Here is a 496,442-nt window from a genome sequence, read left to right on the forward strand (position 1 = left end):
TAGAAAAGTCTATTTTTTAAAAGGCTACCTAGTTTATGATTCCATTTGTATAACATTATCTAAATGGCAAAATATAAAGATAAGGAACATATTAGTGGTTGTTTAAGAAGGCTGTGGGCTTTCCCAGTGGCTTAGCGGTAAAGAATCCGCCTGCAATGCAGGAGATGTGGGTTTGTTTCCTTGGTTGGGAAGACCCCCCCCCTCCTTAGAGTAGGAATTAGCAACCCATTTTAGTATTGCCTGGGAAATCCCATGGACAGAGGAACCTGGTGGGCTGCAATCTATGGAGTCACAAAAGAGTCTGATACAACTTAGTAACTGCTGCTGCTGCTGCTGCTGCTAAGTCGCTTCAGTCGTGTCCGACTCTGTGCGACCCCATAGACGGCAGCCCACCAGGCTCCGCCGTCCCTGGGATTCTCCAGGCAAGAATACTGGAGTGGGTTGCCGTTTCCTTCTCCAGTGCATGAAAGGGAAAAGTGAAAGTGAAGTCACTCAGTCGTCCAACTCTTAGCGACCCCATGGACTGTAGCCCACCAGGCTCCTCCGTCCATGGGATTTTCCAGGCAAGAGTACTGGAGTGGGGTGCCATTGCCTTCTCCGACTTAGTAACTAAACAACAACAAAGAAGGCTGTGGGGGCAGGAGGGAGGTGGATGTGTTTTAAAGGACAACAGGAGGGATCTATCTGGTATTGAAACTGTTCAGCACCTTGACTGTGGTGGTGGATACATGGACCTATAAAACGTGTAAATGTTTTATCATTTACAGTGATAAAACTGTATAGAACTTAATACACACATTCATTCAATACAAGGGCATGTCTGTGTGTGAATATAACACTGGGGAAATCTAAGATTGCCAACTTGTATCCATGTCAATGCCTTGGTTGCTATTACAATACAGGTGTTACCACTGGGGAAACTAGGCAAAGTGTGCAAGAGATCACTCTGTATTATTTACTATAACTGTATGTGCACTATAATTATCTCAGTTTGAAAACTGAACCAAGAATATTGAAGTAGGTAGCCATTCCTTCTCCAGAGGATCTCCCCAACCCAGGGATTAAACACAGGTCTCCTGCGTTGCAGGCAGATTCTTTACCATTGGAACCACCAGAGAAGCCCAAATTCTTCAGTAAGTTTTACTAATGCCATAGGAACTAAACATTGCCTTCCTAATTTTTCTGTTTGCTGTCAGTGTTGACTCTGCAGCTAAGGTCATCAGCCAATCAATGTGACTTGCTTCTACTCTTTGAGAACAGAAAGATATTCTAGCCTTAGAAATTGCCTATCTCTCAGTTTGAGGCTTGCGCCATCTTGCCTGTGGAGTTGTGCAGCCCCACCTCTCAGAAATTATAAGAATCCAAGTTCACACATCATGCCCTGCCAGTGTTTGGCAGCTTACAGCTCTATTGATGCCACTGAAACATGTGCTCAACTGGGTTGAAATGGCAACTTACTTCCAAGGAAAAATGGTTTTACACCAAAATGAAAAAGATGCAGCCAGCCACCAACCAAAATATTATTGCAGAAAGCAAGGGGTAATGAAAATTGGAAAGAGCTGTAAAGAGAATTTCTTTCTCTTCAGTAACCAAATTTTTTTCTCTTCTCTTCTGGCATTCTCTCAGAAATAAAAAGAGAATCAAGCTAGATTGTAAGGTCGTCACTGCTGAAAACTGAATTTTGTTTGAACTATGAAATTGCATCTACTATCTAAAGTGTAAAATGTGAATGGTGGGATTTAACTGATTCTATATGACAAGAAACATCAGATTTTGATACCAATAGAAGAGAAATGCTGGATATTAAACTAAGAAACATTAGTGTGTGTGAAAGTAGCTCAGTGGTGTCCGACTCTTTGTGACCCCATGGAATACAGTCCATGGAATTCTCCAGGCCAGAATACTGGAGTGGGTAGCCTTTCCCTTCTCCAAGGGATCTTCCCAACCCAGGAACATTAGAGACAGTATGAATGAAAGATCGAGTACAGAACAAGCAAGGAAAATCGAGTATGAAACTGGTTTATTGTTCGCTTCTAATCTTCACTTTCTTATATTTTTTTGTCCCTTTCGGCTTCTCCTCACCTCTTCTCCTCTTTATTGTTGTGTGTGTGTGTGTGTTTTGTTTTTAAGATTCCTCGTTCAATCTCATCACCCAACTCGTACCTGACTGGTTCATTTTTAGGCTTCAGGCATGACTGAACGTTCTGACAGTTGGGGAAAAGGGTGAAGGAGGGATATACAGAAACCCACTTACATTCAGGACTGAGAAGCAAGCCTCTTGGGAAAGAACGTATTCAAAGAACATAAAGGACTTGGTCCAATAAGAAAACCTTAGTCACCGACAGAGAAAGCAAAGTATATACCATAAGCCATCTGCCCTGACCCACTAACTCAGTCCCAGTTATGTTTAGGTTCATGGGTGATCTTCACTAAAATCTCTAAGCTCTAGTCTGATATCGACATGACTAAACAAACCCAACATGGAAGACAGACACTCTCCCACCACGGCAGCAGCAGCAGCTGGTGGTGCCCAGTGACAGTGCTGAGCATGAGGCCACGGACAGCGGAAGCAGCTAGCAAAATACCTTTACATAAGCAGCACCACTTATTGATAAAAAGAAATAAGTGAGATCACAGGAGACATTCTCTGTTGATGCCCAAAAATGTATAGACGAAATATGAGGGGCAGTGGAAATAATGAAAAAGTAAATAGTAAAATATCAAAAAAAAAAAGCATATTTACTGTAATTAACATAAGTACACTTGTACCGTTAAGCTGGATTAACTCAGGAAAATAAAAGTTTCAGGCACATATGTGCATGCTCAGTGTGTCTGACTCCTTGTGACCCTATGGACTGTAGCAAGAGATTTTCCTGGCAAGAATACTGAAGTGCGTTGCCATTTCCTCCTGCAGGGGATCTTACCAACCCAAGGATCGAACTCACGGCTCCTGCGGCTCCTGTATTGGCAGGCAGATTCTTTCCCACTGAGCTATATGGGATGCAGTATTACTGAAATGTAATAAACTGACCTCAGTCTCCTCCCAGATCTATCTGAGTAGCCTCTGTGGATGTCTTCCTATTCATTATACTGTTAGTAAAATATAGCTTTCACCACTGACAGGTTTTCTTTAACAGAATATAAATGTGCTTGTAAATAAAAACTTCAAAATATAATTTCATATATACAATAATTGATTGTCTGCAACTAATTAAATGTAGCATATAACACACTATCAATTGCCCCATGGATGTGATCTTTTACCTCTGAGCAAACTATAAGATAAGCTCCAAGACATAAAATAAAAATTGTTCATGAAAGACCATCTGGGTAATACTTGTAACACCCTCCAATTTGTTCCATGATTTTACCTAATTATCTAATAAATTCCTTCTCCCTAAATGGAAAATTCCATGGCCCTTTGGCCATTATTTCCACACCTGAACTGCACTCTCTTAACAACATTCTTTAAATGTCAGTCCCTTCTTTGTTCTATTTCATGCCCTCCTGCTTTTGAACTATTATATCCTTGAAGAGTTTCCTTTTATATACCCTTTTTATACTCGAGACTTTATCTGCATTAGTCATGTTCACCTTTCATTTGTTTCTCAAGAATGAGCACTGACCTCGTTTTTTAGTCTCCACAAGGAGCTCTGACCTAAAACTCTTTTATCATTATGTTTGTCTTTGTTGATGCTTTGTTAGATCGTCATATAAGGTTAGAATCGTGCATGAAGCTCCAAGTGGGATAGATGCCGGCCCTTTGCAGGGCTTTTATAATGATGCGTACCTGAGTTCCATCCACTGTCCTGATCACTAAGATGCTGCTGGTCAAAAAAAAAAAAAACTGATGCTACTGATCTGTTTTTGTTTCACCTCACCTATAAATGTTGTTACTAATATCCCCTTAAGAATTACTATTTTCACATACATTTCTTTGAAAGCTTTGGTTTAATTCTTTTCTTCATTTTTCTACTAGTTTTCTACATGGTTTCTAATATGACATATAACAAATGCAGTGATAAACACATTTTCTTTAGTATGAAAATGAATAATGTAATTATGTTCTAATTAAATCAATTTGCATGAATGTTTTTATCTCATAAGAATACCCCCTAAATGGTTTCTATGTGCTATTTGTCACAGGGGGAAAGGGAGCCAGGAGAAAGGAAAGGGCAGAAAAAATAGCATAGAGCTATCCCCCATTAGGAGAGGAACCCAAGAAACCAGTTAGTAACTGTAATACCATATTACCAATTATAGACTGGTAGAGCCAATTCTATATATGAGCAAATTATGTAGATCTTTCTGAAAGTATTTATATGACATGAAACTGTTCACAAAACAGTACAAAAATACAAAATTTACAACTAAACAATAACTTAAAAACTCAGAGAAGCTGTACTTAGTTAACAACTTTGGGTTTTGATACTTTAATTGACTTCATTTTGGTATTACTTTTGTTTTTACAGTTCTGAGAATTAGGCAGTGAAAAGCACCCAAGCACTAATTGTTCAAAGTCACCTACACGTTGATTACTCAACTGGACTGAGAAGTTATAGCAGCCACATTCACATTGCAGATAATCTTTTGCCTTATTACCTTATAACATTTTGCAATTTTGCGTTCCCTGTTTCATATTCCAGGAAAAATGACAATTAGTGAACTCTAAGATTTCTCATCTTTCTTTTTCCTTCCTCACTAAAGAGGAAGGAAACCAAATGCTCAAAGTTACCTATCACATACATATCTTATCTACAATGTTCAAAGAAGAGGTAAAAAAATCCCTTGGGCCCTGTCCCAGAGACATAGAAATAAGCCACTAGTACAGGTAAAACAGGAACAAGTCTTCCAGTGGTCATAACAATCCATCTTCCTGCTTGCTTCTTTTTATTTCTCTCTTTTATATTATTTACCTTTTATCTCTTACACATCCCACCCCCAACTATACTTATCTAAGAAAGTTCCTACAGAGTTGTATCTCTGTTCACTGGAACTCATTTCTGCCATTCTGGAGAGATTTCTGCTAGATGCTAAAAGTGAGAATTGAAAGAGGATGGGCATATCTTATTCATATTTTTAACCTCAGCATGTAGCAAAATCCTTGCCATATGATTGGTACTCAAAATGTTGATGAATCAATTACAATGTGGGTGTGCTATCTCCACCTCATGCTTACGTATGACATCTCACTGCCAAATTCTTGCAAATCATATCAAATATAGATAGTGAAATAACTTTAGATGATTTTTTATTCTCTGTTCAGAGTTTACTATCATCTTTTTATCATTAAGACTTCTATCACTTGTGGACAGAGGAGCGCAGTAGGCTACAGTCCATGGAGTCGCAAAGAGTCGGACATGACTGAGTGACTTCACTTTCGCTTTTCACTTTCACCTGTAAGAGACAACAAACGCCATAGGAGCATGAGATGAATTATGCATAGTATTGTGGGTCAAAGTGCTAACTCTGGAGCCAGGCTGTCTGGATTCAAATTCCTGCTCCACCATTTATGAGCTGTTAGAATTAGGCAACCCAGTTAATTACTTCATATCTTAGGACTTCCATTTGGTGTAACACTATCTACTTTACCAAGTTGTATGAGTTATCAAGTGAGCTAATATTCATAAGCCATTTAGAATAGTGTTTGGCACATGGTAAAGATTACATAAATGTTTTTTCAGTTGTTTTCTGAAATACTACTGTCAACCAAAAAGAATTTACTCAGTATTTGTTATAGAAAAAAAAGTCTTGGTAAACTACTAGACTGCTGAGTATCTTTACAAAAATATCTCATTCTAAATGTAATATTTTAATTCACAGAGACTATTAAGACCTGAGAATAATTGACTGAATGACAACGGGGATAAATCATAAAATTAAACTTCTCCACCCTACTATCCCTGTTCACACTCACACAAAAATTTTAGAGCAATTTCTCCTCTTAAAACTTGGAAATGCTCATTAAAGAAGATTGTTTCTCCTTGCCAAATGAGAGGTTTTGGCCTCTGGCAACCTGGAGAAGACACTCTGGGAGGTCTTTCCAGACAAAGCACCTATATGATATGACTTGCACTACTGATTCTTTTAATACATAGCTAAGAATCTAAAAAGTAAGCAGAAATACAGTGTGATACATTGGTACCCAAATGACTTCTGCCCTGAGGCTACATGCTGACCCCTGAAACCTAGAGCCTTATGGGTTAAGCTACGTTGGATGGATTTTGAAATAAATTTGCCACAAGAAAGCAACTTTTATTATACAGCTAGATAAATATGACTGTTAATGCTTCAGGGACAGATCATCAATGGAGTAGAAAAGGGTGTCCAGAAATTAGCACACAAACATACAAATGACAGAGGCATTATTACAAATTGGGGCAGAGGTTATTATAAATTGAGGGAAATGGGTGTTTCCTTTTTATGACAAAGATGTTATTATAAATAAATGGTCTAAGGTAACTGGGTATCTTTATTTTAAAAAGCTCTGCCTCCTGCCACAGACCAAGGTCACTTCAAAATAAGTTAGGGATCTTTGAGAAAAACAAACTATAAAGCTTTCAGAAGATGATATAGGAAAATATCCTCAAGATTTCAGGGAAGGGAAAGACATCTTAAGATACCAAAAATACTAACTATAAGAAAAAGGATAATACGTGTAACTATAACTAAAAACTCATTAAAAGACACCACAGAAAGAGAAGAAAATGAGCAAAAAAGTGGAAAAAGACAATTGCAACATGCATAATTGACAAAAGTGTTAGTGACTCAGTCGTGTCCAACATTTTGTGACCCCATAGACTGTAGCCCACCAGGCTCCTCTGTTCACGGAATTTTCCAGGCAAGAATACAGGAGTGGGATGCCATTCCCTTCTCCAGGGGATCTTCCCAATCCAGGGATTGAACCTAGGTCTCCTGCACTGCAGGCAGATTTTTTAATGTCTGAGCCACCAAGGAAGCCCCAAAGGACTAGTATAAAGAAGACATAAGAACTGCTACTAATCTATGTGAAAGAAGCAAACTACCCAACAGAAAAAAATGGGCTAAAGACAAAAGCACTTTGTCTTTAGAAAAAATAAAGGCATCTTAACAGCCACTAAATACATGAAAAGATAATCAGCCTCACTAGCAATCAGATAAATGCAAATTAAGACACCTTGAAATACCATTGCATACCTCTCAAATGACCAAAAACAATAGAAGCTAAATAATACCAAGTGCTGGTGAGAGTGTAAAGCCAAGAAAATTCTCATGTACTGCTGGTGAGAACATAATTGGTAAAGTCATTTTGAAAAACAGTTTAGCATCAGTAGGGAAGTAATGATGCACATACTTTGATTGAAAGGAAAATGGATTTTTTTTTAATCTTTATTTATTCAAAAGAAGGTAGCAAAAGAGAAAAGAATCATATAAAATGACAAATAAAGACTATAAAGTAACATGGAGGAATTAAATCCAAATATGTCATAATTTGGACTTCCCAGGTGTCACTACTGGTAAAGAACCTGCCTGCCAATGCAGAGCTAAGAGACACAGGTTCAATCCCTGGGTCAGGAAGATCCCCTGGAGGAAGAAATGACAACCCACTCCAGTATTCTTGCCTGGAGAATCCCATGGACAGAGCGGCCTGGCAGGCTACAGTCTATAGGGTCTCAAAGAGTCGACGCAACTGAAGCAACTTAGCACACATGTCATAAATTACATTAGGTATGAAATTCAAATTTAAATATTTAACTTTGCCAACAAAGATTGTCATGTTAAAGCAGCGGACGGGAGCCCTCGTTGTCGGGCTGCGTCTGGAAGGACCACGGTGACGGAAGCATGGAGAGCTCCGGAGCTCTGCCTTTTGGCGTCTGCCCCAAGGAGAGGATCTGATTTTGAGTCAAGTCAGCGTTGTGTTAAAGGGAGTAAAAAGTGGTCATGTATGGATGTGAGAGTTGGACTATGAAGAAAGCTGAGTGCCGAAGAATTGATGCTTTTGAACTGTGGTGTTGGAGAAGACTCTTGAGAGTCCCTTAGACTGCAAGGAGATCCAACCAGTCCATCCTAAAGGAGATCAGTCCTGGGTGTTCATTGGAAGGACTGATGCTGAAGCTGAAACTCCAATACTTTGGCCACCTGATGCGAAGAGCTGACTCATTTGAAAAGACCCTGATGCTGGAAAGGATTGAGGGCAGGAGAAGAAGGGGATGACAGAGGATGAGATGGTTGGATGGCATCACCGACTCAATGACATGGGTTTGGGTGGACTCCGGCAATTCGTGATGGACAGGGAGACCTGGTGTGCTGCGGTTCATGGGGTCACAAAGAGTCAGACACAACTGAGCGATGAACTGAACTGAACTGAGTGACTTCTGTAAAGTTAGCAATGCAACTGGACAGCTACTTAGAAGCTAGTGTGGGACAGTGTCAGCATATTTATTCAGTTGCCAAGGCAATGCCTTGCCACGGTGTTATGGGAGGAGAAACATGGGCAGGCTAGAGCATTCAGGTGAGCAAATGTACATAGGCTAGGAAGCATCTCTGGTCATAACCTCTTCTTATATATGGATGAAGGCAAATCATTAAAGCCCAGGAGAAACTGGTAAGAAAGAATGTCTTTATCTTAATCCATCTGAAAAACTTAAGCATAACGAAACAGCTGAGAATGATGTTGGAGATCATTTGCCCAGGGCAGTTCTACAATTTAAGGAAGTTATACCACACCTGAGACGGACCCCAGACAAATCTCCTGTAGTTGTTTGGGGCTGCTCCAGGAATTGGAGAGAAAAGGAGTAAAGGAAAACTTTCTTCATCTGGGAGGTGGGAACACAGTGTCTTTTAAAGAGCAGAGATGTTAATTTTGATAAGAAATCTCCTTTACAGACAATAGGTGAAGAACAAACCCAGAACCCCTACACTGAACTGCTTGTACTGAAAGCTCATCATGACATTGTACGGTATCTGGTACAGTTAGATGACTACAGATTTGCATCTGCTGGTGATGATGGAATTGTAGTTGTGTGGAATGCCCAGACAGGAGAAAAACTTTTGGAACTCAATGGACACACTCAAAAGATAACAGCTATTATTACATTGCCTTGTTTGGAAACTTGTGAAGAAAAAAATCAACTGATATTGACAGCCTCTGCTGATAGAACAGTTATTGAATGGGATTGTGATATTGGTAGACAAGTTCAGAAAGTGTCATGCTTCCAGTCTACTGTAAAGTGTTTAGCTGTTCTTCAGAAACTAGACGTTTGGCTCTCTGCTGGGAATGACCTGTGTGTGTGGAACCGAAAATTAGACCTTCTGTGTAAGACGAGTCGCCTTTCTGATATAGGGATCAGTGCTTTGATTGAAATACCTAAGAACTGTGTTGTGGCAGCAGTTGGCAAAGAACTGATAATTTTCAGGTTGGTAGCACCCACAGAGGGATCACGAGGATGGGATATTCTTGAAGTTAAGCGACTCCTTGATCACCAAGATAATATTCTCTCACTGGTTAATGTCAATGATGTGAGTTTTGTATCTGGCTCCCATGTTGGGGAACTCATCGTCTGGGACACCCTGGGCTGGACCGTGCAGGCCTGTGAACGCAACTTCTGGGACCCATCTCCGCAGCTGGATGCTCAGCGGGAAATAAAACTCTGTCAAAAGCCAAACGACGTTTCTATTCATCATCTCACATGGGATGAAGAGATGTTTCTGTACTTTGAAGACCATGGACTAGTGACTTGTTCTGCCGATCATCTCATTATTCTCTGTAAAAATGGAGAACGAGAATCTGGATTGCGCAGTTTAAAGTTATTTCAAAAATTAGAGGAGAATGGTGACTTGTATCTGTCTGTCTAGGTTAAGGAATTTAAATACCTGTACATGAACCTTGAACATCAAATATAGGGTAATGCTCTGAAAACCATTACCATATTGATAAAAAAAAAAAAAAGATTGTCATGTTAGATTTATAAAAAGTGTTCAGTTACTTGCTGTTTACAAGACACATAAATATGATCAATATAAAGATACAGCTTTTTAAAAAATAAAGAACATGCTCCAGATAAAAATCACTCAAAGGAAGTCTAGTAGGGCTATATTAGTATCAGACAAAGACAAATATTAAGGCAAAAATAATAATAATAACCAGGATTCACTACATAATGATTTTTTTTATTTTAAAGAAGCATCTAATATTTCCAAATATGTATCTTCCCAATAACACAGTTCCTATGGCAGACAAGCCAGTTATTCACCAAATGTTGGACAATAGTTGGACTATATTTTCCAGCCTCCTCTATGTTAAGTGAAGCCATTTGACCTCACCAACAGAATATAGTCTTTCATTTACATGACAAGAGGATGCTCTTATGCCACATAAAATCATTTATTTAGTAATTCACATTTATTCAGCACTGATTAAGATTATTAGAGATACTTAGATATTAAGACCAGGTGCTAACTCTCAAAGAGGTTCAGGATTTTGAGAAGACATATATAGAAATGAACAAGTATAGTGCAACAGTAACTGCTATAACATATTGGAAATTGTATACACAAAGTATCATAAGAATCAAGAGAAAGAAGCTATTTTTGTCATGGCTTCATATCACTGAGGAATCGACACATCACAGAGAAATTGAACTAATTAGTGAAAGCAGATAAAATGAAGAGATTGGGAGGCCAACACAAAAGCATGAGGGTCTATGGCTAGTTTGGAGAAGAGAGAATAATTCAGAGTGACCAGAGCACAGGACCCATGTGGAAAAATGAGATCTGATCTACGGGAAGCAGTAAAGAGTTGAGAGAAGACCATGTTTCCAACAGAAATTAGTGACTTATTGAGAAGGAAGGAAGGAGGTGGCATGCAGGATTATTCACAGGTAGACTGTAGTGGCATTATCTGAAAAGGAGATTAGAAAAGTAGGTTATGAAGCAGTTGTATTTGAATTTGAGGAGAACGTTTTAACAGAGGATTATTTGTGCATATTTGGTAGCTGGGGCAATAGACATATGTAAATTTGCCTGGAGAATGTTTAGAGTAAAAAATAAGAGTGCCAAGGATGGCCTAGTTTTACCTCAGATGCTTAGCAACCTGGCACTAAGTATTAATACCAGGAGAATCTAAGGGTCCAAGTCAGAGGGTGACCAAAATCCTAATTATTTGCAAAGTTTCCTCTTAGAAAACTAGTAAGCAGTCTAGGGTGGTGAAGCATTTCTAAATCTCTGCTACCAGATTCTCTGGGGGCATGCTAATCTTTTCTCATAGAAAAACAATCTGGGCCAGGGAAAAAAAAAGAACAAGAAAATCCATTTTGTATTTTAATTATTTTTATTTAAGACCCAGCAGAGCAGAACTATATATTATATGCAGAATATCGAACTGTGCTTGGGCTCAATCCTTTGCGGAATCTCCCAAATCAATCTTGAGTGATGTCCAAGGCAAATTCCTCCCTGTTTCAATCTCTGTCATGGTCTGTGTTACTTCCTTACTGTAAAAGTGCCAGGACTATTTTGCATGGAGAGAAAAAACAATTAGTTTATCAAGGGGCTCAAACCACAACTCAGTCACCTGAGCAAGCTTGAGTTAACACAGTAGAAATTGCATATATATATATATATATACACACATATATATGTGTGTGTGTGTGTATATATATATGGCTTTCCAAGTGGCTCAGTGGTAAAGAATCCTCCGGTCAGTACAGGAGAGTCGGGTTAGATCACTGGGTCAGGAAGATTCTCTGGAGTAGGAAATGGCAACCTAGTCCAGTATTCTTGCCTGGAAAATTCCATGGACAAAAGATCCTGGTGAGGTATAGTCCATGGAGTCACAAAGAGTCGGACATGATTGAGCAACTGAGCGTTTATAAACATACACACACTCACACACACACACACACAGGGGCTTCCCTCATAGCTCAGAAAGCAAACACTCTGCCTGCAATGCAAGAAATCCAGCTTCAATCCCTGGATCAGGAAGATCCCCTGGAGAAGGGCATGGCCACCCACTCCAGTACTCTTGCCTGGAGAATCCCACAGACAGAAGAGCCTGGTGGGTTACAGTCCAAGGAGTCACAAAGAGTTGGACACGACTGAGCAACCAACACACACACACACATATACATAGATCATGTGTTCAGGCCTGAAGTTTTCTTACTTTAGAAAAAGTCTTGGGGGAATTCCCTGGTGGTCCAATGTTTAAGAATCTGTCTTCCAATGCAGGGGCCTCAGGCTCAGAAGGTAAAGAATTTGCCTGTAATGCAGGAAACCCAGGTTCAATCCCTGGGTTGGGAAGAGCCCCTGGAAAAGGAAATGGAAACCCACTCCATTATTCTTGCCTGGAGAATTCCGTGGGCAAAGGAGCCTGGTGGGTTACAGTCTGTGGGGTCGCAAAGAGTCGGACACGGCTGATCGACTAACACTTTCACTTTCAGAGAATTAAGATCCCACGTGCTGCAGAGCAACTAAGCCCACGTGCCACAACTACTGAGCGCTTGTGCTCTGGAGCCCATGCACCACACCTAAGACCCAACACAGCCAATAAATAAATATATTTTTTAAAAATAAAAGGTTTGGGGTATATTATATAAAAACTGGAATTGTAAAATCTTTGTGGTATAAAACACATGCTCTGTGCTTATATTTGCATTCTCAAGACTGTTCAGAAGATAGGAGTATACAGCATTATGTTCTTTGATATACTAAGAACCACCAATGACGGTGGAGGAGAACACTTCCAAAGCGAACTCCTTTGGGAATAAAATATCCTGATAAATTACCTACTTATTTGTTGATGTACAAAGACAATCATGAATAAATAGATACTAGCTATATGATATCCATCAAGTATAGTTCAAGACCAAAAAAAAATAATATATTAGTGGAACCTGAGTTCCCATTTGACCCCATTTGCCAACAAGCTAGTTAGTTGAAATTCCCAACTTGGAGGCTCTACCTAGAAAAAGAAATACTGATTTCAGAAGTTCCCTGTGCTGGATGCTTTCATTTGCCCCTCCACATTCACGTTCCAATTTCTCTGCCCCGTTCTGCAGCCTGGGATATTGATCTCTATGTACCACATTCACAGGCTCCCCAGTGGGAAGCAACATCAGGAAGCCAGAATAAGAAAGGAAAGAAAAACCAGAATATTTAATCCTGGTCATCCCCCGATACACACAAGCAGCAGCAGCTTGAAGCCTCAAGTTTATAGTAACTGCTTTCTTTTATTTATGTCCACAGCTCCCTGTGGGAGGCCCTACTCCACGGCAAAGGGAATAGTAATGCTGGCATCACTGTCAATAGTCCCAGGCTGGGTCCCTACCACTGATGGATATTCTCTTCACTTACCCCCACTGAGTATGCCTTCTGTTTCCTGTTTGACTCTTGACCATTAGAACCTCTATGAAAACACACTTGACCTAAGAGAGGAGAATGAAACAAAGGTGAGCTAGTTCTCCCATTAAACCCTGATCCCCGTTCATACATGGGCATGGGCTTGTTCTGAATTAGCCAATACAAGGAAAGAACACAAAGCTCTGACTCCAGGAGGGTGAAACACAGAGTAGGCACGTTCTGACGAATGTAGAAGTAAAATGAGTTTGCTCAGTGTCCACGGTGGTGACCACAGAGCAGCTGGGGACGGCAGGAAGAGCAGCAGCTGGGAGAAGGGACTTTCCAACAGCAAGTGGGGAAAATAGAGAGCTATCTATTTTGGTGCCTAAAGGATACAGAGACAGGGATTAATCCACCACTCTGCAGTTTTGCCTGGGGATGACTTTACTTACCCTGTGATGCCCCCTCATTTTTTTAACTCAAAAGTGCATGGCTTCAATTAATAAAAACTATAGCTCTCTTTTTCTTTAATTCTTTTTAAACTAAGAGCTTGATGCCTGTTTTTTGTTTTATTATATATAGTTAAGTAAACATCCAAACAATATTTATATTCTCCCTGGTGAGAGTTTCCAAGATTAACATGTGTGTGTGCTAAGTCGTTTCAGTCATGTTCGACTCTCTGTCACCCTGTGGATTGCAGCATGCCAGACTCCTCTATCCATGGGATTCTCCAGGCAAGAATACTGGAGTGGGTTGCCATGACTTCCTCCAGGGGATCTTCCTGACCCAGGGAATACACCTACATACAAAAATGAACTAGAGGGCAAGTAAATATATCAGCTATTACAGTTCATATTCGGTAACACTATGGCCTTTCAACTTGCAACTTCTGCCACCTAGTGATATAATTTGGTCTTACAATTTGACAACAGCAAGAATAATGATTCCAACTCTGAAAAAGACAACTTGAAATTCTTGGTTTCCTACTTAAATAATTTTAAGAGAACCTCTCACCTCATACCATCATCTGGTAAAAGTCTTCCACAGAATGGTACCAGATAAAGCCTTGATATTTTTTAGAATTAAAGCTAACTGAAACTAAATATTAAAATAAAAACATGAATCTATCTTTTCTTCTCTAAGGTAAGTCCAAGAACAATTCAAGTAAATTGAAGGCAAACCTGTTTGAAAATTAACATTGGGAATTGACCTGTTTCTATCACAGTTTTCTTATAACAGTGATAAACTCTGCAAGTTTCAAGTCAAATTGTTAGCATCTCACTTTCATGTCACATACAAAAAAAGTCTTTAATATTCTTTAATTCTAATATTCTTTAATTCTAATTCAGCCCACATTTTATTTTTTTTCATGTACAACATTCTTTCAAATTCAGCAAATATTTATTTTGTGCAAGGTGCCATTTATTCTAGGTTATTGAATTAATAGGGGGAAAATAGACAAAATCTCTGCCTCTACTTATTCATTATATTCTTGAATACTCCTAGGATTATAGACTTGTATAATCGGGAAGATACCTGTACAGTTGGGAAGACAGTATTAGTTAATTCAACCTAGTTGTTTTATTTGCGACTCAATACTTACAATGTTCATCGCAGCACTGTTTACAATAGCCAGGACATGGAAGCAACCTAGATGTCCATCAGCAGACGAATGGATAAGGAAGCTGTGGTACATATACACAATGGAATATTACTCAGCCATTAAAAAAATACATTTGAATCGGTTCTACTGAGATGGATGAAACTGGAGCCCATTATACAGAGTGAAGTAAGCCAGAAAGAAAAACACCAATACAGTATACTAACGCATATATATGGAATTTGAAAGATGGTAACGATAACCCTATATGCAAGACAGAATAAGAGACACAGATGCATAGAACAATTTTATGGACTCTGAGGGAGAAGGTGAGGGTGGGACGTTCTGGGAGAATAGCATTGAAACATGTATATTATCATATGTGAAACAGAACACCATTCCATGTTCGATGCATGAGACAAGGGCTCAGGGCTGGGGCAATGGGATGACCCAGAGGGATGGGATGGGGAGGGAGGTGGGTGGAGGGTCCAGGAAGGGGAACACATGTAAACCCATGGCTGATTCATGTCAATGTATGGCAAAAACTATTACAATATTGTAAAGTAATTAGCCCCCAACTAAAATAAATAAATTTATAAAAAAAAAAAAAAAAAGAAAGGAAAATACAAAAGCAACTGGAGGAACAGAGGTACACAAAAGCTGGCCTTTGAGCATTCACAATATTTTGGGTTTTACTTTAGCAAAGTAAAACTTTACTTTAGCAAAGTTTTACTTTCAACCACACCTGGTACTTGTTATGCAAAAATAAGCCCTGGGTGCAGACTCCAAGTCACTGCTTATCCAGTTTCCATCCCCACCTGTACTGTCCCTTCCATATTGGACTCCTGCTTGCCACCATCCTATGCTCTTCCCAGTGAATCTACATACTTTGCTAGTCTGTCCCTAGCACTCAGGTCTAAAACTGAAAACCAACCTGCTTGAGAAGGGCCCTGAAGCCCCATCTAGTTCTTCCCAGTCTTTCCTCAGCTTCAGGGTCAGACTCTAGTTCATACCTGCCTTAGGTGGGCTTCCTGCTGATACAGGAAAGAAGTTCTCCAAGTATACCTGGATTTGAGTAATACGTACCTACTCAGTTATTTCATTCATTTGACAGTTCTGGGTAGAAAATGACAAGTGTTAGTTTTTCAGTCGTGTTCAACTCATTGGAACCCCATTGACTGTAACCCACCAAGCTCCTCTGTCCATGGGGTTTTCAAGACAAGAATACTGCGGTGGGTTGCTATTTCCTTCTCCAGGGATTGAACCCAGGTTTTCTGCATGGCAGGCAGATTCTTTACCATCTGAGCCACCAGAGAAGCCATAAATACTTTACAAACCAGGCATGAATGTGGCATTCACCTTGGACACTGTGCCTTGACCTTTCCTCATAAGGACCATTTAGAGCACTAAGTCCAGCTCCATTTAATTTTCCAGTGGCTTTACAGGAAAGGCTCACTTGTATTACAATATTTGCAAGGTATCAACATAAAGATGCTAACAGAAGTGGTAACAGTACACAAGGATACAATGCAAATTATAGCAAGAGAAGATGTTCAGTAGTTCTTTGGGAGTCTATCTCTCTCCCATTCTTAGGCCATGTGCTTCAAAGAAAAAATATGCCCAAGATTCCAATTATAGGAGTTTGTAATCTAGGCCTGTTAATTCCAGTCCTTTCCCCACCTCCCTGACTAAGGTGATTGATTCAGGGATGATTCCAGAACCCAAGCTAGGTCCAGTAAGTATCATATCTAAGATATAAAGTTATCAGAAAAGAGATATTTTCTTTTCACCAGAATTGTTAGTTATGAGAATAATATAAGCCTAGAGCTGTCAGTGGTCAACTCCACATGGAGTTCACAGAATGGAGGAACAGAGAGACACAGTCTATTGATGATTTTAGAGCCCATGAAAAGGCCCGTTTCTACATAACGTGTTATTGTTTAGGCTGGTCTGAGTTGGGTTTTTATCACTAAAGACTGAGTGCAGAATCTCAGGTACCACCCATTTTTTTCATATATGAAAGACAGAAACCAATGAAGTAATTACATATGAAAGCCAAATATGTGTGAAAAGAAACAATGAAGCTAAAGAAGGTTATAAAAATGAGATGGGATTGTGAGAATACAATGGATCCAAAAAGTCCAATGTCAAAGAAAGGTCATCTGGTATGAAGATGAAGAAGAAATGATTGGATTTGATAAATTAGAAGATAATAGGTGATTTGGGGATAAAAGTTGTAGATATTATGTGCTGTACTAAGTCAATTCAGTCATGTCCAACTCTTCGTGACTCCATGGACTCTAGTCCACCAGTCTCCTCTGTCCATGGTATTTCCCAAACAAGAATACTGGAGTGGGTTGCCATGCCCTCTTCCAGGGGATCTTCCCAACCCAGAAATCAAAGCTGTATCTCTTACGTCTCCTGCATTGGCAGGTGGTTTCTTTACTACTGGCACCACCTGGGAAGCCTGTGGATATTATAAAGCAGCATAATTATCATACTAAGTGAAGGAAGTCAGGAAGAGAAAGACAAATACCATATGTTGTCCCTTATATGTGGAATCTAAAATACGACACAAATAAACCTATCTATGAAACAGAAATAGAATCAGGGACATAGAGAATAGACTGGTGGTTGTCAAGTGGGAGGGGGTAGAAGAGAGTTGGATTGGGAGTTGGGGATTAGCAGACACAAACTATTATAAATAGAATGGATAAACAACAAGGTTCTGCTGCACAGAACAGGGAACTATATTCAATATCCTATGAGAAACCATAATGGAAAAGAATATGAAAAAGAATGTATAAAAATATATAACTGAATCACTTCACTGTACAGCAGTAACACGACATGGCAATTCAACTGTATGGCAATTTGAAAAACAGTACAAAGAATAAATGGAAGTGAAGGTGTAGAAATATGAACTGAATAAGTGTAGAAGTAGAAATATTGATTTCTTCAAAAGATTGGGCAGTAATGGGTATGAGGAAGGTGAGCTACAGCAGTGGCTTAAAAGACAGCAGATGAGTTGGTACAAGGAAGGTTGGCAAACATATATGAGCTCAGTGGAAAGAGCTGTGAAGATGAGATAGTAGGAAAGAGAGCTGATAGAAGGATTAAGTAAGCTTAAACTTGAGGACTTCCCTGGTGGGCCAGTAGCTAAGACTCCCCATTCCCAGTGCAGGGGGCCCAGGTTTGGTCCCTGGTCAGGGAACTAGATCCCACACGCTCCAACCAAGAGTTCGCATCCTGCAGCTAAAGATCCCGCCTGCCACAATGAACATCAAAGATCCTCCTGGTGCAGCCAAATAAATAACTAAATAAATTTAAATATGTTTTTTTAAAAGAAAGCTTAAACTTGGAAAAAGGTTTGAAGTCCTCTTTCTCTGCCTAAAAGGAAAAGAAGAAAGTTTAAATAAGAATTAAATACAATTTGAAATTTTAAAAACCAGAGAACGTCAGGGAATTCATACCTAAGAGCACCTATATTCTCAGTGGATACATGAGAAAGCATTCCACTAAGAAGTGTGTTGGATATGTTAAGGAGTCCACAAATATAAAGGTTTGAAGGCTGACCATGGGTAATGAAAGAGGGAATGAAATAATGAGTCATTAGAGACAACTACAAGAATGTTACAATTGCATCTTATTAAATTCCAAAGAAATATGCTAATGACCCAAAACTGACTGGTGCAAAATCTAACTACTTGCTATAAGAATAAAAAGGGAGAGTAGAAGAAAGAACAGTTGAACACAAAAACATGGGACTAGTCAACATTCAAACAATAGCACAGAATGTATTTATATTCATTCATTTAACCAGTTGATATAAAGAGCCTACTATGTGTTAAGTACTGTTTCAGGCAACTGAGGATTCGTTGGAAGCAAACTAGAAATGTCCCTGCTCTCATGTAACTTGCGTTCTACTGGGGGAGACAGATAAACACAAAGTAACACAATGTCTTCCCAAACCAGGGATTGAACCCTGGTCTCCTGAATTACAGGCAGATTCTTTACCATTTGAGCCACCAGGGAAGCCCTATATGATGTCAGGTAATGAGAGAGCTGAGAATCTATGATGCACATTAAAACTGGGGAAGAGGATAGAAAGTGACAGGGGTTGCTCTTTTAGAGAAGATCCCCAGGGAACGACAAATGAGCATCATGACAAATGAGCTGATACCTGAACCAGTGAGGTAGGGGGCCATGTAAAGATTAGCAAATGAGCAGTCTCCACATAACAAACAACAAATACAAGAGTCCAGAAATAGGGATGGTCTTAGTGTGTTTGAGAAATAGCTAGCAAGTCATGTGACTGGAGCAGTTTGAGAGTAAGGAATAATAAAAGGAAAAGAAAAGGCAGCCAGGATTCAGGTCATGAGGAGCATCATAGGACAGCAATGTGGTTTTTAATCTATATATGATATGGAGCACCCCAAACAGGAAAATAACATAGTATGTCTCATGAGGAAAAGAAATTGAGCTGCCATGCATATGTAGAGCCAGAGGATATATGGAGGATCTCTATACCTTCCACTCAATTTTGCTATGATCCTCTAATTTCTTTAAGAAATGAAGTCTATTTTTTAAAAAATTAGGGAACTTCCCTGATGGTCCAGTGGCTAAGACTCCATGTTCCCAGTGCAGGGGGCCAGGGTTTGATTCCTGGTCAGGGAACTAGATCCCGCATGCTGCAACTAAGACCTGGGATAGCCAAATAAATAAATATTTAAAAAAAAACTAAAAAAAAACTAAAAAGGATTGAACTGGCTGCAGTGTGGAGTAAGGATACCAGTTAGGAGATTGCTATAGAAATTGAGACAGAAATTAAATATATGGTTATCAGTTCAAGGGAGAGGCAGGAATAGGATACACAAGCTATTACCATATAGACATTATATAAAACCATGGAACTGGATGAGAAAATGTAGATGGAGAAGAGGTGTCAAGTCTCGGTCAGGAGTATTCCAACATCTCAAAAGGAGCCCTATAAGAAAAATGTACTTGAGAGTAACAAAGAACTAAACAAAGATGAGAGTGAGAGAGCAAAAAGAATGCAAATAACTCTGAGTCTTTCATTTCCAATTAATGTTTCCAGAGAAAACTAGCAGCTGACTTTATGCATTATAGTAATAGTATCGCTGACAGAAAACCATTGGGAGCATCTCTGTGACAACAGTTATAAAAGTTCAGATGAATTATATGATAAGAACTGATGTATGATTGATTTTTGTCAATTATGCCATTAAATACAGTCTTTGCAATTTCTTCTCTATATTTGTTTTAAAAGTCTTCTTTTACTGTTCCAACTACTTAATCATCATAGTATTGACAGGCAGTTATTATACATCATTATCACTGACATGAAAACTTAAAATAATCCACTGACTTTAGTACCAGCCTATTCTTCTAAAATCATCTCCTGGAGTAAATACATAATCTCCTTTACATACAGCATTATTCACAATAGCCAAAAGGTGGAAGCAACCCAAATGTCCTCTGACAGCTGCATGTATAAAGAAAACATGGTGTACACATGTGATGGAATATTATGCAGCCTTTAAACAGCCTTTAAACAGCCTTTAAAGAGAAAGAAATTCTGTCGCTTATTTCAATGTGGATATCTCCTGAGTACATTATGCTAAGAAAATAAGACAGTCACAAAAAGACAAATGATGTATCATTGCACTTGTATGAAGTATCTAAAGTAGTCAAAATCATAGAAAGAGAAAATGGGCAGTTTTCAAGGGCTGGAAGAGTGGGAGAGGGAAAATTAGAATTTAATAGGTATAGAGTTTCAGTTTTACATGATGAAAAAGCTAGACAGATGTTTTGCACAGTAGTGTGAATGTGCTTAACGCGGCTGAACTCTATACTTAAAATGGTTCATATGGTAAATTTAATACTACATGTTTTTACCACAATAAAAAGAATAATAATCCCCTTTAAATTGGTGTTGGCTTTTAGAATAAACAAGATTATAGATTTCCTTGTTTTCAGCCTTGACAGGTAAATATTTCATCCTTTGGCCCCAGTTTTAGTCAGACAGGGCTGCTATAGCCAAATACCATAAACTGTGTAGCTTAAACAACAGAAATTTATTTCTGACTGTCAGAGGCTAGGAAATCAGAGTTCTAGATGCCTGGGGGCTGGGATATCAGTGAGAGCTCTCTTCTGGTACTGGTTTGCCATCAGCTCACTTACTGTGTTCTCACATGTCAAAAGAGAAAGAGTGAGCTCTCTTCTTATAAGGACACTAATCCAGCTGGATCAGGGCCCTTCCTTTAAAGGGCTTCCCAGGTAGCTCAGATGGTGAAGAATCTGCCTGCAATGTGGGAGACCTGGGTTCAATCCCTGGGTTGGGAAGATTCCCCTGGAGAAGGGAACAGCTACCCACTCCAGTATTCTGGCCTGGAGAATTCCTCGGGGTTGCAAAGAGTCAGACACACTCTTTCCGACTTTCACTAGATATGAAAGAGACTTGAAATACAACTCATCTTGAGGCAAAATTCACCTCCAGCTATGAATTTACGAAACCAGACAAGTTATGTGCTTTCAAAATAGCATGGTTGGACAGGCATAGGATAGACATCCCCATTCTAAAAGAGAGAAATAGGAAAGAAAAAAGGGATGAAAGACCTCAAGGAAGTTCAAGTCCCAGCCAAGCACATTCCATTAAATCTCAAGGTTTAAGAATAATCCTCTTAGGCTCAAGCCCTGCCTTCCAGCCCTACTGGACTGACAGCATCATCAGTATAGTTTATTGGCGTGGCCCAACCCTTTTGACTGGAAGGGCTCCACCTATACAGCTCTGTCAGGTCCCTTTCTTCTGTAACTAAGACGGAAAGCCTCCCCTGGACGTGTGATGGGAATGGCAGCCCTGATGACTTCCAGACTGTCTTCAGCATCAGTTTTCCTTTTTTTGAAGAATATTGCACATTCATACTCAAACAGCTCTACAATCTCATCCTATAGAATTCAGCAAGTTTCACATCCTTCCTTCACTGCACCCCTCTCTTTCCCCTTCAGTTCAAGCTGGCAGTGCTTCTGCCTGCATAATCCTGTAAACTCTTCATTGAGTGATAATCCAGCCACACCTTGGTGTTCTTCAGAAGATGCTTTCACATTTTATGAAATACAGACAGGCTGAGAATTTTTCAGATCTTTAAATTCTGCTCCCTTTTTGCTAGCGCATCTTTCTTCAATTCATCTCTCTCTTCTCGTGTTTCACTACAAGCAGGTAGGAGGAACCAAGGTTTAAGAATAATCCTCCTAGGCTCAAGCCCTGCCTTCCAGCCCTACTGGACTGATAGCATCATCATGTACAGTTTATTGGAGTGGTCCAAAGTGATATTTCCTTGTCCAGAACCTTACCTGGACTCTATCTACACACAAACACACAAACATACAAACATTTACATATTCACTGGATCAATTAAGAAATGAAGACTGAAGAAGATACTGATAACTAATTCAAAATTCAACTACAGTATGACATCACATACACTTGCTCCTTGGAAGAAAAGCTATGACAAACCTAGACAGCATATTAAAAGTAGAGACATTACTTTGCCAACAAAGGTCTGTATACTCAAAGCTATGGTTTTTTCAATAGTCATGTATGGATGTGAGAGTTGGACTATAAAGAAAGCTGAGCACCGAAGAATTTGATGCTTTCAAATTGCAGTGCTGAAAAAGACTCTTGAGTGTCCCTTGGACAGCAAGGAGATCAAATCAGTCAATCCTCAAGAAAATCATTCCTGAATATTCACTGGAAGGACTGATGCTGAAACTGAAGCTCCAATACTTTGGCCACCTGATGCAAAGAGCTGATTCATTAGAAAAGACCCTGATGCTGGGAAAGATTGAGGGAAAGAGGGAAAGGGGATGACAGAGGACAAGATGGTTGGATGGCATCACAGATTCAACGGACATGAGTCGGTGCAAGCCCCAGGAGATGGTAAAGGACAGAAAAGCCTGGCGTGCTGCAGTCCAGGGGCCGCAAAGAGTCAGACACAGCTGAGCGACTGAACACCAACATGGCATCACAATCATAAGAACATATTTTATGAAGTTTGTATCCATTGACTTTCATTTATTTCTACATTATTACTGACTGTCCTAACATTTGCCCATAGCATACCAAGGCAAAGAGGATAGGTTGGAGGGAATGGGAGGTATTTGCAAAGTGGCAGTTTCCCAATGGTTCTGAGTGTTGAAATGTCCGATGTTCCTAGGAAACTGACAGCATCACAAGAATTAAAGCACTGATTCTATGACATCTCACCCTTAATGACTAGTTCATCAATGTCAATATGTGTCATAATGCTTTACTGAGCCCAGAATGTTCACAGAAAACAATAGACTCTTCCCAGCCCAGGTGCTCCATGGAAAATAAGTAATCTGGAGAAAAGAGCTCTCTGTCAAATATGTTTGGAAAGCATAAGCTAATCTCCTTTTGCAGTTTTACAATGCCTATTTGCATAGTTAAGACTTTAAGAAATCCCAAATTAATATTTTTAATTGTATTTAATTTTTTTAACCCTTGTGGTTCATAATATCTGTTAGCAACTCAGCACCATTTCCGGCTCCTACACAAGAGGGGTTGAAGTCCAAGGAATGGTATTTCCAAGAATCCCTTGGCAACATGGTTCTGGGTTATAATCTACCAGAGAGAGATACTCACATGAGATTTATAAGACAAAAGAAAAAGAGAAGCAACTGCTTCACTACATTGTTTATTTGGGCAGATACATGAGCAGTGAAAGACATGAATCCCTTAGAGTTTCCTTGCAAATCACCCACTTCTTAAGGAGATCATCAAGTAGTAAAAAAGAGACATAATAATAATTTATAACATTTATTAAGCCTTTACTATGCACCATCATTTTCTTAAGGTTTTACATTTATTAACTCATTTACCTCTTAAAATAACACTTTGGGGGTAGGTTCTATTATTTAGGTGATAGTTATTGGTATTTATTATATTGGAAATTTGAGCAGAGAATTTTATAAAATTTTTATTTTAAAATAAATTTCAATTTAAAAATCAGGATCTACTATATGTAAACACAAATTATACTGCTATGAAAATAATTATATTTTCCAAATTTATTTTATAAATGTGATATCCATTGACTCTCATCTATTTCTATATTACTATTGACTGTTCCAAAATTTTCCTATGACACCAAAGATGAACAGAGTAGAATGGAGGTAGGAAAATTCAGGGTATGGGAGGTTATTTATAAAACATGTATTAACATAAGTGCTACTGTTTTACAATTTTGCCAATCTCTATGTGCGTGCAAGCTTAGTCTCTCAGTCATGTCTGACTCTTGTGACCCCATGGACTATAACCCACCAGGCTCCTCTGTCAATGGGGTTTCCCAGGCAAGAATACTGGAGTAGGTTGCCATTTCCTCCTCCAGGGGATCTTCCTGACCCAGGGATTGAACCCATGTCTCCTGTGTCTCCTGTGTTGCAGGCAGATTCTTTACCTGCTGAACCATTGGGGAAGCCAATCTCTATGGAGAATGACCTAGTAAAAGAGAGCTGTACCCTCCCATCTGCTTCTGCGTTCAGTCTACTGCAATATGCGCTTGTGGTTGAATATATGAAGATAATCCATCATCACACTGATAAGCAGTCGAAAGAAAGGTGGAGGCAGTTGTGGATACTCCCTGAGTACTACCAGCAAAACTCAAAAAGTGATCATTTCTTAAAGGTTAGTTGCAATGTGGGATCTGAAATCATATTAGTCAAGTTTTTTGAGCTTGAATACACCATATTCGGTTTGTCTTAAATTTTAAATGGATTTTTTTTAACCCATGCCTTATTTTGTAACGTCATGCACTAGCCCACTTGGAATTGCTTCAGTGAGTTATACAGAGCTTCCAAATATTGACAAATTTCATCCTACACAATATAAATCACATTAGTTAGTATCAATAGTGATCTCAACAGAAGCATGTCTAAGTATTGGAAAGCTGTCAGCCTCAATGTGGCAGATTAAAGTCTTCCAAATTCTAAGTTTCATCTGAAAGCTCAAACTTTGTAACTGGTAACAAATATGGTCAGTTGTCTTCCTTTAGATGACAGACACAGTTTGTTTGTTTGTCTGTTTGTTTGATTAACCAATTTTACTTTTATTTTTCCAGCTTTATTAAGATATTGACAAACAAATGTGGTATATAACATGCTGTTTTGATATACGTATACATTGTGAAATGATTCTCCCAATCAAACTAAGTAACCTATCCATCCATTTTGTTTCTGAGAACCTATCTACCCAATACCTCCTCTGAATGACCACAGTTTGCCTTAATCTCAAGTGAAAATGATGTTTCATTTTTTAAAAAGTGGCTAGGCCGGCTTACTTCAAAACAAGTACATTTCCTTAAGAAGACCATCGCATTTCAGTATGCAGAAGAATGCTTGATGCAAACTTTCCATTTTGTCACAAAGAACACTAAAAAGATACATACTCAAGAGTGAGACTTAATAAAATTAATCATTTTTACAGGCTCATCAGGGACATTCATAAGCAAAACTGACACTGCACATGTGTGGTGACTAAGAATCTAATGACTATTAGCATCTGGTGTCACCACCTTGACTCATGCAAAGATGCTACCCACCGTGGTCTTACCCACTCCTGCTTTGTATTATCAGCACAAGTGTCAACACAGTGAAAGAAGTAAACCATATTTCAGTATTATCATGAAAAAAAGATCTGACTAAAAAAAAAATCTGGAGGACATCCAGGGTCTTTGGACAATTCTTTGAAAACCACTGCTTTAGTCTTCTTGCATCATGCAATTAGGTTTTCCTAAAGGATTGGTTGGTTGTTCTCCATCACCTATATTACAGAACTCCAACAGCTGAGCCAGCTTTTAAATGCGAAATCATTCTCTGACTTCAATCTATCTTTCGAATGTTGTCTCCCAGAAACCATCTACTGTAACCAAACCCCATTCCATAAGTGAGTCTGATCTATTCCCTAGGTGTCCACTCTGCCTTCGCTTTAATACTGAACAAACTATTTGCTTGCATGAAATGCCACACCCCTTCCTCAGTGGCCATAAAATCACAACAGTTGAAGTTCTTCCTCAATAATGCCTTCCTGATTTCTCCTACCCACAGTAACTTGTCCGTCTTGTAGATTCAGGATTTACTGTCTGAATCATTCCTTTAGCACTTCCTACACTGTGTTGAAGATATCCTTTGTAGTTTCCTTTTTAACAACTTAGTCATACTTTTATGAGCTGACACCTTGTCTTCCCAGCTCCCTAATGGTAGAAACCATGTGTTACAAATATTTTATGGACAATAGGGGATGCATAGGCTCAAAATAATTTTTTAATAAAAGCTGTGGTTGCCCCAGTTAGTCTGCTAAAAGCCAAATCCTGAGAGTTTTTAAGGAAAAGTCTGTTCTCTAATCACTCATGAATCTTTTATGAAATGTCCAAATGAAAAAAAAATGGGCCATAAATTTCAGCCACAATAATATGTACTCCTCTAAAGTGGTTCCCTAGGCCTACATTATTTAAGACAAATATTTATTAGGAGAAATAAGCTTGACAAAGGACATGCACATGTGAGTAAAATATCTGATGGCCCTTCTTGTGGATGATAATTCCTGTTATCCCAGTGCAATTAAAAAAAAAAAAAAACAAACTAATTAGTGCCTGTTCCAGTTTGTGTATTCTTGATTAGAGATAATTTTACTAACCAGATGTATAAAAACTGGGCTGTTTCTGGACATATTCTATCAGCTTCAACTTGCTGCAGCTTTATCATAGAAGAAACAAAAGGATGCTCCAGCCATTGTAAATGCTGAAAATGTCTTTTTTTTTCTCCTTCTCTAGGCAACAAGGTTGCATTGTATATTCAGCAAATGCTATCAAGAGGCCTTGAACTTCACAATACTTTGAGGTTCTCATCAAGGCTATAACACCGCACAATGGAAGTGTGTTTTCTAGTCATCCAAAAAGTGTGTTTGCATAAGTCTAATCTTTCAAGTGAGCAATTATAAGAAAAAGAAACATTCCCCAGCCTGATTTTAGTTTCACAGAAGTTATCGTTAAAAAATCACCATGTTGGTAGTTTGTCATCTCCACCTCAGTTCTAGCCTGAATAGTTAAGTAAGGACAATTAGGTGTGTGAAAGGTAGACAAGATATAAGAGGAATGGGCAGAAAGGTACTGAGACAAGGAGATGAAAACTTAACATCTGTCTGAATATGATTTAATTTTCTTGATAGCGTAGGTACTCATATCCTCCTTTGAGTAGCTACTATGAACTAGAAAGGAAGAAGAGGTATTACCAACACATAATCTGTACTTTCAGTCTCATGTAAAAGAAGGAACTTACACAAAATTGAGTCTTGCCCATTTTCTAATGTCAAGATCAATTACTGAGGATGAATTTTCCAACTTAAAAACATATCCCATTTACATATATGCATTTATCTGTTTTTAAATCCATACTTAAAGAAATTTTATATTATATAAGTCTTAAGGAAATTATGATAATCTGCAAATAAGCCTTAAAAGATCCCAGAAACTATTTAACTCAAAGCCATGTGATTTCATGGAGACAAAAACAGAGGTTCAAAGAAGCTGCAATTTTTCCAGAGTTATAAGGTGACTATATGACTATACAAGCAGCACAACCACATGGTTGTGATCTAATTCCAAATGCAACTTTCACGTCATTAAAATAAATAGAACTAGGACTAAATCCCACACTCCTGATTCTTAGTCCAGGACTCTTCACTTCAGTACACTGCCTGTGTAATACCACATTTACATAATGAAGTATCCCCAGGCATGATGGTTATTATAAATGCTAATATTTATTATCCACATTCTCAGTGTTTCCTTAATGATACAAATTCAGAAACATGATTACTGCAAAATGAAGAAACAAGCTTTTCTCTTCAGCATAGTGATACCTGCTGCTGCTGCTGCTAAGTCGCTTCAGTCGTGTCTGACTCTGTGCAACCCCATAGACGGCAGCCCACCAGGCTCCGCCGTCCCTGGGATTCTTCAGGCAAGAACACTGGAGTGGGTTGCCATTTCCTTCTCCAGTGCATGAAAGGGAAAAGTGAAAGTGAAGTCGCTCAGTTGTGTCCGACTCTTAGCGACCCCATGGACTGTAGCCTACCAGGCTTCTCCGTCCATGGGATTTTCCAGGCAAGAGTACTGGAGTGGGGTGCCATCGCCTTCTCCATAGTGATACCTAAATTAAACTAAATTGGAAGAAATACTTGTCTGTACTAATAAAAGTATGAATTATAAAGTATTCTGCATATAATATATCCCATTTCTCACAGAGTATTTGGGGTTACTTATAAGAGTGTAATTGCTAAATATGAATAAACATTTATCATTAGAACCACAAAGAAGTATAAGTTGGAAGAGGCAATTAGAGACTTCAGTGGCATGAAGGGAGGTTGATGTGGAGAAATTAGAATACCTGTGATGATCAAATTTATGACTATTTTTCAGTTATCATTTGATACAAAGCTAACTGAATGCCAAAATGGGAAGGGAAGCGTGATCAGTGACACATTTTACGTGATCCTCTATGATAGAATACTCTAACTCTCCAGGGGAAACAAACACTTCCTACATCTCACGCTAAAATTAATTTCTCACGTGAGTCATATCTCATCTACACCAAGGAAGAGCTAAAGTTGTCTGTTAGTTTGTAATGTTAGTGCAGGCGTGCTAAGTCACTTCAGTCACGTCCGACACTGTGAGACGCTATGGATGGTCGCCCGCCAGGCTCCTCTGTTCATGGGATTCTCCAGGCAAGAATACTGGGCTGCCCTGCCCTCCTCCAGGAGGAGGATGTTAGTAATGTTAGTAGTAATTAGTAAAATTAGATTAAGTTTATGATAGTAGTAAAATCCACATATATAAAATCTAAATAGAAGTGCTTCTCAAAATATGATTACAGTCATTGCCACAATCACCTGCTGCTTGTTAAAAATACAGATTCCTGGGCTTCCCTAGTGGCACAGTGGGTAAAAATCCACCTGCCCATGCAGGGACATGGGTGCAATCCCTGGTCCAGGAAGATTAACCACATGCCTTGGAGCAACTAAGCCCCTGCACCAAACTATTGAGCTTGTGCTCTAGAGTCCCGGAGCCACAGCTACAGAGTCCATGTGCCTTAGAACCTGTGCCCCGCAACAAGAGAAGCCACCACAATGCACTGTAAAGGCTACATAGAGTAGCCCCCGTTCACCACAACTAGAGAAAGCCTGTGGACAGCAAAGACCCAGCACAACCAAAAAATAAATAAATAATTTTTTTAAAGGAATTAAAAAAATGCAAATTCCTAAGTACATCTCAAAATCTAAAGAAACTGAATTTCTCCAAATGGGGTCTGAATTTGACAAGTTCCAAAGTTGCTTCATATATATTTTAAAGTTTAAGAACCACTGATGGAGACCTCTAGAGCTCTGATGAACACCTCTCATTCCATAGGGACCCATGAAGCCTCTCCAGCATGACCACAGGATTGCAATCTAATTCCGCATGCAACTTTCACACATTAAAAATGCCGCAATCTGAAATCAGCCATTGCTGAGTTTCCCCTTGGGAAAACAGCTGATCATCAGGGTAAACAATCCTTCTATCAACTGGAGTCTTGGCAAGTGTTGGACAGTAGACCATCCAGCTATAGAACATAAGCTATAAAAGCAGCAGCTTTGCTTGGCTTACATCCTCCATGCCTAGAACAGGATTGGGCCCAGAGAACACAATTAATATTCATTCACTCATTATTTGTCAAGGGCCAGGAAAATAAGTATTCAGTGTTACTGAATGTATATTTTAGCTATCAATTTCCTTTCAGAAATTTTTTATTTTCCTTATGGGAAATTCTATTACCATCATATGAAGACAGAATAGAATCTTTTAGTGATGGTTGTTTTTATTAAGAAACATAAAGTGGAAAAATTTAGGCTAAGTACTAGATTTAACCAGTATCTAACAATAATTCATAATTATTTGTAATTATCATTTGAAGTCATCAGCATAGCAAGGAGATTTTTCCTGTTTTATTATTATAATGTTTTCATTAAAATTGACTCTCAAATTATGTGCTGCCTTAAGTAGACATTATTATTATGATCTTATTTTATTCTTACATTTTATAGCTACTGGAGAGGTCAAATTACAAGAGATCTCAGAGATCAATAGTAAAACAAATATATTGCATATAAATTATTGAGTTTTTCCTCAGAGTTTCTCTTTTACATTACAACAAAATATGCTAAATTAGATGGCTAGGGATGGCTACTAAACTCCTTTCACAAAAACAACGATGACTGTTGATACTAATGTTACTAATATTACTATCATTTTGCTGAAAAATATTTCGCTTTCCTGTGGAGATAATATTAGAACCTCTCAGTTAAGGCAATACAACTAAAGCAATATATAAACCATAATACTGTTTTACTACATTATAAAAGTTTCAAGCAAATTCTAAAAGGTACCCTGGCCATGTAATAATGGCAACGTTTCCTCTGCAACATCTAAACATCACAACTAAAATACTCTGCATGTCACACAGGAAGTGAAAAAGCAATTGTCCATATGAGCCATTCACAAGACTGTCAAGTATAAACCTGAGTGAATACTACCTCTGTAAACTGATCACTGGACATAAGTAGTTTACGTTCTAAAATGCACTGGTTATTGCTGACTTTCCAGCAACGTAAGCAACTTCATGAAGCTAACAGACATATGTATGGCCGCTATCAAGAACACTAAAATTGGAACTTCCTTGGTGGGCCAGTGGTTAAGAATCTGCCATCCAGTGCAGGAGACATGGGTTCGATCCCTGGTCTGGGAACTAATACCTCACACACTGCAGGGCTCCTGAGCCCACCTGTCACAACTAGAGAGTTCCTTGTGCCACAGTGAGAGATCCCCCATGACACAGTGAAGATCCTGCATGCGGCAACTAAGACCTGAGGCAGCCAAATAAATAAATATTAAAAAAAAAGAACGCTAAAATCACAAGCAGAAAGAAAACATCAGCTACTCAAAAAATAAAGTCAGATAGAGTAATTGATAAAGACACATGTAAACATGTAACATCAGGCAAAGTTCCATCTCAGTAACTGTGGACTATACCAACCCTCATTATTATGAAATTCATCAGAAATTAATCCTTATGTAATGATGATAAACAACTAACAGAATTCTCTAGAAACACAGGACTATTTTGAAACTAGCTGTTGTAAGATGTACTAACAACTGTAGAAATGACCAATAAATCTTGGCCGAAGTACTAAGAGTCCTGGGATTTGATAAAATAAATATCAAATGCACTGTTCTAGTTCTATCACCTAGCATAACTATACCAAATGAAAAAGAATAATCTCCAAACGAGGTTTGGAACTAAGTATTTATCACCTTTAAGGAAATTGCTAAAACTTTTAGACACTTGCATTTTCATGCAGAAATTTCTATCCCAAGAGATTGTTGAAATGTGTTAAGTTATTAAGAATTAAAGTAACTTAACCCACATTTACATAATTAAAGATTTTGTGAGGTATTGTTATTACTTTGTATGCATCGTTTCAGTTTTGCATACATTATTAAATGTCTCCTATAGGAGATTCCTAAAGGCTTTCCATAGGAACTAGCTCAGAAATATATTATTTCTACTTCTTGACAAAAAAGATAAAAGAAATAAGTTTTGCAAAAATTTTGCATGAGTTTAAGCCCAAACGTCATCAGAATATTAGATGTAACCCAGCCTAAAGATCTAAATCCTCTAATTTCCAGATTCCATACTCATGTTTCTATAATCAAAGAAATTTGGAAGGTTATTGCAGTTTACAGCTAATCTGAGTCATAAGTCATCTTTAAAAAGCAGATAAACAGAAAGATTCAGTTAGTGGGTTTATTCATTTAATAAAAACAGCTCCAGAGGTTACCTATAAATAGCATCTTAACAGGAAAAGGAAAGTATCCAGATTACGAACCAAGGAGTTTTTTAGGTACTCTTCGTGTTTTTCCTAAATTTATTTTCCCATTAGTCCTGAGAGGCAGGTAGTATGACAACACTTTGTAAAAACTAGCTCAGACAGCTTCAGAAATGATGAAGTACTTTATCCATTGGGCTGCTGCTTCTCAACCTAACCCCCAAGGTGCCTCTGAGGGCAGAGGTCAAGTGTTCCAAGCTATGCTTCCAGCCTTGTCCCTAGCCACTCCACCATCACTAACACTCGGCACACCCCCGCGCTAAGTTAACTTTACACAAGGACACGCAGGTCAGTACACCAGATCTTTAAGGCCATTCACACACAGAGGACATCGCACAGCTCTGGGCTTCTGACCTCCTTTCTCCTTCTGCTCAGGGGACTATTTCTTTCTTCATTACCCCAAAACCTCTTACTCCTCCGCTCAAAAGTCAACTTAAGTGTCACCTGCTAAGTATATCCTTAAGCCTTTTTGACTCCTATAAACAGCTGGTGGTGGTGGTGGTGGTTTAGTCACTAAGCTGTGTCCTACTCTTGCAACCCCATGGACTGCAGCCTGCCAGGCTCCTCTGCCCATGCGATTCTCCAAGCAAGAATACTGGAGTGGGTTGCCATTTCCTTCTCCAGGGGATCTTCCCAACCCAGGAACTGAACACAGGTCTCCTGCATTGCAGGCAGATTCTTTACCAACTGAGCTATGAGGGAAGCCCCCTGTAAACAGTGACCTACACAATTTGCTCATATGTATACAAGAACATTAACAATGCACTAACTACAAATCTTACTGTGATTTATTTACTTCCTATCTATCATGTCACTAGGCTTTGAGCTCTCTGAAGGTAGAAATCTCTCTGATTCATCCTGATATCGCTAGTGCTCAGCACATTCCCTGGGATAAGACAGATTTTCAATCATATTTGCAGAATGAATAGTCACTATTAGTAGATAAAATGGAAAGCTTATAACCACTGTGTTGATTGAATGCAAATATGCTTCAAAATTATTTCTGGGTAGAGAATGAGTGTGCATGCATGCATGCTCAGCTGCTCTGGCATGTCTGACTCTTTGCGACCCCGTGGACTGTAGCCTGCCAGGCTCCTCTGTCCTTGGGATTTTCCAGGCAAGAATACAGGAGCAGGTTACCATTTCCTCCTCCAGGGAATCTTCCCAATCCAGGAATCAAACCCATATCTCCTGCATCTTCTGCATTGACAGGTGGATTCTTTACCACTGAGCCACCTGGGAAGCCCCAGAGAATGAGTGAATAGTTTAAAACAGGGTATTCTTATTATTCATTGAAATATTCCTTCTATAATCTTGTTTTCTCCACCTACTTACTCTATCATTGATTTAAGACCTGGCTAGGAAAATTTTACCCAGCCTAAACAATGACAAATTGCTAATTCATACCATCTAAGTTAATGAGGCATGCATATTTCTAAGGGAAAAAAAGATACTAAGAATAACAATGCCCCAAAATATATAAGTAGTTGTTTTCTTTTAATAGTCAGAATAATCAGATTTAACTAACCTATTCAATATTTTTTATCCTGTGACCATGGAAATACACTTGAACAGTCTCAGGAAAACAAAAACTCTAATCCATGAAACTGATTTTTATACTTTTAAAAGTAGATTTTTTAAAAAATTCTTTCACAAAGTTTTGACAAAGCATACCAAGTAAACTTCTTTTGAAAGAAAGAAGTAGGTATCAATGTCCTCTTGTTACTCATTCATCTGTGCTTGCTTTAGGGAAATATGCATTTTCACAGAAATTACACACATTTTCAAAAACTACAAAGCAATGACAAAATAACAAGATAAAAAAAGCTTTTCTTTAGTGAAATCAAAAGGCAATTGATTTCCTATACTTCAATGTTTTGATTTTTTTTTTTGTCTAGCTAAGACTTTGCTCTAATAATTTAAACAGTAACAGTGTGAATAATATGTTACAAGAAGTGATATTCTTCATGGAGATTTGTTTCATTATAGAGTTCTCCTATCCCAACAGCAGCAAATGACCCCCTGACCACCCAAAAACAATGGCACTTTATGAACCTGGCAACAAGTACCACAGAGGGTTGGAGCAGAATTAGCAACCCTCAGAGTCACTTTGACAATAGATGTCCAAACATAAAGAAAAGAACAACCTTCAAAACCACAAAGCCCACAGGAAAAGAAGCACGTTAATCCAAGACATACTTACTGATCTCTGCGTGTGTGTGTGGACGAAAGCTGTAGCCACCAGCCCTGGCAGAAGGGCTTCTTTGAGAGCAGAGTGGAGAGTCAACATTTTGGGTATTAAGTAGCAAAATCCAAAGGAAGGGAAGAAAGAGGGAAAGCATACCCCGCTGGGGTTAATTATATTAGAAATAACATCCAGTCTCCAGCTTGTGGAACTCTTCCTATAAACCCACCTGCTGATTCCCCTTCCTTCTCTTTTCATAGTATGTGAAAGCAGCCAATCAGAAGCAGTTGTAGATATCACCCTCCACCACCACCACTGATCTGTTGTAGGTTGGCCAGAGAGAGTGAAAAGGAGCTAAGTACCACCCCGTCTCCTACCTTTGCGGACAGGTTTAATATTGATCATCATTTGATCACTGGCAAGTCCACCGGCAGCAATTGCTACCTCCATCTTCCCTTTCACATTTGCATTTCAATTGCCTTCATCCTAACACTGAAATGACTCAAAGCTTTGTTTTGCCTGACCTTATGTAGATAACATGCACTTCTACCTCATCAGTCACTACCTGCCCTCTGTGGCATCCTTCAAGTGTGCTTGGGTAATATCATTTTCTCCCAAAAGATGTTTTAAAAATATCAGACTACTGCTTTCTTTTATAAGCAGGAGCCTTTATAATATGTACATGTAAAATATGTACATATGCCAGTGTATGTATACATATACGCATGCGATCTGATTATATGTGCCTTTCTTTGTGAGCTGTTTGCTTGATCATTCAGCTTTAAATGTTTTTATAAACAGCATATTTTCATTTTGACTAACGATGAGAATTTTAGTTCCATCCGTAAAGGAAACTCTTAAATTGCAGCGTATTTATGGGGTAAGGCTCAGTAGCTGGGAAAGTCAAAGTGTGGGCTTCACTAACAAATGTGATCTGCCAAGTACTTTCATAATATTTGAGACACTAAGTTAGGCGCTTCCTGCAGCCAGAAAAAAATGACAGTCTTTTCCCTTATTGGGTTTATATTCTCACAGATATCACCATCTGCTATTTATTCTTCTTATTTTGAACATGGCATCAAAGACACACAACAAATTTAAATACACTTGCAAGATTTCATAGCTAACATATTCCATCCAGGGAACTAGAAAATTTGGAGGTTTTTAAAATTCATTTTTATTGGAAGACATTCTCTCACTTAAATTGACAACTAAGAGCACAGACTATGAAAGCAGACTGGCTAAGTTTAAATCTCACCTATCTCTACCATTTGATGGCTGTGGTAGCAGCCTACTTAAACTCTCAGTTTTTCTCATCCACAAAATGAAAATGATATATGTAGGTACTTCTCAGAGTTGTGGTTAAGGATTAAATGAGTGATTACATATAAAGATCCAGGTTCACAGAAAATACCCATGAGCTGGGAAGCTACCCAAAATGTATGTCTTATAAATCCAATATTCAAGTCTACATAGCCACCATTTCTATATATTTAGTACATTTTCAATTACAATCGCAAGCCTACTTTAAACGTGAGTACAAGCCATTTCCTAAGTGTTCCAATTCTGTTAGCTGCCTATCCAATCCTCAATCCCCACTTTTTCCTTAACAACATAATCCTTTTTATTTTAGGAAGAGCAATATGCCCAGCTAAAAGACAGAAAACACATTTCCCAGATTCCTGTCCAGATGAGCATTCATGAGACAAAGTTCTGGCCAATGAGTTATAAATGAGAGCTTTTGGCTGAGTACTCTGAGAATCCTTTTAAAGGGAGATAACTTACTGTCATGTGGATTTTGCTTTTGTTCATCACCTTTTTCCTGCCTGGAAAGCAGATGCAATTGCTAGAGCTCTAGCAGCCACCATATGACCATTGTAAAAGGCACACACACACCAAGGCTGGCTAAAACAAAGTGTGGGAAGAGCTTGGGTCCTGATTTCATACTAGACTTGCCAGGCAGCGCTGGACTACCTTTCTTCCAACTGACTTATTATTAGGTAATAAAAGTAAATCTTTATCTAGCTGAACTGTTCTTATTTAGGTTTTCTCTGTATGTAGCCAAACTTAAATTCCTGATATAACCACTAATGTAAGTGGGTATCATTGTCACCATTCACAGATAAGGTTAAAAAACGTCCTTCCGTGACACAGTTTGGAAATGACAAAACTGGATTTGGAAACTAGGCAGACTGGTTCTTAATTATAAGGTATATATCTCTTCAAAGATCACCAATAGCATTAGGTTCAGGAAACAAAATTTACTTTTTCTCCTATCTGTACACTCCCTTTTCATGATCCACCATTTACCCCTTTAGACAACCAACAACCATCAAATGTATTAAGTGCCAAGCAAAAAGTGCTGAGCACCAGAGACACCAAACTGAACAAGCCAGACAAGGCCCCTGTCCTTGGAGAGCATACAGCTGTGCAGAGATAGAGATGTGACATCAGAGAGAGATATGAGAACATAGACAATTGCAATATTGTATGTGCAGTTACGTGGAAGATACAAAGTACCTTGGGGAAACAACAGAAGGAGACTACCCATGGCTAGTTTTCTCTTCCTCCCCCAAAATATTTGGTTACTAATTGCCCTGAAGTACAGGAAAAATTCCACAACAGTCAACCATGTCACCTGATTCTCTCATAGATGATTTTCTCCCCAAGGGGAGTAGGGCAGGCTGAACAATTTTCTCTTGCATCTCTTGGCTTGACATGGGATTCCCAAGACTTTTTCCACATTTACTCTGCGTTCACTCTTTCTCCTATGGATAAGGGTTCTTATTCTCAAAGTACAGAGGTGAGAAATTGTCCCCTATTCTGTTACTCCATTATAGGTGAGTCCTGCGCCTGTATGTCTCCAAACTGCGCTGCTCCCCACCCTAACAGGTCACCTTTCAATCTGTCTCGTTTAGAGCTATCACCACTTAGCTTGCCTTTGCTCATGCCCATCACTCCTGGATGGAATGGCAATTGATACAGAACAATAAGGACATTCCTCGTAAATCTTCAGCATCACATCTCAGTATAATAATTCTCTTCTCTGGAGCATAAAGCCAGACCTTTCCTTTTGGCCTCACTTCAGACTTTGTCTATGATTCACATACCTAATATGTAAAGACTCTCTTTTGTCTTCACAAAAGACAAGAAATCGGGTAAAACGATAGACCATTTCCTTTTGTTCTCACCCTCAACATCCTTCTCTCTCAATAGAGCAATAGATCTCACATGATTCTAAAAAGGAAAGGCAGAATGAGATTGTCAAATCTTCTACTGCATTTTGATCTTATTTTTATCGTGTTATATTTGCACTCACCATTTGCCCTTTGAGTAGGAAACATGGAACATCGTGGAAACATCAAGTTCTCTTTGATGGTTTCTCCCAGTGACAGGAGCCACAATGGAGTCACTTGACAAACCTAAAAGCAAGGACAGAACTCAGGTAATAGAGGCAGCACAAATAGCAACAACAATGGAAAAAGCAGATACGTAATTCTATTTTAGTTCTCCTTAGTGGCTTAAAAGCATGGCACAGACTATGTCTGTTGCATGAAAAATGGCCCATTTTGCCTTCCAGCTTTTTGCATCAATGGACTTTTGTGCTTGTCTCATTTCTTAACATTTTATCTGTGGTCACTCCATTTGTCACTATAATTATGTGACTCAAAGGACAATAATCCGGTGAAACAGGACTGTGAGTTCTTGTCCCAACTAAACAAATAACTTCCCTTTATGACTTTGTAGGAGTCATCCAAGCTCCACTTTCTCGTCTTTAGAATGGCAGTGACAATAACCTGCCTCACAGGTTTATGTGAAAACAAGAAGATTATTTTTACATTATGATAAAACACTTCATAAACAAAGGCCTTTGAAGCTGCATTATCATTCTCAGACTTGTACTGCATTTCCAGTTACAAAGTAAGTCAGTTACTGATTAATCATGACTAGAGCAGTAGTCCCATCCCAGGAAGTGCAGCCACAGGCCAGAAGAGTGTCAAGATGAAATATGCATTGAAACATTGCTCTCGCAACTTTAGATATCAAAAGATGCCATCAGATCTTTTCATTGTCACAAAAAGTACCCGAGTTCTTTGCATTCTCAGAGAAAACTGAATGTGGGGGAAGCTTAATAGAGAGGAGTCAAGGATGAGAACACTGATTTCCATCACTTATCCTTGCCACATTGGAGGAGACTCAGTAACAAACATGAAATTGGGACTGCTATCTTGCAGTACACTCACCTGTGCTCAGCAGCTGGCAGTAGCAAGGTTTTAGCAGGTTGGGCAGCAAAGGCAGATTCAGGTGGCAAAGTTGTGCTCATCTCAAGACCCTGCTTTCCTCATCCTTTTCACCCTCTTTCCATCATTCTTTGTTTATTCGGGAGTCCCCGACTAGATTTTTGTACACTCTAGTTGTTCAGCTCCAGGGTTCTGGACCTTCTCCCTCTTCCTAGAATTTCAGGTGAAATTTCCACTTGTGAAAGCTTTATTTGTGGTCAACATTCATATTTACTCGAGACAAAAGATGGTAACAGCCATTAAACTTAACTCTGCTGGAACCCTCTATTTCTATGGTTTTTGCCTCAACGTTTCTGGATTCTCCTGGACCTCATCACTTCTGTTGGCTCCCTTCCCTTTTCTTTTGATTTATAAACCCTTCAAATTCTCAGCTTTGGGTAAGATGAAAACTTTAGGAGCATGCAGGACAGTTGCCAAGCCCATGTGTCGATTGCTTCCAGGCTTGCCCTCTTTCCCCTGTCATGCTTTTCTCCATGAAACCACTAGGGGGAGATGTTGAAACTATGAATCAGACCATCTCACACATTTACTTAAAACCCAGGGCTCGAACCCTGGTCTCCGAAGTTACAGGCAAATTCTTTACCATCTGAGACACCAGCGAAGCCCAGAACCCTGCCATGGCTCCCCATAACACTCAGAAATGCTTAAGTCCAGTTCACGACCCACACATGTCACTGGCAAAGGACACAGGGGCCCCCAGGAAAAATAAGATGGATAAGGTCTAATCTCTTCTTTTGTGCTTAGTCTGGTTTCACTTGGGCTTTCCAAATGGCTCAGTGGTAAAGAATCCCCCTGCCAAGCAGAAGACACAAGTTCCATCCCTGGATCGGGAAGATCCCCTGGAGAAGGAAATGGCACCCCCCTCCAGTATTCTTGCCTGGGAAATCCCATGGACAGAGGAGCCCGGCGGGCTACAGTCCATGGGGATCACAAAAGAGTCAGACACATCTGAGCAAGTCAACAACAACAACAACTGGTTTCACTTGCCTGTAGCAGGCCTGTGCACAGAGGCTTGCACCTAGTATACCGGATGAGTTTCCAGCATAGAACCTGCTGCACTGACGTCCCAGCTTTGCAGAATATGCACAGAAGTGTTGAGCACAACACTTCGATTGAAGATGGCGGCAGCAAGCAGTGTGTGAAAATGCTCCATGTGGCACCGGGATCTGGAGCCTGGCCAGCACAGCTGCTCCAGTCCAGGGAGAACTCCCCCCACCCCACCCCCACTCCAGGAGATCCCCCTAAAGTACCCTCGTTTGTGGGGGAGGTCCAGTGCTCTAGAGCGGGGTCCTGCACCTCTCTGTGCTCTGATCAAAGAATGAGAATAAAGCTTTCCTTTGCTTCGGAACTGAACTCAGTCTCGAAGGCAAGAAGACTCTTGTTGGGGACTGACTCAGGAGAGTGACAAAGTTTTGTGACTCTGGTGAGATGGACAGTGGGCTTTTCACCTATCCACCAGGGGCTTCCCAGGTGGCACTAGTGGTAAAGAACCCACCTCCCAATGCACCAGACGTAAGAGGGTTCGATCCCTGGGTCGGGAAGATCCCCTGGAGGAGGGGTGGCAACCCACTCCAGTATTCTTGCCTGGGAAATGCACTAGGCTCCAGGCTCACCCCAGCTCAAGTGAGAGGACGGTGGAAGCTTTGGGACGTTCCCGTGAGGATAACTGACTGTTCTCTGAGGACATCCTGGAGGGGTACAATGGTGGAAGCCTTAGGCCAAATTCAGAGTGATCTCAGGTGGCCTCAGCTTGCAAAGTCATGAAGCTAGGGCTTAGGTTTCCAGACAGAGAGGAAGTTGACAAAGAGATAGGAAACAGTACAGGTCACACTATTTTCAGACTGGGGAATCAAGTGGTTCCAGATAAGAAACCCAACTAGGACCACCAAGACAATAGAAAAGGGAGTGGAAGACAGAGGCTGATTTGTTATAAAAATACGATCCTAAAGGGAATCTAGGTGGCAGGAAAGAAACCTATCAATTGGGATGAAACAAGGAAATCTATCAGGAACCAACAGAAAAGCCTTTGGCATTCCTAGAGTGCACCCAGGGAATGCCTCCAACCTTAGGAGTAAATTTCAGAAACTGGAAATAGAACCAGATACTCCTACCACCCACCTGGTCAAGGTTGCCAATGGGGAGTTTAATAGCCAAGATATAGAGTAGGGAAAGCCGGAAGTTAAAAGGCCCAGAGGAAAGCCCGCCGACTAGCTGTGTCCTCCAGTGTCAACCCATTGGCACAGGATTCTGTACCAACCACCCACGGAGACTCTCAGGTAAATCAAGAAAGTGTGGCTGAAATGGCAGGTCTGGGCCACTACCCTTGAAGACAGATGGTCCAAACAGATGAAAAATGACAGGGTTGGGGTCTCTTAAGCTGGCTTTCCAACTGACCTCCAAGGAGCCCCAGTGGGCACTGGACAGAGGAAGAAAGACTATGGAATTCTTCATCAACACCAGTACCACTTATTGGATTCTGAACACCAGATCAGGCAAACTCTGTCACAAGAGTTGTAAAATGAGGGAGTTACCAGAGAAGACCCAAAAATGGGCATTTGCAGAGTCATTAGATGCGAATTGGACAAACACACACTCATTCCTTCCCGTATGTCCCTGAATGCCCTGTACCCCTGCTCAGAGGAGATATTTTACAAAGATTGGGGGAGGGGGTTCTATCCACCTAATGCAAGACAAACTGGAGATTGGTGTCCCCTTAGACAAACGGCACAAGATGATCATGTTAATGGCTCAGGACAAACTTCCCCAAACAGAGCAAGTCAACCATCCTGGAGCCACAGTCTGGACCCAGGGACTGGTGGGGTGAGCTGTATTGGTTCTATGGGCTCGGTGACACCAGGTAGAAGGACCTGCCTAGTGTCACTGTTGGGGACCAACTTGAAAGAATCTGTAACATAAAGACTTACATGATGGAAACTTACATTACCGTATGTAAAATAGATAGCCAACAGGAATTTGCTGTATGGCTAAGAAACTCAAACAGGGGCTCTGTATCAACCTTGGAGATGGGGAGGGAGATGGGAAGGAAGCTCAAAAGGGGAGGGATATATGTATACCTATGGCTGATTCAGGTTGAGGTTTGACAGAAAACAGCAAAATTCTGTAAAGCAATTATCCTCCAATAAAAAAAAAATAAACTAAAAAAAAGACGTACATGATTTGGCCACTGGTTACCTCACCAATGTACTTCCATAGCCTTCTCTCTGCTCCGGTTGTACTGTCAGCAGCATCGTTCCTCATATACCCCAATAAACTCATGCCTGAGGCCCTTTGCTTTGCTCTAACCTCAACTGAGAAGCTCTTCCTGATAGTCACATGGCTTATTCTCTGCCTTATTTCAAGTCTACACAAATCTTACAGAGACCTTCCCTGACCACCCTATCCTTAACAGCCTCCTTACCTTCTACTATTACCTCAACCTGATTTAGCTCCATAGATCTATCATCTCCTGGTATTTTTTAATGGAAGAAACTGCAAAATTTTATTGAAAGGTATTAAAGAAGACCCCATCAAGAGATAGCCAGGCTTATGGATTGGAGGATTCAATATTGTAGAGATGTCAATTGTTCTCTGATGTATTTATTTATTTTCAGTAACAATAGTTGGAGGCTTCAATACACCCTTTTCAAACTTTTTAATTGGAGGATGTTTGCTTTACAATGGTGTGTTGGTTTCTGCCATACAATAATGCAAATCAGCCGTAAGTGTGTGTGTGTGTGTGTGTGTGTGCGTGTAAGTGTATGGACATATATATATATCCCCTCCTGCTTGATCCTCCCTTCCAACCCCCCATCCCACCCTTCTAGGTGGTCAATGAGTACTCGGCTGGGCACCCTGTGTTACACTGAAGCTTCCCACTAGCTATCTATTTTACACATGATAGTGTATATGTGGCAATGCAGTCTCTCAATTTGTCCCATCCTCTCCTTCCCCTGCTGTATCTACAAGTCCATTCTCTACATCTGCATCTCCATTCCTTCCCTGCAAATAGGTTCATCAGTACCATTTTTCTAGATTTCGCATAGATGCCTTAATATGCAATATTTTCTATTGTTGACTTACTTCACTCTGTAACAGGCTCTAGATTCATCTACCTCAGTTCAACTGACTCACATTCATTCCTTTTTATGGTTGAGTAATGTTCCATTGTATGCAGGTACCACAACTTCTTTATGCATTTATCTATCAATGGACATCTAGGTTGCTTCTATGTCCTGGCTATTGAAAACAGTGCTGCAATGAACATTGGGGTCTTTCTGATTTATGGTTACATAGTCGTTCGTTAGTATACTTGTTATGAACTTATTAAGGTGTAAATTTCATAAGGGCAGACATTTGCTCTTTTTTGTTCATTATTATATGTATCTCTAGCATAAGGAACAATGCATGACCTTAAGGAAATTTTCAATAAATACATGTTGAATGAAAGAAGAGCAGGGAGGGAGAAATGCAGGAGAGCAGGCTGGTAAGAAAGAAGGAAGAAGGGAAGGAAGAAAGGAGTGAACAAGTGAGGAAGGAAAAGTAGAGTATGAGGGTTTAGATGCTGATGGATATGTGGTGGACTTTCTATGGAAGGTCTGGTTTTGCTCCTTCAGTTCTCATGGTGATGAAGTTGAGAGTGATGACAAGAAAGAAGAGGGTCATGGTTTTGAAAGCAGAGGTGAAAATATGAAGTAGTTGTCTAAGAAAATGAGCCAGGACAATTACCTGGTAGCATTAAAGTTCATATATCGACTTTAAAGTGACACTAGTCATTATAATCGTGTTTTTCTCCAGCAGTACTCAGATGCATGGCCCAGAGAAGGAAGGATTTGACCTAAATGCAGTCCCATGAAGCAGTACAAAGAAGAGAGAGATGGGATAAGGGAATCAAGAGTAAGTGTGAGGGAGATTATTATGCTTGCCTACAGTTGAACCTGGGTAAGAAAGGTAATGAAGATGTCACAAGGAGAGGGACAATTTAAATAAATGAACTGTAAGTCCCAGTGGAAGTCTAAGGATGGCTGGATGTGAGCTGGGAGAAGTGTTGGTTAGAGAGTAGGGTACATGAATATTGAGATTATGAAGGATTTGCATTTATTGGTATTCAAAAGATCTAGGATATAACCAAAAGAGTGAGGGGCGGCACCAAGCTGGAAACAAGCTCTTTGAAGAAGAGTCCAAGGGACTAACAGATCAGGGTGTTAGAAAGATTCCTTCTGTCTATATTAAAATTAGCAATAATTTTGAGTGTACTATAGGTGGCAAGAAAGAGCCATGAGTAAAACTGTAGAAGATAAAAGGAAAAGGCTGGAGAAGGTTGTAGGGCAGAAAAGGGAAGGAGGATGTGAATGCAGCAATAAGGTATAAGAAAGAGATACCTAGGGACTTCCCTGGTGGTCCAGTGATTAAGACTCTGAGCTTCCAATAAGGGGATATGGGTTCGATTCCTGGGCAGGGAACTAAGATCCCACATGCCGTGTAGCACAGCCAAAAACTGGAAGAAAAATTACTAGTGTAAACAGAAATCATTGCTAAGAAATCTATAGTCAGAATAGAAAAGAGTTTTAAAAAGAGAGAGAGAGATACCTTCTCCACCCACAGCTCAGTGGTAGGATATTTGAAGAAGAAAAGCACCCATCACTTGGTGGGTCAAGTTTCTACTGTCAGAGAAGCAGAAACTTCAGGATTGTGCCAGGATCCAGCAAGGAGATGAAAGGGCTATTCAGAAAACAGGTGGAGATACAGGAGATTTTCATTTTTGTGGAATTGAAATTCTAGAGGGCACCAGGGAAGAATTTTAGGAGCTGGAGAAGGGCAGGGAAAGACAGCAGAATGGAAGTATGTGGAACTCAGTGGGGATTTGAGTGTGGAAGAGGCGAGGTGACCTGAATGTCTGGGGATCCCCTGGTAACTGACATAAATAGGCATGAGTGGAATAATAGAGTTATCCCAACAGGTACGACAGAGATGCCGATAGGTTACGAGTATCGATGAGTAGGGAAAGATGGATGTCTAGGCCTTCCTGATTATAAGAATAGAAGACTAGGGGTAAAATGATCAAATCTAATGCACCATTTCTCTCTTAGCCTGTGCTACGTGCGTGCTAAGTTATTTCAGTCGTGTCCAACTCTTTGCAACCCTGTGGAGTGTAGCCTGCCAGGCTCCCCTGTCCATGGACTTCTCCAGGCAAGAATACTGGAGAGGGTTGCTGTTCCCTCCTTCAGGGGATCTTCCCAACCCAGGGATCAAACCTGTGTCTCTTATGTCTCCTGACTTGGTAGGTGGGTTCTTTACCACTAGCATCACCTGGGAAGCCTCTGCCAGGGGAGAGGTAATTTTATTATAAGCTGATATCATCTTGACCCCTGTGGATGGACTTCAGGATTTGGGGAGCAGCCAGGTGCCAACCTAGCTGCAATTGTCCTCCCTTTTCCCCTCCCCCAACTTCATTATCTCACCAACGTAATGACTCAAATAAAGAGAATTTTGAGAAAAGTACAATAGAAAATGATACCATGGAAGACAAGCAAGAATAAAAGTTTAGACCAAAAAGAGCCATATTGGGTACCCCTCAATCTATTGTGACTGTGCACTTAACTTTCTACTAGGATGAACACAGACTTACCCTGCTCCATGAAGTTGATGGGATCTCTTACCTTTTCCTTCATACACATAAATTCCACTCTTCCTAATGTTTTCTTAAAATAAAAGAATTGCATAGGAATGCAATTCTGAAATATATCTAGCCCTTTAGAATGTATATATATATATAGTTAGCTACAGCAGAAGCAGTAATAAAAACTTCCAGGGCTTCCCTGTGGCTCAGTGGTAAAGAACCCACCTGCCAATGCAAGAGACACAGGTTTGACCCCTGCTCCAGGAAGATCCCACCTGCCATGGAGCAGCTAAGCCTGTGCACCACAACTATTGAGCCTGTGCTCTAGAGCCCGGGAGCTGCAACTACTGAGTCCATGTGCCTTAGAGCCGTGCTTCGCAACAAGAGAAGCCACCACAATGAGAAGCCCAAGCACCACAGCTAGAGAGAAGCCCCTGCTCACTGCAACTTGAGAAATCTCAGGCAGCAAGGAAGACTCACCACAGCCAAAAATAATAAATAAATAAACAAAACGATTTTTTAAAGAAACTTCCAGTTAAAATTTTCAACATAAATGAAATTATTTTCTACTTTATACATGTGTGTGTTAGTCACTCAGTCATGTCCGACTCTTTGTGACTCCATGGACTGTAGCCCACCAGGTTCCGTTGTCCATGGGATTCTCCAGGCAAGAATACTGGAGTGGGTTGCCACTTCATACATAGTAACAACAAACATTCAAAATACAAAAAGCTAATAGGTAATCAACCTAAAATCTCCAAAAACAGAATCCACCTACTTATGAGCAAAAAATCTTCTAAATTAATGAATTACAGCCATATCCACAAGTTCTACATCTGTGGATACAGAGAGTCAACCCAATACATCATTTTTAAGGAAGGGACTTCAGCAATTGCAGATAATCAAAGGATGACTGGTTTTACCTAAACTAGGCTAATGTCACTAAAAAAGTATCTCCTATAATACTCAGTTTGAGCCAAACTAAATTTGCTGCCATCCAGCTGATTAACTTTTTAAAGGTAAATTACTAATATGCACACTGTCAAGACAGATGAAAATGCAACTTGTCCCACAAAACATAATCTTGAGTAACTTTATCCTTACCCAAGCTTCACCTATTACCTATACTCTGATTCATTTATATTCTCAAATAGTAGTCATAATGGGAGATTAAGCAGCGGTATGATCTCTTCTCAATGCATATAGTCATCTACCAAGAAGAAAACAACTTGGGGAACTGTATCAGTCAGGTTCTTCATAGACACCAAATAGCACCCCCAAAATGCACATTGAAGAGAGTTTAACACATAGATAATTTACAAAAGTGTGGTCAGTAATAAGGGAAATCCAATCCAATAACGGAATAATGAAGCATCCTAGGTCAAGCAACCATGGAAAGCAACTATTCTCCCTCTGTCTGAAGGGGCAAGAAGAAGGAGTAATTCCAAGAGCCTACTTGTTGTGCCTTATTAATACTTGTTAAGCCTCATAGGAGCTATGACCCTCTGTGAGGAAATTCAACCACGGCCCATACATGGCTCAGCAGGGAGATTTCCATAGGAAATAAATACATCAATTTGACCTTCTCTCCTCATTGCAATACCCTGCTGATGCCTCCCATTGTCCAAACCCAACTTTTAGAATCTATAAGGCCAAGAAGCTTATTGCTGTCATCTGTAAAAACCACCCTCCTGAGGCACACAGCAGGAAGAAGGGTGAAAAGTGAGTCTGGAGAGACAAATGAGAATGTCTAGCTCAAGGGCCAACACATGATAAATTTCAACAAAGTTACCGGAGTCAGACGTAGATAAGGGGTGAGAACTGATGAAGCAGCAAGAAATAAAACAGCCAGTTGAGTTTCAAGAATGAGTGAAAAAGTACCCACGCACAATCCTATCACCCCCCGCTTCATCAGAGATACATCATTATGAATGTTCATAAGACCAAGAATAAAAGTAAAATCCAGTGTTGTATGTCAGAACATAATGCTGCAATGTCTTCAGAGTTCTCAAGAGAAAAAATATTTTGATCTGATTACTAATAAAATGTGAGGACAAAATACGGACATTCTCAAACATGTGACAACTCTGAAAATGTACACACGCTAAACCTTTTTTTGGGAAGTTGTCTGAGGATGTGCACCAACAAAACAGGGAAGTAAACCATGACAAAAGAAGAAATTGAGCCATTTGGGGAGAAAAGCAGTTAAGAGAATTTTCAAGTTGTTCAACAGGCAGAGAAAATAAAGAGCTTAAGTTGGAAAAGAAGAGTAGAAAGCTCTGCCAGGAGATCTCTAAGGGAAAACGGGATGGGGGGGATAATTCAACATAATTTATAGTATCGATAACGGCTGAAAAACCTCAAGACTATGTGCATTGATGCACATAGCACAAGTAAGTAAAGAATGAGAGATAAATCAGCATCAGGAAGGAAAAAATGTTACAAAAGAAAGGCAGTTTAAATTTGAAAGAAAACAAAATATGACATGAGTTTGAAGAAAAGATAAAAAGAAATCTTTTGAACTTGATACTGGAGTTATTCTCTGGTGGATAACACTGCATCCTGACATTGTAAACTTAGAGAAGGAAACATCATCCTAGTGCATTATTGGCTCAGAGAGCAATATTTTTTTAACAGCTGAAAGACTGAATGTTGTGTGCTGGCCTTCAATGTTAAGAATTTATTTATATGCGATTCTTTTAGTTTTTAATTTTTCCAAATTGAAGTTTATCCACTAAAACAAAACTAAGATCCAGCTCAGCCAAATAAATTAAAAGAAAATAAGTATGATAAAATAATGCCTTTCAAAAAGAAGAAACCTAAAAGCAGGGCTGATATATTTATGGAGATGAAAGGGAGGCAAAAGGTGAAGCAATGAGGAAAAAATGACACTGTTCTCACATTACAAGATTAGTGGGGACAAAACATGTGCCTTCTTTAGGTTATAGAATAAGAAATGGAGATTAGATATGCAGTTTGATATTTTGCAGCATGACCAGAGGAGCAACCGAGAAAGGTGACATCTGTATCAAGGGAAGGAGAAAGGGAGGGATGAGATGGGAGAAACATGGAAGTGATGGAAGTGGTAAATGGTATTTGTTGCTGTTGCTTAGTTACTCTGTCGTGTCCGATTCTTTGCAACCCCATGGACTGTAGCCCACCAGGCTCCTCTATCCATGGGATTCTTCAGGCAAGAATCCTGGAGTGGGTTGCCATTTCCTTCTCCAGGGGATCTTCCTGACCCAGGGATCAAACCCAGTCTCCTGCACTGCAGGCAGATTCTTTACTACTGAGCCAACAGGGAAGCCTGAGTGGATGGTATAGAAATACACTAAATGCTCATTATCTTAGAATAGTCCATAAAACCATCAGGAAAACTAAAATAAGTATTTTTAATAGTTTTAAAAAATAATAAAAACTTGTTGCCTCTGGAGGGTGGCATTAGTTTTGTCAGGACTAGAAAAGGTGATCATATCAGTCAGTGTTCCATCAGAAGGGAGTGTGTGTTGGTCAATCAGTTGTATCCAACTCTGCAACCCCATGGACTATAGCCTGCCAGGCTCCTCTGTCCACGGGATTCTCCAGGCAAGAATACTGGAGTGGATTACCATTCCCTTCTCCAGAGGATCTTCCCCACCCAGGGATTGAACCCGGGTCTCCTGCATTGCAGGCGGATTCTTTACCGTTTGAGTCACCAGGGAAACCCATATCAGGAGAGAGAAACCCCCTAGTATCTGAAGATGGAAAGTTAAATACAGAATGCTACTAACTATAACGGGATTGAAGTAACAAAAATTGACAATAAGAACTGAAGAGGACTCTGAAAAATGTAGGAATAGCCATTAAAAAAAAAAAAAAAAGAGCAGCCCCTCTGCCTAGGGCTGAGCTAGAGTGTTTTAGAAAAGTCCCTGCCTTAGAGCTGAGAACCAGACTTTGAGGAAGAGGGCACAGCCATGGCTAACTGGATGCCTGAGGTGTCACCATGGTGCCATGCCAGAAGAATTTTCTGGAAATCTGTCATCTTGAAAGTGAAATAATGAAAGTGAAAATCGCTCAGTGATGTCTGACTCTTTGCAACCCATGGACTATTACAGTCCATGGAATTCTCCAGGCCAGAATACCGGAATGGGTAGCCATTTCCTTCTCCAGGGGATCTTCCCAACCTAGGGATCAAACCCAGTTCTCCCACACTGTAGGCAGATTCTTTAGCAGCCAAGCCACCAGGGCTGGCTGGAAATCTACTCTCTGTGGTGCCAAAGGAGGGCGTTCATAGGCAAGCAGAGGCTCTGGTGGCTCAGATGGTAAAGAATCTGCCTGGCCATGCAGGAGACCCAGGTTCTATCCTTGTGTCAGGAAGATCCCTTGGAGAAGGGAATAGCTACCCACTCCAGTATTCCTGCCTGGAGAATTTCATAGACAGGGGAGCCTGGTGGGCTACAGTCCATAGGATCACAAAGAGTCAGACACGACCGAGTGACTAACACTTTCACTTTACTGGGACGTGCTCCACCTAAGAACTTGTTGCCTGCCGGGGGAGGTGTCCCAGGAAGCTGCTGGTCACTGTGTGCTGGAGAGCCCAGCCAGAGCCTGGAGAAGGCCACTCACGCTTTCGGTGCTGGAGTGCACCAAAGCCATCCACGCTTTCTGCAGGAGCAGACTGAAGCAGCATCAGGAATCAGTGAGAGAAATTCCTTCCTCTTCCAGTGTCCTTCCAGTGCCCTCTGCTGTGAAAGCTCAACACCGTGCTTGCTGCAAAGGGAAAATGCTTTGAGAGTCCAGAGCCAGCAAAGGCAGCCAGATTTGGGGCTGAGAGGCAAGCCATCCGTAACTGCCACACTGTAATCATGATTTTTTTGTTTCTCAGCCATTACTGATCATTTGATGCTTTTACCCATGTGCATGTTTTGATGAAAATTTTAAGTAGAATTTTATTGTCTAAAATCCTATTTTTCTGTAATGTAATTGTCTGATTTTCAGGCATCCCTATTGAACATTTCCTCTTATATTTCATCTATGAATTAAATTTAGGAATGAGCCATCCTCTTCCATCACTCCCCTCCAAAAATCCTGTTCCTGATTCTCCTCCTGTCTTTCTTATCTCACCTGGTAGCCCTTAGACAGGAAGATAGCAGTTAAACTCCCTTTACACAGTCACAAGCATTGCCTCACACCACACACACACACACACACATACACACACCCCTCAACATCTCCTTTGTCACTAAGTAAAATCAACCAGTGTTCTTATCTGTCTAAATTATTCCTTCCTTTCCTTTCCTACTGCCATACTTTAGGTCCTCATTATCTTAATAGGCTCCTAATGGTCTCTCTCATGAACACCCAACACATAATCTATATTTTACACTGCTGCCTGGGGGCTTTTTCAAAATCCATATCTTTATGCTCTCTTTCAACTTTCCCTGTACTTCATTACTCAATTGCCTCTATCTTTCGGAATAAAATCCAAATTCCTTAGCACAGCACACAAAGGTCTCCAGGATCTAGCTACTTGTCCAATCTCACTGTTGAAAGTAACTGCTCCCAGACATATTTTGTGCTCCAGTGACACCAGACTTCAGGCATATCTCCAAGAGAATATGCTTTCAAAATGGGGATTAGATATAATGCATTCAACTAATTATGAAACCTACTTTACATTGTGTAAACTGCTATCAATTTTATGTCAATGTCTATTGGGAATGAATAACTCACTAGTAGGAGAAGGGAGGAGGCTTTCCAGGTGATGCTAGTGGTAAAGAACCTGCCTGTCAATGCAGAAGACGAAACAGTCTCTGGGTCAGGAAGATTTCCTGGAGGAGGAAACGGCAATCCACTCCAATATTCTTGCCTGGAGAATACTATGGACAGAGGTGCCTGGCGGGCTACAGTCCATGGGGTCACATAGAGTCAGACAGGACTGAAGCAACTTAGCATACACAAACACAGGGGGGTGGGGGAAACCCACGCAGAACAATGCCTGGAGAAAAATGACTGCTTTTGAGGGCGTGGCCAAGTGCTCAGCTAACATCTTACCATAGACTTCGGTTTTTTTGGCTCTTTTGTTTACCATTAGCATCTGCTATAAAAGTTGCAAGCACAGTTGTGAGGTCAGGACTCAGCAAAAAAGGAACTGAGGCTGCATGGAGCCAAGACTAAATGAGAGACTGTTTTGCTTTCATTTGGATTTTTTTGTTGTTGTTTACAATATAAAAATACCCTTTTAACAGTAGAGATAGCTTTATTATTAAATTTCTACAGGAGAAAAAGAAACCTTACTATTACAGTCTTGAAGGTCTCTAACATCTTATCTTTTTTCATTGAAGAAATTATAATGTGACTTTTAATAACAAGAGGCTTCTTAGGGATGCAGCCAAACTCTACTTCCTGTATTTGCCTAATTTCTGCTCCTCCTTGAAGTAAACAAAAACATCACCTTTAGAAGCATTTTCTCTCTGATTCCCCTGACCTAAATCCAGTATTCTCTATCCCTGCTTTATCCCATGACACTCTGAATATATCTCTAAACGTACTCAGCACTCTATGCTACAATTGCTACTGTTCTCTCTTTCCTGTATTTGTGTATCACAATGGCCTTAAGTGGACTTCCCTGGTGGCTCAGTTGGTAAAGAATCCACCTGCAAGGCAGGAACCCCAGGTTCAATCCCTGGATGGAGAAGATCCCCTAGAGAAGGAAATGGCAACCCACTCCAGTATTCTTGCCTGGAGAATTCCATGGACAGAGGACCCTGGCACGCTGCAGTCCATGGGGTAGCAAAGAGTTGGACATGACTGAGCTTCTGAGCATGGCCTTAGAAGTGTTTCATATACAATACATTCACAATACATGTTTGTTAAAAAGAAGCGATAGATTAATTGTATAACAGCTTGATTGATTATATGAAATGGTTTGTTTATTTTGTGAATTTTAAATGGTGCAGATGCCCCTTCCTTCAAAATTTCCTCAGGGGCTCCAAATTTCTAAATTCTAATAATTTGCTCCAGCAATTGTTACTGTAACTGTAACTCACATGCAAATTGGGAAATCATTCTATTCACTTCATGTGCAGGGAGCTTGCTTATACTTAAACCATTATCCATCCTGTTGTTCTGTCACCAAGTCATGTCCAACTCTTCGCAACCCCATGGACTGCAGCACACTAGGCCTCAATGTCCCTCACCATCTCCCAGAGTTTGCCCAAGTTCATGTCCATTTAATCAGTGATGCCATCCAGCCATCTCATTCTCTGTCTTCCACTTCTGCCTTCAATCTTTCCCAGCATCAGGGTCTTTTCCAGTGAGTCGGCGGTTCACACCTGGTGGCCAAATTATTAGAGCTTCAGCGTCAGTCCTTTCCATGAGTATTCAGGGTTAATTTCCTTTAAGATTGACTGTTTTGATCCCCCTGCTGTCCAAGGGAATCTCAAGAGTCTTCTCCAGCATGACAGTTCAAAAGCATCCATTCTTCTGTGCTCTGCCTTCTTCATAGTCCAGCTCTCACAACCGCATGTGACTACTGGAAAGACCATAGCCTTGACTATATGGATCTTTGTCAGCAAAGTGATGTCTTTGCTTTTTAGCATATTGTCTAGGTTTGTCATAGCTTTCCTGCCAAGAAGCAATCATCTAATTTCATGGGTACAGTCACCACCCGCAGTGATTTTAGAGCCCAAGAAGAGGAAATCTGTCACTCCTTCCACATTTTCCTCTTCTATTTGCCTTGAATTTATGGGACCAGATAAACTTAATTTTAATATTAAGTTTTAAGCCAGCTTTTTCACTCTCTTCCTTCACCCTCATCAAGAGGTTCTTTAGTTCCTCTTCGCTTTCTGCCATTAGAGTAGTATCGTCTGCATATCTGAAGTTGTTGATAATTCTACCAGCAATCTTGACTCCAGCTTGTAACTCATGCAGCCTGGCATTTCTCTTGATGTGCTCTGCTTATTAGTCAAATCAACAGGGTGATGATAAAAAGCCTTGTCATACTCCTTTCTCAGTACTGAACCAGTCAGTTGTTCCATACAAGGTTCTAACTGTTGCTTCTTGACCAGCACACAGGTTTCTCAGAAGACAGGTAAGGTGGTCTGGTATTCCCATCTCTTTGAGAGTTTTCCACAGTTTGTTATGATCCACACGTCAAAAACTTTATTGTAGTCAATGAAACAGAGGTAGATGTTTTTCTGGAATTCCCTTGCTTTCTCTATGATCCAATGTATGTTGGCAATTTGATCTCTGGTTCCTCAGCCTTTTCTAAACCCAGTTTGGATATCTGGAAGTTCTCGGTTCACATAATGTAGAAGCCTAACATGCAAGATTTTGAGCATAACCTTACTAGCATAGGAGATGAGGGCAATTATCCAGTGGTTTAAACTTTCTTTAGTACTTCCCTTATTGTGAATAGGGATGAGGATTGACCTTTTCCTGTCCTGTGGCCACTGCTGGGTTCTCAAAATTTGCAGACATATTGAGTGCAGCACTTTAATAGCATCATCATTCAGGATTTTAAATAGCTCTGCTGAAATTCCATTGCCTCCACTAGCTTTATTGACAGCAGTGCTTTGTAAGGCCCGCTTGACTTCACACTCCAGAATGTCTGGCTCTGGGTGAGTGACGACACCATTATGGTTATTTGGGTCATTAAGATCTTTTTTGCACAGTTCTTCTGTGTATTCTTTCCCTCTCTTCTTGATCTGTTCTGCTTCTATCCATCCTACCTGATTAAAAAAATAAAAAATATTAGCTGGCATGGTCCTCTACGATCTGATTCTCTTTCTAAACTGGGAAGAAGACATTTAGAAATCAATAACTCATAAAACATGCTAATAGCATCAATTAGTGGATGTCACTGGGTGCCACGTACTCTATCTATCCTCTTCCACACACACACATCAAGTGTTAAATCACCAACTATGTATATTTGTTTATTAATTTGTTTGCTTAAGATTTATGCTCAACTTTCCTTAACATAATTTTATGGGAGTGATTAGCTAGGAATACCATTAACATTCATATTTCAGAGACCTTATGATTCATGAGCATGTGGCAGTAGCTAATAATAGCTTGGTTCTAAATCAGTAGCTTAGTTTTATGTCTGCTTTCAGTGGCCTGTGTATCAGCAAATTTTTCAAGAATAGTTTATGGATCAAGACTAGTGATATCACAGCGTGTGTACAGAAAGTCTGGAGGTATTTTGTGTGAATCTGTGTGTATAGAAAACAAAGAGAACTTATTGAATGCTTTTGTATATAAACAAATGATTGATAAGTTTTTTTTAATTCAATAAACTATAGCTGAGAATTCAAGAGAAAAACATAGAGACTAATTCTGAAAATCAATAGCTATAGCAAACTGCACACTTAAAATGAATGCATTATCTTGTATGTAAATTATGCCACAGTAATTTGGAAAAAAAATCAATGTCTGTAGAGACAGAAAGTAGATTAGTGTTTTCATGCAGCTGAGGAAGTGAGAAAGATATAAAGCCACACAAATGAATTTTCGGAGGTGATAGAAACATTCTATTTCTTGCTTGTGGCTGATGATTATTTGGGTGGATGTATTTATCAAAATTTATCACACTTAAAAGAGGGCTTATTTAATTTTATGACTATTATACCTCAATGAAGTTAAATAAAAAAAGTCAGTGACTAAGCAAAGCAAAATTCTTATTTTGTTCAAGCCCCATTCAATTGCTTTTTTGAAGATTTATAATCAATGGTGAGTTCTATATCTTTATGGTGACTTTTCTTTGCCAGATATCTCACAGACACAAATAATGCATGTAGATCTCATTAAATTGAATAACATCATAAAATGTCTCTCTCTGTGAAGGGAAATTATTAATGTTCAATAATGTAAAGCCACTGAGTTCCTCGTGTATATTAAAACGTATATAATATTCCATGTGTATAGCAACTTAACATCCAGTGCTGAGGCCTGTTCTAAAAGAAAAACAAATAGCTGATGAACTTGTGAATTCACAAATATAGTTCACCTTAGGTTATATTTAGATGGAGAAATTGTCACTTCTCCATGGAGGAATTTTAACGGCAACCTTTATCAAGCAGACAGTATCTGGTTAGGAAACTCCCACAGGTAACACTGAAGTTCTGTAACTGGTAAGTGTGCATACCACCTCATAGTGGAGACTTCTCACACCTGGTCTCCCACCATCTCTTTAACAATATCCTCTGTATTTTATGAGTTTTTTCATTGTGAGTTTTGACTCCCCAGGATAAAATTAGGAAAATCTGTTTTCTCACTATACTAGGCATCCAGGATACAAGCAAATGACCTTGGTTCCACCAGTCAGAGTCACCCACATGAGGTTTCCATTCATAACAAGAGGAAACTGGCTAGATGTTAAGCATCTATTTATACTTCCCTAATGGCAGTGGCAGTTGGGTAACTTGCTTTAAAGGGTAAAGTAGAATCTCAATGACATTGAGTTCAGGTAGAGGGTAGAGTAGAAACTCAATGAAATTGCTGATGCTATGAAAGTGCTGCACTCAATACGCCAGCAAATTTGGAAAACTCAGCAGTGGCCACAGGACTGGAAAAGATCAGTTTTCATTCCAATCCCAAAGAATGGCAATGCCAAAGAATGCTCAAACTACTGCACAATTGCACTCATCTCACACGCTAGTAAAGTAATGCTCAAACTTCTCCAAGCCAGGCTTCAGCATGTTCAAGCTGGTTTTAGAAAAGGCACAGGAACCAGAGATCAAATTGCCAGCATCTGTTGGATCATCGAAAAAGCAAGAGAGTTACAGAAAAACATCTATTTCTGCTTTATTGACTATGCCAAAGCCTTTGATTGTGTGGATCTCAATAAACTGTGGTAAATTCTGAAAGATATGGGAATACCAGACCACCTGACCTGCCTCTTGAGAAACCTGTATGCAGGTCAAGAAGCAACAGTTATAACCGGGCATGGAACAACAGACTGGTTCCAAATAGGAAAAGGAGCATGTCAAAGCTGTATATTGTCACCCTGCTTATTTAACTTCTATGCAGAGTACATCATGAGAAACGCTGGGCTGGAAGAAACACAAGCTGGAATCAAGATTGCCGGGAGAAATATCAATAACCTCAGATATGCAGATGACAACACCCTTATGGCAGAAAGTAAAGAAGGACTAAAGAACCTCTTGATGAAAGTGAAAGAGGAGAGTGAAAAAGTTGGCTTAAAGCTCAACATTCAGAAAACTAAGATCATGACATCCAGTCCCATCACTTCATGGCAAATAGATGGAGAAGGAGTGGAAACAGTGGCAGCCCTTTATTTTCTTGGGCTCCAAAATCACTGTATATGGTGATTGTAGCCATGAAATTAAAAGATGCTTACTCCTTGGAAGAAAAGCTATGACCAACCTAGACAGCATATTAAAAAGCAGAGACGTTACTTTGCCAACAAAGGTGCGTCTAGTCAAGGCTATGTTTTTTCCAGTAGTCATGTATGGATGTGAGAGTTGGACTATAAAGAAAGCTGAGCACCAAAGAATTGATGCTTTTGAACTGTGGTGCTGGAGAAAATTCTTGAAAGTCCCTTGGACTGCAAGGAGATCCAACCAGTCCATCCTAAAGGAGATCAGTCCTGGGTGTTCACTGGAAGGACTGATGTTGAAGCTGAAACTCCAATACTTTGGCTACCTTATGTGAAGAGCTGACTCATTTGAAAAGACCCTGATGCTGGGGAAGATTGAGGGCTGGAGGAGAAGGGGATGACAGCGGATGAGATGGTTGGATGGCATCACCGACTCAATGGATATGAGTTTAGGTAAACTCTGAGAGTTGGTGATGGACAGGGAGGCCTGGCATGCTGCAGTCCATGGGGTTGCAAAGAGTCGGACATATAACTAAGCAACTGAACTGAACTGAAAGCAATTTTAGAGATATGTAATCCAATCCTGGGCGTTTCCCAGGGGGCTCAGTGGTAAGAATCCTCTTGCCACTGCAGGAGATGCACTGGGTCAGGAAGATCCCCTGGAGAAGGGAATGGCAACACAATCCAGTATTCCTTCCTGGGAAATCCTATGAACAGAGGATCCTGGTGGGCTACAGTCCATGGTCTCTAAAAAGAGTCGGACAGGACTTAAGCGACTAAACAACAACACCAATATACCAATGTTACAGAAGTTGTGTTCCTTGCATCTAGATTGTGCGCTTGGTAGCCATGATGGTGGCAGTTCCCACACTAGGCAAGTTCTTCACTGTGTTTCTGGGCTCAGAGGCAGCTGCAACAATATGCTTATCCAGCCAGTATGTAGTTGGTTCTGGATGTGATTCCTGGTGATTTAACCTGGTGCCTAATTCTTCAGCTTTGCTGAAGATCGTTTGTTTGTACCTGTGCTCAGTCACATCTGACTCTGCAAACCCATGGACTATAACCTGCCAGGCTCCTCTGTCCATGGCATTCTCCAGGAATAATAGTGGAGTGGGTTGCCATGCCCTCCTCCAGGGGATTTTCTCAACCCAGGGAAGAAACTCATGTCTCTTGCATCTCCTACATTGGCAGGCAGATTCTTTACTACTTCGCACATGCAAAACCCTGGTGTTCTCTACTAAATTCTTTGTTAACTTAAACAAGCTGGAATGGATTCTGTTTGTTGCTTTGACCAGCATGGATATCTTATACAGGGATTTGATCAGCTTCTTAGGAAGTTAAGAACATGTGGAGAAGAGTCTAATCAAGTTTATTTAGAGGAGACAATTTTATAGTGTCACAAAGCGGAAATCATTTCAAAAACTCTTCCCTGCCTAACCCTAACTGGGCAGTCTTCATGTTTACTCAACAACGTAGACTCTTTGTCTGTAGCTGACGCTAGAACTCTGGGCATGCACTGAACCCCATGCCATGTATAATGATTATAATTGTATCTTTCAGGACTTGACTGCTATGCTCTATTTCTCTCTGGGTGATTCCATGAAATCCAGTCCATTGTTCCCCAGTGTTTATCCAATTTGATCTCTGCTCTAAAGTTCAGACTCATTTGCAGCTGCCTGTCACCATTTGGATGTCTAAGATGTAACTAAAATTTGACCTAACTATTTATTAGATAAGACACTAAAAGCAAAAACAACAAAAGAAAAAAAATAGATAAACTGGATTACATTCAAATTTAAAACTTTTGTGTTACAAACAATACCATTATAAAAGTGAAAAGACAACCCAAAGAATGGAGGAAAATATTTGCAAACAATATGTCTGACTCAGGGCTTGTATCCAGAATATGTGAAGAATTTGTACAACTCAACAATAAAAAAAAATTTTTTTAATGCATAAAAGGGATTTCCCAAGTGGCCCAGTGGCTAAGACTCCACATTCCCAATGCTGGGAGCCTGGGTCCAATCCCTGACCAGGGAACTAGTTCCCACATACTGCAACTAAGAGTTCACATGCTGCAATTAAAGACTCCAAATGTCACAACTAAAAAGATTCTGTGTACCACAACAACAAAAACAAAAAGACCCCACATGCTGCAACTCAGATCCCACACAGCCAAATAAATATTTAAAAAAAAAAAAATAAAGGATTTCAATACATATTTCTCTGAAGAAAGTATAGAAATGGCCAATTCTTGTTGTTTCTGTTGTTCAGTCGCTAAGTTGTGTCTGAGTCTTTGCGACCCCATGAATTGCAGAACACCAAGCTTCCCTGTCCTTCACCATCTTCCGGAGTTTTCTCAAACTCATGTCCATTGAGTTGATGATGCCATCCAACCATCTCATCCTCTGTCTTCCTCTTCTTTTCCGGCCCTCAATCTATCCCAGCATTAGGATCTTTTCCAATTAGGCAGCTCTTCGCATCAGGTGGCCAACGTATTGGAGCTTCAGCTTCAGCAGCATTCAGCTTCATTCATTCCAGTGAATATTCAGGGTTGATTTCCTTTAGAACTGACTGATTTGATCTCCTTACAGTCCAAGGGGCTCTTAAGAGTCTTCTGCTGCACAACAATTAGAAAGCATCAATTCTTCAATGCTCAGCCTTGTTTATGGTCCAACTCTCACATCCGCACATAACTACTGGAAAAACCATAGCTTTAACTATATGGACCTTTGTTAGCAAAGTGATGTCTCTGCTTTTTAATATGCTGTCTAGGTCGGCCATAGCTTTTCTTTCAAGGAGCAAGCATCTTTTAATTTCATGGCTGCAGTCAACTGTCCACACTGATTTTGGGGCCCAAGAAAATAAAATCTGTCACTATTTCCACTTTTTCCCCATCTATCATACATGAAGTGATGGGATCAGATGGGATAAATGGCCAATATGCACATAAAAACATGCTCAACATCACTAGTAATTAAGGAAATTTTAATCAAAACCACAATGGCATACCACTTCACACCCAGTAGGGTGGTTACAATGAAAACTACAGACAATGACAAGTGTTGGCAAAAATGTGGAGGAATTAAGACCCTATTCAATTGTTGATGGGCAGAAAAAGTGGTTCAGCCACTTTAGAAAATATTTTGGCAGTTTCTCAAAATATTAATCATAGAGTTACTATATAACCTAGCAATTCCACTCTTCATTTTTTACTAAAGGGAAATAAAGACATATGTCCAAACAAAAACTTGTATACAAACATTCATAGCAGCATTATTCATAGTAGCTCAAAAGTAGAAACAACACAAATGTCTAAAAACTAAAGGAAATAATAACAAGTATATACCTGTGATAGAATAATATCCAGCAATAAAAAGGATTAAAGTACTGATTGATAAATAGTACAATATGGGTGAAACTTAATAACATTAAGGGAAAGAATCCAGTCATAAAAGGTTCATATATTGTGGCCTTTTTTAATATGAAATGCCAAAATTGGAGAAACTTATAGAGACAGAAAGTAGGTTAGAGGTTGCCTAGGGGCAGAGGAATAGGTAGAAGGTTTTTTGTTAAGTGATAAAATATTCTAAACTTAGACTGTGATGATGATCCCATGACTCTGTGAATATACTAAAAAGTCCCTGAATTGTACACTTCAGATGTGCGAATTATATGGCATGTGAATCATATCTCAATATGGATGGTTTAAGGAAAGACCTTTAGGAGGTTAAAAGCTGAACCCTTCACTGCTTACTCCCTCAAACCCAAACCCGTTTCTGTCCCAGTTGTCCCCTAGGTGTCTAGGCCAGGGGCATAGAGTCTTCCTTGACTTGCCTCTTCTTTATACATCCCCACAGACAATCCATCCACAAGTCCAACTATCCTTGCCTCAAAATACATCCCAACTCTGACATCCTCACTCCTTCTCAGCTCTAGTCCAAGTCACCATCATCTATAGTCCAATGTAAATGCGTTCTAAGTGGTGTTTCAGCTTCTCTATTTACCTCTATGAGTATGTTCCTTTATTACAGCTAGCTGACTTTTTTTTACTTTTTTAAAAATGCATTTTTAATTGAAGGATAATTGCTTTACAGTATTGTGTTGGTTTCTGCCATACATCAATATGAATCAACCATAGTTACACATATGCCCCCTCCCTCTTGAATCGTCCTCCCACCTCCCACCCCATCCCACCCCTCTAGTTGGTCACAGAGTCCCGGTTTGAGTTCCCTGCTTCATAGCAAATTCCCACTGGCTATCTAGTTTACATATGGTAATATACATGTTTCCATGCCACTCTCTCCATCCATCCCACCCTCTCCTTCCCCTCCTCCCGCCATGTCCACAAGTACATTCTGTCTGCGTCTCCCCTGACAGCTAGCTGAAATTTTAAAACTAGTAAATCAGACTATATCATCCACTGCTTCTACTGGATTTCTACTGCACTTAAACGAAATTCAGTCTCCTTTCCATAGCCCACTAGTCCCTACAGAATCTAGGGCAGGCCTTCCTCAGCAAATTCACTGTTTGTGCTCTGAATGCCACCTTCCTCCTCTTCCTTGAGCCAAATTTGTTTTGGCCTCATGACCTTTAGGTGGTGCTAGTGATAAAGAACTTGCCTGCCAATGCAAGTGTTCCATCCCTGAGTCAGGAAGATCCCCTGGAAGAGGTCACGGCAACCCACTCTAGTATTCCTGCCTGGAGAATCCCATGGACAGAGAAGCCTGACGGGCTATGGTCCATAGGATCTCGAAGAGTTGGACACGACTGAAGTGACTTGGCAGGCACATGACCTTTGCACTTAACCATTTCTTCTGATGCTCCTGGCTGAGGCTTGCTATCCTTCAGGTATCAAAAGTCATTCCCTTACAGGGGCTTTCTAAATAGCATTGCCTCTCTGGACCTCTGTTTTGTTACTCTGTTTTATTTTATTAAAAGAAAGTGAAAGTGGCTCAGTCAGGTCTGACTCTTTGCAACCCCAAGGACTTTACAGTCCATGGAATTCTACAGGCCAGAACACTGGAGTACGTAGTCTTTCCCTTCTCCAGGGATCTTCCCAACCCAGGGATCGAACCCAGGGTTGAATCTGCAGAGAAGGCAGATTCTTTACCAGCTGAGCCACAAGGGAAGCCCAAAAATACTGGAGTGGCTAGCCTCTCCCTTCTCCTGCAGATCTTCCAGATCCAGGAATGGAACCGGTGTCTCCTGCATTGCAGGCAGATTCTTTAGCAACTGAGCTATGAGGGAATCCCTTTATTTTTATTAATCATACCTATAATTAGCTAAGATGATCTCCGTTATTTCTCTTTTTAACAGTGGTAAGAAAAACAAAGCATACAATTTACCATCTTAACTCTTTTTAAGTACTAAACACAGTTGACTGCATGCACATCAACACTTCCATCTTGTAGGACTGAGACTCTAGATCCACTGAACAACAACTTCCTTTTCTCCACCCACTTCCCTGGCCCCTGGAGAGGTGGGCATAGCAACCCACTCCGGTACTCTTGCCTGGAGAATCCCGTGGACAGAGGAGCTCAGCAGGCTATGTTCCATGGGGTCACAAAGAGTCAGACAGGACTGAAGCAACTGAACACATCCAGCCCCGGGAAACCACCCTTCTACTTTCTGTTTCTATGAAACTGACTCTTCTAGGTATGTCATAGAAGTGGAATCAAACAGTATTGTATTTGTCTTTCTGTGATTAACTTATTTTACTTAGCACATTGTTCTCAAGGTTCATCCATATGGAAACATATTGTGGAATTTCTCTCCTTGTTGAGGCTGAATGCTATTTCATTGTATGCGTGTATTGCGTTCGATTAATTTCTCTCTCCATCTGGTTATCTATTCCCCCGCTAGTCTGTAAGCTTTGTGAGAGCAGAGACGTTGTCTCCTTTATTCATTGCTGTATTATCCTCACCTAGAACAATTAAAGGATGTTCTACGGATGTGGCAAAACTGGACTTTAACGCATATGGTTAAAAAGAGCAATTAGTATACCCCAAGCATAAGAACAGGAATGTTGGAAGAAATGTTGAAATGAATATGGCCTGTTTAAAGCATAAAGAGATTTGTGTAATTAAATAACAATTAGATACTCATGGAAAATAATTTGATATATGTAGTTAGGGTCAAACTTCCATGATCTTGAATACAAATCTGAATTTCTAGATTTTATCCTGGAGTCAAAAAAAAAAAAATGAAACGTTTTCAATAGTGAAACTGTTAAGTTTCAACTAATAAGGAAATTATTAAATATTATTTCAAGAATCTACTCTATGCTACATACACTTTGCATACATTATTTCATTTAAAACTTACAACAACCCTGTGATTACCTTCATTTTCCTGAAGAATATTTTGGATAAGCAATTAACAGGGATAATTTAGACTACAGCAATAAGAGTAAAAGTATTTAAATATTAAAATTTAATTTTTAAATATTTAAGTTTTCAAAGGGAAAATTATACAAGGTAACAGATTGTGAAGGAAGAAAGAAAGATAAGGAAAATTATTCCAAAATTCATTTCAGGGTATTTATTGGGACAGTTCAAAGTTGGTTGGAAAAGTGAAAGTCGCTCAATCATGTCCAACTCTTTGTGACCCCATGGACTGTATAGTCCATGGAATTCTCCAGGCCAGAATACTGGAGTGGGTAGCCTTTCCCTTCTCCAGGGGATCTGCCCAACCAGGGATTGAACCCAGGTCTCTCGCATTGCAGGTGGATTCTTTACCAGCTGAGCCACAAGGGAAACCCAAGGATACTGGAGTGGGTAGCCTATCCCTTCTCCTGTGTATCTTCCCAACCCAGGAATCGAACTGGTGTCTCCTACATTGCAGGCAGATTCTTTACCGAGAGCTATGAGGGAACCCCAAGGTGGTTGGAGGAAAAGCCAAAAGTTTTAGCAGAACACCTAAATAAAAAAGTCCTTATAGAGAAGCAAAAAAATGTGGCACTGGAATATTCACAAAAGATCAAAACTGGAGATAAAGAATTTCAATATCTCTCCATCAAAGATGGTGTTATCTTAAAACTGAATTAATGACCTAGCAAAATTAAAACATTTAGTTTTCTAACAAAAGCAAACTCTAACACTCCTAATGATTCTACAAAATTCTACCCACTTGAAATTTAACTTTAGACTCAGCCTCTCAAGATGATTGGCTTGAGACACTCACACAGGAGGGCATTCATAGAGAATGAGAGCATATAAACATGGAGGAAGGAGGAGATGGATGATATGGTTTAAAGTGATTGTTTTACAAAGCCACACTTGCTCTGTAGACCCAAGATTACATTTCCCAACACCAAACAAATAAACAGGAGTGTTCAGATGTCCCAAACCCAGTCTGTTGCTGAAACTTTCAATGCTATTTCAAAGATTTATAACCTGAAGTCTAGAAAGTGTTCTCTTTTCTTGTTTTGATAATCATTACTTTTCTCTTCTTCGTTAAGTCTTCTTTTAATCTGCCACCCCTGGGATGTTGCTTCATGCTTGCCTTCACAGCCAGTTAAATGTTAATTACTCTTCAACACCATCTTTCAGATTTTCTTTTTCTAAATTATTATAGTATTGCATTGGGGAACTTGAGATTTTAAGGAAGCTGTAAAAAGGCTTAATGACAGTGAATAACAATAAAAAATAAGCTTTGTTAAACATGGCTTACCATTAGGTTTTTCCAAAGTTGAACTTTGAGTTTTATGTGAATATATTTGAATACATTACACTTTCATTTTTTTAAAAGTCTATCTTTTACTGGTATGATTGGTAAGCATGTGCACACACACACACACACACTATATTCTTTTCATTCATTCTTTCATTAATTTATTCAACATTTCTTGAGCCTCACCCTATACAGTAGACATTGCATTAAATGTTATTCCAGAAATGTTGTTCTTCCTCATAGCATTATCAAATTTAATGTTTGCCATTCGCTAACATTCCTTTATGTTTTCTTCCCTGAACTAGTTTTGTTACTAAAAATAAAAATATGAAGACATTAATCCAGCTGTGATTCTTAATGATGTTCTATTAAAACTTTGTTGTATTGCCAGAGCTGGTTTACCTTCAAAGGTTAATAAGCACCTACTATAGGTTTATATAGTCAAAGCTATGATTTTTCCTATAGTCATGGATGTGAGAGTTGGACCATAAAGAAGGCTGAGCGCTGAAGAATTGATGCTTTCAAATTGCAGTGCTAGAGAAGACTCTTGAGAGTCCCTTGGACAGCAGGAGATCAAATCAGTCAATCCTAAAGGAAATCAACCCTGAATATTCATTGGAAGGACTGATGCTGAAGCTGAAGCTGAAGCTCCAATACTTTGGCCACCTGATTAGAAGAGCCAACTCATTGGAAAAGACCCTGATGCTGGGAAAGATATAAGGCAGGAGGAGAAGGGGACGACAGAGGATGAGATGTTTGGATGGCATCATCAAGTCAATGAATATGAGTTTGATCAAACTCTGGGAGATAGTAAAGGACAGGGAAGCCTGGTGTGCTGCAGTCCAAGAGGTCACAGAGAGTCAGACACAACTGAGCGACTAAAAACTATAAAGCACATAGAAAATAGGGAGACATGGATCTGGAGGAAAACAGTACAGAAAAAGAATCCTAGGGCTATCACTTAACTAACTGCATGACCTCTGAAATATTAATATCTCAAAGCCCAGGTTTCCTAATCTGTAAAATTTAGCTAGCCACACAGTGGTGGTGAAAGTTTAACAAAGGTGATCACAGCCTTGTCATGGCAAAGGGGCTTTCATAACTCAATGAAGCTATGAGCCTTGCCATGCAGGGCCACCCAAGACAGATAGGTCATAGTGGAGACAAACATGGCCCACTGGAGGAGGAAATGGCAACCCACTCCAGTTTTCTTGCCTGGAGAACCCCATGAAAAGTATGAAAATGCAGAAAGATATGACACCAGAAGATGAGTCCCTCAGGTCTGAAGGTGTCCAGTATGCCCCTGGGGAAGAGCAGAGGGCAATTACTAATAGCTCCAGAAAGAATGAGGTGGCTGGGCCAGAGCAGAAACAACCCTCAGGTGTAGATGTGTCTGATGGTGAAAGTAAAATCCAATGCTATAAAGAATAATATTGCATGGGAACCTGGAATGTTAGGTCCATGAATCAAGGCAAATTGGATGTGATCAAGTAGGAGATAGCAAGATGAGATAGTTAGATAGCATCCCTCACTCAAGGGACATGAATTAGAGCAAACTCGGAGAGATTGTGGAGGACAGAGAAGCCTGGTCCGCTGTAGTCCAAGAGATGGCAAAGAGTCAGACACGACTTAATGACTAAGCAGCAACAACAAAATAGAATAAATAGAAGATAGTACTTAATAAATGTTAGCAAATACTTTGTTTCTATATCTCCTCTGAGAAGATTTAAATTTAACTGATACTCTAATATATTCTCATATAGGATATATATATATACACACACATATACAGGATATTACATATCCTCTTATGAGATTATCCTTACAAGTGAGTAGTGTCAAATGTTCTGCTTTAGGGAGAAAGGAAACAAAATGTCATTATTAATCTACAAAGATTTATTTTCCTCTATCTAAAATAATAGGGTACTAACACAACATGTAAAGCAACTATACGCCAATAAAAATTTTTTTAATGAATAAATAAATAATAATAGGGTAGGTTAGAAATTCAGATCTTGAAATTCCAAACACTTCATTGGGTATATTTATGTTATTGACTATTTTATCTACGAAGGTAGTGGTTGTAATTGTACTTTTGGCCGGATTTGCACTGGGTAAGGGGAAGGAGCTCAAGTATAAGCATTGCATTGCTTTTCAGTGTGTGTTTGTATTCGTATTGTGTTTCAGTGTTTATTGTGTTTGTTTGTGCCACATACCATTTTTCAAACCACATCTAGAGTAAGGAATGCTGGCGTCTAGTGAAAAAAACTTTCTCTTTAACTTTTCACCTCCATCTTTACCTGTTTCCCCAGAGATCAGAGTCCCACTTTACTGATTGATACATTACTCTAAGTCTCTGCTGAACGCATGTATTTCCCCATTCTCTCTTTTTTCTCTGAAGAAGGCAAGTGTGACCTTTCATTGAATTGAAATAATAAGATTCAAGACTTTGGTTTGAGTTTTGGGGTGGAGATGGACTACGTGAGCTTAATTTGGGGTTCCATTAGTATACCTGGTATGATCGTCCATTAAAATGCTACCGAAGTGTTAATTTAATGAATCTCAGTAAAATAAAATTAAGGTACGATTATGGTGGTCTTTGCTGACATACATAAATACCCAAACCTTCCTTAACTCACCTCTCCCTGCAGTGTTGTAAAGAAAGTATAAAAGCATATGATGAATCAAAACAGTCACTCTATTATTAAATATTACCCTAGGTCCTGTCACAAACCCCATTGTTAAACCCCAGTTTTCTAGATTAGACCAAGGAGAAAACCCTTGTCTACACCAGATGGGCCTTAGGAGCCCTGAATCGGAAGGTCTGCTTCACTTATTTCCACTGCAAAGTCAAGTTTAAGTCTCAGATCTTATTTTGTCAATTTTATACAGAAAGCTAAGAAGGAGGACAAGAAAGTGCTGTGTAATTCATGCCTGTCCTGCTTAGGCTCCACTCTAAAAATGTGCTCTGGATAATGCCTTGCTGTGCTGTGCTTAGTTGCTCAGTTAAGTCTGACTCTTTGTGATGGCATGGACATTAGCCCACCAGGCTCCTCTGTCCTTGGGGATTCTCAAGGCAAGAATACTGGAGTGGGTTGCCACACCCTACTCCAGGGTATCTCCCCAACCCAGGGATCGAACCCACGTCTCCCGCATCGCAGGCAGATTCTTTACCATCTGAGCTACCAGGGAACCCCAGATAATGCCTTCTTGAATCCCATTCAACACCTCATCAGAATGAAGTAGAGAGAAGGGTGGGTATATGCAAGTGGCAATTGGGGGAAATAGAAAATATTCCCCAAAGAGTCAGCAAGAGGTTTTCTCATTAACTTTAAAATTTTTAATAAAATAAAACAACAAGGATCTGCAAGCCTTCAGCTCATACGAATCAATTTCACTGTGTTTATGATCATCGCACTTGCCAAAAAAATATGGAGAGATAAATATCTCTATGTAATCCTAAAACAGATTGTGAAGCTCAGGAGCTCCAGGAATCTTGGTGTTAAGTATCAATAAAAATGAAGTCAACTTACTAGAGTAAAGAACTAACTGAAACCTTTCTTAATCCACAACCACAATGATCTCATGACTTCTTAATGTACAATCCATAGTCTAGCATATTGGAAACGATTCAGCAGTTAATTGACAGCCTTTTCCAAAGCAAGACATGGTATGGTTAGTGGAATATGGAGAATACAATATTAATCTTCAAAGAGGAGAGGAGAGAATTCCATAGCGATCCAGTGGTTTAGACTCTGTGTTCTTACTACTGAGGGTCCAGGTTCAATCCCTGGTTGGGGAACTAAGATTCCACAAGCTGTGCAGTACAGCCAAAAGTGAATAAATAACAAAAATACTATTTAAAAAAATACAAAGAGGAGAGGAAAATCGAGTTCAGAAAATGTCTATCATAGACATTTCCAGTTACTGCTATTTTTCTGACATATAGGGCCTAGGCTAGGCAAGCATCGGCAGATCATATTTGAATTCATTTTCCAAATACTATCACATCCCTTTATAATATGATCCTCTCATGTCTAACACTTCATTTAAATACCAATATAAACTTAATAAAGCTTTTCTTCTCATCCTATAACATTTTCTCAAAAATAATGTCCCAAAAGTCTGATACTCTGATCTGATGATTGATATTTTCTATAGGAAATGACAAGAACCAATATACTATTGATTCGTTCAATTAAAGAATTACAGATGATAAAAACTAATCTCAGGGCTTCCTTGGTGACTGAGTGGTAAAGAATCCACCTGGCAATGCAGAAGACACTGGTTCAGTTTCTGGGTTGGGAAGATCCCCTTGAAAAGAAAATGGCAACCCACTCACTCAGTATTCTTGCCCGGGAAATTCCATGAATAGAGGAGCCTGACAGTCTACAGTTCGTGGAGTCGCAGAGTCAGACATGACCGAGCACACAAGCATGCATGCATGTATAAAAACTAATCTCACTGACTGAAGTGGGAAGACCGAGCAAGGAGATGTCAGTGAAATCCATATACTTTGGACATCAGCAGTTATCAACTTGTCTCCAAAGAGAGCCTGGATCTTCAGCTTTGTCAGTAATATTGTATTAAGACAAAATTAACTTTTGAAAAGGAGTGGAAACATGGCAAAATTAATAAGTGCCTAGGGAAAAGAACTAATATTCTCCATCTTGGAATTAGGGCAAGAATAATGTGATGTGTGTGAAGCTGCTTTATAAAGTTCTAAACAGATGTTAGCTTCCAGTCATGTTAGAAGCACTTAATAAAAGTTTTTTGAAGGAATAATTGCCAATTAACTAAATAATTAGTTAAAATTAATGTGCAGTGAAGGAGGTACATGAAATATGTTATACTGAAGCATGATTTGTGTGACTCAGCCAATTTTCCCCATTCTTATGAAGGGTAAAATCATGACTCCCATTCAAACAGATTTTCTGCACAGCTCTCCTGACAACATTACTTTTATGCTCATAATATGACCTATGCAATTAAGTCAGAAGAGCCAAGAAGCTATATTAACATTTTACATTGATCAGAGGAAATGAAGTTAATTGACTCATTTATTTAACTCAGCACAGCAACAGCTCCCCTTGAAGTATTTCTCACTTGAGAATCTCAAGGCACTCTATAAACCTTTAGTGAGAATATTTCCTCTCCATTTTAATAGGAAGAAGTGGAGGCACACTTAATTTTAATAAAACTTGTCCAGTGGGAAGTGATGGGTCTTCACTCTGAATTTAACACATTCTAATGTGTTAAATAGTGTTTAACACATTAGCATAGTGTTTCTCACTATGCTGTTGCCCATAGTGTTTCAAACTAGTATGAAATAAAGCATTGCAAATTCTCCTCTGTAAGGTATAACAAAATGTCATTCCCTCAAGAGTATACTTCAGAGGATAACAGAAAAGAAACTTTCAAAAACATCTTTTTTGAGCTTTGTGGTAGTTAAGGGCAAGGGCTTTGTGCCAGGCAGATCTGGGTTTAAATTATAAAACCAAGACTTACAGAGACTTCCCCAGCGGTCCAGTGGCTCAGACTCCATGCTTCCAATTCATGAGACCCAGGTTTGATCCCTGGTCAGGAAACTAGATCCTACATAAGGCAACTAAAAAAAAAAAAAGATCCCACATGATGCAACTAAAGATCCTGTGTGCCCCAACTAAGATTTAGGACAACCAAATAAACAAATTTAAAAAATATAAAATGTACATATTGTGACTTGGACAAACTATTTAACTGTTACAAGTCTCAGTTTTCTCATCTCTATGATAACAATAGTAATCACCTCATAGGGTTGATGTGAGGATTAAAAGGTGTATACTGAGTAGCACAGTGTCTGGAACGCATTAAGCACACAATACTATGTACCCATTATTGTCATCATCATCAACATCACCACTCTAAGCACCTGTGATGGTTAACTTTATGGTCATCTCAACTCGGAAGGTGTTTGGGGATGATATTAGCATTTGAATCAGTGGACTTTGAGTAAACAGTTTGCCCTCCTGTTAGACTACATTCACTCAGCTAAAGGCCTGCCTACCTTCCCGGGCAACAGGGAATTCTCCAGAAGACTGCCTTTGGAATTCACCTGCACTATCAGCTCTCCTGGGTCTCCACCCTGCTGGCCTTTGGACTTGAACTCTGCCTGCTGGTCCTCACTGCAGATTTGGACTTGCCAGCTTCCATAATCCTGTTCCACAATTCCTTATAATAAATCTCTTTCTCTCACTCTCTCTCTATATATATACAATGTGTTGGTTCTGTTTCCTGGGAGAACTTTGGTTAATACAGCACCATATACAAAGTTGAGAACTTAAATAATAAAATAGATTTGATGGGGGCTTCCCTGGTGTCTCAGTGGTAGAGAATCTGCCTGCTAATGTAGAAGACACAGATTTGATTCCTGGTCTGGGAAGCTCAGGTACCACAACTATTGAAACTGCGCTCTAGAGCCCAGGAACTGCAAAACTTATGTGCCACGACTACTGAAGCCCGTGTGCCTAGAACCGCTGCAATGAGAAGCCCATGCACAGCAACTAGAGAGCCTCCACTTGAATCAACTAGAGAAAAGACTGTGCAGCAACAAACACTCAGCCCAGCTAAAAATAAACTAAAATTATTTTTAAAAAGATTTGATGGTATAAGAGAGGGCACTAACATCATCATCACTTAGAATATGAGATACTTGAGGGCAAGGATTAACCTTTAAGAACTAACTTTGAAACACATATTTGGTAAATGTTTGAAGAATAAATGAATCAGTCAGTATATTTTAGTATAACATGCAAATATCGTGTCATTTTTAAAGCATAGTGAACTGATATCATACATTAGTCATAGCCTTAGGATTATACAGTTAAAAAGACATGGATGAAGAAGAGCTCAAATCACCAGCTATGCCAGATGGCTGTTGGAGTGTCTAAGCTGCCCCACATGTCATCTGAGGGAACAGAAGGTCCCAAAGGAAACAGAAAACTAAGGAATGGATGAATCACATCTGCTGTTGTCATGGATACTGTTCATATTATCTGTGTGAACTTGAAAACTGAAAGCACCATAGAATAGAGTGGCTAGCTATCTAATTGAAGCCTCATCTGTTACTAAAAGACCTAGTCCAACAGTGAAATCCTTAATATTTTAATGAGTGTAGTTGGCCTTGGGCAAAATGTCCAAAATGTATGAACATAGTTTCTATCCTCCTACCCAGTTGTTTTCCACTCTGGGTGCTCATTAGAATCATCTGGAGAATTTTTTTTTAAATATCTTGATGAAATTCCATCCTCAGATATTATGACTTGGTGCTATGGGGTTGACTTGAGCATGAATAGTTTTAAAAGCTCCCCAGGTGATGCTAATATTCGGTAGTTGGGGTCAAGGACTATTTCTCTAGGCTCCTACAGTCTAAGTGATGCACAAAAACACATGTAACATACACACGTATTAAGCCCTTTCACATATTAACACTCTTCATGACCATTCATATTTCTAACTCAAACATTCAGGCAATGGTTAGCAATGATGTTTTCTGTCTTAATGCTTGAGATCTTCTCTACCATCTAGTTATTTCAATGTTCTTCATTTCCCTTTCCAAAGAGTCAATGGAGGTAGTCGTATAGGCAAACTGGGAGGTAACAGATGAAAGATTGGATAAAACCGAAGCTTGAAGCTAATGGTTAGTAAAGAAGTTGTGGTACACATTCACAATGGAATATTACTTAACCATAAAAGGAACACATTTGACTTTGTTCTAATGAGATGGATGAACCTAGAGCCTATTATACATAGTGAAGTCAGAAAGAGGAAAACAAATATTGTATATTAATGTAAATATATGGATCCTAGAAAGATGGTACTGATGAATCTGTCTGCAGGGCAGCAATGGAGATGCAAATATAGAGAACAGACTTGGAAACAGAGGGGGAAGTAGGGGTCAGGGCAAACTGAGAGAGTAGCATTGAAACATATGCATTACTATATGCAAAATTGGATAGCCAGTGAAAATTTTCTATATGGCACAGGGAACTCAAATCTGGTGCTCCGTGAAACCTGGAGGGGTGGGATGGGGGGTTAGGTGGTTCAAGAGGGAAAGGACATTACACTAAGTGAAATAAGCCAGTCACAAAAAGACAAATACTGTGCTATTCCACTTACACGAGGTTCCTAGAACAAATTAATAGAGACAGGAAGTAGAATGGAGGTTGCCAGAGCCAGGGGAAAAGAAGAATGGAGAGTTGTTTCTCAATAAGTATAGAGTTTCAATTTTGTACAATAAAAAAACTCAAGACAAATCGTGATTACACTTGCACAACAATATGAATATAGTTAATGTTGAGTTGTACATTTAAAAATGGTTAAGAAGATAACTTTTATGCTATGTGTATTTCACCACAATGAAAAATGATAAAGAACAAAAATACCAACATCATTTATTCTGCTCACGAACCCACAATCTGGGCTAGCTGCTTGTGGGTGGCTCTAACCTGGTCCACGTGGGGTCAGCGGGGGCAGTTCCTCTAACATCTGCAGGACCCGCCCCCGTGATGGCTTACTCACCTGCCTGACAGCCTTGGTACTGCTGTTGGCTGGGAGCTGACCCCAGGCTGCCGATCAGGGACATTAATTCTCCACATAGATTTCTCCATGAGCATTTTGGTGGCATTGCATGTTGCTTACTTTCTAGAGTAAGTACTTAAAGAAATGGCAATTGGAAGCTAACAATCTCTTGAAATTCCCAACTGACAAAGTGTCAAAGAATTTGCAACCATTTCTAATCTATAATACCAACTAACCAAGTTTTTTTTTTTTCTCTATGTATTTTGGAAATTTTCTCCACCTACTCACTTCTGCTTATAACCCCAATTGTCCTGACTTTTCATAGACCTAAGTCTAATAGCTCATTTACAGCTCCAAATCTATCTCAAGGGCTTCTCTCTACACACAGTTGGCTTCAAACCCACTATTAACTGATTTCTCTTTCCTCTTATTCATGTAAGTGGGAATAAGAAGATAATTGATCCAAATCAATTCATGCTGAGTCATGGTTACAGACAGATCTACGCACCAGCTGCTATTAGATCAAGTGCTCCTAACCCAATGTCTGTAGCCGAGGGGGCTATTTTATATTATATGACTGCTTTGGATAATTTTTATTGTATGTGCTGTGAGTATTGGAGAAGGCAATGGCAACCCACTCCAGTACTCTTGCCTGGAAAATCCCATGGACGGAGGAGCCTGGTGGGCTGCAGTCCACGGGGTTGCTAAGAGTCCGACATGACTGAGCGACTTGACTTTCACTTTCATGCATTGGAGAAGAAAATGGCAACCCACTCCAGTGTTCTTGCCTGGAGAATCCCAGGGACGGGGTAGCCTGGTGGGCTGCCATCTATGGGGTTGCACAGAGTTGGACACGACTGAAGCAATTTAGCAGCAGCAGCAGCAGCAGCTGGGAGTATGGGAGTGAGGGAGATGGTAGAGTTGTGCAAGGACTGTGAATGCAGCAAGCACCATAATTCATCTTCCTAGGATAAAGTGGAGTCTTTACTGGTTCTGGAAATACTTAGCTACTGCTTCCCTGTCATTAAGGTATCGAAGATATAACTGCTTTATTGCTTCTCCTTTTTATACCTCCTTCAAAAAAATGCATGTGGGGGCTTCCCTGGTGGCTCAGTGGTGAAGAATCCACCTGCCGATACAGGAGGCAAAGTTTCAACCCCTGATCCGGGACGATCCCACATGTCACAGAGCAACTAAGCTCTTGAGCCACAACTATTGACCTGTGCTCTCGAGCCGGAGAGCCACAGCTACTGAGCCCATGCACTGTAACTGCTGAAGCCCGCATGCCCTGGAGCCCGTGTTCTGCAACCAGAGAAGCCACTGCAACAAAAAGCCCACAAACCACAACTAGAGAAAAGCCCAAGCTTCAGTGAAGCTAGCACAGCCAAATATGAAAAAAATAATTCAAAAAAAATATGCATGTGTATTTCCTGTAACATTTTCTTCTCCCCTTAAGATTTCCCTTAAGATCCACTTAATACTACTGCCTCTGAATAAAATCCTAGTGTGATTTTTCTTGGACTCTGTAGTCTGCCCAAGATTAGTACTTTTTTACTCCCATTAGCAGTGAAAAGGTAGCAGTACATATGGGATCACTTTTTCCTGCTAAACAAAAACTCTCTATCTGCCCAAACTTTGGTCAGGCTCTTCTAAGTCCTCTTCTCAATTAGGTTTTGACCTTGGGCCTCAGTGTCTATCCTGACTGGGACTGCATCGACCAGTTCAGCAAGAATCCCCCACCCTCCGTATCTGATCAAATTCCTCATTTCTCACCAACCTCCAGGTGATACCTGCTCACCCTGGCCTGTCTTCAGCAAGAATCCTGTCAAGTCAGTTTAGTCAGAATCCTCCCTTACCCCCTGATGTTTCTACTTAGTAATTTTCTGGGCACTGATCCCTTCCTTGCTCCTTGGCTTGTTGATGTTGTTAGTCACTCAGTCGTGTCCAGCTCTTTGCGACCCCATGGACTGCAGCACACCAGGCTTCCCTGTCCTTCACCATCTCCCAGAGTTTGCTCAAACTCATTTGAACCATCTCGTCCTCTGTCGTCCCCCTCACCTCTTACCTTCAGTCTTTCCCAGCATCAGGCTCCTTAGCTATGTTGATTAAAAAAAATATGTGCAACCTGAAAGCTGAGTGTTGGGTTTTATTCAGTAGGAATGTTAGGACTCAAGCTGGGAGACAGTATGTCTCAGGTGATCCTGAGAAAGCTGACTCTGAGGAGGCAGGGGAGGAGCCAGGCTATATACAAGTTTGCAGCAAGGGGCAGATAACCTGAATATCTAAAGATTACTGTTAATTAGGAAAACCCAGATCTCTCACGTGAAGAGATTTAGCAATCTTCTATGGATGGGAAGGGGCTTCCCTGGTGGCTAAGACGGTAAAGAATCCACCTGCAATGCAGGAGACCTGGGTTCAATCCCTGGGTTGGGAAGATCACCTGGAGGAGGACATGGCAACCCACTCCAGTATTCTTGCCTGGAGAATCCCCATGGACAGAGGAGCCTCGCAGGCTACAGTCCATGGGGTCACAAAGAGTTGGACACGACTGAGCACAGATAGATAGCACCTGGATGGAAAGATTCAAGCATCCGGGCTTGCTGAAATCACCTTTCATATGCATCTAGCTATCTGGGGCCAATCTTGCTTTCTTGATTTTTCACATCCTATTCCTTGATTACTGTAAGAGGTGGAGGTGGTGGATGATCACCTCTTACATCCCCCCAACTCTTCAGTGCTTATTGCTTACCAGGGAGGAAGTAGCTGATGGCTTCGGAATAGCTGGCTTTGTTTCACCTGGGCTCAGAAATTTTTAATTGGAAATGGCTTGTTTACTGGTAGAGTGTAAAGCAGAAAACATTTCATTTCGCAGCTAAAAAATCCCCATTTGCCCCTGTTGTTTTTTCAAATCATTCCTGAAACCTCTGTTGTTAGTTTTGGTCCTCCACAAAGAAATGCCAAGATGAGATTAGATGTACAAAAGATTTATTGAGAAAAAAGCCCTGTGAAGGAGTAGGCTTCCCTCGTGGCTCAGACAGTTAAGAATCTGCCTGCAGTGCAAGAGACCCTGGTTCGATTCCTGGATAGGGAAGATCCCCTGGAGAAGGGAATGGCTGCCCACTCTAGTATTCTTGCCTGGAGAATCCCATGGACAGAGGAACCCGGCGGGCTATAGTCCACGGGGTCGCAAAGAGTCAGACACAACTGAGTGACTAACACCTTCACCTGTGAAGGAGAAGGAACCGGAGGAGGTAGAGAAAGCCTTCAGATTGCAATGCAGGTCTACCTCTTGTGAGAGAGAGGAGATGGACAAGGATTGTACAGACACGGTCTTGGATGTGGCATAGTTCTGAGAAAGTTTCAGCCAGGCAGAAGTCAGGGGAGTCCTCTGGCCAAAATTACCTGTTCAAGGAATCCAGTAACTCATAAGAATGGGCATGCTCACTCATTTCAGTCATGTCTGACTGTTTGCAACCCCATGGACTGCAGCCCACCAGGATCCTCTGTCCATGGGATTTTCCAGGCAGGAATACTGGAATGGGTTGCCATGCCCTCCTCCAAGGGATATTCTCGACCCAGGGATAGAACCCATGACTCCTGCATCTCCAGCATTGTAGGTAGATTCCTTACCGCTGAGCCACCCAGAAGCCCCAAAGAATGGGCATGCATTAGAACAAATCCCCGTGCCACTCAGATTTTGGCTGAGAGAAGCCTGTGGGAAACGTGACCTTTATGTGAACACAAGCATGAATCCAGAAGAACAGCATTGAGACCATCAGTCAGTTATGCTTCCTGCAGAAGGAAACCTGAGTGCTGCATTTTCATGACCACAAATGAGTACTAGCTACAAATGAGGCCACAAAGTAGGCAGGCAATGGTCAGAGGATAAAGTGCCTTGTATTCAAAGTTCAAAATTTGTCCTATAGACCCTGAAGTATAAGAAGAAATGAAGTGAAGTGAAAGTAGCTCAGTCGCGTCTGACTCTTTGCAACCTCATAAACTATACAGTCCATGGAATTCTCCAGGACAGAATACTGGAGTGGGTAAACTTTCCCTTCTCCTGGGGATCTTCCCAACCCAGAGATCGAACCCAGGTCTCCCACATTACAGGCAGATTCTTTACCAGCTGAGCCACCAGGGAAGCCCCGAAGTATAAGAAAGGGGTTGGGAAAAGGAAAGCAGAGTCAAGAGATAACTGTGAAGTAGAATTAATGGGACATGATGGCAAATTAGACTTGACAAGAAGAGAGCCTTGACTCCCAGGTTTCTGTCTCTTGGGACTGTATTATATCTGTTGCATGAGGTCAATATTTGGGGGCAAGATGAACTGAAATTCATCACATGTTACTGGAAGGAAAACTGCACCCAGGCTTAAAATAATGGTATTATTGCTGACCCAGTCCAACACTACTAAATACCTACATAAATAATTCATCACCTCTGTGTTCCCTTAGCACAATAACAATAGCACACTATTAATAATATTAATGCACTCTAGTTAAAGTAAGGGAGATTAAACTCTTAAAAAGTTTATTTGTTTATTTGAGCTTTGATGTTGCTCAGTTGCTAAGTCAGGTCCGACTCTTTTCAACCCCATGGACTGCAGCACGCAAGGCTTCTCTGTCTTCCACTATCTCCCAGAGTTTGCTCAAATTCTTGTCTATTGAGTTGGCTATCTAACCATGTATATTTTTATTTGAGCGTATAGTGATTCAAAATGGGCAACATCAAACTGAAAATGACTAGGGGCACTCATCAATCGGAACCAGAGAAAAGGCTTTTACTAAGCAGATAAAGAAACAATGCAAGGACATTATTTGATTGGCTCTAGCTCAAAGTGAAAGTGAAGTTGCTCAGTCATGTCTGACCCCATGGACTGTAACCTACCAGGTTCCTCCATCCATGGGATTTTCCAGGCAAGAATACTGGAGTGGGTTGCCATTTCCTTCTCCAGGAGATCTTCCCGACCCAGGGATTGAACCCAGGTCTCCCACATTGTAGACAGATTCTTTACCATCTGAGCCACCAGGAAAGTCCATTGGCAGGTTGGCACTACCTTAAGCCTTTGTGGCTCTTTGTGATTGGCTGTCTTCAGGTTGCCCTTTCTTGATCTTGAGACATCTGCAGAAATTGACTCTGGCTTAAGTTTTAATTTGTTTACATAGGCTCTGTAGGCTTTAGAGACACCTTGGCCTAATGGTTTCCTTGTCAATTATTCTAACACTGCTACTTCCTAAAGCTTAGTATAGATGTTGTATGAATAGGAATAATCTAAATTCTTCATATTTGAAATAGACTGGTTTCTAGAAGAAAACCAAGATATGTAAGGTATGCTTCACATCTTAGGTAAATTCTAGAAGAAAAGAGCCTTAGTCATTGTAGATGGAGAGTCTCAAGTGAAGTCAAGCATCTACCAACTCACTGTAGCTCTGGAGAGCAGCCTCCCAAACAAGATGCGGTACAGATATACAATCAAATATTACTCAGCCATAAAAAAAAACAAAATAGTACCATTTGCAGAGATGTGGATAGACCTAGAGACTGTCATACAAAGTAAAATATGTCATAAGGAAAAAAGCAAATATCATATAATATCACTTATATATGGAATCTAAAAAAATGGTACTAATGAATTTACTTGCAAAGCAGAAATAGAGACACAGATGTAAAGAACAAACATGGATACCAAGAGGGGAAGGGGGCAGGGGATGAATTGGGTGATTGGAATCGACATATATACACTACTATGCAAAAAATGAATAACTAATGGGCTTCCCTGGGTGGAAACCTGGGCTTCCCAGGTGGTTCAGTGGTAAAGAATCCACCAGCCAATGCAGGAGGAGCAAGAGATGTGGATTTTATCCCTGGGTCAGGAAGATCCCCTGAGTAGGAAATGGCAACCCACTCCAGTATTCTTGCCAGGAAAATCCCATGGCGGGCTACGGTTCATGGGGTCACAAAGAGTCAGACACGACTGAGCACAAACACACACACACACACATGCTACTTATTGATTCATGGATCATTCATATGTCAGAAATAAACTGATGATTTTCAGGGTGATACCATAAAGTATAGACAGCCCAGATATTCAAGTCACTTATTCTGAGTATGGTTTTTATCAATTACCTTATACTTCAGTGGGCTTGCCTGGTGGCTCAGCTTTCTGTCTGGTCATCATTAACCTTGCCCTTTGGCATTAGTTCAGATCAGTCACTCAGTCGTGTCCCACTCTTTGCAGCTCCACAGACTGTAGCACACCTGGACTCCCTGTCCATTGCCAACTCCCGGAGATTGCTCAAAATTATGTCCATCGAGTCGGTGATGCCATCCAACCATCTCATCTTCTGTCATCCCTTCTCTCCTGCCTTCAATCTTTCCCAGCATCAGGGTCTTTTCCGAGGAGGCAATTCTTTGCATCCGGTGGCCAAAGTATCGGAGCATCAGCTTCAGCATCGGTCCCTCCAATGTATATTCAGGACTGATTTCCTTTAGGATTGACTATTTGATCTCCTTGCAGTCCAAGGGACTCTCAAGAGTCTTCTGCAACACCACAGTTCAAAAGCATCAATTCTTCAGTCCTCAGCTTTCTTTATGGTTCAACTTTCACGTCCATGCATGACTACTGGAAAAGCCATAGCTTTGACTAGATGGACCTTTGTTGGCAAAGTAATGTCTCTGCTTCTAAATATGTTGTCTAGGTCAGTCATAGCTTTTCTTTCAAGGAACAAGCATCTTTTAATTTCATGGCTTCAGTCACCATCTGCAGTGATTTTGGAGCCCAAGAAAATAAAGTCTGACACTGTTTCAATTGTTTCCCCATGTATTTGCCATGAAGTGATGGGACCAGATGCCATGATCTTAGTTTTTTGAATGCTGAGTTTCAAGCCAGCTTGTTCACTCTCCTCTTTCACTTTCACCAAGAGGCTCTTTAGTTCCTCTTCACTTTCTGCCATAAAGGTGGTGTCATCTGCATATCTGAGGTTACTGCTATTTCTCCCAGCAATCTTGATTCCAGCTTTTTCTTCATCCAGCCTGCCATTTCACATGATATACTCTGCAATCGTAGGGCTACAGTTTCTGCAGAAGGTATTGAAGAATAGTGTCTGTACTTCTCCTACTATATGACACTAGAGGTTGACTGTCAATTTTGAATATTAAAGTACAATAATTGTTGTAGATGCTCAATTAAAATAACTAACCAGACAAGAGTTAGTGTTCTCCAAAGCTCATTTGAATTATAGCTTTGATTTAATTTTAAAAGTTAATGAACTTTTAACTTTTTGTGCAACTATCACACACTTCACTTAAAATAAGGAGATTTGGAGGAAGATGCAATTGAACTGCCATATGACCCAGCAATCCCACTGCTGGGCATACACACTGAGGAAACCAGAATTGAAAGAGACGCGTGTACCCCAGTGTTCATCGCAGCACTGTTTACAATAGCCAGGACATGGAAGCAACCTAGATGTCCATCAGCAGACAAATGGATAAGGAAGCTGTGGTACATATACACAATGGAATATTACTCAGCCATTACAAAGAATACATTTGAATCAGTTCTATTGAGATGGATGAAACTGGAGCCCATTATACAGAGTGAAGTAAGCCAGAAAGAAAAACACCAATACAGTATACTAATGCATATATATGGAATTTGAAAGATGGTAATGATAACCCTATATGCGAGACAGAATAAGAGACACAGATGCATAGAACAGTCTTATGGACTCTGAGGGAGAAGGTGAGGGTGGGACGTTCTGGGAGAATAGCACTGAAACATGTATATTATCATATGTGAAACAGAACACCATTCCAGGTTCAATGCACGAGACAAATGCTCAGGGCTGGGGCAATGGGATGACCCAGAGGGATGGGATGCAGAGGGAGGTGGGAGGGGGGTTCAGAATGGGGAACACATGTAAACCCATGGCTGATTCATGTCAATGTATGGCAAAAACCACTACTATATTGTAAAGTAATTAGCCCTCAACTAAAATAAATAAATTTATTTTAAAAAAAAAGTTAATAAACTTTTAACTTTTTGTGCAACTATCACACACTTCATTTAAAATAAGGAGATTTGGAGGAAGATGCGATTCGTATGAAAATCAAATGTCAGTGTAGCATTTGTACTTCGATTTTTCCAATATAGAGGGGGAAGAATTCTCAAAGAATGGAACTTGTCATGAGAAGGCTTTAAACCTGCTTACCAAAACATACACATTGTTTTGCCTAATCTGCATAAAACCTCCAACAATGATAATAATATGAGCCTCTCAATTGAAATAGCACGTTATATTTTTGGCAAAGAATAAGCAAGACAAAAAAACCCCTAAAGCAATTAGAATAAAAATTAAGATATAGAAAAGCCATTTTAAAAATAGCCATGACACTTTGCAATTTCAGTAGCAATTCTGCTTCTGATGCAATATAAATCATGTATTAGACTCAACCTCCACAATAAATCACAAATTTAGAATATATAAAAACACCAGCACCATTATCCCATGTTACTGTCATAATACCTTGGTTCAGTTTCCATAACTATGGTTCTGTTAAAGCAGATTTAGAGAATCACCAGAACAATTAGCAATGTTGTTTAATAGAAGACTTTAATAAGGTGTAAAATATATTTTGTTAGGGAACAATAATTTATACTTGACAAATAATAATTTGTTTTCTGACTTTCAATTTTGGATAGCCCATTTTATCTGCAACCGTCTTTCCTTACTATTTCATTTTGTCAATTTCATTTTTCTTGTTTCTCTTTTTTAGGTTTAATATATCAGCATTATCTCTGATTTGCTCCATTATTATTAAATGCCTCCAATTTGCTGGATTCTGGCTAGGAAAGGGATCCAAAGATATTTTCTGCTCTCAAGGACTTCGTAGTATAAAAACAGAAAAATTGCTAAACATAAATCACTAATACTTTTGGAAAGTATTAATCTTCCTTCTCTATATTGGAAAAATCAAAGCACAAATGTTACACTGACATCTAATTTTAATACCAATCACATCTTCCTCCAAATCTCCTTATCCTTTAATCTCAAATTAAGGAGTATAAAGGCAAATTAGATTAAAATTTATGAATAGTCAGTATATTAATTGTTTAATAAATCCTTAAAATACAGAGTCTATAATTTATCTTCTTTTTTATTGAAATATAGCTGATATATACTGTTATGTTACTTTTAGGTGTACAACCTGGTGATTTGACATTTAAATACATTACAGAGTGATCATCATGATGTCTAATAAGCAACTGTCTTTATACAAAATTATTACAGTGTTACTGACTAAGTTGTGTATTATTTACCTTCCTGTGAGTTTGTACCTGTAAGTTTGTACCTCTTAATCCCTTTCACCTAAACCTCTACCCTCCTCCCCTCTGGCAACCACAAGTTTTCCCTCTGTATTTATGACTCTGTTTATGTTTTATTTTGTTTGTTCATTTGCTTTATTTGTTTAGATTCTACATATAAGTGATAGTATATGGTATTTGTCTTTCTCTTGTCTGACATTATTTCACTTAGCATAATACCTTCTAGATCCATCTATGTTGTCCCAAATGGCAAGATTTCTATCCTTTCACCTGTTGATAAACACTTGGGTTGCTTCTATATTTTGGCTATCATAAGTAGTAATGCAGTGAATATAAAGGTGCATATGTCTTTTCAAACAAGTATTTTTGTTTCCTTCGGGTAAATACCCAGAACTGGAATTGCGAGATTATATAGTAGTTCTACTTTAAATTTTTAAGGGAACTCCACACTGTTTTCCAAATTTACATTCCAATTTAACATTCCTACAAACAATGCACAAGAATTCCCTTTTCTCCACATTCTCACCAACACTTGTTATTAATATTTATTGACTCTGATGATAGCCATGCTGATATATATGCAGCAGTATCTTATTGCAGTTTTGAGTTGCATTTCCCTGATGACTAGTGATGTTGAGTGTGCCTGCAGGCCATTTGAATGTCTTCTTTGGAGAAATATCTATTCAGGTTCTCTGCCCATTTTTTAACCAGATTTCTTGGGGTTTCTGATATTGAATTATATGAGTTATTTATATAATTTGGATATTAATCCCTTAATGGCTATATCATTTGCAAATATATTCTTCCATTCAGTAGGTTGCCTTTTCATTTTGTTGATGGTTTCCTTCTCTGTGCAAAAGCTTTTTAATTTGCTGTAGTCCCATTTGTTTATTTTTGCTTTCCATTTGTGGTTTCTCATTTATGGCATTCTACTTCCTGTTCCTTGCCAAGAACTTTTTATAGAAAGTGTTGGGAACTAAATATAACCAAATGAGCAAAATACTGATATCTATTGAAAAACTGGATGATGGCACATGAGGAATTTATTATGCTACTCTCTCAACTTTTATGCATGCTGAATTGCTAAGTTGTGTCTGACTCTTGAGACCCCATGTAGTATAGCCTGCCAGATTCCTCTGTCCATAAGATTTTCCAGATAAGAATACTGGAGTGGGTTGCCATTTCCTCTTCCAGGGGATCTTCCTGACCCAGGGATCAAAACTGCATATCCTGCATTGGCAGGTGGATTCTTTACCACTGAGCCACCTGGGAGAACTTTTGGGTATGTTTATATTTTTCTGTGAAAAGAAGTTGGTTAGCTCTGTCTGCTGAAAAGATCTAAAATCAGTGATCCAACGTAGTGTCAGATTGTGAGCACTAAATATCATCCACTTATTAAAAAGAAACTAGAGGTCCTTATGGAAAGGGACAGATTCAGATCAAGAAATTTATAAGATAAGCCTTAGATATTCTATTGTGACCAAAAATAAGTCATCAAACTATACTGCTGCTGCTGCTAAGTCGCTGCAGTCATGTCCGACTCTGTGCGACCCCATAGATGGAAGCCCATCAGGCTCCGCTGTCCCTGGGATTCTCCAGGCAAGAATACTGGAGTGCGTTGCCATTTCCTTCTCCAATGCATGAAAGTGAAAAATGAAAGTGAAGTCGCTCAGTCATGTCCAACTCCTAGCGACCTCATGGACTGCAACCTACCAGGCTCCCCTGTCCAAGGGATTGTCCAGGCAAGAGTACTGGAGTGGGGTGCCATTGCCTTCTCTGTCAAACTATACTAGGGTTATATCAAAATGAGATAAGAACCAGGTTGGCCAAAGATGGAATACTGTAATTTGAGTGTAAAAACAATAACTTTAGTTCACTGAAAATAGTTTTATAAAAATGTATGAGTCATAACGCTATTCCAAAAAAGAGAACAAGAGAGCAAAAACAAAAAAGTAACAAGAACTCATCAGAACTCACCGGAGGCAATTAGAGCCCTGACTTCTTATTATGAAAATGACAATTAAAGAAATAAGCTTTTATCCCATCAACCCTGTGTCATATATTTAAAATAATCCCAGTTGATGAAGGAAAGCTATTTAAAGAAAAATTACAGAAAGTAAATGTTAAAGAAATGATAGAATGAGAAAAAGGCCATCAGGAGAAAAATCTAAGAGGAAAATTTAACAATAGGAATATCAGTTTGCCACCACCAAAACCAACGATCCAATTTAGGCATCACTAAAAGTTGGGCAACCACTTATTATGAGTCTTTCAGTGTAATGTAATAAGAAATAAACAGCACAAATACTCTTGCAAAAAAAAAAAAATTCAATCTGAATCCAATTGAAGCTTTCAAACTAACTTCTAGTTTAAGAAATGTAGGGGATAGAGACAAGTTAGACAATACCACAAGGAAATAAGCAGAAAAATACAGAATATTAATCATTCCTCAGGACCTGAGACAAATGACCCACTTGCTCCAATAAATCAATGGCAAGAGGGAAAAAAAAGGTGAGACTGTTCTAGATTAAATAGAGCAAATAATATAATAAGTGATAATAACTGTGAATCTCATGTGCTTCCTGAGTCAAATAAATCAACCACGAAAAAAGATTTTTTTAATCCAGCTGGAGAAACTAAAATGTGGACTGCATAATAAATGACGTTAAGAAAATATGTTAATTAAATTTAATATGATATTATCAGTATCTTTATGTCAGAAAAAAAACCTTATAGTTTAGTAGTATATATTAAAGGTTTATGGATAAAATTATCTGGTGCTAGGAATTAATCTTAAACATACTTCCTTCTCAGAAAAGTGTGTTAAGTTCTCCAAGTGTAAATTAGAAAGATTTCAACAAATACATTCAAACAGCCTACTGTGTGATACTATTTTTTGTCCTGAAAACCCTTAGAACAAAAATAAAATCTGAAGTGAATCATAAAATTTGTGTAAGTTAGCTAACATTTGAATTTAGTTTGCTAATATTTTGTTGAGATGAATTATTGCATCAATGTTCATCAGATATATTGGCCTGTAATTTTCTTTCTTTATGATATCTTTATCTGGTTTTGACATCAGGGTAATACTGCACTAGCAAAATAGTTTAGAAATGTTTCTTCCTCTACACTTTTTGAGAAATAATTTGAGAAAAGTAAGTATTAACTCTTCTTTAAATGTTTGGTATAATTCACCTGTGAAACTATTTGGAACTGGACTTTTTTGATTTTTTTGATTACTAATTTGATCTTGTTACTAGTAACTGGTCTATTCAGGTTTTCTATTTCTTCATGATTCAGGCTCATCAGTCAGTTCGGTTCAGTCACTCAGTTGTGTCAGACTCTTCGCAACCCCATGGACTGCAGCACGTCAGGCCTCCCTATCTATCACCAACTCCTGGAGATTGCTCAAACTCATGTCCATCAAGTCGGTGATGCCATCCAACCATCTCATCCTCTGTCCTCCCCTTCTCCTCCTGCCTTCAATCTTTCCCAGCATCAGGGTCTTTTCCAAGGAGGCAGTTCTTCGCATCCGGTGGCCAAAGTATCGGAGCATCAGCTTCAGCATCGGTCCCTCCAATGTATATTCAGGACTGATTTCCTTTAGGATTGACTATTTGATCTCCTTGCAGTCCAAGGGACTCTCAAGAGTCTTCTGCAACACCACAGTTCAAAAGCATCAATTCTTCAGTCCTCAGCTTTCTTTATGGTTCAACTCTCATAGCCATACATGACTACTGGAAAAGCCATAGCTTTGACTAGATGGACCTTTGTTGGCAAAGTAATGTCTCTGCTTCTAAATATGTTGTCTAGGTCAGTCATAGCTTTTCTTCCAAGGAACAAGCCTCTTTTAATTTCATGGCTTCAGTCACCATCTGCAGTGATTTTGGAGCCCAAGAAAATAAAGTCTGACACTGTTTCAATTGTTTCCCCATGTATTTGCCATGAAGTGATGGGACCAGATGCCATGATCTTAGTTTTTTGAATGCTGAGTTTCAAGCCAGCTTGTTCACTTTCCTCTTTCACTTTCATCAAGAGGCTTTTTAGTTCCTCTTCACTTTCTGCCATAAAGGTGGTGTCATCTGCATATCTGAGGCTATTGCTATTTCTCCCAGCAATCTTGATTCCAGCTTTTTCTTCATCCAGCCTGGCATTTCCCAGGATGTACTCTGCATATAAGTTAAATAATCAGGCTCATAAGCTTGTACATTTCTAGAATTTATCCATTTCTTCTAAGTTGCCTAATTTTTTGGTATATAATTGTTCATAATATTCTCTTATGACACTTTGTGTTTCTGTGGTATCAGTTGTAATTTCCCCTCTTTCATTTCTGATTTAATTTATTTGGGCTTTGATCTTTATTATTTTCTTCCTTCTACTAACTTTGGCCTTTGCTTGTTCTTTTTCTTGTTCCTTTAAATGAAAGTGCTAATTCAAAAAGGATGTGTATCACTGCAGCATTACTTACAACAGCCAAGACATGGAAGCAGTCTAAGAATCCATCCATAGATGAATGGATAAAGCAGAGGCAGTGTATATACAAATGGAATATAACTGAGCCATAAAAAAAGAACAAAATCTTGCCATTTGCAACAACATGGATGGACCTCAAGGATGTTATGCTACCTGAAATGTCAGACAAAGAAAAATACCATTGGATTTCACTTATACGTGGAATCAAAGAAGGAAAACAAATGAACAAAGCAGAAACAGAGTCATAGAGATGGAGAATAAACCGGTGGTTGTCAGAGGGAGTGGGAGACAGACAAAATAGGTTAGAAGGAATTAAGAGGTACAAACTTCCGTCTATAAAATAAATAAGTCCTGGAGACATAATGTATACATAAGGAATATAGTCAATAATATCTGGCAACTTTGTATGGTGACTGATGGTAACTAGACTTATTGTGATGATTATTTCATAATTTATAAAATATCAAATTACTATGTTGTACACCTGAATACCATAATATTATAATATAACAATATAATATTGTCTGTTAATTATAACTCAAATAACAAACCAACCAAATAAATTAATTAACTTGTTTGCTAATGTGGGAAATGACTATAAACTTTAATTTGATTATCTTTCTATATGCATTGTTCAAAAAATAACCAGATTTGACCAAGATGATCCCAAAGTTTAATTTTTATTGCTACGATTCCTCTCCAGTATCTCCCTTACAGATTTCTTCCATTCTTGAGAAATCAGCTATCACTTCTATGTAGATACTACCAAATGTTTATTTTTGATCCAATTTTTTCTTCAGAATTTTACTCCCAGATTTTAAATATGTGTGGCATATTTAGACTCATATATTTTCCAACTTTCTTAAAATTTAAAGTTTCTAAAACCTACTTGCAATGCTTTCCCCCCTCCCAAGCTGCTACCTGTTTCCTCTGTTATTAGCAATGGGATTAACAGTTTTTTGTTATCCTGATTCTGAATCCAAAAAATTGTCTTTCACATAGTTCTCTCTTGCTCTCCGAATCTAAACATAACAAAAATCCTGATAATTCATCCTTCAAAGCATGTTTTACATCTTCCCTACTTTACTATTCTGCTTCTACCACTCTAGTCCAGGCCCTTCCTTCCTTTATATTCAAACTTCTTCACTCACCTCCTCTTCCTAAAGCACTGTTTCTTTTGTGTCATTCTTCTGTTACAAATGGTTCTAACTTTCTACTTTCTGTAGAAGTGTTAGTCTTTCAGTTGTGTCCAACTGTTTGCAACCCCATGGACTGTAGCCCACCAGACTCCTCTGTCCATGGAATTCTCTAGGCAAGAATACTAGAGTAGGTGGCCATTCCTCCTCCAGGGGATCTTCCCGACCCAGGGATCAAACACTGGTCTTCTGCATTGCAGGCAGATTCTTTACCATCTGAGCCTCCGGGGAAGCCCTACTATCTGTAGAATCAAGACCCAAACTCTTAAATCTGACATTCAATCTGGGAATCAAATTTGATTACATTCAATCTTTCCTAATATACAGATTAAAACTTTCAACCAAACTGAAGAAATGCCCTTATTTTAAATGAGCTTGGCTTTTCCAGACTCTCTCTGTTTAATCACATCTTGAACCAATGGAAGTGCCTTTGTCCTCTGTTCTCAGTTCTTCCATTCACAGGCATTTATTCATCCAATTAATTATGTACTGAGCATCCCCAATTTCCAGGCTTTTTATATAAATAGAGATGAACAAGTCATGGTCCCTGACTTTTTAATCTGGTGATTAGATGTAGATGCAGAAGTGTTAGTCTTTTGGTCGTGTCCAACTTTTTTGCAACCCCATGGACTGTAGCCTGCCAGGCTCCTCTGTCCATGGAATTCTCTAGACATTGGTTCAAGATGTGGTTAAACAGAGAGAGTCTGGAAAAAGTAAAGCCCATTTAGAAAAAGGGCGTTTCTTCAGTTTGGTTGAAAGTTGTAATATGTACATTAGGAAAGATTGAATGTGATGTGGGGCTTCCCTGGTTAAGACTTAATCCAGTGGTTAAGACTCCAGCTGCCAATGCAGGGAACATAGTTTTAATCCTTGGTCTGGGAAGATTCTCCATGCCATGCAGGGCAACTAAGCTCGGTGGTTCCCCAACCACTGAGCCAGCTCTCTGGAGCTCATGAGCTGAAACTACTGAAGCCCATGTGTCTTAGAGCCTGTGCTCCCCAACAAGAGAAGCCACCACAGTGAGAAGCCTGCACACTGCAATTACAGAGCAGTCCCTGCTCACTGCAACTAGAGAAAGCCCATCCAGCCAAAACTAAATAAATAAAATAAACTATCTTTTAAAAAACAGAACAAACGAAAGAACCCACTGATGTAATAATCCTATAACGAAAGCTTATAACATAAGCATAAAACTCAGTCAATTTCACTATATTTCTAAAATTTGAGAGGGATGCTTCAAATTATGGAGTTAGAAGTCCATTTTGCCTCCATGAAGCCATGGTAAGGATGTGCTGAGTTGCTTCAGTCGTGTCCGACTCTTTGCGGCTCTATGGACCATAGCCAGCGAGGCTCCTCTATCCATGGGATTCTTCAGGCTAGAATCCTGGAGTTGGTTGCCGTACCCTCCTCCAGGGGATCCTCTGAGCCAGGGATGGAACCAACGTCTCTTACATTTCCTGCATTTGCAGGCAGGTTCTTTGCCACTAGCGCCACCTGGGAAGTCCAATGGTAAGGATAGCAAATATAATTGAGGAAGAGAATGAGTGAACAGACCTCCCTGCAGCTCAAACGGTAAAGAATCTGCCTGCCATGCAGGAGACCAGGGTTCGATTCCTGGATTGGGAAGTTCCTCTGGAGAAGGGAATGGCAATCCATTCCAGTATTCTTGCCTGGAGAATTCCATGGACAGAGAAGCCTGGAGGGCTACAGTCTGTGGGATCACAAAGAGTCGTTCAAACACACACACACACACACACACACACACACTCACACACACACACACATACACACGAGTGAAGCCAGTCTACCACAGCTAAAAACACCAAATGAATTAAAATTAATACAAAATCCAGGTCTTCACATTTCAAACATTTTAGAGTCCATAGCCTATCTGCTAACAGAATAATAGCAAATGGATAAGATATTGTGGCTACTATTTATGCTGGCATTGACCTCTTATTTCCTGATGGAGCCCCACACTGACCAACATTTAACACATTTGCAACCACTGTTAGGAGTTGGAGTCAGATGAAAAGAACACATTGTTGACCCAATGGGCATTTTTCATGTTCCCTTTGACCAAGACAGTAATTTTTAAAACAACAACAACAAATTATTGCATATATAATAATGGTTGTTATAAACCTAAGCACTGTTTGTAACTTAGTTGATAGTGGCGCTCTATCACTTGTTTCATTTGCATCTCAGTGGAAGCGATCTAATAAGATAAAGTATTTGTTTTCTCAATTTGTCATGCAAGAGTTTATCTGTTCCTTACTCATGCTTGCGGGAAGGCACAATTCTCATTATTTTTTGAATAGAGTCGGTAACCCTTTTGTATTATGCAGAACCAACCAATCAATCAACAAATATTTAGAGAGTAAGTAAGTGCAATATGTTGGGAATAACAACAAAGGAGAAAATTAGAGATTGAGAAAGAATAAAAGAGGTAAAGCTGATGCAGGGTAGGAGCTGATGTTTTTGCAATGCCCTCTAGGAATGGACAAAGGAAGCTGTAGTCCATGGGGTTGCAGAGTCAGACACGACTCAAACACACACACACACACACCACTCTACAGTAATCTGATATTCTATGAACACCTAGAGCATATTTATATAATTTATTGGAAAAATTAATGTACTACTTTAAAATATTTCTTCTGCATATAATGAACTAGTAACATCTGACCCTCCAACCAGATCTTAAGATCCTTGAAGTCTGTGTTACATATTTTATGAAACACTGTATTTTTTGTACCAAGTGTGCATGCATCCTAAGTCCCTTCAGTCATCTCCGACTCTTTGTGATGCTGTGGACTGTAGCCCGCCAGGTTCCTCTGTCCATGGGATTCTCCAGGCAAGAATTGCGGAGTGGGTTGCCATGCCCTCCTCCAGGGGATCTTCCCAACCCGGGAATCAAACCCAAGTCTCATGTTTCCTGTATTGGCAGGCGGGTTCTTTACCACTAGAGCTACCTAGAAAGCCCTTTTTGTACCACATCCCTTCACAAAGTGATATGACCATTAATTTCTTGCTAAATACAAAAAATTACACAAAAATATAGGCAAGTAACAAATATGTACCTTGCATTCCTGGGATACAACTTGGTCTATTTTTTAAAATAAATTGTTAGCATTGATATATTTATTTACTATTATAAACATATCAATTATAGCTAATAAAACATATCATTGACATGCTAATATGTTATCTAGATTGTTTGCATATTATCTGTATTCATTATGATAAATTGGTAAAAATGGACCACTCCAACTTTTCTTATCTACTTCCTAACAACAGTTTAAATAGTTTGATGTTTGTCTTTAGCCCACAAGTTCAGAAAACTCCTTTCCTCCTCCGTTTCCTATTCTAGTAGAAGCAGAAAATCAGAAGCACCAGGTTTTTAGTTTAGAAGGTGAAACACCAAGTCTAAGCTTAAGAAAATATTTTGACAGGGCATATACTTGGTGGCTCAGACGGTAAAGAATCTGCCTGCAATGTAGGAGACCTGGGTTCAATCCCGGGGTTGGGAAGATTCCCTGGAGAAGGGAATGGCTACCCACTCCAGTATTCTTGGCCTAGAGAAGTCTATGGACAGAGGAGTCTGGTGGGTTACCGTCCAGGGGGTCACAAAGAGTTGGACATGACTGAGCGACCAACACTTTCAATTTCACTGTTGATAAGCACAGTGAGTCTCCTGACCACCACAGCCTTGATTCCAGGTTTCTCATAGTCTCTTGACAGGACAAAGTCTCTCCCCGTCCTCTCTCTGTCCTCTACAGACGGGAGGAGGCAAGGTGTAGACTTTGGTACAGTCTTCAAGAAAGAGTCAAGTACTTCCCGACATGCCCATGTGGACCCCCTTTCAACCCTTAAGGTCCTACAGGAGAGAGGAGATGGTGATGATCTTCCAGGAAATATTACAGATTTGAGACCAGAAGAGATCTGTGCTCAGCTTCAGGTCTGGATGCACCTGAAAGACACTAGACCCAAAAGAGTTCCTCAGCTCTGCTTGAGGATATGAGGTAACTGGGTAAGACCTCTGCCCCATGTCTAGGAGGCCTGAAGTGACTCAGACCCTTGGAGAGCCCTTTATATCCTAAGAAGCAATGAGACAGCAGCCAAAAGATTTTCTTCCTGGAAGTTTGAATACTGTGAAGACTGGAGAGGTCTCACAGGTGAGAGAGGGATTTGGGCAGAAAACAGTAATAGAATTAAGTGACAGGAAACCAGATAAGGCCAACCTGGACCCAGCAAATGACAATGAAGAGAGACTGCCATAACTGGGAATTGAACCCACAGGCAGACGCCAACCTGGGTGCTGGAGACAGCTCACACGGCCATATTATGACTTTACTTAAGGCCTTTGAAGGTAAATGTTATGCCAAGGAGAAGGAGAGAGAGGGGGAGGAAATGATAAAGGGAATTACGTCTACATGACAACGGTTACTTTTCTGCTATATAGTCGAGCCCTGAAAGAAGGTGGTTATTTTCATTTTGGTAAAGTTAAACAGCAGAAAAACAATGTGACACTTTCACTATACCTCATAATGTGGCTCAGAAATTTTATAAATGGTATGATATAGAATGATCAGTTCTTTGAGGATTTTACAGTAGTGGTTTGATAAATTAAGCCATATCCTTTTTTGAGGAGTGGTTATTTTCCACCAGGGGTACTGATACACTCAGGTTTCCAAATTCATTGTTGCATCAGTTTTAGACTATTAAATTTTCTTAGAAATATCCAGTTCATTAAGAAAATGAAAATATCCATTTCATTAAATTTAATACCATCAAGGTACCATTGGTAGCATCATGGAGCGAGCATCTGTCATCTTCTGTGCTCAGTAATAGAGTCCCTAATTCCTAATCGAATACATTCATTTTTCTACTTTTTAATCCACTAACTTTGATGAAAGTTTTAAATTTTTATTACGCTTTATCAAATAAAGAACAAAAACAGATATTGAATGTAACAGTTTGAAGTAGAAGTTCTAGAGTTAGAGACTAACTGTGTTTGAATCCTGACTCAGCCCTTTACCATGAGACTTGGATTAAGTTACCTGATCTCTGTACTCTTTGTTCTTGCCTATAAACTAGAGGTTAATAGTTGTACCAAACTTACAGGGATATTATGTAGATTAAATCAATTAATACAGGTAAAATTCTTAAAACAGTGCCTGGTATTACTGCTCAGCAGGTATTAGCTATTATGATAGATATAGTTAACTTGTATTCAGCATCCATTCCAGCCTACTCCACACATCACATTCTATACTATAGCATCTGAAAGCCTGAAAACCACATTTTCCAGACCTATTTGGGGCAGGGTTCTTGGTAAAAATTAGGTCCCATCTAATCTAGTTGCTATTGCAGCCTGTCCCAGTCATAGAGATACTGGGTTTTTCTTCAAGAGCAAAGCCCAGTGGTGAAGAGCAAAGAAGAAATGGCAGAGGTAGCAGGGGTAGCTTCTGAACCAAGACACCTTATTCCTGGATAAAATCTTTGATATTGTGTTCTTGAATTCAGTCACTCCTGTTGTGGCCTCCTAAATCTCCATCTTCATGATATGCAAGGTTGACACTGGGAGTGCAGTTCAGCAGTCTTTTTCAGCAATCCTTGATGACCCAGAGGAAAGCCTGGTTCTCCAGCTTTACCAATTATGGTATGTTGTAAGTTCCAAACTCATTGCATCAAGCTTCTGTTTCCTAAACTTAATTATTGGTAATAATCCTACTATTTTTCTAATTTATTAATACCTGATTATCCTTCTTCATTTCATTTACCTATTAATATACAGTTGTCTATTGTTACTTTTCTTGGTTCTTAAATATATTTCATTCTTTTTCTTTCTTCTTTCCTTTTTTCTTTCTCTTCTTTCTTTCTTTCTCCCTTCTCTCCTTCCTTCTTTCCTTCTTGTCTTTCTACCTTCTGTTATTTCTTTTCTTAAGAGTATATACATCAAACATTATACATCTTTCTCCAAGAAGAGCCTTGAGTTCAATCCATATATTAATATGGGTAGTAGTGTTCATATCTAACTAGTATATAATTGCTAGTTTCATTTCCTCTTTTAACCCATGATTCTTTAGCAAAATATTATTTATAAGGATTTAATAGTCCCTCTTTGTTTCTTTTTCGTTACATTTTACTTATTTAGCTTTATTATATTATGGTAGGGGAAATGGTCCTGTATCTTTCAGAAATTGTTATAAATTTTTTTCACTTAATATACAATCCAATTTTATAGATATTCTTTGGCATTGAAAAATGACCATCTTTGTTTATACGGTACAAATCAACCTTATAATATCTTGCACATTTTAAATTCTTTTTTTTAACTACTCTAAATTAAATTCTCACATCTGTATTTCCTCCAGTTTCTTCTTTTATTCAAGTAGCTTTTACCTAACACATTATAATACACATGAAGTCTCATTAAGTTACATGTTTATTGTGAACTGTCTCTTTTTTAAAAATAAAATTTGTTTAATGTGGATGGCTTTTTTTTCAAATGTGTTCATTTCTTATGGTAATTGTGCTTTTTTGTTGCTTATATTTGCCTAGTATTCTGTTACACATGTTTCTATAAACTTATTATATCATTTTGTTCCATATACATTTCTTTATAAACAACATATACATGAATTTTGGATGTAGACATTTATTCAATCACTAATTCATTAATTTATGTATTTAGTTATTTAGTAGCAATGCTGAGCAGCTTGTGGGATCTTACTTCCCTGACCAGGGATTGAACCTACCCCCAGCAGTGAAAGTGCTAAGTCTTAACCACTGGACAACCAGGGAATTCCCTCACTAATTTATTTTTGTCTTTTTATTTTTATTAGGTGTCTATATTATGTTTTTAATTGCATAGTAATTAACAAGGTTTATTTATAAGAAAAGTCAGTTTTATAGAAGCAATGCACATTTATCATTTAAAAAATCTAAAAAAGTAATTCACAAAAATACAAAGAAAATATGCAAGATTTTGTTGCCTCAAATTTTGTTGCCCCAAAGCCACCACTAAACTTTGGTTAGCATACTTTCACAATTCTGCATTCAATTATGCAAATAGAATCTTATAAAATGGGGATTGAAGGATTTGATAAATTATTTAATTAAAATTTAATGACTGAAGTTGAAGAAATTGGTGAACTAGAAATCCTTCTTTACTACTACAAATACTGAATTTCTAGAAGTTTCCTCTAGAGTCAAGAAAACTATTAGAAGGTTGGCATCATGGTTTTCTAAACTATATCTTGAAACTTGTCATAGTATCCATGGCCTTTTTGTTTGGAAGTTGAGGCGGGGGTGGGGGGTTGCACTTACAGGTTCTTGCAACATCCTCTCACAGATTTTCATAGCATTAATTTTATAATGTCAAAATTAATGACATTTACATTTTATTCTGCAACCAGAATTCTTGACACTTTTTAGTAGTGGCTTTAAAGGGATTCAGTGTTCATTATCACTCCTTTTACCTCAGTTTCTTTTTTCTTGACTTCTATGTTTTATGCAGCTTTTAATTGAATATTAGTAAATTTCATTGACATGCTTTTTTTCAAGAAGTCTTATGGACAGTGGATCCCCTGAACTTCTGTACTCTTGAGAGTTGAAGGACATCTTAATTAGGAATAAATTTTAGAGTCACACTTTCTTTCCTTCAGAAATATACAGACATCCTTCCTCTTTTCTGGCATTCAAGTATTACTATGGGGAAATTCAAACACAGCCAGATCTTTTTTTCACCTTGACTGCTACTTGCTTTTCTACATAGATTTTCCCTAGAATTGTATCTTAATTCTTTAAGTTCAACAATTTGAATACTTTTGGCACCAGGATACTTTTTGGTGTATGTCATTCTGTATCAGTTTTTCACTTGGACAAAGTCTACTTCTTCAATCTGCAAATTCTGGTCTTCATTTCCAGAAAGTATCATCTAATTCTTTTTTTTTTTTTTCTTATTTATTTAGCTTCATTTGTTTAACTTCTATTTTCTTCTTCAATTTCTATTTCTGCCTCAAAACTATTTCCTTCCTAGATGCCTATATGGTATCTTTTTTTAAATATCAAATTTGTTATTATATTGCTCTATTTTTCATCGGCATTATGTGATTTCTTGAGATTGTGCATTCAGTCAAGTTTTTTTCCTTACCGTATTTTACTAATGCAGCTTTTATCTATTTAATTTATTTTCTGAGAACTCCCATCTCAACATTTCCTCCTCTCATGTCTTAAACTGTTATTCTGAACTCTCGACTTTCCTGCAAGTTCTACAGAGTGTTGTACTAGTTATCTATTTCTGCATAAGAATGATAGCAAAACTTACTGACTTAAAGCGGCACATACTTCTCTCAATTTCTGTTGGTCAGGTGTCTGAGTGCAGCTTAGCTGGGTCCTGTGCTTGAAAGTCTCAGAAGCTGCCATCATGGTGCCAGTGGGACTGCCATCTCATGTGAGGTTTGGCTGGAAAAGGGTCTGCTTTCCAACTCAACGTGGTTATTTACAGAATTTAGTTCCTTGCAGGCTGCCGGACTGAGGGCCTCATTTTTTGCTGACTATCGCATTCTCACCTCCTTGCTTTGTGGCTCTTTCCATATCGCATGAAGCTCACAACATGGTAGCTCGCTCCTTCAAAACCAGAGAGACAGAGTCTCCTAACAAGATGGGTTACAATGTGTTACACTGATACTGTTCCCGATGCCAATTGTCTCGCTGTTCACACTTTCGACACTGTTCGCTGAACCCAGGGTAGGCAAGGAACGAGCTAAAAGGCTGGAAGAAGATGCAAGGAGCTGTAGGAACTGCAGACACGTTTATTCTCTCCTGACTGGCAAGGCGGCTGTAGCAGCTGCCATAGCATAACCTAACACAACACAACATCTCTCTTGGCTGATGCAGCAGCCGTAGCAGTAAACATCCTATATTCTCTCCTCTCATGGCTGACTCAGCGGACACAGGCATGACACAACTGTAAATGCCACCACTTTTCCAGGTGGAGCCCACATATCCTCATAGGACACAACCCTTGACTGAGCGAGTACCTAGTGACGTGCATGCGCAGTGCTGTAAATAAGCTCAGCTGTTACACAGCATTATTTACAAAATGTGGGTGAGAGAGCCTCAACATGCCATCTTGGCTAATTTGCTCTCTCCCCATACAAAGTAATGTAATATAATCACATGTAATAATCATATGCATCTTATCCCATTTACTGAATTCAATTAGTTGGAAGCAAATCATGGGTCCTTCCCTGGTGGTTTAGTGGTAGAGAACCTGCCTGCCAATGCAGGAGATGTGAGTTTGATCCCTGCATTGGGAAGATATCTTGGAGAAGGAAATGGCAACCCATTCCAGTATTCTTGCCTGTGAGATCCCATGGACAGAAGAGCCTGGAGGGCTACAGCCCATAGGGTTGCAAAAGAGTCATACACAATTCAGCGGCTAAACAACAGCACCACTTTCATTCAAGGAGAGAAGCTAATTCCAGGGCATGCACATCAAGAGGCAGAGATCATGAGGGCCACCCTGGAACCTGTCCACCACGCTCATGCTGTATGTAATTTCTTGGAGACTGTATTAGTTTCCTGGGACTGCCATAATAAAGCACCATGAGCTGGATGGCTTGAAACAACAGAAATGTATTGATTCATAGATTGGAGACTAAAAGACTGAAAACAAGGTGTCAGCAGGGCTATGATGGATATAGAAAAGAATCCATCCTAGCTTCCTCCTACCTTCTGGGGGCTCCCTGAAATTCTTGGCATTCTTTGGCTTGTAGATAACCACTCAAGTCCCTGCCTGCATGAACTTCTTTGCTATGTGTGTCTCTGTCCTCTTCTGTTACTGTAAAGATACCAGTCACTTGATTTAGGGTCCACTCTAATCTGGCATGACCTCATCATAACTAATTACATCTGCAGAGACTTATTTCTCAATAAGTTCACATTCCGAGGTTCTGTGTAGATGTGAATTTGGGGGTGACACTATTCAACCTACAACAGAGACTGTGAAAGCGAAAGTGTTAGTTACTCAGTCTTGTCTGACTCTTTGCAACCCCGTGGACTGTAGACTTCCAGGCTCTTCTGTCCATGGAATTCTCCAGGCAAGAACGCTGGAGTAGGTTGCCATTTCCTTCTCCAGGGGATCCTTCCCAACCCAGGCGTAGAACCTGGGTCTCTTGCATTGTAGGTGAATTCTTTACCATCTAAGCCACCAAGCCACACAGAAACTATGAAGAAAGGCATATTTTATCTCTTGGTCTATTTACTGGGAGATTTATCTTGCATTGTATGCTATCTCTCTTCTGTAGTTTATCTTCATTTTAGGTTTTTTTTTTCCTAGATTTTATCCTAATTCCTTTTTTTTTTTTTGAACTGAACCATTTTTTATTTCTTATAATTTTTGTTATGATTTACAGCTGAAATTTTTTTTTTTTTGTAGTGGCAAAAATTGAAGACTCACTCACCTTCTCCCTTGCCTGTCTCTACCCCAGACACTGTGATAGTTGTGTGTTTCCCTGCCTTCCTTCAAGCTACTGTTGCCATGACACAGGGTACTTGTATGAGTTACTGGCAGAGATGTGCTGAGCGGTGGGCAGGGAAATGAGGCTCTTCTCTTCCTTTCCTCATTCAGCTTTCGCTCTAGCAATCACTCTGGCTCAGAGAACAGGCTGGAGGCTGTAAAGATGGCACGCCAGCCTGGTGTCTTCTCTAGCTCCACCACCCCTTCACACTCAACGCTCCACTCTTCCTGAGGCTCCTCCAGGCCCAGATCTTGCTATTTAATCACAGGGTTTCAGGACTGTGCCTCTTCCTTGCGAAGAAATCTGTGTCCTGCTCAAGGCTTGCTTTGGTTCTCAGCACTCAGCTTCTTCCCTCCTTTCACTTCATTGTTGGTAAATCCGCTTCCTATTTTGCAATTTACACTTGTATCATTTCCTTATTTCATTGAAAATGATGGGTTGTTTTTTCCCTTCCACGTTGTTTTTCAGTCTTTTTTTTTTTATTATTATTAGTAGTAGTAGGTATCCAGAAAAGGAACAAAATGCAAATGCCTTTATTTTTCCATCTTTAACTAAAGTGTTAGTTGCTCAGTCATGCCAAACTCCTTGTGACTCCATGGACTGCAGCCCACCAGGCTCCTCTGTCCATGGAATTTTCCAGTCAAGGATACTGGAGTGGGTTGCCATTTTCTTCTCCAGGGGATCTTCCCGACCCAGGGATCGAACCTGGGTCCCCTGCACTGCAGGCAGATTCTTTACCGACTGAGCTACAAGGGAAGCCTATCTTTAACCAAAGGCTTGCATTTTAACTATCTTTCAGAATTTTAAAATAATTATTTAACCTTACTTAGTATTTTCAGTTCAGAGTAAAATGATGTATTTCTAATTCTCTCTACTTGATACAATGAATTTAGTAAATTTTTCTCAGCTTTGCTAATATAATACTGAATTTAGTTCCAAAGTGTTACTATATTAAGAATTTATAGCTCCTTCTTTTTAAGAATTATTAATGATGTTTGCATGCAGTTTATAAGCCGATTTGCAACCTTTTTTTCTTCCCCCTCAGCTATCACTCTTTTACCTCTTTTCAATGCTTTCAGTCATTTCAAACCCTCATTTCCCAATGGCTCTTAATTTTGCTTCATATTTCATTTGGAGAAACATTTAAGGCATTCATTCTTAAAAATCATATAAAGGTTGTCAGATAGGATTTGCATATCTGAGAATATCTTTCTGTTGCCTTTGTACATTGTTAATTACATGGATGATGATATAATTTTTTGGTTAAAACTCCTCCAGTCCTAGATCAGTCAGTATAGGCTAGAATGTATTATGCTAACAAATGACCCCAAATTTCAGTGACTGTAATCTTCATGCTTTATTTTCAGTCATGCCACTTTGGCCTCACCTTCATGTCAGCACCTGAGCTGATGAAGCATCTAGAATATTGATGACTGTACTGGCATAAAGCAAGAAGAGCATGGCAAAGTGTGTTCTGGCTCTTAAGCATCTGCTGGGAAGTGATAGTTATTCTGCTTGCATTTTATTGGTCAGAGAAAGTCTCATGGTCAAATCTTCTGTCAATAAGGCAGGAAAGCCCAACTGTCTTCCAGAGATAGACAGCAAATACTTGTAAACAAGAATGCAATTTACTATACCCTCCACATGTCACAGATACTGCTCCACTATGCAGGCATTTTCATTCTATAAAAAAAAAAAAGGCCAAATGGAAACTACTACAACTGAGGTATAGGAAATAGGAATAGGTTTAAGAGAAGGTAATAATTTCAGTTTTAGAGATTGAGTATAAAATACCTAACAATTTATACAGAGTGAAGTAAGAAAGATAAAAACAAATATTGTATATTAACACATATATATGGAATACAGAAAAATGGTACTGATGAACCTATTTGCAGGGCAGGAATAAAGATGCAGACATAGAGAATGAACTTGTGGACAGAGCAGGGGAAGGAGAGGGTGGGACAAACTGAGAGAGTAGCATTGAAACATATACATTCCCATTTGTAAAATATCTAGCTAATGGGAAGTTGCTATATAGCACAGGGAGCTCAATCTGGTACTCTGTGACAACCTAGAGGGGTGGGATGGAGGCTCAAGAGGGAAGGGACATATGTAAACTTATGGCTGATACCCATTGTTGTATGGCAGAAACCAGCACAACATTGTAAAGCAATTATCCTCCAATTAAAAATAAATTTTTAAAACGTCTAACAACTAATCAGATATGAGGCTAAAAGTATGGGGAATGGCCTAGGTTGGGGAAATCAAGTTATGTAATCAGTGTATAGTACTGAATTCATAAGAAAGACTGAAAGGACAAGTGGAACGACAGTGTCACTTTGGAAAGCGATAACTGTAAAGATCAAGCAGAAGAAATAGATGTGGTAACGGAGAGAAAGAATGAGGAGACAATTTGAGAGGAATCCAGAAGAAGCAGTGTCATATAAACTAAAGAAGATGGTGTCAGGAAGACGAAGCATCAGTGTTTCTAAAATAAGGGTAGAGAAGCTCTCGTTGAAAATGTAAATCATCTGATGTCGCATTGGGAGATCACCGGTGATTTGGGTGAGAGCAGTTTCAACCGAGTGTTAGAGTAACAGGCAATTGAATGACCACTAGGGATTTGAGTAGAGAAATTGACTCAGCACGCACACACAGAATATAAATAGGACACTCCTTTGAAAAATTTTGCGGGGAAAAAAAGAGGAGGTTGGGAGATTCCCTGTTCCCTTCTTCTGAATAATGAAGAGACCTAGGACTAAAGGACTAAGGATTGTGTGTGAACGTGTGTGTGTGTTCAATCTTATTTTATAAGTAGATGGATATGCAAGATGAAATTGCATGGAATTTAAAACCAAAGTCAATCAACATAACTATGTTTAAATAATGTTAAGATCCATGGATTAATCCCTACCTCTTTAATGTCATGATATGTGATTAGTCTGGGTCCTCCAGACTAATACAAACAAAACCAGTAGGACATACATATATATATATACATATATATATGAGATACATATATATATGTATATATATATATGAAGAGATTCAGTGTAGGGGATTGATTCATACTTTTGTGGAAGCTGAGAAGCCCCAAGAGCTGCAGTTAGTAAGCTGGAGACCCAGAAGTGTCAATTGTATTTAAGTTCCAGTCCAAAGGAGGAGAAGGATATTGTCCCAGCTTGAAGGTTGTCACACAGAGGGCAAATTCTCCCTTACTCAGCCTTTTTATTCTGTTAAGACCTTCTACAGACTTGGTGAGGGCATCTGCTTTACTAGGTCTACCAATTCAAATGTTAGTCTCATTCAGAAATACCCTTACAGGGTACCCCATGGTCCAGTCAAACTGACACATAAAATTAGCCATCAATATGTCATTAAATAAAATTTGATTTATTTAGAGAAACATTGATATCTTATTGCATTGAACGATGTCATGTAGCCTCAACTGATTTTATATAACCTCAGTTTGAATTTAGAATGATTTAATTTCTTGACAAGGCAAGGAAATAGGAATTGATTTATTAGTGATTGATTCTACCCGAAAACCCAAGCTATTGAGAAAACTTAAAAATAAAACAAAGAAGCTGTTGGTTGTGTTTTGGTTGATTTTTTTGTTACTGTGTCCTGCTGAAAATGTTAGTCACTCAATTGTGTCCAACTCTGCAACGCCATGGACTGTAGCCCGCCAGGCTCCTCTGCCCATGGAATTCTTCAGGTAAGAATACTGGAGTAGGTAGCCATTTCCTTCTCCAGGGAATTTTCCCAACCCACGGATTGAACCTGTGTCTCCTGTAATGCAGGCAAATTCTTTACCGCCTGAGCCACTAGAGAAGCCCCGTGTCCTGCTACTCCCATCCCATTGGCTGGGAATTTCAAAAGTTCAGTAAAAAGGAACTTGATTTTGAAAGGCATAGAATGAGAGCAGAAATGTCAGGAGATAAGGAAGAACAAAAGAGGAAGCACAGAACATTTCAGTGATGGAGAATATCTAGAAAAAATTAGGTCCATATTCAACTTTGCAGTTCCTCTCCCAATATAATATTGTTTTGAAGATAGTGCACTCCCAAATTAGCAAGCATTCTGATTAAGATAATCAGACTCAGTAGGCAAAGCTTAAAGAAAACAAATACAGTTTCTAGTCTTATTGTGACATATAGAAAAGAACCAGGGAAAAATAATAAACTAAACTAGTGTTTTAATAAGAGAAAATAATGTGCCTTTGGAATCAATAATCCAGCTTATTTTATTCATCCCTTTTTTTTTCGTATACTTTTTAAGTTATGGTAGTCCTTAAATTAGGAGAAGGCACTGGCAACCCATTCCAGTATTCTCGCCTGGAGAATCCCAGGGACTGGGGAGCCTGGTGGGCTGCCGTCTATGGGGTCGCACAGAGTCGGACACAACTGAAGCGACTTAGCAGCAGCAGCAGGAGTCCTTAATTGCATGAGTCAAAACTTTCTATATGAATTGGAAAGTTTTTATAATGAAAAATGATGTTGACAAAACTGGAACAATAAAGAGCCAAAACAGACATGATCATTGTTCTCATTGAATTGACAGACATGTCACTTAATAACATATAAAACTATAAAATTCCATCTGTGATGAGTGCTATGAAGGAAAGTGAGTGGTTCTAAGGAAGTTTTTAATGGTGTTGATTGTGTGACTTAAGTAGTGAAGAATAGAGGGACCAGGAATGGACTGTGCAAAGGCCCTGTGGCAGAGGGAACATGCCAAGGCAGAGGAATTGAAACCAGACCACGGTGACAGCAGCAGAGAAAGTGCAAGAAATCATGGTGTGAGCTGATGATGTTAGATGGGTTGGTGGTCAACCAATCATGCCAGGTCCTGAAAGGCACTGAAAATTTTAAGTAGGAACCATGGATTGAAAGGGATTCAAGTGAATGTACGCAGATTAGATGAAACATTATTGCAATTGTGATAGTAAGCAGTGTCAGAGAAAATGAAAGATGATTACTTTTTAAGAGATGCTTAGGGAGTAAAATTGCCAATACCGAGCAATAGACTTGATGTAGGGAATGAGAGACATTGAAGTGTTAAGGCTGTTCCCTTTTGAGGTTTCTGAGTAAAGCAATAGGACAAAAACACCACCCAAGGAGAAAGTTTTAAAATAAAGTTCTTATGCAAGTCAGGAGATTATTTATCACAACTGGGCACAAGAACAAATGCTTATTGGGAACCTCTCTGGTTGTGGTCCAGTGGCTAAGACTCTGAGCTCCCAGTGCAGGTGACCTAGGTTCAATCCCTGGTCAGGGAACTAGATACCACATGTTGCCTTTAAGAGATTGCAAGCCACAACTATGGACAGAAGAACCTGGTGGGCTATGGTCCATGGGGTTGCAAAAGAGTTGGACAAGACTCAAAAATTAAACAACAACAGAAGCCACAACTAAAAGATCCATAAGGAATACAGAAGATCCTACCTGCTGCAGCTAAGACCTGGCACAGCCAAATAAATAAATAAAAGTAAATATTTTTTTAAAAAGAACAAATACTTATTAATTTTAATGTATATGAATTTTGATCATGATATGTGCCCAACTAGAGAAGAATGAGGTACTTCTGTACCGTCCTCTGTTCTGTATATGCTCTGTTACGGTTCTTAAGACATTATAATTTTTGGTGTACATCTGTCTCCTTCACTGGACCATGAACTCCATGAGGGCTAGGTCTTATTTATATTTCTTGCAGTCAATCAAGTTTCTGGCCTAGCAGCTCCTCACATATGCAAAGTGAAATACTTAGGTCAAGAATTCAAGTTTAACATTTTCTATTTTTCAAATTATTTTTAGTGTGATTGTACATTTAGAAACAAAAATCTTTATATAAAGCTTATCAAATTCAAAGTTCCAAGTTAATAACATCATGTACTCATTCACATTTTATCCATAAAATTAAATGTGGTTTTAGGCAAATGGCCACATTATTGGTAGGATCAGATTTAACTGTTGGCTGGCTTTCGAATAATATTAATAGCAACCACAAGTTAGTATAGAATATAATCTGAAATTTCTGTATAGGAGGCTGATTAATTTTACATCACTAGCATAGTGCTTTACTGTATGATTAAAACATGCGGAATAAATTAATATTGATTTCTTGAATTTCTTTTTCTTATAGATGTGTCAAAGACCAAGTACTTTTTTCATTCTGGTCAGCAGATGGCACTGTTTTACTTTATTTAACTAATAGACGGTTGCTACTAGGAGTTCTTAGACTTATAATTTAGACAACCTATTAAATTATACAGTACTTTTGAGAGTTAATTTTATACTTTTTGATATAAAAATAAATATAGAATGGGGATGGTCCAGATAAAAAATAATTCACACAGTTTTTGTTTTAAAGTCAACCTGAACTTTCTTGAATTCTTTTTTTTTTTGATGTTTTCATTTTTATAAACAACAGGAAAACTCAGTATATTCTACTTTGTCCCTTAGCTTTATTTCTGAGAAAGATCAATATTGAACAGTACTTCTGGAAATAAATTTAAATTATTTTTAAACTAATGTGGCATGGTTAAAAGTTTCATTGGGCTTCAGTTTCTTATCTGTAAGATTACGCCTTTCAGTTCCTATGTTTTTAAACTTGAGAGTGAGTCAGATCCTGGTTTTATTCAGGGTACCACCAAACATACTCTATGTGACCTGTAATAAGCCATTTGAATTTTTTGCCAAATTTTTTTAAAGAGTAAAATAAATCTAGTCTACAGGCTACTATATTTAACCTGTAAAAACCTTGTCAAGGTACTGTTTTAAAAGTCTGAACTCTCTATAAAGAAATATAAGGAACTGAAAATTAAGAGAGCTTTCAAACTAAGCAGAAATACAATTCATTAACAAGAAGTGTTCAAAATACCCTATTGCTATTGTAATTATGATCATTATAATGAGCAACAGCAAAATTGTTACTATTCAGTTTCTTCATGTGGTCATGTGACTCTTCAAAATTTAAAGTTTTACCTTGTATTACTTATTACTTGTATTACTTGAGTAAAATTACAAAAACAATGCACCAAGCTACAACCTGACCACCCCCACTCCAAAAAAAAAAAAAAGGCAAAACAAAGGATTCCAGTACCTCTTTTGAATGTATGTATAAGAACAGAAAAAGTCTCTAATTAGAACTTTCTAAAAGCATTTCTCCCCAATTAGAGTGCAGTAATGACTCTAAATGGCACTGTCTGGAGGACAGCTCATCAGTTAATTATAAGGAGTTCTCTAAATTGAGGAGTGAAGAATGATACCAAATTTCAATCAGTGCAGATAAATATGGCTTGTCATTATTCACTTGATATTTTAGACAGTCCATCTAAAGAGGAAGAGGTGGAGCAGAAATATTGTCTTTTCTAAAAGAACAGAAATTATGAGAATAAAACTGAACATTTGCCCAAGACCATATTCTTGTCTGGAGTATGTTTTTTATAGTCATTCAATTCCCATGATCCCGAGAGACTTTCATTTGCTTGCCCAGTTTATTTTCCATCTGGCTCTGTCAAGTAAGGGAAAACAATATGGCATTTCTATTGTTGTATCTAATAGCCTGGGAAAATGGACACATATTTTAAAAATAGTAGTTACGTAATTTAAAAACATGCTGACTAAAGCTTCAATTCCTTTGCATTTTTGTATTCCAGCATAATTTAGCCTTCTAGTTTTCTAGTAATAAACATCTTAAAATTCTATAATTTACTTTCATTTATCTCTGGGATAATTCTACCTGTTCAAGTTTAATTCTTATTTAGTGTTAAATGCAAATGTAAAGAAAATACTTGTTAAAATAACAAATTGTCAAGACCCATTATTTATTCTAACAATTTTCCAAAATTGCCATTTTCTACTGTTTTTCATATTCTTCTTCTTACTTTTTCATCAGCCAAAGTTACGCTTTGGTTATTCACGTTCATAGAATTCTCAATCATGTAAAAAACAAATATGGGTCTTGTTTGTCACAGATATCCTCTTGATTACGATTCTCCACAATCACTTTATTCATGAATGGTAAGTTGGGGACCAGACTCTGCTTAGAAATAGCCCTTCGTGTTTGCTCTATTCCCAGAGGACTTTGCTGCACATGCCTCGATCTCCTTCCATCTGGCCTCTGCACAAAGGGTTTACCCGACTTTAATACAATTCTTTGTTTTATAGAAGACCTTGAGTTTATCTGAGAGTGAATACATGTGAAACAATAGCCATGTTGCGGGAGAACCTGATCTGACTTTTTTTTTTTTTTATTACCGAACCCTAAGATGACAGAGAAACTACACTTAGCGAGCAACAAAGACTAAAGAAGGTAAGGGCTGTAATAATGACAGATCTGAAAGAGAGCTGCAAAAAAAAAGTAAATATGAAGGGTATGATTTTTCCTGGGCACTGTCTCCTTATTTCAGAGCTTATATTTATATGGCTTCGGTAAAAGTGGAGAAAACTTGCTACATTTTTATCACTTTTTTCAAGATTTTATCTGTCAATATTTATTTTCTATCACTGAAGAACCTTTGTGAGATTTTGTTTGTAAGACATTAACAAGGATTGTATTTGCATACTATTCATGCACATCATTGCAGTGTATTTTCAACAGAAAAATGCTTATAATTAAAGTGTAAATGAATGTAACTTATCAGTGTGAATTAAATCTGATAAGTTTCCTGAAACCTTCTACATAACTGAAAATCCTTTTAAAATGCATGCAGGCCTCATGTGTAAGACAACTGTCTTTCTTACTCAGTATTCATGTTATCCATTTTATTGTCTAAAAACAGTCACTCGTAAGGAAATAATCAAGAATTTTGTAGTAATTTTGTCCAGTAATAGACTGGAGAAACACAAAATATAAATAAACACCTAAAGGCCAAAAAGAAAACACACACATAAACATATTGCCTTACACAATGTAGGGGCTTTGTTTTCAATAATTTATTCTAAACTGTATTATAGGAAGATGTCTCAAAGACTTTACTTGGGTTTAAAAGTTTTACATGCTGATACAGGTTGTTGATTTCAAATAGGAGAATTACTAGTATTGAAAGATGGCAACAGAAATCTCAAATCTAACAAGGTACTGGTTACTCTGTAAAGATCAAGGAAAAAGATTAGAACTCCAGCTTCCAAAGCATACCAATATTTATTAAAATATATTTTTAGATTTGCTTTGGCACCTTCTTTTCAAACAGTTTGAAACACATTTTTATAATAACTTTACATTTGAACTTAAAAAATTACTTTGAATTATAACATAAAACTATATTTAAAAACATTTTTCCCTGTAATTGGCCTATTGAAGGGAATAGCCTTTGAATACATCTCATGGTCTTATTCTGAAAGGGCAAGGTGCTTTTTTTTTGTTTGGATCGGCACTATGACCCCACCCCCACCCCCAAGTGCTCACATTCAGCATCCCTTGTATTTGTCAACAGTGCTGAATCTTGAAGTAATCTGTGAGTGAATCCTTACAAATGGGTCCAATCTGCCAAAGACCAGGCGGCTAAAAAGGAGCAAACAGCAAGTCCAGTTTGCTTCATCTTTATTAGAGGAAATTCACAAGCTTCTGTAGATTGCAGTGTTAGGAAAAACAAGTTTGTCATTAGAACGATGAGGTGACCACTTCCCCCCTCTAAGCCTGTCCACGCAGAACTGCTGACTCAGTTTGTCTCCATTGCCAGTAAAGTATGCCCCACACGGTCCACTGGGTTGATTAGCAACCAAAGACAGAGGGGCAAACTGATCATCACTTAGCAGTTCTAAGGTTTACCAAAACGTGTTAATTGGGTCTAAACACTGTTTGTTAAGGCTGCAAAGGTATCCATGATGCCCTTTAGAGGAAGGGGAAAAAGAACCCTCAAATCTTAAGGCGACCAGTTCAAGGTCACTGAAGGAAGGCAACCGAGATCGGGGTCTTCAATTCCTCTGTCCTCTACGGGGTTGGCGCCCAAACACCACAGCATCCAGGAGTTTCAAAGCTGCGTAGTAAAACAGCTTAGCGTGGGCAGTCCTTTTGTACTCCACCGGGAGTAAAAATTAACGCAGCCTGCCGTCCGTCTGACAGCATCCAGCAAATGGGTGTAGGGTTAAGTAGAGCAGCGCCCAGCTGTCCTTTCTCAGCTGAGTCTTTTTGAGAAATTGGGACCAAGGCGGGAGGTGGCGGAGAGCGCACCGCGGGCGTGGGGCAAGGGGCTGCGAGAGGGAAACGGCAGTCGCTGGCTGAGGGCAGGACGTGGGGAAGGAAGGAAGCCGGGGTGTGTGCCGCTGGAAAGGGGGGGGGGAGAGGGACCAGAGTGAAAAAGAGGGGGGAGGGCAAAGCCAGGCTGAGAGAGTCGAGCGCCCGCTGCCAGCAAAAAGGGGAGACGAAGCCAGCTGGTCAGAGTGAGGAGGGGAAAAGCGGGAAGCCGAGAGAAGGGAAGGAAGTCGGGAAGAGGAAGGAAAGGCAGGAGGGTTCAGAGGAAGGCTGCTGCTGCAATTTCTGCGGCCGGCTCAGTAGGAGGAGCAGGAGGGGAAAGAGGAGGATCCAGAGTCAGTCAGTCAGTCAGGCAGCAGCGGGAGGTGGAGAAAGGAGGAGGATTAAAGATGGCCACCAACCGCTGCGGGGAACGGCAACAGCCCCTCACTTCCCGGGATGGTCCCTGCGGGGCGGCCCGGCCTTGATGGAGAGGAGAAGCCCGAGAAGCGCCGAGGCTGAGGCGGCGGCGGCGGCGGCGGGGACCCAGCGAGGAGGAGGAGGACGACGCGGGGGAGCAGGGAGCGGGGCCGGAGAAGGGAGAGGAGGCGGCGGCGGCGGCGTCGCTGCCCCGGCCGCCTAGCGCCGCTGCACGGCCTCGGCCGACCGGCTCCCGCACCCCGCGGCCGCAGCCCCGATCCCGGCCCGCAGCCCCGTTTCCCCCCCGCGCCACGGGGCTCCCGGGCCCCGCCGTGGACGCAGCGCCCGCCGCCCCCTCCCCGTCGCCAGCGCGCCCCCCGGCCGGCCACGGTCCCCTCTCCCGGCCGGGCCAGCCCGCGCCCACCCGCCCTCCGGTGAGTGCCCCCGGCCCCCCGCCCGCGTGCCGCGGCCGCTTTGTTCGTGCGGGGCGGAGGCGCTGCCCACTCGCGGCCCTGCGCACGCTGCCCCTGGGGCTGGGGCGGGGGCGGGGGGGACAGGCCGCGGCCCAGCTGCCATCCTCCCCCGGGATCGCGCTGCCCCGGGGCCGCCGCCGCCGCTGCGGGGCCGGCGGCCTAGCCTGTGTCCTCCACCGCGGCCTGGAGAGGGCGCCGTCGTGGTCCGGTCGGGGTCGGGGCGAAGGGCTGCGGGCGGTGGGGAGCGATGCTGGGGGTGTTTCGGGGGGAGAGGGAGGCGAGGGCTGGATGTTACCGTGTTTAAGCAGTGGGGGCGTAACCTGGCGGTCCAGGGATCCGCGACCGATCCGGGGCCCCTCCGCCAGACCCCGCGGGGTCTCGGCTCCCGGAGCCCCCCGCCCCGGGCACTGCCGGGCGAGGCCTCCATCCCTCGGGCGCTGTCTCCGTGGCTGCGGGCCTCTCCTGGCTTATCCTCGAGCTCTGCGCTACCCCCCCAACCCCCACGCCCTGTGTTGGAAACCTTCGTTTGTGCAAGCAACCGGAGATGCTCCCGCGGAGCGTGTTTGCCCCTTTTTTTTTCTCTTGTGGGGGATGCGGTGGCATCGCAAACATTTACGTTTACGGTGGGCTTTAAATAGCAGTTGTGACTGTTTCGACCAAAAGCCATTTGGCAGACCTGGTCAGTGTTTGATCCTCAGGGGCAGCGTTTCATTGATTTTTTTTTTTTACGATTGAATTCCGAGATCTGCGGTATTAGGTTTTCCTTTTGCTGAAATAATCTGATAAAACCGATTGAAAGGATGTTTACTATATATGTGAACCCTTGCCTCTACTTCCAGTGCCTTAAAAATGGTTGTTTCCTGTGGGAAAATGGTGCTACTGCATACGAAAAACTATTTTTTGTTCCGTGATGGGCATGAGTTGGTTAGTGCCAAGTGGTTTCTGTTGTCTGAAAACCAAACAATTAAAAAAAGAAAAACAAAACCTTTTGCTTTGAGATAGCAGCAGATTTCCAGGTTGAAATTACTTGATAGCAGGTTTAGAACAGTTTCCACCATCAGACGGTGTGATAAACAACATAAAACAGGACCAAAAATATGTTGATTAAAAAACAAAAAAAGCTTGATATGCTAGTAGTGCATACATAGGTCAAGAAAAATATAAATCTCATTTGAAAAGAAAAATAAAACTTTAACGTGAACATGGGACTCTAAGCATAGGAATTAGTTTGATTTCTATAAAAGATAATTAAAAATACATATTGTATTAGATTGATTTGGGACCCTTCCTAGGGTATTTGAGCATCAGTGGTGCATGTTAACGCTTGAAACCTTTCATTCTTAATGCTGGTAGGTTTCTACTACCAGTGTCTTTTTATGAGTTGATATTGATTCATGTAAAAAATGTTATGCTTCTAATTTAAAATTTCTGCAAAAAGGAGATATGAATTACAAACATGATGTTCTGGTCTTACTTGCAAAATCTGTTGTTTTTTTTTTAAAAAAGAGTAAATGACAGTGTACTATTTCAGTATTATTTGGGTTCTCTCCTTTGACAATTCTTAAATTCCACTACTCAGCGTTGCAATTTTAAGAGTTTACATCAGGCATTTTCAATTTCATGCATGTGCTTTAGAAGGTCCTTGAATCCTTGGAAATCATATGCAGAATGTAGCATATATTTGCATTTTTTCCTGGGTAAAGAGCTCAGAGTCAACACATTCTCAAAAAGATCTGGCTCTGCAAAAAATTAATAAGCCACTGGATATATAATTAAAGAATAAATCTATATTTGGAAAATTAAAAATCTTAGGATTAGATTTGATAGTTTATATCTTTCCCTTCCGGTTATGTCTTAAGAAATGCTTGTTATTGAGGATTTAGCTCATAGAAGTCACTTTTCGTGCATTCTTACTGAAGCCTTAGGAGAATGTTAATCCCATTTTACAGATGTGGAAATAGATACTGAGAGATGCTTGTTCAAAGTGACAGCCAACTGGTGGGCCAACAGTTGAGCCCAGACTGTCTAACACCAGAGCCAGCACTCCTAATAATAAGGCTGTACTCCTCTCTAAGTCAATGATAGCATTTACTTGATGTTAAAATTAGTAATTGATGCTTGACTACCATAGAAAAGTGGATCTGCCATTAGCATAACACAAAATACTATGGAGTTTTAGAACCTCTGACTCCACGGAGGAAGAGACCTTAGTGATCCTAACCTCTCTTAATAGTACTAGTCTGAAATGACACTCAAGGTAGGGCCATTTCTACTGTGTCTTTGGTAGGATTATCCAGACTCTGTTTTTAATACTTCCTGTGACTACAAGTTCACGTTTTCAAAAATGTTTTTAAATCTTTTTTCTGTTTATGTGAGTTAAAATCTGCCTTCTTGATATTTCAACAGATTAGTTTCCAGTTCTTCCTTTGTATCATTTGTCATCCATTAAAGGATTAATAGATAATAACTCCTATTCCTACATTTTTTTTGTAGTCAGGATTTTGAGATTAATTTATATGTGGTAAAAAGTCTTGGCAGATGTATACAATTGGCTCATCACCACCACAATCAACGTATTAAACATTTCTATCACTCCAAAAAGTTCTTTCCTGCCCTTTTGTAGTGAATCCTTTCCCTCTACCTCTAGCCCCTGCTAACTGTTAATCTAATCAGTATCGCTGTTATCTTGTCTTTGTAGACAAGAAATTTATGTCTACGTAACATAAATGAAATCATACGGTATGTAGTCTTGGTGTCGTCTTTCATTCATCGTTATACTTTAGATATTCATTAAGTTGTTTCATGTGTCGGTAGTTTCATCAATGGTATGCTGATAAACTTGTAACAACCTGTCCTCCAAAGAAAAAAATCCCAGATTGGTAGCATCTGCTAATTATTGCAGTGTAAATACGCTCATCATGGCCCACGTTGAGCTACCTAAGTAAGTAAGTGTTAGTAGCTTAGTCGTGCCCGACTCTTTGCGACCCCATGGACTGAAGCCCACCAGGCTCCTCTGTCCATGAGCTACCTAAGTCAGCTTGCAAAACTGAAAACTTAACAGTAGGCTGTCATAAGCTGTACCCGTCAGCCCCAGCACACCACTAAATTTGTTCTTTTGTGTTGTTGAGTACCTCACATTGAGGTACCACAATTTGTTCATTCATTCATGAGTTAGACATTTAAGTTGTTTCCAGTTTTGGGCAGTTATGAATAAAGCTGCTATAAACCATTATGAACAGGTCTATGGACAGGAGAAATGTTTTCAATTTTCTTGAGATGCACCTAGGAATGTGATTACTGGGTCATATGAAAGTGTATATTTTATCAGTATTAGTTACTTCATATTGAACTGCCAAACTGTTTTCCAAAATGACTATACTGTCTTGCATTCCTATCTGCATCAATATTAGAGAATTTCAGTTATTCCTGTACCCTTGTTGGCATTTAGTATTGTCAGTTACTGAAATTTTAGCCATTTTGTTGTCTGTGTAATGGTCTCCTTTAATGGTTTTGACTTTTTAATTCTTACTTTCAGCAGCATTTGAACCAATGTAGAAAGTTTTTGACAGACACTGCTAAATGATTTTTTGGCTTGGTCATCAGTCACGATCTCAGTATGAAGGCGGTAGCACTTTAAGGATGTTTCTTTGAGTTTCTTATTGTACAGTTGGCTTTCCTGTATTAAAATTCCTTTTATAGAGACTTTCCTGGTCCAGTGGCTGGGACTCTGAGCTCCCAATAACAAGGGCCTGGGGTTCGATTCCTGCTGGTTCCCACATGCCACAACTAAGACCCAGTGCGGCCATATAAGTAAATAAATGAGTTTTTTTTAAATAAATGTTTTTTTTAAAAAGCTTTTATAATGAAACCATCACTGGAGAATTCTAATACTTAGCCCTTAACATTTTTTAAAATGTGGCTTTAAAAAAACTAGGTGAAGTTTTGTTTCTTTAAGGAAAATTTAGAGTTAAAAAAAATCCTCAAAATAATTATAAAGCGTTTCTTCAATTTTTAGCTGGACTTAAAGGGAAAATAATAGACTGAAATAATTGAGACATGTGGTCTTTGAAGTCATCCCAGATGTTGTAAGGAGCATGAATCCATGAATAATTGTAGCATGACTTCAATCTTTAGAAAGCTGAGTTTCATGTAACATGATGACGTGCGTTACCCTCCCCTAAGGTGACTTTTGAGCAGAGACTTGACGCATTTAAGGGAGTGAGAATTTTAGAGCTGGGGGAAGAGCAGGTGCTGAGGCTCTGAAGTGGGAGGGTGTTGAAGTGTTGGGAGAACAGTCGGGTTGGCTAGAGGGAGGTGAGAGCTGAGGTCAGAGTGGTGGAGGCCCACAGACCACGTAGGCCAGTACTTTAAGGACTTTGACTTCTGCTCTCAGTGAGTTTGAGCCTGAAGTGTGTCCCGTGCATGGACAGAGAAGTGTTGTCTCCTGCTTGAAGCTCCTATAGTGTGCCGCCCTCTCCTGCCTGCAAGCTGGTCCTTGTCCAGGAATAGTGCTTGGTTGTCCCTCCCCGTGGGTCCCCTTGGCACCCTTTACCATACTTCTACTTAAAAGCTGCTTTATTTGTCTTATCTCCTCCCCCTAGATGGAGATCCTAGATTTTTCTTTTAAACCTCTGAATTCCTGTTTCATTAGATGAATGTCTGCTGAATTATGGAATTGCTGAAAATGGGGTTAATCATTGAAAACTGGATAGGAGATACCCAACAGTATTGCTTATGTGGACGTGGATTCTGTTTTGCTGACCGCTGTACATTTAGTGCTGGGGCAGTGAGCTGTGCATAATAGGTGCTCAGTAAATACTTGGTGAATGCTTGAGTGCACATCCATGTGCTAGCCTCTGCTGGCTTTTTCCCCTCTTCCCATAAGCCCATGGGCAGACTTCCTCCAAATCCCTTTGCATGTTTCCCTGTGGTCTTATCCTTCCTCTGATTGCATGCACAAGAAGTGCCAAATACATAGGAAATTGACTCATTCATTCAGTCTAAACAAATGTAATAATAAAGAAATGTAGATGATTTCTCTCCAAGCTAAATAGATAGAGTTCCTTGCACAGTGTTTTGGTTCATTCTTCTGTAGAATGAAAACATTCACACTTCTGTTTTCCTTTCTTTGGTGGGAATTTTTGAGATTACTCTATTACTGGGCCCCCAGATCTTTAATAAGCAAGACACTGATTATTTAATAAACAAGACACAAGGTCTAGAATATCACTATAAACAACTGAAGCAGGAGCCTTGCAGAGTGTGAAAAGTCTAGTACCAGAAATAAAGTCAATGATATTTTGTAGTGTGTTTCATTTGGTTGAACAGGCAGTTATGATTGCTATATTTACCTGACTGTATGGATGCAGAGCTTTGGGGTTTTGTACTGAGTTTATAGACATGTCAGGCCCTAGAACAGAGACCCTCAACTCTGGAACATCTACGTTAATCTTTTTTGTTTGTTTTGGCTGAGTCCGGTCTTAGCTGTGGCCTGCATATGGCATCTTAAGCATACAATTGTTAATGGTATCAATAACTCCAAATATCTCCTTCCTTACATCTCAGGCTTCCTTGTTCTGTCTGATATTCCCACATGTCTTCGAACCTGCAGGAGAGGGACATTGGGAGATGATAGGTATTGTATCTGCAGAAGCTGCAAGACTTGAGGCAGATATTTAAAGTAATGTCTTTTAGTGATATGAGTCATTTTTCTTTCTTTTTTTGTTAAACCAAAAGATTATTGTGTACTTGGGCTTCCCTTGTGGCTCAGCTGATAAAGAATCTGCCTGCAATGCGGGAGAACCTGGGTTCTCCCTCCCTGGAGAAGGGAAAGGCTACCCACTTCAGTATTCTGGTCTGAAGAATTCCAGGGACTATATAGTCCATGGGGTCGCAAAGAGTTGGACACAACTGAGCAACTTTCATCTCACTTCACTTCATAGATTTTTGTGTGTGTAATAGATCATAAATATTGGATTATTGATCTTATAGTGTTGTAATCCATTGTGACAAGTCTAGCGATAATATGCCCTGTAGTTTTTTTTTTTGATATGTGGAATACTTTGTATCTGTTAGCCCAGTTAATGGGGATACTGTTTGTATTTTGATCAACTACAGTGTGATTTCAGTGAGTGCTGAAATTTGGTTTCGGTTTTTTTGTTGCTATTTTAATGGTTATTTGTGAGTCGGGCCTTGGTTTTACTTCTCTAGTGGAATGATCTTAGTATTAAATTTGCACATTGGTTTTCTTAAAAGAAAATTATTAACAACTTAAATTTGTTTCTTTCCCATAGTTTTTTTATTTTTAAAAAACTTTTGTCACCTGCTTCTATTCGTGTGTAGTATGTTAGAGTATGACTTGCTGTGCTTAGTTGCTCAGTCGTGTCCGACTCTTTGCGACCCCATGGACTGTAGCCTGCCAGGCTCCTCTGTCCATGTGATTTCCCAGGCAAAAATGCTGGAGTGGGTTGTCATTTCCTTTCCCAGAGAGTATGACTTGGTACAGAGTTAATGCAATTAGTTATTTTAAGTTTAATATACCATTGTTCTGTGATCAGATGCTGTTGTACCTGAGCAAACTTGAAACTTGTACTGTGGTAACCCTTTTTATCATTATGCCAACTCAATAGCAGATACTCCTAAGTATCTGCTATTGAAAACAGAATCCCTCCTCAGTAAAGAGAAGAGACCTAGCCAGTACTGTATTTATGTGTCTTGATAAGACTGCAAGTCTAGATTAGTAACTTCGATTCAACTAGACACATGTGAAGCCACAATGGATTTAAAGCACTACTGTACTGATGTTGGAGTTTAAAAGGCCAGTGAATGAGGACTTTTTTTTTTTAATAAACTAATCGTGGTTGTTTGATTCTTTTGTGTGTGGCCTAATCCCTTTAAAGTATTTGTTGTTACTACTTATAAAAGATAAATGCCTATTTACAATGGTACTTCAGAGGCCCCCAAATTAAGAGATTTGAATTCCTATTCTGTCTTTGCCTCTTTTTAAAAAATAACACGTATTTATTTATTTGGCCGCATCAGGTCTTAGTTGTGGTATGTGTGCTCTTCAGTGATCTGGTGTGAGATCTTTTCTTCCTGCCTCTTGGCCTAGTTGCCCCGAGGCATATGGGATCTTAGATCCCTGACCAGGGATTGAATCCTTGTCTTTTGCACTGGAAGGTGGCTTCTTAACCACGGGACCATCAGGGAACTGTTGTTGTGCTGTTCGGTTCTTCATCTGTTGGCAGCCCTCTTTACTGCAGGTCCCTTAGATAACAGTGATCGTTGAGTTCTGACACTTCTTTAACTTCCCTTGTTTCTTAAACCCTTGGTATCAGTGTTGTGAGAATCATCATGTTACATTCTGATTTTTGACATGTGTAATAGGTATATCTTCAACACTTGATGAATCTGCCAGGCCCAGCTTCCTCTTCCTGTATAATGTTTCTTCCTAGCTATGTCCCTCTGTTCTCCAGCCAGTGTGGTCTTCACTGAGGCCAATTAATTTAACACTAGCCTAAGAAAAATAGGAATCTGATACATAGTCATTATCTGATGTTAGAAAGTCATGCCAAAATTATTTTGTATCTTTTTTTCTTTCCGGGGGTGGCAACTAATTTATTTGCACAGAATCTTTTAGTTTTATTGCCTTACTCTAGGTAGTGCATCCATACACATACATTTTGCTTTATAAATCATATAATTTAGGAGGTGATTAAGTATTGTCTATAGGACTCAATACTTTAAAAAAATCTTACAGGTATCTTCTTAAAATATCCAAATTTCTTAGTACATTTTGAGTGTTTGAATTTGGATGGGCAACTTACTGTTTTAATTTCCCTAACATTTATTCAGTTTGCATTACCTTCAGTTCAGTTGCTCAGTCGTGTCCGACTCTTTGTGACCCCAAGAACTACAGCATGCCAGGCCTCCCTGTACATCACCAACTCCCGGAGTTTACCCAAACTCATGTCCATCGAGTCGATGATGCCATCCAGCCATCTCATCCTCTGTCGTCCCCTTCTCCTCCTGACCCCAATACTTCCCAGCATCAGGGTCTTTTCCAGTGAGTCAATTCTTCACATGAGGTGGCCAAAGTATTGGAGTTTCAGCTTCAACATCAGTCCTTCCAATGAACACCCAGGACTAATCTCAGTTAGGATGGACTGGTTGGATGTCCTTGCAGTCCAAGGGACTCTCAAGAGTCTCCAACACCACAGTTCAAACGCATCAGTTCTTTGGCATTCAGCTTTCTTCACAGTCCAATTCTCACATCCATACATGCTGCTAAGTTGCTTCAGTCGTGTCTGACTCTGTGGGACCCCATAGACGGCAGCCCACCAGGCTCCCCCGTCCCTGGGATTCTCCAGGCAAGAACACTGGAGTGGGTTGCCATTTCCTTCTCCAGTGCATGAAAGTGAAAAGTGAAAGTGAAGTCGCTCAGTCATGTCCGACTCTTCGCGACCCCATGGACTGAAGCCTACCAGGCTCCTCCGTCCATGGGATTGTCCAGGCAAGAGTACTGGAGTGGGGTGCCATTGCCTTCTCCGATCCATACATGACTACTGGAAAAACCATAGCCTTGATTAGACGGACCTTTGTTGGCAAAGTAATGTCTCTGCTTTTAAATACGCTCTCTAGGTTGGTCATAACTTTCCTTCCAAGGAGTAAGTGTCTTTTAATTTCATGGCTGCAGTCACCATCTGCAGTGATTTTGGAGCCCCCCAAAATAAAGTATGACACTATTTCCACTGTTTCCCCATCTATTTGCCATGAAGTGATGGGACCAGATGCCATGATCTTAGTTTTCTGAATGTTGAGTTTTAAGCCAACTTTTTCACTCTCCTCTCTCACTTGTATTACCTTACTGGTGTGTGTGTGTATATATATATATATATATATATATATATATATATATAGTTTTTTTTTTTTTTGAAGAAATAAACTCAGCAATTTGGGGAAATAGTAGAGTCCCACATACTCTTCACCTGTCACTCTTGACCAGTGGTAATATCTTATGTGACTAAAGTACAGTACTTATTTGAATTTTATTACTAAAATCACAGTGATTTTGCTAGTCTTAAAATGTTGACAAATATAAGAATGTTGATATTGTGATATTCACTCCTCAGGGAGTGAAGAGGTTAGGTTCTGGGCTTTGTTTCCATAGGCAGCAGAATCCAGGGAATTTCCTCCTTGAATTTTCTGTAAAAAGGACAACAGGTAACTGGGCAAATAGCTGATTATTTTCAACCAAGTAGGTAATTCACAGCCCTGGATCTAGTCAGGTAAAATCAATCACATGGCATTCTTCTTAATTCCTTTTGGCTGGGCTTTTTTTTTTTTTTTTTAATGGATTTGTCAGTTTTTATTTAGCTTATTCTCCATAGAAGGTAATAAGTCATCATGTGAACCAAAAAATTTCATGAGGCATAGAGGATATGAATAACAATGACTTGGCATGATTATATAGACATAGTTACAAAGTGTTGTACCTAGTTTATGAAAACACCTGTTCTTCACATATACGACTTAACTACCATTGGCAATGTCTGACGCCTCAAAGACTCTCAGTAAAATTCCAAAATACCTCCAAATCTTATAAAGTGGCCTGGCTTTTTTTATCTAATCACTACTATATTTGCTTACTGGAAACTTCATTCTTACGAAGTAATAGAGTAGTAAAGAAAGAAGTACTGGGCAATTAGTCAAGGGATGATATTTATTAACTATCTGCTATCATTTTGTTGAGTATAGAGGAGATTTCACAAATAGAAGGGATGTTCTTAGTATAGTTGAATAAACAGCTGTAGAACATTACCACACATTGTATAATATATTTCAGCAAATTTTATTCTCTTTCTAAATACACACACACTGGCATGTAATTGGCCTTCAGTATACAGAGTGAATGAATGTAGTTAGGTAATAAGCATGTTGTCAGAAAATGATGTTAGTCTTAAGAAAATAAATGTTTACTGTCACTCCTAGGAATTCTAAGACTATTCATTATCAAGTGAAAGAATGATAATATATATTTTATTATGTTTCCTCATTCTCTTTGTCCTAGAAATCCCTCAATATATTCATAATCAGATCTTCTTGATTAAAGCCTGAATCTCTCTGACTGGAAAGCCCAAGTTCTTTTCCTACGGCCCACTGCTCATTAAAACACAGTGATTTAGATGATATATGCCACAGTTAAGTAAACAAGTATGAAATAAAAATGAACTCAGTTATTTTTAGAAATATCATTGTGTGTTGATTGCCTAATAATTTTATTCAGCCTGGTTTATTTGTGTGATGCCTCTAGTGACTAAGTTAGTCCAAATTTAAAGGATTCAACTTGCTCTGGGAACCTAGTTGTTCTTTCCCAAAATAATACACTGTAAATAGGTTCTCAAATGATGCTGTAGTGTTTGTTAATAATTTGTACTTTTTTTCTTAATTACTTATTAAATGTTTTATTGTTTGTTGTCCTGGGTGCTCTGGTATCTGCATGAATGTTTAAGACATGGATACTTCTGCTCTCAATAACTTTATAATATGATGAAGATAAGATAAATGCATAAATGTTTGAACAGTGTGCAATTAGTCTGTCTGAGGGGTGCAGAAGTTCTGTGGATACTTAGCCACTAGAAAGATTACTTGTAGTTAAAATGATTCAGATAACCCTAAGATGAGGTTTGATCTGAATATCAGGGGAATTGAGTGAATTTCCTTGGTGAATCCTGTGAGATTTACTTCTATCAGAATTATAGAAAGTAATAAAATCAATTGATTTCACCATTAATGAATCAGATGAGGTCTCTTGGGAAAAAATTCGCCTGAATTTATTATTTAAGAAATGAGGAAAAGCCATAGGGATAAAGTCAAAATACATGAAAGCCTTAGTTTTGCTCCTGAAGCCTTTTACAACTAGGTCACCATGCAAATTGTACTAAATGACTTCTCTAGCTTATATTCTTTTAAAAGATAATTTGATCTGTTGGATTGATGATAGGTGTGCTTTATATATTTCATTTACTAAGTTCTGAAATAAATTAGATGTTATCTCTTTGGTCAAGATGAAAACTGGTGTATTGCTGTTTTATTATTTCTGATGTCTGGCCATGTTTAAAGTATTTCTGTTGTCTTGGAGTGAAATAGCATTGAAAAAATTATTTTGCCATTGTGAAGTTCAGTGTGGCTAAGAGGTGGCTTATTGGTGGCAGGCTTAAAGGAAGGCCGGAAAAGGAAGAGAAAGGACAGTGGTGGGGTTGGGGAGTGGAGGCAGGGGTTGGGAACACCATCGGGGAACATGGAGAGAGAAAATAGAAAAAAACAGTTCTCTGTAAAGGGCGCTTGTTCTGTCCAGGGTCACTCGGTGTAGCAGATGCTGACCTGTACCTAGGCAAACCTGGAACATTTCCTTTCTTTGTCAAACTTTATGAAAAAGCAGAAAGCGTTGAGTTTGCTTTAGTTGTACAATAAATACTAATGAAGAATGGTGTCATAACATGCAGTTGTGTTCTCCACCTCCTTACCCACAGAGACCTAGATCTAAATCTGAGTCACCAGAGTAAATAAGTTCGGTGATTCCCAGCTTGAGTTAGCTTGCATAACCACCACACGCGCTGGCATAGGTGTTTATATTTTCAGGAGGGTATGGAGAAGCCTGACAAGACATGGCAGCTGCTGGAAAGGCCTTTAGGCCATTGTAGCACCAACGCACACTTGTGTAGTTGGGAAACAGAGGGGGGAAAATGTGTGCTGAATAGCATTTCTGAGATGATAATACTGTAGTGATCTCTATTCATAACTAGGAGTATTATATCTTTCTTACAAAGCTTATTCCTTTTTCAGATGCACTTTTAATTTTTTTCAGCCTAATATGTTCATCAGAAATGAGCCAGTTATTGACTGTTGCCAGTATTAAGAGGGCTTCCCAGGTGGTGCTAGTGTGAAAGAACCTGCCTGTGATGCAGGAGACATAAAGAGATGCAGGCTCGATCCCTGGGTCAGTAAGATCCCCCTGGAGAAAGAAATGGCAACCTAGTCCCAGTATTCTGGCCTGGAGAATCCCTTGGACAGAGGAGCCTGGTGGGCTACAGTCCATAGAGTTGTAAAGAGTCAGACACTGAAGCATGCATGCAGTATTAAGAGATCTTTAAAAGGATCCCCATATTCTAGCCTTCCTTCTTCCTACTCTGCTGTTGACACCCACTTTAGTGCAGCGGTTAATAGTTGTTTCACATATCCTAATGTCATCTGACAAAGCTGGCAGATCATTCCAGTCCAGTGAAGTTCTATTAAGCAAGTGCTGTTTTACTGGAAGGAGACTGGTTGCATTCCAGTAGCTAATTGTTACCTTGGTCTTGTTATTTAACAACAGGTATGCAATATAGATAGTAATCACACCTGGGTATGCCTTCTTGCATTTTTGTTAAAGTTTAGAAATGCTCTTGCATACCACAGTAGTGATACTGATTTGTATTTGAAAAATTTTTACCTTATTTTTCTAAGTAGTAAAGGTAAGTACTACACAGGTTTTGAGTTAGACATTTGCATTTTGTCAGCTGTTATCATTAAGAAATCAATAAAAAAAAGCCCTGTTTTTATTTTTAAAGAAGTTTAAATATGGCAAAGTAGTAAAGAATGCTGTGGCTTATTGGAGTAACAATTAAAACTAAATTTCATTATTATTTTCCTCATGAGACTTGAATTCACTAGAAAATGTCAATGAACAGCAATTTAGAAGATAAATTGGCCAGATGCCTGAAATAGAAAAGTCCTACCAACATAAACAAGCAGTAAAGTGAATTTTTAAAAGATAGATGTTAAACATAGTGTTAGATTGAGAAAAGTGTTGTAATAGTATAAAATTAGAGTAGAGGAAAATAATTTGCCAGGTGAAAAGTTAGAAGTAAATGAAATTAATCTATCATGTGAGATGCATTTTGCCTTGTGTTTCTCGACTAGTAGGGGGTGTTTTGGGCTTCTCTGGTGGCTCAGTGGTATAGAACCTGCCTGCTGATGCAGGAAATGTGGGTTTGATCCCTGGGTCAGTAAGATCCCCTGGAGAAGGACATGGCAACCCACTCCAGTATTCTTGCCTGGAGAACCCCATGGACAGAGGAGTCTGGTGGGCTATAGTCCGTGGAGTCGCAAAAGAGTTGAACACACCTTAGCTACTAACCCGCACCACCTAAGCTACAGGTGTTGAGGAAGAGTTCTCTTTGGTAGCCTGTGTCAGGGATAGAACAGGCAGAAAGCAATCTTCTCGATCTGTTGTTACTGGGAATTCAAGGTGAAGAAGCACATGGAATTGTGGGGGTACAGGGTGAGAGAGAAAAATGAATGAATAAGTTCATAAATGTATTGTTGTTGTTGTTCAGTTGCCAAGTCATGTCTGACTTTTTTCAACCCAGTGGACTGGAGCATATCAGGCTTCCTTGTCCCTCACCATCTCCCAGTTTGTCCAAGTTCATGTCCATTTAATTGGTGATGCCATCCAACCAGCTCATCCTCTGTCGCCCTCTTCTCCTTCTGCCTTCATATCATAAATGTATACATAGATTTATATGATTGGCTGTCAGAGAATTCTGTCTCTGGGTACTGGGCTACAGATAATGGCCTGTTATCAGTCCTTGGGGTTGGAACTGGTTATCAAAAGTAGGCGTCCCAGTCCTAGGAAGCGACCAGGCAGGGACAAGACTAGGAATCTCCAGAAGTGTCAGAACAGAGGCCTAGTTACAGTAAGTGAGGGATAAACAGGCCTGAAACAGAGAGCGTAAGAGTAAAATACAGGGGGTACCAGAACAAGCTCAGAACTCTAGTCATCTAGTCTGGGGTATGAAGGCGGGGTGAGTCAATGTTAATAGTGACTCCATCCAGAATTGAGGATTAGGGCTGGAACTACGAAAGCATCTCCTGTCAGAAGTCTGTATTGGTGATCTAGGATTTAAGTGACAGGAAAAGCAGAAACAGGCTCAGCTTGACATTTTTTTAAAATAGTCTATTTTATATATCATCTCTTAAGGACAGAATTCATTTCCATTGTTAATCAGTAATCATTCACTTTGCTTTGCTGGCACTAGCGTGGGATCACGAGATGCAGAGAACTGCTGACACTTGAGAGCAATGTCTTAACAGGGAACTGGTGCTAAAATGAACAGACTGAAGCTTTGGGGTAAATGTACTTTCTTGCAAAATAGGAGGATATGAAAAAGCATGTTAGGCATGAGAGTTCTAATGTCGAAGTTCTGAAGGCAAAAGTACACTCTTTTTTTTTGAGCAGGGTAAGAGGAAGCGAGGAAAATGTACAGTTAGGGTCATTTGATGTTAAAATGAGAACCTTCCATACCTTTCTACTTGCTAGAAGTTGTAGTAGTATTTTGGGGGTTTCAATCAGCTGATAACCACCTTAAGGGGGACTAAAAGGTATTTTTGGAACCCATGCTGGAAGTTGAATAATGAATTGAATGAATGGGACTTGAGCAGAGGAAACCAGAGCAGCTCTTGGGAGCCCAGCAGAGGTAGAAGTTTTTATACCTTCTTTCCAGACCCCTGCCAAAGGGAAGTCAAAAGGCAGGCAGCCCTCCTAGCTGGTGTCTAGAAGGTCACCTGTTAGTAGCTTAACCACCCCTTTCCCTTCCCTGGTCTTTCCCCTCACTTCCCTCCCCGCTTGTATAAATGTCAAGATAACCCTGATTTATCCCATCCACAGAGGCAACTTCTCTAAATGAGAGAAAGTCTAAATGCACGCCAGAGGCCGTGCCATAGGGCTGCCGATTCTGGGTGATGTCATGCTGCCCTGGTTCCATGGTGATTCTTTCTTGATATTTTACAACTTTAATTCCTGTGAGCTTGCTCTGTGTATGACTGGGGGAAAGGACACAAAAAGAAAATGTATTTGAAGGATAAGATACGGGTACTTAACTCACACCGGGGATTAGGAAGTTAACAAGTTAATAGTGGCTAGAGGCCTTCATACTACATCAGTGCAGATCCCCTAACCTGTTTCACTTCTGATTTCATACCTTCTGTGAGCATCTCAGTTTATCAGCGTTCTGTTCCTCACACACTGACCCAGCCCCTCATTCTTGAAAGGCTCTGAGTTCCTGGTGGTTCTGACTGTATAGGATTGTGATATCTTCCACTAACCTTAACACCACACAGCGCTTCCAGAACATGCTCCAGTGGATTCCCCTGAGTGCTCCTCATGGTCTTTCCAGCCCCCAAAGGTGGAGTAGCAGCCGCTCTTCCCCTTATTAGTCATGAAGTGTCATTCCTTTTTTTTTCCCTAATTTTTAAAATCTTTTGGCCACACCATGCGGCAGGCAGGATCTTAGTTCCCTGACCAGGGATCGAACCCGTGCCCCTCTTCATTGGGAGTACTGATGGACTATCATTCTTAACCCATCCTGTAGCTGCCATTTTTGCTGGTTTTTTGCTGTCGTGAGGAAATCACCCTGAACATGATAAGCTCAGCTTGCAGTAAAGTTTGTGTTTTTCTTTCTTTTTTTTTTTTAATCTCCTGGTAGAAATATTTCTTGGTTATTAAAACTTCTAGGTCAGCAGACTCCAGAGTTCATAAGACAAAAAGCAAAAATTTGAGAAAAGAAAAGATACCACTCCACTATTACTGTTTGGTTCCTACATCCAGGATATTCTGGAGGTGGGAGATGGCATGTGTTGGTTGGTGGTTCATAGCCTACTTTATATCCTGCAGGACGGCACCCCAAATTCAGAATCTTTTAGCTCTGGCAACAACTCTTACATCAAACTTCCAGGTGTAACCATTGCTTCCTACTATGGGGGCAGCTGTGTCTGAATAAAAATCTACTTGATAAGACTCCTAAGGCCTTGTGTGTCTACCCATTGCCATTTGAAGTGAACTTCTGGATCAGAGGCCATGTGGTTTATTTATTTTTAAGCTTTTATTTATTATATTTTATTTAGATAGTCCTTTTTGCTTCTGAAGTGGCACAGTGGTAAAGAATCTGCCTGCAGTGCAGGAGACACATGAGATGTAGGTTCTGTTCCTGGGTGGGGAAGATTCCCCTGGAGCAGGAAATGGCAACCCACTCCAGTATTGCCTGGAAAATCTAGCTGTGCTGGCTCTTGGTTGCTGCCCGAGCTTTTTTCTAGTTTCAGTGAGCGGGGGCTACTCTTCCTCGTGATGTGCTGACTTCTCATCATGGTAGATTCTCTTGTTGCAGAGCACAGGCTCTTGGGTGCTTGGGCTCAGTAGCTGCAACTCCGGGGCTTTAGAGCACTGGCTCAGTAGTTGTGGTGTTTCGTTGTTCCGTGGCATGTCGAATCTGCCAGGGCCAGGGATCAAACTTGTGTCTCCTGCATTGGCAGGCGGATTCTTTACCCCTGAGCCACCAGGGAAGCCCCAGCCATGAGATTTATAGGATGCATTTGGTTATTCCTGCATAGTGGTGCTGGCAGAGGCAGATTCAGAATTGGTGTCTCTTACAGTGAGGGTCAGCCATCACCATGTCTGTAATCCTGTGGAGAGGTGGTGCCTGTGGGGGACTCACGCCAATTGCTTCTCAACAGTAGAGCAGTAAGGTCAGTCTTAGTGAGTCAGTGTCGTGGTCCCTTGGTAACTGCTTCTCCTGCCACCTGGTTGTGATTATTTTCATGAAATCACTGAGCACAGACTAGGCTGGCCAGAGAGAGAGTGTGAGCTGATCTGTAATGAGGGTCATCTTCCCCACCCAATTATTAATAGGCTTTATATTTTGTTTGCATTGGCAGCAGCAGGATTCTGGTGAGGGATGTTTTTAGACCGTGGCCCTGTTGTGAGAGGTTCGTTGAAATAGTCATTCCCTTCATGACTCTCCTTCTTAGTTTTTTCTCTGATCTTTTTCTTTAAGGCCGTTGATCATGGCCCAGAAAAGGGAAGGACTGCAGGCTCTCTAGTCACTCTTAAAAGTGTCTGCCACAGAAATAATATATTCCATGAGTTCTCAAAATTTAAGCAAGATTTCAAGTCACATCCAATGGCTGTATTAAATTTTAACCTATTTTTGTTTTACTTGATTCAGATCTGTTCCCCTTTTGGTTTCTTGTTTTATAGTTCTTTAGTCATAAAGGCCTCATTTAGAAACTTTGAAATTTTGGTTTGTAGAATTCCAAAATGCCATATATCCTGTATTTGTGATGGAGTGTGTTTGTGTGTCTCCATATGTACCCATTTGAGAAAGAGAAAATGCCTAAAAAGCACATATATCCTAATATCCTAGTAGCGTGCATGTTTAGTCATGACTCTTTGCGACCACATGGACTATAGCCCGCCAGGTTCCTCTGTTCATAGGATTTTCCAGACAAGAGTACAGGAGTGGGTTGCCGTTTCTGACACCAGAGATCTTCCTGACCCAGAGATCAAACCCCAGTCTCTTGCATCTCCTGCATTGGCAGGTGGTTTCTTTCCCACTAGCACATACTGGATTGTTAATGATCAACTTTGGGGCCTGGATCAGGAGAAAAGAAGAGTTAGTGTTGTGGTGGAGAGCAATGTTATTGTTTTACTTCAAAAAAATATGTTCTACTTGACATTTTATATTCTACAAAGTGTGTATTTTTATTAATATGAAAAATGCCAGCATATGATTTTTCTTTCTTATAATGATAGAATTTGTGGATGATTAAGGACTAATAAACAATAATTACATACAAAGCTATTTGTGCTGCCAACAAAAGCATATACATGTCGTTTTTAATTGAAGTATAAAAGTGAAAGTCACTCAGTTGTGTCCAATTCTTTATGACCCCATGGACTATACAGTCCATGGAATTCTCCAGGCAAGAATACTGGAATGCTTTGCCATGCCCTCCTCCAGGGGATCTTCCCAACCCAGGGATCTGATTGCCTAGTTCTCCCGCCTTGCATGCAGATTCTTTACCAGCTGAGCCACAAGGGAAGCCCAAGAATACTGGAGTGGGTAGCCTATCCTTTCTCCAGGGGATCTTCCCAACCCAGGTATCAAACTGAGGTCTTCTGCATTGCAGGCAGATTTTTTACCAACTGAGCTATCAGAGAAGCCAGTTGAATTTAAATTTTGCCCTGTAGCTCAGTTGGTAAAGAATCTGTCTGCAATGCAAGAGACCCGGGTTCAATTCCTGAGTCTGGAAGATCTGCTGGAGAAGGAAATGGCAACCCACTCCACTATTCTTGCCTGGAGAATCACATGGACAGAGGAGCCTGGCAGGCTACAGTTTATGAGGTTGCAAGAGTCAGACATGAGTTAGTGACTAAACCACCACCGTAGTTGATTTACAATACTGTGTTAGTTTCAGGTGTACAGCAGAATGATTCAGTTATGTGTGTGTTTATATATATTTCAGGTTATTTTCCATTATAGGTTATTATAAGATATTGAATATAGTTCTCTGTGCTATACAGTAAATCACTGTTGCTTATTTTTTAAGTACATGTAATGTTTAAAAAAATTTTCAGTGTATGTATTTGAGAAAGTCATTGCAGCAGTTAGTTTTTTATGTAATTATACTAAAGTTGAATCTCTTTGCTTATCTCATCAACATAAAGTTTCCATTTAAAGCTATAATTGACAAAAAGTACAATGTATCCTAATCTGAAACATCTAGAATTCAGAGGTTGATTTGCAGTGAGCACTTGCAGGAGAGAGTCTTTAAGTATATTATTTCCCTTTGCTAATTTTAGGTTTCATGCCTGGGCATCTGATAGGACCCTGATGTTATGAAGGGCTCTTAAACAGGAGTATGTGGATATATTTTCCAGTTTTTAGTATTTGCAGACCATGTACATCATCTTTAGATTACTAGTTGCTGATAATTTTGTCATCCTTAAAAGGGCCATCCACTATCTATCTCTCTCTCTCTCTTTTTAAATGAACCTATTCCTTAAGTTAGAGAAGGAACAGGCAACCCACTCCAGTATTCTTGCCTAGAGAATCCCGTGGACAGAGGAGCCTGGTGGGCTGCTGTCCATGGGGTCGCACAGAGTTGGACACAACTGAAGCGACGTCACATTCAGTATTCTTACCTGGAGAATCCCATGGAGAGAGGAGCCTGGCGGGCTACAGTCCATGGGGTCGCAAAGAGTTGGACATGACTGAGAAACTAACACATATTCCTTACGTATATACATAAAAGTGAAGAAATTGTAAGTGTACAGCTCAGTGAATTTTCTCTAAATGAACATGCTGAACCATTAAAAAAATAAAATGAAAAGTCTAGTCAAAGTCTGGGAAGAATATCTGCCAAACATGTATCCAGCCAGCAAAGCGTTTGAACCAGAGTATCTGAAGAACTCTCATAACTTAATAAGACAAAGAACCCTATCAAAAAATGGAAAAGAATTTCACTGACATTTCACCATGGATATGAATGGTCAGTACATTACACGTAGAAAGATACAAGTACATAGAAAGATGCTCAGCATCGCTAATCATCAAGGAAATGTGAATTAAAACCATACAGTGATACTATTAATAGTATACACTTACTAGAAAGGCTAAGAATCAAGTTTCACAATGTTAACATTTATGAAGGTGTGGAGTTTCCTCTCATACTTCGCTGATAAAATGGTATTGCCACTTTAGCAAATAGTTGGTTAATTTCTATACAGTTTAACTTATTATGAGCTGTAAATTCCATTTCTAGGTATATATGTGAGAGAAGTGAAAGCACATTTCTACTAAAAAGCTGATTTTTGTAGCACCATCATTCAAAATGGCCTTTGTTTGCTTTTCATGAAAGATGACATTAACACCCTTTCATCTGCTTGTTTGCCATCTACATTTTTATTTTTAGATGTATTGACATATGTTGCTCTTATTAAAATTAGGCTACTTGTTTCAGTTCAGTTCAGTCGCTCAGTCGTGTCCGACTCTTTGCGACCCCATGGACTGCAGCACGCCAGGCCTCCCTGTCCACCATCAACTCCCGGAGTTTACCCAAACTCATGTCCATCAAGTTGGTGATGCCATCCAACCATCTCATCCTCTGTCATCCCCTTCTCCTCCTGCCCCCAATCCTTCCCAGCATTAGGGTCTTTTCCAATGAGTCAACTCTTTGCATGAGGTGGCCAAAGTATTGGAGTTTCAGCTTCAACATCAGTCCTTCCAATGAACACCCAGGACTGATCTCCTTGCAGTCCAAGGGACTCTCAAGAGTCTTCTCCAACACCACAGTTCAAAAGCATCAATTCTTCGGTGCTCAGCTTTCTTCACTGTCCAACTCTCACATCCATACATGACTACTGGAAAAACCATAGCCTTGACTAGACGGACCTTTGTTGGCAAAGTAATGTCTCTGCTTTTAAATATGTTGTCTAGGTTGGTCATAACTTTCCTTCCAACGAGTAAGCGTCTTTTAATTTCATGGCTGCAATCACCATGAGCAGTGATTTTGGAGCCCAAAAAAAGAAAGTCTGACACTGTTTCCACTGTTTCCCCATCTATTTCCCATGAAGTGATGGGACCAGATGCCATGATCTTAGTTTTATGAATGTTGAGCTTTAAGCCAAGTTTTTCACTGTCCTCTTTCACTTTCATCAAGAGGCTCTTTAGTTCTTCTACCCTTTCTGCCATAAAGGTGGTGTCATCTGCATATCTGAGGTTATTGATATTTCTCCCAGCAATCTTGATTCCAGCTTGTGTTTCTTCCAGCCCAGCATTTCTTATGATGTACTCTGCATATAAGTTAAATAAGCAGAGTGACAATATACAGCCTTGACGTACTCCTTTTCCTATTTGGAACCAGACTGTTGTTCCATGTCCAGTTCTAACGGTTGCTTCCTGACCTGCATACAAGTTTCTCAAGAGACAGGTCAGATGGTCTGGTATTCCCATCTCTTGAAGAATTTTCCACAGTTTATTGTGATCCACACAGTCAAAGGCTTTGGTATAGTCAATCAAGCAGAAATAGATGTTTTTCTGGAACTCTGTTGCTTTTTTGATGATCCAGTGGATGTTGGCAATTTGATCTCTGGTTCCTCTGCCTTTTCTAAAACCAGCTTGAGCATCTGCAAGTTCACGGTTCACGTATTGCTGAAGCCTGGTTTGGAGAATTTTGAGCATTACTTTACTAGCGTGTGAGATGAGTGCAATTGTGCGGTAGTTTGAGCATTCTTTGGCATTGCCTTTCTTTGGGAGTGGAATGAAAACTGACCTTTTCCAGGCTACTTGTTTACCATTAAGTAATAAAGAGTTCTTTATATATTTTGGAAATACCTGTTTTTTATCCGGTATTTGTTTCACAACTACCATCTCCCAGTTTGTGGCCTCATTTTTAAAGCGGTGTCTTTTGAAGTGCAGAAGTTAATTTGATAAAGTCCAGTGTCTCCAGTTATTTCTTTCATGGTTTGTGCTTTTTATCTTATTAGATTTTTCTTGCCTAACCCAAAGTCACAATAATTTAGCACTGTTTTATTCTAGAAGTTTTAGAAGTTTAAGGTTTTACATTTAGGTCTGTGATACATTTTGAGTTCAGGATTAGATGTGATGTGATGTATGGGTTGGTTGAAATTCTTTTGTTTTGGGTTTTTGCATGTGGATGTCCAGTTGTTCTAGCACTGCTTGATGAAGGTTTTTCCTTTCTCCATTTATTTGCTTGAGATCTTTGTCAAAAATCAGTTGATCATATATGTTTGCATCTGTTTCTGAAATCACTTCTTTTCCATTGATTTAGGTTTCTATTCTTTCACCAGTACCACACTGTCTTTATTACTGTGGGTTTATAATAAATCTTGTAATATCATGTAATATGTAATATGAGTATTCCAGTTTTGCTTTGTTTGAAATTGTTCTGGCTATTCTAGTTTCTTGGCTTTGCTACGTAAATTTTAGAATTCTGATGGTCCCCCCGCCCCCGCCCCAAAAAAAGCTATCTGAGTTTTGATTGGGGTTGCATTGAATCTGTAGATACATTTTGGAAGAAAGAGTGAATCTAAGTAATTTTTTGACACACTTACCCTCAGCCTGGGTGGAGGTAAACTCTTTCCTATAGAGTTTATTTTCTGTGGCTAAATGGACAAAACAACCCTGGGTAATCTTTCGGTGTTTTGTGGATTGAGGCAGTGTTTTCAGGTTTTTGAAGCTAGGACCTGACGAAGGAGGAACATACCCATATGGATTGAGAGAAGGCAAAAATGAATCCTGTGAGGATGGATTGAAATTGAAGGTATCAGTGCGAATTTATTATTTTTGAAACCAGTATGTGTATGTGCACATGTATATGTGTGTATGAACATATGTGTCTATATATATTTATATGCATATGTGTATATGCATGCATGTATTTCATGGTAGTTCTGTCCACGAAGAAGATAAAGAACAGTGGGCATAGCTAACTCCCCAATTGTGGTCTCTGATATTAATCTTATTCCCAACTCAGAGGAACTGGAGTTTCTCAGAGGAATGGCTGATTACAAGAGTACATACCAGATGAATCTCTATCTGTGTTTTTTTTTAAAGCTAGAAAATAGGAAGGTGTTTTTGAAAAAAAATTGTAGCATGTTACAAGCCTGTTGGAGGTCCTACTTTCTCAGGCATCAAATTAGTAAAATAATGAACTGTGAATCATTAAAAACAGCAATTTGTTATCCATAATCTTAATAAACTGATAAATGAATAAATAGGGAAGGGAGGTCTCTTGCTTATGGTAGAATTCTGAATCCTAGAATGAGAAAAATCATCATTTTACAGCCCTTATAGTAAATGACAGACAAGACAAGAATCATAACAAAATCTAGGGGGAAATATTGATGAGAAGCAGGTGTCTCCCCACATATTATATACAAGGTATAAAATAGGGGTTATATATTAGTGAAATCCAACAGCAACATGGATACCTGGTGAATCTAGATAAGATGCCCTGAAAGGATAAAATGTCATCTATGTAGTATTCCAGCCAAGACTATATAACATGAGTCTGGAGGAACCATTAGACAAACCCCACACGAAGAACATTCTGCTTAATAAAAAGGGGAGTAGTTTATGTTCTTAAAAAAAGTCATAAAAAACAAAGACTGAAATCATGGGAGGCTTAAGAAAGATAACCACTAACTGCAAAACCTGGCCCTGGACTAGATTCTATACCAGATGGAGAGAAAAATACTATAAAATGATACCATTGGATCAGTTGAAGTAAGTTGGAGTACTGATCCTAAATGCAGATATTGCAGCCATAAAATTAAAAGATGCTTGCTCCTTGGAAGAAAAGCTGTAACTAACCTAGACACCATATTAGAAGCAGAGACATTACTTTACCAACAAAGGTCCATATAGTCAAAGCTATGATTTTTCCAGTAGTCATGTATGGATGTGAGAGTTGAACCATAAAGAAGTTTGAGCGCCAAAGAAGTGATGCTTTTGAACTGTGGTGTTGGAGAAGACTCTTGAGAGTCCTTTGGACTGCAGGGACGTCCAACCAGCCCATCCTAAAGGAAATCAATCCTGAATATTCACTGGAAGGACTGAAGCTGAAGCTCCAATACTTTGGCCACCTGATGTGAAGAGCTGACTCATTAGAAAAGACCCTGATGCTTGGAAAGATTGAGGGCAGGAGGAGAAGGGGACGACAGAGGACAGAATGGTTGGATGGCATCACCGACTCGATGGACATGAGTTTGAGCGAACTCGGGGAGATGGTAAAGGACAGGGAGGCCTGACGTGCTGCAGTCCCTGGGGTCGCAAATAGTTGGACATGACTGGGTGACTGAACAACAGCAATGTTCAAATTACTGACAAGAACTGTACTATGGTTATGACAGAATATCTCTGTTCTTAGGAAATGCACAGTGAAGCAAAGGAGCAAAGGGCCATGAAATATATAATTCATCCTCAGTTGCTTTAGGAGGGGGGAAAACAGCTTGAGTCTGTCTATGTGAAGGGAAAGAAAGTGCAGGAAAAGAGGACAAATGATAAAACAAAGGTAACATTAACAGTTGGTGACTGAGTATGAGTGGTTATTTTTATATTCTTGTATTTGGAGCTTTTCTGTACATTTGAAATTATTTCCAGACAAAATATTTGAAGCACTTAAAAATATCTGTCCTGTATTTTTAGGCTTTCCTTATTTATAAAGGGCTCAGTTCTTTGTCTGGAACAAGTTTGGAATGAACATTTTTATAATATTTTCCTACATGTTGGTGTTGCGGCTCTGCACACTAACCATTGTTGAATATGGTAATAGATGGGAAGTAAATCTCACCCTGTGGACAGCCGGGGGAGGGGAATCATTTACTGTAGTGGTTGCTTTAGGTTTATGGAAGTATTGGCTACATCTCCTGAAGTCTTTGAGTTGTTACCTCTTATCTGTTGAAAAAATACTTGGATGATTCTTTTATTGACACATCAGGAATCTAGCTATTTCCCCCTGATTATTTAGATTCTTTTCTTTTGTAAACCCAGAAAGATTGTCTTGTTCAGCCCTAAGGGTGTTAACTATTCATTTCTTCATTCAAAAAATATTTATTGAATGCCTACTATGTGCTGGCCCCACCCCTTCCAAGCATTGAAGATGTAGCACCAAGAAGAACAAAGCTCTTGCCCTTGTGGATTTTCTGTTTTGCGGGGGAGGAAATACACAAGGAGGAATAAAAGTGAAATAAGTGAATGTTAGTGACATTGGTGAGAAATAAATAAGGAAAGTGTGTTAGGGATGCTGGGAGTAGAATTGTTACATAAACAGAATGAATAGCAAAGAGTTAACAAAGGAGACCTTTGAGCAAAGATCTGAAAATAGCGCAATTGTGAGGCAGGTGGGGATACTCATCTTAGAGTAGTTTTGAGGCAGGAGAACAGCAAGTGTGAAGCTCTGAGGCAAGAGGATGTCTACCTGTATAAAGAATAGCAAGGAGGAGCTAAGTTACCTAGGTTCCTTTTTGCTATTTTGAAGATTTTGGTATTTATGAGATGAGAAGCCATTGGGAGATTTAGGGTACAGATGTTACATTATATTAATATGATTTATTTAAGATTATCAGGATCACTCTGGCTGCTTTGATGAAAAAGGACTGAAATAGGGCAAGGGTAGTAGTTGGGAGGCTAGTTACTAAATTATGGAAAAAATCCCAGTGAGAGATGAGAAAGATGATAGTTACTATTACAGCAAGTCTCTACATAGGTGATATGAGGAGTGCTCAGATTCTGGATATATTTTGTAGATAGAGCCAGTGGTTTTTGCTGATGGTTAGAAAGAAAGTAGGAACTTGAATGGTCATGGAGAAAAGGAGAAATTAAGCAAAGGAAGCTGACGAGTGGCCAATGAGATAGGATGAAACCAGTAATAACTAGGAGAAAAGCCAGGTAAAGAAAGTGTATTAGGGCTTGATGAATCATGCCTGATGCTGCAGATAGGTTAAAAAAGAGGCTATCTGACTGGTTTTTGGATTTTACAATATATATATGTCAGTAACTGGTGATTTTGGAATTTTCAGGGGTGTGTTGAAGAGCAGTTTGAACTGAAGAATACTTGAAGACAGAGAACAAGGACAACTCTTTTCTGACCTTTCACTGATAAGGGAATCAGACATTGGTCATAACTTAGTGTGGGTGGGGTCAGAAGTTTTGCCACTGATGTTGTTTGATTTCTAATGATTAGAAATTGACACACATACACTGGTGGTTTTGCTTTATTGGGAGGACAGAATTAGGAAATTTGATGATGTAGGAAAGAGAAGTGGGACTTAACTAGAGCAAGGTCCTTGACTAGTAGGGGCATAACAGCTAGTATTAAAGTGAAGCAGTTGGACTTTGACGTGGTTTCAGAAAGTTTGGTTCCCCAGGTGGCTCAGTGGTAAAAGAATCTACCCGCCGATGCAGGAGATGGAGGTTCAATCCCTGGGTCAGGAAGATCCCCTGGAGAAGGAAATGGGGACCCACTCTAGTATTCTTGCCTGGAGAATCCCATGGACAGAGGACTGGTGGGTTATAGTCCATGGGGTCGCAGAGAGGTGGATACAGCTGAGCACACACGCATACACACAGAATGTTTAAGCATGGTGGAAGAGTGCAGATTCAGGTAAGTGGGTAAATGTGATTCCAGAAGTTCTTTTGATAGCTTATATAGGAATCAATGGCAGCACTGTAGAGTGATTCAAATTACGTGGCTTTTGATTGTTTTCCTGTATGATGCTGCCTGTCAGGTGATCTGCCAAGAGTCCTCAGAAGCCATAGGAGGGCTATAGCCCTGCTTGTTACAATTTTTCCCCCCAGATATTTAGCTTTTTGTTACTCTTTTCATTATTTTAACACCTGGAAAGAGATTCCTAAAACTTTGGGAGATATCTGGAAAAAATTATTTTCTTGCAGATCTTTAAGCCAAAGAGTATGATTCAAAGGTCCTTAGAATTTATTAATACCAGCACATTTTCATGTTATAGATATAAGAAAACCTACTTAAAGACAGAGTTAGGCCAAGGAGGTATAGCTAATTGTCTAGTCAAGGCTAGAATGCAGGTCTCTGGTGTTCTAGTTTGTACAATTTAGTTTTGAAATTCAGTTTTTATACTTGTGTACATATACATTCAGATTCAATCTTTTGACAATAAAGCTAACTTACTCTAAATTGGAGACAACCTAAAGCATGAAGTAAAAACACCTAAAATGTCAGAGTCAAAATGAGAACTCTGTCTAAAATGTAATTTCAATTGTGATTTGTATGAAATGGATACCTGAAATTATATTATATTGCATGTTTTAATTAGAATGCACTGAAATCATATCAAAGCATTTGCCCTTGACTGAATTTTTATCAAAAGATTACAAAATAGGATCAATAGTGTAACATTTGAAATTTCTAATACTTGGAAGATATCTGTAGATGGTGTTAAAATACAAACATGGGTTGAGCAAAACATTGGTACTCTAGCTCCCCGTTTCCAGCTCCCTGCTATTTTTACTTCTGTGTCTTTATCTCAATAATTGCCCGTACCCATTGATTCAAAAGAGGTAAAGTCAAATAATCAGCAAACAAAAACATATATATAATTTCTATGAAATAATAAGTAAAGGGCAAAAAACTGAGGAGGAAATGGCTTGTAGAAATGAACAGGCATTTCATAAAAGAGGAAATATGAGTTAGCCGGTAAACCTGAGGAAATGCTCGGTATCATTAATCAACAGGAAAATACAAAGTAAGACTACAGTTAGATGGTTTTATACCCCCAAGTTAAGAAGATGGCATTACTAAATGTTGAAGAAAACATATGGATCAATATGAACTACCTAGTGCTGGTGATACTACATCAGTCCCGAATATTCATTGGAAGGACTGATGCTGAAGCTGAAACTCCAATACTTTGGCCACCTGATGCGAAGAACTGACTCACTAGAAAAGACCCTGATGCTGGGAAAGATTGAAGGCAGGAGGAGAAGGGGACAACAGAGGATGAGATGGTTGGATGGCATCACCAACTCGATGGACATGAGTTTGAGCAAGCTCTGGAAGTTGGTGATGGACAGGGAAGCCTGGCGTGCTGCAGTCCATGGGATAGCAAAGAGGCGGACACAACCGAGTGACTGACCTGAACTGAACTGAGGGGTGGTGAGATTATATATTGCTAAACACACTTTAGGGAAAAGAAAAATTGGTGACCTCGTGAAAAATTGAAAACGCATATGTTCCTCACTTCCTAGGCAAATCCTTAAGAGAAATTATGTCACATGTGGAACAGATGCATATGAGAACTTTCTTAACAGTAATGTTCATAATGGCAAAACAAGAAAAACACAAAATCTGGGAAGAAAACAAAATGCTATTGAAAAGAGAATGGATAACTCAATTCATTTACACAATGTGAAATTATTCGGCCTTGAGGTGAAAGAACTACAACTATATGCAACATTATGAATTCAACTTGGAAACATAAAACCAAGTGAAAAAATGAAACACAGTGTTGAAGGATATGTTTGTGTGTGGTATGCTTTCTAAACCTCGAAGGAATGATATGACCCTGTTGCTGGGAACGATTGAGGGCAGGAGGAGAAGGGGGTGGCGGACGATGACGTGGTTAGATAACATCACCGACTCAATGGATATGAGTTTGAGCAAACTCGGGGAGATGGTAAAGGACAGGGGAACCTGGTGTGGTGCAGTCCATGGGGTCACAAAGAGTCGGACATGACTTACAACTGCACAACAGCAACTACAAAGCACAGAATAGAGGATCGCAGTTATAGAGGACTGAGGAGTTGGGAGAGGTGGGTGGAGGGAAGAGCAAATCAGTAAAACGTTAACCAGTTACTTATATTTAGGTTCTTGAGTTGGATGGCAAGGTACGTGGATATTCATTCTATGCAGTTCGGTTCAGTCGCTCAGTCGGGTTCATTCTATTACTTTAAATTTAAAGCATGTTACAAACAACATGTTTTATGGAAGTCAGTAGTTAATGTATTTTTAAAAAAAGCAGTGAAGGCATATTCTGATATTGAGATGTAGGAGACATGTCATCACTTCTGCCTACTTTCCCACTGCCACTTGAATCCCTAATGTTCCTCACCATTTCACTGGAGGGATCTTATCTAAAAATCTTAAATCTCATTAAGCATGTGTCTGCCATTGACAAGCCACTCAGTAACAACTTGGAAGAATGACAGAATGAATGATTTGAGAAAATAATTCAGGATTTTTCTTAGAAACCACCAAAGAGGTAGATTTTTTAAAAACTACTTTTTCATAAGAAATGAGACAGCAAAGCTAGGTTTTTGTTTCATAGGTTTTTGAATGATAATTAACTATATTTGAGGGCAATATTGCTGATGTTTGAACTGTTGTACTAATATGATCACAGAGATTAACAAACATATGACAGAATACATAGTTGATCAGAAAAGGAAATGTCGTTAAAGATGAAGCTATTCTTAGGCATAACTATTTTAAGAGTTAGAAGGCCCATGCGATTAGTCCAAGCTTCTCATTTTTGAGTAAAGGAGCTTTGGAATTGAAGAAGTAATTGAGTAACAAAAGAACTTGTTCAGAGCATAGTTAAGAAAGACCAGAATGATTCATGGTGCTGGTGTTTTCATATTGAAATACTGAATGGTAAATAAAAGAAACAGTTAAATACCCTATAAGTGTGTGTGTGTGTAGTGTGTGTGTGCATGCATAGTCACTCAGTAGTGTCTGATCCTTTGTGACCCCATGGACTGTACTCCATGGGATTTCTCAGGCCAGAATATTGGAGTGGGTTGCCATTTCTTCCTCCAGGGGATCTTCCTGACTCAGGGATCAAACCCAGGGATTGAACCCACATCTCCTTCGGCTTTTGCACTGCAGGCGGATTCTTCACCCTTGAGCCTCATGGGAAGCCCTAAGTATCCTATAGAAGGCACGCTAAATATTTTGAGGTTGGATTATATCTATTGGGTGATGAAACTTTTTTTATTTTGATTTAGAACATATCAATTCAGCTCTATACCACGTTTATCTTCAGATGCTTGACAAATACTCCTAGAGAAATAACATGATTTTTTTTTTCTTTTTTGCTCATATTTGATTCTCCAAAAAGAGACATTGTGATCTATGATGTACAGATGAATACTGGACTAAAGTGTCAAGAATTAGGTTCTGAACTGGGCTCTGTCACTAAGCAACTGTTGTCGTTAACGCTTTAAGTAACTCTTCCCAGATCTCGGCTGAACCAGATGGAGCTTTGAATGACTGTATTCTTCTTTGGATTTTGAAATATTTATTTAATTGGCTGTGCTGTGTCTTCTTTGTGGCACGTGGGGTCTTTGTTGCAACAGGCTGGCTTAGTTGCCCCACAGCATGTAGGATCTTAGTTTCCCCACTAGGGATTGAACCCAGGTCTGCTGCATTGCAAGGCAAATTCTTAATCCCTGGACCACCAGGGAAGTTCCTCTTCTTTGGATTTTGAATAGCAAATTTTATCTGTTTTTAAGTGCTGTCATATCATTAAACTATTGGCAAGAAATAATGAGATAAATAGAGAATTAGTAGGAAATGAACTACTCATAATGCTAAAACATTCTGAAAATAAACTGGGTTTTCTCTTTTTTTCCTTTCATCGCAGGTATAATACTTCTCCACATCTGCTTCAGGAAGAAAGTGCCTGCCACTCCTGTTGTTTCTACGCAGGTTCATGCCAGCCCAGAACACAGAATCAGGTCAGTTTTAGGATTGTTTTGTCTGTTGACCAAGAAGCCAGGAAGGGCTTTGCTGCATTGTTGCATTGTAACAAGACCACTGAACTGTGACTCTTAAGGAGCTGGGTTTTAATCCATCTTTATCACTGATGATTAGGTGAAATAGGCAAGCTTCCTTTCCTGGATAACTATGTTTTCTGCACCAAAAAGGAAAAAAGGAAAAAAAAAAAAGAGAGAGAGAATGTATTAGAATCAATTATATTTCAGTTTCAATCCTGGCTTTAAAGCATTATACTTTTATTGTAGACACCTACATAGAATAAAATTACGCTTTGCAGCATCATTTCCTTTTTATCCTGAGAAAATCTAGTTGTAAGCACAGGCTTTGGAACTCTTTATTGTTTTGTAGCAACTCTGAGTGACTAGATTGAATAATGAGCTATATTGTGAGGCACTTGGGAATACTTTCACTACCTAGTTGCTGGAGTTTTAGTCTTTTACTTTGCTCTGTTGTTACTGAAAAATTTTAATTTTTATCTTATTTTGTAAAGAGCATAAATTGATTTTCTCACAGTTCTAGAGGGTGGAAGTTCAAGATCAGGTTGTCAGCGTGATTGGATACAGGCCCTCTTCCTGACCTGCAGATGGTTTCTGTATAGCTTCATCCTCACAAGGTAGAGAGAAAGAGAACCAGTTGAGGAGCTTCCTTAACCTCTTCTTATCATTATCGGTTTAGGGCCTCACCCTTATGATCTCATTTAACCTAAATAATCTACCAAAGACCCTGTCTCTGGGTTTGGTCATGTTGGGAGTAAAGGCTTCAACATGTAAGTTTTTTGGGGGGACACGTTTTAGTCCATAGTAGCCACCTGGTAGTAAACTTGCTGGATTGTGTGAAATCTGCATCTTCACCTTCTCTAGATATTTCCAAATTGATCTCTAAAGTAGCTGTCATAATTTACACACCCACTAGCAAGTGTGTAGATTATGGGATATATATATAGATAGATAGATAGATAGATAGATAGATGGATAGATATATATGTATAGATATAGATATATATTTGGTGGGATATTCTTTATTAGAACAACTAAAAAATCCCAAATGAAAAGATAGAGGGTATGGTCTTTTCAAATCGCAACTCTTTTTCCTGTTCCACCAATATCTGGGACGTCTTCCAAGCAGTTGTTTAAACCTTGGCTTCTGCCAGTCAGTTCTTGTGTTTGTAGCCATGGTGCTATATTTTACATGGAAGGTTCCTAGTCCTTCAGTGATGTTCTTCAGCTGTAGAGAGGTTATCTTTTTGACCATGTGAGTTCTCTACTGATTGCTCCTGACTCAGTTCAATCAAATGCAGAAAGGGGACGTTATCAGACTTGTGGGTGTGTCCCAGGGCACACAGAAGGACCCAGGGACAGCTGGACTGTGCAAGGAGAATCCAGGAAGCAAATGCAGTCAGGTGTCTCTCCAGCAGTATGCCTCTCTTGCACATCCATCTTGCTCTCTTTGGGTTTGGCTTTCTTCACGTTTGAACTCTCTTATGGAAGCCTGGTCTCCATACTGCCCACAATTTATATCTGTTTGCACTTATATCTTGTAATTCAGACTCCCAGAAAAAGGCTTACTCTTAAGCACCTAATCCCAGATATTCCAGAAAAGAAACTCTGATTCCCTGGACAAGTTGGCACTGGTTGTCTTGCCGTCTTTGTTTCTCTGAAAAGCATCTGACATGTTCTTACTAAAATGCAGATGACTGATAATATGGTCTAGTAGTACTCTTTCCAGGTGTATTTGTATTTTAATTGGATCAAATATTAAGCTAATGCTGTATTTCCAAACTCGGCACAAGTGGAATCTTGGGTTCCAGTATATAAAAATGATTAACCCAGATGCACGAAAAGCATTAGGAATTGAAAGACAGTGCTTTAAGGTTCAGGGAGTGAAAAAAAAAAATGACTAACTGTTTGTGTAGTTAGAGGAGGAAGTAGATAGAGATTAATAGTCAAAGCATCACTACGAACAAAGCCAGTGGAGGTGATGAAATTCCAGTTGAGCTATTTCAAATCCTCAAAGATGATGCTGTGAAAGTGCTGCACTGGATATGCCAGCAAATCTGGAAAACTCAGCAGTGGCCACAGGACTGGAAAAGGTCAGTTTTCATTCCAATCCCAAAGAAAGGCAATGCCAAAGAATGCTCAAACTACTGCACCATTGCACTCATCTCACACGCTAGTAAAGTAATGCTCAAAATTCTCCAAACCAGGCTTCAGCAATACGTGAACCGTGAACTTGCAGATGCTCAAGCTGGTTTTAGAAAAGGCAGAGGAACCAGAGATCAAATTGCCAACATCCACTGGATCATCGAAAAAGCAAGAGAGTTCCAGAAAAACATCTATTTCTGCTTGATTGACTATGCCAAAGCCTTTGACTGTGTGGATCACAATAAACTGTGGAAAATTCTTCAAGAGATGGGAATACCAGACCATCTGACCTGTCTCTTGAGAAACTTGTATGCAGGTCAGGAAGCAACCGTTAGAACTGGACATGGAACAACAGACTGGTTCCAAATAGGAAAAGGAGTACGTCAAGGCTGTATGTTGTCACCTTGCTTATTTAACTTCTATGCAGAGTACATCATGAGAAACGCTGGGCTTGTGTGGGAAGAAACACAAGCTGGAATCAAGATTGCTGGGAGAAATATCAATAACCTCAGATATGCAGATGACACCACCCTTATGGCAGAAAGTGAAGAAGAACTAAAGAGCCTCTTGATGAAAGTGAAAGAGGAGGGTGAAAAATGGCTTAAAGCTCAACATTCATAAAACTAAGATCGTGGCATCTGGTCCCATCACTTCATGGGAAATAGATGGGGAAACAGTGGAAACAGTGTCAGACTTTCTTTTTTTCGGCTCCAAAATCACTGCAGATGGTGATTGCAGCCATGAAATTAAAAGACGCTTACTCCTTGGAAGGAAGGTTATGACCAACCTAGATAGTATATTTAAAAGCAGAGACATTACTTTGCCAGCAAAGGTCCATCTAGTCAAGGCTATGGTTTTTCCAGTGATCATGTATGGATATGAGAGCTGGACGGTGAAGAAAGCTGAGCACCAAAGAATTGATGCTTTTGAACTGTGGTGTTGGAGAAGACTCTTGAGAGTCCCTTGGACTGCAAGGAGATCCAACCAGTCCATCCTAAAGGAGATCAGTCCTGGGTGTTCATTGGAAGGACTGATGTTGAAGCTGAAACTCCAATACTTTGGCCACCTCATGCAAAGAGTTGACTCATTGGAAAAGACCCTAATGCTGGGAAGGATTGGGGGCAGGAGGAGAAGGGGACGACAGAGGATGAGATGGTTGGATGGCATCACCAACTTGATGGACATGGGTTTCAGTAAATTTTGGGAGTTGGTGATGGACAGGGAGACCTGGCGTGCTGTGGTTCATGGGGTCGCAAAGAGTCAGACACAACTGAGCGACTGAACTGAACTGATATATATATTTCTAAGGTAGCAGTGTTACAAAGATTGAATATAGCAAGTGAAAGAAAAGCCTTTTCTATTTAACTTTTTGAGAAAAGATTTGAAGGTAGGAAAAAGGACCATTTGGTTTAGTCTCACCTCAACTACTAACTGTGATTTTGGATGAGTCACTTACTCTCTGAGTGTGCGTGTGCTCGGTTGTGTCCAACTCTTTGTGACCCCATAGACAGCAGCCCACCAGGCTCCCCTGTCCCTGGGATTCTCCAGGCAAGAACACTGGAGTGGGTTTCCATTTCCTTCTCCAGGGGATCTTCCCGACCCAGGGATTGAACTCAAGTCTCCTGCTTGGCAGGTGGATTCTTAATGACCTCACTTTAACTTGATTACTCCTGTAAAGATCGTGTCTCCAAATAAGGTCACATTCTGAGGCACTGAGAGTTAGACTTCATCGTATGAGTTTTGAGCAGACACAGTCCAACCCTTAGCACTGCATAACAGATTACCCCAAAGCTCAGTGACTTAAAATAACAAACATTATCTCTCAGGTCTTGTGGTCAAGAATCTGAGTATAGTTTGCTGGGTCCTCTGGCTCAGGGTGTCTTGCAGAGCTACATTCTACATGTGTATCCACCAGTGCTGTGTTCTCATCTGAAAGCCCCAGGGGAGGATCGGGCTGTTGGCTGTGCTCCGTTCCTCACTGGTTGTCCGACCTAAGGCCCCAGTTCCTCATGTCAGCTTGTTTGCCAGCAGCCTACTAGTTCTTGTTGCATGAACCTTTTATTTTTTGTTTTGTTTTGTGATTTAAACTGGCAGTCCATCTATAGTTTAAACTAATCCAACTGTAATTTAAGGTGGCAACCCATCGCTTTTCCCCTATTCTGTTTCCTAAGAGTGAGTCATTAGGTCCAGTCCATACTTAGGGACAGAGGGCTTCCCAAGTGGTACTAGTGGGAAAGAATCCGCCTGTCATTGCAGGAGACACAGGACACGCGGGTTCAGTCCCTGGGTCGGGAAGGTCACCTGGAGAACGAAATTGGCAACCCACTCCAGTATTCTTGCCTGGGAAATCCCATGGACAGAGGAGCCTGGTGGGCTACAGTCCATGGGGATGCAAAGAGTCAGACTCAACTGAATGTTTGAGTCCACGCACGCAACACACAAAAACACACAAACACACACACACAAACACACACACACACTCACACACTCACACACTCTGTCTCTCAAGGAGAGAGGATTACACAAGGATGTGGATTCCTGGACGGGAGGTCATTGAAAGCCACTTTGAAACTCCCTACATAGTATTGATATACAAGAATGAAGAAAGAAGAAAATATGCTAAGTGGAAAGATACATAAATTTTTTAATATTATTCAGGACACTTCAGTCTTAAACTGTAAGCATAAGTTTATCCCTTTTGTGCCATATAGTTTTGTAATAAAAAAGTACCCCCTCACCCTTAAAAAAAGGAGAAATGTACCTCTTATCATTTCTTTTTTTTTTTTAAAGCAAAAAGGAGTTAATTCTGTTTCCTTTCATAAAATTTGTTATTTTTTTATCCTATATAGAATCCTTCAAGTGGTACCTGGCTGTACATTTTGCTGAGTTGTTAAGCTGCTATTTCTCGTAAAATATCCAAAGGCCTACCCTTATTTCCCTAAAATATTTAAGAATAGGAAGTCATTGATTATTAAGATTACTTTAATATTAGCTTTTCTGTGGTTACTTTCTGCAACTACGTTATACGGTTGTGAGAAGTTATCTAACATTTGTGAGGATACTTAGTATACCAAATTGATTAAGGGAAATGCCCAATTACACAATGTAGTCCCACAGTCATATAAACTTCATTTACCAGCTAGCAGTTCTCAATATTTATATTGATGGAGAAGTAATTGAAAAGTATTATTATGGATTCATTTTTGTAATCTTTGTTTTGGAAGGCAGTATAGTTGTTTCTGGAAACGAAATTTGACCTAGTTGACTTCATCAATACTAGTTAATCTAAGATGGGTGTGTATGTGTGCGTATGCATGTATTTAGCACATGGAATACAGTATTTTAGTAAATTTAGTCTATGAAAATCTCAAATTCATTGAGAAAAGATGGTCTTAACTCCATTAGAGTAGATTGTACTTCTAAAGCATCTGATTATGTGACTGGATTTTATGTTTTTTAATTATAATTATTTGTGAATTACTATCAGTTCAGTTCAGTCGCTCAGTTGTGTTCGACTCTTTGCGACCCCATGAACTACAGCACGCCAGGCCTCCCTGTCCATCACCAACTCCCGGAGTCCACCCAAACCCATGTCCATCGAGTTGATGATGCTATCCAACCATCTCATCCTCTGTCGTCCCCTTCTCCTCCTGCCCTCAATCTTTCCCAGCATCAGGGTCTTTTCCAATGAGTCAGCTCTTTGCATCAGGTGGCCAAAGTATTGGAGTTTCAGCTTCAACATCAGTCCTTCCAATGAACACCCAGGACTGATCTCCTTTAGGATGGACTGGTCGGATCTCCTTGCAGTCCAAGGGACTCTCAAGAGTCTTCTCCAACACCACAATTCAAAAGCATCAATTCTTCGGTGCTCAGCTTTCTTTATAAAAGTCCAACTCTCACATCCATACATGACTACTGGAAAAACCATAGCCTGGACTAGACAGACCTTTGTTGGCAAAGTAATGTCTCTGCTTTTTAATATGCTGTCTAGGTTGGTCATAACTTTCCTTCCAAGGAGTAAGCTTGAGTTACTATAAATATAGGTCATTTTAGTTTAGTTATTAGGAATGAGGAGACTTTTAAATCTCAATAGGCTTGGAAGTTGTAGTCCTCTCATGAGTCTGAATTCAGTAGGCTTTCTATGTGATATCCCTTTTTACTTGTTAGTGGGATGTAGTTTAATACAAATAATACAAAATTTTCAATTTAAAACTTCCTTTTGATACACGTAGAGTAGACTGGGGAATGAATTTTCATAGTTGAACAAATGGTAATGTTTTTTGCTTAGAAAAGTTCTATTACATTGATTATGGCAAAGAGGATGCTCTTATGACTTTGCATTATGAGGATGTTGAGCTAAGAGTTTTGTTTATAATTTGCTGCCTTTATGTCTTAAAAACATCTGAGGGTATATTTATGACTAGATTTTGGGCTTTAGACTCAAAAAATAGTGCAGCATTTTTATAGTTTACAAAATTGTTGCCCACTATTGAAAGTCTATGGAATGTATTCTTTCTAGAAATATGTATTAAGAGAGTTTAAAAAGTTCAAGGAAGGGAACTCAAAGCACAATAAAAAGTGCAGCTATACTTAATGTGAAACTTACATTATAAGATTTAAAAAGTTTTTTTAATCAGAAAAAATAAGTTGGAAAGTAAAGTAGCACTACTCATTAGAGTATTGGGATTTAAAAATTTAATGTGGTTTTTCTTTAAGAAATGATACTTAAAGTTTGGGACTTAGAAATACGAATCATTTTAAGCATGCTTTAACACGTGATGTGGAACTGTTTTCTTTTTTTCTCCTTAGACTTTTGGTTTGTTGTCTATGACTACATCAGTTTCTATGACTGTTATCAATTGAGTTTATTTTGATTCTGAATGTCCCTTATTTAGGTCCTGTTTTGAGGTCAAATTATGCATGTCTTTATTGACAGTATGATTTTAAAAAATTGTATGAAATATCGAAAGCAGATATGAGAGCAAAACTGCAGTGTGTAATATATATGTTTCCAAACTTGGTCATATTTCCTGGTTTAGATCTTGGCTTCATTGCTTACAGCTGTTTGCCCTCGTACAAATTTCTTAATTTCTCTTCTTATGACCTCATCTGTTAGATGAGTTTCTAGTCTTGCCTAGAGAATTCCATGAACAGAGGAGCCTGGGGGCTACAGTCCATGGGGTTTCGAAGAGTCAGCCATAACTAAGCGACTAACACTTTCACTTTCATAAGCGTTAAATGAGATAATACTAAAGTGCTTACTACTGTGCCTGGCACATAGTAAGTAAAAGCTAAATTCATGTTAGTTGCCATTTCTTGTTACAAGCATTGGCCTTAAGTTATTTTTACTTATGTTTTTGAAGGTTAAAATACAAGCAAAATGATGTCTTGTTAATGATAGTATAGAACCCTTAGTATTCGGTTGCTTACGTATTTTATTAGCATATAGACTTTATTTTTGAAAAGTCTTTTCAAAAAGACTTTATTTTTGAAAAGTCTTTTTTTTGAAAAGACTTTATTAGCATATAGACTTTATTTTTGAAAAGTCTTTTCAAAAAGACTTTATTTTTGAAAAGTCTTTATTTTGAAAAGGGTTTACTTAAATGGCTGTGAGTTTTGAGCCATCACTAAAATTATTGACTTAAAAGAAGGGAGTAAAAAGGTCACAGAGGAGGTTGGTGTGCCATTTTTGCTGGAGGTCTGAGGAGAGATTTTGTAGTCACTAAATACATATATATGTGTATATATATATATATATACTTTTTTTTTTTTTTTTGCCACAAAATTGGAAACACTAGGATGTCAACTTCATTTTCATTTTCTTTTTAAGCTTAACTACTAGCCCCTCTGTTCTGTTTTTTGTTTTGTGTTGACCTGGGGGAAAGGTGTGGGAGAAGGCTTGCCTGTTTTTTCCTAGTCTTACAAAGGACATATTCCTGTTGGTCTTGTGTTCCACCTCAGTTGTTTTGTTTTTTTTTTTTTAATTTTTTGCATAATCATTTTGGGTTTTTAAATGAATATTAGGATGTTTCCGGTCTTTCGCCTTCCAGATTGCTGAGATTATCTGCAATAGTGTTCTCTCTCTTCCTTCCATCTTCCTTCTTTTCTTTTCCTTGTTTCCCTCGAAATAGTTTTTGACCTTTTGTTTGGTTCTTTTCTGTTTGGTCTTAATGCACGTTTTGTAGGAAGCGAATTTTGTGTATGTGTTCATGGTGCAAGAACTATTTTTCTCTTTATAGTATCTCTAGCTTTTTCTTAACTGTATAATTGTCTAGCCCCACCCCCCCCCCCCCACAGGGAGTTTTTGAGGTTACTTCTGAACCAGTCGAAATCTACACTTTATGAGAGTAGAGTTAGTAGTTGGTTTATTTTAAAAAATATTTTATAATTTGAAAAATCGAAAGATTTTTGCCTTCCTCTAACATCAGTAGATTATCTTCTGTTTTGCTGTATCTGAGTGAGCATTCAGGAAAAGAAGGGCTTCCTTTTGTGGTCAGAGGTTGTTGAAGGAATGCTTTTATAAAAGCTTTTATCAGAAGACAAACTGTATCCTTCATGAAAGAATAACTCTTAGTTTATTGTGCAGAGGCCCTACTAAAGAGATTACATGCATTTTAAATGTGGACTTATCTTTATCTCCCCTGTTTTTTTAGGGTTTTTTTTTTAAGATTTTTTTTTTATGTGGGCCATTTTTAAAAGTCTTTATTGAATTTGTTACAATATTGCTTCTGTTTTATGTTTTGGTATTTTGGCTAGAAGGCATGTGGGATCTTAGCTCACTGACGAGCGGCTGAACCCGCGTACCCTGCGTTGGAAGAAGTACTAACCACTGCACCGCCAGGGAGGTCCCTCTCCTGGTTTTTGAATCATACATTTTGATGTTTTTCATTTCCTAAGCCTGCTAAAAAATGGCCTTGTTCAAGGAGCTCAGGTTTATACATCACAGGTATATGAAATACATCCCCTTCCCTGAATAGTAATCAAAATAATAACAATGTTTACTGTTTCTTAGGGGTTTTGCATATATGACAGCATTTATTCTTTGTAACATTCCTATGAGTTTGCTTCTATTATTATACTAATTTTATAGGTTAGAAACAAGCAGGAGAAGTAACTTGCCAAAGGCCACAGGATTAGGAAATGGCACAGCCAGGATTTAAATGTAGGAGTCTGACACCAGGGCTCAGACTCACCTGCTCTTCTATCCTGTCTCTCTTATACATGAAGAAAGACATCATTCCGTTCTTTTCCCTAGAAGAGTGTGAAGCATTCTTACAATATTCAAATTTATATTTGAAGACAGTAGCCTGTGAATGTTCATTATATCAACCATAGGCCTCAAATATTCTATTGCTGAGAAAAGTAAGAAAATACATATCAGTAAATGTTTGGAGCAGAACAATTTGTTCTGTCTTCTCAGGTGACCTTGTATAAACTTAATATTCTATTTGGGGAAAGAATCTATTGATTTTTAAGTAATTGAATCCTAGACTTTGCTGTGTCCTAACCATATTTTTGATATTTAGTATGCTAATTTTACTTACTGATTTCCTTTCCACATTTTGTACCTACATAGAAGTCCATATTTATCTTTTTTTTTTTAAGATTATATCAAGAACAATTATCCAGTATCAGATACTATAGAACTCAAGTACAGGAAGGGCAGCCAGGCTTCCAGGAAACTGGAATTTTTTTAGTTATTTATTCACCATTTCTTTTTCCGGAATTGCTTATACTCTTGTTTTTGTGTCTCTCTACCAAATGGTTTATTCTGTTTTCGTAATGTGCAATGGTCAGTTGTGGATGTGAGGTTCAGCAAGCTCTCAGCCCCCACAGCTGATTATCTTTGTTCTCATATTCTAAATTCTAACTTGCTAAGAGAGAGGATTCATTTGTCTCACGTTATGAACGATGTCCAACACCCGTGCAGTCCTTGGAACCACCCAGCTATGTGTTCACAATAGCGTTGCCTTTTCAGTGAGTGGGGAAAGGGCAGATTCTCCAAGGGCTTGTGTGTAGGAAGAAAATAAATATCTTTAGTAACTGAAGCAATCTGTTATCCATGAAAACATTTTTGAGATTTTAGTTACATTTCAAGGGTATTGATTTGAGTTAGTTCCTTGCTTTTTCTTACCTTTGTAAGTGTAAGGACTTTGTGGCAAACTTATTTCCCACAGTTAACGGTTTATGAGTCTGGAATGGAGAATTTTAAGTCTCATTTAATAGTGGAAAATAGTCTGTTAATTAAATGAATTAATTTTTCAAAGCTTTCACAAGTCATATCTTGTAACTTAATTTTAAAGAAGCATAGAGCCTTAAAAATTTCAAACAGAGTTCTCTTTGACCTGTAGTCCAGCAAAAAAAAAAAGTAGCCTTAGCCATTCTTTGTTACATTTTCACTTTATTATACTTCCTTCTGTATGCTTTGCCTAAGAGCAGGACCTTTAAGAGTGGTTGAATGAACCTTTAAGAATAAGAAAGTATCTATCACAGAATTAACAGAAAGGTGAAGAAAATATATGAGATTGTGTAATGTATATGCAAATAATTCACAGATTTTAATTAAAAATATATAGTTTGATCCTTTACCCATTTGTTTACCTTGGTATATGGTGTTCTCATTGTGACAGTAAACTCCGTGGTTTAAGAAAAGATTTGTACATCACAACCGTAAATTTTCATCTTTGGTAACAACAGAAAATCACATGGTTTTATGTTTAAAGTATTAATATAAAATACATTTGTTTTAAATTTTTTTTTTTTTCTACATCGGCTGGGAGATTCTTAACCATTGGACCACCAAGGAAGTCTAATGTTTTTAGAGGAGAAAGAAAGCATTATAATTTTGTATATCCTTCTTACAACCTGGCTGGAGCAGTAAACCAATCTAATATTTAGCAGTTAGCCCTTTCTAGATAAGCGGGAAGTTTCTTATTTCTGGTCTAACAAAAATACTAGAAATCTAAAAGCAAGTGGAGACTGTCCAGTGGTTTTATGTCCCTCCTTTTAAACTGAGCTTTGAGTTTTGAAAATTTCCAGCGTACAGAAAAGCTCAATGAATGAATGCAATGTACATCCAAATACCTTTTACCTTAATTCAACAATTACCAGTGTTTTGCCACTTGCATTCTCATTGTGTTTGTATATATTTCACAGAGGTGAGGCATCACTGAACCATTTGAAAGTAATTTGAACCATTATGATGCTTCACACTTGTAAATACTTCAGCATGCACCTCCTAGAAATAAGGACATTCTTCTCTCTGACTACTGTATCATTATCATATATTAGAAAATAATAATCATCCCATACTGTCATGTTTAAATCTAGTCCATGTCCAAATTTTCCAACCATCCCCAAGATTTCTTTTATACCTTTTTCAAACAACAGTTTGGTTTGGTCTACACCTTACATTTGCTTATGTCTTTTTGTTCTTTTAAAATCTAGATTAGTTTCTCCTATCCTTTTTCTCTGCTTTTTTTTTTTTTTTAAATGATAGTGACCTTTTGAAGAGAGTCCAGAACAAATTTCTTACAGAAATCCACCTTCTGGATTTGTGTCTTCTTTGTGATATTGGAAAATATTCCTGTCACAGGAACAGGAAGCTGCACAAGATACATAAGAACAATCTCCAGGGGAATTAAATAGTGATTGGAAGTAGTTATTATTGGGTTGAAGTTAGTAAATGAGAATAATTAAGAAAGGTTTTTTCAGGTTAATGGAGCAGAAGTTGGGAGAAGAAAGATGTTAAAGGGAATGCATATGGCACTGAGGTGAGGGTTGGTGTCAGGTAGTTACTTGATAAACAGAGAGGAGAGGGTCAGGGGATCACAGTCCCCAGCTCCTAGAGGGTTAGGTGTTCAATTCTGTGTTGAGTGGTTGAACAAACTAAGAAGTCTCTTCTGCGAAGTGAGCCCAGGTCAGCTTAACTGCGGTTGAAAAGCAGAGTTGTGTGCTTCAGACCTTTTCTATGTTACGAGGTTTTCCATGAAAGTACAGATGTCATATTAATGTGTGCTGCTTCTAACAAATTTTCGGGGGGAAATTTGGAGCCATGATTTTATACTTTGTGTGTCAGTTCAGTTCAGTTGCTCAGTCGTGTCCGACTCTTTGTGGCCCTGTGGACTGCAGCACGCCAGGCTTCGCTGTCCATCACTGACTCCCGGAGTTGTCTATATCTCTCTGTATTCTCTCTGTATTAGAATGGTTGTCTAGGTCCTGAAATGGGAAGTACCAGGTACTGTAGTGACAAGAGTTTCAGAATTAGAAATCTTAGGTTGAAATCTTGTTTACCACGGATAGCTAAGCAGTCTGGTTTGAGCGCTTAGCCTCTGACTGTTTCCTCCTTTGTGATGATGCAGCAGCACAGGGTGAGGGAAAGAACAGAAGCTTTGGAGTTAGGCAGACGTGATTCTCAAGCAGCCCAGCTCTTCTGGTTACTACCATGTGACTTTGGGCTACTTGTCTTATTCTCAGTGCTCTCTTCAGTGGAAACGGGATTAATGTATCAATTCCATATGATTATTTAATTCCATATGAATCAAAGAGATAATTCATATAAAATTCTGGATGTGGAGCCTGGCGTATGGTAAGTACTTACACGTTACTTTTCTTCTCAAAGAATTATTGCAAGGATCCTGTGAAGTGGTTAAATGAATGTGAACTCTCTTTGTTCAGAATTCAGTCCTACACAGGAAACTTGGCTGGTGCCTAGGAAATAGAATGCAGATATAGCATTTAGTTATTTTTGCTGCCTTTTACATTGATGAAATCTCTGCCATGATGATTTCCAAGGAGATATTCTGTACATGCTATAAAATAACGTTAAAGGAATTGCTTTTTAAGAAAATAGAATTGTAAACATTTTGTAATTATTTGTGCTGGTGTATATCTAGAATGATTCACTGATCTCTCAGGGCTCTGAACTAAAATCAGTGGGGCGAGGTGAGTTATTTGTGGCCTGAATGCTTTGGCTTTTGATGTAGGCTTGCAGGAATTTATTTTATTTTCAAAGTGTTTTTTTTTTTTTTAATGAAAATAAGCTAATTAAAGCTTTGCAGTTTGAAGGTAGGAAAAATAATATCTAACTCAGAGTTAAGGACTGTTAATATGTTAGCCAATTGGAATATTTATTTTTGATAAGTTAAGACATAGTATAAGGCACCAACTGCTAAGAGCATCCATCATTAACATAACAGATTGGTAAGGACTTCATTAAGAATCTGATTATCTTTTCAGCAAAAGTCTAAGATGATTTTCCCTTCCCCCATTAGTTATAAAATCTAAAGAGGTGCCCAAACTGCCTTTGTGAGCACAAAGACCTCTGAGGATATTTCCGAATGGATATAAGATAGATCAAACATTTCAATGTTTAGATGTCATTTAATTCTTTAAGAAATATGTATGGAGAGGAAGTTAAACAACTTTGTTCCAAGTAGTAGTTCTTGCTATATTATCGGCCATATATTTACATGCTTGTGAGCTTAGTTGTGTCCTATTCTTTGTGACCCCATGGACTGTAAGCCACCAGCCTCCTCTGTCCATGATTCTCCAGGCAAGAATACTGGAGTGGGTTGCCATTTCCTCCTTCAGGGAATCTTCCTGACCCAGAGATCAAACCCAGGTCTCCTGAATATCCTGCTTTGGTAGGTAGATTCTTTACTGCTGCCCCATCTGGGAAGTCCTTATTTACATAAGAAAATATGTAAATAGAAATCCAAGCCAAAGAGCCCATCTGTCAACTGAGTTGACCTTTGATATTAACTCTGTCTCTTTTTCCTCTCTACCTTCCTCATCCCCACATACATAACAAATGCACACATGTAAGTACGTGCACAGTTAAGATTTTTAAATTAAAGTTTGAAACAAATACTACTTGTTATTAAAAGGCTAAATGTGGTAATTAAAACATTTTTTTGTGGGGAGAGGAGACCATGCTGGGACTTACTAAATCCTCAGTACTTCTATTTAGTTTGTTTTTTTCCTTCTTGATTTTGTTTTTACTGCCTTAAAGAGCAGGTTCATAAAAATGTTCCAGTTCTCAGAAAAGATGATAATTCCTATAAACTGAAAAAGCTTTAAGAAGTAAGATTTTTGCCCTGAGGAATTAAATGGTGTAGTGAACTCTTTAATGTATATTTTTCATCTGTTGTATTTTATATGCTTAGTACAAAATTACAAGAAATGTTTATATTTATACAATAAAATGTTTTTATTGTGCAGCTTAAAGTGCAACATGAAAGTTACTTGAATCTGTTACTGACATCTGAAATCTACAGTATGGGTGCAAAAGTGGGATCCTAGAATCTAACTATAAATATATATTTTATAGTTTTTGTATATAATATATATGTAATATGTATACATGTATACATTATATATGTGGTTTTATATAGTATACAGTTCTGTATTGATGCCTTGAACTGAGAAATAAAAAGAGTCTGTAAAATGAAAGCACTAGAAACATGATTTCATGTTTCCTTATGTTTACTTTTCAGTACTCATAGGTTATACTTTGATTATGAATAATACTGCCCACAAGTAATCCCTGATAATGTCAGCTGTTCATAAAGACTGTAGACTTTCATAAAGGAATTATTCCAGTAGTAGCAATTAAGAAAACTAGTTAATTCTCAAAAGGTAGACATCTTACTATGAGACCAATCTATGTTTCACCCTGAAATCTTAGAGAGCAAACTTTCTTCTCCTTTCTTTCCATTACCTTCTCTACTTTTTCTTCCTCACTTTTCAGTACTCGACCCTTCACTTCCATTACTTACCTTTTCTTTTCATTAGTTCTTTTTAGAGATCTCTTTTTCCAGAGGTCCCATCTCGTATTTGTGTAAAATAGACAGTGAATATATTGTTCAATAGCAGTTTCTTTAAGATTGGGTCCAAGAAGGCTCTTGCAGTTGTTTCATGACTAAGTTTTTTTTTTTTTTTTTACAGTGTATTCTTTATCTTTGGTTTATCTGATGTTTTCCCTTGATAAGATTCAGGTTATGCATTCCTAGATGAAGTATTACATGGAGGACTGTGTCTTTCTTAGCACATCTTATCTGGAGGTACATGGTATCCATCTGCTGTTCACTTGTGATATAAAATTGATCACCTGTTTCCTTGTCTGATTTCTCCACTGTGTTACTATAGTCCCTTACAACTGATAAAGTGATTGGTGAGCAGATACTTTAAGACTCTTGATCAAAACTTCATCCACTGTATGTAGGATCCATTGATGAAAGCTCACTTGAACCAATCTTGTCTATTATGGTTCTAAAATTATATTTTTCTGACTCAAGCACCTGTTTTTATCAGCCATTACTTAACATCCTACTGTAATAAGAGTACTTTTATTTATCTATCTATATTGTCTTATTTATTGTTGAACTCATGGATACCTGTTTTTTCTTTTCTGACAACAATTTATTACTGTCCTTAAATATTTTGGTCCTCAAATTATCTCAGATCACACCAGTGGGACCCTCTTTTATCATGCTATCCAGAATCAAAACATTACATAGAAAACACTCAAAAATTCTGACTGGCTTAATGGAATTTTCTTTTCACTGGAATTATATTGCTTTCATTTGATAGCCTCGATGGAAATTGTTTCATTAATTCAGTATATTCATTTTCAGTTTATCAAGAGGCCATGATTAATTTGAAAGAATGAGTGGAGATCACGAAAGCTCTGGAATTTTTTTCATTTCATTTTAGTTTAAGGGCCTGTGTTGTATTTGAAGCAACATCCTTGATAAGTGGAAACCCAGTTGAGGTGTGACATTCGAGTTTTAGAATAGCTCTCTCTTCTCCTTAGGTAGAAGCTGAATAGTCACTTGCTAGTTACCATATGCTGAGAATGTCGCTATTAAAATACTTTAACAGAGGCAGGCAGCAAATCAGTGAATTCTTCATCTAATGATTATAAATAATTTGCATAAGTAAATCCCACATTTGGCTTCTCTTTTCACTGAGGATAACTATGGTGGGACTCATGACAAGACAGAAAGCTTGCAGGCAAGAAGTGGATGAAGGAGAATGGCTTAATCACGGGGCAGTGTTGCTGCATGGATGTACATTCACTGTTTTCCCTCTACCCATTTCTGTGAACTTGCCTAAATGGACTGTTATCTTTTGTTTGTATTTTGTATTTCTTGTCATTTTTGTCTTTCTGTTTTGCTTCAGTTTATGATGTTTTGCTGGAGAAGACAATGGCACCCCACTCCAGTACTCTTGCCTGGAGAATCCCATGGATGGAGGAGCCTGGTAGGCTACAGTCCATGGGGTCGCTAAGAGTCGGATACAACTGAGCGACTTCACTTTCACTTTTCCCTTTCATGCACTGGAGAAGGAAATGGCAACCCACTCCAGTATTCTTGCCTGGAGAATCCCAGGGATGGTGGAGCCTGGTGGGCTGCCGTCTATGGGGTCGCACAGAGTCGGGCACAACTGAAGCGACTTAGCAGCAGCAGCATGATGTTTTGCATCCCTCTTGTAAAATCAGAGCTTGTCCACAATAAGATGATTTTCTTAAACTATCCAGCATTATGATAAAATATTTTTATAATTAATATCTTACCCCTAAATATATGACAAGCCTCTGCTTTTGTGAATTAGAAACAGCAAATGTAATTTCAAAATTAAGTTTACTATGAAACAGATTCTTTATTAGTTTTTGGAAAATAGTAGCATTCCTGATTAGAAAATAGCATATTAAGTAATTAGCTTTGTGCTGCTTGCCAAAAGCATGTAAGACCTTTTCTCCTAATTCTTGTTAATTGGGATTAGCACACATGGAAATTATACAGTTTTGATTATTAAAAATTTAATGCACATATTTTTTCTTGGGAGTCCCATTTTTAAACAAGTTTAAAAAGATGGTTGCCCGTGTGGAAATAGAAGCAAAGTTAAAATAGACAACTCAGGACTTCAAGCCTACAGTGAACTTGGCTTTTATTTCCATGCGGTATTTCTGAGTTTAGCTTGTGTTGAAAGCCAGGTTCTTTCTATAAAAACAAAAATGCCTTTCTTTGGGTTAATTTATAAGCTTCGTTTTTAATATGACTACTGGAGTTGAATGCTTGTTATTAATGTTGGCTATATACCTTGAAGGTAGTACTGTTATCAATTTGTATTAACCTGAAATTTTTGTTGTGATAGGCGTTAGGTCTAATTAAATTCTGTATTTCAGGAATAATATTGAATCTTATATGCTTTAATATTTTTAAATTATGAAGTGCATAACCTAAAATTTGCTACTTTAACTTCTTTTAAGTGTACAATTTACATTATATATATTCCAGATGTGTAACCATCACCACTGTCCATTTCCAGAACCTTTCATCATCCTAAACAGAAACTCTGTACCCGTTAGGCAATAATTCCCCATTCTCCTTTCTCTTGGCCCCTGATAACCTCTATTTCTGTCTCTCTGAATGTCCATATTCTAGATATTTTATGTAAGTGAGACTGTACAAAATTTGTCCTGTTTGTATCTGACATTTCACTTAACGTGTTTTCAAGCTTCAGTCTGTGTTGTAGCATGTATCAGAACCTTATTCCTTTTTATGGGTCAATAATATTCCACTGTTATGTATATTCCACTTTTTTGTTATTCATTAATCTACTGATGGACATTTTGGTTATTTCCACCTTTTGCTGTTGTGAAATCTACTACTATAAATATTGGTGTGTAAGTACCAGTTAGAATCTCTGCTTTCAATTCTCTTGGGTACACACACAATGCACACACACCTACCCACCCCAGGAGTGCAATTGCTGAGTCATGTGGTAACTCTGTGGTTAATTTTTTGAGGAACTGCAGTATTGTCTTCCACAGTGGCTGAATTATTTTGCAGTATCACTGGCACCATGTAAGAATTCTAATTTCTCACATCTTTGCCAAAACTTGTTATTTTTGATAATAGCCATCCTAGTGGATGTGAAGTAGTTTTGATCATCATGGTTTTGATGGGCATTTTCTTGATAACTATTGATTTTGAGCATTTTTTCATGCTTATCGACTGTATGTCTTCTTTGGTAAAATGGCTCAGTCTTACTTTTTTATCGGGTTGTCTTTTTGATGTTCTTTTTATATTCTTGTCATTAAACCCTAGTCACAGATAGGATTTGCAGATAATTTCTCCTTTCTATGAGTTCTTTTCACTCTTTAGATGGTGCCCTTTAATGCTGAGGAAGTCCAATTTATCTGTTTTTCTGGTTCTGGTATCATATTTGAGAAACTAGCTAAATCCAAGGTCATGAAAAGTTGCTGTTATGTTTTCTTGTAAGAATTTTATAATTTTAGCTTTCAGATTAGGTGTGTGATCCATTTTAAGTTTATTCTTATATGTGATATAACATATGTGAAGTCTTATGTGTGGTATAACATACATAAAATGAAGTCCAGCTTCATTTTTTTTTTTTGCATGGGAATTTCCAGTTTTCCCATCACCTTTTTTTTTTTTTTAAGTCCTTGCTCTATTGAATGGTCTTGTCTCCCTTGTGGAAAATCAACTGGGCATATATGTGAGGGTTTATTTTTGGGCACTCTCTGCTATTCCACTGGTCTTTATGTCCATACTCATGCCAGAACAAGGTTATTTTGATTACTGTGTTAAATATTTTATTTTTAATTGACTAATTTATCATTCTTAATGTGTGCCTTTTAAACTGTTTCTACTATATCTTTAGATTTTGCATTTAATAATTTCATTTAGTTGTCAGTACTCCAAAAAGAACTGTAAATATCAACTTTATAATGAGTTCTCTTGAACTTAAAATATTAGAAAAATTAATATTAAAGTAAGCAGTCTTGGGGTTTTTAAATTGATATTGCACTTTCTTTGGAAATTAGGGGGAAAAGTATAAGGACAAAAAAATGAAATGTTAATTGTACTTGCTCACAGAAAGAATAAAAAAATGAGAAAGACCAATTATTCATATAATCTATTAAGTGATTCTTTAATTTCTTGTTAAATTGTTACTTTTATCTTAGTTCTGGAAATAATCTACTTAATGAAGTGCTTTAGGAATTTCATAAAAGAAAATACTGGTATTTTGCAAGATACATTTTTAATAAGGACCTGGTAATGACTTAATCATTAAGCTAGGTCTGAATGACTGTTTGTTAGGCCTTTCTTTAATGTTACGAATATCCAACTTAATTTTAGTCCTTTCAGACTGCAAAAAAAGATGAGAAAATTTGAACATCAGCTCTTATTTTCCTTCTCTGTTGAGATACAGACTTTATTTTCATCACATTTTTCAGAGTAAGTTTGAATATTGAATAATATGTTCCCCAGTATTTCAACTGTAGTCCTTAAAATAAGTTGTTTGGGATTTAGAACTAAAAATATTTTGTAACAAGAATACTGGGCTTTAAATTAAGGACAAGAACCTCTAAGAAAGCAAACTTAACCTTTTTAAAAGTTTGTTACAAAGTAATTAATTCTATCCCATGAACCAGTACATTAAAAAGATATACCCTCCCTCAATAACTCAATTATTCAATTTTTTCTAATAGGTCTCACAATTTTTTAAATGTTATGTAATGGCCAATCTTGTTTTACCTATATCCTTATATACTTTATTCTGTCCCTAAATTACATGGAAACAAATCCCAAACATCATTTAATCAGTAAATATTTTAGTTGTGTGTGTGTGTGTGTAAGAACAGACTTCTAATGTATAGATTAGGGTAAATCCATTCAATAAATAATGTTTAAATTTCTACTGTGGTTACGATGCAGTAGGGAATAGAAAAGACAAGATCTCTGTTCTAAAGGAACTTACTTATAACTTAGAACCAGTTCTTAAGCTGAAATTTATGGGCACTGAAATCCTGAAGAATTTGAGTCCAGCCTTAGAAAAACAAAATAGAACTCTTGAGCTGTATTCTGACATACTTGAGTCACATACTCAAGGAGAGGTAATACAATATCCTTTTAGTCCTTTTATCTCAAAAAGGGGAAAAAAATAGAACTGTACTTGATATCAGCAATAAAACATGTTAGAAATATATAAAGAGTTGGGCTTATCAGTTATAAATGACTTAGAATTTTAGATTAGGTGAATTAGAATGATGTAAAACCACTTATGCTTTCATCATATTAACTTTATAGCTCCTGTTTATTTGAACAGTCATTATTTTAAAATTCATGTCTATTTTCAGAATTTGCTGGTGATTTTTATTAATTTGGTATGTAACATATACCAATTAAATTTTTTATTTGTTCAAAATACTTTTATAGTACTATTATTTTTCCCTGTTTTGAGTTTTGAAATGTTGATAACATTTAATTTCACATAGAATCCCAAAGTTCTGTTTTTGTACCTTTTTATCTATTGATTTCATACTACTTTTGGTCCTTTGTTGCTAATGATTTTCAGGCCATCATGCTACCTAAACTGAATGGCTGTGATTTCCTGTCTGGATTCGAGAGAGCTCCTTTGGAGCCCTTTTCCACACTGCAGCCTCTGCAACCTGAGTCCTCTTTGTAGAATGCAGATCTAATTTTCTTACTCTCCTTTTGGAAATTCTTCATATCTCCCTACTGCCTTTAGGTGAAGCCCAGAGTATAGGATGTCACACATTCCTCTACTCAACTGAAGCTTATCTATTCAGTCCCTTTAAGTGTCCTCTCTAGTGATTTCTTTACTCTTTACATGTAGATATTTATACCCTATTCCATTCTTGCTTCTGCAACAACTTCTCATCTTCCTCTCCATTTTTTTGAAATCTTGCATGTGCTAGGTATACAGGTAGGGTCTTGTTTTTTGCCTTTTTAAAGCACTTTTACTGGGACTTCATGGTGGTCCAATGGTTTAAACTTCCCCTTCCAATGCAAGGGGTGGAGGTTCAATCCCTGGTTGGGGAGCTGGGGTCCTACATGCCTCCTGGCCAAAGGTCAAGGGATGGAATGGAAGCAATATTGTAACAAATTCAAGAGACTTTAGAAATGGTCCATATCAAAAAATCTTTAAAAAAAAAAAAAAGAACAAAAAAACCCCACTTTTACTGTGAAAGTGTTCATTTAGTCGTGTCTAACTCTTTGCGACCCAAAGGACCACAGGCCAACAGGCTCCTCTGTCCATGAAATTCTCCAGGCAAGAGGACTAGAGTGGGTAGCCATTCCCTTCTCCAGGGGATCTTCCTGACTAAGGGATCGAACCTGGGTCTGCTGCATTGCAGGGCAATTCTTTACTGTCTGAGCCACCAGGGAAGCCCATTTAACTTCATGGGCTTGGTAGAGATATCATATGATAGAGATGGTGTCTTACTTGTCCTCTGTGTTTATGGGGCCTGGTAAATGGGACGTAATAGGCACAGACTGATAATTTATTGAATGAATGAATGAATGTGTACCCGTTGCTGTGATATAAATTACCCTAAAACTAAAAATATATATTTTTTTCTTTTATTATCTTATAGTTTCTGTAGGTCAGGCATTCAGGAGTGATTTAGCTGGTACGTTCTGGGTTAGAATCTCTCATGAGGCTGTAGTCATCAAGATGTTGGTCAGAGCTGTTGAAAGACTTGACTGGGGCCCCAGGGTTCTTCCATTATAGCTGGCTCATATGGGTGTTAACAGAAGGCCTGTCAACAGGAAGGATCAGTTCCTGTTGACATGGACCTCTCCATAGGGCTGCTTGAATATCCTCATGACATGGAAGTCAACTTCCTTCAGAGCACGTGATCCAAGAGAGGGTGGAGGAAGCCCACAGTGCCTTTCATGACATGATCACACACAGTCACTGCCATTACAGTCTGTCCTTAACTCACAATTAAGGAGAGGCTCTATCTTTAAGGAGTATCAAAGAATTTGTGGGTATATTTTATAACTAACCACCACAGAACGGAACAGTCATTTATGATTCTCCCTTGATCAGTCTTGTTCAGTCGTGTCTGACTCTTTGCAACCCCATAGATTGTAGCCTGCCAGGCTCCTTGGTCCATGGGATTCTTCAGGCAAGAATACTGGAGTAGGTTGCCATTTCTTCCCCTAGGAGGTCTTTCCAATGCAGGGATCGAACCTGTGTCTCCTGCAGCTCCTACATTGGCAGATGGATTCTTGAGTCACTTGGGATTCTCCCTTGAAGGTGACCAAAATAGGTCATTTTTCCTCCTTATGAAATACATTTGTTCAGATGGAAATACATTTTAAAACTATTCCCTTAGGGCTTCCTTGGTGGCTCAGCAGTAAAGAACCCATCTACCTGTGCAGATGACAAGGGTTCAATCCCTGATGAACTTCCTGATGCAGGAGGTTCCTACATGCTGCGGAGCAACTAAGCTCGTGAACTACCACCCATTGGCCTGTGCACTAGAGTCTGGAGCCACAATAGCTGAGTCCATGAGCTGCAAGTACTGAAGTGCCCACACCCTAGAGCCCATGCTCTATAACAAGAGAAGTCACTGCAATGAGAAGCCTGCGTGCCCGCAGCTAGAAAAAAAGCCTTAAAGCAGCAAAGACCCAGCACAACCAAAAATAAAATAAAAAAGAATATTCCCTTAAAATATTTTACTTATTTTTGATGATATAAAGTAACTAGATTGTACATTAATGACTATTGAAATGAGGTAATTATTTTTAAATATTCATAATTTTATTGTAACTCTGTCACTTAGATTCTGGAAATAAAGTCATCTAAGTTTTATGTTGTCTGTAAAATGAATGTGACACAATTCATTACTTTAAGGCTTATTGGGTCTTCAAAAAACCAAATACATCTATTTGCGAGCCATAGTTACATACGGTTAAGATAGAAAATGAGGATTTTTAAACTTGTAGCTGAAAACAGTTTAAATTAATTGTACAAAAATGAGTCTTTTTAGCCTAATACATGTATATAACTTGGTCATTCAAGAAAAATTCGAGTCTGTAATATGAGTCAGACATTTTACTAGGCTGGGTATGTATTGATGAGTAGAATAGACATATTTTTCCACTTGGAGTTTATCTGTTGGAGAGCAGGTAATAGATAAATAGACATCTGTGGAGGAAATAAAGCGAAGTGATGGAGAACTCTGGGAAGACAAATACTGCCACTGTGTTAGAAAAAGGTTGTCAGGGGAAGTGACCTTGAAGCTGAAAACTGAAGGAGTTTTCCTTGCCAGGAGCTCACAGGCAAAGGGATTGCCCTGCAGTGTGAACAGTTGGTGTGGAAAGGATGCCTGGGGATGCCCATGGTGAGAGTGGAATGAAGTTTGAGAGGCAGAAAGAGATCATATTATCTAGTTTAAGAGACCATGATGAGGAGAATGGATTTTATTCAGCATGTTGAAAACCATGGAAAGATTTTGAAGTTACAGTTTGTGCTAACAACAACAAAAAAACCCCAAACTTTTTGCCTGCAGAGAGCAGAGTCAATAGAGGAAGTGGGAAAACAGGAAGGAGGTCATTATAGTAGTCCACATGAGTGATGATGGAGATGTGTTCTAGAGTGATGGGAGAGAAGGTGGGGGGGAGAGACGAGGACAGGTTTGAGGTCTAGTTTGTAGGTAGAACCAGTGGGACTTAGCATGAAGTGTGAGGGACAAAGGAAGTAAGGACAATACTCAGGTTTTTTTTTGGCTTGAGCAAAACCTGAGCTCAGTGAGGAGGAAAATTGAGTTTATTTTTGATAATGTTAATTTTGCGATGTCTGTAAGTCATCTAGTGGACATGTCAGATGGCAGACTGTTATGCAATCCTGGAGCTCAGAGGTTTGAGATGAGATATACAGATGGTATTCAAAGTTGTGGAATGAATGAGATCATTTCTAGGGAGGGAATGCCCTAGGAACTCTAGCTTTCAGAATTTGCATGTGTGGGCAACATTCTTGCTTTGCTTTGTGAAAAAACAAAAGATAAAACTGCAGCACAGAAAGTTTGGTTTATTTCTAGCATGTATTAAAGACTATGTGCTTTTTTCCCCTTCAATTTGTTGGTAGTATGGTATCTGATCATGGTATCTGGTCCCATCACTTCATGGCAAATAGATGAGGAAACAGTGGAAACGGTGAGAGACTTTTATTTTGGGGGGCTCCAAAATTACTGCAGATGGTGACTGCAGCCATGAAATTAAAAGATGTTTGCTCCTTGGAAGAAAAGCTATGACCAACCTAGACAGCATATTAAAAAGCAGAGACATTACTTTACCAACAAAGATCCGTGTAGTCAAAGCTATGGTTTTTCCAGTAGTCATGTATGGATGTGAGAGTTGGACTATAAAGAAAGCTGAGCGCCGAAGAATTGATGCTTTTGAACTGTGGTGTTGGAGAAGACTCTTGAGAGTCCCTTGGACAACAAGGAGATCTGGTCAGTCAATCCTAAAGGAAATCAGTCCTGAATATTCGTTGAAAGGACTGATGTTGAAGCTGAAACTCCAATCCTTTGGCCACCTGATGTGAAGAACTGACTCATTGGAAAAGACCCTGATGGACACGAGTTTGAGTAGGCTCCGGGAGTTGGTGATGGACAGGGAAGCCTGGCATGCTGCAGTCCATGGGGTCGCAAAGAGTTGGACACGACTGAGCGACTGAACTGAACTGAATGGAAAATGAGAAAAAAGTCTAAAGCTCCACCCTGCCACTTGTTGAATGAATAACTAGCCACCTACTAGCTGTATTACTTTGGAATTCTACCTTTCTGAGCCTCAGTTTTCCTATCTGCTAAAAGGAGTAAGAGGAGAGTTGTTTCGAAGGTTAAATGAATGAAGTTTTCCAAAGTGCCCAGGACAGTGTCTGATACATAGTAAATACTCAATATTCCTTATTTTCCCTTTCCTTGCTCTTAATTCCTTGGTATGTGTATCTTTGAACAGGCAAGCCACTCTGAAACAGGTGTTATCGTCAGTGTTCTTCCCCCATTCTCATCAGTGTTATGGAGAAAGATAGATATAGACATATAACACTGAAACATATGAGTGTATAGCATGGTATCTTAAATATCTGAAAACTCTTCTATGCTAAATGTTCATACAGTGTTTTTGTCCTGCTTTTCTTAAACTGTTATAACTCTGCTGCTTTTAAAGAAGATTATCTCTTAAATAATGAAACACTGAGATAAAGGTTTGTTTTGAAATGTGTTTGAGGTCTAATGAGCAGGAGAATGAATTAAAACAGTATTATAGAAATTTTCACCCAGGACTTCCCTGCCAGTCCAGTGGTTAGGACTGTGTGCTTCCAGTGAGGGGGCACAGATTCCATCCCTGGTTGGGGAACTAAGATCATGCATGCCACAGGGCAGCCAAAAAAAAAAAAAGATAAAAAAATTTCCACTCTTACGTATTAAAGCTTTGTAAATATTAACACAGAATTCTCAGTTGTGTATTAAATTGTTCATTGTCAGATATGAAATTGGATAATCTAATACTTTGTAGGCAAAGATAGAGCATTAAATTTGAATCTATGAAGTCTGCCTCTAATTCATTGGCACAGTATTACAGGAGGACCTCAAGTACCCTGTGATAAAGTGGAAAATCCTATTTAGTGGATTTATCACAACCCTATTACCTTTCATTTATGAATTTATATCATTGTGGAATGATACACTGTATTTCACTAATTCTAAAAATCCTTTTTTTCTCATTTGTAGAATTTTGAAACTAGAATCATCTTACAGTAGATATAATAGGAAGTTGCGTATTTTTTTTAAATTGGCAGTGTATTTTCTTGGTGGTATATAAAATAACAATTGCCTTATAATTGATGGAAAAGCTATGACCAACCTAGACAGCATATTAAAAAGCAGAGACATTTCTCTGCCAACAAAGGTTTGTCTAGTCAGAGCTATGGTTTTTCCAGTAGTCATGTATGGACGTGAGAGTTGGACTAGAAAGAAAGCTGAGTGCCGAAGAATTGATGCTTTTGAACTGCGGTGTTGGAGAAGACTCTTGAGAGTCCCCTGGGCTTCAAGGAGATCCAGCCAGTCAGTCCTAAAGGAAATCAGTCCTGAATGTTCATTGGAAAGACTGATGCTGAAGCTGAAGCTCCCAAATACTTTGGCCACCTGATGTGAAGAACTGACTCATTGGAAAAGACCCTGATGCTGGGAAAGATTGAAGGCGGGAGGAGAAGCGAATGACAAAGGATGAGAGGTTGGATGGCATCAATGACTCAATGGACATGAGTTGGAGTAAGCTCTGGGAGTTGGTGATGGACAGGGAAGCCTGGTGTGCTTCCCTGGTGTCCATGGGGTCGCAAAGAGTCGGACATTACTGAGGGACTCAATGAACTGAACTGTGATTGATGGTAACTTGAGTTTGATATTTTGTATTTAACTGCAAGTCTCTAGCCTAGAATACATTTGAATCACTTTTTTAAGAGCAAATCATGTATTTTACATTTATTTTCTACTTAATATTGTTAAGTATAACACACGAGGTCAGCAAACTTTTTGTAAAAGACCACCATGTAAATATGTTAGGCCTTGTGGGCCAAAAATCTCTATTGCAGTTATTCAACTCTGCTGTTCCACAGAAGGAGCCTTAGACAATACATGTGAACATAGTTATGTTGCAATAAAACTTTCTTTACAAAATAAATTTGGCTCAAATTTGACCCATGAGCTATAGTTTGCCAGTCCATAGTAGAACTTTATAATGATCAAAATCACTTCTCAAACATTCATTCCCCAAAATACTTTTTCTGGGTTATCTTTGATTCTTTGCATGTGTATTCTATACCAAATTTTCTTTTTGTGCCTACCAATTGTTTGATCTCTTGTGTTTGTGTCTAAATCAGGGTCATCATACTAGTTCATGAGCCAGTAGATATTTTATCTTTGTCCATGTGAGTGATCTTTGGTTCAGATTTGTTACCCACTTGTAACATGATTTGCCAGTTTTTTTGTTACTCGATACAATAAGCTAAGATCAGTGAAAAACTATTAACGGATTAATGAGTCAGATTTTTAAATACTGTGCCTGAGAATAGGGTTGGTACCAGAAAGTCGGCTGCATTTGGATCCATGCTAATCAAGTTGAATCTGAGAGTTATTGTAATGAAGTTGAATATGAGAGGCAGGATAATAAAGTCATTGAGAATACTTACTCTGGAGCCAGACAGCCCGAGTAACTCTAGGCTCCACTACCCCTTACTAGTCTTGTGACCTTGGGCTAGTTATAGTTACTTAACCTCTCTATGCCTCAATCTTGTCTTCTGTAAAATGTGGACAGTAGTACTTATAGAGTTATTTTGAATATTCAGTGAGTACCTAAAATTTAACTAATAAATAGATATGAATAGGATTTTAAGCATAGGATATATGATCTTTAGAAATCTATTACTATCGAATGTAATTAAGGCAGAATACTTGCCATTTAAAATGACAAATTAAAAGGAGCTCATAATGAGTAATATTTTCTCCTTTCTATCATAAATATAGTCAAACTATCAGTGTTTTCTCTGTGTTTACCTAGATGGCAATATCCAGTATCTGGCTCTCAGTAAATGTTAATTAAATAAATGAGAATTTGTATTTTTTTTTTCAAGGTGCTAATTTTCCAATTATAAGGTCCATATTTTGTCTGATTTGGAGAAAGTGGTCTCTTGCTTGTTGAAAAACATGTTTTATATTTCAGTATAATTTAAAACCTGTGAATTATTCTTAAGACATTTCTGTAAGCCATTATTTCCCTCACTTTTAATGCCTCCTAGGGATATTTCTGATAGAGAATGCTGTAACTGTATACAAATATATTTAACTTTAGTTTGACCTCAGAATAGGCTGGATTAATAATTGACATTAAAATGGTGATGAGAAAAAGACTGACTAATTCATTACATGGCAGTCTTGGCTTCCATTTTTCTCATGCTGTAACTTGTGAGATATAAATTCATTTCAGTCTTTAGTAATAAGAAAACATCTTTTCCATAATACTTTTTTTGCTCACCTATATTTTGTGTAACTGCCATAAGGATGTTTTTTAAACTATTTACTTATTTATTTGACTGTGCCAGGTATTCACTGAGGTATGCGAGACCTTTAGTTGCAGCATATAGTATCTTATTTCTTAACCAGGGATTGAACCCAGGTGTCCTGTATTTGGAATGCAGAGTCTTAGCCACTAGACCACCAGAGGAGTCTCTGCCAGTTTTAACCCTATGAAATTGCTGATACTCTACCCTTTCTGATGTAACAAAAATGGCATTTTATTTGATTCAGCCTAATAGAATCCCAAAGAAAGGCAATGCCAAAGAATGCTCAAACTACCACACAATTGCACTCATCTCACATGCTAGTAAAGTAATGCTCAAAATTCTCCAAGCCAGGCTTCAGCAATACGTGAACCGTGAACTTCCAGATGTTCAAGCTGGTTTTAGAAAAGGCAGAGGAACCAGAGATCAAATTGCCAATATCTGCTGGATCATCGAAAAAGCAAGAAAGTTCCAGAAAAACATCTATTTCTGCTTTCTTGACTATGCTAAAGCCTTTGACTGTGTGGATCACAATAAACTGTGGAAAATTCTGAAAGAGATGGGAATACCAGACCATCCGACCTGTCTCTTGAGAAACCTGTATGCAGGTCAGGAAGCAACAGTTAGAACTGGACATGGAACAACAGACTGGTTCCAAATAGGAAAAGGAGTACGTCAAGGCTGTATATTGTCACCCTGCTTATTTAACTTATATGCAGAGTACATCATGAGAAACGCTGGGCTTGAAGAAACACAAGCTGGAATCAAGATTGCCGGGAGAAATATCAATAACCTCAGATATGCGGATGACACCACCCTTATGGCAGAGAGTGAAGAAGAACTAAAGAGCCTCTTGATGAACGTGAAAGAGGAGAGTGAAAAAGTTGGCTTAAGGCTCAACATTCATAAAACTAAGATCATGGCATCTGGGCCCATCACTTGATGGGAAATAGATGGGGAAACAGTGGAAACAGTGTCAGACTTTATTTTTTTGGGCTCCAGAATCACTGCTGATGGTGATTGCAGCCATGAAATTAAAAGACGCTTACTCCTTGGAAGGAAGGTTATGGCCAACCTAGATAGCATATTTAAAAGCAGAGACATTACTTTGCCAACAAAGGTCCGTCTAGTCAAGGCTATGGTTTTTCCATTGGTCATGTATGGATGTGAGAGTTGGACGGTGAAGAAAGCTGAGCACCGAAGAATTGATGCTTTTGAACTGTGGTGTTGGAGAAGACTCTTGAGAGTCCCTTGGACTGCAGGGAGATCCAATCAATCCATCCTAAAAGAGATCAATCCTGGGTGTTCATTGGAAGGTCTGATATTGAAGCTGAAACTCCAATACTTTGGCCACCTCATGCGAAGGGTTGATTCATTGGAAAAGACCCTAATGCTAGGTAGGATTGGAGGCGGGAGGAGAAGGGGACAACAGAGGATGAGATGGTTGGATGGCATCACCGACTCGATGGACATGGGTTTGGGTAGACTCCGGGAGTTGGCGATGGACAGAGAGGCCTGGCGTGCTGCAATTCATGGGGTCTCAAAGAGTCGGACACGACTGAGCGACTGAACTGAACTGAATAGAAAGCAGGATTTTTTTTTCTGAAACTCTTTTACTCTTTGTAGTTTTGTTTAATTTCAGCAATTTGTCACTTTCATTCATTTAGCAACATAATAAACTTTTTTCATCTTTAACTTTTGATAATAGCCACCTTCCAGGAGCCTTTGTGAACTGTAAATGGTTGGTTAGAAGCTATCTGTTGAGCTTTTAATGTTCTGGCACCATGTAAAAGGCTTTTCATGCATTATCTCTGATCCTGACAATAGACCTGAGAGAGGAATTATTAATAATATAAATGGCAGGGCTAGGATTTGAATTCTTTTTAATCACCTAGTTTTGGAAGTTGCATAGTGTTACTTCCAGCATCCTATTTGTCAGCAGTTCCCCATTCAGGAGGAAGGGAAATGGGCTCTTCTTTCTAGAAGTGTCTTAAGAATTTGTTGACATTTTAATTTTTTTAAAAATATTTGTCTGTTTGGCTCTGCTGGGTCTCCGCTGAGGTGTTTGGGATCTAGTTCTATAACCAGGGATCAAACCTAGGCCCCCTACATTGGGAGCTCAGAGCCTTAGCCACTGGACCACCAGAAAGTCCCTTAATTTGTTGACATTTTCAAGTCACTGGAAGAATCTGGAGACTTTGAGATGTGTTTAATGTCATGATGAAAAATTTATTTTGTCCTTTAAAAATGTTTTTACTCTTTGATGTCAGTGTAAGTGATTTACAATTAATGGTCATTCCTGAGTTCTTTGTCTTCCACCTTGTAACTTGAGACATGGTCTATTAATTACACACAATGGAGGCACTTAGTCTGACTGATCTTACTGGTACAGGGATTTTAATCTTCCAGTTTTTTCCTATTTGTTTGATATTTTTTACCTATTTTATTGGCTTTATAAAATATATAACTATTTTATAAGCTGTCTTTATTGTTGAGTCTGTGAAAGAACTAATTACCATGCCTCTTATTTACGCTGGAAATTATTATTTTTTTTTTTGCCAGATTTATCTTTTGATTAAATGTAGGTGTCAGTTTACACACTGCTCACAGGCAATCTGCAGGACTGACTGCCCTAAAGAAAATTAGAGACCTCAAACAGAACTAAGCCTGAAATGCAGGAAATGTGCAGGAGAACCAGGTACAATTCGTGTGTTAGGAAGATTCCCTGGAGAAGGACATGGCAACCCATTCCAGTATTCTTGCCTGGAGAATCCCGTGGACAGAGGAGCCTGATGGGCTACGGTCCACGGGGTCACAAAAGAGTCGGACGTGACTGAGCAACGAAACAGCGACAGCACTGAAACATTTGTGATAGTATCTCCCGATGTGTGTATGAAAGAAGATGCAGGTTTTCTAGAGAGCTTGGAGATGTTGAGTGTGGAAAAAGGGCTGACAACTCTGATATAAAGCACACCTGTGTATTTATGGCTAATCTGGAGAGCAGAATGGGGGGTACTCTGAGGTAATGGGAATTGCCGTATTTCATCATGTGATGTGTTGTATTTGACAGGGGAAGTAATTGCATTGATGGTTTTATGTTCAACTTCAGATTTCACCTGTCAACTTGTGTGCACAAAAATCAGAGAAGTCCTCTCTCTGATTTAATACTTTTGGCACCCCACTCCAGTACTCTTGCCTGGAAAAATCCCATGGACAGAGGAGCCTGGTAGGCTACAGTCCATGGGGTCGCTGAGAGTCGGACACGACTGAGCGACTTCCCTTTCACTTTTCCCTTTCATGCACTGGAGAAGGAAATGGCGACCCACTCCAGTGTTCTTGCCTGGAGAATCCCAGGGACGGCGGAGCCTGGTGGGCTGCCGTCTATGGGGTCGCACAGAGTCGGACACGACTGAAGCGACTTAGCAGCAACAGTAGCAGCAGTGAGTCAGTGATAAAAAGTAGAACTAAAACACAAGAGTATAGTGACCTACACCATACTTGATCATCTTATCTTCCTTAGTAAGCTCTCAGTCTTTGGCCTGAATTTCTAGAGACTGTTTCCTTATGAATTTCTTGTTTTTCTTTAACCTACCATACTGTTTTTTTAACATTTTTATTTTTCTAATTATCACACAGTAAACTATATCTTACATAGTTCTATGAACTTTGTTAGATACACAGATTAGGATAACCTCTACCACAGGATAGACATAGAACACTTTTATCACCCTTAAAACTTCCTTATTCTGCTTATACACATTCTCTCCAACTCTAGCACCTGGCAAACCCTAATGTCTTCATCAATAAAATTTTCTCTTTTTAAAAGTATCCCATAAATGGATCATGTAGTATGTGACCTGTTGAGACTTTTCTTTCATTCAGCATAATGCCTTTGAGAATCATTCAAGCTATTGTGTGTATCAAGAGTTTATTCGCTTTTACTGTTGAGTTACATGTGTGTGCCACAGTTTGTATATCCATTAACTTGTGGAAGGACATTTGGGGTGTTCCCATTTTTCTGGCCATAACAAGTAGAGTTTCTGTAAACTTTTGTGTATGGGCTTCCCCGGCAGCTCAGTGGTAAAGAACTCGTCTGCCAATGCAGGAGACACAGGTTTGATTCCTGGGTTGGGAAGATCCCCTGGAGAAGGAAATGGCAACCCACTCCAGTATTCTTTCCTGGGAAAGCCCATGGACACAGGAGCCTGGTGGGTTACAGTCCATGGGGTTGCAAGAGAGTCGGACACCACTTAGCGACTGAAGAATAACAGCAAACTTTTTGTGTATAGTTTTTGTGTCATCATAAGTTATTTCTCAAGTATACAAGTTGGGAAACTTTTTTCTGTAAAGGACTAGACAGGCTAAATTTTAGGCCGTATGATCTCTGTTGTGACTATGCTCTTGTAGGATGAAAATAGCCATATGTAATACATAAATTTTTGAATGGATGTGGCTGTGTTCCAATAAGACTTTATTTACAAAACCAGAATGGCCCATGGCCGTACTTTTTCAACCCCCGTTTAGTGACAAATGTCTAAGAGCAGGATTACCAGGTACATGATAAATATACTTAACTTGATAAGAAACTGCCAGCTTATTGATTTTTCAAACATTTAGTTTAATAATATTTGAATTATAGAATATTAATGAACTCAAACTTTAGTGTTCACACATCAGACCTACATACTTTATGGTAAGACAGGCTTTGGTCTTGTCTTATACTGAGGATCTATTTTTCCTCCTACTTTATTCATATTCAGGTGAGGTTTTTTACATGGATGAATCTTGTCTTCCTAGATCAAGTACATACCCGAATTTCAGTATTTTTTATTTGACTTATGGAAGATATGATGAGATATCACAAGCAGGTTGTTTTTCTCAGGGATGTATTAAAAACAGAGAATCATAGTGAGAGCTGCTAGATTTTTAAATCAATCAAACAGTTGATTTTTTTTCCCCTAGAAATTGAGTGTGTCTGCATAGACAGCTATCGCACTATCATATTCAATCTCTTTATATGTGTTTGTTCATTTTTTCATTATCAAACCCAGACTGTTTATCCACAATAGAAGCTCACCTGGGAGATCATTGTCTTTATTTTGTGTAAGTTCCAGATGACAAATTAGGTATTAAATCTTAGGTTTGTGCTCATGTCCCTGGAGTTCTAAGGGACCGCATTCTCCAGTCGCTATTGGAAGCTGTTGTTTCTGTTTGTTTTGTCTGTGGGATGCAGAATTAGCTTTTTGCTAGTAGTATTTTGTTGTGATTCCCATGGCCACAGTGCAGGAGTGTGAGGTTCAAAGGGAGGCAAAGAATCTCAGATATATCAGTAACTAATGAAACTGGAGATGGTGAGTGAAACAAAGGAAGTGTATCTTTCTGGTTATGGTTTACAATTAGTTATGCTCGTCTGAAAAAGCAGTGAAGCCCTAGGACAACATCAAAGAGGTAGAAGAACATTTTGTACTGATAGTCGTCCTGCTTGTCTTGATGCGATGGTTGGAACGTTATATCCATGAGTGGGAAGTGCTACTGTTATTGTATGCTTTATTATAAAGTATGGCTAGGGACTGCCATATTGGACATCACAGGCTTAAGCTCTTCCATGTTCGCTAGGTTAGAATCACTATAAAGGAGGTGTTGAATATGCAACTTCTTGGTAGTCTAATATTCTCACTTCACTTCTGACTTTTTGCAGTCAAGCAGTAGTCACTCTCTCTGACTCTTCAGTTATTAAATTTTAATACAAGTCTGGTTGTCTCTAAGTGTGTAACTTCTTTGTACGCCAAGGAGAGTTAAAAGCACTTCCACCATTCGGTCCTGTTTTCTTCCATAATGCAGTTATCCAGAGCAGGATTGTCCTGTGCTGTTAGGCTTGTCCTGGGAATGTAAGATGAAACTCCACTGAGTGTTGCACTGTGAAATTTCCTGTGTCACTTTGTCCTGTATTAGCAACACCCTGATGGTTTACAGCCACCTCTGCCCAAGAGTTTTAAAAGTACATTTTCCAGACTGAACATTATTTACTAACAAGATAAAAAAGTTGAGTGCCTTCCATAAAATCTGACCTTACGTTTCTATGGCAGTGGTTCTCGACCCTGGGTGCGTGTTAGAATCAACTGGAGAACCTGTTTAAAGCAGTATCTGGGCTCCAGCCCCAAAGATTTCAATTCAAATGGGTGAGTCCTGGGCGTCAGAAACCTTTTTCAAAGCCCCTAGTTAACTCCTGTGTCCAACCAGGGTTGAACATCCCTCATGTGTAAGAAAATTAGTGGACCTGGGCTAGCCATGTCGAGTAAAATATTCTGAATTAAGAGACTAATTCAATCTTTTCCGCCCTCTTTCCAGTTGGAGCCCAGATTTCAAGTCTTGAGTAAAAATACCATCAGGGGAATGGGCCCTATTGTGTTCACACATTCAGAACCTGTTGTTCAAGGAATCCCCTAAAGGTCAGTGTATGGGAAAAGAAATTAGTGGGGTTTTATTTTTAATCTTTGCTACCATTGAGTTTATTGGTAAATTAAAATTATAAATTAATTGTGAGTAGAAATGCCATTTTTAATTGACTAGATTTTAAGTGCTACCATTAGAAATTGATTAATATAATATCATGTTTAAGAAGTACATATATATCTTCTCACTTATTTTTAATAGGCTATTAAAGGAGCATACATATTACATACTTTGTGCTTATACACATATAATGTAGCTTTGCAAAAATATTCAAGAAATTAAGCACAATGATTGATTCTGGGAAGGCCAACTGAGGCCTAGTGGTGGGATATTTATTATTTTTACTCTGTCTTCTTTGCATTATTTATTTTAACCCTAAGCATACATTAAATTTCACAAAATCTTTTTCAGTAGATAAAAATGCTTTTTTAAAAAAGTTTTGCAAATATGCTTATAGTTTTTTCTATTTGGAAAATAAAAAATAACATAACAATCATTTAACTTGAAGATTTCTGCTTATTATCTGGTACCTTACCTCTTGTTTTAGATGTGTTATTTAAGTATTTATCTGCTCTTTCCTCTGAGCCCACCTCCTGGGTTTCTGTTTTGCTTTATATTTTCTCATGGCTCTTTCATGTGCTGTATATAAAAGAATGGGCCCTACCTAGATGATGACACTACCATTCTTCCAGTACCTCAGGCTGGAAATCTTAATTCTTCTCTGTTTCATTTGATCCTGCAAGACATCTCATTCCGATTGTTAACCCTGCACAGGTGACATTTCCCATCCAATCGCCCCTCACTCCCACTTCCACTGGCACTGCTTTTATCACTGAGGGATCATTAAAGTAGCCATTGCACACTTCACACTATGCTTAAAAGTATTTTCTCAACATACATTATGCTTAATGGGCATTTTTTTGTTAACCCAGACTGAATGGCCTTTTATGATCTGCCCTTGCCTACCTATTCTACGCAAACCTCATCTCCAGCTTTTCTTCTGTGCTCCAGCTCTGCTAACCTACTGGAAGGAGACAGCAGCATGTCTGTGCCCTCTCTTGAGTATGCATATGATCTGTTTTGAGTATGCATATGGTCTGCATATGGCCAAAGATAAGGGTGGGCCTATTTGTCAGCCAAATGAACTCCTATTCAGTTTCCAAGATTAAGTTCAAATGTCATCTTCTCTATTGATTGTTAAATGTTCCTTTGTGTTCTCATAGCATCTTGTTTACTTATTGTTTATTATGGTAGCTATCACATTCCTCTGTAGAAGGTGATCTGTTTAACTTTCTGTTACTAACACTTAACAGAGTTGCTGAATGTGTTGGAAGAAGTATTAGAAATGAACAAGGAAATGAAAGTTAACACATACAAAATTTCATACTATTTATGATCACTGGAACTCACTAATCAATATTTTTAAAAACTTAGTAAACTATACATTTAGGTAAACTTCAACTTTACATTGAAGACAGGAGTTATTTACTAAGCTGAATAACTGAGCTCGAGGAAGATGTTTGCCTTTAAAAGAGCTGACATTTTTAAAGTACCTTTAGATGATTTGCAAGAGTACTTTTTATGCAGATAGATTTATACTAAGTACAAGGCATTTTGATAGTTAATTATTTAAATCAGAAACCAAGTCAGCCTTTATTAACATAGCCAGAGCTTATGTTCTTGGAAGTAATAATGCTATGTTTATTTAACATTTATTCTGTTGTTTCAACGTTTACTTATTTTCACTGCACATTCATTCGGATATTGGTACCCATTGGTTGGCCTTTTATCATTTCTTAACTTGAATATAAGTATCATAGTAGAAAGTCACTGTAGTTCACAATGTCATATTCCTTATAGATACTTTAATATACATTAAAATTGATTCTGTGCTAATTTTTTTAAACAAGAGTTACCAGTTTTTATAGATCTACTCTTAATGCGTGTCTAAATTTATCTATAGTAGATAAAGGATTTCCATGTAAAGATAATTGAGTAAAAGCATTTGTATTTTCTTCTCCTTCCTAATGCTAACTAAAAGGATGAAGACTAGGGAAGAATTCTCGTAACTTGAGTGAAGTGAGGAGGAAACTAAGCCTCAGACTGCAAGAAGAGCTGTAACCTTTAGAACAGATGGAGGGAGTATGCAGACATCTTAAATAGAGCCCTCCCAAAGTAGGTGGCATAGAGGTCTCAGAGTGGCAGGCCAGGTGAGGCTGCAGGAAAAGACACAGACACACTTTTTATGCAGAAGAGAGTAGGAAAACCTAGCCAAGTGGAGGAGATAGTGTACAGAGCTGTCGCCTTGGTATCAGTGGATTCAGAGCAGCCAGAGAGGTAAACACTGAATCACAGTGCAGACAATCAACAGCTTAACACTCTGCCCTCCTCCCCCACTTTAACCTCGCTGGCTTCATTAGGATTCTCTAACCATGCTAAGCACGTTCTTCCCTCTAGCCTTTGATTTTGCTTGTCCTTCAGCCTGGAAAATTCTTCCCCTAGAAATTCTTACGGATTACTCCCTCATTCATTCAAGTTTCTATTCTGCTGTGAACTCAGAAAGGCATTTTGAGTTGACTGTGCATACTCAAGCAAGCAACCTCGGAGCATTTTATTTTCAAAGCTTGCTGCTTTTTTCCTTGCAGCCATCACCACCAGACTTGTTCATTGATTTATTTAATTTTTCTTTCCTTCACGCGAATCTGAGCTCCCAAAGGACACATACTTATCACAATCCGTGTATTCCACCTCTCTATTCCAAACACCTAGGACACTGCCAGGCACATAATTGTTGCTTAACAGATGAGCACACAGTTCTTCCCATATGCAGCAGCACGTACCCCGAACAAACTGGCAAATCCCATGTGGAGAGGCTTAAAGGACTTCATCAGCCAATAGCAATAATTGCTCTTTATTTTGATCCTGATTCATATAAAATAATTGTAAAAATAATGATGTTTATAAAGTCATTGAACGTTTGAACACTGGATACTTGATACTAAAGAATGTATAGTAGTACTGTGAATCAGTCAGGATTTAGTTGCAGAGAACAGAATTCATTCTAGCCAGTTTAAGTGGGAACAAACTTATTAAGGGTGTATGTGTGTGCTTAGTCGTGTCCGAACTCTTTGCGACCCCATGGACTGTAACCCACCAGGCTCCTAGGTTTAGGAGAGATAGAAAGGGCTGAAGAAACAGATTTTAAGCTCACGGTTGACCTTTTACAAACATCTCCCAGTGCTATACCATGGAGCTGGACCATCAAGGGAGCTGCTAGTTTCTCTGTGGATCAGAGTGCAATTGTAAGGGTTAATAAACTGTGGCTGACAGGCAAAATCTGGCTGGCTTCAAGGATTTATGTGTGTCTTTCCAGTTAAGAAGAGTTTTTGTAGATTTTAAATAGTTGAAAAAATCAAAAGAAGAATAATAGATTAAAAAAATTATTATTGAGGCACTTTATAATTTAAGGTATATGGCATAATGATTCAGTATTTGTATATATTGCAAAACCATCATTGCAATAAGTCTAGTTAACATCCATCACCACACATAGTTATATTTTTGTTCTTGTGATGAGAACTTTAAAGATTTACTTTCTTAGCAACTTTCAAATATGTTATACAGTCTTATTAACTACAGTTGCTATGCTGGTCCTTGTATCCTCATGACTTATTCATGTTACAACTGGAAGTTTGTACATTTTGACTCCCTTCACCCATTTACCCACTCCCTACCCCTGACCTCTGGCATCCAACACTCTGTTTTCTGTACCCATGAGCTTGATTTTTTTTTTTTTTTTTTAGATTCCACTTATAAGTGAGATCTTATGGCACTTGTCTTGCTCTGTCTGACTTATTTCACTTAGCGTATGCCCATAAGGCCCACCCATGAAGCTGCAAATGGCAAATTTCCTTCTTTTTATGGCTGAATAATACTCCATTGAGTTCTTGTACACATTTTCTTCATTCGTCAGTGGACACTTTGGTTGTTTCCGTATCTTGATTGTATGTAATGCTAAGGTGAGCATGGAGGGTGTATATATATCTTTAGTTAGTGTTTAGTTAGTGTTTTAATTTTCTTCAGATAAATACCGAGAAGTAGATTTGCTAGATCATATGATAGCTCTATTTTTAATTGTTTGAGGAACCTCCATTCTGTTTCCTTACTGGCTACACCATCTTAGGTTTGGACTAGCAGTACACAAGATTGGAGTAGTGTTTTGTGGCACCTAAAAATTTTATGAAATTTCAGTATCCATACATAAACTTATTAGAACGCAGCCATACTTTTTAATTTACCTGTTGTCTGCGGTTGCTTTCACACTACACTGGCAACAGAAACCGCTTGGCAAAATATTTATTATCCCGCCCTTAAAGAAAAAGTTTGCCAATCTCTGCTCTAGAATACACACAGTATTATGGGCAGCCAGATGTATGTGTTGCACCCTGCCTCCCAGCAACCAGAAGGTAATTACTGAATCTTGAAATCTCTGTAGCTTCAAAATGTGAATGTCAGCAAGAGTGTGGTTTATGCTTCACTTCTGCCTTTCAGAATCTTGGGCGAGTAGGTTTGATTGGCTGAACCTACGTTGCAGCAAGAACCTATTTGCAAAGGAGTCTGTGGAAACCCTGCTCTTTGCTTCCCGGCCCCTGTAATTTAACATTCTGCCTTATTCAGTTCTCAGTGCCTTTACACAAGTTACAACCATCTTGCTCCAGGAAAAGCAGACTAATAGACATTTACTAATAGACTCTTAGTCCATGTGTGTGTGTTAGTCACTCAGTTGTGTCCAAAACTTTGCGATCCCTTGACTGTAGCCTGCCAGGCTCCTCTGTCCATGAAATTCTCCAGCCAAAAATACTGGAGTGGGTTGGCACTTCCTTCTCCAGGGTATCTTCCCAAGCCAGAGATTGAACCCAGATCTCCGGCATTGCAGGCAGGTGCTTTACCGTCTGAGCTACTAGGGAAACTTTTAGTCTGTTAGTCTTTTTTCTTTTTTTGGCATTATATTGATTCATACTTAATGCAGGCCTGTGATGTTCAACACCGTATCATTGTTATTTTCTTAGACAAAAAGACTGTAGAATTTTCAGTATTGATACATTTATATTTTGAGGAACATATATATAAGCTTCAAGCAAAATATTCATATCAGAATAAAAATTTACTCTTAGCAATCTCACAAGGAATAGATTTTGCCTTTAAAATAGCAGAGTAGCTAAATCAGGCCAATCAGATAAGGATTCAGGGAGACATTTCCTGTGAGACTGTTTTGGCAAAAGAATATTTTTAATTTAGATCCTTAGTCATGATATTGTAACTCTTTGAGGTTAAGTCTAAATATTTTCAGGGGTAGGCTTTGGGAAAAAATAAATAAATAGAAGCAGTTAAGTCGGAGTTTAAAAAGAAAAAGAGATATAATAAAGTAAATAAACGTATAAACTCCTAAAGTGCTAGTGAGGCCTGAGCATGGTAGTCTGCTGATAAATGTTTAGCAACTGTCTCTTCAAGAAAAGACCCATGGAGCCCCCATTTTTAGTGTTTGGTGACTTCTTTGGTAAAATGTTCTCACCATGGCTGGTTTTAGGCTATTAAGGTTTGATACTGACTCTCTACAATTTCTGAAAATTTGACCATCAAGTTTTCACGAGCTGGCAAAAGCTGGATCCACCTAAGCTGAGCCTAAGAACATGGTTAAGGAACAGAGGAGGCAGAAATAGGTGACATGAACATTTATAGTGAATATGCAGGGAAAGCATTCCACGACACCTAAATTTCTCAAGTCAAAAGTCATCATCTTTTTTTTTTTTTTTTATAAATTTATTTATTTTAGTTGGGGGCTAATTACTTTACAATATTGTAATAGTTTTTGCCATACATTGACATGAATCAGCCATGGGTTTACATGTGTTCCCCCTCCTGGACCCCCCACCCACCTCCCTCCCCATCCCATCCCTCTGGGTCATCCCACTGCCCCGGCCCTGAGCCTTTGTCTCATGCATCGAACATGGAATGGTGTTCTGTTTCACATATGATAATATACATGTTTCAATGCTATTCTCCCAGAACGTCCCACCCTCACCTTCTCCCTCAGAGTCCATAAGACTGTTCTATGCATCTGTGTCTCTTATTCTGTCTCGCATATAGGGTTATCGTTACCATCTTTCAAATTCCATATATATGCATTAGTATACTGTATTGGTGTTTTTCTTTCTGGCTTACTTCACTCTGTATAATGGGCTCCAGTTTCATCCATCTCAATAGAACCGATTCAAATGTATTTTTTTAATGGCTGAGTAATATTCCATTGTGTATATGTACCACAGCTTCCTTATCCATTCGTCTGCTGATGGACATCTAGGTTGCTTCCATGTCCTGGCTATTGTAAACAGTGCTGCGATGAACATTGGGGTACACGCGTCTCTTTCAATTCTGGTTTCCTCGGTGTGTATGCCCAGCAGTGGGATTGCTGGGTCATATGGCAGTTCTATTCCCAGTTTTTTAAGGAATCTCTACACTGTTCTCCATGGTGGCTGTACTAGTTTGCATTCCCACCAACAGTGTAAGAGGGTTCCCTTTTCTCCACACCCTCTCCAGCATTTATTGCTTGTAGACTTTTGGATAGCAGCCATTCTGACTGGTGTGAAATGATACCTCATTGTGGTTTTGATTTGCATTTCTCTAATAATGAGTGATGTTGAGCATCTTTTCATGTGTTTGTTAGCCATCTGTATGTCTTCTTTGGAGAAATGTCTGTTTAGTTCTTTGGCCCATTTTTTGATTGGATCGTTTATTTTTCTGGAATTCAGCTGCAGAAGTTGCTTGTATATTTTTGAGATTAATTGTTTGTCTGTTGCTTCATTTGCTATTATTTTCTCCCATTCTGAAGGCTGTCTTTTCACCTTGCTTATAGTTTCCTTTGTTGTACAAAAGCTTTTAATGTTAATTAGGTCCCGTTTGTTTATTTTTGCTTTTATTTCCAATATTCTGGGAGGTGGGTCATGGAGGATCCTGCTGTGATTTATGTCGGAGAGTGTTTTGCCTATGTTTTCCTCTAGGAGTTTTATAGTTTCTGGTTTTATGTTTAGATCTTTAATCCATTTTGAGTTTATTTTTGTGTATGGTGTTAGGAAGTGTTCTAGTTTCATTCTTTTACAAGTGGTTGACCAGTTTTCCCAGCACCACTTGTTAAAGAGATTGTCTTTTCTCCCTTGTATATTCTTGCCTCCTTTGTCGAAGATAAGGTGTCCATAGGTGCGTGGATTTATCTCTGGGCTTTCTATTTTGTTCCATTGATCTATATTTCTATCTTTGTGCCAGTACCATACTGTCTTGATGACTGTGGCTTTGTAGTAGAGCCTGAAGTCAGGCATGTTGATTCCTCCAGTTCCATTCTTCTTCCTCAAGATTGCTTTGGCTATTCGAGGTTTCTTATATTTCCATACAAATTGTGAGATGATTTGTTCTAGTTCTGTGAAAAATACCATTGGTAGCTTGATAGGGATTGCATTGAATCTATAGATTGAAAAGTCATCATCTTTTAAGGATAATATAACAGTATATTATTTTATTCACAGAAGAATAAGATGAATAGTTTCTGATGTTGGAGTAGATTTCTTCTGAGGTTATCATCTTATTTTTCTTTAATGGACAGAATTGCTCAGAACACGTTAAATTACATAATACATTGTTGTATTTAATTGCTGGTAATATATTTTTATTTGTAATTTACTTTGATGCATTCTTCCAGAAAGTTATTTCTTTACTATTTCTGAATATGATTCCATATTTGGCATTATGTGTTTGAGTGCCTGGTATGAGGACTGGGAAGGACTTGAACTAAAGAGAACAGGAAACTCAAATGAAAAATGTGATTAGGTGTATGTAACATTTCCCTGGTCTGTCAGATGTGAGATGCTAAGAACTCTCGGCCAAGATATTACTCATGAATCATATTTCTTGTTGCCAGTCTGGTTACACCCTTGGTGGGAGATACACAGAGTAAACAGGGATTTTGTGTGTGCATGTTTTTTTAACTTCTTGTGGACAAAAATACTTGCGTTAATTTTGTCCAAATGTTTTTAGAGAGAACAAATAGTACTATCATTGCTAGGAACAGTTAGAAAATAAAATCACAGTTGCTTTCATAAATAAAATTATTTCATCAAGAAAAAGAGACAGCTTCCACTTAATAGAAAGAGCTCTTGTCTTCAATGTATGTGTCTCGAATTACAATTTCACCTGATGCTTGTTATTGGATCTTTTTGGCAAGTTGCCTTAACCTCTCTGGATGTCAGTTTCTTAACCTATAAATTAGGCATTGTACCACTTGTGGTAGGAAATAAATGAATATATTTCGGTGAGGATAACTAACATCGTACTTGGCTGTGGATCTTAACTCTATTTCCTAGACAAAAACTGACGCAGAGGCAGGAAACGGGAGTTCCTTAGGGATTAACCCCAGCCGCAGTTGCTAATTGCCAAGGCTGTCCCTCTAGACTCTTAAAATGATTCAAGGGCAGAATGGCTGGTGTTTTCTACTTGGAAAAACTGATTATAAATCATGTGTAGAAAAGTTTGAGTGTGAAGAATTAACACACAGAAAACAAAGCTGCAAAAACCTGATTGGCTAGAGTAGCCTATGGATGAGCAGGGAAGTCTATTCATTTGTTTTTTTCTGTTGTTGAAAATCTTTTTTAAAAAAAATGTACTTAGTCCTTCCTGATCCTCTTCCTCCCTGCAACCCTGCCACTCTGCAGCTTGATTAGGGTTCCCTGCTGTACTTTCTTTCCCGTAGTATCTTACAAATACTTCCCTGGTATCACATGCCACGCCTGTATCACACCATGGACTCTAAGCTCTGTGAAATCAGATATCCTAAAAGAGCTGTCATTTCACAACAAATTAAATGTTACATGTGCTAGTTGTTGATAGAAACTGCTGTATCTCAGGGATCCACCCAGAGCAACAGTAGCTGACATTTTACACTTTACTTTTGATTCAGAATATTATAGGGCAGAAGGCATCATCCTGAACCATAACTCCATAGAGATAAAGGCAGATTATGTCAAAGTTGTAATGACTGAAAGATATTAATTGAAAGTTGCCTTTTTTTTTTTTAATTAAAGCCAAATCTAAGTTATCAAATACTACAGAACCACCTTGGTATTCCCAATGTGATTTTCTGTTGACGGGAACCATGGGTAGGCTTCTCTGAGGACTGGAAGAAGCTCAGATTTATTTTGTTACTAAAAACTGCACAGTTGATTTTGACATAATAAAGAATCCAGTTTTATCCCCCCCCCCCAACTCCTTTTTTTTTTTTTTTCTAATAGTGGATCTGAGGGAAGTTGCCTGGTTTGGCTTTTCCCTCTCTGAGTCAGGTGCTATTTCCTTATAGTTTATCATATATGTGGTAAGTTATCATCACTGGCCACCCTAGGGCCAGCCTCCTCCTCAAGAGGATGGAGGACTCTATCCAGGCTTTATTTTGTTTTGACCATTCAAACAGTCACAGATGGTAAAACAAATAAAAACAAAAAAACCCAGAAAACTTTCAGCCAAATATTCCTACAGATACCAGTATTTTTTTTGCTGTTGTTGTTGTTGCTTGGGGAGCAGATGAAGTTTCCTCTAAGGAAATTTTAATGTCAGAGGAATAAAATGAGGAATAGCTAAGAATCGCTTCGGTGAAAAAACATACCTACTTGTATCTGATTTAAATATGATTTCACTGAGAGTCATTCAAGATATGAAATAGTTGTTATTTAAGTAATTTCAGTTATAAATGCATAGTTCTTATATAATAAACTGATTTGTTGGGCTTATTTTAAATTCAGAAGTACTGCAAAGTAATTATTTCCTTTAAAGGGCTGTATTTTTAGCGAGGGACAGAAAAACCCTGTTAACACAATGGTCTTATCATTCATTCATATATATTCTTGTAAAATATTTGTCTTGTTTGTATTTCTAGTATTCAGAAACTAGTATGTTGTATATATTTCATCTTATTTCTTAGTTCCTTTCACTCATCATTATGTTTTTAAGATGCATTCATGTGAAATATATACTTTTAACTGAAAATGAAAGATTTTACTTCTTTGTCAACCCTGTTCTTTTTTAAAAAATTTCTTCTAATGATATCTTTCTTTGTTTCTGTTATTTTTTTGGCCACACATGCAGGATGTGAGGGCACGTGGGATCTTAGTTCACCAACCAGGGATTTAGCCCAGGCCCTCTGCATTGGAAGCACAGAATCTTAACCACTGGACCACCAGGGAGGTCCCCAACCCTGTTCTACTTACTCAGTTTGTTAGTGATGGGCAGTGACAGGGACCTCCAGAGAGCCTCCAAGTCCCCAGTCATCACAAATACAGTTCAGTAAACATCCATTTACAGGTTCTTACCCTCAAGAATTTCTTTGGTGTGTATGCTGAGTAGCAGAATGCAGTACTGAATAGCTCACACCCTTTAGGCCCTCCACTCTCTGTTTCCCCATCAGTCATATAAGTGGGTCCTGTCCACACCTCCGGGGACACGGGGCATTTTCCAGCTTTCTGCCTGTTGCTAATCTAATAGATATGAAGTAGCATTTCCTTATTTTAGTCTGCATTTCTTTTACTGAGTAAATTAAAATATCTCTTGATATGTTTGGCCTTCCAGTATACTTGCTCATATTTTTTTTAATTTGGATAGCTGTATTTTTCATGTTGATTTAGGAATTGCTTGTAAATTCTAAATTTTAACCTTTCTGTTTCAGACATTTGAAATATCTTCTCCCATCGTATTACCTTTTTGCTTGATTCTCAGTGCTCTTTACTGAGCCAAATCATTTAATTTTTATGTAACCGCATTCATTTTATTTTTGCTTATGGCATACAGCTTTGAATTTATGCTTAAGAAATTTGTACATAATTCATAAAGATATCCTCATATATTTTCTCCTCTTTGTAATTTTACTCACATTTTGTGTATGGTTATAGGTATGAGTCTCGTTTATTTTATTCTGAGTTTGTCACTTTCTGAATACTATCTACTTAACAATCACACCCTTTCCTGTGACCTTTATCATGTATTAGGTTCCCAATACATTTAAGAGTCTTTCTCTCATCTTTAACTTAGTTTTTTTGTTCTTAGGTCAGTAAACCACTAGTTTTATCACCAAGGTTTGGTGAAGGACTGTCTTTGAAGGCTTCTCAGGTGGCTTGGTGGTAAAGAATCCACCTGCCAGTGCAGGAGCTGCAGGAGATGTGGGTTTGATCCCTGGGTTTGGAAGATCCCCTGGAAAAGGATATGGCAGCCCATTCCAGTATTCTTACCGTAATAATCCCAAGGACAGAGGAGCCTGGCAGGCTACAGTCCATGGAGTCACAAAGAGTCGGATACTACTGAAGTGACTGAGTACACACATCTTTGAAATTTAAAATTATATGATTTAATTTTCAAGCTTCATGAAGTTTCAGCAAGTTTTATTGTTACGTCTTATTTTCCTTAAATATATTTATGTTATGTTTAACTAGTAGCCATTATGATCCTTAAAACAAATATGTTGGAAATTCTTGATCAGTTTCTTTAAATATTATTGTATTTGAATTAAAAATCCATGTAAAAGTATAATTAAATTGTTTCATGGTCTCTTCTTCCCTCATTTTGTTTAAAGTGTTAAATTTCACTTTTTAGTAGCAATCTAGATATGAAATTAAATGAGTTGTTATCCTGTCTGAGGTTTGAGAGTATATTAAATAGTTTGAAAAAATTAATCATTCAAAAATTAAAGATAAGTCAAGTTTTAAAAGACCTGGATAAATAATAGCAAGTTTCATTGTAGGGATAGTTACTTTGAAGAACCAGTCCAAATATTTCAAGTAATCAAACCTGGTGTAGCTTTCAGTATTTTTGAATGAATTAATATATATTCTACTAGAAGCATAGATTATGCATAAATGAAAATTAATTAAAATGTCTTGGAATGACTCAGTTTTGACCATAGGATAACTTTCCTGATGTAATTTCAAAAAGAAAAGTAAATCTGAAAAATAATCTATATTTTCTTGAATCTCAAGTGTTTGCCTGCTGCTATTCCCTACCTAGTATATTTTGCTTAATACAAATTGTAATTTTTAGAATGTTATATGTACTTTCTTCCCCAATGGCTCAAGCAGTAAGGCACCTGCCTGCAATATAGGAGATGCAGGAGACTCAGTTAGATCCTTAGGTTGGGAAGATCCCCTCGAGGAGGAAATGGCAACCCAGTGCAGTATTCTCGCCTGGGATCCCATGGACAGAAGAGACTGACGGGCTACAGTCCATGGGGTCACAGCAGTCAGACACGACTGAGCAGTTCAGAGCACACATGCACATATACTTTGTAGGGGAAGGTGGTTAGTTAGCAAAATGAAACTTTGTACCCTTCACTTATAGAAAGCTTTATTTCTTAAAGCTGATATTTTCTGTTTTAGCAATTGGATTTAAAAGCCTAGACATTTGAGATAAGGTAGCTAGTATTTATGTATTTAACTTTAACCTCCAATGCTAAATCTTTTAGTAGATATCTGAACTAGGAGATTTTAGTTGTGTGCTTTTTACCCCATCCCCCATCTCTAGTTGAGATGTTAATTGTGAAATATAAAAGGAGCAGAATGAGAATAACCAGGTGTGTTTGATCCTCCCCCTGGAGAAGGAAATGGCAAACCACTCCAGTATTCTTGCCTGGAGAATCCCATGGACGGAGGAGCCTGGTAGGCTACAGTCCACGGGGTCGCAAAGAGTCGGACACGACTGAGCGACTTCCCTTTGATCCTCCAGTCCAGAAAGAAACATCAGTGCTTTTTCTTTTTTAGATTGTTCCCCCAAACTATCGAGAGCTAGGCTTTATTATAAAGTGTTTAAAATAAATATAAACCTAAGAAATAACTTTCTCCGTAGCGTCAGGGAGTCGGTTTTTTTGTATTTTATTACATGGCATTCCTTCTAAGAGGAGGATAAGACTGTAAGAAAAATGTGGTAAACTGGGTTGCACTATGCAATTATTCACTTTAGTAAGTTACTTCCCAAGAATAACAGTATATTTTATATACGATTGTTAACATTTCAGATGGATTTATAAATTCTATTAAATGGAAAACTGATAAGAATAGCATTTCTCCTCTCATTCTTCCCCAAAGTCATTTTTTAAAATAGGCTACATGTGATCAACAGTGAAATGATGTAATTAGGACATGGCTATTTGTGATAATCATTCTTAGGTTTTACTCTGGTGGAAGAATAGAGAAATGTAGCTTTCTTATTCTTTTCTTTCTTTCTTTTCAATCTCTTAAATCTTCAACCCTCATCCCTAAACTCTGTAGTGAGAATGCACGTGTACCCCTTAACCATGGGACATTTTTGTATTTCACTCAGCGAAGATCTAATGCCAAAATTACAAGGAAACAATAATACTCTGATGAGCAAAGGGTTATATCTGGTAACAAGTAATATTTTTAGTCCTTAAGATTTATATCATCTAAGATTGATTTGATGTTTTGAAGTATGTTTCTTTAAAAAATTTCATAGGTTCCCTAGTTGTCATTCATATACCTCCATTAAGTGAATAAAGAGTATTTAAAATAATGGTGATAGCAGAGTTTCTGGAAAAGTTAACAAATAAGGTATCAGCAAGATTTCCTGCTTTGCTCCATCAATCCAGCTATTCTCTAGCTAGTCATAACACATTTATTATGTTTCAGGTACCACGGCAAATACTAGAAGTTGAATATAAGTAACATAGGTCACTGACCTTACACTAGGTTGATTCATTTTCAAGGAATGGTAGAGGAGCTTCCTGTTCACTGGAAATACCCCCCATAAATCCTAAGATGTTTTTACTATATGGCGTAGGTTGAAGAGTAGCCTTAGCTGGGCTCAGACTAGGTTATTGGCTGTCGATTGTTAGCATAACCCTTGTGGAAAGTCTCGATGGTAGATATCGCATGCTCAGTCACTCGGTCGTGTCTGACTCTTTGTGATTCCATGGACTGTAGCCCACGAGGCTCCTCTGTCGATGGAATTTTCCAGGCAAGAACACTGGAGTGAGTCTCCATTTCCTACTTCAGGGGATCTTCTCGACCTAGGGATCTAACCCGCATCTCCTGCATTGGCAGGCAGATTCTTTACCACTGTGCCACTTGAGAAGCCCTTTGTGGATATTGAGTGCATGTTTTTCCAGGGGACAAGGATGAGTATTTGTAGAATTGGGATAGAAATATACACAGGGTAAATGAGCAGACATTCCTAAAAAGAGCGAAGAGCAGACAGAAAATTATAATTTCCATTTCCTTCACTTACTGATGAGATTACGCAGTTTTTGACATGTTTGTGGTCATTCATGTTCCTTTTTTGTGAAATGCCTGTTTGTCTTTTGTCCATTTTTCTTTTGGATGATCTGCCTTTCTCTCACTGATTTGTAGCCCTTCTTTACATATTTTGGGTCTAATGCTTTTTTGTTATTTATAGGTGCATATATTTTGATCCCAATTTGTGGCTTGTATTTTCTATTAATCTTTCATGTACAGAAGTGTTTAATTTTGAAAAGAACATGTGTGTTTGGAACATGTGTGAACATGTATGTATTTTTTTTTAAAGATATTCTTCCTTACCCTGAAGTCAAAGATATTTTCCAACATTTTCTTCAGGTTAATGTTTTTAATTGTGTTGGTGGCAAAGACATGGTGAATATAAGGTCATGGTGAATATAAACTACTGAAAGCAGAGCTAGATGGCTGGAGCAGAGAAGGATTGAGGTGGGGTGGGGAGTGCTTTGAAAAATATTTCTTTGAATCAATGATCAAGTTGCTTCTGTAGAGTTAGGTTTAGATTATTTTGGAATTAAACACAGTCCTGAACTATTCATGATAGATTGCCAGGCAATAAAAAACATCTGAGTAGGTCATTTCAGGAGAAGCAAAGACCAGGTGGGAAAACCATCAAGGTTTGAAATTGCTGGCCTGTTCAGTTAATAGCAGTTAGGTGATGTGGTGTGAGCCAAGGCTGAGAGGAGGCATACTGCAGAAGACAGAGCTTTGGAATTGGATGGGTAACAGACTCTGAGGAGCCTTTTATACCTTGCAGAGGGTTTTGACTCTTGTTTCCTTGTAGGCAATTGTGTCACTTTTGTGGAAGGTTGTATACTGATCTGTTTGGAATTTTAGAAAAAATATAGCCACACCATGGAGGGGTTAAAAACTGGAATTGATACTCACACAGCACCTTGCACATAGTAGGCAGACACTTAAATTTCAACAATAGCATTGTTCTGAAACTGTTCAGAATTTTTTCCCCCGTTATCAGCTGCAGAGTCTTTGGTGCATCCTTTTGATTGTTAGTGGTAAATTTTCAGTCTTTTTGGAGGGATCTGATATTTAGTAATCTACAGAAGTTATATGGAGGAAGTTTGGAAACTAAGGCAAATGAGCAAGCTGGGCAATGGGGTAATTCCATTTTTGGTAAAGCATGTATTTGATGACACTGAGTTTTAGATGTAGCTTATAAAACGCCTTGAAAGCAGTCTGTAAAGAGGAATTTTTAAAAGTATTTTGAACATGTCAGCATAATTATGCAGACATAGCCTTCTAAGATAACTAATTGGTAGGGCAAAATTTATCTGAATATATAAATGTTGTTTTTGTAAAAATGAAAGTATAAGAATTGGCAGTTTAAACCCTCATGAACATTATTATTTTTGTTGTTAGCTGCATTTTATTACTTTTTCAAATTTGTGGTTTTACTAATATAATCCCACATCAGCTTCTGCACTTGTCATTTTTCTTTCATTGCCTTTAGGACACAGCATGTCTTCCAGCTCATTCAGTGATGATTTGGTATCAGTATTGGGGAGCTGCCTCTTTTGGATGTTCCTCATCCTCGGTTTGTTGTTGATGCCCCAATTCCCTGTGGAGGATTCGCTTATTGCCTTTTGTTTTGTCATCCTCTGCTTACCGACCAAACCTATTAGTAGTGAATTTTTTTTCTTCTTGTCTCTGCATTCACAGTCATAATTCTTACTTTCTAAATTTATAGCAGTTTCTTCTAATTATTTTTTTAAAAAAGCTCCCAACAGAACTGGTCAGATGGTAATGGTTTATTATTTTTTCTTTTTCTTTCCTGTTTTTGTTGGCCACGCTTAGTAGCATGTTGGGTCTTAACCAGGGATCGAACCTACACCGCCTGCAGGGGAAGCTCAGAATCTTAATCACTGGACTGCCAGGGAAGTCCCCTCAAGTAAAAATGGATTTTAAACAAACCATAAAGAACAAAGTGGTCTTCTAAGCCTTTTTGTTTTAGAATAAATAGATAAGGAATTTAGAGAAAATTCTCCTCTTTGGCCTATTTTAAATTATTTTGATTATTATTATTTTTGGTTTGAGCTGCCTCTAATTCATTCCTCATCTAAACTTTATTCATCACTTTTTACTTATTTGTTAATCATGTATTGCTTGTTTTGCCAGGCACCGTGTTAGACACGGAGGAAAGAAGTTGCATAGAGACATGATCTTTGCCTTCCAAAATCTTATATTAGTTGTCTGGTGTTGGAAAAAGGCAAAATAACAGTTACATAGCAAGGTGAGAAGTGCTATGATAAAGATATTCACAGTATTGTATGTATCTCTCTCATTAAACTGAGAGATTAGGGAATGCTTTCTAGACAAGGGACAGTTGAGCTGAGATTTGAAGGATGATTTAATGTAGAAGTACTAGAGGGGAAGGGCTCCGCACCCCCATCCCCACCCTAGGAGAAGGTGCAGGGTCTGTAAAGGCACAGCAGGGAGACCCGCAGGAGACAAAGTCTGGGTGGTATAAAGAGGGGGGTTGGGTCTAGGGGCCAGGTATTGAAGAGCCTGGAAAGCTGAACTTCCCCTTAAAGCTGTGGGAACTGCTGCTCCATTCATTTGTTCATTTCTAACTATTCTAAACCCTCAAGTAGTTGTTAAGGATTTGAGAGCATAGCCTGCTTTTAGGAAGTGCGTAATTTATTGAGAGATACTGCTAATTAAGCTGAAAGCAATGATCTTTATTTAAGCAGCTTGGTCACTTTTCAATTAAGAACAAATGGTTTTCAGTGTAATTTTTTTCTGGAATTTTTCAAGAACATCAGTGTTCATGAACTCTAAAGACTTTCTATACAATGAGAACTTGGACACATGAATTGTAAATTAAAAAAAAAATTTTCTGTGTACTATGTAATTTTTGTGAGGAATAATAAAGCTAGCATTTCTGGGATTCAGAATGTCTGCACATAAAATATAGTACTGCCATATACTCGGTGTGTATGTGTATATAAGTCTTTTTTAACGTTTACTTACCTATCACCTACTATGAACTGGGGATACAAAGTTAAATCATATTTGGTTCCTACCATTGAAGACATTATAAGTTAACGGGAGTAAATAACCACTAATTGGTCTACACTTGTCACAGTAGAATAGCACTAATAATAGCTGTTGCTTGCTGAACACTTGTGTTTTCTGGGTAGTACCTCGTTTGGTGAATTACACTACAACACTGCTCTGAGGTGGGTTCTGTTAGTTACTCTCTTCTCACACGTGAGGAATCTGATGCACAAGGATCGTGAACGACCTGCTGAAGTTAGACAACTAGCGAATGGTGCAGCTAGAATTTGAATCTTGGACAGCAAGCAGATCCAACCAGTTGATCCTAAAGGAAATCAACCCTGAATATCCATTAGAAGGACTAATGCTGAAGCTGAAGCTCTGATACTTTGGCCACCTGATGCGAAGAGCCGGCTCATTAGAAAAGACCCTGATGCTGAGAAATACTGAAGGCAAAAGGAGAAGGAGGCAGCAGAGGATGAGATGTTTAGATAGCATCACTGACTCAATGGACATGAATTTGAGCAAACTGCAAGAGATAGTGAAGGACAGGGGGGCCCGGTGTACTGCAGTCCATGGGGTCGCAAAGAATCGTACACGACTTAGTGACTGAACAACAAAAAGGATTTGAATCTAGGCGTTCAGTTGCAAAGCCTATGTAACCAGTATGCTATACTGTCTTTCTTAGTGATGAATATTTTATGCCAGACTATAATAACTAAAGAACCATAGTAGAATAAAGCAACAAATTCTGCTTGGAGGCTTGGGAAAGAAGGTAGGCTTCCCAGGTAGCTCAGTGGTAAAAGCATCTGCTTGCCAATGGAAGAGACACAGGAGACAAGGAGACTAGGGTTCGATTCTAGGTTGGGAAGATCCCCTCGAGCAGGAAATGGCAACCCACTCCAGTATTCTTGCCTGGAAAAGTCCATGGACAGAGGAGCCTGGCAGGCTACAGTCCATGGGGTGGCAGAGTCAGACATAACTGAGCACACACACACTCCCACTCTGAGAAAGTGACCTTAAAGCTTATCTGCTAGGAAAAGTGGAAGAGAGGCCATCCTTGGCCGAAAGAAGGTGACATACACATACACAGAGGGCTGAAGAAGCAGAATTTAGAGTGAAGCAGGTGCTTAGTGAAAGAGGAGTCTGGGAATATAAATGGGACCAGAGTGTTTAAGAATTGAGATATCAGATAAAGGTGCTTTGGTTTATTTTTAGACAATAGGAAATCAGCAGAGGTTGTAAATCAGAGAAGTGGTATGATACCTGGTTTGTTTTTCAGAGGAAAACTGAGAGCTATAGGGAAAATGAACTCCAGATAGGGATACCAGCTGTAGGGTAGATGGAGACTAATTCTATCCATCGTTTTGGAGAACCAGACTTTGTTGTTTTTTATTTTCTTCGTTCTTATGTTTTCAGTTTCATTGATTTGTCGCTGAAATTTATTTCTTTCCTTTTGCTTCCTTTAAGTTTAAATCGCTCTTATTTTTCTAGTTTCCTAAGGTAGAAGGTTAGGCTACTTTCACATCTTTATTCTCTTAAAATGGGCTTCCTACATGCTGCTAGTGGTAGAGAACCTGCCTGCCAAGGCTGGAGGCACGAGACACGGTTCAATCCTTGGGTCAGGAAGATCCTTTGGAGAAGGAAATGGCAACCCACTCCAGTATTCTTGCCTGGAGAATCCCAAGGACAGAGGAGCCTGGCAGGTACAATCCATGGGATCGTAAAAGAATTGGACACCAGTGAGTGACCGAGCACTTTCTCTTACATGATTTTAGTGCTTCAAATTTCCCTCCAAGAATGTCTTTCACTGCATTTTATGCGTTGTGATAAGTTATATTTTCGTTCATTTTAAAATGTCTTAAAATTTCTCCTGACACTTCCATGACTCATGTTATTTAGATGCATATTGTTTATTTTCTAGATATTTGGGACTTTTCCAGCTGTCTTTTGTTACTGATTTCTAGTTTAATTCCATTGTGATCTGAGAGCATATTTTGCATGATTTCTTTTCTTCTGAATTTGCTAAGGTGTGTTTACAGCCCAGTATGTGATCTGCCTTGGTGAATGTTCCATGTGAGTTGGAGAAGAATGTGCATTCTGCTGGTGTTGGATGGAATGTTTTGAGAATATCAACTCTAGTTCTAGTCAATTGATAGTACTGTTCAATAAACTATGTCTGTATTGATTTCCTGGACACTTGATCTCTCAGTTGTTGTATGAGACCTGTTGAAGTCTCCAACTCCAAAAGTGAATTTGTTGTTTTCTCCCTTCAGTTCTGTCCATGTTTGCCTCCTGTGGGATTTCCATGTTAGGCTTATACATGTTAAAGATTGTAAAGTCTTCTTAGAGAATTGACCCTTTTGTCAGTATGTAACTATCCCTGAAATTTTTCTTGTAAAGACTGCATTGTCTAAAATTAATATAGTTAACCCAGCTTTCTTTTAGCTGAAGTAACATGGTGTACCTTTCTCCATCTCTTTAGTTTCAATATATTGGTTATTTATTCAATATATTTGAAGCAGCTTTCTTGTGGACACCATAAAGTTGAGATAAGTTTTTTAATTTGCCTAACATTCTGTCTTTTAATTGGTGTGTTTAATCTAGTCACCTTTAGAGTGATTTTTGATACAGTAAGATTAATATGTCTTGTGTATAGCTTTCATATTTATTGCATTTGTTATTTGGTTCCTTCTGTCTTCTCTGGTTTTAACTGAGTATTTTACATGGTTTCTTTTTAACAGCTCTCTTTGTGTATCAATTAAACGTTAAAAAAAAGTTTTAGTGGTTGCCCTAGAGTGTACATTTTTTACTAATATTCATCTGCCTGCAAGCTTCCCTCATAGCTTAGTCAGTAAAGAATTTGCCTGCAGTGCAGGAGTCCTCCTGCAATGCAGGAGACACAGGTTCGATCCCTAGGTCGGGAAGAACCCCTGAGAAGGAGATGGCAGCCCACCCCAGTGTTCTTGCCTGGGAAATTCCATGGAGAGAGGAACCTAGCGGGCTACAGTCCATGGGGTTGCAAGAGTCAGACACGACTTAGCAACTAAACCACCATAGTATGGATATCTTACAAGAGTATTCCCAATTCTTATGACATCGCTGTTATTCATCTTACTGATTCATAAACTATAATGACCTCATGCCTTATTACTATTATTACTTTTAAAACAATCTTTTAGATCAGTTAAGGATAGTAAAAACTATATTTTTTTTACCATGATTTATTCCTTCTCTGATACCTTTCTCTTTATTACGTAAATAGAAACATACCCTGGAGATATTCCAGGCCACCTCAATGAAGCAAATATTGTAATAAAGTGTCACACCAATTTTTTGGTTCCCCAGTGCATATAATAGTTATATTTACACTATACTGTAGTCTGTGAGGTGTGCAATAACATGTCCAAAAAATGTACACACCTGAATTTAAAAATACTTTTTCCTAAAAGATGCTAACCATTGTCTGACAACACAGGGTTGCCACAAACCTTCACTTTGCAAAAAGTAATTCAATTTGTGAAGCATAATAAAGCATAGTATGCCTGTACAATTTTCCAATCTATATTAATTTTTTTCTCCCTGAACAACTTTTAATATTTCTGACATGGCATATCATGTCACAATACATATGACATTTTTTGATTGTCTGAGAAATTTTTTATTCTTCCTTCACTTTTGAGGGATAATTTCATTGGATATAGAATTCTGGACTGGTTGGTTTTTGTTCCAACACATTAAATATTTCCCTTCATTATCTTCTTGCTTGCACGTTTTGGATGAGAGGTCCACTCTAATGTTTGTCCTTGTTCTTTTAGGTAAGTTTTTCCCACTCACCCTCACCCTCTAACCTCGCTCCCTTTCAAGAGTGTCTCCTTGTCTTTGACCTTGTATGGTCTGACTTTGATCTGCCTAAATGTGATATTTGAGGTACTTAACCTTCCTTGATATTCTCTGAGTGTTCCGTATCTGTGATTTGGTGTCTGTCATTAATTTTGTAAAGTTCTTAGACATTATTAGTTTGAATATGCATGCCTCTGTTCCCTTTCTTCTCCTTCTAGAATCTTCTAATTGATTTATATTCAGGCTTACTAATTCTTTCAATGGCCTTATTTGGTCTACTGTTGGGCTCATCAAAGCATTCTTCGTAATTGTTATGGTGCTTTTGATTTGCTGTACTTCCCTTTGATTTTTTGTTTTTTTTTTTTTAGAGCACAGTTGGTAGTTGTAATGTGTGGAAGAGGGAGCAGTTTTGTAACCTGATGATTAAATCTCAGTGGGCTTGTAACTCTGGGCTGTGACCTTCACAAATATTTCTCCCAGGCTGTTTCTTCCTTTAACCCCCGTAGGTGAGACTGGAAGGCTAGGGGTGGTGGGACTGGGGGAGGAGGAGAGGAAGAGATACCCTTCCCTCAGGTGAGACAGGCTAAGATAGTCTTTGACCCTGGAAGGTAGGGCTTTCTTGTGGAGTTGCTCTGGGAACATTTCAGAGTGATTGCTCTTCCCCTCCTTCTGCCAGAGCCTGGAGGGCATCTTTCCCAGGTTATCTCCGAGAAGGAGTCTGGAGGGGTCCTAGAATTGCAGCCCAGGAAAGTTATGGGGAGGGCCTGAAGGCTGTGGCCCATTCATGATAGCCCACAGTTAACCCCTAGCAGTTCTTCACAGTTAAGGGCTCCAGGGACTTCTGTTCCATATAAGCATATTCCATCTGCAACTTTCCAGATTGACTTGTCTTCCGAGATTTCAGGGATTAGTTTGCTCTGTAGCCTCAGTTCCCTGAGGGCTCCAGGGAAAAATCCTTGGTTTCCAGTTTGTTCAGCTGTTTCTTCTGTAAGTACAAGAGTGATGACTTCTAAATCCTTTACATTTAGGTGTCGAAACCCTGAATTTTTCAAAATTTAAGTTCTTTTTTCCTCCTAACTTTGGAGAGCTAAACTATTCCATAATATAGATGTACCAGAAGTTGCCTATTCATCTACTAAAGGACTAGGCTATTTCTGATTTTTCGTTATAAACAATTATAAAATATATAATGCAATAAATCATTTTGTACTGTGAGTATTACTACAAGAGAGCTATTGTTGTTTATTCTTTTGCTCACCAGGCTCCTCTATCCATGGGATTTCCCAGGCAAGAATACTGAAGTGGCTTGCAGGGGGTCTTCCTGACTCAGGGTCTAACCTGTGTCTCCTGCATTGCAGACAGATTTTTTTTTTTACCACTGAGCCACCAGGGAAGCTCATGTTGGGTATTGGTCTTAAGTAATTGTATTTTTCCATATAAATAAGATGGCTGATCTTGTCATGTCTCATACTTGGGCCTAAACTCTGATATGGCTGTTCTTGAAAGGCAAAAACAGTGTTTCAGTAGGTAGAATTTTAAAATTCTAATTCAGGACGTTATTAATGGTTCTTTTTCAATGTATGGGTTTAGATTGCCAGGTTATATATAGTTTGTTGGGAGCCTGTCAGAATTTTGTCTTCTTTTTTCAAAAGTGTAGGAAGTTCTGCCTTCACAGTGCAAAAAAAAAAAAAAAATGATTTTTTTCCCTAGAAAGTTTAAGAAAAAAAACCTGTGGAATTATAATTCTTTAATGAAACTTTAAGATTTTCCTAAGTCCTGTGAGCTATTTATTTCTTCTCTTGTGAAATTAAGGAGTTACTCAGAAAAAACTCGGAGAAGGCAATGGCACCCCACTCCAGTACTCTTGCCTGGAAAATCCCATGGACAGAGGAGCCTGGTAGGCTGCAGTCCATGGGGTCGCTAAGAGTCAGACATGACTGAGCGACTTCACTTTCACTTTTCACTTTCATGCATTGGAGAAGGAAATGGCAACCCACTCCAGTGTTCTTGCCTGGAGAATCCCAGGGACAGGGGAGCCTAGTGGGCTGCCGTCTATGGGGTCGCACAGAGTCGGACACGACTGAAGCGACTTAGCAGCAGCAGCAGCAGCAGAAAAAACTCTTTTCAGTTTTTAGCTGAGCTACTCAAAGGCCATTAGTAACTTGTCAAATATATTTTTGCAAGTTGAAGCTATTTACTTTTTCTACCCTTCCATAATTAAAAAATGACAAACTGTTTAAAGGATTTAAACAGTTCTTCAAGCAATTCCAAAAGATTTTCAAGCATTAACACAGGAGATTAGAATAAAAAATACTGTCTGGGCTCATTGCAATAATTGTCTCATTGCTATTTAAATAACCCTCCGTTGGCAGCACACTTTTCTCTTGTGAAACGAAATAGAGTTTGCATTAGAAAACTAGTTCTTATGCACAATAATCTTTGTAAATATTTTGAAAATCCCTAATAACTAACCCCTAAATAATCATTTTATGATTTGTTCTCAATATTACTGTATTTTGCCTATCTCTTCTTTATTGCTTTATGAACCTCTTTTTGAGCATCGAAGAAATAAATTTTTCCTTAATTTTTTATTTATAGTTTTGTACATCTCTAATAAAGCATAGTACTATAAGGGCCTGCATTGTTTCCCTTCCTTTAGTTTTGCTTAAATAACTAAAATGTAAATGAAAAGGAATTAAATATTTCATGATCAAGCTGAAGGAAGAAATTTAAAAATTGTTGAACGTAATTAATGTGCTTAACACTTCATAGAAATGATGCTATTTTATGTACGCATTTCAGAAAGCCTATGAGGAAAGATTTCATAGGTCAGAGAAACCCAAGATTCAGGAGAATTAAGAATCTTTCACCTGAAGTTACCTATCTTACAGGAACGTGTGGGTACAGACTTGACCAAAAAGTACCCATTCTTCTCTGCTCTTTCACTGCTGAAGAGTACTTTAAACAAGATAGTTCTGTGTCTGAATTATACTTTAACTTACAAAACATTGAAGTGCAGACAAAGCTATGAGTCAGCAATCTAATATGATAGGCTTAAGTGTTTCTTGGTAAATTAGGAGAAAAGGAGGAATCTGATTTTTTTCCTCCATTACTGAGATTATCTGAGTAATCAAGAAATACCAGTAAATCCATTTAGCTGACTGAATTTGACAGAGATTAAATAACAGTGGTACAATAGCTTTATTACATCTAGCTGGTTTCTGTCTTTGTGTGATTATGTGTGTGTATTTACTGATATTTGATTACTGTATCTTCAGAAAAATAAAAAAGATTTCTTTTGCATCCTAATTGCCACTTGATGCAAAATAAATATTCTAGAGTCAGAGTTGCCAAAATTCTGTAATTTAAAATAGGCACATGAATACCAGCAAGCAGAAAGGGCTGGACCAGGAGGTCCGAGTCGTGGGTTCTCACTCAGTTCTTCTTCACTGTGCATTTTGAGCAAGTTGTTCTTGTCTTGGAGGGGTCTCGCTTAAAAGCAGAATTAATCCCCTCCTTGGTTCACTTGCTTAAGTTGGAATGAGGACCAAAGGAAATGCTCAGAAAGTACTTTAATGCTCTATAAATAAGGAATGATGCTTGACTTTTTAATGACATAGACACCTTTGAAAGCTGGAGATCTCTTAAAAATGTTTTTTGAAACATTAGAGGGTCATGAATCCCCTAAACCCTGTCCACACACTTTACATTATAAACTGCAGCTACAGGTTAAGGAAAAAGAACAGATCTATGCATAATCTGAAATGTTAGCTAATTTACACAAGTTGTATAATTCACTTCAGATTTTATTTTTGTTCTGGGGTTCTCCAGGATGAAAAATACCAGCACATAGTAGGCTGTTGGAATGTATTTGTTGAAATCTTTATAATTTACACTTGGAGAACTTACACATTTTTCCAAGAATGAAATATGTCGAGCAAGTTTGAACCAAACTGACTTTCACTTGTCATTTTGTAGTTCAGAGGGCCGCCTCGGCCCTGTGCCAGTGGTCTGAGCACTTTCCCCACGACTGGACAGCTTAGTGGTGCTGAGTGCTCCTTGCATAGAAGGCCCTTGGTGCAGACCAGCCTTGAGTAGAGTGTCTTCCTGCTCCTCACCTGTGGTGAGTCACAGGTGACCTCCTGGAGTAGTGCAGCTAGGCTGCATAAACATTTCCCCACAGCCAAATGTGGAATCCACTCAAAATTCTCAAGGACAAGCATGTTTAAGATACTAGTTCTTATGGCTTTAAAAAAATCAATAGATGTTTGGTAAATAAAGCAGTGATCTCTCCTTTCTTAAGAAATGCCATACTGGCTTATATGGGAAAATTACAAATTTCCAAGTTATCCCTGCTTTTCTACAAATTAAAAAGCAAATTGCCTTTTACCCAAGTTTGGTATATCCATAGTGTCCTACCAGCCCTCCTGGTTCCTTTTGTAAGATAATCCCGTTTTTTTTGGTCTGAAGTTAGCTGATAGCTGGCACAGTTCACAGTGGTTGAAAAGGCCTGATGGTGCTTTCGGAAAGCTTAGTGTTACTGATTCTGGTGTGTGTTCTAACCCAGTGGTTGGCTTATTTATTTATTAACTGCAGCTCTAGCCAGGGATACATTTTATATTGTGATTCGATACACATGAATGCACCCTTACCTAAAATAAATTTTATGAAATAATGATTGTTCTTTCTCCATGTATTCCAGTATATTCTATTTCATTAAAAATATTTTATTGAAGTATAATCGATTTGCAATATTACATTCTATTTCTTTTTTTAATTGATTGTCATAATCTGTTAAAGGCATTAACCTGACCTGGCAAAGGGTTTCAAGGTATAGTCTAAAGAAATAGTTTTAAGTTACATGTCAGTTTTCACTTATGATTTATAATATATTTCAAGGTATCATTTCATTTAATTTGCATGTTTCAAACTACCATGTAAACTCTTCAGTGAGTATCCCAAGTGTAATCCTTCATCTACAAAAATGTTAAATGATTAAAAATAGAAAGCTTTGTGGATTTGTTTGTTTTTTTCAGTTAATTTGGAGGGTGTGGATGAATTTTAAGTTCTTTTCATCTTTTTCCATATACTCAACTATTAAGCCATATATTAATTATAAAATTTATATCCCTTTATTTGTTGAACTTAATATGACTGCCTTAATTGGAAATGTTTATTGCTCATCCAGCAACAATTAATTTTTTACATTTAATGTTTTACAGTTTATCCAAACTGAGGCCAATTTGTAAAGAACATTGAGTGGCACCATTTGATACTTGTCATTTAGAGAGATTTATCAAAATTAGCTCTGCCTCTATTTTTTCTGTTTAAAAAGTAGAAAAATATTTTAGACAGAATTTTTTTGTTTTCCTGACTTTTTAAGAAGCTCTGCCATGCATGCTGGACTTGGTCAAGACGATAATATTTTGACGGTTTGTGTATGAACATCTCCCTGCAGGATTAGAAGAGTTTATCACCACTCAGCCAAGATGAACATGGTGAAGAGGATCATGGGGCGGCCGAGGCAGGAGGAATGCAGCCCACAAGACAACGCCCTAGGACTGATGCACCTCCGTCGGCTCTTCACAGAGCTGTGCCACCCTCCCCGGCACATGACCCAGAAGGAACAAGAAGAGAAGCTGTACATGATGCTGCCAGTGTTTAACAGGGTGAGTCCAGGCTGCCAAGCACCTGGCTTTAGGATGGGGTGGTACTGCAGGAATCTTGAGATTACAATAAGTCATGTTGTTGTTTTGAGTCGCTAAGTCATGTCCAACTCTTTGCAACACAATGGACTGCAGCATGCCTGGCTCCCCTGTCCTCCACTATCTCCACTGTCTCTCGGAGTTTGCTCAAACTCATGTCTGTTGAGTCAGTGATGCTATCTAACCATCTCATCCTCTGCTGCCCTCTCCTCTTCTTGCCTTCAATCTTTCCCAGCATCAAGGTCTTTTCCAGTGAGTCGGCTCTTCTCATCAGGTGGCCAAAGTATTGGAACTTCAGATTCAGCACCAGTCCTTCCAGTGAATGTTCAGGGTTGATTTCCTTTAGGATTGACTGGCTTGATTTCCTTGCAGCCCAAGGGACTCTCAAGAGTCTCCTCCAGCACCACAATTCGAAGGCATCAATTCTTTGAATTGACAATAAGTCACTCATAGGTAGGGAAATAAGTGATAGAATGAGTTCATTTTTGAGAAGCTTGAGGATGTCATTCCTTCCTTTCAGTTTGCTATAAGGCAATTCGATGTGAGATCTGGTCAGAATGAACTCCTTTTATTTCTAATAGATGAAGGGAAGATTGTGAGCATTTTGTAAAATGTTCCTCTAATGGTTGGTCCTCGGAAGAGAGATAGGTTGTAAATGACCACTTATGTTATTTCTGTTATCTTTTGAAGTGATGGTTTATGGCATCAAATGGTGCAGTTGCTGCAGTGCTTTGCATACTTTGAAGAGTCATCACAGTTTACTTTGTTTGGATTTTCTAGAAGAGATCTTGTGATAGGATAGTTAGTCAAAATAGAACTAATGTTTTAATGTGTTTTGCCTAGTTGATCACATGTAGCAGTATTAGTGGGGATTTTTGGAATAATTTAAAAGTTTTTATCAAAAATGTATATGAACATAGTTTAAAAAGTCAAGTACTTCCACAGGCTTATAGGGTCCTCTCCACTGCTAGTTGTTGCTGCCACCTTTAGCTCTTTCAGCTTTTGCATAGCATACTGTTACTGCTATTTCTTGATTATTCAGTTTTAATTGACTTCTTGTTGAGAAATAGAATAATTACCTTTTTTTTTTTACCTCTGCATCCCTCCAAACCATGCACACATACTTTGACTCATACATGCTACCCTCCTTCTTTTCTTTCCCATACAAGTATACCATTCGTTTAAGGAAGATTCAGTGTTTATCCTCTGTTGACCTTGGTGTAAATATTATTCATAGATGAACCTTATAACAAACCACCACTATTTTCCATTCTTGTTTTCCCCAGACTTTGTAACGTAACTGTCTCAACTTCTGCCTTTCCTCGGGTCTCTTTTTCTTCCCTATCTCCCTTTTATTCTCCTTTGATCTGTCTCTGTCCTTCTCATGTCTTTCTCTACTTCCCTCTCTGTTTCTGTCCCTTTCTCCCCATCTCTGCCTGTCTCTCCCTGTCTCTCTCTCTCCCCACCTCTCTCTCCTGTTTCTCTCTGTTCCTCTCTTGGCCTCTCCTGCCCCCCTTCTCCCCCCCTACTTCTTTCGTTTTTCCTGTGTCCGTGACTCACTGTCTCCCCTCAAAGTCTCACTGATCTCTTTATTGTTTGTTCTCTGTGTCTGTTAGTCTTTCTGTGTGAAATGTTCTAGATTCCTTTCCTCATTATTTTGAAATTTTATGGAGGCTTCGTGTGAATTTGCAAGCTTGTACTTTTTATTTTTGGGAAAATATTTTGAAATATTTCTTTGTTAATCTTCTTCCCTTTGTTTTATATGTTCCCCTTTTTTGCAACTGTATCAATCAAGTGTTAACTCTTTGGGATTCACTTTGTGCTATCATATTTTTAATTTCCTTGAACTCTTATTTTTTTTAAATTGTGCAATATCTCCTTATCCCTCGGAAAATATTAAAGCTTGTTCAAATTTTCTCATGCCTCTTTCATTGTTATTTGCTCCAAATTACTGTTTTTCTTTTTTTATATCACTTACTTTCATATTGGAGTAATCTTCAGATGTCTGATGATAATTGTCTATACATTGATATTTAAGAATGAGGTATTGAAACACTGATTGAAAAGTACGTGTGCAATGTTGAGACTTTTCCAGTGGTAGGATGATCTGGCTGGATAAAATGTGGAGACCCTTTAGCCTAGCATATGTTGATATTTCAGGAAAGTGTATATTTCAGTCTCCTGCCTGAAGCATGTATTTGTTGTTATTCAGTCGCTAAGTCATGTGCGACTCTTTTGTGACTTCATGGACTGCAGCACTTCAGTTTCCTCTGTCCTCTACTCTCTCCTGGAGTTTGCTCAAATTCATGAAATTTGAGTCAGTGATGCTATCTAACTATCTCATTCTTTGCCACCCACTTCTCCTTTTGCCTTCACTGTTTCCCAGTATCAGCATCTTTCCCAAAGAGTGGGCTCTTCTCATCGAGTGGCTGAAGTATTGGAGCTTCAGCTTTAGCATCAGTCCTTCCAATGAATATTCAAGGTTGATTTCTTTTAGGATTGACTGATTTGATTTCCTTACAGTGTATACCTGCTGGTGTTTCCTTAAAGCTAAATTGAAGAACAAGACTGATGTTTCATGTTCAGTAGATAGACTTTCACTTAGTCTGCAGTTTGCAGCTGTCAGTGTTCTTGGTTGTTCCTCTCTGGGGTTTAGACCCTCAGTTGTCTCCTGGACTTGGGAGGGGCTGTCACCTTTAGTTTCTCGGCTGTAAATAAGAATATCTACCTTGGTGTGAAGAATAAGTAAGAGAATATACTTAACACACTCAACAAATGTTTGTCCTAGGGAACTCTTGTGTCTATTATTGTTGTTATGGCATTAAAAATAAAGACATTACAAGATGAAGGAAAGATTATCAACTATTTATGCTGAAATAATATATTGAATATATGCTGAAATACATTCAGTGTATGTGTTATTCACACCAAACTAAAGGCTCATTTGACTGCAGAGAGGAGGCACAGACTCTACATATTCTGTGTTTTTATTTGTTTGCTTATCTCTTCATGCATTTTGTTACTGTGCATTACTGAGTCATTCTGTGAATATGTCTCAAACAAACAGAAATTGTGCTATACATTGTACTCTACATTGGAGTTCTGAGAGAAGATGTAGTCCAGTTTTGTGAGTTGGAAGTATCATGAGGAAGATAAACATGACATGTAATTCTGTTGGAGAAGAGATGAGTGCATAAACAGATAATGGAATAACAAAGAAATGTAGCATTCGAGACATAGGAGAGTCTTATGGCACCCCTGAAAGGAGAGTTACCTGAAAGTCTATGGGGGAATCAGGGCAGGGAAGTATCTTTTGAGAATGTGATGTGATTTTTGAATCCTAATAAGATAAACATTAGCCAGATTGGAACTGCTGCTGCTGCTGCTGCTGCTGCTGCTAAGTCGCTTCAGTCGTGTCCGACTCTGTGCGACCCCATAGAGGGCAGCCCACCAGGCTCCACCGTCCCTGGGATTCTCCAGGCAAGAATACTGGAGTGGGTTGCCATTTCCTTCTCCAGTGAATGAATGGGAAAAGTGAAAGTGAAGTCGCTCAGTCGTGACCGACTCTTAGCGACCCCATGGACTATAGCCTACGAGGCTTCTCCGTCCATGGGATTTTCCAGGCAAGAGTACTGGAGTGGGGTGCCATTGCCTTCTCCGAGATTGGAACTAACTGGGCTAAATTAACCAAGAAGGTAGTTAGAGTAAGAAGTTCAATCCTGAATCAAAGTAAATTCCACAAACATGCTGATGTGTGCGAGCATCTTATAAGCGGTCTAAGAAGTTGATTTTATATCAAGGAGGGGTAAAAAAATGAGATTGTCAAGATTGATAGGAGCTACATCAAGACAGGTTTTATGTCATATTAAGAGCTAATATTTTTTCTTGGAGGTATGCAGAGCCAATGAGGTATTCTCAGCAATAGAATAAGGAAGAAGAAGGGGCCAAAGTGAGGCTATCTCTTAGGTTTCTAATTTGAGAAACTGGGTGGATGTTTTTCCTAGTAGCTGAGAAAGAGAGGTATAGGGAATAGACTCAGTTTGGGGCATTGACTCCACACTGTCTGTGAGCTTCCCAGGTGGAGGTATTCAGTAGGCAGTTAGAAGCTCAGGTGAGGGGATGTGGCTAGATACTTACTTTGGGGACCGCTTCAGAGATGTGGTTGTTGGAACCCTAGGAGGGGACCCAACACTACTCATGCCTCCCTGTACGCCAGGAGCAGTAGGCTGAGGATGGACTGTGCAGAATATGAGCGTTTAATGAAAGAAGGGGGACCCATAAAGGATACAGCACAGGAACTGGTCAGTAGCAGTACAAACAGAATCAAGAGAGGGTGATTATGAAACTCAAGAGATAACAGTTGCGAGAAAAAGCATTCATCTCTGCACAATAGAGAGACCCAGCAAGATGGAGACTTAAACATGTGCTTGAGGTTTGCCAGTTGGAAAGTCTAGAAGGGCAGCATCAGAAAGCAGTATGTTGAGCAGTGACTGGGAGATGAGATGAGACAGTATGGATTCAGCTTGTGGAAATGTGAAAGAAAAGAGGATTGGAAGAGATCGATGGAGGTGACTCTGGCAATAGGGAATTTGTGTTTGTAAATTTCTAGAGTTTTGCTGAGTTGTTAGAAGTGGGAGAGATCCAGGCGTGACCATAAAGAGAAGGGAAGAAACAAGCACGGGGGAAATAAGATTTTTAAGAGACTGAGATTTAGTGAAGAGACTCAAATTACAGGTGGGTGAGTGAGCCTTGACCGTGATAAAAAATCTGCCTACAATGCAGGAGATGAGGGTTTATCCCTGGGTTGGGAAGATCCCCTGGAGGAGGAAATAGCAACCCACTCCAGTATTCTTCCCTAGGAAATCCCATGGACAGAGGAGCCTGGTGGGCTGCAGGCTACAAAAAGTCAGACATGACTTAACTACTGAGCACATACAAGTGAGCTTTGAACAAGAGAGACACCGTATGCTGTAGGAAAGCCTATAGTTTTGTTGGATGTGAACACAGATTTGCATTGATCACTGAAGAAGGCTTTCTTATCTCTCCTTGCTATTCTTTGGAACTCTGCATTCAAAGGTATATCTTTCCTTTTCTCCTTTGCTTTTCACTTCCCGTCTTGTCACAGCTATTTGTAAGGCCTCCTCAGACAGCCATTTTGCTTTTTTGCATTTCTTTTTCTTGGGGATAGTCTTGATTCCTGTCTCCCGTACAATGTCATGAACCTCCATCCATAGTTCATCAGGCATTCTGTCTTATCAGATCTAGTCCTTTAAATCTATTTCTCACTTCTACTGTATAGTCATAAGGGATTTGATTTAGGTCTTAACCTGAATGGTCTAGTGGTTTTCTCCACTTTCTTCAATTTCAGTCTGAATTTACAAAGATCTGTCTAGTCAACGCTATGGTTTTTCCAGTGGTCATGTATGGATGTGAGAGTTGGAGTATAAAGAAAGCTGAGTGCCAAAGAATTGATGCTTTTTAACTGTGGTGTTGGAGAAGACTCTTGAGAGTCCCTTGGACTGCAAGGAGATCCAACCAGTCCATCCTAAAGGAGATCAGTGCTGGGTGTTCATTGGAAGGACTGATGTTGAAGCTGAAACTCCAATACTTTGGCCACCTGATGCGAAGAGTTGACTCATTGGAAAAGACCCTGATGCTGGGAAAGATTGAGGGCAGGAGGAGAAGGGGATGACAGAGGATGAGATGGCTGGATGGCATCGCCAACTCGATGGACATGGGTTTGGGTGGACTCCGGGAGTTGGTGATGGACAGTGAAGTCTGACATCCTGCGGTTCATGGGGTCACAAAGAGTCAGACACGACTGAGAGACTGAACTGAACTGAACACAGATTTGTAGTGAAGGTGGTGGAAAGTTGAATAAGATTTTGTGCGATGACTTCTGTTTCCTATAGTTTTCAACAGAAGATGTCTGTTAAAACTCTGGAATTAGTAGGTCGAATAGGGGACGTTAGGAAATTGTGATAGTTTGGAATATTAATGAATGGGAATTGAGAAAGATAGTTGAAAAGGAACAACAGAAAACTTAGAGTATTTAGGGCCCAGTGAAGGTTGGATGGCATCACTGACTCGATGGACATGGGTTTGGGTAAACTCTGGGAGTTGGTGATGGACAGGGAGGCCTGGCGTGCTGCAATTCATGGGGTCGCGAAGAGTTGGACACGACTGAGCAACTGAACTGAACTGAACTGAAGGTTGGACATAATACATTCGTACTGGATATTACCCATGCAGATGTGTGATTTTTCTCATTCACTTACAAAGCAGCATGTGTGTGGAAGTAGAGAAGACAGATAGCTGTGTTTGCTCTTTTGGGGCTGAGCTTTTGCTGGGTTGATAAGCAGAAGGGCAGGAGTAGAGGGAGGGAGCATAGTAAGAGATCTAACTCACATATCACCCTTGAAACTGGGTGGGATGAAACAAGAGCAGAGTGTGATCATTCTTTTGCTCTCCGAGATAAAAGGCTGTGAGTGATGGAAAGAGATGATGATAGAGTAGGAACACAAGGAGAGGTGTGGAAAGGTTTAAATTTTAGATAGCCATTTTGAAAATGAGAGAACTGATTATAGAAAAGCTATTGTTTTAAAACCCTGTTGAGGTAACAGTCATTAATTTTTATTACAGCCAGTTCTGGGAAGTTTGCTTTATTTTAAATGCTTTTGTTTTTGTTTTGTATCAGTGTCAACAATGTACTTACTATTGGCTACCAAGGAGTCTGAGGTCGTTTCCTTCTCTCAGACTTACGAACATTGACAGGGTGATGATAATGTTATGAGTAGTTAGCACAATTGTTATTCTCAGCTGTTAACATAAATTTGTAAGTCATATCCTGGATGTATGTCCCATGTATTTCATCAGTTAAGCTTCCACAGTCAATTAAGTGAGTCTTAGACTAGAATAATCTAAATAACTTGACTTTTTTTTTTTTTAAGAAGATTGAGATTCTTTAGTGGTTATTCTTTATTGCTTAGACTGGTTGTCTTAGTTCTCTTAGGTTCTGCGCTGCCACAAGTCTCTATTCTTTCAAGCCAGAAGTTTTAGTTGGTTAATTAAAAGCAGATGTATATGTATGGGATTTCCCTGGTGGTCCAATGGCTAAGACTCGGAACTCTCAATGTAGGGCACCCCAGTTCGGTTTCTGGTTAGGGAACTGGATCGCATGTGCCACAGCTAACGCCTGGTGTGGTCAAATAAATTAAAAATAAATATTAAAAAAATTTAGGTCAAAAGCACATATATATGCACTGCCTTAAAGCTCTAATGCAGTGAGTGATTTAAATATAAAAGAGGTTCATTCAGCTCTTTTTTTTTCTTCTTTTTATTGTACTTCACTTGATTACATTTTTCACAAATTGAAGGTTTGTGGTAACCCTGCATCACCAGATGCTGCTTAGCATTTTTAGAAATTAATTTATTTTTTAATTGAAGTATAGATGATTTATAGTGCTGTTAATTTCAGGTGTATAGCTAATTCAGTTATATGTTTGTGTATGTGCATAGTCTTTCAGAGTCTTTTCCTTTACCAAATATAAATAGATAGAAAGTTATTTTTGTACCGTTGTCACCAATTTAAAATATATATATATATATATATAAGTTGTATTCTTATGTTCTATTGAGTTCATGGCTTATCATTTACAAACTAAAATTGTCCTTAGATATTATATCCATTAAATTTGGAAATCGATAACCATACTTATTTAATGTTCGGCCATTTGTACCTGAACACTCTCTACTAGTAAGAAACAGCTTGGATGAATGAATAGCTCAATAAGACTCCAGACTTCCTGCCATGATGGCCAAAAATGAACTGTGTTGTTGATTTTTGAGACTTTGCTGGATTCATGCTAAATGGCAAATAAACCATATTACAGTTAGGCACGGACATTTATCTGCAGAATCGTTTCCAAAGTGTGTTCCATAGTGTTATTTCAGTGTGTGATTTTGGCGTTTAAGAGACACACAGTTGAGAAGTGGCATGTGTTGAGTCCTTTTTCTGGGCCAGGACTCATGCTGGGTTCTTCAGCTGCCTCCTGGAGTCATCATCACAGTCCAGCAAAGACACTGCTGGCCTCCTCCTCCTCACAGATTCTCTCAAACGGAAGGATTATGGTGAAGTCTGAGAATAGCTGGGTAATATTTAATCAGCATTCCAGAGATAATTAACCTTTAGTCCCAAGAACAAAAGCATACAGAGAAAATATTTCATTTAAAATTATTAAAAAATGAATAGCCTTTTAGTCATCTAAAAATGAACTACCGTTGTTAATTACTTTGGTATATGTTATCAGACTTCATTGTGTATATTATAATCTTTACCCTGGATCTTCTTTTAGAAACTTCCCTTGTTTTTGAATTTGCTTCTGGATTATATTCAAGAAACATCTAAGTTGAATCCAGTGTCTGTTTCTTATCCCTCACAACTAACCTTTTCTGCCTGCGTTGCTGGAGACCTAGGTTCTATTTCTGGGTGATCTCCTGGAGAAGGGAATTGGCTACCCACTCCAGTAATCTTGCCTGGAGAATTCCATGGACAGAGGAGCCTGATGGGCTACAGTTCCTGAGGTCCGAAGAGATGAAAATGACTAGGCACGCAGATGCACAATAAAACTTTATTGAATAGCTTCATCCAGTAACAAATACATGCTGAGCCTCTGCTTTCCGCATTCCATTAGAAAACACCACATTTATTCTCCCCAAGTATACCAAAAATATTTAGTTGAGAAGCAGCTAGGAAATTTTCTGAAGTTTATTTAGATGGATGTTAAAAATGACCCTTCTAAAAACAAGTCAAACCATGGTAATTCCCTCTTAAGATGAACACTGTGTAAAGGTGTAGTGCTGGGGTTCCTGTGAAGTTAAATTAAGACAGCACAGTTCTGAGTGACTAAGAGCACAGCTTGGAATCAGACAGATCTAGTTTTGAATTCTCTTGCTACCACCTCCTGCTGTCTACCTTCTCTAACCCTTCATTTCCTTATCTGTAAAAGGGGAATAATGTGCAGGATTTAATGAGGTTTGAATGACATCATATATCAAGTATTTGAATAGTGCTATGCACACTGTAGGAGAAGGAAATGGCACCCCACTCCAGTACTCTTTTGCCTTGAAAATCTCATGGATGTAGGAGCCTGGTAGGCTTCAGTCCATGGGGTCGCTGAGTCGGACACGACTGAGCGACTTCACTTTCACTTTTCACTTTCATGCTTTGGAGAAGGAAATGGCAACCCACTCCAGTGTTCTTGCCTGGAAAATCCCAGGGACGGGGGAGCCTGGTGGACTGCCGTCTATGGGGTCGCACAGAGTCAGACACGACTGAAGCGACTTAGCAGCAGCAGCAGCAGCATGCACACTGTAAATGCTCATTTTATGATAATTACTGTTATTTTTATTAAATTTGCCTGAAGTTTTGTTCCTCAGTACTGTTGTTTTCATCTGGGTATGAATGTCTGTTCTATAGGACCATCCCTTTGAGGTGAATGTATTACCGACCAGTTCTCTCTCTCAGCTCTCTGCTTTGATAGATGAGGGAACTAAGAACAGGAAAATTTTGACCAGAGACCTTGAGGGCATAAAGAGAATTCCAACTGTGAGCTTCACTCTCTGTGGCACATAGGTACATGATTGAAGCATTGTCTGTTTCCCACTGTTTGTGGAAGGTGGTTAATATGTACCCAGTATTTTAAGATTTGATTGTTAAAGTCAGTCACCAAAAACTCGCTTTACTACTTGACACTTTCAGTATTATCGAAAGTGGCAGATGCATGTTTTAGTCCCTGAGCTTCTCCAGCTGCACCTTGCACCATTTCCTCTTCCATTTGAAACACCCCAGCTTCACCCCCTTTTGATCCATCAGTGCCCATTCTCTTACCCATGCTAAAGTGGTTTGCCATTCCCTTCTCCAGTGGACCATGCTTTGTCAGAACTCTCCACCATGACCCGTCCAACTTGGATGGCCCTACATGGCATGTCTCATAGTTTCATTGAGTTAGACAAAGCTGTCGTCCATGTGATCAGTTTGGTTAGTTTTCTGTGATTGTGGTTTTCATTCTGTCTGCCCTCTGAGGGATAAGGATAAGAGGCTTATGGAAGCTTCCTGATGGGAGAGACTGAGAGACACTGACTGGGGGAAACTGGGTCCTCTTCTGGTGGGCGGGGCCATGCTCAGTAAATCTTTAATCCAATTTTCTGTTGATAGGCGGGGCTGTGTTCCCTCCCTTTGGTTTGACCTGGGGCCAAACTATGGTGGAGGTAATAAAGATAATGGTGACCTCCTTCAAAAAGTCCCATCCCAACCCTGTAGCAGGCCACCACCGACCCACACCTCCTCTGGAGACTCCTGGACACTCAGGAGTCACTGCTCCTTTTCCTGGGTCCTGGTGCACACAAGATTTTGTTTGTACCTTTCAAGAGTCTGTTTCCCAAGTCCTGTGTAAGTTCTGGCAGCTCTATGGTGGGGGTAATGGTGACCTCCTCCAAGAGGGCTTATGCCATACCCTGGTCTGCTGCACCCAGAGCCCCTCAGAGCCCCTGCCCCTGCAGCAGGCCACTGACCCGTATCTCCAGAGGAGAAGTCAAGTGGGCCTTCAGAAGTATCACTACAAACAAAGCTAGTGGAGGTGATGGAATTCCAGTTGAGCTATTTAAAATCCTAAAAGATGATGCTGTGACAGTGCTGCACTCAATGTGCCAGCAAATTTGGAAAACTCAGCAGTGGCCACAGGACTGGAAAAGGTCAGTTTTCATTCCAATTCCAAAGAGAGGCAATGCCAAAGAATGTTCAAACTACCGCACAATTGCACTCATCTCCCACGCTAGTAAAGTAATGCTCCAAGCCAGGCTTTAACAGTACGTGAACTGTGAACTTCCAGATGTTCAAGCTGGATTTAGAAAAGGCAGAGGAAGCAGAGATCAAATTGCTAACATCTGCTGGATCATCAAAAAAGCAAGAGAGTTCCAGAAGAACATTTACTTCTGTTTTATTGACTATGCCAAAGCCTTTGACTGTGTGCATCACAACAAACTGTGGAAAGTTCTTAAAGAGATGGGAATACCAGTCCACCTTACCTGCCTCCTGAGAAATGTGTGTACAGGTCAAGAAGCAATAGTTAGAACTGGACATGGATCAACAGACTGATTCTAAATAGGGAAAGGAGTACGTCAAGGCTGTGTATTGTCACCCTGCTTATTTAACTTATATGCAGAGTACATCATGAGAAATGCTGGGCTGGATGAAGCACAATCTGGAATCAAGATTGCCAGGAGAAATATCGATAACCTCAGATATGCAGATGACACCACCCTTATGGCCGAAAATAAAGAAGAACTAAAGAGCCTCTTGATGAAAGTGAAAGATGAGAGTGAAAAAGTTGGCTTAAAACTCAACATTCAGAAAACTAAGATCATGGCATCTGGTCCCATCACTTCATGGCAAATAGACGGGGAAACAATGAGAACAGTGACAGACTATTTTTTGGGGCTCCAAAATCACTGCAGATGGTCACTGCAGCAATGAAATTAAAAGACACTTGCTCCTTGGAAGAAAAGCTATGACTAACCTAGACAGCATATTAAAAAGCAGAGACATTACTTTGCCAACAAAGGTCTGTCTAGTCAAAGCTATCGTTTTTCCAGTAGTCTTGTATGGATGTGAGAGTTGAACTATAAAGAAAGCTGAGCACTGAAGAATTGATGCTTTTGAATTGTCATGTTGGAGAAGACTCTTGACAGTCCCTTGGACAACAAGGAGATCCAGTCAGTCAATTCTAAAGGAAATCAGTCCTGATTATTCATTGGAAGGACTGATTTTGAAGTTCCAATACTTTGGCCACCTGATGCGAAGAACTGACTCATTCGAAACCCCCCTGATGTTGGGAAATATTGAAGGCAGGAGGAGAAGGGGATGACAGAGCATGAGATGGTTGGATGGCATCAGTGACTCAATGAACATGAATTTCAGTAAGCTCTGGGATTTGGTGATGGACAGGAAATCCTGGAATGCTACAGTCCATGTAGTCGCAAATAGACACGACTGAGTGACTGAACTTAAGTGCTTTACAGTGTTGTGCTAGTTTCTGCTGTACAGCAAAGTAAATCAGCCACATGTGTATCTGTAGCCCCTCTTTGTCACCACAGAGCATTGAGTAGTGTTCCCTGTGGGATACAGTAGGTTCTCATTAGCTATCTATTTTATACACAATAGTATGGATATACGTCAAGGCTGTATATTGTCTCCCTGCTTATTTAACTTATATGCAGAGTACATCATGAGAAACGCTGGGCTGGAGGAAGCACAAGCCGGAATCACGATTGCCGGGAGAAATATCAATAACCTCAGATATACAGATGACACCACCCTTATGTCAGAAAGCTAAGAAGAACTAAAGAGCCTCTTGATGAAACTGAAAGAGGAGAGTGAAAAAGTTGGCTTAAAGCTCAACATTCAGAAAGCTAAGATCATGGCATCTGGTCCCATCACTTCAAGGCAAATAGATGGGGAAACAGTGGAAACAGTGACAGACCTTTATTTTTGGGGGCTCCAAAATCACTGCAGATGGTGACTGCAGCCATGAAATTAAAAGACGTTTACTCCTTGGAAGAAAAGCTATGACCAACCTAGACAGCATATTAAAAAGCAGAGACATGACTTTGCCAACAAAGGTCCGTCTAGTCAAGGCTGTGGTTTTTCCAGTGGTCATGTATGGATGTGAGAGTTGGACTATAAAGAATGCTGAGTGCTGAAAAATTGATGCTTTTGGATCTGTGGTGTTAGTGAAGACTCTTGAGAGTCCCTTGGATTGCAAGGAGATCCAATCAGTCTGTCCTAATGGAAATCAGTCCTGAATATTCATTGGAAGGACTGATGCTGAAGCTGAAACTCCAATCCTTTGGTCACCTGATTTCGGCGAAGAGCTGTCTCATTTAAAAAGACCCTGATGCTGGAAAAGATTGAAGGCAGGAGGAGAAGGGTACGACAGAGGATGAGATGGTTGGATGCCATCACTGACTCAATGGACATGAGTTTGAGTAAACTCCAGGAGTTGGTAATGAGCAGGGAGGCTTGGTGTGCTGCAGTCCATGGGGTCACAAAGAGTCGGACACGACTGAGCAACTGAATTGAGCTGAGTGTATATATATATATATATATATATATATGTCAATCTCAATCTCCCAATTCATCCCACCCTGTTTCCCCACTTGGTTTCTGTACATTTGTTTGGTCTCTGCGTCTGTGTCTCAGAGAGCTTTTATGACAGCCTTGTCTCACTCCAGGCCTTCCCTTCAGGTTCCCTGTTTACTTCCTTCATAACACATCACTATCCAACATAATTTTCATTTGTAAAATATCTTACCATTCATCTCCTGTACTAAAATGTAGATTCCATGAGCACTGGGAATCATACTTGCCTTATTTGCCTTTGCATTCACAAGTCTTTATTTACCCTTATATTCATGGCTCTGAATATTGCCTATCATATATAGGAGACCAGTAAATATTTATGAGTGAATAAATGAGTGAATTAATCAGTAGTGTAGGATCACTAGACTAAAGATTGTTTATGTCAAAGAATCAATCATTGTTCATTTCAGATAAGCAAATACGACATGGTCCTTTCTGCATAACATTGACTTTGGTTTGGTCGGTTCAAGCAAGATAGCTTTTGAAAAAAAAATTTCCTTGTGGAAATACAGCCGTAACTATTAGGATTTGTATGAAAAGTTCGTTACATTTTTTAACAGTGTATTATTCACTTAGCATGAAAACTGCTTGAATATCATATGCTTACACTATCTAAGAAATGAGCTATTTTACGTAGTTGCATTACTCTTAGGAATAAAATAGTGCTTATTAATTCTTAAGAGCAAAATATACATCAATTTATTTTGAATAATGTAAATAGCTATCTACTTTAAATCAGTTTGACAAACGCTTAAGTTTGCTTAAGCATTGCCTGAGCAAAATATGCAGTTATTTTATAAACATCTTCTGTAGGCAGTTACATCTCTGGGTGCAGGTAGGATGGCTATTCAAGCATGTGTTGTTAGACTTCTCAATTTCTAATCTAGCTCCAGTTTTTTAAAGAACATGGGTCTTATTTAACAGTATCAGAGAGTAACTGTAAGCACATAATATCAGAATTCCAGCAGAAAAACAATTGACTGAAGAGTTCCTGAAGAGAACAGTTTATTTGTTCTTTGAGATAATTCAAAATTTTGTGTCAAGTTAACAAACAGACTACTCGCATAAAAGTACACCCTGTAGAATTGATTTATTATTGTTTGTTTGGTGGTCCCTGTGTTTTTCTTACCTAAGGACCTCGTGGACCATATAATTCACTAGGTTTTTTCTCCCGTGTATTTGATCCATACTTCGTGACTAAAATGTGGCAAATATAGAGGTCTTTTTCCAGTCCATGTGCCTAACCTTGATTTTTTAAAAAAATTTGCTTATTTTTGTTGTCTTTCTTACTTTTTGTTTATTGTGCTCAGCCAGTAAGATGTGTCCAACTCTTTGGGACCCCATGGATTGTAGCCCACCAGACTCCTTTGTCCATGGAATTTCCCAGGCAAGAATACTGCAGTGGGCTGCCGTTTTCTCCTTCAGAGGATCTTCCAGACCCAGGGATTAAAGCCACATTTCCTGTGTCTCCTGCACTGGCAGGCGGATTCTTTACCACTGAGCCATCTGGGAAGCTTTTGCTTATAATTTGTGTCCTTCCATGCTACCTAAAGAGTTTCTAGAATTTGGTTGTACGGGCAGGCTGCATGAAAACAACCATATTTAGGAAACATCCCTTTAAAAGGCAGGGTGCTGGCTTAGCAAGGAATACAATGCTGAGTAAGATATATTTCCTCCCTTTTAGTGAAATTTGAAGAGAAAATAAGAATACAAAATATTGTTTAATTTTATAATAGAGAGCTATCATTATGGTGTTAGGAGACACAGAATTCCCTTTTAGCTATAAAGAGATTTTTAAAAAATAATATTCCAGACGCATCCAGTTATATAGCTATTATAGTACTCTTTCTTTACATATTACAGTCTGTCCAGGTTTTGTTTTCTTATTCTCTTTGCTGAACCTTACCAGTTTAAGAGTGATTTATTCTTTTTTAAAAAATATTTTTATTTATTTTTAGCTGTGCTGAGTCTTTGTTGCTGCGTGGGCTTTTATCTAGTTGTGGCGAGTGGGGGGTACTCATTGTTGGGTGTGTGGGCTTTTCATTGCAGTGGCTTCTCTTGTTGTGGATCATGTGCTCTAGGGCCTTGGACTTCAGTAGTTCTGACTCCCAGGCCTTAGAGCACAGGCTCAGTGGTTGTGGTGCCTGGGCTTAGTTGCTCAGGGGCATGTGGGATTGTCCCAGATCAGAGATTGAACCTGTGTTTCCTGTGTTGGCAGGCAGATTCTGATCCACTGAGCCACCAGGAAAGCCCTAATTTATTCTTACGTACATTCATTGTAGATTTTTTTTGAAGTATATTTAATGACCTTCTCATTCATATTCTTTATTTGATTCTTTTGGCTAGCCTCTTGTTTGGGGAATTATTGAGGTTAGAATTTAGAAAGTCTGATATATGAGTTTAGTGAATTCTGTATTTTAGCCTAGAACTTAGCGCTAGATAAGTCCCTGCTTTTTACCCTCTGATATGTCTTTTTTTTTTTTTTGCCATCAAAGCAATTTACCACCTTTCTCTAATTTATTAATTAAGATTTCTTCAGAGAAATTCTATTTTCTTAAGTTTATTAGTAAGATTAATTCAAATGTTATAGATAAGTAATTTTTGGCTTTTAGATTTCATTTATTTACTCATTCATTCCACAAATTATTTTAGATGCATAAGGAAATGTGGCTAGGTGTGATTTATTGAAGAGTTATATTTTAAGCTTATTCAGATCCGAAATAACTGTGCAAGCATATATGTTTTTTAAACTTGATTTTCAAGTCACACCTCACCTTTAAAAGCACACAATAGAAGAAAAAAGCTGACAGGGCTGTATTAAAAATGTTTTTGTCATCCACAGGTTTTTGGAAATGCTCCGCCAAATACAATGACAGAAAAATTTTCTGATCTGCTGCAGTTCACGACACAAGTCTCACGACTGATGGTGACAGAAATTCGAAGGAGAGCATCAAACAAATCCACAGGTATTTGTCACAGAAACCAGCCAAAACTAATGTATTTGAAGGGACAGTTTGGTAAAGGTGCTATTAAAACCAAGCAGAAAATTGACCCAGTTCTAAGCTCAGAGATTTTGCTACCGTTTCCCATTGCCTTTCTTACGGTCACATGCTTCTGTGGGTATCAGCACCTTCTACTCTCAAGTGCAGTGGTCTGCTTCCCATGGACCACTACTGCCCCAGCCCTCCCCCTTTTAACACACTGTTTCCTTCTGAACAAGATCCAAATTCCTACCAGAACATTCAGCACAAACTCAGGGTCTGGAAAGGCACACGCACACACACAAACACACACACTCTGGAAGTACACGTACACACAAGCACCCTGGAAATACACGCACACGCGTGCACACGTGCTTGCCTACCCTTTTTTATTTCTTGTTATCTTTTTCTGTTATATTTCAGTGTATTTCAACCAAACTGAGTTGCTTGTAGTCCTGCGTGTGCTCTTTTTTTTCTATCCCTGGGATGCATCACCAAGGAAGAAGCATCTCCCCCATCCCCCTATCTTAGTACATCTAAATCTCAGCTTGGATTAAGTCACACTTCCTAGACAGAATGTTTCTTGATTCTTTTAATCAAAGAAACAGTTCTCTCTTCTTACCTATTTAGCTTCCCAAGTGATCTTTATGTGTGAATCTTTCTAGTAGACCATCTTCTTTCCAGTAGACCGTAACCTGCAGTCTTTACCACAGGCCTTTACACAGTAGGCCTTTTGTAATCTCTGCCTGAATAACTGTTCTTACTCATAATTAGGTAATTTTAAATTTCATAAAGTATTATTCATTTTAATCAGGATTAAAATAAGCTGTTTTGGTTGTAATTACCATTAGTCATTTTCTAAAGCAGCAATATGTTTGAAGGATTTTACCTTAATTTTTACCTCATTGTTTTGGTTTTATAGCAATTGTTTGAGTGATTGCTTTCCTACTGAAGCATTAGACCAAGAAATCAATCATTTAAGTTTTGCTTCTACTCTCTGTTTGGAAAATCACTTACCTTTTCCATCCATCGAATTACTATTTTTCCCATAGTAACAGTACTGCCTTTGCTATATAATACTATTCTTTAATTTAGTTTTTATTTTTAGTTTTAAAAAGTATACACATGCATGGTTTTAAGGGTCAAATAGTTTATAGTTTTATTAAAAACAATATCTCCCTTCCACTCTTGGTTCATCCTCATTTTTCACTCTTAAATGCAGTGACTTGTTACATCTCTTAACTGCTTTTGATATTTACTTCTCTGTCTCTAACGTGCTTACAGTGGGTGCCCTTGATTTTTCATATTTAGATTCTATCTTCTGGCTTCCCACAAGAGCAGTGAGACTTTTAAGCTCACCACCAGTACCCCACAGATGCACATTTCTGTATCCCCATATCAGTCTATCACAATTTGATTAGCTCAGTATGCATTATAATATTGTGTCTGAAAACACTATGCAAAGTTGAGCCATAGGGTATACTCCGATTACACTGCCTTTCTTGAAAACTTCTCCATCTCTATCACTAGTTAATAATTGCCTTTTTCAAAAAAAAAAAAAACCCACAAAAACTAGGTGTTCTACATTTTCATTAATACATTCTTCCTCCCCTACTCCTATGTTTTTCTGAATTTCCCCTTAATATGACTGAAGGCGTCAGATGTTCTGTCAGTTTCATCTTCTTGCAAATAGCTCTTCTAGAACCTTCTGCCTGCTTTGATCTGTGGTAGTTGCTCTTTTGGCCAGCTGGACGGCTGTCATTTTTACATCTTAACTCACATCATCCTGGGATGTCTTTCCATTTCTTTGAGATAGAGCCTTGGTTTCCTGAATCTCGCATCTTTTTTTCTCAAATTAACTTCCTCATTTTTGGTAACATATCTTTTCCAGCAGCTTCCTGAGAAAAGATGCATTGCAGATATCATTTTTGATTTTGAGTTTTTTTGTTTGATTGATTGTTTTTAGAAATCTGTGAGTGAAACTTTCTTTGACTCTTGCTGTGTAAAATGAGTTCCTTCCTCTTAACCAAGGAAGGTGATAAGTTTAGGGTGACAAGCTTTCCGGTACCAGGGCTTCGAACAGACTTTATCATGTCACACAGGATGGCTTCATTGCAGAAAGGGGGAAACTCATAGAACCAGGCTTCAACAGAAGAAAAGAAGTCACAGATCCATCACTCTCATCACCTCACAGAGAAGTGTGCATGGGATATTCCACCAGCCAGAGCATAAATCCAGTCTTAACGTTAAAGAAATGCAAACTGTGATCTAAGCTGTGATGTAAATTGTTTGAGTTCTGGACCTGAGTCTGTCCTTATTCGATGAGAGTTCCGTTCAGTTCAGTTGCTCAGTCCTGTCTGACTCTTTGTGACCCCATGAACTGCAGCACGCCAGGCCTCCCTGTCCATCACCAACTCGCGGAGTTTACTCAAACTCATGCCCATTGAGTCGGTGATGCCATCCAACCATCTCATCTCTGTCGTCCCCTTCTCCTCCCACTAGCTGTTTAGTTCCAAGATATTTGGGGGCCCAGAGGAAATGACAAGCCCTCCTACAGAGAATAGAAGCTGCGAGAGTACCAGGATATTGAGCTTGGGTGCACCTCTGGGAGCATGGGCAGTGGTAGGTCTTAGCTGGTCCTTCTCCAGGCAGCCCAGGGTGGTATCTCAAGGTCATTTTGGAAAGCTTCACGCCTTGCATGACATTTATCCCCACAGTTTTCAAGAAAGGCAGTGTAATCGGAGTATACACTATGGCTCAACTTTGCATAGTGTTTTCAGACACAATATTATAATGAATACTGAGCTAATCAAATTGTGATAGAATGATATGGGGATACAGAAGTGTGCATCTGGGGGGATGCACATTTATTCAGTGGATACATCAGGTTCTGGATTCGAAATCATTTTATCTCAGAATTTAAAAATCATTTCTCCATCATATTCTAGATTCTTATTCTCCTGTTGAAAAATCTTAAACTATCTAGATTCTCAGTTCTCTCTCTGCGGCCTTTTTTTGTTTGTTTGTGTTTTGATTCTGATTTTTATAGAAACATTTAAAATCCTGTCATTGACCCTCCTGTTCTAAAATTTCATGATAACGTGCCTTGGAATGGACTTATTTTTGTATATTATGCTGAGTACACTGGACCTGGGAATAGATATCCTTTAATTTTCAGTAAGTTTCATGAATCGTTATATAATAATATCCTCCTTTCTGTTGTCTCTTTCTTGTCAGATGAACCCCTAAGTCTCTTCCTTTCACTTTCTTATATTTCCTTACTTGTTTTCTATCTTTTTTTTTTTTAAACTCTATTTGCTAAAAGAGATTTTCGGTTTTGTCATCTATTCCTTCTATGAGTTTGGTTTTTTTGGGACATGATACTTTTAATTTCTGAGAGGTTCCCCCTTCCCCCACCTTTATTGGTGCTGTTTTTTTCTTAGCTCTCTGCTGCTGCTGCTGCTGCTGCTGCTGCTGCTAAGTCGTTTCAGTCATGTCCAACTCTGTGCAACCTCATAGATGGCAGCCCACCAGGCTCCGCCATCCCTGGGTTCTCCAGGCAAAAACACTGGAGTGGGTTGTCATTTCCTTCTCCAATGCATGAAACTGAAGAGTGAAAGTGAAGTCACTCAGTAGTGTCTGACTCTTAGCGACCCCATGGACTGCAGCCTACCAGGCTCCTCCATCCATGGGATTTTCCAGGCAAGAGTTCTGGAGTGGGCTGCCATTGCCTTCTCCGTCTTAGCTCTCTGAGGGGTTTTTTGTTGTTTGTTTTTTTAAGATTTTTTTTTTTTTCTTTCTCAGTAGTCTGTTTCAGGTTGTTTGTTGTTGTTTAGCTTATTTTTGTCTTAGTCTTTTAAAGAATGTCCTCACATGTCTCACCCTTGGCCCTCTGCTGCTGTATTAGAATGGAACCTTGGAAAGTTGCCAGGTAGCTTTACAGTTGTGAGTAGAGCCTGCAGTGGTGGCCTCAACCTAGGGTCATCTTGCTGAGCCATTCTCTTGACCATCTTTCCCTTGAGCTAGACAGTCCCTCAGGAAGTATGTCCAGTCTTTACTTAGACAGTATATGTCTGACTCTGAACACTTTAGAAGCTAAGTAGGAGAAAGGTCTGAGGACCCTCAACATTTAGTACATGAGCTTTCTACTTCATCTGTGATGCACCCACAACTGTGCTTGCTGTAATATCATTGTTCCCCTTCCACCCCAGTCCAGACACCCTTTGCTTTCCCTTGTAGTGACTAAGTCTCCAGTCTAGTACCCACACAGTAGCAAGGATCTGGGCTCTGGCTGCTCTTACACATACTACTACTTCACCAATCCTTCTGTCCCACATTCACTTCTGCTTCTAAAGGTGCCTAGTGCCACCAGTTCTTTAGCCTCTTGAAAGTTCTGTTGTAGTTAGTTGCCTTTGTATTTTCATTGCTATTGCTTTAAGATTGGAGAGTCGGCTAAATCAGTTACCACTAAATTCTCTGCTGTTTTAGTATCCAAAATGTTGTTGTTTTCACCTTTCCTGTGGTTTTTTTTTTTTTTTTTTTAGTTCTTATGAGTTTATACTTTTTACAAAGTCCTTTTAAACAACGATTTCAGTGGGTGTATGAGTTTGCTTGGGCTGCTGTAACATAGACCAGTAGCTTAAACAACAGGAATTTTTTTTCACAGTTCTAGAGGCTGAAAGTTTGGGATCATGGTGCCAGCATGATTGGTTTCTGGTGAGATCTTTCTTGCTGGCTTGCAGATGGCTTCTTTCCCCATGTGGCCTCACCTACAGAAAAGAGAGAGTTCTCTGATGTCTCTTCTTATAAGGGCATTAATCCCACCATGAGGGCCCCACCCTCCAAAGACTGAACTCAGTTACCTCCCAAATGCTCCATCTCCAAATTCCATCACATTAGGGGGTTAAGGCTTCAAATATGAATTCTGAGGGGACACAATTCAGTTTATAGCAGCAAGGATTCAGGATGGAAGAGAGAGCAGTGCATGTGCTCAACCTTTCGTCTTAACAGGGGGCCCATTATGGAGTCTGTGGAGCAACAGCCATTAAAGTACTTTGAGATTGAGAACCAAAATCTCTTATTAATCAGAAGCAGTACATTATAGGAACTGATGCATAGCTTTTAAAGTGAGGTGGTTTTAATTATGTTTGTACTCCTTGAAGCAAGTCTAGTGAGAGATGATTAAAATAGTTTAAGCTAACCTTCCTGTCTGTCTGTTCACTTCTTCCCCCCAAAATGGGGTTGCATACTTTTTTTATCTTTATTGATTTCAGTTGCTCCTATGGAAGTGAAAAGTCTGTCTAAAATATAAGATTTGTGTGTCTTATGCCTTTTTGACTATCTTAAATAGGTAGTGTGAAGGGAAATTTCTTAGTCACACGTTGACTCCAGTCATTGCAATTTCTTTCTGGTGTGATATTTCTAGATTAGAAAAAAAATTCCAAACCTTATTTATATTCTTGTCTGTTGCTGTCTTTATGAATATTTAATCTGCATGTTTGTAGAAAAACATTATTCTGCATTGGAGATTTGTTATTCCTAAATCTCTTTACAATTTTATATCTGTAGGGCTATTTTTTAGAAAAATAATGAAAAGTATCTTAAATGGATGAGAAGATGTCTCATTGTTAATTACAGTAGTAATTACACAACCTTTTTTTTTATTTTAACTTTCTATTTTGAAATACTCTGGGACTCACCAGAAGTTGCAAAATAGTACATAGAGCCCCTTTTTCCCTTCCTTTGTCCACTTCCTCCACTGGTGACATCTTGTTTGTAGGTATTTTAACGTATATTTTTTTCATACTGTGTAAATTCCATGTCATTTTGAGTTTTAAACTCTTGAAATTAATTACAAATTAACTTGAAAAATTAATTAATTTTGAAAATTAATTTTGAAATTAATTCAGAATCAGTGAGATTCAGTGCAATTTTGTAAGTTTTACCTCCAGAAGAGAAACCTTTTCAAATCACCCTATCGCAATTGATCTTTTGTCCTCTGTCTCCATACCAGTTAATAGTTACTCAGTCATCTTAAATGCTTCCTTTAGAGCTTCCATCATCATCTGAAAGTATCTTATTTATTTAACTTTATTGTCTGTTGTGTTCACACCTTTATCACCTAAAAGAATGCACGTCATAGACTTGTTGTTGTTCAGTCAGTCAGTCGTGTCTGACTCTTTGCGACCCCATAGACTGTAGCACACCAGGCTTCCCTGTCCATCACATCTCCTGGAGCCTGCTCAAACTCATGTTCATTGAGTCAGTGATGCCGTCCAGCCGTCTTGTCCTCTGTCGTTCCCTTCTCCTCCTGCATTCACTCTTTCCCAGCATCAGGGTCTTTTCCAGTGAGTCGACTCTTTGCATCAGGTGGCCAGAGTATTAGAGCTTCAGCTTCAGTCCCTCCAATGACTATTCAGGATTGAGTTCCTTTAGGATTGACTGGTTTGATCTCCTTGCAGTCCAAGGGCCTCTCAGGAGTCTTCACCAACACCACAGTTCAAAAGCATCAGTTCTTCAGCGCTTAGCCTTCTTTGTGGTCCAACTTTCACATCCATACGTGACAACTGGAAAAACGATAGCTTTGACTAGATGGACCTTTGTTGGCGAAGTAATGTCTCTGCTTTTTAATATGTTGTCTAGGTTTGTCATAGTTTTTCTTCCAAGTAGCAAGCATCTTTTAATTTCATGGCTGCAGTCACCATCTGCAGTGATTTTGGAGCCCAAGAAAATACAGTCTGTCACTGTTTCCATTGTTTCCCCATCTATTTGCCATGAAGTGATGGGACCAGATGCCATGATTGAGGTGCTCAATAAATTTTTTACTCACTTTGCCACAGGATTTCTCTGCTCCTCCTCCCTCCCCATCATGCTTTGAAAATTGGAGGAGTGTTAAAAAAGCCAGCTAACGAGAGGAAAGCATAGTTTTGGAGTATCTTCTAAGTCAGCCTTGAAGTGAGAACTCTGGCTATTGGAATCTTTCTTCTCTTCTTTCACTTTCAGTCTTGAACACTGGAAATTTGATCAATGTTGTTATCAAAAGTACTTTCATGGAGATTTTTTTGATCTTTTGATGTTTTCCTAGGAAAGAAATTCTAGATTTTGAGGTGCTAACTGCATCCTGAATCGTTTTCTTCCTGCATATCCTGTTCTGGTTCTGTGATTGATTGATTGATCAGTTGATTTTTATTGGTAAAAACAGATAACATGAGATGTTCCCTCTTCACAAAATTTTCCATGTACAATACAGTTAATACAGTAAATACAGTGTTATACAGCAGGTCTCAAGAACTTTTTCATCTTCAGTAGCTGTAACTTCATACACATTTATCAGCAACTTCGCTTCCTCATCCCAGCCTTTGGCAACGCCATTCCATTTTTTGCCTCTGTGAGTTCAGCTGCTTTCAGTACCTCACATAACCTTTTATAGGAAGTTATCATTGAAAGTAATTTTGTTAAGATATACATGCACATAATTTTTGTCCAAAAAAAGGCAGGTAGAGTGAACCCTCTGTTTTTCTTTTGAAGATTGGGTCTATTTCTTGTGTGTCAGAGCAAGTTTATTTTTCCAGGACTCCTCTGAACTTGGTGTGAAATACTTATTTTGTTTGTTACCTGATCACCTTTCATATATCAAGTCTTTTTACCAGATCACTTCCTACATGCATTATAGATATATCAGGAGGAACCATGCTTATCAGCAATTCTGTTGTTTAGACCTATCCTTCAGAAGTTAGTAAAAGTGGAAAGTTTTAGGTAGATCAACATGCAGAATGAGTACATGGGCTGATTTGTAATACTTAGTCCTCTTCTCTGTCTCTTAATTTTGACTTACTTATTGCCTGCCTGTGGTTTTGTTAAAAATAAGTAGTAACTCTCATCTAATTTGAGAAAATATATACTTTTGTGACTGTATTGTGTACAGGGCATGGCTTAAGACTTTTCTCTGTCTTTTCTAGTTATTTGTTAAGTTCAGCCTACGCAGCTGCTTAATTCTTAAGGTGCTTAAGAATCGTCACATGGTCGATTTACATCACTGGAACAGAAAATTCCCACCTGTGTAAAAATAGTATCTTCAGCTTATTATGAAGGACTTTGCTGCATGCTAGGTACCACTGTTATACTCAGTGGTGCAATCCCCACTGGGCAGTAGCCCAGTGATAGAGAAGCCAGGGATTCTGACCTCAGTTGGCACCTTGTCCAGCATCTTGTGGCATGATTAGTATAATGAAGTGAATCCCAAAGTAGACAACCTAGACTTTTTTTTTAAACAGAAAAACAGTGTGCCCCGCTCTCCTCCAAGGATTTCAAAGCCACAACACCTTCAGGTAATTTCATTCCCAAGATGTGGTTACATATTATCAAATGGAAAGATGCATGAAGTTATGAGTTCGAATACTGTTTTCTCACTAACGTGAAAGTGGGTTCTTTTGTTTTTGTTTTTGTTTTTGTTTTTTCAGAATGGGGGATGGTGGGAAGGGGTGTTTAGAGCTTGGTTACATTATTAATGAGAGAAATGTAATAGTACCATTGATGTGCCTCACATTATCATCTTGAAGCAAAAGTTTGAAAATAACTATGCTTTAAATGGATTTTGCAAAGGAACAATTACCGTATTACACTTACCACTAACACATTTTGTGTTCTGCTTGTTCTAAATGCTGTCTGGTTGAGTTTACATGTATTCGCTCAGTGTAGACTGGGAACTTATATTTTCTTGAAAACTGTCTGCATTCTATTCTTACTTAATCTAATAATGAGCTCTGTTAACCCCATTTCTGTAATTTTAGCCTAACTATATGCATTGAAATGCAGCATGAAAGCTAAAGCTTAAATCAAATGATTGACAACTCTCAAGATGGGCTGATACTAATATGTTCTTTTCATTAACTCTTATAACCTTAAATCAGCATTTAAATTTGCATTTGTTAAGAATTAGAGAAATTCATAGTTCACAATAGTAGTTGTAGTGTTAGTCACTCAGTCGTGTCCAACTCTGTGACCCCGTGAACTGTAGCCTGCCAGGCTCCTCTGTCCATGGGATTCTCCAGGCAAGGATACTGGAGTGGGTTGCCATTCCTTTTCCAGGGGATCATCCTGACTTGGAGATGGAACCCAGGACTCCTGCATTGCAGACAGATTCTTTACCATCTAAGCTACAGGGAAGTCTCATAGTTTGTAATACAGTATTTCTTTGACTAGGAGTATTTTTCTTTCAGAATTTTAAGAAATTCTGTGGTTTACAGAGGTTTAATTTAAAATTACTTTCTAGTCTACATAGTTATTTTAAAGAGAACACTAAATATTACATACCTTTACAGTGAGCTTCTTGACTCATTTAAAATAAGAACGGGGAGATCCCATTAAGTTGTTTTAAATAGCAATATACTGAAATTCTGCAGTTCTTGGGGTTGCAAAGAGTCGGACATGACTTAGTGACAAACAACAAGTAACTGAAATTAATAGGTGAGGGTAAATGAGTTCTTCTGAATATATTTGTTATGTAAAGATGGTTTATTTGTCAATGAGAGCTTCCATTCTCTCCCTATCATTCAGCCACAGCTACTATCCAGGCCTCTTTGTGCTCAGTTGCTACTCAGTCGTGTCCAGCTCTTTGTAACCCCATGGACTGTGGCCCACCAGGCTCCTCTGTCCATGGAATTCTCCAGGCAAGAACACTGGAGTGAGTTGCCATTTCCTGCTCTGGGGGGTCCTCCCAACCCAGGGATTGAACCCACGTCTGCAGTGTTTCCTGCATTGTCAGGTGGACCCTTTACTATTGAGCTACCTAGGAAGCCCCCAGACCTTTTTGTACACTCCTAAAATTCAAAACCAGATACCACCATTATCCGCTATTGCTGATGTAACTCATCTTCGCCACCTTTTTCTCAAAAAGAGCAGTTATTATTAAAGTGGTTAAATTGTTAAACGGACGCCATTAATAAATATACTGCCTTGATCCTTTTCAAGGTTGACTTTCCTAATTAGTATCTCAGTCAGTCAGTTCAGCAATCTACTGAACTGTTGTAATCTTTAATAACAACATTTTGGTAAATACATTGTCTTTTTGTATCTTGAGCAATATGTTAATGTTCATTGTCAATGAAAACGAAGGAAACCACACCCAGTTATAAATGCCATTAATCAGATATATGGAACTGTTTCAAACCAAGAAACATTTTTGGTATTTTGTTTCTCAGAATAAGCATTGGCATTCATTGTTGGTAATTGGCAGCTTACTGAAGAGCAGTGACAATACATTTGTCCAATCTTCTTTTATTGTTAATAGTGTTAAGTAATATGAGTGGAATCCAGAGTCACTCAAAATGTGTCTTATCCATAGGTTTCTAGATTCTGTACCAGGAAGATAACATCCTTTTTTAATGTAGATTTAATTCTTCGAAATCTTTTTTTCTCTCTGTGAAAGACATAGGTGGTGTTGACAAGTTGATTTGCTAATCAGTTTTTTATTTTTAATGAACTGGAAATCTATTACATTGGTTTAACTGTGAAATAATCAATTTGAACACTGCAAGTATTTTTCTAAGATATTCAGTTATGAAATAGAATTGCACAATTTAAAACCAAAGTTGCCTAGTTTTGAAGAAGCCTAGGAAATGAAAGCATAGCATGTCAGCTTTTGAATGAGAATTTTAGCCAACTGGGAAGGAGCTGTCTTCCTTACATGAGCATTTAATTCCTATCAAGGAAAGACTCCTCCTATTGTATGTAATAGCAGATGCCTGGGTCCATTGTAGGCTTGCAGGAAAAATTCGCAGGTTAGTTTTTACCAATGACCTTAAACCCTGATAGCTCAGTTGGTAAAGAATCCACCTGCAATGCAGGAGACCCCAATTCGATTCCTGGGTCAGGAAGATCCACTAGAGAAGGGATAGGCTACCCACTCCAATATTCTTGGGCTTCCCTTGTGGCTCAGCTGGTAAAGAATCTGCCTGCAATGTGGGAGACCTGGGTTCAATCCCTGGGTTGGGAAGATCCCCTGGAGAAGGGAAAGGCTACCCACCTCCAGCATTCTGGCCTAGAGAATTCCATGGACTGTGTAGTCCATGGGGTTGCAAAGAGTCGGACACCACCGAGTGACTTTTACTTTAAACCATGATTGCTAAAATGATTTCTCAATGGTATTCTTTTGTTTTCTTCTTTCTCTATTTAATCAGCTTTGAATGGTGTTTTTTATGTATTACTCCCCCTTTAAATCCAAATTATCCAAACCACCTAGTGTTCATGAGAAGTTGAATTCCATGTGTCTTTCTTTGATCTCCCTGGGTTGTTCATTCACTCATTTAACAGGTGTTTATTGAGCTCCTACTTCGTGCCAATAATGCACTCCATACAGGGGATCAGGCTCTGAACAAAGAAACTAAGGGTCGACTCCCATGGTTTTATTTTCTAGAGAGGGGCAAGAGACTAAATCAGTGAGCATGAATACAGTAACTTCAACACTTATGAGATACTGAGTATCAGAAGTAAGCCAGGCTTCAGTTGACTTCTCTTTTCCAATTAAAATTTTTTATCACTGTCTTTATCTTTTACAAGCTAGACAGCCTGGATTTGAATATAAATTCTGTCCCTGACTAGACAAATTACTTATCCTCTCCATTTCTCAATTTATGTTGCAATAAGGGGTAGCTCAGTCGGTAAATAATCTTCCTGCAGTACAGGTGACACGGGTTCAATCCCTGGGTTGGGAAGTTCCCCTGGAGAAGGGAATGGCCACCCACTCCAGTATTCTTGCCTGGAGAATCCCATGGACAGAGGAGCCTTATAGGTTCACAGTCCATGGGGTCGCAAGAGTCAGACATGACTTAGTGACTAAACAACCACCTCCACCAAGGGGTATAAGAATAGAAAGTAACTTAATGGGTTCTTATAAAGATGAAATGAATTAAATCTACAAGTACTTAAAACAGTGCTTCTTATACAGTTAAGAGTCAGTACAAATAAGTAGCTAAAAAATTTTCCCTTTAAAATGTCCTTTCAAATGGGAGTATATAAAGATAAAATATGCCAAGTGCAGTTTTATATGTAAGTCTCATATTATTCGGTTATTGAATAAAACTCTTTTATCTTGATTGTCTTAAATGGAAGAAAACAATACCTCTAAAGTAATCTGTGAGTGAGTGAAGTCGCTCAGTCGTGTCTGACTTTTTGCTGCCCCATGGGCTATAGCCTATCAGTCTCGTCCGTTCATGTGATTTTCCAGGCAACAATACTGGAGTGGGTTGCCATTCCCTTCTCCAGGGGATCTTCCCGACCCAGGGATTGAACCCAGGTCTCCCGCATTGTAGGCAGGTGCTTTACCATCTGAGCCACCAGGAAAGTCCTAATCTAAATTCTATTTATTCTGCATCCTACATCTTTATGACGTGTGTTAAGTATACATTGGTAACTTAGCATGTTGGCTTAGAGTGAACAGATTGGACTTATTTTCTGACTTTAATTCATCTCGTATATCAGTATGAAAATTGATGAAATTTATACTGATAAAGTTAAATGCATGGTTTGGGTTTTATCCATTTTCCCTTATCCTTAAAAATATCAACTAAATTGACTTTCAGAGATTCTTCCAACACTACAGTTCTATGAATGACTCCCTCATTGTTTCTATCTTCCTAATGTCAGCCGCTCAGGTCACCCCTTGTTTGTCTCACTGAGCCAACCTCCTAATTGGTTTCCCCCATCAATCTGTTTGCCCTTCTAGTTTGTCATACACATCACTCTAGATTAATCATTCGAAAATAATCCTTTCATGATCTACTTTGTTCAAGAAACTACATTCGCTCCCTCTTGCCCAAAGAGTCAAGTACAGACAGCCCTTAGCTTACCTTCCTTCATAAATAGGCATTTTCTATCACTACTGTTGATATTAGACGATATTCTCAACATATACTCTTCCAGAATGTGAACGAACCCTGTGTTATTACAGTTCTTTATCTTGGTCATTCCTCTGGCCACACTTTGGTTTTAAAGCAGTATGCCTAATCTCTGCTTCTCTCCCTTCCTCTGTTTTCCAGACAGACATGTACTTGTTTTCCAGGCAAATTTAACTCAAATTTCCCTTCTTCCATGACTTTTTTGACTAGTTTGTGACATACTTTTTCTTAAAATGTATCAGTTGACTTTTATTTTTCTGTACTAATATGATAATATCTGCATATACCAATAAAACATTACTCTTTTTAACATGTTTTACATGTGATTTATCTCTACCTAATGATTTTCCTTTGGTTTTTTAGAGGCTGCAAGTCGGGCCATAGTCCAGTTCTTGGAAATCAATCAGAGTGAAGAAGCCAGTAGAGGTTGGATGCTTCTGACAACAATTAATTTGTTAGCATCCTCTGGTCAGGTGAGCTCTTGCTTTTCGTGTTTGAAGCATCTCTCTTTATCCTCTTGGGATTTTGTCAGATTAAATTTATCATCATGTCTAAGTAAGATTTTATGATAATCATTGTATTCTCCTCCTTTGCCTTGCACATTTTTCTATGCTTCTCACAAGATCTCTGTAAGGAAATTAACATTTCCATTTTACACATGAGGAAATGCTCAATTAGAACAGTGTTTTCTGTCCCTGTCATTAGAGTGTGTGGTCCCATTTGTGCAGCACACTGGGCAAAGGGATGAACTCCCTGCAGCTGGACAGAAGGAGCCCAGGAACTCTGGCTCCCCAGGCCCGGCCCAGAGTTTCTGTAACCCACGTTAGGGAAACTTTGGCTCAGAAGAGTCATCTGAGATTCATCCAAGGTCACTTAGCTATTTTCAGGATAGTATGTATTACCTTCCCACTTGATTTATTCTGGAGATTGCTTTTTTCTCCCTTTAAATCAGCTTTAAGCATCTGTCATGATACATGTGGCACGTAGTCATTTACGTGCTGTTCAGATACCTGATTTGTGATCTGTGATGTTTTGGGGATGAAGGAAGTTTATTCAGCCTTCTAAAATCTGGAGTAGAATTACCTGTCAAAGTGCATACCCGTCTTGAGAACGACTTTTGTCTAAAATTACAATGGGCTTTCAAATACTTCGTGGATCACAAAAGTAAGTGTGACATTGATCAGACTACCATGACAGGCCACGGGAGAAACAGTGCACATTTCTTAGTAACGATGTCCTGAAACCAACTACTAGCCCGGAATTATTACTAGCCCACTGGAATAATTACTAGCCCACTTGAATGTTTTTCTTTTGGAATACCCTGTTTCCCTCTTTGTTTGCTGGATTTTTGTTTTGTTTTTTGTTTATTTTATATTGGAGTATAGTTGATTTATAATATTGTGTTATGATTTGTTTTTTAAAGCAGAAAAGGAATAAGACTCAAACTTACCTGAGGCTATCCGAGTTTTACCTTAGTTTAGCGTAGAAGGCCCATATCCCAGGAAACCCCAGTCCTGCACATGTGGAGATATTTATTCACCCTCAGTACTAAGTAACCTTTCATATGGTCCTGAAGTAGACCCTTGTTTTCATGTATCTGTGGCCATATCAGATGGCTATCACAATACCAATTCTGCTTGCTATTGATGATAGCTGTACATGACTCTACATTACTGTACCAAAATGTGGTTGGGCTATTGTTTAATTGGAATATATGTAAGTTTTATTCATATTTTCTGTAGATGTTCCATTTTCCTTTCTCAATTGTGAGCATGGACTGTGTTCTATCATAACACCTAAAACATGGTAGAAAGTCAATAAATGTGTATTAACTTACATGGATAGTAAGTTAAAATGGACAGACCAATTTATAAGCATAAGAAAAGAATCAAGAGAAAAAAATCACTTAAGAAAAATTTACAGGTGTTGCCAGTTACCAGTTTAGATATCCAGTTGTACTTTCAATCTGTCTTGTCATAAGATGAAAATGAAAAGTGATGTCGATGTCATTTTGCCTGATACAGAGGGACAGCCAGTAATAATCTAACTGGTAAAAGAGACATTTTGAAAGAAAATTCAGTGTTACATTTTGAGCTGACATTTTGGTTTGCATCCTGTTTTCTGTTAGCAGCAGTGAGATACAGAGATAACTAAAACATGGTCCTGAGTCAACAGGTAGATGATAGAGATGAAGTCAATGAAGTTAATACCATGAAATGCAGCAGTGGGCTGTATGTAGTAGTATGAAAATGGAAATATGGGAGTTATAAATTTTGTAGGTGAAAGTAGAAGGAAAGATGAGGACTTAAGTTTCAGGTATGAACAGACGTTTAAACTGAGAGTCAGATGGAGACATGGCGTGTCTAGAAATAATAAAAGGTAGGTGAGAACAGCAGAGGACTTTGGAGTGTCGGAGGAGGAAAGTGATGGTGGATGAGTAGAAAGGGGCCAGACTGTGGGCAGGATTGTTCCTTAGGCGCGCTGCTCGCTTCACCCGGCTACTGCGGTAGCTCAGGCCCCATCTGTCTTGTGTGGTTTTCTGTACTGGTTTCCGAAGTGCTCTTGCTTTCCTGCTCTTTAATCTATAGTCTGTACTACCAGCAACTGATTTTCTGAAATCTGGGTCTATTACTCCTTTGTTTGGAACACTTCACTAGGTTTCCATTGCCCACAAAATAAAAGTGAAACTCGAATGGGAGACCACCTGCAGAGGGCATTGAGCATATACCCACTTGGGGACCACTTAACGAGCTCCCTAACCCAGGGCAGGATATGTAAGTAATGAGCCTTCCTTTGTAAATTAAGGCTCGTACAGTAATAAAATCTATCTTGTAAGGTTGACTTGAAAAACAGATGAGAGCATGTATTTAAAGGGCTTAGCCTTAAGCCTGTTATATAATAAACACACCTTAAAGATTAGACATTATTGTGGTTTTTCAGGAGTCAGCAGTTTTGGACTCAGGTTCCTGAAACATATTGTACAAAATGGCCTTACCTTCTGTGTATCTTCCAGGTGACCTTTCCCCTCTTATTTTAATTCCTATCCTTCATGCCACTCTTGGCAGTGTTGATTATTCCTTTATTTTATTAGCCTGAATGTACTACCATTGTTACACTCAAGAGAGTAAGTCATAGTTATTGATGAACTTGTTTCTGCTGGAAGACTACGGCCTTCTGAAAGGCAGGATTCCTTCATCATTTCATGCCGAGCTCCTAACACACTGACTGACATATGCTATGCATTCAGGAAATGTTTAATAAAACAGTTAATAGACTAATCAACACTTGATGCTAGCCTGTTGATCCCCAACATGGACAAACTTACTCCAAATTGTACCATGGAAAGATTCTGATAATTTTTATAGCATGCTTCTTTTTCCCCCCATACTTCTAAACAATACTGAAATGTTCACCATAAGATCTAAAATTTCTTCCTCTAGCAATCTTTGAAAATAAAGTGCAAATTTTCTGTGTCAGTGATGGATATATCCTTCAAGTGCCCTTCCAACCTGAGACTCTGCAATGAAAATAAAAGTGGAACTAATAAAATTAATACATAGTTTAGTACGTTAATGTGCATTTGTTACATAAACCTCATATTAACCCTAAACGATATATACCATTATATAGATTTTATAGGAGAGAAAGATGAGGCCTAACAAAAATTAGTTTGCTGAAGTTTATGGTTAAGTTCCTTTTCTCTAAATCCTAGAGCTTATGTTCTCTGGAACATGCTACCTCTTAATAGTCAACTTATTAGATACCTTAATAGGTAACAAAGTTCTCAATATTTGATTAAAGCAAATTTGTCCAAATAGGAAATGAGTATTTGTCATTCATGGAGTCTTTTAAATTTTTTTTCAGGCATTTGAAAGGTTATTTTGATGTGTAATTCTCTGGCTTAAAATTTCTGACCTTATTTAGCTGTACCAAGTACAGTTATTGGCTTCCCTAGTGGCTCAGATGGTAAAGAATCCGCCTGCAATGCCAGAGAACAGGGTTCAATCCCTGGGTGGGGAAGATCCCCTGGAGAAGGGAACGGCAACCCACTCCAGTATTATGGCCTGGATAATTCCATGGACAGAGGAGCCTGGTGGGCTACAGTCCATGGGCTACAGTCCAAGAGTCAGACACGACTGGGCAACTTTCACTTTCATAGTACAGTTATGTGTGTCTGTCTACTCACTTTATTTATTCATTTGTTTTCCAGAAAACCGTGGACTGCATGACAACGATGTCAGTGCCTTCCACCCTGGTTAAATGTTTATATCTGTTTTTTGACCTTCCACATGTGCCTGAGGCAGTTGGAGGTGCACAGAATGAGCTACCTCTAGCAGAACGTCGGGGACTACTCCAGAAAGTTTTTGTACAGGTATGGAAGGTGCTGTGTGTGTCTGTTCATCTAGACCACCCTATTTCAGGTGTAACAGGTACACTCCTTAAGTAGATGTCTGCCTGTCCCATTTTCTGTAGTGTTTCTTGCTATTTATTATAAATTGACTTTCTTTCATCTAACTGGCATATTTCTTGAATCTACCCATTTCTTTTGAGGAATATTTGGGCGAGGGATTCACAGGTTTGTTATTCTAAACAGATTCTATCATTAAGATTACCTTTCATATAGTAAAAACATCTCTAAAATGAATAAATCAAGGAACACTTTTATTAACAATACTATTAAGTTTTGGGTAATATTTCTTCCTGTGTCAAGAAAGTCTGTCTTGTTGCTGTCTAAATATAGGAAGTCCTTAGCCAGTAAGTATTTAACTAAGAAAAGACAGTTTATTTTAGTGGCTGCCGCCACCTCTTCTGCTCCCTGTCTGTGAACCTTCTTTCCCACTGTGGCCACTCTTTTAATAATTGCATTAGCAGAGTAAGGGAACCTTTGTTAGCTAGTCTGGAAATATTGTCATCATTTGATGTCCATTCTTGGGAGAAAATTTTCAAAACAAACAAACTATAAACATTTACAGTATAATCTATCCACGGGAAATATGGTATTTAAAAATACATGTTTGGCAAAAAAAGATAAATACTGCATGATTCTATTTATAAGTTAAGAAGTCAGACTTTTAAAAGTAGAGTGTTGGTTCCCCGGGGCTGGGAGGTGAGAGAAAAGAGAGCTGTTTTCCAGGAGATCCAGAGGTTCAGTTCTGCGGGAGGAAGATGTCCTACAGATGTTTTGCATGACAGTGTGCATGTAGTTAACACTCTGTACATAAAAATGATTAAGAGGGTTAAATTGTTAATGTGTTTTTGTGCCTCAATTTAGAAGACTCACACCTGTTTGAGTCCCATTTTATGAAATAAGATGTCAGTTTCTCATCTCTAAAATGAAAATAATACCTGGCTAAAGGTGGTTCTCTGCTTTAGACATAGTAGACCTGAAATGCAAAAATTTGTTTTTCTGATAAATAAGTTTGATTTCTGCCGTTGCCTCCACCACTTCCATCATCGATTAGAGTAGGAAGAGGGAACAGAGAGGACACTGGATCTGCATCAGGTGCAGTAGAGCAGGGCGCAGGTGATGCTGGCACCTGTGTTACTGGGGTTGTTGCTCCAGAAATGACTCGACTTTGCTGAAGTCTGTGTGTGCTGAGTTGTTTCAGTGTGTGCGACTCTTTGCAGCCCCATGAACGATATTCTGCCAGGCTCCTCGTCCATGGGATTTTCCAGGCAGGAATACTGGAGTGGGTTGCCATGCCCTCCTCCAGGGGATCTTCCCAACCCAGGGATCAAACTCACGTCTCTTATATCTTCTGCTTTGGCAGGTGGGGTCTTTTACCACTAGGTTTCCTAACTGACTCAGCTGTGAAGAATACACCTGCCAATTGCAAGAGACAAGGGTTCAGTCTCTGGGTAGGGGGATCCCCTGGAGAAAGAAATGGCTACCTGCTCGAGTATTCTTGCCTGGAAAATCCAATGGAGAGAGGAGCCTGGTGGTATATATTCCATGAGGTCACAAAGAGTCAGACTCGTCTGTGTGACTGAGCCCCCACACAGCAGTGAAGGTGAGGGAGAGGGAGAGTAAGACAGTTTAGAAATGAAAAGACAGGATTATCAATAAAATGCTGATTCAATGAATATTTATTGAACACTTGATTTATTAAATACTTTTGTGCTAGTGGTTAACATCCTATTTTGTGATCATTTGCAAGACCTTCCATGACTTCAGAGCTCTTGTTTTCCTCCAAAATAATAATGTGAGGGAATGGCAGAAATGGGATTAGAACTCAGCTTCCCTGGTGACTCAGAGGTTAAAGCATCTGCCTACAATGCGGGAGACCCGGGTTCGATCCCTGGGTTGGGAAGATCCCCCGGAGAAGGAAATGGCAACCCACTCCAGTATTCTTGTCTGGAGAATCCCATGGACGGAGGAGCCTGGTGGGCTACAGTCCACAGAGTCACAAAGAGTTGGACACGACTGAGTGCCTTCACTTTCACTTCACTTTATCTAGCCTCTCAGCTGGAAGGGAAGAGAACAGCAATGGGAAGAAGTAAAAGAGTAAACCACATAGGAATTAAAGCTGTTTTAACACATGGCTGAAGAAGAGAGTGGGTTAGTCTTTGCTGATCAAACTAGAGCCCTATTTCAGTAAAGTCCCTCTGAAGAAGTAACTCCTTAGACAATAAATGGAAGCTGGTAACTAAATAAGTAGCAAAAATTTCTTCTAAAACTTAATTTTTTTCTGTATCTGAAAACAGTAGGTGCTGACTTTGAACTGAATGTAGGATTCATTTTAGCATATTAGCATCATTGGATGTAAAGGAATATTAAAGGCCAAACAGAATGCAATAGAGAATTTAAATGAAACACCTCATTTACAGTTATGGAAACTTATAGTCATGACTGTTCCACAGCTGGTGCCTGGCAATGATCAGAACCCTGCTTTCCCACCGTCTAGTCCAGGGTGCCTTCACTGCGTCAGCTTAGCTTTTTTCATTCATTATCACGGTCCAGACATCGTTTACCGTTTTCATCATTTTGTCTAAAAAACCCAATGGACACAAACTTATTAAATGTTTTCAGAGTTCAGTTCAGTTCAGTCGCTCGGTCGTGTCCAACTCTTTGCGACCCCATGAATCGCAGCACGCCAGGCCTCTCTGTCCATCACCAACTCCCAGAGTCTACCCAAACCCATGTCCATCGAGTTGGTGATGCCATCCAACCATCTCATCCTCTGGTTTTCAGAGTACATAGTGTTTATTATAGATGAAATCCCTATGTTTATATTTTGTGACAGATGTTTTCCTGGGACCTTAGCAGTTGGTATTGTTTCATGTAGGAATTTTTTTTTTTTTTTTGATACTTGCACTGATGTGGCCAATTACTGCTCTGCCACACTTGACTGGACATTGTAACAGAATCCCTGCGAATAGAAGTGCTTAGTGTAGGGGCCAAAGAGGAATGAGTAGACTCTTCAGTTTTCTCCTGCGTAAAATGAAAAGGTTATTAATACTAGATTATTTGTAAGAATTCTTTTGGAAGATTCCAAGAATTCTTCTTGGAAGATTAAGAATTAGTTATCTTAAGGGTCAACAGCAAGGAATTAAATCCAACTTATTTTTGAGCACAAGGATTTGACTTGGAAAAAAAGATTTTGTCTTCAGGTTTGTTTTTATGTTACAAATTAGAGAAATGACATCTGTCCCTCTAATCACATATGGGCATGTGAAAACCAGTGAAAAGTATAATCAACAATAGACTCTTATGAGTATATATATATGAATATATATATATATTTTTGCTGCAGTTATCTTTATTTTCATATACCTTTTTGTTACATTTAATACATGTGGGAAGAGGTACACATATTACATGTATTAATAAAAATTTGGTATTCAGCAATGTCTCTAGGCATTTTTTTTGTTGGGAAGGGGGAATGCCTGTACTTAATAGAGTTTATAAATATTTTGTTGTTCACTGAATTCTTAATCTTTTTTTTCCCCGATATTTGTCAGCTATGAATTAGAAATTCTGTATTTGAGTAAAATTTTGCACTGAAGAAAATAGGAAAAGGCAGACCTAGCTTTCTCAGACGAAACATGATACTTCAAATACTTTTTCTATATAGTAGTTTCCCACAGATATTAAAATACTCTAGTTTTATTTTATTTATTTTATATATTTAAAAAATATTTAGATGAGAAAATATAGCACAGAGAAGGAAAGTTAACTTTTTCTGCCACCAAATTGAGATTAGAAAAAGAAAGGTTTTTGGAGGGCAGAAACCATAGCTTCATTCCCCAAGCAGCAGGCCTTTAATGCCATAAATGGTTGTGCAGTGTATATTTTGCAAACCATAGGTAAGGAACAAGTTTTCATTGCAGAGTTTAAGAAGTGTTGAGTCATTCTTTAGAAGATTTTTGGCTACTAGACATAATTAATACTTCTGAATTAAGATGACTGTATTATTATAATGTCCCCTTCTACTTGTATAGAAGTTGGAAAAAATTGAAAATACTTTTACTTTTAAAGACATGTTTTTATTTTCCTGTCTCCCTAAAAGTGTCCTTTTTAGAGAAGGAAGTTACTTTTCGTCTATGGCAAACTAAGAATTAACATTCTAAAACTGGAATGTTGACCTTGAAAGTTACTGTTGATTTATTCCATTTCAGGGTAGGGCAAAACAGTACCAAAAAAATAAATAAATAAAACCAACACCATGGTGAAGTGAAGATGGTAAACATGTAACTTAAAAAAAAAAAAAAAAGCTGATAAAAGTAGAGGTGGTTAACTGTCTTACCATAACACACTTGTAAATTATAGGTGTCTTTTTTAGATGTTGCCTAACTTAGAGCTCTCATCATTGTGGCTTTAATGATAGCACTCAACACTGACCCTGAATTTGCACAGTTTTAAATAATCAGATCTAGTTCTTTCTAGCCCCTGCCTTTCCCCCAATCATTCATTCATTTATGTACACATTTTCTTTGTTCTTTAGATCTTAGTGAAACTCTGCAGTTTTGTTTCTCCGGCCGAGGAGCTGGCTCAGAAAGATGATCTCCAGCTTTTATTCAGTGCAATAACCTCTTGGTGCCCTCCCTATAACCTGCCTTGGAGGAAGAGTGCCGGAGAAGTCCTTATGACCATATCCCGTCATGGTCTCAGTGTCAACGTGGTGAAGTATATTCACGGTGAATATCTTGTAAACTCTTCATTCTAGATGCTCTGAATTTCCTCCGCCTTTCTCTCTTCATATGATGGCAAATTTGTTTTTCTTGTTAAGTTGTCCAAAGATTCTGTTTTCAATGAAGAACTATATTTGCCAGGAGAAAAAAATTATTTGTGAAGCATTTCAAATGGAAAAAATTCTCATGTTCCTGATAATGGATATCCAGGAGAGTTAAAATAACCTTACCTTTAAGTAAATGATGTCGTAATAATAATGCAAGTTCTGCCTCATTGCCTCTTCTTCCTTCCTCTTTTGTGGAATAAAAAGAGATTTTTTGAGATGCTGTAGTTCAAAGTCTTTCTGAAGATATTTTATAAGTAGACAGATAATCTGTCCAATGAGGCATGAATAAAATTAAGTAGAGTCTTTATCAGCACTGAAAGAAATTGTCCATTTTTTTAGCTCATATATATAAATATGTGTCAACTATCCCTTAAAATGGGTCAGTAGAAGAAATAGGAGACAATTGTAGCATCTCAAATAGTCCACTTATGTATATACTTATAATACACACAACACAAAAATTGAAAAATCTTTTGAAATAGCTTTTAGTACATCTATTCATTTACCTAAAGTCCATCAGTCATTAAATGTTTCTTACCTCTGTTCCTGTGTTAAATCTTCTTAGTTATTGTTATGTGACCCTGGATTTCTTAAGACAAATAATTTTTTTTAAAGATAAGAGAGGGAAAGTCTCCTTTGAAATGCCTCCAGTCCCAGAAGTCATGGGGGTGTAACTATGTTTTAAACTAGTATATATATAGCACAAACATAAATTTCAAGATTTTATTTCCTGAAGTGTTTCTGTATCTTAATAGTCTATATTCACTCTGATTTGAACTTTGAACTAAATAGATTTTTATTCTTAAACTTAGAAGAGTTTTTAAATTTTTTTCCCATTTTTTATTAATATAAAAGTCAAAAGTATCATTTGGCAGCAGGCAATCATCTTCTTTAATAATAAAACATCTAAATATGATGTAAAAACGATAATAAATGTCAACTGATTTTCAACACTTCCTGTATTACTCTTTGTTTACTACTTAGAGGTAGAGCTTCCCCAGTCAATTTGAATCTTATATTTGCTTTCAGAATGTGTAACATTTATCTTACTATATTTTATAAATACACTAAAATTTAGTGTTTCATTAAATACCAATTAAGAATGAAGTTTTCTTAATCAGTTGACATAAGTTATATATACACACACACACATATATTTATTCAGTTCTTTATTTTCTTTGATTTTACAGAAAAAGAATGTTTATCTACGTGTGTTCAGAATATGCAGCAGTCAGATGACCTGTCTCCCCTAGAAATTGTTGAGATGTTTGCTGGGCTTTCTTGTTTCCTCAAAGATTCCAGTGATGTTTCCCAAACTCTTCTGGATGATTTTCGGATATGGCAAGGATATAATTTCCTTTGTGATCTCTTGCTTAGGTAAACCCCACAATATAAGAATGTATTTTAATTGTCTACTCAGTCTTCTCATCAAAGGAAGCAAAGTAGTTTGGGGTTATAGGGGAAAAAAAATCAGCCAATCACTTATGTAAGGTATACTTTATACTCTTAGCTTTAATCACTTCTTTTTATTCCTGTTCGGTCAAGAGAGTCCATAGAGTGAATTTAGAGTTGAATGGGAAAACGTAGGCTGCACACGTGGAGTCAGTGGTTAGATGTGAAGGAGGAATCTGTTCTTCTTAGCAGCTGAGGGAGAAGAGTTTGAACGAACTAATCAACATCTTCCTGAAGTGTAAACTCTTTGTGCTTAATTATATTTTTCGTTTCCCTTAATGGTAGTAACAATGCTATCAAGCTATTAATACAGTTAGTAGCAAGAATAGTTTTGTAGAATGAATGAGATGCTGAAAATGTATATATAAAACATAGTAGTCAATCTAAGAGTGTTTTACTAGCCTTCTTTTTCATCCCAGATGTTGCTTGCATATCCTGGAAAAACATCTGGTTGCAAGTTTATTCGGAAGAGGATAGCCATGCTTAGTTGTTCCCAGGCCATTAATTAGTTTTAAGTTATTTGATCTACTGTAAACCAGCACTGTTTTGTAAACTTTTAAGTTCTAACACCGATGTGACCTAGTTGCTGTTACTTCATAGTAGGCAACTCCTAAGAATGTAATTTTGTACATATATCCTAATTTACAAATGAAGACATGTGAAAGTTTATGAAATAACTATTTCACATTCCTAATTGATGCTGTCCTTTGAGAATTCAAGAGTCTTAAAAATGTTGGTAACGGTTGCAATAATTTCACTTATGTTTATTGATCCTAACGATACAATTCTAAATGCAGACCAAGTTTTATGTATATTAGTGCTCCTGAATTCTGATAGCTACTACCTGTCCCACTCTCCACATCTATAGTTGATTCTCTATGGCCATTAAAAGCATATTTATGGTGAGTTTATACTAACATGGAGAAACATGTGCATAACACTAATTAATGAAGAAAACAGATTACAGCATTCTGTGTATAATATAAAAATATTTATTATTAAAACAAAACTTTTCACATTAAGAAAAGACAAGCTTAAAGGAATTAAGTTTGCTTTCAAAAGTTGTTAGACTCTCAGAACTTTATTTAAATGTACTCTAATGCGAGTATTTGAGTTAATTAATGAAATGCAGATAAAGTCTTACAAATCTTCCCCTAGAATTCACTTTTTAAAATTGTTAATGGAGAAAACTTCTTAGGAAAGAAATGGTTAATAAGGTTTTTGGTTGTAAACAGTGAAACTTATAACCTTAGAGCCTTAGGGAACTTAAGAGATATTTAATCTAATCCTTTTATATTAAGAAACTTTCTACCAAAGATTAGTGATTTGCCTAAAATAATACTGTTAATGGCAAAATCAGTGTTTATCAGGTGTCCTGACTTGGCATAATTTCTTTCAAATACACCATCATATCTCATAATTAAATTTGTAGCTTTATAAAAATATCATGTGTTTATATAGGAAAAAATATAAGAAGAAACGTCTTGTAGTAGTCTATACATTTATTTATTGCATATAAAATTGAAATTTTCTTTCTGTATTAAATTTTAAAATAACAACACAAGAGAAAACATATTTGCTAAATCATACTTTTCCTAGATTGGAACAAGCGAAAGAGGCAGAATCCAAAGATGCCTTGAAAGATCTGGTTAATCTGATAACTTCCCTAACAACATATGGTGTCAGTGAACTAAAACCAGCTGGTATTACCACAGGGGCACCCTTTTTGTTGCCTGGATTTGCAGTACCTCAGCCTGCAGGCAAAGGTGAGTCCCCCTCCCACCCCCCACCACTTTCTGAGCCACTCAAAGAAATAAGGAAAGAATGAATGTATCCAACTGATTGCTCTTTATTTATGTTATTTATATAAAGGTAATATGTTTTTCATTAAAGTTGGTGCTTTTTATGGTATAATTTCTTGAATGACAGTCTTTAGCAGATAAAATACTTGAAAATAATATGAAAATATAAAAACAATGAAATTTATATTTTAGTATTTCATTTTAATATTCAGACAGTTTAATAATTCAGACATGCCTCTGTTGAGTGTCGGCACCGCACACATTTCCGCTTTATGTGCATGGAACTCAAGTCGCGCTCTCTATGCCTGTCTCTGTAGGATGCATATAGAAAGCACAGGTGCAAACACTTGTATGTTACTAAGCAAACCTAAGTACAGACAAGTTACATTACCTACTTTCAGGTCAGAGAATACATTTTATAGTTCAGATTTCCTAGCTTTGGCTTTTCTCACCTAGTAATCAACTAAAAAAACTTACTGTATATTAGTAACATTTAATTATGTAAGAGTGAAAGTTTTATAGTTGATGTAATTTTTTTAATGCATACTAACCATTCTGAAAGAATGTGAACCCACAAGCTTCTAATAGTTCTTTTCACATTATTGTTACATACTAAATATTCAATGCTGTGGTGATATTTGCATGTAAAATTTAGCCAGAAAATGTCATCATATCTGATTATTTCCATTTCACAGCACATTATCTATGTATTTTATAATATAGAACCCAGCAGTTATAAATTCTTAAGCCTATAAGAATGAATAGATATACTAGAATACACTAAATTTAATTTACTGGAGAAAATTATATTGAAAAGTCATGACTTAAATTGAAGTTGTTGTACTAACTTCCATAAGATGTGCGCTCAGTTTATAGGTTATACAGAACTTCTTAAATAAATAAAATTTAGGAGTATTTTACAAAGCTGTTCAATATTTCATTTAATATTAAGGAACAATATTAAATTAACACTTTTAATTTATAGACTCGAGCGTAGATATTCCACAGTTAACTCTTTCTATGCTTTCATCTAAATATAGCTCAGTAATATAATTTTTATTTTAGGTTTCATTATTTTATTTGGTTAATCAATCTGATTGTGACACTGAGATAATATTTAGTTACACAGTAGTGTAATTGTGTAATGAGAGAATTAATGCAGCTAAATTAACCTTCCTCATATTTCTGCCTGATTTTGTCTCATCTATAACAGGGATAATACATGTATAACCTAGCACCTCTAGGGATTATTTTGAGAATTCAGCGACATATGTCTATGAAAACAAGGTTAACTAGAAGGGACATTGCTCTAAGAGTCAAAATTCAGGTTACCATAAGTGGCATAACCTTTCTAAATATCAACTTCTTCAGAAAATTGATGTAATATTCTATAAAATGAATAGATCAAGCTAGATCATTCTGAGTTTCATTTATGACTCAAAATTATCTTTCTCATGGCTTGTATATGTAGAGTTATTATGTAGACACAAGGAGATACTAATGGTTTTATTCCACATAAAGAGATAATGAAATATGGGGTTTTTTTTTCCAGCAGTATTGAGGTATAATTTGCATATGTTAAATGTATCCATTTTAAGTGTTGAGTTTGAGTTTAGGACAGTATTTGTGGTTGTGCAGTCACCACCATAATCATGATATGGAATATTCCATCCATCTAAATCTGATGCTGAGAAAGATTGAAGGCAGGAGGAGAAGGGGACGACAGAGGATGAGATGGTTGGATGGCATCACCGACTCAATGGACATGAGTTTGAGTAAACTCTGGGAGTTGGTGATGGACAGGGAGGCCTGGCGTGTTGCGGTCCATGGGGTCGCAAAGAGTCGGACACAGCTGAACGACTGAACTGACTGAACTGATCCATCTAAAAGTTTCCTTGTTCCATTTTACATTCAGTCCCCTCTCATCACTCCCTTACCCTGGTAACCACTGATCTGCTTTGGCTTTGCTATTTCTAGAATTCCATAAACTAGACTCCTAAATTATGTAGTTTCGTGTATCTGCCTTCAGTATTTCTCCATGTTATTGGATGTATCTGAAGTTCGTTTTTAATACTGGATAGTATTTCATTGTTTAAATATCCTGCAGTTGTTTATCCATTCACCAGTTGATGGTTTCTATTTAACTATCATGAATAAAGTACTAGGAACATTCATATAAAAGAAGTCTTTGTGTAGACATATGTTTTCATTTCTTTGGGGTGGTAACCAAGCAGTGAAATTGCTGATTCATATGGTAAATGTATGTTTAACTTTATGAGAAACTGCCAAACTGTTTTCCAAAGTGGCTGTCGCATTTTGCATTCACATCAGCTATGTAAAGATAATTTGTTTTATAGTCTCAAAAACAGTTGGTGGTGTTAGCCTTAAGTTTAGATGTTTGCGTGTGTAATAGTATATATTTTTTTTAATTTCCTTTTTTCTAAATTATTTCAAGCATCTTTTCATATTCCTATTTGCTGTCTGTATCTCTACTTTGGTTCAGATCTCTGTGTCCAGTGTTTGATAGCTTTGTTGGTTTTATTGGAATTTTTAGAGTTTTTTAGATTTTCTGGATAAGTCCCAAGTATGTTCTCTTAGTGTTGACTGCCTTTTCTTTTCTTGGTAATATCTTTGAAGACCAAAAGTTTTAAATTTGATGAAGTCCAATTTAGCACTTTTGAAATATTTTCTGGGTTTTGCCTCATATTTAAGAAATCTAAGTTAACCCACATTCCACATTCACAATTACCTTCTCCTGGCTTCTTCTAGGAGTTTCACATTTTTAACTCTTATGTTAAAGTCTGTGATTCATTTTAAGTTAATTTTTGTATATGGCTGGAAGTAAGGTTTATTTGTTTTCCCAGTACAGATATGCACATGTGCTAGGACTCTTTGTCAAAAAGTTTGTATAACTATATATCTGGAAGTCTTCTCAATTCTGCTCCATTATTGTGTCTGTCCTGAACCCAATGCTGCTTCAGTCTTGATTGCCATATCTTTAAAGTCTTGAAATAGAATCATTTAAGTTGTCCAAGTTTGTTCTTCCTTTTCAAAATTATTTTGGCTATTCTAGGTCTTCTGAACTTCCACATAAATTTAGTAATCTTCATGTCAATTACTGAAAACAGAAAAAGCCTGCTGACATTGATTGGGAAGTACATTGAACCTGTAGATCAATATGGGGAGAACTGGCATCTTAACAACATTAAGTTATCCAATTCATGAATATACAGCTTTCTATTTATTTGGGTCCTGGTGTTTTCTCTCAGCAATGTTTTATAAGTGCCCATTGTATAGAACTTTCCTTCTTCTTGTTAAATTTATTCCTAATTTTTTTTTTTTGGATAATGTAAATAAAACTGTTTCTGTTAACCTCATTTTGGATTGCGTGTTGTTAGTTTATAGAGGAGACGATGGACTTTTCACAGGGATGGAAATGAGGAAATACGGTTGTAACAACACTGTGTTTATGTAACACTGGCAGAATGAGGCAAGGATGGTCCTTTACAAATTTTAACTCTGGTTTGAACTATTTGTAAGTTGGAGCTGTGTATTTAATATAGTTGATACTGTTTATCTTACTTTTTGTCAATTATTTCTTCAGGCTACTTTGGGGCATGTTTTCTTCAACTTCACTGTTTTCCTTTTCATTATTTATGAAAAGAAAATTCCTGTTACCAAGGGTTTTTTACCCATTCAGTGATAATTACATTTAAAAGAGAAAATATGAATATATCTACCTTATGTTGCTCTATACATGGATACCTTATTTTTAGCTACCTTGTTTTTAGTGCTGATTTTTAGATCAAGTGAAACAATATAGAAATATAAAATTTAAAAGAAAAAAGTAAACTGAGTTATTAGTGAAGTTGGTAAACCTATCTGTGTATGTTAAAGCTTGAAAATGATTCCTGTTTCTATCTTATATAGCAGAAGCTTTATAAACCTTTTTATCCTCACCAGCAGGTAGATATTTTTCTAAAGAAGGAAATTAAAGACAAATGGAGCAGTCCTTCTGTTTAGTAACCACTCCATGGTGGTTTTTTACCTTAGCTATGCTAGTAACGTCTCTCAAGGTTGTACTCTGTAATTCAGAACTCTCTATAGCTTCCACATTTGTTCCCTAAACACAGAGTGTTTTAAATATATGTTTTAATAGAGAATATGTCTCTTCATTAAAAAAAGACCATACCTATCTTTTTCAGAACTCTTCTGTGACTTCACCATTACAAATGTTTTCTCATAACACGTCAATTCTCATGACACATTAGGCAATATAAAAGAATAATGTATTTTTCCTTTTCTTCATTTTTGTTCACACTAGTAACCAAAGTGCCCTGCATTGTTCATCACGGGTTTACTTTGAAGGGATTTTTATCTATGCTGGTTCTATCCTGGATTGAGATGTGGCCAGGGCTGATGTTCAGTTGGCTTGCAGGAGTAGAACCCTGAGGACTGTTTACAGCCAGGCGCCATTCTGACTGGTCACTCACATGTATAATTTGGTCATTATTTTCTGTCTAATACTTCCTAAATGTTTATTAGTTTCCTTCCTCTGGTAACAGCCCTATTGCCACCACCTTAGTTGAGGCTCTAGATATCACTCACCTGGATTACCATAGGTGTCTTTTTTGTCTGTTAATAACTCACTTACTTGGCTGCATTGGGTCTTAATTGCATCGTGTGGATCTTCATTAAGGCACATAGACTCTCTAGTTGTGGAGCTCAGGCTTAGTTGCTCTGTAGTATATGCGACCCTAGTTCCACAACCAGGAATTGAACCCACCTCCCTTGCACTGGAAGGTGGATTCTTAACCACTGGACCACCAGGGAGATCCCTTATAAGTGTCTTTTTTTTTTTCTTTCAACTTTTATTTATTTATTTATTTTTTAGTTGAAGGATAATTGCTTTACAGCATTCATTGGTTTCTACCAAACATCAACATGAATCAGCCATAACTGGGACTCGGTGACAACCTAGAGGGGCGGGATGGGGAAGGAGGTGGGAGAGACGTTCATATAGGTGTCTTTTTAATTGCTGACCTTTCTATTCATCTCTGTTCCTCAGCGCTATCCTCTCAGTGTTACGTGAAATCTTAACTCCTGTGACCTGGAATCTGAAAAACAATATTCCCAATGTTTTTACTAAATGAGTGCTTACATTTCTTTATTTAAGACCTTTATTCTTATCTCATTTTATATTTTGCTTATGCTTGTACCATTTAGGCTCTTTTTTCAAACATAAACTTTTACATTTTTACATTACATGCTGAAAATAGGAAAGCTCTATTCTTTCTTGTATATACACTTATTCTTCTAAACTTTAGAATAATTCATTTCTTTTGGTTCTGCTTGTGTAAGCTTGAGAGTAATGAGACAGTGATTGTCATCTTTTATAATGATTTCCTTACTTTACTCTTATTTTAGTTATTTGTGTGCCAGATAGATTTTAGTCAGTTAATGCAAAATTGAAACTTATACAGGATACATCTGTTTAGTTAAAATATTAGATCACAGATGTGTCAATATTTAAGGGATTTTCCTATCTCATATAGAGCAGCCTTTTTAATCATCCTTTAGATTTAAGTATTCTCCCTTCCCAAAATTAAATATTGTAGTAATTTAATGACTATGGCAGGCCTAAATACCTACTTCTGATATCATCAGCATTTAAAATAAACTTCAAATTTGTATACCACTAGTTTTGTAATTATAACTAAGTCATTCCTTTAGATAATTTTTCCTGATAGAAAGCCATATTACTAGATTCTGTTTAGTTTCATTGTATATGTGCTGCATGCTTGGTTGCTAAGTTGGGTCCAATTCTTTGCGACCCATGGACTGTAGCCCTCCGGGCTCCTCTGTCCATGGAATTCTCCAGGCAAGAATGCTACAGTGGGTAACCATTCCCTTCTCCTGGGGATCTTCTGACCCAGAGATCGAACCTGGGTCTCCTGCATTGCAGGCAGACTCTTGACCCTCTGAGCCACCAGGGAAGCCCATTGAGGTTGATTGTTAATGTGCCTTATCTTTTATCAGTGACGTCACTTAAGGTCAGGTTTAAAAAAAAAACCAGATACTGAAAATGAAAGTTGAAAAGATCCAATTTTTTTGCATTACATCAAGTTCATCTCCTTTAAACTTGTTTCCTTATGGTGAGAATTGATATTGTCACATAGCCAAAAGATGCAGAATATTGATCAGAGGTATTCTTTAACTTTATTTGGCACATGTAGTCAGATTTTTGCGTTTGTATGCTCCATCATTCTATCTAAGCTTGGTTTTTAACTACCTGTAGGTAATAAAGTTGGAGATATCCTCAATAAGAACAAGCATAAAATTAATAAGGAACTGGAAGTAAAGATTTGGCATTTGCCACACATGGAATAAGTTTGTATGTTATAAACAGAAAGTAACAAATCATATATAGACTGAAGAGATTTTTTAATCTTTGCCTTTTCAGATAATGTCCAAACCACAGTGTCTGAGCAGTCTTTCTATCCCATTTTATTGTTTTTCCTAGTTCTGTGTTTATCCTTTTTCAAAAATTCAGCTTATTCTGTAAGGCTCTGTGTTAATATTTTGATCACCCTTGCAAAAGCTCTATATTCCTAATGGCTGTGAACCTGAGGACAATTTTTGTAGGCAAAGGCTTGTTTTCATTCGCCTTGCATACTTTCTATGTTAATTTCTTTGTAAGTATTTTCAGTGATTTGCCTTATAAGAGCTATTGTATATACATATTTTTTTCCAGTTGGTATGTTTAAAACTCAGGTATTTATAAATATAGCTAGTAGCTGGCCATAAATTGCTTTAACAAATGTATATGTAAGGAAATTGCACTTGTGGCTTGAAACAAAGTAAATTTCCAAATTAAAATCTGTGAAAGTTATAGTATTATAATTAAAATTGGAAAACAAATTTTTTCCCCCTCCTGTTTCCTGCTGCCATTCTTGCTTTTCTCTTCTGCCTAAAAGTCTTTTCAGATTGAGAGGTAACTGTCCTTATAGTCAAGGACAGTGTTACAGATAATAAAAAGTGACACTCCTGCACATTTCCAAACTCTGAAGGCTAGACCTATATAATTTGCTTTATTCTTTTGAAAACCGTCTGATGTTTCAGTGTATACTCTTCTGGAATCAGAATATTGATAATGCTACATTAAAAGCTTAATCATTGTTACTCATTTTTAATTAAATGACTGCACCTGATGAAGGAAAAGAAGACCTTTTGTGAAAACAGGAAGTGTTCTTAGTGAATGGATGATAAATGTTACAGTTCATCGTCTGCTTAAATAGACTACTTTGCCATGATGAAAATATCACATAACACCTACTTTTGTGTTCTGGTTTTCTACTTTAGGTCACAGTGTGAGAAACATCCAGGCCTTTGCAGTTCTTCAGAATGCATTTTTAAAAGCAAAAACCAACTTTCTCGCCCACATCATTCTCGATGCCATCACAAATATTTACATGGCCGACAACGCCAACTATTTCATCCTCGAATCACAGCACACACTGTCACAGTTTGCAGAAAAAATTTCTAAACTCCCAGAAGTACAAAACAAGTACTTCGAGATGCTGGAGTTTGTTGTTTTTAGCTTAAATTATATCCCTTGTAAAGAACTTATTAGTGTTAGCATCCTCTTAAAGTCTAGCTCTTCTTACCACTGTAGCATTATCGCGATGAAAACACTTCTTAAGTTTACACGACACGACTACATATTTAAAGATGTGTTCAGGGAGGTGGGCCTTTTGGAGGTCATGGTAAACCTTTTGCACAAATATGCTGCCCTCTTGAAGGATCCAACTCAGGCACTAAATGAACAAGGTAAAGCATTTTCCCTACTTATAATTTTATTTGGCAGAGGAGTTTGGGCAGGCTGTTTTGTTCATGTTTTGTCTTTCATTTGGTTATGGATTTGAATTACTTGATAATGTGCATAATTGTGACATCCTTGTGAATATTTCCCACAAGAGAAAGCTTGTTCACTCAACCTCTGTTAGGGAATTGGGGAAAGGCAGGGGAGGAAACAGAAATGTCATGGTGGATGAGAATTAAGGTAAAACTGAGGAAACCATTCATGATCCACATAATTAGTGTCTTCTACTTTGTTAAGGAATAACAACAAGCTTCTAGAAACAATTGGGATGTTTTGGTGCCTCAAGATGTTTATTAATTATACAGCGCACATTAGTGTATCTTTTTAGTAATATTTATGCACATATATAATTATTAAGTACCTTAAATTTGATACTCTTTGTCTTCTCTAATAAATCTGATAAAAGCATAGTAGTGTCTGGCAGTTAGCATTAAATGTGTTGAACGAATTAAGTTGAACAGACAGTACTACTTACAAACTTTTTTTTCCTCTTTGGTACATTAAAATGTAGCATTCTTCTCTGTTGACTAGGAAAGTGTCTGTGAGAAGGATACATTTTGCTTTGTTATTTTCCCTTTTAATATTTTTTAGCTAACTGTAGCTTTCTACCATACCAAAATAAAATCTATAAACATTGACATTACTTTTCCTAGCTGGTAGTTCAGACATATGTATCATTTTTTTAAAAGTTTATATTGAGTCAGCCCAAAAGTCATTTGAGTTTTAACATCTTATGGGAGAAACCAAATGAACTTTCTGGCCAACCCAATACTGTGTCATTTGTATTAATGGTAAAATTAATAGAAATACATTTTTAATTTGTTTTAAAAAACCTAAATCCAGAAAGAAATAAGCTTACCAGTTTTGTGATTTGGACCTTTGATTCTTTTTCCTAGGGGACTCAAGAAATAATAGTTCATTTGAAGACCAAAAACACCTGGCTTTGTTAGTCATGGAGACTTTGACAGTGCTTCTTCAAGGGTCAAACACAAATGCAGGTAATTAGACAGGCTGCTTCTAGCAAATGCACTGGTAAGATAGTACCTGTGGTTGTCTTCTCTAATGATTCTTACTTCTGAGATGTTCTTGTCACTTAGAGAAAAATCTATTGATTCAGTGATGGTACTGTCCCATCTCTAGATATGCAATACTTTTGACCTTCCTAAGTTTATGAATGATGAAATATATATTATTATTAACTTCAAAATGTATTCTTATAGGTTTATTGCTTTTTATAATATGCCTTGTGTTTGAAGTATTCTTTTTCTATTTGTTTACTTATATAGTGCAGACCCTTCATCAGATAGCTTTGCTTATTTAAATATTTTCACAAAACAGCTGCCTCACATTGTGATTTTCTTAATTATTCACTAATTCAAATCAGAGTATTATAATGTTACAACCTTAGGGAAATACTGAAAAGAATAAAACTTGCCTCTCCCAGGGAAAAAATGGTTTTAGTAAATCTTTTGCTTTATTTTTAATCTCAACTTCTCTTTAATCCTTTTTTTACCTGTCATTAATGAACAGTCCATTGGAAGGACTGATGTTGAAGCTGAAACTCCAATACTTTGGCTGCCTGATGTGAAGAGCTGAGTCATTTGAAAAGACCCTGATGCTGGGAAAGATTGAGGGCGGGAGGAGAAGGGGATGACAGGGGATGAGATGGCTTGATGCCATCATCAACTCAATGGATATGAGTTTGAGTAAACTCAAGGAGTTGGTGATGGACAGGGAGGCCTGGCGTGCTGCAGTCCATAGGGTCGCAGAAAGTCGGACACAACTGAGCGACTAAACTAAACTGAAATGAACAGTCCAACTGTATTTATAAAATATCACTCCTGCTTTTAAACAAATAAAGCTTAAGACAGTTTGATATGAGCTATTATATTAGTGGCATATATGAGGTGCTCTAAAAGCATAAAGGATAGAACTCTCTTACTTTTGAGGAAATACTAACTGATGATTTGGATCACTTGGTCCATGTTTTTTTTATACTTGAACTTGGTGTTTGATGTAAGAACAGTATCATCCATGATCAAGAGCACAGGCTATAGAACAGGGCCATATAGACATAAATTCTGCTGGCTGCTTGCTAGCTGTATGACTGACCTGACACCTTACTCAACTTCTGCATGTCTCATTTGCTTATCTGTAAGCAGGTAAGGGATGAGGAGATTAAATAAGTCAATCTACATAAAGCCTTTCCAACAGTACAGTAACCAATGCTTTCTATTATAGTTTATCTTTTTTTTTTTTTAATGAATAGGGTCTCAGCCACCTTTATTTATCTGTTTTTTTAAATTTTTATTGGAGTAGAGTTGACTTACAATGTTATGAGTTTATCGTTTTTGTGTCCTACCAACTAAAAAGTTTGATTACTTACGATTTTTTCTCATTGTAAGAATAACTTACTCCCTTTTTTCTTGCTACTGTTTTGGAAGCCTTGTTTTCCGTTTAAATCTCATTTATTTGCAGTATTGTTCATCTAAAAGCCTTTTACTACACTGATTTCAAGTATTGCTTTGTAAAGCCTCTGCATAAAAATGCTGGTCATTTTGGTAACCACCTACGGAATTTCTGAGCAGTTGAGATTTGGAGAAATTGGGCATGTGGAACATATCAGGGCATTCTTGCATAAAGGAAACCTAGAGAAAATTTGTATATGCCTTTGCTGACATCCCACAATTTTGTATTGTAATTGTAAATTTAAAAGGAGATTTTGTATTGTACTTTTAAAGGTAAAATCGCTGGGTAGGTTTTATGTGCCTTCTTTTAAGTTAGTCTTTCTACAAATGGGTCAGATTTGAGTTCGTCTGACTTACAATGTTTTAAGTTAACCTGTGTTGTTGTTTTGTCTCCCTCCTCCAAGGAATTTTTCGAGAATTTGGAGGTGCAAGATGTGCGCATAATATCGTGAGGTACCCACAGTGTCGGCAGCATGCCCTGATGATGATCCAGCAGTTGGTGCTCTCTCCCAATGGGGACGATGACATGGGCACGCTCCTGGGGCTGATGCACTCGGCCCCACCCACAGAGCTGCAGCTCAAGACCGACATCCTCAGAGTAAGTCTGAGAAGTGTGTCCTTAACAATTTTCACTCCTAAAATCTGGGGCGATTGTTAAATGAGAGCTATTGTGAACTATTCTTCTGATTTTTCTTCAAGTCTAAAAGTATGTCAAAATATGACAGGAGGCAAGAATATACAATGGGTCAAAGATAGTGTCATCAATAAGTGCTGCAGCTACATGTAAAAGAATGAAATTAGAACACTTTCTAACACCAAACACAAAGATAAAACTTAAAATGAATTAAAGACCTAAATGTAAGACCAGAAACTATAAAACTCTTAGAGGAAAACATAGGCAGAACACTCAGTGACATAAATCACAGCAAGATCCTCTATGACCCACCTCCCAGAGTAATGGAAACAAAAATAAACAAGTGGGATCTAATTAAACTTAAAAGCTTTTGCACAGCAAAGGAAACTATAAACAAAGTGAAAAGACAACCTTCAGAATGGGAAAAAATAATAGCAAGTGAAACAACTGACAAAAGGATTAGTTTCCAAAATATACAAGCAGTTCATATAATTCAATACCAGAAAAACAAGCAACCCAGTCAAAAAGTGGGCAGAAGACCTAAATAGACATTTCTCTGAAGAAGACATACAGATGGCTAATAAACACATGAAAAGATGCTTAACGTCACTCATTATTAGAGAAATGCAAGTTAAAATTACAATGAGATATTACCTCACACAGGTGAGAATGGCCATCATCAAAACAATAAATGATGGAGGAGGTGTGGAGAAAAAGGAACGCTCTTGCACTGTTGATGGAAATATAAATTGATACAGCCACTATGGAAGACAGTGTGGAGATTTCTTAAAAAACTAGGACAGATGAATGGATAAAGAAGCTGTGGTACATATATACCAATGGAATATTACTCAGTTATTGAAAAGGAATGCATTTGAGTCGATTCTAATGAGGTAGAGGAACCTAGAGCCTATTATACAGAGTGAAGTAAGTCAGAAAGAGAAAAACAAATATATTAACGCGTGTATATGAAATCTAGAAATACAGTACTGATGAACCTATTTGCAGGGCAGCAAAGGAGACACAGAACAGACTTGTGGACACAGTTGGGGTTGGGGGAGGAGGTAGAGTTTATGATGTATGGAGAGAGTAACATGGAAACATATACATTACCATGCATAAAATAGATAGCCAACAGGAATTTGCTATGTGACTCAGGAAACTCAAACCTGGTCTCTGTAACCACCAAGAGAGGAGGGATGGAGAGGGGAGGTGAGAGGGAGATTCAAGAGGGAGGGGAAATAGATAGACCTATGGCTGATTCGTGTTGATGTTTGGCAGAAACCAACACAATATTGTAGAGCAATTATCATTAAATTAAAAATCAATTTAATTATTAAAAAAATAAAATAATGTCAAAACAATAATAGCTAAAGAAAAGCTAGTGTCTCTAACCTGGCCTCTAAGAGCCCTTGGAATGCCCACCATCTCTTTTCCTTCTGCCTTCCCCTCCTGAGACCCCTGCCCTTTTCCTGGCACAGACATGACAGGAAGTGTAGCTGCCTTCTACAATCATACATTTCTTTTATTAAACTTTTGCTTTATGCAGTTAACTTCTCATCAATAATGAGAAGCTTGTGGTTTTTATCTTTGTGCTATTGTATGTTTCATCCTGTTTTGAGTATGACAATTTTGAATACACATTTTAACTTTCAAGCATGATTATTCTGACCACAATTTATTTCTTAGACCAGGAGGAAATCTACATGCTTATCAATATTGGGGAAAATATATATATTTGAAGGGATCGCCTGGGAAAAGACAAGTGCCCTCAAAGCTGTTAAGGTTGCCAAGTTTTTAAGCATATATTTTCCTCCTTTCTTGGTACCATTATAGTCCAATATGTAAAATATTGGTAGATAAAGCCTACACAAGGCAGCGACCGATCTGTAATTGTAAAGCAGTGTTGTTCTGGTACATGGTAATAACTGCCTCTCAGGCTGGAGGAAGGCAAGAGGAGGGTCCTGATGGGCAGCATTTAGTGATTCCCATGGAGTCAGGACTCCTGCTGTGACCTATTTAAGGCAACTGATGTGTTACTGAATGTGGCTTGGAAAGAGATGTACATTACCACTCCATGGTATAGTATCTCAAGAGCACAGATAATAATAAAATGCAGAAAATCAGAAGTACTGAGTTCTGAGTATTTGCTACTTTTGGTTTTAAAAAAATTTATTCAGTTTTTAATTCATAGAACTTAATTTTTAATTATGATTATGTTTTTAAACAACTGGTAGGCAATATTCCAAAAAGAAAACAATTGGCTCTTATGACGAATATGAGCTGGCTCCAGCATTCCACCACTTTGAGGGCATAAAGTTGGTTTGGAAGACAGAGGAAGATTTGGGATTCCAGTTTCAATTTCCGTTTTTGCTCCATTCAGGAGTGCTTCTTACTTTGTTGTTGTGGTTCAGTCATGAAATTGTGTCCAGCTCTGTGACCCCATGGACAGCAGCACACCAAGCTTCCCTGTCCTCCACTATTTCCTGGAGTTTTCTCAAGTTGCTGTCCATTGCTTCTCACTGCCTCCATTCAGTTGACACAACCACAGACCTATGTAAATTAGTTTGTAATTATTTGGGAACCAGGCCAAAATTCCATGAGATGTAGTATTTTATAATTCTGCTAATGTACAAATTTGAAGTTTAAGCATTAGATTTTTGCACATGTGGATAATACATAGCTGATAATTCTGTCTAATGAACCCCCTAGGACCTACAGCTCCTTTTAACTTTGGTATTCACTGCATTATCATTAATTATTGACTTAAAAAGGATATTAGCTTATTCTTGTTATTTGAAATTTTCAGATACTGAGATTATGCTGTGATTATGTCAAAAGTGCCTAGGAATGGCAGCTTTCAGGCAGTAGGAGGTGGACTTATCCAAAAGAATGTAACATAGACTATTTTCGGTCTAAGGATTAATAAGCACTGTTTTTCTGACCCCTATCATAATTCTAACCATTGATATGATTTTGTACATACTTTGATTTTTGTACATACTTTGATTTTTGTACATACTTTTTATAATACTTTGATTCTTAACTCATACTTCCTCATATATAAAATAACGTGTCCAGTTTTTCCCAGTGTGTATTTGAAGACGGTGATGGTGATGAACTTTTATGTTAGGCACTTTGCTAAGGGTTTTATGTGTATTTCCTGTGAAGTAAGTTGTTATTAATATTGCTTAGGTTTTACATAAGAGGAAAATCTGACATAGAAGGGTTAAGTAACTGACCATGGTGAAATGCTTTTTAATATTGGAGTAGAATTTCTACCCAAGGGTTCTAACGCTAAGCCCTTGCATTTAGCTTTCAGGCAGGTTATATGATGCTTAAAAATATAAAAAAGTTATGAAGTCTTGTGTTAATACGAGTTGGTATTACAAGTACAGTTTATTAAATTTGAGAAAATACAGACACAAAATGGAAACTTACTGGTTGCTGAATAATGGAAGGATTACACTGTATTTCTAAATTTTATTTACATGTACAGATTGCACATTATTATTTTTTAACATAATAAAATGTGTATGTTAGTTGCTTAGTCGTTTCCGGCTCTTTGCTACCCCATGGACTGTAGCCTGCCAGGCTCCTCTGTCCATGAGATTCTCCAGGCAAGAATACTGGAGTGGGTTGCCATTTCCTTCTCCAATAAAGTATAGGTATGTACAATGAAATCTCATAATTTCTAAAGTAGTATACTTGAAAAAGGTCTATTTATTCTTTCCCTTTTTCAAACACTATTAAAAATAAAATGACCTTTTCAAATGTAATGACTGGGAAGATTTAAATTGTGTCTTAAATAATGTTAGGTTCCTAAATAATGATATTATGGTGTTTCAGTTGCTGAAACAGGGAAAAGGAGCATGTGTATCTGCAAACAGATTTTGAATTGCTCTCTGGGGCAGTATAGTTTCATGGTTAAGTGCATTAGTAGAGGAATCAGAATGCCTGTGTTTAACTCCTGTCTTTGCCATTGTATAAGCTGTGCGACTCTTTGCGACTCTATGGACTGTAGCCCATCAGGCTCCTCTGTCCATGGGATTTTGCCAGGCAAAAATACTGCAGTGGAGATCGAACCCGCTTCTCTTGCATCTCCTACTTGGCAGGCAGATTCTTTACCACTGTACCACCTAGGAAATGTTATAAACTGTGTGGTCTTTGGAAAATTATTTAACCACATGAGGCCTCAATTTTTCATCTGTGAAGTGTGGATAATAATAGTTCCCATTGCATAGGATTATTTAGAAAGATAGATAAGCTAATGTATTAAAGCACTTAAAGAAGTACCTAATACAGGGCTTCCCTGGTGGCTCAGCAGTAAAGAATCCTCCTGCAACGCAAGAGGCACGAATGAGTTCAATCCCTGGATCAAGAAGATCCCATGGAGGAGGGAATGGCAGCCCACTCCAGTGTTTTTGCCTGGGAAATCCCATGGACAGAGGAGCCTGGTGGGCTACAGTCCCTAGGGTTGAAAAGAGTCAGACACAAGTTAGCAACTAAACCACCACCACCAGTACATAGTAAGTGCCCCAGAAAATGTTAGTTATTTTATAATGTGTTATTTTTAATAATGAACTCAGTTAAAAGTATGGCAGTTCATTTAATAATACTGTCCAATGCATAGGATTACTGATAGTTATAAAAGATTGTCTTACCTGTTTGGCCTTGTAGCTATTCTGGGGATGAACATGCTTTCAGCCCTCTGGCTGCAGTTCACTCTGCAAGAGAGAATGTCCAGTAACTCCATGAAGTGACTCCTTTTTTGAAAGCGTCGGGATATGGTCATTTTATATGAATTGAAATACTGTGCCTGATCATCGCTCTCATCCTTTCTAGAATAAATCATTTTATATACACACAGTCATAAGTTTTCATGATTGTATAATATTGTATTAGAACATGTATTTTACTTACTTAGCAAAATTACTTTGTAAAAATGAAAAATAACTGACTTCATTAATGTCCTTATTCATCCAATACATAGGAAAAGCTTTTTCGGCCAGGATTTGGTTATAGCCATTATTCTATCAAAAGCGATATGTGATAAGTGTTTTCTAAAATTTTCTCCTGCTTTTAATATGGCATTTTTTAATTAGCAAAATATTTGACATGCTTCATAAGATTACTTTTTGGGTAAATGACAAAAATACTCTTGTCAGATATTCACAGAATGGCATTCCCCTTTGACATTCATGTATGGGTTTTTTTTTTCCTCTTTAATTTGAATTATAAGTTTGTGTTGTTATTTGTCCTCCGTAGGCCCTCCTGTCAGTCCTTCGAGAAAGTCACCGTTCAAGAACAGTCTTTAGAAAAGTTGGAGGCTTTGTGTACATTACGTCCTTGCTCGTTGCTATGGAAAGATCTTTGAGCTCGCCACCCAAGAACGGGTGGGAGAAAGTGAACCAGAACCATGTGTTTGAACTTCTCCACACGGTGTTCTGCACATTGACTGCAGCAATGCGCTATGAGCCAGCCAACTCACACTTCTTCAAAACAGAGATTCAATATGAGAAGTTGGCAGATGCCGTTCGATTTCTTGGCTGCTTCTCAGACCTAAGAAAGATCAGCCCCATGAATGTCTTCCCTTCAAATACTCAGCCATTTCAAAGACTTTTAGAGGAAGACGTCATCTCAATGGACTTGGTGTCACCCACTCTACGGCACTGCAGTAAACTCTTTATTTATCTCTACAGAGTAGCCACAGATTCTTTTGACAGGTATGACTCTGCTCCATACTCTGAATTTAAGGGTATGTTATGTATGACTTCAATATTAAGGCTTGAATTATAAATTAGGTTAAAATGAAAACAAATGAATCTTCTCTCTCATTCACTTATCTGTCACTTTATACGGGAACATTACTACTGCCCTGATGTTGAGCTTTTCAGCATGGACATCTGTGTAATATTTGTAAAACCAGGGTTAGAGTTAAGCTCTCAGTGCACCTAATAGGACAGTTTCTATGACGTTTACTTCTCGTGCTGGTGTTCTTTTTCCTCAAGAACAGTAGGTACATCCAGACCTAATAGATGTTAATTATCAACAGGAGAACATGGTTATGATTAATGTATTTTCAGACAGATGATATAGTCTCCACAGAATCTACATTTTATAATCCTCAAAAAGTGATGTGTCTTCCTGGGAGATACTGATAGTTCAAGAGTCTATGAATTTAATTTGCTTATTCCTTCATTAAACAACTTCTTAACGAACATCTACCACGTGCCACGTGACGATGCTAGGCATTTAGAGGTCTGCTCAGCATAAGGCTTCTCTGTTCATGTCCATCCGTTAGCTTCAGTACAAAAAATTCAAACACAAATGAACGATTACAATATATCAGGATAAAATCTGAAGGAAATCTAGGGTTCTAAGATCGTAAGCCTGCTTTATCTAAATCCCTTATTTTCAGGAGTATGTTTTCCATCAAGTTCTCACTTTGAAAATAATGTAAGAGTGATCGTGCTGCTCATTTTCTCCAAGCATGATCACTTTTAATAGTTACCATAGTTTTATCTCATAAAACAAATGAACTGTTTCTGTTAATATAATGTCCCCATCAATAAAGCAAGTAACTCTGTTATATCCCTAACTGGAAAATTATCAACTCTGACTTACCTATTGAGATGTTTCTTGTTTCTTAGGCCTTAATATTTAGGTAGAAAATACAGGTAATGTAAAAAAAAGTTTTCAAATTTTTCCAGTCTTGAAAATAAAAATGCATATTTATTGTTAAATATTGTTAACTTATGGAAGACATGGGAGAGTGTAGGTAGTGTTCAGGGAATAAAATGTTTTTAAAGTTAAAATTTGTGTATTTAGATTCAACCACTTTTCCCTTGTTTTCTAACTTATCCTAGTTAGCCTACCTTATTTTTACTTTGCTTTGTCAAAAAAAAAAAAAAGGCCCACAGCAGTCTGACAGATAGGTTCAATGTTAACCTTGATGGATAAGCATCTGCCTTAAGCATGCTTTTCTGTTTCCCTCAGTGCATGTGTTGTAGTCTTGTTCCTTGTTCCCACTGAGTATGGAGGTTGTTCCCTATTAAACTTTTTCTGATATTGCTTGTGAAACTAACCAGCTGCCCTCCTGGTGTTTTGCTCTAACCTCTCTGACCCCCCCTGTCTGTTTTGTTGTCTGTAGTCGTGCAGAACAGATCCCTCCTTGCCTGACAAGTGAGTCTTCTCTTCCCTCTCCTTGGGGGACTCCAGCTTTGTCCAGGAAAAGGTACTGATCTAATAATAGCAGTCCATCTTTGTTTGCGTGGGTTTTTTTCTCCTGTGCTTGATATATTAATGTGGATTTTGTGCTTTGTATTGTATAACTTGGAACTTCCCTGATGGCTCAGTGGTAAAGAGCTTTCCTGCCAATGCAGAAGACACGGGTTCAATCCCTGGGTCGGGAGGATCCCCTGGAGAAGGAAATGGCAACCCACTCCAGTATTCTTACCTGGGGAATCCTGTGGACAGAGGAACCTGGCGGGCTACAGTCCATGGGGCCACAAAAGAGTCAGACGCCAGTTAGCCACTAGACAACAGCCACAGTTGAATAACTTCAATTTTTTTTTTCCTTTCTATTTGATTTCTTTGTTTTTAAAATTTTCAGCTTCAGCTGAGTATATTTATGAGAGTAAAGTGTGTTAATGCTGTGAAGATATGAAGGACGTGTAGAGTTTTGTCATCCAGCTGTAGACTAAAATGTGCCTTTTAGAGCCAACATGTATTTTATTAAACTAATTTAGAAAAGAGGATGTAATGCGTCTTTAGGTAGGATACTTTTCTGCTTTTTCTTTTCACTTTAAATGTGTGTGGGATCATTCTTTGGTTTTTAGTATTACTCCAAAATGAACATGCCAGTGTTGGCTGAGGAAACGGATTTTCTCAATTAGGTCCAACCAGTTGAAATGTGATGCTGTTATGAAGACTGAACTGGGTAACCTTTGGAAAAGTGAACAAAAAAACCTACCCTAGCTCCTGCTTTCATCAGTTTTGTTTAAATCTCTTTTTAAGCTGATGTAGTCTACCTCATACTTAAATCTTATGACTATAAAGTTCCCCAGTGGCTCAGGGCTAAAAAATCTGCCTGCAGTGCAGGAGACTTGGGTTGGATCCCTGGGTGGGGAAGATCCCCTGGAGGAGGAAATAGCAACCCACTCCAGTAATCTTGCTGGGAAAATCCCATGGACAAGAGGAGCTTTAGCCAGGCTAGGGTCACAAAGAGTTGAACATGACTGGCTGGCTAAGGTCGCAAAGAGGACGGGACTGAGCAACTGAGCACATACACGTAAAGAACCAGCAGTTGATTGACCAGTTAAGATTCATTTGAGATTCCATTTTTTAACCTGTACTTAAAGTGATCATAGTCTGTGCACTTGGCACCAAATTCTCTTCCTTCCCTTTTTTCCTCATAAACAAGGACTAGTCCTTAGGTCTTGTATTAATATTCTCACATTGTGGCTTTTTAAAAATAAGCCTGAGGCTCTGCTGTGCTGTTTGTTTCTGTGGTTCATGTTTTGAAAGTTGAATAGAGTTGTAATTTAGTACTATACAAATTTAGTAAGACTTCCCTGGTGGCTCAGACGGTAAAGCATCTGCCTACAATGCGGGAGACCCGGGTTCCATCCCTGGGTTGGGAAGATCTCCTAGAGAAAGAAATGGCAACCCACTCCAGTATTCTTGCCTGGAAAACCCCATGGACGGAGGAGCCTGGTAGGCTACAGTCCATGGGGTCACAAAGAGTCAGACACGACTGAGCAACTTCACTTACACATACAAATTTAGTATTTCAATATATTTTAATAGTTATACTCATTATGTATATGGGCTTATATTTTCCTTTTTCTCTTAAATGTACACTGGAGTTTACAACTCATTTTCTTCTATTAGCTTATGAAAATTCATAAAGGAATTTAGCATTGTTCAATGTACTTATATTTAAAAACTACTTCTTTTTCATTTTTTTAAAGAGCAGTTCTTAATTCAAGAAATTATAAAATCAGTTTGAGTTGACCTAGTGTGTTTTTCTGTTGCTAAAGTAAATAGCATAAAAGATATTATTTGTGTTGGAGGATTCACATGTGCCCACTATCTCACAGAACTACTGGATGTTAGAACAATGGTTTCAGTTCATTAAAAAAAATCACATTTACAACTGTCATACATGGTGAAGGCTTAAAAATTGCTGTGTTTAAAAACATTTAAGTCATTAGGTATTAACCAGAAACTACAAAAAACTTTGAACAGAAATTCACAGATTAAAGGAACAAATATTTAAAAATTTATCAGATTTTACTATTTATTTAAATAGTAGTTTGACAAAGGAAAAAATAGCATTTTATTCTGTATGATAGGTATTTAAGGCCTTAGATCAAAAACATTTTGTCAACATTTGCAGGACAGCTGCATGTAAGGATGCCCTGTCTTTGACCTAAGGGAAGACTGTCACTGAATTGACAATTGTAGCTGAGTGTATCTTATCCATGAGAATTCTAATTCAGCTTACAGTCTGATATTACCCTCAAGGGTTCCCAGTGCCATTCATAGTAATAAGATCAGTGTTGACATTTTCAGGTTGCCATTCTAGTCAGGTTACATACATTTAATCAGTGGTAAAAATCATAAGCTGAAAGAAATCTTTTTATTTCACAGCATAGTAACTTTGAAAGTTAGAATATCTCAAGAACATCTCAGATTACATCAGTTTATGGGGATCTTTTTTCTTGTGACAAAACATTTTTTTTTTCTTTCTTTTGGCAAAAGGGAAAACCAACATTGTGTTAGTTTTATGGCGTGTGAAGATTAAAATACTAAGGAAATTTTGAAATTGTGATCCTTGTCTGGCATATAAAAGCTTCAGGAGTCTTCTTTAAATATTTTAAGAGTTAAAGAAGTAAGAAACCTTATTTTGGAAAACTAAAAACATAGCTTTTTTCATTATTCAGAAGGAATAATGAAACAGAACTATAGCTGAACAGTATCCAATCAGAATTAGAGGAAGTGAAAACAAAATATAAAATAGTAACCAAGACTCTCAGAATACTATCTACAGTATGGAAAACAGTGGCAAATACTAGCTATCATTCAGACATGGTTCCCATTACTCAGTGCCTATACACACTTAATGATAATTAATGTAAAGCAAATTCAGAATTTAAATATTTAAATATATATTCCTCAAAGAGGTAGGTAAGTCTTAGGTGTATATGAGAATTTAGATTGAAGTATTAAATCGCAATTTCTTTAGGCCTTAAAAGTAACTGCAACATAAAAATTAACAAAATCTTGAAATGTCATTTTTATCCTGTCTTTGTAAATGATTAGGTCTTGTTTGGTAATTATCCATTTAATAAGTTTACCATAATCTCTAAATTTAAAAAGTGGTGTAATACCTGTGGTTTACTTAAGTGAGAAGTAAGAATTGCTATATAATGCCTGTTAAAATAGACCCCATTTTACTTAATACATACCATGTTTTAGAGTTCTATGATGTTTGCAGTATTTTTCTTGAGAAGAATAAATGTAATTCCTGCATTAGAATATTTTTATAAAAGATTGAAAGTTTATCACTGTGATAGTTAATATTAGTAAAGAGTTCAGTTTCCAAAGACATAAAGGACTTCTTCCTAGCTAGCTATACATATCCATAATTTAAGTTCTAATTTATATTAAATCAGGCAACTCAGAAATAATTCGAGAAGGCCTGTAATTAGAATACACAGTTAGAATCTATGTTTCTTACCCTCACATTTGGGCTACTTTTTGTGTGGAATGAAAACAATTTTTATGAACTTCTTAAGTTTGGCGTCCCTGTTACACAGTGGAGAAATCATGGATCTTTTTTTCCAAGTGACATGGAACCTTTTAAAGAGCAAGGGGAGAAACATAAGAGGAGTACACCTATTGGTAACAAGCATTTAGAAACCTACCTTAGTAAGTTTAGATATTAAAGCTTTCTGAACAAAAACAGAAAAAGAGAATGAAAAAAAATGAGTAGGTGGAAGATATGCTGACTTGAAATAAATGGGAGAGCATGTTTTTTAAGTGAAGCTGAATACTTTCCTAGAATCTCTGTTAAAGAGAGAATGGTACTTAAAAAAAAAAAAAGAAACTGTGGCAGTGCCAATTCTTTGCTACTAAATCAGTGACTTAAAGCATCTGTTTTCCAAGCTGCTCTTGTGCCGGAGAGCTGAAACTGCACTGCTCTCAGTGACAGAGCTCAGCATTAGACAAATTATGCTGAAACCGATTCACTGGAACAAAGAGCTCCCATAGGTTGAAGTCACAAGCATGTGTTTCCTTGTGCCAAGACACAAAATGTGCAAAACTCATGAACTGTAGAAGAAGAATATGAAATAGAAGGAGGATATCATTGATGAGACAAAATGTGTATTTAGGACATATCCCAAGATTGAAAAAATTGTGATGAATATTTTCAGTGGTAGGGAAGATAATGCAAAAAAGGATGAGTGTAGTTCTAAGTAACCTAAAGGAAAACTCCCTTGATGCTTAATACATATATTGTCAGGTGGCCAGTCTTCCCAGAAGGTGTTTTGGTAAAGAATCCACCTGCCAATCCAGGAGACACAAGAGACAGGGTTTCTATCCCTGGTTCAGGGAGATCCCCTGGAGTAGGAAATGGTAACCCACTCCAGTAGTCTTACCTGGAAAATCCCATGGACAGAGGAGCCTGGCAGGCTACACTTAGTGGGGTCTCAAAGAATCGGACATGACTGAGCACACTTTCACAGGACCAGGATTTGAAGCCAACCCTGACTCAGTTGAACTTCTGGTGCATATGTGATTCTTTTTTTTTCCCCCCTTTCTTTTCTTTCAGTCTTACCGAGATATAATTGATGTACTACCCTATATAAATTTAGGATGTATAATTATATGGCTTGCAAAATGATTAACACAGTAAGTTTAGTTAACACCCATTATATAGATTCAAGGAAAAAATACTTCTTTTCCTTGTGATGAGAACTTTTAGGATCTACTCTTGTAGCAACTTTCGAGTATACCTTAGAGCAGTATCAACTAGTCATCATGCACCATTCTTGAATGAAACAATTCCAATAGTAAATGATAAGACTCAGTAAACTGTCTGTATGTGACTCACTAAGAATTGATAGTATATTGGTTTTTTAATTTCCCAACCTTAAGATGTTTTGTAACCCAACCCATCATTATAAGGCTTTTTTTTTTTTTTTAACTCAGTGGAGAAAGGTAATAGAAGATGAAGAAAATGAACAGAGACTATGACTGAAATGAAATACCCAATTACCCGTCTTTGTGTTTTACAGGCATGCGTATCATTCTGTTTCTACTCCCCCCGTCTACCCTCCTAAAAACGTTGCTGACCTGAAACCACACGTGGCAACTTCATCTCTCCCGAGTTCTGATGCCGTCATCATCCATCCTGGGGCCATGCTTGCTATGCTGGATCTCCTGGCCTCTGTTGGGTCAGTGACGCAGCCAGAAGTAAGCTCGTGTATATTAGTGCCTCCCTGACTTGAATGAGTGAAAGGTGTGACTGCACAAGCAAGGGGATGGGGCCAAGAAAGTGATACGGAACCTTTCTGTGTCACATACTGAAATAGGTAAAGGGGAAAAACAGGATTCTTCTATTTGAGTCTTAACTTTTTTAATAAATAGTAATGACATATGTTTTAGAGTACAGTTTATTTGTTAAATGATACACATGTGTGACTGTTTGTTGGGCTTCCCTTGTGGCTCAGCCGGTAAATAATCCGCCTGCAATACAGGAGACCTGGGTTTGATCCCTGGGTTGGGAAGATCCCCTGGAGAAGGGAAAGGCTACCCACTCCAGTATTCTGGCCTGGAGAATTCTATGGACTGTATAGTCCATGGGGTCGCAAAGAGGTGGACATGACTGAGCGACTTTCACTCAACAACATATGTTTTAGAGTACAGTTTGTTAAAATGCAAGACAGTTACTTCTGGTGCTAAAATAATTCTGTTTCTCCTTGTAAATCCTGCTCAGCAGTGGAAATTGTTCATAAGACTGGGAGAGAAATAACTGAAGATACCATTTTGAGGCTGTTGATGTATTTTTAATTGTAGCACTCGAGTTTGGGTGAACTAGTTTGAGTGACCAATTTTGTTAAAATGCTGTATGGTCTCTAAGGCCTAAAGTGTCATGAGTGAAGCGTTAACTATAGGCCTTCCTTTAATGTGATTATTGACCTACCATGAAAAAGACTTTATACAAATAATAATACTGTTAGTTGTATATAGTCATGTAATATGATGGACTTAAAAGAGAGTAGAGTCCAGCTGGATATGCTTCTAAGAAAAAGAAGATTGGTAATATTTCCTTAGTCCTGTTCTGGGGTTGCTTTGTGCCTCTACACCAGCTACTTAATTCATCTGAATGTAGTTTGAAGTGGCCAGAGACACCTCATATTGAAAGGTGTGCTTCACCTTTTAAAGGGAGATAACTATCACCTGTCTTATTAAGAGTGCCCTGGTGGCATGCATTTCTTTGTTAACTCCAGCATGCCTTGGACCTTCAACTTGCCGTGGCCAATATTTTACAATCCCTGGTGCACACGGAAAGAAACCAGCAGGTCATGTGTGAAGCTGGTCTCCATGCACGACTGCTGCAGCGGTGCAGTGCTGCTCTGGCTGACGAGGACCACTCGCTGCACCCACCCCTCCAGCGGATGTTCGAGCGATTAGCCTCTCAAGCGCTGGAACCCATGGTGCTGAGGTCAGTGGGTTCTCCTCTTCACATTCAGATAAGCCGCCATCAGTGATGGCCGTTTGTAGAGTCTTTGTAGTTAAGAGTTCTTGCTTTATAAACATATGTTCAGTTACCTGTGGGCAAAACCGAAACACCACCAATGTGGGCAAAATGCTCAAAATATAGAAGCAGATAAATCTAGTCATTAGTAAATGAGATGTGTTTGTCATTGGTCATTTCTTCTCCTAGAATCCAGCAAACTCACTTTGCTTTAAAAGTGAAGTCATGTTACATTTATATGACTTGCATTTACTTAATAGTTATGAACACTTTATGAACTCTTTTAAGAAGCACTTTATAAATTTTAAAATCATTACAGATTCAGAGGAAATTGTGAAGAGAGGTTCTGTTGTCCATCCTCCAGTTTCCCCCAGTGGTGACATATTACGTAACTGCATACAGTTCAGCATCAAAACCAAGAAGCTGACATTGTTACAGGGTATCCATGTATGTTATAGTTCCCTACTGTTTATCACTTGGGTCAGATTGATATAACCGTCACACAATTAGGGCTTGCTGTGTGGCAGTGGTAAAGAATCTACTGCCAATACAGGGGGCGTGGGTTTGATCCCCGAAAGAGGAAATGGCAACCTGCTCCAGTATTCTTGTCTGGAAAATTCCATGGACAGAGGAGCCTGGTGGGCTACAGTCCATAAAGTTGCAGAGTTGGACACAACTGAATGACTAAACAACAACAACAATCACACAATTAAGATGTCACAAGGATCTCCCTAGTGCTACCCCTATATTATGTTCATTGCCCTAACCCCTGCCATCTCTAATCCCTAGAAACCACTAAAACAACATTTAAAAAAAAAGACTTTCCTTTAAGTTACCTAACCAACAGATTAATGTATAAATCATCTTGTCTCATCTTAAAAAAAAATGCACTCATATATCTTATCACTTTCAGAATATTAGTTGCTCTCTTTATAAAATAATTTTTTTCTGCTGTTAAAGTACCCCTTTTTCATAAACTTGGAACTTTCTTAAAAATGGTTGGACTCTATTTGTAATTAATATTTTTTAACTGACTCCAAGCTAATAACGGAGGATTAAGAAAAACCACTGCAGTTAACATTTGTTAAACAGTATTGTACCAGGCAATGTCATAGTCCTTGTTATTACTGGCGTGAATGAGACGATCTCTGCTTACTTTGACCATCACATTATGGGTGTATTCAGAGACTTAAAGTTTTGAAAACAGCATGGAGATTTTCCCTGATCCTTTTTGGTGATCTGCTACTTTAAAAGTAGAGTGAATAAGTGACTGAGAGAGACTATCTCATACCTAATACTTGTATTTACTAAATAACTTATATTGCCTACTTAGATAAACAGAGTAAGCAATGGAAACCAACCGTTTCGACATGCTTGGTTTTCACAATGAATGAATGATCAGAAGAGAAGGCTGAATGGTGGTACAAGCACCTAGCTGTCAATAAGCCATAAGTTATGAGCTAATTATATTGTGCTATCTCTGTGAAAAACTGACAAAGGGTACCTGACTTCTAAGTGTTTGGGTATTTTGCTGTAGGGAATAGAAAATTCAAAGAAGTCTTTTTTATTTTGTTTTTTTCCTTTTACATGATGATATAAATGACTGTGTAAAGGGCTTCTATTTGTGTAACCCCATAACATTTCACTGTATTTGTACACAACACATTCTAGGAGAACTTGCTCTTCAGATTTCATTTTGTAACTTGTCACAATATTTGGTGCTCTTTTCAATGATTGGTGATTAAAACATAAAATTAACATTGTATATTATAAAACTGTTTGGATTGCTTTAGCATTTTTGGTTTGTTATAATTCATTAAATCACTTTTTTGTGTGTTTAGTTTATGAATTATATAATGTTCTCAATCAAGGAATAACTTTGCTTTGTCTCCTGTTTAGGGAGTTTTTGCGTTTGGCAAGTCCATTAAATTGTGGTGCCTGGGACAAAAAACTGCTAAAACAATATAGAGTCCACAAACCAAGTTCACTGAGTTACGAGCCAGAGATGAGAAGTAAGTTGACCTCTGAAATTCCCTTTTCTGGGTTTATCTTAAAATCATGTAGAGGATGAATATTATTTCAAGAGAAGTTTGACTATGGAAAAAAATGGTTTGTTGGTTTTTGTTTATTGTTACTTAAATAGAAAAACATAAATCTCATTGATTGACTGAAGAAGCAGTTGATAGGGATGGTGGAAGAAGCATTGATGTAAGCAACATCCAGAGAAGATGAGAACTATGTACAGAATAACCCTTGGCTTGGAAGGGGGAATGCCTCTTTCTCAGAGGATCCATAATTTCTCTGCCTTTCTCAATTAGCTTTTGGTACCTGGACTAGAGTGGTTGATTGGACTATTGAAAGACTGAAGCTTTGCAAGACAGTTGGTGTGGGAGGACATGGAGAACAGGAAACTTTAAATGCTAATAAAAATAGTTGAGAAGTTACACCCAGGAGTATAGGATAGATAGAGGAAGAAGCTAGTGCCAAGCTGGGAAAAGAGGAACTGGGAGGAGAAGAATGGCTTGGCTGAAAAGCAAATGTAGTGAGAGGAAAAGAATGGGAGAACTGGAAGAAGGAGATAGGATAATAGCAATCAAAACTGGAGCAGTGAGACAAGCAAAGAAGAGAATTGTGCCCAAATTTTGGCTCTGTAGTGAAGCAGAGGCGAAGCTCATTGGAGGAAAGGTGACCATAGAAGTGGGATGTTAGATAGGTTGACATCCCCCAATACACTGGCAAGAGTTAGTACAGGGAAGAAGGGGGAGCGGAATGCCAACGGTAGTAGATGGGGGGCTTCCCTGGTAGTCCAGTTGTTAAGACTTCGCCATCCAGTGCTGGGGGGTGCAGGTACAATCCCTGATGTGGGAGCTGAGATCCCACATACCTCATGGCCAAAAAACCAGAACATAAACAACAGAAGCAATATTGTTACAAATTCAATAAAGACTTAAAAAAAATTTTTTTTTTAAATAAAAATATACTAAAAAAACCCAACAGTTTCACAGAGAGGGCTGTGATAGGATTGCTAATGAGGAGCCTCCAAGGAATAGAAGTTTTTGATAGAAGGATGATGGGAGGGTGTGTTAGCAGAATGTAGGAGCTGCCTACCCGTCCATCATGGACCATGGAAAAGCCCCAGATTCTATCCACTTACGAGCTCTGGGGAAAGAGTGTTCAGTAGAGAGCTCAGTTGCCCTGGATTTCCTCCCAGCATTAATTCTGTAATTTGTTGGGTTTTAACATTACAGTTTATTTTGTCTGATTGTTAGCCATAGTTAAGGCCTCTGTGTTGATGAATTGAAGTAACCATAACGAGTGAAGCAGGAAAGAATAAAACTTAGAAGAGTAGAATGCCCTTTTTTTTTTCTTTTTCTTTTTTTAAATTAGAATGCCCATTCTTAAAGGGTGTAGTCATCATTTAGTTCAACCCTTTTTTCACGTGAGAATCAAAGAGACTGAACAATCTTTAACCATTATTTCAGCCTTAATATTTCCTGTGGTTTATCAGTGATGAACAAATGCTGTGTTCTGGAAAGCTGAAGATCTTTTGAGTTCAAACATAGTTTTATTGGAAGACAAGAGTATTTCAGTTTTTCTTATCAATTAATATACATCCCCTGCATGCATATATATTTTTTGTTGTTTTTGTACTTTACATAGTTCCTTAGAACTGACAAATGAGTTCCTTTCTCTAAGAGAATACTGAAAGATGTTTATGGTTGCTTGAATGGTTAGCACACTTAAGAGGGAAACAGGTAAATTCATATGGTTTATCTTGAAAGGGAATATTTTCTCCATGACATTTGTGGTGTATTCCTGAAAAAAATAGAACAGCTTGCATAAAATTTATTTTTTTGTTCTTGAAATTGTTTACCATTTGCATGCATATATGAATTTTTTCAATTCAAGTATTTTGTGATCACGTTTAATAGTTAGAGGAATTAAAAATGGGGAGAAAATGGGATAAGCAAGTTTCTGCTATTTATGTCTGACTTTTTTTAATAAGAAAAATGAACTGTTTCCTTTATAATGGTTCTCAAATATTTTCTTCTCAAAGATAAATATTAAATAACTTTGTGGAATAAAAGTATAATCTGGTTTTTATGAACATCATTAATTGTAGCTTATAATTAAATTTTACTGCACCAGTGGCTTAGACAGTAATCATTGGTGATTTTTGTTCTTTTTCTATCTGATTTATATTTGTACTCTGTAGTTTCCAACATTTCTGCAATGTTTTTATTGCTTTAGTAATAAATAACAAAGTAAAAAACTATGATATTTAAGTTTTAAAATGAACATAAAGAAATTAAAACTGGATAATAACTTTAAACTTTAAAAGTAAAATTATTTGTGTAGATTGAAACTGAAAGAGTAGTATTTAAAAATTAATCAATCTTGTTAAAGTCATTATTTTAGAAATCTACATGATATTCTTCCAAAGAGATTTTCTTTGACTTACAGGTAGTATGATCACATCCATAGAAGGTCTAGGTTCTGATAATGTTTTCAGCTTACATGAAGATAACCATTACCGGATAAGCAAGAGCCTAGTGAAATCTGCAGAAGGAAGTACTGTACCCCTGACCAGAGTGAAATGTCTGGTCTCCATGACAACCCCACATGACATCAGACTTCATGGGTCATCAGTTACTCCAGCTTTTGTTGAATTTGACACATCCCTTGAAGGGTTTGGGTAAGAAATTTGCAAGGTAGCCAAACCTTATATTATTTTATGCCTCAATCTTGCCTTTGACAAATAGACCTTTAGTTTTAAATTTACTCAAGTACAATACAGTATATGCTATATATTTTCAAATGATTGAGTTCTTGAGTATGTTATTTTAAAGTTTTTAGATTTAATTATTTTTAATTATTTATTATGCTAAATAAGTTGGTATGGTATGGGAATCAGCAGTCTAAGGTCTACAGTCCAAATCTGTTTTTGAAAATTCTTTTTTTGTAAATTATGTTTCATTTTAACACAGCCAGATTCATTTATGTATATATATTATTTCTAATATTTTCATGCTGGAATACCAAGTTGTGATAGAGGCTGTCTGGTCTGCAAAGCATAAAATATTGTTGTTCAGGCCTGCTCAAGAAAATGTTTATCAACACCTGATTTAGTACAATAAAGTTACAGATAACATACAAATTAAAATTATTTTAAAAGATCTTTGACTAGGATTTGTCATCATTTTTTTCCCTCAAATGACCTAACTTACTAGCTTACACATTATACGTATTCAGTTACTATCACATTAAATGAGTAAATACTTGTAAGTGGCAGAAAAAAACTATAGTAGTAGAAGTAACAATAAAGAGTCTAGGGGGTTCCCTGGTGGCTTAGTCGTTAAGGATTCTGGTTTTCACTACACTGGCCCAGGTTCAGTTCCTGGTTGGGGAACTGAGAATCCTACAAGTTGCGAGGCCAAAAAGAAAAAAAAAATAGAGACACTCCTCTGCTTATAAGTTCTATAAAAAAATACATTAATCATTTTAAAAAAAGGAATCTATAGCAAATCTAGAAGAGTATATTTATAAAGTCACTTAGTCTCAAAATGGATATAAATGCTAAAAGATCTATATCTGTGCTAGTTGCTTGTGGGATTCTTATACATAAATTGTGTTTTAAGAACATTGTTGTGTATTATTATTGGACAGTGAATTAAAACACATTTGGGACTGGGCGAAACTAATCAGAACAGTGTTAACAGAGGAGAATGACTCACTAGGAAGGGCCACAAGGGACTTTCTCTATAAATATGTTGATGAAATTGTTCCAGTATCTTGAACAGGGTTATACATTGGTGCATTTTACCCTGTGCAAATTATACTATGATTTTTTTTTTAATTTAAAGTGTCTTTTGATATTCTCATAATTAAAAGAAGGGAAGGACTTCGTTAGGCATCCAGACTTATTCCATGATCTCTTATCTCTTATTACCCTTAAATAATGGTAGTTTATTTCACTGTGGTAAGTACATAGCAATAAGAGAAGAAAACAGTTGCCCTCTAAAATGTACTTTATCTTTTCCTTAATAGCTGCCTGTTCCTGCCCAGTCTGGCCCCTCATAATGCCCCTACAAACAATGCTGTCACAACAGGTCTTATCGATGGGGCCGTCGTCAGTGGCATTGGTTCTGGTAAGTATTACTTTCTCTGCTTATGAGATTCTTTTTTTTTTTCAGCAAACTACATATTAGTTAGAGATTTTGCTTTTTCTGGCACCTTTTTCAAATACAAATATGAGTCAACACAAACTCGCTCATTGTTATTTTTCTATTTTCACTTTAGGTGAACGATTCTTCCCTCCTCCATCTGGCTTAAGCTACTCCAGCTGGTTTTGCATTGAACATTTTAGTTCTCCTCCCAGTAACCACCCAGTCAGACTCCTTACTGTTGTTCGCCGAGCAAATTCTTCTGAGCACCATTATGTATGCCTTGCCATAGTTCTCTCTGCAAAAGATCGGTCTCTGATTGTCTCCACCAAAGAGGAACTACTCCAAAATTATGGTCAGTATCTGCCTTTTTCTTTTTGCTTCCTGGCAATTATTAAAAGTACCAAACTTCATTGTAATATTCAGTTTTGAGGTCCAGTGGTAATTCTTCTCTCATTTAAATTACTATAGAATAGAATAGGTTATATGATAGCTTGAAGATTGTTTACCGGTGAAATTTCAGGGCACTTTCACTTTCAAAAGAGACTTAGATAGAAAACAGTGGAGAGAAGTCCTAAAATAAGGATTCATCTCTGCTCGCCAAGAAATCACAGCTTTTGCTAGGAAAGCAGGATGCTTGTTTAATACATTTTAGTAAGGATTTTCATTGGCTGTGAATCCTGCTTAACTAATGAATATTCATTGAGCACCTGCCTACCATATGTGCCACTCTGTGCTAGACACAATAACATTTTAATTACTTTATTCACTGCTAACCTTCAAGGCTTAATACTGACCATTTAATAATCCTAATTCTCTTAATTCCCTCCAACATGCCATACCGTTACATTGCTGACTTCAAATTCAAGGCATTCATGAAGACCTTCCTAAAAGATACAAATAAAATAATATAGAAATATCAGTTCACTGAATTTTCTTTGCTCTGAATGTAAGCATTTGTATATAAACATACCTCTTTTTTTCATCTAATTTTGTCTTTTAACTAATTAAATAAAATAATAGCATATATTGCTTCACCTGTAGTCACTATTCACTTATTAATTGAATATGAATATTAACTCATCAGTTAGATAGTAAGGCTTCTTGTCTTAGGATTCTTAACCACGATCAGCACAGAGTTAGGCATCAATACAGGAATCGCTTTAAAATCCTTTATTTGCCCATTTTGTGGCATTTGATTCTGTTTGTATTTTCTTCTTAATTAAGACTACCTCCAGTCTTGCAATTTGAGATACCTACTCGCTCTGTTGTTTCACTATGTCTCTGACCTCTCTTGCAATTTCCTTCAACAGCTTTCTCTTCCATCTTCCTCTTTAAAATTCATATTCTTCAAGCTTTTGTGTTTAGTCTTTGTACTCAACCAGCTTTTCATGAGAAAACATCAATTTTCTGTTAGCATTATGTCTTTGTAACCTCAGGGACACTGTGAAGTTAAAAATTTTTAATTTGTCTGTGTCCCAGGCTTTGTCCTCATATGTTCACTGCACAGTAGACATCTTACTGTGAATAAAAGTCAACTGAAATATTTGATCTTAAAATCTGCATTTCCTTCTGTTTTCCTGTCTTGGTGAACAACACCCTCACTAGCAGTTATCCTGTCTTTTATTGTTGTTCAGTCGCTGGTTGTGTCAGACTCTCTTTGCGACCCCATGGACTGCAGCACATCAGGCTTCCCTCTCTATCTCCTGGAGTTTGCTCAAAATCATGTCCATTGAATAGGTAATGCCATCCAACCACCTCATCCTCTGCTCCCCTCTTCTCTTCCTGCCCTCAATCTTTCCTTGCATCAGGGTCTTTTCCAGTGAGTCATCTCTTTACATCAGGTGGCCATAGTATTGCAGCTTCAGCATCAGTCCTTCCAATGAATATTCAGGGTTTATTTCCTTTAGGATTGATTGGTTTGATCTCCTTGCTGTCCAAGGGACTCTCAAAGAGTCTTCTCCAGCACCACAGTTTGAAAGCATCAATTCTTTGGTGCTCAGCTTTCTTTATGGTCCAAGTCTCACAGCCATACATGACTACTGGAAAAACCATAGCTTTGACTATATGGACTTTTGTTAGGAAAGTGATGTCTTTACTTTTTAATATGTTGTCTAGGTTTGTCATAGGTTTCCTTCCAAGGAGCAAGCTATCCTGTCTAGAAACCTCAAATCATCCTTGGAGCTTCAGTTGGGAAGCTACCCCCCTTTCTACTCAGTCTAACTATACTGTCCCTCCTTAATGTTGCTTGAACTTTGCTTTCCTCCCTATGCCCACTGTCATAGCCTTTGTTTAATATTCTTTCTCACTTACCTGGACTTCATAGATTTTAATTTTTATTTTGTTTTTGTCTGTTTACCATACCAGAAGTCTTAAGTTCCCACTCATGATACTTCTGTTTTTGTAATCTGGACCCTACCACCTAAAAATTGAAAAGGGAATAAAGAGTTAAGTGAATAATAATGGAGAATTTGGAAAGAGGATAGAATTTAATAGAAAAGCTTGGCTTGGATCTAGGGATATTTCAATAAAAAATGTTTTCTAACTATATCATTCACTGAATATAATTTATAAGACTACAGTAGTTAATATATCATTGGAAATTGTAGTAACATATACATTAGTAATTTTAACGATATTACTTTTATAAGCATCTATCCTCTGAACAGCTATAGTTCATTAAGATGCCTAGGTAACTTAAAGTTGTCAGAACCAGTTGGCTCACTAAATATCCTGATACACCACTGAATGCTGGATATATTTGAGTTTAAGCTTGAGTCAGAATGTGAAGCTCTCAGAAAAATTTTTCATCTTCTACAACTCTCAAGAGGATTCAGGCTATTAACCAAGGAAAGGAGAAGGAAGAGGTCTTGGTTTCACCCATACCTTTTATCTTTTCTTTTGCATCCCTCAGTCCACGACACTAGACGTCATCAATAGATGTATACTCTGAATCATCATTTAAAAATAAAATCTTGGCTTTTCAGTGTATGAAAATATTTTAAATTCCAAAAGTATGATGTTTTATTTGTACTTGTTTCTTCAAATAATATAAACTTTTAATTGTCAGTATATTATATGACCTTGTACTGAAAACCACTGGGTCTGCATTAAGGTAAATGGTTAAGATTAGCTCTTTTTAAAAAATTTTTCTTGGGTTGTGGGGAGGAATGAGTTTTTAACATCTGGATTTCTGTTGCTTTCCCATCTTCTTTTGAATTCTTATAAAAGATAAATTAATTTTAACTACTTTAGCTTTAAGTTAGTACTTAACCCACTTAACCCATTATTTCCTGGCATGATTTGGCAACATACTTGGTAGCAGAGGGAAGCCAGATTAGAGTCAAGAAATGATTGCAAATGTTAGCAGATCCCCAGAGCAAAAGAAAGTATCTTTCCAGTTAAAAAATAAATTAAAAAATAAAAACTTTTCCACTCGACAAATCACTTTGTTACCAACAGTCGTCAGCTAAAGGTTAAGGCCATACAACCACAAAATAAGAACAAATAGTTGCCCCCCTTGTATCACTGAACGCAGCATAAAGCAAAAATAAATTGTTTAATTTTCTTGTTTATTTTTCTAACCAATTATAAGACTGCATGTCAAACTATGATTTTAAAAAGATGTTTTATAACAGACCATGATAGATAGTATTCAACTAATCTCTTTTTTGTCCATCGTAAATTTATTTTACAGTGTATTTATTTTTCATTTCATTAGTTATCATAACTTTATTTGATTATGACTATGTATCTTGAGCAGAAATGAGCAAAATATATCCCAGGTTTTACTTTTTACTACAGATAAAGTTATTCAATGAATAAGGTATTTTTATTTACATCATCATCATAATAGTTTGGGCTTCCAAGGTGACTCAGTGGTAAAGAATCTGCCTGCTGACACAGGAGACGGGTTCAATCCCTGGGTCAGGAAGACCCCTCTGGAGAAGGAAATGCAACCATCTCCAGTGTTCTTGCCTGGGAAATCCTACAGACAGAGGAGCCTGGCAGGTAACAGATCATGGGGTTGCAAGAGTCAGACGCGACTCAGCGACTACCCAACAGCAAGATATTAGTCCAGCAAGTGGAAGTCTCGATATGAATAACTTAACAGTTATGAGGATGATGAGTTTTTAATTTCTTCCCCCTCCTCCTTCAGTTGATGATTTTAGTGAAGAATCCTCTTTCTATGAGATTCTGCCATGCTGTGCTCGCTTCCGCTGTGGAGAACTGATTGTTGAGGGACAGTGGCATCACCTGGTTCTGGTGATGAGCAAAGGGATGCTGAAGAACAGCACTGCAGCCCTCTACATCGACGGCCAGCTTGTCAGCACTGTGAAGGTGAGCGTGCTCGGAAACCCCCCTTACAAGACAGTTCAGTGGTGTGTGTAAAGCATTTATGTTTGTGTTTGCAGGGGTATTTTTTTTTTTAAATACTGGCTTAATTTTAATTTGTCCTTCAGTGCCCATTTAAAACAGTATGTGAGATTCATGTGGCTGGCTAATTCATGTCACTTTGTTAGAAGTAAAGGAAGTGTTACAAGGTACTGAAGATGTTACTGAATAGGACAGTGCTTGAGCACTGAAGGACAAGGACAGTGCAGGAGCACTGACGGACAAGCACTTACCGGATTGGTAAGTGCTCTTTCACCATAGAGAAACCAGTTGGATGGCTGGAAACCAGATTTGTTGTTCTTGTTATTCAGTCGCTAAGTCGTGTCTGACTCTTTGCAACCCTCTGGACTGTAGCCCGCCAGGCTCCTCTGTGGGATTTCCCAGGCAAGAATACTGGAGCAGGCTGCCATTTCCTTCTTCAGGGGATCTTCCCGACCCAAGGATCAAACCCTCATCTCCTGCATTGGCAAGTGGGTTCTTTACCAGCTGAGCCACGAGGAAGCCCCTAGATGCCTCAGTAAACAATGAACACACCATTTTGTCACTTCGTTGTTACTAGTGTGTGCAGTCCAGTAGATTCTGTTTTCCTTTAGAGTTTGAAATGTTTTTATTCATATTTGTTTTCAGATCAACAGGATTAGTCCCTGATAACAACAGTGGGTGTTTTCTTATTGTTTGTTGAATGAATGAATGAATGCATACACATTACTCTCGATAGCTGTACTACAGTTTTCAGAAGAGAGTCAAGAGAGTTAATGTAACCAGTAAAGAATCCAAAGGTCCTTTTTTAAGTCAGGATGAATTCTGCATGTTCCTTTCTACCGAACTGTGTTTAGCAAGCTCTTAAAGTTCTTCAACTTTGAAAAGATGGTATCCATTTTTATAGAAACATCACTTGAAAGAAGCAACAAAGATGAATTCGGCCTTTTTCTGAATTGAAGTTTAAAAAATAGTGAAATGGGCTGCTTTTGAATACATTTCCTTCCTTAATGATATTTTACTGTGACATTGTTTCAACATGATAAACCCTGAAACAACTCTGTGGGAATAGTCATATGTTTTCTTTGTATACAAGATTGCATTTGAAATGGCCTTGTAGATTCTTTAGAAGGTTGCTCCTTCATTATTTTTAGTATTATTGAAAATAAAAATGTCTAACTTCTAAGATTGTGAAGTAGGAAATTTATTACTGATATATTGATATCATCATCATCATTACTATGCCTGTGAGAAGTCACAGTCCTCTGAAGCTAACCTTTAGGTCACATGTTGGTCTTCATACTCATACTCTTAACATCACAGGGAGCTGTTCTTTAATGCCCAGAATAACAGATGTGATCTGAAGCTGGAACAGTGTTAAGGCAAAACAATCTATGGAAATGTTGCACACACTTGTCAACAGATGAGAGCTGCCTGTACTGTAAGAAGCTACTTGATTTCCTGATCTCTTACACTCTATATGTTTATTGTAATAACTGAATGACAGTTTAAGCATCTTGTCAGTAAACAGTAGTATAATTTCAAATCTAAAAATATATTTTTCACTGAGATTAAACTGTGTGTATAAATTATAACCCCCTTCATGGATCACAGTTTTGTCATGGAGAAGGGGCTTGCATAACTCAATGGAGCTATGAGCCATGCCTTGCAGGGCCACCCAAGACAGATGGGTCATGGTGAAGAGACATCAAGGGAATATTTTATGCAAGGATGGGCTTGATAAAGGACAGAAATGGTAAGAACCTAACACAAGCAGAAGAGATTACAAAAAGGTGGCAAGAGTCCACAGACGAACTATACAAGAAAGGTCTTAATGACCCAGATAACCATGATGGTGCGGTCACTCACCTAGAGCCAGACATCCTGGAATGTGAAGTTAAAATGGCCTTAGGAAGCATTACTATGAACAAAGCTAGTGGAGGTAACAGAATTCCAACTGAGCTATTTAAAATCATAAAAGATGATGCTGTATTTTAACAGCATTTAACATTTTAGTTGCACTCAACATGTCAGCAAATTTGGAAAACCCAACAGTGGCCATAGGACTAGAAAAGGTCAGTTTTCATTCCAATCCCAAAGAAAGGCAATGCCAAAGAATGTTGAAACTACTATATAATTGTGCTCATTTCACATGCTATGCTCAAAATTCTTCAAGGTAGGTTTCAGCAGTATGTGAACCAAGAACTCCCAGATGTACAAGCTGGATTTAGGAAAGGCAGAGGAACCAGAGATCAAATTGCCAACATCTGTTGAATCATAGAGAAAGGAAAGGAGTTCCAAAAAACATCTGCTTCACATCTGACTGCACTAAAGCTTTTGACTGCGTGGATCACAACAAACTGAGGAAAAGTCTTAAAAAGAGATCGGACTATGAGACCACCTCACCTGTCTCCTTAGAAACCTGTATGTAGGTTAAGAAGCAACAGTGAGAACCGGAACTAGTAACAACAGACTGATTCAAAATTGGGAAAGGAGTACAACAAAGCTATATGTTGTTACCTTGCTTATTTAACTTATATGCAGAGTACATCATGCGAAATGCTGAGCTGAATGAATCACAAGTTGAAATCAAGATTGCCAGGAGAAATATCAACAACCTCTATATGCTGATGATACCACTCTAATGGCAGAAAGTAAAGAACTAAATGATGAAGGAGAAAGAGAAGACTGAAAAAACTGGCTTGAAACCCAGCATTCAAAAACCTAAGATCATGGCATCCGGTCCCATCACTTCATGGCAATTAGAAGAGGGAAAAGTGGAAGCAGTGACAGATTTTATTTCCTCGGACTCCAGAATCACTACAGACAGTGACTACAGCCATGAAATTAAAAGACACTTCCTCCTTGGAAGGAAAGCTATGACAAACCTAGACAGTGTATTAAAAATCAGACACATCACTTTGCCGACAAACGTCTGTATAATCAAAGCTATGGTTTTTCCAGTAGTCATGTACAGATGTAAAAATTGGATCATAAAAAAGGCTGAGCACCAAAGAATTGATGATTTTGAGTTGTGGTGCTGGAGAAGACTCTTGAGGGTCCCTTGGACATCAAGGAGATCAAACCAGTCATTCCTGAAGGAAATCAGTCCTGAATATTCATTGGAAGTAGTGATACTGGAACTGAGGCTCTAATACTTTGGCCACCTGATACAAAGAGCCAACTCATTGGAAAAGACCCTGATGCAGGGAAGATTGAGGTGCAAAAGGATCACGTGGTGGCAGAGAATGAGGTGGTTGGATGGCATCACCAACTCAATGAACATGAGTTTGTGCAAATTCTAGGAGATAGTGGAGGCATCTATGGTGTCACAGTGTTGGAGTAACTGAATGACAGTAACAACATAAATTATTTAATACTCATTTTTCTTAATATTTGTATAGCGCTTTACTCATTCATAATAAAACACTCCATACAATTTTATTCAACAGACTCACACTGCAAGTGTCATAACTAATTGTAAGACTGCCTGCCTAACCATAGTTGGAAAGTTCTTTTTATATCAACCTGAAAATTCCATAACAGCATCATTAATTTCGTTTGCAAACCAGAGAGTAGTAGTGTCCCTATATTTGACTGTTGCTCTTTCTAGCATTAGGTGGTTTATCTATGTTACAGAGTTCAGTTACAAATTTCCATCTTGAGCATCAGTTTCTAGAATCTTGGCCTGCTCTTATCTTTCCCAGCTCAACAACATTTGTATATTTATAAAGTTGTATGGCCCTGGGATAATGAAAATCTACATTTGAAAAATGGTTATTTTCCTAGTGACAGTGTTTGGGGTTGAATCTCACAAATTTGCTTTCCTTTTCTTCACAGCTTCATTATGTTCACAGTACTCCCGGGGGCTCAGGCTCTGCCAATCCACCAGTGGTTAGCACAGTCTATGCCTACGTTGGTACTCCGCCTGCCCAACGCCAAATTGCTTCATTGGTTTGGCGCCTGGGACCTACACACTTTCTAGAAGAAGTATTACCTCCTTCAAGTGTTACTACCATTTATGAACTAGGACCAAATTATGTGGGAAGCTTTCAGGCTGTATGTATGCCATGTGAGTGACTTATTCTTTGTTCTTAAAATTGTATAAGACTTACTTCCTGTGATATAAATGTGTGAATAAGTGCTTATGTGTAGATATGATTATACATTACGTTTGTCTAATAAAAGGGCCTTCTCTGCGTTTCTTCAGCATGAAACTGTTGACCCCTCTCTGGTATTCAAAATGCTCTCCTCCACTAATCATCCCATCCGCTCTTGTTTCTTGTCTTCATGTCTGATCACTAGTTTTCCAGTTTCTCTTCTTGGCTCCAAGATGTGAGTATGTACTTTTAACAGTCTAACCCCAACCTTCTTCTCTCTGTCGTTTCTCCTATTAAATGAAGCCGTTTAAAGTGTATGTCCTTTGGGAAAAGGAAAGAAGGAAGAGTCTGGCAAGCACACATGTACATTCTTTAGCTTGGACCAGTTAGCATCAGTTTGCCTTGTCTCTTTATTCCTGCAGTCCACTCCTGTTATCCTTTATTCCAAAAGGAATTTACAATCAGAGAGCTGATGTTAAGCTACAGTTCTTTGGTAGTCCTCTTTCCAAATGTTACCTTCCCTTCCCTTGTTCTCATTCTGTCAAAGTTCTAAGTAGATTTGGGACAAGTATACTATGATTGATAATAATACTATGGCTACGTAATTTTGCTTTCACTTAGTTTCTTGATTCAGATAGTATCTAATAATAGCTAACACTGACTGAGCACTTAATATGTGCTGAATAAATTAATACCCATGAAGGACATAGCTGCTCTGGGCCCCTCACAAGTATCCATTCATCTCCTCAAAACACCAGGACTTAGGGACTGATGTTATCATCCCCATTGTACAGATGAGGAAACTGAGGTGCAGAGATATATAGGTCACACAGCTTTTAAGCGATAATGCAGAGATTCACACTTAAGCCACCTTCTTCAGAACTACTCTGCTGTGTCTACTAGAGGAATAAAGAGAGGCATATATGAGAGCTCTCACTGGGGAGGAGACCTAATGCTACAAACCTCATAGATGCTACACTCATTCCCCTGTTCCTTGGAACCAAGAGAAAGTGTTTTGTAATTCCTTTGGTAATAGTTAGAACTCTTCTTCCTTTACATTGTGCTATATATTAAATATATTTTAAGAGTAAAACTTGAGATGCAAAGCTTTATGTTATTTAGTGACTAAGTCATGTGCAACTCTTTTGAGATCCCATGGACTGTAACTTGCCAGGCTCCTCTGTCCATGGCATTCCCCAGGCAAGAATACTGGAGTGGGTTGCCATTTCTTTCTTAAGGCAAAGCTTTATGACTGGATGGTTTTTCCTTATTTTCTAATTAAAGAAATAAATGAAGAGCTGGAAAATAAATAAAATAGTTTCTGAATTTTCGCTCCTTGTTCCACTTTATAAGATTTTCAAGGCTACTCATTTAAAAACGATAATAAGAATTAAAAAATTGTCTTAGGATCAAGAGAAAAACTGATAATTTTGAAAAGGATTATTCTTCTTTTGAAGGTAAAGATGCAAAATCCGAAGGTGTGGTCCCATCTCCTGTGTCGTTAGTACCAGAGGAAAAGGTGTCATTCGGCCTCTATGCACTGTCCGTGTCCGCTTTGACAGTGGCGAGAATCCGGAAGGTGTACAACAAGCTGGACAGCAAAGCCATCGCTAAGCAGGTAAGCAGAATGATTTCCCAGTGGGCCGCAGCTGATGCTCCCTGTAAAGGTGTTCCACAGCTTTCTCTGGCACCCCTCCCAAGCAGGAGTGGTTGCTAAAAACAGCATTTTGCATATATTACTTTGGTTTATTTTGCTTTAGATTTAAGCCACAACATTTTTAGCCATTTAGTGTAATTTGGAAGAGTGAGGATTTACTTCCAAGTGCCCGGTTTATATTCTTATATTTTCACTGGCAATTAAGAAGTTGAACCTTAGGAAACTAAAGAACATAATTGCTATTTTAATTTTTTTCTGGATAACTTACTAAACGCCAGGCACCATTTTGTTCAGGAGACAGCAGTAGATGAAGAGTAAGTCCCTGCCTTTATTAACGTTCTTACATTCTAGTGGAAGAGACAGTAATAACGAAAGAAATAACCCGATCATAGAGTATGTTGGAAGATGAAGAGTGCTAGGTAGAAAAACCAAGCCGGAAAGGAGAGAGAGAGAGGCTGATAGTTGTAGTGGGAGGGTCAGAGGAGGCCTCCCTGAGAAGGTGAAATTGAAGCAGCCTTGAGAGAGAAGGCAGCAAAGAATGATGTATGTATGGGGGAAGGGAGTGGAGTGTGCATTCCAGGAATACTAGTGCTGAGGCCCTGAGGGGACAGTACATGCCTGCCAGAGAGGCAGGTGTGGCCAGAACGAAGGGGAGAAGGCCTGAGTAATAGGCCAGGCAAAAATGGAGTCCCTTGTTCTGATCTGAACAAAACTATAGGAAGAGTAGTTTGGGGGGCGGTGAGGGAGATATTGAGAATTATGTTTTGGAAAACTTTGATGTCTCCATTAAGAGGCTTCTCAAAGCCACTGAAAATGGGAGTCGGTTCACGGGAGAGGTTTGAATGCCAGAGTTGTTCCTAGGTGGTGTTAAGGCCACGAGGCTAGGTACAGTCACCAAAGAGGAGATGCAGGTAGAAAAGAGAAAAGGTTTACAGACAGAGATCTGGAACAGTCCATTGTCATGGACCTGGGAGGATGATGAACCAGCAGGGAAGACTAAGGAGCCAGCAAGAAAGGAGAAAGTGAGGAGAGTCTGGTGTTGAAAGCAGTGATGCACTGTGGCGGACGTGTCAGAGCAGTCAAGAAGGGTGAAGGCTGAGGACTGACCATCATGTTTAGGAAGGTGGAGTCGTCAGTGACCTTGACAAGATATTTTGGCTGTTGAGGGGAGGCAAAGCCGAGGGGAAGGAAATCAAGAGGCTGGAAGGAAAGGATTTGGGAATAGTAAGTATTGACAAGCTCTTAAGCCAGAGGCTTGCCTGTGAATAGATATCTCTCTCTTCTGAGAAACATAAGCCACATAAATTTAGTTCTACAGATAACAACAGAATTAAGTGTATGAATTACATTTTTTTGCTTTAAAAGCAAATTGTGTATGTCTGTGCAAAATACATTTCTTTTGTGTGGGCATGTTTTATCCATAAACTTTTGAGCAATTTATATGACATTTATTTGCATATCAGTTCAGTTCAGTTCAATCGCTCAGTCGTGTCCGACTCTTTGCGACCCCAAGAACCGCAGCACGCCAGGCCTCCCTGTCCATCACCAACTCCCTGAGTCCACCCAAACCCATGTCCATCGAGTCGATGATGCCATCCAGCCATCTCATCCTCTGTCATCCTCTTCTCCTCCTGCCCTCAATCCTTCCCAGCATCAGGGTCTTTTCCAATGAGTCAGCTCTTCGCATGAGGTGGCCAAAGTATTGGCGTTTCAGCTTCAACATCAGTCCTTCCAATGAACACCCAGGACTGATCTCCTTTAGGATGGACTGGTTGGATCTCCTTGCAGTCCAAGGGACTCTCAAGAGTCTTCTCCAGCACCACAGTTCAAAAGCATCGATTCTTTGGCGCTCAGCTTTCTTTATAGTCCAACTCTCACATCCATACATAACTACTGGAAAAACCATAGCTTTGACTAGACGGACCTTTGTTGGCAAAGTAATGTCTCTTGCTTTTTAATATGCTGTCTAGGTTGGTCATAACTTTCCTTCCAAGGAGTAAGCGTCTTTTAATTTCATGGCTGCAGTCACCATCAGCAGTGATTTTGGAGCCCAGAAAAATAAAGTCAGCCACTGTTTCCACTGCATATGGTGTAAAGCAATTTTTTTTTGCTTTGCTCTCCAACTTGTAAACTTTCCCCTTGCCCCTGTTAGGGTGGACGCCGACAGTGCATTATATTCATTATATGATATTCACTGATCAGAAATACTGGGAGGCAGTGAGTGTTGAGAACCTTTACACCACAACGGAGTTTCATTCAGAAGGACCCCAAGACCTCCTCACCACCTTTCTCTCGGTGGATTGTATTAATATTTCACTTACTTCTTCCAAGTTTCCACACCTTTGCAAGTATTTGCAGTTTCTAAAAAAAATGAACGCTCATGTTTTTTAACATTCTGAGAAGTCAAGAGAACGAAGTTATGTTCCCCATTTGTGTTCTTTTTTCTTTTCCGGTCAGAATGTTGAGACTGTTCCTCTCTCATGACACTTTTTCCTTTCCTGTTTGTTCTTCAGTTAGGCATTTCTTCCCACGAGAATGCCACTCCTGTGAAGCTGATCCACAACTCCGCAGGACACCTCAATGGGCCCGCACGGACAGTTGGGGCTAGTCTGATTGGATACTTGGGTGAGTCACATTGCCTTTTCCTCTCAGGCTTCTTTGTGGTGATGGTTTAGTCACTGAGTCACGTCCAGCTCTTTGTGACCCCATGCTCTGTAGCCCACCAGACTATTCTCTTCGTGGGGTTTCCAAGGCAAGAATATTGGAATGGGTTACCATTTCCTTCTCCAAGGGATCTTCCCAACCCAAGGATTGAAACCATGTCTCCCGCATTAGTAAGTGGATTCTTCACCACTGAGCAACTAGGGAAGCCCTCAAACTTCTTTATTTGCCTTCATATCTCTTTAACTTTCTCATTTGAGTGTGGAGTCCTAAGTTCATATTCTATACTGCTGACCTGTCATGTTCTTACAGTATTCAAAGATTAATGTCAATCCCAAACTCCGGTGAACTTTGAAAATTATAACCGTTTATAAAATTCCATTAACTTACCCCGTCTTTTGTTAGTGCTGATGAGCACTGATTGTATGCTGCTATATAATTTCAAGGTGATGTTCACACTCCATTGAGGGACAGATACAAAGACTTGGAAATACTGATGGTTCCTACATGATCTGGTGCCACAGTGAAGACACACATGGTGCTTCTGTTTTTGGAAATGAGCTAGAAATAAGAGCTTCGGAGTAGGAGTCCTTTTTATCCGAGTATAATTCAAGTCAGAGCTGCAGAGCCTCAGACCTCATATCTGCTTAGAAATAGTTGATCATTTTGGTTAGATAGAATTTTGAAACATAACCAAATCAGGCCATCCAAAATGCAAAACTAACAATTATGTATTCTAATCTGCAAATCAGTATGTAATATGAAAGTATTAGCCTCTCAGTCGTGTCCAGCTCTTGGCGAGTCCACCAGACTCTTCTGTCCATGGGATTTCCCAGGCAAGAAGACTGGAGTGGGTTGCCATTTCCTTCTCCAAGGGATCTTCCCAATCCAGGGATTGAACCCGGGTTTCCTGCACTGCAGGCAGATTCTTTACTGCCTGAACCGCTAGGGAAGCCCAGTATATAGTGTGGATTCCTTTTAAAATTAACAAAAAGTGTTATGCCAGTCGGTGTCCTCCATGTTTATCAGTCCTTGGCAATTATTGTTCCATCAATGTGCAAGTCTCTGAACTTTTTCTTTTTTGACCATATTGTATTGCTGCAAGTTTCCTTTATGCTAAGGACCATGGTAGTTTTTCTTTATTCAGTTCAGGAAATATTTCCTGAGCTCTGCTCTACGTTCTTTGCAAAAATACAGCAGCACTGTCGTTGTTGTTCAGTCACTCAGTTGTGTCCAACTCTTTGCCACCCCATGGACTGCAGCACACCAGGCTTCCCTGTCCATCACCACTCCTGGAGCTTGCTCAAACTCATATCCATCGAGTCGGTGATGCCATCCAACTATCTCATACTCCGTCGTCCCCTTCTCCTCCTGCCTTCAATCTTTCCCAGCATCAGGGTCTTTTTCAATGAGTCAGCTCTTCGCATCAGGTGGCCATAGTATTGCAGCTTCAGCTTCAGTGTCAGTCCTTCCAATGAATATTCAGGGTTGATTTCCTTTAGGATTGACTGGTTTGATCTCCTTGCAGTCCAAGGGACTGTCAAGAGTCTTTTCCAGCACCACAGTTTGAAAGCATCATTTCTTCAGTGCTCAGCCTTCTTTATGGTCCAACTCTTACATCCATACATGACTGCTGGAAAAACCATAGCTTTGACTATATGGACCTTTGTTGTCAAAGTGATTTCTCTGCTTTTTAATACTCTGCCTAGGTTTGTCATGGCTTTTCTTCCAAGAAGCAAACGGCTTTTAAATTCATGGCTACAGTGAGCCCAAGAAAATAAAATCTGTCACTGTTTCCACTTTTTCCCCATCTGTTTCCCACAAAGTGATGAGACCTCTTGTCATGATCTCAGTGTTTTGAATGTTGAGTTTTAAGCCAGCTTTTTCACTCTCCTCTTTCACCTTCATCAAGAGGCTCTTTGGTTCCTCTACGCTTTCTGCCATCAGGGTAGTGTGTCATGTGCATATTTGAGATTATTGATATTTCTCCCTGCAATCTTGATTCCAGCTTGAGCTTTAGCTTGCCTGGCACATCACATGATGTACTCTGCATATAAGTTGAATAAGCAGAGTGACAATATATAGCCTTGATCTACTCCTTTCCCAATATTGAACCAGTCTGTTGTTCCATGTCCAGTTCTAACTGTCTTCTTGATCTATGGTATAGTAGAAAAAGCAGTGAGTGAAGAGTTCAAAGATTTAGGTTTTAACCCCTCATCTGTCACTGTGGATTTATGCCAGACATTAGAACTCTGTGGATGTCAATTTTTCTTGTCTATAAACTGGTAATACTGGCCCTAATTACCTTAGACAGTAGTTTTCAAAATCCAACTCCATAGTATATAATATATAAAAGCATTGTGAATGCTACAAAACACACAGACATATAAAATGCATATTAGCTTTATTTTTTTAAGAAACTCAATTTTGATAGTTGGCAGATGACATTCAAACAATGCCTTTAGAAAAAAGAAAAGGGTTAAGAATGTGAATACGGATTTTTTTAAAATTGTTACAAAGTTAGTTCCATTACTGTGTTTCCCATGCTTTTTGGGGTCACCGATGTACTGTTAGTCGGATTACATAACTGAGAGAAGCTTTGAGCAATGATGTGGAATGTGCTCTTTTTGACTTATTTCTATGGGCTTCCCAGGCCTACTAATCCAGGAGCCACAGGAAATGTGGATTTGATCTCTGGGTCAAGAAGATCCCCTGGAGGAGGAAATGGCAACCCACTCCAGTATTCTTGCCTGGGAAATCCCATGGACAGAGCTGCCTTGCGGGCTCCAGTCCATGGGGTCACAAAAGAGTTGGACGCAGCTTAGTGACTAAAAACAAATAATGCATAATTAATGAACAGTTCTTAAGATGATGTATTCAGTTCTTGTTTACAATGGGGAATTTATTTTAACTATTTTCCACTGTCTTTTAATCAGGAGTAAGAACATTTGTTCCTAAGCCTGTTGCCACTACTTTGCAGTACATTGGTGGAGCCGCAGCCATCCTGGGCCTGGTGGCCATGGCTTCTGATGTGGAAGGGCTGTACGCAGCAGTCAAGGCCCTGGTTTGTGTGGTCAAGAGTAACCCACTCGCCAGCAAAGAAATGGAAAGAATCCGGGGCTACCAGGTTTGTAACAATAAAGCTTGGTCTTCACTTTACTTTGCATTTAAAATCTTATAATTTTCATTGTTGATTCATATGTTTTCAAACTCTGTAAGAATTATATTGTCCAAGTAAACTTTAAAAGTTGGTAGTTCTTATTAAAATAAAACATGTTTCAAATAAGAATGTGGGTTGTTAGTTCAGAGTTATTTTTCTCTATGACAGTAGGAATTAAATAGGGTTAGGACTTCTCTGGTGATCCAGTGGTTAAGACTTCGAGCTTCCCATGCATGGGGAACAGGTTCCTTCCATGCTCCACAGCATGGACAGAAAAAAAGTTAAATAGGATCGTATTATAACCTGCTCTAGAGATGGCTAAATCAGGCATAATTCCAGGTTCTCCTGGTTTTCCTTGTCTTTCTCCTTCACACCATGTCATGTTTTAAACCCCACCACCACCACCCCTTATTAGTTAGCTAGGGGATATGAGAGCCACTGTATGTTAAGTTTGTCATTGCTAGTCCTGAAACACATGTGAAGCTAAAATATGCCCTGTTCTTGTATTTACAGTCTGCTAGGTTTAGGCAGAAAGTTACTTGTAACAAGAGAAATAAGTATTTGGGTCAAGATTAAATTCCTCTGGGGTAGACGAAGTATAAATGCCTTCTCTAACTTTAGCAGTTAGTTCATGGGTAGTAGCTAATGTTTGCTACAGTGTTTTCAGTAGATTTAATTGTACTATTTTGATGTTTTGTTTTGCAAAACTCTCAAAATAACAGTTGCAGCATTGTCTATCCTGAAAAATAGGAATTATCTCAATGTTCCAATAATATGAGAATAACTAATAATACTATAACCATTCCATATATCATTCAGCCTTTTAAAATTGTAATTATGGAGACAGTGTTGCAAAAGAAAACAATCCTTTTGACAAAATGTTATGTAGAGAACAGGAGTAGAAAATTATATACATGTGATGGCAGCAGCAACTCAAGGTATTTATATATGAGTAGAGTTTATATAAAAGATATTTTAATAAGAGAATAATGGGATTACCCTGATTTCCAGATTTCCTATAATACTATGTTATCATGATGAAAGATTAGAAATCAGTGTAGAAGTCTCAGGAATTGCTCTCCTTAGGGTTCTCGTGTGTGTGTCTGTGTGTGTCTGTGTGTGTATGATGACTGATCAACAGGCATTGGTATTTTCTTTCAGTTGCTGGCAATGCTATTTAAGAAGAAACGCTCCCTTCTTAACAGCCACATTCTCCATCTCACTTTTTCCTTGGTGGGAACTGTTGACAGTGGACATGAGACCTCCATTATTCCAAATTCAACAGCTTTCCAGGATCTACTTTGTGATTTTGAAGTATGTATATAAACACTAACTGGTAATACATAATCAATGAACCGATTCCTTATTTAGTGTATTTATAGATTTAACTATGAAAGAGTTTTCTAAGACATGTTTTTGTTCTATAATTTTATGATGCTCACATTAATGTCATTAGTAAAACATACAAAATAGAGTAGTGATCGTGTTCCTTTTTCCCAGCGATAATCCATGGTACCAATAGTATAACAGTGAAATGGTGTAATGCATATACCTAGCTATAGTCAATTTGTTGTTGCCACTGGCATGACAAGAGGCAAACATATTTTCAGCAAAAAATTTTTGATTATTAGTAGCTGTATAGTGAAATATTCATTTCAGCAAAATAACAAGATTTTTATTTCTACTGACTTACGACCATAATAGCTTCCACTCTGTCCTCTCAAGGCACCGCTTAATCACGCATACTCTTTCTGTCTTTAATTTCTTGTTCACAGCGCTTTGCACTTGCATCACTATATAAAATCTCCTCCCGCAAGACTGGAGGCTTTATGAGGGCAGAGATCATGTCTGTCTGCATTTTTGTATCCCTACAACCCAGAGTGGTGTCTAGTACTCAGAGTTTGCTGTGATGTCTGGCCCTAAATCTTCCTCTTTGTAACTTTCGTAAGCTCCGTCTTGTCAGTTATTTTAAAGACTATGTGCCCTAAATTTTGTACTGAAACTTTATTTGAAAGCTTATTAGGAACACCCCTCTAAATAAAAATTCATGGCTCTCCTCTGTTCTTGGTACCCCAGCCTCCACAGCATATGATGCAGTGCATTTCCATTTTCTCACATGTCCTCTTCTTGCCAGCTTTTAGGCATCACTCACCTGGCTCTTTATCCTGTTCACTACTTTCCCCATCATTTTCTGGTGATGGAATTTTCATTTTGTTGTTGTTCGGTCGCTAGGTCATGTCCGACTCTTTTGTGACCCCGTAGACTGTAGCCCACCAGGCTCCTCTGTCCTTGGGATTTTTGAGGCAAGAATACTGGAGTGGGTTGCCATTTCCTTCTTCCTGATGCAAGGATGGAACCTGGGTCTCTTGCACTGTATGAAATTTTCATTACTTTACAGAAAAGTGTCCGTCTTCACTTCTTTATCCTTTCCCTCTGTGTTGTTCTCTTTCCTTTAGATTCTCACCCAGCCCCACAGGCTCATCTCTACGGAGACTTGCAAACCTAAATCTTTAGCTTGAGATCTGAATCCAGACATATTTCTAAATGTTTCCATTCCTAAGTGTTTCCATTTCTGTGTCCCAGCAACACCTACACTGAACGTAACATCCTTCCCCAAGTTAGTTCTTCCTTTGAACTTCTGTTTCTATTAGTAGCACCACCAATTCTCCCATTCAGTGAGGCTTGAAATTGAAAAATCAGCTTCCTCCTCCTTCAGTGTTTATAAACAGCACATATTAAGGCAGATTCTGCTTCCGCATTTCGTGTATGCTGTGTTTTCTGTTTCTCCTGCTACATTCTAATCCAAGCCCTAATCAGTTCTCCTCTTACTAAAATAGTGATCACTTCTTTTCCCCTTTCGTCAGGCTGTTTTACAGTTTTTTTTACCTCATTCTTTCCAAGACATAATCATGTAACTTATTAAAAAATTTCAGTGCTCTGTCCTACACAATGAAGTACACATTTCTCAACCTGATATTCAAGTTCTAATACATAAACCTCTCATTTTATTAGAAAATAATTATTTAGCATGTTTGAGCCCAGCACTCTAGTAGGTGCTAAGAATGTGAAAATAAAAGAGTCCATGCCTCAAGGCTTTAGTGCATTAGATGAGAAAAGCAAATAGACAATAAAAATTTTGTGAGAACATGGAGACAAAGGTATGCAGAGGACTTCCCTTGTGGCTCAGTGGTAAAGAATCCACCTGCCAGTGTAGGAGACACGGGTTCAATCCCTGGTTCAGGAAGATCCCCCATGTTACAAAGCAACTAAGCCTGTGCACCACAGCTACTGAGCCTATGCTCTAGAACCCACATGCCGCAACTACTGAAGCCCATGCGGCCTATAGCCTGTGTTCCACAAAAGAGAAGCCATCATAGTGAGAACTCTGCGCACCCCTACAGAGAGTAACCCATGCTCACCGCTACTAGAAAGCCTGTGGAGCAACAACCCAGTGCAACTAAAATAATAAATAAATTTAAAAAGGGGGGGGGCCATGATAGTTCTACCATCTCTATCATTTCTGGGCCTATTTGTAATCAATTTTTTTTTTGCTCTTACTTATGACTCATATTTTCCCTTTTATTTGCATACTTGGTAACTTTTGATCAGATGCTAAGTTTTACATTGTTGATTGGTAAATTTTGTTTTATTTTCTTAACAAGGCTTTGCTCTGGCATTGCAGTTTTGAAACATCTTTTGAGCCTTGTTTGGATGGACTTTCATTCATCCTTAGTCGTTATTTAGCCCTCCTACTAAGGTACTACACTTCTGAGACCTCTCCCCAACCTTCCCATGTATTTTGAAGTCTCTACGCAGGTTGGTGGGAATGCAGACTAGTCCCAGCCCTTTGTGAGTTTTAGGAATTGTCTGTGGTGCTACCTTGCATTGGTTATTTCCAGTTTTGGACCTACACAGGATTCCTGCTATTCAGTTTTTGTATCCAGTAATCATTCTATTCAGTATGTTATATTCAGTATTCACTAATAGTATTCAGTCATTGAGCCCAGAGAGATTTTCTGTAGATCTTGCCTTTCTAGTTGTTTACTCTAGGAGAGTAATTTTCCAAGCAATTATCTCTTTATGAACAGAACCATAAGTCCCATATACCAGTGGTTTTATAGTGCGACAGCAAAAAAAATCTAAGAAAGTGGCTATATTCAATTAATTTATCTAATTTGTCTAAGTGAAATAAGTTATATGTACTGCTTTTGTGTTTATTGGGTTGTGATTTGGGGGTATTTTTTAACCCTAAATATACCACTGTTCTTCATTTTTATTTTAGGTCTGGCTCCATGCTCCATATGAACTTCATCTTTCCCTATTTGAACACTTTATTGAATTGCTCACAGAGTCCAGGTATTGGTTGATATCTACATTGTTAGTTGTTCAATTACAGAAGTGATGCCAGTACAGTGTATAAAATCTTCTTTCTCTTACAGTGAAGCTTCAAAGAATGCCAAGTTGATGAGGGAATTCCAGCTAATCCCAAAGCTGCTACTGACTCTTCGAGATATGTCTCTATCCCAGCCTACCATTGCTGCTATTAGTAACGTGCTGAGCTTCTTACTGCAGGGTTTTCCCAACAGCAATGATCTACTCAGGTAGTGAAAACTTCTGTGTTCATCGGTTTGTTCACTAAAAGTACTAGTGAGATTAAGATGATTGAGGTGAATGCCTGCAAAGTTAATACTATTCAGGATACTTATAGATCATGGAAAATAGGCGTGTATCTTGCAAACCAGTTGTTGCCACTAGTGACTAATAGAATTTTGGGAGAATGGTTGTTAGAATTAGCTCAGTGAGACTGATTGTCCTGGACATAAAAGTGTTCAGTGTAAAAATTCTTTGTCCTCAGCCCTCTTCCAAGACCAGGCTTTGCTGCTTCTCAAATGTATGTGCAGAAACACATACACACGTGCATACACACTCACAGTGGACATGCCATGTCTTTTGTATTTATTCTTTATCACCCAAACCGATGATAGTATGTTATTGTTGCATATTCAAACCTTTTCTATAACATGAGTGTTATTTTGCTGCTAATGTGAAATGTGGCTTCAGGCACATTTATGGCGTATCTGTAGAGCAGTTCTAATAGGCACTTGAGAATTCTCATCTTGGCTAGAAATGGAAGGAAAAAACTACCTAAGTTATTTTCCAAGTAGAAAATTGATTTTAACTGTACTTAATCACCTCTTGTCATGTTCAGTTCAGTTCAGTCGCTCAGTCGTGTCCGACTCTTTGCAACCCCATGAATTGCAGCACGCCAGGCCTCTCTGTCCATCACCAACTCCCGGAGTCTACCCAAACCCATGTCCATCGAGTCAGTGATGCCATCCAACCATCTCATCCTCTGTCGTCCCCTTCTCCTCCTGCCCCCAATCCTACCCAGCATTAGGGTCTTTTCCAATGAGTCAACTCTTCGCATGAGGTGGCCAAAGTATTGGAGTTTCAGCTTCAACATCAGTCCTTCCAATGAACACCCAGGATTGATCTCCTTTAGGATGGATTGATTGGATCTCCTTGCAGTCCAAGGGACTCTCAAGAGTCTTCTCCAACACCACAGTTCAAAAGCATCAATTCTTCAGTGCTCAGCTTTCTTCACCGTCCAACTCTCACATCCATACATGACCACTGGAAAAACCATAGCCTTGACTAGATGTACTTTTGTTGGCAGAGTAATGTCTCTGCTTTTAAATATGCTATCTAGGTTGGTCATAACCTTCCTTCCAAGGAGTAAGCGTCTTTTAATTTCATGGCTGCAATCACCATCAGCAGTGATTTTGGAGCCCCAAAAACTAAAGTCTGACACTGTTTCCACTGTTTCCCCATCTATTTCCCATGAAGTGATGGGACCAGATGCCATGATCTTAGTTTTCTGAATGTTGAGCTTTAAGCCAACTTTTTCACTCTCCTCTTTCACGTTCATCAAGAGGCTCTTTAGTTCTTCTTCACTTTCTGCCATAAGGGTGGTGTCATCCGCATATCTGAGGTTATTGATATTTCTCCCGGCAATCTTGATTCCAGCTTGTGTTTCTTCCAGCCCAGCGTTTCTCATGATGTACTCTGCATATAAGTTAAATAAGCAGGGTGACAATATACAGCCTTGACGTACTCCTTTTCCTATTTGGAACCAGTCTGTTGTTCCGTGTCCAGTTCTAACTGTTGCTTCCTGACCTGCTCAAGTATTACAGGTGACATCACACTTGCTGACTAGGGTATTCCCAGTAAAGTAGTCTCCTGTTGGTGCAGCATGTAAATCATTCACTTTATATTCAGTTACCTTGAAAGCTTTTTTTTTTAACTTGGTGACAGATTTAAAACTGGAGTTTAAAGGTTAATTTGGAGATTGTCATTATTAGTAGTAATATTTATTTAGGTCTTATCCTGGTATTATGATGATCACTTTGCTAAAATTTTCAGTGTAACCTATCAAGGCTTTTATTTTTCTCTACATTACAAATTAAGAAATTAAAGCCCTGAGAGGTTAAGCTACTTGCCCCAAGTAACATGATTAAAAACTGATAGAGCTAGGTTTTTAATCTTAACCTGTGTTTTCAAAACCCAGAGTTAACTATTAGGCTACAATAGATCCATATAGGTAATGTTAGGACATTTTTAATTGAGACCATACTGGTGAGTTTTTGAAATCATTTGGATCGGTGCATTAAAGGACTCATATTTCTGATGAAGTTTATTTTTCCCTGTATGTATTTTGAAACATTATAGCATATTAATGTTAATTGTTCTAATGTTAGTTGCAACAGTTCTAGAGGAAGCAGCTGAAATACAGTCATGTAAGATCTATAAAAGATCAGTTAAAATAAGTATTCTCTTGGTTTTCATTTCTTTGCTTTTTTGTTTCTTAATGTGTTTGTTTTGGAGAGAGAAAAAATAAAATCTATAACCTCCCTTTTCTTGTATTGAAAGGTTTGGCCAGTTCATTTCTTCTACTTTACCAACCTTTGCAGTTTGTGAGAAGTTTGTTGTTATGGAAATAAACCACGAAGAGAAGCCTGACACGGGTGAGTCAGCTCTGGAGCTTGGAACCAAACTACTGTGCTCTGCCTGCTTCTGACACAAGTTAGAGCTGAATTATATGTGACACTGTTATTTTACTTTTCTCATTGAATTACTTTTCTTGGTCTTTCACAGATATATTTGTCTTAGATGAAGCCTCTACAATACACAGAAATACAGAATTACCTACAAATTTAATAAGGGTGTGAATTTTCTTTAAAAATAAAATCTTTCCAATTTTTACAAGATTTATAGCGATATTCCTTTAAACAATAAACTCTTCTGGTTTAATTTTTGAACCTTATTTTTTTTAATTTATATAAATCTTCAGAAACACAGATTCTTACCAAAGTGAATTGTATCTGTATTACTGTTATTTTAATTTCCCAGTTAAATATTTAATAATCATTGAGGGAAAGAACATTTTACTAGAATCACATAAGTGTGAAACAAAATTTTTGTAAGTTGTAATTCCTGAGCCTATGACAACCACTTATTTTTGGTAAACTTCCTCCTTTGAAGCATGTTTTTCCCTTGCTCAAATGTATTTTTCCTGTCACGTATTGTAGATTGGGAGATGTGCTTGGGAAAACACTGAAAGGACCTTTTAAATTAACCTGTGATTAAATTCACAGTATTTTATATTTATTCAGCATTATTTACATCATTATCCTGTTAACATTCTTCCCTAATCATGTCACATAAAAGAGTTCCTTTAAAACTCTCACAACCCTATCCATCTGGGAGTTCTCGTCCGTATTGGCTATATCATTCAGAGCACAGCCTCTCTGGTGCTTCATAAGTAAGAAGGGAAAGTGGTATAATTATGTTTTTCAAAGGAGAAACTAAGAGATTTGAGAGGTTGACTTCCTGCAAATCAGAGCAGAACATATAAAGCTGTTAACCACTTACTTCCTACTCATTTGAAACAATATTGGTATTTCTTTGAGTGAAGCAAAGTAACAGTGGGTGAGAAGCATATAGATTGAATCAATGGATAACACTTGTTTAGTGCTTAGTATTTGCCAGACAATTTTAAGTGCTCTATATAATCTTATAACAACCCTGTGAAATTGGTCCTGTTGTTACCAGCTTTACAAAAAGTGAGGAAACTGAGGTCTAGAAAGATTAAATAAAAGTAATTTACTGAGATCACACCACTGCATTTAAACTATGGTAGTCCAAACCAACATTCTAAGCTTTTAACCCCTGCGTTATTCTACCATATATACAAAGATTATTTCCAGGTTCTGAATTAATATAAGCTGAGTAAATAGGAATTGAAAGGAGACTACTGTTAAAATCTTAGTGGACCTATACAACATGTTTATTTGAAGTATAAAAAAGAGATATAGGAAAAGTATTTCTCTAGTCTCCATACTGGACATTGAGATCAATAACTACAACTCTAAGCCAACATTCTAAGCTTTTAACCACTGCATTGTTCTATCAATTCAATATACAAGGATTATTTCTAAATTCTGAATTAATATAAACCAAGTAAATAGAAATTAGAAAGGAGAGTACTTTAAAATCTTTGAAACTATAAAACAGGTTTATTTCAAGTATTAAAAAAAAAAGATACAGCAAAAAATATTCCTGTAGTCTCCATATTTCTTGCTGATCATTGAATTCCGTAACTACAACTAGCGCTATAAAAATTTTTTTTTGACAAGAGCACAGTAGCAGGGATGTATAAATTAGGAAGGTTTTCTCTTGATCTGCCAAGCTGACTCGATTAGTATTCTCCTTATCAATCCATTGCCATTTGAAAGATTAGAGAAAGCCAAAAGGATTTGCAGGTCTTGTTAGTCTATGACATTAATTATTTGTGTGGACTGGACTGTCTTATGTATAATATGTTTCCCAAAAATTAAAACCGTAATTTTTTTTTCTTTCAAATAGTTTATACAGTCTTCAGGATACACCTACAAACAAGTGGTTTGAGTAATGCTGAACAGTGATACAATAATTAATGCAAAATAAAATAAATAGCATGAAAGGGCAATGCAGTGGGGAGTAAACCATCAGTTTGAATGGGAAGAAGTTAACCTGGAAGTTTCTTTGAGTTCATTGTTTAAAACTGTATCTGAAAATTAGGGGAAACATAACTGACAGTGAAAAAACTAGGCATAAAAACCAAGGAGAATTCTTAATTTCTGTGTAGACTGTCATTTTATCGAAAGGAAAAGATGAAAGGAAGTAATTCCTTAGTCAGTGTAAATTGTGTGGTATGCCTTCAATAAGGCGATTTGTAAATTACCAGTCATTTGCGTACTAGAAGGGGAGGGAATCTTGAGTTCCCATTGGTAAACTTAAAGCACGCTTCCCAATGATTAAGGCACTAAATTAGCATTTTAAAAGACAAGTGTTAAAGGGTAAAAATGGTCCCTTGCCCAAGCAAGTAAAAGCATATAACCTTGGTCATTCAATTGTAGCCTGAGCTTCAGTTACAGAAAAAAGAGAAGGCATGTTTATTGTGACTTACTAACCTACAGCTCCATGTGGCAGAGTTGGGCCTGGAACACTGGGCTGTGGATCCTAGTCCCTGTGCTTCCAGGACTATCCACTGAGAGCCAGAAGCTTTCTGCCTTCCTCCCTTCCTTCCCCAAGTTCTCTTGTACATTTCTGTGCCTTTCCCTCTGATTAGTGCTATTTAAGTCTAGCTTTCCTTTATTTATTATAATTATTGAATAATTTACGCTGCTTCTTTTCATTTGTAAATTTGAAAAAATTAACTATTTAAAAAGGAACTAGAAATTAAGGATTTGCATTGTTATTTGTGTTCATGTGATCCTCATTTGATGACTTTGCTCTGTAAGTATAAGAAAGGAATATTAATAGAAAAAAAGGGTTCACGATCTTTACTATCCCTTGTTTGTGTTCACTGTAGTGGAAGTACTCCTAGAGAAAATGTCTTCTGAAAGATATATTTCAGTGATATTTCCTAGACCAGTGTTGGATATTTTATCCTAGTTTATCTGCTAGGGCAATTTAATGTGTTTATTTTCATTGCAGGAACTGAAGAAGAGTTTGGAGGTCTTGTGTCTGCTAATCTAATACTTTTGAGGAACAGACTTCTGGATATCTTACTAAAACTGGTTTACACATCTAAAGAAAAGACAAGCATTAATTTGCAGTAAGTAAAATCTTTTGAGAATTGATGGTAATAGTTGATATTACTAGTTAATTCATTATAGACAAAAGAAAGATTTGCCTTTGACTTGCTTTTAATTAATTTTTTAATTGGAGTATAATTGCTTTACAGTGTTGTGTTGGTTTGTGCTATACAGCTACATGAATTAGCTCTAAGTGTACATATATCTTCTTGTTTGCTGCTGACTTTTAACAGATTTCTTTTTAAAACCCTGGAATTCATACTATCTCAAGAACAAAAGCTAGTCTTAGTTTTCTTTTTAATTTGAAATCCTAATCTTTGAAATTAATGTTTTGTTTAATCCATCTGTCTGAATAGAGCTTGTGAAGAGCTGGTCAAGACGCTGGGTTTTGACTGGATTATGATGTTTATGGAAGAACACTTGCATTCTACCACAGTCACCGCAGCCATGAGGATTCTTGTTGTCCTACTGAGTAATCAGTCTATTCTCATCAAGTTCAAGGAGGGACTCAGTGGTGGAGGCTGGCTGGAGCAGACAGATTCCGTCTTAACAAATAAGATCGGAACTGTATTAGGTATGGGACTTTTATAGTCGGCTGCTTTGAAATGAGCTTTGTGTTGTTTTTAAATTTTAGGTAAGCTTATACTCTTTGATTTATCTAACAACCATTAAGAGTCAAGAACTTTAAAGACAATAAAAAGCATAACATTTTTCAATTTTTTTTTTTAATTGCAAGTCAAACTGAAGTCAGAGACAGGATATCAAGATGTGAAAACTCAAGTAAATTTATGATTTCTTTTTGTTAATAGTTTCCTATAATTTACAAATTATCAGAATGGAATTAATAGTAGTAATCAATAATTTGTGTGCTTATTCCTTGCCAGTTACCCTTTTCATTTTCACAGTAACTTATCTTGGCAGTAACCCTATGAGATATAAATACTATCATACTCATTTTACAGATGAGAAAGTCAAGGCACAGGGGTAATGTCATTTGTCAGCTAAGAAGTGTCAAAATCTGAGTCCAAGTCACTCATCCAAAGCCCATGGTTCTAACAGTTGTGTTATATTACCACTCAAGATTTAAGCTCATCAGAATGTCAGCCGAAGCGCCTTACTGTCTGCTCACTGACTCTATGCTGTTTTCAACATTGAACTGAGCATTTAAATAATAATAGAAAATTATGAATTCCTATATTAGAGTCATGTGAACTAATACATACATTCCTATTCATGTTAATGATCTTATTTTGGAAAATGCATATTTAATACAATGTTTTTATTGAAAATTGTGGTCATTCAGTTCCTAAGGTATTTTAAGATTATATCTGTCTTTATGACATTACATTTAAAATCATATATAATTGTATTCTGCAATAAGCACTGAGAATAACTATTTACCCTTGTCAGATGGAAAAATTAGGGATCAGATTTTAATATGTAATTTATCTGTTAAGAGAAGAATGTAAAAGTATCACTACCTTGGTGTAACATGTGCTGTCAAATGTTAAAACAAATGGTAGGAAGAAAAAGCTTACACCAAAGGATTATTTTATTGTTATTTCACATGTGAAAAATGCTTGAAAGAACTTTGTAAGTGATAAGGAAAGAAATTCAGAAAATCACTGTGAAATGATTTCTCAAGAAAATGAGCTTCTTTAAAATAAATATTTTTAATTATTATCATTATAGAGATTTTTACCAGCAGATTTGTAGCAAGAAATTTAGCTTATTGACCTTAATGGTAGCTCATAGCTACTAAGAGAATAAACAACAAAAGGCATAATTCAGTGTGAGTTCTGTAGAATTCTGTGGGAGTTTTTAATGCTGATTGACAACACTGCTTCTCATTGGAGGCCAAAAGAACACCCAAGTTTCACCTAACTCTTTGTGGTTTGCAAAATTCTTTAACAAATGTGTCATTTACTGTCACGATTCCAGACACAAGTATATGTATTTTATGGTATATAAGTTATATTTTATAGGAAAACCTAAAGAGTATAAATTAAGAATTAATTCCTCTCTAATTAGGGAAGTAAGACTGCTAAATACATAAGGTCCCTAAATCAGAGAGTCATATTTCTGAGTATCTGTCTTCTGTCAATCCTGTGGTTTTTTTTCTGTCTTGCACCACTTCAGTAATACCAGGAAAAGGAGCTTTTAACTTATCTGACCAACCAGACTTCATGTCTAAGAACTTATTTGTCCTTCCTTGACACCTGCCTGTATATTACATATGCTGCTTTGGTTCTAAAAGAGAAATCTAGGTATTTAAGTTTCATTTAAATTCAATTCAATTTAATATCATTTTCTCTGAATACTTGATACATACATACATACTTATGTAGGTATACAGATACATATCTCTATATATTGATATAGCATCTCACTGGATTCTATTTCTCTTTGAGCTGATGAGCAGTATGTTTTTTAATGTTTTATTCACATTTATTAGTTTTCATCAATTTTTTCTTTATAAAAATACCTTCCATATGTAGCTGTAGCTTCAGTTCAGTTCAGTCACTCAGTTGTGTCTGACTCTTTGCAACCCCATGGACTGCATCGCTCCAGACTTCCCTGTCTATCACCACCAACTCCAGCTACATCAGCTGTAGCTTAAATCTAAATTAACGCTTAGTTGTTAAAAACTTATTAGATATTTCTTAAGATCAATTATGGGGTAGAAATAGAGTGTGAAAATTTGGAAAGGAAAATAAATGCTAGTATTGGTTTTCATTTAAGACCTATAGTTTGATCAAAATTTATTTTCCTGTTTAATATATAAAATACCACTTTGTTTTTTGATATCGTAAGGCTCAGACTTTTTTTTATGTTTATGATTTCATTTAGAATTTACTGCAAACAACTATCACCCAGTATTCCTATGCAACTAGTTTTTTAGGAATGTGGTGATGTTATTAAGAGGACCAAAGGAGACCAGGGCTTCCCAGGTGGCACTAGTGGTAAAGAACCCACCTGCCAATGCAGGAGATGTAAGAGACTTGGGTTTGATCTATGGGTCAGGAAGATCCCCTGGAGAAGGGCATGGCAACCCTCTCCAACTCCAGTATTCCTGCCTGGAGAACCCCATGGACAGAGGAGCCTGGCCAGCTAGTCCATAGGGTTGCAAAGAGGCAGACACGACTGAAGCGACTTAACACACACACACAAGAAAGACCATGTAACTTCACAGGCTCCAAAATAGAGACACTGGGCTACAGTTCCTAGTGCCACCACTAATTAGCTTCATGACTTTGAACAGATTGCATATTTTCCACATTATAAAAAGGATAATAGCAATTTCTTACTCACATGCTCATTGTTTAAGAATTGAGATGATATATGAAGAGCTTGGTAAATTGCTGTCCAATTTTTTGTTAATTAGAAGATCATATACTCCGAAGGATTAATTAATATCACACAGCAATTTATTTGGACTCTTTAAAAAGCCACCTAGACACAAATTTCTCTTTCATTATTTTAAATAGTAGCAAGTATGTGCTGCTTTGTCTTAGAAAAAAGAATTTGGGAAAAAATGTGGATATTCATTGAAATAAAAATTGCTTCAGAGTAAAAGTCAGTCTTTCATCTTTGGTTGCTATTTGCAAAAGTCTTCCATTGAACCTCTGGCCAATATTCCTTCTGTACTGAGCAGTGTACTAGGTGTGGGGTTGGTGAAAGAACTAATTGAGTTATTTCCCCAAATTACCTGTGTAACAGAGGAAGCAGGATTGATGGAAAGGTTGGTGCTATAAACCACACAGATAAGTAGTTATCTCCTGGTGGAGCTGTGCTTCTAGAACACACTTTGGATTTCCAGATACCTACAGTCACAGTGGGCTCAGATTTGCTGTCCCTCGGCCAGAAAACTTTCCTGCAGAGTTACAGATCATGCAAGGAAAGATTATTTCATATATTCATTTTGTCCTATCTCTAAATTTGTAGGTCATTTAAGGCTAATTAGTTCATAATATTCAAGACAAATGAAATATATTAACTCTATTATGGCTATCATATTTTTAAGTTACATTTTTAGTAGTATCCTACACTCTGGCTACTTTTTAAATGTTACTTTCTTCTTACAGAATGTGAGAGCTCTTTGGAGGTCATTCTTGGTTGGTGTTTTTTTTTTCTTTTTTTTTAAATTCTTTGGCCATCCCCCCGGCAGGTGGGATCTTAGTTCCGCAACCAGGGATCGAACTCATTCCCCCTGCGTTGGAAGCACAGAGTCTTAACCAAGTCCCTGGACATCATTCTTTTAATGAGTAGAATTTATCTTACCTCTTGTATCTGACTGCCTCAACTATGTTTTAAGACCTAACTCTTTGCGACTCCATGGACTGTAGCCCACCAGGCTCCTCTGTCCATGGGGTTCTCCAGGCAAGAATACTGGAGTGGGTAGCCATTCCCTTCTCCAGAGGAACTTCCCGACCCAGGGATGGAACTCGGGTCTCCTGCATTGCAGGCAGATTCTTTGCCATCTGAGCCACCAGGGAAGCCTTATCCTAATAGACAGGCTTGCCAAAGTCAAAGAGAAAGTAAAGTAAAACTTCTGACTGGAAGATTAATTCCCAAGTCAAGTAGTTAATTGCTTATATTAATATGAATGTCCGAGATGGAAATATCACATACTGACTTACTCCTTTCTGTGTAAATGTAACATGGTAATCAATGACTAATTTCATCCTTCTCGTTGTATTTCCTCTTAGGATTCAATGTGGGCAGGAGTGCTGGTGGACGATCAACTGTCAGGGAGATTAACCGGGATGCTTGTCACTTTCCTGGCTTTCCGGTTCTTCAGTCATTCCTTCCTAAACACACTAATGTCCCTGCTCTCTATTTCCTCCTCATGGCATTGTTTCTGCAGCAGCCCGTTAGTGAGCTGCCTGAGAACCTGCAGGTCAGTGTGCCTGTCGTCAGCAGCCGATGTAAGCAGGGTTGCCAGGTAGGAATTACCTAGTCGGGTGTAAGTGTAATTACATTTGCCAAAAAGTCACTGCAGGGTGATGAGTTCATCACAGTAAAAACCAACTGGTTCCATCCCTATCTCACATTTGGGATTTGACTGGGGTCATAGGAATCTGAAAATACTATAGAAAATTTTCCCAAAAAGAAGTTCTGTGTTCCTGTTGTTCTTTTTCTCTTTATGATTATTCTGTGTGATTATATACGTGGGAAGATTTTGGATGGTATTTTAATGATGATCAAAAGAATTGGAGTAATGTGATTTTATCTAGAAATATAATTTAATTTCTGTAGAATTAAAAACAAAGGAAGTAATGTGCATTCCACAAATTAATTGGGTAGGTATGAAAGGATTTTTAGTGCAAATTCTAATTAGAAAAGTATTTCTAAATTCTTAATGATAGGTAATGTCCACATTAGGAAAATAGTAAGGCTTTACCTGATTTTCTAATCTTAAGACTATGTGGATATCTCTAGATAGCTTATTTTTGTAGCACTGCAGAGATGTAGGAATTTAGTCTTAAACTCAATTACACTTCCATAATAATCCCAAGATGCTATTCAGACCAGCCAAAGTAATCGACAAAACCTTTTAAATGAAAACACTGAGTCTGTGCCCTTACATTAAATCACGATACAGATGCATGAGCAAAGCAGAGTTTGGTTACAGACACCATAGTCAAAGTGTTATATAAAACTACTATGAATAAATCTCCTCAAACTGATTTTTATTTAGTCAAATCTTAATCTATATGTAATCTAAAAGTGAATTAGAACATTGCTGAGAGGGGGGTGTGGGGAGTAAGTTCACTGTGCTTTTTGAAGAGCTTCTACTTAAAGCCATTAATTCTTTAATTTCATCACCTAGCTAATTAGCAAGCATCTTTGTTTATTTTCCTTAGGAAAAAAAAGAAAATGATGTTTTTAACATAGATAACTAGGACACTGATGCATAAGATTCACTTTGTCTTATAAATGGAAAAATGAGTTTTAAAACATAGGAGGGAAGTCTTTGTCTTTTCTTCATTGCTCGCTTTGAAAGAAACTAATTTCGAAGAAGTTTTAGAACATTAGAACTTGTGAGGGTCTCTACCGAGAACACTTGACAGCGCCTAATCCTGATTCACTTTCATCTCTGCAGTTTGATTTAGATTCCATCTGGACCTTTATCTTTGGAGTTCCTGCCTCCAGTGGAACCGTGGTCTCGTCTATCCACAACGTGTGCACAGAAGCTGCTTTTTTGTTACTGGGCATGCTCCGTAGCATGCTGAATTCAGTAAGTCCCCAGAGACACTGACACCTGTCGGTAATTCCTCCTGCCTGGGATTCCTTTATAATAGAGGAATCCTTCGGTAACCTAAGTCTTTATTTACTACGTGGTCTCTGGAACCGAACCTCAGCCCCTCTGTTTTGTTATATTTAGTGTAAGGACAGACCGTGCAGTTGTTAAGATCATGAACTCAGGGGCTGGGTTCAACATCCCAACTCTGGTCCTCCAGACATACTAACCTCATGTATTTCAGTTTCCTTATGTATGAAATGATAATGACGATAAATGTTACCTCTTAGGATTCTTGTGAGCATTTATGAGTTAGTATGTACACAAAGTGCTTACAAGTGTGCCTGGTATAGAATACAAGCTTTATTAAGTGTTAATTGATGCTGTTAGTGCTATATTACACGTATTTCAGTATATACATTTATATAATAAATATATTGTATTACATGAAATTGCAACAATATGTTATTTGAACTTTTAAAATCACTTTTATTTAGAGGTGCAAAAGGTTATCAGTGCAAGTTTTACTTTGTGTTTGTTTTCATTTTCTATTTTAGTTATTTCTAACTTATATATGAAGCATTGAAAGAGTAAATGATAAAATTTTCATTCCTATCTCTCACAGAAATGCTGTGAATAATGATTTAATTTTTTTTTTTTTACAAAATTTAGGATCACATTGTAAGAGGAATTATTAACTAGATTCTTTGGATTACAAGTACCTGACAAATCTGATTTTAGTCAAACTGTTCTTATGCAATCTAAGAAAAGAACATTGCTATTAAATGTGTTAATTTAGAATGCTTTGGGATTCTGGTTTTTGTTTATATTCATAAACAATTATAAAAATCTAAGCTGAAACAAAAGACTCTCTGGGCAAGTATCAGAAGATAAACATTGTTCAAATAGAGTCTTCTTACTTTTTTTTTCAGCATCATCATCATAGTTATTGTGGTAATGCTTTTAAGGAAAAGAAAACTCCTGTGTGTCTCCTTCTCAGTCTTCTACTACAGCACTGCTTTACTTCTGACACTTCAGGTCACCAAGTGTATAGAAGGTTTTGCCACACTAGCTGGGTGTCTCACCATTCAGTTCAGTTCCGACACTGTCTGCCTGGATATAGCATCCAGTTCCACAGGTTAAGGGCTCAGTCTCATAAGATACTCCCTGCCCTCCTCCATCAGTCCTGCCCCTCTTCAAATTCCAGTCACAAATCCAGGTTGTTACCTGTGCTTCTGACTCACCAGTTATAAATCACAGGTTCCTGTGTCTCGGGAAAACATTTTACTTACCAGATTACCAGTTTATTATAAAAGGTAACTCCAGAACAGCCAGCTGGAAGAGAGGCATCCGGCAAGGTGGGGAGGGGAACAGAGCTCCACACCCTCTCCAACCTGCCCTTCTCCCAGCACCTCCACGTGTCCACCAGTCCAGAAGCTCTCTGCACCCCATGGATTTGACTTTTTATGGAGCCTTCACTACATAGACATGATTAATTAAAGTCATTGATCACTGGTGATTGAACTCTTTCTCCCTGGAGGGTGTGGAGGAGCAGGTTAGGTTAATTTCCAACCTTCTAATCACATAGTTGGTTCCCCTGGCAAGAGCCCATCAACCTAAACTCAAGTGTGGTTGAAGAGGGCTCCTTATAATGAACAAATGAAGGATGAAATGGCACCCTAATCTAATATTCTGGCCTGAGAAATCCCATGGACAGAGGAGCCTGGCAGGCTGCAGTCCTTAGGATCATAAAAGTCGGACACAACACAAGTCAAGACATAATCCTGCATGTTTGTCCCCACTTGGAATGCTAGTCTTGAGAAATGAGAGAATAGCTACTAAACCACCACCATCTTGAACAAAAAGACACATTTATGACTCTTATCACTTAGGAAATGCCAAGAGTTTGAGGATCTCTGTGCCTGAAATGGGACAAAGACTAAATACATATTTCTTGTTATAAATCACAGTATCACAGTTGCATAATGGTTAAGAACACTGTTCTCATTTTTTATGTGCCAGTGTGAGACTCAAAAGGTGAAATAACTTCCCCATTTTTATCTTACTCCTTACTCTCTGGCATGATCGAGGATGGGACAACTTTGATGGTAATACAGCCACTGTCAGCCCCCACCACATTTGCGTTGATAACGCTGAATAATCAAAACCATTGACTTCAGTTACTGAGCTATGAGAACCCCAGTCCAGTGTTAGTCGCTCAGTTGTGTCTGACTGTTTGCAACCCCATGGACTGTAGCCCGCCAGGCTATTCTGTCCATGGGATTCTCCAGGCAAGAATACTGGAGTGGGTTGCCATTCCCTCCTCCAGGGGATCTTCCCACCCAGGGATTGAACCCTGGTCTTCTGCGTTGTAGGCAGATTCTTTACCATCTGAGCTATCAGGGAAGCCCAGTGTGAGTACCCCAGTGAATGCAAAAACATCCTGTCATCTTCTAGGGGTGTTGCCTTTGTTTTAGCTTATTTCCTGATTTGTTGGCCTGTGTGTTTACCCCCGTGTGTGGTTTATGAGAGTTCTGGACCATCAGTATATCAGGTGTCAGAAGAGTAGTTAGTGAGTAACTTGTAGCACTGTCAGTGTCCTAACTTATTGTCTCCTCTCCTGTCCCCTGGCAGCCTTGGCAATCAGAAGAAGAGGGATCTTGGCTCCGGGAGTATCCTGTGACCCTGATGCAGTTCTTCAGATACTTGTATCACAATGTCCCGGACCTGGCCTCCATGTGGATGAACCCTGATTTCCTGTGTGCACTGGCAGCTACAGTCTTCCCCTTTAACATCCGCCCTTATTCAGAGATGGTAGGAAAGGGGGAGGAAAATGTCAGAACTGGAATTAGTCTGCTCCAGTTGTTAGCAGATTTTTTTTTTGGCCAATCTTTTAAGCTTCTGACTAAGTTATAGTTTTGTAACTTTCTGCTCCACCTCTTGCGTCATTATCTGGTGTCTGGCTCCAGACACACCCTTCTTCTGCCTTCCCCTAAAATTTCATCAGTGAACACTGTTTCCTGTTTTTATTTACCATATTCTTGTAAGTCTCTCATGAGTGAATTTCCTCTTCATGTAGCTGTTGATCCATTTCTTATTATATGTGACGATAGCTGTAGAGTTGTGAGCTCAGGTTACAGAACTCTAATAGGACCAAGTTTATTTCCACTTCATTTATCTCAGGAATTCAGCATCTCCTGGATTTAGTCTTTACAGACTAGTTACAGGATTTGATTGTCTTTATAAGAAATGAAATGCATGCTTGTCTTTTCTGTTCAAATTTTTCCATTTTGTTCAACTGTTATTTTTCATATTTTGCACTAACTTAGTAGAAAGTTATTAGACTAATCATATATCATATGGGCTTCCCTGGTGGCTCAGACAGTAAAGAATCTGCCTGCAGAGCAGAAGACCTAGGTTCGATCCCTAGGTCAGGAAGATCCCCTGGAGAAGGAAATGGCAATGCACTCCAGTATTCTTGCCTGGAGAATCCCATGGACAGAGAAGCCTGGTGGGCTACAGTGGACTACAGTCATTGGGATCGCAAAGAGTCAGACATGACTGAGCGGCTAATATATGTATCATATAGATAACTTCCTTTGTCCTTTAAAGCAAACCCAAAAGACAGTTATTCCCCCATGGAACTTCAGAATTTTATGATGTTTCCTCCTTTTTCTACTACTTACTCTACACCTTGGAATAAAGTACCTTCCTCATACTGATTTTTATTTATGTAAAAAGATGAAATACTCATTCTCAAAACTGTGGATTTTTAGGAGAAAGACAAGTATACCACATGACCTTAATGTTGTGGCTTGTTTGTAACTTTAAAATTCACATATTTGGTAAAAACAGGATTTTAGTAATATTGCAGTGTTTTTTCCTTGTCAGCATCTTGTAATCTGTCTTCTTGACCTTTCTTTTTCTGTTGGCTCAAAATTGGTACTAGTTTTGTTGTTTTGTTTGATTTATTTGTTTTTTTTTTAACCTAAAAAATAGATTAGCCTTTGGATACAACTGTTAGTATGCCAGATCTTTATCTGGAATTCTGTAACACTTGGCTTCTCAGTAGGTATGTTTTGTAATATGCACATAAAATAGTCCTTCTCATTTTATTATTTATTTCAAGTGCAGTTATCCACAGTAGAAATAAAAATTCAACATAAAGCAGTTATATGGTTAGCAGCCAGTTGGTAGCTTGATGTTAGAAGGAACGTGTGTTGAGTAATCATGACCTATGGTGCCCGATTACCACCCTGATGGGAGTGTATGAGTAAAGCCAAGTGAACTATCCGATGCATTGAATAGTTTCATAGGAGGTAAATGTTGAACCAAAATGCTGTTGGTGCTACAGTTTGGTTTTTAGGAAACACGGAAGTAAAAATGTTAAATGAAATCGAACGTGACTAGGGTACATTTCCTCTTGATTTTATTAGGTGACTGATCTCGATGACGAAGTTGGATCTCCAGCAGAAGAATTTAAAGCCTTTGCAGCAGACACAGGGATGAACAGAAGCCAATCAGAGTACTGCAACGTGGGCGTCAAGACATACCTGACCAATCACCCAGCTAAGAAGTTTGTTTTTGACTTCATGCGGGTCTTAATAATAGACAACCTCTGTCTTACCCCTGCCAGCAAGCAGACTCCACTGATTGACCTTTTGTTGGAGGTAAAGACAAAGAGATGCATTTACATCTCTTAAATTGTTTTTATAATGAGAGTGTTAATAGCCAAGCAAGTTTTATGCCAAATACCTTTCAGATTTCTAATTCCTCTGGGTTGTAAAGGCAGAACATATCATGGGCTATGGGAAGTTTTTAATCCCAAGTGTGCTAATATATATACTATCAATTTGTTTCTCTTCTTTCTGTTCCCCTTGGCATGTCCTTTTTTTCTTAAAGATTTTTTTTAATGTGGACAATTTTTAAAGTCTTATTGAATTTATAACAGTTTTGCTTCTGTTTTATGTTTTGGGTTTTTGATTGGAAGACATGTGGGGTCTTAGCTCCCTGACCAGGGATTGAACCCGCACCCTCTCCGATGGAAGGTGAAGTCTTAACCACTGCACCGCCAGCTAAGTCCCTGCATGTCCTTAATTCAGTCCTTTATTGCCCTTTCCCTAGACCAGGAATTGACAAACTTTTCCTATTAGGGGCCAAATGGCAAATATTTTTAGGTTTGTTGGCCGTACAGTCTCTTACAACTACTTAACCTGCCATTGCAGTTAGAAAGCAGCCACAGACAATGCATAAATGAGTGAGCATGGCTGTGTTCCAATAAAACTTTATTTATAAGAACTAGCACAGGCTGAGTTTGGTTCAGGGACCCTAGTGTACCAGCTGCTTCCCTCCTAGACTCGTACAGCAGCGTTGTCCCCTCATCTTGTAAACTCCCTACTTCAGTCTGTCTTATGTATCACTTCCAGTGTTACTGCTTTTAGTGTCCTGTGGGGCTTAAAACATGGTGCTCAATATGCACTTACTAAATTTTTCCTCAAGGCAACAAATGTGTTGGTTGCTTGGTACGTAAGCTCAGGCTGCTATAACAAACTACCCAAAACTGGGTGGCTTCAATGGCAGGCAGTTATTTTTCACAGTTCTGGTGACTAAGAAGTCTGACATAAGGCTGCTACCAGCTTGGTCAGGTCATGGTGAGGGCCCTCTTCCTGGCTCATCGAAGGCTGCCTTGCTCTCACAGGGCAGAGAAAGAGCTCAGGTGGTTCTTCATCTTCTTATAAGGGTTTGAGTCCCCTCATGGGGGATCCACCCTCATGGCCTTCCCAGAGCTTCCCGGATGGCTTCTCAGGGCTTCCCAGGTGACTCAATGGTAAAGAATCTGCCTGCCAATGCAAGAGATGCAGGAGACACGGGTTCACTCCCTGAGTCTGGAAGATCCCATGGAGAAGGAAATGGCAACCCACTCCAGTATTTTTGCCTGGAGAATCCCCATGGACAGAGGAGTCAGGAGGGCTACAGTCCATGGGGTCGCAAAGAATCAGACATGACTTAGCAACTAAGCATGCATTCATCATGGCTCATTTAAACCTAATTACCTCCAGAAAGCCCTACCTTATAATATCATCACATTGAGGGTTAGGGCATAACTTACGAATTTGAGGGGAGGGGACACAAACATTTAGTCCTTGCACTTGCTCATTCTCTTGATAAGAACTAGCTGATGTTTCAGAAAACAAACCCTAGTGGCCACACTGCTGGCTCTAGAAGTTGACCATCACTGAAAACCAAATGTTCATCTAGGAAAATCTCAAAGAGAAATTCCAGAAGGGAATCTAAGATATAATTAGTTGCTTATTCATTCATTCTTTCGGCAAATGCATATTAAACAGGGTCAAGCAGTACATGCAAGGGCTCTGAAAATAGTGTTTCATGAAAGATTTCAGTGCAAAAGACTAACTGCTTTTCTCTCTGAAAAACTTCCTGCATGGTGCTGACAATTGTTGGACAACTGACCCTGCACTTTCTCTTCTCCCTCTAGTGGTGAAGAGAAAACAGTTAATTTTTTATTTGAAACCTTAAAACTCCAGCAGATGTTTTATCTTATTCATGTAGAAATATCTCAGCTTGATCTATTAAAAGAAATCACTAGTATAATTTAGATAACAGTCATGCTAAGCATTTTAACCAGGACCACAGTATTTATTATTGGCAGGAAAATAATTGATTTCATCAATAATTCATGTGGACAAGCATGCCTGGTAGAACTTGTCCTCTTTGGAAAATAAAAATAAGAAAAGAGATGGCTAGTATTTTAGTGCCTGGGGTAAGAATGTGAAGCATTTTATGCAAAATAAAATGTTTATCATGAAATAACAGAATAAAGTTCAGAAGAGGTATAAGAAAGCATAACCGAGCCAAAAAATAAGATACACATATGTAGAAGAAATGGGCTAAGTGCGTATATCCAGTAATAACACTGTCAGTCTTGTCAGTTCAGTTCAGTTGCTCAGTCATGTCCAACTTTTTGCGACCCCGTGAACTGCAGCATGCCAGGCCTCCCTGTCCATCACCAACTCCCGGAGCCTACCCAAACTCAAGTCCATTGAGTTGGCAATGCCATCCAACAATCTCATCCTCTGTCGTCCCCTCCTCCCACCTTCAATCTTTCCAAGAATCAGGGTCTTTTCAAATGAGTCAACTCTTCGCATGAGGTGGCCAAAGTATCAGCATTTCAGCTTCAACATCAGTCCTTCCAATGAACACCCAGGACTGATCTCCTTTAGGATGGACTGGTTGGATCTCCTTGCAGTCCAAGGGACTCTCCAGAGTCTTCTCCAACACCACAGTTCAAAAGCATCAACTCTTCAGTGCTCAGCTTTCTTTATAGTCCAACTCTCACATCCATACGTGACTACTGGAAAAACCATAGCCTTGACTAGATGGACCTTTGTTGGCAAAGTAATGGCTCTGCTTTTTAATATGCTGTCTAGGTTAGTCATAACTTTCCTTCCAAGGAGTAAACGTCTTTTAATTTCATGGCTGCAGTCACCATCAGCAGTGATTTTGGAGCCTCCAAAAATAAAGTCATCCACTGTCCCCACTGTTTCCCCATCTATTTGCCTTGAAGTGATAGGACTGGATAATGTGATCTTAGTTTTCTGAATGTTGAGCTTTAAGCCAACTTTTGCACTCTCCTCTTTCACTTTCATCAAGAGGCTCTTTAGTTCTTCACTTTGTAAGAGTGGTGTCATCTGCATATCTGAGGTCATTTATATTTCTCCCAGCAATCTTGTTTCCAACTTGTGCTTCATCCAGCCTGGCATTTCTTATGATGTACTCTGCATATCAGTCTTGTAGGAATCCTGATAGCTAACTAACTAGCAGTTGATAAATTATGTAATTGTCTGTTATTTTAGTTTTTCTGTATTTTTCAGTGAGGAAAGCTTGATATGGCATGTATTAACTTCAGGGTAACATTCTCATTATTGTGGTCACTAATTTGCCCTATAGTGGAATTGTATCTGATTGCATTAGGGTGTCAGGGGTGCAGATGTTTTAGGAAGAACCAGAGAGTGTCAAGATTGAATTTCCCAAATAGATCATTAGCTCCTTAAAGTTAGGGACCAACTTTCATGTGTCCTTTTAGCTCTCACAAAATTAGCTCAGTGTCTTGATATGTTCTTTAAGTAGTTTTGAAGCATTTAACTACAACTACATCCCTGGCCTTTCCCGAACAAGATATGATACTATCTAATAAAAGATATATAAGTTTGCTTTTAAAAATACATGTATTTAGGGACTTCCTTGGTGGTCTAGTGGCCAAAATTCTGTATTCTTACTGCAGGGGACCCAGGTTTGATCCCTGGTCATACATAGCAGGTTTGATCCCTGGTCATACGTAGAACTAGATCCTGTATGCCGCAACTAAGACCTGGTGCAGCCAAATAAATAAATTTTTTCTTTTAAAAAAGCATAAGACCTTTACAGAGAAAAAAATCATACTTCTTAAAATTTATGCTTCAAATCTAACACACACAGAATACACATACAAAAAATAGTGAAAAGGATATTGCACTCCATGTTTTCCTATAGTGTGAAAAAATAAATTACATTCATATGCTTTTGAATGTTATGATTGAGAAGTCTTTATTTCTGAAGACGTTTAAGAAGAGAATTATCCTATACACTTGCCATCTACCTTCATGGAAGAAGGGGTTTGAACCGACTGATTTTCAGTCTGATATACTCATGCCAGGCTATTTTCAGTCTTAAGATTATTTGGGATTTCCTCACAAGAGTATCTACTTATTTCACTACATCTACTAAAGAATATGTGAAATTATCTTCATTAGCAGTCTAGAAAAATAAAAGATCTGCATTCATCTAAACTGGCTACAGTATGAGCCAGGTCAAATACAGGGGAGGCAGTGTGGTGTTGTAGCAAAGCCTGGTTTGAATTCTGGCCCTGATGTTTATTATAAACTCAATAAACTCAAAACGCAAAATAAACTCTGACACTGTTTCCACTTATAATCTCACCAAGCCAAATTCATTCTCTAAGGAATGATATTATATACTATCTCCCCTAGGTGACTGCTGTGAGAGTTAAATAAATAATAGGTAAATCACCCATTTATTTTGAGAAATTAAACATGCTGCTTTTAGCCGTGTACCTTGGCTCAGCTCAGTTCTCTTCATCCCTTCTAGTTTGCCCACCTTTAAAATAGTATATGAGATTCCCAGATGATTTGTGCACACATTAACATTTAGAAAGCACTTCCTAATCTGCAAGCTGTATCCCATGGGTCACATCCAGCCTGCCTTTATAAATAAAGTTTTGTTGGAACACACAAAAAGAATAGTATAAAAATAGAATCTGTCTCTGAGGACCACAGTGAGAATTAACTAAGATGATCCGTTTAAGATTCGTAACACAGCACCTGACACATAAGACCTACTCAGAAACCAAGTGGCCTGTGTTGGCTTGTACCTGGGCCTCCAGCTGCTCTTCCCTGGCTTGTCTTCCCCAGTGTCCTCTGCTGTCACCACCAGGCATCTCGTGGAGAAAGTGGAAGTGTGAGTCGCTCAGTCGTATCCAACTCTTTTGCAACCCCATGGACTGTAGCCCGCCAGGCTCTTGTATCCGTGGAATTCTCCAGGCAAGAATGCTGGAGTGCGTTGCCATGCCCTCCTCCAGGGGATCTTCCTACCCAGGGATCAAACTCGAGTGTTGGGCATTGCAGACAGATTCTTTATCATCTGAACCACCAGGTCTCATGGAGGGCCACATGAATTTGCTGCATGTGGCCATGGAAGGAAAGTACCTGAGAACAAATCAAAAAGTACTCATACAGACCTAAAGGAAAGAAAGATAGTGAAGTGGAGGAGTTCACTGCTTTCTGCTCCTGCCATCTTCTTAAAGACCTCCCCGTTCACATCAGAGTGAAAACCACATGACTGCAGAGCAATGAACAGCCCCTGCCGCCCCGCCACCAAAGTGGAAAAGTGAGCAGGGACTGTCATAAAATACCTGAGAGAAGAGAAGCCAGTGAAGAGGAACACTGCAGTCAGGATGACAAAGCTCAAGATCCTCTTTGATGGCTCCAGCCCACTGCAGAGAGAGTACAGAACACTCAAGGCCTTCCTCCCCAAGCCACAGTGCTCTCAGCCGTGGGCCACAGACGCACATGGGCTGTCTGGCCTGTCACCAGGCCTCAAAAAGGGGGCTTTGATTATTTGAAGGCTGATGTTATTGGCTGGCTTTGTGTTTCCTCTGGGAAGATAGATCTGACAGCCAGAGGCCAGAGCAGACCATAGTACTTATCCTCCCTTCGTTCTGGGCTGAACTCATCCTGGTTGTCCAGTGAGCCAACCAGGCTTATCTGGAAAACCACGACAGAGAGATCATAGCAGAGTTGCTCTTGTTGTACATCTGTTAACTTCAATTTGGAAATTTTCAGTAGGGCTGGAAGAGTAGGGCAAGTGAAGCAGTGAACTTTGGCATCAAAGAAACTGCTTTGAAACCTAGTTTTGACTTGACCAACTGACTTAACCTCTCTAAGCCTCAGCTACCTCATCTCAAAAGTGGAGATGATAGTATCTACTTCAAAAGGATATTTTGCAGAATGAGATAAGGTACATAAAACTAAGCACTGTGTCTGGTACATAATTGTGTCCAGTGAATTGTTAAAAAAAAAACAAAAACAGAGAACGATGCATGCATTCACAAAGTCTTAAGTCCTTTCAAAGTTGGGCTACTGTGAGCCTCAGCAAGAACATTCGAACTTGGAGGTTAGCGCCAAGAACAGAGTTAATTCTGAGTCATAATCACTCATGACACAGCTTCAATGAGCAGACAGTTAAATACTTTTTGGTGACTGTTCTCAGTTGCTCAGCTGTGTTCAACTCTTTGCGGCCCATGGACTGTAGCCCGCCAAGCTCCTCTGTCCGTGGAATTTTCCAGGCAAGAATCCTGGAGTAGGTTAGCATTTCTTCCTCCAGGGTCGGATCCTCCTTCAGACCCAGGGATGGAACCCGTGTCTCTTATGTCTCCTGCATTGGCAGGTGGATTCTTTACCACTAGTGCCACCTGGGAAGCCCTAGTGGTGACTGAGCCAGCCTTAAATCCTTATAGAATACTTTTTAATGAAGTAAAAATAAATATTGTTGACAGATCAAGCTACTTCTCTTTGTACCATGTTCCCTGTTTTACAGACTCCAAAACTTTCTCTTGTTAATTAACACTGTATAAACCCTACTCACTCTTACTGTTTCATTAGCCACATTGAGTTGATTATAATCCTGAATAAGTATTGCTGACTTCAGGGGTATTAAAATCCCTCTGTGGATGGCCTCTAATCTGATTAAAAGATAGTCCTCATAGACTCATCAATCTTCTGCTTATCACTTCAGTGTCTTTACTTTCTGTTCCATTGGCAGGGGTTGGGTCTCCATGGCCTCTCAGCCTGAGGAATGGGCTGGCCTTGGCCCCAGCTCTCCTGCTGTCTGTTCAGCTGCACAGGAAAATGGATTAAGATTAAAAACGACATGACATGACCTTCACTTTTTCGCAGATTACTCTCCTGCCAAACCAAACTCCTAAGCACTAGTATTCTTGTAACTGTTACCTGGCCCATATTTTGTTGTTTTAAAACTGGATAAATGTGTTTTACCACAAAAACAGAGAAACATTTGTTAAAACTTTGGTTGGTTTTTGAATCCTTAGAATAATATCTTTGATCTGAATATAGAATTCCAATTTTAACTACTTTTTTAAAACCTTTATCAGGACCACTTTGAAAATCAGAATAGAAGGAAACGGGTTTTTTTTTCCCCAATAGAGCGTATTTTAATTTTAAATACATGAAACAGTGTTCTGTAGCCCACTTTCGTGTCATGGTTATAAACATAGTCCCAGAGCAGTCTGTGCGAGAAGAAATAGATTCTTTAATTTCACTGGCAAAGCATCACGCCTCTGCTTATAACTACAAATCCAGGTCTCTTTTTAAGAAACAACTTCATGTCAGTTTATTGAATGGTTCAATATCTGCCTCCTGTCCAAAGCCAGCTAACAGGACTGACATTTGAGAGAATGACAAAAGGATCTCTCCCACCTTTCATCCCTGTGTTCCTGGTGCTTTGCCACCTCTCAGGTTAGAGACCTGAAAGTTATGCGCCTGGATTGTACCACCCTAATTACCTAGAGAAATGCCATCAGAGAACTGTAGTTTAACTTTATGCCCTAAGCTTTTATTCGCAATAATTTTAAAAATCATCTTATACTATATAAAACCATTATCAAAGGTATTACCTATTGAGTTGTTCATTGTCCTCTTTATAAAAACAAACCCACAGAGAACATTCTTTTCAGAACCATCTAGGAAAACATCCTTGCTGGCTAACTAGTGTGGTTTTTTAAAAATATTTTATAGATAATAAAAAGCTTTGTAAACCCTTTTTTTCCCTTCTTGACCCTAGGAAGCTCAAAGCGAAATTGTGTGCTTAATTAATTTTTTATATAAATACTCTTGTCCCCATTGACTTTACCTTCTTAGTTACTAGAGTCCTGAGCTTTTGTGTTTGTTTACATGGGCTTATGATTTCTTTTACGTGTAAATCATTAAAAACTACCTGATTTCTTTTGAAAGTGAGATTATAATAATAAATATGAACATTTTATTAAATACTCAAAATGTTGAGAATACTGTTTTTGGAGGAATGGATTCTGAAGACAATATGCCTGTTGAGGTTTTTTCTTTTTATATCTATGATCAGAAAAATAGAGTATACACATACATACCATCCCTCATGACATATTTTGTTATACTTACCAGTAGGGGTTTTTTTTAATGTGACTACAATAATGTAACTGTGGTTTAGCCTTACCTTCATTGAATTGGTTCTGTTTCTAATTCTAAAATTTATTACTTAGGCCTCCCCTGAGAGATCGACAAGAACTCAGCAAAAAGAATTTCAGACTTACATTTTGGATAGTGTGATGGATCATTTGCTTGCAGCTGATGTTTTACTGGGTAATATTATGTTATCTTCACTTTGTTAAAAAATATTGGTAATCACTTCCCTTCTCTATTTAAACTCCAAGTATACCGCTTTTTTAACTTCATCTTTTTCCTTGTTCCCTGTGCCTTTTCCCATCGTATTGGTATTTTCCTTTGAACCTGACCTTAATGATCAGCAACAGGGGCTACTTAAGCTGCTTGTCCACTTTCATACATTCAGAGGTGGCAGGCAGGGGACAAGGCAAGAGAAAAAAGTGTTTTTAAAACCATATTATGTGAACAGTCTGTATTTTTATAAATTAGCTAATACTTCAAAAAATTAACTTATTGTAGTATAGTTACAAACAAGCAAATTATAAATGTAGCATTCTGTGAACGACCACCCAGATGACATGCTTCTGTAAGAACAATTGATAGAAATGCGCTACCAGCACCCGCAGAAACTCCCCTCTTCCTTGACCCAATTAGTAGTCTCTGAGTCACTGCCTCGACTTCTAAAATAGCAGATTCATCTCACCTGTCCTTGAACCTTATCCACACAGGGTCACACAACATGTATTCTCTTTAGTCTGGCTTTTTACCCTCAATACTGTGTTCATGAGGTTTATCCACATAGTTGCATGTGTCAGGAGTCCATTTATTTTCATTTCTGTGTAATGTCCTTTTATATGAATATATAAATTTATACAACTTGTTGTTGATGGACATTCAGTAGTTTCTAGCTGGAGACAATTAGAAATAAAACTGGTATCAATGTTCTTATAGGGGTCACGTGTGTATAATATTTAATATATATCTGTTGAGTATATACCTCAGGTGGAATTATTGGATCATGGGTATCTATGTTATTCTTTGGAATGGTTTTTAGGACATAAATTCAAAGCACCTTAAAATGTGTTTCTGTATGTCTCAATCTAGTTAAAATAAAGCTGCAAAACACAGTGGGATTAACATATGTAAAACATAAAATTGAAAAGAGAAGGAAAAGTAATGATTTAGCATATTTGCTACTTGAATTTCTGGTAATTTTATGAATCATAGAACCTCCATGCTATTACCTTATCATTTTTTTATAAAGCAAATTTGCCAAGAAAATCTTTAGTTTTGTCATAACATGCAACTCTCAAAGCATGGTGTAAAGTCAAACTTTTGTATTTGTTTTTATCACTTGGGAATCTTTATATAGTATCAGTTTTACTACATAAAGACACACAATGAAAAGTTTTGCATCATTTAGTAATTTAGAGTTAGGCAGGAATAATAATTGCAATCAGTAAAAGCTCCAAATTTCTAGAAAGGAGGGGCTTAAAGAGGTCATTCTCCATTGGAGGCGCAGCCAGGAGGATTAGCCTTGAGGCAGTATGTACACAGCAGGCACACTGAGGACCCTGGGGCAACTATGGAAGTGAAACAGTGCTGATACGGATCACGGATCTCGGAGGGGGCAAAAGATACCCCTGGGCACCACCACCACTGATTATTCCTAATTCCTCTGGACCTCTCTTCTGCCAAAATTACTTCATTGTGCTTAAAGGTATATTCAAAAAGAGACAGTTTGATGGTTTGCTTTTTCCTTTATTAGTTACACAGTATCAATTTACAGCTAATAAACTGACAATTTTTCTGTCAAAGGGGGACCATCTGTCACTGAGTTTAAGTTGAAGAACTGTTTTCTTATCACAGACTCTCTTAAGGTAGTGAGAAAGTTCACAGTCTGCATCCATAATGCTTTTATCCTGCAGAAAGTATCTCTTTCAACATTTATCATGACTTCTGGCCATGAACATCATTTTGCTTCAAGTGGTCCATAAGAGTTACTAGTCTTATTTCTGATTATAGTAGGTGTACTCACTTTTCCTTAGCCTGACTTGTTTAAGGGTCTGGTCTCGGGCTGGTTGGTATCCATTTTCTTAGACATTTTTTTTTTCCTGTTGGAATTTAGGAGAAGATGCATCCCTTCCTATCACCAGTGGAGGAAGCTACCAGGTATTGGTGAACAATGTGTTTTATTTCACACAACGTGTGGTGGACAAGCTTTGGCAAGGCATGTTCAACAAAGAATCTAAACTTCTTATAGATTTTATAATTCAACTAATTGCACAGGTAATCCATTGTCATATTAGCTGTAGAGTACATGTTTTCCTATTGAGAAACTTCCTTGGGTGTCAAAATTGTTCGAAATAAGTGTAACTAATAAGATAATGAATGTTGACATTTAATGTGAAGCTCAGCTTATTAAAAGTGAATAAAACCTTTACATCATTACCATTTCCCCATTACCCCCTGGCCTGACGTCCCATTTCTCTCCAGCTTTGGGCCTCCCACTGTCTTCCCCACTGACATCACTCTTTGCTGCACTCATAGCTGGATAACTTCCCTTTGGTTTAAAGACCTTATGTTAACAGGATTTGATAGATTTTTGTAGTATGATGAAAGGTTTACAGAGCATGAAGATTTGCTGTTAAAGGAGTATTCTCTTCTTGCAGTTAAATCCTCACAAAGTCCCTTGGAGCCCTCTGTCTTTGAAAATGTCATTTTAGTGCATGTCTGGGGTGCCTTTGCCTGGTTTGGCACAAGCGACAAATCTCATTTAATACACGATGTAGCAAGTAGGAAAGACCCTTGTCATGTTTTGTTAGCATGTGGTACAGAGGTTCTTTCATGTCACCCAAGAATTTAAGAATAAACTCGTATGTCAGAGAAAAGTTCTCAAGTAAGATGAAAGTGGAACGTCAGACAAAGTTTTTACTAATGTTTTAGGTAATTTTTGTGTGTAATTTTGAGTAGATGCTGATCACCCTGACAGAACTTGTGGGTAGGAGACGCTACCCAGCTGGCACTTCGTCATGTTCTCAGGGAGGCTGCTTCACTCCCAGGAAGGCTGGCAGCTCTCCTCACTGCGAGGTTTAATTACACAGAGCACTCATCCCCTGACATCACATTTATGTGTCTCTTGGGCTTAGAACCTAATAATAGCAAGCGCTTTGTACTTTTTGTTAACAACTCAGCACCCCAGTACCTAGCATGGCATCTGGTACACAATAAACCTAATAAATGTTCATGTGTGAATTATAAGCAGGGTTTTTGGTTTGGGTTTTGTTTTTTTCCATTTTGCTAAGTAAAGTGTCTCTCATATCTCTAGTCAAAGAGAAGATCCCAGGGGTTGTCACTGGATGCGGTCTATCACTGCCTCAACAGGACCATCCTGTACCAGTTCTCCCGGGCACACAAAACCGTCCCGCAGCAAGTAGCATTGCTTGACTCTCTCAGGGTCCTGACTGTCAACAGGAACTTGATCCTGGGCCCCGGAAACCACGACCAAGAATTCATCAGCTGTCTGGCTCACTGCCTCATTAACCTGCATGTTGGGAGGTAACTTTTAGGTTCAGTTTAAACTGGTCTTTGTTGTATTAATACTTTTTTGATGATAACATTTCTTTTTTCTGTAATCTCAGTTTTACTTAAAACTTCATGAGAAGGTAAAAGACAAGTATTGAATTTTTGCAATGAGATAATGGTTTTTTTTTGCTTTAATTTCCTGTATCTTTTCTTTTTTGTTCATCATGTGTCATATATACTTTTAAAAAGATTCTTTACTTTTAAGTAATTTAGATACACGCTGTCAGAGGTGAAGAGGCGTAAAAGGATAGGAATGCAGTAAATAAATGCAATATGGGTAAAATTAGTATTTTTCCATTGATTGTTTTGACAGATATTTCTTTGATGTCTTCTGGAGGCCAGGCATTGAGTTAGGGACTGGAAAGAAATATGAGTAAGTCAGATCCTGTGGCAGGTCTTGGAGCTTGCAGTCTAGGAGGGAGGATCAGTAACTAAGCACAGCCAGTCAGATGTGCTAAGTGCTCTGCTAGAAGCACGGTGCTCAGGGAGAAAGCATGTGACAGGTGGCCCCTGCCTGAGACACCTGCTGAGTTACAACTTGAACCTGAGTGAGGAGGAAGTTAATCGTCCCAAGAAAATGAGGAAGAGTGATGTCAGGAGAGAGAGTTCACCTGTGTGATTGCCCAGATGGCAAAAGGAATACAGCGCATAGGAAACTACATGTATTCCACTGCTGCTGGAGCACAGAGGGGTGACATAGAGGTGGGAGAGGGAGCACAGATAGAGGAGGAAAATGTTCATCAGAGAACTTTTTGTAATTTTTAGGTAAAAATGTTAATAGTCATCAAAAAGCATCTGAAATAGTATGCTCATCTTAATGCTGTAATTTAATTTAATTACATTTGGTCAAGTGGATTTGTGATATCACTCCTTAAAAATGACATTTCCGTGGTAAATTAGAAGTCCTATTTTGTGAATCTGCCCAACATCTGTCTGCCATTAATGGAACTTTGTGACAGAGCCAGCATTCACTTGTGTCTGCAGAGTAATAGTCATTACACTTTGCAGCTACAATAATTTCCTTCATAGAATTTAAACTGCCTGGAATTTTCTAGCAATGTGGATGGATTTGGACTGGAAGCAGAAGCCCGCATGACTACATGGCATATTATGATCCCCTCGGACATTGAACCAGATGGTGGTTACAGCCAAGATATTAGTGAAGGTAATTACCTCAATTTTCCCCCACCCCTTTCTCTCCACTCATTTCTGATTTTTAATAGCTTATTAACCAGAAATGTATTAATACATCTTTTGTTACCCAAACATTATTGACCAGAGATGTTTCAGTATCCACTTACATAACAAATCACTGGCCACAGGCATTAGTTTCTGCAAAAATACCCCAGTCGATAATGTGTTAAGATAGCCAAAAGAACTGATTTCAGAAACTGCCAGCATTGACAATCTGTTTCCCCATAGGGCACACCTGAGCGTATACCAATACACCCACCAACATATACCGATATGCTGGCTGTATATCTCCTTACACCAGGATGGGTAAACCACTGATAATATTTGCCCTCCACATTTCATAGTAACACCGGAAAACTTGGTGGTACATTTGCACAGGTAGTAGCACAAGCTTCAAATTGGTGCTTATCATTAAGAGAGCCAGCTATTGATAGTATTAGGCCAATCACAGTAGAGGCAAATATTGCTTGAGACAAGTTGTCAGTACCACCATTTTTATTCTTCCTCTCTTTTTTAATCTGGTTTTCCCACTGATTTTGTTAAGTTCCATGCATTGAAGTCTTCGGGTGGATTGATTTCTAATTTCCAGCAATGTTCAGTTGAAAAGATTAGATGCTTAGAGAAGTATTTGTCTCTCCAGCAATACAGTGTGGTAGTTCTACATATGATTTTATCCTTTGTCCAGTTCTTATTCTTTCATTCATTTAAGCATTGATTTGTTCTGTTGTTTCACTAAAATTTCTTGAACCCCAGTGATTATTTTTTACCTCTCAAGGAACTAAGTCTAGAAACTGGTTCCCAAAGTGAGGAGCTCAGACTAGTAACATCAGCATCATTTGAGAACTTGTTAGAAAAGCAGATTCTCTGGTCTGACTCATATCTGCTGAGTACAGTACTCAGATACTCTGGAAGGTGGACACCAACAATCTGTTTTAACAACTTCCCAAGTGATCCTGCTACTTGCCAAATATTGACTGGTCTAGAGCAATAGTCCAAAGTAAGATGGAATTTAATAGTAAAAACTATAAAAATATTTATTATTTCTTTCCTTTGGCAAACTATTCAAGAACAGTTAACTTATTGGTGAATGTACCTTAAATGTTGGATTGTCCAAAAAGTTTGTTCAGGTATGGAAAAACCCAAAGGAACTTTTTAGCCAACCCAATATTTAGACCTAAAATTTACTTTTAAGTGAGGAGTACATTCTTTTCTTTCAGTATAAGCTAGATAATGAAATGTATATGTGATTTCCAGTTTTATAAATTAAAATGCTCCCTTTCTGCTTGAATAGAAAGTTATTTTAAAAGAGTTTTCCAAGTAGCCAACCACGTTTTTGGTTATCTGAATAATCATTTTCTTTTTTTTTTTTAACTGAGCTGGCTATAATGTGAAGCATTTTTTTTTGATGATTAAGTACTATGCATCTAAGTTGAAATTCTTAGATGTAAAACAGGAAAAAAAATACTAACTACCTTTGTATTATTTTTGATCGGTTGCTGTTTTTCATTACCTAGGGCGTCAGCTTCTCATAAAAGCTGTCAACAGAGTTTGGACGGAATTAATTCATAGTAAGAAACAAGTCTTGGAGGAGATTTTCAAAGTCACTCTACCTGTGAACGATAGAGGCCATGTGGACATAGCCATAGCAAGGCCGCTCATCGAAGAAGCTAGTTTGAAGTGCTGGCAGAATCATCTGGGTAAGAACATTTACAGATACCATGTGGCCAACAGACTTACACATAACTATCCTATATGGGTGCCCTTTAGCTATGAAATTAAAACTTTCCCCAACGGATATTATGATGGCAGTAGAAATGAAAATCAATATACTATAGCCCATTCTAAAATGATTATATTGTATTGGGCTTCTCTTGTGGCTCAGTTGGTAAAGAATCCACCTGCAATGCGGGAGACCTGGGTTTGATCCCTGGGTTGGGAAGATCCCCTGGAGAAGGGAAAGGCTACCCACTCCAGTATTCTGGCCTGGAGAATTCCATGGACTGTACTGTCCATGGGGTCGCAAAGAGTTGGACACTACTTAGCAGCTTTCACTTTCAGAATGATTATGCTGAGATTGAGCTTTTCTTCCTAGATTTTTTTTTTTTTTTAATCTGAGGTGATCTCAGATTATGAGATCTATGAGCTTGGTAAATAATACATTGCTCACAACTTCAGAATGGTCACCATCTTGGCTGTGACTCCATATCCCTTATCTATAATTCTAAAGTGCCAAAACCCCTAAAAATCCAAAATGTTATTATTGACGCCAGAATTCACTTGGTGGCAAAAACCTAACCTATCTTTGTTTATCCTACTAGGCATGAATATTCATACATTTTGTTGCAGAAATATTAATTATTATTTTATTCATTATGGTTTATTACTCTAGATCCTCAGGCAGTATTGTATAACATATAGTATACATACCGTATCACCTTTTTAAAATCCAGAACTTTTCAAGTTCCAAAGTATAAACAACACCATAGACTTTAGGTAGGGCATTGTGAATTGTTATTAACATAGAAATTGATTACAGTTAAAATAAATTTACATATCATTGCAGAACTATGAGGTTTCACCCAAATGTGAGTCCAGCCAGTACAATAATTATTAAGCAACTATCCTTACACAGGATAAGTAAATGTCGTATTTAAGACAGCATCTGTAACATAAGCTGCTTTTGATAACTACAGAAACGTGCTTTGTAACTATGATGAGAAACTATTAAAAGTAAGGCGAATAAATACATGGAGAAATTGTAAAATACTCTTACTTTAATTCCGTAGCCCATGAAAAGAAGTGCATAAGTCGAGGAGAAGCTTTAGTGCCCACCACACAATCCAAATTGTCCCGTGTCAGCAGTGGCTTTGGTCTTTCCAAGTTAACGGGATCAAGAAGGAATCGAAAGGAAAGCGGGCTTCATAAACACAGCCTTTCCACCCAGGTACATTGTTTAGTTTTATTAAAAATATTAGAACTTTGTATTTCAAGGTTTAGGTACAGTGTTTTATATAATACACTTAACACATGCAATCATATTATTTGAATGGAATCTTTCTGCATTTTTGCTTTAGGACAGAGAGATAACTCAAGTTATGGGGTCTTCTCCCATTTTATTATGATACAGTTGCACTATGAATGTTGTGTATTTGATCCATCTCATGAATGAACATAAGATGAGATTCAGATATTGATATATGATCAGACTATAGTTTTTTCCAAATATTTTCAAGCATTCAATAGTTTTACTATTAATAGTCATATAAATTTTAAATCAATAACAAAATGACTTTTCAAATAATTTTATTATACACATCAATTTTTGATTTTTTTTTTTTTAACTCCTCCGCCTCCAGCATTAATTTCTTCCTCATCATACTCTCTTTGCCATCTCAAAATCTCAATGGCAGCAGTGAAAAGCATCTGGGAGAAACCATGTGTATGAGTCATTCCATGTGTCAGGTCAGGCTCCCCAGGAAGCGCATTCTGAGAGGGGGTTTAGTGTGCAGGCTGCTTATTAGGGGTCCCCTTGATATGTGTGGTAGGGAGGAAAAGGAAGCAGGACTGGTTACAGGGAAATGTCAGGGTACGGTGCAGGTCTGGTGACACCAAGTTGACCCAAGTTGATTCAAGTGGAGCCTTGGTACCAAAATGACCTGGCAGAGTTGACTTGTACTGAGCTGAAATGGCTAAGCCCACTTGCCCCCAAATCAGCCAGTGATTGTGGGGTACACCGCAGCTGTCTGCAGCTGAGATGATCCCTGAAGTTCGGACAGCACACCCAGAAGCTGTGGCAGTGAGCCCTTCCTTGAAAGAGGCAGTAGGGGTTGGGGTGTAGGGATCTGAGTCCATCACATAAGTCTCCATCAGATTCATCAGATAATTCATCCTTCACAGTTTTTTGTGGGATATTTGGGATGTTGTTGTGATGCCTTTAATAGAATTTTAACTAACTTCCTAATTTCAAGGCTAGTTAACATTTTTTTTTTCAGGAAATCCATGAAATATTAAGACTCTTTTTCCACCCATTATTAGGAGATTTCTCAGTGGATGTTTACACACATTGCTGTTGTTCGTGACTTGGTAGACACACAATATAAGGAATATCAGGAGGTAAGAGTCATAACAGTAATAATGGTTTGTTTTGCATTTCTCAAGTGAGAAAAGACTGTTCCCCTTCTTATCTTCCTGCTGCTTTTAAGAGTAAGTTGCTGAACTGCATTCATCATCAAAAGTGATGTTTTTAGTTATTACTGGCAGCAGCTACTTTGGCCATTGGTTTTAAGACAGAAGGAGTGGAACTTCCTTTGGGCAAACTGCATTAAAAAGTGACAGACTGGAGATCAGCACAGCTGAACCCTAATAACATTCATGACCATCGTATTTCATGTGTTTGTTCCTAATAAAAATTAAAATGTCAGAAGATCCCTCTTTCAGACATAATACAGAGATCATCAACATGTACATCAAAGTCTCTGAGAAGTCTCTTAAAATTCTAAAATATTAAAACATAAAAAGTTTTTTTTTATTATAAGTGCTTGGTAATTTTGTCAACAAAAACTTCAGTGAAATCTTCTTGATTAATTCATAATTACTCGACAACTTATCCTAAGTATTTTATTTCCATGGCAGCTAAGTTGTATGCATTGAGGATTTCTGAATGATAAGTTGCTAATATTTTATGGACATGGTACTAAATACTTAGTTATTACAGGTGATTTCCTCCCGCCAGGAACACATAAGTACTATTATGGTATCGTATAACATCAAGATGACTTCTTCAGTAACCATTAGGGTTAGTTATATAAAGAGATCTTTATTCCTAGACTTTAAAAGTATATACTTATATTTCATGAATCATTAGATAAGTTAGTCATAAGCATCTACTGTTGAAATGTTACACATTTTGGCATTTGACAATAGCAAGAAGTTATTCCACAAGTCATAAGTTTCCCTTGTAGTAAGGTGATTTGGATCTCTCCCAGTGGCCAAGTAAAAATGATTTTCCTTTTCTTTTTATATAAATGTTAAGTTCTCTATCAGAGTTGCATGTGTATATTCTTTACCTAAAAGTATTGGAAATGTTACGGAGATTACCAGATATCTAGTGTGTTGGCAATGTTTCTTGACCCAGCTTTGTAGATTTTCTCTTATTCTTGTTCTGGTAACTGCTTTACAATCTGGGATGGGGAATGGGATTCAGCCTTAAATTCCTGTCTTTATTATCTCTCACTGGACAAGCCATTTCATTGTATTTTCATAAATAATATTACCATCTTCCTTGTGTCTGAGTTACAAGTTACTTCAACACTCTGGTCAAGTGCACTGCACAGGCTACCCAAGTTCCATGGAACTTGGCGCTAAAATAATCCCCTTGGGCCATCACTAAACCCCCACCTTCTCACAAAATAGCTTATTTTAACCATAAATAAGTGTAATTTTACTTTTATGATATTGACTGAAATGGCATGGATTGGGTTCTGTTACCAAATACTAACTTGGTTTTAAGCTGTTTATAGACTTTTAATTGTTGCTCCTGCTTTTGCTTGAAAACCAACCTGGACTACCTTCCACCCCTACTCCCTCAGCGTCAGCAAAATGCCCTAAAGTACGTGACAGAGGAGTGGTGCCAGATTGAGTACGAGCTGCTGCGGGAGCGGGGCCTCTGGGGCCCCCCCATTGGTTCCCATCTTGACAAGTGGATGTTGGAGATGACAGAGGGGCCCTGCAGAATGAGGAAAAAAATGGTGCGAAATGATATGTTTTATAACCATTACCCTTACGTGCCAGAAACGGAGCAGGAAACCAACGTGGCGGTGAGTGCTCAGAAGTCAGCGTTTGTCATGGTGGTCTCAAGTTTCCCTTCTGTTTTTGCAAGCATTTTCTCTTATTAGATTAGTTACGTAAAATACCTGATCTAGAAAATTCGATGAACTGTATTACGTTGGCAATGTCAGGATGGTGGCGATGGAATGAAAAGACGAGAAGGGAGATCGCACAGTGAAGTGGTTTAGATTGGAGACCCTGGAGCCAGCTGCCTGATCAGTAGCTGGTAACCTAGTACCAGCCAGTTGAACCTCTTTAGGTTCTGCTTTCTTCACACCTAAAATGGAAAAAAATGGCAGTTCCATCTTAGAAGCCATTAGGAGGATTAAGTGATTAAAATTAGTCAAGTACTCAGAATAGTGTCTAGCACAGAATAACCACTATCTGACTGTTAAGCAAATAACATGGCCACTGAGCAGTATTCTCTGAAGAACTGCAGAGCACAGTTAAAGAAGAATAGTAGCCTGAGTGTCTAGATCATCCTAGTTATGTTGAGACACTTCATCACTGGTTCTACCGGGATAACACAGGCAACATTTGCCCTTAAGTTCCTTTTTATTCAGACAAGTTGCCCTTCCTAAAACCTTCATTCAGATTTTTGCACTGACCAGAAAAATGTTGTCTAAGCTGATCATGATCTAAGAATCATGCTTTTTTTTTTTTTTTAAAACATTTGGGAAAATGCAGTCTTCCCCAGTAAAGTCACTGCAAATGTAGGAAGAGAAACAGCTTCACAGTTTACGTACTTTCACATTCTTGACTCAAACACGATTCTCTCAGCAATGGAAGAAACCAGGGTTTATAAAGAAGACTTGGAGCATGTGTCTTCTAGTAGAAGATGGTGTAACATGAGACAACTTGGATTGTTCCAGTGCCTCTTTTTTTCTCAACCAAAACCCTGGCTTCATTTATCTTGTGCTAACTGACTTCTCTTTATCCTAATGCTACTTAGAATATCATAGATCTTAGACCTGCTAATATATAGTTGTTCAAGATTTTTTAAAGATTGGCTCCCTAAAGTTTATTTTTCTCAAAGCTATTTCATTCTGTCAAAAATGCCATACTTGGTAAATTTTAACTTAAGGCACTATAATTTCTCATACTAGTGCACCCTGTAGAAAAATAAGATCCACCCATATTTTTGCAGCCTTCAAATAGCACCTACTTTTGTCAGAGCACACTAGCAGTACAGTCTCTGATTATTCATCCATTTTTCCTAAGTAAACAATTGAATAAGAATTTAAGCCTGTAGCAATTTGATAAAATATTTTTTATGAAGTCAATACTCATTCAAATTGAATACATTCAAGAATGTGAAAATAGAAGATGAATGTGCTCTCTTAAATATGAGACCATTCACTATATAACTAAGGTATGTAGTTGCATAACTTTTTGAGTTGCATAACCACAGGTTGTTTTTTTTTTTTAACCATGTGTACTCCATTGCTTCTTATAACAGTGTCATTTGTTTTACAAAAGTATTTTCAAAAATTTTTATTGGAGTATAGTTAATTTACAGTGTTGTTAGTTTCAGCTGTACAACAAAGTGATTTAGTTATACATACACATATATCTCTTTTTTTTTAGATTCTTTTCCCATACAGGCCATTACAGAGTATTGAGCAGAGTCCCTGTGCTATACAGGGAACTCTATACCTGCTATATGGCAGGTCCTTATCAGTTACCTGTTTTATATGTAGTAGTGTGTATATGTCAATCCCAATCTTCAATTTATCCCTTGCCCCCTCCTTACCTCCCAAAACCTTAAGTTACAAAAGTATGTTTGAAGTTCTATATCAGATAAAAACATAATAACCTATTCAGAGTTCACACTTACATCCTTAATATCATTAGCATTTTACCTAAGCAAAGGAGTTCACCAGCCTGTGAAATCTATAAACAGTCTCAGAAATAAGTGTGGACCATATGGAGCTTTTTTTCCCCCCCGAATGGGTTACATATTGGGAAATACAAGGCAGTCGAGAAATGTTAGAGATACATTTACAAAAAAGGAGAAAGCAGGTGGGAAGGGGAGACGATTACAGATTGTGGAAATCATGCCGCTTTAGTTCATGTAAAGTCAGGGTTAATCTGCTATGATGAAATTTTCTGATGAATAATGATTTTGGTGGTGCTAGTTCAAAATCTGTAAATTTGAAATGCCATTAAATGTCCACTTTTTTTATGGAATATGCCATCTGGCAATATTGACATCAAGGAAAATTCCAAAAAGTAGAAGCAACTGCTGTTTAACTAACTTCTATTGTAAAATAAAGAAGAGCAGGGACTTCCTAGTGGTCCAGTGGCTAAGACTCTTCACTCCCAATGCAAGGGGCCAAGGTTCGATCCCTGGTCAGGGAGCTGGATTTCCACATGCCACAACTAAGAGGATGCATGCCAGACTGAAAAAGATCCCACGTGCTGCAATGAATACCTGGCACAGGCAAATAAATAAATAAATAATAAATATTAAAAGAGAGTGTGCAGATACTTACAAGGCACAATGAGCTTGATGCTCTACAGAGCATTTACTTACAATTTCAGGGCCTTTTAAGTATAGTTATGTTATTATCCCAATTTCACAGATGAGAAATAGAAGCCTAGAAAATTAAGGAATCCCTTCTAGGTAGCAGGGCAGGATATAATACAAAGTAGCAGAGCAAGATATAATAACTATAGGTTGATAATTCCTCAGAAGTTGAATCAGTCTTGAAAAAAGATTCCAATCTCTGGTGGTTTTGAGACATTAACAATAGACAGTGAATTTCTTTCAGAGAGAAATCATATACTAGATTTTTTTTCTCTCTTTTTTATTTTTAAAGATTTTTTTGATGTGGACCATTTTTTTTTTTGTCTTTATTGAAATTGCTACAACACTGCCTACATGTTGTGTTTTCGCCTTTTTTTTTTTTTTTTGGCCACAAGTCATACGGGATCTTAGCTCCCAAACTAGTGATGGGACCCACACCGCCTGTGCTGGAAGGTTTAAGTCCCAACCACTGGACCACCAGGAAAGTCCCATATATTAGGTTTTTTCTCTCTAATGCTGGAGGGTATATAGAGCTTAATAAGAGTTGAATGAATGGACTTATCAGCGCTCTTTCTTCCTAAATTAGAATTTATCCATTGCTTCCCATTCAGTATTCTTACAGAATTTTCCTAATTATTCTTGCACTACAAAGGGCTAGAGTCAAATTTTATGGGGTGTAAAGTTTCTGTAACTTGGGGAGGCTCTATAATAGAAAGAGTATGGCATTATGAATAAATAATTGCTAGAGCCTCTCTTGCAGAGCTTTGAAAGGAGCCCATGGGAAGTGAGGATTGTTGATGTATAAGCTTCGTCAGTTTCATAGTAAATCCTCCTCTACTCTGAACCATTTTGAATATTGCCTCCCAGAATCAGAGACGAGTCACGTCTTTCCTTTACACTCATGGAAATGCGCCATTCTCCTTGTACCCATCTTTATAAAATATAGGCAGTACTTTCACAACCTAACAGGTATTTCAGGTATAACAGGTACTAAAAATTGCTTTTGAAGCCTCTTGAGAGGTATAATGGGTTCTACCTGGAGTAAGGACAAATGATTTGATCTTCGCCTTATTTATTAAGAGCAATCATTGTTTTAAGTAACATTTAACTCTCTAGTCCTGTTGCTTGAGGTGAACATACAGTGATGATTTCAAAGTTATTTCTTGTTTTAAAATCTTTGATGCGTTAGAAATGAATCAAGTGATTATTTCTTTGGTCATTATTTCTTAAACCTGCATAATGCTACATACTGTGTTAAAAAAAAGTAGCATATCTTTTATTGTAAGTTTTGAACTTTATTTTTAAGTTAGATGTTTGTTTGTAGAATGTAGAGAATATTTTAGTGTTTCATTTGTCACAGGATTAAAAGCTTTGAAGTTTTATCAACTAAAATTATTTTAATGAGAACAACAATTAATTTTGTCCTGAGAAAAGTTATGTACATGTGGAAAATTCTCTAATCGCACTTAAAAATAATTTATCCCCTTTGCAGAGGGACTTTTCTTGGAGGGTCAGTTTCAAGTCTAAAATAGCTATACTGAGTTGTACTATAATTCTGTATTTTAAGTGGTAATATTATTTATAAATATTAAGATGTGAGCCTGGGAAATGATGCAAATACAAAACCTGGTGGTTTTTAAGCAGGCTTTAAGCAGGTTTTAAGCAGGTTTTAAGCTGCTCTGAATCCTGAGGAAGGAGAATAAAATTCCAAATTTTGCCACTTAAAAATTATATTTAAGTACTAAAACCAGGTTTTAATTCTACAGTCCCCTTATTTTCGTAGAATAATAGTCTCAAACAAATTTACTCTTCTTTGCAAATATTTTTGGGATAAAAACCTCATTGTTTCCCTTTAATGTTGAGCTGCTCAGGGCAGAAAGGTAAACAACTCACCTAAGTTCCTTTTCTTGTAATTAAGTGAGTCTCCTGTGGCTTCCTCTGCATATATTTTTATATGCTATGTATGAACTAAACAACTCAGGAAATTGCACTGCCAACAACAGAGAAAACTTAGAAGTACAGAGACTATAAAAGTATTTTCTAGAAATTCTGACATTGAATTTCTGTGTATAAACATAATTATAATAATGATCTAGTTATAAAATTTTTTAAGTAAAGAGAACTAAAATTATTAGTATACATATACCTTTGATGTTGAACACTGTACGTTGTAGTAAAATTAGAACCTCAGTTAGTGGCTCAGTGAGCAAGTACGTATTAAACCAGCACTCTGTCATATGCTCCAGGGAACATACCATCGTGTACATGTCAGACCCTGCCCACATTCTAGTTGGGGATATATGGTGGACATCAGAATTGGGTTTGATAATAGCTGCTGCTGCTGCTAAGTCACTTCAGTCGTGTCCGACTCTGTGCAACCCCATAGGCAGCAGCCCGCCAGGCTCCCCCGTCCCTGGGATTCTCCAGGCAAGAACACTGGAGTGGGTTGCCATTGCCTTCTCCAATACATGAAAGTGAAAAGTGAAAGTGAAGTCGCTCAGTCATGTCTGACTCCTAGCGACCCCACGGACTACAGCCTACCAGGCTCCTCCGTCCGTGGAATTTTCCAGGCAAGAGTACTGGAGTGGGTTGCCATTGCCTTCTCCATTGACAATAGCAGTTGGTCCATTTTGCTATATTGGTTTATCATACATCTATCCAGTGGTCTGTCTTGTTTTATTTTTTTAACTAATTCCCAAATGAGTTGGAGAATCAGTACCCTTCATCCCAAACACTTCCACATGTATAGCAATAGAGTTCAGTATTTGTTCAGAATTCTTTTTTTATTGACGTGAATTTTACATATATTGAAATATATAAATCCTAAGTATACCATTCAGTGAGTCTCAACAAATGTGTAGTAATACTTGTGTAACCCAAACCTTTACCATGATTGAAAACATGGATGTGTATTTTAAAGATTATCTGTCAACATAAGGTGTGCTTTTAAAAGTTCACTCTTAAGAAGAGATGTTCATTAAAACTATATTAAGTACTTGAAAGTATGCCCAGTAGTTCCGTGTTTGCTTTGCCAGGGGAAGCAAACATTTATGAAAGCGTTTTGCATGCTCGTATTTACTGTAAGGCCAGGTACTGGAAGTCATCTCCAAATACAAACTGTGGTTATTAAACTGGAAGGGTGCTTCGATGTGTTATTGTCTGTCTGTAGCTATCCATATGTATTGTTTACATGCACAGACCACACACTGTAGCTCAACAGATACTGCCTTGTTGTTATTCAATTTCATTCTGAGAATAAAATATAAAGCAGCTACCTTATTCTTTAAAAAGTAATGTTTACAGAAAGTTTTGGTTTGGGGGCTGATAATCCAAGCTTCCTTCCACTTTCAGCCTCTCTGGGGTCTCAGCTATGAAGGCAGCAAAGGAAGTAGGTCCTCTGGCTTTTAGGGGAAGATGTTTTTTCACTAACAAGCACTTTGGTTTGGGATATTGTAGATAATAGTTCAAACCAGTTGCTTCTGTTGCAAAGCAGATCGAGAGATAAGCACAGTAAAAGTTAGGTTCATGATATTAATAATAGCTAGAACTAGGTTCTATTATCCAATTTTCTGTGTTTTTCCTTTGAAGTCATATAAATAGTTGCCTATAAATTGTCCATGACACTGGCAGCCTGTGCTGAAGTTTTGTCTGTGTGACTTTGAAGTCTGTCTTGTTCAGTAACCTTGAGAATTTTAGTGTAGTTGTGTTTTACTTTAAAACTACTTTTGATAATTGAGAAAATAATCACAAGATACTGAGTGATTATTTCAAGCAGCTTAGGATATCATATTAATTTTATGTGAGTGCATCTTCCATATTTCATACAGTCCTCAAGAGTATTTTATTTTTGTTGTTCTTTGTTATTTTTTTCTGATGTGTCTATACTTAATACCCTATTTTCAGTCTGAGATCCCAAGTAAACAGCCTGAGACACCTGATGATATCATTCCTCAAAAGGTAAACCACAAAATACCATAAGAGAATGCAAAATACTTACAGTTGTTTTTTTTTTAATTTCTTTGTTTTCATTTTGTTTTATTTTATCTTAGTGCATGATAGACTAGACTAACCTAAAGGGATAACTTTCAATTTGCTGTTTCTGTAAGTTCCGTAGAGTTGAAAAAAGTGAATTTCATTCCTACTGAGAGATGTTCTCGTCTCTCTTGCTTTGCTCCGATTAGCTTTCTAGGGTCCGTATGGAGCTCACTAACAGGCTGAATATCCATTGCTCTCACCGTGAGAAGTGTACAGCTTCACACATAAACTAACAAGTCCCAAGGCATGTTAGTAATGGGCAGCCTGACACCACCAAGTTTGTTTTCAATTACTCATTTAATTCTTCTAGATCTAAACAATATATATTTTGAGAATGCAAATGTATTCTCTTTTAAAATTACTTTTTCAATCAGAAGGAACTAAATGGAAACTAAGTGTATGATCACTTTTTAAATACAATTTTATTTTAATTTAAATTTATATAATTGTCTTCTTTTTGCAGGACGATTCAATACATAATCAGTTAAAAAAAAAAAAAGCAGTACTTTCCAACACAGAAATGTACCTCAAAATATTTGGGAGAGAATTGCTTTTAGGTTCAAATCAGATATGAAGTCAGTATCCAAGGAGATGTTGTCCCACATCTGTTAATTCATTGTCTTGCCCATCACTAACTATGCTTTCATCTTTTTAAAAATGAACAATTTTGAGTTGAAGATAATTGTTAAATCTTGGGTAGAGAATTGTTATAATACAAAATTAACTACCCTACTTTCATTTCAAGAAATACTGCAATATTCTTATTAATTCATCAGATTCATCCTTCCGTAATTGTAATATTATTTTACATCATTTCAATACTTCTGTGTTACATATTCCAGTTTTCATTTGCTGCATATCATTCATCAATTAGCTTGCAGCTCTCTCCATTCTAACTCTATAAGTTAAGGATAACGATGGCTTGAGTTAGGTATCTTTTCACCTCAAAATTGGTTCAGTATTTTAGTCTAAATATTTCATCCAGTAGGACACTTGATTTCCAGTTTGGTTCAAAATCATTTTTTTAAGAGTTTTACTTAAAATAAGTATTTTTGTAGACAATACATATTAACTATTTGAGTTGGAGAGTTAGACTGATAGAATTTTTTCAAATAGATATTCTTATCAATGGGGAAGGAAAGTAATGTTTAGAAAGAGAAGGTCTTTAAGCGTGTTTCAAACTCTTATCTTTTTCTTAATTGTTAATTCAAAGTCTGGATCATTCTGGTCAAGGAACATATGAACTTTTCCCTTTGGTCTTACATTTTTATAGGAAATTTTAGACCTTAATTTCTCATTGTCTGTTGTTTTAAGAAAAAAGTTTGGGTCAACTGGAAAACCTGTTTTTTAAGATAAATATTAATTATTCTGAAAAGAAAATGCTCAGTATTAAACACCAAAAAGTTAAATCTCTTCTGATGTTTCTGGGTAATAATTTCTTCTTCAAAATGGACTTATGTATGTTCTTGATACACTCATTTAGTTATTAAGTTTCTGGATCATATTCTTTTACACAACAAACAACAGGGTTATTTTAGCAAATTAGAGACAGAAGCTGGAGTGGCAGGTGAGCCAAACGGTGTCATCTGGCCTGAAGCTAGTGAAGTCCATGTTGGGTCAGGACTCTCTGAAGGGTTGGGCCGTTTCCAGTGTTACAGTGAGACATGGGAATACCAGGAGGAACAGGGCAGTTCTGGGTTTCTACCTCCAAGTATCTGCAGTAAACACACAGGTAGTTCCTACCGAAGGGGTGGCCCTTTAGGCCTAAGCTGTTTACTTGGGGCAGAAGCAAAATTCCAGGCTCTCCACAAAGTAGACATCCCCTTACAACGTGGTGCTTTCTGACACTGGGCGTTCTCTCTACTGTACTGCTGCATCACGAAGGCTGTGCTATACTAACATGGAAACATTTGACAAAAGATGATGTATTTCTTTTTTCGGAAAGAACAAAACTGCTAATATTGTTGTTTTTTATACGTTTTCTAAAAGTCAGTGCAATTTAAAAAGAGAGAAACTTAACCCAAAAGTCTGTGCATTTACTATGTATAAGTACAGTCTATTAATTCTTGAAGATGAATTATCTGAGCACTTTCCTTTTGCTGTTCCTTAGAAACCTGCTCGATACAGAAGAGCCATAAGTTATGACAGTAAAGAATACTACATGCGACTAGCCTCTGGCAACCCAGCCATTGTGCAGGATGCCATCGTAGAGAGCTCCGAAGGTGAAGCTGCTCAGCAAGAACCAGAACATGGTGAAGACACGATTGCTAAAGTCAAAGGTCAGCAGCCTTCCTCTCTGATTTTAGTTAAAAACACTTGGGAGCATTCCTTCTACTTCGATTCATATGAAAAATATTAGCAACTATAAACAGTAGGAAGACCCTGCTGGAGAAGGACATGGATACCCACTCCAGTATTCTTGCCTAGAGAAGTCCATGGACAGAGAAGTCTGTCAGGTTACAGTCCATGGGGTCACAAAGAGTTGGACATGACTGAGCCATCCTAAAGGAGATCAGTCCTGGGTGTTCATTGGAAGGACTGATGTTGAAGCTGAAACTCCAATACTTTGGCCACCTCATGCAAAGAGCTGACTCATTGGAAAAGACCCCGATGCTGGGAAAGATTGGGGGCAGGAGGAGAGGGAGACGACAGAGGATGAGATGGCTGGATGGCATCACCGACTCAATGGACTTGGGTTTGGGTGGACTCCGGGAGTTGGTGATGGACAGGGAGGCCTGGCGTGCTGCGGTTCATGGGATCGCAAGCAGTCGGACACGACTGAACGACTAAACTGAACTGAGCAACTATTTACATATTATAAACAGTAGGGCCAACCTTAAAAGTATCTATGCATATTTTAGTGTATCAACCTTCTTAAAGATGGATTTCTATATCAGAACTAAAGAGACTGGCTCTTCTTTATAGCCTTCAGATGAATGTCATGTACCCATTGGCTTGATTTTTTTTTTTTTTTCACTGTATCTGGCAGAATTCTCCATGGTACCTGATGTTTTAAGTTAAGGCCCTAATAACTAAGTGAATATTTATAAAATTAAAACAACCATTAAATATGTCATTAGTGCATGTTAGCCAAGAAATAATAGTAAGAAATAATGGTCTTTTCCCCTATGAGCTAAAACAGATTATTCCAAATCTATACTTTGTGAGCTTAGTAAGACCTGCATATGATCAGGGATTGGGCTAAAATGGCCACGGACTTTTTGATTCTGGACATTTGTATATGTGCACCCTCTTCCCTCTTCCTACAGCTTCTCTGTGAGCTGGACCTACCCAATTTTGTCCTAAGATACTGGTCCAACTGTCCTCCTCTGAAGCCTTCTTATTCAGCTGCCCTGGCTCCAGTGGCACTTTACTCATATCTTTTGCATCAATTTCAGTGATTTTATGTTTTCCTAAATTATCAGTTTCTCAGAGGCAGAGATTATTTCTCTCATCCCTTTATAGATTTTGGCACATGTCTAGCACACAATGAGGACTCAGTCGATGTTGAAAAAGTAAAATCAATCCATTGTTATTTTTTAAGCCTCTGAAGGATCATAAATTCAAAAGTCTTGGTATAGTCTATAGATAAAGCCCTGGAATGTGAATTAAGTGTAAGTTAAAAATTATTTGCAGATCTCACTGATAAAAATCTAGTAGTATACGGCCATGTCAACAAAAAGCATTTATCTATAGTTGTGGTCAGCTTCTCCTATCATACCTATTTTCTCTCATGATGACTATGAATTACTAAATATTTCATAAGTAACCTAATATTTTCATAGACTCCTTGAAACTTTTAGTAGTTAAACAGAGTTTTCAGCCTTCTTATTTCTTGACACTGCATCGGCAAAGTTATTGAGATGAGTCCAAAGCTGTGTTTAATGGCTATAACCAAGGTTTATAATTCACAGAGTTTGTGGTGATGTGTTTGGGTCATTGGCATTTAACTTCTCTTAGCCTCATTTTCCTAATTTCTAATTGAGCTAAACCCACAAATATTGGTATCACTACTATGATGTGCTAGATGTTATGCTAGATATAGAATTGGAGGTTTTGATTCATCAAACTATAAATAAAGCAGCTGGAAGCTTTTCCCCTGCTGGATGTCCTCAGCAAGACTTGCTCTTTCTTGCTTATTTATTGTGTGTGCATGCTAAGTCACTTCAGTCATGTCCAACTCTTTGCGACCCCATGGACTGTAGTTGCCAGGATCCTGTGTCCATGGGATTCTCCAGGCAAGAATACTGGAGTGGGTTGCCATTTCCTTCTCCAGCTTATTTATTGTAGTCTTTGCTATGTGAAAATAAGGTCCTTCCCAAGACAAAGCAGAACCTCTGATAACTTGGGTTCAAAGGTTAGGATTCTAGCAGATATGTTTTTCCAAAATTCTTAGAGCAACTATAATTGATAGATGTAGCATTACTTTTGAGGAAACAAGCTAAAGAATATTAAATGTGAGATTTAGACTTTGTTTTGAGTGTTAGAGTCCTAGAGACTGTTTGTTTCCTATACTTTGGGATAGCAGTGGTTACCTTCATCCTCAGATTTTAATTTCACCTCCTATGATTATCAATAAAATTATCAAAATGTAGGCAGTATAATGTTAACTTATTGGGCAAATTAAAGTATCCAGCTCTGTATCCAAAGGAATTGTGTTCTTACTCTTGATGATCTGATGAGTTAAACAAATTCCTTCGTGTCTGAATGACCATACAGCCACTTATAACGTGAGTCTTAAAATAGCCCTCATGGGCCCTCCATGTAGGTGGGATCTCTTATAATCATGTTTATAACTTGCTGTCCTTATTCTTGTTTCTGATAATGACTGACCATTTATTGATGGTATCCCCTCAGTAAAACCCACCCGTTAGCATCACCCCTGTTACCATTCACTCTGCTAAGCTCTCTGTTTATCATCATCGTCATCTGACACTTGCTGAGAGTTTACTATTTAGCATGCACGACCCTAAGCACTTGACCAAAATTACCTCATTCAGTTCTCCAACAGTCCTCCAGATATCCAGGAGAGATGGTATTTTTGTCCTGTTTTTATAAATGAGAACCCTCTAAGATTCAGTGAGGGCAGATAATACTCCCAGGTCATACAACTGTTTAATACCAGATCTATGCTGAGTGGGTTTTTTGGGGGGCAGAGGGGGCGGTGATTGGTGTTTTTTATTTGTTTTGGCTTTGGGGTTTTTTGTGGTGGTGGTGGTGGTGGTGGTTATTTTTTTGGTCAGCCCTGGGTTTTCACTGCAACACACAGGCTCTTTGTTGCAGAGTTTATCTAGTTGCAGCTCATGGGCTCTAGAGTACTTGGGCTCAGTAGTTGCAGCACATGGGCTCTCTAATTGCAGCTCATGGTATTAATTACCCTGGTATTAGTTACCCAGCATTTAGGATCTTAGTTCCCTGACCAAGGGATCAAACCCATGTGCTCTGCATTGGAAAGCAGATTCTTAACCACTGGACCACCAGGGAATTCCCTAGAGCCTGTGCTATTGGCCACTGAAGTGTGTGCATGCCTTCCTGAATTCTCTCAAATTGTACAGGTGGGACTCCTTGAGACTAAAGTGCTTCCCAGTGGCCCCCGTGAGACCACATGACCCTCTTGGCTCTTGTCCTGCAGGACTGGTCAAGCCACCTCTCAAACGGTCTCGGTCAGCGCCAGACGGAGGCGATGAGGAGACGCAGGAGCAGTTACAGGACCAGACAGCTGAGGGCAGCTCAATAGAAGAGGAGGAGAAGACGGACAACACCACCCTGCTGCGTCTGTTGGAGGAGGGCGAAAAGGTGCTAGGCTTCTGGACAGGAGGGGTTGCGTTGGGTGGTTTGTTTCCCTTTTATAAGACAGCTGAAGGGTATTTATCTGGCAGCCAAAGAGACATATTGCAGCCTCTGCAGTGAAATCAGTATTAAGCCCCCTTCTGGGTTCAGCACTCTGCTGGGTTCAGCACTCTCATCTGCAGGACTTTCTCACCTCTCCGGACAACGAGCAGCGTGAAGTGGCATCAGATACAGGATTAACGTTGACACCTAGTTCACTGTCTTCCTCTGCATACCCTTTACCAGCCTGCAGCTCTCCCCTTAATTCTGTTTCAATCCCATGTACACAACCCATTCAGTAATTTGGTCCTGTATTTTTCCCTACCCCTCTGCAATCACAGTAACCACTCGAGCAGGTTCAACTAACCCATCACCCCCAAGCTTTGAACCCATCACCCCCAGCCTCATATTTCACCCCTACACTCAGCTTCACTCACAGAAGACTACTTTGCCTCCCTATGTTCTTCTCAACCTCTTATAACCTGCAGCCCCTCCAGGCTCACTTTGCTGACTCTGCCGTGTAGCCTGAGCACCTGTAGCACTTTGTACCTTGCAGTTCACTCCATCCGTGATGTTGGTTCTTTAATCTGCGCTTTACTCATTGCATTCTCTGCATAAATGCCCCTGTCTGTCACTCATATAACCTCTATCCCTGTAACCTGCATTTGATACAGCTTCATTTATCTGGAGTCTTTAGTACTCAACACATAGGAACTTTTCCTTTAGGGTTTTGCCAGCTCAGACGTAAATACCCTCCTCTATACTTTTATAAAGCTCTATGTCTTTCACTCTTTTAGAGCTTAATTTTTTAAATTCTGTTCAAATATATGTAGCCTGATTAATCTTGAATGAAAACATAAAAAGAGGGGAAAAAATTTATAACTATAAAAACCCTATATCTATCCCTCTCTGGAGAAGGGAATGGCAACCCACTCCAGCATTCTTGCCTGGAGAATTCCATGTCCGTGGAGGAGGAGCCTGGAGGGCTATATAGTCCATGAGGTCGCAAAGAGTCAGACACGACTGAGTGACTAACACTTTCACTTTCTTTTATGTCTGTCACTGATTTTATTGTGTTATGATTCTTTGTTTCTGTGTCTGTCTCTTCCCCTAGATAGTGAGCTCTTTGTAGGCAGATACTGTTTTCTTATTTCTATCCCAGTGCCTTACACAGCTCTTAGTCACCTGATAGACACTCTGTAAACCTTGAATGAAGGAGTAATTGGTTGAATGAATAAAGGGATAAAAGAATGAAGGAATTGAATGTGTAGTATCACCTCTTTAAAGATTGTATTTGCCTGGTATAGTAAATTGTGATATAACCCTTGAAATCTTACTCACTAAGAAATAGTAACTAGAAGTTAGACCTTAATTTTTTCAAATTCTGTTCAAATAAATAGCCTGATTAATCTTGAATGAAAACATTAAAAATTGTAACTATAAAAGTACATTAGGTCTGAAGGAAGCACATGATAAGTGTCGGAAGGCTTTGGAATGTTCTGTTTCTTGTTCTGGATGCTGGTTGCATCATATTTTAAGCATTTGAAAATTCTTCAAGCTATGCACTTGGGAAATAACATTTTCTATGTGTCTGTTTACTTACCATAGAATTACTTTAGAAGTGTGTCAGTTTTTTTCACTGTAACATTCTAAATTTTTATTGTAGTTCACATGTGGTGTTGAAACTTATATTTGTGTATTTTAGAAAATTTATTTTCTGATACTGTCATGTTTTAAACTTCTGATCTTGTGAGTACAGCCTTTGCTCCAGTTGCTTTAAGCTTGAATAGTGCAGGAAGTGCATTTAGACTGACGTTCATTTGACAATTGTTTGACCCTGATTCAGTTGCTGAATTTTTTTCCTTGACTCATGTTAAACTAAGTATAAGTAAGAAGGAATTTTTACTAAGAACTAGATCCTGCCTGTTGGAAAGAAAACAATGGTAACATTGAGGGCTTTAGCAAGTCCGTCCTTCTATGAGGAAAATACAGCTTCTGCCAAGTTTGGCTTTTTACAATGGCACCACAGTCTGCCAGGCAGGCAGAATCCAGTGGGGAGCGAATAGAGACAAATTCCCAAGTCTGTTATGGAAAAAAGAGGAAAGTAAGCTGTGTGGAAGAGAAGACAGCCAGAAATTGCTAACGTGATTCTGTACATTCTCTCACTCTTACGACACGCCACTGAAGTATATTTGAAATTTACTTGAAGATACAGAAGCCCAGAGACATTAAGAAATCTGACCAAATCTGTAGTTAAAGGACAAAACTAGAAAGTCACCCAGGAATGTCAGGCTCTGCATACCTTTCACACTCGGTGTGGCCTGCCTGGCCAAGGGCACAGTCGTAATCCCCCCACGTGTGCCTCAGTTCCCCTTCCTGCAGTTTCTGTCTGTCTCCTTCCTCTTCTAACTTGTTCACTGACTCTGGAACCTCGCACACATGTGTTTGGCACAGAGTTGGTACTCAGTGAGTACTGGGATAAGTGGATTGAGTGGATGGATGTGAATAGAAGGTTGTTTCCTTTTACTGAAGTCAAACTGCAACTCAGACTGCAATCTTAGCTATTCTGTTTATTATGTTTGCACTCAGATTAATATGCTTAGCTCAGGAGGTGCCATCACACAGTAACATCTTGGTAAAATTTTGTTTGCCCATTAAATCCATGTTTTAAAACGTTTTGCTTCCTTTGTATTTTTTTTAAAAAGAAATTACTGATTTTTAAAAACCTATACTAATGAATGTTTCTGATTTTCTTAATAGATCCAGCACATGTACCGCTGTGCTCGAGTCCAGGGCCTTGATACCAGTGAGGGGCTACTCCTCTTTGGTAAAGAGCATTTCTATGTGATTGATGGATTTACAATGACAGCAACCAGAGAAATAAGAGATATTGAAACCTTACCTCCGAAGTAAGTAAATGAATGAAGAGACACAAAGTATAGCTGTCTTTAGCAAACAAGATACCTACATAGTTTTGTGGGGTTTTTTAATGAAATGTTTTAAGTAATGCTATCTCTCAGTTTGTATGCATCCATCATTACATATTCACAAGAGTAATATTTCAAAGCTATAAGGGACAAATTTGCCTTATTTATCAAAATGAAAACTAAATAAAATGTATTGCTATGCGTTAATAGCATTAGATATAATACACGTTCCTGATATTGTCACCTGTATATTTATAAAGTTATTCTGAATGTGTAGAGAGTTCTTTTTTCAAATCTCGGTGCAAACACCATTATAGCAAAAACACAGGCAGCTCTGCAAAACTCCAACAAATGTAAGAACGCCCATGTCCTCTGAGTACCCTAGAAGCAGTGTGACCTATGCACAGGCGGGATTTAACTGGCTGAGTTGATCCATCTTCCTTTTCTTCTGCCAGTCCCATGATGGATGTGATACTGGGTAATGGAAAACCAAGAGGCAGACAAAACGAGAAGGAAGATGAAAAGCTAAAGACTTAGAAAATCAACATGCTTTTCTCTTCCTGTAAGATTTTAAACACCTGACGTACATGGTGAATGTGGACACGGTCATCTTCATCCTAGGAGATAATTTCACATTATCATTTTTAGCAGCCATCAGGGCCACATGATGACTTTTATGGGCCTCTTCTTGCATATAAAATTATGTAAAGTGATGTTTTCTGATTGTGTTGGTTTAAAAATTAATATATTCACTTTATATATTACAACATTTTCTTCTACCTAAAAATTCAGGTTTTTTTCTTTTGCTTTTAAAAGATATTAAAACATTTTCTTAGACCCTTAAAAGTATATAGACCTTGGCACTGTACCAGCTATGCCTGATAGATATGCCCTGACAGTAATAGGATTTTTTAAGTTATATTCACCAAAGGGGATTTCTAATATACTGAGTTGCTAACAAATTACTTTCTTAAAAGGTATTTTTTCTTAACTAAATATTCAGATACATTGTGTCCTGCTTCTTTTCACATGTTGAAAATAGCACCCCATTTGTTGAACAGTGAGTTTACCTCTTGCATTGTTTCTGTTGCCTCCTTTTTCTGGGCTGCCTCTAGTATGCATGAGCCAATTATCCCTAGAGGAGCCAGGCAAGGCCCCAGTCAGCTCAAGAGAACGTGCAGCATCTTTGCATATGAAGATATCAAGGAAGTGCATAAACGGAGATATCTCCTGCAGGTTGGTTGATTTAGTAGAAATAAACATTTTGTCATGTTCCTTTATTTAGAGGATGTATACGTGATAGGCTCCGCCTTATTCCTTAGAGTATTGGATTTGGTTGTATGATAGACAAGCTTATGTCACATGTGGCATAACTTTATAATACATCCCTTTAAAAAAAAAAAGCATCCTAAAATTTTGAGTGATATCTTTGTTATCCATCTTTCCCTGTAGTTATCCAGATTTATATTTTTTACATAAAAATTGCATTCGCTACAAATGTACAAAATTATAATTTTGTAATTATTTTACCATTATTCTAGTAAGGATTTTAGAAACAAATTGAGCAGAACAAATTCAATCTGTTTTGTAATTTAATCTGCTTGGAATTCATGACTCAAAAAGTGTTTTCCAGTCGTCAGATTAGCTTCTTCAATATTATGGAAACTCATAGTGGAAAAGTTAATATGTAACCTTACTTGTGTTTTTTTTTAATGTCTTTCCCTCTGATCTTTTCAGCCTATCGCTGTGGAAGTTTTCTCTGGAGATGGACGAAACTACCTCCTTGCTTTTCAAAAAGGAATCAGAAACAAAGTTTATCAAAGGTATAGTTGATTAGGAATACTTCATAATGCTGTATTGGGAGGTGTAAAGCATTATCAATTCAGCTCATTTTTTAAAAATCTATTAAATGCTTGAGTTAACTTCTTTGAAGAAAATGTTTCATTTTCTCCAGCCTCTGAAACGTGCTTCTTCTGACACTCTTCTATTTTGAAAGAATGTTTTTTTTCCTTCTGGTAACTTATACTAGACATTGTCAAAAATATCTCTTTAAGTATAAAGGAATGATGAAACTATAGCTTAAAAAAATCATACTTCAGGTTCAGAATAGGCTTTGTTCATATTTACCAAAAAGAAGATAGTGCCATACCTTTCTGTTGAATGCAGAGCCTGAGTTTCCTTAGAATTTATATCCTTGTGAGACTTTTCTGAATTTAGAAGATAAGTTGGATATCTTCATCCTTGAAAAAGTAGCACAGCCAAATAAAGCAGCTGATTTAATCTGACCATATTTCATTTTTGGTAAACTTTTTACCTAGAAGAAAAATAGTGTATGTTCGTGTGCTTGAAAGTTCTTCTGTTGGATGTGTGAATAGTAAAGCTTTTATGAACTGATGGTAGGTAATAAGAGAGCCCTTATTCTTTGAAAAGTAGTATACGTGCATGCATGCTAAGTCCTTCACTCATGTCTGCTCTTTGCAACCCAGCCCACCAGGCTCCTCTGTCCATGGGATTCTCCAGGCAAGAATACTGGAGTGGGTTACCATGCCCTCCTCCAGGGGATCTTCCCGACCCAGGGATGGAATCCAAGTCTCTTCTGTCTTCTGCATTGGCAGACGGGTTACTTAACCACTAGCACCACCTGGGAAGTCTAGAAAGTAGTATAGATCCTGGCAATCCCTCTATTAGGGAAGTTTTGTGTTTCCAGTGAGGACTGACTAATAACCAAGCAACACTGCATTACAGCAATACTACCTGTGAGCATGAGAGAAATGAGGGAGGTTCTTCAGATAAAGTCCCCACAGATGTTGATTGGGAAGAACTAAGTAAACAATTGAAATGTTAGTTGCCTGTCTTATTAATTTCTAAGACTGGTATCATTTTCAACGTTGGTAAATTATCTGCTCTTCCCAACTAGAAGCTGTTACAAGGCGATGAGTTTGTCTTTAGCTGAGAGATTTTCGTGTATATGCCAAGTTCAAGGTCCACATTCATTCCAAGGATTTTCCCACAATTCTTGTTTGCCCTTAAAAAATATACGTTGACATTAGGAGCAACTCTGAAAATAATCATAACAGTGTCACGTAAAGGTTTTTCTCATGTACGTGTTCAATTTGTGAGTGATGTCTCTGTCCTCTCATTTGTTTAGCTATTAGCACTGCTTGCTGTCGTGTGAGTATTTAGCTGCAGTCACTCTTTAGGACATCATTAAGTTGACTCAATTCCTGTGAATCAGTGTGTCAAGGCTTTTTCTTCAAGTAGTGTGGCAACATACGTAAAACTCTAAAATGTCAGATTTTGCTGTGAATCTTTATATTTGGCTTTAGAAGCCATCATCTTACTTTACCCTATTTGTTGGAGTGTTCTAATTATTGTATATTCCCTTTGCCTGCCATTTACTGAGGGGGGCGGTAAATGCAACAGTTAAGCTTTAAATGAGTCATTCTTTCTTACATTCCCATTAGATCCTGACTGACACGTCATTTCCCATTTTATGCTATTTTTAAATCTTCTAGGTTTTTGGCTGTAGTGCCATCTCTCACTGACAGTTCAGAGTCTGTGTCTGGGCAGCGGCCAAACACCAGCGTGGAGCAGGGGTAGGTCGTGTGCCTCTTGCACATTCTAGTTTAATACTAAAATTGGATCATTTATATCTGGACAGTATTATTTAATGTTTTTAGTGAATATCCCCACAGCCCAACCCCCAGTGGTTTGCAGAACAATTTTACAATACTGAAAATTAGAAATAAGAGAATGTATGCATGATCGCTCATGTCAAACCAGTGTCAAATGTCTCACATGTTGATCATTTTCCTTTAATGTTTTGAACATGTGCACAGTTGTGCCCAGTTGAGTCCATAGTATAAATACACACTTTTGCTCTGCATCTTCTATTCAGTATTATATGTAAATATTTCCTCTTGTTTTTAAAAAATTCTTTAGAAACTTTGCCTTTATTTACTAGCCATTCATCGTTATGTATAAGGCATTCTCTTGTTTTTGGATATTTCATCTTTGTCAGGTTTCCTTGTTATAACGATTATACACATCTGTATTCTATTAGTGGATAAGTTTGCTTATCTCAGTAGATACCACCTTTCTATATTTACTTTTTAATTTTTACTGATTAATCAGTTAGTTAATTTAATTTTTTGAATGATTTGTTTCTAGATGTGCATTTCCTTTCATATTAGTAGCCCTTTATAATCCATTGGAAAAGAAGCAGTGCTTTGGGGCTACAAATTAATTACAGGATGCAGGAAAATGTCTTAAAACTTTATTGGACATTCTGTAAATTTGTAAATAAAATGTGATACCGGTTTGTTTGCATCTATGCATATTAAATTTGTGTATTTCTCTTTAAATTATTGTTTTTATTTTTCTTTAGCTGATATTTAATAAATACAGATACTGCATGTATGCTTTTGTTAACCTCGGAAACATGTTCTGTTCCTAATCATTTTTCTACTTGTAAGCAACTTACTAGTACTTTTGCCTGCCTAGATAATCTCCAACTTGCTATTTCATTGTTCTGTGCTGAGTTGGCAGTTCTTAAAGAACTGTTCAAAGCTCAAAGGTACGAAGCAGAAATTCATTTCCAACTTTAATCTCCTTTTCAGTTGTTCCCTTTCTGATAAAGATGAGAAATGATCATAGCTCTTTTTTCAGTGCTAACTCACTTCAGTCGTATCCAACTCTTTTGTGACCCCATGAACTATAGCCCACCAGGCTCCTCTGTCCATGGGATTCTTCAAGCAAGAATACTGGAGTGGGTTGCCATGACCTCCTCCAGGGGATCTTCCCATCCTAGGGACTGAACCCAAGTCTCTTCTGTCTCCTACATTGATTGGCAGGCGCGTTCTTTACTACTAGCGCCACCTAGTATCCTTTGCACTCAGTTTACCTGAAAGGAAGAATTTTTCTGGAAGTGAAAAGGGGTATCTGTACTCCTGAGCTAGAAATGTTTATGAACTAAGGTTTACAGCTCTCTTAGTTTCCTTTCAGATAATAAAATATATGGTTAAGTGCTTTATTACTGGCTCTGTGACCAGTTCACAAACTTCAGATTAGTAATTATCCATGTTACAAAGCTGTTAAACCTTAAGGGTTTTATAGCATTCTAGGAAAGTCTACTATAAGAAGAAGTCCATAATTTTGTGAACAGCCATGACTTTCCTGTCATAAAATATTCATATTTTCATTCACTTTTTCAACATCTCTTTTAGGAATGTACTGTGCACCTACTGTGTACAAAATATTATATGCTACATCACTTATTCTAATTGAATCTCTTTAAATCAATTTACATAGGAATTATTATAAAAGGCTGAAAGTTGAACTAGATCAGTGTTTGTTTCAAATTTATTTGCTATGATCCACAGTAAAAAATATACACTATGTTGCATTCCAAGTAACACAAACTTAGTTAAAATTCATAGAAAATACTTTCCCTTACTATGTATAGTGCCTTCCAATGTCCTCTATTTTCTTCAATTAAATTCTGTTATTTCATATTTCAAAATGCTGATCACAACCCACTGAACCAATTTCATGACCCACCAGTAGGTTGTCCTCCATAGTTTGAAAAATTCATGGATCCATTCACTTGAAATTTTCAGCTTTGTTATTACTCTTGTTTAAAATTATTAATATGTTGCTAAAACACTGTGTTGCCTACAGTTCATTTAATTATTTATCATTTGTAGATCTGGGTTGCTTAGCACTCTGGTTGGAGAGAAGTCTGTGACTCAGAGATGGGAGGTAAGTTCAGTGAAAATGTAAGCATCGTTCATAATTTGTAGTCAGAAGGTATAGGTCATTCAGGAAAAAGCACTTTAATAATTTATAAAATATATACCATAGACAAAAAAGCTTTGTTTTTGTTCTTTTTAGGAAAAAAAGTGTTTTGTTATTCTGACATCTGTAAAAAACTATCTTTTGCCTCATTTTGCATATAAATTTTTAAAAGCAAACATAGTGGAAATAATTGATTGCTTTAAAATGAATCTTTATTTATCTTTCCCAAGAGAGGTGAAATCAGCAACTTTCAGTATTTGATGCACTTGAACACTTTGGCTGGGAGATCATATAATGACCTCATGCAGTATCCTGTCTTTCCCTGGATCCTTGCGGATTACGACTCGGAGGTAAATATCATATCATTTCTGTGAAATTGGAACACATTGTCAAAAGTAATTAAATGATGTTGCAGTGGCTCAAGTGATCTATATGCTTTATAGTTTAAAGTTCTCAACAGGCACTTATTCCCAAGAAGATGAGACAAGCTTTAGCTTAGGCTTGGACAAAGTTTGGATGCTTGGCCAACTTCTTAGATTCATGGTAATCCATTCAATTTCCTAAAGTGCCAATAAATTTGGATCCACTGGAGGAGGTCGCTGTCTTCTACACTGCAGCCAGTTTCAGAAGCAAATCTGATTGAGTCATCTTTCTGTTTAAAAAAAGTATTGCATAAATCATCATCACGATTTGGAGATAATTTCATTTATTTATTTTTGGCTGAGCTCCATCTTCATTGCTGCACAGAATTTTCTCTAGTTGTGGCAAGCAGGAGCTACTTGTTAGTTACAGTGTGCGGGCTTCTCATTGCCATGGCTTCTCTTGTGGCGAAGCAAGAGCTCTAGGGTGCACAGGCTTCAATAGTTGTGATGCACAGGCTTAGTTCCACCAAGGCATGTGGAATCTTCCCGGAGCAGAGATTGAATCCATGTCTTCTGCATTGGCAGGCAGATTCTTTACCACTGAGCCACCAGGGAAGCCCCTGGAGGGAATTTTAAAATGTCAGTATAGCACCCTTTGCAGAGTAGCTGCTACTTAGGTACCCCTCCTGCTGTCCGGGACCACCCCGTCCTCTTTCAGCAACTCTGCACGTACTGCCCTCCCTGCCTGGACTTCTCCCCACGGCCGTGCCCACCTTCCCTCCCGCTGCCAGGTTCCTCTGGCTAGCTGTACCTCATCCAGCAGGACATACTCACTCATACCTCCAAGGGACCTTCTGTCCTTTCTCCTTTTTCCTCTGTTCCCACACCACCTTGAAGCTATATTGTGCTGCTTTCTTTTACATATTGTAAGCAAGGTTTTTGTCTGACCTTAGTCAGCTGTGAGGTCATTGAACTCAAAGACCAACTTAGGTAATTCTTAGGGCCCAAACTCTAGTGCAAGACCTGGTACTTATACATACTTTAGTTGTCTTTGTTGAAATAATCAAACTACAAATGAGGTGTTTTGCATATAGAATTTTAGAAGACAAATACTAACTTCACTTATTTTCGTTAAGTGTGGATCATTTTCTCCTGTCCAAGACTTTTAAAATACAAGTTGGCAAAATTGGGGGGCCATGTTGTTCAGTCACTGAGTCATGTCTGATTCTTTGTGGCCTCATGGACTGTAGCACGCCAGCCTTCCCTGTCCTTTACCGTCTCCCAGAGTTTGCTCAGACTCATGTCCATTGAGTCAGTGATGCTATCTCACCCTTTGCCGTCCCTTTCTCCTTTTGCCTTCAGTCTTTCCCAGCATCAGTGTCTTTTCCAGTGAGTTGGCTCTTTGTATCAGGTGGTCAGAGTATTGAAGCTTCAGCTTCAGCATCAGTCCTTCCAATGAATATTCAGGGTTGATTTCCTTTAGGAGTAACTGGTTTGATCTCCTTAATATTCAAGGGATTCTCAAGAGTCTTCTCCAGCACCACAATTTGAAGGCATCAATTTGTTGGCGCTCAGCCTTCTTTATTGGAGAAGGAAATGGCAACCCACCCCAGTATTCTTGCGTGGAGTATCCCATGGACAGAGGAGCCTGGTGGGCTATAGTCCATTGGGTCACAAACAGTCGGACACGACTGAAGTGACTTAGCATGCAGCCTTCTTTGTGGTCCATCTGTCATATCCGTACGTGAATACTGGAAAACCATAACTTTGACTAGACAAACCTTTGTCAGCAAAATGATGTCTTTGCTTTTTCATATGCTCTCTAGTTTTGTCATAGCTTTTCTTCCTAGGAGTAAGTGTCTTTTAATTTCATGGCCTACAGTGACCATCTGCAGTGATTTTGGAGCCCAAGAAAATAAAATCTGTCACTGTGTTCACTTTTTCCCCACCTTGAAACAATGGGACCAGATGCCATGATCATAGTTTTTTGAATGTTGAGTTTTAAATAAAAAGAATACAAATTAGGTATCCCATTGGTACATAGTTCAAATGTCTGCTTTTAATACCCTTAGGAGGTAAATTTTGGTTTCCTTTTAAATATATGAATCAAGTCACCTAAGGATGAGCTTTTAAAATGATCTCTGGTAGACTGGAAGAGTCTACCTCATTTGGGAATCACGGCCTGGTATGATGTTGTCTTTTGGAGGTGACCAAGTTACTGAGTGCTCTAGTTTATTTCACTCTGCTTTCACCTCTAGGAAGAAAATGCCCAGAAGTGAAGTTGGAGTGAAAGGGGGGTGAGGGGGAAGAGAATAGAAGGGAGATTTGATCCTCTGGTTTGCTGGGTGACGGAGGGTAAAGATGAATTGGAGCTTTTGTGTCCACAGTCTCCTGCTGCTCCATTGTCAAGACTGGGAAGGGTTTTCCCTCTTACTCCTCATCTCCAAATCTGGGTTCTGAGTGCCTTTTCCTGTGCAAAATAAATTTCCAAAACAGATGTCTTCATACTGAACCAGTTAAACTGCCATGTGCCTGTCTGCAAAATATGGATAAGCAGTAGATGCAAGGCATTATCTTGGAGTCCAGTTCTGCCGGTGTGACCTCATAGATACTAGCCCATTGACAGATCATCGTGGCTATAGCCATTGTGTCTACGGTGGTGAAAATAGAGGGTGGATAGTAATTTTGGAATTGGATTTCTTTCGTTTTGTATTTTAGGAGGTCGATCTTACTAATCCCAAGACATTTAGAAACCTGGCCAAGCCAATGGGAGCACAGACAGATGAACGATTAGCTCAGTATAAGAAGCGATATAAAGACTGGGAAGATCCTAATGGTAAGTAACTTTCCCTGTCACAGGACTTGGTACCCAAGTTTCAAAAGTAAGCCATTATTTAGTGGGCTGATGCCCTTCCATCTTTTCCCAAGTTGCTTGTATATGATTATGTCTGTGTGTGTTACATATGCATGCATATACACAACTATCAAAGTAGAAAAATCAGGTTTTGCATGCCAACTGATGGCCATGCTTGGAAGGCATTTTTTAGGTAGCTTGTCAAGTATTGGCAGAAAACTAAATCTTCTGCTTTGTCTAGGGTAGAAATTTCCCATCATAATATGCCTTTATCTCTAATCATGTTTAGGCCAGGAACTATGCTTTACTTTATTGATTCTTTTAATATTTTTTTATTGAAGTATAGTTAATTTACAGTGTTTCAGGTATACAAAAAGTGATTCAGTGTGCATGTGTATGTGTGTATGTATATATATATATATTTGTTTTCTTTTTCAGATTGTTTTCCATTATACGTTCTTTTAATTTTATTGAGCACTTTTTACAACCCTTTTGCATTAAAAAAATACTAATTGAGTCCCTTCTAAAATACTACAGTTTACAAACTCATGATTTATTGTTTAATGTTTATCATATTACCCCTTCAAATAGGCAAAACAAACAAAGGAGAAGAAAAAACTAAGCCTAACAATATTCCCTGTGTGAAATCTTTTTTTTCCCCCTGCCAAGGAGAATATGTAACAGAAATTGCATAATACCCATAGACATCAATTCAGAGAAATGTATACTATTGCAAATCCAGAACCTAATAAAGAATTGCTATTACGTCAGTATCCTGCTTTAGTTGAAGGTGGTTTGTTATTAAGGATTATCTATCACAGTTAGCCTTGAAACATGAATTGCTAGATGTGCTTAATTTGGGGGAAAGTCACAGAATTATACTGAAATGGATAGTTGCCAGACACATAAATGAGGGGTTTCAGTGTCATCATAAAGTTTTTATTCTACAACTGCCAGAACTGACTGTACTTCGTGTCACAGTTATCACATACATTAGCATTTTCAAGTATGTCGATTTTATTTTTATATTATTTTATTTTTATGTTACTCTTTTGTTTTCTTTTTTTTCTCATTTTTCTTGTTTTTTAAATTTTTATTGGAGTATAGTTGCTTTACAATGTTGTTAATTTTTGCTGTACGGCAAAGTCTTCCAGCTATACGTATACATATATCCACTCTTTTTTCGGATTTCCGTCCATTTAGGTCACTATGGAGCACTGAGTAGGGTGCCCTGTGCTGTACAGTAGATTCTCATTAGTTATATATTTTGTACATAGTATCAATAGTATATATATATATATATATATATATACACACCAGTCCCAATATCACAATTCATCCTTTTCAATTATGCTTTAATTTTCTTGGCCAGGAGAAACTCCAGCCTACCACTATGGGACCCACTATTCATCAGCCATGATTGTGGCTTCATACCTTGTCAGAATGGAGCCCTTCACACAGATATTCCTAAGGCTACAGGTAAAACTCTTAAGTTTAGAATTTGTGCATGTCGTTCACGCCTTCTATTTAAGATCGTTGCTATTTTCTTTAATGTTATTTATCACCTGGCATGAAGCCCTGTGAAATTTTAGTCACAAAAGTAGTCAAAACATAATGATAGTGGAATTTCACTGGACCAAAATTGATAAATAAGCTAGACTTTGTTTACACTCAACAAGCACCGAGGTCCTTTAGTCAAATAAGCAAGTAGCATTTGCTTTCCAGACACATACAGGAAATTCAGCCTTAACTGATTGAATTCAACAGACATTTTAAAAAGTCTGTCTAGCTCATTTGCTATCTTCCCTATTATAGTTGCTTTTCTCCAAATTCTCTTTCATTTATTCAGCAAATATTTATTGAATACTTACCATATGCCAGGCACTATTCTAGGTGCTTAGAGGTCATCAGAGAATAAAGACAATAGTCCTGCCTGATGGAATTTATATATTTTGGTTGAGAGAGACAGACAAACATAGTAAATAATTATCTAGTAAAATATTTTAGAATATGATAAATGCTATGGGAAAAATAGAGGTCATAGAAAGGGGATGGGAAGTACAGGAATGGGAGGTGGGGAAGGACATGATGCCATTTTTAGAAAGACTGGTCACTGTAGGTCTCCTTGGAAAGGAGACATCTGAACCGGAGCTGCAAGGAAGTGAGGGGGTTACTGGTGTGGCTATCTGGAGAAAGTGTGCTTCAGGCTGAGAGAACAGCCTGTAAGGGGCCCTAAGTCAGACATGTGCCTGAGATGTTTGAGGAACAGCAAGGAAGCCAGTATCTGGAGCAGAGTGACTGCAGGGGAAAGCAGCAGGGGATGAGGTCAGAGAGCTAGCAGGGGCCAGATGGTGGTAGGCCTTGGTGGCCATTGTACGGACTTGGGCATTTTCACACAGTGAACTTCATTGTTCACTCAAACACAGCATAGGAGTTTGATTGAGGAAGGCAGTGGTGTATCTGTGAGGCCGTGTAAGCAAAAGAAATCCCTTTTATATTTGAGTTTGTTTTATCGATTTATAACTTTTTGATCACCTTCCTAGTTCCCCTCTTAATTCTCATGGGTATAAGAATAATAATGTCATGTTAATTTATAAAATGAGTCAAGTACATATATAACCTGAATATTTTCAACTGTAAATGGCTATATTATAATAGCAGCCTTTTGTTTGTTTGTTTGTTTTTTAATTAATTTTTATTGGCGTATACTTGCTTTACAATGTTGTTAGTTTCTGCTGTACAACAAAATAAGTCAGCCATATATCCCCTCCCTTTTGGGACTTCCTTGCCATTCAGGTCACCGCAGTCCATTAAGTAGAGTTCCCTGTGCTATACAGTAGGTTCTCATTGGTTATCTTATACATAGTATGTGTTAGTCACTCAGTCGTTTCTGACTCTTTGCGACCCCATAGACTGTAGCCTGTTAGGCTCTGTGCATGGAATTCTCCAGGCACGAATACCGGAGTGGGGTACCATGCCCTTCTCCAGGGGATCTTCCTGACCCAGGGATCCAACGTGGGTCTCCCGCATTGTGGGCAGATTATCTGAGCCACCAGGAAGCCCTATACGTAGTATAAATACTATGTACATGTCAATCCCAGTCTCCCAATTCATCCTGCTCCCTCTTTTCACTGCTGGTGTCCATACATTTGTTCTCTATGTCTGTGTCTCTAGTTCTACTTTGCAAGTAAGAATCCTTTTTTTTTTTTTTTTTTAGGAGAGCATATCAAACAATGGGAGAACTATTTCCTTATAGTCTTGCCCTCTCTCTAAAAACTAATCTTCTTTTTAAATTGTAGTACTTGGATATCACTTTGATACAAAGCAAGAGACCCTTTGTAAGGAGAACCCCCAAAAGAATTCTTCTTCTTTTTTTGTGATTATTTAAAATTTTGTGTATTTGACGTGGGAGAATGGGAAACTGAATTGTCACCAAATGTATTTCTTTGGGGTTTCCAAGCCCTTGAACTTGGATGCTGAGGTGGGAGCAGTTCTCTCACAGAGGTGCCTTCTCATTCTGCCCACAGGGAGGCCACTTTGACCTGGCGGACCGGATGTTTCACAGTGTGCGTGAGGCCTGGTACTCAGCGTCGAAGCACAACATGGCAGATGTAAAGGAACTCATCCCAGAATTTTTTTACTTACCAGAGTTCCTGTTCAATTCCAACAACTTTGACCTCGGTATGTAGCACCATGGCACTGTCTTAGGAATGTTATCCAGGAAAAGACCAACAGAAATGTCACTTTTCTGAGTAGTCTGTAGCAGACACTGACAAGAAAAGCTTTTGTTACCAGACCAACCTTGGGTCCACTCACCTGACACACAGCAAACCCAATCAGTCTGTTGACTCTGGGTTGTGGTGAAGGGATGAAACAGTGTTTATTGCAGGGCCAAGCAAGGAGAATGGACAGCTCATGCTCAAAAGGCCTGAACCACCCCCCAGTGACAGCTTTCAAAGGAGAGTTTTAAAGAGTCCATGTAAGGGAGAGGGTCACAGGCTTTGTGATCAGCTTGTGCTCAGTTCTGCGACTGGTTGATGATGTGGTAACAAAGTGGTATTTCAGGAATCATGGTCATCAACTTCTGGTTCCAGCTGGTCTGGGGTCTATCTATGAGCTTGTGGTCAGCATGCAGTTAACTTCCTCCACCTCGTAGGGGTTTTAATATCTGCAAAACAACTCAAGGATATGGCTCAGGTTTATAACCCTTGAGGAGAAACTAAAAGTCCTCGACTTTATTTTAGGCTAAACTGTTATTTTGTGCTGCTTGGCTGTTTTCCTTTATTTCTGCATTTTCTCTCTTCTCTGATTACGTTTGCTCTTTGGAGCTCTGGGGAGGCCTGGGAGACTAGGGCTCTTCTACAGACGAAGGCAGGGGAACGGACGGGGTTGGGGTGGACAGGTTGTTCTTGGAAAGGCCCTTCAGGTTCCGTCTCAGTTACTGTTTCCTCATGGTTATAGCTGCTGTTAAATTCAACTGGGTTATTGGGTATATAAGAGTAAGTATAACAAAGAAAAATAGATTTGTGCCCTCAAATAGCTGTTTCAATCCAGAGTCTTGGGACAACGAAAAAATTAACAGAGATTACATCTAATGGCCAGAATATCATTATTTCATTGAAAATGAAAGTGAGGTGAAATTTTATTTGAAAATTAATGTGATTGAAGCTACCAGCCAAGAGTGGCATATCCACATTTTTCACATATAGTTTAAATCTTTCTGTATTGTCTCAGCTTACATGCTGATAAGTTTTAAAATTAGAATTTCTGAATAACTCTAAGTAAACCCTTTTTTTCATCCCGTTAGGGTACTAAAAAAAACAAAACCAAGTCAACATTTCTAAAAAGGAGAGAAATTTCCTTGGTACTTCACTCTCTTTGTATTATCCAGCAGTTACAGGAAGTAGATTTGATTTTGGCTATAGTTTCTTGGAACAAAGTTTGCTGATCTGTGTTTTTGAATATTTATTTTTACAACATATCAAAATTTCATTGTTTTACTTAGAGTATTCATGCCAGGTATTGTTCTGTTTTCATACTCTTTTCATGCCCTGTATCATACTGTATTTAAGACTTCCACATATAAACCACTACTATACTATCTCATAAAATTTATTAGGTAATTCAAGGAATCAGTTCAGTTCAGTCATGTCCAACTCTTTGCGACTCCATGGACTGCAGCACGCCAGGCCTCCCTGTCCATCACCAACTCCTGGAGTTTACCCAAACTCATGTCCATTGAGTTGGTGATGCCATCCAACCATCTCTTCCTCTGTGGTCCCCTTCTCCTCCCACCTTCAATCTTTCCCAGCATCAGGGTCTTTTCAAATGGGTTGGCTCTTCACATCAGGTGACCAAAGTATTGTAGTTTCAGCTTCACCATCAGTCCTTCCAATGAACACTCAGGACTGATATCCTTTAGGATGGACTGGTTGGATCTCCTTGCAGTCCAAGGGACTCTCAAGAGTCTTCTCCAACACCGTCACATCTAATATATTTGAGTGATTTTATTTTATTGAGTATTATAATTTTTATTTATTTAATCACCCATTTTAGCAGCTCAAACCTGGTGAAATTGTAGCTCCAGATGCAATAGGAAAGATAATAAGACTCTCTCAGTAGCCCCAGCAAAAGTCCTAAAATTGAGTCTTAGTATTGATACCTCTGATTGGACCTGGGACTCAACCTTGAGCAGCTAAAGACACCAAGTTCTAGCACTTAGAGTTTGGAGGAATGGCAGTTCCTCAAAAGAAGAGTAGGTGATGAATAGGGAAAAACAACAAATGTGAACACAGCATTAGCATATCAATGCACATTAGGGTTTTATTAGGTTTACTTATAATTCACCTTTGGAGAATGCTACTGTCTTCCCTAGGAACACCACTTTCAAAGAGTCAAATATGGAAAAGTGCAAACACATTCCAGAAGTACTCAGTCTGTTATAATAATCTATGTTGCAGAAATGTTCTAGCCAGACTACTTACAGACCCAACCAAATCATCCACTTTTAAATAAGTAAATGAAAAAAAGGTCATGTATAATTGTCATGCTCACCTTCATAGCAAATCCCCTTCCCTCCTTGAAATCACACACTTTAAAAACAGCACTATTTGCATATACAAGCTAAATCTATGAGACTCTTAAAACTTAGGGATAACTCTTCATGATCTTGGATTTAGATAAACATAAGCAAAAGCAACAAAGGGAAATTGAACTTTATCAGAATTTAAAACTTCTGCATCCAAGGGCATTATGAAGAAAGTGAAAAGAAAACATACAGAAGGCAAGAAAATATTTTCAAATGATATATATCTTGTAAGGATCTAGTATTCAGAATATAAAGAACTCCTGCAACTCAACAGCAATAAGATAAGTGACCCAATTAAGGGGGCAAAGGACCTAAATAGACATTTCTCCAAAGAAGTTATACAAATGGCCAATAAACATATGAAAAGATGCTCAACATCATTATTCATTAGGTAAATGCAAATCAAAAGCACAATAAGGTAATACTTTGCGTTCACTAGGATGACTGTAATGGAAAAAACAAGACACACAAACAGAAAAGGACAAGAGCTGAGGAAGGGGTGGAGAAAGCGGAACATTCATGTGTTGCTGGTGTGAATGTGAAAATGGTTCAGCACTGTGGGAAGCACTTTGGTAGTTCCTCAAAAAGTGAAACATTGAATTGCCATATGACCAAGCAGTTCCACTGCAAGAACTGTCCAAAGGAGCTGAAAATAAAGACTTAAACAAAGACCTGCACGTGTACATTCATCACAGCTTTATTGACAATAGCCAGATGGTAGAAACAGCCCACATATATATCAATGGATAAACAAATTGTGGAATATACATATAATGGAATATCACTCAGTCGTCATAAGATACGGGGTAATGATAAATACAACAACAGAGATGAACCTCAGAAACATTACACCATCTAAAAGAAGCTAGACGCAGAAAGTCACATAATGTATGATTCCACTTATATGGAATGTCCAGAACAGGTAAACCCAGATAGACAAGACACAGATTGGTGATTTCCAGGGGCTGGGGCAGGGGATTGGGGGGGTGGTGGGAGGAATGGGGAGCAACTGTTTACATTTAAGATTTCTTTCTGGAGTGGTCAGAATGTTTTAGAACTAGATATAGTTGCACAATACTGTGAACATATGCAATGCCACTGAATTGTTCACTTTAAAATGGTTAACTTTGTTATGTGAACTTTACCTCAATATAAAGAAAGTCAAACAAAACTGTCTCTCCATCCAGAAAAGATAGCTAATGATGCAAAAGAACGAACACTTGGGGCTTTTTCCCTGGCTCTGGAGCACTTCGATTCTTTTCCTGATCTTATCCTTGTACCCTTGGAGAAACATGGAGGGCAACTGGAGAGGAGCAGGATGAGACCAAGAGTTTTCAACAGGCTGTCCCCTTTAAATGACATTTTAAAATTGCAGATAGTGCTGATAAAAGAACATTATATCACACAGTACTTAGGGATTATGAACAAAATTGGGAAAAGTAAGTTATCTCAGGTAGCTGGGGGATTATTACTTCTAATTATCAAAAAAGTTATTTCTTACTTGTTATTCTTATTAGGCCTAGAGGGCATTTCAGAGAGGGTGGGGAAAGGGTGTGAAAGAGGGGAGAAGGGCTGTAATAACTTGATTGTTTTATTTTTTTCTTAAGTTACATGAAAATCTTTCCAACTAGATCAAAACATTCCTTTAAACTATAAAATGATTTTTTAATCTCTTACTTGTATCACATTGTAAAGAAGCCATCAAGTCTCAGTGATGAAAGCAAAGGTTTTTTACTGGCCCTTACTTGGAACCTGCCTTTTGTGTCCTGAAATTTGAACAGTTCTCTATGAAAATTTAAAATTCAGCTGTTTAACCAACTACGCAGTTGGTTAGGGAGTCCACATTATCATTTATAGAGCCATTGTTTACTATGATTATCCGATTTGTGCCTAGGAAAGCTCTGTAAGCTCCAGTTAACTTTTTGAAAGAAGAAACAGAACCCATTTCCTCAGATGCCGGTCCCATTTAATGTGTTTTGTTGTCAACAGATCTCATAGTAAATGCGTTCTTTACTACTTTAGAGATTATCTGGCTGTGACTTAAAATAACAGTTTATGTGGAATAAATATTACATGATTATGAATTATCATAACTTGATTTTTTTTCCTGCCAGGTGGTCCCATAGTCGTTCCAAGTGTTTTTTCTGTTAAATGATAACAACAGTTCCAAAAAAGTTACATTGTTTCAGATTTTACTTTTATTTTTTTAGTGAGAATCCTTACAGCAAAATACATGTGGGTTCTACAGAGTTCTCTCAAGAATCTAAGAATCAGAAATATGAGAAACAACACGTATTGCAAATATTTCTGGATGACTCATAGTTTTGTGTCCTCTTAGGCCAAGATAGAATTCAGACTGAAATCGGCTTGAGGAGCTAGGTATTCTTTCAGCAACCTTTTCCATGTGAATGCAGAATTTTGTCAAAACATCCAGACAGGAAGTTCAGTGCTTGGCCACTGCTGTTGACTCACCAAGCTTTAAGCATTCTGGAAAAGCCTACATGAACGCTTCAGAGAAATTATTAATGGTCTTGCAGATGAGCAGTCGTAAGGGGCTTGTATTGATTTGGGCAGTTTCTTCCAAACTCAAAACAGTAACCCCATAAAATGCTTCATGAAGCAGTCCTGTGGTCAATTAAATGGCAGAAATGTTGTATCTAATACCCTTCCTAGAGAAGAGCAGTGCCTCAGAGGAGCCTTGCAGAAAAGAAGCATGTTTAACCTTGCATAACTCAGCATTTCCTGAAGCCCTTTGACTGTGGGAGCCCCACAGTTTTGCGAACGCTCAGTAAATCTCTCTAAGGAGGAATTTTAGGGAAATACCAGAGTAGATGATCTCTGAGGGTCCTTTCTGGTGGTAAAATTTTATTGTTCTGGTAATGAATCTAACCCACTATTTCTCTGTTACTTTAATAGGATGTTACTGTTTATCTCACTCTTTTATTTTATTGTTAATGTATCTAATTTCACAGGCTGTAAACAGAACGGCACCAAGCTCGGCGACGTTATCCTTCCGCCCTGGGCAAAAGGGGACCCACGAGAATTCATCCGGGTGCACCGTGAGGTAATGGGCGCGCACTGTGCAGGGGAGCTGAGGTTTCACTGGGTCACTGACCACAGAACAAAGAGAGGACCTTGAGCCATGTGTTCCCCACGTGTTTAAGTTACTAATGTTATTTGTATGATTTTAGTTATGTTAGTTCCAGTTGGCTAGTGGTCACTTCTTTTACTTTCCAAGTTAGTAATACAAGTCAGCCAGTGACTGAACCTGTGTTTTGAAATTGCAGGCTCTGGAATGTGACTACGTGAGTGCTCACCTGCATGAGTGGATCGACTTAATCTTCGGCTATAAGCAGCAAGGTCCTGCCGCGGTAGAAGCTGTAAATGTCTTCCATCACCTTTTCTATGAGGGTCAAGTGGATATCTACAACATAAATGACCCCCTCAAGGAGACAGCCACCATAGGGTTCATTAATAACTTTGGGCAGATCCCTAAACAGGTATGGCTGTTTTTTCCTTATCATTGATATTTTCTATTTACATTTTTTAAGCTCTGTCCTATGTCTGTGGGCTTCCCCAGTGACTCAGCGGTAAAGAATCTGCCTGCCAATGCAGGAGACACAGGTTCCATCCCTGGATCAGGAAGATCCCCTGGAGAAGAAAATGGCAGCCTCTCCAGTATTCTTACCTGGAGAATCCCATGGACCTAGTCCATGGAAGAGTCACACATAACTTCCAACTGAACAATATTCTATGGATGGTAGATGACCATATGGTAATTAACTTTGGACCAAGTTTTTAATTAGGAACCATGAATATTACCCAGTAGTTGCAGTAGGTCCCTAGATTATTGCATTCTCCTCCCTTTTACAGTCCAGATAAATGGAAATTTTGTTGGTCAAAGAGGATTTTCCCTCACAGACTAGTGGCAGGGCATGCTTTCCTGTCCCCGCACGAGATTTGGCAGGAAACTGGCTTCTCAGCTGCTCCTCCACAACCCAGAGGAAGGGAGAGCTTCACCGCATCTGGTCAGGATAGAGGTGCTAGTGGGCAAGTCATGTTTCCTGTGGAAAAGCCTCTCTTGGAAGGTTGTGTACCAGAGGCTAGCAGTTTGCCTTGTACTCAGAGAATTCCTCCAGGAAGCCCTAGTCAACCAGGTATTCAGTATTTTTGCAAAACAGAAGAGCCTCCTTTTGAGTCACTGAGGGAATTCATCCCATCCTTCATCCCCATTGTTCCGGGCCCACAAGGAGGGCAGGGTATGCCAGAAGAAACCACAGCCTGGTGGAGAAGCCTTGCTTTGCCAGCCGTTCAGACCACTGTCTTTCCCCCACGTGCCCTGGCCTCTGCATTTTGACCCTGGCTGTCCTCTGTTCAGCCATCTCTCCTGGACTCCCATTTTGTAGGTTTAACCAACTTTGAGGTTTCCACAGTTGACAGCTGGGAACACAGAACAGTGACAAGTCTTTGTTTATGGAAAAGCCACGCTAGACAGTGGACAGCCTGTGACTCCACCACTCACAGTGCAATCTGATCCCCCAGTGTAGGAACCAGGCTTACTTCTAAAGTGAAACACTTGTTGATGAGCTGTAATCACAGCAGAAGAACCTTAGTTAAGCCTCTCCCTTCTTTGAGGGTTACACATGCAGGAACCATGTTTCATAACCTTCTGGAAAACAGATATTCTGAACACATATGCGCTGTTGCAGGATTTTTGCCCCACTTTTGAGTTTAAGAGGCAGATAGTCTGGGAGATAGGGTTTGGATACTAACATATTTCTAGGACATTCCAGGAACTAATGGAGAGTACTTCCAAGTGTAACCGTCCCTCGAAACAGCTAAGCTTTGTGGTCATCGTGTTAATTTATCCTATATATATGCTAGCCTGGCCTGCTCTGTCCTCAGGTACCTCATAGAGGTCTTCAGTAAAGGCTCGTTCATGAGCATACTTGAAAGTATGTGGGTATTTTAATGCAGCTTCAGAGTCTTGTCTCCGAAGACATTTATAAGAAATAACAGAACCCTGATCCTATGCAGTGTATGTAGATAAAATGGGAATTACATCTTTAAAGCTTTGGGAGCCTCAGATGTGTGTCTTCCTTTATAAACTTATTTTTTTCTCCTGGAAACCCAAAATGTCAAACAAATAGACTGATGGTATTGTAGTCATCCTAAATCTCATTTCTTCTTAAGAGTTTCCAAATATCTTCCTCAAATATCAGTTTTCCAGCAGAAATGACTCTGCCTATTTAGAAAATGCACAGTATTTGAAAAACAGTCACCTTAAATGTACATTAATACTTTTCAATCCCTTAGAAATACTAAATGGAAATGACAAAAGTCTTTTTTTCTTTTACATCATCACAAAGTAAAAAGAAGGCAACCAGATTCATACTGAGCAAATTAGTAGCACCTAAATGAGATAGGAATGATGTCACATCCATAAAGCCCTTGTTGGCGCCAAATGTAACCCAGTTAGAATGGTTGCCTGCTCTCCGTGGCACAGAATGGTATTGGTCTGTAAAGGATGGATTCTTTTCTAAACACTGAAAAATAATTTTCAACCGACTGTTATTTGAAGAGATTAATTTACTCTTGAAAAATTATCATGAAATCAGTGTAGCATAGAGCTTGATGGTAACCCAAGCTTCAGTATCAGAGTCTTGTCTCCACTTACTGAGGTGTAAGATCTCAGACGGCAACCTTCTGAGCCTCTTTAAATCTCTTTCGTCAAGTATAAAATGTGATAATGTGATACCTAATGGCTGTTGTGAAGCTTAAGTGAAATAGCAACAAAATATCTGGCATATAAAAGGGCTGATTAATAAATGTTAGCTTTCGTTATAAAATGTGTTGTCTTATTTCTTACCAGTTATTTAAAAAACCTCATCCACCCAAGCGAGTGAGGAGTCGACTCAATGGAGATAATGCAGGGGTCTCGGTCCCACCAGGATCTACCAGTGACAAGATCTTTTTTCATCATCTAGACAACCTGAGGCCTTCGCTAACGCCTGTAAAAGGTAAAACGACAGGGAATGAGCTTTTGATGGATGATTCTGTGAAACTGTTTAATAATTCTAGTTAAGCAATAACAAATTTGCTTCTCAGCAACAGTGTCATTTGTAATAAGTGCTAAAACCACCAAATACTTGTTACAGTCTCCTTTTCCTTTTCTCTTCTCTTCTTTTGGCCTGTTGGATTTTGCATCCGAAAGAAACCCAACAGGTTTCTCCTCTCTGCTAGGGTAGTGAAAATAGTATACCAAATCTTGTAATTCAACTTGTAGAAAAACTTCTGCCGTCTTCATTTACGCGTTCTGCCAATTTAGAAATAGCAGTAAAAAGTCTGTGCTTTTAACATGCCAACTAAAAGCTTCTTTCATCTACTGTTATTGTAAGTTATTTTAAATTACTTTTCCAAGTAGATTTTTTTTCCCCTTTGAATGAAAAAAAATGTTTCGCAGAGTCTTGAAGTTGTCACTTAAATCCAAAAACTGGAGCATCAAAGTCTGGATGGGTGCCCACCTCTCTGCCACCTGTCTCATTCCACAGACTCTGCCCTGTGCCAGCTCCAGCCACTGCCCAGAGATGGCTCTGGAGCAATGGCGTGGTCGACAGAGTCCTGGATCAGAGCTGGGGTTCTTGGCCTTCCTTCAGGAAGTCTAGGGCTGGGAGGAGCTGAAGACCTAGGTCATTTGGAGGTCTGTGTGGCATTCTGGGGAGCATCCCAGAACACTCTGGCAGTCCTCAGGATCAAAAGGTGGGCCTGATGGCTGGGAACCAAACCCAAGCAAGTGTCCATAGCCAGGCAGGCTGGAGACACCAGTCAGAGTTGATTTCCACCCAGTGGGTCTGCAGAAGACTCCATCGAAAGCCATGCCCTACTTCCTTCTCAGTCATTTTTTGTTAATGTGGGTGTCAAGATGTTTGATTTGTATGAATATTTGAGATCTCTTTACCCTCCCCTATGGTCTTCCCAGATGGCCTTAGTGGTGAAGAATCTGCCCGCCAAGGCAGGAGACGCAAGAGATGCCAGTTCGGTCCCTGGGTTGGAAAGATCCCTGGAGGAGGAAATGGCAACCCACTCCAGTGTTCTTGCCTGGAGAATCCCACAGACAGAGGAGCCTGGTGGGCTACAGTCCATGGGGTCACAAGAGTTGTACACAACTAACACTCTCTACCCTCCTCTGTGGGATAATGAAGTTAGTTTTCCCTATACTAGTTCTAATGTGTTGATTTGTTTTTTGTAGAACTCAAAGAGCCTGTGGGACAAATCGTGTGTACAGACAAAGGCATTCTTGCCGTAGAACAGAATAAGGTTCTTATCCCACCAACCTGGAACAAGACTTTCGCTTGGGGCTACGCGGACCTCAGCTGCAGGCTGGGAACCTATGAGTCAGACAAGGTTTGCACTGTTTCTTGCTCACTTCTGTCATCCTGCTCTTCTGTGATCTGGAGATCCTGCTTCATGGGGGTGGGAACAGCTCAGGCCAAGGGCCTCTCAGCTGCTCCTCCAAAGCCCAGAGGAAAGGAGAGCTTCACTACATCCGATCAGGATAGAGGAGCTAGTGGACAAGTCATGTTTCCTGCAGAAAAGCCTCTCCTGGGAGGTTGTGTACCAGGGCCTAGCAGTTTGCCTTCCACTCCAAGAACTCCTCCAGGGGGCCCTAGCCAACCAGGTGTTCAATATTTCTGCCAACCAGAAGAGCCTCCTTTTGAGTCACTGTCCCACTTAACCATTTCGGTACCCTTAAATGGCTGGCAGAAAACCTGCCGCCCTTCCCCTAAGAAGCAGTTGCGGCTACCATTTTGAGTCCCATTAGCGTCTCTTGGAGAGGCAATACATAAGTGATCTTTTGGGGTCGTATTTGCCCCTTGACAGTCCTCTCCTGAATGCATGAGGGACACAGTGTGTGTCTGCAACAGTTCTGTTTAGTCACATTGTCATGAACAGCAGCACTCATGGTCTCCTTTTACATTCTACCTGCTACAGTGGATGCATCCTTTCACCAGATCACATCCTGCATCTCACATAGTATCACACAACCTGAACATCATTTTCCATCGCACAACATGAACATCTTTTTCCCAGACTGGAGAAACTGGAGACCCTCAGTATGAACAAAGTGCTTCTTATTATGATTTTCAGCAGCAACTATAGTTAGGAGGCTGTAGGGTGTAGTTCAGAGTAGAGCTTTAGGGAACCAGCCCAGCATGGACGCAGGTATTTGCCCGGGAGGGACCCAAACAGAGGTTCTCCTTCACTTGGTACGCTCGTCGTGTCTCAGAAGCTCATAATGCTTGATGGCATGTGTGTCTCACATCTCTTCTGTTTTACAGGCAGTGACTGTGTATGAATGTTTGTCGGAGTGGGGCCAGATTCTCTGTGCGATCTGCCCCAACCCCAAGCTGGTCATCACAGGTGGAACAAGCACAGTCGTGTGTGTTTGGGAGATGAGTACCTCGAAAGAAAAGGCTAAGACTCTCACTCTCAAACAGGTAACAGAATGTGAGAATGTGACCTATTCCACCCCAGCTGCACATGCTCTAGAGAAACTGAAAACTTCATTAATTCCAAGGCAATTTAGACATTAATGAACAAGACCAAAAAATGTGTGTTCTTTTGCTAGAAATGTATCTTAAAAAACAGTAAATGAAAAATCAGAGGATACTATTTCTGAAAATGACCCAAGCTGTCCTTTTTTAAAATCTGAAGCAAGATATCTTTAGGTGATATAGTTTTTTTTTTTAATATATTTAAGTAATGTCAGTGTTTCTCAGAGTTATATGTAGGTTAAATTCTTGCAAACCAGTTATATTTGCAGTTGATTCATAATAACTTCTTTTCTGGATGCTTTTTTTTCATTCATCTATACCATTAAGTCGTTGAGTTTTGGTTTTTCTGTTTCTTCATTTATCACATTCTTGAGAACATGGCAAATTCATGAAATGTATTCAGGAGAACCACTGGTGATTTTATTAGCAAGTATTTTTGATCACTTGTTATGAGCTGACTCTATCATAAATGTTTAATCAAAGCAAGAATTCTTTTATAATGGAGCCATCACCTTTTTAATATTTGATTTATAAGTGAATTTACCGTAAGTTTCTTTTTAATGGAGTTTACATCTAGGTGTTTTCTGTGATAACAACTTTTAAAAGTCGTGTAACGGTAATATCTGCCATTTACTGAACACCTGACGTGTTCAGGGCACTGTGCTGGGGGTTTAAAAAATGTAAAACTGCAATCCTGACATTTCTACAAGATCATTATCAGCCTGAGCTAATTAAAACCTGGAAAAACCACGGCTTAGAGAACTTAAGACACAGGCCCACATCACACTTTGTGGTAAAGCCAGGATATAAATTCAATTCTGTGTGATTCCAAAGCTGTTTTAAAATCAGACTCAGACAAACAGTGCTGTTTTAAATATCTATAGAAAGAATTGCTTACTCCAGTGACCATCGCTATTGTCCAGAAACTTCAGTGGTTGCTGGGTCTAAAGGTGAGTCCTGGTGAGACACGGTCTCCACATGAGCAGGTGCGAGGCTCTCAGTGCAGTTTGCTGATCCATACGCTGCTGCTTACAATATTTTCAATTTAGAAAATGGGCTTTGAAGCTAGCTAGCATGCCTGTTAGCCCCTCAGTCTCAAATACTTCTCACTTCAAACAGCCTTCTGGGTTTGCTAAGTATATAGTAAGGGTGTGTGAATCACCAAAATTTGATAAATAGTAAATACTCAGAAATTCCTAACAATCATCTGAATCTTTTCCTTCAAAATGTTTGTTTTCCTGCACTACCATTGCCCTGGATCCTGTTTCTCTTCATATCCCATCAAAAGAGAAACGTGTTTATTCTGGTTTGAGAACAGGTCCCTCTCGGGTGCAGGAGACGCCCAGGTGTGTCCAGCTCCGTAACCAGTGCTCAGCAGACATGTCAGAGCTGCATTTTCTCTGCATCTTCCTGGGACCACATGTTACAACCACGCACTTACATTTTTAAAAAACACATCCTATTGTAGTTCTGTAGAATGGACTTAGAGGAACCAATGGCAGAAAAGAATAGATTCAGAGTTTAAATTCTGAATTTGGGGACTATGATCGACACATCTCCGTGTGGAGACAGGAAGTGTGAGAAAACCCCAGCTGGGTTGCAATTGCGACTCTCCCTTCCTTCTGAGATCCTGGGCTGAGTCCAGGAGTGAAGTAAGATGTTAATGGAGAGTGGCGTCTCCCAAGTCCTCCACACTTCTCTCTTACCCGTGGTGAGGGAGGCAGGGACAGTGGCGAGAAGAGAATGAGGGCCTTCCAGGTGCTGCTGCACAAGGCGCTCCCCGCTAGCTGCACACCTCTCGGTTCGCAGTGCACCCAGCTGTTTGAAGTCCAGTAAGGAGCACGGCCACCGTGATCAGCCTGGTCTCATCTGTTCCCCTTTTAGGCCTTACTTGGCCACACTGATACGGTCACCTGTGCCACCGCGTCGTTAGCCTATCACATCATCGTCAGCGGGTCCCGAGACCGAACCTGCATCATCTGGGACCTGAACAAGCTGTCGTTCCTAACCCAGCTCCGAGGCCACCGGGCTCCCGTGTCTGCTCTGTGTATCAATGAATTAACCGTAAGTCGTAAATTGCTAACTTGGTTTGTGTGTAGGAAGACACGTAGCTCTGGCCAGCATAAATACAAAATATCTCTGCTTTCTAAGTTGATGGACGTGCATCTTATAAAAGCCACTTGGCTTAGATGTTGTTTGAAAAAGCAAATGGATATTAAAGTTTGTAACCCAGAGAGTAATTCTGTCTTAAAATCCAGTCACTGCAGCAATACTTCAAAGAGCAAGGTTTGGTTCAAAATAAAACTTTCTAGAATGCGCTTTTTTAAAAGCAAGGAATTTGTGGGGTTTGTTAAAATTGTTGAAGTTTTATGAAATATGTTCAAAGTATTTATAAAATGAGGAGAGTAATATTCGGGTACCTAAACAGAAAAATTGTTGTCAAAAAGTTTTCAAAACAGATTCCAAAAGTATGAAAAAAAAATGGCCCTCAAAAATACAGTGAAACAGAACAAAATAAATGTGCTGGCATAGGCGCCCCCATTCAGACTGAGCAAGGAGGGAGGGGAAAAAGTCATTGGTTTGGGGTGTTGGGAAGCAGGGGACATTCAGGGTAGGTTTAGAGAGAATGAGGTCTCTGTGTCCAGGGTACAAATTCTCACATGTGCAGGTCAGTCTGCAAGTTAATGAGAACCCCCAAGCTCATCACTTCTTAGCTGTAAATATTCACTCCCACCCTTGCTGTCAGCCCCGCCGGGGATCATGCAGAGTGGTCCTAGCTTTGTCATATCATCAGCCACAAGCAGCTTTCCTTTCAAAGAGGCGTATCTTTAATTTCTACCAGAAAATTCTGAGTATCGAGTACCGTGCTTTCAGTCAAATACCTTGCAGTCACTCAGAGAAAAAAAAGGAAAAGGAAATTTACTCATTTCTACTTAATGGCACTTGCAGTTGTGCCATGGATTTGCCAAGTCTTGTCTGACTCTCTTGTGACCCCATGCACTGTAGGCCCCCAGGCTCCTCTGTCCATGGGTATTCTCCAGGCAAGAATACTGGAGTGGGTTGCCATGCCCTACTCCAGGGGATCTTTCTGACCCAGGGATCGAACCTGCATCTCCTGCATTGGCAGGTGGATTCTTTATCACTGATCCACCAGGGAAGGCCAGTTAATGTCACTTAATGTCACTTAGATTGTCTCATAATAAGAAGAGTAATCAGAGTCGGGAATGAGTGGGGAGCGTGTGGGGATAAGAGAGTCAAATTTGTTTTCATATATATTTGAAAGGCTTAAAATGTTTTTTAAAACAGCACCTTGGGTTGCTCCTGCAAAATGTCAGTGCAGCAGAACCACTCTGATCTTCACTGTGTTGCCCTGAGTCAAATGCATAATTGCACTATTTCAAGCACTTTGTTTTACGATTGTTCTTAATACCAAGGATTTTTATTTCTAGTTAGTTGTCATTGGGGCCAGAATACACTCACTGGATTGCAGTAGTTGCTGCAGACACTACAGACATGTTAGATTTTTCCCTTTGAAGATTCATTTGTCATCTCCATCACTCATGAGAAGATTTCTATTTCTATTACATTTTTGTGGCCATCATCAAGTCTGCCTTACTGCAGTCTACACTTTGGGCGTAAGTTGCCTTGCAGCTGCCCTTTAATTCTCCTTACTCTCAGCCCTCATAACCACAGGGTTTGCTCAAATGCACTCTAATTGAGGTGCCCTGGAGTAATTGCAGAATGTCTTGCGTAGTACATCATGGGGTTGCAGCCTCCCATCTCCTACAGAGACTGAACTCATTAATTAAAACTCAGCTGCTGACACTCGTTGTCAGAGGTGGTTCAGGGGCTGATCCAGAGGTAGACACAGCAGTGCTTTGCTCAGTGTGGTTTTTGTTTGGTTCTTGCCACCTTGGTAGACTGGGGGAGGAAGGGAAGAAACAGCAGCAAGACCAGCACAGACAGTGGTTTGGAAAAGCACCGGGTCACCCCTGCCTTCCCTTACCTTCTCTCTTACATGAGTCCTGCTGTTTCGTTTCTAGCTTTCCTCTGTTTTTGATGTTGTTGTTGTTCAGTTGCTCAGTCATGCCCAACTCTTTGCAACCCCATGGACTGCAACATGCCAGGCCTCCCTGTCCTTCACTATCTCCCACAGCCTGCTCAAACTCATGTCTGTTGAGTCGGGGATGCCATCCAACCATCTCATCCTCTGTCATCCCCTTCTCCTCCTGCACACAATCATTTCCCAGCATCAGGGTCTTTTCTAATGAGTCAGCTGTTCACATAAGGTGACTGAAGTATTGGAGCTTCAGCATCAGTCCTTCCAGTGAATATTCAGGACTGATTTCCTTTAGGATGGACTGGTTGGAGATCTCCATGCAGTCCATGGGAGACTCAAGAGTCTTCTCCAACACCACAGTTCAGAAGCATCAATTCTCAGCACTCAGCTTTCTTTATAGTCCAACTCTCACATCCATACATGACTGCTGGAAGAACCATAGCTTTGACTAGACAGACCTTTGTCAGCAAAGTAAAGTCTCTGCTTTTAATATGCTGTCTAGGTTGGCCATTGCTTTTCTTCCAAGGAGCAAGCATCTTTTAATTTCATGGCTGCATTCACCATCTCCAGTGATTTTGGAGCCCCAAAAGATAAAGTCTGTCACTATTTCCATTGTTTCTCCATCTATTTGCCATGAAGTGATGGGACCGGATGCCATGATCTTAGTTTTTTGAATGTTGAGTTTTAAGCCATCTTTTTCACTCTCCTCTTTCACTTTCATCAAGAGGCTCCTTAGTTCCTCTTCACTTTCTACCATAAGGGTAGTGTCATTTGCATTTCTGAGGTTGTTGATATTTCTCCTGGCAATCTTGATTTCACCTTGTGTTTCATCCAGCCCAGCATTTTGCATGATGTACTCTGCATAGAAGTTAAATAAGCACAGTGACAATGTACAGCCTTGATGTACTCCTTTACCAATTTGGAACCAGTCCATTTTTCCATGTCCGGTTCTAACTGTTGCTTCTTGAACTGCATACAGGTTTTTCAGGAGGTAGGAGAGGTGGTCTGGTATTCCCATCTCAAAGAATTTTCCACAGTTTGTTGTGATTTACACAGTCAAAGGCTTTAGCGTAGTCAGTGATGCAGAAGTAGATGTTTTTCTGAAGTTCTCTTGCTTTTTCTATGATCCAGTGGATGTTGGCAATTTGATCTCTGGTTCTTCTGCCTTTTCTCAATCCAGCTTGAACATCTGGAAGTTCTCAGTTAACATACTGTTGAAGCCTAGCTTGGAGAATTTTGAGAATTACTTTGCTAGCTTGTGAAATGAGTGCAGTTGTGCAGTAGCTTGAGCATTCTTTAGCACTGCCTTTCTTTGAGATTGGAATAAAAACTGATCTTTTCCAGTCCTTGGCCATTGCTGAGTTTTCCAAATTTGCTGGCATATTTATTGTTTTTGATGACCGTCTTCCAATTCCTGTACATTGTCCTGCACCCAATGGCTGTACTGAAATCCACCAGATCATTTCTGAAGTCAGACCTAGCATCACGCCTGTCAGACTATCTCAGGGATATGGGAGGCAGCCTGGGATGGTGTAGAAGCTTTGGGGTGTCTAAAGGGCCCAGCGCACCGACCGACACACTATTGATGCTTCAGGAAGTATCTTAGTTCCTTTAACGGTAGTGGGTTGTTTTTTCACCAAATCGGTAGAATTTGAAGGAAAAGCTTCGTTTTTGTTTTTGTTTTTTCCTATCTTTGGAACTCATGAAAAACTGACTTCTCAGCTCAGGGAGTCTTAGGGTTTATTCAGTGTGCCAAGAAATGACCCACATACTAGCTTTCTTCTTCTCTATTGTGAATACAAATTTGTAATAGGATATTACAGTGTTACCAAGATTTCATCTTTTTGTTTATTGAAGGAGAGTCCCAGCTGTGCCAAACTAAAAGATTTCTCTTCTACCCCATGGCTTTTGTGATTGGGCTCATTTTGTAAAATTAAGTGGGTTCCTACCTCTTGGTGGAAGGCATAAATAGATTTTGTAAACAGTAAGAGGTTAAAGAGTGGTTATCACCTTCTCAGATTACAGATAGCTTTGACATGGAATGCAGCGGGGCTCTGCTGAGTGCGTGCAAGGGCTTCCGCCTCCATTACCAGATCACCTTGGCCAGTCTTCACGCCATCTCAGATTCTTAAAGAGGCCTCTGTTCAGGGTATTTTTTTTTAAGTCAGCAAGCTCTGGATTCCAGGCTACCTCAGAAATTACCCAGTCACTAGTCAAAGCACTTAAAGGCCAGACAAAAGATTCAGTTGCTTCTGAAAGGAGCGTGTCCTCTGCCGGGAGTGATGTTTCTCTTCCCCGTCTCAGGGGGACATCGTGTCCTGCGCCGGCACGTACATCCATGTGTGGAGCATCAACGGGAACCCCGTCGTGAGTGTGAACACGTTCACGGGCAGGAGCCAGCAGATCGTCTGTTGCTGTGTGTCGGAGATGAACGAGTGGGACACACAGAACGTCATCGTCACAGGACACTCGGACGGCGTGGTCCGGGTAGGTCCGCTGTGAGCACATGCGCCAGGGTGTTTGCTGCCCTGGTTCACCTGAAGCTTCTGTGGCTGCCCGCAGGACAACCTGGAGGTTGTCCTGTTGTTTAGCAAACTCACACTCAGATGTAGACCTTGGCCACTGGGTTATCAGACGTGGGAAGCATCAGTGACTCAGCCTTTTTCCCCCATTAAATAGATGCGTTAGTGCTATTGACCATGGGACACAGGATCACTTAGACACCGTTTCCCTGTCATGCTGGGATTGCTAGAAATGTCAGCTGCCCAAGTACTGGCCTTTCAGCCCGTCAGATGGCTTCTTAGGGAAAATGGGGACCGTCTTTTCTCTGCAGAGAATCACAGAGCTTGATCATGCTTCCAGGGGCCTCAGGTCATCCATTCCTTTCCTGTCTCGGATCCTGGACGATTTCACCTGAATCCCAGATCCATTTATCCTTTTCTTAGTTTCATGCATTGAAAAGAAAAGAAAGAAAGTGAAATCGCTCAGTCGTGTCTGACTCTTTGAAACCCCATGGACTATAGCCTACCAGTCTCCTCCGTCCATGGGATTTTCCATGCAAGAGTATGGGAGTGGGTTGCCATTTCCTTCTCCAGGGGATCTTACCAACCCAGGGATCGAACCCGGGTCTCCCATATCGTAGGCAGACGCTTTACTGTCTGAGCCACTAGGGAAGCCAATGCGTTCATGCTTTGGGCCTCTACCAAAAATGGAATCCACGGACTGTTTACCTTTTTAGTCTGTTGTAATACTTGGGTGTTTCTCTCGGGAGATTTTTCTTTATGTCCTTCTTTAATTGCGCTCTGTAAAAGGAGAGACCAGCTGGTTGCTGCCCTTGTAATCACAGTAACAAGCAGAGCTACCGGATCAGGCCATCGGCCACTCCCTGGCCACACCCTGCTCTCAGACTGTGGGCACACCCCCAAAGACACAGGCCTGCAGAGCAGCATTCCAGATTACTCCATATGAGGCATCGTGAAGAGCACCCTAGCCAAATACATCTTGGGCTCCTGCTTCCTCTATACCTTCTTGGAGGTGTAAAGTATGTATCAGTGTATGCAAGGCTCGCAGGGGTTTTGTAGGAAATAAGGAAGTATACATAGTTTAACTGTGTTCCTGAAATCTCTTTGACCCCATTCCTTTTCCCTTGACCATGAAAAACCCACTGACATCTCACACAACACAGTTTGGGGAGAACTGTTTTATTTGTAGCCAGTCCCTGCCACATTTTTCAAGATAGAGGGAAACCTGACTGTGCATAATAAGAGAAATCAGGTTACCTATTTAACCCTAAGAATCCATCTTCATACAGTAACTCATAAATTGTTTCTATAATCTGTTGAACAGTGCTATTTTGTTTTTTTCCATGCTTATTTAAATTCAGTTTTGGAGAATGGAATTTTTGCAAGTTCCTGAAACACCAGCCCCTGAGCCTGCTGAAGTCCTCGAAATGCAGGAAGACTGTCCAGAAGCACAAATCGGTATTGAATGCTTTCTAAGTTTTGCAGTAGTTTTCATGTTTCTTTTTTGTTTTAATCCTTACAAGTAAACTTACATCAACCAAGGAAAGCAAGAGCCTGAGGTTGGGCATTGCTGTCAGAAGCGGTCTTACCGCCTGGTGTGCAAGACAGCCTGGCAGGCTCACAGAGTTCTCTGGTTCATCAGGCAACACCCCGTGTAGCAGTGTCTCATGGTCACAACAAATACAGTTACAAGCTTCCTAGAATACCAGAGGCTTGGGCTTTCCATTCTGAGAAATACAAAGCAGGTCCAAGAGTCCACTGTCCGATGAGTCAGGGGGCCACACCTCAGTCCCACCCATCACTTGAACAGCTAGTGTGAGTGACAGGGCAGCATCATGTTTTGTAAACTAGTCACAGAGACAGACCAGAGTCCATGCCCTAGACCCCCTCAAAAAGCACCTTCATCAAACAGAAGCCTGGTGATCTGTATTCTTGTTATTTAGTCACTAAATCATGTGTGACTCTTTGGGACCCCATGCACTATAGCCCACCAGACTTCTCTGTCTGTGGGATTTCCCAGGCAAGAATCCTGGAGTGGGTTGCCATTTCTTCCTCCAGGGGATCTTCCCAGCCCAGGGATCAAACCCACGTCTCCTGCATTGGCAGGAAGGTTCTTGGTACCACTGAGCCACCAGGGAAGCCTCAATCTTTGTTCTATATCTGCTATTTGTGAAGCACTTTAACATTTTCCAGTGAAATATAGAGATAGATTTATTTGTGTGTGTATATATACACACACACACAAAATGTTTGGAAATAGCACCAAAGAATCAAGCTAAGGTGTCTTTGGGTTACCGAGTCTCCAGAGAAGTACCTCTCACTGATTGAGATCAACTGGTGCAAGACTCTTCTTAGGAAGGAGCAGGGCTTTAAGTTCAACCTCTAGGTCGTCTCTCCATGACTAATTTTTGTACACTGAGAATTCAGCATGAGTTTGACAATATGAAGAAGTTGCTAAGGGAAAAGGCTTACAATCAGAAAGACACAAATCCCTCTCCTTGTAAGCTGACAGTAGCTTTTACTTTCTTTGCCAGAACCAATGGACAGGACATTGTAATGCTTGTATTAGTTTAATGCATGTAAATTTCCACATAGACAATTGCAGCTCCACTAAGAAGAAAGGTCATCTGGGTGTTTGGAGATCTACACTCTGAATTCAATTCAGTTGGTATTTGAGAGTTAATAACTGTTGTGTGTCAGACATCAGCTGTTCAGTCTGATGAGAATTGTGTCCCTCTCCCTTCTCTTAACAAAGCTTGTAAGTGAATAACAGGGAAATACGAATAAGGAGAGAAGAAGGGGTCAGATTCAGGGAGGAGAGACATTTGTATGTCTTCGTCCTCCTTATGTTTTCACATTATGGACGAAGTTTGGCAGGAGTGGCAGAGGCTGCGAGCAGCCCACAGAAAGGGTTAACTTGAGACCATGTCAAAGTGGTAGGACTCAAGGGCAGGGGCCCAGATGAAAGAGAAGACAAACTAGTGGCTCTCTAGAAATCAAACCCGTGTCAAAGACCACTGTTTGAAGACTTTCATGATCATAAGCCATTGGGTAAAAAAGAAAAAACCCTGAAATTAGCCAACCAGATTACTAATGATAGTAGAAGTGTTAATCGCTCAGTTATGTCCAGCTCTGTGTAATCCCATGGACTGTCTCCTCTGTCCATGGGATTTCCCAGGCAGGAATAATGCAGTGGGTTGCCATTTTCCTCCTTTGGGTGGATCTTCAGGTTCGATCCCTGGGTCTGCTTCATTGCAGGCAGACTCTTTACCACAGGCAAATTAAGTATCTGTCTTATTTAAAAAAATATGCGTAGTGGACTGGTGCTTGCTCACTTGTTTGTTTGTTTGGCTGAGTTAAGTCGTAGTTGCGGTACGCAGGATCTTCGTTGACACACACAGGTGCATGGGCTCCAGAGCGAATGGGTTTAGTAGTTGAGGCACACAGGCTTACTGGCCCTGCAGCATGTGAGATCTTAGTTCCCTGACCAGGGATGAAACCTATATCTCCTCCATTGGAAGGCAGATTCTTAACCACTGGACCACCAGGGAGGTCCCTGCTCACTTGTCCTTGCTCTCTCCTTTGTTCCAGTTACATATGTTTGAAAGTAAGTGAAAGTGTTGGTCGCTCAGTAGTGTCTGACTCTTTGCAACCCCGTGGACCGTAGCTCTCCAGGCTCCTCTGTCCATGGGATTCTCCAGGCAAGGATACTGCAGTGGGTTGCCATTCTCGTCTCCTGGGAATCTTCCTGACCTAGGGATTGAACCTGGGTCTCCTGCACTGCAGGCAGATTCTTTACTGTCTGAGCCACCAGAGAAGCTAGTTTTCCCTTCAGTAGACTAATGCAAGGGAATTGAGCTGAAGAAATGCACAATAACAATGGAAAGAGGAGGAAGAACAAAATTCTCAATTAAGATTTCTATCCAAGGTCCATTTATCTATGCTGTCATTTATATTGACTGCTATGTGGAAGGCACCGTGCTTGGAACCCCTTCTCTCCAACTGACCACTTTCTTGTGGAAATAATGACCAAAAGTAATAGTTTGGGGTGAGAATTTTAAATGTGTGAGAGCCATACAGCTGTTAAAGGAGCCCAGAAGAGAAAGTTAACTTTCTGTTGCAGGAACCACGTAAGATTTTAGAGAAAGAAGCATTTAATATATGTCTTGAGAGATAGGTCACCTCGGAACACACGAAGATTGGGAAGATGGGTCCAGGCAGGGCCAACCCGCATGTGCAAAACTAGCTGCAAGGAGGAGCAGGGCTGTGTGGAGAGCAGAGTGGGCACGTCCAGCTGAGCTGTGGCCGTGAGGCAGGTGAAGGTAGTGACAAATTGATAAAGGCAGGCTTTGGCCAGATTGTGAAAGAATAAATGCTGATCTAAGGATTTGGGCCAAAGCAGTCTATGAACTCTGAAATTCTACCATTTTGCTATCCTACCTAACTGAAAATTCTGGCAATTTATTTGCCTTTATGGCTTCCCAGGTTGAGCTAGTGGTAAATAACCCTCTTGCCAGTGAAGGAGACATAAGAGATGTGGGTTCGATCCCTGGGTCAGGAAGGTCCCCTGGAGGAGGGCACAGCAACCCATTCCAGTATTCTTGCCTGGAGAATCCCGTGGACAGAGGAGCCTGGAGGGCTACGGTCCACAGGGTCACAAAGAGTTGGACACAACTGAAGCGACCTTGCACATTGTAATATTGAGTTTAAAATACTGTCTCTTGTGTCTTAACCAGTAGAGGAAAAATACCTGTGGGACAAAGCTGGATCTAACCATGATACGTGTGTGTGTTCTAATTCCCCCAATGCATCACCCAGGGCAAGAAGCCCAGGATGAGGACAGCAGCGATTCTGAAGCCGACGAGCAGAGCGTCAGCCAGGACCCCAAGGACACGCCCAGCCAGCCCAGCAGCACCAGCCACCGGCCCCGGGCAGCCTCCTGCCGAGCCACAGCCACCTGGTATAACGACAGTGGCTCCGACGACTCCAGGCGCTGGTCCGATCAGCTCAGCCTCGATGAGAAAGACGGCTTCATATTTGTGAACTATTCAGAGGGCCAGAGCAGACCTCATCTTCAGGCTCCCCTTAACCACCCCCACCCCAATCCCATCGAGGCGCGGAATTACAGCCGATTGAAGCCTGGTAACTCGGAAGTCCCACATCTGTTTGTCAAGCCTTGTGGGTTGGCGAGGGTCGGTGGACTGAGGCAGAGCGCTGCAGCTCTTCTTTGTCCCATCCCTGTGACCGAGGCCACCTGCCAAGAGGGCCTCATGTTTCTTCTTGTGTAAAGTGGACCTAGAGACCCTTGGAGATTCTATCCTACAATAACACTTGCAATATGTTGGGCACTTTGTAAAGAAAAATAACCTCAAACCAAAACTTCATTCATTATGAAGTTTCTCAAATTATGAAGGCTTTTGAAACTGAGTAGGCTATGGATTACAGATAAATAGATAAAAGCTTTTTCACAGAGAACTTTACCTACGATAGAGTTAGGGCCAGGTCCTCAACTGGAGAAGTGTGTCTTGTACTGAGGGTTTCCCCCTCTCCGTGTTTGTCCTTGTGAAGGCCTGACTGAGTCCATGGTCAATGTCAGGCTAGACTGCTGGACGTTTAATAACCAAGGCAGCAGAGACCAAGAGCCAGAGAGGCTGCCAGAACTATGTTCGACAGCACCCTGAAGTTTGAGGGCCCTTTGTTAGGGGGCACCCACCATACGTGGGCTCCCCGTGCTTTGTCAGTCATGCGTTGCCCTTTTCTACCCCCAGGGTACCGCTGGGAACGGCAGCTGGTGTTCAGGAGTAAGCTGACCATGCACACGGCCTTCGACCGGAAGGACAATGCTCACCCTGCCGAGATCACTGCACTGGGTGTCTCCAAGTAAGTGGCCAGCTCTCCTGGGGCCCAGTCCAGGCACCCACACTCAAGCCGTCTCTGGGGAGCACAGGTTTCATCTGGATTATCCTGTGGGGCTCCACCAGACAAACCAGGACGCCTGCCAGTGTGTGGGTTTCACTTGTGAATTTCAAAAACCAAAAAACTTTGCCTTCTCTGTTCTTCAGAGACACAGCACGGTTGATGCATGGAGGGTAGAGATAGAAGTGTGCATTCGAGCTCCGTGTTGTTCTGTCCCTGTCCACACTCGACCCCTCCCCAGCGCACACACCCACCGGGGACCGGGGTCACAGGGAGCTGTGGCCGCATGGCGGTGACTCTGCCATGTCTCCTGCAGGGACCACAGCAGGATCCTCGTGGGCGACAGTCGGGGCCGGGTGTTCAGCTGGTCTGTGAGCGACCAGCCCGGCCGCTCCGCCGCTGACCACTGGGTGAAGGATGAAGGAGGGGACAGCTGTTCAGGCTGCTCCGTGCGGTTCTCTCTCACGGAAAGACGGCACCATTGCAGGAACTGCGGTCAGCTCTTCTGCCAGAAGTAAGATGAGCTCCAAGCTTTCTTTTAATTAAAAGATTGATTTTTATTTATCTTTAGTTGCTCTGGGTCTCCATTGCCATGCGCAGGCTTTTCTCTAGTTGCAGCAAGCGTTGGGGCTACTTTCTAGTTGCGGAGCTCGGGCTTCTCACCGTGGCTTCTCTTCATGCAGAGGCAGGGCTCTAGGTGCACGGGCTTCAGTAGATGTGGCTTCAGTTACCCGGTGGCAGGTGGGATCTTCTTCAGTCAGTGTTTGAACCTGTGTCCCCTGCATTGGCAGGCTGACTCTTAACCACTGGACCACCAGGGAGGTCCTTGATGGACTCAAGGGATTTTCTTTCATTTTATCAGTACGATAAACAATACTCCCACGCACACCATTATAAATGCCCTCTTCATACACAAGCTGGAGTTTCCCTAGAGGAGATACCTCGGAAAGGAATTGACAGATTGTAGACATACCCCTGAGCTTAACAAGCTATTGCCAGATTACTCTCCAGAACAGTAGTGCTAGTTCACTCTCCTTCCAGCAGAATATGTCAGTTCTTGCAGTGCTTATTCATACCTGGTACTGCCAAGCTTTTCCACTTTTGCCAATCTGATAGCCAGATTGTGTTGTTTTAACTTGCAGTGTTTCTGAGGTTGAACATCTTTTCATATGCTTATTGCCAGTTTTGAGTTTCCTCTTGGGTAACTTGGCCCATTTCCCCTTTGGGTTTGCTCTTCTGTTTTTTTCCACCTACTTGAGGAGTTGTTTTGTATCCTGGGCTCTGATCCTTTGCCTTATATATGTCTTGCAGATATCTTCTGCCAGTCTTTGGCTTCTGTTTTTAACTTGATGTATGTTTTTTTCTGGCACACTGGTTTAAGAATTTTGATGTAGTAGCATGTGTTACTCTTTATGACTCTTGATCCTTTTTTTGGCCTTAAAAAATCTTTCTCTGTCCTGAGGTCATAAAGATGGCCTTGTTCATTTTCTTTTAAAAGTTTCAAAGTTTTGTTTTTCACTTTTGGGTCTGTAGGTTCAAATCCATTTGGAATTTATTTGGGGGTACAACATGAGGTGGGGATCACTTACATTTCCCGGGTATGAAGAGTCAGCTGTCCCATATGCATTGATTCCTTGCCATCTCTGTCATACACTGGGGTCCCACATATGCATGTTCAGGCCTTAGTTTTTTTTAAGATTTATTTACTTACATATTTGCATGCTTAGTCACTCAGTCGTGTCCAACTCTTTGTGACCCTTTGGACTGTAGCCTGCCAGCTGCCTCTGTCCATGGGATTTCCCAGGCAAGAATGTATGTATGTATGTATGTATGTATTTTTGACTGCACTGGGTCTTCATTGCTATTCGTGGGCTTTCTCCAGTTGCAGTGTGGGCTGCTCTTCACTGCGGTACATGGGCTTCTCTTGTTGCGGAACACAGGTCCTAGGGCGTGTGGGCTCAGTAGTTGTGGCACACAGGCTTAGTTTCTCTGAGGTATGTGGGATCTTCCTGGTCCAGGAATCAAACCCGTGTCCCCTGCATTGGCACACAGATTCTTAACCACTAGACCACCAGGAAAGCCCCAGTCCTTAGTTTTCATAGCAGACAACAGAAAAGATCCCCCAGGCAGTACTCACTAATATTTATATTGCCTTACTAGAAAGATGCTTTCACAAAAAACACAAAGGGTGTCATTGCTCCTGAGCCAGTCACTGAGGGGCCTTGGCTTATTGGAAAGGCTACGGTCTTGGGTTTACACTGACCAGGTGCTCACTGGGCTGTTGTCCATTGCGTCATCTCAGCACATTACTAGCCCTTGAAATCACATATGAGTTTTGTAAAGCACCAGGTGCAAGGTCTGGCAGTATAGGTGTTTAGTAAGAAGTGTTATCATAATTATAAATTTTTTTCAGATTAACGTCTTAAACCTTTTCTCCTGAGATGTCTGATTCAAGGTGAGGTAGCAGAAAGTTGCTGCCAGCCACTTCTTACAGGAATTTCCATGATGGCAGAGGAATCTGTCTTGAGCTTCTGTGCTTTGAGACACCCACTCTGTGAAGCCTAGTGATCTGGTAATTTCTGGTCATCAACACCTCCATATGTCTGCTGACACACATCTGTTCTTTGTAGTGTTTAATTTTCAAAGTACTGTTTACATGTAGATAATTCTTTAAATTATCCCAGGCCCTCAAATGTTGAATGGAGGCTTTATTTGAAAAACCAACCAAACAAGTGACTGATGATGACATAATGGGCATGGAAGGAATGCTGTCCCAGAGGGCATAGCCCTGCCATGATCTTTTACCCTTGAGCTGCTGAGGGAGCTTGCCAGCATTCCTAAGTGTCTCCTCAAAGTCCAGACCCTTAAAGCCCTGAGGCTGGTGGCAGTTCACTTATTCTCTGGATACTTCTACTGGTAGATTAATGGAGGAAATAAAATTTTCAGTCTTGTGAAAAGCCAAGCTCAAAGTGACGGAGTGCCACATTCAGGGTCATATCCTGCTTTATACCAGGAATAAGAATGCCTTCTATAAAGAACTTGAACATCTCTAAGTGTGTATTCCACCTCAAGAAATTCTGTCAAGATAAAAAGAAAATGAGAATATTTGGACCAGACAGAAAAGTCAAACTACCTGTTTAAGAAATAACTGAAGAGTGAGTCAAAGTGTTTAAAAGCTCAGAAGAACTCTTTAGTGACCAAAGTATCTTTTAAAATGAATAGTAAAGAGTTCTAATGCCAGGCTAAAAATAGTCAGGCTCCAAGTAAAGACATTGGCATACTGCCCAAGGTTACAGGACATGAGGAAGAATGCCCTACTTCCGTCCTGCACAGCAAGAGTGGCCTCAGAGCTGTTCAGTTTCCTTGGCTTCATCCTGTAGGAGAATCTTAACTTTTTTTTAATTCTCTTTTGTCAAATAAATGGCTTGCCTTGGGTTATTAGCACTTTTCTTCATAGAATGAAACAAGAAATACAGCATTCCTTGTGGTCCTTGGTCAAAAACCACATGACCCACACCAGTACGGCCTCTGGCATTCTTCTGACATAATATGGTCTTGGGCGTTATACCGCAGGCTGTTCATTCTGTTTTTAAATTAGCATTTCAGGACCCAGTGGTCCAATGTGAGAAAAAAATCCATAACTGCCTGGTTTTGCCTCTCCTTCAGGTGCAGCCGATTTCAGTCAGAAATCAAACGCTTGAAAATCTCCTCCCCAGTACGTGTCTGTCAGAACTGTTACTACAACTTACAGCATGAGAGGAGTGCAGAAGACGGGCCTCGGAATTGCTGAAGATTCAGCAAGCTGATTGGAGACCACGGTCTGGAGACCCCGCTTCCCGCCTCCCCTGTCACAACTCGCCGCTCGGAAGGCATCAAGACAGTCTCCGTTTACACATCTCTTCACACCGCGCGTCTGAAGTGCGGGATTCAAAGGGAACACTGACTAAACGGGTGTAGAGTACAGTCGTGGGGCAGACACTGCGGGTGAGCAGCACAGGAAGAACACGAGGTGGTTCCCAGGAGCAACATCTCAATATCCAACTCTCCCTTAACGATCGCTGTCTCCGAGAGAAAATCCTCACGTGTCAACTGTTCTTTTCTTGCGTCTCGTTTTTGTAGAGCTACTCATCTTCAATTGGAAAAATCAACGACTACAAAAAAAAAAAAAAAGGCTTTTAGAAAATGGTTGTAAATCTGACTTCTTTGCAAGTAACTGTGTATATTGTAAATAGGTACAAAGGCCTTTTTTCTAAATAAGGACTTAACAGCCTGTAACATGAGACTTCCAACTAAACCACTAATTCAATGAAATACTTATGGTTTGTCTGACATCGCTCACCAATTAATTATAAATACGGTTTTTTTAAATCCTCAAAGACATTATCTGTGGTCTTTTTTCCTTCCCCCTTTCAAGCCCAGCCTGTGTGCCCGATGTCCTTTCTCTCGAGTTGCCCACGGTATCTCCACTTAACCTAAGCTAGTAACCAAAACAATGTCATATGGACCTTCTTTAGGAAACAGTGTGGGAGAATAGGAGTCTGGCCCTGAGATACCCTGGCAATCTTTGGGCATCTTGCACATGGCTACACACCACCTCGGTGTTGTTCTGATGTCATAAGGCCCCACGTAGACTTCTCTTTGGACTGCCCTGTGGTCAAAGCATCCGTTCTTAGCACTGCGCCCTGGTAGTCAGGCAATCCACGCAGTGCAGGAAACAGCCCTGCCTCAACTAATGGAAATATATTTGCATGTAACCCAAATTAGCTTCTCTTGCATAGAACATAAGAAGTATGTGTCTTTGGTGACACTAATGTTCTACTATAGCTTATTTTCCAAAAAAGGGTTAAAACAAAAGGAAAAAGTGTACAGAATTAACATGTAAACCTTGTTGTAAAACTGGATCATGTCAGAACTGCTTATAATTAACCTTTACCATTTAATGCCATCTACCTGAAAACAGTGAGATTTATACTGTATCAATGTCTATTTTTTTGTTTTTGCTATGAATATAATTACAGTATTTTAATATTTAGTTATTTAATTTGTTCTACTAGTTGGATACAGAACACACAAATCCAGGGAGACTAAAGCTGGTGGGGGCGAAGAGATAAGTTTCGTTTACAGAAAAAAAAAGGCTTTGGTGGTGGGATTTTTTAAAATGTGTGTTATGTACATATATAAATATATATATAAAACAAATGAAACGATTAATCTAGATTTTAACATTTTCAGATATTTAGTGATAATATTATGAACAAATCTAAAAGCCCTGTGATTTGAAAAACATAGAAGCATTTATGGCCCAGGAAAGGAAGGACAGGCCTTCACACCTCTCGGAGTATCATACGAAGGACAGCGGCTTTGGTGTTCCCGATTTTTCATCTTTAGGCCCTGGTGACAGGCACACTTATGCACTAAGATGCACATATATGCACATGCATTCAAGCATAGGCATTGGTACAATAGTAACCTTGTACCTAATGGGCTGAAACCAGCTTAAGAACAAATTTGTTCTTCCTGATAACTAGGTCTCCAAGAGAAAAATATAAAGGCTGCTTTAGTGCCTTATGCTTACTAAATTTACACCTTTATTTACCCAGGTTTGAGCCTACCGTCTATTTATGATTACATATCAAAATTGAGGAAAACACTTCCATTTCTAAAAGCTCAAATATACTTGTTAATAAAAAGGATTATTGGCATTAATACTTTAACTTGAAGAAAAGTTGTGTTCTGTTTTCCTCCCTGTGTCTCCCTCTCTCCCATCTTCCTCCCCCCACTCCCGCCCCCACCCCCCAACCTTCTTACTTCAATTCTAATAAATAATGCTGGGTGTTCAACAGTTGCAGGACTTGTGCTCTCGCCTAGTCGTGGGCTTTGCCCCTGTCTGGACCTAGAGATGAGTTGTAGCAGTGTTATTCTACACTTTTTAAAAGAGGCGTCCTCCTTGTGTCCACGAACCATGTTTACCCCAAACCCAATGGCAGAGATGTTCTTTAAAGACTTGAATATATGAATGTCTGTACGTAGTTACTTAAAGGTTATTCCTCTATGTAATATGAAGTTATATGAGATGAACACTTTTAAACTTTCCGACACAACTTCCATAACTAGAAGGTGGAAACCAAAACCCTCATGATAGTATTTCCTCTGGCAGCTGGTGCTGTGGGCAACTGTTTTGTTCAGTGGGGTTTCTTTTCCTTTTTGCTTTTAATGCAGAAATCACAAATCACTCACACACCCAAGTACACTCACTCACATAAACTAATGGTTTCTCTGGATGTCTTTCTGTGTTCCATGTACATTTGTTTACTGACATATTCTCAGCATGTACATCCACCTTTGTGTGGTCCATGTTCTTTCTCTGAGAGTACCTCACAGGGCTTCTGCCTGATCTTTGTAGTGGTTTGTCCATCCATCCATTTATTCATCCATGTTTTCTAACATCTGTGTGTAGTGTGGCATGGTAATGTCATGCTTTTGAAGAGGAGACTAGCTGCCCACAGCAGCCATCCGTCTGGATAATAGCAAAACACTCTAGATAAGTTATTTTGCACTTTCTTATGTATAAAGTTGGTAGAAACTTATTTTTGCTTTGTATCATTTAAATACATTTTGTTTGGGTAAATGAACTGTGTATAAAATATTTATGCCATTAAAACTGTTTTTAGAAAGTATTTTTAATTTCAGCAAGTTTGGTTACTTGTTGCATGACTATTAACACAGCTGACTTTTTGTGTCAGTGCAATGTATATTTTTTTGTCTTGTTATTAACTTGTAAGCCCTAGTAATGGCCGATTATTTGTACAGCAACAGAAGTAAATTGAAGATACTGGCTAAGACTGGATTGACTGTGGACTTTTGTACTATATTGCAGAATCCAATATCTGTTCTTTGGTGGTTATGTAAAAGGCCTGAAGAATTACTATCTTAGTGTGCAATCTGTGATAACTGAATGTTCATTGTATATCTGTCTCTGATGCAAAAAGGTAGAGTAACACAATTACAATACATGATTAAATGCGGTAGTCCAGATACTTTTTTTTTTTTCCATTTCAGATAAATACCTCCTATTTACCACCCCCAGGAAAAAAAGAAATAAGTTTTTAAGCCAGCTCTTCAGAGAGGGAAAAACAAAATTGAGGTCCAATAAAACTTTTGTGTAGTTCTTTTCTAGTTGTGAATATATCTTTCAGAAGTGCCTGCTTAAAGTCTCTTGCTTGCAGAGGTGTTAGCTGCTAGGATCTGGCTCGTTCTACCGCAGTCCACGTTTTAAAACCAGTCTTTCCGCATCCTGAGTTTGCCAGTGATGCTGGATTCCCAGGACTAACTCTGTGCACAGCCACAGGGAAAGGCAAGTGGCTCTTGGGAGACATGGCCTTCAGACTTGAATGAACCTCTGGAAAAGGACTACATCTCATGGTTTCAGCTCCTTTTCCTTGAGCTTTTTCTCTTATCCATCATATTGTGAAACGTAAGCAATGATAAATTATATCTCTGTCTATCTCCGGCCCCTGCTATATTCACATCAGGAATATTCTGGTGTCCTGCCCTCTTTCCGGAAGCACGGCACCCTCTGTCATCAACTAGACTTTCCATTTCAGCCTTTGATCTGAGAGTGTTAGCAACTGACATCTGTTTTTGTAGTTACTAGCTTATTTGGTTTGAAAACTGACTTCCCAGAAAGGGGGAGTGTAGAAAACACAAGTTTATTTAGGCTGATTTAATGTCTGCTTTCTAAATATACTAACAAAATTTCCATTTCATCTTAAGTATAAATAGTAGAGTCCTATGTTTGAGGATATTGTGCTTATTACAAATTCCCCCCCAGTGCAACTCCACTGTAGAGCCAGAAGATAAAGGTATGCTAAGAATTTCTAAGACAATAGATATTTCTTCAAAAATAGATCAGTGATACGAGAAAACCCAGAGCAGTTCTCATTGTTTTAATGTAGTACCATTCGTAATTCTAATGACCTCAAGAAGAGTTGCTGTCAAGGACAGACTTGCAAAAACTTTTTCAGAGTTTAAAGGAAAATGTGCAAATGATCTTCAGTAAGTCCCATGTCTGCCTTTTGATTCTCCAGTAAAATTTCCTTTTCACCCCTCATTTCGGCCCATTTGGAGTGTTGAAGAAGCAGAGATAGAATTGCTTTAGCACTGGCTTAGACTTTTTTGCTTTATCAATATTCTCATTTTCCCCCACCCTTTGCAAAGTTCCTTTTTTATTTATATATTGTTCTTTTGACTTTTGCTAGAAGTGGCACCAAACTCAGCCTACTGAACTCAGAGATAGCATGGTGTTGGGAAAGCCTTGGCTCGGGATTCAGAGATGGAGACTTCCGGAGCCCTGCGTTTAATCCCTCTTGGTACATCAGATTTTCCTGTGTCAACACTGACTGTGAGCATGGGATAAGTCTAAAGTAGTGCTTTTTCAACTCTTTGGTCTCAGACCATTTTGATCCTTAAAACTATCACTTTTGTTTGTGTGAGCTGCCTTTATTAGTAGGCATTGTATTAGAGATCAAAACTGACATTTTAAAAGTATGTATATTAATTTACTTAGAAATAGCAATGATGAAACTATTATGTAGTAACATCAATTACATACTTCTATGAAAAAAAAAAAAACTTTTCCAAACCATGAGAGAGAAAAAATTAGTAAAGACAGTGGAATGGCTTTACAATTTTGCAAACCTCTTTCATGTCTGGCTTAATTGAACACAGGTGGATTCTCACATTTGCTTCTACATTCAGTCTCTTGTGATTCTTCATTTTGGTTGAAGCATATGAGGGAAATCCAGCCTCACACAGGTATGTGGTTAAAAGAGGGGGTGGGGAGGGGTATTTTAATAGCCTTTCAAGTCATTGTTTCTGAATAACTTTCAGTTTCTTAAAGATTGATTGCTATATGGTATTTGAAACTATTGGGTTAGCCAGAAGGTTTGGACTTCCATAACATCGTACAGAAAAACCCAAACGGACTTATTGGCCAACCCATTTTATCAGTGAACTTTTTATACTCCATTACTTGAAAATCCATTAGTCTGTCTTCTACTTTGAATCGATCTTTTACCCATGTATAATTTTATAGCACTCACTGGCTATTTAGAGGGCTTCCCAGGTGGCTCAGCCTGCTAACCAGGAGACTCAGATTCCATCCCTGGATCAGGAAGATCCCTTGGAGAAGGAAATGGCAACTCACTCCAGTATTCTTGCCTGGAAAATCCCATGGACCAGAGGAGCCTGGTGGGCTACAGTCTACAGGGTCACAAAAGAGTCAGACATGACAAAGCGACTAAACAACAACAACATTGGCCATTTAGAACTATTATCATCACTGCTACGATGTGTATAGATCTTCCAAGACGCATTTCATTCTATAATATCCCCCAAAATCATGTCATACATAATATCAAAACATCTCTAGCAGTCTCAGGAAATTCTAAGTCAAGCTCACAGTAGTGGATATCAAAAGTTTTCCAAAAGTCTTTAAGTCCTGCTTAAAACCTAGAATTTTATCATTGGCACCAGTCACTGTTGTTTCTCTGAAGCAACAGGCTCACCTTGTTAATTTCAACAACACTGCTGCCCCAGAACTGAGGTCTGTCTACTGCTCTTTCAGGGAGGAAAGATACGCCGGGAGAAAAGCCACAGGCCGGCCACAACTCAACTACAAGTGCTTCTCTTCAAGACGAACCTTGTACCTGATGTACCTGGCACCTTCTGGGTACCTCTCATTTTGTGTCACGTAACTTTAGGTTCAAGGTTTAATAAGAGTAGTAACTTCACCACTTTTCCAAGGACATCCTTAAGTGAAACAGATACTTTTCCTGGGAGTGCTTCACAACGAAGACTGTCATGACAAGTGGCAGTTTGGTGCTGCTTGCCCGATCGCATGCTTGGATTCTAGCAGTTCTACTTACCTTTGTGTCACATCTGAGTTCGGTACAAATATCAATGCATCGAAAAAGGCAAACATTTCAGTATTACTATGAAAATAGTCTTCATCTTGCAGTCCCCATGAGAGGGTCTTTAGGACTCCCAGGAGTCTGGAACTCTGAATTGGAGAAGCACTGGTCCAAGGAGAAGACTCATGAGGTGCTCCTCAATACTAAAGCAGCCAGTCTGAAACTCACCTGGGAGCCATGTTTCTCATCACAGACCCGAGGCTTTCAGTGGGGCTCTGAAGCCTGCCAAGTGCAAGACAGGCCCTGCCACACTGGGCTCACTGCTGGGGCCATGGCCCTCTGCCGGAAACTGCCTGCCCAGCTCAAAGCACACACAGACCAAGAGTGCGTCACTGGAGTGCTGGAGTTTCTAAGACGGCCTTTTTTCAGTCATCCTTCTAGTCAAGACTCCAAAATTTTGATCACGTAAAAACACTGTAATCCTTCCTATTGAGTATAGTTCTGCCTAAAATGGTGAGCTCGTCAGGAGCTTGACGACTGAGCGTCAGTCTAAGGTTTAACTTCTTGTTCTGCCACTTACTGTGTGACATTAGGACACTTCTCCACATCTGAGCTTCCTCATAAGTCAGTTTGTATTATGATACCTGAGAATTGTTATAAAGATTAAATTGGGTAATACATATCTTTTCCAACGAGTCGGCTCTTCACATAGTTTGGCCACCTGATGCGAGGAGCTGACTCATTGAAAAAGACCCTGATGCTGGGAAGGATTGAGGGCAGGAGGAGATGAGATGGTTGGATGACATCACTGACTCAATGGATATGAGTTTGAACATGCTCCAGGAGATGGTGAAGAACAGTGAAGCTTGGCATGCTGTAGTTCATGGGTTTGCAAAGAGTGGGACACAACTTGTGGATTGAACAGCAATATAGGACACGCAGTGCTTGACCAGATGTTCTCAATATAGTGTAGCATTAACTTAGAAATTGATTCCCAGGTGACTCAGTGGTAAAGAATCTGCTGGACAGTGCAGGAGATGCAGATGTGGATTCAATTCCTGGGTCAGGAAACTCCCCTGGAGGAGGAAGTGGCAACCCACTCCAGTATTCCTCCCAGGAAAATCCCATGGACAGAGAAAATGGTTAGACAGCATCACCGACAAAGGACATGAATTTGAGCAAACTCCGGGAGATAGTGGACAGAGGAGCCTGGTGGGCTACCGTCCATGGGGTCTCAAAGAGTCTGACACACTTAGTGACTGAACAACAACAAAAAAAAATTAGAAATATGAATGTAAAAGGAATGGTGCATTTTCTAAAGCCTAAATATCTAAAGCCACTGATGGCAAGTTCATCTTCAGGCAGATTCACAGCAGGCAGAATGCCAGCTGGGGAAGAGCCCTTAGAAATCATGCCGCCCAAACCTTCATTGAGCACCAAGAAGAAAGGGATTCAGAGAAAACTTTGACATTCCCAAAGCCCTATTGCTTATTAAATTTAATTCCCTGCTCTGCCCCTAAACTTCCCAACTCCAAGGCCAATGATCTTTACAAACGGCTTCCAGGTTCCATTTTCTATTTTCTCTTTCTTTTGGGGGGTGGGGGTGGGGTGGGTGTGTGGGGCAGTGGTGTTGACTACAGTGAAAATGTACTTAGGATATTACTTCTATCATGCCCAGCTCTATCATGCCCAGCTTTATCATAAAGATAAAGGGTTGGAACTTCAACCTTGGCCTTCAACTATCACACTTCCTGCTCAACAAAGACAAAGGCAAGTTGCAAGCTGCATTCCAGAGCACAGAACTATTATTTATAGAAAAAAAAATTCCTTTGTAATACATTTCAAACAAAACCTGTACCCTAAAAATATTTTCTGTACATAAAAGCCAAGCCACCTGTTTGCAACCTGATTTGTTGCTGTCCAGTCACTAAGTCGTGTCTGACTCTTTGCCACCCCTAGGCTGTGGCCCACCAGGCTCCTCTGTCCTTCACTATCTCCCAGAGTTTGCTCAGGTTCATGTCCATTGAGTTAGTGATGCTATCTAGCCATCTCATCCTCTGCTACCCTCTTCCCCCTTTGCCTTCAGTCTTTTCCAGCGAGTCAGCTCTTCGCATCAGGTAGCTAAAGTATTGGAGCTTCAGCGTCAGTCCTTTCAATGAATATTCAGGGTTGATTTCCTTTAGGATTGACTGGTTTGATCTCCTTGCAGTCCAAGGGACTCTTAAGAGTCTTCTCCAGTGCCACAGTTTGAAGGCACCAATTCTTCAGCGCTCAGCCTTCCTTATGTTCCAACTGATTAGGAAGAAATAAACCAGGGAGCAAAGGTCAGCCTAAGCAACCTGACTATAAACACAAGGATCATCATAGTGGGACCCTGCAGGCCAATTCTGCCAAGAGAGAGAAACCAAGACCTACCCCAGCAGTGTGACCAAGTATGCTTGTGGCTCAAGTGTGGATCCATCCATATAGATTTTTCCTTCTCCTAAGGTAGCAATCTCTATGTCCATGATGATACATATTCCACTGGGCCTTGCAGATGATACAAAAATGACATAACTAACCTCTTCAAGAACTTTCTAGCCTATAAACGAGAGGCTTGCCTTCAAGTTGGTGTAAGATCTATAGTTGAATTTTCAGTGAGTCTATTCCATTTCTTACTGTTCCTAATTCAGTGAGAATGACACTCTCATCACAATTGGTTTTCTCAGCTCTTCAATCTTTATTTCCACATCATTCTATTATTCTCTCATTTCATCGTTGATCCTTTATTGAACTCATATTTTCACTAAATTACATAATACAAAGGCTTCCCAGAAAATTCTCTTCTTTAGGGTGATTTTTCCTCCCCCGCACCTCCAGACTGGGTTCTTGGACATGTGTGACTGCTTTCCTGCCTTCCTTTGTTTTGTGTAGGTGTGACAGCGATTTGCATCTTCTTCCTTTTAAACGTGGGGATTCCAACCCAGAGTTTGCACTTGCTGACGTACAGTGTGAGTGAATTCCCCCTTAATTTGGGGACTGGCTGTGGGATTTCTGTACTTCTGCCTTGGCCACCATGGTCCATTCTTAGCCAGGCAAGCCCACTAAGATGCCAGATTCTGTCAGTCCTTCTTAAAATCTGCAGGGCTCCTCACCTCCCACCTCCTTCATTCTGCACACTTGCCAGACTCTCACCCTAACTGTAACGTCTGTCTTGAGGCTCCTGACCCATCTGTGCTCCACTTCCTCACTCCCCTGCCTCAGTCATGTCTCAACTGTCACCTTCTAAGGGAGACCTTCCCTGACCTCCAGGCAGTACTTAGCTGACCCCTCAATGATGCCCATCAGACAGCAAGGAAGGGAGGCTGAACAAGTCGTGGGGCCCCCAGTTGTGGAGACAGTCGGCAGCCCTTCCCTGCCCCTCCCCAGGCCCAGAATACCTTCCCCTGTAGATCTACCATTACAGATTCTCTAGTCATTTAACAACTTTATTGAGAATTAACATCCTATAAAAATTCATCAAATAAGACTCTTTGAGTTTACCATGTTTAGAGTTGTGCAGCTATCACTATTGTCTAATTTTAGAATATTTGCATCACCCCTAAGGAAATCTCATGCCATTAGTCCCCATTCTTCTCCCTGTCCCCAACCCTGGCACCCACTGACCTACTCCCTGTCTATAGAGTTGCCTGTTCTGGACATTTAGTTTAATGGAATTGTCAGTATGTGGTCTTTAGGGGCTGTCCTATGTCAGTGAACATAATATTTTGGAGTTTCATTCATATTGTATCATGTATCAGAACTTCCTTTTCATGGCCAAGTAGTTTAGTCCGTTGTGTGGATATATCACATTTTATTTATCCATTCACCACCTGATGGACATGTAGTTTGCATCCATTTTTTACTGTTGTGAGTAATGCTGTTGCAAACATTTGTGTTTATATTGGGCATTTTCATTTTTCTTGGGAATATATATACCTAAGAGTAGGATTGCTAGATCATATGGTAACACTTTAGCATGTTGAGGAACTGCCACACTGTTTTCGAAAACAGTTCTCCCATTTTACATTCCCTCCAGCAATGTGTCCAACCATTTTTTATTCTCAAGGAACAGCACCAGCTAACCCTCAGTCCCTTCTCTGTCACCTATGAGCCCTCATTAAAATGTCTCTTTGATTTAGAGACAGGCCACTTTCTAATGTACTTTCAAGGTCACTGGTATGAAAGTAGCTGAGAGGGACGGCCTGCATTAGTACCCTGGAAGTGGAAAAAGAGAATCAGATGGATGCACTGTCTCAGGCGGAGACTGCAGCCATCAGGAATGGACAGATGCCGCAGAGACATTTAGTACAGACACAGCTGAACTTAAGAGCACCACCACTCAACTGGGTAAAACTGACGTGCACAGACACCCAATAACAACAGAATACACATTCTTCTCAAGGTCCCATGGAATTCACCAAAATAGACCATATTCTGGGCCATAAAATACATCTAAATTAAAAAAAAGAAATCATATAATGTCTGCTTTCAGACCACAAAGAATTAAACTAGAAATTCCAAAATATATGGAGCTTAAACACATGCATCAAAGAAGAAATCTCAAAAGAAATGTTAAAATATTTTGAGCTCACAACATCACTCATTATTAGAGAAATGCAAATCAAAACCACAATGAGGTATCATTTCACACCAGTCAGAACGGCTGCTATCCAAAAGTCTACAAGCAATAAATGCTGGAGAGGGTGTGGAGAAAAGGGAACCCTCTTACACTGTTGGTGGGAATGCAAACTAGTACAGCCACTATGGAGAACAGTGTGGAGATTCCTTAAAAAACTGGGAATAGAACTGCCATATGACCCAGCAATCCCACTGCTGGGCATATACACCGAGGAAACCAGAATTGAAAGAGACGCGTGTACCCCAATGTTCATCGCAGCACTGTTTACAATAGCCAGGACATGGAAGCAACCTAGATGTCCATCAGCAGATGAATGGATAAGGAAGCTGTGGTACATATACACAATGGAATATTACTCAGCCATTAAAAAAAATACGTTTGAACCGGTTCTACTGAGATGGATGAAACTGGAGCCCATTATACAGAGTGAAGTAAGCCAGAAAGAAAAACAACAATACAGTATACTAATGCATATATATGGAATCTGAAAGATGGTAACGATAACCCTATATGCGGGACAGAATGAGAGACACAGATGCATGGAACAATTTTATGGACTCTGAGGGAGAAGGTGAGGGTGGGACGTTCTGGGAGAATGGCATTGAGACATGTGTATTGTCATATGTGAAACAGAGCACCATTCCATGTTCGATGCATGTGACAAGGGCTCGGGGCCGGGGCAGTGGGATGATCCAGAGGGATGGGAGGGGGAGGGAGGTGGGTGGGGGGTTCGGGAAGGGGAACACATGTAAACCCATGGCTGATTCTTGTCAATGTATGGCAAAAACTATTACAATATTGTAAAGTAATTAGCCCCCAAGTAAAATAAATAAATTTATAAAAAAAAAAAAAAAAAAAAAAAAAGAAAATGCAGGAAAGCACTAAAAAAAAAAAAAAAAAATATTTTGAGCTCAATCAAAATGCAACTTACCAAAATTTGTAAGTGAAAGGAACAGTTAGAAAGGGAGATTTATACTGCTGAGTGCATATATTAGAAAAGAAGAAAGACCAAAAATCAATAACCTAAAGAAGAGTGAATTAAATCCAAAGTAAGCATAAAAAGAGAAACAGTGAGAACAGAAATCAGTGAAGCTAAAAACAGGAAATCAGCACCAAAAAATCAGTGAAACCAAAAGCTGGTTCTTTGAAAATATCACTAAAAATCAATAGGCCTCTAGCCAATCTACCTTAAAAGAAATAGAGAGGACACTGATTACTGATAAATTAGAAAAGAAATAGAACCTATCACCACAGATCCTGTGAAATTAAAAGGATAATAAAGAAACACTATAAACAACTCTATGCCCACAAATTTGCTAACCTAGATGAAGTGGACCAATTCCTTGAAAGACAATATGCCGAAGCTCATACAAGAAATAGTCTGAATAGGCCTCTATCAAAGAAATTAAATCAATACTTAATAACCTTCCAAAACAGACAATACCAGGCCCAGGTGGATTCACTGGTAAATTCTATCAAAAAGGAAGAAATGATACCAATAGTCTACAATCTCTTTCAGAGAACAGAAGCAGAGGAAACACTTGCCAACTCATTCTATGCAAACAGCATTACCCTAATACCTAAAGCAGATAAAAACATTACAAGAAAACTGCAATCTCATGAACCATAGGTGCAAAATCCTCAACAAAGTATTAGCAAATCAAATCCAATGCATGAAAAGAATTATATACCATAACCAAATGAGATATATTTCAAGTGTTCAAGGCTGGTTCAACATTTAAAAATCAATGTAATCCATCACATCATTTAGCTGAAAAAGAAAAATGATATGATCATATCAAATGCAAAAAAAAAGCATTTGACAAAGTCCAACACTCATTCACTAAAAGCTCTTAGTAAACTAGGAATAAAGGGGAACCACCTCAACTTGATAAAGACTCTCTACAAAAAAATCTACAGCTAACATGATATTCAATGATGAGAAACTTTAAGCTTTACCACTAAAATCAGCTACAAAGCAAGGTCTGTCATCACTCCTCAACATCATTATGGAACTTCTACCTAATGCAATAAGACAAAAAAATTAAGTATACAGCTGGGAAGAAAGACGTAAAACTTTTTGTTGCCAGGTGACAGGACTGTATGTAGAAACCCCCCCCAAAATGTGACCAAAAACTTCTAGAATTAAGCATTTATAGAAAGTTTTCAGATTATAAAAATAAGTCAATTTCCTATATATCAGCAATGAACAAGTGAAATTTGAAATTAAAAACAATGTCATTTACATTATCATTCCCCAAAATGAAATACTTACGTATAAATTTAAGAAAATGGGTATAAGATTTGTATGATAAAAACTGTAAAACTTTGATACAGACATACCTTAGAGATACTGTAGGTTCATTTCCACTCAATAAAGCAAATATCTCAAAGCAAGTCACCTGAATTTCTTGGTTTCTCAAGGCATATGTTATGTTTACATTATACTGTGGTCTTTTAAGTGTGCAATAGCAGTATGTCTAAAAAATAATGTATATATCTCAACTTTAAAATATTGTTTAAAAATGCAACCATCACCTAAGCCTTCAGTGAGTCATAACCTTTTTGCAGGTGGAGGGTCTTACCTCAATGGTGATGTTGCTAACTGATCAGAGTGGTAGTTGCTAAAGTTGGGGTGATTGTGGCAGTTCCTTAAAACAACAATGAATTTTGCCACAACTATTGACTTTTGCTTTCACAAACGATTTCTCTGTAGCATGCAATGCTGCTTGATAGCATTTTACCCACAGTAGAACTTCTTTCAAAATTAGAGTCAATCCTCTCAAATCCTGCTGCTGCTTTATAAACTAAGTTTATTAATGTTTTAAATCTTGTGTTGTTATTTCAACAACCTTCAGGGCTTCCCAGGTGGCTGGGACATATTTGTAAGTCATATATCTGAAAAGGGATTTGTATCTAGGATACATAATAATCTCCTACAACTTAGGAAAAACATCACATGTAAAAATGTGCAAAGATATGAATAGACATTTTATCACAGAAGACATACAAATGGCCCGTGAAAAGATGCTCAACACCATTAGCCATTGGAGAAATGCAAACTAAAACCACCTTGAGATACCTCGGCATACCAGCCAGAATGGCCATCTTTAAAAAGACAAGTCCAAAAAAAAAAAAAAAAAGTGTGTATAACTGATTCACTTTGCTGTACAACTGAAACTAACACAACACTGTAAATCAACTAGACTCCAATAAAATTTTTGAAAAAAGACAATGCTGAGTTTTGGTGAGGCTATAGGTAAATTGGAACACTTGTACACTGCAGGTAGGAATATAAGATTGTACTTTAGACAGTTTGGCCATTTCTTTAAAAGTTAAACATAAACTTACTATATGACCCAGCAATTCCACCCTGGAAATCTGAAGGGAATGCAGACATGCCCACACAACACATGTCAACATTTTGCATAAGAACCAAAACTTGGAAATAACTGAAATAATCAACAGGTAAATGGGTCAGCATTTACAGTATTAATAAAAAGGAAAGAAGTACTGATATATGCAAAAATATCATGCCAGACATAGAACACTGCTTAGTGTATGAGTCTGTGTATACGCAGTGTCCAGAAAAGGCAAATTCATAAAGACAGAAAGCAAACCAGTAGTTGCCTAAAGCTGGAGGCTGGAGTGAGGATTATGTGCAAATGGGTACCAGGGAACTTTCTGGAGTGATGGAAATGTTCTCAAACCACAGGTGGTAATGGTTGCACAGTGTTATGGTACATAAATTATATCTCAATACTGGGGGGCAGAAACAGAATTGCTAATGATACAAATGTGTACCTTACCTGTACTTGGCGAAGCCTCTGGTTCCCTCACAAAGTTTTGAGATTTATTAAAACTGATCAAAAATATACTTAATAGATTATTCAAGATTGTTCTCCAAACTTACCACTTTTCTAGGTCCCGTCTGAAGTTTGAACATTGCACATGCTTGAATAAAAGACCACCTGGGTCCATTATACTCCAGCTGAATACACAGCAGAAAAGGAGGCTATGAGAGCTTAAACTCCAAATCCACACCCCATTGTCCTGTAAGTTTGACAGAGCAGTTTGAAATTTCATTCTTTTCCCAAGAGGACACCTTCAGGCAGGCTGTCCTTCAATGAATCTCTTTCTCTGGGCAACAAGACTGCTGGTTTACCCACCCATGTCCTTTGTACACATTAAAGGACCACACTACTCTCTCAGTTCCTTTTGGAAACTCACTTCGCCATTAACAGATAACATTCGACTCATCAGCCCGTACTAAATGACTCTCCTTGTTATCCGATGTTTCAAGAATATTCTCCCCTTCTGCGCAGGAAAAGGAAGACAATGGGATTAAGGTAAGACAGGCTTTTGATTTTGGTTAAATTGTCTAGATCTGCCTTTATTTGCAGCCACTGCATGAAGATCCCCAAATACAGCCCCTCTGCAGGGAGTGAATTTTAAACTCTAAGTTTCAGAGCTGATAAGGAGAACTGGCTATGGACTCGCTGCAGAGCAGACAGCTCGTCCATGGAGGTCAGACTGATGGTGTCCGTTCAAGGAGCACTTACATTGCTAAGTCACTCAGTTGTGTCCGACTCTTTGCACCCCTATGGACTGTAGCCCACCAGACTCCTCTGTCCATGGGATTTTCCTGGCTAGAATACTGAAGTGGGTTGCCATGCCCTCCTCCAGGGGAATCTTCCCACTTACATTAAAACTACCTAAACCAGATGTGACCAGACATGTGGATACCATTCTGTTCAGTCCTACCAGTCACTTCCCAGTGGAGATGGGCAACAGGAGAGGAGCAGAGAGGAAGAAGGAAGGACACCAAGGATCAGCTCCTTTATGCTGAACCCAAATCACAACATATTCATAGGAGTTTTCACTTAAGCCTTAACTACAGAAACTAAGAGTAATGAAGCCCATCTTAGAGACACACCAAATAAAAACCGGGATGAGTGTGGAGGGGCTGTTCAAGAGACACAAATGGGGATGTGCCGAGCTGGGTCTTCAGACTCCAAACCAGTCATTTGATCAGAAGCTTGAGGGCCTGGGGAGATGCCAGTATTGAGCCAGACTCTGGGAACACAGTGGCCATCAAGACAGACACCACTCACTGTCCATGCAGCTTAGAGCTCTAGTGATTATGAATAAAGATTCACAAAAATAAATAACAATTACAAACTAAGACGTACCCAAGAAATTCAGTCCTCTTTCTATCAAGAGAATATCACCTCTCAACAACCATGTTTAATGATCAGCAGAACTTATTTACTCCCCCGCCTTGAAGATGTCACGGTAGGTGTTAGTGACGGAGTATACACAGTATACACTGTTTCTGTATTTGTTGAATGAAATGTTTCTTCTCCAAAGAGAAAACGCACAACAGAGTTCAAATGTGATTTGTTTGTTTTATTTTCCTGTCTGAGTAAGAGGTTCAGAGAATGGATTGACACATATCATAAACTATCTCCCAGCCATATACAGTAGATACACACTGATTCTACTTTTTCTTTTCCCCTGATAGGTGACACTTTCTTTGTTCAAACCAAATTACAAATGAAGAGATACTATAAAAATAAAAGGGTGTGTGGGCGTAGTCTTTTTATTCTCAGACAGTAAATGTATACCCATCACCACGAGGGGAAAAGCACTGAGGAAACATTTGTACTAAACAGTCAGGACCCTCAGAGTACCTCTCCAAACAGATTGGAACAGTTAGCCATTACTATAAAGGAAGTTCCTAGTCTTCCATTTTTTCTGCCATCACATTTGCTACACTGGAATTTAAACCCTCTTCAGAGTGCAAATATAAAAGTGATCAAAGTCAGAGTTTTATGGCAATCTTTGCTAAAGTTTATTCTTGCTAAAATATATTCTATTTTAATATACATGCTATAAAAGTACACTAAAAAGGTCAATCTTTAGAGCTCTGTTAAAATTAAGAATTTTTTTACATATAGAATAATATACACCCAACTCTAAAAGTATATTTGAGGATAGCTATTACTGTGACCCCCAAATATTTCTAGCTTCAAATTTTGTTTATAATAGTATCAATTTTATAATACATGTATTCAGTAATGCTCTCATAATTCTATATTGCAATACTTCACTCATCACTAAAGAAAAATGCAGAGGGAATTGCATTTTCTCCAAGAAGTTCTTATTGTGCAAATCACCAAGTTTTCAACAGAAGTTCCTATTACAATATTTTTTAAACTTTGTTAAGTAAAATTCTTTTATGATCCACATTTGGGGCTTTTAATGCAGCAAGTAAAAATGAGCGATGTTGAAAATTAACCTGAAGGTAGCCTGATTTTAAAAATGATCACTTCCTTCTGTAATAACATCTCCAGGGCCAATTCTAGGCGTTTATGAAATAGTGTGAAATAACGCTGACTGCACACATCCAGTGGTGATGAACTGAGTGCATGCCAAACCAAGATATTAGACTCTTGGGACTGAGTTTAACTATATCCACCATAATCATGTAGTACACGTGATGAGGCTGCTAGTTATAGATTACATTTGTGGAACCCAGGCATATCCGCAATCTTTTTATTTTAAGTAGAGTTGTAGAACAGAAATATAAAATAATTGAAATTTGTTTCTGATTTAAACAAAAATATGTATTCTTTTCATTAACAAAACATTCTTTAAAATATATCAACTTCTCCTCTCCGAACATTTAGCCAAGGATCACTAGGCAATTTTTGAAGGTTGTTGTGCTGACCATTCAATACAGTAAATACGGTTGTAGTGAGCACATAGCAATGGTAGATTATTGACAGCCACTGAGAAGAAATTTATGCTCCTCCGGTTACAGTGTCCAGTCCACCGAAGGAAAGGTTTGGCATTCGTGTGCTTTTTGTTCTTGGTGGGAATCACTTCCCCTTGATTTTCGTCGTTGGAAGGAAAAAACACCAGCTGATGACCTCGGGTTTTGTGACATGATGTGAAAGAGGAACGTGACAAAAATTAGCTGCTACCACGGAGCCCGTCTGGGATGGGGTTTCCAGGCAGATCTTGCTTCTTCCCAGGGGAGTGTCCGGCGGGCTACACGGGAACCAGGAGCCAGGCACCCGGGACCCAGGCGTGTGGAGCTGCATCGTGGTGGTGGGGGGCGTTGCTCTCACTCAGCAGAGCACCCCCTGCTCTGCCTCGGTCACCACCCCTCCTTACTATCCTATATACTGATGCTTGTGGGTACAGAACTTACGGAGACCAGCTCACAGGGAAACGAAGGCAGAGAACTCACCCAAGAGGTAGGCTGTGCGTGTGCCGTCATCCAGGGCTGCCTCCTGACCGCCTGTCTGCTGAGATGACGGGTGGGGCGTGCGCACATCCGTTCTTCCCAGCGGAATTCTCCTATTTCTCTGGAAAGCTTTTGAGAAGATCCTGTTTTTTTCCAAACCATTTTATCAAAGTACTCTGGTGTCGGCTCTTTCAAGCAAACCAGTAGTGATAGAAACTTCAGCCCCTCTCTCTTGAATTTCAAACCTACCTAAAAGTGGAATGTTTTCCCCTGGCAAATAATTACTTCTTTGAAAAGTGGATAGTTTTTCTTTTTTTGGATCCAAATCAGCCCTTCAGAAAATACTTCAGACTGAAAGAGGAGGAAGTGGAGGACTAGCTTCCTATTGTGCCTCACATAAAACGTTTTGCTGAAAACGAAGAACAGCTCCGACTACAAAGGTAAATATTTGTGAAAGGGGCACACCACCAGGTCCAACCTCAAGACATCCTCAATGTACTCATTTCATAGTGTGTGACTCTTTAAAATACAAGTCTTTTAAGTGACGAAACCTAGCAAGTAATGGGAAGGAAGTTAACATCAGAAAATACACTTTAGAAAAAGTACAAGACATTTTGCCCTCCATTTGCTACTTATTTCATAACTTAGATCAAGAAAGTGTTAAATATTCACAGTAATTTCAGAGAGGAAACATTCATGTCTGTAAAACTTCAATCCGTTGCATTTTCAACCATTTCTCTGTACAATTACAAAAATGTCATCTGTCAGTGCTTTCCTGTAGAATTCTTTATTGTTAGTCCATCCCTCTCCGGCTCCAATTATACCTTCAAGGTGGGCTGTAGTATTCCCTTCTCAATGAGATGAGTCTTCAGCATTTTATAGATATTTAACTGCTGTTCTGGTTGAAGCACCAACAGCTGCTGCAGCACTTTGCTGGGATTTGGACCCCTGGTAACAGCAGAAAAGACAAAGTTCACGCCATTTTGAGAGAGCTGAAGGCAGCAGAGACTTGTATTTTAAATAAACCATGCCTTTAGGACTTCCCTGGTGGCACAATTAGGGGCTCAGACAGTAAAGAATCTGCCTACAATGCAGGAGACCTGGGTTTGATCCCTGGGTCGGAAAGATCCCCTGGAGAAGAGTATGGCTCCCCACTCCAGTATATCAGATTCTATGGACAGAGGAGCCTGGTGGGCTACAGTCCATGGGGTCGCAAAGAGTCAGACATAACTGAGCAACTAACACTTTCCCTTTGGGTGGTACAATGGATAGGAATCCACCTGCCAATGCAGGGGACACAGGTTCGATCCCTGGTCTGGGAAGATTCCACATGCCAAGGAGCAGGTAAAGGCTGTGCGTCACAACTACTGAGCCTGTGCACTCTAGAGCCTGTGCTCTGCAACAAGACACCACAATGAGAGGCCCACATGTGGCAACGAAGACCCAGCACCACAAATAGTATTTTTTTTAAATAAAATAAGTCACGCATTTACATGCAAAGCATCAATCTTAACAGAACTGAAACAGCTCTTACTCAGAGCTCACTTTCATGTTAGTGTCAGAGGGGAAAAAAAAAAACCTAGAACTCTCCACTGAGAGGCGTGCAGTGTAGCTGTGGGAGAAATGCACAAACACAGGAGACGGACAATTCGAGGCAACTGACGGAGTGCAGATCTAAACATTCCACAGAACTTCTCAAAAGGGCAACCTGAGTTAGAGGCGAAGGCTGATAACAAAACCTGAGATTGGACAAGACACAGAAACCATTCTGTAAGAAAAGGAGCACAGTTCCTGGTGGATGAAGATAAACGAGAAGAGAACATGAAACTATAAATATTTTTGCTTCAAAGAAACATCAGACAAGGAAGGTATTTTGTTGAAAGAAGACCCGTAGGGAGCTATGAATGTTCGAGAGACAGGACACAAAGTCCTGAGCCTGCACTGAAGCCACCACCTGGGATCTACAGTGGGAACAACAGCCTTTGTTCAAAGAAGGTCTTGGGCAAACCCCAACATTAGAAACAAAATAAAAGGGGCTCTGCTTCAGCTGTGGTGCCAGTGGTAAAGAATCTGCCTGCCAATGCAGGAGTTGCAAGAGACTCCAGTTCGATCGCTGGGTTGAAAAGGTGCCCTGGAGTAGGAAATGGCAACCCACTCGAGTATTCTTGCCTGGAAAATTTCATGGACAGAGGAGCCTGGCGGGCTACTGTCCATGGGGTCGTAAAGAGTCAGACACGACTGAGCACGCACACTCGCACGCACCCTGCTTTAGCTGAAAGGAGGACAGGGAGCTGGAGAACCCTGCCTGCCTTTTCTGCCTCGCCCAGCAGTCCCACTCCCACTGGGGAGGAAATAAGCCCAGGCAGCGTTAAGTATCCACTGGGCTGTGACTGCTCTCCACCAGGTACCATGCAAGGGCCTCTCCCTAGGCTCTGCCAACATCCCCACACCGGCCTTTCTCTCTGGACCCTCCCCTGGCACGCTCTGAGTCAGAAAAGGCACCGACCAGGACTCCCACCCTCACACTCTGCCATCCTGAGACACTGTGACAGGCAAGGGAGTGCAATTTCCTACCTTTTGGACTCAAGCACTCAATCCATTTGTAAGCTACAGATCACTTTCTGTACTTACACTGCTAAAGTGCTATTTTGTCAACTTCAGAATGCACCTCATTCAGACCATAATGCACATGTACTGTTCTTTGCAATTCCTACAATCCACTTGAACAGGAAAAGCAGAGTAGGTTTACTTTTCAGGAAATCCAATGGGAAAAAGAAGCCAAGACATAAGTAATAGATTTTCACAGAATTCTGAGAAAGACATTTACATGGGTAATTAAATTTATGACTTATGATAAGGACTCTTCAGTTCAAGGGCTTCCCTGGTGGCTCAGTGGTAAAGGATCTGCCTACCAATGCAGGAGACTCAGGTTCCATCCTTGGGTCAGAAGATCCCCTGGAGAAGGAAATGGCAACGCACTCCAGTATTCTTGCCTGGAGAATTCCATGGACAGAGGAGCCTGGCGGGCTACAGTCCATGGAGTCCCAAAAGAGCTGGAAAACTTCAGTTGTGACTTCAACTTCAGTCAGACAACTTCAGTTGTGACTTGTGTCCGACTTCAGTCGGACAACTTCAAAAAGTGACTCAACAACTTCAGTTCAGGTGGAATTATAGGAAGTAGAAAACCCAGCAACAAAGAAATGTTTGCTGTAGGGTGATATCACAGAGAAAATCTTTGATTCAAAAAACTTCACAATAGCATGAATTAGCTGTCTCATAGGTCACACCTTTGTGCACATGGCTCAAATCATTTCCCAAAACCCTGCAGCCGTAAGTCTTCCACAACTGTAGTATACTCATGTCAAGACACAGCTTGTCTTATATTTCTTCAAAAGACTCAGCAACTTCATAACATAAACCCAGAGTAGAGGCCCACAGAGAAAGGGAAGGCTATTCTAGCAAGTTCAGCTAAATGCAAAATTGTCAGCAGGTGCTCCCAGCTAGTTGCACATTGGCTCTATCCCTGTATTTCTAATCATCTAAATATTTACTTTCAAATGGAGGACAACAAGGCTCAGCATGACTTTTTCCTACTGAGAGAACAGCAGATCAAAAAGCAAAAAAAGTATGAGTTAATGCTGTAAAAACTACTATCTTCAGAAAAGAAAGAGTTCTAAGGATTTAATCACTAGTTACTAATACTCAAATAGATCAGTGAATAAATCATATGCAAATAGATTAAATACTCCAATTAAAAAGACAAAGACTGTCAACTGGGTTATAAAAACAAACAAAATCCAGCTATACACTATGAGAAGAGAAACACACTTTAAATATAAGGGAAAAGGCACACAAGAAATAAAAAGATAGACAAAGAAATACTATGCATACATTAATCAAAAGTAGGCTGATGTAGCTATACTTACATTCAACAAAATAAGCTTTAAACAGGTAGTATATAAACATGGACATTATATGACATTAGGAGTGATTCAACAGTGTATACACTGTGTATACAACTACCACAACCTCAACATCTATAAAAACTGGGAGATTCTGACAAAGCTCTCTTCATAACTGACAGAATAAGCAGATGGAAAACCAAACCAAAAAATCAGTACAAAAGATTTAGCTAAATTCCCCCCAGTTGACTTACAACACTAATGCTGAAACTGCACAATGCATATTTGTCTCATGTACACATGGAATGTATATCTGAATAGACCATATGCTTGAGCACAAAGCAGGTCTCAATAAATACTAAATATTGAAATAACAGAGTATGTTTTCTGGTCACAGAATTAAAGCAAAAATCAATAAAGGAGAATGAGAAAATCTCCATTTCTTTGAAAGTGAATCAATGAACTTCTAAATAATCCCATATCAAAGAAGATATAATACTGGGGATCAAAAAATATTTGTAGCTGAATAATGAAAATACAAACGTGGGATGACAGTACTTAAGAGTATTAAAAAGAGCACTCAAAAAGCAGTAGTTAACAGGAAATATATAGTGTTAGATTAACATACTAGACAAGAAAGCTGAAAATCATTAACCTAAGCTTTACCTCAAGAAGCTGGAGAAGGAACAGAAAATTTAAACTTAAGAAAGGTAAAGGACACAAAACAGGAGAGAAAACCCAGAAATAAACCCATGCACCTATGGGCACCTAATCTATCACAAAGGAGGCAAGAATATACAATGGAGAAAAGACAGTCTCTTCAATAAGTGGTGCTGGGAAAACTAGACAACTACATGTAAAAGAATGAAATTAGAACTTTCTCTAACACCAAACACACGCAAAAAAATTAACTCAGATGGATCAAAGACCTAAATGTAAGGCTAGACACCATAAAACTCTTACAGGAAAACATAGGCAGAACAGTCTTTGACATAAACTGCAGCAAGATCTTTTTGGATCCACCTCCTACAGTATTGAAAATAAAAACAAAAATAAGCAAATGGGACCTAATTAAGCTTAAAAGCTTTTGCACAGCAAAGTAAACCACGAACAAAACAAAAAGACAACCCATAGAATGGGAGAAAACATTAGCAAACAAAGTGACTGACAAGGGACTAATCTCCAAAACAAACAGCTCATGCAGCTCTATGTCAAAAAAAAAAAACAGAAAGAAACAACCCAGTCAAAAAATGGGCAGAAGATCTAAATAGATCTTTCTTCAAAGAAGACATGCTGCTGCTGCTGCTGCTGGTAAGTTGCTGCAGTCGTGTCTCACTCTGTGCGACCCCAGAGACAGCAGCCCACCAGGCTCCACCGTCCATGGAATTTTCCAGGCAAGAGTACTGGAGTAGGGTGCCATTTCCTTCTCCAATGCATGAAAGTGAAAAGTGAAAGTGAAGTCGCTCAGTCGTGTCTGACTCTTAGTGACCCCATGGACTGCAGCCTACCAGGCTCCTCCGTCCATGCGATTTTCCAGGCAAGAGTACTGGAATGGGGTGCCATTGCCCTCTCCCAAAGAAGACATAGAGATGGCCAAAAAGCATATGAAAAGATGCTTAACATCACTAATTATCAGAGAAATGCAAATCAAAACTACAATAAGGTATCACCCCACACCTGTCAGAAAGCCCATCAGCAAAAAATCTACAAACAATAAATGCTGGAGAGGGTGTTGGTGGGAATGTAAACTGGTACAACCACTGTGGAGAATAGGATGGAGATTCTTTAAAAAACTAAAAATAGAGCTACCATATGATCCAGCAATCCCACTCCTGGGCACATATCCAGAGAAAACTGTAATTCAAAAAGATACAGGTACCCCCAATGTTCACTGCAGCACTATTTACAAATGTCCATCAACAGAGGAATGGATAAAGAAGATGTGGTACAGATATACAATGGAATATTAGTCATAAAATAGAAGAAAATAATGCCATTTGCAACAACAAAGATGGACCTAGAGAATATCACACTACGTGAAGTCGGTCAGACAAATATCATGGTATTACTCATATGTGAAATCTAATTTTAAAAAAATGATACGAATGAACTTATTTACAAAACAGAACACTCACAAATTTTGAAAACAAACTTATAATGTTTACCAAAAGGGAAATGCTGGAGGCAGGGGATAAATTAGGAGCTTGGGATTAACATGCACACACTACTATATATAAAATAGATAACTAACTAGGACCCACTCTATAGCATAGGGAACTCTACTCGATATTCTATAATAAACTATATGGGAAATGAATCTGAAAGAGTATGAATGTATGTATAACTGATTCACTTTGCTGTATACCTGAAACTAGCAACACTGTAAAGCAATTGTACACCAATAAATTTTTTTAAAAAGATAAAGGAAGGAAAGATGAGAAATGGAAAACAAACATACAACAGAAAAAGTTAAAGCCAGAATCTGACTCTTTGAAAAGATCAATGAAATAAACTCCTAACAAAACTGCTCAAGGAAAATAAAGGTTAATACAAAAATGCTCACACTACTATGGGTATATATTTAAAAAGCATATTTAGGGGCTATAAATATGAGTTTTCCTCCAAATAACAGGTTTTCTAGGCTCAGAAATATTCAAAACTACAGGTTTTCTAGGCTCAGACACCAGTAGAGACCATGATAAAAAAAAAAGTTAGCATGTGGTTGATGTGGTTAGCCTTTGCACCACAGACTGGCGTTTTAGGGCAGATCCAAAACATTAAAGTATAATAATGAGAATAAAGCACTCATATAAAATAGCAACACTCTCCAATCACCCTGCTTCACCTCTCCACTCCCACCCTCAACACACGCACACACCCATAAATCCCTCGGACTGCTTTATTTTCTCCATGGCTCTTACAACCACCAAACAAGCTATATTTGTCGTCCACCTCTGCCCCTTCTCCCTCCAACTTCCCAGTGAGAAAATAAGTTGAAGACGGGGACTGGCTTGTTTTGTCCTCTGATAAACTGTTTGTTTACATCAGTGCCGAGACCATTCCCCAGCACATAACAGATACTCAAGCAGTCACTGGTGGACTGGATGAATTATGTCCTCCTCTTTAACTCTCAGTGTTGCCTACCACCACAGTGTCCACAGTTGAGAAATGAAATCTCCTCCTGTTCCAAACCCAGCACCATTCATCCACACTGACTGAATTTTAACTCAGTCCTATTAGACCATGACATATACTATTTTTTAAGTTGTTCAAATCTAAGAAAAAATAATTACAATTTAACCATAGAGCCCAAGGCAACAGTGTGACACAGTTCCAGGAGCCACCGTTCCTTTCAATATTACGGAATGCCAATGACAGAAAAAGGAACTAATTCAAACTAATGCCTATGGAAATGAGAACTCAAAGATATCTATTAATAAAACATTTTTTAAAAATCTAAAAGTACCTTATAAAACTTGTGATGTACACATGCACAAAAGTTGCCATCAAGTACTGACAATCAAATCTGTCCATTATCCCACCATGTCCAGGAATGGTGTTTGCAAAATCCTTCAGAGAGAAAAAAAAAAAAAAAAACACAAACAAACATATTAGTAAATTCTCAAAAATCACCTGCTATAAAATTTCTGTCTGTAAGTGTCTCCTTGACATCATGGACTTCAATGAAAATACTTTACTATTGGATTTTCCTACTAAATATAAGGGCTTCCCTGGTGGCTCAGACAGTAAAGAATGCACCCACAATGCGGGAGACCTCGGTTCGATCCCTGAGTTGGGAAGATCTCCTGGAGGAGAGCATGGCAACACACTGCAGTATTCTTGCTTGGAGAATCCCCATGGACGAAGGAACCTGGCAGGCTACAGTCCACGGGGTCGCAAGGAGTCGGACACTACTGAGAAACTAAGCACACACAAATACAAACTTACTAGAACATATCCAACAGATTTAAACCGTTGTCTTTGGAATATGTTAGAATCGTGTTAGAATGATTCCTGAATTGACCCACAGCTTTCTTTGTTGTTGCTGTTTCCTTTTCAGGGATCCAACCCACACCCGCTGCAGTGGAAGCAGGAGAGTCTTAACCACTGAACTGCCGCAGAAGTCCCAAGCCAAAGCTATCAAATAACACTACTTAAATATTCATTCAATCTAGTACTGACTTTTTTCAGTTAATAAACTTTTTCTAAATAAAAAAATGCTATCAGCTATTACTAATTGTATATCCTGCTCTTCCGTTTTATCAGCAACTACTGGGAAGCTGCTATTTTAGTGTTACTGACAGATGTACAACTGGTTCTAGCTCATGCTTATCCTAATAGTTCTTACGCTGAAATAAATATTTTACTACTGTGATGAATATTTCTTCTTTTTTGTTTTAAGTGTCGGGGTAAAAAAGAAAATCAAAACAGCTAATTCATTTGGGACATGTTAGTCCCTTAAATGGCCCAATGGACGGACTGGTTCCTCAGCCTCTGCAAGCTGACTCTGGACAGATCTACCACGTGCATCAGTGCCCAGGAAATGGAAATGACCAACTGCTCTTCTCATTTACCCAGGCAACCTGAAACACCTCTATAATGTAACAGCAATTATACCTTCATTTCAGACATGAAAAGAAATCTCGTCATTCAACAAGAAACCTTGGATTGGAGACCTTTTAAAGCAAATAAAATAGCTAGTGGAAACTGCTGTATATAGCACAGGGAGCTCAGTTTGATGCTCTGTGATGACCTTGAGGGGTGGGATTTTAGTGGGGAGTGTTGGATGGAGGCTCAAGAGGGAGAGGAAATATGTATAGAGTAGATGCACATTGTTGCGCAGCAGAAACTAACATCACATTGTAAAGCGATTACGCATGTGTGCTGAGTCACTTCAGTCGTGTCCAATTCTCTGCAACCCCATGAACCATAACCCACTGGGCTCCTCTGTTCATGGAATTCTCCAGGCAAGAATACTGGAGTGGCAATCCAATAAATAGATACATGAAAATACTATTCTAAACATAACATTTCTTTCTTTGAAAAAATGATCGAAAAACTCTTGGGTTAATTTTTGCCAACACATTTCCTTCTGTCTTTCCCCTACTGACCCAAGCACAGGAGAGCCGTGGTGACTCAATTCTGCTCTACTGGTCTGCAGCCTTTTCAGGCCTCTTGTCTTGCACAGCTACTGCTGTGGTTCTTTGTGGATATAAATTATCTCCCCCAGTAGGTGGTGAGCATCAGCGTGGACATCTCGCACATTTCTGTATATTATATGCAGCCACCTAAGGTAGAATTTCCCCCAATGCAAGTGCTCTTTGAGTTCAGGTACTTATTTCCCTGGGTCTGGCCCCATCCACCTCTGTAGTCTGATCCACCCTCTACCGTGGCCATGCTCTTCTTCACCTTCCCACTGTGAAGGCTCCTCTGCTCCAGTGGACTCACTGGAACTCCCTTCCTTCGATTTCTCTGCAGGACTCATCATCCTTTCCCCAGATCCCTGCTCAAACGTCACCTCCTCAGGAAGCCTGCCCTGACTGCCCCACCTTCAGAAGCCACTCTAACTCCCAATGGCACAACATTCAGTCTTAGTGAAGCCACGTGAGGAGAACTGAGATAACAGGCCAATTATTTCATCTATGAGACTCTAACTTAAAACACTGGGCTGATTTTAACTATCTGGAATGGGGACCAGCAGACTATGTCCCACAGACCAAATCCAGCCCACTACCTGTTTTCTGTAAGTAAAGTTTTATTAAAACACAGCCACACCCATTCACTGACATTTTGTCCATGGGACTCTCTCACTACCGTGGAAGAGTTCAGAGTTAAGCAGTTTGCAACAGCGCTACTATTAACATATGACTTGGCCTTTACAGAAACAGTCCACTGCCCCTTGATCTGCAGAATCCACAGTCACAGATCCCAGGACTCTCCTGCACGTCCCTTCATATGAGACGGTGACAGGACACTACACTTAACACAATTCATGGCAGGATTCTTGGATGAACACCTGAAGGACCAAGATTCTGTTAAGTGACACATGCCATTTCAAGAAGAGAGGGTGACGTGATACTTAAAGATGCATTAACATGGCACGACCAAAACCTAACAAGGAAGAAGATACTCTGTGAGGCTGACACATATAGGGTGAAAAAGTTTTTACCCAGGGGCTTAATGTGGGAGACCGAAAGAGAACCAAATTCCAACACTCTTACACTCTCTAAGTATATTCTATAACACTCTAACAAAGAATCTAAACACACACCTTGATTTTGAAAGCTCTTTTGAATCCGCTGGCAAAGAAGCCTCCGAATGGACCAATCAAAGATGCAAACGTGGAAAGAGCGATGCTGTGTATCTGGAAAGGATACATGCTCAGTGTTTCCTAAAGAGGTTAAAAGAGATAAAAAAGGAGAGGGGTTGGCGCTAACTGCATGAGAAATATATCTGAGCATGCCGCCTAAACCAAGAACCATGATATAGATAGTAAGTCAAGAGCATATGCCATATTTTTATTAATTTCACAAATTTTCAAGATCACAGAAAAAAAATAAATGTCGTAAGCTCTTATTACTATCCTCTGTTTATTCAGCCTACACGCCCCATTCCCTCTGTAAGCACACTGAAAGCACCGGGTGTGCTAAAATTTAACAGGCTGCTTTCTAATCTGTCTAGAGACATACATCACTTGGGCTGTAGGATTATAAAAAATCAATTAATTTCTGAAACTTTTTTACAGTTGTTTCTGTAATTATATAATGTATATTTTGATTGTGCATTTTATTTCACTTTAGTTTTATATGACAAAATGAGGGGAAAGTTGATCTTTCTTTAAAACTTAAGTTATATGCTGTGGAAACAACCTGAAAATGAAATGCTTAAAAAGACTGCCAAAATGAGCATCAGGAAGACAATTATAAAAGATTTGGAGAGGAAACCATAAAAATCGAGAAGAATTCTACAAATTATTTCATAAATTCTCCGTTCTTATTCCACTTTAAATAAACTGAAATTACACATTTGAGAAAGTACATCATGGGTGTGATTTACAAAAGATCACTAAGAACTCCAATCTTTGGACTTGTTCTCAAAGCAATGGGCTTATCCCAATCAAAAATTGACAGATCAAAGAATTCTATAGCAGATAACAGATGTCTTGAACATTGAAAAAATTCTTGGAATCAGTGTATCAAGCATTCAAGTAGAGAAATAATTTGTTGGTTAACCTTTTTTTCTCAAAAATTAACTTCAGTTAACAATTAAATGTTTCAGGGAATCCCTGAAACAGGTGGTCCAGTGGTTAGGACTTAGCGCTTTCCCTGCTGGGGCCTGGGTTCAATTCCCGGTCAGGGAATTAAGATCTAGCAAGCCATGAGGCACCACACACAAAAAAAGTGTTAAACTGAGTCAATTTATACCAGTTACACATAAAACTCATTATAACTCATCATTGCTTTGTAGAAATCTAAAGGATGCTGAAAAATGTTTCTAAGACAAACACAAAATAAATTACCACCAGTATTCAAACCATCAGGCAAGTAAGTTTCTAACAGATAATTGGTTTATGATAGCAATATTCATTTTATGTTCAAGAAGGGGAAACCCCAAGAGAATAAGATATACGATTGATGCCAAGCAGTCAGTGAAACTGATTTTGTATTCTAGAGCTAAAAATTCTGTAGAAGTTGATTTCTTGTGAAAATCTTAATTCTACTTTTAAAGGAAGCTTAATCTTCGGGAGGGAAGATCCCTCCCACGTTTATCTTACCCGTCTCAACACTGCCTTCAGAAAGGGAGGAAGTGAGTAACTCTGAAGCTGAAAAAGTTCTGAGGGTTCACACTCTGTAACGAAGGAGTTTACATCACTTCGGTATTCCACTGGGCAGACAAAGTACTGGTATTTGGATAACACGTAAGCAGCCTAAATAATAAAGCAAGCGTTCATAAAACATTAAATGAAATAGAAATTTGTATATATTAAATTTTTAATGTATATATGTTATGTGTCAGAAAGGCCAGAAGCAGAATGCCAGGCTTTCCTTGCATTCTCATTCTGCTATGTATTTTTAAAGTTAAATGATCATAAGTGACACAATAAAAGACTTTGAAAAGCCATCAGGAAACTAAAAATTTTTGAAAATCAGTGTTATTATAATCTCAGTATGATGACAATAAGAAGAGGGAAAGAGAAAAAGATAAAAAGAAGCTGATTTGAGCATTTAAACAAGCATTATTATAGCAAGGCTATACTTTTTTTAAGAACGTATTTAATGTCAACAGAAGCTAATAATTATAAAGATATGGGACAGTACAGGGCTGAAGTTTCTTACATAAAGGTTATATTAATTTCATCAAGAAAAAATAACCAGTAATTCAAAATTGCTAAGAAAACAGCACAGGTGAAAAACCCAGAAAATGCTTACTAAATTATTTTTTCTCAGGGTGCATCACTGCAATTTTTAAAGCTATCTGTTCTCAGCCACAAAAGAAGATACATAAAAGCAAAATATCTTATTATAAATTTAAAGTGCTAGTTCATTTCTTTCTCTTACAGACACTCACACCATTGTATTGCTCAAGAAGGGTTAACAGAAGTGCAAATAGAGAGTGGATATATATTGATTTTGCTTCCAAACAACCAGTTTTCTCAAAATTACTTATTATATATATATATATATATAATTTTCCTCATTATTTTGTCATGCATTACATTCTTACAGGATAGCTCTTTATTTTCTTTGGTCCTGTCCTTGGTCCTATCCAATGATATGGCTGTTCTTGTAGAATTTCTAAATTGTCTTTAATGATACCAGATTCTTGCAGTAGTATTTAACTTAATAATATTCTAGTTATCCTTGCTTCATACTGTATAAACATTGGATAGGACCAGGTCCCTTTCCATTATCCTATTTATCAATTATTATCTCATCAACATTCTACCAAATAAACACTGGGATAATTTTTTAAATTCTATTGGAATTTTCACTGAGAATGAACTAAACTGATAAACAAAGGAATTATGATGGTTTTCCCATCCAGCCTGGCTCATTTCCATTTATTTGTGTATTTGCTCCCTCTCAAAGCCCCATATTGTTAGTAACTACTCTCTATTTGGCTACAGAATACATTCTAGAACTGTTCAGGGACATGGCTTAAAAATTAAACTTCCTGACAGTAATTTTTTGGTATATTTATCTGATATCCAGCCATTTTTCTGTACCTTTTCTTGATTCTCACAAGACACCTTTGAATAAAAACCTAAATTCCATAATTATACACTATTTTTTAAAACATTAACAATATCCAGTATTCACAGCTAAAAGTGAACATCAATTATTTTTAACAAAATTTTTCTGTAAACTGGGCTCAGAGCCGCAAACATCCATTAAGTCAATTGGCTGGCACAAGTGAAGGAGGCCAAACTCTTCAACATCATTGGCAGTCTCTGCTTTTACTCAAAGCCACCGCCTGTCCCAGTACCTGTGTCCCCCAAAGGCTGCACAGCTGTTAGAAACTACCAGAATACAACAGAGGGTCTCAAGCCTACCTGTGTATGAGAATCAGCTGAGGGAGTTAATTGACCTGGTGGAGGGCTGGGACATGGAGGTTTAAAAAGCTCCCCAGGTGATTCTGATACAGGCCAGGATAAGAGCTGCTGGGCTAGAGAATACAGGCATACCTTGTGCTATTGCACTCACTTTATTGTGCTTCCCAGGTTTTGTGTTTTTAACAAATTGAAGGTTTATGGCAACCCTGCCTCAAGCAAGCCTAACAGCACCATTTTTCCAACAGCAAGACTTTAGTGGAGGAAGTAACTACAAATGTGGTAAAATAGGAAAAGAACTGCAATTAGAAGTGGAGCCTGAATAAGGGATGAACTGCTGCAATCTCCCTATACAACTTCCATGGATGAGGAATTACTTCTGATGAATGAGTAAACAAAAGTGGTTTCTTGAGATGAGCTCTATTCCTGGTGAAGATGCTGTGAAGACTGTTGAAATGACAACAAAGGCGATAGACTATGACATAAACTTAGCTGATAAAGCAGCAGCAGGATTTGAGAAGACTGACTCCAATTCTGAAAGAAGTTATGCTGAGGGCAAAATGCTATCAGCATTGCATGCTACAGAGAAATCCTTCACGAAAGAAGAGACAATCAACATGGTGTACTTCATTGTTGTCTTATTTTAAGAGATTACCAGAGCCACCTCAACCTTTAACAACCACCATCCTGATCAGTCAGCAGCATCAACATCAGGGCAAGGTTCTCCACCAGCAAAAAGATGATGACTTACTGAAGACTCAGATGATGGTTAGTTAGCATTGGTGGGGGAGGGGGGGAGGCTGTAAAGTATTTTAAAATTAAAGTATGTATATTGTTCTTTAAGATATAATGCCATTCCATACTTAAAGGACTACCAGTAAAATGTAAATGTAACTTTTATACACACTGGGAAACCAAAACATTCGTGTGACTCACTTTAACCCCACTACTTGCTTTATTGTGGTGGGCTGGAACTGAAGCCACGGTATCCCCAAGGTATGACTGTGGATTCTGTTGAGTGGGCTTCAGTTACTACATTATTAGCATTTTATGGTTTAACGCTTTTAGGTTTAGAATAGATTAATAAACTTGCTACCATTTTTCAAAATATAAAATAAAAATCCGAGTAAAACTCACAATGAATCCAAAGATAACTGTGGAAAAGAAACCACCAATGAATCCTTCCCAAGTCTTCTTAGGAGACAACTGAAAAAGATATTTATTTTTTATATTAAATAAAATTAGACAATAAAATTTAAAAGAATTACTGCACTCACAAAACACAGATACATATGTTCAGTGAATTCCCATAATACCCTGTACACCTCTCCTTTTTCTCATATTGGAAAGACTTTGCAACGCTTTTTCCTTCAGTCCATGATTGTGTTTTATTTGTGCGAATCTCTCTAGTAGAGTCTATCACGTATTAGGCCCTCATACATCTGACATACTGTGAATATGTGTTTCTATAAATTGCCACAATTTGTCTTCATCACTCAAAGGACTATAAACTCTATGCTGAAATAATTGTCCCATGATGTTCATGCTTATATAAACTCCCAGAATAATGTAGTTCTTGAAATAAGGCTGAGATCTATTCATTCTAAGTATACATGGTCTGTGTTGACTCACTACTGATCCTAAGTAGGATGAGTGCAATATACGGACACTGCAGAACCCCAGACCATCACATACTCCCGAATGCCATGCTGACAACAGACCTCTTTCTGAAATGGCAAAATCCTCCATAGCCCAGGCACAGATTAGCCCCACAAGTGGGCACATATCCTTCCTTTGGTCAGAATATGTCCTTCTCTATGAAGAAATATATTGTGCTTCTAAGGATACTTTTGTATACCTTTGCAATTTGTTTCAGATTGCAATTATTGCTTATTAGTCCTTGGAGCATTCAGGGAGAGAAATCTGGAGGAAAGTCTTGAACTTGGTGAAGCAGGGGTAGGAGAAAAAGATTTAGGAGTAGACAGTGCTAACTGCTGAGATGCTCTGGAAAATAAGGACTCGGTAAGGGTTCTGATCATCAGGGAAGCACTCTGGTGGACTCTGTGATCCTTTCAGTGGATCAGTGAGGACAGAAGCCAAACAAATAGCAGAGGGAAGATTCTGACAGAAATGGGTAATATGCTAAAGTACATGAAGTTTACAAAGCACAAAGCCTTTCTTGACCAATCTGACAACAATTCCATCATAGGTAAGTGACTGGTATACATCATCTCTTAGGGTAATTCACTATTATTGTCATGAAACAGCAGCTGACTCAAATTCAAAAGTGCCTGCTGATTATTTTAAAGAGAGTTTATCAAATTAAATTGAGCCTATCATATTGATTTCAGGACTAACTTGCTTAATTACATATGGCTGCACTATGCAACTAATTCAGCCTTGTAATTCACTATAAACTGACGCTTAAAATCAGACAGTAAGTCTTCTACAGCCTCTGAGGGCTCTTGAGTCAACAACTTCTCAGCTGGTATAGAAGCCTTGACTACTTCACCACTCGCTCTTGTGCTGGAGCAACTTTAGAAACTTTAAAAATATATAATTTGCTGGCCAGTGTCCCTACAGCTCAGCTTGATGCTATGTACTGGACTCCTATGTGGGGAAGAATTTAAGGAAGGCATTTTTGAAGGACAGGCAGTCCACACACTCTTCTGGGAATGATAAACTATCTTCTGGGAATGATAAACTATCCTCACATCACTCTGAACAAACAGGTTTTCTATCTGAATAATTGTATCAGTTCCTGCAAAAATGCCTTCATATCATAACATCAAAACAGCCACTTAACGCATTTGTGGGAATGTCATAAAAGACCTGGCCCAATATATAAACCAAGTAATTCCTTTATAAAGCCCCAAAATAAAAAGCTTTACTTTTTGAAGCAACCAGTTCTATAAAATGGTCTGTCTTTATATGAGAAATTGATTTCTTTCTTTTTTACCCCAGATGGGAACTTAAAAATTACTTCACTTCCTTCTTTGCCTCCATTGACTATTGTGCTGTGCTAAGTCACTTCAGTCGTGTCCGACTCTTTGCGACCCCACGAACTGTAGCCTGCCAGGCTCCTCTGTCCATTGGATTCTCAGGGCAAGAATGCTGGAGTGGGTTGCTGAGCCCTCCTCCAGGGGATCTTCCTGACCCAGGGATCGAACCCTCGTCTCTTAAGTCTGCATTGGCAGGTGGGTTCTTTACCACTAACACCACCTGGGAAGCCAAACAGAACCAAATCTAAAACAAAACAACATGGTCTCCTCATGTATATTTTCTGGTCTCTAATCTTCACTTTTCCTTATCACTTGCATTATTCATCCATGTTTTATTGTAGAACCTCAATTCTTTTTTGAAATGAATTTGGGTATAAAAGTCTTGCAAATGGACATGAGTCTGTGATGCTGGTATATTATACACCCTCAAACAACTCAGTAAAGGAGACAAATGAGATGGCTGGAGAGGAAAGCAACATCAAGGACAGGCCTGTTTGGAGGGTTGTTGGGGAGGAGAATAAAAAAAAACCACATGACAGCCAAGGGAAAGAAGCCAGCGGAAAATGACATGAGCCTTCACAGGAGAGGATGAATGACAGAGGAGTCAAGAGACTAGCTGATGAAAAACCCAGACGGAATCATTGGGAAATACAGACTTCTGCCCTCAACACTGTGGCTGCTGAGGGTAGCTAAGGAAAATCAAAGTGCCTCAGAAATCAACAACGTGTAACAACACCAAACTTTTGGAAATTTTTTCCAGTAGCTCATCATCTAGGTTATGGTAAGGGCTTGCCTGTGGTGTTTTTCCATTACCTTGATTAATGGAGTTCTTCCAAAAAAAAATCCAAAAATGTAAGCAGTTATATCATTGCAAATAACACTTGATATTGGAACAAGGAACCTTAAAAAAAAAAAAAAAAAAAAGCAGAAAGAAGTCTGTAAGATTAAATGGCAAATATTTACACAGGTTGTGACTCACAATGAACCAATGCAATAACTCTTTGGATGACACTGAAGCCTAGTCCAGAACATAACACATGCTAAGAGATGGACAGACACAATAAATATCAACCAAATTTGCCCATTTAGCAGTTAGGCAGAGCAAACTCTATAAACATACTAGAAGAATATTGCTAGTGAAAATATTAAATAACCAACTTAATTTGACAGTTAATCAATTTCTATAGCTATGGACTTTCAAATTTCCATTTTATGAGGAATGCCAACTAAAAACTGTCACTTGCCATCTGGCTCTACAAGGATTAGGTCACTAGTCATTGCCACTGCTGACCTCTGCTGACCTTTAACACATTCTGAAAGGAGTTCAGGGCAGAGATCAGGAATGAGGCACACTGTGCTCCAGGAAAAACTGGCAGAACAGGCCCTCAGAGAGTTAGACATTTTTTTAGGAGATTTTATGAGGCCAATTTCTTACGTCAGACTCACTCTCATCTCTAGAAAAGCACTAAAATCATTAACAGAGACAGTTGCTCCTCATGACTAGTAGCAACCTTCTGCCAAAATGCCTGCTTGATGGCATGTGTCCCCTTCACTAAAACCATATATATACTGACCTCCCCTCTGACCTCCTTAGAGCAGTTCCTCGAGCTATCTGAGAAACTGTCTCAGAGTTATCTGAGAAACTGTCTCTGGGCTATATAGCCCTCATTTGGCTCCAAAGAAAACTTACAACTCTCACATCATGCATCTTTTTTTTTTCAGTCAGTAGGAACAAGTTACAGTAGTATAAAGAATTTTTTAAAAACAGCCTTTCAAAAAATAGAAATGAGTCAGCCAGAGCATAATCTGATAAACTTACACCAAACTCTTAGTCCAATTATCAGTTTTAATTCTATCTTAGCCTACAGTGGCATTAAACCCTACTAACTGTACAGAACCTACTAGTTTCAGTGATTGCCTCCCATCAATGAAAAATTTGCATATGGAAGGCAGTCTTAAAATGATTCCAATTTTTTGCACACACATACATAAAAAAAACACCAACCTGTCAAGGAAACAAATTTATCTTTACTAAACTTACCAATTATAAAAGTTCTTAGTTACTGTGTTTTAAAAGAATGTGGAGAAAATACGGTCAGATTTCTTAAAATCTTTTCTCCACTCTTATTTTTAATTAATAATAATTGTTTTAACTTAAGTTAATTTTTAACTAATAATGCTTTCTCAATCTGCAACCCACTCCAAGTAGGTTACTAGAAAGTAACTCCAAATACTTGAAACCTGGACACTCTACACCTATACAAAGGCAGAGGAGAACTAACCCACCTTTCACCCAGAGAAAACGCACTGTCAGCTCACTGTCTGCTGAAAAGTAAACTTTCCCCTTCTTTTTGCATTCCACATAAACAGTAAACTCTTTTTAAACTCGAGTCTTTGTTTTTAAAGAAGAGTCATATTAAAGTGTAGTAACACCTGAAAATGTATTTAATTATTTGGAGCTTTTATGAGGGCTTTCTGCATTTTATTGGAAACCTGAAAAAGGAAGTTTTCCAGTTGATAACAAAGCATTTGTCTTCAGTTGTCAAACAGTTAGAAAGTGAAGTCACTCAGTCGTGTCCGACTCTTTGTGACCCCATGGACTATAGCCTGCCAGGCTCCTCCATCCATGGGATTTTCCAGGCAAGAATACTGGAGTGGGTTGCCATTTCCTTCTCCAGGGGAATCTTCCCGACTCAGGGATCGAACCCGGATCTCCTGCATTGCAGGCAGACTCTTTATGGCCTGAGCCACCAGGGAATCCAGTCAAACAGTTAAGGGGAACTTATTTTAATGGAATAGAGGGACAACAAATAGGACATTTTAGTAGAAATCCCCGTAAGACACTGTCCAGCGTAAAAGAGCTTTAAAAGTGCTATAAACATATATAAATATAAAGCAGCATATACTTTCCCCTTACCATATCATGCCTTCAAACAGATTTTGGATGACAAGATGTGACTGAGTAACTGTTATCAGTAAGGTGACATGAGTCCATGCGAACTGTTAATAGCCCAACAACACAACAATCAGTAAGCACAAGAGATCAGGGCAGGCCACGAAGCAACAGCAATTCTGAAACACAAATTTCTAGCACGACTACTGGTCAAATTTCATTAAGATAAGGTCATACAAAATAAATGCCATTAGTAAAGTACATTCATTTTGGTGCCTCCTGAAACCAGAGAACCATGAAAAGTATTCAACAAAGTAACCTTAATTTATATGAAAATGGAATGCTAATAATACCAAGATACACTTTTAAATTTAAAAAGACATATTAAAAAATAAACCATCACCTTGAGTCTTGAGATTAAAGTGGTAATGACAAGTTTACAGTATTGCTATGGCATTTAGATAAAAACTAAAATTTTACTTTGACTGCATTCTCTAGTTACTAGAAATGCTGAAAACGATTTTTCCCTGAGTTCACTATGGTTAACGTTTTCCCATAAAGAGTTATTTATAATTTCAAATGATTCAAACCAGCAGGGATCAATTGCCCTTAAATCCAATCTTTTCATACTTGAAAGCTGATCTTCACAGCTCTGTTCAATGACAGTATTCCATTTTAAATTGTCAAAAGGCCTCTGTTTCATCAATCCCATCTATCCTGAGAGACAACCACTTTAGCTACTTTTAGCATCATTAATATGAGTAGAATGTGAACAAAAAGGGCTAATATTTCTATGTATTAGTCTCATAAATTTTTTTTCTTTTCTTGCTGCACAGCATATGGGATCTTAGTTCCCCAGTCAAGGATCAAACCTGCAACCCCTGCACTGGAATTGTGGAGTCTTAACCACTAGACCACCAGGGAAGTCTCTTGTAATTTTCACTGAAAGTTATAAAAGGACTTTTCAAAATTCTTATGATTTTCATTTATTCATAGTAAACCTATCTTCCATTTCAGCAAACAGTGTAGTACGTTGGTTGTTCTGTTTTGTTTTCATCTGCTTGAGTGATCTAGTTCTGTCTTAGATTGCTTCAATATGCATAAGTGATTTTTCCCAATAGGTACCATTTATATTTTCATAGCAGATTCTATTATTTCTAATTTGTCTTGATGGTTTCTAGATTTTCACTGAGAATTTTACTGTTTTTTTTTTTTCTTCTCAAGATCCCCAGAAATTAGAAATGTAAGAGATACTCTAATTTTCCAGCAATGGTGCTCAGCAGGATGTCTTAACGGGGAAAAGCAAAGCAAGAAGAATAGAAATTATACCTCAAATTTACAACAAACTTAGCAAATACATGAATTTATAGATACTACATTTGTCATTTTACACTCTTATCATTAGCTATCTTTTAAGGAAATAAGAGGTCATCATATACAGTGATACATTTCATAAGACACTGAACACTGTTCAAGGATACCCTGAAGGAAATACTTCTGGCCAAAACGAATCATGCAACTGTATAACTAACCATAGCTACCAGGAAAATGTAAGCTCTGTTCCGCTTATGCCTAAGCTAAGCACAAGTAAACACAGGTCCTTTCCATACAAATATACGATAGATGTTTCTGAGACTTATTAACTGTTCAGGAGACTATGGAAACATCTCAAATTTCTACAGATTTAGGGAATCCAAATACTTGACTTTAATTTTACAGCCTTTGAAAATATTCAAAGGAAAAATTTTTAGGAAACTTTGGAAACAGTTAAAAATTTTGAATCTTCAAAAAAATTTTCAACTTCAAACATTTATAAATATTAGTCATCCAAAATTCAAATACCCCCCACATTTAGGCAATTAGCAGATTAGATCCTATTTTCTCACTACAGAAAAAAATAATAAAGGTGAAGCTTTTTATTACATATAGTAACTACAAAATAATGGTTAATACACACCATATAAAACTGCAGACGGTAATGTTTCTTCACCAAGCTCAGCACAAACATGCAGAAACCTGTTCAAGAACAAAAACATGTGCTTGTTGTGTAATCTGTTACAAATTTTAAGATTCAACGAGTTCATATAAGCCAAATTTCTATACCACATCTAGCTATATGTTGGCTACTCACTCATACACCATTTCTCCTACTCTTACATTACTGTTGAGTCACTACATCTTGTCCAACTCTTTGCAACCCCATGGATTGTAGCCTGCCAGGGTCCTCTGTCCAGGGGATTTCCCAGGCAAGAATACTGGAGTAGGTTACCATTTCCTTCTCCAGGGGATCTTTCTGGCCCAGGGATCAAACCCTGGTCTCCTGGACAGGACTCTTACATCAAGCATTTTAAACAGAAGTTTCTTGAGGGAAATGATCCTGTATTCTCCAAAATGCCTGATATAGTCCATGGCATAAATTCAATAAACATCTCCTACATTAATTAAGTGAGTCAGTCCCTTGCTAACATGTGGACATGGGAAATTGGACCCTGAATTTCAGTTCACTAAAATGTATTCACTGTATCAGTCCACCAAGTATATATATAGAATGTTTAAATCTCCACATAAAATAAAAATTAATAATTATTATAGCAGCTAATATCTATTGAACACTTATTATGTTCCATGTACTTGTCCAAGCATTTTATAAGTATTAACTCATTTAATCCTTCCAACATTCCTATGATGTAGTTACCTATTATTATCTCCATTTTACAGATGAAGAGAAATAGACAAAGAATTTTATTAATTTACTGTGGATCATGGAGCTAAAAAGGAGTTAAACCCTCAGATTCTATTGACCCTTAAGAGTCATGTGGTTCCATAAACCATTATCCTCAAGATTCAGGTTAAGAGTGATTTGAAAATTCTTAGAAGCATATTATAATGATTACAGTAAAACAAAATACTCAACAATTTCAAGATGCACAAACAGTATTTGTGTTTCTGTCTATAGTCTATAAATTAATTACAATAAAATTTTACTAAATAAAAATTCTACCTAATGAACTTTTGCTGTTGTTGGTTAGTTGCTAAGCTGTATCTGACTCTTTCACGATCCCATCGACTGTAGCCCACCAGGCTCCTCTGTCCATGGGATTCTCCAGGCAAGAATACTGGAGTGGGTTGCCATTTCCTTCTCCAGGGGATCTTCCAAATCCAGGGATCAAACCTGCGTGTCCTGCATTGACAGGCAGATTCTTTACCACTGAGCCACCTGGGAAGCCCACTAATGAAGCAGAAATCTAATAATTCTATGTTAAATAATGAGGCGGCACTATGATACACTTTTTGCCCACTACATCAGTAAAGTTCTGAAGATAATTTTTTTTTACAGAAGTAGATGTTAGAAACGCATGAGCCAAGTTTAATTTCAGCTAAACAGCCATGCATGCATTCTATTCGGCAATATCTTTAGAGAATGAGTTCTCTGAGATAGAAAACGAATGGTCAACTAATCTATCCCATGTGAAATAAACACTAGACTTTGCATATCTAAGACGTACTTACCAAGGGAGTTCTACCCACTAGAGTAAGCAAGGTTGACACTACTCTGACCAGAGCACAGAACCAAACGGCAACTACCCGCACCTATTTTTGGATGACTGATTTGAAATGTCAGTGTAAAGGGTGATGGTAAAGGAAGAGAATGCATACTGGCTCGCAGATCCTATCTCACTTCCCATTTACCACCTGTAGAATCTGACTGGTTCAACTGCAAAAGAAATATGGAAACATTTTCTGAGAGGCGAACTGAGACATATCTCACTTTCCTCAGAGAAAGAAAGGAAGTGGGGGGGGGCACTAAAACACGGAATTCTTGGCATTAAAATCACCTGTAGCATAAAAGACTGTCTTTTAAAATCATTGCTTTTAAATTTTTCTTCAATAGCAGGAAGATTTCTTTTGTGGCTTAAGAAATAATGAAATTTCTATGCTGCTTTATGCCTCTGGTCCACGGTTATAGGTGAACATAGATTGGACTTGGTTCAGAGGCTAAGGTGGGCTTCCCTTGTGGCTCAGCTGGTAAAGAATCCACCCGCAATGCGAGAGATCTGGGTTCAATCCCTGGGTTGGAAAGATCCCCTGGAGAAGGGAAAGGCTACCCACTCCAGTATTCTAGCCTGGAGAATTCCATGGACTGTACAGTCCATGGGGTCACAAAGAGTCGGACACGACTGAGCACCTTTCACTTTCTTCACTTTCCGAGCTAACAAGGTCAAAGCAACTCAGCGTCAAGACTGAGCTGAAAACCTCTAGAAACTCCCCTTCTGTCAAAAAAGCCCTTTCCGGCTCTCCCAGCACAACCTCGGGAAATTCTCAACACCATTAATTATGAATTATCTCCTCACAAACACTACTCCAACATGTATGGTTTTCTTGTTCTTGAAATTATATACCATTCACCCTTAAGCATTTCTTCAAACAAAATTACCAGCAGATTCATTCAATACTTTCCTGATGATCATTTTATCCAGGACAGTCTTGGCAACTCAGTTTTAGCTGATCCAATTTTATGGTTAAATCCACCAGTAAAACACAGCTTTTTAGGGTGCACTAATAAATGGGGCTTCCCTGGTGGCTCAGAGGGTAAAGCGTCTGCTTGCAATGCGGGAGACCTGGGTTCTATCCCTGCATCAGGAAGATCCCCTGGAGAAGGAAATGGCAACCCGCTCCAGTACTCTTGCCTGGAAAATCCCATGGACAGAGAAGTCTGGTAGGCTACAGTCCATGGGGTCGCAAAGAGTCGGACACGACTGAGCGACTTCACATTCACAGTAAAGGATATAACTATCTGGCTATATTAAAATAATACTGTTCTTGGAATCTGGGGGAGGAGGATGTAAACTGTTTTCCTAGCATATCTAAGGTTAAATATTATTGTCAAAGAAAAAGAATCCAAAAATGAGACACATGCATTTACTTCTTCATTCACAGCCATTTTCTGTTTAAATGAAATACATACATGCTATATTTCAATGAACTATGGAAAGGATAACTTTGCATATTTGGATCCATGGTTTTACTTTTTTCCCAATTAACAAAGAACATTTATATGGTTATATTTCCAATTAAAATCATAGGATTTGTTAAAGCAAAATGTTCACTGAAAAAGTTTCCTAAACATACAGTCTTGATATATAACTATTTTTAGTTACACTTACTGATTACCAGTTATATACACAGCACTGTGCCTGGTGCTGTCAGTGCAAAGATATATCTTGTGGCCCAATATCAAGGAGTTCCCAGGAGGTTAGGGAGACCAAGTTTCCCAATAGACTTAAGAGAGGTATATTCAGAAACCATAAAAAAGAATGAGATGTCTAAGGAGTCAAGTGAATTGAAGAAGAAAAAAAGACATTGAAAAGTCCGAAAGATGTGATAGAGGGAATTTCAGAAAAAGTAGACAATTGAAAAATATTTATTGAGCACTTAAGATGCAGACACAAAATACGAAAAAATGGATAAGACAGTCATTCCACTCAAGGAGCTCATACTTTAATTGAAGAGACAGAAAATATAAAGAAATAATAGTTTTTTTAAATTTCTTATTGTTGATTAACCAATTCAGTAAACAAATGCAGTCCTTAACTCAAAAAACAAAGACAGACCCAGGATTATATACTGGAGGTTACTGACTCATTGATTACTTTTTTATGTGGCTGTGGCTTTTTTCATTACACTTCGCTAACTAACCAAAACTTTGAAATGTTTCAAACATCGTATTCAACAATTCAGAAGCACACCACTTTATGTGTTGCCATATTCAGACACTAAAATACAACTGAGGTGTTTTAAAGAAGTTTAAATATGCAGTGTAGAAATTCACACAAATCAACCATTATATTAGCTAATATATGGAAAAAGTTTTCCTTTAATCTGCATAGTGAGTTTAAGGTATACACAAGACTGATATGTAAATAGTTTATAATCATGTTTAATTAAAAAACTGTAAGTGGGAAGGCTTCCCTGGTAACTCATGGTAAAGAATCCACCTGCCAATGCAGGAGACATGGGCTTGATCCCTGGTCCAAGGAGATCTCACAAGCCATCATGGAGCAACTAAGCTCATGAGCCACAACTACTGAGCCTGTGCTCTTGAGCCAATACTATGCAACAAGAGAAGCCACCACAACGAGAAGCCCACGCACCACAACTAGAGAGTAGCCCCTGCTCACGGAAACTAGAGACAGCCCATGCAGCATAGAAGATCCAGCACAGCCAAAAACAAACAAGCAAAAAATAAATATATATACGGTTTCCTGCATAGCTCAGGTGGTAAAGAATCTGCCTGCAATGCTGGACACCTGGGTTCGACTCCTGGGTCGGGAAGATTCCCTGGAGAAGGAAATGGCAACCCACTCCAGTATTCTTGCCTAGAGAATCCCATGGACAGAGGAGCCAGGCAGGCTACAGTCCATAGGGTCGCAAGAGTCACACACGACTTAGCTCTAGCTTTCTTTTCTTTTCTATATACACACACACACATACACACACATATAAACTATAAGTGGTTTTGGAGATACAATCCTTTATGAACATTGATTTGTGACATCTTTCAAAGATTTCATCTACATCCTTTGACATGAAAGATAAACAGGATGTTTGAAAAACAAAAAAAATTCTTAATCATGGATTAATTTTAGCCATAATTTAATTTTATACTGTCCAGTGATTTTTCTTGAATTCAAAGTATTATATTCAAGTCATAACCTCTCCTTAAGGGTTTTAAAAAAGAAATCAAAATAGTTAGCCATGCACAAATACAAGCAAAAAAACCTGACTAAACATAATATGCCTTTAATGTGCTTCTCACTAGTTGGCTAAAGAGATCTTAAGATGATGATATTATGTTTAGATGTGCATGTTCTCAGCCTCTTGATCATTCATCCAGTAAATGTGTGGAACCTAAATCCCAGACCCTGTATTAGACATCAGGAATTTAAAAAAACAAGAGAAACACAAAGTGGGTGCTGATGACCCTTTGCTGCTAAGTCACTTCAGTCGTGTCCGACTCTGTGCGACCCCATGGACGGCAGCCCACCAGGCTCCGCCATCCCTGGGATTCTCCAGGCAAGAACACTGGAATGGGTTGCCATTGCCTTCTCCAGTGCATGAAAATGAAAAGTGAAAGTGAAGCCGCTCAGTCGTGTCCGACTCTTCGCAACCCCATGGACCTCAGCCTACCAGGCTCCCCTGTCCCTGGGATTCTCTAGGCAAGAGTACTGGAGTGGGTTGCCATTTCCTTCTCCGATGACCCTTTAATAGGACAGGACCATATTTAAGGTGCATGTGAAATGATAACAGATATATTGGGATGGCCAAAAAGTTCATTCAGGGTTTTCCATAACATCTTATGAAAAATCCAAATGAACTTTTTGGCCAACCCAATAGAATACCATGTATAGTTTATATAAGAAGTTTCATCACTTAACCCAGCAGCTCCTAGCTTACTACAAAGTTGCATTTTATAGAAACACAGAGACTGGAAAGGTCAGTTTTTATTCCAGTCCCAAAGAAAGGCAATGCCAAAGAATGTTCAAACTACTGCACAATTGTACTCATCTCACACACTAGCAAAGTAATGCTCTAAATTCTCCAAGCCAGGCTTCAACAGTACATGAACCGAGAACTTTCAGATGTTGAAGCTGGATTTAGAAAAGGTAGACGAACCAGAGATCAAATTGCCAACATCTACTGGATCATAGAAAAAGCAAGAGAGCTCCAGAAAAACATTTACTTCGCTTCATTGACTATGCTAAAGCTTTTGACTGTGTGGATCACAACAAACTGTGGAAAATTCTTCAAGAGATGGGAATATCAGACCACCTGACCTGCCTCCTGAGAAATATGTATGCAGGTCAAGAAGCAACAGTTAGAACTGGACATGGAACAACAGACTGATTCCAAATTGGGAAAGGAGTACTTCAAGGCTATATACTGTCACCCTGCTTATTTAATTTCTATGCAGAGTACATCAGGCAAAATACTGGGCTAGATGAAGCACAAGCTGGAATCAAGATTGCAGGCAGAAATATCAATAACCTGAGATATGCAGATGACACCACCTTTATGGCAGAAAGTGAAGAAGAACTAAAGAACCTCTTGATGAAAGTGCAAGAGGAGAGTGAAAAAGTTGGCTTAAAGCTCAACATTCAGAAAACTAAGATCATGGCACCCAGTTCCATCACTTCATGGCAAATAGATGGGGACAACAAAGGAAACTGACAGATTTTATTTTCCTGGGCTCCAAAATCACTGCAGATGGTGACTGCAGCCGTGAAATGAAAAGATGCTTGCTCCTTGGAAGAAAAGCTATGACAAACCTAGACAGCATATTAAAAAGCAGACATTACTTTGCCAACAAAAGTCCATATAGTCAAAGCTATGGTTTTTCCAGTGGTCATGTATGGATGTGAGAGTTGGACCATAAAGAAGCTGAGCACTGAAGAATTGATGCTTTTGAACTGTGGTGTTGGAGCAGGCCCTTGAGAGTCCCTTGGACTGCAAGATCAAACCAGTCAATCCTAAAGGAAATCGGTCCTGAATATTCATTGGAAGGACTGATGTTGAAGCTGAAGCTCCAATACTTTGGCCACCTGGTGTGAAGAACTGACTCATTAGAAAAGACCCTGATGCTGGCAAATATTGAAAGCAGGAGGAGAAGGGGACGACCGAGGATAGATGGTTGGATGGCATCACCGACTTGATGGACATGAATTTGAGTAAGCTCCAGGAGTTAGTGATGGACAGGGAGGCCTGGCGTGCTGCAGTCCATGGGGTCACAAAGAGTCGGACACAACTGAGCGACTGAACTGAACTGACAGAAGCATAGAAAACAAATTTACAATTACCAAAAGGGAAAAGGGGTGGGGAAGGGATAAATTAGGAATTGGGGATTAGCAGATACAGCTTACTATATGTAAAACAGATAAACAACAATGGCCTACTCTATAGCACAGGGAACTCTGATATCCTGTAAGAAACCAAACTGGAAAAGCACATGAAAAAGACAGTATATGTGAATCACTTTACTGTACGCTAGAAATTAACACAACATTGCAAATCAACTATACTTCAATAAAAAAAAAAAAACTGTGTTTTAAAAGTACATTTCTAAGACTATAATAATGTCAATATCCTGGTATGATCTTACACTGTAATTTTTCAAAATATTATCACTGGTGGAAACTAGGCAAAGTGCATAAGGCATTCTGTCTTATTTCTTACAACTGCATGAAAATACATAATTATCTCAACAAAAAGTACATTTTAAGCCAATAATTTAGGATATAAAAGCAATTTTTCATAGACTGTCATAAACAGCAGCTGGTTCTAAGATCAGCCCTTAGCATTAAAGAAAAAAATTTTTTTTTAATTTTTTGGTTGTATCACACAGCAGGTGGGATCCTAGTCCCTGACCAGGAATTGAACCTCCACTCCCTGCAGAGGAAGCACAGAGTCTTAACCACTGGACCACCAGCAAAGTCCCTTAAGTTTTTATTTTTTTTCACATCAAGAATAGTTCAAATTTTATTTTTTAAAAGCACAATTTTTAAAAAATTTATGACCCTTGGTCGCCATGTAAAAAAAAAAAAAAAATTTATGACCCTCTTAGTATTAAGTATAAACATCAATGACTCAGGCATACATTATATTTAGTATGAATTAAAGCAACAATTTCCTATCTTGTCACTCTATTAATGTCTCCCACTCACCATTCATTGAATTACAAACCTGGTTATATTATCTCTTAGCTTGAAATCCTCCAGTAGTTTCCCAGGAATAAACCCCAAAGTCTTCCTATGATACACAAGGCTCCTCAAGATTGGGTTTCTGTCTACTAGTACAACCTTCAGTACTTCCCATGGGTCCCGAACATGCCACTCTCATTCCCAAGACTGCACAGCTGTTTTCTCAACCTGGAATGCCCTTTCCCACTCTCCACCTGGCAAACACCTGTTTGTCCTTTGCTTTTCATGACACCCATCATCTCTTCACACTGTTCATGGGGTTCTCACAGCAAGAATACTGAGGTGGTTTGCCCACTTCCTCCTCAAAGACTGAAGGCAAAAGGAGAAAGGGATGGCAGAGGATGAGATGGTTAGATAGCATCACCAACTCAATGGACATGAGTCTGAGCAAACTCTGGGAGATAGTGAAGGACAGGGGAGCCTGGAGTGCTGCAGTCCATGAGCTCGCAAAGAGTCAGACATGATTTAGCGACTAAACAACAGCAATCTTCTCTTCTCCAAGACCTTCAATGGCCTTCCTGCCCCAGTAAAGCAAGGCTCTCCTTCCCTTTCTTCATGGTCTTAGAGGTCCTTGTTCACATTCCAGCAATGAACTAGGGGACAAGTGTCTCAGCAGTTGCCAGACCCTGGAAGGCACACTAACGGCCTGTTTCCCTTTGTATCCGCAACACCATGCACAGCACTGCCACTTGGAAAGCACTCGAGTGTTTGTTGAAAGAATGACAATGATGACTTTCAAGGAGCTTAAGTGATTCTATAGAAGAGCAATGGTAAGCTATGCCAATGATAGAAATCAGTTAGAAAAAAATGAACAAATACTGATTTGATAGTCAGAAATTTAAGGGGATGAAGCAACAATGACTGTAAAGAATTGGTTGAGAGGGTATCATGTATACAATATTACAAAAAGAAACAAGTTGCACAGCAAAGGAAACAACAAACAATATAAAAAGACAACCCTCAGAATGGAAAAAAATAATTGCAAACAAAGGAAACAACTGGATTAATCTCAAAAATACACAAGCATCTCATGCAGCTCAATACCAGAAAAACAAACAACCCAATCAAAAAAATGGGTGGAAGACCTACACAGACATTTCTCCGAAGAAGGCATACAGATGGTGGACAAACACATAAAAAGATGCTCAACATCACTCATTATCAAAAAATGCAAATCAAAACTACAGTAAGGTATCACCTCACACAGGTCAGAATGGCCATCATTAAAAAATCTACAAACAATAAATGCAGGAGAGGATGTAGAAAAAAGGGAACCCTCTTTCATCATTGGTGGGAATGGAAATGGATAGTCAAAATGGACAACAATATGGAGATTCCTTAAAAAACTAGGACTAGAACTACCATATGACCCAACAATCTCACTATGGAGCATAAACGCTGAGAAAACTATAATTGACAGAGATGCATGTACTCCAATGTTCACTGTGGCACTATTTACAATAGCTGGGACATGGAAACAATCTAGATGTCCACTTACAGATGAATGGATACAGAAATTGTGATACAATATACAATGGAATATTACTCAGCTATAAAAAAGAACGTATTTTAATTATTGAATTAAAATGACATACTCTTAAAGGACTGACTTTCCCACACACTCTGTATATTTTTTTGTTTAATGAGAAATGGAAAGGAGTCATCCACGTTGTATTAAGTTTCCAAAATTGTACTAACTGGAGAAGAATTTATTTATGAGGAAACCCCTAAGAGCTAAAACAGTAACCATTAAGAGCTAAAGAGAAAACTCACAAATAAATTTCATTTCTGCCTTTAAAAGTGAAAATAATGATAATACTCAATATTTAAATAGTGCCAGGTACTGCTCTAAGTGCTTTGCAAGGAAACTGAGGCACAGATCAGTTAATTACATTTCCCAAAGTTTATTCAGCATGTAAGCAGTGGAACCAGGATTCATACTGGAAATCTGACTTTTTAAAAGTATATACCTAGGGACTTCCCTGGTGGTCCAGTGGGCTAAGATGCCATGTTTCCAATGCAAAGGGCCCAGGTTCAATCCCTGGTTGGGGAACTAGATCTCCTACACATCAACTAAGACCTGGTAAAGTCAAATAAAAATAACAAATAATTTTTTTAAGTACATATCTAAATCAATTTCTTAGGAAATTTCTTTTATAACTGGTCATCTTCAATGGAAAACAAATCTGGGGGTTTTTTTGGCCATGCTGCATGGCTTTTGAGATCTTAGTTCGCTGACCAAGGATCACGGCCCCCTGCAGTGGAAGTATGGAGCCTAACTAATGGACAGTCACAAATCTGTTAATTCTAATGTTATCCTAAGTATCTGATTCTTAATCTGAAATGATAAAAATGTGACATAACCTACTATAAACAAATATATATATATTTTTTATATAAATGACTATATAATAAAAAATGTCAGGATAACTAAGAACCCTGATTAATTCTATATAAAACTGTTTCCTAGGAACAAATAAGGCAATATATATGTGAAAGTTTCTTTGTAAATTATGTCATTACTTGGTAAATAATCCATATGTTTAAAGTTCTTTTACTATAATTTACAAAGAAAATTTTCAAATATATAGATAAACTACTAAGCAAGTACTTTTTTTCAACCATCATTAGGGAGTAACTGCAGTTTAAGACTGTGATGAAAGTAGTTTTATATGAGACATTTAAAAAGAGAAGGTGGATTAAAATGTAACCAAAAAAGGATGTTACAATTTAACATAAATAAAAATAAGCATGTAACATATACTGGCTACAAATCAATACAGAATCTTTTCCTTAACTTACCTGCCAGATACAGGGCAAATGATATAAATCTGTGGTAGCGAATGAGGAACTGAAGTTGCTCTTCTCTTTGAACAAATGTAGCAAAATAATCAGCCACAGTCTCTCCATAGAAAAAGTAGTTCACACACAACAGAAAGTACCTGCAACGTTAAAACCATTAGCTTCTTTATATTTGAAACATTGTTCCCCTCAAACTCAACAAAATTATTTTCTACTTTTGATGATGACACAGATCAAAACTAAGTTTTGAACATAGGTTCATGATATATTCCACCAAAATGCTTTTTTTTTCCTGTTTTAAACTTAATTTCAAACTTACCAGTGAACAAAAATGTACTGAGTAGTTCATGCCTTTATTTAGCTCAAAATCTAATGCCAGAGACAGAAAATTAGGAAACAGTGTAGAAAATACTACACACACACACACACACACACACACACACGGTTTCTAATACACTCTCTCTCACACACACACAGAGTATTAAGTTTATAATGAAAATGCATTCCCAACATCTCCCTAATGCTTTTTTTTTAAGATTTTTTTTTATAGTGGTCATTTTTTAAAAAGTCTTTATTGAATTTGTTACAATTTTGCTTCATTTTTTTATGTTTTTGTTTTTGGCCACAGGGCACATGGGATTATAGTGCACCCCGACCAGGGACTCAACCTGTATCCCCTGCACTGGAAGGCAAAGCCTCTACCACTGAACCACCAGCGAAGTCCCTCTAATGCTCTTTAATAGTAGAGCTCCTAAGCCAAATTCCCGCCTGCCCTAAGGAAGATCAACGGGACAAGAGAGAAGAGGGAATTCGACCTCTCACCTCCCACCCTGTCCTGCTCACACTGGGTCTTGCCCCCTTTTCTCAATGCTCCAGATGGGCTCTAGTTGAGTAAGTCACTCAAAAAGGGTAGCAGTGGGGGGATGGGAGCTAGTTGCAGGTAAAGATCTCTGGGAAAAACTTTACAACTTTATGAATAGCCAGCCGGTCCCTTCTCCCAGTGCTGGTATATCCTTTTCCCCAGGCAGAAGTTGAACCCACAAGACTTTGCTGATGGGAGCGTGTGTAAGCCAGGAAAACACGCTGAGAAACACTGCCTCGGGGTTCCTCCCGGACTCCGCCTTAGAAAGACCGTGTCCTAGGCAGCAGCAGGAGAGGAGAGGGGTGGTGGTTCCCTCTGGTCCTCATGGATGGAATCAGACCGCACTGTTTGCCAAGGGAAGCACATCGCGTTTCCATATCACCATGTCTCTCTCTCCTACAGTGGAAATTGTCTGTGACATCTCTGTAAGGCTATCAAGGCCTATCTAGCCACCTTTTTTTGTTTTTGGCCATGCCCCTCTGCATGTGGGATCTTAGTTCCCCCATCAGGGATTGAACTCATGCCCTCTGCACTGGAAGCGCACAGTCCTAACCACTGGACCGCCAGAAAGTCCCTCACCAGTCCAACTTTTGGGCCACTATTCCCTCCCACTCAGGAGACCCAAGATCTCACTACCTGTGGCAGGTGCCTCCTCTGTCCCCCATCTAGAACCTGACGGGTGCTGCTTCCCCAGCCCAGAACATCCTTCTCCATCCAAAGCCTGTCTTCATTTCTAGTAGCAGTTTCTCTGTCACCTTCTCCATGAAGCCTCTACAATCACTGGAGCCCATCTTGACCTACCTTTTCTTCCCCTTACACTTAAAATCAATCCTGCATGGGAATCCTACTCTCCAACTACTTTAACATTCATTGGAAGGACTGATGATTAAGCTGAAGCTCTAATACTTTGGCCACCTGATGCAAAGAGTTGACTCATTGGAAAAGTCCCTGATGCTGGGAAAGATTGAGGAAAGGAGAAAGGGATGACAGAGGATGAGATGGTTGGATGGCATCAACGACTCAATGGACGTGAGTTTGAGCAAACTCCAGGAGATGGTGAAGGACAGGGAAGTCTGTCGTGCTGCGGTCCATGGGGTTGCAAAGAGTTGGACATGACTGAGTGACTGAACAACTAATACTTAATCTACCTAACATTCCTTGTACACATTACCACTCATGAAGAAACTTTCCAGAAGGAAAAATCAGGTGTTCACAAAACCAAGAAACTGTTTTTGACTACTGTAAACCCAAAAGGTGATGTTTGTTTTAAAAAGACACTGATACTAATCAAACAACTACTGATATATTCAAAGACATAGACTGTTAATTATGAACTATCATATTATCATGTTTCATGGTCAAGGTCCTGATAACTAAGAAACCTGAAAAAACTTAAAAATATATAAAACATTAAATATTAAAATTATTTGGTGATTTCTATTTACTAATTTTACATGCAATATTTTCTACATAGAAGAATTTAATATGCAGTGTTTCAGGGGCTGGTAACTGCCCTGAAATGTTTAGCAGGGTGCCTTACACACTAACCCTATCAGAGCCTTCCTCTTCCCTCTGACTACCCTCTTTGTTGCATGTCAGAGGTCCTGGGGCCTTCAGGAGACCAAGCCAGGAGCAGCAAAGGTAAGGTCATCCATCCTCTCACTGCCCTGCTCCGTCCTCCTGCCCCAGGCCTATGGGGGCTTTGGAGAAGGTAGGCCAATCTGCCTACCTTTCCTGGTGCTCAGATGGTAAAGAACCTGCCTGCAATGCTGGAGACCTGGCTTCGATCCCTGGGATGGGAAGATCCCCTGGAGGAGGGCATGGCAACCCACTCCAGTATTCTTGCCTGGAAAATTCCCATGGACAGAGGAGCCTGGTGGGCCACAGTCCAAGGGGTTGCAAAGAGTCAGACACGACTGAGCAACTAAGCACAGCACAGGCCAGTCTGCAGGGGTGAGGAGGGGTGAGGAGGGGAGGGGAGGAGGGAGACAGACATGCAGCTTGGGCTTTCTTCTCCTGAATTAACCAGTTGTCACTCAAAAAAAAAGGAAAGAAAACCCACAACTATTTTCATTTCTCATCTTCCAGTCTTTGTAGAGATATCAGATTTTGTGTATGGTCTCATGTCAACTGAGGGGAAATAAACCAAAAGATTAACATATTTTTAACATTTCACAAAAATGAAGCTGTTAAAATTGTAATTATAAAGGGTATAAACACATGTCCAATATAATGCTGAGGTTTTTAAAAAGAGGGCAAAAATAGTGTGTATATGCAATATAAGTGAGGTATCTGTACAAAGAGTGAAAGATGAAATCTGAAAATAGTCATGTTGAAATGGAGAGTTAAAGGTGATTTTCTTCTTTCAACATTCAATTGCGTTCTTTTTATTTATATTTCTTTATACTCAGTCTATAAGGTCAACTGGGTGGATACTAACTAGTCAGGATGCTTCCTTACCCACTTTAGAAAAGAATCAGATTTTCTTATCTGAAACAGTTTTAAGTCACTTACCAACTTAGTGTTCTAAACCAAGGTAAGTCATAAGAATGATAGACTCTGTAACCTATGGTGATGATTTCATGGAAGCATTTCACTTGGATGCTTAGAACCTGAAACCAAGAGAAAACATTAACACACAGTTCTTAATGTCTACATTTATGCTTAATTATTTAATAAGTAACTTGCTGTCACATGTATTTTAGAAATCTTCAGCTACCCACTTTCAGCTATTCTAAAGATCATCAGCAAAAATTCAATATTCAACTTCTCTATAATCAAGTGATGTCCCAAAGAGGTAAGCAAAACAATGTTTTATTCAAAACGCTTGAGAGATCCTTCCCAGGGTAGGAGGTGGCACCACACTTTAGAATTTGAAGGGTATAGCCTGGCTGGGGTCACTGCCAACTAGGCTTAATCAATCCCTCATTACTGCTTCATTTCTTGAAGTTAGGTGGCTTTTTCTGTCCATTTTGTTTCTTGAGTTATCCTAGGAAAATGATCCTATGTGAAAATTTGCTTGTGTATGTTTATTTTTAACAAGTTGGTATTCTTGCCAAGGATAAAGATACTATCGGGACAAATGACTAAAATATCCTTACTGAGTCACTGAGGCGTTTGGCATGAGATTTCCATTCTTCCCACCATGCCAACTCTCCCTCAGCCAGCAACACACATCTCTGATCAACCGAAGCAGTGCTCCCTTGACATATTATAAGCAGCCTTCGACATCTGCAGCCCCACTGGCCAGTCAAGTGAGTCTATGCAGTTCTGTCTGCACAGTGTCCAATACACATGCCAAGTAAGTAAGTGGAAGTCGCTCAGTCGTGTCCGACTCTTTGCGACCCCATGGACTGTAGCCCACCAGGCTCCTCTGTCTATGGAACTTTACAGGCAAGAATACTGGAGTGGGTAGCTGTTCCCTTCTCCAAGGGATCTTCCCGACCCAGGGATTGAACCCAGGTCTGCTGCATTGCAGGCAGATTCTTTAACCATCTGAAACACCAGCGAAGCCCTGCACATGCTGAGTAAATGGGTTTATATTCATGAATCCCTTTTTGATGGTCTATGCAGCAGTCCCTCAAACTGCTGCATCCAGCAATCTGGGTAAAGGTAATTTCTGAGACTGCCGCATCATAACCAGTGTTTGGCTTAAGTCAATTCCAAGACTCCAAGAGCAAATGGCAAGCTGAACACTCATCACTAGAAACTAAGAGATCCAAACCTTTGTCAGTATAGCAGGTTAACTTTTCCCACCTCTAGGGAATCTACCCAAGGGCTTGTTTTTGTACAGCCCTAGAGCTAAGAATGGACTTTATATCTTTAAACATTTAAAAACAAAACCCAAAGATGATATGATGGAGACACATGTGGCTCCTTAAAGCCTAAAATACTACTATCTGGGCCTTTCCAGAAAGAACTAACCAAACTCCACTAAATACTACACTTTGGGATTTCTTTTTAAGATCACCATAAATCAGCATTCCCAAACCTACTGCCCAGGATATTCTCAGGCTATTTTTCCCCACTATACCCATTATATGTCCAATAACATACTTAAAAAAGTAATTCTGTCCCCTCGGCAAGAAAATATTATGCCACACTACTATAAATAATTCTTTTAAGAAAAAGTTATAAATGTGTTATAAACACAAGAGGAAATTTAAATACTATCCTTCAAATAACCTTTGCATATATTATCAAGTCATTTTTTTTTAACAAAAATAATCACAGAACAGGGACAATGCTCAATGTTGATAAAATGGCAAAGCTATGCTATTTATAGAACCAAGGGCTTTTAAAATATCAAGTGCACTCATGCAGTTTCTATGAATACATTTGTTCAAGAACAGCCATTAGGTCTATATATGGAATTTCACTGAAAGGAGAAAAAAAGAATTTTTAATATCACACACATATATGTATATAGTTGTCACTTATAGCTTATCAACAGAATTAATATGGTACTGCTGGAAAAATAGAAAACGGAGAATTCAAAATATTAGAGTAAGAACCGGGTGACCACAAAGAAACTGGTACTCCATGCCACCGATACAGGTAGCAATGCACCAACAGGCCTCTGCTGGCCCAATTAATGTGCTAAGAGTGTTAAAAAACAACCAATACGTAAGTGCCTACTCTGCTACTTTGGTCTTCCCTGGTGACTCAGCAGCAAAAATATCACCTGCCGGTCCAGGAGATGTGGGTTCCATCTGGGGGTTGGAAAGATCCCCTAGAGAAGGCAATGGCAACCCACTCCCATATTCTTGCCTGGGAAATCCCACAGACAGAGGAGCCTGGGGGGCTACAGTCCACGGGATCACAAAGAGTAGGACACAACTCAGCAACTACACAACAACAACACTCTTGTTACTTACTGAAGATTCAGAGAAATAACACAGGATTTTTGTTCTCAGACAGCAATAGTCTTTCAGGGAGAACACACACTACTACAGCACAATGTGCAAACAGCCACTTGGATACAAGCACAGGCAGACATAGAAACCTGTGGTGAGGGTGGGGATGGGCCAGCTGGGGTGAAGGAGGAGGACATACAGAGCCATGTACACAGGAGGCGAGGAAGATGTACAAGGAGCTAGAAGTAGTCCAGAGTTGCTGCGATGAGAAGCAGAGAGAGATGAGTCTGGTCACAGCATCACAGGAAACAGCATGAAGGGCTGAACAAAGGGATTTGGTGCTGAAATGATCGTGAAATGACAGGATCAGACCTGGGTGTCTGGGGTTAACAAGTGGAAAGAACTGATGGGAGACGCAGCAAGTAAAGAGACAGCAAGGCAGTTAAGATACCACCACCCAGAGGGGTGTGGATGAGTGGCAGACGATGACGGAGTGTAAGAAATCAGAGACATCAAGGAGGTCGAACTGACTGGATTTGGTGGCTGAGGAAACAGAGGGGCTCAGGGAGAGAGGAGAACACAGGGTAATACCGGCGAAGGCTTGAGAAGGGGACAGAGGTATGCAGAATGGCTGGCAATAGAACACCAGTTCAGATTTGGCTATGTCGAGTTTGAACTATGGCACCTACGGGTTATCCAAATTAAAGTGCCTATTTTCACTCTGGGAATTTGTTTGAAGACAATAGCCCTGCATATGAAAAAGCTTTACATTTTAATATGTTCAGGATAAAACTATTCACAATAAAGAAAAACCGGAATATAACCAGAATGTCTAAAAATAACACATTGATTGCTTTAAATAACTTATGATGTACTGCATTCCACTGAGTAGATGAATGTATTAAAGCTAATGGTTACAAGGACTGTGGAGCAACACAAAACATTCACTGTTTAGTTTAAAAAGGATACAGCATTTAGTCACATGGTATACAATTACAATCATGGTTTTTAAAAGAAAACAAGATGAAAGGAAATATATCAAATGGCACTATTAATTGAGTTTTAGTCACTGATGATGGGATTGGGAATGATTTTTTTTAATTATTTATTTTCCAAAGTAATTTTATAAAGAAACTTTATTATTAAAATTTTTTAATTAGGTCCATGGCATGTGAGATCTTAGTTCCCTGACTAGGGATCAAACTCATGTCCCCTGCATTACAAAGCAGATTCTTAACCACTGGACCACCAAGGAAGTCCTTCCAAAGTGATTTTAATCAACATTTATAACTCTCACAATGGGAAATGCACTATTTAAATAATGTGCATTAAAACAATTGTCATGGGAGTTTCCAGGAAGGGGTGTGGGGAACCTCTTATATCTGTCACATGTTCCCATTTCCTTCTTAAATAAGATATGCTTTAGTAACTCCATCACTTAGAAAGTGTGATTCCAAGCTGTGACTGCAACAATTAAAGCACTATAAATAGAAGGTTGAAGAGAAAAAGCTCCTTTTATTTTAAGGAATGTGAGTATGAGTTCCATCTTAAAATAGTAGCTATCATTTCCTAGATGTAAGTTTTCAATAAAACTCTCCTGAATTAGTCATTTTTGAATGCTGGTATTATAGGACAAATGCAAGCTAGGTTCAATGTGAACTTCTCAAAATATAAAGGACCTAGTTAGGGTTATAAAGGTAAATAAGACTTTAAAATACAGATAGTATCAATTGAGTACCAACAGTGTGTGTGTATGTATATATCTATCCATGTTCCCTTAACATAAATATCATAAATACAAAGCATGTATATATGCATGTGTACATGTGTATGCATGCATGTGCAGTAAATCTAAGTTAAGAGCAATAACAGTTCAAACATATTCTAACTAGATCTTTAATATTCTTCTCTGATTAAACTCACCAAAGAAATAACCTATAATAAAACGGCATTTTGTTTCCATAGTAGAAAAACAAAAAAGCCCAAGTATTTTAAATGTGCTTATGATTCTCTTTTTAAAAAATCAGAATCCAAATATGCAAGGATGTCTTTAAAGGTGTTTTCAATGTTGTCATAAAAGAATGGTTAAGAATTGGTCTCTATCCACAAATTCTGGCCCTAGTTACCACACCAAATAGTTCAGCTTGGGAGAGTAATGTCATTTTGTCACCTGGAACCCACCAAACCAACTTGAGTCAGCGCCTCCAGTATACTGGTGGTTTATAATCTTTGATCAAAACTACCTTCAAAAGAGGATTAGCAATGCAAATGATCCCTAAAATTTTAAATGGCTCCCCAAAGCTTTACAAAGTAAATTCCTAACATCTTCACATAGTATGTCAAGGGCCTCCAGGATTTGATCCCTAATTACGTTTTCACGTTCAAAGGCCCCAAGCCCCAGGTAAAGGTTTCACCTACGCTTTCCCAACACAGCCAGTCACTGGGGCCTTTGCTCACAGTGCTCACTACAGCCTGACAGGTCCTCAAGGTCCCCAAAGCCTGAGACCGCTGGGAGCCCTCAGGGGTTCAGACTCAGAGGACGGGCAGCTGGGGCCTCACCTCCGTCACAACTGGACAGTGCTCACGGCTCATGCCTGCCTACCTGGCTCTCACACTCAGCACCCTCTAGCCCCACGGTAAGACAGTCCTGTCCATTATCCATCTTTCCTTTGTAAGAAAAAGCTGCAATGTCAGCAAATTAACAGAACAGAGAAAGTAATTCCGCATTCATTTTTTTTTTTTTTACCTGGATATGCCAAAAAAAAGTACAAAATTAGTAAGAGGATGAAAAGAAAAGTGAAAGGGCTTTGTGGTCCTTTAAAGAGGTATTCTAAGTCACTTCAGAAGTTGATGGGATTTTTTTTTTCCAACTGTGTCTGATTTCACTTCAAAATTTCTTTTATTTTCTTAATAAAAATAAAAGGAAAATCATCATATTGCTCCTACAACTGTATCACTGTGAATAGGAGTAAACAGGAAAGGGGAAGGCAGGTAAACATATTTTGCAGGGTGTCCAGGCAGCCAGAAAAAGAACAGGGAGGTAAGATCATAAGAAGGGACTAAACTAACTGAGATGTGTGCATGCATGCTTATTCACTCAGTCATGTCTGACTCTTTGTAACCCCTTGGACTGTAGCCCACCAGGCTCCTCTGTCCATGGAATTTTCCAGGCAAGAATACTGCCGTGGGTTGTTTCTTCCTCCAGGGGAAGCTGGAGGTAACTGAGATGGATGAAGACAAATAATAAAAAGAAGGGACATCATGCATAACCCTGGAGCAGGCCCTCACTGTTCACTGCTAAACCACGTTCAGCACCCGGCAAGTACACGATGAAGTTGTTGAACAGAATGTGTTTCTCTTTCTTATTTCTACCACTTTGGACTTAAAATGCTTCATGCTTCTTTGGCGATCAAGGCTTTTATACACAGGGGATCCTCAGCTGTGACGATCCTTCCCCCAGGATCTCTGCTTCACCCCATGACTCATACTCAGCCTTCAATCACTGTGCTGATGCTGAATACTGGATAAAGTCCAGGAAGCCTACCAGCACCCTCTGTGCTCTCTTAGCTTCCTATTCTTTTGTCCAGATGCTTATTGCAGCCTGTGATGATATATCTGATCAATTCTTTAGTACACAGACAGTAAGCTCCATGAGGGCAGACACAGGCGCACCATTCTCAGCCCCACTGCATCATTTCCCAGAACAGCCTGGCACAGGTTTTTGTTTGTTTTTTTTTAACTGTGCTTTCTCAATAAGATCACAGTTTATTCCACTCATTTACTATACTCTTTATTCATATGGCTACCTACATGTCTCTGCCATCAGACTGAGACTCTTAAAGTCAGGGATCTAGCTAATAGTCATATATGTTGAAGACGTGTGTGTGTTGCTTTCTACTGAATGCCTGGCACAATTTCTGACACAAAGTTGTGTATCTGTTATACGTACTTGGTCCCTGCTTAAAGAACATACTGAATGGCCAATTTGCAAGTGGAAAAGCTTAGTTAAGGTCATCTCATAAACCAGAAAATGCCTAAAGGAACTAAATTTGCTGTTACCAAGTCTTGAATCACCTTCTTTTTCATGACATACTCAAATCACTTCAATATTAATGCTGTAAAAGGAAGCAAGAGACACTTGGGCAAACACAGAACACTTACAAGAAGCATCAGCATAAAGGATCCCATATAGATGATCAGGAAAAACAATGAAATCATCGTCAGAGTAAGAATTCCACGAATCCACCAGTTTTTCCACCTACAAAGGAAATGTTTGTAAAGTTAGCATCAGTGTATTCTTAAATGCTTGCATGTTGTTTCACTACTAAATAGCCAGACTTAACAGATTTCCCTTAACTACACTTTAGGAATCCCCATGCACCTACTTTGCCCTGTACAATAACAACCATAACCAACCAAGCAAACCAAGAGCAATTGCTCAGTCACTGAGAGCTAAAGGAAATGTAAAAATTGTGTTTGCCAAAAGAAAAACAACAGCTCATGTTCCACACGAATGAGGATGGATCCTCTGAGGCTGGGAAGTGAGGTGGCCAACAAGGATGTCTACACATACCATCTGGGGTCATTCAGATGGGAAGGAGGGGCCACGTGCATAGCCCACTCAAAGGATGTCCATCCTTTGGGGTGGTTGATATAAATGGTAATGATGTTAAGGTGGGGTACAACAGAGAGCACGGCCTTCTAATGAGAAAAAGTAAAGAAAGGGCAATGCAGAACCGAAACTGGAGAGACTAGCAATTTCAGGAAAATGAGGAAGGTGTGGGGAGGTCAGGCATTGAGGGCCAGGCCAACCAGATGGTCACTTCTTTCAGCTTGTTTTCCTGAGGGACAGAGCCTTCAGTGGTAGAGTATTCTCTTCTCCTTGGGCCTTTGCTGTTTCTTAGAGCGGAGCTCCCCTGAGCGAAAAACCTGGCTGGTCCATGGTAGCTGAGTGTGACTTGACCTAGTCAACCCTCTGCTGTCAGTAAGGGCCTGGGAAGCCCATCTCCCCCGACACAGGGGCGTCACACATACCCCTAGTGTACCTTACAAATAGTTGCACTCTTTTTGTGGCTATGTCATGAAAAATGTCAGCAGACACTGCATGAAACACCCCAAATTGTTCTAATAACACCTATAGGAGGAATATTCATTGGAAGGACTGATGCTAAAAGCTGAACTTTTAACACTTGATGCAAAGAGCCAAGTCATTGGAAAAGACCCCGTTGCTGGGAAAGACTGAGGACAGGAGGAGGAGAAGGCAATAAGGGATGAGATGGTTGGAGAGCATCACTGACTCAATGGACTTGAGTAAACTCTGGGAGATAGTGAAGGACAGGGAAGCCTGGTATGCTGCAGTCCATGGGGCTCCAGAGAGTCGGGCATGACTGAGCAACTGAACAACAACATAGAAATATGATGCTTTCTGAATCTAAAATTCCTGCCCTCTTGAGTTTATTCAGTCTACATTCATTTTACATTCTACTCAATAATTTGATTTCTATTAATTCAAATGATAACATTTAAATTATATCACAGACATTTTGACCCAACATATGATAACACATAGGCACACCCTATTCTAAGTATTCTCCACCCTATAACAGAAATATTAGCTGATTCTATTCATTTGTCAAACACTAATTACAGTCCCTGTCTTCAGTCACTGTCCTATATAGTCTGGATACCCAGATCTACTCTTCTCTCAAAAACTCCTTTGATCACATCCTTTCTGCACACACGACCTAAAATGCCAACATTAAATCCAAGCTCTTTTAAATTGTTTTCAAGGTTTTGCACAAGTTTGTCAAATTGTACTTACCCAACTTTATTTCCCTCTCCTGCTTAAATCTGCATGTAGACGCATACATTTTTCATGAGACTGAAAGCTTTGGGGCTGTGCTGAAAAGCTACAGCTGAAAGGTTCCATTTGGCTTTATAGAACAAACTCTTTGAGGATGAATGAATGGATTAGGAAACTGAGCTAGGTCGCAGAGCTTGTCAGAGGTAAATAAAGGACCACAAGCCAGTCTGTGGGTAATAACCCTGTCTTGTTTGTATGAATCTCAGAGAGGCACTTAGCCTTCCTTCATAACTGATTCTCAGACTCAGAATCACTGAGAACATTTTTTCAGACAAAGGACACTACCCAAGTGTCAGAAATCAGTCCTTGGTGGGAACTGCAAAGTCCATGTGCACCTCTAACACTAAAGGGCTGGCCTTGAACATCGGAGAACCAGAGATTTGAACAGAGACCTACTCTCTTTTATTATACCAATGCTACTCCTCCCAAAAAAATTCCCCAACAAGATCAAAGACTTAATTTCCTTATTGTAATTCAAATGACTCCCCAAACCTCCCCAGAAAACCTAATACAAAGTTAGGCACATAAAAGCAAAGATTTAAACATAATATATATATCCACTGATAAGGTAACCAAAAGTTACCTCTCAAGGGAGAAGCGCTTAACTCCAAACAGAGCTCTGATGTGCAAAATGCATGTACCATTGTTACTAAAATCCAGAGGAAAGTCTAGTTCCAGACTCAAAATTCTTGACTTCCTTTACCATACCACCATGATCACCTCAGAGGAAGCCTTAATTTTGAGTCCAAGTCATCACCTCACAGTTTTAGATCAAGGAACTCAGAACCAATAGAGGAAAGTTTCATTCAAGTCTCCCATCTCCAGGACCTCTGTGAGCTAGAAATGAAATTTCTAAAAAGTATATAATTAAGCAGTGTTCTCTGCCTGGAAAATACCACGGACAGAGGAGCCTAGAGGGCTACAAGTCCATGGGGTCACAAAGCGTTGTTCATGACTGAAGCAACTAAACAACAACAAGCAGTGTCCTTAAAAGCAATTATCTAAAGCGATGACACATTTATTGCTCAAATCAGTTATGTGATGCCCAGTGTCTTACTGTTACTACAACTCTTTAGGAGTTTTTATTTCAAAAGTAATAAAACAACAACAAAATTTTTTTTTCCTTGTGGTACAAGCATCATGAGTTGTCAAAGACCGAGGATCAAGGCAGTTCACCTGAGCCAAGAATCAGAGCACAGAGGCACTCTTCGAGAACAAACAAGAACTTGATGGGACATCTAGTAAAGAGTAGGGGTTTGGAGAAACCCTATCTACCAGCCTTAGGAGGAAGTGGACAGGAAGTGTGCAGGTTCCTAGGGAGAAGGAAGATGGTATGACAGAGCAAAAGAGCACCAGCAAGACTATGCCTGGGTATCTTCATGGTCTCTCAACCTTCACTAGTAACACTTGGGCCACATCATTCTCTGCTGGGACGAGCTGTTCCATGGACTGTAGGATGTCCCCTGGCATCTACCTACTAGGTGCTAGCTGCACCCTCTCTTACTGTGACAACCTAAAATGTCTCTGTGCATGTGTGTTCAGTCGTGTCCAACTCTTTGTGACCCCATGGACTGTAGCCCTCCAGGCTCCTCTGTCCATGAGATTCTCCAGGCAAGAAATACTGGAGTGGGTTTCCATTTCCTCCTCCTGGGGATCTTCCTGACCCAGGGTTCAAACCCTCGTCTCCTGCAGCTCCTGTATAGGTAGGTGGATTCTTCACCACTGAGCCATCTGGGAAGCCAGACATTGCCAAATGTTCACAGGTTGTGGGGGATGGTACAAAACCCAAGGCATCGCCCCTGGAAAGAGCTACTAAGTTAGATTCATTGCTGAAGAAGCTCTTCACTAAAGGAGAAAGCCAGCCACTTCGCTGGCTAATGAATATTCCTTTCCACAGATGCATGCAAAGGTCAAGAAACAGACTGGGACACCTGCCAAGGGACTGAAGACTTTTCAGGCTCCTTCCAGTATCAATGGCTAATGCTCTTTTTGGCATTATATATTAGAGTCTTAAAAACGAACATAAATCTTGCCCAAGGAATTTCACTTTAAAGATTTTATCTGGACTTTGAACAAGATGGTGGAGGAGTAAGTGGACGTGGAGTATATCTCTCTCCATGGATACATCAGGAATACACCTTCAGACACAGAAGTGCTTGCAGAACACCAGCTGAGAGCAGACAGGAGTACCTGACCACCGGAAAAGAATTTACAGGACCATGCAAAACTCGGTAGGACAAAGGAAGTAGGGGGGAAAAAGTAGAGTTAGTAGGACTGGACCTACCCTCAGCAAGTGGGGGAACTGAAGAAGGGGTCCGATCCCCACAACCAGAGGAGAAACAATTGAGGCTGAGAGTGAAGCAGCTGATCTGTGACAGCCCAAACGGAATGAGAATCACACAGACAATCCTTGTCGCAGCCACACATACTCCAGACAGGGACGCATGTTTCCTAGAAGGCACAGCGACTGGAAGGTGGAGTGTAGGGATTGTGGAGCAATCCCAGGGAGAGGTCTGCTGTTGACTGTGGGGAGTTGGCCTGAGGGGACATGAGGCAGGAGACTGTGGTGGGAAATGCCTGTGGAGGAAAATCAGGCAGCCATGGAGGCAAGCCGATACTGCTGAGTCACACATAGGGGTGGCGCCATCACCAGAGCCTCTCTCTCCACACGCCTGCACTGGCAGCTGAACCACAGAGAGGCAGGCCCATCAAACACCCGACGCCCAAGCAACAGAGAAGGACCCCAACCAGGGGAGCCCTTTTAGTGTCTTATGCACAGAACACCAGAGTAGGACCCCAATCAGCAGGCCCCTTTATGTGCCTGACGCACTGAGCAACAGAAGACCCCAGGCAGGAGAGCCCTCTAAGTGCCTGAATGGGCAGAGCAACGGAGAAGGATTGGACAAAGGGGCCTTCTGATCGCCAGCCACCAGAGGCTAGAAAAAGACTCTTGAGAGTCCCTTGGACTGCAAGGAGATCCAACTAGTCCATCCTGCAGAAAATCAGTCCTGAATACTCATTGGAAGGACTGATGCTGAAGCTGAAACTCCAATACTCTGGCCACCTGTTGCAAAGAACTGACTCATTGGAAAGGACCCTGATACTGGAAAAAAATTGAAGGCAGAAGGAGAACGGGAGGACAGAGGATGAGATGGTTGGATGGCATCACCGACTCAATGGACATGAGTTTGAGTAAACTTCAGGAGTTGGCAATGGATAGGGAGGCCTGGCATGCTGCAGTCCATGGGGTCACAAAGACTTGGACACGACTGAGCGACTGAACTGAGGGCCATAGCTCCTGCAGCTGAGGCAGTCCATGTCCCTGCACACTTGGCACTGCCAGGGTTCCCACGACTGAAACAGCTGCGCCACCTTCACGCTCAGTCCTCACTGGGGCAGAGCTGCCACAGGCTAGAAAAAGCCCTAATAGTGCCATATCTCCTGTGATGACAGCTGCCGGCGCTCCTGCATAGCTGGTTTTGCCAGGGTCCCCGTGATCCAAGCAACTGTGCCACCTCCATGCATGATCCCCACTGGGACAGAGCTGCCAGAGACTAGAAAAAGTCCTGCATCTGTGCACACGGGGTCACTGTGGTCATGGCCAACTCCTTGCGACCCTCTGGACTGTAGCCTGCCAGGCCTCTCTGTCCGGGGCCTTCTCCAGGCTGGACTACTGGAGTGGGTTGCCATACCCTTCTAGAGCACGATATTTCCTGCTCCCCTAGCCTCCGGCTCCCCTGAGTACCTGGTGTTGCCAGGGCCCCCATGACCCAAGCAGCTGCGTCACCCCCCACCTGGCCCTCACTGGGGCAGACATAAGTCCTCCAGGGCAGCCTTAGGAGCAAACCCCTGTGGACAAACCACATGCAGAGGTGGATATAAAACCACAACTGAAACCCAGGAGCAGGGTGACTAAGGAAGAGGACCCAAAACCTTCCCACCAGCTGTACAAGCTGCAGATTAAATCCACACGAGCAACCAGGCTGACTCTGTGGCTATGGAATACATGAAAGGGCAATGAGAATTCTGACAAAAGACAACGCACTGGTTCTGACAACTGTGGACATCAGAGGCAAGAACACACAAGAACCGGATTAGAGTATGAGCTGCCCCCAAAGCAGGTCCAGAGACCAGCAGTATTGGAGGGCATCCGAGGGAGGTGAAGTGAACTCAGACTCCCAGCGAGGGAAAGGACGCTGACAGCAGAGACTCAAGAAAAGCATTTGAACATTTATTCCTACATTTTGACTTGTTCTGTAGTTGCTTCTGGATTTTTTTCTTTTTCTTTTCCTTTTTTCCCCTCTGTTGTCGTAGCTGTCAATTTATTTGAGAATTTTTTAAGCAGATTTTTTACTTCTGTTATATACTTCAGCCTCTATGTTGGCCTTTTATGGTTCTGTGGAGTTTTCCTTATTTTTTTTTTCTGGTTTTTTTTTTTTCCTCTTTTTCAATTTTAATTTAAAAATTTTTTTAATTTATTATTATTTTTTCTACACTTATTCCTTTGTTTTCTTGTCCTACTGTTCTTTTCCTGTTGCAGTTAATCTTTAATATATATAAATCTTTATCTACCTCTATTAAACTTTGCATTTCTGTTAGTTCTTTCTTCTCTTTCTTTTCTTTGTCTCACCATATTTGTTAGTTTTGTTTTCATTGCTTTAAAAATTCCCCAGTTAGCATCTTGCTTTAGTTTTGTTTTCCAGTTTGTGCTTTAGTTAGTTATGTTCTTAACTGGTAGATATCACTTTTGGTTTCCTTTGTTCACTGGGTCAATCTATTGTACTTGTTTTTTTTTGGACTGTTTTGGTTTTGCTTATGGGTGTATATGTATGTGCGTAAATTCCATTATTTATTATGTGCCTGATTTTGTAATTGCCATTTGCCTGGGGTGTGCCTTTTGTTTCTCGTTTTGGTGTATTTGTTTTAATCCCATTTAATGTCATAACAAACCACCTGTGGAATCTCCATTTCCAGCCAGAGATCAGGCCCTGAGCCTATGGAGCCAGAGTGCTGACTCCAAGACCCTAGACTACCAGAGATTCCTAACCCTAGGGAGTACCAAATAGCCAGAACTACCCAGCAAGGATCTCATTTAAAATTGATGGAGAAATCAAAAGCTTTCAGTCAGTTCAGTTCAGTTGCTCAGTCGTGTCCGACTCTTTGCGACACCATGAACCGCAGCATGCCAGGCCTCCCTGTCCATCACCAACTCCCTGAGTCCACCAAAACCCATGTCCATTGAGTCAGTGATGCCATCCAACCATCTCATCTTGTCATCCCTTTCTCCTCCTGCCCTCAATCTTTCCCAACATCAGGGTCTTTTCCAGTGAGTCAGCTCTTCGCATCAGGTGGCCAAAGTATTGGAGTTTCAGCTTCAACATCAGTCCTTCCAATGAACACCCAGGACTGATCTCCTTTAGGATGGACTGGTTGGATCTCCTTGCAGTCGAAGGGACTCTCAAGAGTCTTCTCCAACACCACAGTTCAAAAGCATCACAGGCGTTACAGACAAGCAAAAGTTAAGAGAATTTAGTACCAACAAATCAGCTTTACAATCGATGTTAAAGGGACTTACATAGTCAGGAAATATAAGAGAAGAAAAAGATCTACAAAAATAAACCCCAAACAATCAAGAAAATGGCAATAGGAACATATATATCAATAATTACTTTAAATGTAAATGGATTAAATGCTCCAACCAAAAGACACAGACTGGCTGAATGGATACAAAAACCCATATATATGCTGTCTATAAGAAACCCACTTCAGACCTAAAGACACATATAGGCTGAAAGTGAGATGTTGGAAAAAGATATTCCACGCAAATGGAAATCAAAAGAAAGCTGGAGTAGCAATCCTTGTTTCAGACAAAATCAACCTTAAAATAAAGACTATTACAAGAGACATGGAAGGACACTACATAATGACCAAGGGATGGATCCAGGAGGAAGACAAGTAACAGTAACACAATAGTAGTGGGAGATTTTACCACCCCACTCACACCAGCGGGCAGATCACCAAAGTAGAAAACTAATAAGGAGAGACAAGCCTTAGTAGGAGATCTTACCACCCCACTCACACCAGCGGGCAGATCACCAAAACAGAAGATTAATAAGGAAATACAAGCCTTAAAAATGACACATTAGATCGGGTGAATCTCACTGATATCTCAGGGCATTCCATCCAAATGCAGAAGAATACACTTTCCTTTCAAGTGCACATGGAACATTCTCCAGGACAGACCACACCTTGGGTCACAAATCAAACCTCAGTAAATTTAAGAAAACTGAAATCATATCAAGCCTCTTTTCTGACCACAATGCTATGAGACTAGATATCAATTATAAGAAAAAAAAACTGTAAAAATACAAACACATGGAAATTAAACAATACGTTTCTAATGAACAGGTTACTGAAGAAATCAAAAGGGGAATTAAAAAATTCCTAGAAACAAATGACAATGAAAACACAACAACTCAAAACGTATAGTTTGCAGCAAAAGCAGTTCTAAGAGGGAAGTCTATAGCAATACAATCCTACCTCAAGAAACAAGAAAAACATCAAATAGATAACCTAACTTTACACCTAAAACAACTGGAAAAAGAACAAAAAAAAAATCCCAAAGTTAGCAGAAGGAAAGAAATCAAAAAGATCAGAGCAGAAATAAATGAAAGAAACAATAGTAAAGATTAATAAAACTAAAAGCTGGTTCTTTGAGAAGATAAACAGACAAATTTTTAGCCAGACTCATCAAGAAAAAAAAGGGAGAAGAATCAAACCTACAAAATTACAAGTGAAAAGAAGAGGTTACAACAGACAATGCAGAAATACAAAGGATTAGAAGAGACTACTATGAGCAACTATACGGCAATTAAATGGAAAACCTGAAAGAAATGGACAGATTCTTAGAAAACTTCAATCTTCCAAGACTGAACCAGGAAGAAATAGAAATTATGAACAACCCAATTATAAGCACTGAAATCGAAACTGTGATCAAAAATCTCCCAAAAAACAAAAGCCCAGGGCCAGATGGCTTCACAGGTGAATTCTGTCAAACATTTAGAGAAGAGCTAATGACTATCCTTCCAGAACTCTTTCAAAAAATTTCAGAGAAAGGAACACTTCCAAACACATTCTTCAAGTCCACCATCACCCGGATACCAAAACCAGACAAAAACAACACAAAAAAAGAAAATTACAGGCCAATATCACTGATGATTGGCATCACTGACTTGATGAACATGAGTTTGAGCAAGCTCCGGGAGTTGGTGATGGACAGGGAAGCCTGGTGTGCTGCAGTCCATGGGGTCACAAGGAGTCAGACAGGACTGAGTGACTGACTGAACTAAACTGACTGATCACTGATGAATATAGATGCAAAAATCCTCAACAAAATTCTAGCAAACAGAATTCAACAACACATTAAAAGCTTATACACCATGATCAAGTCAGGTTATTCCAGGGATTCAAGGACTCTTTAATATATGCAAATCAATCAATGCTGTACATCATACTAACAAATTGAAAGATAAAGACCATATGATAATCTCAATAGATGCAGAAAAAGCCTTTGATAAAATTCAGCAACCATTTATGATTAAAAAAAAAAAACTCTTCAAAAAATGGGCATAGTAGGAACCTACTTCAGCATAGTAAAGGTCATATATGATAAGCCACAGCAAACATTATTTTCAATGGTGAAAAACTGAAAGCATTCCCTCTAAGATAAGGAATAAGAAAAGGGTTCCCACTCTCACCACTATTACTCAACATAGTTTTGGAAGTCCTGCTGCTGCTAAGTCACGTCAGTCGTGTCCGACTCTGTGCGACCCCATAGACGGCAGCCCACCAGGCTCCTCTGTCCCTGGGATTCTCTAGGCAAGAATACTGGAGTGGGTTGCCATTTCCATCTCCAATGCATGAAAGTGAAAAGTGAAAATGAAGTTGCTCAGTCATGTCCGACTCTTCACAACCCCATGGACTGTAGCCCACCAGGCTCCCCTGCCCATGGGATTTTCCAGGCAAGAGTACTGGAGTGGGTTGCCATTGCCTTCTCCTTGGAAGTCCTAGGTACAGCAATCAGAGAAGAAAAATAAATAAAGGAACCCGGATCAGAAAAGAAGTAAAATCCTCACAGTTTGCAGATGACATGATACTATACATAGAAAACCCTAAAGATACTATCAGAAAATTACTAGAGCTAATCAGTGAATTTAGCAAAGTCTCAGGATACAAAATCAATACACAGAAATCACTTGCATTCCTATATATTAATAATGAAAAATCAGAAAGAAAAATTAAGGACTCAATCCCATTCGCTTTTGCAACAAAAAGAATAAAATATCTAGGAACAAACATATCTAAGGAGACAAAAGAACTGTATGTATAAAATTATAAGACACTGATGAAAGAAATCAAAGATGACATAAACAGATGGAGAAACATTCCATGTTCCTGGGTAGGAAGAAGCAACATTGTGAAAATGACTGTACTACCAAATGCAAACTACAGATTCAGTGTGATCCCTATCAAATTACCAATGGTATTTTTCACAGAAATAGAAAAAAATTTTCACAATTCATATGGAAACACAAAATACCCCAAATAGCCAAAGCAGCCTTGAGAAATAAGAATGGATCTGTAGGAATTAACCTTCCTGACTATACTACAAAGCCACAGTCATCAAGACAGTATGGTACTGGCACAAAAACAGAAATATAGACCAATGGAACAAGATAGAGAGCCCAAAGATAAACCCATGCACCTTATGGGTACCTTATTTTTACAAAGGAAGCAAGAGTATACAATGGGGCAAAGACAGCCTCTTCAATAAATGGTGCTGGGAAAACTGGATAGTTATATGTAAAAGAATGAAACTGGAACACCTTCTAAAGCCACACACAAAGATAAACTCAAAATGGATTAAAGACCTAAATGGAAGACCAGAAACTATAAAACTCTCAGAGGAAAACATAGGCAGAACACTCGATGACATAAATCAAAGCAAGATCGTCTATGACCCACCTCCTAGAGTAAGGGAAATAAAAGCAAAAGTAAACAAGTGGGACCTAATTAAACTTAAAAGCTTCTGCACAGCAAAGGAAACTATAAACACGGTGAAAAGAGACAACCCTCAGAATGGGAGAAAATGACAGCAAATGAAACAACTGACAAAGGATTAATCCCCCAAATATACAAGCAGCTCATACAACTCAATACCAAAAAAACAAACAACCCAATCAAAAAGTGGGAAAAAGACCTAAATAGACATTTCTCCAAAGAGGACATACAGATGGCTAACAAACACATGAAAAGATGCTCAACATCTAGATCTAGCGAAATGCAAATCAAAACTACAGTGAGATACCAACCAACTAACACCAGTCAGAATGGCCATCATAAAAAAGTCTACAAACAATAAATGCTGGAGAGGGTATGGAGAAAAGGGAACCTTCTGTTGGTGGGAATATAAATTGATACAGTCACCATGGAAGATGGTATGGAGATTCGTTAAAAAAACTAGGAAAAAAAAAAAAACACCATATGACCCAGCAATCCCACTACTAGTTATATACCCTGAAGAAACCAAAATTGAAAAAGACACATGTACCCCAATATTCATTGCAGCACTATTTACAATAGCCAGAACATGGAAGCAACCTAGATGTTCATCGACAGATAAATGGATGAATCTGTGGTGCATATATACAATGGAGTACTACTCAGCCATAAAAAGGAACACCTTTGAGTCAGTTCTAATGAGGCAGATGAACCGAGAGCCTATTATACAGAGTGAAGTAAGTCAGAATGAGAAAGATAAATATTGTGTATTAACAGAAATATATGGAATCTAGAAAGATGGTACCTATGAATTTATTTGCAGGGCAGCAATGGAGAAATAGACATAGAGAACAGACTAACGGACATGGGGTGGGGGGAAGAAGGAGAGGGTATGTATGGAGAGAGTAACATGGAAATGTACATTACCATATGTAAAATAGACAGCAATGGGAATTTTCTGTATGACTCAGGGAACTCAAACAGGGGCTCTGAAACAACCTAGAGGGGTGGGATGGGGGAGAGGTTCAGGAGGGAGGCAACATGTATATGCCTATGGCTGATTCGTGTTGATATTTGGCAGAAAACAACAAAATTCTGTAAAGCAATTATCCTTCAATTAAAAATAAATAAATAAAATTTAAAAATTTTATCTGAAGAAAATAATTATGAATGCTAAATAAAAGTTAGCTATAAAAACATGCATTTAATGCAGAATTGGTTTTAATTGTGAAAATTTAGAAATTGGCTGTCTAACAACACCTGTTTAGCTAAGTAAATTGAACTATAGCTGTACAAGGAATATATCACGCAGCCATTCAAGTATTTACATATATTTAAGGATGTTGTTGCTAATACCATGGAATGAAAATGAAAATAGCAAGGCAGAAAGGAGTACAATGCTGCTTTTACATTACACACACAGGCACACATGTGCATACAGTGCAAAAAAAAGTTTCAAAGATAATCATCACAGTATTTTCATCAATAATGTCTCAGTTGGAGGGTTACAGGGTTTTTTTTCTGCAATCCAGGTACATTTCTTACACAATTAGTAGTTTTACTCCTTTGCATCTACAACTTCTAAATCTTTGCAAGGCAGACTATTTGGGGTATTAAATAAAAAGAGGCTAAAATGTGTGAAACATAGATTTTAAAACATTCATTTAATTTTTACAGAGAAGTTTCTTGAGAAGATTCAAAGTAGTCATTTATTATCTGCTGTTTATTTTTTAAAAGAGAAATCTTTCATAAATTGAGCGAAATGCTTTGCTTCAGAATGTGGCTCTATCACTTGCTGGCTACATGACCCTGGATACGACACATATCTGTGCTTCAGTTTCTCCATTTATACAACAGGTATAATAGACCCATACCTGTGTTACAGGGTTGATGTGATAATAAATTAGTCAACACAAGTAAAGTGCTTGGCGAAGCACCTAGCAAATATACATGGTCAATAAATACCAGCTACTATTACCTGCTATTGTTGCTTTATGCCAGGAAAAAAAAATATTAAGAAAAATCTTGTTATGAATGACACACAGGAATCCAGCATTATTCTTATGTAACATCAACACAGAAAAAAATCCAAATCCGAGATAGACCAGGTGAGATTTTAAAGCAAGGGTACGTCTGTGAACTAGGCCATGAAAACAACTGGGAACAAGAAATATTAAAATAATAATCATACTTTTAATAAGGGACAGCAAAATTTTTTTCTGTTGGCTAGAAAACATGAAAACTTTGCCTTGAACCAGTTTATTCTAATATGGCTATCCTCTAGGAAATTAAAAATCAGAAAAGCTCGTATTTTATTTACTAGATACGACTAAAACAGTATTTTTCAAACTTCAAATTATGACCCATGGGTAGTAAAAATCAATTTAGTAATCCATCATTTTTTTGTCCAAGAACCTAGAACAGTTATGAAAAATAAGAGAAATCAGAGTGCCTCACACACAGTTATGACCAGAACGGCTTCATAACATTTTTGCAGCAGTTAAAATATAATGTGTGTCTCTCTCGGGGCATGGTGGAAACCAGACCTCTTGCTGTGTGTCATAGTACTAAGAAATTGAAGAACGAGTGTTCTGTACCAATATTTAAGATTTTATATGTTCATCTGGGTAACAGATTACACTTATTTTGCCTTTATAAATTTTATAATTCATATTACAATGGAGGGCAATATAAAATTAGGTTGTTATTAGACATTTAAAGGTATAACAGAAATACAAAATGGTAAAGTGTTGTGGAGTCTTGGACAATGATTTTAAATTCCGCTAGAAGGAAAAAAATTACCTATTTCCATCTGGCATTTGAAAAACAGAGGATAGAGGATACAGTATTTTCTTTATTAGATGTCCCAATATCAGAAAAGGCAGCTTGATGTGATAAATGGGTCACTGGCTTCAGAAACCTGGCAGACAGGGGGCAGAAATGCCAGGTCCACAACTTATTAGCTTTATAACATTCACCAGCTAACCTCTCAGACTTGGTTTTCTGAAACTTAAGAATTTAAAGATTAACAAAAGGATGTATATCAAGCCTCCAACACTGTGCTCATATATGGTGAAAAATGTAAATGTCTTCTCTCATAGCTCTAAAACTCACAAAAAATGAAATTTCTTATACGAGTGTAAGAAATGGTCCAGGATAACCTCACAGCTTATCTTGTTCACCCCTCAGATTGACCTTCAACCAATCGTACCTTGAAGACAAACCAGACAGAGCTTTCTTGAGGATCTCAGGGGTTCTATCTAGGGATGGTGGAATTTCTGGAATATCAGAATCTGTTCTGGAATCCAAGTCTCCATATCTGTCATCAATATCTGTTTCCTAAAATTAAAGAAAAAAGAAAATCACTTTGCAAAATAAAAGGGAAAAAAGCACATGCTTGCCAATACATCTATTTATTGCTCAGAGTACCAACTCTCATTTCCATAACTTAAAAAAAAAAACTATTAACTTATCTTGAATATGCAAGCACTGTTGGACATCATCCTAGTTAGTAAAGTTCCTGCTAAACTCTATCAACATAAAGGATTAATTTAAACAAAAAACACAAAAAGAAACTTCTATATTATCTAAATCAGAAATTTACCACAGAATCAAATATTTATTGTTTCTCTGCCTAACAGAAAATACAGTGTTTGTGTTAATGTAGATTCTGATCAATGGTACATGAGTGAGTGAAGTCACTCAGTCATGTCCGACTCTCTGTGACCCCATGGACTGTAGCCTACCAGGATCTTCTGTCCATGTACAATGGTACATAGTCTCTTTTTTATTTGATTGCAATCAAAGCATCTACAATAGGAGTAATATCTTACATTGGCATGGCATTTTAGATAGACAGATAGATAGTGAAGCTGAATCTGACCTCTGTACCCCAACACTGAATTAAATCTCTGAGACTTCTGGGTGAAGTTAAAAAAGAATAGCTTTATTGCTTTGCCAGGCAAAGGAAGCCACAGCACGCTAATGCCCTCAAAATTGTGTGTCCCAACTTGGAGAGAACAGTGAGAAGTTTTATAGTTATAGAGTGTGATCAACTTGTGGACATTCTTGCGACTGGTTGGTGGTAAGTAGGGTCAGCATCATCAACCTTCAGGTTCCAACTGGTCTGGGGTCTGTGTGCTTGCGGGCAGCGTACCCTCATTAACCATTAACTTCTCCCACCTGGCGGGGGTTTCAGTATCTCCACAACAGTTCAAAGATATTGCCATGGGTATCCCTTACTGGGGAACCAGGACCTTGCCCCAAGGCTGCATTACTGTTTCTCTTGACTGTTTCTCCCTTGTCTTGCATCCCCTCCTTTTCCTAATTAACAACTGCTTGAATCTGACTGTTGGAACTCAGTGAAGATCAGGGACACTGAATGAAGGCTATTTCCTGTAATCAGATGAATGGGGGACACAGAAAGGCTCTGTGCCCAGGAGTCCTACAGGGCCCTGCTAGGTATCAATAGATAGATATAAATATGTAGATATACAGATACACACACACATATATATAAATAAATATATATATATTCATATAAAAAGAGATCAAATCAGTCAATCTTAGGATTCCTTTAGAGTAAATCAACCCTGAATATTCACTGGAAGGACTGATGCTAAAGCTGAAGCTTCAATACTTTGGCCACCTGCTGTGAAGAGCCAACTCACTGGAAAAGACCCTGATGCTGGGAAAGACTGAAGGCAAGAGGAGAAGGGGATGACAGAGGATGAGATGGTTGGATGGCATCACTAACTCAATGGACATGAGTTGGAGCAAACTCCAGAAGATGGTGAAGGACAGGGAAGCCTGGCGTGCTGCAGGCTATGTGGTTGCAAAGAGTGGGATGCGACTTAGCAACTGAATGACAATATACATACAGTTATTCTAAACACTCAAACTTCCATTATTTTATTAGATCCTCAAGCGATAATCCTGGCCACGATGGTGGAGTACACAATCCTTGAGCCCACCTCCTCTCATGGGCACACCAAGTTTACAACTATTATCAGAACAACTACTGATGAGAAAGAGTGATAGAATCTACCAGAAAAGATCTTCTACAACTAAAGATACAAGGAAAAATCCACAAAGAGACAAGGAGGGGCAATGGAGTGGTACAGTCAAGATTCATACTATAGAAAAAGCAGTTTTAAGAGGAAAGTTTATAGTGAAGCAAGCCTACTTCAGTCTCCTAAAACAAGGACATAAAAGAAAAACTAAACAAATGAGATCTAAGGAGACTTAAAAGCTTTTGCACAGCAATGAAAACCATCAATAAAATAAAAAGACAACCTACTGAATGAAAGAAAATATTTGCAAATGTTATGACTAATAAGGAATTAATATCCAAAATATATAAACAGCTCATAAAACTCAATATCAAAAAAACCAAACAACTCAATCAAAAAATGAGTAGAAGACCTGTATACACATTTTTCCAAAGAAGACGTAAAAATGGCCAATAGGCACATGAAAAGGTGCTCAACATTACTAATTATCATAGAAATGAAAATCAAAACCACAATGATATATCACGTCACATCTGTCAGAATGACTACCATCAAAAAGACCAACAAATAACAAATGTTGGCAATGATATGGAGAAACGGGAACACTGTACACTGTGGGTGGGAAAGCAAATTTGTATAGGCACTGTGAAACCAGTATGGAGGTTGCTGAAAGAACTAAAAATAGAACTCCCATATGATTCTACAACTCTACTTCTGGGTATATTTCTAAAAAAGAAAAATACTAATTCAAAAACATACATCCACCACAATGTTCAAAGCAGCATTATTTATAATGGCCAGCAGCATATGGAAGCAAGCTAAGTGTCCGTCAACAGATAAATGGACAAAGAAGATGTTGGCTCAGTGGTGAAAAGTCCGCCTGCCCATGCAGGAGACACGGGTTTGATCCCTGATAGGGGAGGATCCCACATGCCGTGAAGCAACTAAGCCTGTGCACCACAGCCATTGAACCTGAGCTCTAGAACCCGGGAACTGCAGCTAGTGAAGTCTGTGTGCCTAGAGCCCATGCTCTGCAACAAGAGAAGTCACCATAGTGAGAAGTCTGTACGCCACAACTAGAGAAAAGCCCATGCAGCAACAAAGACCCACACAGCCTAAAATAAATAAATGAATAAAATTATAAAAAAGATGTGGTGCATACACACACACACACACAGGAATGCTACTCAGACATAAAGAAGAATAAATTTTGCCATCTGCAACAACATGGATGGACCTGGAGGGTTCATCAGTTCAGTTCAGTTCAGTCACTCAGTCGTGTCCGACTCGTTGCGACCCCATGAATCGCAGCACGCTAGGCCTCCCTGTCCATCACTAACTCCCGGAGTCTACCCAAACCCATGTCCATCGAGTTGGTGATGCCATCTAATCATCTCATCCTCTGTTGTCCCCTTCTTCTCCTGCCCTCAATCTTTCCCAGGATCAGGGTCTTTTCCAATGAGTCAGCTCTTCGCATCAGGTGGCCCAAATATTGGAGTTTCAGCTTCAACATCAGTCCTTCCAATGAACACCCAGGACTGATCTTTAGGATGGACTGGTTGGATCTCCTTGCAGTCCAAGGGACTCTCAAGAGTCTTCTCCAACACCACAGTTTAAAAGCATCAATTCTTTGGAGCTCAGCTTCCTTTTAGTCCAACTCTCACATCCATACATGACTACTGGAAAAACCATAGCCTTGACTAGACGGACCTTTGTTGACATTGTCTCTGCTTTTTAATATGCTGTCTAGGCTGGCCATAACTTTCCTTTCAAGGAGTAAGCGTCTTTTAATTCATGGCTGCAATCACCATCTGAAGTAATTTTGGAGCCCAAAAAAAGAAAGTCTCTCACTGCTTCCTCATCTATTTGCCATGAAGTGACTGGGCTATTTGCCACGATCTTAGTTTTCTGAATGTTGAGCTTTAACATTTTTCACTCTCCTCTTTGACTTTCATCAAGAGGCTCTTTAGTTCTTCTTCACTTTCTGCCATAAGGGTGGTGTCATCTGCATATCTGAGGTTATTGATATTTCTCCCGGCAATCTTGATTCCAGCTTGTGCTTCCTCCAGCCCAGCGTTTCTCATGATTTACTCTGCATATAAGTTAAATAACCAGGGTGACAATATACAGCCTTGACGTACTCCTTTTCCTATTTGGAACCAGTCTGTTGTTCCATGTCCAGTTCTAACTGTTGTTTCCTGACCTGCATACAGGTTTCTCAAGAGGCAGGTCAGGTGGTCTGGTATTCCCATCTCTTGAAGAGTTTTCCACAGTTTATTGTGATCCACACAGTCAAAGGCTTGTGGCATAGTCAATAAAGCAGAAATAGATGTTTTTCTGGAACTCTCTTGCTTTCTCGATGATCCAGTAGATGTTGGCAATTTGATCTCTGATTCCTGTGCCTTTTCTAAAACCAGCATGAAATAAGTTAAAAAAATACAAATACTATATCTTATCAATTACTTATGGACTCTTAAAAAAACCACAAAACTAACAAAACAGAAACAGACTTACAGATACAGAGAACAAACTAGTGGTTACCAATGGGGAGAGTGAAGTGGGAGGGGCATTACTGGGGTAGGGAATTAAGATGTATAAAATAATAAACTACAAGGATAAACTGTAATAATAAACTACAAGGATATACTGTACAGAAAAACAATACTTTTTAAAAAGAGAGACAGTCCTAATGAAGCAGGTCAAATAGATATTTTCAATGCTGTTTTACTACTAGGTAAATTATGATTAAAACTATCTGCTCTGGTGGCGTGATTTTTAACAAAGTTATTTAAAACACAAACTGACTTCTGAGTGCATGGACAGGAACTGTGTGTGTATGCCGGGGCTGTTACGCAAAGGTGGTTACTGTAGAACCTCCAAGGATAGAATAGCTAAGGAATTTTAAGAAAAGAGCTGTCTCGTAACTCAGTCTTTTTAAAAAATCATCTATATAGTATTTATTCATTTATTTTTGGCTGCACCGAGCCTTCATTGCTTTGCTCGGGCTTTCTCTAGTTGCAGCAAGTGGAAACTACACTTCATTACTGTGCACAGGCTTCTCATTGCAGTGGCTTTTCTTGTTGCAAAGCACAGGCTCTAGCCATGCCAGCTTCAGTAGCTGCAGCACACAGACTCTAGAGTGCAGGCTCAGTAGTTGTGGGGCACTGACCTAGTTGCTACGTGGCTTGCAGGATCTTCCCGGACCAGGGATTGAACCCGTGTCACCTGCACGGGCAGGCAGACTCTTATCCACTCTGGCACCAGCGAAGTCCTCATGTTCAGTCTTGAAGTTGTTCGATCTGCTGTAAGGAACAGTCTCCACTCCTATGCCCTCCCCTTTCCTATACCCACCCCAAGGAGCAATCTTCATTAAAGAGTGCTACGCACATAAATGCTATGGGAGAGTGGTTCACAGAGGGGGGAACTGGGGAAAGCAGCTGAAATGCGTGAGAAGGAAGAGAATCTTCACAGTGGGTGAATACAAGCAGAAGGGGCACTGAGCAGGATGTTGGGCCAGAAGTTGATCCTAAGAATGAAAGTATCTGCTGCTGCTACTGCTAAGTCGCTTCAGTCGTGTCCGACTCTATGCGATCCCATAGACGGCAGCCCACTGGGCTCCGCCGTCCCTGGGATTCTCCAGACAAGAACACTGGAGTGGGTTGCCATTTCCTTCTCCAGTGCATGAAAGGGAAAAGTGGAAGTGAAGTCGCTCAGTCATGTCTGACTCTTAGCGACCCCACGGACTGCAGCCTACCAGGCTTCGCCGTCCACAGTATTTTCCAGGCAAGAGTACTGGAGTGGGGTGCCATTGCCTTCTCCAATGAAAGTATCTAGGGAGATTCTAAATGTTTAGGAAATCTCCAACCCAACTTAGCCCTCATTAGCACCAAAGCTGTGGCAAATTTCATCACCCCTTCCAACTATTTCTTTACCCATAAAAACTGGAAACATAAAAAAAAAAAAAAACACCAAAAACTGGAAATATTTAATGCCAAGGACTCAGGTCAGTCAGTGAAATAGTAAGCTATTATTATTATTATTCATACTATCAAATCCAATTCCTCATTAAGTAGCTTACCAAATAAAATGTCAGCCTTGGGTAGCATTATCAATATTCATAAAGGAATAATAAGCTTTTGTTTACTAACTATAAATCTCTTATCAAACAATTACAAAATTAAATGTGACATTATACCAAAAATGACAAATAAAGCAAATGTCGTGATGCCACTGTAATCCTGAGAGTCAGTTGGCCTCAGAGCAGCTTAAACAAATAGCTGTTGACTAGTAAACCACCAGGCAGGACATCTGCAAACATCAGGGAGCCTGCTGTTAGTCTGATGGGCCAGCAGGTTTTCAACATCTGGAACAACGGAACACATCACTTTTATTTCTTTGCTCTGTTACTCTTTTTTTCACTGGCAATAACCCAGAGTGTTGGAAGCATGGTGTGAGTGGTTGTGGAGATGGTGACTAATGGAAGTGGCTCCATAAAGCATATCACCAGGTTGCAGAAAGAGTACCACATTAGGAGTCGGGAGTTTCAAGTACACTCACCACAACGTACCTGGTGGGGGTGGGGGGTGGGGATTAGTTCCAGGACCTTCTAAGATACAAAAATCAGAGAAGGTATAGTATTTATATATAGTATTTACATATAATCAGTATCAGTTCAGTTCAGTCACTCAGTCGTGTCCGACTCTTTGTGACCAACCCCATGAGCCGCAGCACGCCAGGCCTCCCTGTCCATTACCAACTCTCGGAGTCCACCCAAACCCATGTCCATCGAGTCGATGATGCCATCCAGCCATCTCATCCTCTGTCATCCCCTTCTCCTCCTGCCCTCAATCTTTCCCAGCATCAGGGTCTTTTCCAATGAGTCAGCTCTTCGAATCACATGGCCAAAGTATTGGAGTTTCAGCTTCAACATCAGTCCTTCCAATGAACACCCAGGACTGATCTCCTTTAGGATGGACTGGTTGGATCTCCTTGCAGTCCAAGGGACTCTCAAGAGTCTTCTCCAACACCACAGTTCAAAAACATCAATTCTTCAGCACTCAGCTTTCTTTATAGTCCAACTCTCACATCCATACAGACCACTGGAAAAACCATAGCCTTGACTAGAAGGACCTTTGTTGGCAAAGTAATGTCTCTGCTTTTTAATATGCTATCTAGGTTGGTCATAACTTTCCTTCCAAGGAGTAAGCGTCTTTTAATTTCATGGCTGCAGTCACCATCAGCAGTGATTTTGGAGCCCAGAAAAATAAAGTCTGACACTGTTTCCACTGTTTCCCCATATATCTGCCATGAAGTGATGGGACGAGATGTCATGATCTTAGTTTTCTGAATGTTGAACTTTAAGCCAACTTTTTCACTCTCCTCTTTCACTTTCATCAAGAGGCTCTTTAGTTCTTCACTTTCTGCCATATGGGTGGTGTCATCTGCATATCTGAGGTTATTGATATTTCTCCCGGCAATTTTGATTCCAGCTTGTGCTTCCTCCATCCCAGCGTTTCTCATGATGTACTCTGCATATAAGTTAAATAAGCAGGGTGACAATATACAGCCTTGACGTACTCCTTTTCCTATCTGGAACCAGTCTGTTGTTCCATGTCCTGTTCTAACTGTTGTTTCCTGACCTGCATACAGGTTTCTCAAGAGGCAGGTCAGGTGGTCTGGTATGCCCATCTCTTTCAGAATTTTCCACAGTTTATTGTGATCCACACAGTTAAAGGCTTTGGCATAGTCAATAAAGCAGAAATAGATGTTTTTCTGGAACTCTCTTGCTTTTTCGATGATCCAGCAGATGTTGGCAATTTGATCTCTGGTTCCTCTGCCTTTTCTAAAACCAGCTTGAACATCTGGAAGTTCACGGTTCACGTATTGCTGAAGCCTGGCTTGGAGAATTTTAAGCATTACTTTACTAGTGTGTGAGATGAGTGCAATTGTGTGGTAGTTTGAGCCTTCTTTGGCATTGCCTTTCTTTGGGATTGGAATGAAAACTGACCTTTTCCAGTCCTGTGGTCACTGCCCAGTTTTCCATATTTGCTGGCATATTGAGTACAGCACTTTCACAGCGTCATCTATCATATCTAGATTAATTATAAAACCTAATAAAGTGTAAACAGTTGTAAGTACAATGTAAACAATTGTGTGTGTGCTTAGTTACTCAGTTGTATCCGACTCTTTGCGACCCTTTGGACTGTAGCCCACCAGGCTCCTCTGTCCATGGGACTTACCAGGCAAGAACACTGGAGTGGGTTCCCATTTCATTTTCCAGGGAATCTTCCCTACTCAGGGATCAAACCTGGGTCTCTTGCACTGCAGGCAAATCCTTTACCAACTGAGCCACCACAGAAGCCCAAACACAATTGTGAGTATGCCACAAATTCAAGTTTTCCTTGTTGGGACTTTCTGGGATTTTTTTTTCAAATATCTTGATCCACAGTTGGTTGAATCCGTGGACTCACAACCCACAGATATGAGGGCTGACTATACTAATTCCACCCCTACTCTAACTAGCAATGACAAAAGGCAAAACACTTGATCCTAAAGAAAATCAGCCTCTGATTTCCTTAAAAAATAAAACCACTGCACTTTCCGCAAACTGCCTCAAAGTCCACTTGGCAATAAAGGTGATGTGCCCCAACACTCTGTGGTAGTTCATAAGCTTTGTGAGAAGAGGAAATACTACTGGCTTCACTTTTGACTCCCTAGAGGCTGCCAGAAGACCTTGCACAGTGGCTGGCACTTACTATGTAAATATGTGTTGAATGAACTGAGTCTGTAAACTTATGCTAACATTTAAGATTAAAATAGTTCTCAGCTGTTCTTGCTAGGTGAGTAATTTTGGCCATGTCACCTTGCTTGAGACCACCTTTTAACAGTTGTGAAATGAGGGCTTCTGACTATGAAGGGCTATGGGCTATTCGTTTACAAATATAAAAAGACAATGAAAGTATTTCTGGTAAATGATGAATGGAAGCTGAAATAAAGTTTATTACCCTGCAAATCTCATTCCTACAGTGAAACGAACTTCAAAAGTACTTTACAAATGTCGATGTATTTATACCTCACATTACCTTATAGATAAGTAAATAATCACATCCTTTTTGTATGTGAAAAAATTTACAGGAAGATCGAGTAAAGTGCCCCAAGTTTACTCAGCTCGAAGCAATGTAGCCAGGAGGCAGAAAGGAAATTTAAATGACAATTTTTCCACAAACTAATCTGCAGACCCAGTGCAATCCCAGTCATCTCAACTGGCTTTTATTTTGTGTGGAAATAAACAGGCTGACTCTAAAATTTATATGAAAATGCAAAAGGACCTTAACAGCCAGAACCACCTGCAGATAAAAACAAAACTGAAGGACTTACACTGTTTTCAAAAGTTATTATAAAGCTGCAACTGTGATATTAGCATTAAAAAACTGATCAATGGAATAGAAAAAAGGGTCTAGAAATTAATCCACACTTATATGGCCAATTGACTTCAACAAAGTTGAAAGGTAATTCAATATACAATGCTGGAATAATTAGATAACCACATGTGAAAGGGGAAGGAAAGAAAATCTTTGATCGATACTTCATACTACTTAGAAAAATTAATTCAAAATAGATCAGACATTTACATAAAGCTATAAAATTCCATAAACTCTTTGCGACCTAAGGTTAGGCAAAGACTTAAATATGACAACAAAAAAGTAGGATTCATAAAATAAAAACTGATAAATAAAACCACTTCAAAATTAAAATGTTCTGCTTTTCAAAAGACACTGTTAAGAGAAAGAGAAAACAGCTATAGACTGGGAAAAGATATTTTCGAGAGAGTATGTGCGCTCAGTCATGTCCAACTCTTTGCAACCCCATGGACTGTAGCCCAAGAAGCTCCTCGGTCCATGGAATGTTCCAGGCAAGAATACTGGAGTGGGTTGCCATTTCCTACTCCAGAGGATATTCCCAACCCAGGGATCAAACCAGTGAGTGTCTCTTGTGTCTCCTGCATTGGCAGGCAGATTCTTTACCACTAGTACCACCTGGGAAAGCCCGATATTTGCAAATCACGTGTCAAATAAGGGTCTTGCATTCAGAATATATAAAGAATTCCCAACATTCAATAAGAAAACAATCAATGTAATCAAAATACATGGGCAAAGCTTTGAACAGACATCTCACTGAAGGCAATACACTGATGGTAAATTGGCATATGAAGAAATGCTCAATATCTTAGTTATTAGAGAGTCAAAGTCAAAGTCGCTCAGTTATGTCCGACTCTTTGTGACCTATGGACTATATAGTCCATGCAATTCTCCAGGCCAGAATACTGGAGTGGGTAGCCTTTCCCTTCTCCAGGGGATCTTCCCAACCCAGGGATTGAAACCAGGTCTCCCGTATCACAGGCAGATTCTTTACCAGCTGAGCCACAAGGGAAGCCCAAGAATACTGGCGTGGGTAGCCTATCCCCTCTCCAGTGGATCTTCCCACGCAGGAATTGAACCAGGGTCTCCTGCATTGCAGGCGGATTCTTTACCAACTGAGCTATCAGAGAAGTTATTAGGCAAAGGCAAATCAAAACTGCACTAAGATACTAGGACACACCTTCTAGCATAGCTAAAAAATAAAAACTGAACATACCAAGTCTCAGAGAAGATGTATTGAAACTGGGCCTCTCATACACTGCTGGTGGGAATGTGTACCATCACTCTGGAAAAGAGTTTGGCAGTTTCTTAAGAAGTTAAATACACGTCCACTCTATGACCCAGTCATTTCATTCCTAGGTATCTGCCCCAAAGAAATGAAAGCATATGTCCACACAAAGACTGTACACAATGTTCATGGCAGCTTTCTTTGTAATAGTTCCAAACTGGAAACAACTCAAATGTTGAAAAGGACAAACTGGGCTACATCCATACAATGGAAAACTACTCAGCAACAAAAACAAACTACTGATGTATGCAACAACATGGGTGAATGTCAAAAAAATTATGCTGAGTAAAAAGAAGCCAGACAAAATGTACACATTTATGTATATGTATACATATATATGGGTATATGCATATATGTATGTATTGAATTCTACTTACATAAAATTCTGGAAAATACACATTCATCTTTAGTGTCAGAAAGCAGATCAGTGATTACTGTGCTCAGTCGCTCAGTTGTGTCCGACTTTTTGTGACCCTATGGACTGCAGCCTGCCAGGCTCCTCTGTCCATGGGATTGCCTCAGCAAGATTACTGGAATGGGTTGCCATTTCCTCCTCCAGGGGATCTTCTGACCCAGGGATCGAACCCATGTCTCCTATCTCTCCTGGATTGGGAGGTGGATTCTTTACCACTGAGCTACCAGGGAAGCCTGATCAGTGATTATCAAGGGGTAAAAGGGGAATTACAAATGGGCAGGAGCAAACTTTTAGTGGTGACAGGTTTGTTCACTATCTTTATTGCAGTGATAAATTCATGGGCGTATGCATATGTCAAACTGCACAGCGTAATAAGCATGGCTACTTTAGTGTATGTCACATAGGTCATGGGGACTCCTGAAGAGTACACAGGAGCCTGTGGTCAGGGAAAGAGAACTGAAGTGCTTCTCGAAGCTGGGGACTGAAAAGGCAGGAAGAAAACCGTTCAATGATGGCTCCAAATAAGTCTCTAAACTAATGAAAGTAAGCAGCAGTTTAGAATGCAACAAAGGATAATGCATTAAATCAATCACAATTCCCACCCCTCTTACATCTAGTCCCCTAAAAAGTGAGTCAGATGACCAGTGTCAGCTTCTCCACTCCACTATAGGTCCCTTGAGGTTCACACTGATGCCTGTACCTGCTGCTGCTGCTACGTCACTTCAGTTGTGTCTGACTCTTTGCAACCCTATGGGCTGTCCATGGGTTCTCCAGGCAAGAATACTGGAGTAGGTTGCATTTCCTTCTACAGAGAATTCCTGAACCCAGCATTAAAACTGCAAACAAGCAAATGGAAAGCCTCAAGTGACATAGAGTTCTGTGCCTAAAGGATGGAAGCCTTTTAAAAATCTTGACTCTAAGCAATTCTTGGGCTTCCCTGGTGGTTCGGTGGTAAAGGATCGCCTGCCAATGCAGGAGATGCAGGTTCAGTCCCTGGACTGGGAAGATCCCCTGGAGAAGAGAATGGCTACCCACTCCAGTATTCTTGCTTGGGAAATCCCATGGACAGAGGAGCCTGGTGGGCTACAGTTCACAGGGTTGCAAAGAGCTGGAATCAACTTAGTGACTAAACAACAACAAACAGCTCTTACTTGAATGAACAGTAGTTTATATTCCTGATTTCAGCATTTTCTCTCAGTCTCTTCACTGTTTCCAGTGCTAAGTCTCTTCAGTCATGTCCAGCTCTTTGCAACCGCATGGACTGTAGCCTGCCAGGCTCCTCTGTCCATAGGATTTTTCAGGCAAGAATACTGGAGTGGGGTTCCATTTCCTTCTCCAGGGGATCTTCCCTACCCAGGGATCGAACGTGGGTCTCCTGCATTGCAGGCAGATTTTTTACCAGCTGAACCACCACAGAAGCCCTTTCTTATTCTCAGCTATTAAATGGGAAATATCCCTAACCCATATAGTTAGGGAGCAAATAAAGTTAAGATGCAAAATAACTGTTTTCTCTAAATCACTCTAAAAGCATCAACTATCATGACTACTACTGCTTTGTTGTTGCTCAGTTGCTAAATCGTGTCTGACTCTTTGTGACCCCACGGGTTGCAGCATACCAGGTTTTACTGTCCTTCACTCTCTCTTGGAATTTGCTCAGATTCATGTCCACTGAGTTGGTGATGCTATCTAACCATCTCATCCTCTGCTACTCTCTTCTCCTTTTGCCTTCGATCCTTCCCAGTATCAGGGTCTTTTCCAGTGAGTCGGCTCTTCACATCAAGTGGCCAAAGTATTGCTACTACCGCTACTGAGTTAAGAACTATGATAATGCAGTACAAAACAAATTTATGTCATTTTAATTCAACTGAATCTTCACTGAGTTTGATGATTCTGCCGGTGGCCTCTTGATCATCTGACATTACACTCTCTAAAATGACATTCCAACAGTGTCCCAGTCAGAGATGAGTTCTAGTTCCAGCTCTGCACCTGTCTGAGGTCATTTTGGCTAATAACAAACACAATCTAAGGCAAGTTTATTATTTAAAAATACACACACATGCACGTATATACACATATGTATGGTTGAACTAAATTTTTTCTAAGATCTCTTGAAGCTCTGTGGTTCTCAGACCCTACTTTATTAGGAAAATTTAAAGCATCAAACACTGATTTCCCCCTTCTATTTTTCAAAATGTTTCTGTATCTAACCTCGATTCCTTCTTTCCTTTTCCCAAATACCCCGATCATCTGCATTCTCCACGTCTGCTTTCTTTTTCCTAGGGATGCCCACCCTCATCAGCATCTTCATTCCCACTTGACTTCTTTATATAAATACTTGTCTTTCTTTGTTTGGAAAAGGAAATTTTTACTTGATCCTCCAGTCCTCTCTAGCTGCTATTCTGTGCTCCTTTCACTGGCACTTTCTACAATTACTACCAATTTTTACCTCTCACATTCCTTGACCTAAACCTCAGCTTCTATGAAGGTCTTTGGCTAAATCCCATGTTCTCCATCTCTTCCTCATTTCTAAATACTAATGACAATATCTTCTAAGCAATCCTTCCTCCTTTAGCTCTCAGGCTCTATCTTAGCGTCTTCCTTACATCTCCACCCCTACTGTAAACATGGGCACCTCCCACAGCTCGGCCTTCAGTTCTCTCTCCTCTCCATCTTAATCAAAAGTCTCTTGTTGTTGTTAAGTCACTAAGTCGTGTCCAACTCTTTGCAACCTCCATGGACGCCAGGCTTCCCTGTCCTTCACTATCTCCCGGAGCTTGCTCAAACCCATGTCCATTGAGTCGGTGATACCCCCCCAACCATCTCATCCTCTGTTGTCCCCTTCTCCTCCTGCCCTCAATCTTTCCCAGCATCAGGGTCTTTTCCAATGAATTGGCTCATCGCATCAGATGGCCAAAGTATTGGAGCTTTGGCATCAGTCCTCTAGACTTGACCATTCAGTTCAGTTCCCACCACCACCTGGAGCCACTTCCTTACTTTAGAAATGCTGTACCTGCCCCACTCAACTCACTCATCTCCTTCATCACCTGCAAAAACCCTGCAAAACTGCCCAGTCGTTTTTGCTTTTTTCTTAAGTCTCTTAAGTTGGGGACCAAAATGTGTCTCCAGAGGGCTCTTCTTTTATTAGTCTTACCCTTGTCTAGGATCCCATCACCATCATCTAAAATATGCTTCCTGTCTCTCAATCTCTATCCTCCACTCTTCCTAGACTTAGGATATGCCCTCATTATTTCACACGTAAAACATTTGCAATACACACCTATTGGGTTTCACTGTGGCCGTTCTCTCCCCCTTCCAACACTTTCTCCAGACTACTACTAGAATGACAGGCTAATGCTTCTGCAAAAACTTTTCAGTGGCTTCCAGGAGTCCACAGAAGAAAGCTTAACCTCCCTCACAAGACCCTTAAACTCCCAACCCCTCCTCGCAAACTACAGTTTATGCTCCAGGACTATCAAACTAAGCTCAGTTCATTGTGCCTAGAATGCTGATTCAAGAAACAGTTCCACATGCCCTTTGCCTAGAATGCCTTTCCCTAACACCTGTCTATCTAGTGAGTTCCCAGGCATCTTTTAATTCCAAACTCAACCCTCATCTCCTCTTTCAAGCCTTTCCTGTTGTCTCCACATAGTGTCCAGCTATGCCCTCTCTGCTAAGAGCAAAGTAAAGAAGCCTTGTTCAGATTTCCATTAAGTCTAATTATGTCTCCTGGGGGGTTCCTTGAGGGAGTGGTCTTGCTATCTCGTAAGTATTATTCCAGCATTTAGCAGCTGGGAACATTTTCACTTGCTAATACCCTGGAGCACAGAGCTTTCTCTCAGAATAAGTCTCCCGGTCCTGAAGGAAGAGAAGGTCATGTTAATAACACCATTGTAAAAAGACTACAAAATGGCGTGGGAGTGTACGATAGGAGCAGAATACAACACACTTCCTGTATCTCTCTCATTAATTTCGTAAGTGTTTTTGGCTTTACTGTAACTTGACTAAAGAAGGCACTTAGAAGAGTTTAAATGAACCAAATATTAACCAGCCTCCGATGTGCAGGCTGATTTTATAATGGCCCTTGACCTGGAAATACAGGTGCATTCAAATATACACCCTGATAAGAAAGGACAAAAAGAGGATAGAGTTCAATGACTCAGAGCTTGCCAAGTCAAAAGTTCCTTGCGATAAACTCTAAAAGGATGCAATATTTTAGACATGGTTTGAAAAAATGCTGATCCTTGATGATTTAGAAATCTTAACAGAACTGGTTACACATGGCACCATCTACTCTCAGAAAAGAGAATCCAGCTAGGTATGTATTAATGAAAACTAACAGAAACATAGAACATATATTGTGTGCGTTGTGATCATACATATCCACAAGTTTGTAAATTTATGGATAAATTAAGGTTGACAACAAAACCTAACAGTGAAGCATTTATAAATAAATATGCAGTGAGATAATCTACTCACAGAGAGCTAGAGACAACAGTTCTAATGACTCCAATCAAACCAAGGAAGTAGTTTTCATTTTAAATGTAGTATTAGGGTGTTAAGAAATTAATCTCACTTCAAAAGTTACTTTATGGATGGCTTCCTTGAACATGTTTTTTCTTTTTAAAAGCTTGTTGTTTTCTCCCAGTTAAAGAAGCGATCATGGGGAAGCTGGTATTTCCTTGGTCCTAAACTATACCAGTGCTAAAACAAAACAAACCCCAACCTAATTAATTCTATTTTTGGTTTAGTTTCCAAGGCAGTTTTCACAAAAACTATTCTCAGCCCACTGTTTTCAGCTTTGTAACATCAACCTTCAGTAGCCAGAAACTGTTTTACACTTTGTGTAATCCCTTGACACACATGTTCTGTCATAGATCACTATTCTACCTGCCTCTCAAGGGTAAAGGGAAAAAAAGGGATCTGTCTTCCCATTGATTTTAAAGTTTCTTTCCTAAAATCACTGTTGTGGGATGTGTTCCCACCTAAGTTTTATAACTTTGGTTACCTCAAGTTCATCAACATCAGGTTTCTGGTGGAACCCTCCCCAAATTGGAACTGCGAGTTGCAGCAACGGCGTGTGAGTCGCTCAGTTGTGTCCAACTCTTTGCCACCCTATGGACGCATGTAACCTCTATCCATGGAATTCTCCAGGCAAGAATACTGGAGTGGGTGGCCAGTCCCTTCTCCAGGGGATCTTCCCAACTCAGGAATTGAACCTAGGTCCCCAGCATTGCAGGCAGATTCTTTACCATCTGAGCCACCACGGAAACCCTTCTCAGCAACTGTACAAACAAGAAAAAAGAGAATCGGGAACAGTTTCTAGTTCCAAGAGGCCACTGACCTGACCTTGAGCAATCTACTTCACTTCTGTAATACAAACTGCAGTACCTTCCAAAAAATAATGCTTCCAGAAATCGCTTCCGTGCTTTGAGTTTCTAAGATAAAATGGAATTTAATAGAAGATTTTATAAAACAATCTACTGCCTGGCCCAATTTCCTAAACGGCCCAGGATAAAAAAGTTGTAAAACTGGATTCCCCCCTGCCCAAATTTCTACTTTGCACCACTGTATTACCAAATAAGCTGAACTCTGTCTCTCCAACTTTTTAAAAAGCATACTAGCATTACATCTACTCATTCTTCAAGGTGAAGTAAAGGCAACCTGTAGAGATGGAAATTTAAAAAGCCCTTGTGAATTCACATTATCAGGTCAGATGAAATCCACTGGTAGAAGTGCATTGTCTGCCGCGGACTCAAAAGAAGCTGGAGGGTCACAATGGGGTCAAGGGTAGGAGACTCTCAAACCTCCGAAATCTATGATTCTGAGAAAGGACAGAGGAAACGGAAGTGCTGATGGGGGAGCGCGAGAAGCCGAGCGTCAGGGTCCGATGACAGGTTAGAAGCGAAGGTGCGTGTCTTAAGTTTAGTCCTAACTCTCCCGAGAAGAGGTGTGAGGCGCGGCTAACTAGGCACTGCGAACTCTTAGGGTAGGAGAGACCATCCCGGTTCTAGCGTCGGCCCCAGACCCCGGGCAGGGGAGACTAGAATCGCAGAAAGTAAACTGGAGTCACGTTGAATCCTGCAGCCATCCCGGGAGCGGCCGCGGTCACCCCGAGAAGCGCACCGTCGCTGGGGTCCGGCTCCCACTTAAGTTATCCGGACCGGAGCGCGGCGCGGCCGGCAGCTTCACCTGACATTCCGCGGGGCCCCACCCTCGCTCCCTCCCTCCGAGGTGTCCTGGCCCCCATCGGGACGCAGCCCGGGAAGCAGGGGGTGCGCCTCTCGGGCTCCACTTACTTTGTCACTGGTGCTCTCGGTTTCGTGGTCGCCGCCGGCCGCCTCTCCCTCGCGGGGTGGCGACGCCGCCTCTCCCCCGGGGCCGGGGCCGCCGCCTCCCCGGTGCCTGAGTTCCCACATCTCCGGCTTCCCGGCAGCCGGGCTGGTCTCCTCCAGCGCCCCCGAAATCCGAGCTTTTGCGCGCGAGGTCTCGAAGTCCGGCCGAGCCGCGGCCATTCACACGCCTCACCCCACCCCCGCACCCTACCTGGAGGCGCCGCTGCCGCCGCCGCCGCGCCGGGTCACCCCCAAAACGGCATCAACGAGCGAGCGCTCGTGGCCGCCTCCAGCGAGCGCGGCGCCGGGGGCCGGCTCGGGGAGCCCGGCCCCAGCGGAGAAGGCGGGGGCGCGGCGGAGGGCGGCCGCTGGTTGCCAGGTGCGCGTCCCCACGCGGAGGCCCAGGTGGGCGGAGGAGAAAGGACCCGGAGGGCAGGAGCAAGCCTGACCCGCTTTAGCGCTCCGCCGGGGCGCCCGCCGCCCGGGCCCTGCCACTCCCCGCCCCGCCCCCCGGACTCAGAGTCAGCCGCTCCCGGCCCCCCTACACCTTTCTCCGGGTTCCTGCCTCCTGCAGCCAGGTCACGCGCCGCAGGCCCCGCCCCGCCCCGCCCCGCCCCGCCCCGCCCCTCTGCGCAGCACTGCGGTTCCCACAGCCCCACCTCCCTCGCCGGGTGACGTCATGGGTCCCGACCCGAGGCTCCGCCCCGGCCTCCTGCGAGCGCGCAGGTGGTGTGGCTCCGAGGCAAGGTGCGGGCTGGAGCGCGGGGGAGGAGCAGGGAGGCGGGGGAGGGTCCAGCTGCTCGCTCGGTAGTGAGGGCTGAGAACTTGGGGACTCGCCCCGGAGCCACTGGGAGGGCCGGAAGAACTCCTCGAAGGCCGCCCGATCAGTATTGACCGCGCTCGGCCCCTACCCCTTCTCAGGGCTCTCCGTCCGCGGCAGCTTGACACACCTCGGCGTTCAAACCTAAGAGGTTCAGGAGGTGTCCAGAAGCAGAAACCTGTCGGGCAGGATGAACCCGACGACTTGGCGACATCCTGCCCGGTGTCATCACCTGCAAAAATAGGAGATACGCTGGCCTCGCTGGGCGTCCTGGGATGAGTTGGCCAGTTTCAACGACATGCCTGAACTGCTTCGCCAAGGAATTCGAGAATTGAAATCTCTCAAAAAATTCACTGCCTAGGGCCTGGAGAGAGAACCAGGACTCTGAGATGCCACCGGGTGCAGTTGCCAACCACCTAATCTCTAAGCAGTCATGGACCTTGGGCTGCTAAAGTTGGAACAGGAAGGGCGCAAGATCCGCCTTAATTCCACTTCAAATCCTGTTAGAAGGTGATTTGTTTTCTTGACACGTATGTACCACCTGGTCATTACTGAGAAGCTGACACATGGGGCCAGGGGTGGGGAGGAGACAGGCCATCATACAAACAGGACAGCGTTTGGGAGAACACACTTATAGAAATAAATCAACAATATTAAACTCTCAAGGTCATTACTGACCCATTGAAAACAAGTTAGGTGGTTCTGAAAACTGAATAACAAGCGAAAATAAAAAGTCAATGTAGGACGCACTGAAAACCAGGGCACAAAGACATTATTTTCCATCATCAAACAGATCTTTAAAGCTCTGAGTTCAGATTGGGTCGTCATATTTTCAAAGGGATAGAGAGGAAAATCAGTCTTCTGGGAAGAGTAACAAAAAGAATGACAAAACATATGAGAAAAGAAGTCCTTTGAGTCACGGTCATGGTGTGGTTGTCCTTAAGGAACAGAAGACTACGGGGTGACTAGTTTAATCCATTGTTCATTTCTTTGGAGGACCAGAGATGAAGCACTGCCTGATTCTCAGGAACATAAGGTTGAAGAGACTGATGAAGGCAGTGATGTTGTCTCCCATCTGAGGTCTTGTTAAGAAGCCTGAGCTCTAGCTCCACCAATGCCACTAGTTGGGTGTGGCCCTGGATAAGTCATTAAGCCTCGGTGTCTCCAACTATAAAGTGGATAGTTGGGAGGATGGCCTTTGTGGTCTTTTCCAGCTTACAAATGATTCTGCGACTAAAGCCTCTCTTCATCAGATTCCAGTCCTTCCTTGCTCCCATAGCTCAAGAATAGGGGACCTAGTATGGCACCCAAATGGTTTCCTCCTTCCCCTAATCAACTCAAGAGCAATTAAAAATATTTATTTATTTTTGGCTGTGCTGGGTCTTCCTTGCTATGCAGGGGCTTTCTCTAGTTGCTGTGAGCAAAAGCTACTTTGTAGTTGTGGAGCACCAGCTTCTCATTGCAGTGGCTTCTTTTGTTTCAACTTGTGGGTTCTAGAGCACAAGCTTAGTAGTTGAGGCACTCAGGTTTAGTTGCCCTGCAGCATGTGGAATCTTTCCAGACCGGGGATCAAACCTATGTCCTCTGCACTGGCAGGTGCATTCTTAACCACTGGACTGCCAGGGAAGTCCCTGCAAGAGCTCCTTTGACTTTGTTCTACCTTTGCTGCTGGAGGGAAAAGTAAAATAAAGAAAAAGATGATGAGAAAGGTAGTGAGAAAAGTGGCAGGAGGGAACAATAGAGGGCAGGAGCGCATGCCGGAAGAAATGGTAGTCCCAGACCAGGAAATGTGGGCCCAGGTATTTAGACTGCCAGAGGAAATGGCAACCCACTCCTGTGTTCTTGCCTGGAAAACCCCATGAACAGAGGAGCCTGGTGGGCTACAGTCCATGAGGTCTCAGAGTTGGGCATAACTGAACCATTGAGCACAGAGTAGTTTTCTACTTTATCTCGCCCTTCCTTAAATTCTATTTCCTGTGTTTCAGCACAGTTGGTCATTTCTTTCTGTCTTCATTATAGTTTATTGCTACTCATTGAGTGCTTACACTGAACCAAGACAGCAGGAACGACTCTCTATTCATCTTCACAGCCCAATCCCTTGCCACAGTGCTGGCCCTCACCCTCATGCAGTCAACACTTTTGTTGAAGTGAGTGAAGAAATGAATGAATAGCAGAGGTACAGCATAACCAGGGAAAGATATATAGTATTTGCATTTTTAAAATGAAAAGTCTATATTAACCTTAGAAAGGTATTCACGTGTCTTTGTTTTTCACTTGATATGAAAAATACTGATTTTAAGATGTATTAAAAGGGGGTTATAGTAATGACTGGTACATTTTAGTTACCATAATACTGGCGTATTATGGTATAGTCAACCACACCGGCCTTACTGTGATTATGGTGTCAGACTTCCTCAATGTCTTTTCTTTTTCATTTTTTATCTTTCATTTTCCTTCATTCAGGGAGCTTACCTTCTCAAAGTTTATTACACTTACGTTCGGTGACATAAATTCTGGCATGTAAAGACTTCTAAGGTGTCAACTGTTAGTTTTACAAGAGTTTAATCTGCCAAAGGGCATGATGTAAACTCTGAGCACACAGGCCAATCACAAGAGACACTCGGCCAATGTTTCTTGGTTGATTTATGGATTTTCTAGTATGTTGAAATGATTTATAACTCTGAGTGAGGCATTTGCTAGAGGGGAAAGAGAGAGTGCTAACTATTTACATGATTTTTATTAGATATTTTACCTTCTCCTTTGCCCAAAGATGAAGGGACTCCTTATCACCTTCTTCCCTGAGTACCCAGAATGTTCCCAGACTGGTAAACATTCCCCTCTTGTGAGGGAATTTGAGCTGCTTTCCACATCAGAGGCACAGAGGCGCCTGATTGGAATGTCCCTGGCTTGCCAGGGTAAGAAGAAATCTTCCTCAGCCAAGCATTTCTGGTTGCTTGGACACCCGCACTATAGTTTTTGTCCCTTGATCTGTCTGTCTTTCTCTGTTGCCCTCTGTCAATTCAGTCTGTAAATCAGAGGTAGAAATTTATTTATTTTTAGCTTTTTAGTTTTATATTGGAGTACAGCCAGTTAACAATGCTGCGACGGTTTCAGGTGCACAGCAAAGCGACTCAGCCATACATACGCATGTATTAATATCTATCAGTGAAGTGTTAGTTGCTTAATTGTGTCCTACTCTTTGCAACCCCATGGACTGTAGCCCGCCAGGCTCCTCTGTCCATGGGATTTCCCAGGCAAGAATACTGGAGTGGGTTGCCATTCCCTTCTCCAGGGAATCTTCCTAACCCAGGGATCGAACCCAGGTCTCCAGTATTGCAGGCAGATTCTTTACCATCTGAGCCACCAGTGAAAGTGTAAGTCACTCAGTCATGTCTGACTCCTTGCGGCCCCATGGACTGTAGAGTCCATGGAATTCTCCAGGCCAGAATACTGGAGTGGGTAGCCATTTCATTCTCCAGGGGATCTGCCCAACCCAGGGATCAAACCCAGGTCTCCCACATTGCAGGCAGATTCTTTCCCAGCTGAGCCACCAGGGAAACCCAAGAATAGTATAATGGGTAGACCCAGGAATCAAACTAGGGTCTCCTGCATTGCAGGTGGACTCTTTACCTGCTAAGCTACCAGGAAAGCCCATCTGAGCCACCAGGGAAACTCCAAATACCTATCAGAGAGAGAAATGTATGATTTCAGGCAACCAGAGAAACATTTTGTGGTAAATTATTGAAGGACAATTTATGTGTACATCCTTATTTTCAATGAAACTGCAAAGGAAAATAACAGTGTACCATCAATTACATCTGATTATCACAGGAGCATTACAGCTATATAGAAAGAAGCAAATTTTATATATAGGCAACCCCAGTTTTGAGGCTTCCCTGATGGCTTAGCGGTAAAGGATCTGCCTGCAATGCAGGAGCCAAAGGAGACACAGGTTCGATCCCTGGATCAGGAGGATCCCCTGGAGGAGGTCATGGCAACCCACTTCCAGTATCCTTGCCTGGAGAATCCCATGGCCAGAGGAGTCTGGTGCGCTACAGTCATCAGTCAGGTAACCTAATTCCTCTGTGCCTCAGTGTCCTCATCTATAAAATGAAGATAATAAGGGTGATAATATTTTCCTCCTAGCATTCTTATGAAGATTAAAGTGGTTACTATACATAAAGACATAGAACAGTGCTTGGTCCTAATGAAGCACTCTACAGGTATTACCTATTATTGCCATTTATATGATTAAAAGCTGTGTTTCTTGAGGAGAGCAATATTCAGCTTCTAAACTCACTAAAGCTGCAACACCCCAGAGGACTTTGAGGGAAAAGGGATATGCTGACCTTGCTTTGGTAAGGTGGGTACAAATTATGAAATGGGGTAGGGCAACTTTGCAAATAAGTGCAAGGAAATCATCAGTCTATCAAATTAATAAATTTTTGTTGCAGTAAGACTAATGAAATTGGCATTTCCTATTATTAACTGGAATCAGTTTACTACCATGTAATTTGCATATGCATGATGACTGAAGAATTCCTTCCATTTCTAGTTTCTCCACTGAATCATAGTAACTGAGCAAAGTACGTTTTGGTGATTTAAGTCTTTTGTAAAATAGGCAGTATATTCCTTCTATGACTTTGTAAATTACATTCTAAAAGAGTGGGTGTATGTGTGCTTTTGATACTGCATGATTCAACTATGTTTTAATTGTTGAGCATGGCTGGATTTGGGCTTCCCGGATGGTGCTAGTGGTAAAGAACATGCCTGCCAATCCAGAAGACATAAGAGAGGCTGGGTCAGTCCCTAGGTGGAGAAGATTCCCTGGAGAAGGAAATGGCAACCCACTCCAGTATTCTTCCTTGGAGAATCCCATGGAGAGAGGATCCTGGTGTGCTACAGTCCATAGAGTTGCAAAGAGCTGGACATGACTGAAGAGACTTAGCATGCATGGTTGGATTTATATCCTTTTTGGAAATGGTCATTTAGAAAAGTGAAAGAGATTGGTAACTGTCCTTATAAGAGCTAAATCACTAATTTGCTGCAAACTGTATCAATTCTCTCTGCTCAATAAATTGCTGAAATCCAGAAGTATCAGTCAAGGTTCTTAGATGCAAGTCTGGCAGACTTAGGAAGACAAAGAATTTATTGAGGGATATTGAGGAGCTCACAGAACTCTTTGGAAAGCTGGAGGACCCAGAATAGAAAACTGGTAGGAACAAACGATGCCAAGCAGCAGCTAGGACCATAGTCAAAGCCACATCCAAATCAGCCACCTACGGCCAACATTGCTAGACCCACTGGGGCAAACCATCACAGCCTGCACCATCACTGTGGGGGCACTCGCCACTGGGTCCCACTGTTGCCATAGCTGACCCTTTCCACTTGTGTTTTACTTACAAACTCTTGTTTATTTAAACTTTACAGTAGGAATCATTTCCTTATAATATGCAATAATAGCCATAGATCTCTTTGTGAAAAAAAGACTTACTGATCAGAGAAATAAAAGCTATACAATTCCTGTTTGTTGCAAGCCATATCAAATACCGTATCTATTTTAAGACACTCTTGTAGTTTATATTTTAACTGCTCTGAAATCATAGTGTGTCTTATAGTCAATAAGAATAATAAGTAATTAGAAAACATTGTTTTATATTTTAATTGGCCACTGTATTTTTCTTAGCACTACATAAAATAACAGTAAGTTTCTAAAATAATGGCTTAAAATTGAGTCAATGAAGTACAGCATTTTAAAGATTGACTCTTGTTGGTTAGGAAGATCACATATCTTGGATTTTTCCAGACCTTCCCAATTGCATGTGTTTCTTTTTCAGTAAAGAGTATTTATCAAATATATAACCATGTATAATAATGGTTGTAATATTTTTTTTTCCGGCTGGGTTTTGTGGCACGTGGGATCTTAGTTCCCCAATCAGGGATCAAACCTATGCCACCTGCATCAGAAGCGTGGATTCATAACCACTGGACCACCAGAGAAGTCCCCTCATAATGGTTTTAAATGTCTAAAAAATCTTTTCCATGTCTTTATGTTCTCATAGCAGAAAACAAAAAGACACATTTTGCTAGACTTTATAAAACCTAATTTTTGGTTTAGAAAATATCATCAACAAGCATGTTTCAGAGATTATTTCATTCAGTTCAGTTCAGTCACCTGGTCATGTCCGACTCTTTGCAACCCCATGGACGGCAGCATGCCAGGTTTCCCTGTCCATCACCAACTCCCAGAGCTTACTCAAATTCATGTCCATTGAGTCATGAGTCATGATGCCACTAGCACATCTATTTTATTCCTGCATATTACAAAAGACTTCTAAAATTAGATGTATTTTTAGTACCATCTACTGTCTGTCTACTGGTTCCAAATCAGGAAAGGAGTACATCAAGGCTGTATATTGTCACCCTGCTTATTTAACTTATATGCAGAGTACATCATGCGAAATGCCAGGCTGGATGAAGCACAAGCTGAAGTCAAGGTTGCCAGGAGAAATATCAATAACCTCAGATATGCAGATGACACCACCCTTATGGCAGAAAGTGAAGAAGAACTAAAGAGCCTCTTGATGAAAGTGAAAGAAGGGAGTGAAAAAGTTGGCTTAAAGCTCAACATTCAGAAAACTAAGATCATGGCATTTGGTCCGATGACTTCATGGCAAATAGATGGGGAAACAATGGAAACAGTGAGAGATTTTAATTTTTTGGGCTCTGAAATCACTGCAGATGGTGACTGCAGCCATGAAATTAAAAGACACTTGCTCCTTAGAAGAAAAGCTATGACCAACCTAGACAACAAATTAAAAAGTAGAGATATTACTTTGTCAACAAACGTCCGTCTAGTCAAGGCAATGGTTTTTCCAATATTCATATGTGGATGTGAGAGTTGGACTATAAAGAAAGCTGAGTGCTGAAGAGTTGATGCTTTTGAACTGTGGTATTGGAGAAAACTCTTGAAAGTCCCTCAGACTGAAAGGAGATCCAACCAGTCCATCCTAAAGGAAATCAGTCCTGAATATTCGTTGGAATGATTGATGCTGAAGCTGAAACTCCAATACTTTGGCCACCTGATGTGAAGAACTGACTCATTTGAAAAGACCCTGATGTTGGGAAAGATTGAAGGCAGGAGAAGAAGGGGACGACAGAGGACGAGGTGGTTGGATGGCATCACCAACTCGATGGACATGAGTTTGAGTAAGTTCTGGAAGCTGGTGATGGACAGGGAAACTTGGAGTGCTGCAGAGTCCATGGGGTCACAACGAGTCAGACATGACTGAGCAACTGAACTCAACTGAACTGTCTGTTGACTCTCTTTTCTCACAATTTGATTTACAAAAAATATTTTTATCATATATTAAGAAATTTAATTGATTTGCTTCCCAAATTAATAGCCTAAATTATTATGGAAATTAAATCAGTCTCATCCATCCTTTTAACAACAATAATTTATGCCTTGATCATTTAGTATCACTTCCTGTATTTAACTGGGATGATTTGATGTATGGGAGTGGGAAGGGGCTGTGGCCTTCACTGTGCCCTCCAGGCAGTTGGGAACAGCCTAGAGCAGGAAACTGATTAGAGTATCTTTGGGTGGACCAGAAAAGGTTGTTAACCTAATATGCTTAAGAAGGACCTGTGTTTCTGCTTTTCTCAATAAACCTGGCTTCAGCAACACAACACTCAAGATTATTGTACTGCCTTGTTTAGGAACAAATGCCAAAATGCCTTACTAACTGGTTCTGCCAAGATATTTCCAGTCTCTTAGAGGAGGAGTTAGTGCTGCAATAAAAACATTTTATGCAAGGACACTGAGATTTTTATAAGGAAAGACTTTCAATTACCTTACTTGCAAAGCAAATTTAGACAGCCTGGTCATTTGGCATACCATCAGGAGAATGAATGAATAGTATCACTCTGCATAAATATGGATTAAATAAATTATTGAAAACTATGCAACCACTAACATACATTAGCAAAGAGGTTTATAAGTGTTTCAAAACACCAAGAAAATTGTTAATATACCAATGTCAGGAAAAACTGACAAAGCTTGAGAAATGAGCAAGTCTCTGCCAGTCCTTGTAATAGACATTAGGTGTTACCTAGCAGTCCTGCTGAGGATTATCTGATACTAAAGAGAGATGCACCTTTGACTGTTGTCTTAGGTCAGGCCGCCATGGCAAAAGTACCATATAGACTGGGTGACTTATAGACAACAGAAATATACTTCTTGCAGTTTTGGAGGCTGGAAGTCCAAGATAGGGTGCTAGCATGGTCAAGTTCTTCTGAGCACCCTCTTTCATGTTGTAGACTGCTGATATCTCCTCGTATCCTCACACAGGAGAGGGCAGAGAGAGAAAACCAGCTCTAGCAACACTTACAAGGTCACTAATCCAATTCATAAGGGCTCCACCTTCATTCTAATTACCTCCCAAAGGCCTCACTTCCTAATACCATCACACTGAGGGTAGAGGTTCAGCATATGAATTTGTGTGTTGAGGGGAGACACAAACATTCAGTCTATAGCAATTGTCTTCGATCCAATTAAGCTATTTTACAACTCTGTAGGGATGAAAGTTAATTCATGGAAAACTAATAACCATGCCCATGGTTCTTGTTCTTGGCAATCTAAGTGAATTTTGTTTGATAGAGAAGTCCAACTCTCTAACTGATGTCTGGTGGCTAGAAGCTTAGGGAAGTCAGATGATGTAGTTCCAGTCTAAACCCCAAGGCTTGAGAACCTGGGGAGCCAGTGGTGTAAATCCCCATCTGAGTAGGAAGGCCCAAGGACTAAGGGTGTGGATGACCAAGGGCAGGAGGAAATGGCTGTCCTAGCTCAAGCAAGAGAACAAACTCACTTATCCTCCACTATTTTTTCCTATTGAATGATGCCTACCCACACTGATGAGGGCAGTCTTGTTTACACATTATGCCAATCTCTCCTGGAAACACCCTTACAGACACACTGAGAAATAATGTTTTACCAGCTGTCTGGGCATTCCTTAGCCCAGTCAAGTTGCCACTTAAAATTAACCATCACAGTGGTACAGCCAGGACCCAACCAAGGTCTCACTCTTAATGGAAGAATTTGTTAGCACTACTGCTGTTTTCTCCTGTGGTCCACCTTCAGCTACCACTACTCAGGTGGTTTTCTTAGCCTTCCCTTGCAGCATCTTTACCACCCCTCATCACCTTCTTGACCCCTTCACCTCTTTCTTTTTATGCAGTACAATTTAGCTGTGTCTCAGTTGTCTCAGTGGTATTTCCTACTCCCACTATTTGAAATATGAAAAGCCTTTATCCTGAAGATGACAAGCAGAAGATGATCCAATTATCAACCAATATTCATCCTCCTGGGAAAGATGGTTGGAAGTGTGTGTATGAGGCAGGAGGGTAATTTTAAATAAAAACTAATTTTGTTTTTCTATCAGATTTGTATTTGAAAATTAATTTTTGGACATGGGTTCGATCTCTGGTTGGGGAACTAAGATCCCACATTCCTTGGGACAACTAAGCCTCTGTGCTCTAGAGCCTATTTGCCACAACTAAGACCCAACATGTTGAGGCCCTTTAATGGACCGGAACCTGGTGGTACAGAGTCGACGATAAGAAAGTAAAAGAAGGAAAGAGGCTGATGTTCTCTGGTTTACACAGAGAACCAATAAAACCCTAAGACAAAGGGTTTGCGCCGCTTACGTAGGCTCAGGGCACCCTTTCAAGGAGGTCTTCAAAGCCTGGGCAAGTAAGCAAGCTCAGCCGGCCTCTGCACTCCAAAGAATTAGCCTGAAGGAGAGAGAGATGAAGAAAGATACGGGTACCCAAGCTCTGATGGAACAAGGGTGTTTTATTCAACATAGTGTGGGTATATATACTGTCTTACAAGGTAAGACAAAGCAAAGAAATCTTTTCAGCAAAGATAAGGATCAAAAATCTTACAAATTACAGAGGAAACATTAGGCTAGAATCCATATCAAAGAGAGAGGGTTGTAAATAATCACTTTCCATATCAGAAAGGAAGAGGGCCATAAAGAGTTACTTTTCACCATATGGAAAACTAACAAAGGAAATGCATGCATTCTCAGTCCCCGGCTTGCCAGCTCCTCTTAATCCTTGAATATTCAAGGATTAATAAGGAACAGAGGATTCATGACAGATCAAAAAACAGCACTCAGGAAGCCTCCTGTTAAATACTCCCTAATGCCAACACAGGCAAATAAATTAAGTAATTTAAAAAAGAAATAAAACTGGTTTTGTTTTTCAAGGATTTTTACTTCTTTCCTGGTATTTGGTAGGTTGCTTAGGGCTGTGGTGACCGACTGGATATGAAAGGTGATAGAGATGGATGTGTCAAGGATGACTACAAGGTCTTGACAATGGAGATGACAAGAGAATGATTGTCTTTGCAAAAGCAGGGAAATTGCGAAAAGCAACTACTTCCTCCATAACCCTAATGGATATTAGTAGTGGGTGGAAATGAGAATTTTATTTTGGACATGGACATTTTGAGACGATAGTAATACTCTAAAGTAAAACATTAAGGTAGTAGAAGTTGCCTATGAGTGTGGTATAAGTGGAAGATCAAAGATTGAAGGTAAAAGACTTAGGAATTGCCGTCATGGAGACGGGGGCTGGAGCAGAGAAACTGCAAAGATTCTCTCACAGAATATGTACAAAAGGTCATTGAGTAAGGCAGGGCAAAGGGAAAGAATCCAGGAACATCTAGCAAAGAAAGGATGGAGAGGTAAGAAGAGAATCAGACTGTTACAGCATTCCGGAAGTCAAACAAGGAAGACATTCAACCAAACAGTAGCGAACATTATGAGTTTTTAGTAATGGCATGTATTATTTCAGTTGAAATTCTCACTAATCGTATGATTGACTTACTGTTATTAGACCTCTTCTCATTAATGAGGAAACTGACTTAGGAAGCTCACATAATTTGTCTGAAGTCATAGAGCTGGTGGTCAAATCAAGACCAGGAGGACCCTAAAAATCCAAGTTCTTACACACTACTGTACAGAATGCATTGAGAATCCAGAGTTTTTATGCAACTGTTTAATCCTCATTGTGTACCAGGCTGTTATGTGTCTTTTATATACTTACTGAATTCTCCACACTCTTCAGATCTACTGTCTCCAAATAAAATATAGAGAGGTGTCATGTAACTTATCAAAAACCACATGGTTGGTAAGTAATAGAGTTAGGATTTGAAATTTCTCAGTCTATTCCCAAGTTTATATAAAAAAAGGTTAAGCAGGGCAGGGGAGCCATTATTCCATTTCCGCAGTTAAGGAAAATCAAGTCCTTTATCACTTCGCAATATATTTCATGGGATGAAATTTTGAAACCACTGTCTCAGCCTATGTCACGTCTCTCCTTTGCATGGTATCCACCTTGCAGGCTCAGCCTCTCAGAAAATCCTAACATCTTATCCATTCCATCGGATACTGCTGCTTTTTCTCCTGTTTGTTCTCAGTCATTAAAGGGAACTTTAAGTTCCCGAAGAGCCCAATAGTTTCAGTTGAGTCAGATTTTAGTTACAATTATAAAACAGCTGACTGTTCTAATGCTGTAAAAATGTTCATCACGTAGATATTCTTTACTTTTTTAAAAAAAATCTACATTTCTTTTCTTTCTGATTAAAACCAGGACAAATAAATTTTTTCCACCACCTCTTAAGCTAGTGTTCTCTCCTCTTCTCTCCCATGAATGGATAGGGCAAGCAGTGGTTCAAGTGAAATTTTATATACTTATTATGAGCAAGGGGTGTGTATGTGTCTGTGCACGCACTCAGTTGTGTCCGACCCTTTGAACGCTCATGGACTATAGCCCACCAGGCTCCTCTGTCCATGGAATTTTCCAGGCAGGAATACTGGAGTAGGTTGCCAGTTTCTACTCCAAGGAATCTTCCCAACCCAGGGATTGAACCTGTGTCTCTTATGTCTCCTTCAATGGCAGGCAGATTCTTTACCACTAGTGCCATGAAAGTAGGGCGGCCAGATTTAACAAATGAACATACAGGATGCTCATTTGAATTTGAATTTCAGGTAAACAACAAATAAAAAAAAATTAGTGTAACATACTTATACTGAAAGGAAATATTCACTGCATATCTGAAATTGAAATTTAACTAGGCATCCTGTATTTTATCTGGCAAATGTACCAGACTATGAATTTAGACCATCTTTTTTGGACTTGGAAATTCAAATTAATTCATCCCAGTAACTCAGAGTATGAAATGAGAAAAGGTACAAAATGAACAAAAAGTCTGTTCCATTTGAACTCACCTGGAGATATTTATAAACCATACTTCCTGAGTACTCAGAGGCTGTGGGCAAGGATGCCCACATTCCTCAGGCAATGGTGGAAGGAGACATAGCTAACGCAGAATGAAATATTATTTGTGATATAATTTGAATCCGAGTGACTTTCAGCTCTCTGGTTTCGCAGCAAATTTGAGCATTCACTGGCTCAATCTATCTAATTGAAAATTAGAGTCAATTTTGCAATTTTCAAATTTCTTTAAATCAACTGAAAACTGTAGTCCCTCCAGAATGTCTCCTTCTTAGTCTTAAGTATCTGGTTTAAGTCTTGAGGTATCCTAAATTTTCTACTGCATTACCCACTTTCTCACCTCCTGTATACTATACTAACTTCGTGTGTGGGTGCTAAGTTGCTTCCATTGTGTCCAACTCTTTGTGAGCCTATGGACTGTAGCCCACCAGGCTCCACTGTCCATGGGATTCTCAAGGCAAGAATACTGGAGTGGGTTGCCATGCTTTCCTCCAGAGAATCTTCCTGACCCAGGGATTGACCCACATCTCTTATGTCTCCTGCATTGACAGGTGGGTTCTTTACCACTAGTGCCACCTGGGAAGCCCATATTAACTTCAGGCCATTTTAATTATCTGTAAAACAATATCCAATCGGAAAGAAATGTGATTACAGAGGATCAGCCAAGATGGCAGCATAGAAAGACCCTGAATGAACCTCTTCTCATGGGCAAACAGAAATTGCAATTATTCACAGAGTAATCATCAGTGAAAAAGACTGGAACCTGCCAGAAAAGACTTTTTACAATGGAAGATATAAAGAAGGAACCACAACAAGACAGGTGGGATGAGTTGAGGTGTAGTCAAGTCTCATACCTCCAGGTGGGTGACCTACAAACAGAAGAATAATTACAACTGCAGAGATTCTCTCCAAGGAGCGAGGAGTCTAACCCCACATCGGGTTCCTTGGCCTGAGGGTCCTGTCCAAGATAAGACCCAGAATGTTTGGCTTTGAAGGCCAGCAGGACTTGCTTTTGGGAGACCCAGAAGGCCATGGGACATAGAAACACCATTCTTTTTTGGAGGGAAGGGTTTTTTCTTATAGTTTACTTTTAATTGGAAGATAATTGCTTTACAATATTGAATTGATTTCTACCATGTAGCAACATGAATCAGCCATAGGTATACGTATGACCCCTCCCTCTTGTAGCTCCCTCCCACCTCCCACCCCCTCCTAGCCTTCTAGGTTGGCACAGAGCATGGGGTTTGACCTCCCTGCGTCATTCAGCAAATTCCCACTGGCTATATATTTCACATATAGTAGTGTATATGTTTCCATGCTAGTCTCTCAATTCGTCCCACCCTCTCCTTCCCCCACTGTGTCCACAAATCTGTTCTCTATGTCTGCGTCTCCATTGTTGCCCTGCAAATAGATTCATCAGTACCATCTTTCTAGATTCCATTTGTTGCTGTTGTTCAGTTGCTAGGTTATGTCTTGACCCTTTGTGACCCCATGGACTGTAGCACACCAGGCTTCCTTGTCCTTCACTATCTCCCAGAGTTTGCTCAAACCCATGTCCATTGAGTTGGAGATGCTATCCAATCATTTCATCCTCGATCACCACCTTCTCCTGCCCTCAGTCTTTACCAGCATCAGGGTCTTTTCCCATGGAGTCAGCTCTTTGCATCAGGTGGCCAAAGTATTCGATTCCATATATGTGCATTAATACATATTTGAGAAACACCTCTCTTTAAAGGGCACAAAATCTCACATGCTCTGGAACCCAGGGCAGAAGTAGTAATTTGAAAACAACCTGGGTCAGATTTACCTGCTAATCTTGACAAGTCTCCAAGAGAAGCAAGAGGCAACTGGAGCTCACTCTGGGGACATGGACATTGGAAGAAGCCATTATTGGGAGTTTGTTCTCCCACATGGACACTGGGGCTGGTCAACACCATTCTGGAATCCTCCCTTTAGCTTACTGATCTTGGGACCCAGCCCAACTCCACACCCAGTACTGGATACCTCAGGCCAAACAACTAATAAGCAACTCACAGCCCCACCCATCAGAAGAGAGACTGCCTTAAAACTCCCAGAGCCCACAGCTTCCCGTGGACACAGCCATGCCAACCAGAGGGTCCAGGACCTGACCCACACGCTGGTGTGCAGGCACTAGACTCGGGACCACTAGGGCCCTGCAGCCAGAGACCCTGCAACCCAGCTCCACCCACAAGTGGTCAGGCATCAGCCCCCAAATACCAAGTGCGAACTACCATGAAGCCTGTCCTCGCCTCTGGGTCAGCCTAACCCACCAGCAGGCAGACAGCAGCACTAGGACAACAGCCCCAGAGCCTGCAGACCCAGCCCAACAATCAGCAGGCCAACATTACTGAATGATGTAATCAAGGCATCAATGCAAGAAAAAGAAAGATATAACAATTATAAATACAAATGCATCCAACATAGAATCACCTAAATGCGTAAGCAAATGCTAACAGACATAAAGGAGAAATTGACAATAACACAATAATAGTTCAGTTCAGTCACTCAGTCGTGTCCGACTCTTTGCAACCCCATAAATTGCAGCACGCCAGGCCTCTCTGTCCATCACCAACTCCCGGAGTCTACCCAAACCCATGTCCATCGGGTCAGTGATGCCATCCAACCATCTCATCCTCCGTCGTCCCCTTCTCCTCCTGCACCCAATCCTACCCAGCATTAAGGTCTTTTCCAATGAGTCAACTCTTCGCATGAGGTGGCCAAAGTATTGGAGTTTCAGCTTCAACATCAGTCCTTCCAATGAACACCCAGAATTGATCTCCTTTAGGATGGATTGATTGGATCTCCTTGCAGTCCAAGGGACTCTCAAGAGTCTTCTCCAACACCACAGTTCAAAAGCATCAGTTCTTCGGCGCTCAGCTTTCTTCACCGTCCAACTCTCACATCCATACATCACCACTGGAAAAACCATAGCCTTGACTAGATGGACCTTTGTTGGCAAAGTAATGTCTCTGCTTTTAAATATGGTATCTAGGTTGGCCATAACCTTCCTTCCAAGGAGTAAGTGTCTTTTAATTTCATGGCTGCAATCACCATCAGCAGTGATTTTGGAGCCCCCCAAAATAAAGTCTGACACTGTTTCCACTGTTTCCCCATCTATTTCCCATGAAGTGATGGGACCAGATGCCATGATCTTAGTTTTCTGAACGTTGAGCTTTAAGCCATCTTTTTCACTCTCCTCTTTCACTTTCATCAAGAGGCTCTTTAGTTCTTCTTTACTTTCTGCCATAAGGGTGGTGTCATCTGCATATCTGAGATTATTGATATTTCTCCCGGCAATCTTGATTCCAGCTTGTGTTTCTTCCAGCCCAGCATTTCTCATGATGTACTCTGCATATAAATTAAATAAGCAGGGTGACAATATACAGCCTTGACATACTCCTTTTCCTATTTGGAACCAGTCTGTTGTTCCACGTCCAGTTGGGGACCTTAAAACCCTACTACATCAATGGACAAATCATCCAGACAGAAAGTCAGTAAGGAAGCACTGGCCTTAAATGACACAGGACAAATGGATTAATAGACATATATAGAACATTCCATCCAAAAGCATCAGAATATACATATTTTTTCACGTACATGGATCATTCTCCAGGACAGATCACATGCTACTCATGCTAAGCCACAAAACAAACCTAAATAAATTTAAGAAAATTGAAATCATATCAAGTATTTCTTCCAACCACAACACTATGAGACTAGAAATCAATTACAAGAAAAAATGCAGAAAATACAAGCACATGATAGCTAAACAATGTGCCACTAAACAACTGATGGATCACTGAAAAAAATCAAAGAGGAAGTAAATAAATACCTGGAGACAAATGAAAATGAAAACAAAATGATCCAAAAGCTATGTGGCACAGAAAAAGCAATTCTAAGAGGGAAGTTTAGAGTAATACAAACTGACCTCCAGGAAACAAGAAAAATCTCAAATAAATAGCCTAATCTTATACCTAAAGGAACTAGAAAAAGGAGAACAAACAAAGCGCAAAGTTAGTAAAAGGAAAGAAATCATAAAGATCAGAGCAGAAGCAAATGAAATAGAGACTAAAAATCAACAGTAAAGATCAATAAAACTAAGAGCTGATTCTTTGAAAAGATAAATAAGAATGATAAACTTTTAGCCAGACTCATCAAGAAAAAAAAAAGACTCAAGTCAATAAAATTAGAAATGAAAAAGAAGTTACAATACCACAGAAATACTAAGGATCATAAGAGACTGCTATGAACTACAATATGTCAATAAAATGGACCACCTAGAAATGAACAAATTCCTAGACATGCACAATATCCCAGGATTGAACAAGGAAGAAGTACAGGATATGAACAGTCCAATTACCGGAAGTGAAATTCAATCAGTAATTAAAGAAATTTCTAATGAACCAAAGTCCAGGACCAGATGGTGTCACACGTAATTTCCACCAAACAATTAGTGAAGAGTTAACACTTAACCTTCTCAAACTATTCTAAAAAATTGCAGAGGAAGGAACATTTCCAAACTCATTCCCCAAGACCAGCATCACCCTGATACAAAAATCAGACAAAGATATCACACAAGAAAGAAAATTATAAGCCAATATCATTTTTGTATCTATGAACAAAGTTTGCTGACTTTACGTTCTGTTTGCTGACTCAATAAAGTGTCAGCAAACTAAATCCCACAGAACATTAAAAGGATCATACACCATGATCAGGTAGGATTTATCCCAGGGATGCAAGGATGGTTGAATATCCACAAATAAAGGTTGTAACACAAATGTTAATACATCATATTAACAAATTAAAGAATAACAGTCATATGATCATCTCAATAGATGCAGAAGCAGCTTTTGACAACACTCAACATCCGTTTATGATAAAAATTCTCCATGGAGTGAGTTGTCAATAGTTCTAGACTTTCCCTGGCAAGTCAGTGTCAGGCAGTAGTGGAGGCAGTGGAAGGAGGGAACTGGGAGATGGCGAGGAGGGAAGGAGAGGGGACCTGCCAATTTAGCAATTTTGGGGAGCTGGCTGTGGCAAGGCCATGTTATCCATTGGGTCGGAGCCTGGGCTTCCCAGGCTGGCTGTCCTAATTTGTAATTCTGGCTCTTTCACTTTAAACCCAATGTGTGAATAGCTGTAAGCCAGCTATCTGATCTCTTCATAAGCCTGTTTGCTCACCTGTAAAACTGAACAAGTAACACTATACACTTCACAGAGTTGGTGCAAAATTTATAAAATAATAAATACTTTCTATTCAGTTTTTATGATTTGTTATTCTAATTAGCAATTTTATTCAGGCATTCCAGCTATTGAAAACCATTGGCTCAGCTAGGCAAGGGAAAAAGGGGGTTTTTTTGTGTGTTTTGTTTTGGTCATGCTGCACGACTTGTGGGATCTTAGTTCCCCTACCAGGAATTGAACTCAGGGCCATGTCAGCAAAAGCACGGAATCCTAACTGCTGGTGTGGGCCATGTCAGTGAAAGCACCGAATCCTAACTGCTGGAACACCAGGGAACTCTCACAGAAAGAGGGTTATTTTGTTTTATATTTTGCTCAAGAAGTGTCATTCTTAATTATAGCTAGTAGAACATTACCACTTAAACATGTTTTTCCTGTTTCCTTAGACTGCTTACCATGCTGAAAATTACTTGCTGCTCTGAAATAGCCTTAAGCACAAATAGTGTCTCTTTCTAGGAGGAAGTTAAAAGCAGATAATGACAGCCTAACTTCTCCAAGCTTATTTCAATATGTTAATCAGGAAAAGATTTCTTTGTTTTCTTGTACTTGAGCCCTGCAATTCAAAGGAAAACAATGAAACCAGAGTATCACCTTTCTGTGCAAAGGAGGAACAAAAATAAGAATTGCAGGGCTGTGAAGTTCTAGCTTTCACTATCCTGCTGACTTCTTTCAGACACACCCAGGAAAGATCTTAAAGATCATTATCTAAACCAAGACTCAAAGCCCAGAAATCAGCATGCCTCCAGAGCAACTAACAGCCTAAAAGTTATTGATTTCATGTTGTTAGAATGATTACTTTTATTTATTTTTTCTGGCCAAAACCAAAGTGAATTATATGAGATTTGGGTTGGTTTGTTTAACTCTTACCCTTTAAAATGGCTGTATTATTTTTCCAGGATTTGGATTTCTCTGAAATCTTCCTTTAAACTTTAAATTGTTGCTGATCTATTGGCATATTCTCTTTGGATTCTGTGTATACACACACACACAAGCACAGTCGGCCCTCCTTATTTGCAGGTTTTGTATGCACAAATTCCACCAACCGGGTAGTGAAAATATTTAAAAATATTAAATACAAAAAAATCCAGAAAGATCCCCCCCCCAAAAAAACTTGAATTTGCTGCATACCTGGCAACTATTTATATAGCATTTACCTTGTATTACATAGTATAAGAAATCTAGAGATGATTGAGAAAGTATATGGGAAGATATACAGAGGTAATATACAAATACTGTAGACTTTGGTATCCACAGAGGGTCTTGGAATCTATCCTCCAAAAATACTGAAGAATAGCTACACACACATACATACTCACACACAAACACACATACACATACATAAGTATCTCTGTATACAGCATTTTAGTCTTTTTTTTCCCCTCCACTTAATAGTATAAAGCATTTCCCAAGCATAACTTTTAAGGCCTGGATTACCCAGGAGTTTCTTCTAGTTCTACCTCTTTGTGAAGCAGACTCTCAAACAGCTGGCTTGAGGTGGCAGTGCCACATCTGTGACTAGGCTCTGGGAGTCTGGGGGTACCTACTCCTTGCTGGTTTCCCAGCGTATCCACTACACTGCCATCCTAAGTGGCATTCAGCCTCATACAACCTCAAGCCTGGATGGCTTAGCTATTTAATTCATATCTTGCGAGTCCCCCATGCCTACTCACTCCACTGGTTAGGGTGTCCATTTCTACAGGCAGACCTTCTTGGAGATGAGGGAAATGGAGAAAGGAGATGCCAGCCAAGTTTCTGTTTTCATAATGTGAAGGTTCTTCAGCCCAGAGTGGAATTGCCAATGATCGTACTCAGCTTTGATGTAAGATAGATAACCAGTCCATTGCCTCTTCCAGCTGTCCTCTGCTTCCCTCCGACACCACATGATGAACACCAAAGCAGGGATTAGGGTTTCCTATCCATGTGGTAAGCGAGGGGGGAATCTCACTAAGTGGGTACCTTAGCTACCTTCCCTGGGGCTTTTCCCTGGTGGCTCAGAGAGTAAAGAATCTGCCTGCAATGCAGGAGACCTGGGTTCAATCCCTGGGTCAGGAAGATCCCCTGAAGAAGGGAATGGCTCCCCACTGCAGTATTCTTGCCTGGAAAATTCCATGGGCAGAGGAGCCTGATGGGCTAAGTCCATGGGGTCACAAAGAGTCAGACACGACTGAGTGACTGGCAAACACATGAAGTGGGTACCACTTATTGAGAATCTGAAATCGGCGAGACACTGTACTCAAAGCTCTACCTACATCCTCTATGAAAAAATACATATATAAATAGTTAATTTTAAATCTTTTTACTGTGCCACGCAGCATGTAGGATCTTAGTTACCTGGCTGGAGAAGGAACCTGCACCCCCTTCAGGGGAAATGTGGAGTCTTAACCACTGGACCATCAGGAAAGTCCCCCTACATACTCTTTTACTTCTTACAGTGACAGCACCACATATTGCCATGATTTTACATGTTTCTAAGCTAAGCTTCAGAGAAGATAAGGATAGAAATTTGTCAAAGACTAAGTGGTCATTCATCACCAAAACTAGGGTTTGAACATAGATCTGCTCTGTATTAAGATTTCTTTCTTTCCACAGTGACGATCTGACTCCCAATATATGGCAATATTTCAGCATCCTATCAAGTCAATATATTTCACTGAATGTAAGGGCCCTTCTTATATATCTCATAGTATTTATTTTTGAATACTGCACATTGTTCTGCATCTTTTCTTTTTTGTTGTTTAACAGTATACCTTGGAACTCTTTGTATATGAGGATACATCAATGAATT

The 496,442-nt window shown here is 39.2% G+C and overlaps 3 protein-coding genes, 2 long non-coding RNA genes and 1 pseudogene across 8 annotated transcripts; 3 read left to right on the plus strand and 3 right to left on the minus strand.

Annotated features, from left to right (window-relative positions):
- Positions 1–4,412: 4,412 nt before the first annotated feature.
- Positions 4,413–18,506, minus strand: LOC145542711 (uncharacterized). The gene is made up of 3 exons (XR_014080082.1): positions 14,915–18,506; positions 13,327–13,397; positions 4,413–5,397 (listed from the first exon to the last, which is right to left on the minus strand). It is a non-coding gene; the product is annotated as an uncharacterized LOC145542711 (long non-coding RNA).
- Positions 7,755–9,834, plus strand: LOC145538673 (WD repeat-containing protein 41 pseudogene; annotated as a pseudogene). Its single transcript, XR_014077162.1, has 3 exons — positions 7,755–7,810; positions 8,571–8,733; positions 8,827–9,834. The product of XR_014077162.1 is annotated as a WD repeat-containing protein 41 pseudogene (transcript).
- Positions 18,507–108,936: 90,430 nt separating the features above from the next.
- Positions 108,937–112,275, minus strand: LOC145515386 (uncharacterized). Its single transcript, XM_081515654.1, has one exon. The coding sequence runs from the start codon at positions 109,855–109,857 to the stop codon at positions 108,937–108,939; it is 921 nt and encodes a 306-aa protein (XP_081371780.1). The 5' UTR covers positions 109,858–112,275.
- On the plus strand, positions 109,247–388,977 carry WDFY3 (WD repeat and FYVE domain containing 3). 2 transcript variants are annotated; one of them, XM_081582148.1, is made up of 68 exons: positions 109,247–109,398; positions 139,204–139,297; positions 200,498–200,708; positions 216,785–216,908; positions 225,197–225,250; positions 230,180–230,289; positions 234,027–234,188; positions 238,762–238,954; positions 240,246–240,432; positions 242,107–242,273; positions 249,672–250,139; positions 251,088–251,189; positions 253,064–253,257; positions 258,562–259,019; positions 260,447–260,530; positions 265,602–265,779; positions 266,817–267,031; positions 268,964–269,076; positions 271,529–271,760; positions 273,113–273,213; positions 273,365–273,583; positions 277,388–277,569; positions 281,443–281,674; positions 283,160–283,320; positions 285,873–285,984; positions 288,957–289,147; positions 290,342–290,494; positions 293,463–293,536; positions 293,620–293,781; positions 296,111–296,205; positions 299,219–299,339; positions 299,676–299,893; positions 304,029–304,264; positions 305,426–305,560; positions 308,198–308,377; positions 310,000–310,233; positions 318,453–318,552; positions 320,483–320,643; positions 321,683–321,912; positions 322,995–323,104; positions 324,648–324,830; positions 325,920–326,077; positions 327,169–327,246; positions 328,722–328,949; positions 335,393–335,446; positions 337,635–337,803; positions 341,157–341,320; positions 344,114–344,262; positions 345,396–345,516; positions 346,018–346,103; positions 347,796–347,876; positions 349,986–350,040; positions 350,307–350,426; positions 353,157–353,274; positions 354,665–354,771; positions 356,820–356,973; positions 362,353–362,444; positions 362,668–362,880; positions 365,253–365,400; positions 366,630–366,784; positions 367,720–367,878; positions 369,820–369,999; positions 374,300–374,482; positions 375,879–375,975; positions 379,336–379,659; positions 380,286–380,397; positions 380,750–380,947; positions 388,692–388,977. In XM_081582148.1, the coding sequence occupies exons 3-68, from the start codon at positions 200,529–200,531 to the stop codon at positions 388,858–388,860; spliced, it is 10,683 nt and encodes a 3,560-aa protein (XP_081438274.1). In that variant the 5' UTR covers positions 109,247–109,398; positions 139,204–139,297; positions 200,498–200,528; the 3' UTR covers positions 388,861–388,977. The 2 variants fall into 2 exon arrangements, with proteins under 2 accessions (XP_081438274.1, XP_081438284.1); XM_081582158.1 differs by lacking the exons at positions 109,247–109,398; positions 139,204–139,297; positions 225,197–225,250; positions 388,692–388,977 and adding exons at positions 155,696–155,743; positions 384,100–387,466.
- CDS1 (CDP-diacylglycerol synthase 1) lies at positions 383,600–475,787 on the minus strand. Of its 2 annotated transcripts, XM_081582172.1 has the most exons (14): positions 475,234–475,787; positions 458,016–458,143; positions 444,043–444,139; positions 437,540–437,637; positions 434,164–434,303; positions 423,564–423,622; positions 421,631–421,713; positions 419,527–419,614; positions 416,849–416,917; positions 413,936–414,088; positions 412,433–412,552; positions 409,628–409,731; positions 403,084–403,207; positions 383,600–384,584 (listed from the first exon to the last, which is right to left on the minus strand). In XM_081582172.1, exons 1-14 carry the CDS (start codon positions 475,447–475,449, stop codon positions 384,555–384,557), a joined length of 1,509 nt encoding a protein of 502 aa, XP_081438298.1. In that variant the 5' UTR covers positions 475,450–475,787; the 3' UTR covers positions 383,600–384,554. The 2 variants fall into 2 exon arrangements, with proteins under 2 accessions (XP_081438298.1, XP_081438307.1); XM_081582181.1 differs by lacking the exon at positions 403,084–403,207.
- Positions 475,735–477,453, plus strand: LOC145542731 (uncharacterized). The gene is made up of 2 exons (XR_014080092.1): positions 475,735–476,016; positions 476,191–477,453. It is a non-coding gene; the product is annotated as an uncharacterized LOC145542731 (long non-coding RNA).
- Positions 477,454–496,442: the final 18,989 nt, after the last annotated feature.

Source organism: Giraffa tippelskirchi, chromosome 1 (assembly GCF_054371585.1).
Source record: "Giraffa tippelskirchi isolate mGirTip1 chromosome 1, T2T-mGirTip1v1.2.pri, whole genome shotgun sequence".
Classification (NCBI taxonomy): Eukaryota; Metazoa; Chordata; class Mammalia; order Artiodactyla; family Giraffidae; genus Giraffa; species Giraffa tippelskirchi.

Bases quoted from the DNA above. Each gene is read 5' to 3' on its own strand.
- CDS1 (XM_081582172.1), bottom strand. From the start codon at position 475,449: ATGGCCGCGGCTCGGCCGGACTTCGAGACCTCGCGCGCAAAAGCTCGG. The intron at 419,615-421,630 runs GTAAGGGGAAAG...TTTTTTTTTAAG, and splicing joins CTGTTTGAAGGCATGATATG to GTTCCTTGTTCCAATATCAA. The intron at 414,089-416,848 runs GTGAGTTTTACT...TTTATTATTTAG, and splicing joins CAGTTATCTTTGGATTCATT to GCTGCTTACGTGTTATCCAA.
- WDFY3 (XM_081582148.1), top strand. From the start codon at position 200,529: ATGAACATGGTGAAGAGGATCATGGGGCGGCCGAGGCAGGAGGAATGC. The intron at 230,290-234,026 runs GTGAGCTCTTGC...TTTGTTTTCCAG, and splicing joins TGTTAGCATCCTCTGGTCAG to AAAACCGTGGACTGCATGAC. The intron at 335,447-337,634 runs GTAAACCACAAA...GCTGTTCCTTAG, and splicing joins ATGATATCATTCCTCAAAAG to AAACCTGCTCGATACAGAAG.
- LOC145515386 (XM_081515654.1), bottom strand. From the start codon at position 109,857: ATGGCTTTTGGTCGAAACAGTCACAACTGCTATTTAAAGCCCACCGTA.